General features: G+C 38.5%; 101 protein-coding genes across 101 annotated transcripts; 51 read left to right on the top strand and 50 right to left on the bottom strand.

Annotated features, from left to right (window-relative positions):
• Positions 1–6,284: 6,284 nt before the first annotated feature.
• On the top strand, positions 6,285–6,836 carry K444DRAFT_271443 (uncharacterized protein). The gene has a single exon (XM_024871475.1). It carries the CDS (start codon positions 6,387–6,389, stop codon positions 6,792–6,794), a length of 408 nt encoding a protein of 135 aa, XP_024727448.1. The 5' UTR covers positions 6,285–6,386; the 3' UTR covers positions 6,795–6,836.
• A 760-nt stretch (positions 6,837–7,596) lies between these two features.
• K444DRAFT_670239 (uncharacterized protein) lies at positions 7,597–9,655 on the top strand (the record flags this gene model as incomplete). The annotated part of the gene is made up of 2 exons (XM_024887604.1): positions 7,597–7,619; positions 7,691–9,655. 2 exons carry the CDS (start codon positions 7,597–7,599, stop codon positions 9,585–9,587), a joined length of 1,920 nt encoding a protein of 639 aa, XP_024727447.1. The 3' UTR covers positions 9,588–9,655.
• A 41,742-nt stretch (positions 9,656–51,397) lies between these two features.
• K444DRAFT_271428 (uncharacterized protein) lies at positions 51,398–52,310 on the bottom strand. Its single transcript, XM_024871474.1, has 2 exons — positions 52,267–52,310; positions 51,398–52,223 (listed from the first exon to the last, which is right to left on the bottom strand). The coding sequence occupies exon 2, from the start codon at positions 52,133–52,135 to the stop codon at positions 51,632–51,634; it is 504 nt and encodes a 167-aa protein (XP_024727446.1). The 5' UTR covers positions 52,136–52,223; positions 52,267–52,310; the 3' UTR covers positions 51,398–51,631.
• A 2,407-nt stretch (positions 52,311–54,717) lies between these two features.
• Positions 54,718–55,589, top strand: K444DRAFT_710447 (uncharacterized protein; the record flags this gene model as incomplete). Its single annotated transcript, XM_024888219.1, has 3 exons — positions 54,718–54,923; positions 54,981–55,019; positions 55,051–55,589. Exons 1-3 carry the CDS (start codon positions 54,884–54,886, stop codon positions 55,587–55,589), a joined length of 618 nt encoding a protein of 205 aa, XP_024727445.1. The 5' UTR covers positions 54,718–54,883.
• A 15,205-nt stretch (positions 55,590–70,794) lies between these two features.
• Positions 70,795–74,424, bottom strand: K444DRAFT_637898 (uncharacterized protein; the record flags this gene model as incomplete). Its single annotated transcript, XM_024884181.1, has 6 exons — positions 70,795–71,181; positions 71,242–71,316; positions 71,393–71,704; positions 71,775–73,875; positions 73,926–74,230; positions 74,287–74,424. The coding sequence occupies 6 exons, from the start codon at positions 74,422–74,424 to the stop codon at positions 70,795–70,797; spliced, it is 3,318 nt and encodes a 1,105-aa protein (XP_024727444.1).
• On the bottom strand, positions 74,357–75,707 carry K444DRAFT_271358 (uncharacterized protein). The gene is made up of 2 exons (XM_024871473.1): positions 74,578–75,707; positions 74,357–74,390 (listed from the first exon to the last, which is right to left on the bottom strand). The coding sequence occupies exon 1, from the start codon at positions 75,262–75,264 to the stop codon at positions 74,698–74,700; it is 567 nt and encodes a 188-aa protein (XP_024727443.1). The 5' UTR covers positions 75,265–75,707; the 3' UTR covers positions 74,357–74,390; positions 74,578–74,697.
• A 38,695-nt stretch (positions 75,708–114,402) lies between these two features.
• Positions 114,403–115,319, top strand: K444DRAFT_670236 (uncharacterized protein; the record flags this gene model as incomplete). Its single annotated transcript, XM_024887603.1, has 5 exons — positions 114,403–114,538; positions 114,648–114,823; positions 114,879–114,908; positions 115,085–115,109; positions 115,153–115,319. 5 exons carry the CDS (start codon positions 114,403–114,405, stop codon positions 115,317–115,319), a joined length of 534 nt encoding a protein of 177 aa, XP_024727442.1.
• A 755-nt stretch (positions 115,320–116,074) lies between these two features.
• Positions 116,075–117,490, top strand: K444DRAFT_637895 (mitogen activated protein kinase; the record flags this gene model as incomplete). Its single annotated transcript, XM_024884180.1, has 8 exons — positions 116,075–116,130; positions 116,204–116,251; positions 116,306–116,435; positions 116,485–116,528; positions 116,581–116,680; positions 116,733–117,089; positions 117,140–117,218; positions 117,267–117,490. 8 exons carry the CDS (start codon positions 116,075–116,077, stop codon positions 117,488–117,490), a joined length of 1,038 nt encoding a protein of 345 aa, XP_024727441.1.
• A 256-nt stretch (positions 117,491–117,746) lies between these two features.
• K444DRAFT_271227 (uncharacterized protein) lies at positions 117,747–118,943 on the top strand. The gene has a single exon (XM_024871472.1). It carries the CDS (start codon positions 118,138–118,140, stop codon positions 118,819–118,821), a length of 684 nt encoding a protein of 227 aa, XP_024727440.1. The 5' UTR covers positions 117,747–118,137; the 3' UTR covers positions 118,822–118,943.
• Positions 118,944–119,065: 122 nt separating this feature from the next.
• Positions 119,066–121,475, top strand: K444DRAFT_637894 (uncharacterized protein; the record flags this gene model as incomplete). The annotated part of the gene is made up of 5 exons (XM_024884179.1): positions 119,066–119,199; positions 119,244–119,363; positions 119,417–119,843; positions 119,894–120,106; positions 120,159–121,475. 5 exons carry the CDS (start codon positions 119,066–119,068, stop codon positions 121,473–121,475), a joined length of 2,211 nt encoding a protein of 736 aa, XP_024727439.1.
• Positions 121,476–123,442: 1,967 nt separating this feature from the next.
• On the bottom strand, positions 123,443–126,309 carry K444DRAFT_603871 (uncharacterized protein). The gene is made up of 5 exons (XM_024878789.1): positions 126,172–126,309; positions 125,835–126,119; positions 124,981–125,676; positions 124,516–124,930; positions 123,443–124,467 (listed from the first exon to the last, which is right to left on the bottom strand). Exons 1-5 carry the CDS (start codon positions 126,227–126,229, stop codon positions 123,738–123,740), a joined length of 2,184 nt encoding a protein of 727 aa, XP_024727438.1. The 5' UTR covers positions 126,230–126,309; the 3' UTR covers positions 123,443–123,737.
• Positions 126,310–127,615: 1,306 nt separating this feature from the next.
• On the bottom strand, positions 127,616–130,732 carry K444DRAFT_547098 (uncharacterized protein; the record flags this gene model as incomplete). Its single annotated transcript, XM_024876278.1, has 4 exons — positions 127,616–129,346; positions 129,394–129,855; positions 129,914–130,183; positions 130,235–130,732. 4 exons carry the CDS (start codon positions 130,730–130,732, stop codon positions 127,616–127,618), a joined length of 2,961 nt encoding a protein of 986 aa, XP_024727437.1.
• A 1,434-nt stretch (positions 130,733–132,166) lies between these two features.
• On the bottom strand, positions 132,167–135,242 carry K444DRAFT_621907 (uncharacterized protein). Its single transcript, XM_024882000.1, has 2 exons — positions 134,124–135,242; positions 132,167–134,036 (listed from the first exon to the last, which is right to left on the bottom strand). Exons 1-2 carry the CDS (start codon positions 135,093–135,095, stop codon positions 132,438–132,440), a joined length of 2,571 nt encoding a protein of 856 aa, XP_024727436.1. The 5' UTR covers positions 135,096–135,242; the 3' UTR covers positions 132,167–132,437.
• Positions 135,243–135,349: 107 nt separating this feature from the next.
• Positions 135,350–136,519, top strand: K444DRAFT_270954 (pyrimidine 5-nucleotidase). The gene is made up of 4 exons (XM_024871471.1): positions 135,350–135,542; positions 135,595–135,607; positions 135,658–136,119; positions 136,168–136,519. The coding sequence occupies exons 1-4, from the start codon at positions 135,498–135,500 to the stop codon at positions 136,329–136,331; spliced, it is 684 nt and encodes a 227-aa protein (XP_024727435.1). The 5' UTR covers positions 135,350–135,497; the 3' UTR covers positions 136,332–136,519.
• A 188-nt stretch (positions 136,520–136,707) lies between these two features.
• Positions 136,708–137,238, bottom strand: K444DRAFT_637889 (CSE2-domain-containing protein; the record flags this gene model as incomplete). The annotated part of the gene is made up of 3 exons (XM_024884178.1): positions 136,708–136,967; positions 137,021–137,147; positions 137,197–137,238. 3 exons carry the CDS (start codon positions 137,236–137,238, stop codon positions 136,708–136,710), a joined length of 429 nt encoding a protein of 142 aa, XP_024727434.1.
• A 462-nt stretch (positions 137,239–137,700) lies between these two features.
• K444DRAFT_547484 (uncharacterized protein) lies at positions 137,701–138,216 on the top strand (the record flags this gene model as incomplete). Its single annotated transcript, XM_024876309.1, has 1 exon — positions 137,701–138,216. The coding sequence occupies one exon, from the start codon at positions 137,701–137,703 to the stop codon at positions 138,214–138,216; it is 516 nt and encodes a 171-aa protein (XP_024727433.1).
• A 1,885-nt stretch (positions 138,217–140,101) lies between these two features.
• On the bottom strand, positions 140,102–141,016 carry K444DRAFT_270932 (uncharacterized protein). The gene has a single exon (XM_024871470.1). The coding sequence runs from the start codon at positions 140,829–140,831 to the stop codon at positions 140,217–140,219; it is 615 nt and encodes a 204-aa protein (XP_024727432.1). The 5' UTR covers positions 140,832–141,016; the 3' UTR covers positions 140,102–140,216.
• Positions 141,017–141,202: 186 nt separating this feature from the next.
• Positions 141,203–141,829, bottom strand: K444DRAFT_637887 (HIT domain-containing protein; the record flags this gene model as incomplete). The annotated part of the gene is made up of 2 exons (XM_024884177.1): positions 141,203–141,718; positions 141,773–141,829. 2 exons carry the CDS (start codon positions 141,827–141,829, stop codon positions 141,203–141,205), a joined length of 573 nt encoding a protein of 190 aa, XP_024727431.1.
• Positions 141,830–142,372: 543 nt separating this feature from the next.
• K444DRAFT_576099 (glycoside hydrolase family 131 protein) lies at positions 142,373–143,880 on the top strand. The gene is made up of 3 exons (XM_024877504.1): positions 142,373–142,619; positions 142,668–143,111; positions 143,190–143,880. Exons 1-3 carry the CDS (start codon positions 142,470–142,472, stop codon positions 143,604–143,606), a joined length of 1,011 nt encoding a protein of 336 aa, XP_024727430.1. The 5' UTR covers positions 142,373–142,469; the 3' UTR covers positions 143,607–143,880.
• Positions 143,881–144,959: 1,079 nt separating this feature from the next.
• Positions 144,960–145,408, top strand: K444DRAFT_603854 (uncharacterized protein; the record flags this gene model as incomplete). The annotated part of the gene is made up of 1 exon (XM_024878788.1): positions 144,960–145,408. Exon 1 carries the CDS (start codon positions 145,088–145,090, stop codon positions 145,406–145,408), a length of 321 nt encoding a protein of 106 aa, XP_024727429.1. The 5' UTR covers positions 144,960–145,087.
• On the bottom strand, positions 145,374–146,495 carry K444DRAFT_670227 (glutathione S-transferase). Its single transcript, XM_024887602.1, has 4 exons — positions 146,271–146,495; positions 146,149–146,223; positions 145,721–146,096; positions 145,374–145,665 (listed from the first exon to the last, which is right to left on the bottom strand). Exons 1-4 carry the CDS (start codon positions 146,302–146,304, stop codon positions 145,479–145,481), a joined length of 672 nt encoding a protein of 223 aa, XP_024727428.1. The 5' UTR covers positions 146,305–146,495; the 3' UTR covers positions 145,374–145,478.
• A 509-nt stretch (positions 146,496–147,004) lies between these two features.
• Positions 147,005–149,992, bottom strand: K444DRAFT_547403 (chromosome transmission fidelity protein-like protein 18; the record flags this gene model as incomplete). The annotated part of the gene is made up of 2 exons (XM_024876302.1): positions 147,005–147,443; positions 147,498–149,992. 2 exons carry the CDS (start codon positions 149,990–149,992, stop codon positions 147,005–147,007), a joined length of 2,934 nt encoding a protein of 977 aa, XP_024727427.1.
• On the top strand, positions 149,921–152,940 carry K444DRAFT_648398 (uncharacterized protein; the record flags this gene model as incomplete). Its single annotated transcript, XM_024885458.1, has 6 exons — positions 149,921–149,999; positions 150,651–150,826; positions 151,158–151,179; positions 151,240–151,291; positions 151,341–152,749; positions 152,810–152,940. 6 exons carry the CDS (start codon positions 149,921–149,923, stop codon positions 152,938–152,940), a joined length of 1,869 nt encoding a protein of 622 aa, XP_024727426.1.
• Positions 152,941–153,247: 307 nt separating this feature from the next.
• Positions 153,248–154,996, bottom strand: K444DRAFT_547848 (uncharacterized protein; the record flags this gene model as incomplete). The annotated part of the gene is made up of 2 exons (XM_024876335.1): positions 153,248–154,786; positions 154,841–154,996. The coding sequence occupies 2 exons, from the start codon at positions 154,994–154,996 to the stop codon at positions 153,248–153,250; spliced, it is 1,695 nt and encodes a 564-aa protein (XP_024727425.1).
• A 743-nt stretch (positions 154,997–155,739) lies between these two features.
• On the bottom strand, positions 155,740–156,685 carry K444DRAFT_621897 (mitochondrial fission 1 protein). Its single transcript, XM_024881999.1, has 4 exons — positions 156,543–156,685; positions 156,415–156,433; positions 156,233–156,326; positions 155,740–156,179 (listed from the first exon to the last, which is right to left on the bottom strand). The coding sequence occupies exons 1-4, from the start codon at positions 156,559–156,561 to the stop codon at positions 155,844–155,846; spliced, it is 468 nt and encodes a 155-aa protein (XP_024727424.1). The 5' UTR covers positions 156,562–156,685; the 3' UTR covers positions 155,740–155,843.
• Positions 156,686–156,896: 211 nt separating this feature from the next.
• K444DRAFT_648395 (Spc24-domain-containing protein) lies at positions 156,897–157,584 on the top strand (the record flags this gene model as incomplete). Its single annotated transcript, XM_024885457.1, has 3 exons — positions 156,897–156,923; positions 156,971–157,103; positions 157,151–157,584. The coding sequence occupies 3 exons, from the start codon at positions 156,897–156,899 to the stop codon at positions 157,582–157,584; spliced, it is 594 nt and encodes a 197-aa protein (XP_024727423.1).
• A 252-nt stretch (positions 157,585–157,836) lies between these two features.
• Positions 157,837–158,541, bottom strand: K444DRAFT_637879 (uncharacterized protein; the record flags this gene model as incomplete). Its single annotated transcript, XM_024884176.1, has 1 exon — positions 157,837–158,541. The coding sequence occupies one exon, from the start codon at positions 158,539–158,541 to the stop codon at positions 157,837–157,839; it is 705 nt and encodes a 234-aa protein (XP_024727422.1).
• A 242-nt stretch (positions 158,542–158,783) lies between these two features.
• Positions 158,784–160,338, top strand: K444DRAFT_621895 (Metallo-dependent hydrolase). Its single transcript, XM_024881998.1, has one exon. The coding sequence runs from the start codon at positions 158,959–158,961 to the stop codon at positions 160,030–160,032; it is 1,074 nt and encodes a 357-aa protein (XP_024727421.1). The 5' UTR covers positions 158,784–158,958; the 3' UTR covers positions 160,033–160,338.
• Positions 160,339–160,855: 517 nt separating this feature from the next.
• Positions 160,856–163,513, top strand: K444DRAFT_670220 (uncharacterized protein; the record flags this gene model as incomplete). Its single annotated transcript, XM_024887601.1, has 4 exons — positions 160,856–161,012; positions 161,100–161,429; positions 162,278–162,577; positions 162,631–163,513. The coding sequence occupies 4 exons, from the start codon at positions 160,856–160,858 to the stop codon at positions 163,353–163,355; spliced, it is 1,512 nt and encodes a 503-aa protein (XP_024727420.1). The 3' UTR covers positions 163,356–163,513.
• Positions 163,514–165,876: 2,363 nt separating this feature from the next.
• K444DRAFT_603834 (uncharacterized protein) lies at positions 165,877–169,265 on the top strand. The gene is made up of 4 exons (XM_024878787.1): positions 165,877–166,080; positions 166,158–167,174; positions 167,227–168,181; positions 168,230–169,265. The coding sequence occupies exons 2-4, from the start codon at positions 166,350–166,352 to the stop codon at positions 169,093–169,095; spliced, it is 2,646 nt and encodes an 881-aa protein (XP_024727419.1). The 5' UTR covers positions 165,877–166,080; positions 166,158–166,349; the 3' UTR covers positions 169,096–169,265.
• Positions 169,266–171,801: 2,536 nt separating this feature from the next.
• K444DRAFT_547236 (MFS general substrate transporter) lies at positions 171,802–173,570 on the bottom strand (the record flags this gene model as incomplete). Its single annotated transcript, XM_024876293.1, has 4 exons — positions 171,802–172,102; positions 172,156–172,811; positions 172,920–173,234; positions 173,292–173,570. 4 exons carry the CDS (start codon positions 173,568–173,570, stop codon positions 171,802–171,804), a joined length of 1,551 nt encoding a protein of 516 aa, XP_024727418.1.
• Positions 173,571–177,193: 3,623 nt separating this feature from the next.
• K444DRAFT_546508 (putative triosephosphate isomerase) lies at positions 177,194–180,249 on the bottom strand (the record flags this gene model as incomplete). The annotated part of the gene is made up of 6 exons (XM_024876228.1): positions 177,194–177,363; positions 177,423–177,506; positions 177,581–177,932; positions 177,983–178,050; positions 178,229–178,514; positions 179,647–180,249. 6 exons carry the CDS (start codon positions 180,247–180,249, stop codon positions 177,194–177,196), a joined length of 1,563 nt encoding a protein of 520 aa, XP_024727417.1.
• A 143-nt stretch (positions 180,250–180,392) lies between these two features.
• On the top strand, positions 180,393–181,470 carry K444DRAFT_270357 (ribose 5-phosphate isomerase B). The gene is made up of 4 exons (XM_024871469.1): positions 180,393–180,761; positions 180,811–180,885; positions 180,956–181,251; positions 181,298–181,470. The coding sequence occupies exons 1-4, from the start codon at positions 180,716–180,718 to the stop codon at positions 181,352–181,354; spliced, it is 474 nt and encodes a 157-aa protein (XP_024727416.1). The 5' UTR covers positions 180,393–180,715; the 3' UTR covers positions 181,355–181,470.
• Positions 181,471–181,669: 199 nt separating this feature from the next.
• K444DRAFT_546460 (alpha/beta-hydrolase) lies at positions 181,670–183,301 on the bottom strand (the record flags this gene model as incomplete). Its single annotated transcript, XM_024876223.1, has 2 exons — positions 181,670–182,370; positions 182,425–183,301. 2 exons carry the CDS (start codon positions 183,299–183,301, stop codon positions 181,670–181,672), a joined length of 1,578 nt encoding a protein of 525 aa, XP_024727415.1.
• Positions 183,302–183,874: 573 nt separating this feature from the next.
• On the top strand, positions 183,875–184,230 carry K444DRAFT_621887 (uncharacterized protein). Its single transcript, XM_024881997.1, has 2 exons — positions 183,875–184,139; positions 184,188–184,230. The coding sequence occupies exon 1, from the start codon at positions 183,960–183,962 to the stop codon at positions 184,128–184,130; it is 171 nt and encodes a 56-aa protein (XP_024727414.1). The 5' UTR covers positions 183,875–183,959; the 3' UTR covers positions 184,131–184,139; positions 184,188–184,230.
• K444DRAFT_621886 (Spo7-domain-containing protein) lies at positions 183,942–185,612 on the top strand. Its single transcript, XM_024881996.1, has one exon. It carries the CDS (start codon positions 184,229–184,231, stop codon positions 185,579–185,581), a length of 1,353 nt encoding a protein of 450 aa, XP_024727413.1. The 5' UTR covers positions 183,942–184,228; the 3' UTR covers positions 185,582–185,612.
• Positions 185,613–186,057: 445 nt separating this feature from the next.
• On the top strand, positions 186,058–187,027 carry K444DRAFT_547784 (phosphatases II; the record flags this gene model as incomplete). Its single annotated transcript, XM_024876327.1, has 2 exons — positions 186,058–186,114; positions 186,164–187,027. The coding sequence occupies 2 exons, from the start codon at positions 186,058–186,060 to the stop codon at positions 187,025–187,027; spliced, it is 921 nt and encodes a 306-aa protein (XP_024727412.1).
• Positions 187,028–187,224: 197 nt separating this feature from the next.
• K444DRAFT_270339 (uncharacterized protein) lies at positions 187,225–188,493 on the bottom strand. The gene is made up of 2 exons (XM_024871468.1): positions 188,373–188,493; positions 187,225–188,279 (listed from the first exon to the last, which is right to left on the bottom strand). The coding sequence occupies exon 2, from the start codon at positions 188,194–188,196 to the stop codon at positions 187,423–187,425; it is 774 nt and encodes a 257-aa protein (XP_024727411.1). The 5' UTR covers positions 188,197–188,279; positions 188,373–188,493; the 3' UTR covers positions 187,225–187,422.
• Positions 188,494–188,951: 458 nt separating this feature from the next.
• K444DRAFT_657449 (endocytosis and cytoskeletal organization protein) lies at positions 188,952–190,581 on the top strand. Its single transcript, XM_024886160.1, has 3 exons — positions 188,952–189,385; positions 189,437–189,671; positions 189,727–190,581. The coding sequence occupies exons 1-3, from the start codon at positions 189,146–189,148 to the stop codon at positions 190,464–190,466; spliced, it is 1,215 nt and encodes a 404-aa protein (XP_024727410.1). The 5' UTR covers positions 188,952–189,145; the 3' UTR covers positions 190,467–190,581.
• Positions 190,582–191,579: 998 nt separating this feature from the next.
• Positions 191,580–193,611, bottom strand: K444DRAFT_621883 (phosphatases II). Its single transcript, XM_024881995.1, has one exon. It carries the CDS (start codon positions 193,545–193,547, stop codon positions 191,955–191,957), a length of 1,593 nt encoding a protein of 530 aa, XP_024727409.1. The 5' UTR covers positions 193,548–193,611; the 3' UTR covers positions 191,580–191,954.
• Positions 193,612–195,205: 1,594 nt separating this feature from the next.
• On the bottom strand, positions 195,206–196,334 carry K444DRAFT_637865 (uncharacterized protein; the record flags this gene model as incomplete). Its single annotated transcript, XM_024884175.1, has 2 exons — positions 195,206–196,017; positions 196,085–196,334. The coding sequence occupies 2 exons, from the start codon at positions 196,332–196,334 to the stop codon at positions 195,206–195,208; spliced, it is 1,062 nt and encodes a 353-aa protein (XP_024727408.1).
• Positions 196,335–197,481: 1,147 nt separating this feature from the next.
• On the bottom strand, positions 197,482–200,521 carry K444DRAFT_621881 (FabD/lysophospholipase-like protein). Its single transcript, XM_024881994.1, has one exon. It carries the CDS (start codon positions 200,426–200,428, stop codon positions 197,891–197,893), a length of 2,538 nt encoding a protein of 845 aa, XP_024727407.1. The 5' UTR covers positions 200,429–200,521; the 3' UTR covers positions 197,482–197,890.
• A 763-nt stretch (positions 200,522–201,284) lies between these two features.
• On the top strand, positions 201,285–203,305 carry K444DRAFT_648383 (uncharacterized protein; the record flags this gene model as incomplete). Its single annotated transcript, XM_024885456.1, has 3 exons — positions 201,285–201,492; positions 201,546–201,630; positions 201,688–203,305. 3 exons carry the CDS (start codon positions 201,285–201,287, stop codon positions 203,303–203,305), a joined length of 1,911 nt encoding a protein of 636 aa, XP_024727406.1.
• A 4,024-nt stretch (positions 203,306–207,329) lies between these two features.
• On the top strand, positions 207,330–207,771 carry K444DRAFT_546614 (putative acyl-CoA-binding protein like protein; the record flags this gene model as incomplete). The annotated part of the gene is made up of 3 exons (XM_024876238.1): positions 207,330–207,411; positions 207,465–207,532; positions 207,616–207,771. The coding sequence occupies 3 exons, from the start codon at positions 207,330–207,332 to the stop codon at positions 207,769–207,771; spliced, it is 306 nt and encodes a 101-aa protein (XP_024727405.1).
• Positions 207,772–208,001: 230 nt separating this feature from the next.
• On the bottom strand, positions 208,002–209,753 carry K444DRAFT_648381 (tyrosyl-DNA phosphodiesterase; the record flags this gene model as incomplete). The annotated part of the gene is made up of 5 exons (XM_024885455.1): positions 208,002–208,423; positions 208,474–208,569; positions 208,678–209,263; positions 209,313–209,390; positions 209,514–209,753. The coding sequence occupies 5 exons, from the start codon at positions 209,751–209,753 to the stop codon at positions 208,002–208,004; spliced, it is 1,422 nt and encodes a 473-aa protein (XP_024727404.1).
• Positions 209,754–210,340: 587 nt separating this feature from the next.
• K444DRAFT_648380 (thioredoxin-domain-containing protein) lies at positions 210,341–212,640 on the top strand (the record flags this gene model as incomplete). The annotated part of the gene is made up of 3 exons (XM_024885454.1): positions 210,341–210,570; positions 210,635–212,264; positions 212,317–212,640. 3 exons carry the CDS (start codon positions 210,341–210,343, stop codon positions 212,638–212,640), a joined length of 2,184 nt encoding a protein of 727 aa, XP_024727403.1.
• A 185-nt stretch (positions 212,641–212,825) lies between these two features.
• On the bottom strand, positions 212,826–214,849 carry K444DRAFT_670204 (WD40 repeat-like protein; the record flags this gene model as incomplete). The annotated part of the gene is made up of 10 exons (XM_024887600.1): positions 212,826–213,651; positions 213,700–213,806; positions 213,854–213,913; positions 213,965–214,126; positions 214,176–214,196; positions 214,244–214,369; positions 214,421–214,492; positions 214,551–214,627; positions 214,681–214,690; positions 214,784–214,849. The coding sequence occupies 10 exons, from the start codon at positions 214,847–214,849 to the stop codon at positions 212,826–212,828; spliced, it is 1,527 nt and encodes a 508-aa protein (XP_024727402.1).
• A 3,114-nt stretch (positions 214,850–217,963) lies between these two features.
• On the top strand, positions 217,964–219,899 carry K444DRAFT_547847 (uncharacterized protein; the record flags this gene model as incomplete). Its single annotated transcript, XM_024876334.1, has 4 exons — positions 217,964–217,991; positions 218,044–218,080; positions 218,140–218,399; positions 218,449–219,899. The coding sequence occupies 4 exons, from the start codon at positions 217,964–217,966 to the stop codon at positions 219,897–219,899; spliced, it is 1,776 nt and encodes a 591-aa protein (XP_024727401.1).
• Positions 219,900–220,195: 296 nt separating this feature from the next.
• Positions 220,196–221,635, top strand: K444DRAFT_670202 (Yip1-domain-containing protein). Its single transcript, XM_024887599.1, has 3 exons — positions 220,196–220,407; positions 220,464–221,037; positions 221,089–221,635. The coding sequence occupies exons 1-3, from the start codon at positions 220,329–220,331 to the stop codon at positions 221,336–221,338; spliced, it is 903 nt and encodes a 300-aa protein (XP_024727400.1). The 5' UTR covers positions 220,196–220,328; the 3' UTR covers positions 221,339–221,635.
• Positions 221,636–222,484: 849 nt separating this feature from the next.
• Positions 222,485–224,639, top strand: K444DRAFT_621866 (uncharacterized protein). Its single transcript, XM_024881993.1, has 4 exons — positions 222,485–223,132; positions 223,190–223,796; positions 223,849–224,240; positions 224,288–224,639. The coding sequence occupies exons 1-4, from the start codon at positions 222,539–222,541 to the stop codon at positions 224,348–224,350; spliced, it is 1,656 nt and encodes a 551-aa protein (XP_024727399.1). The 5' UTR covers positions 222,485–222,538; the 3' UTR covers positions 224,351–224,639.
• A 102-nt stretch (positions 224,640–224,741) lies between these two features.
• Positions 224,742–228,575, top strand: K444DRAFT_621864 (DEAD/DEAH box helicase-like protein). The gene has a single exon (XM_024881992.1). It carries the CDS (start codon positions 224,780–224,782, stop codon positions 228,323–228,325), a length of 3,546 nt encoding a protein of 1,181 aa, XP_024727398.1. The 5' UTR covers positions 224,742–224,779; the 3' UTR covers positions 228,326–228,575.
• Positions 228,576–228,588: 13 nt separating this feature from the next.
• K444DRAFT_621863 (uncharacterized protein) lies at positions 228,589–230,691 on the top strand. Its single transcript, XM_024881991.1, has 2 exons — positions 228,589–229,227; positions 229,285–230,691. Exons 1-2 carry the CDS (start codon positions 229,023–229,025, stop codon positions 230,379–230,381), a joined length of 1,302 nt encoding a protein of 433 aa, XP_024727397.1. The 5' UTR covers positions 228,589–229,022; the 3' UTR covers positions 230,382–230,691.
• Positions 230,692–232,670: 1,979 nt separating this feature from the next.
• Positions 232,671–234,146, top strand: K444DRAFT_269587 (uncharacterized protein). Its single transcript, XM_024871465.1, has one exon. It carries the CDS (start codon positions 233,023–233,025, stop codon positions 233,914–233,916), a length of 894 nt encoding a protein of 297 aa, XP_024727396.1. The 5' UTR covers positions 232,671–233,022; the 3' UTR covers positions 233,917–234,146.
• A 900-nt stretch (positions 234,147–235,046) lies between these two features.
• K444DRAFT_269589 (uncharacterized protein) lies at positions 235,047–236,510 on the top strand. The gene has a single exon (XM_024871466.1). The coding sequence runs from the start codon at positions 235,247–235,249 to the stop codon at positions 236,384–236,386; it is 1,140 nt and encodes a 379-aa protein (XP_024727395.1). The 5' UTR covers positions 235,047–235,246; the 3' UTR covers positions 236,387–236,510.
• Positions 236,511–240,245: 3,735 nt separating this feature from the next.
• K444DRAFT_576029 (uncharacterized protein) lies at positions 240,246–242,441 on the bottom strand. Its single transcript, XM_024877503.1, has 2 exons — positions 241,337–242,441; positions 240,246–241,286 (listed from the first exon to the last, which is right to left on the bottom strand). Exons 1-2 carry the CDS (start codon positions 242,023–242,025, stop codon positions 240,569–240,571), a joined length of 1,407 nt encoding a protein of 468 aa, XP_024727394.1. The 5' UTR covers positions 242,026–242,441; the 3' UTR covers positions 240,246–240,568.
• A 369-nt stretch (positions 242,442–242,810) lies between these two features.
• On the bottom strand, positions 242,811–250,205 carry K444DRAFT_657437 (glycosyltransferase family 5 protein; the record flags this gene model as incomplete). The annotated part of the gene is made up of 12 exons (XM_024886159.1): positions 242,811–243,197; positions 243,228–243,658; positions 243,716–245,537; positions 245,601–245,782; positions 245,816–245,997; positions 246,093–246,282; positions 246,345–246,625; positions 246,675–249,238; positions 249,288–249,525; positions 249,583–249,647; positions 249,748–249,807; positions 249,897–250,205. The coding sequence occupies 12 exons, from the start codon at positions 250,203–250,205 to the stop codon at positions 242,811–242,813; spliced, it is 6,711 nt and encodes a 2,236-aa protein (XP_024727393.1).
• A 1,751-nt stretch (positions 250,206–251,956) lies between these two features.
• K444DRAFT_648373 (NAD(P)-binding protein) lies at positions 251,957–253,118 on the top strand (the record flags this gene model as incomplete). Its single annotated transcript, XM_024885453.1, has 6 exons — positions 251,957–252,058; positions 252,114–252,198; positions 252,245–252,652; positions 252,685–252,717; positions 252,782–252,878; positions 252,950–253,118. 6 exons carry the CDS (start codon positions 251,957–251,959, stop codon positions 253,116–253,118), a joined length of 894 nt encoding a protein of 297 aa, XP_024727392.1.
• A 328-nt stretch (positions 253,119–253,446) lies between these two features.
• K444DRAFT_269528 (uncharacterized protein) lies at positions 253,447–254,733 on the top strand. Its single transcript, XM_024871464.1, has 5 exons — positions 253,447–254,086; positions 254,134–254,202; positions 254,253–254,332; positions 254,393–254,460; positions 254,552–254,733. Exons 1-4 carry the CDS (start codon positions 253,676–253,678, stop codon positions 254,415–254,417), a joined length of 585 nt encoding a protein of 194 aa, XP_024727391.1. The 5' UTR covers positions 253,447–253,675; the 3' UTR covers positions 254,418–254,460; positions 254,552–254,733.
• Positions 254,501–255,604, bottom strand: K444DRAFT_670194 (kinase-like protein; the record flags this gene model as incomplete). Its single annotated transcript, XM_024887598.1, has 2 exons — positions 254,501–255,138; positions 255,190–255,604. 2 exons carry the CDS (start codon positions 255,602–255,604, stop codon positions 254,501–254,503), a joined length of 1,053 nt encoding a protein of 350 aa, XP_024727390.1.
• A 738-nt stretch (positions 255,605–256,342) lies between these two features.
• On the bottom strand, positions 256,343–257,345 carry K444DRAFT_621855 (acyl-CoA N-acyltransferase). Its single transcript, XM_024881990.1, has 3 exons — positions 256,866–257,345; positions 256,753–256,815; positions 256,343–256,705 (listed from the first exon to the last, which is right to left on the bottom strand). The coding sequence occupies exons 1-3, from the start codon at positions 257,262–257,264 to the stop codon at positions 256,622–256,624; spliced, it is 546 nt and encodes a 181-aa protein (XP_024727389.1). The 5' UTR covers positions 257,265–257,345; the 3' UTR covers positions 256,343–256,621.
• A 460-nt stretch (positions 257,346–257,805) lies between these two features.
• K444DRAFT_648371 (uncharacterized protein) lies at positions 257,806–259,830 on the bottom strand (the record flags this gene model as incomplete). Its single annotated transcript, XM_024885452.1, has 2 exons — positions 257,806–259,650; positions 259,702–259,830. The coding sequence occupies 2 exons, from the start codon at positions 259,828–259,830 to the stop codon at positions 257,806–257,808; spliced, it is 1,974 nt and encodes a 657-aa protein (XP_024727388.1).
• A 472-nt stretch (positions 259,831–260,302) lies between these two features.
• K444DRAFT_547805 (NAD(P)-binding protein) lies at positions 260,303–261,474 on the bottom strand (the record flags this gene model as incomplete). The annotated part of the gene is made up of 3 exons (XM_024876328.1): positions 260,303–261,006; positions 261,070–261,348; positions 261,399–261,474. The coding sequence occupies 3 exons, from the start codon at positions 261,472–261,474 to the stop codon at positions 260,303–260,305; spliced, it is 1,059 nt and encodes a 352-aa protein (XP_024727387.1).
• Positions 261,475–261,808: 334 nt separating this feature from the next.
• K444DRAFT_621852 (MFS general substrate transporter) lies at positions 261,809–264,381 on the bottom strand. The gene is made up of 9 exons (XM_024881989.1): positions 264,055–264,381; positions 263,579–263,994; positions 263,480–263,528; positions 263,305–263,361; positions 262,629–263,258; positions 262,476–262,583; positions 262,375–262,422; positions 262,236–262,262; positions 261,809–262,186 (listed from the first exon to the last, which is right to left on the bottom strand). The coding sequence occupies exons 1-9, from the start codon at positions 264,193–264,195 to the stop codon at positions 262,013–262,015; spliced, it is 1,650 nt and encodes a 549-aa protein (XP_024727386.1). The 5' UTR covers positions 264,196–264,381; the 3' UTR covers positions 261,809–262,012.
• A 1,811-nt stretch (positions 264,382–266,192) lies between these two features.
• K444DRAFT_670190 (uncharacterized protein) lies at positions 266,193–268,848 on the bottom strand. The gene is made up of 3 exons (XM_024887597.1): positions 268,185–268,848; positions 267,046–268,138; positions 266,193–266,987 (listed from the first exon to the last, which is right to left on the bottom strand). Exons 1-3 carry the CDS (start codon positions 268,779–268,781, stop codon positions 266,410–266,412), a joined length of 2,268 nt encoding a protein of 755 aa, XP_024727385.1. The 5' UTR covers positions 268,782–268,848; the 3' UTR covers positions 266,193–266,409.
• A 279-nt stretch (positions 268,849–269,127) lies between these two features.
• On the top strand, positions 269,128–272,121 carry K444DRAFT_621850 (uncharacterized protein). The gene is made up of 8 exons (XM_024881988.1): positions 269,128–270,384; positions 270,449–270,563; positions 270,612–270,870; positions 270,919–271,018; positions 271,069–271,211; positions 271,268–271,478; positions 271,556–271,709; positions 271,758–272,121. Exons 1-8 carry the CDS (start codon positions 269,293–269,295, stop codon positions 271,997–271,999), a joined length of 2,316 nt encoding a protein of 771 aa, XP_024727384.1. The 5' UTR covers positions 269,128–269,292; the 3' UTR covers positions 272,000–272,121.
• A 709-nt stretch (positions 272,122–272,830) lies between these two features.
• On the top strand, positions 272,831–275,615 carry K444DRAFT_547115 (DNA replication licensing factor mcm3; the record flags this gene model as incomplete). The annotated part of the gene is made up of 3 exons (XM_024876281.1): positions 272,831–272,903; positions 272,953–275,530; positions 275,582–275,615. The coding sequence occupies 3 exons, from the start codon at positions 272,831–272,833 to the stop codon at positions 275,613–275,615; spliced, it is 2,685 nt and encodes an 894-aa protein (XP_024727383.1).
• Positions 275,616–275,792: 177 nt separating this feature from the next.
• K444DRAFT_637839 (Ribokinase-like protein) lies at positions 275,793–277,457 on the bottom strand (the record flags this gene model as incomplete). Its single annotated transcript, XM_024884174.1, has 2 exons — positions 275,793–276,940; positions 277,391–277,457. 2 exons carry the CDS (start codon positions 277,455–277,457, stop codon positions 275,793–275,795), a joined length of 1,215 nt encoding a protein of 404 aa, XP_024727382.1.
• A 185-nt stretch (positions 277,458–277,642) lies between these two features.
• On the top strand, positions 277,643–279,762 carry K444DRAFT_603769 (adenylyl cyclase-associated protein-like protein; the record flags this gene model as incomplete). The annotated part of the gene is made up of 5 exons (XM_024878786.1): positions 277,643–277,914; positions 278,042–278,303; positions 278,356–278,669; positions 278,720–279,260; positions 279,307–279,762. Exons 1-5 carry the CDS (start codon positions 277,871–277,873, stop codon positions 279,760–279,762), a joined length of 1,617 nt encoding a protein of 538 aa, XP_024727381.1. The 5' UTR covers positions 277,643–277,870.
• A 378-nt stretch (positions 279,763–280,140) lies between these two features.
• K444DRAFT_648364 (ribonuclease III) lies at positions 280,141–282,010 on the top strand (the record flags this gene model as incomplete). Its single annotated transcript, XM_024885451.1, has 3 exons — positions 280,141–280,159; positions 280,238–280,436; positions 280,849–282,010. 3 exons carry the CDS (start codon positions 280,141–280,143, stop codon positions 282,008–282,010), a joined length of 1,380 nt encoding a protein of 459 aa, XP_024727380.1.
• An 804-nt stretch (positions 282,011–282,814) lies between these two features.
• K444DRAFT_269252 (uncharacterized protein) lies at positions 282,815–284,525 on the bottom strand. The gene is made up of 3 exons (XM_024871463.1): positions 284,433–284,525; positions 283,787–284,294; positions 282,815–283,730 (listed from the first exon to the last, which is right to left on the bottom strand). Exons 2-3 carry the CDS (start codon positions 284,177–284,179, stop codon positions 282,876–282,878), a joined length of 1,248 nt encoding a protein of 415 aa, XP_024727379.1. The 5' UTR covers positions 284,180–284,294; positions 284,433–284,525; the 3' UTR covers positions 282,815–282,875.
• A 166-nt stretch (positions 284,526–284,691) lies between these two features.
• Positions 284,692–286,113, top strand: K444DRAFT_603761 (alpha-L RNA-binding motif-containing protein; the record flags this gene model as incomplete). Its single annotated transcript, XM_024878785.1, has 3 exons — positions 284,692–284,727; positions 284,788–285,228; positions 285,280–286,113. The coding sequence occupies 3 exons, from the start codon at positions 284,692–284,694 to the stop codon at positions 286,111–286,113; spliced, it is 1,311 nt and encodes a 436-aa protein (XP_024727378.1).
• A 327-nt stretch (positions 286,114–286,440) lies between these two features.
• On the bottom strand, positions 286,441–288,389 carry K444DRAFT_648361 (acyltransferase ChoActase/COT/CPT; the record flags this gene model as incomplete). Its single annotated transcript, XM_024885450.1, has 3 exons — positions 286,441–286,567; positions 286,625–288,287; positions 288,347–288,389. The coding sequence occupies 3 exons, from the start codon at positions 288,387–288,389 to the stop codon at positions 286,441–286,443; spliced, it is 1,833 nt and encodes a 610-aa protein (XP_024727377.1).
• A 505-nt stretch (positions 288,390–288,894) lies between these two features.
• On the bottom strand, positions 288,895–290,129 carry K444DRAFT_621843 (CT20-domain-containing protein). The gene is made up of 2 exons (XM_024881987.1): positions 289,896–290,129; positions 288,895–289,846 (listed from the first exon to the last, which is right to left on the bottom strand). Exons 1-2 carry the CDS (start codon positions 290,092–290,094, stop codon positions 289,182–289,184), a joined length of 864 nt encoding a protein of 287 aa, XP_024727376.1. The 5' UTR covers positions 290,095–290,129; the 3' UTR covers positions 288,895–289,181.
• A 110-nt stretch (positions 290,130–290,239) lies between these two features.
• Positions 290,240–293,240, top strand: K444DRAFT_576002 (uncharacterized protein). The gene is made up of 2 exons (XM_024877502.1): positions 290,240–290,402; positions 290,454–293,240. Exons 1-2 carry the CDS (start codon positions 290,273–290,275, stop codon positions 293,201–293,203), a joined length of 2,880 nt encoding a protein of 959 aa, XP_024727375.1. The 5' UTR covers positions 290,240–290,272; the 3' UTR covers positions 293,204–293,240.
• Positions 293,241–293,507: 267 nt separating this feature from the next.
• On the top strand, positions 293,508–294,372 carry K444DRAFT_547881 (NADH-ubiquinone oxidoreductase-like protein 299 kDa subunit; the record flags this gene model as incomplete). The annotated part of the gene is made up of 3 exons (XM_024876337.1): positions 293,508–294,070; positions 294,119–294,223; positions 294,276–294,372. 3 exons carry the CDS (start codon positions 293,508–293,510, stop codon positions 294,370–294,372), a joined length of 765 nt encoding a protein of 254 aa, XP_024727374.1.
• Positions 294,373–295,313: 941 nt separating this feature from the next.
• K444DRAFT_621841 (uncharacterized protein) lies at positions 295,314–297,700 on the top strand. The gene is made up of 3 exons (XM_024881986.1): positions 295,314–297,102; positions 297,151–297,308; positions 297,360–297,700. The coding sequence occupies exons 1-3, from the start codon at positions 295,335–295,337 to the stop codon at positions 297,450–297,452; spliced, it is 2,019 nt and encodes a 672-aa protein (XP_024727373.1). The 5' UTR covers positions 295,314–295,334; the 3' UTR covers positions 297,453–297,700.
• Positions 297,701–298,639: 939 nt separating this feature from the next.
• K444DRAFT_670180 (uncharacterized protein) lies at positions 298,640–299,761 on the bottom strand. Its single transcript, XM_024887596.1, has 5 exons — positions 299,302–299,761; positions 299,209–299,250; positions 298,998–299,123; positions 298,713–298,929; positions 298,640–298,659 (listed from the first exon to the last, which is right to left on the bottom strand). Exons 1-4 carry the CDS (start codon positions 299,709–299,711, stop codon positions 298,761–298,763), a joined length of 747 nt encoding a protein of 248 aa, XP_024727372.1. The 5' UTR covers positions 299,712–299,761; the 3' UTR covers positions 298,640–298,659; positions 298,713–298,760.
• A 2,328-nt stretch (positions 299,762–302,089) lies between these two features.
• Positions 302,090–302,724, bottom strand: K444DRAFT_269017 (uncharacterized protein). The gene is made up of 2 exons (XM_024871462.1): positions 302,246–302,724; positions 302,090–302,194 (listed from the first exon to the last, which is right to left on the bottom strand). The coding sequence occupies exons 1-2, from the start codon at positions 302,601–302,603 to the stop codon at positions 302,187–302,189; spliced, it is 366 nt and encodes a 121-aa protein (XP_024727371.1). The 5' UTR covers positions 302,604–302,724; the 3' UTR covers positions 302,090–302,186.
• A 373-nt stretch (positions 302,725–303,097) lies between these two features.
• On the top strand, positions 303,098–304,632 carry K444DRAFT_657423 (putative alcohol dehydrogenase). The gene is made up of 2 exons (XM_024886158.1): positions 303,098–303,295; positions 303,444–304,632. The coding sequence occupies exons 1-2, from the start codon at positions 303,166–303,168 to the stop codon at positions 304,373–304,375; spliced, it is 1,062 nt and encodes a 353-aa protein (XP_024727370.1). The 5' UTR covers positions 303,098–303,165; the 3' UTR covers positions 304,376–304,632.
• A 1,615-nt stretch (positions 304,633–306,247) lies between these two features.
• K444DRAFT_670177 (uncharacterized protein) lies at positions 306,248–307,426 on the top strand (the record flags this gene model as incomplete). Its single annotated transcript, XM_024887595.1, has 2 exons — positions 306,248–307,002; positions 307,055–307,426. The coding sequence occupies 2 exons, from the start codon at positions 306,248–306,250 to the stop codon at positions 307,416–307,418; spliced, it is 1,119 nt and encodes a 372-aa protein (XP_024727369.1). The 3' UTR covers positions 307,419–307,426.
• A 698-nt stretch (positions 307,427–308,124) lies between these two features.
• Positions 308,125–308,880, bottom strand: K444DRAFT_621836 (uncharacterized protein). The gene is made up of 2 exons (XM_024881985.1): positions 308,646–308,880; positions 308,125–308,597 (listed from the first exon to the last, which is right to left on the bottom strand). The coding sequence occupies exons 1-2, from the start codon at positions 308,775–308,777 to the stop codon at positions 308,277–308,279; spliced, it is 453 nt and encodes a 150-aa protein (XP_024727368.1). The 5' UTR covers positions 308,778–308,880; the 3' UTR covers positions 308,125–308,276.
• Positions 308,881–309,128: 248 nt separating this feature from the next.
• On the bottom strand, positions 309,129–309,765 carry K444DRAFT_268913 (uncharacterized protein). The gene is made up of 2 exons (XM_024871461.1): positions 309,297–309,765; positions 309,129–309,224 (listed from the first exon to the last, which is right to left on the bottom strand). The coding sequence occupies exons 1-2, from the start codon at positions 309,666–309,668 to the stop codon at positions 309,198–309,200; spliced, it is 399 nt and encodes a 132-aa protein (XP_024727367.1). The 5' UTR covers positions 309,669–309,765; the 3' UTR covers positions 309,129–309,197.
• A 499-nt stretch (positions 309,766–310,264) lies between these two features.
• Positions 310,265–311,968, bottom strand: K444DRAFT_547016 (uncharacterized protein; the record flags this gene model as incomplete). The annotated part of the gene is made up of 2 exons (XM_024876272.1): positions 310,265–311,848; positions 311,909–311,968. The coding sequence occupies 2 exons, from the start codon at positions 311,966–311,968 to the stop codon at positions 310,265–310,267; spliced, it is 1,644 nt and encodes a 547-aa protein (XP_024727366.1).
• Positions 311,969–312,637: 669 nt separating this feature from the next.
• K444DRAFT_621834 (Clavaminate synthase-like protein) lies at positions 312,638–314,464 on the bottom strand. Its single transcript, XM_024881984.1, has one exon. The coding sequence runs from the start codon at positions 314,270–314,272 to the stop codon at positions 312,794–312,796; it is 1,479 nt and encodes a 492-aa protein (XP_024727365.1). The 5' UTR covers positions 314,273–314,464; the 3' UTR covers positions 312,638–312,793.
• Positions 314,465–314,843: 379 nt separating this feature from the next.
• K444DRAFT_710343 (uncharacterized protein) lies at positions 314,844–317,301 on the top strand (the record flags this gene model as incomplete). The annotated part of the gene is made up of 8 exons (XM_024888218.1): positions 314,844–315,009; positions 315,061–315,222; positions 315,275–315,376; positions 315,520–315,585; positions 315,634–315,732; positions 315,784–315,825; positions 315,878–316,039; positions 316,093–317,301. 8 exons carry the CDS (start codon positions 314,844–314,846, stop codon positions 317,292–317,294), a joined length of 2,001 nt encoding a protein of 666 aa, XP_024727364.1. The 3' UTR covers positions 317,295–317,301.
• Positions 317,302–319,684: 2,383 nt separating this feature from the next.
• K444DRAFT_637821 (uncharacterized protein) lies at positions 319,685–321,397 on the top strand (the record flags this gene model as incomplete). The annotated part of the gene is made up of 2 exons (XM_024884173.1): positions 319,685–320,896; positions 320,942–321,397. 2 exons carry the CDS (start codon positions 319,685–319,687, stop codon positions 321,395–321,397), a joined length of 1,668 nt encoding a protein of 555 aa, XP_024727363.1.
• Positions 321,398–324,292: 2,895 nt separating this feature from the next.
• K444DRAFT_603742 (FAD/NAD(P)-binding domain-containing protein) lies at positions 324,293–326,073 on the top strand (the record flags this gene model as incomplete). Its single annotated transcript, XM_024878784.1, has 5 exons — positions 324,293–324,347; positions 324,408–324,495; positions 324,544–324,702; positions 324,754–325,054; positions 325,123–326,073. 5 exons carry the CDS (start codon positions 324,293–324,295, stop codon positions 326,047–326,049), a joined length of 1,530 nt encoding a protein of 509 aa, XP_024727362.1. The 3' UTR covers positions 326,050–326,073.
• A 2,159-nt stretch (positions 326,074–328,232) lies between these two features.
• On the bottom strand, positions 328,233–330,172 carry K444DRAFT_657418 (MFS general substrate transporter; the record flags this gene model as incomplete). The annotated part of the gene is made up of 4 exons (XM_024886157.1): positions 328,233–329,148; positions 329,269–329,548; positions 329,581–330,104; positions 330,135–330,172. 4 exons carry the CDS (start codon positions 330,170–330,172, stop codon positions 328,554–328,556), a joined length of 1,437 nt encoding a protein of 478 aa, XP_024727361.1. The 3' UTR covers positions 328,233–328,553.
• Positions 330,173–331,485: 1,313 nt separating this feature from the next.
• K444DRAFT_546561 (ichthyin) lies at positions 331,486–332,687 on the bottom strand (the record flags this gene model as incomplete). Its single annotated transcript, XM_024876235.1, has 3 exons — positions 331,486–331,870; positions 331,922–332,213; positions 332,264–332,687. The coding sequence occupies 3 exons, from the start codon at positions 332,685–332,687 to the stop codon at positions 331,486–331,488; spliced, it is 1,101 nt and encodes a 366-aa protein (XP_024727360.1).
• A 1,028-nt stretch (positions 332,688–333,715) lies between these two features.
• On the bottom strand, positions 333,716–351,789 carry K444DRAFT_670168 (acetyl-CoA synthetase-like protein; the record flags this gene model as incomplete). Its single annotated transcript, XM_024887594.1, has 6 exons — positions 333,716–339,588; positions 339,696–343,479; positions 343,677–346,040; positions 346,354–346,673; positions 346,794–347,520; positions 347,602–351,789. The coding sequence occupies 6 exons, from the start codon at positions 351,787–351,789 to the stop codon at positions 333,893–333,895; spliced, it is 17,079 nt and encodes a 5,692-aa protein (XP_024727359.1). The 3' UTR covers positions 333,716–333,892.
• A 39,683-nt stretch (positions 351,790–391,472) lies between these two features.
• On the bottom strand, positions 391,473–392,596 carry K444DRAFT_670167 (alpha/beta-hydrolase; the record flags this gene model as incomplete). Its single annotated transcript, XM_024887593.1, has 3 exons — positions 391,473–391,695; positions 391,764–392,290; positions 392,338–392,596. 3 exons carry the CDS (start codon positions 392,594–392,596, stop codon positions 391,636–391,638), a joined length of 846 nt encoding a protein of 281 aa, XP_024727358.1. The 3' UTR covers positions 391,473–391,635.
• A 505-nt stretch (positions 392,597–393,101) lies between these two features.
• On the top strand, positions 393,102–394,763 carry K444DRAFT_710320 (branched-chain-amino-acid aminotransferase). Its single transcript, XM_024888217.1, has 3 exons — positions 393,102–393,396; positions 393,444–393,741; positions 393,794–394,763. The coding sequence occupies exons 1-3, from the start codon at positions 393,282–393,284 to the stop codon at positions 394,515–394,517; spliced, it is 1,137 nt and encodes a 378-aa protein (XP_024727357.1). The 5' UTR covers positions 393,102–393,281; the 3' UTR covers positions 394,518–394,763.
• On the bottom strand, positions 394,668–394,894 carry K444DRAFT_621828 (uncharacterized protein). The gene has a single exon (XM_024881983.1). It carries the CDS (start codon positions 394,888–394,890, stop codon positions 394,732–394,734), a length of 159 nt encoding a protein of 52 aa, XP_024727356.1. The 5' UTR covers positions 394,891–394,894; the 3' UTR covers positions 394,668–394,731.
• A 1,328-nt stretch (positions 394,895–396,222) lies between these two features.
• Positions 396,223–396,663, bottom strand: K444DRAFT_268784 (uncharacterized protein). The gene is made up of 2 exons (XM_024871460.1): positions 396,444–396,663; positions 396,223–396,365 (listed from the first exon to the last, which is right to left on the bottom strand). Exons 1-2 carry the CDS (start codon positions 396,628–396,630, stop codon positions 396,361–396,363), a joined length of 192 nt encoding a protein of 63 aa, XP_024727355.1. The 5' UTR covers positions 396,631–396,663; the 3' UTR covers positions 396,223–396,360.
• Positions 396,664–397,744: 1,081 nt separating this feature from the next.
• On the top strand, positions 397,745–403,539 carry K444DRAFT_657415 (MFS general substrate transporter; the record flags this gene model as incomplete). The annotated part of the gene is made up of 7 exons (XM_024886156.1): positions 397,745–397,866; positions 397,934–398,019; positions 398,070–398,270; positions 398,328–398,546; positions 402,401–403,069; positions 403,100–403,326; positions 403,478–403,539. Exons 1-7 carry the CDS (start codon positions 397,753–397,755, stop codon positions 403,537–403,539), a joined length of 1,578 nt encoding a protein of 525 aa, XP_024727354.1. The 5' UTR covers positions 397,745–397,752.
• K444DRAFT_575975 (uncharacterized protein) lies at positions 403,469–404,566 on the bottom strand. Its single transcript, XM_024877501.1, has 3 exons — positions 404,209–404,566; positions 404,115–404,156; positions 403,469–404,006 (listed from the first exon to the last, which is right to left on the bottom strand). The coding sequence occupies exons 1-3, from the start codon at positions 404,260–404,262 to the stop codon at positions 403,521–403,523; spliced, it is 582 nt and encodes a 193-aa protein (XP_024727353.1). The 5' UTR covers positions 404,263–404,566; the 3' UTR covers positions 403,469–403,520.
• Positions 404,567–407,560: 2,994 nt separating this feature from the next.
• Positions 407,561–408,185, top strand: K444DRAFT_637812 (uncharacterized protein; the record flags this gene model as incomplete). Its single annotated transcript, XM_024884172.1, has 2 exons — positions 407,561–407,791; positions 407,847–408,185. 2 exons carry the CDS (start codon positions 407,561–407,563, stop codon positions 408,183–408,185), a joined length of 570 nt encoding a protein of 189 aa, XP_024727352.1.
• Positions 408,186–408,328: 143 nt separating this feature from the next.
• Positions 408,329–409,222, top strand: K444DRAFT_547027 (uncharacterized protein; the record flags this gene model as incomplete). Its single annotated transcript, XM_024876274.1, has 1 exon — positions 408,329–409,222. The coding sequence occupies one exon, from the start codon at positions 408,329–408,331 to the stop codon at positions 409,220–409,222; it is 894 nt and encodes a 297-aa protein (XP_024727351.1).
• Positions 409,223–409,551: 329 nt separating this feature from the next.
• K444DRAFT_648343 (putative cytochrome P450) lies at positions 409,552–416,661 on the bottom strand (the record flags this gene model as incomplete). Its single annotated transcript, XM_024885449.1, has 9 exons — positions 409,552–410,022; positions 413,678–413,847; positions 413,912–414,277; positions 414,331–414,603; positions 414,652–414,711; positions 414,765–414,915; positions 415,909–415,934; positions 416,109–416,187; positions 416,647–416,661. 9 exons carry the CDS (start codon positions 416,659–416,661, stop codon positions 409,552–409,554), a joined length of 1,611 nt encoding a protein of 536 aa, XP_024727350.1.
• A 760-nt stretch (positions 416,662–417,421) lies between these two features.
• On the top strand, positions 417,422–425,350 carry K444DRAFT_657414 (polyketide synthase; the record flags this gene model as incomplete). Its single annotated transcript, XM_024886155.1, has 14 exons — positions 417,422–417,900; positions 417,949–418,462; positions 418,520–418,643; positions 418,693–418,805; positions 418,854–419,307; positions 419,358–419,807; positions 419,860–420,020; positions 420,071–421,861; positions 421,897–422,985; positions 423,040–423,324; positions 423,376–423,450; positions 423,495–423,835; positions 423,889–424,279; positions 424,316–425,350. 14 exons carry the CDS (start codon positions 417,422–417,424, stop codon positions 425,249–425,251), a joined length of 7,203 nt encoding a protein of 2,400 aa, XP_024727349.1. The 3' UTR covers positions 425,252–425,350.
• Positions 425,351–425,521: 171 nt separating this feature from the next.
• Positions 425,522–426,865, bottom strand: K444DRAFT_268721 (uncharacterized protein). Its single transcript, XM_024871459.1, has one exon. It carries the CDS (start codon positions 426,500–426,502, stop codon positions 425,792–425,794), a length of 711 nt encoding a protein of 236 aa, XP_024727348.1. The 5' UTR covers positions 426,503–426,865; the 3' UTR covers positions 425,522–425,791.
• Positions 426,866–446,878: the final 20,013 nt, after the last annotated feature.

Genomic DNA, 446,878 nt, shown 5'->3' with positions numbered 1-446,878 from the left:
GGGATACCCTAAAGTAATATTAAATTAATATTTATTTAGGCCCTCTTAATTAGATTATAGCAGATACCAGAAAGCAGTTTACTAATAAGAAGTTTATTTAACTTATAAATATTATAGAAACTAAGGTTAAAATCGTTTTTATAAAAGCTTATAATTCCGTCGGAATTATAAAATACTACTATAGTCTAATTTAATATACTTACTTTATTATTATAGCTAAAATTAATAGAATTAATAAGAATACTATATTCTAAATAGCCTTTAAAGCTATTAATAATTTCGCTAGACCTAATAGTATTATTTTAATTATTTTAATTTATAATACTTTATCTTAAATAATTAAATATAATATCTTATTACTAACTATTTTATAGTAATTAGAAGTATTTAAGAAGGCAATAGTAGAAATATAGAAGCTTTAAGCTAGATACTAAATTACAAATACCCTAAATACCCAAAATAGTTCTAGTACTACTAATATTTATAAACTTCTCTTAAATTTAAATATTTTTATATAATATAAAGAAAATACTAGTTAATCTAATAATTAAAATAAACTATATAAGCTAGTAGTTATTAATAGAGAGAACTATATATTAGCTTTATTATATAGTAATATTATCTTTTACTTAACTTCTATAAAGCTCTTTTATATAGGAGATATTAAGGTTATTACTAATAGCCCCAAACCTAAACCTATTTCCAAACTTTATAATAAGGCTAAAGATAATACAGGTATAATTCCTTCTACTACTTCTACTATTCTACTAAAATATAATAGAGAATATTCTTATAAGAACCCGGATATTATAATATTCTTATAAAATAATAACTTATATAAGAACTCCTATTAAGTTAAAGTTACTAGCCTTCTAGAAAAGAATATATTTGAGATTACTTTTAGATCTCAGATACTAAAGAAAATATATATTTTTAACTCCCGGTTTATTAATAAGATTAAGAATAAGAATATAGAGAGAAAGTTTAAGAAATCGAAACTAGTTATTTAGGCTTATAATAATAATAAGAAATATATAATATTAATATAATTATTTATTATTTAATATATTAGCTAGAGAATTATCTTTAGTATTACTATTATAATAATAAATATTATAAAGCTATATTTATATAATATCTCGCAAGCTTATATTTAATTAATAATTTTTATATTAATCTATTTTATAAACTTACTAGAGAACTAAATCTAAATAATAATTCAGTTCTAAAGATTATAAAACTATTATATAGTATACCGGAAACTAGAAACTACTAGTTTAAAACTTATTATTCCTATTATATTAATAAGCTTTTTATAGAATAATTAACTTATAACTCTTGCCTTCTCTATAATAAGTAATTCTTCGGAATTATTAGTCTTTAAACTAATAATATCCTATTTATTAGAACTAATAATTTTATAAAAGCAAAGTAATTAAAGCTTTATAAAGCTAAGTTCTTAGCTAAGAAATATAAATGCCTTATTTCTAACTATAATCTCAAGTTTAATAAAGGTATTATCTATATAAATATTACTAGAATTACTCTTATATAGAAATACTAGTATAAAAACCTCTAAACTATTTCTATAAAAAATACTACTACTATAAATAATAGAGGTACTATTTATTAAGATCTCTTTATTAAGAACTAATATATTACCTAATATATTAAAAAAGTATATATTATATTAGTCTATTAACTAGAAGCTTTATATAACTTATTAATTACTACTTAAGCTATTAAATTCTTAGAAACTAATATAAAGGCACTTAATAAATATATTTAGTAGAAAATTAAAAATATTACTAGAGAACTGAGATTTATAAAGCTAGTAAAAGAGTTTTTATATTTAATTACTTTTATAAATACTTCATTTATAAATAATAGAAATCTCTTTTCCTAAATCGGATATATTCTAGTTCTAATAAATGAAACTAGATATACTAATATTATTTACTAGTTCTCTACTAAATATAAAAGAGTTACTAGAAGTATTCTAGCTTCGGAATTCTATAATATAACTTATAGCTTTAATATAGGTATTTTAGTTAAAACTATAATTAATAGAATACTAGAAATAGAATTATTACTAATAGTTTATATGAATTCGAAGTTATTATATAAATATCTTATTAAATTAGGAATTACTCGAGAAAAGTATCTAATAATTAATATAATATATCTTTACTAAATATATAAATAACGAGAGATTATAGAAATTAAATAAATTAAGGAAGAATTAAATTCTACTAATTCTATAATAAAATTAAAACTAATAAATACTTTTAAGTATCTAATTAATATAAATACCATATAATTAGATATAGAGAAATAGATTAAATATAAATAGAATAGAAAATAAATATATAAAATAGAAGAATATTATAAGAAGAGAAGTTATATATAAAAGGCTATAGCCTTTAATATATAACTAAAATCTTAGAAGTAATATAAATATATAAAGTATTTAAGAAATCTGGTACTAGGCCAGATTAGGAAATTTATATATAATTAAAAAGAAATACTATTTTTCGCGTTTTTTTAGAGAGTTTCTAGTATTAGTATAGCTATTTCTTTAGAAGTTATATATAGTTACGAGATATAGGATATAAAATATAGGTAATAAGATATAAGATATAAAATATAATTATATAACTTCATATCTTATAAATAACTCGATTAGTAAACTAGATTTCTTTAGGCTTAGTAAATTTAGGAATTATATATTAATACTATAATATTATAATTCCTATTTCTAAATAATAACTTTACTAACTTATATAAATAGTATTTTATAACTATATAATAGTATTATATATTACTAGTAAACTAATACTAAGAATATAATTATTATATATAAATAAAATTTTTTTTTTAGTAAAGTTAAGAAAATTACTTTTAATATTAATAAAATATTTATATTTAAAACTAGTTTTCTTTTTATATAATTAATTTCTATATTTGAATTAACTAATATTTTAATTCTATATTTGCTTTTTATTATTTTAATAATAATTTCAATTATTATTCTTGTTTTAAGAACTTTATTTTTTATAATATAAATAAGTATAATTATTATAAAATATATTTATTTCCCGGTTTCTTTAGTTTTAGATACTTATATATTTTATAGCTAAACTTATTATAGTTATAATAAGTTAGTTTTTTCTGATTTAAATAAATAATAATATAGTAATTCTCTTTCTAGTAAATAAAGTAAATTATATCCGGTTTTATAAATTCTAATATAGCTATTATATTAGACTTTATTATTATATTTTTATTATTCCGGTTTTATAAATCTTATAATAGAAATGTATTTCTTTTCTATTTTCTTTTATTATTTCTTTTCTTTTTTCTTTTTTCTTTTTTATTATTTTATTACCTTATTATTATATTCTTATTAAATAAATAAATTTAAATTATTTTCGATTTTTATAATTATAGAAATAAGCTTTTTTCTTTCTTATAAAATATTTCTTTAATAATTAATCTTATTTTAAATCTTTTATTTTAAATTATTAAATAGATTATCTTGCTTTTATAATAAATTTATAAATTTTAAGTTATTTAATAAGCTATTTAAATAAAATATAAAGCTTTAAATATTCTAATTTAATTACTATTTTATATTCTTAAATTTAATAAGAATATTATTATTATAGTTTTTCGAATTTAAAATAAAATTCTTTATAAACTTAATAAAGGTTTTCTAATCTATAATATTAATACTTATTAATTATTTCCTATATTTCTAGATATTTTTAACTATATTTTTAAAATAAAAAATATAATATATAATTTTTATTATATTTATAGTTCAGATAATTTTAATAATTTTATATTATTTTGGCTTTATTTAATAAAAGAAGTTCTGGGTTTTTTTAATATTTTTCTTTTTATAAATAAATAATTTTCGGGATTTAAAAGCCCTTTAAACTAAAAATATTATTAGAAATATAATGGGCTTTATATTAGGTATTTAAATATTTTAAAATAATAGATTTAAGCTTTTAGCTTTTCTAGATTTTTTATTTATTATATTTCTGCTTTTAATTTAATAATATAATAATAAGCTGCTATTAGCTTCTTTATTATTATTATTTTACTAGCTAGTTTTAAAAGTATTTGAGTTCTATTTTCTTTTTCTAATTAGGTAATATAAAAAGTATTTAATTAGGTATTTTCTTAAATATTTAACTAGATTACCTTAATAATAATAGAAATACTTCTTCTAGTTAATATTCTAGCTATTAGTAATTTTATTTATTAATAACTTAATTATTTTATAATAAACTATTTCTCGAAAATTAGAATAATTAGAATATAAAATATATAATAATAAAGTAATATATAAGTAATTAAGGCAAATAAGCTATAAAGTAATACTTATAAATATAACTAATTTCAAGAATTAATTCTAATAAAAAACTAATTAATACTTCTTTCTAAAGCTAGAAATATTTCTTTATATATTTCCTAATATTTAGCTAAGTATATAAAGCTCTTTATTTAATTAGGAAATATAATCTTATATAATTTATATAATTCTGATTATAAGCTTTATCTAAAATAAGAAATTAGATCTATAATATTTATTATTTATTTATATATTTATTATATTTAGTTAAAATATAAAAACTATTTTAAACTAGAATAATAAAATATTTTTATTTTAAAAGTATTTAGTAAAAATAATAATAATACTTTTATATATAATTATTAAAGAAAAGTTCTATTATTATAATAAAAATATTAATATAATTATTTATTATTATTTCAAAAAAAAAGCTATTTATATAATAGATAAATTTAATACTATTAAAGGAAATTAACTTCTAGCTAATAGTTATTAAGACCGAGAAATAAGTATTAAATAATATTATATTATTAGTATTTACTAAAAAAAAAGAACTATTTTTTTATTTATTTAAGGAAATAAAACTTATTATTTAAAAAGTATATTTATAAGTTTACTAGTTCGAAAGATTTAATAAAATACTTTAAGTAAAAGTATCTGGCCTATATTAAAAAAAGAAATTAGTTTAAATATAAAGTTTATTAAATAAAGCTATAATATAAGTAATATTTCTAGAATTATATAGAAACTATTTATAAAACTATTTCTTAGTATTTTAATAATATACTAAAAATATATAATTATAAAGCTTATAAATACTCTTTTTTTTCTTTTCTTTTTTTCTTTTCTTTTTTTCTTTTCTTTTTTTCTTTTTCTCGATTATATACTATTTTTATAATATATTTCTTTAAAAAGCTTATAGTTAATTATATATTTATAGAATTATTTACTTATTTCAAGTAACTTTCTTTAGGGTAAGATTAAATTAGGCAGGGCCCTAATAGTTATATGAGAATAAAAGACTATTTTTAAGGAAAAACTAGTTTATAGATTACTAATATAGTCTTATAGACTTTCTTTTATATATAGTAAGTTTAAAGCTTATCTAGATTAATTTAAGGCTATAAAAAATACTATATACTAGTACTTTGAGTTTATATAATAGATTTATTCAAGCTATATTATTATATAGGTATAGTATAAGAAATAAATAGATTAGATTAGATTAATAGCTATTAATCTAATCTATTCATGAAATTTTCTCATTAATTATATTCTATTCACGAACTAATTAAGCTAATCATGAATATTCATAAATAACTTAATTAATATATACGTGACCGCAGCACGTAACAAGCTAGCCTAATTAGGTAAGGATCAGGCTCTAGTCCTACCTTGCTTCTAGAGAGAAAAGCTTACTAAGGCAGTACTAGAGCAAGAACCTTACTTAATTAGGCTAGACTATTACGTGCTGTAGTTACGTATATATTAATCAAGGTATTCATAAATAATTATAATTAATTATTCTAATCTAATTAAATTATATAAGTATTATATTAATCAAATTCTATTTACGCTATTCATGAATATTCATGAATTAATTAATTAATCTGATTAATTTTTTCGCATACTATATAGGCAGATTCCTGCTATAGTTCTTTATACTAACTATTTATTTATACTAACTACTTTATAGTATTAGTTCTATAATACTAATATCTTATTTGCGCCCGTAATTTTATAGTACTAATAGTCTCTTGGTACTAATTGTTTCTTTGTACTAATTACGCATTTGTGTAAGGGTCTAAGTGAAGTTATATATTGGTTCTATATATAGGACGTAATGCAAGGAAGTAAAAAGAAAAATAAACGCGAGAAGTCGTCTTGTTGACTGATTACGCGAGGTGGTCTGTGACACGTGGTCACGTGGTGCCGTGATAATTTGTACTAACCAATCCCTAGTACAAATGTTTCTGTGGTACAGTTTTTGGAAATACTATTAATGAAGCTCTAGCCTCCTAAAATGAATTTGGGGGGGAAAATGGGCCTAAATCGAATATCACTATATGTCCTCTGGATCCCCTCTTGTTCCGTTCTAATACTTTCAGAGTCTGGACGCGTTCTCGGCTCGACCAACACGTCAAGGTTGCCCCTTCCATTATCGTCCCTCTCTCGTCCACTCTGCTTCCAATTCAAATGCTGGCTGACTGGATTGCGGCTGACTTCAAGGTCTTTGCAGACGTTAAAATTGCAGTGCTCCTCAACTGATGTTCGACAGCGTCTGCTTGCTTCGGTTTTTGAAGTCGAGACATGCCAACCCTGCAAGCGCTGGACAGTCATTGTTGCTAATAATCCATTGATTGGATTCGAACGGCTAACCGAATCGAATGCCCTGCACATTCTCAGCCGTGCTCAACCTTGTAGGGCGTAGCTTGCCGCTTGCCGCTAACCAACCCCGCCAGAAATCGTATCACAGAACGACCACGTGGACGCCGGGGAACGAGAGAGTTCCATCCGGATTGGAAGCCCTACATTCATTCTCAAATAGTCGTGTGAATAGTCGTGTGTGATGCAGCACCTAAACGTGCACCATCGGGCCATTTCTTAATTTCCAATGAAGGGTCGGAGACTACATCTTACGCTAACGAAAAGCGATACCTTGCGCCACCAAATTCGCGGAAACGGCGGAGGAACGGACGGACATGCCGAAATCATCCCACCGGGCTTGGGGCTGAGATTTTCAAAAGCAAAAGTATACTCGTTTAGCATACAGTACCAACCAAAGCTGCACAGATGTGTGGTGGCGCATGCGGATAATCATTGGCTAACGGCGGTTTCGCCTCTGATTGGCAATTTTGTAGGTTGGCGTTCGCTGCCCGAGACATAAAGAACAGAAGCAGTAGTTCAAATGCATGTAGTGGTTGCTGATTCGATAGAAGTGGTGTTTTGAGTGTGGTAGTGCTCCAACACGGGTTCAAGAACCACCTGCAGGCGGAAGTTGGGCTGCAGTATCATTGACCTTGTGAGGCCGAAACCCGGCTGGTCGTTGAGTACATATGGGAGCAAAGGCTCTGAGTTCCGTTTTATAGAGGTACTGCCAGCTAAAAAGTCTCGAACGGTACATTATCTACCAAGCAACTCAACTGATCTATTTCTCCATCTTTGTAACACAGGGACTGTTACTTTAGTTCGCGGAAGAAACAAACATCCCTCTAGGATATCGTTCAGAAAACATGTCTCATGAAAAGGACGGAATGTGGGTTATGCTTCGGTCTCAAATCTAAGTTTAATATATGTACAGTACTTACGTTCGTGTTGGGGTTCTAGAGATGCACATGAAACACCTGAATCCGACTCGGTTCCATCTCAACCCAAGCTTCGTTTCTACTTCCAGCCACTCTGCGGTATTTTTATCCCACTTGCCTTTGCAGCGTATTACCTCTGGACATACTTTGTCTGGCTCCAGCCGTCAAGCAATCCTTTGGCCGACATCAATAAGCCCCCCCCCAACGGCAAGTATGTCTGGTGGTCATGGTTTATTATCGGCGCAATTGGGTTAAACATCTCGGACTATACTCTCGGAGGCGTTGAGGCTGCTATGATGACGACCGGTATATTCAAACCAACAACTGAGGAAGAGCTCAGAATGCACAGGGACCTGCGCTGGAGCAGCCTGAGAGACTGGGGAACCGTGGCCTACCGTATTGTCTTCAAGAAAGGAAACAACGTACCGCGCAACTGGCTGTGGAGAATACTATTTGGCTTGAGTGTCTTATCTTGGTCATTTGCGCTGTCTGGTTTGACCATGCAGACTCAGGATGGATACAAGGCCGGGAACGTACCAGGAACCAACGTCACGGGCGTAAATCAAGGATCCATGGGCCTTAGAGCCAGCGCTGACATTATTAATGCAGCCTCCTATCTATGGACGCTTGATTCAGCACCTCAAATTCCTTCCGGGAGCGCGCTTTACGTACCTCTAAATAGCAGCATCATGGCAAACGTGTCGAAGCCGAACACGCTCCCCTCGAATGCCATGGAGATTTTCCTAACCGCCCAAGCTCCTGTACCCATAACTGGCAGTATATGGGGAGCAGTTCTGAAGTATAACTGCTCCGAGGTTCACAGGTTGGACGAGTTTACTATCCTGAACCGGCGAATCAACTCCTCAAATCCAGCCTATGTCCAACCTGCTATATATAACGCCACTGACATCGCGTACTTCTATACTCTCGACGATGGTTCATCAATATCAGTGATGAGCCAGCTGAATGGTGGTCTCATAAACGTCGCCGCCTTCGTTGAAGTAGGCATGAGCACTGGCGTGAGCGACATATTGGACCGAACACCGTCACTGGGTTACACTAGCGCAAACTTAGGACTAGATCAGGAGGAAGTCTTGGAGCTGGCCCTCTGGCAAACTTTCTGGAATCCACCAGGCACATTTGGCAATTTCACAAATGTGCAAGACCCGATTCCGGAGCTGGAGGACGAGCACTATGAGCCACAGAATCCCTTCGGGGCCGGTTACCCGTGGAATGGAAATATGTCAGCCATTGGCATTCGGTGCACTTCCTCGTCAGTGACTGGAACAGCAACAGTGAACGGTTTAGTAGGAACTTACACCGATTTTGAGCGCGAAGATCCCAACATGGACCACTTCCTCACCCCTAGACTCAGCCTCGGCGTCCCGTTAATGTTCATCCCACTCGAACAAGCTGCTAATGACTTTGTGGACTTTGGGTATCACGGAGGATTGAAGTCTCTTGGCAACAATTCAGTCAACTACACTGTACTGAAGACTAAGTATGACTGGATCAATCCACTCTTCATGGCCGCCAACCCAGCTATCGATCTCGACGAAACATCCCCCGGTTTCGCCTACTATAGTTCCCTTATCCAGACGTCCGATCTTCGAGATGCCTTTATTACCGCTTATCAACAATATGCAATCCAGCTTATGTTCTATGGCACCAATGGCGGCGCGGCTTGGGAAAATGATAACGTCACCACTGCCGCCCCGTGGACTATTCTCCAGGCTGGCGGCGGTGTACCACCCCTCTTGGTCGTCATTACCATGCTGATCTGGGCCGTTGGTTGTGCTGGTCTGTCCCTCGCATATGGCTTTGAGAAGCGCTGGGCAGAGACATTTGATGACCACTATCTCTATTGCCTCTGCGATGAGAAGCGCCTGGATATTTCAAAAATCTTCAAGAGTGACTAATTTATATTACAGATATTATAGCCCCCAGGCTTTCCTGAGACTGGCTCAAGAAACACTGCACGTGACGGGCCCCCTGTATATATACGGACTCGTCGTCCATGCCCCTCTCTTCTTCTTCTTCTTCTTCTTCTTCTCTCCTTAGCTTTAGATTCTTCGTATACAGGCAATATCTAGGAGATCCGGACATTACGTCACATCTGACTTATCCGTACCTATATCTCTTACGTACCGTTGCACTTGTACTAGCAAGTGGTTTGTACTAGTAGTTTAATAGTACTATTAGCTTCTTGGTACTAACTATGCATTAGTACTAGTAGTCTTTTAGTACTAGTATATCAAAAAATAATCAAGGCTAATTAATTAGAATTAATTATAATTAAGTATAATTTAATTAGCTTAATTTTTATTATAATTAATTATAATTAAATATAATTGTTATATAATAATATAAAGTATACTTTTTTAGGCATTTTTAAAGATTATTAAATAACTAATAGTTATTAATAAAATATAAATAAAATCTATAAAATGTATATAAGAGTATAAAATTAGTCTAAATATAAAATAATAAACTAGTTTTTATTATATAGTACTATTATATTATAGATAGATAATAAAGGTTATATTACTATAATATAATATAAGTAATATTTTTAGTATTTTTTTTATATAGTAATTAATTATCTTTTATATTTTATTTTATTTATTCTTTTTATATAATAAGTAGTAGTAATTATTAGATTTATATATATTATAATATAACCTGGAAATCTTTTTATTTTAGTAGTATTTCCGTTTATAATTTAATAACCCTAAAAGATATAAGTTATATTTAATAACGAGTTTGACTTTTCTATAGAACTTTATTAATCTTATTTATTAATTTAATTAGTTTCGAATAACCGGCTATTAATTTATAGAAAGAATATAGATTATTAATAATATTATTAATTACCTAATTCTATAATATCTTACTATAATCTCGAATATAATATAAGATAATTACTATAGCTAATTAGTCTTAATTAATGAATTTATATTTATATAATAGCCTTTTTATCTAATTCTATTAAGTATATAGGCTATTAATAAATTCGTATTTAATATTACTATTAAGAAATTCGTTTTTTTATAAATAAATACTTCTTATTATAAAATAAAGATATAGCTAAAACCGGAAGAAGTATTAAAAATAATAATTACTATATTAAAACTAGTATAGAGCCTTAATTAAATAGCTACTAATTTTCTAAACCGAATAATAATAGAATTAAAAAGATTTCTAGAATAAATAATAATAATAGTAATATAGCTAATATAGCTCTAGTATAAAAATATTTTCTTTCTTTTAAAATAGCTATTAAAATAGCTATACTTATTATATAAATATTAGATAAATATAATAAATACTAGAGATACTAATTACTTAGTAATAATAGAGCTAGGGCAAATAATAGAAGTAATAGAAAAAGTAATAGTTTTAATAATAGAAACTAAAGCTTTAATAATAAATATAATATAGTTAATATAAATAGAGTTTCTTTAAAGTAAAATCTAGAAAATATTAGCTTTTTCGAATTCAATAATTCTATAAATATAGAAGATTACAAATATTAAGAAAAGATAATAATTTAGAGAAATATATATCTTTTTATTAATATCTTTTAATTTAATATATAAAAAGAATATAAAAGTATTATATATATAAACTTATATATTTACCTATATAAAATAGTTTAGAAATAGTATATAGAGGAAATTAAAGAAACTATAAAGCTTATATTTCGATTTATACTAAAAGAAGTTAATCTATAAGTAAAATACTTAATAGACTATTTTAAAGACTCTATATTTAAAATAATAAAGAAACTTTAAAACAAGAAATATATAATAGAAGATATAAAAAATAGATATAATATTTATAAATATATAATAATAGTTATAAGATATATAAAAGTAATAGAAATAAATAAATTATATTAATAGCTTTTTTATATATATAATAACCTTAATCCCGAGCTTTAATTTTATATTTCTATTTTAGATAAGAAAACTTTACTATTAGAATAGCTAAAAAACTTGACTAATAAATAAAAAACTTAGTAAAATATAATTATAATAAGATATTTCTATAATATTCTGGCTTAACTAGCTTTATATTTTAATACTAGAAGTACTAGCTCTAGATATTTATATAATAGTAATTATTAGAATACTATTTCCGGATTCTGCTTTTATTAATTCCAGTAATAGTAATAATTATACTAGTTTTAGTAAAGAAATAATATTAATTATAAATAAAATACAAAATTCCTTTTATTATTAAAACCCAAATATCTTTTTATAATAATATATAAAAAAGAGAAAGAGAATAAAACTCGCTTTAATAAAGAATATTTCAAATAAGAATATAATAAATAATAGTTTTACTAATATTACTAAAATAAAAGAACTAATCTAGTATTTAATTATATTAATATACTAGAGAATTATAGAAATAAATATAAAAATAAATTAGAAGATAATAAATATATTATTATAAAAGAGTTTATTTTTCTAGATTTTCTAGTAAATAATATATAATTTCTATAAAACGAATTCTATTTAGCTATTTCTAATAATATTAAATCCTGTATTTATATAAAATATAATAATATTTTCTTATTCTATTTCTAGATATTTAAATATATTTATATTAATACTTGTAATAAAATAGAAACCGGAATTATAATAATTCTTAAAGCTATAAAGCCTATTATAATAAAGGTTATTAAAGTAATTTCTTATAAAATCAAATATAAAATAAACGAGATTTCTTATATATATATAAAAATATATATATAGTTTGAATTAGAAAAACTAATGAAATTAATATATATTAATATAGGATATATATATTTTATTATAGGCCAGAATTAGCTAAATAGTTATAAAAAAGTTTTATATAATATTTTCTAATTTATATTCTTTAAAGAAATCCTAAATAAAGTTATATTTATAAAATAAGTAATCTTTTCTATATATATATATTTAATATAGTAAATAGCTAGAAATATATAGATAAGATCTTTATTATAATATAAATTATAGACTAATTGGAACCAGGCCTGCTTTTTAGTAATAAATATCTTTAATTATTAATTACTAGAACTTTATAGTTATAATAAATATTATAGTTCTTTATTATATTTTTAAAATAATATATTATATTCTTATAACTAGAAAAATTATTATTTCCCTGAAATTAAAAATAATAATTCTAGTCTAATATATACTAGTTTCTAAAAACGGAATATATTTCTTTTAAAGAAGCTATATTAATATAGAGAATATAATTCTGAATTATATTAACTTTATTAGTATTATTAATAATATAGATATTATAATAATAATCTTAATAAATATAAATCTAAACTAATTAATAAATATTAAAAACTAAGCCTTTTTTAAAATCCCGAGTAATTAAGAAGAAATAAAGCTAATAATTTTATAAGAAACTAATCCGAATTTAGAAAAGCCTTAATATAATAAATAATATAAGTTTAATATTAATAAATTATAAGATATATTAGAAATTATATATAAGAATAATATATATATATATATTTATAATAGAAATATATAAATAGTATATATTATTATAAGTATAATATTTAGGGCTTAAAAAGTAAAATAGAAAGTTTCTTATAAAGATAATTTAAAGCTAAGGAAAAGAAAACTAAAATATAGGAAGCTATAAGGAAATATATATATCTTATAGTATACTAGTCCCGAAGAGGCTTAGTTTTCTAAATATCTCTAGTATATTTCAAGTATACTTCCTTAGTAAAGCAGTTATATTATATATATCTAGGAAATATCTAATATTTAGTAAGGTATCTCAGATACTAGATATCTGGGAATTATAATATTATTACTAAATTCCGGAAATATTAGATTAATAGAAGCCTAATTAATATACTAAAAGAGAACTATATAAGAATCTCTTTTATTAAAGGCTAATAGAATAAAAAGATTATATTAAAAAAGTTCTCTTTAAGTTATAAATATAAAAAGATTATTAATAATATTTTTAATAAGTTATATTAATAAGATTAAATAAAATAGATTTATAAACTAATTCTTTTTATTTTATTAGTATTTATAGTTATAAAGAAATATTTTATTATTAATTTCTATATTATAAATAAATTAGCTATTTCGAATATATATTTACTATTATTATAATTAGATTTAATTAAAGTATTATAAGAAAAGAAGGCTATTTCTATTATTAATAGCTTTTAATTCTATTACTAATTTCTTATTATAAAAAAGTATTAAAATTACTTTATAATTATTAGCTATTATAGCCTGAAATATTTAAAGATTATATTATAGGTTTATGAAACTTTCTTTAATATATTTAATAATTTATAAATAAATAGCTATATAATTATACTAGCTTTATTAGGAATTTTATTAATAATATTATTATTTTTTCGAATATAATAAAATAGTATTTCTAATACTTTTATATTATTCTCGAGCTATTTACTAAATTATAATTATTTCTATTAATAAAAAAGTTCTTTATAAAATATTTATTTATAAAATTATTAGGCTATCTAGTAAATATATTTGAAATAGTAATAATATAGGAACGAGTTTTAATATTTAAAGAATTTATTTTTCCTATTATATTACAAGCCCTAGAATAGTATATTAAAATAATTAAATAATTATAAATATATTTTCCAAGCTATATTTATATAGTTAAACTAATATAAGAATAAAAGACTTAATTACTAGAAGCTAAATAGAAAATTAATATTATAAAAGAAAAATAAAAAGGCTATTATATTAGAATAAAATATAAGTCTATAATTTAGGAGCTTATAGTATTTAAAAAGCTATAAAACATATTTATAGTTTCTAGATTTCTGGTTTATTTTTTATTTAATAAAGTTCTTTTATTTAATTCAAATATATTATAGAAATAAGAGTTTTTTATTATAGTTTTTTATTTAATATTCGGATTAGTATTAATAGATATTATTAAGAAGCTATTAGTATTATATATTTAGCTAATTCTCTTTATAAATAAAGTATTAAATATAATAGAGAAATAATATTATATAATATAATTAGAGATTATTTATCTAATATAAACTTATTATAAGCTCTAATCTATAATTTAATCTAGTATAAATCTAATAGTTATTTTTATTAATTATAGAATTATAAGAGAAATTTATAATTAAATAAGCTTAAATATTTCCGATATAATAAAAGCTAATATAAGATTAGTTTATACTATAATATATTTTAGTTAGTTTAATTTAGATATCTATTATTATCCGGAATACTTAAATATTATACCGGATATATTCTTATATCTTAAAACTATTAAAAAAGCTAATATTTTAAATAATAATAAACTTGAGTATATTATATTTATAGCCGAAATAGTAATTAACTCGGAATTTAGGTAAAAGCTTATTAATAGCTTCTAAAAGAATTCGAAATTTATAAGAGCCTTAAAGATACTAAATATAAAAAAGAATAATATATTAGAATAATTATTAAAAGTTAATATTTCTTTTCAAATAAAAGAAGGCCTTTTTTACTATATTATTAATAACTAATTTCGATTTTATATATTTAAAGAAATAGTAAAAAAACATTTTATATTTTATTTATAATAAGTTCTATTTTAGTATAAAATAAATCTTATATAAATTAGACAAATTCTATATTTCCTAATTAATAAAATACTTTAAGAACTATATTAAATATTATTTAACTTATTTCCTTAATAGAATATTAAGAGAATATTTCTATAAAAAACTATAACTAATTTGAGTATTTCTGATTTCGTATTATATTATAGTAATAGACTTTATTCTAATACTTCTAGTTATTCTAGTTATTAGCTCTTAGAAAATTAATAATTTTAATATATTTAATTATATAATAATATAGTTATATAAAGCTAGTAAGAAAACGCTATTAATACTAGAATATAATAAATATGAAATAGAAAAATAAGCTATTATTTCTATAATAATATAATTATTTTATAATTAGGAAATTTCTAAAAAACTTAATATTAGATTATAATAGAAAGTTTATTTCTAATTTCTAGAAATAGGCTTTTATAGTATTAGATATAAATTTTTTAGATAAATAGGGCCTTAGAATAAAAGAATTAAACTATTAAAATCGGCTTTTAATATTAAATTATAATATATTCGTTTCTAGAATAATTAAGCTTTATAATTCCGTTCTAAGTTAAACTAAATAATATATATATAGTAATAATTCAGATATCTCTAAACGAGTTTATTAGAGGCTTTAAACTTATAATAAATCTAATATTACTTATAACTAAAACCTAATAGAAATTATCTAAAATTATTTATAAGCTATATTAATAAAATATAGAAGTTATTATTAACTTTATAAATAATATAGCTAAAAAGTATTATAATAGATATTAGTAATTAGATATTCTTAAGACTTTATTAAAGATATTATTTTTTTAGTAATCTAAATAGAAAACTATTAGAATAAAGAATAGAATTATTTTATATCTTTTATTAAATAAGAAAGCTTATTTATAAGTTAGAATTACTAATTAGCTAGAAGATTTATTTAATTATTTTAGTAATATATTTATAACTAGTATTAAAAAGTCCTAACTTATTTAATAAAGAACCTATTAAGGATATATAACTTATAAAAGATATTAAAGGAAATAATAAAAATTAGAGAAGCTAGAAGCTAGAATAAATAATTAATAAAAGATATATTTATTATAGTAATAAAAAATACCTGAATTAGAATAATAAATATAACTAGTAGTTTTTTATTAAGTTATTAAAAAATATAAAGAAATTAATATAAAACTATAAAAATAGACTAGTAATAAAGCCAGCCTTTTATTATTATAATTATACTAGAAAATAATAATAATAGTAAAATATATATTATTATTAGATATTCTTTTTCTTATAAATACTATATATTTTTATTATTTTTATTATAAAATAACTAGATTTAATTTAATAATCTATTATAACTTTTTATAAAAATAAAGCTATTTATATATATATAATTTTTATTATTTACTAATTTATCTTATATATTATAACTTATAAATATATTCTAATATTTTCTCTTTTTATTATTAAACTAGAATTCTATATAATTCCGAATAATAATATAATTATATTCTAATTATAAATATAAGTAATAGCCTAGCTATTATATAGAATTTATTAATTCTAGCTAAACTTTTATTATTAGTATTATACTATTATATTAATAATAAATTAAAGTCTGGTTTTATATTTAAATTAGTAAATATTAAAAAGTATTTTAGCCTTTATAATAATTCTATTAAATATATTTCTTTTAGTAAATATTATAAGCTAAATACTAATATAAAAGCCTAATTTAACTAAATTTATATACTTCTATTATAATAAATCTAGTATTAGTACTTATATATAATACTTTTATAATAAAATTAAATAAGTATAAAGAAAGTAATTATATTTCAAGAAACAGGAATCAGGCCGATTTCCAAAAGCTAAAACTAAGATTAATAATAAACTATTTTAAAAAATAAAGCAAATCGTCTAATAAATCCTAAATATAAATATATAACTTATTACTTATATAAAAAAGGCATTTCGGGTTAGCTGAAATATATTATTTATTTATAATATATTAGCTAATAATATAAATAGTTTTATTAGTATAATAGAGAATAAAAAATATAATAATAATATTAAGGAAATTATTTATAAATATAAAGTATATAATATAGCAGAGTATTATATAAATAGTTAAGATAAGGAAGTGAAATATAGAATAAAGTATAGAGTGAAGCATAGAAATATATTAATTCCAAGAACTAGTTCTTAGTAGTAAACTAATTAATATCTATTTTTTAAACTCGCATGCCTTTATATATAGAATCTAGTATTCTGCTAGATATATAGAAGTACTAGTTCTAATTTGAGAATGTAATTCATATAAGTACTAGCCTAATTAGTTTACTAAATCCAGCTAAATACTTGCTATTAATATATATATTATAATAAAATCTAAAAAACTTATTATAATACTATTAATAATAATATTATATTTCTTTTTATAAAAAGAAATAAATTCTTTTTTTATATAAATCCTTATTTATTTAGCTTAGTATTAATAATAAAACTATTATTAAAATATATAATTAGATTTTATATAAGCTTGTATTTAAATAAGATAATAAGATTTAGTAAAGTAATAAAATATAATTATAGAAAACTAATAAATTATATACTTTAATTATTAAGATATAATTAAAGTTATATTATATTATTTCCTATTAATTTCTAAAAAAAGTAATAATAATTATAATAATAATAATAATAAGAATATTCTAGCTAAGAAATAATTATCTAATTAATAAATCTAATATAGCATTATTACTAGCTCTTTTAATATAAAATTTATTAAGAATATAAAATAAAAGACTATTAAAGATATAAAATAAAAAACTATTAAAAATATAAAATAAGAAATAGTTAAGAATATAAAAGTTATTATTCTAAATTATAAATATTTTAAAGTATTACTAGAATATATTAAGATAATAAAGAGTAAATTTAAGAATAAAATTATAAAGAAAATATATAATATTTCTCTGGGCTTTATATTAATATAAAAGGATTTATTTATAGAGAATTCGAAAAAGAAGAAATAAATATATATATATTCTAATTAAGTTATTTTAAACTTCTTTTTAAGAAACTATTATAATATCTTTATATCTATATTTTTATATTTATATATATATTATATAATACTTCTTTTAGTCTTTAGTAATTAGAATATACTAGTAATTTATAATCTTATATCTCTGGTTTTTAGTAATTAGATAAATATATTTATAATATTTAATTATATCTCTAGTTTTTAGTAATTTTAGGAATATAATTATATAATACCCGTAATAGCTATGCTCTAATCTTAAATAATCGGGAGAATAATAAAACTTGTTATAATAGTTCTTTTTATTTAATTAGCTATTCTTTTTTAGTATTTGTTTTTTTTATAATAAGAATATTACTAGTATTTCCGGTAATAGTAATTAATTATCTTTTATATTTTACTTAACTTATTTCTTTTATATAATAATTTCCTTAGCCTAGTAAATAGCCTTTAGCTTAATTCAAGCTCTTTCCTACTACTATAATATTACCTTATTTTAATAGTTTTCTTTTTTAGAGATCTCTTTCTCTTTTCTCTTCTTATTTCTTCTTCCTTAATTACTATAAGAATTTATTTATAGTTCTTTTATTAGTAGTAAGGAATTACTAGAAATTAAGAAGGTTCTAGTATCTTTGGCTTTGCTTACTAATTAGTACTAGGCCTGGTTTAGTAAAGAGCGCCTTTAGTAATACCGAATACGGCTAGCCTAGCCCTTATTTTAGCCTTATCTCGGTTTCCGAAGCTCCAGAGTCATGTGCGTAGTCACGTGATAAATCTAATTAATTATCTTTGATTATCTTTAATTATAATTAAGTATGATTTGATTAGCTTGATTTTAACTTGATTTGATTTGAGTAGGGGGGTCTAATCAAATCAAACCTAATCATTTGATATACTGTTTAGTACCAACCTAACTTTTGTACCAGCCATTTCCTGGTACAAGAGTTAATATATTTATGTAATGGGCACACATAATGACGCATGAACGGGTATCAGATATCGTGGATCTAGTTTCCTATTTTGGGTAAAGCTTGCATCGGAATCGCACGGATCGCACGGGATCGCATTTCCTAATTAAGTAAAGGCTTCGCACGCTTGGCCAAGCACCGGGGAATATACAAAAGCGTGCGGCGTTGAAAACCGTCCATCTGCCAAAATGCGAGGAACACCAAAATCGCTAGGTTCAGAAAATCACACCAAATCTCAATGGAATGCCCGAAACTCTTCAAAAGTGCTTTATATAATAGAAAAGAAGCAGATCTAACTTTGGCGAAAATTTTATAATAATAGAATATAATACGGAATTATGAGAATTTTTGTAATGCGAGTATTAAAATTGCGCCCGTCCTCGCTTATCGAGTTGGACGGATTTCAATGCTGTGCGCTTTCGTATAGGGAGATGCTTCTAGCTTTGAAAAGGGGCATTAATTAGTCTTTATTAGAATCAACTCTTGGAAATCAGTTATACTTGCAAGTATTACTCTAAAGCTTACTTACCTTAACTACTTATATATTACTCTACTATTACGTGCCTTATATTCTAATTAATTCAATCTTTAGAAAGCAGTTCATTATAAAGTAATTAAGCCGTTAATAGATAAAACTACTAATGGCTAGAGTATTAACTAGAAGAAGCGCCTCTATTATTACTAGAATAACCTAATTAGGTATCCAGAAAAGCGCCTAGTTAAATACTCTTAATATTACCTAATTAGAAAAAGAAAATAAAACTCAGATATTACTAGAACTAGCTAGTAGAATAATAATAATAGAGAAGCTAGTAGTAACTTATTATTATATTACTGAGTTAGAAGTAGAAATATAATAAAGAAAAGATTTAGAGAAGCTAGAAACTTAGATTTATTATCTTAAGAATATTCCGGTATTTATTATAGAATTTATTATACTACTAGTAATATATTTGGTTTATAGGACTCTAAAAACCCGAGAATTACTAATTTATAAGGGGAAAAATATTAAAAAAGCTCGGAACTTTTATTAGGTGAAGCTAAAATAATATAAAAATAGTAGAATTATCTAGGCTATAAATATAATAAAAGTTATATATTATATTTCTTATTTTAAGAATATAGCTAGAAATATCTAGAAATATAAAAAGTAATTAATAAGTATTAATATTACGAATTAGAAATCCTTTATTAAATTTATAAAGAATTTTATTTTGAATTCAGAAAACTATAATAATAATATTTTTATTAAATTTAAGAATATAAAATAATTCCCAGATATCTAGTATCTGAGATGCCTTACTAGATACTAGATATTTCCTAGGCATATATAATATGGCCGCTTTACTAGGGAAATATACTTGGAATATACTAGAGATTTTTAGAAAGCTAAGCCCCTTTGGGACTAGTATATTATAGAATATATATATTTTCTTATAGCTTCCTATATTCTAGTTTTCCCTTTCTTAGCTTTGAATTATCTTTATAAAAGACCTTCTATCTTACTTTCCAAGCCCTAAATACTATACTCGTAATAGTATTTAAAGCTTACTTCTTTTAATCCTATAAAGGATTTCAAATAAACTAATTTAGAACTATTAGAAATATAAGTACTATTAAGATAACGGAACCTTAGAAATATAAGTAATAGATTCCAGAATAATAAAAGCAAAAAGCTTTAGAATTCTTAAAGAAATTAGGTATTTATATTTTTATAAATATATACTAGTAATATATTAGAAACCTTCCCGAAAACCCGAAAATTAAAGAACCTTAAATAAAGGCTACTTTTTAACTAAGTCCTAGAATAATAAATACCTATAAGCCAGTAATCTAACTACTACTCTCAAGCCCTATCCTATAATCTTATAGGCCCTATATATATACTAGTAACGAAACTATTAGAGAGGATATAATAAAGAAAAAGTATAATAGGTCGATTTTCTAGAATACTATATAATTAGGAATTATATTAACTTCTACTAAGGCTTTTAGTAAAACTCCTACTAGTTTAGGTTATCTTATTAGTAGCCCTTTTCGAATTAAATATCTCATTAGTATTTCTAGAGAATTTATAGACAAGTTTATAGAAATAGAACCTTCTACTTTTATTATAAAGCTTCTAGAAACCAAAGACTATATTACTACTAGAGAGTTATATAAATAGGCTAAGAAACCTAATACTTTATTCTCAGATATTAATATTATTATAAAGAGCTATTAGAAAAATATCTAAAGAACTATTTTATATAAGAATATTTATAGCTATAATAAAGCTATTTTCGAGAATACTAAGTTCTATAATACTAAACTCGTGAATAATATTAAATACTATATAGCTATAGTAAATTAGTTTATAATAGCTCTAACTACTTCTATTTCACTCGCTTTAGCTATTCCGAACCTCTTTTAAAAGAATTCCGAACTATTTCCCGCTTATTTCTATTTAGAATTCCCTATATCTTATATTTCTTTTAGAGATACTAGAGTTACTAAGTTCCTAGATCTAACTCTCTTTATAAGAGATTATATTATTTTTAATAACTAGCTAGTTTAGATTAAGAATAAGCTATAAGGAAATACTAATTTATATTTCTTAAAGAATCTCAAGATTATTTATATTTCTAGTAAACTTACTAGTAATACTCTTGCCCTAACTAATTCTTATATAAACAAAAATAGTCCGAATTAGTACTATTAGCTTTTAGAGCTCTACTCTTACCTAAAGAAGCTATACTCTAATCCTAATAAGATATAGAATACTTATTATAACTTTAGTAAGCTTTAAATATATTCTAGTTAAATATTTCAGGAATTCTATATTCTCTTCTTATAATTATCTATAGAAAGCAGTATTAGTCTTTAAGATATTAAATATAAACTAAATAAAAAGCTTCTATTAAAGCTCTAGGAATTAGTATATATATATATATATTATAATAATTCTTCTATTAATACTACTTGCTTTACTTAGTACTATACTACTAATAATTAGTAGATTAAGGCTATATATAAGAAAACTAAAAAGTATAAGAAGGCAAGAGTTATTTTACTCAAGTTTATTTCTGGTATTATATTCCCGTATATTTCTAAAGAATATACTTCTAAGAAAGAGCCCAAGAAGCCTATATTAACTACTTTTATTAAGTATATACTCCCTTATAAGTACAAGTAATATCCTATAAAAACCAAAGATCTCTCGATTATTAAGTATTATAACTATAATAAGTTTAGTTAGTTACTATATTAGATACTATCCGGTTCTATATAATAAGGAAACCAAGATAGCTCTTTCTAGAATTAAGCCAGGCTTAGTTTTTATTCTACCGGAATATATTATTCTAGTAAAATATTTAGAGAATTTAAGCTCTAATTCTAGTATAAAACCGGGAAATAAGTACTCCTAAAGAAAGTTTTTATTTTAAGGGCTTATAATATAGATTTAGTAAAGATTAACTTAACTTATCTAATAAGAGGAAATATTCTTATAATACCCTATACTATTAGTATAAATAAATTAGGAATTAAGTTTTCTTCTCTTATTAATACTAGAGCTAATAATTATACTTTTATTAATATAAAGCTTATTTAGCTTATAAAATAATTCTTAGAAATAAAACTACAATTCCTTCTCTTATTCTATATTATATATGGTTTTAATAAAAAGCTAGCTAAGTTTACTAAGAAATATATAGAAGTCTTATTTCTAATTAATAAATAAAGTATTAATATACTTATAATTATCCTGAATTTTAGAAATTATAATATTATTCTTAGTAGAAAATAAGTAATATATATTAATATTCTAGTTAATTATAAAAAATATAGGCTTATATAGCTAAAGAATAAGCCTAAATCTATATAATTCGGTTATATTATTAGTATTTTATAGTAATAGCTAGAGAAGTAACCTAATAAGAAATATTAAAAGAATACTAATTAATAAGATTCTATTATAAGCTATTTCTAAAAACCTTTTATTCTAAAGTAGTCTTTCTTTTTTTAGACTAATTAGAGGAAATTATATAAAACTATAGAAAAGAAGCTTTTATAGCCTAATTAAAATATAATATCTAAGCAAAAGCCAAAGAAATAGAAAGAGGTCCTTAATAAAGAGTAAATATTAGACCTAGTTATTCTTATTTCTATAGTATTTAATTATATAGCTAAGAGAAAAGATAATATTATTAGTTAAATCTCTATTTATAAGATTAATAAAAAGTTTAAAGCTCGGAAAAAAGAAGCTATTTCTGGTCTAGAGAATTAATAATCGAGAGAAATAGAGCTTTAGTAACTATAAAAGATATTATTCCCGGAATTTAAAAAATATACTTTTATTTTCTCTAAAAAGAAATCTAATATTCTTTCTTTTTATAGACTATATAATTATAAGATTTAGATTAAAGGCCTAAAAAGAACTAAAAGTATTAGATATTAATCTCTCTAGTAATAGTTTACTTAAGAGCTTCTAGAAATCAAGTATTTCTTAGAAAATAATTTGGCTAAAGGCTTTATTAAAGCTAGTTAGGCTTTCTTTACTTTACTAGTTCTTTTTATAAAGAAAGTAAATAGAGGTTTATATTTCTATATTAATTTCTGCTATCTAAATAATATTACCCGAAAGAATTAATATCTCTTTTTACTTATTAATAAAACTTTAAATTAATTATCTAAAATTAAGATCTATATTAAGTTAAATATTTATTAAGCTTTTTATTATATAGCTATAGACCCAGACTCTTAGGAGCTAATAATATTCTATATTTACTATAAAGTATATAAATATAATATTCTCTAGAAAGGCCTTATAAATAGCCCGGCTATATATTAATATTATATAAATAATATACTTTTCAAATATCCAAATAACTTTTATATAGTATATTTTAATAATATTCTTATTTACTTAAAGAATCTAGTAAAGTATAAATAATATATATAAAAAGTACTAGATTATTTATATCTTACTAGCCTTTAAATAAATATTAAGAAATCGGAATTTAAAGTTATATATATAAAGTATTTAGGCTTTATTATTTTTATATCTAATATTAAAATAAATTCTAATAAAGTTAAAGTAATATATAACTAGTAATTCTTAAAGATAATTAAAGATATATAGTTCTTTCCTAGCTTCTATAACTTTTATAAATACTTTATTAGAGAATATAAACGGATTACTAGATCTTTTATCTTATTTATAAAAAAGGGGATTTCTTTTAAGTAATCCGAATAATATTAAAAGGCTTTTACTTACCTAAAGAAAGCTATAATTTCTATTCTAGTTCTATAATACTATAATCTAGATCTTCTTATAATAATAGAAATAGATATATTTAAAGAAGTAATTACTGGCCTATTTTTTTAATAAGACCTAGAAATAGGTTTTTAGTATCCTATAGCTTATTTTTCTAAAACTATATTTCTAATAAAGCTTAATTATAATATATATAATAAGGAAATACTTATTATAATATAAGTATTAGAGAAATAGAGAACTAAGCTAAAAGGCTTTTAAGATATTTCCTTTAAAGTCTATTCTAATTACCGTATCTTAAAGTACTTTATAATTACTAAAAAGCTCTCTTTTTAATAAGCTAGATAAACTAAGCTCTTATTTTATTATTATTTTAAGCTTATATATTATTCTAGAAAATTAAATAAGTAAATAAATACTTTATTATAAAGATAAAATAAAATAAATACTTAGGGCCAGATTAAAAAAAAGCTATAAATCCAAATACTTTTTCCTAAAAATAAGATTAATCCGGAAATTATCTATAACTTATAGCTTATAATAATACTTTATAAAGTCGGCTTACTTAATTCGGAATTTAGCTCTAAAAACCAAGTATATACTAAAGACTTTCCGGAAAAGAATATCTTTATTAAAAGTATAATTTCCCTAGAAAAAGATATTTTCTTAGAAGTTTTACTAGTAAACTCTGCTATAATAGCCCCTATAAAAGTACTATTAGAAGCTCCTGCCGAGTATAGTAGTTTATAACTTATAAATAAGATCCTATAGAATAATTATATATTAACGGATCTAGAAAAGCTATATATAATAGCCTGAGCTAAAAGTAATATCTAGATATTATAAGATAGCCTTCTTTTATACTATAGAAAACTCTATATTATAGAGAATAAAATAACTCCCGAACTACTATTATAGACTGCCCTAATTTATAAAGTATATAATAAATTCCTTTCTAGATATTCTAAATATATAAAGCTTTATTAGTTATTAAAGAAGTAATATTACTAGCTATTTATAAGTAAGAATATTAATTAATATTATAGTAATTATTATATTTATAGGAGATTATATATATCTAGAAATAAGAAGCCTAGTTTACTTTATTTTCTTTTAGTTCCTAATTACCTCTAGTAATATATTACTATAGATTTTAAAAGCTATCTAAAAAGCAAATTAGGCTATAATATAATTACTATATTTATAAATCGCTTATCCAAATACCTAATTATAATTCTAATACAAGATATAATTATAGCCAAGTAGCTAGTACTTCTATTTTTATTCTATATAATATATTAAGTAAATATTCCAGAAATAATTATATTAGATTAGGAACCCTAATTTATATCCGATTTTTGGAGCGAATTCTATATAAGAATTAGTATAAAGCTTAAGCTCTCTATAGCTAATTACCTCTAAACGGACGAATAAATAGAGATTATTAATTAGTACTTTAATTAGAAATTATGCCTATATATTAACTATTACTAGAATAACTGGAATAAATGAGTTATTATAATTAATTATTAATAAGCCTTCCTTTAATACGAAACTATTAGCTAGTTCCTATTTATAACTAAAAAGAATTATAAGCCTCATATTTCTCTAGACTAGAACTCTTCTATTAAAGCTAACTTACCTAAGAAGAAGCTAAATAGGAATAAAGCTAAAATATTAGTAAATTAATTATATAAATTATAGTAACTTGCCTAAGGCTATATAAAACAAGTATAGGAATAATATATAGTATAAGCTAATAAGTACTACTATCTAATTAATTTCAAATTCGGGAATAAAATATAGGTTACTATAAAGTACTAGATATCTAATTATCCGAGCCAGAAGCTAGAGAACTAAATAGAGAATCTATTTGAGATTCTAGAATAATATAGCTACTTATTTCTCCTAAAACTACTAGAAACTATAAAGATATACTTAGTTTTCTATATAAAGAAGCTATAAAAAGACTCCTAGAATTCTCTGCCAGATTAAGTAAACCCGGAACCGCTCCTATTAATACTAAAGAATAGTAAATAAGAATATGGCATTAAATGGGTTATTATAGTCAAGCTAGTAAGAAATAGATTAAAGTATAGAATTTAATAGGTTAGTTAGAATAAAGATCTAGTATAGTATTTAGCTTTAGTACTAAATAATAGCTTTCTGGTTTTATAAAGTTTCTATAATAATAATATTAATATACTAGAATCTCTATAAAATCTATAATATTAGCTAGACTATATAAAAAATAATATTTGTCCAGAATTATACGGAAATAATAATAAATTCTTCTAGGTTATATAGTAAAGACACTGGCCTTTTATATATAATATCTATATCCGAGATACTAGTTTTACTTTAGGAAGAAGTATAGTATAAAATTAGATAAATTAATGGCTTTTATAAAGCTCTGGAACGAGCTTATTATAAAGAAGGAAGTAATATTATAATTCCCAGATATATAGTATCTGAGATATCTTATTAGATACCAGATATCTTCTAGATATATATAATATAGCTACCTTACTAGAGAAATATATTTGGAATATACTAGAGATATTTAGAAGACTAAGCCCTTTCGGGACTAGTATACTATAGGGTATATATACTTTCTTATAGTTTCCTGTATTCTAGTTTTTCTTTTCTTAGCTTTAAATCGTTTTTATAAAAGACCTTCTACCTTGCTTTCTAAGCCCTAAATACTATACCCGTAATAGATTAGAATATTTAAAGCTTTATATTTTACTTAAATAGCTTATTATATAATCTGAAATATATAGATTTATTATAAAAATAAAATAATTTATTTAGTAATTTAAAATAAAAGATTTGAAATAAAATTAATTATTAAAGAAATACTTTATATAAAAAGAAGAAGCTTATATTTATAGCTATAAAAGTCAAGAATAACTTAAATTTATTTATTTAATAAAAGTATAATAATAAGGTAATAAAGTAATAAAATAAAAAAATAAAAAAAATAAAAGAAATAATAAAAAATAATAAAGAAATATAAAAGAGAAATATATTTCTATTATAAGATTTATATAATTGAAAAAATAAAAAAATAATAACGAAATCTAATATAATACTTATATTAGAATTTATAAAACCAGATATAATTTGCTTTATTTATTAAAAAAAGAGTTATTATATTATTATTTATTTAAATTAAAAGAAACCAAGTTATTATAACTATAATAAGTTTAGTTATAAAATATATAAATACCTATAATTAAAGAAACCGGAAAATAAATATATTTTATAATAATTATATTTATTAATATTATAAAAAGAAATAATAATTGAAATTATTATTAATATAAGAAAAAAAGAATATTAAATTAAAGTATTAATTAATTCGAATACAAAAGCTAATTATATAAAAAGGAAACTAGTTTTAAATATAAGTATTTTATTAATATTAGAAATAACTTTTTTGATTTTATTAAAAAAAAATCTATTTATATAAAGATTATATTCTTGAAATTATTATTAAAAATATATTAGAGAATTTTAATCTGAATTATATTAATATAAAATTTGAATTTCTATAGCTTTATTAAATTAATTTTCTAATTTTCTTTAAAGAAATAATATAGAAATACTAGATTTAATTATAGGAAATTGGAATTCTAAATACTAGAAAGTTTATTAAAATAATAAAATATAAGATATATTTTTTTATTAATTATTTATCTTATAATAAATAACTAAAATTATTATTATTATTATTATTATTATTATTATTATTATTATTATTATTATTATTATTATTATTATTATTATATTTTATATTCCGAATTCTATAATTATATATATAACTTTTAAAGAAATAGTTATATTAATATTAAAATCTTTCTAAAAATACAAAAAAAAAAATTTCTTATTAATTATATATTAATTCTCTAATCCGGTCTAATACTAAATTTCTCAAATATTTTATATATTTATATTACTTTTAAAGTTTTAGTTATATATTAAAAGCTATAGCCTTTTATATATAACTCCTTCTCTTATAATATTTTCTTATTTTATATATTTATTTCTTGTTTTATTTATATTTAACTTATTTCTCTATATTTAATTATATTATATTTATATTAATTAGATATTTAAAAATATTTATTAGCTTTAATTTTATTATAGAATTAATAGAATTCGATTCTTTTTTAATTTATTTAACTTCTATAATCTTTTATTATTTATATATTTAATAGAAATATATTATATTAATTATTAGATATTTTTTTAAATAGTATTTAATTTAATAAAATATTTATATAATAATTTCAAATTTATATAAACTATTAGTAATAATTCTATTCCTAGTATTTTATTAATTATAAATTTAACTAAAATACTTATATTAAAGCTATAAGTTATATTATAGAATTCTGAAACTAGAATACTTCTAGTAACTTTCTTATATTTAATAAAGAACTAGTAAATAATATTAATATATCTAATTTTATTTATTAGAACTAAACTATATTTAATTTAGAAAAAAAGATCTTTATTATTTATAAATAAAATATCCGTAAAAATAATTAAATATAAGAACTTTTTTATTAGTTTTATAAATTTTAATTCTTTAATCGTATTTTTAATTTATTATTAAATACCTTTATTAAATACCTTTATATTAGTTTCTAAGAATTTAATAGCTTAAATAGTAATTAATAGGTTATATAAAGCTTCTAGTTAATAAACTAATATAATATATACTTTTCTAATATATTAGATAATATATTAGTTCTTAATAAAAAGATTTTAATAAATAGTATTTCTATTATTTATAGTAATAGTATTTTTTATAGAAATAGTTTAAAAGTTTTTATACTAGTATTTTTATATAAGAATAATTCTAGTAGTATTTATATAAATAGTATTTTTATTAAACTTGAGATTATAATTAAAAGTAAAATATTTATATTTTTTAGCTAAGAATTTAATTTCTTAAAACTTTAATTATTTTGCTTTTATAAAATTATTAATTCTAATAAATAAGGTATTATTAATTTAAAGGCTAATAATTTCAAAGAATTATTTATTATAGAAAAGGCAAGAATTATAAATTAACTATTTTATAAAAAGCTTATTAATAAAATAGAAATAATAAATCTTGAATTAATAATTTCTGGTTTCTAATATATTATATAATAATTTTATAACTTTTAAAATAGAATTATTTTTTAGATTTAGCTTTTTAGTAAACTTATAAAATAAATTAATATAAAAATTATAGTTAAATAAGATTATTAATTAAATATAAGCTTATAAGATATTATATAAATATAATTCTATAATATTTATTATTATAATAATAAGAAAAATAATTTTCTGGCTAATATATTAAATAATAAGTAATTATATTAATATTATATATTTCTTATTATTAGTATAGCTATAATTATTAATAGTTATATAATATAATTATATAATATAAAAGTAATTAGAAATAATAAAATATAAGTAATAATTATATAACCTTATATTATATTAGTAACTCGACTAGTAGCTAGTTCCTATTAGGCTTAATAGATTTAGGAATTATATATTAATACTATAATATTATAATTCCTATTTTTAAATAATAACTTTATTAACTTATATAAATAGTATTCTATAACTATATAATAATATTATATATTTCTAGTAAACTAATACTAATTAGTTTATATATATAAATTAGAAAGAATTAAGCTATATTTACTTAAGATTTAGTTATTTAGAAGCAAAGCTATTATTCTAGTTAAAGAAGAAATAACTATTAATTCTATTATTTGTAATTCGGTTATATAAGTAAAAAAGATATTTAATTTTACTAAGATATTTAATTTTACTAAGATACTTAATTTTACTAAGATCTAATTATACTATATTAAAGAAAGAAATATTTATTAGTTTTATTATTTATAATTCAGTTATATAAATAGAAAAAATACTTAATTTTACTAAATACTAAAACGGTTAGTTATTTAACTATTTTATTTCATTTCTATTTAACTTTTATAAAACTCTTTTAAAAACCACCTTCTTTTAAACTTCTAGGGCTCTTAAGCTTTAAAACTATTAAGTTCATCCGGAATCTCAATATTTTACTTCTTAAATTTCATTTCCTAAATTTTTTATTATAGATAAAATTTTTATCTTAAATATAATATCTTTTATAAATTATTTTTCTCTTTATAATACTTTTCTTATAAACTATTATACCTCGAACTAAATATAAGCCTATAAAATATATAATAGCAAAATATATTATAGTAAATAATTCCTTTATTAGATTTATCTAATTTAATTACTTTATAAATAATAATAATTTTAAGAAATTAATAAGAAAGTAGAAATATAGAATTAACTTAAACTTTACTAAAATAAACGAAATAATTGAATTCTTAAATACTAAGCTATTTTAATATATTTTTTATTAAATAATTAATAATAATCTCTAGAAGCTATTTAGATATAACTTTAAGAACTTTACTTATTAAAGAAACTTTAATAAGTTTAAGCTTCCGGAAATACTATACCTATATAAGATTCTTTAATATAGTAATATATTTATATAATAAAATAATAGTATTAATATTATTATAAATACTATATATATTATTATAAAAAAAGATTAATAATATATATAATTAAATAAGAATATATTAATAGCTAGATTAGATCTTATTAAGGAACTAATTCTATTAGGCTTTATTATTCTTATAAAGAATAAGTACCTGGAACTTATTATTTTCTATATTATTTCTTTTATTACTATATCTTATATTTCTATTAGATTTATATACTAGTATAAAAGCTTTAGAAATAAATAATATATTTCTATTACTATTACTATTATAACTATATCCGAATAACTCCTAATTTCCTTTAATTATAAGACTTATTAGAAAAATTACTAAGATTTATATTAAAAAGCAAAAGTATAATAGATTTAATAATAATTTTAATTATAAATTTACTATTTTCCTTAATATCTACTAATATATAAAGCTTTTATAAAAGGTACTAATGCGAGCTTTTCCTATTATACTAAAGAAACTAGCTTAAGACTACTTTTATAATAACTAGCTCTCTTAATATATATATATAAAGAGACTTATATTAATATTTATAGCTTTTTTAAAGGCCCTAAATTCAAATATCGGAATTTAGATAAGTGAAATACTATTATATTAGCTTTTATAATAGCTAAATTTCCGGAAAAGATAATATTTAAGACTATTTAATTACTAATTAATAAACTATATTAATTATAATATGGTTTTATATCTAATTTATAAAATACCGAATTCCTTTATAATAAAATTATTACTTCTTACTAAAGCTCCTAAATATATAAATATATAATCTTAGACTTTTTTATAAATCTTGGCTAGCTTATTAATAAGTTCTAGTTATCTATTATTATATATAAGAATAAATAATAAGCTAATTTCGAAATCCTTTTTACTAATTAATAATACTATTTTTAAAATTCTTTAAGCTATTATCTTTCCGGAAATTATTAATATAAACCCAATTATAACTTCGTAACTCGTAATAATTACTTTAAGTCTTGTAATTATAATAATTATATTCCGAAGCTATATTTTATATATAAGAAACTCGAATACTATTTATAGAAGTATATACTAGAGAAATAAGAAGCTAAAAAGACTTAATTTAGAAATAGAAATATCTATTAGTTTAGATCCCGAAATACCTATAACTTTAATAAATACTTTAGTAATATTTATATATAGTATATTACTAAAACTAAAAGCAAAAAGGGTAATAAGAATAATAAGAACAAACTAGTAAATAATACTTTTAAGGCTTTACTAGTAAAAATAAATAAAGAAAAGAAATACTATTCAAATTTCTATTTTATTTTAGTTAAAAGCTTTTTAGCTACTTCTATTACTTCTGTTTTACTAATAACTATAGCTAATACTTTTATAAATAACCTTATTTCTCTTTTTCTTATATATTAGATAATAAGCAAAAACTATATCTTAAAGCCTATTAAATCCTTAATAGAAAATATCTAGACTTTTATAATATTATAATTAATACTAGAGTCTCTAGATATTTAATTACTAGTTCTAACTAATTCCAAGCTCTTTAGTAAACTAATAATAGTATTAAACTTAATAAAACTACTAAAAATTAAATTAATATCTAGTTTAGTATTAAATCTATATTTTCTATTAAATCTATAATAGTAAATATACTAATTAGATAAGTATAATTCTATATTATATTTTTAAGGACTTTATTTTTACTTAGCTTAGCTAATATAAATAAGCTAGGAGTTTATTTTAATAATCTTATTAATTATTTTATTATTTTTACCGGAAAATATATACTTGTAATATAATATTTCAAATATTCTTTCCTGCTTTAAAATATTATACTATAAGGCTTTATTTCCGAATTCTTTATTTATAACTTCTATTTTCTTATAAAAGTTAAATTATAATATCTATATTATTATTTTAGTTATTTATTTATTTATTAGTAAGCTCCGAAATATACTAGAATAAATAGGCTATAATATTAATATAAAAGCCTTTAAATATCTTATAAAGTATTATAAGTAATACTAGAAATATAATTAATTACTCGAATAATTCAAGTTTAACTTAAGAAATAATATTAGCTTTAATTATTCTATTATTATTAATATTTTCTATATTTCCGGTAAACTTATATTTTATATTATTAATAAAGGTATTTAATATTAAGCCGGCTAATAGCTCTAGAATATTAGTATAATATATATCTGAAATATATTTAAGTAATACTAGATTAATAACTATTTAGGTTTTCCTAATTAGATTATAGTAAATACCAGAAAGCAGTTTACTAATAAGAAGTTTATTTAGCTTATAAATATTATAGGAACTAAAATTAAGATTATTCTTATAAAAGCTTATAACTTTATTAGAATTATAGAATATTATTATAGCTTAATCTAATATACCTATCTTATTATTATAACTAAAGTTAATAGAATTAATAAGGATATTATATTTTAAATAGCTTTTAAAACTATTAATAACTTTATAAAACTTAATAGTATTATTCTAATTCTTTTAGTTTATAGTATTTTATCTCAAATAACTAAATATAATATCTTATTACTTATTATATTATAGTAATTAGTAGTATTTAAGAAAATAATAGTAAAAATTTAGAAGCTTTAAGCTAGATATTAAATTATAAATACTTTAAATACCCGAAATAGTCTTAGTACTACTAATATCTATAAATTATTTTTAAATTCGAATATTCTTATTTAATATAAAAGAAATACTAATTAATCTAGTAATTAGAATAAACTATATAAGCTAGTAGCTATTAATAAAGAGAACTATATACTAGTTCTATTATATAGTAATACTATCTTCTATTTAATTTCTATAAAGCCCTTTTATATAAGAGATATTAAGGTTATTACTAATAGCCTCAAATCTAAACCTATTTCTAAATTTAATAATAAAACTAAAGGTAATACAGGTATAATTTCTTTTATTATTCCTGCTATTTTACTAAAGTATAATAAAGAATACTTTTATAAAATCCCGGATATTACGGTATTTCTATAGGATAATAAATTATATAAGAATTCCCGTTAAGTTAAAGTTACTAGCTTTCTAGAAAAAAGTATATTTGAGATTATTTCCAGATCTCAGATACTAAAGAAAATATATATCTTTAATTCCCGGTTTATTAATAAGATTAAGAATAAGAGTATAAAGAAAGAGCTTAAGAAATCGAGACTAGTTATTTAAGCTTCCTTTTCTATATTATCTTATATTTAAAATATTCTAAGTAGTTAGTTCTTGGGGCTTCCTGAAAAATACAGGTTATATAAGAAATACTAGAAATCTCTTTTTTTTAGGAAATCGTATATTGAAATATAATTATATTCAAATCCTTAGGGCTTAGCTTAGGATAATAAAGAGAATACTCGAGTATCTTTCTTTCTATTTTAGTAGTTCTAAAATATAAAAGGCTTTTATTATGATTTTTTAAAGCTCGGGAAAAGAGAAAGGGAATTTTTAAGGCTTTAGCTAGCTTTCGGGGCTTCCTAAAAATACAGGTCACGTGATAAATACTAAAAAAAACCTGGCTTTACTTTATTCTTCTTTTCTTCTTTTCTTCTTCTCTTTATTACTCTTTCTTTTACTTATATTATAGATTCTTTCTACTTTTATATTACTTATAAGCAAAATTAGCCTGCTTCTAACTTTATTATAGAACGGGCTAAGGTATATAAAAGCTATAATTACTATTAAGTTTGTATTTTTCCTCTTTTCTTGGCTTAACTAACTAGTTAATAGGCCCAATTAGTTATTAATTATATCTAGTAATATCCTGTTTTATAAGAACTCAATCCGAATATTCTTCCTATTTCCCAGTAATAATAATAGTTAATTACAGACGTTTTTATAGACAAGCTAGCCCTATAGTACTAGTAATAGATCTATTAATTATTTATTATAGCCCTAGTTAATATCTTAAAAGACTTTCTTATAAATTCACTTATTATATAGCCTCCTAGCTTCCTCTTATACTTCCGGCTAGCTCTTATATATATAATTAGTCTGCTTATAGGTTATTATATAGCTTATAGAATTCTCTATTTTAGTTATATAAATAATTACTTTAAGGCCTATTATAAAAAGAATAATATAATATTTCTTTTAATTTATAAGCCTCTTTTATATTTCTCTTACTTCTTTATAAATAATAATCTGCTTTATTGGGCCTTTTAAGTAAATTTCCGAATATATAATTATATTTTTGCTTTTATATTAGTTAAATATAAAAAGAATATATAAATTAACTTCTTTTATAGGATCTAGTACTTTTAGATTTATAGTAAGCTCTTCTACTTCCAAGGCCTACTATAGCCTGCTTTATATACTAAACCCTTTTTTATATAGCTCTTTTTTTATAATTTGCTTTTTATAACTAATATATAGGCTACTAACTTCTTTTACTTAAATTATATAATTCTTTTATAGCTTATAAATATACTTACGAATTATAATTTATTTATTATAGTCTATAAGATAGCCTATAAGTATCTTATAAGCTAGTAAATTCATTTCCGGATCTTACTTAACTTATAAATATACTTAATTCTCGAGTTAAATACTAATTATTATTATAAGAACCTCTTAATAAATAATAAGATTATAGCCCTTATTTCAGATAAATATATAAATATAAGCTATTATAATCTGGTATTTATAGCCTATAAGACAGGCTATAAGTATTTGCAAATATATATAATTAATATTATATATATAATATATATATTATTTTATTATATCTTGTTTTTCTTATATAATAACCCGGGCTAGTATTATAGTTTATAGTTATAAAACTATAATAGGACCTATTAGTAAATATAGCTCGAGTAATAGGTTTTTTACTAGTATTATTTCTATATTTATCTAGTTTTCTTCTTATTTTTTTATACTAGCTACCTCTTTTAATAATATATTATTAATATATATATTATTTATAAAACTATTTTACTTAACTAGCTTTACTTATTCTAGTAGAATATTTATATAGATATTTATACGGAACTTATAAATATTCTAATTTATAAGAATATTTATATAAGTAATATTAGCTATTACTTTATTTTTCTATTAAGTTTTATAAGTAATAATTACTTTATATAATAGTTTTTTCAAGATTTAATAGCTATTATATAGTACTTTAATAAGCCAAGCTTCTTTATTACCTTTATAGCTAACCCGTACTAGCCTAAGATTATAGATTACTTCTTAAATAAATAATAAGTAATTAATTATCCGAATTTCTTTTACTAGATCTTTATTCTAAAAATAAGAAAGCTTTTTATAAATCTTAACTACTTTTTTAAATAATATACGAGCTATATCTATATAATTAAATACTAGAAATATAGCCTTTTATATATATATTTACTTTTATTTTTTAGAAAAAATACTATTTTCTTAATTCCTAATTTAGTTAATAAAGTTATTTATACTAAGCTTCTAGACTTATTATAGAATCTTATAAGTAAACTTATAGCTATAATTACTAGCCAGATATCTTACGAGCTATATAGCCTTAATAATAATTCAAAAGCCCTATATATAGTCTATAAGACACTTATAGCCCTATTTATATACTAAAAAAGGTTCCCTAAAATATTTATAATTATAATAATTATTTATAAAAATAAGTATCCCGAGTATTAGTACTAAAATAATAGTTATATATTTATAATTTATAAACCAGGCTTTCTAGATTAGGAAGTCGTTTATAATAATTACTAGGTTATTTTATATAACCTATATTTCTTCTAGAAATTCTATTTATATATTAATATTAAGATTTATATAAGTAATTAAATATATTTATAAGTATATTTATAAGAAAATAAACTATATAACTATTATTATTTCAGAAACGAATAATAAGATTACCTAATATTTCTAGGCTTAATATATAGGCTCTATAAAGGCTTTTTAGTATTTATTTAAATATCTAATATACTAGAAATTCTCTCTAGTTTAATATTTTATAATTTATTTTATAACTAATCTCTTATTTAAATAAATTATAGATTAAATTATAAATACTTACTTAATCTTAATAGCCTTTTTTAAATATAATATAATATATAAGAATAGCTACTAGTACTTATATTATAAGTTCTTATAGTATTTTATATAAATTACTAAGACTCGAATATAGAAGTATTATAAGTAAGAATATAATATTAGCTATATTTATTATTATAGTCTAGTTTCGGGCAAGTAGTTCTATTTATAACTCTTACTAATAGTTATATATAATTTATAGTTCTTTAATAAACTTTACTTAGTTAAAGGTATTTATTATACTATATACTATACTATTTATATTACTTGTAATTTAGTAAAAAATAATTAGAAATAATTCTAGTATTTTAATAAAGCTATTTTATTAATAACTAGCTATAGTTTATAAATATTTTTTCTTATAGGTATTTACTAATAACTAATTATAGATATATAAGTAATCTGGAACTAGTATAAGAAGTATTTCTATAATAACTTGACTTATAAGCTAGCCTATAACCTATTAATTAACTTTCTATTATTTTTAATTAATTCTTACTATAATTATAGCCTCTTTTTATTTAATTTTGGCTTTATAAATCTTTAATAAATACTTATAGATATTACTTTACCTGAGAATACTTTTAACTAAACTATAAGCTATTATATAACTAATTTACGAGTTAATTATACTTATAAGATATTACTAGTAATTATAATATAGGCCTAGCTAAATATAAACTAGTACTTTTGCTTTTAGATAATTATAATAATTATTATAAATAATTTATAAACTATTTATTTTTATTTATAAGGCCTAGATAGAATTAGTAAGATATTCTTTTATAAAACTTTTTATTATTATTATTATAGCTAAAATAAAATAGTTCTATATATAATATTAATAGATATTATAACTTTCTTTTTCCCGAATAAATATATATCTTATTTCTAGTTCCGAATTCTATTTAAGCTTAATAAATTATTTATAAATATAATTACTAAGATAAGTTAGTTCGGGGCTCTCTTATATTCTATAAATCTAATTATCTAGAACGAGGTACTTATATAATATAAATACTACTTTAAAGTAATATATTAGCTAATAATTAATTTATAATTAGTAATAAATAATATTCTTTTTAGAGAAATACCTATAATTTTCAGAGAAAACTTTATTTAGATTTTACTAGTAGTTTTATATAATTCGTAAGCTAATATAATACGGGCCTATTTATAGTAAATATAAATCCGGTTATAGCTCTATTAGTTATTATTACGAATTAATATATGGATCTATAATAACTTATTCGAATAGAATTTTATAAACTAAATTAATAATTTTTTATATAATTTATTTTTAAATAAGTAAATTATATTTCTGTCTTTTATTTTATATATCTAGTTAGTTATAGACCTAATTAATTATATTTACTTATAAGAATAACTTTTATATACCCTATATAATTACTAGGCCTTTAGTAAATAAGTAATTCTATTAATCCTAAATAATATAGTCTATAAGCTTAATTAAATAATTCTAAATATATTTCCTAGCCAGAAATAAATATATTTTATAGTAGATTTAGCTAATATAAATAAGGCAGATCCTAAAATTATAGAATTATTTTTAGAGATCTTATAAATATCTATTTATTAGATTTATTTCTTTCTAAGCTATAACTTAAGATTAGTATACTTATAATATTTTTATGAAATCTCTATTTATAAAAAGAGCTTTATAACGAGTTATAGATATTAATTTATAGCTTTAGGAAGTTCTTAATTCGAGTATAGCTACTAAATAATAACTTTAATAGCTAATTACAAATAATTTCACGAATTAAGCTCTAGTCTATAAATTAGTAATTATCTTTTATACTTTTCTATAAATAGTTTCTATTTATTTTATTCTTTATAATAATTATTAATAAGTTATAAAATTATTTATTTAAGATAATAGGAATAAATTTATAATTACTAGTCTTTTCTTATAGCTAGTTCTATATAATAGCCTTATAGATTACCTTATAAGTAAGGCTTTATATTCTTTTACTTCCTAATATAAATTATATAAATAATATAGTATATCTAGAAATATTATAAGGTTTTATTTAGCTTTTAATTTACTTATAAGTAATTTTATATATTTACAGGCTATTTTTCTTTTTATATTATTTATAAAAAGTTTATAAAAAGTCTATATCTAATTTATATATTTAACTAAAACTCTTTACTAAATTATATAACTTTAACTAGGGCTTTTATTATATAATATACTTCTTTTAATTCTAAACTTATTCGGGACAAGTTTAGAATAAAATTATTAATTAGCTCTAAAGCTTATATAAGACCGCTAATTAATAATTTTAGTAAAGCGGCCCTAAACTTATATAATAATAATAAGAAATATATAATATTAATATAATTACCTATTATCTAATATATTAGTTAGAGAATTATTCTTAGTATTATTACTATAATAATAAATACTATAAAATTATATTTATATAATATCTTATAAGCTTATATCTAATTAATAACCTTATTTAACTATAATTTTTATATTAATTTATTTTATAAGTTTATTAGAAAACTAAATCTAAATAATAATTTAGTTCTAAAAATTATAAAACTATTATATAATATATTAGAAGCTAGGAATTACTAGTTTAAAACTTATTATTCTTATTATATTAATTAGCTTTCTATAAAATAATTAACTTATAACCCTTATTTTCTTTATAATAAGTAATTCTTCGGAATTATTAGCCTTTAAACTAATAATACTCTATTTATTAGAACTAATAATTTTATAAAAACAAAGTAACTAAAGCTTTAAGAAACTAAGTTTTTAGCTAAGAAATATAAATACCTTATTATTAATTATAATTTCAAGTTTAATAAAGATATTATTTATATAAATATTATTAAAATTACTCTTATATAGAAATACTAATATAAAAACCTCTAAACTATTTCTATAAAAAATATTATTACTATAAGTAATAGGAGTACTATTTATTAAGATCTTTTTATTAAAGACTAATATATTACCTAATATACTAGAGAAGTATATATTATATTAGTTTATTAACTAGAAGCTTTATATAATTTATTAATTATTATTTAAACTATTAAATTCTCGGAAACTAATATAAAGGTATTTAATAAGTATATTTAATAGTAAATTAAGAATATTACTAGAGAACTAAGATTTATAAAACTAGTAAAGAAGTTCCTATATTTAATTATTTTTATAAATACTTTATTTATAAATAATAAAGATTTCTTTTTCTAAATCGAATATATTTTAGTTCTAGTAAATAGAACTAGATATACTAATATTATTTACTAGTTCTTTACTAAATATAAAAGAATTACTAGAAGTATTCTAGTTTTAGAACTCTATAGTATAGTTTATAGCTTTAATATAAGCGCTTTAGTTAAATCTATAATTAATAAAATACTAGAAATATAACTATTACTAGTAATTTATATAAATTCGAAGTTATTATATAAATACTTTATTAAATTAGGAATTACTCGAGAAAAGTATCTAATAATTAATATAATATATCTTTGCTAGATATATATATAATAAGAGATTATAGAAGTTAAATAAATTAAGGAAAAATCGAATTCTACTAATTCTATAATAAAATTAAAACTAATAAATACCTTTAAGTATTTAATTAATATAAATATTATATAATTAGATATAAAGAAATAAATTAAATATAAATAAAACAGAAAATAAATATATAAAATAAAAAAATATTATAGAAAAAGAAGTTATATATAAAAGGCTATAGCCTTTAATATATAACTAAAACCTTAGAAGTAATATAAATATATAAAGTATTTAGGAAATCTAGTATTAGGCCGGATTAGAGAATTTATATATAATTAGAAAAAAATATTATTTTTCGCGTTTTTTAGAAAGTTTCTAGTATTAGTATAACTATTTCTTTAGAAGTTATATATATAATTACAGGATATAGAATACGAGATATAAGTAATAGGATATGAGATATAGAATATAGTTATATAACTTTATATTTTATAAGTAATTTAATTAATAAACTAGATTTCTTTAGGCTTAGTAAATTTAGGAATTATATATTAATATTATTACAAGTATAAGATCTAGGGCCTAGAAGGTATAGTTAGACTATCTTTATTTCAATGATTTAAAGCTAAAGAGAGAAGAGAATCTCAAAGGAGTTTCGGATCTAAATAATTGCGAGCTATATACGGGCCTATATACTAGCTTAAGTACGGGGTCACGTATAACTATTAGGTAACTATAGATACCATACTCAGATGCCAGATACCTAGCTCAGATACCAGGTGCCTAGCTAGCTCTAGTCTAATTCCTACTAGTATTATATTATAATAACTATAATATTACTCTCTCTCTCAAAGTAAGCTTATCTCCGAGCTTCAAAAGTTCCTATTAAATTCTCAAGTTATAGTTACGTACGAAAGGCCAGGGCCTTTTACACGTGACTTGCAAGGATTTCCGTCCGTATTATGTGGTTCCGGTAATCTATTATTCTTGGTATAGTCTAACTAATAGAGGAGGTTCTGGGGCGGTCCTGGCTATTTAGGGTTCTTATTATAGAAGCTTTAAAGAGCCAGAGCGCTATTACTTAATAAGGATATAGGATATTATTCCGGATCTAGATCTTATTCTTTTTACTAGACTCGGTACTTGAGCTTCCTATAAAGTAGCTTTACTACTAGTATCTCTTAAACTTTATATTCCGTTTCCCTGCCTTATAGTTCTAATAATAAAGGCTCCGGATTCGCTTATCCGGAAAAGGGATTACCTGGATTCTTATATAGCTTCTCTATATAGAATACCGAATATATTCTTATTAATTCCGGAAGTTTAAGCCTAAAGAAATATCCTATTTATTTCAGGATTTCATATAGTTCTTTTATTTAGTAGGCTAGCTTGTGGCTCGGATAGTTATTCTTTTAGTACTTAATAGTAATTCATATCTTATTTCTTATTCTAAAGTTTACTAGTTAGTAGCACTTATTAGCTTAGGTAATATAATACTCTTATACTCGTATTATATTCTCCTATATCTTTTGCTATAATTTATAAAGTTATATTACTAGGGCCTTTACTTCTTGCCTATTTAGCTCTTTTTTCGGGATATTTAATTATATTTGAGTTTCCTAATTAAATAATATTTGCGGTTTATAGCCCTTTTTTATAAAAAACGGGAATTGGCCTATAGTCTTATAAACTAGAGCTACTTACTAGTAATTAATTATTATTACCTATTTGTCTCAATTATCCTGATAATAATTTATATAGAAATATAGCTATTAGTTAAAATACTAGTTAATAATCTTTATCTAGCTATTAGTTTAGGAATAGTTAGTAATTAATAACTTTAGCTTTATACTAATATATTTATAGAACTTGTTTCAGAAATCTGATATAAACTAGAGGCTTTAATTAAATACTATAATCTCCGGAATACTAACTTAGTAAACTATATAGGTAAGAAATAGGAGTACTAACTCTTTAGCTATTACTATATTTCGGACAGGAATTATAATAAAGTACTTACTCAGGTAATTAATAAAGATTACTATTATATTATACTTATTTCTATTTTCTGGACACTTTTTAAAATTTACTAATATATACTACTAGGGGCAGTTAGGAACTAGTAATAAATACAAGAGTTCTGACTTCTTATTTCTAGGAATATAGGATTATTAGTAGGTATAATAGTTATTTCTATACTAATTAATATCTATATCTTGGTTTGGCTAGTAATAGCAGGCCTAAAAAAGCTATTAAAGCTTGGCTTATCCTAGGTATCTTATTAGGGGCTATATATATGCCTCCTAAATAAGGGTAGTATATAGGGGCATCTCGGGTATTATTATATTATTAGGTATAAATAGTTTACTATATTATAAGAGAAGGCTATTTTATAGTATCCAGGTACTTTCTTTCTTGTTTCTTGCCTTATTCTATAGCTCTTCTAGTTCTAATAACTCTCGGTTCTTACTTAATAACTTGTTTACTAGCTAGATACTATTATACTAGGTTTCTTTCTAAGCCAGGCTTACTAAGATCTTAATTAGGACTAACTAGAGATCCCGTATAATATTATTATTAATCTTTTATTATAAAAGGAAAATTTGAGTTTAGTAGGCTATTATTACCTTATTCTAGGTAATTATATCCTTGTAATTCCTATTTAGAATATCCGTTTGTTTATTTAACTTACTTGCCTAATATATAAGCTTAAAATAATAATAGGAAAGATACTTTACCTAGTAAGCTTATTTTACTAAGAGTTTCTTTATAGTTATAAAATACTCGAGAGCTTAGTAATCTGAGTAAATTATAAAGAGTGCTTCTTATAGGCCTTCTAGCTTTGCTTGCTATTTAGTTAAGAAAATAATAATAATAAGTATCTCTTTATTATAAATATTATAGTTTAGCTCTACTAATTATATAGTCTTAGAAAAGAATACTATTAGGTACTAGAGTCTTATCTAGGGGTCTTACTATAAAAGAATACTAGCTATAACTCTATTTAATATATTTGTCTTAATTATAATAGGGAAGTTTGGGTTATAGTAATATAGAATTAGTATTAAGAATATAGTTTACTTTAGTTTAGTAAAACCTTCTTAATACTAATCTATTTATTTAAACGGAACTCCCTTATATATTAGGGCTATTAGGGGCTTTACTATATGGCTATATTTCGTAATAAAATACTAATAAAAGTTATAAAAATTCAGAAAGCCTTATATTTCTTTAATTATTTTTAGTAATTACTAGTTCTTAATAACTATTATCTTATCTAGATCTATTTTAATATTTCTAGTAAAGATAATAAAGCCTAGATACTTTATATAAGTAATCTTAAACTCTAATTTCTTAATATCTACTTAAAGGCTAGTATCCCGTAATTACTAAAAAACCTTTTATATATAGTCTTTATACTTTAGGAAATTATTCGAGTAAATTAGGATATTATTTAAATAAGCTATATAGAAGATATTAAGATAATTAAAAAAGATATTATTTATATATCTCTAATATATAATAGGGCTATTAGTTAGGCCTTCCTAAAAGATTTTATATTTATAAGCCCTATATCTTATATAAAATATAGTGAGTTCTTCTAATTCTGGGTTTATTCGGATCTAATAAAATACTTATTAAATATCTAGCTTTATATAGATCTTAGCTTAAGCTAGCCATATAAGGATCTCGTAAATAAGAAAAAGAAAATAATAATTCTTCTATATTAAGTTATTTAGCTTGCGGTAATTAATATAAAATCAGAGAGCTCTATTAGCCTTTTTTATAAAAAGAATTAAGGATATAAAAAGAAACTAGCTTAGCTTAATAAAGCCTTATTAGAGATTTTCTTTAAGGAAATACTTGATTTTCTATAGCTTATAAGTTAATTATTAATAAAGCGGGAAATACTCTAGGCTCTCTAGGCCTTTGGAATTATTAATCTGAATCTTATAGTTATATAGTTAATATAAGAATAAGATATTTAATACTTTTTTTAAGAAAATATCTATAAAATTCTTAAACTTCTCTAATAAAACTCTTACTAACTATTATAGCTTCGTCTCTTCTAGCTATTACTTGCCCGAAATAAACTTATTCTCTTATTATAATTCTAGTTCTTTATTAATCTCGAAAAATATTATTATAAAGAAAAGGTTTTCCTTTTTCTATAGGTTTATCTAAAAAGTAGCTAGTAAGATACCTATAATATTAATTATAGGCCTTAATTAGCTCTTATAGCTTTTCTTTAAATAGTATGATTTTAATATTCCTATTTTTGGCTTGGGAAAAACTTCTATATTTCCTAAGGCTACCTGTATTTCTCTATAATATTAAGCTTAATTCTTTTACTATATATGGCTTTCTAAGCCCAGCTCGAGAAAAAACTAAGGGAATTTCCTTTTTATAAGCTAAGATCTCTAGGACTTATTTATAGCTATGGCTTTATTTCTTTTATTTATATCTTCTTAGTACTAGTTACTTTTTCTAGGTTTCAAGTTCTTATATATAATAATTAGAACCTTATTCTAACTCTTTTTTCTAGGCTAATTATCTAGCTAGATTAATTTTCTATTCTTATAATTAATTAGGATACTAGTACTTATAAACTATTATTATTCTAAAATTATATTATACTTATCTAGTCCTATAACTAGTATAGGTACTAGAACCTTCCGTTTATTAATTAAGAATATAAGCTTAATATAATAAGTAATAGGCGCGGTCTACTTATTATTAAATCCTTTTATATTATAGGGTAATACTAATTAAATAGGCTTAATATCTAGAAATTATTTAATTATTTTTATAAACTTGGAATAAAAGTATATTTATTTACTCTAGTATTAATAAGAGAAAAAGTCTTAATACCTAATTTATTATTACTAATTATATAAGGAATATAAATGCTTTATTTTCTAATAGCTAGCTTAAATTAACTTCTATTATATTTATATAATATGGCCCTAAAAAGGAAACTTCCTTTAGGAGTTCTTATTTCCCTGCTTTATATGCTTGGATAGCTTACTTATAATAAATACCGCTAGCTTAGCTACTAAGACTTGCTTTATATGCTTTGTCTTGGGCTCTAGATAGCTTCTAGATATATAACCAAATCTATTATAGTTATAATACTTGAGATCTAAGGATCCAGGCTTTGAGGTAATAGGCTTATCTATTACTAGGGTCTTAAGAGCGGGCTTTATACGGGGAGTATCTCCTGAGCTTAGCTTATTTATATCTTTATTAGCTTTCTTAGATACCTGGTTTTTCTTTTTATAATAAGCTCGGATTTACTAGTTATTTATAATATAGTATTATATAAACTCTATAGTATAAATAGCCGGGTTATTATAATATATAGCTATGGCCTTTTAAAGTTTCTAGATAAGCTTATTATTTAGGTTATTCTTAAGGTCCTATAGATTAATATTTCCGTTTACTATATGTTTTAGGAATAGGGTATAGAACTCCTGAAAAATCTGGCCCTTTTTTATAGATAGTTTCTTAAAGGCTTGCCAAGTATTATACTTCTTATTTAGGTTACTATATAGCTTCTTTAAGTAAGTATATAGTTCTCTAATAGTTTTATATATATATTAATTATTCTGGTTTAAATAGGGAAAGATTAGTATAAGGATATAGCTACCTATATAGCCGGAAATATAGATAATCTTAAGGTCCTCTATCTAGTAAGTATTAGAGTTACTATAGAGCTTATTCTTAATCTAAACTAACTAATTATTAAAGGTAATATTATTTTTAGTTATGCTTTCGAAAATAGAAGAGTTAAGGAATTTAACTAAATATCTACTTTCTAGAATAGGGGAACTAATTATCCCTGCAGGCTATATAACGAACTTCTTAATAATGGCTTTGTTCTTTTATAGGGCTTACTTGATTTCTTTTAGCTAATTATAATAATTCTTGTTATAGGCAAGAATATTATATATTTTCAGAATTAGCTTAATAATCTCTTTATATAGAATCTTTAGGCTTCGGAATAACTCTTGGAAATCCGCCTTTAATAAGGCAGATTTCTCTTCTTCCTTAGCTCTTTAAAAAAGAGTATCTCTTTTATTATAAATATTAACGGGATATTCGGATCTTTTAGGAAATTTAATAAGAGGCTCTGGTTTACCTTCTAGTAATATACTAGTAGTGTCTCGTACTATAGCTTCTTCTAACTTACTTAGTTATTCTGGGACTTGCTTTCTTATAGGTCTTTATTTAGTAATAAGGTTACTAGTCTATTTACTTGCCTGGCCGGTCTAGGGCTTTCTTATCTAGTTATTCTAGGGCTTTCTTTTATTCTAATATTAGTTAACTAGTACGGAAGTAGCTATAGTATATTATATTTATACTTATTAAAAACCGATCGGGTAAGTATTATTTAAATCCTCTATAGGATTAAGAAATAGGTAAGCTTTAAATTGTATTACAAGTACAAGATCTAGGGCCTAGAAGATATAATTAGACTATCTCTATTTTAATAATTTAAAGCTAAAGAAAGAAAAGGATCTTAAAAGAGCTTCAAATCTAAATAATTACAAGCTATATACGGGCCTATATACTAGCTTAAGCACGGGGTCACGTGTAATTATTAGGTGACTATAAATACTATACTTAGATACTAGGTATCTAGCTCAGATACCAGGTACCTAGCTAGTTCTAGTCTAACCCCTACTAGTACTATATTATAATAACCGTAATAAATATTATAATATTATAATTCCTATTTCTAAATAATAATAACTTTATTAATCTTATATAAATAGTATTTTATAATTATATAATAGTATTATATATTACTAGTAAACTAATAATTATAAATATAAAATCTAGAACTAGCCTAAAAAATAAAATTAAACTATTTTTATTCTAATAATTTAAAGCTAAAAAAAAAACTAGAATATAAAAAACTATAAGAAAATATATATATATATATTATAATATACTAGTTTATAAAAGACTTAGCTTTCTAAATATCTCTAGTATATTTCAAGTATATTTCTCTAATAAAGTAATTATATTATATATATTTAAAAAGTAATAAAATATAAATAATAAAATATAAATAACGGAATATAAGTAATTATTAAATAATTATATTAGCTAATAAAGTTAAAAATTAATTCATAATATAGAAAATTATTAAGAACTTAATTATTATTAAAGTATTTTTATTTTTAATAATTTTAAAAGCTTTAATATAATTAAATATTTTTATTTAATTAATAAATTAGTATTTTGAATTTATTTTTTCTTTATTTATTTATAATAGAATCAAGCTATATTTTTTTTAAATAATAGTAATTTGTATTATATTTTATTAATAAAGCCTTAAAAATCTCGTAAATAAAGCTTTATTTTTTTTTAAGTTCTAAAATAAAGTTTATAAAAATCTTAATATTAATAAATTAATAAAGCTATTATTTAATTATATAATAATATATTAGCTTATTTATCTAGTCTAGTTTCTTAATTTTATAATTTTATAAAAGTATTAAATAATAGTTTTTAATATTCCCGAATATTATAAGCTATAAAAATTCTAATTTTAATTCTTTTTAAATTATAAATCAAATATTTTTATTTTATTATTTTAATTTAATATCTAATATAATAATTCTTTATTTCTTTTAATATAAGTTTATTAATTATAAAAAAGGACCTAAAAGAAGCTATTATATTCGTTTTAATTATTTAATTATTAAATGAATTATTTTTATTTCAGATATTTTTATTATTAATTACTTTATAAAAAGTATTAAATTAGTTTATCTAGAAATTATAATTCTTTAAAATAATAGTTTTAATTTCTAATATAACTATAATTAAGCTTATAAAAATAATAAGAATTATAAAAATAGTTTTTATTAATTAATTAATAATAAAAATGCGAATTAAAATATAATTTTTAAAGAAATTAATTTAATAAACTTTTAAATACTTTTTATAATATATTAATTAGAAAGCTTATTAATATAAAACCGGGCTTATATTAAATTATAAAAGAATTAATTAAACTAGCTAAAAAAGAGCTCGAATAAAATATAAAGCTTTAAAATATAAATATATAAATTCTAACTAAGAAAAGTAATTAAATTAGTTCTAAATTAATAATTCTTATTATAATAATATTTTAAAATAGCTTTATATTATATATAAAAAAGCCTAAGCTTTTTAACTAAAATTTATTAAACTTTAATATAAATAATATATTAAAGAATTAATTATATTAATTAAATTATAATTAATATAATTTAGATTTCTTTTAATTAAATTAGATTAATTAATCTTAATTAATCTAATTAATATTTATTTAATTATATAAAAAGAAAGTTTCTTAACTTTTTTATTTTTCTTATTATTTTTACTTTTATTTATTAAATAACCTTATAGCCTATTAATAATACTATAATAAAGAAACTAAATAAAGCTAAGAATTCATTAATTACTTTTTTTTCTATAATAATAAACTAATTATTTTCTTTAAAAACTTAATTTTATTTTAATTTAATTTAATTTTTTATTTCTTTTAATTTGTTTTTAAATAAAATATCTTCTTAAAAACACTTTTATTAAGTTTATTATATAAAGAAACTTTTAATTTTAAAGAATTATTAATATTTCTTTTAATTAGAAATTATTTATTAAATCTAAAATACTTATTATTAATAATAATTAATTTTTAATTATTTTATTTATAATTAATATAATTTATAAGGAAGCGAGAAATATTAAAAAATCAAGGAGGTTCTAAATACTTTACTTAGCTTAATAGGCGGCTGCCCAAGTAGCCGTAGCTCTAACCTTAATGCGGTAAAGCGCACTCCCGATATAGCTAGACTAAACCTCATTTTGGCCTCGCCTCGGCTTCTGGCACTCCGACGTCATGTGCGCTGTCACGTGTCTAATCACGTGCTCTATTAATCTAATTAATTAATTAATAATCAATTAATCTCATTAGATTATGATTAGAATATAATTAACGACGAAATCGTTTGATTAGATTAGATTAATGCCCATTAATCTAATCTAATCTAATCATTTGACACACTGGATACGGAAGGATTTTCCGGGTTATTAGCTCAATGAAGATTAGTTCTTTTGTCCGCATATATCTTTTCACGACTTAACGAGGGCATAATCCAATGCATAGGGTGGAAAGGTACTGGGGAACACCGGATGCTACAGTGTGATACCAAGGATGCCAACAAACACGCAACTTATTATATAATACAGTAACTGTTGCCGATAAAGATGTTGGACCTCATGTCCCCCTCCGATGTCAATCTCTCCATTTTCGTTTATAGTGTTCGCCCATGCATCCGATCCCCCAATCCACCCCTTGGACGCCACTTCCCTCGACCGCTCCCGCGTCGGCACTGGTTGACAGAAGGACGATATTGGTCCCGGCAGATGCCAAGGGACAAGTAGGCACGCAGAGCTCGGGCTAATGTCCACCTGCGGGAGGAAGCCTACTCGCCTCTGGCCTGCACTATGGTATGGCGCATGCGTATTGCAGGATGAGTTCTGTCTGGGAACTGGCGGAAGATCCACTTCCAAGGTTTGCCCTCCTTCCCGTACGCCAGCAAGCGCTGCTCGTGTATAGGATCCAATGGGACATTCTTCCTTGTGCTTGATGCATTTGCGGGAAGACGGAGTCCGCTGCGGCTTTCTGCAGCTTAATGTCTAATGCGGATGATACGTGGCATGCGAATTCCTTACTATAGCACTTTGGTGTCAGTCTGCATTATGTATTTAATAATCTAGAGAAAAGGGCCTGAGTCATTATATCTCATCTGCCATAAGCTGCTAGGATGATAATAATAGGTGTAAAAACATATGGATGTGGTGATCATTCTCCACAGCAGAGTTTGATAAGACACATCGCGATTCCCATGCGGCTGTTTCGTCCGGCCTTGGAATTGGGATGATATGGGCCGACAGGGGATATCAAATAACAGGAGCACCACAGGCCAAACTATCGGTTGCCCGGGGCAGCCGCCAGTTGTTAGGCGAACCATTCTGTGCCCAATGTTTGAGTGACTTGTCTCCAAAATTTTCTCTAAAATCGACTAGTCCAAAATTAGCTAGATAATACCGCTGCCGAATCCTGGAAGATTACTTAACCTCGACAACATTACAACCTTCGACCTCGCTGAGTCTCTCAATTTACCTCGTATCAGCAATATGGCGACGCCGGATCCGTGTATTTCGGAAGCCTTATCTGGCGAAGATGCTACCGCTACCGAAGCAGAGTTGTCCGCAGCTGGCCACCGGTCGCGTTATGCGCAAACTGAGCTCCAAAACCCTTGGGTGGTTATCGAACAGACTCAACAGCGCAGGGACCGAATCATAGAGAGCTTCTTGGAGGTTTGTCATTCAACGTCGCAGCAAAGATCTCTTGTTAATTATTAAGCACACTGGAAACAAAAAACCGGTCGCAGATTTACTCCGCATACCTGTCGAACAGGTCGATAAAACGCACATAGCCAGAACGTCCATCCTACTCTGCGTGAATACTACCCAGAAACCTTTCCTTATACCACCGACTGCAGGCACACCCTTCAAAGCGTTCACTTTCATTGCACTCGGCGATTCCAGCTATGCTTCCGGATTGCCCGGCTTTGGAAATCCCCCTAAAAAATTCGAGATGAAGAGTGGACAAGCGCTCCACGCATCAATCGATGCCGTCCAGGTGTTTAAGGGCCAGGTGCCACCACAAGGAGGAAGTTTTCTTTATCTGATAATGTGGGAATAGGTGGAATAGGTGGAATATGGAGATATGGGTAGTCTACCAGTGGCACGTATGGGTTTGCTGTGTTTTCTATGCTGGGGTCCCACTGTTGCTGAGATGAATATGTACGATTATCTACCTATATCAGCTACGGATAAAGACGCGGTAACAGGTGGCACTTACTCAGTTCGAGACCAAACTCTGCTTGCTGTTGACCAGCTGCCGGTTGGTAATCCAAACCTCCTTGATGAAGTCCTTGTGGAACATCGCTCAACAGCCCCGCAGGGTAAGGCTCAGGTAACTCGAGAGAGAAATCTGATTGTGTACCCTCAGCCAAAATGTTTGGCATGCCGCTCTGGGTCACATACGGGCCTTGCGGTGCAGCTTGGTCCCAAGGAGTACCTTCAGGCTGTACCCAAGTATTGTTTGTTGACTCCACGCTTCCTGACTCCTGTTGGGAGTTGGCCAATTCGTCGCTTGATTGCGCGAATATTATTGACCCATCGTAACTGATTTGAGCAGTGTCAGTCGGCTGATCTCCCTTGTCCTGCGAAGGTTCTCCCTGTTGGCTATATTCAAGCCCCGCTTCCGTTCGATGAGAGTGACTTCCTCGGTTGGCTTGACCCGAATGTTCGTCCACGCTGATACTCATAAATGCGAACTCAGGGAACTCTTTTGCAGATGGTGGATCGGATTGAGCGAAGACTTCTAGGCCGAGTTTCTCGTATATCTCTCGGTAACTGATTTGTTAGTGGTGTCCCATTTCAAAGGGAGAGTACTGACCTGGTTTTCAGCGCCTCGCTGATGATAATGACGGGATGTAGCAAAGGACGTTTGAGTGAGCTGTCAACTCGAGTCTCTTTGCCAAGGACTTCAACAACAAGAAGCACAACACTCCGCCTTTTTTCTTCCGACCATTTTGAGCAGTTACTAATCACATAGTTCTTCTCTATAACGAGGTTAAATAAGTTTTTCCCATAAGATTACAGCATACTTACCAGCAAGAGCTTCATAAACTAAACCAGCTTTCCAGCCCCAATGCCTTGCAAGATCATTGACAATCATATTGATCATGTCGGTTGCAGACATCCATCTCCGGGTTGTCACAGTGGTTTCTGAGTCTTTCCGTCCAGTGCGAACCAGATGAAAGCAGGAGGCGAGGAATCGATATTTCCAGGCTGTCGTTTTAGCCACACCAATGGCATTGTGGGATTGTGACCATAGTTGCTTCTCAAAACAAACAGACGCATCTTCGTTGGGGGTGGGGGCAAGAGTTCTTTTGACAGTAAGAACTGATTCCGTTTTTCGTTGAGTCCTTATCCCATCACGTATCTTCTTCACAAGAATTCTTGCAGCCTTTTGCGACGGAGACTCGGCCACCTTGGCTGCATTTGCACGGGCAACATCTCCCTCCTCTGCTTCACTCCTAGCGCCGGCCTCGCCGCCGTCATTTCTACTGTCATCATCTCTACTGTCATCGTCTCTACTTTCGTCATCTCTACTGTCGCCATCTCTGCTATCGTCGTTGTCATCTCTGCTGTCGTCGTTGTCATCTTCGCTGTCGTCGTTGTTATTTCCACGGTTGATTCTATCTTGGTCAAAACTTGTTAAGGGATGATGTTTCTTGCGTTTGATTTTGCATTTATTTGAGGCACAAATCGCAGAACTATCGAATTGTTCTCGAGACCTTTTGTTGACATTGGACAGAGGTGCTTCTGCTGCAGATTCCCCTGAAAGGCATATATCGTGATCAGAGGGACTAGTCATAAACTCGATATAGTTGAGGAGCTTTGATTCTGCTCTTTTCGCACAATTCGAGACAGTTCGTTGAGCATCCGGCCCGCAGGTGTCAACGATATAGCTGAATCCATTAGTGAGGCACTTAATAGAACGCTTTCTGGCCCCTACCAGTCCTTGCTTGAACAGTCCCACCAACCGGGTGCGTAGTAGGCATCATAGATGGCTTGCACAACATCTTTGACGGGATTGCTGAGGCTTGACACATCCGTTGCTGGACAACATGAGGCATATCGGTAGCGACATTCGTAGTATGTCTGTGCTAGAATGCCTTTAACAGAAAAGGGTTTGAGCATCAGCTGCACAGCTGCCCAGTGAACCCCAATCTGTACAACAAAGTGTACATATGTTGAGCATGTTTTTGATAATGTTCGACGAGTGGGTTGCGGATGTCCTGAAGACGCTATTGCTGCTTTCTGTTCTTTTAGAGAGCAATAATGTGCGCTTAGAGTGCAATGTGCCCAGAAAAGCTTTTCGTCCATAATAGATCCTCAAGACCATTAAAATCTAGAGAACGAACTAGATGTTGAGACTTACACTTATACACCAACGTGACATTGCGCTAGTATCACTTGTTAATGTTCTGTAGTAGATCGCTTCAGCGCAATTAGTGATAAATGATCGCTAAAGGTCACTAAAATTCCAGCATATCTATAATGGTTCAAGCTCAAACTTTACCGAAAGTAGTTTAGTTTTTTCACAGTTCCCGAAATTCCCGTTCAATGGGATAAGCGAGTCTTCAAGTTCCCAACCTTGCATAGCGCTAACGTGGGCAAAATACCAACTTCCAAAGTTGGTACCCATTATTAACGCTCAAATCTTGCCATCTGTGCTCCTTTGTATTGCTTTATATTACCCTCTAGTGGCTATAGTGAGAGATCTGATAATAGTGCAGGGTCGAATTTGGAGCCTTATGACCGGTGAGGAGGGAGGAAATCTCACGATTTCTGCTTTCTGGTTGCGGGACACGGCAAGGGATAACTGCAATACAGGCACTGCTGCCAAAAATATTTATTTATTTAAAAAAGAAAAAACTGCAGCCGAGCGCTAGTAATCTGGGGCTTGCACAGCATACAGGGCTGGGGTAGCGGTGAAGAAAGTCTCTCTTAGAGCTTATGCTACTGCTTCTGCAGAAAGGCAGATCGCTACTAGGGTTCAAATTAGTCCGTTCATTCTCTCGGCAGCTATTAGAGAGTACCCAAATTCATACTCTTGCATGCATGGGTTGCAGACAGTGAGACGAAATGCATACGAGAATGGACACAGGGCGAAAATGAATAGAAGCACAAGGTGTGTCAGTAGTCATCTATAGCTTAGATGTAACGACTCGTCTTATATGTAAAGGCTTCTGAGTCTCGAGTACAGATTCAAATCATTGACCTTTCTCACAGAAGCGGTTCTCTATCTAGAACACCCCTTGTTGACGAAGGTCTGTAATTTTTATCTTTTAAGAGAATTTCGACAGCCCAGCTTCACATAAATAGACGGTCAAGACTGAGCAGTACCTTCGAAAGCGTACCCAATAAGCTAGCTCCGATCAAGTGCATCGCCTGGAGAACCTCTTTCATCGGACTCATTACTTTCGCATCTTCCTCGAGTAAGAATGGTTTCCCAAGCTGGGGCTATCAAGTCCCATCCGGTCTGTAAGTTACCCGCCTGTGAATTTTGCTAGGTAAACTTACAGATCATGTGCTTTTCAGATTTCCACATGATCAACAAGATCGCCCCAGGTGTCTTCCGTAAGTGAACTCAGATCTTTTTCACCGCCAGGTCTAATAGTTACTCTGTTAGAATCAAGACCAGACTCTGGTTCCGGTGATTCCAGTGACGACAGCGACACCTACTCGTCCAAGGCAAACGACAACACCGACACTGACTGGACATGGCCTAATAACAAAGATAACAATGCTTGGATGATTGAGAATTTCAATGAGGATACGTACAACGGATACAAACCCTTCCATCAGAGCTCCGCGGCCTTTTTTGTTCAAGATGTTGGCTGGCCAACCTACGACGCCCAGGGGAATTTTCTAGCATGGAAGCAGCTGCCAAGCCTTTCAGACATTGCCAACGCTGTTTGGAATCTTCTCGACAAAACCACTCAGCAGAACATAAAGAATTGGGTGGCAACCTGGACATCCGATTCCGGCAAGAGCATTGCAGACGCCATCTACGAGGTAGTGAAGATGGCGCTCAAGAATCTCGGAGTGCCTCCATTTGTGATAAGGGTCATCCTTGGAGTCATTGTGCCGAGACTTATTACATGGATTGCGGCAAATATCGACAGCTTGACGGTCAAAAGCAGCTAAGGTAGTTACTCTCCCTTGTAATTATAACTTTCTGTTAACATGGATAGATATTGCCGTGCTAGCAAAGAGAAGTCCGAATCTTTGATCCGAACGGCTCTGATACTTGCGGTGCTGCAGAATGGCTCAATCACTACTTAGAAGGAATCAGATGAGAGGTCATCTAAACCTCGGAAGATCAATCTAAAAGAGGAGCTGCTCAACCATGCCCTCGTATTTCGTTACCTAGGTAGCAATGCAACATTCGTTTATCTTCCCTTATCTAGAATGAGAAGCTGTGCAATATACTCGGGTTCCCGGTTAAATTCCCACATCTGTAAGCAATGACGAGGTAATAAAAACAGTTATAATTAAATAACTACTAATTATTTCTTTGTGCGAATTGAAATACAATGTACGGTGGGATGATAAATGCATTCAGGAGAGCGATAGGCCCGTCTGAGGAAGGAGGAACAGGCAATTGCATAGTCGCGGCGCTTATTTTTGTGGTTACAAGGGAATCGGGAAACTGTATGAGACAATGATCCCAAGACGCCAATGATTGCGCCTGTCTGCTTCCGATGTTAACTTCTCCACTTTCGTTTGTGGTATTTCACCCATACATCTAATCCCCCAAATTCCCTCCGCCATGAATGCCGCTTCCCTCGACCGGAGCTGCTCCCGTACCGAGATTGGCCCACTGAGGGATAAGGTGCCTTTCAAATATTCGTCCCCGGCAAAGGCCTAGGGACAAGCAGGCATACAGATCTTGAGCTGCCGCCTGTCCACCTGCGCGAGGAAGCCTATTGGTCTCTGCGCTATACCATGGTCCAGCGCGTGCGTACTGCGGCCGGCAGGCTTGGCAAAAATACCGGTATTGGTAGTGTTGATACTTGCCCCATATTTTAATTATTATTTAATTATTCTTATTTACTATTATTTTATATGACTTAAAAATTAAAAATTTGTAAGTATTGGGAATGCTAAGAATTTGGTTTAAATAAATATATAAAATAGCTAAATCTTTAATAGAAATATTAATATTTATTAAAATTGTGATTTTATGAGTTTTGCAATCCCGATAAGCTTATCGCTAAATTTTTAGCGTGCAGCCCCTAAGTTTTAGGCAGTTTATTGCTAAATTTATAGGCTAGAGGCCCCTAAATTTTCGCGAAAATTTAGCGATAAGGTATTGATACCAAAATTTCTGGTATTTTTGCCAAGCCTGGCAGCCGGAGTCTTGCCTAGGAACTTCATGAAAACCCAGTCCCAAGACTTGCCCTCTTTCTTATATACTAGCAAGCGCTGCTTGTCTGGGTCTAACTATCAGTTATACCTGCTTGTGCTCGAATAGCCGTACTTGCCCTTGCTCGAATAGCTATTATTATTGCTACTAGACTCGGAATCGCTATTACTCAAACCACTATTATTATTACTACTCGACTGCTCACTTCTTTATAATACAAGAGCCCCGGCATTAATAGCTTTGCCTTCCTTAAGCCGGATATATATAGTATTAATATAGTTATAGCTTGGCCCCGCAATAATTAATAAAGTTATATTACTAAATATAAGCTATAATAATATATACTAACTAAAGCTAGTTAAGAGAGATAATATTACTTTACTAGTTTAATAATAAAGTTAATAATCTTTCTTATATAACCAATACTTATAATAAATCAAATAACTTAATTAAATAAAACTTCTTACTTAGTATATATTATAAATATAGTATTCTAGACTTGGAAAGTAAAGTAAAAGGTCTTTTATAAAGATAATTCAAAGCTAAAGAAGAGAAAACTAGAATATAAGAGGCTATAATGAAATATATATACTTTATAATATACTAGTTTATAAGAGACTTAGTTCTCTAAATATCTCTAATATATTTCAAGTATATTTTTTTTAATAAAGTAGCTATATTATATATATTTAAGAGATAATAAGATATAAATAACGGGATATAAATAACTATATTAGATAACTATATTAGCTAATAAGATTAAAAGCTAAATTATAATATTATTTCCTTTTTCGGAATAAGCTTATTCCCGAGCTTTATAAAAGCTATTAATTTATTTAATTTTATACTATTTTTCTTTCTAAAGCAAACTAATATTTCAAATATAAATATTATATATAAAAGGCAAGAATTTTTAATATATAACTTAGAAGAATTTATTATTATTTCTATATAGTTCTAAATAAGTATTATTTTTTATATAGTCTAGCTAGTATTATAGGTTTTATAAACATTCTAATATATTAATATTATTATTATAAAAGCTTTATAAAATTAGATAGCTATTATTTAATACCGAAACTAGATATTATATTAGATTCTTATTCTAACTAATTTACTAGATTCTATATTTTAGCTTATTTATTATTAGCTTAATTATAATAATTAATTTAATACTATACTTTTATTTATTATTCTCTAGTATTAATAGAAATAGTTCCGGGTTTATTTAATTTAGTAAAAAATTCTAAGAATTCTTTTATAGCTTTTTTATATAAAAGACTAGATATATTTTTATAATTTCTAATAGCTTTAGAAAAAACAAGTAATTATACTTTTCTAAAATCTCAAATAGATTCTTTATTTAATTCTTTAGTTTCCGGCTTAGATAATTAGATTTCTAGTACTTTATAATAATTTATATTTTGTTTTTGACTTTGAAATTAATTAAATAATATTATTTATTAGCTTATATTATATATTATTTATATATTTGCTTTATATAACCTTAGGCAAGTTACTATAATTCATATAATTAATTTACTAATACTTTAACTTTATTTCTATTTAGCTTTTATTTAGGTAAGTTAGTTTTAATAAGAAAGTTCTAGTTTAGAAAAATATAAGACTTATAGTATTATGGGTATGGTATTTAGGGCTTGGAAAGCAAGATAGAAGGTCTCTTATAAAGACAATTCAAAGCTAAGGAAGAGAAAACTAGAATATAGGAGGCTGCGAGAGAGTATATATATCCCATAGTATACTAGTCCCAAAGAGGCTAGCCTTCTAAATATCTCTAGTATATTCTAAGTATATTTCCCTAGTAAGGCGGCCGCATTATATATATCTAGGAGATATCTGATATCTGGTGAGGTATCTCAGATACCGGATATCTGGAAATTATAATATTACCCCCCCCTTTATAATAAGCTCGTTTCCGAGCTTTATATAAGCTATTAATCCATTTAATTTCGTACTATACTTCTTCCCAAAGTAAAACTAATATCTCGGATATAGATATTATATATAAAAGGCCGGCGCCTTTACTATATAACCTAGGAAAGTTTATTATTATTTCTATATAATTCTAGATAAGTATTATTTTTTATATAATCTAGCTAGTATTATAGGTTTTATAGAGGTTCTAGTATATTAATATTATTATTATGGAAACTCTATAAAACCAGGAAGCTATTACTTAGTACTAAAGCTAGATATTATACTAGATCTTTATCCTAACTAACTTACTAAATTCTATACTTTAGTCTATTTCTTACTAGCTTAACTATAATAACTCATTTAATGCCATACTCTTATTTGCTATTCTCTAGTATTAATAGAGGCGGTTCCGGGTTTGCTTAACCTAGTAGAGGATTCTAGAAATCTTTTTATAGCTTCTTTATATAAAAAACTAGGTATATCTTTATAATTTCTGGTAGTTTTAGGAGAAATAAGTAGCTATACTATTCTAGAATCTCAAATAGGCCCTCTATTTAGTTCCCTAGCTTCTGGCTCGAATAATCGGATTTCTAGTATTTTATAGTAACCTATACTTTATTTCCTACTTTGAAATTAATCGGATAGTAGTATTTATTAGCTTATATTATATATTATTCCTATACTTGCTTTATATAGCCTTAGATAAGTTATTATAATTCATATAATTAATTTACTAATACTTTAGCTTTATTCTTATTTAGCTTCTTTTTAGATAAGTTAGCTTTAATAAGGGAGTTCTAGTTTAGAGAAATACGAGACTTATAGCCCTTTTTAATTATAAATAGGAACTAGCTAATAGTTTCATACTTAAAAGAGGCTTATTAATAATTAATTATAGTAACCTATTTATCCTAGTTATTCTAGTAGTAGTTAATATATAGGTATAATCTCTAATTAAAATACTAATTAATAATCTACGTTTATTTATCTATTTGGGGGTAATTCGCTATAGAGAGCTTAAGCTTTATACTAATTCTCATATAGAATTCGCTCTAAAAATCGGATATAAATTAGAGTCCCTAATCTAATATAATTATTTCTAGAATACTTACTTAGTATATTATATAAAGTAAAAATAGAAATACTAGCTATTTGGCTATAATTATATCTTATACAGGAATTATAATTAGGTACTTAAACAAGTAATTCATGAATATAGTAACTATATTATAGCCCGATTTGCTTTCTAAATAGTTCTTGAAGTCTATAGTAATATATTACTAGAAGTAATTAGAAACTAGAAGGAAATAAAGCAAACCAGGCTTCTTATTTCTAGATATATATAATCTCCTATAAGTATAATAATTACTATAGTATTAATTAATATCCTTGCCTATAAATAGCTAGTAATATTACTCTTTTAATAGCTATTAGAGCTTTATATATCTAGAATATCCAGAAAGGAATTTATTATATACTTTATAAATTAGGGCAATCCGTAAAGGTAGTCCGGGGGTTATTTTATTCTCCGTAATATAGAGTTTTCTATAGTATTAAAGGAGGCCGTCTTATAGTATTCAGATATTACTTTTAGCTTTTCTAGATCCGGTAATATATAATTATTCTATAAAATCTTATTTACAAGTTATAAACTATTATACTTGGCGGGAGCCTCTAATAGTACTTTTATAAGAGCTACTATAGCAGAGTCTACTAGTAAAGCTTCTAAGAAAATACCTTCTTCTAGGGGAATTATGCCTCTAATAGGAATATTCTTTTCCGGAAAATCTTTAGTATATGTTTGGTTTTTAGGGCCGAATTCCGGATTAAGTAAGCCAATTTCATAAAATATTACTATAAGCTATAAGTTATAAATAATCTCTGGATTAATCTTATTTTTAGGAAAAAGTACTTAAGTTTATAGCTTTTTCTTAATCTGGCCCTAAGTATCTACTTTATTTTATTTTTGTAATAAAGTATTTATTTATTTATTTAATTTTCCAGAATAATATATAAGTTTAAAGTAATAGTAAGATAAGAGCTTAGCTTATTTAGCTTATTAAAAAGAAAGCTTCTTAGTAATTATAAAGTATTCCAAGATACGGTAATTAGAATAGACCTTAAAAAAAGTATCCTAAAGGCTCTCTAGCTTAGCTTTCTATTTCTCTAGTATTTGAACTATAATAAGTATTTCCTTATTATATATATTATAATTAAGCTTTACTAGAAATATGATTTTGGAAAAATAAACTATAAGATACTAAAGGCCTATTTCTGGATCTTATTAAGAAAGTAGGCTAGTAACTACTTCTTTAGATATATTTATTTTTACTATTATAGGCAGATCTGGATTATAGTATTATAAAACTAGAATAGAAATTATAGCTTCTTTTAGGTAAATAAAAGCCTCTCGGTATTACTTAGACTATTTAAAAGAAATACTCTTTTTTATAAGTAAGATAAGAGGTCTAGTAATCCGTTTATATTCTCTAATAAAGTATTTATAGAAGTTATAAAAGCCGAGAAAGAACTATATATCCTTAACTATCTTTGGGAATTACTAGTTATATATTACTTTAACTTTATTAGGATTTATTTTAATATTAGATATAAAGATAATAAAGCCCAAGTACTTTATATATATAACTTTAAATTCTGATTTCTTAATATTTATTTAAAGGCCGGTAAGATATAAGCGGTCTAGTACTTTTTATATATACTATTTATACTTTACTAAGTTCTCTAAATAAATAAGAATATTATTAAGGTATATTATATAAAAGTTATCTAGATATTCGAAAAGTATATTATTTATATAGTATTAATATATAGCCGGGCTATTTATAAGGCTTTCCTAGAGAATATTATATTTATATACTCTATAGTAAGTACGGAATATTATTAGCTCCTAAAAGTCCGGGTCTATAGCTATATAATAGAAAGCTTAGTAAATATCTAATTTAGTATAGATCTTGGCCTTAGATAATTAATTTAAAGTCTTATTAATAAGGGAAAGGAAATATTAATAAGGGAAAAGAAATATTAATTCTTCTGGATAATATTATTTAGGTAGCAGAAATTAATATAAAAGTATAAACCTCTATTTACTTTCTTTATAAAAAGAACTAGTAAAGTAAAGAAAGCCTAACTAGCTTTAATAAAGCCCTTAGCCAGATTATTTTCTAAGAAATACTTGATTTCTAGAAGCTCTTAAATAAACTATTACTAGAGAGATTAATATCTAATACTCTCGGTTTTCTTTAGGCCTTTAATCTAAATCTTATAATTATATAATCTATAGGAAAGAAAAGTATTAGATTCTTTCTTAGAGAAAACAGAGATATATTTCTTAAATTCCGGGAATAATATCCTCTATAATTACTAAAGCTCTATTTCTCCCGGTTATTAATTCTCTGGGCCAGAAATAGCTTCTTTTTTCCGAACTTTAAGCTTTTTATTAATCTTATAAATAGAGATTTAACTAATAATATTGTCTTTTCTCTTGGCTATATAGTTAAATACTATAGAAATAAGAATAGCTAGGTCTAATATTTACTCTTTATTAAGAACCTCTTCCTGTTTCTTTAGCTTTTACTTAAATATTATATCTTAATTAGGCTATAGAAGCTTCTTTTCTATAGTCTTATATAATTTCCTCTAATTAGTCTAAAAGAAAAAAGATTATTTTAGAATAAAAGATTTCCAGAAATAGCTTATAATTAAATCTTATTAATTAGTATTCTTTTAATACTTCTTATTAGGTTACTTTTCTAGCTATTATTATAAAGTATTAATAATATAACTAAATCATATAGATTTAGGCTTGTTTTTTGGTTATATAAGCCTATATCTTCTATAATTAACTAGAATATTAATATATACTACCTATTTCCTACTAAGAATAATATTATAATTTCTAAGGTTTAGGATAATTATAGGTATATTAATACTTTATTTATTAATTAGAAATAAGACTTCTATATATTTCTTAGTAAACTTAGCTAGCTTTCTATTAAAACCATATATAATATAAAGTAAGGAAAAAAGTTATGGTTTTATTTCTAAGAATTATTCTATAAGCTAAGTAAGCTTTATATTAATAAAAGCATAACTATTAGCTCTAGTATTAATAAGGAAAAAAGACTTAATTCCTAATCTATTTATACTAATAGTATAAGGCATTATAAGAGTATTTCCTTTTATTAGACAAATTAAGTTAATTTCTACTAAATTCATATTATAAGCCCCTAAAATAGAAACTTTTTTTTAGAAATACTTATTTCCCGGTTCTATATCAGAATTAGAACTTAAATTCTCTAAATACTTTACTAGAATAATATATTCCGGTAGAATAGGAACTAAGCCCGGCTTGATTCTAGAAAGAGCTACCTTGGTTTCTTTATTATATAGAACCGGATAATATCTAATATAATAGCCGAACTTGTTATAGTTATAGTACTTAATAGTTAAGAGATCTTCGGTTTTTATAGGATATTACTTATACTTATAAGGAGGTATATACTTAATAAGAGTAATTAATATAGGCTTCTTAGGCTTTTCTTTAGGAGTATATTTCTTAGAAATATATAAGAGTATAATATTAGAAATAAACTTGGCTAGGATAGCTTCTGCTTTCTTATATTTCTTAGTTTTCTTATATATAGCCTTAATCTACTAATTATTAGTAATATAGTACTAAGTAAAGCAAGTAGTATTAATAGAAGAATTATTATAGTACGTATATACTAATTCCTAAAGCTTTAGTAAGAGCTTCTTATTTAGTTTATACTTAATATCTTAAAGACTAATACTACTTTCTGTAGATAGTTATAAGAAGAAAGTATAGAACTCCTGAAATACTTAACTAGAATATATTTAAAGCTTATTAAAGTTATAGTAAGTATTTTATATCTTATTAGGATTAGAGTATAGCTTCTTTAGGTAAAAATAGAGCTCTGAGAGCTAATAGTACTAATTCGGACTATTTTTGTTTATATAAGGGTTAGTTAGGGTAAGAGTATTACTAGTAAGTTTACTAGAAATATAGATAATCTTAAGATCCTCTAAGAAATATGAATTAGTATTTCCTTATAGCTTATTCTTAACCTGAACTAGCTAGTTATTAAAGATAATATAATCTCTAGTAAAGAGAGTTAGATCTGGGAGCTTAGTAACTCTAGTATCTTTAAAGGAAGTATAAGATATAGGGGATTCTAGACAGGAATAAGCGGGAGATAATTCGGAATTCTTTTAAGAAGGGTTTAAAATAGCCGGAGCGGGCGGAGTAAAAACAGTTAGAGCTACTATAAGCCAATTTACTATAGCTATATAGTACTTAATATTATCCTCGAGTTTAGTATTATAAAGCTTAGTATTCTCGAGAATAGCTTTATTATAGCTATAGGTATTCTTATATAAAATAGCTCTTTAGATATTCTCCCGGTAGCTCTTTATAATAATATTAATATCTAAGAGTAAGGTATTAGGTTTCTTGGCCTATTTATATAACTCTCTGGTAGTAATATAGTCTTTGGTCTCCAGAAGCTTTATAATAAAAGCAGAAGGTTCTATTTTTATAGACTTATTTATAAATTCTCCAGGAATACTAACGGGATACTTGGTTCGGGAAGAGCCGCTAATGGGATAACCTGAACTAGTAGGAGCTTTACCGGAAGCCTTGGCAGAAGTTAATATAATTCCTAGTTACGTAATATTCTAGGAAATTAACCTATTATACTTTTCCTTTATTATATTCTCCCTAGTAGTCTCTTTACTAGCATATATATGGGGCCTATAAGGTTATAGGGTAGGGCTTGAGGGTAGTAGTCAGGTTACTAGCCTATAGGTGCCTATTACTCTAGAACTTGGTTAAAGAGTAGCCTTTATTCGAGGTTCTTCGATTTTCGGGTTTTCGAGAGGGTTTCTAATATATTACTAGTATATATTTATAAAGATATAAATACCTGATTTCTCTAAGGGTTCTAAAGCTTTTTACTTTTATTATTCTAGAATCTATTACTCCTATTTCTGAGATTCCGTTATCTTGGCGGCGCCTATATTACTAATAGTTCTAAATTAGTTTATTTGAAATCCTCTATAGGATTAAAGAAAGTAAGCTTTAAATACTATTACGGGTATAGTATTTAGGGCTTGGAAAGTAAGGTAGAAGGTTCTTTATAAAGATAATTCAAAGCTAAGGAAGGGAAAACTAGAATATAGGAGGCTGCGAGGGAGTATATATACCCCATAGTACGCTAGTCCCGAAGAGGCTAGCCTTCTAAATATCTCTAGTATATTCCAAGCATATTTCCCTAGCGAGGCGGCCGCGTCACGTGCGCCTAGGAGGCATCTGGTATCTGGTAAGGCATCTCAGATACCGGGTATCTGGGAATCATAACATATAACTCTTTTTAGTTATAAATAGAAACTAGCTAATAGTTTTATAGTAAAGAAAGGCTTATTAATAATTAATTATAATAATTCATTTATTTTAATTATTTTAATAATAATTAATATATAAATATAATCTTTAATTAAAGTACTAATTAATAATCTCTATTTATTTATTTATTTAAAAATAATTAGTTATTAAAAGTTTAAGCCTAATATTAATTCTTATATAAAATTTATTCTAAAAACCAAATATAAATTAGAGTTTCTAATCTAATATAATTATTTCTGAAATATTTATTTAATATATTATATAAAATAAAAATAAAAGTACTAGCTATTTAGCTATTATAATATAATAAGCTATATTCTATTAAAATTGCTTTATTTTAATAGTTTTAAGATTTTAGTTATATAATAAAAACTAGGGCCTTTTATATATAATTTATAAAAATTATATAAAAAAACTAGTTTTTTTATAATTCTAAATAGTAATTTATTTTTTATATTTAATTAATTAAGCTTTTATATACTATATACTATTTATACTTTATTATTTTATTATTAAATCACGTTTTATACTCTAATATACTTTATATGAATTTTTATTTTATTATAGTTTGCCTTTTATATATTTTATAATAAATAATATAGAAAAGATTAAAACTTTATAATTAAGATAATATTCTTATAGATTTCAGGTATTAAAGAAAATATATATCTTTAACTCTTGGTTTATTAATAAGATTAAAAATAAGAATATAAAAAGAAAGTTTAAGAAGTCGAGATTAGTTATTTAAGCTTATAATAATAATAAGAAATATTTAATATTAATATAATTATTTACTATTTAATATATTAGCTAAAGAATTATTTTTAATATTATAGAATTATATTTATATAGTATCTTATAAGCTTATATCTAATTAATAACTTTATTTAATTATAATTTCTATATTAATTTATTTTATAAGCTTATTAGAAAGCTAAATCTAAAGAATAATTCTATTCTAAAAGTTATAAAACTATTATATAATATATTAAAAGCTAGGAACTACTAGTTTAAGACTTATTATTCCTATTATATTAATAAGCTTTTTATAAAATAATTAATTTATAATCTTTATTTTTTTTTATAATAAATAATTCTTTAAAATTATTAGTTTTTAAATTAATAATATTTTATTTATTAATATTAATAATTTTATAAAAATAAAATAACTAAAGTTCTAAAAAACTAAGTTTTTAGCTAAGAAATATAAATGCTTTAATTTTAATTATAATTTTAAGTTTAATAGAGATATTATTTATATAAATATTACCGGAATTATTTTTATATAAAAATATTAATATAAAAACCTCTAAACTATTTCTATAAAAAATACTACTATTATAAGTAATAGAAGTATTATTTATTAAAATCTCTTTATTAAGAACTAATATATTATTTAATATATTAAAGAAATATATATTATATTAGTTTATTAACTAGAAGCTTTATATAATTTATTAATTATTATTTAAGTTATTAAATTCTCGAAAACTAATATAAAAATATTTAATAAATATATTTAATAGTAAATTAAGAATATTACTAGAGAACTAAAATTTATAAAACTAATAAAGAAGTTCTTATATTTAATTATTTTTACGAATGCTTTATTTATAAATAATAAAGATTTCTTTTTCTAAATTAGATATATTCTAGTTCTAATAAATAAAACTAGATATACTAATATTATTTACTAGTTTTTTATTAAATATAAAAGAGTTATTAAAAGTATTCTAGTTTCGAAATTTTATAATATAGCTTATAGCTTTAATATAAATACTTTAATTAAATCTATAATTAATAAAGTACTAGAAATAGAACTATTACTAGTAGTTTATATAGATTTGAAGTTATTATATAAATACTTTATTAAATTAGATATTACTTAAAAGAAGTATTTAATAATTAATATAATATATCTTTATTAGATATATAAATAATAAAAGATTATAGAAGTTAAATAAATTAAAGAAGAATTAAATTCTACTAATTCTATAATAAAATTAAAGCTATTAAATACTTTTAAATATCTAATTAATATAAATATAATATAATTAGATATAGAGAAATAAATTAAATATAAATAGAATAAAAAATAAATATATAAAGTATTTAGGAAAATCTAGTACTAGGCCGGATTAGGAAATTAGTATATAATTAAAAGAAAATATTATTTTTTCGTGTTTTTTAAAAAGATTCTAATATTAGTATAGCTATAATTATTAATAATTATATAATATAGTTATATAATATAAAAATAACTAAAAATAATAAAATATAAATAATAATTATATAACTTTATATTATATAAATAATTTAATTAGTAGCTAGTTTCTATTAGGCTTAGTAGATTTAGGAATTATATATTAATACTATAATATTATAATTCTTATTTCGGAATAATAACTATTTTACTAACTTATATAAATAATATTTTATAATTATATAATAATATTATATATTTCTAATAAACTAATAATATTTTTATTTTATAAAGCCTATTTATTATTTTACTAATAAATAATAATAGTATCTGGTTTTTAATAATAATTCTATTTAAATTCTAGTAATTAATATATAAATATAAACTATTATAATAGGGATTTTATTTTAATTAGTTATATAATTCTATTATATAACCTCCGGATATTTATAGTTTATAATTTACTTATATTATTTCTTTTTCTCTTTTTAGTTCTTAGAAATTAACTAACTTTTATTCTCTAATTTCACGTCTTACTCGTATACTATAATCTTATATTATAAAAGCTTATTTTATTATTTATATTACTTTATATTTTATATTCATATTATATTATTTCTTTTCTTTAAAATAAATATAATTAGAATATTAGTTAGACTAATAAAATATTAGATCTATTTCTTTTTTAAATTAATATTAAAATATTTTTGAAAGATTTCAAGCTCTTTTTTTAATAAAATATATATAGAACTATATAATAATTAGAATTCTAATTTTAGATTTATATAATATTCTATTATATAATAATTAAATAATATATCTATAATTCTTATAAAAAATACTTAAAAAAGATTTTAATATTTTTTTTAGAAAATATAATTATTTTATTAATAATAATAGTAATAATTAATAGAAAAATATATTTTTTATATTTTATTATTTTAGTAAGTTTTTTACTATTTAGAACTTTAATCTTCTATAATTAAATCTAATATTAATATAGTTTAGATTAAAATTATATAATATAAAATATATATTAGTTTTTTTTTAGTTTTCTAATATATTTTTAATAATAATTTTAAGAATAAAAATTTTATATAAATAGATTTTTCTTTTTTCTAGTAAAATTAAGAAAGTTATTTTTAATATTAATAAAATTTCTATATTTGAAACTAGTTTTCTTTTTATATAATTAGCTTTTATATTTGAATTAATTAAAAATTAATTCTATATTTTTATTTTTATTCTAATAATAATTTTAATTATTATTCTCGTTTTAGGAACTTTGTCTTTTATAATATAAATAAATGTAATTATTATAAAATATAATTATTTTATAGCTTTTTTAGTTCTAGATATTTATATATTTTATTATTAAATTTATTATAATTATAATAAATTAGTTTTCTCTAATTTAGGCAAATAATAATATAATAATTCTTTTTCTAATAAATAAAGCAAATTATATCCGGTTTTATAAATTCTAATATAAGTATTATATTAAATTTTATTATTAAATTTTTATTATTTCGGTTTTATAAAACTTATAATAAAAATATTTTTTTTTATTTCTTTTTTTTATTTCCTTTTTTTTCTATTCTTTTCTATTTTTTTAATTATTTTATTAGCTTATTTTTATATTTTTATAAAGTAAATAAATTTAAGTTATTTTTGATTTTTATAATTATAGAAATAAGCTTTTTTCTTTTTTATAAAGTATTTCTTTAATAATTAATCTTATTTCAAATCTCTTATTTTAAATTATTAAATAAATTATTTTATTCTTATAATAAACCCGTATATTTTAAGTTATTTAATAGATTATCTAAATAAGATATAAAGCTTTAAATATTCTAATCTAGCTATTATATTATATTTTTAAATTTAGTAAAAAAATTATTATTACGATTTTTTAAATCTAAAATAAAATTCTTTATAAATTTAATAAAGGTTTTCTAATTTATAATATTAATACTTATTAATTACTTTTTATATTTTTAAATATCTCTGGCTATATTTTTAAAATAAGAAATATAATATATAATTTTTATTATATTTATAGCCTAGATAATTCTATTATTTTTATATTATTTTAATTCTATTTAATAAAAGAAGTCCTGGATTTCTTTAATACTTTTTTTTCTATAAATTAGTAGTTCTCGAGTTTTTAGAGCCTTCTAAACTAAAAGTATTATCGGAAATATAATAGATTCTATATTAGATATTTAAATATCTTTAAGATAATAGATCTAAGCTTTTAGCTTTTCTAGATTCTTTTTCTATTATATTTCTACTTCTAACTCAGTAATATAATAATAAGTTATTACTAATTTCTTTATTATTATTATTTTATTAGCTAGCTCTGGAAATATCTGAGTTCTATTTCCTTTTCCTAATTAGATAATATAAAGAATACCTAATTAGGTGCTTCTTTAAATATCTGGCTAAATTACTCTAGTAATAATAGAGGCATTTCTTCTAGTTAATACTCTAGCTATTAATAATTTTATTTATTAATGGCTTGACTATTTCGTAATAAACTACTCCCCGAAAATTGGATTAATTAGAATATAAGATATATAAGTAGTTAAGATAAATAAGTTATAGAGTAATACTTGCAAGTATAACTGATTCCAAGAACTGATTCCAATAAAAGACTAATTAATGCCCCTTTCCAAAGCTAGGAGTGTCTCCCTATATATTCCCTAGTATTTAGCCAAGCGTGCGAAGCCCTTTACTTAATTCGGAAATGCGATCCCATGCGATCCGTGCGATTCCGATCGCAAGCTTTACCCAAAATAGGAAACTAGATCCACGACATCTGATACCTGTCCATGCACTATTATGTGTGCCCATTACAATATTTGAATATTATAGTATTAATTTTGATCCAAATCAGGCGGAAATAACGTTATTAGAAAGCTTATATATTATAGAATTAATAACAAATATAATATTAATATGTATTATAAAATAGTGATTGAATTAAGTGCTTTAAGAGGTCTGTAGCGGGGTAATAATCTATAGACCGGAGACACTTCCGGGACGGATTAATATTATGCCGCGTCACGTGTAGCACTTCAAAATATATTGAATGAAGCCTGAATTGAGCTCTGATTATTTGATTCATTGAATATGAAGAGTGCTCTTGATTTTTCATATGTCACCCGTACGCACAGCCACTGGGCCCAGAACGGACGCAATGGCAAAGGTTACATGCTTCTACCAGATAGACTTTAGTTTAGAGGACATCGTGAACCCAGGAATTTAGCATCTATAGAGCTAGCTTCTCCAAAGCCTCCTCTGCGGCTCGAACCAATTAACCTAAAGCATGCCTAATTTAATCATAAATAAGTACTCGAGTAGAACTCTATACTCAAAACCCCCTGTTTAAATGACATCAATCATCCGCCCATGCTTCCCATTCTGTAACCTGCGGTCCAAGTAATGCTCTTGTTGCGTATGGTTTGAGATCGTTTCTGTCCTCACCACCCATGATTCCGTTCGGGTAAATACCCGTCCTCGACGGAAATACGCCCCGAAAGTAATTCCCCGGGAGTTCGTCGCCCTTTTCGCGCAGTTTCACCGTTGTAATCCACAAGCCAACTCTTCTAGCCAACTCCGGCCAACGGAAATGGGCGGCATGTCGAGTGACCAAGCGAATAGCATATATTGTGGCCATCAGTAAGAAAACAGTAAGCACAAAAGAGCTGGGGTTTAGATCGAATGGTATGGCCGCTTGCTGCATGCTAAAAATACCAACGCTGAGCGCAACAGGATAGAAGATCTGGAATTACGAAGATAAATAGATTAGCCATATGATAATTCAAAGCTTACGAGGACATACCGAGACTGTAAAAATGGAGGTCACTCTATCGTAGTCAGCTGCTTCTTTGCTCTCTAGGTTCAAGCGAAGTTTCAACTACGCCTCGATAGTTAGTAAAACTTGTTCCCTGGCCACAAGCCTACCGTCAGCAAGTATGAATGATTTGACTCACAGTCTCTGAAAAGTTGGAACAGCTTTCGTTCAAAACAACCATTCTCCTTTGATGATCTTGAAGTTGCCGAAAGATAGCCTGTATACTATGGAACGATCGCCGGGCCGTTGCATCAGTATCTTGAAAGTAGCCGATATCATTATCAGGAGAACAAAACGACTTCCAGGCATCAATTGTGCCTGAGAGAACCCCATCAAGCATGCGCAGGAGGCTCATCGTTTTGAGAGTCCAATCGAAAGCTTCCCTTATCTCCGAAGCACGCTCTCTTGCATTCCCAGAGCTCCGAGGTAAAGTAGACCGATGTTCCTTCATCTAATCGCGACGTTAGCAATCCGTCATTATTACAGTTATTATCGGAAGGATTTTGGGTTTGACCACGTACGCATCTGTTAATCCCAAGCCCTAGCTTGTAGACTAGGTGCTCCCACTGCCCTCTCACTTGTTCTATTCGAATTGCGAATACTTGAAGAAAGTATTCACGCGGCCTCCAGATCGGGAAATTTACGTCAAGTTCACAAGCTGCTATCCGATCGAATCTCAAATCGGTTTCGGATGAGTCACATAGGAGACCGTCAACTTCAGCATCGACGAAACCATAGGCAACCCACTGCCAGTTATCCGATCCAGTAATGACACAGGAGATATGACTTTCTTGTATGCCCCAAACTTCTTCCGGGTCCTGGCCCTCCGATATAGGCAGATCTAATTTTAGGAAAGATAAATCTGACCACGCCCTTTGTGGTTTTGTGTAAACTTTCTCCACAGATATATCGGGTGGCGTCGATATTCTCAAAATAAAAAATGGTAAATGGAGGTCCAATTGGAAAGTGAGCACTCCATCCCTAGGAATTTTGACGCCGATTGAGGTTTGAAATGTTAAATGTTTATATATAGCATTTCTTAGCACAGCGGTTTGGTACCCAGATGCCGTTGCCGCAAGGGCACGAATGCAGGCAGGATTCAGGTCGTTGATATATATTAGTCGCCTCGCCGCATCAGGTGTATTCTTGTGGTGGAATCGTGATTGCTTCAAGGCTCGGTAAAGCCCAGTGGCAGTTAATGGATTTTCGTATTGCCTTGCGTCTCCGCTCCCATTTAAGTCTGGACTACTACCTCTATCGTCGAGCCACACAGTCCTCAGACCTCCTGCGAGGCCAATACCTAACGCTATGTCTTCAAGGGTTGTACCCCGACAAAAGCCTTCAAGGATTTCGACCTCACACGAGGAAGCTGGATTTCCAAAGCCCGTACTGAGGAGTATGTTGAGGTCATCTCGATCATCACCAAGCATACTGTGGGAATCCATGGATGCCTCGTCATAATGGAGATTGCGAGGCCATGAAAAGTCCGGATACCAGCCCTTTACGAAGCACACTTCCGGATGTTCTCTCTTTTCACAAAGCATCTCTACCTTCTTCTTGACTTCGGTCAATGTACTAGCATCACTAAGTCTCCTATGTTTTGAATAGGGGTAGCAGCTGTTCTCAAAGCACACTTCTGGATGGACTCTCTCTTCAGGCAGCATCTCAAGCTTCTTCTTGATTTCGTTGAACATCTTGTTGCCCATACTCTCGACATACCTATCCGCCGCTGTGGGAGCAGATGCAGTCTGGGCTAAGAGGTTGTCTGAATAAACATATCCAATGAAGACACAAGCCGGGTCTTCAGGAATCCAGTCCCACACAACTACTGGCACTGACAGTATCATGAAAGTTGAATTGCCCTTATAGACGCCTTGAACTTTGACGTGCTTCGCTAATGCCGGGAACTGTTGGAACCAGCGTTTCCACTGCTCAAGGTCCAGAGTAGAGTCAGGCTCTTCTTCTAATGCCAACGTGATGAGGACGTGCGGCAATGCTGTGTCTCCGTTATCGAGGATGTTAGCAAGAGAATCCATATCGTAAAGCTCGCCAGTTTGATGTGTTAAGTTGGCATCTTCTGATATCAAAGCGCCAACGGGAGGCCCATTACTGTCGAGCTCAGCATCTCCCGCGCACTTGGAAACCGAAGATCCTCTGGCGCTCGGAATATTGGATGCGATAACGTCATTAGGACCATGAGATGGAATTTCTCGAGGGGAAAGCTCAATACTTCTCGCATGACGATCATTCGTGCTAAGGACGTGGATTGGAGACTTGCGATACTCAAACTTATCCGTATTCCTATACCTTTCAGGCCTTTCATGTCTTAGTCGTTGCAATATCTCGCAGTGGAGCATGGCGGCAGTGAAAGCTGTTCGCCCCTTCCAGTCCTCTAGAACTGCAATGAGTGTATTGGTGAACGAGTGTCGACCTGGACGTGGAGCCCACGTCTCAAAACCACACGCTGCAATGGTCTCTGTAACACTTGCGCTTTCACTATTGGTTGGTGCACCGCTAGCTGCCGCGCAACAGTCTAGAAGTAGAAGAACATCGCAGTCTGCCTGTTCGAAATGAGGTTGAATCGCGTGCCATGGGAGAGAGCCTTGGTTTAAGTCCGATTTGCTGTTGAATTGTGTCTTAGCAAACTATTTACCACCGATTTAGACGCTTACCAAGTCCACACGCCTTGGCGGGCATCGTTGATGAGGCCGTGTCCGCCATAGTAAACAATTAATAAGTTGTCTGGATCTCCGAAACCTTGGACGGTCTGCAAGGCCTTTGTTGTGAGAGCGAATAATGATTTAACCGTTGGTATGAGCCATGTTTCGGTCTCGAAGCCATAGGCAGATCTGAAGGTGTTTGCGAGATCATCGAGTTCGAGCACCACGCCCATTGAATCTTCTTCCCATCGCAGCAGAAGTACATGCACGTTCTTGTACCTGGAGCGCCCTTTGTTGGGAAATATGCTGGCCGCTGCCTATGAAGAGAATGTCAGTTCTTCACGTCGATGAAAAACACAGAGAGTTACCCTACATGTTCCAGCCTCGCGGCGAAGGTGCCAAGTTCGGAGATGTGGTACTTTACCCGGCTGGTGTCGTGCGTGGCAATCGATGCCGTTGGTTTCGCTTGCAATCCGCCTGCCACAAGTGTTATAAATGGTGTATCCGCCATAGCTTGCTCTTGCCATGACAGTCTGTACGCATGGAATCTTGAAGGGTTTTTTCTCAATGTCGATGGCACATGAGGAGAAGAATGAGTTTGGGACGATAAAATGTCCAGCAGACGAGGCTACAACATTGCTGCAGCCTTTCCAGAAGCACTCACCGAAAACCAAGCCACGGACACGTCACTTTCAGATATCGTATTATAACCTCCTGATGCCCAATTCCCTTGAGGCCTAATGCCTAGAACTAACTCCATTGAGATCCAATTCTCTTACTGCCATCACCCAGGCTCGATTTCAATTCGCCAAATAAGTAATTGATACCAGCGCTTTCGGTCTTGGAGAAGCTTCTTCAGTTCCGCTTCGCCAGCCTCCATTCTGCTCTTTAGGGACTCTTCGACGACGGAGGCTTGAACTCGGGGGGGGGGGACATCTGCGGGGCAGATGTCCCGGAGCAAGTCGATGACGAAGTTGGAGCACAATTTCGAGACGTCCTGCAAGTGGTCCTCTGCCAGCTCTTGCCAATTCTCGGATTGCTCCCAAAACAGCTCCACGATTAGGAGAGGATTGAAATTCCCAGGTAATTCCCTTCCTCGAGTGCAAATGAGAACTGTCTTGACCCAGCTCAAGGCTTTGGACTGGCAGAGTACTTCGGGGACAGGCAATGTCCAATCCAACTCAGGCTCAACCTCATCCTGATCACTGTTAACGCCAGAGGCCGGAGTATCAGCATCTCCATCCGACCCGTCACCTTCTAAGCTTACGAGCCCTTCAAATTTGTATTTATGTCCGATCTCACTCATCTCCTTGGTAGACCATAACCGGGCGGATTTGGATGGGGAGAGCATATTCTGCCCTGAAGAAGAAGGCCACTACCGGCCTGGCTGGACTAAAGAGCTACAACTGGAGAAAAAGGAAGGTTGGGCCAAATGCGAGGAGACACTCATGCTCCGTTAATGATTTGTATTGCAATCAGTTAACTTTATTAGTACTGGTGCGAAAAAGTCGAGTTCGCAAGCCCCTGCCACCTGCGAAAAGTAGAGTTCGCAGGTCCGTGGTGGGGCTTGATGCCATGTGATTTGCTCAGCAATCCGATACTGTACCGAGGCCGATAGCGATGCTCCTGCCAAAACCCCGAAATAACATTGCATAATGCATTTGCACACATCGCACTCGATACTAGAAAATCAAAATTTAATAATTAATGATTCTATTACTAATACGTAATATCCAAGCCTCATTAGATATATTTAAGTCATTTTGGGCTAATTAGGTAAAGCAGATAGTATTAATTCTAAGAATAATTTAAGTTAATGAATTATAAGAATATAAAGCCTATTATTTATATAACTCACCCCCCCTTTCTAATGCCTTATAGTACTAGAAACCTGACAGATTTATCTAATATTAAATTAGTAATAGAGATATATGTAATAGTAAATAATTCGTCTCATTTCTATATCTCTTTAAGCCTTAGAAATATATATATTTCTAGACTATAAATATTCGAATAAAAGTATTAGTTTATTTACTATTAATAAGTATTTATTATTAAATCTAATTAGTTAAAATATATTAAGAATAAAATACTACTAATCTAGCTTTATAATACTAATATATAATTAATATAGAAAATCAAGATAATAGTTAATTCTTTATTAGTTATTAATTTTACTATTTCTAGCTTTTCTATAGGTTTTTTATTCTTATATTAGAATATAAATAAATAAAAAGAAAGAAAGAGAAAAAAAGATATATATATATAAATTTAAGAAAATAGTTACTATATATTAGAAATATTAATTTTTAGTAATTTTCAGGCAATTTTTAAGTATTTCTTATTTTATTTTATTTTATTTTATTCTATTTTATTTTATTATACTTTATTCTATAAACTTTTTATTTATATACTAGAATATAAATAAAAAAATATATAAAAAAAAGAAAAAAAAGAAAAATTTATTTTTAGAAGAAATAATTATTATATATTATAATTACTAATTTTCAAATAATTTTCCCGTAATTTTTAATATTTCTTATTTTATTTTACTTTATTCTAATTAATATAAAAATACTACTAATTACTAAAAACTTGAAATCTTTATAGTATTTATTAACTAGCTATATAATAAGAATATTAAAGTTAATATATAATACAAATTATATATAATTTAGAAATTAAGTTTATTTATATTAATTAGTCTTATTTTTCTAATATTAAAATACTAATCTTTAATATTTTATAATAGTATAAATTTGGGAACTAAATTTTAAGATAATATTAATAGTAAAAATATATATAATAATAATAAATTATTTTATTTTTTAGCTTATTTAAATAAATATTTATATTTAAATATATAAATAAAAAAGACTATTTTATTTATTATTATATAGCCTATTATTATTATATTCGAATTTTTTTATAAAAATTAAGAATATAATACTATTAATTTCATTTAATAATATAAAAAAATATATAAAATTAATATTAAAAATAAAGGTTTTAGCTATATTTATATTAGTAAAAGTAATTAATAATAGTTTTCTTATTATAAGGCTTCTAATTTAATATTTTATATAATAAAAAAAGAAATAAAAAGAAATAAAAAAAGAAATATATTATATTATTTAATATAGCTAGCTAATATAACCATTTTTATAATTAGTTCCTACTTATAAAAGCTATTAATTAATTAACTTCTATATATATTAATGTTTTATTATAATAAATAGTAGTAATTATCTTATTATTTATTTAATAACTTGACTAGGAACCTTTAATAAACCCGAGCCCGTTTTCTGCTATCTAAACCTATTTAAAATCATTTAATTAAATTATTATTAATTATTATCCGACTAGCCTATTTATAACTAGAAGTATTTAATAATAATATAATTACTACTAGATGACTTTATTAAGCTTATATACTAGTTATATAACTTCCGAGTAATAAAGTATAAATATACTAAAAAAATAAAGATTATTAATAAACTCATTACTATATACCTTTACTTCTCGCCTATATAATATACTTTAGAGAACTATTATAGTTATTTCTTATTTATAGACTCAATTATATATATTTCTCTACTAATTAATTTATATCTATCTAATTAGGTAATTAATAAATTAAAATTAGAAAAAATAATATAAAGATTTAGTATATTCTGTAATAAATATTTATTAGACGCTTTATAAGTACTATCTAAAAACAAAAGTAGTATTTAGAGTATTTATTATAGGAGGGAAACTATAATAAGACAAAAACTCATATAAAGTATACTAGAGTATAAAACGTAACTTAATAGTAAAATAATAAATTAAAAGTATAAATAGTAAAACATAAATAGTATATAGTATATAAAAGCTTAATTAATTAAATACTTATAAAGAATTCTTCTCTAAGTCTATAGAAAAACCAGCTTTCTTATATAATTTCCGCAAGTTATATATAAAAGGCCATAGCCTTTATTATATAACCTAAATTTCAAAACCGCTAAAATAATATAATTTTCGATAAATATAGCCTGCTATATTATATCCGATCCCCTATTTATTTATATTTATTCCCTAAGTACTAAAAATAATAGAAAAATCCTATTTAGAGTCTAAAATAATAAAATATTTAGGATCCTCCTTTATTAGTTAATCTAATTTCTCTTTTATATACCTAAAATAAGACTTATTACCCTTAAATAGTCTTATTTTATATTCCCGAACTTGCTTAAAGGTAATCCGAACCTGCTTAGCCATATTCTTATACCAAATCCAATATAGTTCTTTATATTAATTAGTATCCGCCTTTAATTATTACTTAATTTCTGCCTTTACTATAGGGTATTAAGGAGGCTTATTATAGTAAATCATATTATAAATCATACTAATATATTCTAAATAAATAGCTTCTTTGAATTTCGTATTATTTATAGTATTCTTAAATTAACCTTTAATAAAAGGGGAAAGCTCTAGATAAAAGGCTTTAATAACCTTATAGGAAACTCTATTTTTATATATTCTATCCTAAATAGTAACTAGACTTATAGGAACTATAGTAAAAGGCCTATTAAGTAGTAAATTATTATTAAGCTATTCTTTAACTTATATATTATTCGAGAATTAATGCTTTCCTATAATTCCAGACTTATAGATTACCTAGCTAAAGGTATTTATTTATTTAGTTAAATAAACTATATTTGAAGTTTTTTCTTTTATTATTTTTAGTAAATACTTACCTATTTCTTTAGCTATTTCTGGCTTAAATTTATTAGAAATAAAAAAGTAATTAATATCTTTAAAGAACTTCTTATTAAAGGTAATAGCCTTCTTATAATTTATAAGAAAAATATAGCTAATATTCTAATACTTTTTACTAAGATAAAATTCGCTATTTAAAGCTTTAGTAATAGCTAGATCTTTAGTATTATCTTTATACTAATTATAATTAATGTTTCTAGAAATAAAGTATTAGGCTAGCTAAGGGTAAGTAACTAGATAAATAGGATACTTATTTAATATCTTATAAAATCCGAGCTATATTAATAAATCTGTTATTAAAAGTTAAGAGACTAAGGTAAAGTAGCTATTACTAAGATTTCTATATATTAATATATTATCTTTTTAGAAATAAAACTATAATATCTCTATCTCTTTTATTAAGAGCTTTTAAATATTAAGCTTCTTAATTTACTTTAGGTAATTCTTCTTATAAATATAACTATTAGTACCTAGATTAGTAATACTAGATTTAGGAATAGGGATTATAATATTAAATTAAAACTATAGATTAGGGCGGAATTAATTAGAAATATAGTATTTATATCTATATTTCTTAATTTCCTAGTTCTTAAAGAAGAAATCTTGTATTTCCTTATTTACCCAAGTAATAGAAATATACTTCTTGCTTTTAGTAACTTTATAGATCTTAGTAATTACCTTTAGAGTATTTTCGATCTCTTATATATTAATAGAGAGAGTATTAGTAAGTTACTAAGTATATACTATATAAGGAGCTTTAAGAAATCTATTATTAATCCTATAGTATTTTTGCTTAAAAATAGGTCCTATAATACTACTATATACTTTCTTAAAAATATACTTATCTTACTAAATAAGTATTAATTTCTATTTAGCTAATATTTTATAAATATACTAAATGCCTTTATTAAGTTCTTTGGACTTAATATTCCTGGTTTTCTGCTTCTTAGTCCTAGATATAATTAAGGAAGTCTTTTTAGATAGTATTTTTCCCTTTAGTATAAAGGGCTCTTTCTTATTATTTACTATTTTACTAATTTTATATTTAGTCTAGTATTTAGATCTCTGCTATTTATTAGGAATCTTAGGCTTAGCTTACTTTCTATTTTTACTAGGTTCTTCTTATCTAGTTATACTAGTTCTACTAGCTTTACTAATAATCTTTTTACTAGGCTCTATCGAATTAGCTCTATTTTTCTTAGCTAGATCCGGTTAAGTTAAAGCTGAAATTATAATAAGGGCCTATTTTTTAGGCTTATTTCGGAAAGCAGGAAAAGGCTTATTACTATAAACTTCCTTAATTAGAATTCCGGAAATATTAAAGATATACTATCTAGCTTTAAGGTTATTAGCTAATAGTAGCTTAAACTCTAATTCTCTATATTCCGAAATAGCTTTAGTATACTTGAGTACCTTAGTAATATCTGATTTAGTAAATATACTAGTATTCTAATACTTCTTATTCTTAATATACTTTAAAATAGCTTTATTAATTAACTAAATAGCTTTATATACTAAAGCTTTTATCTTAAAAAAAATATAACTTCTTATAGATATTCTTACTAAGATTATTATAGATATTATTAATATATTAGCTAAAAGCTTTACTATATAATATAATTCTATTCTGTCCCTTAGTATTAAAACTATTTATTATAGTCTTAATCTTATTAAGCTTCTTTTATTTATTTTTAGAAATGCCTTTAATAATATTCTCGAATTTCCTATTATTAACTTAGTAGTTCTTTAATTCTTTTTTAGTTAATTCTAGTCTAGTTCCGTTTCTAATAAAGGTTTTTTATTTTAAGAGCTTATTATATATATTATTTAGTTTATTTAGAATATTTATATTAAATTCAGTAATTATAGCTATCTTTTCTGGTATTAGTAGGCTTTCTATAACTATTTAAGCTTCTTTAATACTCTAAACTTTAATACTATTAATCTATAGGCTTTTAATAATATTGCGGCTTGCAAGAATTAGCTATTATATTTTACTAATTTAAGAAATCTATTTTTTAGCTATTTTATTATTCTTAATAGGTTATAAAGATATTATTAATATAATAGTTATAAGTTATAAAGCTAAAGGTTCTTGAGATTATAAGAATTTCTTTTAAATATATTTTAAAATAAAAAGTAAATTAGAATAATCTTAGATTATATAAATATATTATATATATTTGAGTTTTTTTTTTTCTAGTAAGAAAATAAAACTGAAATAGTAATATATATAATAGGGAAAATAGGTATAATAATTAGATATATTTGAGGTAATATAGTTACGAATTAGGAATAATTATAAAAAGTAAAATATAGAATTAGGCTTTTATTATAGAAAAGAATATAAATATATATACTTAAGGAAATATAATTAAAGAAATAATTAAGGCAGGTTAAACTAAATAGTAATAATAGAGAAATAAGAAAGTAATATAATAGAAATATAAATATAATAGTAGTATTTAAAGTATTAGAATATAAAAGAAAATAATAAAAATTTCATAATATAGGTATATTCTAATTCCCTATTTATTTAGAAATATTTCTATTAATTCAAAAAATAGTATAAAAAAAGGGAAATAATATAGGAAATATATAAAAGATAAGACATATAAGTATACTAAAAATATTAGAGAAAATATAAAATAAATATTAATAGAAAAAAAGTTAGAATAATAGGATTAAGGAATAACTTAGAATAAGGTATTATTTCTTTTAAAACTAATTTGTATCTTTTCCGAAAGCTAATTGCATTTATTTAGTATTTATTAGAGTTAATTTTAAATAGTATAAAACTATTTAGTTATTTAGGACTTTAAAGTAATATCTATATTATTAAAGGTAATACTAAAGGTATTAGAATATATAGAAAAGAGGACTATAAAATAATATAAATAGGATTTATAGTATTATTATTAAGTTTGAAATAATTAATATTAAAGTTAATATAGAATATAGAAAGATTAGGTATTCCGAATTAATATTAAGAATATAGGAATTATTTAAATAATATTTAATAGTAAGAAATAGATTAATAGTAAGAATTAGTAAATTATACTAGCTTTTTAAAGAAATAATTAGTTCCCGGTAACGAAACGGTATCTTAATTAGGGAATAGATTCTATATAGAAGAAGTTCTCTTTATATAAAAATAGGAATATATAATATATTAACTAAGTCTTAGTATAAGTTTTGAGAGTAGCTATAGTTATATTAAAGAGGAAATAGGTTTTTTAATATAAGATAGGTTTTAAATAGGCAGATCTAGTTTATCTAATATCTAATAAATTCCCAGAATTATATATTATTAAATACCTTCGGAAATAATTATTAGGTTTAATAAGGTTTTTCTTTCCTTTTATAGGGCTTCTAGTTTAGCTATTTCGTTTATATATAACTCCTAATTAGGAAGTTTATTTGAGTATTATAAGGAAACTTATAATAGTAATTCAAGTTAAAATTGAGATCTATAATTATTATAGTTAAGCTTTAGACTAGTATAAGCCGCAAGAATAGCTAGTTAAAAAGGCAAGTAAAGCCTTTAAAAGATTTCTAGTTTAGTAAGACATATATAAAAGATCTTTTTTCTTTTTTTCTTTTTTCCCTAATTCCAAATATAGTTATTATCTATTACTATAGTTCGGAATTAAAAGTTTATAAGGTAATCTCTTAATTCCTTATTTATTTTTATACTAAAAGAGATCCTTTATATTTAATTCCCAAGATCTAGTAATAGAATTTCATATATTAAGAATATTATCTAGTAATAGTAATTAGATAATAGTAAGAAATAAGTAATAATAAAGCTTATCTAATTTCCAGAATAATAGTTTAATAATAATATTCTCTAAAAGTTATAAATATTAGTTAAAAGGAAAAAACAAAAGATATATAAAGAATTAAAGGTAATAAGCTTTATTTTAGGTTAAGAAAAGCTTTTATTATTAGATACTTCTTTCTAATTTTCTATAAAAAAGACATATTTTACTTTCTCTAATTCTAGTAATTCTAGAATATATATAATAATACTAGTAGCTTTCTTAATCTCCTAAATACTATTTTGCTTATAGTACTTTATAATTATTTCTTTTTCTAGTTCTATATCTATTTTAAAATATTTATTTATAGGTATATATTTATTATTAACTTTGTTTTTAGGGAAATACTAGAATCTATTTCTTTTAATAAATTATTTAAATTAATTCCTGGTATATATTTTTTGGAATATAATACTATTAAATTCTTCTAATATATAATATTCTTTTAGTTAATCTATATATCTTATTTTATATAGGCCAAGCTAGTAATATAGTAGCTTTATATTTCTTAACTTATCTTAATTTATTAATTTAATATTATATATAAGAACTAGATTCTTTTTGGAAATAGGCTTTAAATAAATCTAGTAAGTAATATTAAATTATTTCTTTCTTTTTTAGTATTTTCTATTCTTTTTTATTCTAACTTCTTTAATATCTTTATTTCTTATTTATATTTACTTTATATATATTTCTAGAAGTATTTCTCTATTATAGACTTTGTTTTATCTAAGTATTCTTTAGGTTAGAAAGCGTATTTTTATAAGTAGTATTACTTTCCTATTATAGATTATATAAAAAAAAGTAAATCTAGTTAGTTTATATATAATAACTTAATTAGTAAATAGAATATATAATAATAAATCTATTTAAGGCTTCTTTTTACCTATTATAAGTATTATAAGTATTTAAATAATTAGTTAATATTCTTTTTTAATTATATTATTTCCTTTAGAATTATAGGCCAAAATAATAATTCTATTAATTCCTAGCTTATTAAGTTCCTAAATTACTACTTCTTTAAATTCCGATCTACTATTTATCTTAAGCTATCTAAATAAATTATATCTATAAATAATTTCTTCCTAAATAAACTTAGTAATCTTCTTACTAGTTAGGTTCTTTAAAGATCTAGCTTTAATCTATTCTAAGAAGTTATTTCTAGTAATAACTAATGAGTTATATTTTTTATAGTCTAGTAATTTAATTATATTAATCCTAAGATAATAAAAAAAAATATAGCTTTTATTAGATATAGAACTTCTTCTTATTTTCTTTTACTCTTATACTAATAAACCTTATAGGTATTAATATACTTTTATATATAATTATAGTAATTTTCCTAGTAATAGTAGCTAGCTACTAAATAAAAAGTACTTTTTCTTCTTATATATCTAATCTTATTATATAGCTCTTTAATAATAATTTCTCTTTATTCTTAATTATTAATAATAAATCGAGATAGATATGCTTTGGATATAACTCTTTATAATAATTAATCTCTTATACTATAATTTAAAGCTTTTTTACTTAACTTTTAAAACTTGGCCTTAGATATTTCTTCCGGTCTAGAGAGTATTATAAGGTATTATATAATATTCTAGTATTATTCGGAATAGCTATTATTTAAGAAATCTAATAAAATAGTTAGGTTATTAAATAAAGTATAAGAGTTAGTATTATTATTTACTATTTTACTAGAGGTTATATATAAAAGGTTATAGCCTTTACTATATAATTTCCGAATTTTGTTATTTTTTAATATTACTAATTTGCTTCTAGATATAATAAGGCTTTAATTATTAATCTCTAGTAACTAAATACTATTATCTAAATATCTAATAAAGGTTTTAGGAATCTAATTCCTTAAAATAATATTATATAACTAAATTAGAACTACTTCCTTTATCCGAATTTTCTGTCTAATAAGTATTATTCTAATAGTATTAAGCTCTATTACTAACTATTTATTAATATTCTTATTATCTTTAGTATTACTTTCTTATTATAGATATCTTAATAATTTATTAGTAATAATATACTTGGTTCTCTTAATATACTTGACTTTAAAATCAAATAACTAAATTCATACTAGCTAGTAAATAACTAGAGCTCTAGGAAGATCCGTAACTACTTTACTTAGCTATATAATAAGTATATTAGTATCTAGTTTAAGGATAAAATAAATTCCATATAGCCAGAATTATATTTTCTATAAATATTTTATTAGCCCTCTGTATTCTTTCTTAGTAATATTATATTTCTATTTAATATTATTTTAGATTTTAGACTTATATTATATAACTTTCTTTTTTCTTTTATTATTATATTAACTAAAAGTTCTGCCCTATTTATCTAAGCTAGTATTTATTACTAATATAATTATTCCCTAATTTTCTAATAAATTATAGTATAGCTTATAGAATATTAAAATAATAATAAGCTTTTCCTAAAAGATTTATATAGCTTGCTTTTATTTATTATCCTAGTTCTATATTATATCTTTCTTTATTAAGTAATAAATAGATTTAGTAATAATTATAAAGCCTTTAATTCAAATATAGTAGTAAATAATAATTCTAATAAATGCCTTGCCTTTAATTATATTATTATAATATTCTTATTTCAAGATCTTAGTAATTCCTAAACTTGAAAGGCTTTTTCTAAATATTCTATAAATAAAGCTAATAATAATTATATTATTATAATAGAACTGCGATTTTTCTTTTATACTAGCTCTAGCTTATTTAATTTTATCTAGGATTATATCTAGGTTTTAAAGGTATTTAAATATAAAATATTAAATTCCAGGTAAAATAAGCTACTTATTATACTTTATATAAGGTTTCTTAATTCTAATATTATTAATAAATAATATAGCGATTTTGGGAAATAGATTCTCTAGAATAGTTATAATAACTTATATAAACTATATAACGGAATTAGTAGTTTCCTGAGATAATATAGTTATTCTTAATAGTCCTAAAAATATTATAAATATAGTTAAATCTCTATTACGAGTATCTAGTATAAGTTAATTATATCTAGAAAAGAAATTAATTAGAGAAATATAAATATATCTAGTAAATTCTTTCGAGATCTTATTAGTAAATAGAAATAAGTTAGTATTTTATAGGATTACTAAATTCATTTTTATAATAATATTAATTAGTCTATAAGTTCTAGTAACCTTCTTTATAATTAAGAACTATAGATTTTAGTAAGATTTATTATATTTCTTAAAAACTTTATAATCTAGGTATTCTAATAGTATTTTTACTATTACTAGTACTAGAGTTTTAGGATATAGGAAATTCTTCTCTTACTAGACTTTATACTTAATAGTTTTAATTAGAATAAATAGGCTAATATTCTTATAAACTTTTCCTATTTCTTTCTAATTAAATATAATTATATTTTCTTAATTAATTATTAATTCTTAAAATATAGCTAGTTTCTTTTCCTAGAGCCAGTTACTAATATCTAATTATTTAAAATATTCCGAAGTAAGTTATAAATCTCTTAGAATAGCTAATATCCTTAGTAAAAAATAGTTCTTATATTTCCTAATATATTTCTATAGGTATTTTCTAGCTTTAGATCTCTTAAACTAGTTCGGATATTTATTAGGGCCTTCTCTAGTTCTATTATTAGTATTTACTAGTTAAATCTTCTTATTTTTTATTTTATATATTCCCGTAACTAGAAATAAACTATAGTTATTATTTTTTTCTTTAAAAGCTATAGCTATTTTCTCTAGTACTTTTTTTTATCTAATCTCTGGAATTTATAATCTTCTTATTTAGCTTCTTTCTAGTTAGGTATAAAGAGTGCCTTTTTGTCTAGTATTTTAATATATCTTTCTTAAGCTCCTATATATTCCAGAATTCTTTCTAGTCTTAAATTTAATATTTCTTAGCTTTAGAAATATATTTCTTTATTATTAGGAAATACTATTTTATTTCTTTTTTAGAAATATCTTTACTTAATATTCTTTTTATTTTTTTTTCTATTAATTCCGGAATTATTCTTAATAATACTCTAATTAGAGCCTTTTCTATTTTAGTTTCTCTAAAAATATTATTAATTTCCTAAATTCCTAAACTTAAAATAAAAGAATTTATAGGAAATTCCGGTATTTTCCTATTTCCCCTAATATTATTACTAGTTATAATATTAGGCTTTATTTTTTCTCTTTATCTTTAGTTTCCTATTCTATATTACTTAATTCCTTAATTTTAAGAGCTTAGTACTCTTAAACTATTACTTTTTTCTATTTCCTAGTATTCTTTAAAAATGAAATAATTATAATAATATAGGTATTCTAATTATTTTTAGGATTAGTAAATCTTTTATCCTATAAACTATTATTTTTATATATAATATTTATTTTTATTTTTACTAAGAATAATTAATTAAATAGGATTTTTAGAATTCCTTTAATTAGGAAAAATATATCTTTATATCCTATTCTATCTATAACCTTAACTCTAAGCTTTACTATTTCTATAAATCCAAATTCTGCCCTAGTAATAATAGATATTTAATAATCTATAGTATTATATATTACTTTACTAATATTTCTAGAGATCTTTTCGGAAAAAATATTAACTTTAGCTCTAGTATTAATTATTCCTTTATATTTAATACTTCCTTAAGGTTCTCGAAATATAAACTAGAGATATAAAGCTTATATAATATATTTATAAACTAGTAATATCCGAATATTAATACTATTATTTTTAAATTAAATAATTCTATTAGTATTAGATATCTAAACTAGTATTTCTAATTCTTTAAATATTCTATCTATTATATAAGCTATAGCTACTAGTTCCGCAGATTTCCTAGTATATCTAACTATACTTAATATAATAGTATTTCCTATTTATTAGATAGTAAGATAAGAAGTATTATTCTTAATTTATTAGTTCTAAAATATAATAGCTAAATCTGGCGTTTTTAAGATATTAATAAATATTCTTATTTCCTTTTAAGTCTTTAAAAGTAGGATAATTACTTTTTTTAGTAGTCTTATTAGAATATTATTAATTTTAGGAATTTTATACTTATTATAATTAAAAGTATATTAGGTCTCTAATTTGTCTTATTTATTTCCGGAAGTATTAATATCCATATTCTTAGCTAGGCTATTCCCTTATTTATTACTTCTTAAAATAGTATTTTTCTGGCCTCTTATATAGGATAGCTTCTTTTCTGCTCTAGCTTATCTTTAGAAAACCTCTTTAGCTATTTCTATTTCTTTTCCTTTTTTTCTTAATAAGAAACCTATTATAATATTAATAAAAATACTATTTATAACTAAATCTTAGTACTATTTATTAATTCCAGAACCTGAAATATTAGTAATTCTAATATAATTTCCTCTAAAGCATAGCGGCTATTTAGATTCCCTAGATATAATTTACTTACTTTTATATATAGATTCCAGTTAGCTAGTTTCCTTTTCTCTTTCTTGCCTAGTAAACTAGGTATCCCCTATTAATCTCTAGATATTTTTAGATCAAGTATTTAAATTATAGTTAAATTCTCTTCTTTAGACTTAAGAAATAATTTAATTAAACTACTAGTACTTATTAGTAAGGAAAAAGGAAATACTTTCTTATCTAGGCTTAAATAGCCCTTTATATTATTTTCTATTAAATTAGTAAATATATTTACGGTTTATAAGTTCTTCTATTAGTAAGTAATAAAACCAAGAAATATAAATATATTCTAGATTAATATTATTATTATTATTCCTATTATAGTACTTATAGTAAATTTATTTTTTCGGTTCTAGGTCTATACTATAGGCTATATTAACTTGAATAGTATTTTCTAATTATATTTAAGACTAACTTTCTCTAGAATATAGTTATCTAGACTCTTTACCTATTCTAGCTTAATTACTATAGCTATTATAGTATTCTCTATAATCTTTACTATAACTTTTAGTATATTTTCCCCAAAAACTTAAATTATATTTACTAGGCTATTAATACTATTATACTTACTATAGTTAGCTAGGCTATATAAATAGGCTATAAATATCCTCTTAAATTATAATAGCGGCTATATTAAGTTATTTCTATAAGTTCTCTTGAGTTACGATAATAATAAATAGTTTTTCTAGACTCTTTATTAGCTAGTTAATATTATCTCTTTTAGGTTTATTACTTTTAGTAGGTTTTATATAATTAGCTATAGGCTAGGTTCTTCTTTTATTTATACCTATAATAGCTTTAGGAAATATAATAGAAGGAACCGGTAAGAAATAATTATTTTCTGGTTTAGGAACTATATTATAGACTATTATATTTAAGTATTCTTATCTAAGTCTAGATATATCTAGGTTATTAGTAATATTAAAACGATATTTCTTCTTTTTATACTAATAAAATATTACTATCTTCTTATATATCTTACTATATTTATAAGTAAAAACGTCTATAGGCTCAAAGTTTATATCCTTAAGAATGTAATTTTTTACTAGAATAGATAATTTCCTTATAAATTCTCGGTACTAAGTAATTTTATTTATTTCTTTTCTCTTTAGTAACTTCTTTAATACTCTATTAAATATATTAATATAAGACTTAGACAAGATTTCTTTATTCTGGGCTTATATAATAATCTAATTAAGAAAGTTATAGCTAATTTTAAATATTTCCTAGTTATATTCTCGGAATTCCTTTAGTAAGGCCTCAAAGAACTTAGTTTCCTAGTAATCTCCCGGATTATTAGTATAATACTCCGGTATAGCCTTAATCTAATTCTTATAAATAAGAGAGATATAATAAATAATTCTTTTTCTTTTAGTATTATTAGAAATATAATAGTTCTTATATATATTTATATATTATTTCAAAAATATAAAAATATTACTTCCTTAAAACTATAGTATTTTAGGAGCTCCTATAAGTAATAGGTTTAAATCCGGTACTAGTATATACTTATTCTTAGCTATATTAATCTTAATAATTTCTTTTATAGTTAATTATAAAGTTTCTATATCTGGAACTTCTACTAATAAGGTTCTTAAAAAACTAACTTCTCGTTTAAGTATATCTTTTAGTTTAGGAACCAGAATTAGAAAGAAACCGGTTAATAATAATAGATATAGTTAAGATTCAAGTTTTAATATTAGTAATAATAAAATAGTAGCTTTTCTAGTCTTATTTCTATTACTTATACTTTCTTTCCTATTTCTTTAGCTTAATACCTATAGTATTTTCCCTTAATTTCGCCGAACTAAATATATTTATTAATATTATTAAAGATAATAATAAAAATAATAAATATGATTTTACTAATTTTTCTAACTTTTCTGAATTCTTTTTTCTTTCTCTACTTAATATCTATTTCTTTCTCTAGAAACTTCTCTAGTTTATTTATATAATTTCTTATTTCCGATTTCTTTTTAATTCTTATTTCCGATTCTAGTTTACTATTTTACTTAAATTTAAGAATATTCTCTCTTTTAGATATCTTTTTCGGACTTAGAAGCAAGCTTTATTACTAAAATTAAAGCTACTTTAATTCCGGCTTTTACTATAACTAAAAATAATATATAAATTAATAATATAACTTTATTTCTAAATACTAAAGTCTGATTTTAACTAAGGTCTAACTTATACTATCTTAGTATAATATTTCTTATTCTATTTCCTTTACTTCTTTTCCTTTTATAATTAGTCTCTATTTCTACTACTCCTATATACTATACTAGTAACTATATCTTGCGGCTAACCTGTATTCAAGTTACTAGATATATCGGAAATTAATATAAGATACTAAGATTAATACTTATATATCCTTAATATTTTGGCCTTAGGCTTAAGGTATTATAATAGCCCTTTTCTCTCCTAACTTACTAAGCTAATAATCCGCCTTATAAATACCCCTCAGAACTTTATAAAAGTATTACCTTAATTATAAAGTTTCTATCCTTCCTATATTACTTATTATAAAATATATAAGAGGGAAACTATAATAAGACAAAAACCCATATAAAGTATACCAGAGCACAAAACGTAACTTAATAGTAAAATAATAAATCAAAAGTGTAAATAGTAAAACATAAATAATATATAGTATATAAAAGCTTAATTAATTAAATACTTATAAAGGATTCTTCTCTAAGTTTATAGAAAAACTAGCTTTCTTATATGATTTCCGCAAGTTACATATAAAAGGCCACGGCCTTTACTATATAACCTAAACCTCAAAACTACTAAAATAATATAATTTTCGACGAGTACGGCCTGCCGTACTATATTATTCTAGTAATTAATAAGTCAAATCTATATTATTAAGTAATATTATAGAAGAAATATAATAAAGAACTAATATACTAGACGAGATATAAGCAGGAAAGGATACTAGTATCTAGTAAGACAAGTAACTCTTACTATTACCTAAAATAATATCTGAAATTATAAGCTTAATTAATATTATTCTAGATACCCGAAATAAATAGTAATAATAAAAATAAGCAAATACAGGAATTGGTTTAGGAGAAGCTAATAGCCTTAGATTAAATAAATAAAGCTCTTTTAGTTAGAATAATATTAGTTAAAATAATCTCGGTTAGAATAATTTTACTTTTGGATTTAGTAATAATTTTAGCTAAGTAAATACTAGTAGTATTTCTATATATTAGTTACTAGAAAATATCGGATTTTTTAATCCTATATTACTAGATAAGATTAATTATAAATATTAGAATAAGGCTATAATATAAAAAAACATTTTTTTTATTAACTTATTTAAGTTTAATATATAAGAAGAAAGAAATATAATTATTCGAAAAAACCTATATTTCTATCTCTAAAATATTATATAATAGTAATATATAAAAGAAATTAAAAAGACTACTTGACTTATATTTCGCTTTATACTAGAAAGTATTAAAGTTTAGGCTAAGGCCCTTATTAACTAGTTTAAGAACACTATACTAATAATAATAAAAAAACTCTTTATAAAGATTTATATATAGAATAATACTATAAAAGGCCAAGATATACTAAGATAGCAGAAATAGAAAAGCCATACTAGTAGCTATCTTATATTTATAATAATCTAAACCCCAAATTCTAATTATAAATTATAACTCTAGATAAAAAAACTATAATATTAGAATAGCTAAAGAATCTAGTAATAAAGTAGGAAATATAGTATAATATACTAGTAATAAGAATATATACCTGCTATATATAAAGGCTATTATACTTTAATTATAAAAGTACTAATTCTTAAGGAAACTAGAGATATAATAACTAATATTAAAACTCCGGCTTCTAATTCTTTATTTCCCGGCTATAGTAATAGACTTAGCTATAGTAATAGACTCGGCTATAGTAATAGACTCGGCTATAGTAATAGACTCGGCTATAGTAAATATAGAAGCCGCAAGAACTAGTATATAGTAATACTAATAATAAATAGAATAAACTACTATTACTAATCCGGTCCTATAACCTACTTATAGTATTTTATAGAAATAACTAAAGAAACCCTCGGGCTTACTTTAAAGAATTATATTTTAAGCAAGAATATATAAGATAATATTATAGATATTACTAGTATAAAGAAAGAACTAATTATAAATCGGACTATATTAATATCCCGGAGAATTATAATATAAAATATAATAGAGAATTAGAAGAAAGCGGCTATATTATAATAAAAGAGTTTATATATTTATATTTCCCTAATAATAATAGAAATAAATTATAAGATACTAGCTATTTAGCTATAACTAATATAATTAATCTATATATTTATAAAAAGTATAAAGAAATCTTTTTATTTTAAATAAAAATATTTAAATATATCTTTACTAATACTTATAATAAGTAAATAATAAAGACTTTATTAATTCTAACGGGCCTTAATATTATTGAAATAGAGCTATATAAATATAATAATAAAAATAATTATATTATATATATCTATATAAAACTACTAACCTAATTCTTATTAAATTAAATAGAAAAGTTATATTATATTAATACTAGCTATATCCGGCTAGTTATTAGAGAGAACTAGTTAAAAAACTATATAAAAGTAATATATAATAATTTATAAAAGATATTTTTTAAGAATATTATAAGTAAATCTATATTAATAAAATATATAATTTTCCTTATATATATTATAGGCGAGCTAGACGGAAAAGAATAACTTAGTAAGATCTTTATTATAGCCTGGGTAATAACTTAGCTAGAACCCGGTTTATTACTTAATATAAAGTTCCTTTGGTAAATATTATTTATTATTAATTATTGAGACTTAATATTTACTATTAGAATATATAAAGATCTCGATATAAATATTATAGTAATTAACTATTTCCCTAGAATTAACTATAATATACTAGTTCTAGTAAATAGAATATATTTCTTTAAAAGTTATTATATAGAAGTATAGGATAATATTCTTAACTATATAAACTTTATAAATATAACTAATAACTCTAATATAATAAAAATAATATTCCCGAATATAAAACTCGAAAAGTTAAGAAATATAAAGAAATAAGTATTCTATATAATAAAAGATACTTATAATAATAGATATATAGAATATTAGATAAAGAAATCTTCTAATAACCCTAGTAATAACGAGAAATTATTCTAGAGATAATAATAATATAACTTTAGTATTAATAAGCCAGAGAATATTTCTAAGATTATATATAAAAATAGTATTTATATTTATAATATTAACTCTAATATAATAATAGTATTATATAATCTCATTAGCTATTACTAGAAATATTAGTTAGATTATAGCCCTATTAATATATTATAGGAAGATTATATAAGAATATTACTTATAGAAAGCTAGTAAAATAAATGAATTATATAAAAGAAGTTTCTTATTAATATTAAATATAAAGCTATTATTAACTATATTTTTAATAATTTATAGAAAAGAAATAAAATAAAATATATTATAAAACTAATCTTCTTTATAGTACTAGTATTTATTACTATTAAGAAATACTTAGTTATTAACCTATAAGTTATAAATAAGCTTATAGTTCCGAATATTTATTATATATTCCTATAGTCTAATCTTATTAATATATTTTAAGGAAAAAAGGCTATATTTATTATAAATAGCTTATAGTTCTTTTACTAATTTCTTATTACTAAAGAATATTATAACTACTTTATAGTAATTAGTTATAGAAAGCTAGAATAGTCAAATATTATTCTAATAAATTTCCGTAATTTAGTCTAATATATATAGTACTTTATAAATAAGTAGCTATAAATATATACCTACTTTATATAAAACTTTATTAATAATAATATTATTTTCTTAGATATAATAGAATAGTATATTTATTACTTGAAAACTATTCTTTAATTATTCTCTAAGCTTTAACTTTTCTTTTTTATAAAAAAGTCATTTATTAAATATACTTTAAAATTACTTAGTTATCTTATTAATACCCTAAATATATTAATAACTAAAAATAAAGTTATAGTATTTAAGAATATTAAGTTCCTAATAACCTTAAAAGTACTAGAAATATATATTAGTATAATTATATTTACTAAGCTAATATAGTAACGAAAAATAGTATTACTCGAAATAGAAAGAGAAATAGAAGTAATAAGAAGAAAATATTATAACTATATTACTAAAACTATTTATATATCTATATTTATAGAAGAGAAGGCCTTTAAAGTTCTTTAGAAAATACTAATAAAGCCGAGATTTCTAATATATTTCTCTTTAGAAAAGATTCTATTTCTTAATCTAGATACTTTAATAAAATAAGGCTTTATAATTATAGTTTTCTATTTTATATTAAGTATTTAACTAATAAAAATAACTACTAAGCTATTAGCTAAATATATATAACTAGTAATATTTATAAATAAGCTATTAAGTACTATAGAAAAGTATTACTATATTACTAAACTAGAAGTTATAGGACTAGTATAGGCCTATTAGAAGCTTTACCTAATAATTTAATTTAGTAATTATTTCATTATTATTCTTACTAACTATATATTAATAAGAGATATATATAAATAAATGAATTTAAATACTTCTAATATTTCTAAAACAAATATAAGACTAGTATATATTTCTATTTACTTATTCTAATTTAATCTAAATATTAGATATTATTCGAATAGGCTAAATATTATTCCGGATATATTCTTATAATTAAAGGCTATAGAATAATAAAATATCTCAGTAAATAATAAACTGGAATATATTCTATTTATAATAGAAACTATTATATATCCTGACTTTAAAATAAAATAAATTAAAGAATTATAAACTAACCTAAAGTTTATATATATATTCCGATTTCTGAATATCTTAAAAAGAAATCCCTTCCCGGAATAAATAAAAAAAATATATAATATTTTATATTAAAAACGAATTCTTATATTATATTATTAATACCCGCCTCTATTTATATATTCCTAAAGTAATTACTAATAAAGTAATTAGTATAGCCCATAACTATTTCTATTTTAGTATAAAAAGAATACTTTATAAACTAGATAAATTTTATATTACTTGGCTTAAAAAATAACTCAAAGAATATATCTTTTACTATTCTATATACTTACTTAATTAAATATTTAGGAAATGTCTATATAGTAAATTATAATTAATTAAGATAATTTCAGTTCTATATTATATTATTACTATGAATTTTATAATAGTATTACTAATAATTCTAGTAATTAGCCTATAGAAAATTAATAAATATAACTTTTTTAATTATATAATAATATAATTTTATAAGACAAGCAAGAAAATATTATTTATTTCAGAATATAATATATATTTAGCTAAAAACTAGGCTATAATTTATATAATTCTTTAGCTATTATTTAATTAGGGTATTTTATAAGAAATAATTTCTAATAAAAATCGCAAATTTGTTTCTAACTTCTAAAAAAGTATATTTTATTACTTAAAAACAAAACTTCTTATATTAATAATATAATATCTATAAATAAATATTATTAAACGAGTATATTAGTAGCTTCTACTTAGCTATAAATCTATTTCTTCTAGTAAATAATACCGAAAATGAATTATCTAATATAATCCGAAAATTATAATAATATAATATATAAATTACTATAGACTTTACTAATAATATTACTAAATAATACTATAATATAAAGTATAAGCTAATTATAATAGATATTAGAAACCTTATTTACTTAAAACTATATAGGGAATATTACTTTCTAGGTTACCTGAATAGAAAACTAATAAAATAATAAACGAAATCTTTTAAAATACTTTATTAAGTTAGAAAATTAATATATAAATTAGAACTTCCTTAATAATAGAAAATATATCCTATAATCTCTATTACTTATTTAAAGCCTGCCTTAAAAGGTAAAGACTTATATAGACGAGAGTTAATTCAAGAAAAAGAACTAGTAAAGGGTATTTAGGATAATAATAAAAACTAGTAAAGTTAGGAGCTCAAATATATTATAAATAAAAGAATAATAAAGTATAATAAACGAAACTATATTAAGTATTTAGTAAAATATATAGGATAGGAAAATAAATATAATAACTAGTAACTAGTAAAAGTTCTTAATAATATATTAGAACTAGTAGCAGATTACAAAAAGTAGTTAGGAATAGTTTCTATAAAGAAATATAATTAACTAGTAAGAAATACCAAATAGTAATTATAGAATAATTATTATTATTACTAAATATATATATAAGAAATATTATTATATTTCTATAGCTATATACTAATATAAACTAGGATATTTGTTTTTCTTATAACCAAAAAAGTATTTTCTTAATACTAAATAATATAAAATATATATAACTATAATAATTATTATAATTATTATATTACTATATAGAAAAATATTATATAACTCGCTATTATTATTACTATAATATCTCTTATACTAACTAAAGGCATTCCGTTATTATAACTAGTATATTATTAAATATATAAAAAGCTAGAGAAAAATAATACCTCTATTAATAAGGATTTTAAGAACTTCTTTAATACTATTAGTAATTCCGAAAACTATTTAAGAATTCAGATATTACTAAATAAGTACCTAAAAGAATAAAATACTTTTATAATATATATTAAGAAGATATATAAATTCGTTCTTAAGGCAGCCGAGCTAGTATATAATAAAGAAGATAATAATAATAATAGTATTCTTATTCTAGTTAAATACTATTCTAGTAAATTACCTAAAAAGGTTTATAAATAAAAGCTATACTTTATTTCTCTCGAGAATTCCGAGGAAAATAAATATAAAAATATAAATAAAAATACTAATAATAAAAACCCCAGAAAAAAAATAAGATTAATACTTTTACTAATAATAACCAAGATATTTCTATAGTTATATTACTAAAAACTCTAAAGACTACTTCTAAAATAAAGAAGCTAACCCTAATAAAAATAGCTATATACTATAAAGAAATAATCCGAGCTAGTATAAATATAATTCTCCTTATAATTATATTACTTAATAATATAAAGCTATTAGTCGAGATTATTTAAGAAAAGTATAATCTAAAGAAAAATAATATTAGTAATATTACTATAAGAATTAAAAAGGCTTATTAGTCGGATATTATTAATTATATAATAAGAGTCTTTTATAGTAATAATATTAAAGTCTTTCTAATCTATAACTACTTACTACTTATCCTTAATAATACTAAAATAGAGGAAATTTAAAAGTAGTTCTTAATATAAATAAGTAAGAAATATTCCTAAACCTAGTCTAATTTAACTAGCTTTAAAGATTATATTAGCCCTTAATATATAGTATTAGAGGCCAGTAATAATATATCTATACTATTACTAAAGGCAAAGAAAACTAAGAAGAAAATATCTATAAAAAAAATTATAAAGAATAAGATTACTAAACTTGTCTAAAAATAATAATTTAAAGTCTTATCGGAATAGGCCCGCTTTAGTAACGAGAGATTTAAGAGTAAGAGTAAAGAGAAAAAGAACTAGCCCACGGACTATATTCTTAGTAATAATAGTCTATTTAAAGAGAAGTCGGCGGACGAAAAGTAGGATAATAGAAAACAAAGAAAAACGAACTTAATAATATAGTATTTTGCTTTTTATTTTTTTTTATCTTTTTTTATACCTATATATAATTATTCTTTTTATAATAAAGTATACTATAATAAGGATATTATTAATTTCTTTTTTATAACGGGTACCTGTTATATTATTTAATATAGCTAGCTAATATAACTACTTTTATAATTAGTTCCTGCTTATAAAGGCTATTAATTAATTAACTTCTATATATATTAACGTTTTATTATAATAAAATATATATATATAAATAAATAAATAATTATAATAATAGAAAAGTTATAAAAATATAAAATAAGTTATATAATATTTATTTTATATTAATTATTTCTTTATTCTAATTATTTCTTTATTCTAATTATTTCTTTATTCTAATTATTTCTTTATTCTAATTATTTCTTTATTCTAATTATTTCTAATTATTTCTTTATTCTAATTATTTCTTTATTCTAATTATTTCTTTATTCTAATTATTTCTTTATTCTAATTATTTCTTTATTCTAATTATTTCTTTATTCTAATTATTTAAAAATCTCTTTATATTACTTGATTTTTCTTTTTTATAACTATTTTTCTATTATTATATAACTTTTATATAAATTTTTAATATATTTTAAATAGAAATAATTTATTAAAAAATAATTCAGATTTAAGATTTATATTAGCTATTTTTATATTCTATTTTTTTAATATTTTAATATCCTTTTTTAATATAATTATTATAGCTATTTATATAAATTAAAATAACTTTCTAGTTAATAATAAAAATAAACTTTAATTTATTATTACTCGAATAAGCTATTTCTTTTATTAGATAATATATAAAATTAATATAATTAGCTTTAAGCTTATAGAAAAATAATAAAATAAAATAAGAATATTAGTATTAATTAAATATTTAAAAAACTTTTCAAGTTTTAAAACTATAATATAAATTATATAAATATTTTTCTAATTAGTAAAATATTATATAATTATTAAGTTTTTAAAGCTATTCTAATTTAATACTAATAAGTTATTTAGCTAGCCTAGCTATAAAACTTTTCTAAATAAATTTAATAAAGTTTTATAAATTGCTAATTTATATAAAAAATATATAAATAAATAAGAAATATAAAGAAATTACTAAAAGAAAAATATATATATATAAAAGAACTATAAAAACTAGTTAATTATAAATCGGCTAATAAAAAAAACCTAATAAATAAAGCCTAATTATATAATAAATAAAGAAATTTTATATATTTAAAAAATACCTAAAAAATATAGCTTTTATATATAAAAAAAATATATAAAATTTAATTATCTAGTTTTAATTCTATAAAATAAACTAAAATTCTAGAAATAATTAATTAAAAGCCAAATAAATAAATAAATTCTAATTAAATATAATTTGAATTTAATTATAATAAAATATTTATTATTTCTTATAATTAATAGGCTTAGTAATATATTTTATACGAGTTATATAATAGAATTATTTAGAAGAAATAAACTTAACTATTTTTAAATATTAATAAAAAGCAGGTATTTTCTAATATTTAATATTAGTAATAGAAATAGAAATAAATAATTATTAAATTCTAGAAAGAATTTAGAAAATCTGGGAAATAGCTCTTTTAATATAAATATATTAGATTCTAATAAGAATATAGAAATTAAATAATAAAATAAACTTATAATAAATTCTTTTAAGGCAAATTAATTTATAATTAGATTAGAGTTTGTTAGTAAATCGGAATTTTAAATAAATATATATTAGAAAGAAAAGAAATTATATAATTATTCTAAACTTTATTTAAGAATTAATAATAATAAAAGAACTAGAAGTTATATATTCTAGTTTATTTATTTTAAAAGTTATTTTAGGAGTTTTAGTTTTCGGAATAATTAATTATATTCTAAAATTTATAATAAAAGAATTATTAGAATTAAAAATATAACTAAATTAAATTAGTTCTTTATATTTAATATAATTAAATACTTTAAAAGTATTATAATTAAATATATTATTTAATACTTATATAATAATATTTATTTTAAGTTTTCGAATATTAGTAAATAATAGCTTAAAATTATAAATATATTTTTTAACTAATTAGATTATTAATAAAATAATATTATAAAATTTAGAGTTTTTATTATTATTAAAATAAAGCTTAAATTACTTTCTTTAAAACTAGAAAATAATATAATTATTATATTATAAATAATTATAAAACTAATATTTTTTAAATATTAACTAAATATATTCTAATATGAACTTTTTAATAAAGAAAATAATATAATTTTAAAAGTAATAAATATATATAAATATAAATATTAATAATTATATAATATAAGAAAAAAGAAAATATATATTTATTAGCTTTCTTATATTTTAATTATATTTTAATATTCTTTTAATAAATATCTAATAATATATATTCGAATTTATATATAATTTAGTATATTAGAAACTTTTTTAATATTAATTATATTTTATTTTTTTAATTTTATTTTACTAGAATTATTTATTAGTTATATTAAAATTATAAAAGTAATAAAAAATAGTTTTATAAAATTATTTATATATTAAGAAATAAGAAATTATCTAATATAAAAAAAATTATATATTATAATAATTAGATTATCTTAATATCTAGTATTTTAAATTATTTAAAATCTTATTATATTAAAAAAGCTATTATTAATAAAATTGGTTCTATTTTTAAGAATATAAAATTTAAAAAAATAAAAATAAAAAAAAATACTAGAACTTATTAAAGGCTATTTATTAAAGTAAATCTAGAAAACAATTATTAAAAGACCTAAATATTAGAAATAAGCTAGCTAAAAAAAAAAAGCTAAAATATTATTAGATATTATAAAAATCTAACTAATACTAAATTATATAAAAGTAATAAAATAAGTAATAAAAATAAAGGCTTATAAATTAGATTAATATTATTAAATTTATAAATATAATATTAATTATAGAACTTAATAATAAATTTATAGAAATGTTTTTTAGAATCTCGAATTATATTTAGACAAGTATTCTATTATAAAATTATATATTTCGAAAAATTAATTAAAATGAGTTTAAATATTATAATTGAAATTTTAAAAGAAATTAAAGAAATTAAAATATAAAATTAGTTATATAAATAACTAAAAAGTAATTTCTATAAATAAATAATAAATAAATTAAAAAGAAAATATATATTTTATATATTTAAGCTAATTAATTCTTTTTAAAACTATTTCTAATATAAAAAAGCCTTTTATAAAAATTAATAATATTATAAATTAGAAAGTTTATTTATTTTATAATATTTAAACTCGGAAATTAAAATTAAATTAGAAGATTTTATTTAGAATATTTCTTTTTATAATAGCTATTTTATATTTTTTATATAAAATAACTAATTTAATTAAAACTAGAAATATTATAATATATATATAATTATAAATTATAGCTTAAAATATATAATATATATAAATATATAAAAAGTATTATTATTTATTTTAATATCTAAAAGCTTTAAAATATTAAAATTAATATTATAAAAAAAATAAAGCCTAATAATACTAATTAAATATTATTAGTAAAAAGTATTTATTAAGATTTATAAAAATTGGTATATAAAATAAATTAAATAATTAAAAAAAGATATAAATCTTATTTTAATATTTATAATTTTTAAGAATTCTATTATAAAAATTTATATTTATAAATTAATTATACTATTTGGTTTCTTATTTTAAATATTAATAAAGAAAAAAAAAGCTTTCTCGAAACGTGATTTTTATTAAATAAATATATATATATATATAAATTAAATCTTTATTAATTTCTTATAAAATAAAAAATAAATAAAATCTATTTTATATATATATTTATATAAGCTAATTAGCTTTATATATAATTCTATTTAATACTTTTATTTAAGAATAATACTAGACGAAATTAGTATTTCTAAATAATTTTAATTATAAAATATAAATATAAAATAAATAAAAATAGTTTAAATAATATCTTTTTTTACTTTTTTAATAGCTTGCTTTATTATTTTTCTTTTTTTCTTCTCTAAATACTTCTTCTCTTATTTAGCTACTAGCTTCTAATTTCTCTCTTTTATATATTCTTTAATATTAAACTAATTTCGAGAAGTATTAGGAAAAAAGCTTTAAAAAATAATAATTAAAAGTCTAGTAATAAATAATTTAAAAGCCGGAGATATTAATATTTTAAGAATAAAAGAACTTAAAAAAACTCGATATATGAGATATGAGAGTATTAAAAACTAATTAGAGCTATAAGAAATATATTAAAATATAAAAAGAAATAAATATTAGAATTTCTAGAATAAATAATAAATTCTTAGTAAAATTAAAAATAAATAAAATAAAAACTAGAACTATTATAATTTCTTTTTTTATATTTAATTTATTAAATATAAATATAGGAAAATAATTTATAAAAAGTAGTTCAAATAGTTTTATTAAAAATATTAATAAATAATTATATTATTATTAAAAACTAGCTTATATTTTCTATTTACTATAGCTATTATAATATTTTTTATTTAATTCGAAACCGGTATTAAAATAATATTTAAATAGCTTGTTTTTTAATAAAAAAATAAAAAGAGCTAGTTTTATTAAAAAAAAATAAAAAATAAAAATAAACTTTAAATAAAAACTATAATCTAAAGTAAGTTTATTATAATATAAGAAAGAAAGAAATAAAATAAATAAAATAAAAAAGAAGTTTCTATTCTTTATTTATTATATTAATACAGGTTATTAATATTAGTATTTTCTTATTTATTAAAAGAAAATTCTACTAATTCTTATTCTATAAAGTTTTCTAAAGCTATTTAAAATATAATTTCATATATTATTCGTTCGGGTTTTTACTAGAGTTTATAATATAGAATAAATTATTATTATTTATTAATTTCTAGTATTTTTAAATCTTTTTAATAAAAATAGCTTAAATTAAAATTAGTTTACTTTTATAAATTATAATACTAAGAACTTTAGTATTATTAGAATTAAAAATAAAAACCCGAATATATTTCTTTTTCTTAGAAAGCTATATTACTTATATATAAAACAGATAGTTATTTTTATAATAAAAAGTCTAAAGTAATTAGTAGTTTTAATATTATTATATTTAAGGAAATAATTAATTTTCTAGATATATTTAATAAAGGCTAAAAAGATATTAAAGTATTATATATTATATTCTTTCTAATTAGTTCGTTTTATACTAGTTTAATAAATAAAAAATTATTTAAATAATTGAAATTTAGATATTATTTATTTAAGAAAAATACTAGATATTAAACTTTTATACTAGCTATAATAAGACTCAAATAGCCCTGGATTTTATTAAAGATTAAATTTATTTAAAGCTAGATTAGATTTATTATATTATAAATAGCCTTTTTAGTATTAATATATTTAATATTTTCGAGTAATTTCTTTAAATTATAAAATAAGCTATAAGAAATATATTTATAGAAATTAAACTTATTATAACTTCGGGATTTAATATTCTTTATAGTTTTAGAAATAAATATATTAGAATTTCTTTTTTTATTATAATTTAGTTTTAATTTTTTTTTGTATTATTAATATTCTCTTATATTTATTTTATTACTAAAAGCTTTTTATATATAATATTAATATTTATTTTAGAAAAGTAAATTACTAAAAAATAAGTTTTAAAATATTTAAGAATTAGATATTTATAAGTTATAAAATTAGAAATTTTCGAGAAGTTTTCTAATTAATTAAAGTTTTACTAAAAAAGAAAAAGAGTTTTAGAAAATAAGAAAGATTTATTTAGGCTCTTTTAATTAGATTATAGCAAATACTAAAAAGTAGTTTATTAATAAGAAGTTTACTTAGCTTATAAATATTATAAGAACTAAAGTTAAAATTATTTCTATAAAAGTTTATAATTTTATTAGAATTATAAAATACTATTATATCTAATCTAATATATTTATTTTATTATTATAACTAAAATTAACGAAATTAATAAGAATATTATATTTTAAATAACTTTTAAGATTATTAATAACTTTATAAAACCTAATAATATTATTTTAATTCTCTTAATTTATAATATTTTATCTTAAATAACCAAATATATTATTTTATTATTTATTATATTATAATAATTAGTAATATTTAAAAAAAGTAATAATAGAAATTTAAAAGCTTTAAGCTAAATATTAAATTATAAATACTTTAAATACTCGAAATAGTTCTAGTATTACTAATATTTATAAATTATTTCTAAATTCGAATATTTTTATTTAATATAAAGAAAATACTAATTAATCTAATAATTAGAATAAACTATATAAGCTAGTAGCTATTAATGAAAAGAACTATATATTAGCTTTATTATATAAGAAATATTAAAGTTATTATTAATAGCTTCAAATTTAAATCTATTTTCGAATTTTATAATAAGACTAAAAATAATATAAATATAATTTCTTTTATTATTCCTATTATTTTATTAAAATATAATAAAAGATATCTTTATAAGAACCCTAATATTATAATATTTCTATATAATAATAACCTATATAAGAATTCCTATTAAGTTAAAATTATTAGCTTTTTAAAAATAAAAAAATTTAAATTTTTTTAAATCTTAAATATTAAAGAAAATATATATTTTTAATTTCCGGTTTATTAATAAAATTAAGAATAAGAATATAAAAAGAAAATTTAAGAAATTAAAACTAGTTATTTAAGTTTATAATAATAATAAGAAATATATAATATTAATATAATTATTTAATATATTAGCTAAAGAATTATTTTTAATATTATAGAATTATATTTATATAATATTTTATAAGTTTACTAAAAAGCTAAATTTAGAAAATAATTCTATTTTAAAGATTATAAAACTATTATATAATATATTAAAGGCTAGAAATTACTAGTTTAAACCTTATTATTTCTATTATATTAATAAGCTTTTTATAAAATAATTAACTTATAACTTTTATTTTCTTTATAATAAGTAATTTTTTGAAATTATTAGTTTACTAGAAATATATCATATTATTATATAGTTATAAAATATTATTTATATAAGTTAGTAAAGTTATTATTATTTAGAAATAGAAATTATAATATTATAATATTAATATATAATTCCTAAATCTGCTAAGTCTAATAGGAATTAATTACTAGTTAAGTTACTAATATAATATAAGGTTATATAATTATTACTTATATCTCGTTACTTCTAATTATCTCTATATTATATAATTATATTATATAATTATTAATAATTATAGCTATACTAATACTAGAAACTCTTTAAAAAACGCAAAAAACAGAAAATAGTACTTTCTTTTAATTATATACAAATTCCCTAATCTGGCCTAATACTAGATTTCTTAAATACTCTATATATTTATATTACTTTTTAAGGTTTTAGTTATATACTAAAGGCTATAATTTTTTATATATAACTTTTTCTTTTATAATATTATTTTATCTCATATATTTATATTCCCTAATCCGGCCTAGTACTAGATATTCAGATACCAGATACCCAGATACTAGATACCAGATATCCAGATACTCAATTTCCTAATCTGGCCTAGTACCAGATACTTAGATACTAGATATCCAGATATTAGATACCCAGATACTAGATACTAAAGAAATCTCTATATATATCCTTCTATTTATATATCTATTTCCTGCTCTATTTATATTTAACTTATTTCTTTATATCTAATTATATAATATTTATATTAATAAAGTACTTAAGGGTATTTAATAGCTTTAATTTCGTTATAGAATTAGCAGAATTTAATTCTCTCTTAATTTACTTGACTTCTATAATCTCTTATTATTTATATATCTAATAAAGATATATTATATTAATTATTAGATATTTCTCTCGAGTAATATCTAATTTAATAAGATATTTATATACGAAGATCACGGCATAAAGTAACGGGACTACAGGGCATTTGAAGTACAAGTCTACTTTCAGGCCACTTTCTGCTGGATTCAACCACTAAAGCCCCCTATATTTCCAGGTCACTGCCCTGAACGAATGCTATAAACCGCAAGCAAGGGGTACCACATCTTTTTAAGGCATATCCCTGTACTTACAGGGGAAGGTTCGCTAAGGTACCCTATAATTACTACCCTCACAGCGTCCGAGCGCTATAGTTGCTCCGCCAGTAGTACTAGAACCCCTGAGCATCTTCCGATAGCCCTGCAAATGTCTTATACTCTACTTCAGGGCACGAGGCCTGGAGTTATAAGGCCTTATAGCGGGCTTAACCCCTCAATTTGTATGCTGTAGTCCACTGAGCGCCCCAAGCGAGTCTAAATGCACTGTAGTCCCGTTACTTTATGCCGTGATCTTCGTAATAACTTCGAATTCATATAAATAATTAGAAATAATTCTATTTCTAGTACTTTATTAATTATAGATTTAACTAAAATACCTATATTAAAACCGTAAGCTATACTATAAAGTTCTAAAGCTAGAATACTTCTAGTAACTCTCTTATATTTAATAGAAAACTAGTAAATAATATTAGTATATCTAGTTTTATTTATTAGAACTAGAATATATTTAATTTAAAAAAAGAAATCTCTATTATTTATAAATAAAGTATCTATAAAAATAATTAAATATAAGAACTCTTTTACTAGCTTTATAAATCTTAGTTCTCTAGTAGTATTCTTAATTTACTATTAAATATACTTATTAAATATCTTTATATTAGTTTTTAAGGATTTAATAGTTTAAATAGTAATTAATAAGTTATATAAAGCTTCTGGTTAATAGACTAATATAATATATACTTCTCTAATATATTAGGTAATATATTAGTTTTTAATAAAGAGATTTTAATAAATAGTACCCTTATTACTTATAGTAGTAGTATTTTTTATAGAAATAGTTTAGAGGTTTTTATACTAGTATTTTTATATAAGAGTAATTCTAGTAGTATTTATATAAATAATATCTCTATTAAATTTGAGATTATAATTAAAAGTAAGGAATTTATACTTCTTAGCTAAGAACTTAGTCTTATAAAGCTTTAGTTACTTTGCCTTTATAAAATTATTAGTTTAAAAGCTAATAATTCCGAAGAATTACTTATTATAAAAAAGGCAAGAGTTATAAGTTAATTATTTTATAGAAAGCTTATTAATATAATAGAAATAATAAGTCTTAAACTAGTAGTTTCTAGTCTCTAGTATATTATATAATAGTTTTATAATCTTTAGAATAGAATTATTCTTTAGATTTAGTTCTCTAGCAAGCTTATAAGGTAGGTTAATATAGAAATTATAATTAAGTAAAATTATTAATTAGATATAGGCTTATAAGATATTATATAAATATAATTCTATAATATTTATTATTATAATAGTAATATTAAGGATAATTCTCTAGCTAATATATTAGATAATAGATAATTATATTAATATTATATATTTCTTACTATTATTATAAGCTTAAATAACTAGTCTTAATTTCTTAAGTTTTTTTTCTATATTCTTATTTTTAATCTTATTAATAAACGGGGAATTAAAAATATATATCTTCTTTAATACCTGAAATCTGGAAATAACTTCAAATATATATATTTTTTAGGAAGCTAGTAACTTTAACTTAATAGAAATCCTTATATAGTTTATTATTCTATAAGAATACTATAATATCCGGGGTTTTATAAAGGCGTCCTCTATTATATTTTAATAAAATGGCAGGAATAATAGAAGGAATTATATTTATATTACTTTTAATTTTATTATTAGGTTTAAAAACAGGTTCAGATTCGGGGCTATTAATAATAATCTTAATATCCCCTATATAAAAGGGCTTTATAAAAGTTAAATAAAAAGTAGTATTATTATATAATAAAGCTAGTATATAGTTCTCTCTATTAATAGCTATTAGCTTATATAGTCTATTCTAATTATTAGATTAATTAGTATTTCCTTTATATTAAATAAGAATATTCAAATTTAGAAATAGTTTATAGATATTAATAATACTAGAACTATTTTAGGTATTTAAAGTATTTATAATTTAATATCTAGCTTAAAGCTTTTGAATTTCTACTATTGCCTTTTTAAGTACTATTAATTATTATAATATAATAAGTAATAAAGTATTATATTTAGTTATTTAAGGTAAAATACTATAAACTAAAAGAATTAAAATAATATTATTAGGTCCTATAAAGTTATTAATGGCCTTAAAAGCTATTTAAAATATAGTATTCTTATTAATTCTATTAATTTCGGCTATAATAATAAAATAAGTATATTAGATTAGGTTATTATAGTATTTTATAATTCTAATAAAGTTATAAGCTTTTATAGAAATAATCTTAACCTTAGTTCCTATAATATTTATAAGCTAAGTAAACTTTTTACTAGTAAACTACTTTCCGGCATTTACTATAATCTAATTAGGAGAACCTAAATAGTTATTAATCTAGTATTACTTAAATATATTTCAGATATATATTATACTAATATTCTAGAACTATTAGCCGGCTTAATATTAAGTGCCTTTATTAATAATATAAAGTATAGGCTTGTCGGAAATATAGAAAATATTAATAATAATAAAGTAATTAAAACTAATATTATTTTTTAGATTAAACTTGAATTATCTAGATAATTAGCTATATTTCTGGTATTACTTATAGTATTTTATAAAGTATTTAAGGGCTTCTATATTAATATTATAGCCTGCTTATTCTAATATATTTCGGAGCTTACTAATAAATAGATAACTAAAATAATAATATAGATATTATAATTCGACTTTTATAAGAAAGCAAGAATTATAAATAAAGAATTCGGAAATAAAGCCTTATAATATAATAAGAAAAAGTAAGAAAAAATATCTGAAATATTATATTATAAGTATATATTTTCTAGTAAAAATAATAAAATAATTAGTAAGATTATTAAAATAGATCTTTAGCTTATTTATATTAGCTAAACTAAGCAAAAATAGAATCTTTAAAAATATAATATAGAATTATACTTACCTAATTAGTATTCTTACTATTATAGATCTAATACTAAACTAGATATTAACTTAATCTTTAGTAGTTTTATTAAGTTAGATATTATTATTAGTCTATTATAAAGTTTAGAATTAGTTAGAACTAGTAATTAAAAATCTAGAAGCTCTAGTATTAATTATAACTTTATAAAAGTAATAAATATTATATCTTAATATATTATTAATTATAAATATCTAGATATCTTTCATTTATTTAATAGGCTTTAAGATATAGTTTTTGCTTATTATCTAGTATATAAGAAAAAGAGAAATAAGGTTATTTATAAGAGTATTAGTTATAGAAATAATAGAAATAGAAGTAGTAGAAATAGCTAGAAAGCTTTTAATAGAAATAAAATAGAAATCTAAATAATATTTCTTTTCTTTATTCGTTTTTACTAATAAGGCTTTAAAAGTATTATTCTCTAGTTTATCTTTATTATTTTTATTATTTTCTTTTTCTTTAATTTTAGTAATATACTATATATAGATATTACTAAAGTATTTATTAAAATTATAAGAGTTTCGAGATCTAAATTAGTAAATATTTCTATTCTTAAATCGAGCCTTCTTAGCCTCTTATTTCTCTAATATATATTTCTATAAGTAGTATTTGAGTTTCTTATATATAAAATATAACTTTAAAATATAATTATTATAATTATAAGACTTAGAATAATTATTATAGGTTTCAAAATTATAACTTAGTTTATATTAATAATTTCCGGATAAATAATAGCTTAGAGAATTTTAAAAATAATATTATTAATTAATAAAAAGAATCTCGGTATTAATTTATTATTTTTTCTTATAAGTAATAATAAATAATTGGAGCTTATTAATAAGTTAGTCGAGATTAGAAAAAGAATTCGAGATTATATATTAGTATACTAGTATATTTTAATAAGAAATAATAATCTTATTATATAGGAATTCAATATTTTATAAAGCAAGTACTAGTCTATATTATAATTTATATAGATTATTAATTAGTAATTAGATAAACTCAAATATTATTTTTTCGAGATATTAAGCTATTATAATTACTATTATAGTAGTATTTTACTTATCTAAGTTTTAATATTAGAAATTAGGGCCTTTAAAAAAACTATAAATATTTATATAGGCCTCTTTATATATATATTAAGAGAGCTAATTATTATAAAAGTAATTTTATACTAGTTTCTTTAATATAGTAAGAAAAGCTCTTACTAATACTTTTTATAGAAACTCTATATATTAGTAAATATTAAGGAAAATAGCAAGTTTTTAGTTAAAATTACTATTAGTTCTATTATATTTCTATATTTTAATATATATTTTTATTATTTCTCTAATTAGTTTATAATAAGAAAACTATTTAAAGAACTATTTAAAAATAATAAAAATAATAGAAAATTATTACTTTTGGCTTTTTATAATTTAATACTAATAGAAATAATTATAGATAATAAAGAAATAGTAAATAATAAAGAAATATAAGTAATAATTAATTTAATATATTAATTTCTTATAATATTATTATTTAGGAATATATATAATAAAATAATAGGGCTTACTTTAAAGTTTTATTTAGTAATAATAATATTATTAGTAATCTAAATATATTATTCTTTTCTTTAAATAATATTAACTAAGAACTATATAATAATAAAATAATTATAATTATATTTAATATAAATATTACTATATTATAAAATAGCTTATAATTAATATAATATATATTAATCTAGTTAATTAAATATCTCGAGATTAAAATTACTAAAATTCTTTTTAAATAATTTCTAGAGATCCTTATTAGTTAACTTCTTTATTTTATACTAAAATAATCTAGTATTAAGGTAATCTAGGATTTCCTTATAATTAAAGCTAGTTAGGTTAATACTATTTTTCTATTTCTTTATTTATTTATATTTATTCTAAAGATTTACTATCCCGAATTCTTAGAATTAAGCCTTTTCTAATATATATATATAGTTTATAATAAGAGGAATTCAAAAATAAGATAATTTATAGTAAGTTTATAGAAATAGTTTAATAATAAAGATATCTAGATATTTAGATATCTAGTTTAGATACTAGGTTTAGATACCTAATTAAGATATTAAATACCTGATTTAGATACCTAATTAAGATATTAGATACCTGGTTCAAATATCTAATTAAGATACTAGATACCTGATTTAGATATTAGATATCCCAGATATCTAAAAATATTAAGAATATTAAAGTAAATATTTTGCTCTTAAATATTTCATTTATAATAAGAAATTTAGGAAGTAAAATATTATAATTTTAGGAGAGTTCAAAACTTAAAAAACTCGATTTAATAATAAAATCGAAATAGTAATTAAAGAGCTTTAAGGATATATATAAGATATATATTCCGGAAAGAGTATTTTATAAATACGAGTATTATATAAATAGAAAAGATAGTTTCTAAGAAAGTAATCTTGGCGCTAAAAAAAGTTAGTTTTAAAAAATAATAAAAGTTAAATAAATAGATAATTAAATAGCTAATTACTTATTAATTAATAAGAACTAGAGTTTTCTTTTTTAGGCTATTAAATAATTTTTCATAAAATTAATAAGTAATTCCCTTCTTTAATATAGCTAGATTAATATTACTAAGGGCTACTAGATACCTTTTTTAGTATAACTATTCTATTTCTAATCTATAAATACTAACTAATTAGTATTAGTTTACTAGTAATATATAGTACTATTATATAATTATAAAATACTATTTATATAAGATTAATAAAGTTATTATTCGGAAATAAGAATTATAGTATTATAATACTAATATATAATCCCTAAATTTACTAAGCTTAAATAAATCTAGTTTACTAGTTAAGTTACTTATAGAACGCGAGATTATATAATTATATCCCGTATTTCATATCTCGTAACTATATATATAACTCCTAAAGAAATAGCTATATTAATACTAATTTCTTTATTATTATTATTTTATTAGCTAGTTCTAGAAATATCTAAGTTTTATTTCCTTTTTTTAATTAGGTAATATAAAAAGTATCTAATTAGGTACTTTTCTAAATATTTAATTAAATTATTCTAATAATAATAAAGATATTTTTTTAATTAATATTTCAGTTATTAATAATTTTGTTTTTTAATAGCTTATTTACCTTATAATAAACTACTTTCTAAAAATTAAATTAATTAGAATATAAGATATATAATAATAGAATAATATATAAATAATTAAGATAAATAAGCTATAAAATAATACTTATAAATATAACTAATTCCAAGAATTAATTCTAATAAAAAACTAATTAATATCTTTTTTTAAAACTAGAAATATCTTTTTATATATTTCCTAATATTTAGCTAAATATATAAAATTCTTTACTTAATTAAGAAATATAATCTTATATAATTTATATAATTCTAATTATAAGCTTTATTTAAAATAAGAAACTGGATTTATAGTATCTAATATTTATTTATATATTATTATTTATTATAATTTTATATTAAAATTATAAATTATTTTTAAATTATTTAATAAAGATAATATTATAATATTATATAAATCTTTTAAAAAAATTTATAAAAATTCAATTATAATTAAATATAAATATTAATTAATAAAAAAAACTTATAATTATAAATTTTTATATTTAAAATCTTAATTTATATATTAAATATAATATATATATATTAAATATAATATATATATATTAAATATAATATATATATATTAAATATAATATATAACTTTATATATTATTTTTATTTATTATAATTAAAAATTTATTAAAAATTTAATTTTTTTAAAAAATTTAAAATCTCAAAATTAAAATCTTTAGTTTTATAATTAATTCTTTAAAAAAACAAGTTATATAAAAATTTAATATATATTATAAATACTATAATAAAGTAATAATTTTATGATTTTTTAGCTTTATAATATTATATAATATAAAAGTTATATTAATATTAATATATTTTAATTAAAATTATTAAAAATAAAAGGATTTTATAAAGTGGTTCCTTTTTAATTAGTAAAAGTATTTTTCTTAAGCGCGTGTTTTGGTGCGGGGAATCGGTTACGGAAGCAGTGAGAGTGAGAACTTCTCACCCTTCTAACAAACTTTAATTTTATAGATCAAAATCAAATCGATCGATTAATCATACCGACTGACTATGTTTTTGGCCCGCTAACCTCCCAAAGCGAGCCCCTAAACTTCGGACCCAAAATTTTTTATTTTTTTTGGATCACCCTCGGGGGGAAAGGGGTCTTTGGTTGCACGTCTGCAAATGTATGCCGCGCTGTTGCCCATAGCTTTGCAGAGTCATTATTAGAGCTCGGTTTGTTGCACGTCTTATTTACGGCCAAGACGCCAGCAGGCCGTTTAGCTCACTGGGATGATTTGGTGTAACGATACAAGGACCTAGGGATTATTGAAGGCGGTATTTCTCCGCCGTCCGGGCAAGAAAACGTGGGTTCGTATATTGACTTTGAGATCCACTTTTGTGCCACCGGTCTCTACGCAGTAGAGTTCAAGCCCGCTCTTTCTCTCATCCATACAAGAACTCACACAAGACTCTGTTGCACGCCAGCAAAGTAACTTTTTTGCGAATACACATGGCTCTGACGAACTAAAGTATATTATTACATCATTAAATCGATTGAGTCTTGGAAACATTTCGTGAACATGCTGGGGCGAGAAGGACACACTTGCAAAGCGAGGTCCCTGGCTTCTAGAGCTGGGAGACTGGGGAGGAGGAGGTAAGGTCGAGTCTTTGTTGCACATTGCACATATCACGTCAGCCAGTTACTTGAAAAGCTGTTAGTGAGCTAGACTATTCGAGCCACGAGTACAGGCCCAAGACGGGCAGCCTCGGCGAAGAGGGTAAGCATTTTGAGTTTTGAGTTCTGTCAAGATAAGAAGAATGGACCTGCCCTCCAATCATGTTCCTGCCTGAATATTAAACTTTTCTTGGGTCCCGAAGAAGTATGATCGACGCCCCGTTTGTGTATGGCTCCCCCGTGATGGCTGAGTCAGAATCGTGTCACAATGGACAGAGTTGAGTTCACAGCGCTTTTTGTCGCTCATCGCACGATCAGGATCGCCGATTTCCGATTTCCGATCTCACGTTCCAAGATCTCTCTCCGAGACTCGATGTTTGAGACTCGGAAATCGGCAAGGAAGGTCGGGAAATGTGTGAGAATTGGGAGGTGCCTGATTTGGAAGGACCCTGATAGCGGCCGCCGGGAGCTAGCGGCATTTTCCTGCCACTCCCCATTGTCCCCGGAATGGTTTGAAGGTCTTCTTTCAATTCTGCCAAGGGAGCCAAGGGTACTCTTCTGAACGTCAGCGTCTTGGGACTCTGAGGAGACTTGGCTACAAAGCGACAGCGATTTCCCTGAAACGAACACTTGAACGGCTTGTTATTGTTCACTCTGGGGAGTGCAAATGCCCGCCGATAGATGTACTTCGGTTACAGGAAACCAAACATAACCAAATAAAAGTTCAGCTTTAGCCGAAGGGGCTTCGCACTCCATACTTGCAATGTACTCAGACGTTCTGAACCTTCAGTACTTTCAAGACCCGGGAGCTACCTGAAGACTTGATTTTGATCTTGATTTTGATTTTGAATGTGCTGAAATTTCCGGTCTTCTGGCAAAAAGAGCCTCACTCGAGGAATAATGTCGATCGTTGTCAAACGGCGATGGCTTTGGTGGGGGTTTGGCCGGGTCCGAGCCACGATGACCGGCCCACCCATGCCTATTCTGCGATGATGCGCTCATCATTGCCTACATCGAACATCGGTATTCTCGGCAGGCCAGAAGACGCCTATTTCTCAGGTGGGAAATTGCAAAAGCCATGATCACCCGGCTTCTGGCAGGATTTGCCACATTGGTCGTTTTAAAATACATATCACTCGTGTGTGTCGGCTTCTTACGCTTCCTCTAGGTTTGCAGCCCTTTGTTGCTTTGCGGAAGGTCCTCAAGAGGAAGTTTGTGAAGTCGGGGAAAGGGGAATTCCTGAAGAGGTGGCGGGCACAGGCCAGAGAAATACAGTACTCGAGTATCCTCTTCCGACGCTCGAGGCACAAGGGCAACAGGGCATCAACCGGGACCCATGACCCGGTGCATACGAAGGAGCTGTGATTTTTCTGATATGGCTATGGCTGATGTATGGCAGAATGAGGACAGACAGACAGACGACAGACAGGTAGGCAAGCAGACAGACGGAGCGCGTCGTGTGCCGGGCTGCTGTTGGCTAGCAACAACAAGAAGTGCATGAATGTCGCGATGCAGCCCGAATTTCATGATTGAGAGCCGATGACGTCGATGGACGCGGACCCCTGCACTCCCGCCGCCCTGAGGGATGTTGAAAGGTCTGGCTAGGTAGGCCAGAGCTCTGGCTTTCGAGGTACGGCCACCTGGGCTGCTGCTGCACTGCTGCAGTGCTGCAGAAGGACGAGAGGTGGGACAGGAGCTTGCCGTGGCTGCTGCTGGCCACTGGGCACTGGGCCATCGAATCAGCAGCCGTCTTTGGCCATCGAAATCTTCATCTGTACCCCTCCGAACCCCCTCCTTCCCGGAAATGCCTCCTGTGCCTCCTGTGCCATGCCTGTTGTAGCACTAGGATCCACTCTCGCCTTGTCTCCAGCTCAAAAACAGCGTCGTGATGGTAGTGACCCCTCCCCTTCTCTGCATCGACGGTCTGGATTCTTGATTGCTTGCTGCTGCTGCTGCTGCTGCTGCCCTTGTGAGGACTTATAATAATCCAAACACCCCTCGAGTAAGGATCGACATCAACATCCTAATCTTCACCGCCTGCAAACTTTTGTTTGACTTCCGCATACACTGGCAGCCTTGCTGTTGATTGTCCCACAGGCATTTGCTATCTACCACCAACATTCACTCTTGGGACCTACGGAGTCTCCTAGTTGAAGTCGAAGTTGAGCTTGTGGACGCCAGGCTCAACTGACCTTACCACTCTTTGCCCACTCGCGAATTGCCACTACCACGCACTATTGCGGCTGCCGTTGAACCCCCCAGAACAGTTGGGACTTTTGTGAGGTGAGAAAGTCCGACTTCTGCAGGCAAAATCTCTCTCCTCTCTATCCACAGCAGCAGCGCGATCCATCCGTCCACTTCTCTTCATTGATTGGGGCTGCCTGGGCCATTCATTCACATTTGCGGTCCGTTGATTATTTAACCCAGCTCCCGCTAACGCCTTGCTTTCGCGTTAGAGGCTAGCGATTCCCACCTCCTCGACAACGAACGGAGCGTCCATTCACGAGCCAAACCTCTTCCTTCCCTCCTCCTGCCCTCCATCCCTTCACCTCTGTCCAGATATTGCATCTGCAGTCAGGACAGCAATCCCTCATCATGGCGGAATTCGTACGAGCACAAATCTTCGGCACGACCTTCGAGATCACCTCAAGGTATGCGGGGCCAGGCGCGGGCGGGGTGTACGCCACACCATGTTTGCGAAAGACGAAACTGATTTTCTCGCAGGTACTCGGATCTCCAACCGGTCGGCATGGGCGCGTTTGGTCTGGTCTGGTGAGCTCAATACTTCTGCTACAATTGATGGCCCATACTGATACGATTGCGAAGCTCTGCAAAGGACAACCTGACTGGCCAAAATGTTGCGGTTAAGAAGATCATGAAGCCGTTCAGCACCCCTGTCCTATCAAAGAGAACCTACCGAGAATTGAAGCTCCTAAAGCACCTCAAGCATGAGAATGTATGGCCTTGGATCTCTGCAGATGATATCATGTGCTGACGCACTGCAGGTTATCTCCCTCAGTGATATCTTCATTTCGCCGCTCGAGGATATGTATGTCCGAGGCTTTCCGCACTTCCTGGTGGTTTACTGACAACGCCTGCAGCTATTTCGTCACCGAGCTCCTAGGAACCGATTTGCACCGACTCCTCACCTCCAGACCTCTCGAGAAGCAATTCATCCAATACTTCCTGTACCAGATCTTAGTGAGTACACCAGACAGATCCGCGAATTAGTTCGGGGCTAATCCGGGAACAGAGGGGACTCAAGTATGTCCACTCCGCAGGTGTTGTCCATCGCGATCTCAAGCCCAGCAACATCCTGGTCAACGAGAATTGCGATTTGAAGATCTGCGACTTCGGTTTGGCCCGTATCCAAGATCCCCAGATGACCGGCTATGTCTCGACGAGATACTACAGAGCCCCGGAGATCATGCTCACATGGCAAAAATACGACGTCGAGGTTGATATCTGGAGCGCCGGATGTATTTTCGCGGAGATGTTGGAGGGCAAGCCTCTTTTCCCTGGAAAGGACCACGTCAACCAGTTTTCGATCATCACCGAGCTTCTGGGAACGCCACCAGATGATGTTATCCACACAATTGCCAGTGAGAACGTAAGATTTTGCTGTGAGTGCTAATTGAGGTAAATGCTGATCAGTTATAGACCCTGAGATTCGTTCAGTCTCTTCCCAAGCGTGAGCGACAACCATTAAAGGACAAGTTCCGCAACGCGGATCCAGCTGGTACGTTTCCTCAATCAGGTGGAAGTTTTATGCTAACAACCTTGGTAGCCATTGATCTCCTCGAGGACATGCTTGTATTTGATCCCAAGAAGCGAGTAAAGGCCACCGACGCCCTGGCACACGAATATCTCTCCCCATACCACGACCCTACGGACGAGCCATCAGCAGAAGAGAAGTTCGACTGGTCTTTCAATGACGCGGACCTTCCAGTTGATACCTGGAAAATCATGATGTACGAGCAACTTTATGAATACCAAGATGAGACGTCCTAGAGGAATAGTGCGCTTTTCCATCGCACTTTCTTATTGGATCGGAGGAACAGCAAGAAGTGTGCATGACTGACTCGGTATGTTTCTGCAGGTATTCCGAGATCCTTGATTACCACAACGTCGAGACTGGCGGTGATAATCATGTGATGCAAGAGTTTACGAACGGTCAATAGTGTGTTTGCAAGCAGGTCAATGAAAGTACAAAAAATAGTCGATGTTGAGTCTCCTAGCCGCCGGTGGGAGGTCATCTGGGCTTTGCATGGTATGGATGGTCGGGAGCGGATCAGAGCTGAACTTGGTTTCTTTTCCTGTGTTTGTTGGTGGCCTCATGGGCTAGCAGCACTAGCCTGGCCTTTACATGGGAATTTCTCCTACGGCGTAATACGAATATGCATGGACTGGGTGGGCAATGGTCAATTCTTCTCTTCTTGCTTCTTCAGCGGTCCAAGAACGCAAATGCTTCTTCTCGATGTAGTAGATGACGGAATGGAAAGGGAAGTGCAGCCAAACGTCCTATGAATGAGTGCACGAGAGGCAGAGCATTATATGTGGTGGGCATCTCATGGGAATAGAACGAATGACATCAAAAAAGACATGAAAACATCCAATGCTCTCGTGTGTGTAACGGTGACTCGTATCCTCTCAGCTCGATGACTACAGTGGCGACCCGAGGCAATGTACTCTGTACCAATTACCAGCAAAGTGGCAATACCCTCGTTCCCAATCGGTGCTACTCTTCCACTCCCCTCGAAGCAGCTCCAGCAGTATTCGTCAATGCCACCCACCGCTTTTTGGCATCTAGGTCCAGGCCAAGCAAGTGGGAAGTCAGCAACAACGCTCTCTGCCACCCATTTGCCTCACAATACCCTATCAGCGCCGCACCCACAGATTACGTGCATGGCCCTCGTCTCAGCACAGCATCTGCATCTCTGGATCCAGATCTTCCAGTGGCGGTCGGGAGAAAGAAGGAGCATCACGTGAGACCGAGGATGCCTATCGCACGCCCCCTGGTCCCTTGGCAGCGGCCGTGCACCGCTGCTCATCGCCGCTCCGCAGCATTGCGCTGGCCTTGCAGCGACAGAAGCAGCGCAGATTCGTGGGCTGTCGGGGCTTGCAGCACGCAGCGTGCAGCGAACGCAGCATTTCATCGCTCTCTCTCTGCTCGTGTTTTTTCCCGTCGAGAGTATGTTTGCGCGTACGTAGCGGTCAAGAAAACTTCTTCTATTTTCCCAAGGCAAAAACAGGCATTGGGTGTGTGCAGGGTTGGTGGTCCCCCTCCCTTGGGCTATTTTTATTTGAAAGATCTCTGGTGGCCTGAGACCGACGGTTTTTGAGGGGTCGGAGTCAAAACTTTGTTTCGATATTTGGAGGAGGGAAGGTGTTGCATTCCGACCCATAGAAATCGACGACGCGCAACGACGAATCGAAAATCCCACGAGTTTTGAAGGAAGAGGTGTCATCATGCGGTGAGCGCTGGCTATTTTTTTTCGCGGGTACCTATTCGATAAGAAGAAAGATTTAAGAAGGGGATTGGGATTGGGATTTGGGGTGGTGTGGGCATCGGATAGCCATCTCAAGATGGAGAGCCCGCACAGGGAATCGGAGGTATCTGCTACTGCTCCCTCGAATGTTGAGAGTGTGCCGAGCAGTAGCAATGGCAATGGGCATGGCTTTGTACCGCTGGTGACGGTGGTGGGCTTCCATCATGCGAGGTGCGCGATCCTCGATCCCGAGAGCATGGGCAGACAGCTAATAGGTTCATGGATAGAGGACCGGAAGTCGAGAGTTGGTTTGGGGCCGAGGAGGGGACTGATCCTGCGGTTGATAATGAGTGGCCTCTTCTGCCGTTCATGGCATTGAGCGATGGCGCGCATGTGTGAGTCCTCTTTCCGGATTGCGATGGACTGAGCTGATCTGGTGGGGTTGTAGGAGCACAGAAGATTTCTCATACTTCACACTTCTCCGACCTGCGCGCGGCTCTGTCCCAGCTACCTCCCTCTTTGGCATCTCCTGTACTCGACAAATGGACGCCTCGCAACTGCTCAATCGACCGGCAGACGTTACCCGCTCCACAGTTCAGAAGGCCGTCGTTGTGATAGCGGACTCGCCGCAGTTCTTTGGCATGCTGAGAGAGAGGCTGGGGGTTGTGACCAAGGCCTGGTTCGCGCAGAGGGAGTTTTCTGATACGGAGATATTGAGGAGGTTCCAGGAGAGCTTGCAGGAGGAGAAGGAGAGGGGCGAGGGGCTGGCGGATGAGGATAGGGAGGAATATCTGGGCATGAGCTTGAGAGAGCTGGTGAGAGAATTCAAGTCGCAGACTTTGGTGCTGTTCAAGTGCTGTTTACTGCAACCAAAGGTACTCCTTTCTATCATAAGGAGAGGGAAGAGTTGTGCTGATTGAGACAGATGCTATTCTTTGGATCACGGTGTGAGAGACTTTGCATGATGCAATTCTCTCTGATCTCCCTAATACCTGGTCTCATACGGAACCTACAAGATTGTGCGGATCCGGACTTGGATCATTATGAGAAGCACCTTGTGAAGCCTGCGAGTTTGAAGTCAAGCGACAGAAATTCGCTCTTGACTTACATGGGCTTACCGCTGCAAATATTTGGCAAGGTAATGCAACTGGTACAGCAATTGGTTTGCATACTTGCTAATACATTCTTAGGGGAGCTTATTTGGACCTTATACCCCTTTACAACAACTTGATATTCTGGCAGATTACGGAACAAAATCATATATCGTCGGTTCCACGAATTCCCTACTGTTACAACAAAAAGACCGGTACAGCGACATTCTCATTAATCTAGATAATTCGACTATCAACATTACCTCCAGCTCTTTGCGAGCTGCGCTCGCCCTTTCCGTGGCGGATCGACGGTGGATAGACTTCATCACTCAGTCCGTGAACGACACTTGGGACGAGACAAACCCTGGACGGCCGAAGACAATGGGCTACGTCGGCTCAGAAGAATTTATTCGCCTTCAATTCGAAGAATACCTGCTCTCCCTCATCTCGGCAGTAAAATGCCGCAACTACATGAATCACCACGCCCACAACCCCAAAATGCTACCACAAGTCGAAGGCGACCCATCCCATGACTTCGGCGTCGATTGGATCGAAGCCTGGAGCAGGTCCGAGAACTACAGAATCTGGGATCGCTACACAGATAGCCATCTCTTCGATATCGTGGAGCCCAAGCATCCTTGCGCAGGTGGCTTGACCATCGACGATGTGCAGAAGCGGATGATGGAACAAGTCAAGGAATTCCACCTCGACGAACGCTTTGCTGTTGGCAAAGAAGTGCTAGGCAGGAATCTACAAGCAGGAAAAGAGAAAGCAGGTACAGTATTCAACAAATTGTACGCTGATATGGAGGCTTTCAGAGAGACTCAAAGGAAGAAACACGAGGAAGCGAAACGAGAGGCGGAGAAGAATGGCACTCCGGTTCCGAGTCTAGGCTTCGCAGCTCCGGATCTGAATGGAGCGCGACAGACGGTACAGAGCGTAGGCAGCAAGGCAGGAGCTTACATAGGAAGCTGGGGGACCTGGATGGGGGAGAAGCGGAAAACAGGCTGGGGAAGAAGCACATCTAGTTCAACACCAAATCCGCGAAAAGAAAAAGAGAATGTCGCATTACCGGTTAGGAATGTAAGGATCGAGAGGTCGCCCGAACCGATCCCTGAAGCTGTTAGGCCGAGGACTCAGGAAAGCTACGAGGAGAATCTTTTCGATGCCGAGGCCGGTGCTGGGCATTCGAGTTCTGGGCTCAAGAAGTTAGCGGTACATCCGCCGCCCCACCCCTCCAAATTCCACGAGTCAATCGATGAGCCGATTGCTGTTCCTGCGGCGGCTGCTGATGAGGTCGGTCAATCATCGAAGAAATGGGAGGACAGCTCGCCGAGGAAGGAAGATGCTGATAGCCGGGCAAAAGCCGTTGCCGAGGCCGTCGAGGCTGCCACGGCAGCGCCGATTTCGCCGTAGAAGTTTGTATTAGAATTGGAATTGGGCAGGATCCGATGGAGCGGATAGGGGATAGGGTATGGGTTGGAAAGGGAGGTCGGCCTGAATCACAGCATAGCCAGCAAACAAGTAAGCATTACAGCATGGGTTGCGGCGCCAGGTGTTACTTGGTGAATTTTTGAAGACGATGAATGATATGATATGATAATTTATGAATAAGAAAGACGTTAACTTTGATTTTCTGTTGATTTCGCCTGACACTAAGCTTCTGCCCTGCTTGTATCTGAATATTTGGGAGCGCTTACCCAATTGCTCCATGCACTCTCCAGGACCACTCTATTCCTCAATCAACAACCGTCTTCCGCACCTACCAAACTACGTGATTCTACATCACATAATCCTCCCTCTTAACGGCAAATTCCCACTTTTCCGTCCCGCAATCCTGCAAAAAGCGGACCCTGCGCCAACTGCCTGGGCCCCAGAGCACTTCCATTTCATCATAGAACCCTACTTTATCAATTACTTCCCTGCCACCGAAATCCCTCACTCAATCCAACTCGATTCGAATTACAATCTAAATTCCAGATTCGAAACCTAGAACGGTCGATGGGAGAGGGCAGATTTGCCATGGTGATCTCAGCATGGGAATTCAGAATACCATCGTACGATGTGCAACAAAAATAAAAATAAATTGGGGATGCAAAATGGTTTAGGTGGAAGTTGTGAGTCATTGATTGAGGGGGAGGAGATGTGTAATAAAATGGGTGTTTTGAGGAGAGTGTCCGAGGGCTACTTGGTGCCCAGGGCTCTGAGTTATGGGGGAATTCCAGTGTCTAGGAGAAAGCACAATGCTCAGTAGTATGAGTGAGGCGCAGAGATGTAATGTATGGATTTCGAGAGGAACAAAAGGCATGAGTAATTGAAGGAGGGGAGTTGGTGTGTACAAAACTCATCTCTCTTATTTAGAAGGGAGAAGGAGGACGCTTTTGACATCCCTTCGAGGCTGTGTCGTTACAACGAGCCACTTTCTCATCAGCCTCCGAATTGCTTCTTCAGAGGGAACGTGTCAGCCCTCGTGGCTGTATGTGAGATGTGCAATAAAAACAATAGCATTCCTTTGCTAGCACCTATGAATCATCATAACTAGCCTCTAGCCACAAAGCGTGTTCTGAGGAGAGTGCCGTGAGCCTTTTCAAGCTATCATTGGCTGCCTCCCAACGTTGCCATAGAAGGGCGGGATCCGGTCTCCTCCCGATCCAGACAATCGGCCTGAACCCAGATATACTGTTTTCTGGACTCTAATTGCTGTACAACGCATCGCGGCCCATAGCTATTGAAGCAGACTTCCTTCGTTCGGTACACGTGGGACCGAAACCACTCTAGACCTACCGGATCTCTGTCACTAAAAACTACCTCCACCATCAAGCCTTGATTTCCCACTCTAACAAAAATGAAGGCGGAACCCGGGTCTCGAAACACTGCGTCTTCCTTATGTTCTTCCGAAGTGTTAATTTATACGTGGCACAGAAACCCCCCCTATCTCGCTTCGCTTAACAACAAACCACAAAAGCCTCAAGAAAATAAAAGAAAAGAAAAAAAATCCCCACAGAAAAATTTGGTAGGGCTAGAATATCAAGCAAAGTGGCAAAACAGTTCGGCACACCGCCTCCTTTTGAAGGTCTTATGTTACGTGTGCTTACATCTGCCCTGTTTCCAGGAAGAGTTGATATTAACGAGCTTCTCTTAACCGCTCTAACTCACCGGAGAATCGCTAGCGTACTTGGGAAAGTGAGGTACCGTTCAGCCACGAAGTCGGTGAGTTGATGGGAAGAGTTCTTATTTTGGTATATACGATTCACAGACGGAAGTCTCGCTAGGTAAGTGCGTAATGTTATTGAAGATTGCTGGCAGCATCGTCACCGCCACCTTCGATATTAAATTTCCAACGGGAAACAGAATTGCTGTTATTTTTTTTTTTTCAAGAGGGGCAGGTGTCAAATTTCTTTTAATTCGTGCTAGTTTGAGATGGTTCTCCTTACTGAGTTTTGATTTCTCTGATATCATGTCCCTGTCGACGCTAGACGACATCAACGCCTTTCACGTTGAAGTTCTGATAGGAACATGCGAGTGCCCTCAACGTTTCAATGCGGCTCGGCATCATGCTCCCAACCACTCAGCGTCTGATCAGATTCCGAGTCCAGACTGGATACTAATCTCCTTCCAAATGTTCACTTTCGAAAAGGACATCAGAGAAGTAACAATAGATGACTCTCTATCACTTCTTCAACCGCATTTCGTAGCCGAAAAGTCCTGCAAATCCACCCACGGCCCCCTCGACCAATCCACCGTATTTAACCACTCCAAATTATCCAGTCCGTCATCAAACCCCACATCCAACATCGGATCATACGGCAAGCCATTCTCAAATCCATTCGCCTCACCGTTCGACTCCTGACTGCTCGCAGGAGGCGCAGAACTCGGCGGACTGGGGTTGAGAATCTGATCCAAGATCCTCTTGATAATCTGTCTCATTCTCCCACAGAGTTGGTAGTTACCTGCCGATGGTTTGATCCATTCCAGGAAACCGATGAGGAGGGAGAGATTTTGGACGATTTCGGAGCGCGGGATGCGGAGCATGTGTTGTGTGCCTTGAGGTTGCTTCGTTTGTTTCAATAACTCGACGCAGAGGACGCCGCTGGATGGGATGCCCCAGCACATCAGCATCCAGTCGTAATCGTGGTGATGCTCGCTGAAGCGGTCTCGCTGGACCCAGATCAAGACAGTGAGTTCTAGCATCTCCCGTGCGCAATCGACCATGGATTGTCCATCTAGGATGTCTTGCTTGAATGCTAGGCGCTCGAGGAGAAGTCGGTGTTCAAGCATCATGAGCCGGAGACAGAGACGCATCCAGACTTTCACGTCAGGAACATCCAGGTCCGAGACGTCGGCCATATTGAACTTGAGGTAGTTAGGAAAGGAGTCGTATGTTTGTTCAATTCGGTTCATCAAATCTCTGCCGTGATATTAGTATGTGTCGAAGCGCGATAACCTGAACGCTTACTTGATGATCTTGCCTGTGATATTTTGCGGGTCTCCAAGAAATAATTCGAGAGCCTCGTTCAGGATTGGTGCAAGCAGAGTGCGGGTGCGGACACTGCTGTTAATATATATTTTCTCTTCCCTGTTCCAGCCGTTGGAATCAAGTGCAGCAATAGCTCTTTGAAGCTCTTCTCCACCTTTCATGAGAACTTCGTCGCTGACATCTAGCGGAAGTTGAAGGTGGCACAAGCGGTGGCACAAAGCCGGTGGCCTGCCTGTGAGAAGGGAGTTCCCCATATTGCAGATAAATGTTGCATTAAATATACGCTTCTTCATTTCCGAGGTGAAGGTAACAGGTTGACCAGGCGTCAGGCGATGAAGTCCTAAAGCCGTCGTGGCACTGACAAGATCTCCAAGCTGTCTCCACACTACCAGACCTATCAACTGTTAGAAATGCCAATAGATGCCAGAGATATAGAATACTTACTGACATCCCCGCTTATAACGGTCTGAAGGATCAAGTTCTTCAGTAATAAAGCAACCATAGGAACATTGATAAGATCCATATAATTAGAAAGTGTGATGCAAGCTTGGACACAGTCCTTCAACTCAATCGAGAAATTCCTCCTACTCCGCCTATCGCCTCGTTGTGAAGAGAAGAAAGGGTCCCGTTCCGGCAATGAGAGCACCGCAGTGGTGAGAGCACCAAACACACCACCGAGAGCTTCCCACCTCATATTAGCACCACTGCAAGAGATAAACCACCGCTCGTAGTCCTCGAACTCTTCAAGTGCTGTCTCAGCATTCTTGCACAGGGTTGTTGACATGGCTTCGAGTTTTTCAGGGCGTCGGGGTTCTGCTAGCTGCCGTGCATATGTTGTCCAGAGAGAATTGGCCAAGTCAACATAAGCTTCTTTGGGTAATTCACACCCGTGGCACTTCTCCATGTACCAGCCGAGAAGAAACCTACAGGTTTGCTGGTCTGGGAGAGCATTGAGGATTTTGGCGCCGAGGGCTACTCTTGGAGAGCCTCTTGGCTCCTTTCCTGCTAGCATGAGGAAGGTCTGGGATTGGAGACTCTCATATGAAGCCACATATGGGTCCGAGTCGTTGGAGATTTGGATATCATCATGCCCGAAGTTTGAGCTGTTTTCTAGGAAGACGGCCGAGAAGTTTGTGGGACCTGGGCGAAGTCAGCTGGATGTCCTACCTTTGAGTAAACATTGGCAGTGTACAACAGACTTCTTAGGAAGGACAACATGGTGAACAAGGACAAAGAGCAACGCGATATGAAATCCAATAACTTCCAAAAGGGGTTCGGTATGCGTGGAGACTACTAACCAAAGAATCCTCCGGACTTTATGAAAGGGCCCGACTCAGGGTTCGGCTTAGGGCAAGTGTCTTTAAACACAATCGAAGCAACAGGAGAACCACTTGAGCCGGTAGAAGGCGTGAGAGGGGCTTTAGTGATTAGGGGTTCGGAGCGAGTTCCTGCGTCCGGGACAGGCCGTGTCATGGGGGCCGCCAAGTAGACGCATTTATTTGTGAGCTGCCTTCTTCGACATCGATCACACGTGGGGAGGGTATGGTCGCAAGAGACCTTTGCTTTCCGGCACGGTTCGCAGGCAAGGGTTCAGGTAAGTCTTCGTCCAACGAGGAAGCTTCGGTACAAGCTTACCTTGCTGTTTTCCATTCCGGCGTCTTGGGAGACCGCCTCTGGGGCCGTTCGAAGCCATCCCGCGCCACCCAAAGAGAAAAGAAATATGGGTTGGGGGAGCTGGTAACTCGGAATTGGGAGGTGAGCATTTGTCCCGGCAGGTCTCAAGCGAGAAGGTTTGGGAAGGGATGAGGTTTTGAAGCGGGATTCTCGGAGCTCGGCATCGGGGTTCACGCAGAAGCGGAGTTCAAGTCCCTGGTACACGAGAATGGGTGCAGGAGTTGACGCACGTTGTAGCCGAGAACACCAAATCTTCTCCAAAGGTCAACCATTTCAAGATTATATAGAAACACCGAACTTAATGTGAATATCTTAAAACTTACAGTATAAAGGCAACTTTACATTGCCTACTAAATATATTAGACATATAATCTCTATCGGCATTCTCTATCACTAGTGTTAAGTACACTCATTCCTCACCCAATTTTGGGTGGCTCGGTTAACTGGGACCCGTGCGAGAATTGCTGCACCTCCTTGTGGTAGCTCTGTAAGCAATGGATCAACGGCCTTGGTCCTACCAATGAAGAGCTTCAATGCGGCTAATTGACCTTCCGTAACGAGGGCCATCACAGGGGTTATTCTTGCTTCAGTGACTTCACCCATATTATTCCACGAAATGCTCAAATTTGGAAGCGGAAAGCATGTTTCTAAGACTCACTCAAACTTGAGTTTGAATCTTGACTCCCCCCCGTTTCCTTCCTACTCTTCATTTCAGTTCTAACTAGCCATCACATTGTCACCGAAGTCGAAAAGCCCTTTCTCCCAGAAACCTCCATCAAGGGAGGGCATTGATTTGGGAGCTTGTAGGCATTTTCTTCTCTAGAAATCAGATGGAGCTTTCCACCTCGGATCGCAGGACTATTTTCCACCTCCTACGAGAGAATCAAGATCACTGAGAACTCTCGACCGATTTATTCAAGGAAGCTTTTGCATTCTTAATAGCATGGGTATCATAGCACACCCCCACTAGCCACCAGTCATCCATTTCTTTCCCATTCTCCAAGGCAGATCCGCAAACCCCGTCATCAGTACCATCTTGTCATCCCGACCCCAACCCATCATCCAAACCCTGCCAGTCATAAACACGCAAAGAGTCGAGAGAAAAGAACTACGCAACCCGGTTATTCCCGCGCCCCCGACCATGAAAAGACCAAAAGCAAATTGGTATTTCCTCTTTCCTTGACACGCAAACTTCTATGTTGTATCTTTCAATGTCTGACGCCTCATACTTTTCTCTCGGGACCGACGAAACGTAAGAACTAAAACCGAAAGAAGGAAAACCAAGGCAAAAAAAAAACAAAAATGACGTTAAAATCACATGTTGGTATTTGGGTATTGCGCGCCAGGGTATATCCAGCCAGTGTTACTTCACCATGACTATAGGAAATAGGAGAGGAAAACGCATTCAAGAACGCGGTGGGCCAATAGGGCCTGGGTATCCTGAGTTGGTAGAATGAGAGGTGCTTGGGCGTCCGCTATCGCGCCCGCTGTCGATCGAAGCCCGAACTGTGTGTTTGGGGGTTGCATCGCCTGGATGTTGGAGTTGAGAGGGTTTGTGATCATTGCTGCTCCCGCTGCCATTCCCAAAGTGGCGGGTGGGCCATGGTGTGGTATCGTCGTCCGGCAAGTTGACACCACTGTCGTTCCATGGGTTGCGGTCCGCATTGAAGCTTCTTGTTGACTCGATGGAGATCAAGGAAGACTTCGACACGTTGCTGGAACCGTTCTTGAAGAAAGAACCAGCTGGTGAGTGAGAGCTGTTCTTGCGACGATCCAGGAAGGAAGATATCGAAGACATGCTACCAGGTTTGCGAAGCTTGTCGAAGATTGTGCTGCGCTCCCGAGCAACTTCCTCACCAAAGGTAGACTTAGTTGGCGAATCTGTAGATACAGGAGGAGCATGTTGAAGAAGCTTAGAGTCAAAATATTGAAGAGATTCCTCAAACGAATCTGACTTGGGTCGCGGGATGGCACCTTTGACGGTAGTAGCTTCGATACCAGCGGCTGCCAGGTTCGAGTTCAGAAAATCAATTGCATCCCTGACACCCCCGGCGTTGTTTCGAGTGAATGTCCAAAGGAGAGTCACGGTAGGCTTACCATCTTCCGTAAGTTCATTTTCATCTTCCTTAACATGTACTTCAACAACGTATTGTGCCTTCAGCTTGGGGACCAAGTCCTTCGTGAATTGCGTCGACTCAAGGAACTTGATTAATTCCGGAGTACTAGCAAGGACCAGCTCGTGATTGTCGGGGACCATGCCTAAGAATTCGTCCACACAATGAGGAACCTGCCATTCCGGGCCAGAGATTGTGACATCGTCGCTAGCGGTCTCGGTGCTGGGGAAGATAATCTTGCAGTTCCACTTCTTCTCCAATTCCTCGAGCTGACCTAGACGTGCAATGAGTTGTCGGTGATACAATCGATCGACGTTAACGGTCTGGGATGTGAATTCCGAGTCAACTCGGTCGACCATATCCAAAATCTCGGATTTGACAAGCTCCAAATTTTGAGCGTTGCGAGCAGGTGTGCGGCAGATGACATTGTCAACCTTGATATCATCGTCCTCGCGGCCCACACCGCCACGGTCCATGGCGTTGGAAAACTTGACAAAGACAGAATGCTTCTTCATGATCCGCTGGATGTGTTGTCCTCCAATCCCAATGATACGCTTATGATATTGGTCCGGAACATGGAACGAGATCGAGGCAGGCATTTCTTGCTCCACCAACATCAACCCGGACTTCATAGCCTCATAGTTTGCCCCACAAACATCGATATTGAAGTTGTACTCGTTGAATCCGTCGAAGATGATCTGGACGCTGCTTTGACCCATAATCTTGTTGATCTTGCCATTCTTCTTGCCACTGACGAATTCCTTGTGCTCATTTGCCAGCTCAATCTTAACCCTGATCTGATATTGGGATCGAGTGACGAATCTGATTTCCGAAATGACCATCAGTGCTGCTTTGACCGCATCATCGGAACCTGTAATTGTGAAGGTAAGCTTGTCAAATGCCACGTCAGCGTCAGAGTTGGCGCAGATGTCCGAGAGCATAGTTCGAATATCGTTTGGCGAGGGAAGACGTGAAGTATCGGCTTGCTGAATCCACCACGAAGCACTGTAAAATTGGCCGGTCTGCCATAGAGTTAGCACAATCCTACATTCAGTCTTGGGGTGATTACCAGAGACATGACATCCCTAACAGTGCGCTCCACGTGAAGCCCCTCAACACCTTGAATACGGATCATGCTACGTTGAGAAGCCAATGCCGGGAATTGGATGAAAGTTCCATTGGTTTCCATGATCTTGCGAACTTTATCCAGTCTGCTCAACAGGATACTATCGATCTTTGCCGCAGAGACGATTGCATCCTTCATGAAGATCCTTGTCCTAGTTACGAGTTCGTGTATCTTTTGCTTCGCTAAGGCGATGTTCTGCGGCGTATCACCAGTGATGAAAATCTCTTCTGGGTTGCGTCGTTGAGCTCCAGTAGGGCAGTATCTGTAAACTTGCGAGAATGGAGGCGGGAAATAGATGGCCGTATTGGTTGTTGACTCGATAAGCTTGATATTCTTCCGAGACCGTCCACATACAACAGTGTGAAGGGATAATTCGAGCATGGTGCCATCGACTACACGTCCGAGCTAGATTAATGTTAGCAAATAATATTCCATCCATCCATTTCTCCAGAGAAAGACATACGAGTCTATCAATGAAGATTAACACTCTTGTCTTGGCATGCTCTGCACTCTCCATGTCTCCATAAATAGCGACTCTCCATCTTTGATCACGACCGGCATCTCCATTTGCGTTTTGTCCGTCGACGAGGGAGGCAAACTTGGGACCGAGAAGAAAGACGTCCACCCCACAGAAAGCTGCAATCTGATCGAGATGTTCCACCACGTGTGACTTCAGAGCAGTTTGAGCTGTGTCGATGACCAGCTCCCCATCGACATCTACCACCGCGCATCGCTTGAAAGGTGTCAGTATCAGCATTCACATAGCAGAGACTCTTTGACTTACCAGTGCCAGCGGCGTGTCGTTGAGAATAGTCTCCCTACTCTTGTGGACGAGCTCCGGGCTTCCGGAGAGGCACACATTTGTTACCTGTCCTTTGACACGCTTGGGCTCGGATGATTTGACATAAGCTTCTATGGGTAGAGGACCGCTGGTGAGATCTTTGCAGAGCTTCCGTAGGTTCGTGACATTCTGGGCGTGGACCGGTAACTCATAGATCGGGACATCGTCTGGCGCGTCTGCGGGGTGTGTCCACCGCTCAACTGCCCCTACGGTCGCGTACAAAATATCCTCAACATTGGGGCCAGCAAGGTCCGAAGCAAAGGGTACGTTGAAGGAGTAGTGTATAGGGGTCTCTGCGGACGTTGGCGAGAGGATTGGGGAGGATCCATTGATTCCCTTGTGTTGAGGTGTGATGGCGGTCATATTCATGTTTGGCCGCGACATGCCAAATCCAGGCCCCATCCTCTCAGACCAATGCCGCATGTTCGCTAATTTGTTCATCGTGAGGCTTTCGTCGAGGTGAAGAGAGCGTGGTGGTGGGAAGAGAGTCTCGTGCCTGGGCAGGGACAGACAGACGGGAGACGAAGACGATTCGGCTGATGCTGGATCAGTAAGCTCAGCTTCGAGGGTTTTAGCGAGAACACGCTTCACTGCCACAATTCGGGTTCTTGGCCACGCAGGGGGTTCCAGGCAAGGAGATTGGTGCGCACACTTTCTCGACTGCAAGCACGAAACAGGAAAGACCAGAGAATTGCTTTGTTCTGCTGCGTGGAAGCAAGATTATTGCGAAACAAAGCACCCTCCCTCTAGGTACAGCACAATCGGCGGCGTGGATGGGCGTTGCGGCTGTGTCGCAGGTGTTTTGTTTCGAGAACTTCGAGAAATCAACTGTGGGCTGTTCTGTTGAGTGCAGATCCAGGTCCTGGTCCTGTTGGTCATCTAACAACCCGGGGACCGACCCTTCCGGGTGTTCTAGCAGACCCAGAGACTTGTGAAGCTCTTCCTGCCCAAGATGCTGTGTCGATGTGATGACGGAGCGCCTTCCCCGTATTCGTACGCTCGATTTTAGTCCTTTGTTGAAAGGGCACCAGTCAAGGCCTCCTAGGAGTGAGAGCAAATCAGAGCTATCTGAACATCATGGAAGTCAAAACCCAGATCCATTTTGCCGTGGAGCCCAGCTTGGATTGGTTGGCCCCCTCCCCGCAATCTGATCTAGAACTTCATAGCAGCATCCGTAAGGACCGTACAAGCATCATCGTTCACATAATAATTGGTTTGGAGACGTAGCTCCTTGAGGGGCAGTCAAAGTTTTACTCCGAACAGAGTTGGTTGAAGCTCCTAATGTACTAGATAATTTAGTTCATTCATATCCTCGAGGAGCGGATTTGGTTGGATGTCACGGTCTCACGAACCAGAAACATCTCGAGTGCCGGACTTGTGACAGCCCATATGGTTCGAGTACCTCGTAAAGAAGCTCGTTGTTCAGTCCTGATGTTGATCTGTGCATTTGGGTGGATCGACAGGGCTCGAACGGAAGCCATCCGCAGCCTTGGTCAGTTCTGTAACTGTTCACCCCCACGCACACGAGCCGTCCTCCATATTGAAAAATGTTGGTTCCAGCAGTAGTGTTAGAAGGGTTGGTGACTTCATGCGCCTTAGTTTCTGTAAATCAAATATTTGCATCCTCTACGCATTTTCGGAGCGGACTGCCGCCAGCACCAAATTTCCGTAGGGTAATACGATGGCGAGGAGTAGCCAATGAGACATGACTAGGAATTGTGGAAAACCATTCAAGACCCCGATTTGACTTTCAAACATATGCTACCATGTTGAGATGTTTCTATAGCTACTTGAAAGACTCTTGAAGGCGGTATTACAGATTGATGGACTCGGTTTGTGTGACGTAGAGCAACACTTTTCACTGATGAACTGGATGGCGGAATAATTTGAGGAGTACTTCTATTTTTGAAAGCAATGCAAGAGCGGGCTACTCTACAGTACGAGTTCCAATGGTGCGTTAACACCTTCATCTCATGGCAGCAGTGGCATCCGGGGAAAGCTCTTTGGTATGGAAACCAACTGAATGCCTTCACACCAGCCACACTCTATGATCATCGAAATCAACGTCAAAAATGCTCTTTCGATACTTGAACTTGTTAATCCTGACATTATCACATCCATCATGCTCCTCTTTTCCTCGTTTTCCCTACTGTCGGTACACTTCCCTCCGAACATCGTCTGCGTATACGAGCACAGATGACTCCCTAGCTCTAGGTCTCTCAATAAAAGCAATCTCAGCTGGTCTTCTACTGGGAACCTCCTCGTAATATCGATCATCTTCAACCACAGGGACTTGGCGGCGGGGAATGGCATCCATGGGTCGAACGCTGAACTCTCTTTGTGATTGAGGAATCGCTTCTCTGCGAACCTCTGGGCGGACACTTGACGCGTATTCTCTTGGAGGTGGCTCCGGGCGAACGCTTTGAAGTCTTCCCGCGTATTCCCTAGGAATCTCATATCTCACTGCTTCCGGTCTGGTGCTCGGTGCTCTCTGTACATGTTCGCGAGGTGCTTCACTCATCTGACGACGCTCCGGCGCATCTCTGACTTGCATGTACCCATCTCCAGGGGGTGCCATTGTAGGGCGGTCCGAATATTCTCTTTGGCGGTAAGAGCGGTATTCTGGCTGGGCGGGAATTGTATACTCTGGCTGTGTAACGACACGTCGAGGGACAGCAACAGGTGATGCAGGTCTTCGATAAACAACCCCGTCTTCTTCGTAAGCATCGACCGGAATACGGCTTGACACGGTTCTGACCGGTGCTCGCTCGTAGATCACCTCAGAATCGCGGTATCGGATGGGAGGGGCGACAGATTGTCTGATGATAGGTGCTGGGACAGGCTCATAGTACTTTCGGCCAAACCCGTCCATCACAATGCGTACAGTCTGTCGAGGAGGGGCCATAGCGATTGGGGAGCGTCGCTCACGCATGATCGGGGATCTAGATCGTTCACGATCTGCATCAGGACGGACGCTGGCTCGAACGGGATAGTACCTGGGTTCCTCCTGAACTCTGCGATCAACAATGGCCTGTGATGCTGCTCGAACTGTACGAATTTCACTTGCACCATAAGGAACAGAGAAACCTGGCGGGGACTGAGGTCGTCGTGCATACTGTCCAGAATCCACGCGTCGATACTCATCATCTTCTCTCTCAACGCGACGGTAGACAGGCTCTGGCCGACGCAACTCAGGCTCATATCGATCTTCGTGCCGCTCATATGTTCGGGGACCTCGTACTTCTTGAATTCGCTCGGTGATGCGCTCTTGCGGCTCTTCCTGGGGTTCTTGTCGGGGCTCGTCGTAATTGAGTTCAGCTGCAAATTGGCCGGATTGCCGTTGTCTCTTCTGAGGGCGGGGCAATGGTGCTACTCCATACGGCGAAGGGGATCGGGGCTCTGGCTTGATATATGGCGAATCAGGTGTATCAGCTTTCTCTACTGCATCTTTAGCCTTCCGCTTGTTCTTCTTTTTCTTTTCCTTCTTCTTTTCCGAGCCTTTGCCGCGATTTGGGGAGCTATCCGTGCTCGAGATTCCTGACAGGTTGTTACGAAGGGCGGTAACCTGAGCAGGTTGCGCCTCATCCATGACAACAGGTCCTCGAAGGATAGGAGGTTCTCTTGCCGTGGCCAAGGGAGAGACGCGAGCGGGCTGGGGTGCAATCGGTGATAGGTTGTGTGCTCTGACCAGGGGCGATGCTGGTAGGTTCTCGAAGGCTTGCTTGAGAAGATCATCGTTCGTTCTCTGCATCTCGTTATAATTAGCTATCTGAGAACCAGGTCGATCCAAAGAAATGCGTGGTGCTGTCAAATTGGGGCGAGGTGTGCTGACTTGTACTTGTCTTTGTGTGCTTATATTGGCTGAAGATTCTTCAGCATTCACTCCTCGGGAATCGCTTGGATCGGACTTGCCCATATCTGACTGCTGATGGTGAAAATTTGAAGCCCTGGCCATGTCGGAGGAGGATGAGTGCTGCTGCTGCGAACGACCAGGCGTTGCAATTTGGTTATCATGGGATAGTGAAATACCAGTCATGACCACGTCCTGGTCACCAACATTGATTTGAGTAGAAATTTGCCCAGTAGGACGTTCGCCAACCGATACTACATCGTGTGACTGAACCTCCACAGGTTCTTTCTGACCCGCTGATGGGCTCGAAGGCTCTGGTGTATCATACTGACTTGAATAGAAAGTATTCTCGTCAAAAGAATCACTGGCAGATGAACGAGCACCAGCAGAAAGTTCTTCTGCTGCGGTGGAAGGGTGGACGATTGCAAGTGCTTTTGACAAGACTTCAGAAATATCAAAATTGGGGAGAGACTCAGACGTTTGAAGCAATGCTTTTGCCGCAAGACGCTGTTGCTCGAACTGTTCTCTCAAAGCCCTCTCTATCCTTTGTCTTTGTAATTGGATCTCAGCTTTGATAAGATCGTCAGACTTCTCCAGCAGGATAGGATTGATTTCGGCCTTGGAAGACATCGGGATATGTGCGCCACCTGCAGAGCGTTGATTATTTGGGGACTTGTTGTATACAGAAGGTAACCCTTCGAAATGCGAGCCGTTGTTAGCTGTCGGGTGCGCAGGCAGGTCTGCGCAAGGCGTCGAGTGGTTTGGAGAGGATACGTGAGGTGGATTATTTTGCTTCGAAAACAGGTGTGGTGCAATTTTTATGCGAGGGTGAGTCCCGGCCATCACAGCATCTCGAAATTGTACAATTCTTTCGTACTCCAAAATCTCACGAAGCTCGTCTGCGGTCAATGTCCCCCCATTCGCAACCGTCGGAGCAACCGCGACTTGCGCCATCTTGTACACTGCAAATTAGTCAGGGATTAAAATATGCTGTTAACAAAAGCTCCGACGAGGGAATCCAAGAAATAGAAGCAAAGTTACGTAGAACGCAAGATGTCGATGAGTTGCTAAAACGAGCGATGATTTCGATGAATTTGAAGTGAAGGATGAAGGAGGCTTGCGACGAGACGCAGTCCAATTTCAAATGCGGCAATACCCGGCCAAGCTAGCTCTCGGCTCCGTTGCCTCTTTGAGCTCTCCGTCATTCTCTGGAATGACTCTTGTCCTCCGAGGAGCTCATGCGCCACTCATGCTACGGGTTTCCTAATTGTCAAGTTGTTTTAAAGAAATCCTCTCCCTCCACGAAGATCCCCACATTGTGTTTTCGGAAGAAATTTCGTCAACAAAGAACGAGCCATGGCAGACAATCGGCCGGTCTTCTTTTTCGATATTGACAACTGTGTAATTTTATCCCTTCCCATGTTCTGATATTAACTAACGAACTTTTGGGCAGCTTTACCCAAAGAGTTGGTATATCTTGGGTGAATAGTTCCACTACTCTTACTAACAATTGCAGGTAAAAGGGTTCATGACCACATGTCTGAGCTCATCGATCAATACTTCATCAAACATTTAGAGCTGAGCAGGGAAGATGCCTACAGGCTTCATCAGGAGTACTATAAGACGTACGGTCTAGCGATAGAGGGGTTAGTTCGTCATCACAAGATCGATCCATTAGAATACAATCGCCAAGTCGACGACGCTCTTCCTCTTGAGTCGATCATCTTCCCGGATCCAACTTTACGGAAGCTGCTTCAAGATATTGACAAGAGCAAGGTCAAGCTTTGGCTCTTTACCAACGCTTATGTCACTCATGGACAGCGGGTAGTGCGTCTGCTGAAAGTGGATGATTTGTTCGAAGGAATGACCTTTTGCGACTATGCTCAGGATACGATGATATGCAAGCCTCACCCAGAAATGTTCGCGAAGGCAATGAGGGAAGCCAACGTCAAGGAGATGAAGGACTGCTACTTTGTTGGTAAGTATAAGCTACACGCATAGCGAGATTGGAAATTAACAACTCTAGACGATTCCTTCTTAAATTGTAAGAAGGCTGAGGAGCTTGGCTGGACCACTGCTCATCTCGTAGAGGAAGGGGAGCCTGAACCAGCCGTGAAGGCTTGCAAGAATCAAATCAGGCACTTGGAGGAACTCAGAGCTCTTTTTCCACAACTTTTCAAGGCCCAATAGACACTATTTTTTGCAGAGGAGATGGGAAAGTATAACCACTTCAGCTGGATGACAAGTTAATTCAGTGACAAATGGCGTTTGTTATCTTTAGACCTAGAATAGATGAAAGATCAAGTGCCATTCCGTGGCTAAAATCCATCGACCGGGAATGTATGTACGCCGTAAAACTCCGCCCAGGGTATTTCCAAACGCCAGCTGATGCTCAGCATAGTGTCGCTAATGGGCGATATGGTGGGCTTCAATTCTCCTAGGCCCTCTCGGTCATCGAATAAAGCACGAAGGACTATGCGCTAAGTACCTTCTCTCGGGATGTACTAGCTAGGGATGTGGCCCCATGGTGAGGTCGATTTGGGCCGACGGCTCAGGATCCTCCACCTCATGGCCGCTTCACACTCCTCAAGACAGTGTCTAGCCTGGCAAGCACAGCTTCTTTCTCCTTCACTGCTTCCTTCCGCTCCTCCTCAGCAATCTTCAGCTCTTCCTCCAGTTGCTGAATCGTCTGCTCCTGATCCTTCTCATTGTTCTCCAGTCCAGGAAGTATTGAGATCAGGTATTCGATCTGCTGTTCTTTGAGAATTAAATCTTGCGCGAGTTCCTTTTGCCCGTCTTTGAAGACGTCAGCAGGGTAAGGGTCAACTGAGAACATCAGCCTCAAGTCATGCTGTGTGGTTTGTGCCCGAATCGCCTACCGTTTCGGTCTCCTGGATCTTCGCCTTCGTTTTTCTGTTGCTGCCGCACCGTATCGGTTTTGCTCAAGGTCTGGAGATCGTGATGCTTGTGGACGTAGTAAATGGATGCGACAAATTGGTTGGCAAGCTGGCAAGAACTGTTAGCAGACTCCAGATCGGTTAGATGACGCACATACTTGGTCCACCGCATCCTGAAGCTGTGTCAGTATGTCAGCCATGTTTGCAATGGGAAGTGGTTGTTGAGATGGAATTGCTTGAAAATGGACGAGGCTGACGTCGAAAACGCGCCAAGCACAGCTGCCAAGCGGCCAATCAGAAATAAACAGGCTCCATCAATTTGCCGACCTTCCTCAACCTCACTTCCAAACAAACTTCTATACAACCACGGAAAGTCGTTACCTTTAAAAAGAGCCATTGCGTTTAATTACCGGAAAGGCTTGCATTTAGTTCTTCATAATTTGAATTTCAGATAATATTCCTCCCATGAAATCACACAAACATAGTTGCCCCTTTTCCACATGTTTCGGCCATCATACCAACCACGGTTGCTCCGAACAGCAAAGCAATCACTCTGCAAATACTCAACAAACGGGGCCACGGAGGGCCTAGTCTATCCTGACTCACAAAGCCAAAGCCACCATGACCTCCCCAGCTTCCTAGAATACGCCACCCGCATAAACATGGACCCGAAGAGCACCACTTATGTCGGAACACACTATGAGTACACCGTTCAAAACGCCCTAGAACGGCTCGGAATATCTCTCAAACGGATCGGCGGGAAGTCCGACTACGGGATTGACCTTCTTGGCACGTGGTCTGTTCCGTCCGCACTCCAACCGCTCAAGGTTCTTGTTCAGTGTAAAGCTTTTGCAAGGAAGATTGAGCCGTCTCAGGCGAGGGAGCTGGAAGGTGCGTTTGTGGGTGCTCCCATTGGTTGGAGAGAAGCTGGAGTGCTTGGTCTGTTGGTCTCACAGAAATCGGCCACAAAAGGGGTAAGGGAGGCTCTGGGGAGGAGTAGATGGCCGATGGGCTATGTGCTCTGTGGAGATGATGGGAAGATTCTACAAATGTTGTGGAATAGAAAGGCGCAGCAGGAAGGTTTGGAGGGTATTGAGGTGGGGTTGAAGTATGGGGGTGGCGATCGAAATGAGAAGGAGGTCATCCTGATGTGGAAAGGGGAGCCCATCTCCGGATGATCATCCCCACTGATTGCGCTGAATGACCCTAGATCCAACACGATTGTTTGGACTGCCAGCCTCTGGGATGGCAATCAGCCTGATTCATCTCGTGGCCAGCTTGCCAGCAGGTTACAGCTTTAAAAAGAGCCGTGCTGTCCTCCTGGTGCTATCCAACAGACACACGTCACGGCCTCCTCGTATTGCCTCAAAGTTCGATTCGATCTTCCAATCATCTAGGTCGGGTCCGTGTTAGAGTACCAACCATGTGTCACCAGGTCATAAAAATATTCGAATGCGGTCATAATAAGCCGTCGAAAGCAGTGAGATGCAAAAGGCCAACAAGCAAATGCGGTGGGATCTTTCTTAGACAGGATCTTGAGAATACAAAAGGGCTTTGTGTAGTAAGTCGCTCCGTTGTAGCGAACAGCGCCTTGCTAACTGTTCAGTCTTGTCGAAGAGCGGCGACATTGAAATCAGTTCAGCAGCAACGCTCAGTGGCCGGAGCTGGTGAGGGAAAGGATGAGGGATACTGGTCGTGAAGGTCAACAGTAAAGATTCACGGTGCAAGAAGTTTGGCAGCGAATCAACTCTATGAGATGAGCACTGCAAGCAATTACGAACGATATTCTCCATTGGCTACAGAAACTGGGCCAGCCGTACAGTGTAATGTAGCTGAAGCCAAAGCCACTTCTTTTGCTTCAATGTATTCTTCTCCTCTTTTACAAATGATTTTTGGTTGCGTTTGCAAAGGTACCATTTGTGTGTGTTCTTTCCATCTTCTTCCACAATTCCATTGCTTATCTCCATCATCCCCTGACACTTCACACACTGGACACTAGCAAGAATCTACTGTTTAACAACTACCCATTGTCTCCCATGTCAACTGGTCTCTCTCCCTCCATCCCACTTCTCCCTTGGCAACTCCTTTTCACGCCTGGTAACTTCACTATTCCAAGTCAACCGCGCGGTAACACGAGGCTGCCAGTCTTCTTTTCGATACTTTGCTCAAAGCGAAGCTCCTCGGAAAACTCAGCACCCTGTGACAAAGTTGAGCGACGGATGTCCATTTCCTTCTTGTCGCAGTGGCCGCAGTGAAATTTGCCTATGTAGAGTTCTGTGCGATAGCCAGAAGAACCTAGTTGTCGGTGCCTGTAGAATAATTTTTGTTGCAATGCTTTGTCTGCTTTTTCTGCGTTCTTCTTTCCCAAACCGAAGAGGGAGAGGAAACCTTTGCGCTCTTTGGCTGACATTTTGTCGAGGTTAGGGAAGATATTTGTGGTGGGAAGCCTCGACAGATTTCAAGGGAAATCACAATGATAAGGGACACAGTGCGCCGGTATGGTTGGGTTGCTTACCTGCTGGCCTTGAGCCGTGCAACTGTACAATGTACGAGCTGAGATGTGGACTTCCTGCAGAGAAGTGGGGAGTATTGAGAATTTAGCAGCAGCCGAGGAGATGTGAAGAGAGTTTTGTGTGAAAGTGTGCTTAAGAATAGGCTAGGTCTAAATTCCCGGTACCAAAACTAGACAGACTTTTCCATCTTGGAGGCACAAAGTATGGCCGACATGGCATAGCCATCACGTATAAAGCCGAGACCAGCCAAATGTTAATTGATTATAAGATGTGAAAAATACGTTGTAGTACGGCGCCGATACTTGATATGTTAGGAAAATATCACAAGGTAAGTGATGAAATATCTGCGATCAAAAGAGGACCCATGTGATTTCAGGAGTGTTCATCGTCAAATGGATATGGAAAAGAAGTTTTCTTTCTAGCTCTAAACCTTAGGTGACCAGCAGTAGCACATTCAATAGACTTCCTTCTGGACTAGCACCAACCCCTTCTTCTCATTTAACCTTGCTTCTTCGTCAGAAGATTTCTCCCAGCCCTCCTTCGCCATCCTGAGGAACTACCGAAAATCTTTCTCTCCATTTAGCTTCACAATCCGATGATGAAGCACCAATATGCCTTTGCACTCCACACACTGCAGATTGGAAAAGCACTCCTCCTTAACAACATCATATCCCTTCCCATACATCGCGTCGGCTCCCCGCGGACGATTCACGGTGTTGCACTTCTCCGATGCAAGCTCCTCCTACAGTTTCCGAAGCATGAGTTGCCAGTCCTTCGAGATCAGGACCGGTTTCGCTATTCCCTGCTCCTCCTTCAATTGCTTGCTCAAAGCGCATCTCTTCCTGTATCCCCTCCAGCGTCTCTGGAAATGAGCAATAGGAGGTGGTGTTCGGTTGAAAGTGAGGACAGGAACATGGATTGTATTTTTCTTCAGTTCGGTATCCTGAATTGCTGAGGTCTAGCCGTTCGCCGCAATTATCGAAGGAGAATACCATTTTGTTCGGAACGACTCCACCCTTCCTTTTCAGACTGCCTTTAATCTTTTGGAAAAGAGCGGCGAGCATGTACTTAGACTTTAGGGTAACGAGCACCGGTGAACTGATGACATTGGCGAAGGGTGGACTGGCCATCTTATGTGGAAGGAAAAAGTCAGTTATTAACGAGACTGAGAGTTGGATAGATGAGTAACTATACCGTAGGCACTTAGTGTTGAAAGCGGACTGATAAAGGTCGGCAAAATGCAACCGAAAATCCTTGGCCCTGGAGGAGCACGGACACATTCCACCTTTATGTCAGGAAGACGTTATATTTTGTCTTCGAGAGTCTGACTAGGGTATCTCTAGCATAGATAGTAAGATGCTCCTCTACCAATAAACCTAAATGTTGTTAAAGATGACAGCGAGACAGCGGGAACTAATAATGACCAAGGTTTCGCTCACTTCAGCGTGTCAAGGTCCCAGAATGTTCGCCCGATGAAAACGAAGAAGAGGATAAAATTACAAGAAGATGATGCAAACAAGTGAAGAATTTACCATCGACGAGGGCTGAAATGGCGAAAACGTGAGAGTGGGTAGATCCAATAGCAGCAGGCACAAAAAAAGAGGATACAACAATGTCGAGAGCTTCAGATGAGATTCCTCCTCGGCACCACTTAGTCTACCAATTCCATTTGCTCTCGAAAGAAATTAGCCTCTTTGACCATCTCTTCCTCCGTTCTATTCTTCCTCTCTGACTCCTCAGGCTTCGCAAACTTTCCCTGATTCACGGGACGACTCCTATCCCAGAGTGCACCTCCAACATTACCCTCCTCACTCTCCATTCTGTCGTAGATCTGGTCGTTTTGAGGAGAATCTTTCGGTCTAGGGATAATGTGGACATGAACATGCGGTACGGTCTGACCCGCTGATACGCCATCCTGCATAGCGACGTTGAATGCTCCATCCTCAAGCTTACCCCCGAACCCCCCCTTCTCCGACTCCGGATCCTTAAAGTAGACCTTCGCCAACATCCTTTGCACCTTCTGGACGGTCATGTAAAGATCGGTGACTTCATTGGCATTGAGATCTGTGAACCGTGGGACAATGCGATTCGAGACGACAAGCACGTGACCTGGGAGAAGGGGCTTGATATTGACCAGGCAATAGGAGTGTAGGGTGCTGTAGAATACCTGACCCCATGTATCAGATTGGGAGATATGATGAGGGGTCTAGGGAATGCCTACCTGGCTTGTGATCTCATACGGTCCAAAATAAGTGAGCTTCCAGGAGTAGGAGCTCATTTTGCGGACCTGACGGGAGAAGAGATGGGCCCTGGGGGTGTGAAGCAACAAGATCATAACCCTCAAGATCGATGTCCTAGATGCTCTTCTAAGAGGTTAAAATTGGATGGTTGACCCGTGTCTGAATTATGAAGCACAGCGACAGGTAACGAAGTTGAAGGTGGTCCCTGCCTCGCTTCTCATTTAGAACTAGCAGGGGTCAGCAAACCACTGTTTTCGAAACAAACCAACTTCGGACGACCTCCTTCTCCACACCCCTCATCTACGAGAAACATCCCACGAGAAAGCGTCAAACTTCGCTCACAGTACATCGAATGAACACCGCTTGAACCATGTAGCCCCAAGTATTTTGTTTATCCGACACTGTGCTAGTTTTCGACTGGTGCAGCTTGGTGATTTCGGACGCTACCGAATGGATGCAAATCTTAATGACGGAGGAAGTTTCTCCGCCTCATGCTCCTTTCATTTGCAAGGCCATTGTATATATCTTGTTCTATTTTTCTCCTTCTGCGTCTCATCTGCTATCAGTCCTGATCAGTCATTCTTTTCCATATTTCTGTCTGGCCTATTAGCGCAAGCTCGCTGTCTATTCGTTTCATCAACTGCTTAGCCAGTTCACATTTCGTTCACTCTTACCACCATGTTTCAACGTCTCCTATTCTTCAGCTCCTTAAATCTCGCTTTTGGTAGCACGATACTTTGGGATGGACGGTTCAACGATATGACGTCCAGCACGGAACTCGACAGTTGGTCTTGGTCGAACCAAGTTGGCCCTTATCAGTATTACATTGTTTGTTTCCCTGCCCAAGCTTACGAACTCCTACTCAATTGTTCCTAGCATGGCTCGGAGAATGTGACGTCGTATGTTAACCTCGACTCTTCCTTCAAAAATCCCGCAGACACGAGCAGCTCTCAAGGAGTCAAAATTACTCTGGATAGCACATCCTACTGGAACGGACAAACCATGAGACGAACCGAGCTCATTCCACAGACATCAGCTGCAATCAATATGGGGACTGTCTTTTATCATTTCAGCATGCAACGCCTTGCCACCGACGCTCCGAGCGAGTTCCGGGAACATCAAATAGCTTTCTTCGAGAACCACTTCACAGAGATGAAAGCTGGATGGATCAGCGGGGAGTCCGCAACTAGTGATCCTACTCTTAGGTGGGATGTCAACTCAGCTTCCCAATGGAATACGACTTGGGAAGCAGGTGTATGGCACAATATTGCTTACGCAATTAATTTCGATGCTGGCACCGTTGCGTTCTACCATTCCACAGTATGTAGTTCTCCTGATATAATGTCCCACTTCTCTAGGAACAATTAATCGAGGAATTACTGACTCCGCGTTACCTAGGGCGCTGATGACCTCGCACTTACAGTTCCTGAAGTTAGTGTTTCTGCATCGTCAAACGGCGCGGACTGGCACCTCGGCGTTCTGGAGCTTCCACGGGATGGCTATACCGATGCGACAGAAAACTTCTTCTTCAGCGGGGTATATGTCGAGAGTGGTGACCTAACAACGATCGTCTCTGGGCCTGGTTCGAACACTACCTCAGCTGGTTCATCTGCAACCTCCTCTTCCACAACTTCATCTGCGCAATCGTCGGCCGCCAGCTCAAGCCCCCCGTCAACAACGCCTTCCGCTTTTACAACAACCTTCCCAAATACCACCCAGAGCCTACCAAGTAGTACCTTCTCAACTGTCGTTAGCTCTAGTTCTGCCATTTCTAACCCGTCTGGCGACATGGGAGATAACTACGACTGTGAGTAATCATCTGGGTGATTCGTATCCATGCAGATGAGTTCTGGGACACATGCAAGGCATGTAATGTTACTTTCGATGTACATATTTAAGTGTTCAGGGTGTTTCTGGACAACAAAAATCTAGATATTGGTTAGTTGTTCCTCTCTAGCCTGTAGGACTTGGAGTCCCCGCCAAAAATCTCCTGAAAGTTTGAATTCAGAGGCAACGACTTTGATTACTGGTACTCGTACCTCAATTCCTACCATCCAGCTGCAGGTATTCAGGGAATCCACTCCTTAAGGGGGACCGATTTAACCCAATTGGGTAGTTGCATTGTCAAATGAGGGTTTCCCAATTCCCCCAGCTGCAGCCCTGTTGCTCACATCTCGCCGATGATCTCGGCCCTTCAAACCTTTTTAATGCTTGGTGACTATATCAAGTAATTGTACCATATTGTACCGGAACATTGCTAGTGCATGGTACAGCTATTCGTCCTAAAGGCTCGTATGAACCCTGATAGCACGTGGCAGAATAGTAATCAGACACAACTAGAAGTCTAAAGTGGTGATCTGACCCATAGGACACCAATCTTCCCGAAGTACCTGTACAAAGCAATCAAGGCTCATGAAAGAGGCGAGTACCTTCTGAGTAAGGTATAAATACCTGAATCTGCAGTTGAAAAGGGACTTGTTTTCGAGTCTTAATCTCCACTCAAGTTTTCTTCCTCAGAATTATTTTACACTGATATCAAAACCCCTTCGCGCAAAGGCCATGGCCCAAGTTACCGTCCAAACCGCCAAGACTCGGGTTGTCACCACCTACCCTACGATGGAATAAATCTGGCATAACGTGTTCTTGGACCCTCCACCAGGGTACCGCTCCTCTTCTTAATGCACTTCCGAGGCATCATCGGCGACCGGGACATACGTGATATTCTCTGAGCCGAAATCTCCTCTTTCAGATGTGCGCGAGGTGTTTCTCCTCTCTAAACATGTCTTTAGAGCAAAGACCCCGTGAAACACTATTTCAACTCCCAAATCATTGCCAATCAAGCAATACTGACCCCAAGGACCCAAGATCGCCTATCCTCTTCGACAATGCCGGTGTCGGTCACAACTCTGGATACGTCGACGATAACATCACTGATATGGCAGCTTATATCATCGAGTTGCTTGATCTTCTCAAGGTCAAGGAGTTAGCATCCTAGGTTTCAGTCTCGGCGGCGAAGTTGCTCCACTCTTAGGGCTCAATGCCCACCAGGCCTTGTCCAAAAGTTGGTGCTGGATGGCACCGTAGCTATAGCTGGCCCCGGTATGGAGGCAGGAATGACCGATGAAGGTGTTCAGATACATGTGTTCGGATAGGTGCCTGTTCGTGACGATTTGTTGTACTTGTTCTTCAAACCTACCGAGTCGAACAAAGCAGCTGGACGTAGCCGGTGGGATCGAAATCACGGACGCTCCAAGGACACATCCGGAGAAGATAGAGAGGGATGTGTCTCTGAGGGCATGGCAGAAGGAGGGGCAGGAATGATGGCTTTGATTGCGGCGTTGACGAAGGCGGGGGATGTTGCCCATACTGCGGACGGGTGTTACAATCGCCTGGGAATTATCAAGATACCTGTTCTGGTTGCACAGGAGCACAGTGATGTTATGATCCCAACTGTGAACAGTTATCAGCTGTCTCAGAACTTTCCGAATGCTTGGTTGTTGATCTACCCTGATCCGGAACACGGATTTTTGTTTCAATTTCCAGAACAGTTCACCCAGCAGGTCAATGAGTTCCTGGATGGTGGTAGATATTGCTACCGTCTTTTGATATTGCTATAGCTCAACATTCAAACGAAATTCAATCTCCAATACTTCCGTTCCAATGATCTATATCTTCTCTTTCCTCAATTTATTTTCCAGACATAGCCTTTTGCTTATCCTGCCCAATCTTCTGCACAGAAGGACGCTGCATAAGTCTCTGATTCCAAGCATGATAGCTAGGATAATTCTTCTCGATCTCAAGACTTCCAGCCTCATCACCAAAGATCCAAGGAACCATCATATCCCAAGTGACAAACGACAAGTCCGCATAGGTGCTACACACATTGTTATCCCCATTCCTTTCTCCACGAAAATTCAAAGAGCGCTCACCATTTATCACCAACCAAATACTCCTTCCCAGTGCTGCTCAAATGCTTATCCAACACTTGCAGAACCCGCTTGATTTGATCCTTATACCTATCCCTCGCGCTAGCAATCTTCTCAGGATGGAACTTTTCGAACCAAGCAGCTTGCCCGAAATACGGGCCCTGGCCGCTCATCTGGAAATGCAGCCATTGCTTCACCTGATACTTCTCCGGCGACTTGGTGTAAGTCAAGGAATGCGTGGTGTCGTACGTGTCAACTAGGTATTCTATGATTGCGCCAGATTCCCCCAGAGTGATGCTTGTGTTTGGGTCCTCGATTGCGGGCACGCGGCCGTTGGGGTTGAGTTTTTCGAAAGCGGGCTTTTTGAGGTCACCCATGTCTGGAGTATTGTCAATGGATGAAAGGAGAGCGGAGGCAAGAGGGAAGTTTACCCATGTACTTTGTTTCGTAAGGAATTTTCAGCTCCTCGAGGATGATGGCAACTTTCCAGGGGTTGGGCCCGGTGGCTGAGAGACGTCAGTGACGTTGTCCTGGGTGGGAAAGGTGCAATTACCATGACCGTAAAGAGTGATAGGTTTGTTACTCATAATTCTGGTTGATCAGTGATACTTAGAAAGGAATTTGATGCCAGTTGTTCAAAGAGAAGAAGGGTTTGGGAGCTCTATATACTTCTCTTGCTTAAAGCTCCTACCAATGACTTCATGTGGGGATTCAGAGATCCCGCAACTTTGGGTTTTTACCCAATGTAGGCAAGTGCTGGCGATAGTCCCTGACGCAGGTACTTGGAGTTGTTGTGTTGTCCAATAAGAAGCTTTGTGTGGATCCGGGAAAGTCTATGACGGCGTCGAAGCCTGCTGAGGAGGCTCCACAACGCTCTCCGCTTTAGATCTGGTGATCACTAAGAAGTTATTCATGCTTTGTAACAGAGACTAACAAATTATTAATATTCTGCCAAGAGAGGGGAAGACGGTCTACGCAGGTGCAGGCCTTAATGTTTGTTACACCGCCTTGAGTTCTGCTAAGCAAAAGTCGGCTACAGCGCATTGCTACAGGGCATTTCGGCGCAACCCCCGCAAAGGCGGTGTAACAAACATTAGGACCGCACCAGCGTAGATGAGAAGATGTCAACAGATTGTTCAAGAAACTGTGGACAAACGAAGGATTCCAACACCACTTGTGCCAGCGAAGCGAACAAGAAGAAAGTTGCATAGCACAAGTAGAGAATTTATGATAGTGGTTGAAGGTCAACGAAATTTCATATGCTAATTACTCCATACATTCATCTACTCACAGTCCTCTCAATAGCTCTTCAATGGTGATCGGCTTCCTGACAGCATTCGAGAATCCTTCATGAAAACTCACCCAAACCTTATTGTCGTCCTTACTATCCTGCTTCTTGCCCAGGTTTCCCTCTGCTCGAGCATTACCATCGATCTCTCCGAGAGGCATGACTTCCTCTCTGACGACTCTTCCAAAGAAGTCTTTCTTCGCTCCTAGAACTCGCTCCTGTGCATGGTGTCCTTTATTATCTTTGTTCAATATCGAAAACTCGATGTCGTCTTCGGGATTTCCGGCCTTGTAGCGCGCCTGCCTAGCTGCATTCTCGCGAACGATGATGTTTTTCTGGTATTCTTGGTCCAGTACTTGGCGGACGGCATATCGCACTGGAGCAGGCGCCCCCTCAGAAGATAAAGCAGTCTCAAATGTGACCAGTGTATCCAGTGGTCTAAACGATGTTGATGAGTTGCATGCAGATGGACAGGGAAGGGGTGTTACTCACGGCTCCATTCGGTACACCCATTGCGTCGTTCTGCTTCCGAATTCTGCTTCGAGCTTACCACGCTCAAATATGACACCGACAGCCCCCATAACATCTACGGACCTTTTGACCATCGCCTTCTCGGCTTCTTTTCTCACACTCGCAATTCCTCTCTGATCACCACTCCCACCAACAATAATGGGTTTGATCTCAGGAGTGAGCATTCTGACTAGATACGGCAGCAAGTCTGTGGCGATATCTTCAGGGCTTCTGAAACTCCTCAGTAAGGTAGCATTCAGGCTCGCCTGCAGAGCGAGAATGGTTGCCCGTTTCGACTTTTCCGCCTCGTGGGCTTCATAATCCGCTCTGGGTCCTGTAAATGGAAGCGGATCTTCCGCTTCTTCTTCCTCTCCCCACTTCGTCTGTTCGTTTGGTCCACCAAAGTAGTGTCGAGCAGGCGATGAGAAAAGGTGGTGACATGCAAGGACGGGTTGGCTCAGGTATGGTGCTAATTCGAAATCTTGGTTTGTGAAAACTCGATGCGAGCATGTATCGTGGAAATGTAGCCATTCGTATGCTGCGTCGGGCTTTGATAATATCGAGTCATCGTTGAAGGGTTGGCTGGGATACTGGCTGAAGATCTCGGTTACAATGCGATCGATATCCCCACTCGTGTCGACCATCTCTCTCAGTCTGGACATTCCAGCCTTCTTCGCCAACTCAGCAACACCCAACTGAGTCTTCGGTTGATCATCCGTGATATCGGGGACCGGATTGACAATTCCTGTTTTCGGAAAACCAGCTCCTTCCAAGAAGACTCGATTCACGACTTCTTTGGCACCTCCCCGTCCGACCCCTCGAGCACCGCCTCCCCCATGTGAGAGATCAGCCATCATGTTTTGTTCAACCCATTTTCGCGTCAAGCGTGCAGTGCCATCTTTCGTGGAAGCCTTCAGTTTCCCTGCGGCCCACTCTCCCACCACCATGATACCCCTGAGATCGCCTTCTCCGTTCCCTTCTCTACCCTTCCGAGATTCCGAGGCATTGACTCCCCAGGTAGCTTCGCACAGCCTCCGAACAGCGTCGCTGTCGCATGAGACTCCTTCTTTCTCAAAGACAGACTTCATACGTGTGATAACTGCATCCAGAGGGGGCTTCCGAACATGGATGATTTCTGCATAGTTGGATTGACGCAGAGGTCTGAGAGATGGATGATACACATCGTTGCAGATAAGTATCAGAGGTCGCATCAGTTTGAAATCATCTCCTTTCTTCTTTTTCCGGGTTTGGGTAGGGCCAACCGTAGCAGAATTCTTCTGGTCCAGGAGGATAAGGTCAATCAGAGCTTTGATGAAACCACCTTCTCCGGAGCCACCAGAACCCCCAACCACCCCGTCTACTTCATCCACAACCACACACAAGGGATGGGCATTTTTTTTCACTTGCCCAGATTTCGTTGTTATCGTTGACCCAGTCTTGACACTCTCCGTGCCAACGCTGGTCCGTATCCGTCCTTTCACGACGTCTCGACTTCGTTCGTCACTTGCATTAATTTCCATAACTTCGTAGCCTGCTTGTCTTGCGCAGACGTGTGCCAGGGTAGTTTTGCCAAGACCAGGAGGCCCGGTCAAGAGCAATATCTTTCTATGAGGTTTCTCTTCTTCTGCTTCTGCACCAGGCCGTTTAGTGACCACAGGTTTTGTCTTGCCTGACTTCGGAAAAACAAGAGGATCCCAAGCCTTCAGCCATCGTAGAACCTGTCGGTGTGTACGATCATCCCCAACCAGCTCCATAAAGTGCCTGGCTCGGTATTTCTCCGTCCACATAAGGGTTCTTCGTGGTTTGGCAGTGTTTCCAATATTCTCCACCGACGGTATCGGCTGCTCCGCACTTTGGGCTCTCTTGGCCTTGTCTGCGGTCTCTTTATTTGCTTCGTCAATCAACGAATGGATATCGATTCCGTAGTAACTCTTCTTTGCCCTTCCAGCTTTTGTAGTTGACCTAGCTGCAGCCAGTTGCTCAAAAGGAACAGGAGCAGCTTTCTTTCGTTGCTGAATCGATGTCGTACTTCCAGAGCAGGTTACTACGTTGGCGGTTTTCATAAGGCTCTTACTAAGAAAGAAAGGCATTGCCACAGGATCGACTGCCTCACCATCATCGTGGATAGAAGCGGAGATAGAAGCGGAGATAATAGCTGGAATAGATTTGGATATGTCGTTCAGCACTTCCCCAAGGCTTTTGCTAGGCTTTGGAAGCTGCTGTTCCACATCTGCTCCGACTTTATTGCTTTCGGTTACTGGTTCTTCCGGAGATTGAGACCGGGAGCCCTCTAACATCCTCCGTTTCGGCGCAGGTTCTTCCCGTACGAAATCATCCTCATCTGAGTCCTCCTCAATCAAGAAACCACTGATGGTCTTCGGCTTTCGCACGTCTGCTGGCTTCGCATGGCGTGGGCGTTTGGCCACCGGTGGCGAGGAGCTTTGAGGATACGAGATAGGAGAAGACGCAGACGGCATCTTGAAGGTGGGTGGGGAGGATGGAAATGTCGAGTCGTTTTGTGGTCTCCTTTTTGATCTCAGAGGAGTTTCTACCATATGATTAGCAAATGACAGATAAATTTCCTTCAAATGTCAAGGCACCTTCGATATGATCCGCCTCGCTGCGAAAAGTCTCCCCAAGTTGCCAGGCTCGGTGTTGAATTACTTCTCCTGCCTTGTTCTTCCTCGCGATCGTTTCCTGCTGAACGAGATGCAGAGCTTCGAAATCGTCTGAATTTGTACTGGAAGGAAGTACAACTGGGTCGAATTCCTCCTCCCAATCATGCAGGGCCGGATCCAAAGTAAAGGGCAATAATGGCGACGAAATTGAGTCCATTGAAAACACTCATTGTACTTGCGTCCGTTTAGCCTAGACGCGTCGCGTCGATGTGAACCACTTCAACGCAAGCGAGTCGAGTTGAGTGCCAAGCGATTCCGCCCCTTGACTCCCAGCCGGAGCGGAACGGAAGCCGAGACGGCAATGATGACGAGGTCCCTCGTCCTTCCCCGCATCCAGAGCCGAACAACCTCAAATACCCAATATTCCCGCGATCACAAGTTATTCCCATCAACCGCTACTTATGCCCAGATAAACTGTGTCCCACAGCAGCAGCTGGGGGGAACAAATATGGAGCAGATTGGTCCCGGGCCCCCGGCTCTTTTCACCGCAATATCGCCAACGCGACTGAGAGCACCGGCTTCGGATCCCCGATCAAAAACGAAGACGGATCATTGCAGGTGCCGCCAACGAAGAAGCAAAAACGAAACAAACCTACTTTATCTTGCTTTGAATGTGTAGAAAGAAAGACCAAGGTTAGTGACTGACTCTTCGGTAATTCTGAAAAGTGTGCATTTGAGTTTCGCATTTACCCTATTTCCGGAGTCCCAATCAAGTACTGTAGCGTGGCAGAAGTCATTGAGAGAAACTTTAACTATTTGCTTTCCATTTCCATACTTCAGATTTTTGTAACCCTTCGCTCACGTGTTTTTCGATTCAATTTCACTTTTGAGAGAATTCAAGTGTACTTCCAGGTTCAATCTCAGAATCATGAACCCACTTTTCATCTGGGATGCCTCACCTTCTGCTCCTCCAAATATATTCCCGCAATATGAAAACACGAACCCTTGCTGACCAATGAAACAGTGCGATAGAGGCCGACCTCACTGTCTTGCTTGCGAGTATCCACAGAATAAAATTCTATGTCCTGGAGCTAACCATGGTCAAGGTATAAAACGACAAACTGAGTGTAAATATGCCACCGTTGCTAATATCCTGGAGTGAGTGCCGCCAGTTAACCCTATGCATACAGAAGACTGACCATACCAGGGAGACGAATCGCTCTGTTAGTAATGCTCGACGGATGACAAAGCCTCCAAAGAAAAAACCACCGTTATCAAATGGATTCGAAGGACCCAAGCAAGCTCCGAACCCTTTTGAGAGAAGTGCTTCAAGAGGCTCAACATCCTCATCTACTGGCTTACTCTCCAATGTTCCATATTCGCACCCCACTGCTTCAAACGTCTTCGGCATCGGCTCAGAGCATCCATTTGCAAATTATTGGACATGCCAAGGAGGCCTACCGGAGACAATCTCTGTCTTACCTGAGAAGCTGCAAGCGGACATCCTGCTGGAGCGGTATTTCGAGTGTGTTGATCCAGTCTACCCAATGATACACCGGCAAACATTTTATGCCGACTATGAGCATTTCTGGTCCCTGCCCCAAGATGAAAAGAATCGGGTTGACGGTGCACTCGTCGCCTTGACGTTTGCCATGCTAGCAATGGGAACCCAATTCGTGACGACAACCTCACCCCGAGAACGACAGCAAACGGCTGAATTCTACGTCTCCGCAGGTCATCAATCGCTACGCATGAGCTCCTACCTCAATAAGGCTTCCGTCCGCTCCATTCAAGCCATGGTCCTTATAACCTACTTCCTCATAAACGACAACCACGCCTCGGACGGCTGGGCCTTCGCTGGGATCCTAATCCGCCAAGCCTATGCCATGGGCTTACACAGAGATCCCAACATCGTCTGTCCCAACGCCAGCATCTTCGAGAAGCAAGTCCGGCGGAAACTTTGGCAGGCCGTACTCCTCCAAGACACCTTCCTAACCGTCCTCCTCTCGCTTCCTCCGTCAGCTACCCATACAGACGTCAACGTCGAAGACCTCATCGACGACTCGTCCTCCATCGCAAACACTAACCCCACAGACACAGCTTACATCCGGGGCTGCTGGACGCTCGCCAACCTCGTCCAAGAAACCATCTGCTCACCCCGCTCCCTCGACCTCCCCATCTGTGCCACTCCGCGCCAAAAATCCAAACTTCTCGCTGACTTCCGGGCCGTATACCGATCTTTCCCGGACATTTTTCGCTCCTGGGACGCAGAATCCATCGGCCAACTCTGCGCAGCAAATAAGCGTATCGTCCGTCAAACGTTATTCTTGACGAGCAACTACTTTCACAATGTGATGTTGTTGCATAGTAGTGCGAGCGCAGAGGTGCCTGTTAATGTGAGGGGAGCGCTGGAGGCAGCACATGACGCGATTCACGCATTTTTCTTACTGTATCAATTGTTCGAGAGCGAAGCGAAGGTGTGGTGGGTGTTTAATCACAGGGCATTCTTGGAGGCGATGTGCATCGGGAATATACTTCGAGAAGAAGCAAAGCTGGAAGGTGGAGAGGAATTACTACTGAAGGATCCGCTATTTCTGAGGGCTAAGGCTGATATTGGTGAGTACTACTTTGTTCCACTAAGTTGGTTTCTGGAGAGGGGTGCTAATTACGAGACAGTGAGAATGATCGAGATAATGCAACTAATGAGTGAAGGGGAACACGGTTCTGCCGTGGCGTTGACGAGGGTTTCTGTGTTAAGTACCTATCTGCCTGAAGCACAAATATCTCCGCAGATATCAACAATATAGCTCAGCGTGGCTGCATAATAACTACTGCAGCACGCTGCCACTTCAATGAAACCCAGTTTATCATCGCTTGCTTGCTTCCTTGCTTGAATCAAATCCCTCCCTATCCAGCACCATTGCTCATGAGCAATCTTTCCCCGTAACCGAAAAACGCCAGTCATGCTCAAACGCTCCGAGGGATTAAATAGACTATCTCATGAAAATCATCATCACAGACCCGAGCTTGAAGATGACTTGAGAAGCGAAGTCTAGGTCATTTCGTATAATCCACATTATGGTCCTAGCTCATAAGTGACTCGCGAAGGAAAATCTAGTCATTTCTTCTGTGCGAACTTCCGAAGTGGTCTCGAAACCAGGACACAGGGCCTCCTCCACCGCCACTACTACCTCCTCCTCCGGAATGGGAACTTCGTCGTCGTTCTCGTTCCGATTCTCGAGAACGGTCACTGCCACTTGTGTTGCCTCTCCTATGCGTCTCGCTGGCCTCCGAGGGTCGGCGGTAGGAATTCGAGAAGGAACCAGGCATGCGTGTTGCATAGTCATCACTCTCTTGGGGTTCACGGCTTGCTCCGCCTGGTTGCCATCGTCTCGTGTCTCCTGGGGTTCCATCTTCTGGTGGTGTGACTCTTCCGAGACCGCGAATAGCATCTAATCTCGCCTGATTCCTCGTTGAATCAACTGGATCGCTGCGACGAAGAGGCATTCTGGTCGAGCTCAATCGTCGAGCTCTGTACTCGTTTCGAGAAGAAGGCGTGCTCTGGCTTGATCTCCTGCTGCTTGATGGCCCAGCGTCGCCGCCGTCAATTCCTTTCCTGCAAATTGGGCAGGTATTGTGCTCGCTCAACCATGCCCCGGCGCAGGTCTCGTGAAACCAGTGGTTGCATGGTAAGAGAACCACTTCGTCACCAATGTGTACGTCGTCCATACATACACTGCACTCTCCCTTTCCTTCGGGCCCGAGTAATTTCTCATCCAACTTCTTCTTCGGGAGTGCTGCAATGGCATCTGGAGATGCTGGGCCGGGTGCGTTTGAAGTGGGGTGCTGTTCCATCAACGTGGAGATGATCTGGTCCAAAGCTTCTTGCGTATAGACAGCATCTCCAGTACGTGCATTTGCAGGGTTGAGCATTGCTGAGAAGAGCGCCTGGAAAGAGGCTGGCATCCCAGGAGGACCTTCGGCATGGTGGCCAGGTGCACCCATGGGACCAAGTATGCTTCCAATAATCCTAACAAGTTCGTCAGGAGGTGCTCTAGTGTTAATCACAAATAGGGAACGGCCATTAGGGGGATTTGGAGTGGAAGGGGGGTCGTACGTAGCTAGATCATCAACTGGTGGTCCTCCAGGTTGAGGTCCATTCGCATCTCTTGGCCGGAGGCGTCCACCAGATGTGGTAGTAAAAGTAAATCGTCCTCCGACAACTTGTGGTCCTCCATTACTACCTCCTAGTCTGAATCCAGTCCCATAAGGTCCTTGCGTGAACAATGTATCGGGACCTGATCTACCAGGCTGGCCAGGTCGAAATCCAGGTCCCATCAAGGTTCCAATCATATTCTGGAAATCTCGCATGACATTGTCGGGATCTTCTTGAGGATTAGGATCTCTCCGTCGTCGACTACCACCAAATCCACGTGGGTTAGTCGTCCTGACGGTCCGGGAAATCAGCACAGAGCCTCCTGGTCCTTGTGTAATATGTTCCTCAATGTCTGCTTCCTCGGGATCTGAGAATTCTTCCCCTCCCCACGGATTGTGGTTGCGAAGGCTATGGAGAGATCGGAAGCCAGGTGGAGTGGGAGGGTCGTCGTTGGCTGGTCCTGGTCTACCTGGTCGAGGATCACTCTCAACTGTGATCTGCGAAGCTGTTAGAATATCATCCAATCCAACATTTGTGCCAGAGTTTCTTACGATCTCAGTAATCTCGCCCTGACAATTTGGGCAGACTAAGCCGCTCTCGTCTTGATACCACTCATGGTCGCACTGATGGCAGTACACTACTTCTCGTGGGCCCGAAGCGTCCAAGTGCCTGCTCCCGCCTCCAGGTCGTGAGGGATGGTCTGCCATGGCGTCTCGAATGCCCTGATAGGCGGCGAGGGCAGTCAGACCGAGACTCAATGCCAGACCGGTATTTCGAATCGCTCGGAACGCCAGAGTGTTAGATTATGGGGGTCTTCGGGTGATAATATTCGCCTTCGTTCAAAAGATCTAGCGGGGGCCAGTGATCGGGGATGACAACCGGCTCTTCGTTGTGTGGCGCAAGCTTCCGAACTGCCTCGTGGATTGACCTTGAAAGGCGCTGACTTGATAATCAAATGAGGGGTTGTGGAAGTGTAGAGATCGATGTTTGAATGCTTGAAGAAACCGTCGAGGAATTTGTGTGCTCGTATTACGGCGACGTATCAGGAGCAATGTTCGATGCGAGCCTGGAAGGTTGAAGATCTCGTGGTCGTCAACGAGACAAGCTGACCAGAGGGTCTTGGGTCTTGGTGACGCACAAGTAATCGCTAAAAACCCCTGTCGCCGATAGAGAGTTGCCAGTAACATGCATATGAAAGGATAGGAAACGTGAAGGGGCGAATAGAGGTTGTGCAGAGGGTGTTTCAGTTTATCCTCCAGTGAGAGGTGTTTTCGTGTGCTCTGGCAAACACAGTTAACGTGTCCGAATCGTTTTCGATGGAGTTCTTTTGGATTCCTAAAAAAAAATTAAAAAAGGTTCGCCTCGTGTTTCCGAGATAGGACCGCCAGGACCAGAAATCTTGAATGTATTTTAGAACGTGAACGCGGACTTCGACAGCAGTGCTGAATGATGGGAGTTGAAAAGTGTTAATTGATACATTAAATCTCGCTGCTATTGGTATATTAGACAAGTCCATCAGTCATTCCTCCCATCCTCTATATTTCCTACCACGCATTATCTTGTCCTCCTTCCCACACCCTTGAAAATCATCCCTCCCACAACTCCAGCAGCAATAGCTACGCCACTGAGAATAGCAACACCCATCAAACCCTCTCTAGCAACCTTGTTATCGATCAACTCCCTCAGACTGCTTGCTTGCAGGTTTGCTGGTTCCTTCTCCAACAACAAGTCGTTGTATCTTCGTGCCTCGCCATAGTTCCCCAGTTTGTAGTTTCCCAGTGCCAGGTAGTACAGACATTCTCGTCTTCGTTCTGGCGAGGTGCGGAAGATATCCGACAGGAGACGGACGCCTTCTTGTTGATCTTGGCGGCCGTTCGATTTGATCAAACCCTTGGAAAGTATTAGCATTGCTACATCATATAATCTCCAGGCAGCCAACATACCCATGCAAAGTTGAACTTAGTTTGTACTCCAACATGTTCTCCTTCCTTTTCGTATTGTGATCGTAGAACCTGCAGCTCTGCTGGCTTCAGTGGGCTGATGAAATGTTAGTATTGAACTTGGGAATGAGGTGGGGTACTGGAATGGAAACGAGAGAGAAGGTATATCGGGGAACTTGACTGACCTTTCTGCATCGGCAGCATCTAAATGCACACGTTTCGTTAGCATAGCTGTTTCCAGTTGAAGAGCGTAGAGGAAGATGGCAAAACGGGTATGCAGCTTCGTATCCAAGACGTTGTCTGCCATACTTACAAGGAAGAGAGGAGCCCATGATTTCTTTTATGTTCTCAAATAAGGACATCCGAAGTTTGTGTAATGAGGAAGTTGCGATGTGGTGTGCCTTTTAGGTTGGTTGAAGGTTCATGGGTCGAGCTCTGTGTGGCGTAGGTCAGTCGGGGCTGTGGCTTGTGATCCCAGGCCGACGTCACTACGAGATACGAAGTAAGGTTTCATGGTTGCCCGGCAACGAAAACGGGAAGGAAACGCTGACACCTTGTTTTCGAAGCCGAAGACTGCAAGCGATAAAGAAAAGACGCACTTTTTAAACTCGCATTGCTTCATTGCTCCTAATACTCAAAATAATATCAGCGCACATAAATCGTAGCAATGCTTCTCGACGAAGATCCCGCGACTGTAAGTTTTCCAAAATACGGCCAGGAGCGCAATACTAACATCTCCAGCTCATCCACCACACGATTGGCAACTTCAACATTACACCCGACAAGCTCGCAGTTTCACGCATAAATGAATCGCTATCAACACTTCAACAAGCTCGCGATCTGCGAGTACGAGAAGCTGAAAGTGCACTGAAGAGTACGGTTCCCTAGAATGGGTGGTAGATCAGTGCTGACTGTAAACAGAGCTCTCCCGAAAACTCACAACACTGAATAACCACCACCTTGAGACGATTGCTTCACATTCAGTTACCGCACATGCGTCAGAGATTGCTACTCTCGATACACAAAAATTCCGAATTGCAAAGTCTGCGAATGATCTGGAGATTGAGTCAGAGCGTTTATCGTCACAACTTGCAGATCTTCAGGCACGGCTACAAGAGTTAGAGCTGCAAGGTGTAGATGGCGGCGAAAATGCGAGGAGAGGTCTGTTGTATGATGAGATCAGTCTGAAGCTTAAGGTCTACAGAAGTTTGGGTGTCGATGTGGACAGGGACGAAAAGGGCCAGTACGCGAAAGCTGTGATTCGAAATGGAAACAAGGGAGACGTTCACGTAATCAATATGGATGGGAAGTTCTCGCAGTTTTTTTATGCGAATTACTTCTGGTCGACGATGTAGAATTGAAGGGAATCGAGCGGCTGGGAAGGATATCATTGGGTATTGGCGTTGGACGGCGTGTTTTGATAGCAGGATTCACGTGCCACATACCAGAGGAAATTGGTGATTAGGCAGATTTTGTACGAGTTGAATGACTGAATGATCTGTTTTGTACAGAACCCACTTCTTAAATCCCATTCCTACGCCAGTAACCCAAAATCCGAACGCCATATCTTCATCCCATTCATTATCATGAATCATACCCAGCGGCCTCTACCTTTGCTTCATACTCAAAATAGAAGATCCCTTCGAGCTGCCAGAACTGACAGAAGATATTCTTTTCAAGGTCTTAGGACTACCCGCAGTGTGCGGGAAGTAGCCCTCGCCAAGTCCAACCATCGAACTCGGTGGCGTTCTTGCCTTCGAAGTATTCATGGTAGCCTCTGGACTGTAACTCCTGTTGGCTCTCGTATCACCAGGCATACTGCCACCCGTCAAACTCCTATGATGTCTCCTTGTATGCTCCGCCGGTAGCTCCAGCCTCGAATTAATGCCCGTCCATAAAGCATCCTCATCATCTGAACTTTTATCTAGCCGCCAACCACCAACGCCTTCGTAATCTCGTGTTGGACCAACAGATTGACTCAGCCCCATAACCGTCTCGCTCGAGACCGGAGTGAGCGAGCCTGTGGCAGACAATGAGCTGCTCGTGCTGCCTCTCCGCTTCCTCCTCGCTGGAGAAATCGTGGGCTGATTCTGGAAAGACTTGCTTCGTTTGAAGTAGGCAGATGCTGGTCTGGCGCCGAGAAGGTAGTATGGTATTACGGCGAGAGCGAGCTCGATGTAGATGAGAACTACTCGGAAGGCGAGAATTGAGAAGGCGAGAAAGGTGGTGAGAGTTGCGAGGAGGGCGATGGGCACCGTGAAGATGAAGAGGAAGGGGAGGATTAGGCTGTAGACTGGATTGAGGAGCGCCATTTCCTCGTCGATTGTGTAATTGTCATTTCTGTGGTGAGAATGCGAAACGAATGAGGGGAAGGGTCTTCTTTATGGAGGAGCGGGTTTGCTGAGCGAGAGTCTGGATGCTCCTCGCATGTGAAATCGCCCGGCAAGTGTGGGGTAGCTTGAGCCTAGGCCAGCCTGGGCAATTGTGGCGTTCAGGCTTCTGCATCGCTAAAACTTACTCGAGGAACAACTTGAAGTTTCACACCTCCAACCTCCGCGCACCAGTGACTTTTGAGGTCGAACCATGAAACCCCAGCTCCTGTATGAGAAAGTCGGTTGAAGGGTGATCGATTCTATCAACTAGGGGTTCGTATGGCTTCAGGTCCAGCTCATGATGCCTTTCCGTGGCATCTTGGTGTCTTTGATGCCCATTGCCACCCAACCGACACCATGAGTACGGCCTCATCGATCCCGAGAATGAAAGCACGTGTCTTAACAGTGATGGCCACAAGAGGTCAAGACCAAGAGCTTGTTGCTCAAGTTGCTGAGACATACGGGTTGAAATCATCCGATACGAGCAGGAGAGTGGAGAACGAATGCCTGGTTCCCTGCTTTGGATGGCATCCTTGGTTTTCTTATCAAATGTATGACGATAACGAGAAACCCGTATCAGGCTCCAGCTCGGAAGACTTCAAGATTCAGCATTATCAATCTGTCTTGACGCCAAAGCCTGAAGATTCAGCCTTTCTCTCTTCCCTTCCGGCTCCACGTTCACTGCAAGCATTCCTTGGGGAGACGAGGAGCTATCTGGAGAAATATCCTGTAGCACTTGTTGGTGAAATTGGGTTGGACAAAGGATTCCGGCTTCCGGGCATCCAATCATCCGGCTCGGAGGTATCGAGAGACCATTCTCTCACTCCTGGCGGTCGGGAAGGCAGACGCCTCACTCCATATCGAGTCAAGATGGATCACCAAAAGGCCGTTCTAAAAGCGCAACTCAGGCTTGCGGGAGAGATGAAGCGTGCTGTATCTATTCATGGAGTTCAAGTACACGGAGTCTTGTTTGATACTCTGCAGGAGACATGGAAAGGCTACGAAAAAGAGGTCCCCAGCAAGGAGAGAAAGAAGGTAGAGAAAATACCGCCACCTGAGGATGACGAGCCAGAAGAGCCTTCGAAAGAGGAGCCGCTGAAACCCTTCCCTCCTCGAATATGCCTACATTCCTATTCAGGACCACCGGAGCCTCTGAAACAATACTTGCATCCCTCAACCCCTGCCGATATCTTCTTTTCATTCTCTGCTGTCATCAACATGTCAAGCCCAACCAGTTCAAAAGCAGTCGAGGTCATCAAAGAAGTACCGGATGATCGTATCTTGGTTGAGAGCGATTTACATATTGCTGGTGATGAGATGGATAGTAAGCTGGAGGAGATGTGCCGGAAGATTTGCGAAATAAAAGAGTGGAGCCTGGAAGACGGAGTGACCAAACTCGGAGATAATTGGCATCGATTCGTTTTTGGATAGTATGAAAGAGACAGCATTGAGATCAAGTCTAGCTAACGGAAAGGAGGCTCTAGCACCAAGCTGAATATTTGGGGACACTTGGTTGAATGAGCAGGAGAGGGAAAGGGTGGTTCTCTGGGGTACCTAGTTGAATGGATGAGTGAGGGTCAACAATTGTTCAAGGGAAGTTGATCGAAGGAGTAGAAGAGGGGAAAGGTGATTTGCTCAAAACGCTCTTGGTCGAATGAGACATTTTCTTGTGAAGAGAGTGGACTTACTTTCCAACTTTTAAATTCTCCAAGACTTCTTAAATTTATGAAACTTAACTTGTGATTCTACCAGCTTCCGCGCAGACATCTAAGGAACGCCCTGCCTGCTTCAACTCGGCAAGACTTCTTCTATTGACAACAACAATATTAGCCGCAACAAACACCCCTACCTTTTCCGGAACGTTCTTCAATTCGATGATTAGTCTGGAGTCTTGGCTATTCGACCACGCAACTCCGGTCGATTGACCTCTAAGCCGCTGCGTCACCTTTAACCCTGCACCGCCTTCCCATCACAGAAGCTATTTGATCAAAGGACTTCCGTACATCGACCTCCACTGCTTTCTTCACTCTACTGTCTTTCTTCATTCGACCACACGACGCTGATCGAATGAAATCCACCAGAATTGTTGCATAGCAAGGTCATTCGACCACCTGACTTTGGTACATTGAACTCTGCCACAATTGCTTCATCACAAAATCCATTCGACGACCACACCACTCTCGTCGAATAAAATCCACTGCTAGTGCTTCATAGCCAAACCATTCGACTATACGACTTTTGTACATTGTCCAAGATGTCAGACAAGTCAAGTCCGGAACGTCCTTCTTTGTTGGACATGGAATTGTCAGATGCCGATGACACTACTGACAATATGAAGGATAACAATGAAGACGAGCTGAATGACAATAACATCGACAAGCTGCACGACCCTACAGGTCAATACGCCAGTGGTAAGCCTGGAGTTTCATTGTACCCAGTAGCACACGGATATTCTTCACATTAGCCCCTTCCAGCACCTCATGACTAATCTTTCATAGCATATGCTCGCGCCACCAAAGCCAACCAGCCTACTTCACCGGCTCCTAGCTCCTCTCCATCTCCTCAACCACCTATCCGCAAGCGTGCCCGCAGATCTCGCAGCCGAGTCCCATCTCCAGAACCAAATCGTAGCCTTCAAGCTCAGGACCCTGCCTCCCCTCCAAATCAAAATTCGTTTGCATTCTCCCACCAATACGGCCGGCGAGAGCACGACCGCCTTTATGATTCCCCTCGAGGATTTGGAGAACCCGCCAACCGACATGGCCCTGCTGTTGCCCGTGTTGTCAGCCGCCATTATATGCCTTCCCAATATAATAGCACCCGTTCCGGTATGTAGCTGTCAGCTTCTCTTCTTTGAAACTTCCAGAACCTCGGCAATGCAAAATTTCTAAGCCTGTGCTGGGGGTTTTTTTTTCTGCCCAAGCTTCGCTTGTTTGTCATATCCTCTCCTTATAATCTTCTACCGGCCGGTGTTCCTCTTCTAACACCGTCTGATAATACTTCTTTCACCGTCTGATCTCTACCTTGGGTCACTGCTCAGGCTTAATCTCCCTTCACCGTCTGATCTCGCCTTCCCACACTGTCACTTCTGCACCTTCCTTCACCGTCTGATCTCGCCTCCCCATACTGCCACTTCTGCACCTTCCTTTATCGTCTGGTCTCGCCTTCTCACACTACCACATCTGCATCTTCTTTCATTGCTTGATCTCACGTTTTCACAATACAAATCTTTACTTTCTGACACCTTCTAACCGTATCCCCTTTCGCCGTCTGATCTCACCGCCGGATATCACGTTCTCACATAACACATCTTTACTTTCTTGCAACTTCTACTTCTATCTTCTTTCACCGTCTGATCTCGCTTTCTTCCACTGTCGCATCGACACCTTCCCTTACCGTCCGTTCTCCCAGTGCCTTGTGGCTAACTTTAGAAGACAACATTGCCGAAGTTGGAGCAGTCCCTCAACCCCTTTATAAGCTGGCGTCTCGCCTCGTTCCATCATCTTCACAATACAGTCTTCACTCGAGTATGTGCTCCTCAGTTTCCATTTTTCAATGCCACTAACTCCTCTCACACTCCGATATTCTCTCCACCTTTCACATTTCCCTTTCTGACCGCTGCTTCGCTTTGCGCCTATCTCCTCACTTTATGCCGAATTATCACTGACTTTGAAAGATAATCCCACCGAGTTTGAGCTCGCTTCGGTACCCCTTTCTAAGCGAGGTTATCACCCCCTTTCATTCACTTCACAATACGACATTCCTGACTACGAGCAATCACCTCCTCCATCCGTCCGACCATCTTGCCTCCAACAACCTACTTCCATCCAATACCAGAATACCCATTACGAGGGCCAAGGCCCTTCACGAGAGCTTGTACCTTACAACGGCAACTACACAGCAGAAAGACGTGCAACCATGAATCGCCAACCAAAGAGAGGCTACGAGTCAGTCAGAGACGGCGATTCGGAGAGTGGTACGTAATAAGTAGTCTTGTTCAAATAATTTCAATTACTAAATAAGAAGTAGGTATCTTCGTCAAGGTGGATGGATATCGAGTTGAACAAGCAGGGCAGAGTGGCAAGCGCTTCTCTCAAGATAGCCTCCATTCCTATGAAAATATCCGTTCCCGACCGCAACCTGGTCAACTCCCAGGTGATGAGTACTTCAACAATCCTGGCAAGAACTTGCGCCAATCTCGCTACTCTGGAGGCCAGAACAATTGGGGAATCAATAATATACCCGTTCTGGTCCCGGAGGATGAAGTCACGGACGCCGCATTGCTCAAGCGTGGTCTTAATCGTGGAGACGGGGCAAAGGTCTGCAAGCGCGGTTATGGAGCCAACGATCCTGAGAACATTGCCATCGTCAATATGTTCGAGAAGGATCGAATGTCCTTTGAAGACATATGCAAGAAGCTCAATTCTGACCGAGTCCTGAACGGCAGAGACCCCACTCTTAGTGCAAACGGCTGCCAAAATCGTTATAATCGAAATGCTCCGATCCTCTTTAGCGCCGAGGGAAGAGAGTTTATTCCCCTTGGTTCTCGCAAGCGTGGGCAGCGAATGGACGATATTCCACCCACAAAACCAAGAGCTAAGGCAGTTTGGAATGATGAGCTTGACACTGCTCTGGTATTGGCTGTCAGAGAATGGGAGAGCAGGAAGTGGGATGATGTTGCGGTGCTCTTCAAGCGGAAGACTGGTGTTGATATGGATGCCGGAGCTTGCGCCAACCGCCACCACATCATCTAAGTGTGGGGAAAGCAAGTTGTCGAGTGAGGTGGGGTGGATTCTTGACAACAAATTACCTGGAGTTGGTATTTGATGGACATGGGTGGATACTTGACAATGGCTGTGTTCAGATGATATGGCGTTGCTTTCTACACTTCTTGCGTTGCTTTAAAAGTTCGCGTTCCTCTTCGTAAATTGCATTCTGCACTGGTTTTTAGATACCTACACTTCACTGCCAAAGCCATCGCGCTGATTTCTAGATTAGACGAAATAAACCACACATATCCAATCCTTTGTCATGAATAAATGACAATGACTGTTAAGTTCTAACTCACCGTCCGATATTCACATGCGCAAAGAATAAAGAGTATAAGATTTTTTTAATAGTCTAATTGTCACATCGGCAGAGAATAAAGAGCATAATTTTTTTTTCAATATCCTACCCACTGTCAGATGTCCATATGCGTGAAGAATAAAGAGTATAAGGTCTTACAGTCTCTAATTATTGTCCGAAGTTCACACCGGCAGAGAATAAACAGTAACATCCTGATCTTTTATACTCGTTTTCAACATCCCTGGTTAAGCTGAACATTGCAAAATACCCACTCTCTCAATGTGCGCCATCTTTATTTAAATTGAAAGTCTACTCTACTCAAGCATCTCCAGGATTCTAGATTTCGATTTCGTGCCCCAAGTTACTAGGTCGAATCAAATGTCTAACTTCCACTTAGGACATTGCAAATGAGTGCCTGTTTTCCTATTCATTATTACCAAATAATCAATATTGACATATAATATTCTCAGTTTGACAGTGACTGAGGAAGGTATTCTTGTCCGGATATTCCTCGTAGCGTAAGCTCCTTGCTCTTGCCGAGATCAGCAACACTAAAATGTCCTTGAAGCAATTACTAAATGTCCCAGCCTTATTAGAACATTGAACTTGGAAACAAATATTTGTAAGATTACCACCATGCTCTGGGACATTGAGGCAAGTGGGTCTGCTAAATGTTCAGAATTTCTGTGAACAATGCGCACTTGTTCATGGCCACTATGTCTCGAGGGTAGAAACCGAGCCTATAACAGTTTGGTCAACTTGAAACTTCAGGTTCTTCTGAGAAGGAATCAAAGAAATCTAACCATCTCGTCTCTCTCAAGTGTTTAAAGAAACCTCTCTTTGGGTACAACAAGCGCCGCACCCCAATTCACTTTCTGCTTGCACTCGTCCTTCTCCTATATCGATACACAAAATTTTCATTTTGTTTGCTGATGCAATAATCTACCACCAGTAAGTAAACTTTGCATGAAGAAACCAAATAAAGTCCCTTACCTACTCAGATCTATAGCAGCCCGTTGTCTTATTCCTCCGCTCTTGGCGCAAAAGCAACCCAGGCACAGGTGAAACGGCTTGAAATATAGATATTCCTGACATATAAAGTTGATACAATAATAAGACCTGGAGCGTGGAATCTGTTGCGTAAACATACCTGCCATACTATATTTTAGTGTTAGTTTCTATGCAAAGAAAGAAAAGGTGGACCCATGAGGAACGAACATGGAGCTGTGATTGCCGTTGAATAGCAATTATTGGTCTCGAGTTTGGCGTAGCGAAGTTGACTAACTTCGTTTCTGAATTTACTGGTAGGATTGAAGTGCTGGGTAACATGCTCCAGTCTTGTCGGGTGCGCTCCGGCGAGTACTGCGGCTGGACGGCCAGGAGCACCGCAGTAGCAGTAAGAACGAAATGCATGATGGAGTAGGTAGAAGATAGTTGAGGGATGAAAAATTGGTGCTGTCCAACTCACCAAGCTAGAACATAGAGGACGTTACTTAACCCCCTTGGCCGCACTCAAGAGAAGTTTACTTCCACACGTTTTCCTACATTCTAAGCACGAACACTATTAAAGCAGTGTGATGTGACTGAGTGAACGCAACGCCTCTGCCGCAGATGTGTCAATGAATAATACTCAGTGGATAGCTGAACGTGAGTATCGAACCCGTGGCCATTCCGCGAATGTACGTACCCGAGATAGAAACCGAAAGTAGCTATGTGTAGCAGAACTTTAACCGTGAGACATCGCAAATCAGCCGGGTTCTTAGGGAAATGCAGTAAAATGATAAACAATGAAGTTGACAAGGAACATGGAAACCAATGAACTCTTGAAAGTCCTCTATTTCATAATTACCCTATTTTCTCGATTTAAAACAGAATGTTGCTGCAAACTGGCAGTGTGATATCGGCAGCATTGAAAGGGGGTTTATATTTGAGTTTGCACTCTTTCTCGCAAGATGCACGTCAGAGAAAAATATGGGAGAGGAAAGCCACGCTCGTGATTCGTAAAATTTCCGGTGTGCACTAAAAATATGGAAAATCATACCCCAAACAATAGGACATTCAGAAAAGAATGAATTAGTTTGGAGGTCTATCGGAGTTCGCTAGAGCCCCTGACTAGCCTAACTAAGTCTAGTGCCGGCATTGCTGCCTGGTGACCTCATGACTCCCAAAGGCGCGTCGCGTCGAAATCAATTTACGCGTTCCTGACACCAAATCACCAACTCTCCTTTACATTCATGCCATTGCTTTGCTGCGCTTTGTATCTCTACTTTTGCGTCCCTAGATCGAGTCAATCGCTTTCAGGATAATTTTGTTGAATGTGAGGAGTTCAAGGACACTTGAGTTGCCACCCCAGGATCCCCGGACTCGAGGCCGAGTCTCTTCATTGGACCGAAGGAAGGGCTGTTGCTTGATGTGAGTTCTCGAATGCTGTCCCAGGTTGAAATTGATTAGCTTTCTATTTTTATACGATCGAGGACTGAAATTGATAGATCTAGGATTATTCATCGCCACCTTCCAAGAATCTCTAGTCAAGAAAGCTCTTCTGGCTCGAATCTGGAGCTGCTCATTGGGCCAAGTCAAAATTCCGGTCTGCAAAGATACTTCTCTGATTTCTCGACTGCGCTCCAACCTCTTTCTCGCCAATTGTCCCTTTCAACTCATCTAATTCTCTACTTCCTGTAATGGCGTCGTCTTCGAGCGTGGGAGATCGCTCTCCCGATCCTGAGTCCAGACTTCCCACTAGTGCACCCTCGTCACCTCCCGAGCAACCGATTGATGAGGAAATGAAATTCGCTACCACGGAGGAGAAGGCTATGTTCGAAGAAGAGAAAAGGGCTCAAGCTGAGAATGATCGAGCGGAAGAGAGACGCCGAAAACTTGCTCTGAAGAAGAGAAAGCAAATACAAGAGTCCAAAACCGAGCGCGAGGCCAAAGCAAAACAACTTGACGATCTACTTATGAACTGTGCGAAGTTTTCGGATATTTTGACAAAGAAGACTGAGGTCCTTGGGCGTGTAGGCAGTGGTTTCGATGGCAAAGCTTTGGGAGAACATGATCTGGTGATGGCAAAGCAACCAAAGTGTATGATTGGTGGTACTATGCGAGACTATCAATTGGAAGGTCTTACGTGGATGTACGAGATTTGTTCTCAAGGCATGTCTGGTATTCTGGCGGACGAGATGGGTCTCGGAAAGACGATCCAGACGATCTCGCTGATTGCCAAGTTGCGAGAGGAATTTGATTACATGGGACCTCATTTGATCGTGGCGCCTCTGAGTACGCTGTCGAACTGGATGGAGGAGTGCAACAAATGGATTCCCAGTATCCCAGTCGCATTCTACCATGGCACTCCACCTCACCGAAGGGACGTCTTTCAAAAACAGCTGATGAAGAACTTCGTCGGTGGCCGGGTGAACAAAAAGTTTCCTGTGGTATTGACGACGCCTGAAATTGTTATTAGGGATGCTAATGATTTATCGAAAATAAAATGGGAGCTCATAATCATTGTAAGTTTATTCCTCCGCATGCTTGATTTCTCTTACTGATTCCAATTTATAGGATGAAGGGCATCGTTTAAAGAACTCTGACTCGAAGCTGTTTCGCATCCTTCGAACATTCACATCAGTCACTCGTTTCCTCATTACTGGCACTCCGTTACAAAATAATTTGAAGGAGCTTTGGTCTCTCCTGAACTTCCTGCTCCCCACCATCTTCGCAAATTGGGAACAATTTGAGAGTTGGTTCGACTTCAGCGACCTTCAAGACGAAGAAGGCACAGAAGAATTTTTACAAGACCAAATTAAGCAGGATCTGGTGAAGAAGATGCACTTGATCTTGCAACCCCTGCTACTTCGACGAATCAAGGCAGATGTCGAGCATTTACTGCCAAAGAAACGAGAATACGTTCTTTATGCACCGATGACTCAGGAACAGACAGATCTTTACAATGTCATAAACAATAAGAATATTGATACACGGCAGTATCTCGAAGATAAGGTCGTCGAACGCCTGACGGGAGCAACAAACACACCAGCGATGTCTCGAAAAGCCAGCCCTACCACTGTTGCATCGCAGACAGAGAAATCGGATAGCGAGGAGGATATCCCGCTTAGGAAACTGGCCATCAAGAAACCAGGACGGGGACGGCCAAAAAAAGCCACACCAAAAGCTGCTACCCCAAAAAATGCATTCGAGCAGATGATGCAGAAGAAGACGCCTGCCACTGCCAAGGGCAAAACAGCCAATCTGAAGCGGAAATCGCAAGAAGCTCTCTCGTCGCCACTCACAAAATCATCCAAGTCAAGCAGACAATCCACCCCAGCGAGTAGCGTACGAGGCAGAAAGACCAGGAAATGGAAATCTTACACGGAGGCAGACGCCACGGACGAGGACGAGTTGAGTGATGATGAGTTTGAACAGAAGCTAGCGGAAGAAATGGCAGGTCAGGATGAGGATCAAGGCAGTGAAGGAAGCCAAGAGGAGATTGAGCGAGCCAAGACCCTGGAGCTTGCAAGTAAGTTGCATTTAACACTTCCCAGTGGCCATTTCTAACGATCCACAGGACGAGAAATCGGAACCAAGAAGCTGGGCAACCCACTCATGCAACTCCGACTAGTCTGCAACTCTCCTCATAATTTCTACAGCCCTTGGTCAGCAAACTCCGGTCTAGAAGTTGACGAAACCCTCGTTACCTCATCCGGAAAGATGCTCCTCCTCGACCGCCTGCTCCCTGCCCTCTTCGAGCGCGGCCACAAAGTCCTCATATTCTCACAATTCAAAACCCAACTTGACATCCTCGAAGACTACTCCCGGGAACTGCGAAAATGGAATGTCTGCCGAATCGATGGCTCGGTAGCACAAGACGACCGCCGTCAACAGATCAAGGAGTTCAATGAGAATCCTGCCTTCAAGCTCTTTTTGCTTTCAACGAGAGCTGGGGGTCAGGGTATCAACTTGGCAAGTGCTGATACTGTCATCTTGTTCGATAGCGACTGGAACCCGCAGCAAGATCTCCAAGCTCAAGACCGAGCGCACAGAATCGGCCAAAAGAATCCGGTCGTGATATACCGACTTGCCACGAAAGGAACAGTAGAAGAAGACCTCCTTCTCTCCGCTGATGCAAAACGTCGTCTAGAAAAGTTGGTTATCAAGAAAGGAGGCTTCAAGACTATGCACCAGAAGATGGAGAACGAAGAAGCGATGTCAAAAGAGGCGTTGAAGGCGCTACTGTTGAAGGATGGAGAAGTGTATAAGTATAAAGGCGGAGATGAGATTCTGAGTGATGCGGATATAGATGTTTTGACTGATAGGAGTGAGGAGGCTTATGTGAGGGCTGAAAAGGGACTGGGCGACGCGGAGGGTTTTAGGATTGTGGAGACGAAGGCTGCAGGGTTGATGACGGGGATGGGGGGGAAGAAGGAGAGGTGATGCTTTGAGGTGTGCTTGGTGGGAGAGTTCCTGTGTATTAGAGTCAATTTGCACGAGTATTTAATGTTTCAGTTCGTTTCAACTATTCGGAAAACGAATGCTTTATACTACACTCTTCAGCAATGAAGTGTTTAATTGCGATTGTGCCGAGTCTAATATAGAACTTCTTCTCCAACTCGGATTTTGTAGCCGTTGCCGTTGATTGAAGATTCTTGAATTCCTCGCAGGCTTTTTTGCCGAGCGGAGAAATATCTCGTCGGACTATCTCGAAACCCTCATTTGTCGTGCGGGAGAGATCGAAAGAAGTTTAAGAGTCAGAATTTCGCGCTTGCAGTTGCTGCTGTGGTTCTTCAATAGTAGGAACATGAATCGCCTAAGATATTTGCGTTTGGGGAGTCAGTAAGGATCATTTAAATCAGGTGTGGATAATCCATTCTGGAAAAGGGGCTATAGCTATGCTTACATGGGTATAAGAAGGGTTCTTGAGCTCGAGGATAGAACCTCTTCCCCACAGATATCACCCAATCTCACAGAAGCGATCAAGGTGGTCGTCATGTCGAAACCAGCTAACATCTACTCCCCTCCCCTAGTCGCTGGTTTCCCCAGGGGCATGGAAAAGCCCTAACTTTATCCACAAACCCGTTCCCACAGCTCTGTTTTCTCTCCTTCAGCCTTAATTTTCTTCTTGTCAAGCCTCATTCTGCTGTCACGAACAAGGTCTTCCGACCACGCACAAAACTTGGCTATGCTGATAGATATTGGAAGCCCTGGAGAAATTCGGCGGGGAAATAGTTGATATCTTCGAACCGTATCAGGGGGAATTGGAAACTAGAATCAGAATCACATTCGCCGTCGTGGAGATGACATCTTCCTGGATTTTGGTGTGCCAAGGATAGAGCGGGGTTCGAGAAGGGAAGATATGACGGGAAGCTTTTATATTCGATCTTCGCCCTCGCAAGTTGCTGTTGGCCGCTCCAAATTTGTGAAGAAGAGTGGGGCTATCTCACCCCTCCTTCTTCTCCATCCACAAAGCTTGGCCCATTCAAGAACAAACAGACGCTCCCCACGTCCAGTCTGACCTTTGTATCAGTGTGCCAAACGTGCGCCCTCAATTCCAAAGCGGAAGTGGAGTTACGTCAAATAATAACAAACCAGAAATTGACATCAAAGCCCAAACTTCAGCCAGCGCATTGATAAATCACTTATTCCCAACTTCTCTCCTCAATAACGACTACCTCACAAATGCCGTATCCACAAATAATTCAAGCATCTGCCATCACAGGATCCATAATCCCCGGGCATTCCCTTGTCCTTCCAGCCGGCTTGAAACCATAATTGTATGTAGGGAAGCTGTGATAATCCATTATAAAGACTGCCTTCGTCTGACCTTTATAACTCTAACGCAATTTAGACACTGCTGCGACTTCCTGTTTGCATTCCTAAAGCCCCTATTTCCCACATCCGCCAGCCATCCGTAGATTATATTCACACTATACCAATCCTTCTCCCCAAGCAAAGCACCGCCAAGATATTTCCTGTCTCTGCAGCAGTAAAGCGGCTTCCCTTCTCATAAGACTTCCAATCTTCAAAACAGTTTTTATTCGGATTCCAGCCGTCCCCAGACGATCTTCAAGCTCTGACACTCCTCCCCCTTCCAGCACAACCAAGATATTTATACCTTTGTTCCAGCAACACGTCCCCTGTCACCCATCCTCTCCCAACCTTCAGCACCGTGTGCAATTTGTGCGCTGGCAGGCCACGGACATAAAAGAACCCGTGCCGATACTCCTAGCCCCCCCTCTTTATCGAGCTTGCGTATCGGAACGGATCAACCACGACGCCTAAATTGATGCGCGCGCCCCCTTTCCAGCTCGCTAGTTCTCGATACGAGGATATACCGAGCCCCCCTTTCCTTCACCGCTTTTGGCCGTAGCCGAAGTGACGTCTGGTGGCTTAGTCTTGTAGGAACTGTATGGGTGCAGCTGGTGACTGTCTGTCTAAAGAGTGTAGACACCTTCCTGTAGGTGCGCGATCGATGTTGTATTTTCGTGGCTGTGATGTGATGTGTAATCGTATGCGCGAAGGGGGTGGGTTTGTTGTAATGGTAAATATGTTAGCGGAGGACGGGGAGGGTTGTGTGGTAGTGTTGGTGAACAAGAAGGGGGAGGGCAATGTGGTAGTGCTGATGAGCAAGGAGGAGGGTAGTAGTACGGTAGTGCTAGTGAGCAAGGCGGAGGAGGGCAGTGTAGTAGTGTTACGAACAAAAAGGACGGTAGTGTGGTCATGCTGGTGAACAAAGAAGAGGAGGAGATTTGTTACGCAGCTGTTAGGAGCGTCGACACCAAAATGCGCCTGCTGTTTGTTAGCCAGAATCGATCAGAGATAGCAGAAGGGAATGATGCCACCTCCAGCTTGTAGCTACGGGTTGCGCGGATGAAGTGGAAGGTACTGGGCAGCGTATGATTTGGAGACGACAAAGGCGATTTGGGAAGGAGAGAGGACAAACTCCCTAGACCTCGATCTCTTGCTTTGTCACTCTCACGCAAAGGGGAATTGATTGTAATTTAGATGGCCACAGAGAGCTAATTTGGTATTAATCACTGCCGATTACAGGCTTATCATTTCTCATCATTTGCTACTTCTTCGCCTTCATAACGCTTCAGTAGAACTCCACCCATTACAGCTCCTGATCGCAGCAGAAACAGATTAAGCACCACCAATAGCCTCCTTGTTGTGAAGATCAAGGATCACGTCTTCGGCAGTCTCGTCCGTACCCTGAAGATCATCTTCGAGGAGAACGGTGTCGTGGATCTTCATCAAGATGACAGGGGTGGCACAGACGAGGGCTACCATGAGTAGGACCCAGTTGGAAATGAACTCGGCCTTGAAGGTCATCTTGTGAGAGTCGCGGGACCACATGACAGCTGCGCCGGCCGACTGAATGCCCTTGTAGAAACCGACGTAGTTGGCAGAGCGGCGTCCAGAGTTGGAAAGAGCGCCCATGAACCTGTACGATGTCAGTACTTAGAAGGAGGCTATTAGGGGGGGGTCAAAACATACCAATAGACCGAAGCTTGCCAGAGAGAGTCGTAGAGGCCGTAGAAGAAGTACAGGAACATTGGTCCGACGTAGCCAGAGTCAGCCCAGTCAACTGGCTTGAGAGCGTTGGGATTGACAGGCTGATCAGTGCCCTTAATGAGAGAGTGATCAACGTCAAAGCGAGTGTAGTTTTGGTAAGCGTATCCACCTCCCCAAATGGCCATGGTGGCAACATAGAGCATGGCGAGACAAGCCTTGGCACGAACAGAGCGGCGGAACTTCTCGATGTCAAGAGCGTAGCCTAGAATCAATGCACCAATGATCTGTGCTGCGTAGTAGAGAAGGCCGTTCAAAGCTCTAGTACGAACGTCGAACCGGGCAGCGTTAACAGCGTTTTGTTGGTAGGTGTAGAACCAGTTGGAGCACCAGAACATTGGGAAGAGAAGGATGACATATGGTTCAAATTCCAAGGTTTCCCAAAGGCCCTTGAACTCGGTCTGCCAAGATGGGTTCTTCATCAACACGACCTTGGTGTTGTCTGGCCGAATAATATCCTTAGCGTTGCAAAGGAGTAGAGCAAGGACAGCGCCGAGGAACATGAGCACAATGAAGCCAATGTAGGTACCGTCGCTAACAGTGCCGGCATCAGTCTGGTGGATATTCTGAGCGAGCGGGATCTAAGAGAATTAGTCAAATTCAACGAGGAAAAGAGGCGGTCTGGTTCAAAGGCGAATTTGAGCGCGTGAAAAGAGCAGGTTTTAAGATGCGAACAAAAAGGTGCTCACCAGACTGCCAATGACAGCGCCCATGTTAAAGATTGCCCAGAACCAGGCGAAGTATCGGCCCTTAGAGATTTCATGAGGGTAGGAGATCATGATAGTGCCTTGGGCAGTCCACAACAAACCAGCACAGATACCGAGAAGAGCCCCAGCGAAGATGTTGAAGCCACCAACATAGGCATGCTCGGAGGCAAGTAAGCTGATAGTGTAAATGCAGTAGCCGACACCACCGAAGGACAGAGTAAGCTTAACACCGAGCTTGTTGACGAAGGTTCCACCGAAGAAACCGAAGACGGCGAAGGTGCTGTAAAGTGCAGTGTTCTTGTAAACAAGGCCATCAGCTTGAAATTTTGGAAAAATTAGAGATGAAGTAGTTACCATATTGTCGGCGAGTGTCGCGTCAGACTTTCCACCTCCACCCATACCACCAAGCGCGTTGAACATTCCGGGGCAAAGGAAGCAGACCAATGCAACCATGACCAATTGGAATTTTGGGGAAGCATACCAGACGTGGTGCTTCTGGTTCAGGACCTTGTACTTCCATCCGCCGGGGAGAACGAGTTCTTGGGGTCCGTCGTGAGCGGCTGGGGAGGAGTCATGGAACGGAGCAGTTGTCGCGACAGGAGCAGTGCCTGCCTCTTCAACCTTTTCCGCCATCTCGAATTAAGATTGGGACGGAAGATCTGAAGGTTGGGGGTTGCGATCTGTCAAGTCAAGTCGAGGTGGGATGTATTAAGTTGAGTTCACGATGACGAGGGTGTGCCGAAGTAGGAGGAGGCCCAGAGACCGGGATTCGGAGCTCGCTTGAGAACGGCAGAAAAAAAAAGGGACAGTAAAGGAGAAGGAGAGCTGCGTGATGTTATACAATTCACCACGCGAGCGAGCGAGCTTATTTTTTTTCGCACTGATAACGCAGCGTGAGACGAGGCCGAGAGGGGCCTTTCTCCGCACATCGCGAGTGGAGACGGGGCTTGATGAGGGAGGGGTCCTGGGCTGCTGGCGTGCCTCTGAGTGGTGAGGGAAGAAAGGGAGGAGCTGCATACCCCAGTGGCTGGATGGCTGGTTGCATGGGCTGTCAGATAGCCCGTACCGTACAGTACGGCACCAAGCACCAAGCACCAAGCACCACAGCTCACCCGCTCACCCGCTCACCAGCCCACCCATGCAGATCATTCTATGTAACGTGTGATACCTGGGCCTTGCCCAGCAGGCCTCAGGAGCCGCCACAACGGGCTCTGGAGTCTGGAGTCTGGAGTCTGGAGTCTGGAGTCTGCACTCTGCACTCTGCACGCGCTGTTTGGCAGCCGTTTATCGCAAATAGCCATGGCCCCTTATCCTCGACGCTCTCTCGTGCGGCCGGGTTCGAGGTTGCAGCTACAGTACAGTACAGCCTTCACATGCTGGCTCCCATGGCGCGGGGAACACAGGAACCTCAGTCTCAGTCTCAGTCTCCGTCCCCGTCTCCGGATCCGCAAGAATGCCCGCGCCTGTAACGCCACCACTACAGATTCGTATTTTGGTCCAACGTCAACCGCGTGCGGCCTCCACGCAGCCAGTGGGCGCGATCGCAGCGTGTGCCGGCCACGAATGGCAGTGATGATCTCTCTCCGATGACAGACAGGGCGGGCCTCACGCGCCACGGCATACGGCAGAGTCCCATGTAAATAAAGCTTGCGGCAGGGGTAGTCAAGCCGGCACCGAGAGGGCTTGCGATCCTGGTCCCGAAGGTCTCTGGACGAAGGCCGCCCCGGTTTTGATTAACTGGATCGACTGGGCCACATCCAACCATGTCGCCTATTGAAAGCCAAAAAGCCCCCCCTTAAACCTTCGAGAACGCCCCCCGACAGCGACACGTGATAGCCGGCCCGAAGCGCTGTGTCAGGCCTATGGCAGTGACAATCGATGGTTACAGCGAGTCCAGCTCGTGGCTGCTGTTGCACCCCGTGGTTACATGCTGCTGTGTCTTCTGCGTTGGGACGCTCGCCCTATACGAGGTCGAATTGCGGATGGAGGACGCTGTCGTGCCAGCATGCCGGGTCTTATCTTTGCCATGGCATTGATGATTGATGGCAAGCTCTGGCGAGTCTGGACGCTGGGTACAACAAAGGTGGAGAGCGCAGTGGCAGGTAGTAGTGTGGCTGATGGCTGATGGCTGATGGCTCTTGAGTCTTGACTCTTGAGTGTTGGTTACTTCCCTCAGTCATGCTCCTCCCTGCCTGCGGTTATCAAACAGAAAGTGCTTTCTGTTTTAGAAACAGAGCAGCTCATATTTATCTGGGACGCTCTTGATTGGGTGTGCATTTGTTCCTTCAAGTGGGATTGCACGACGTCTTCAGGTTTCTGGAGCCTCCGTGGCACTGCCTAAGTTGCATCCGCTCACCCACTGCGTCGTGAGGGTGCCCTCCCAAGTGGGGGAGCGAGTCTTAAAATGGGAAGCCCCTCTCTAGATGCATATTTGGATTTTTGTTTTTGACATCCACGCGCGACCCAATTGCTTCACGTTACACGACCCAGCCCTGGAGGAGGCTGGTCTAGTTCAGATCCTCGGGACTGAACATATTTTCTTTACACCGCCAACAGGAGACCTTTCATGTCGCTTTTGTTTTCTTTGCCCTATGTCAGAAAAGGTGCACATGCCAAATATTCCTTCGTAGCCGTGAGGAATACTTGACATGACAACCATGCTTCGGCTCGAGACGCGAGTTCCTGCAGTTTCCTTCCACAAGCCGCCTGCAAGCATCATCTTCTGAAATACCACGAGAGCTGATTGAGCCGTAGAACCATGACCCAGACGCTGTCCTGAAGTTTCCAAACCCTCCTCCTATTCTTCGGCTTCATATATGCTGATGACCACACCACAGGTCGTCAGCGTTGATACTGTTGTCAACCACCGGACTTATGAAGGTTTGAAGATGAACGGTGGTTTAGTTTACTTGAGGACCACAACTCTGGACTGGCCCGACATTGTGTGTGCAGTTGCGGTCTTCCAACCCGACTGTTTTAAGAAAGGTCAAAATCAACTTTTGCGGCCAGCTACTCACGTACAACACCAACTCGGCAGGCCTCGTCTGAGTTGCCCCTTGCATCTCCAGTCAGCTACGAAGCTTTGTATTTCAAAGGTTGGCCCGTCTCTGCCCTGTAAGGCTCACATCAGCTCCACGCACTATATTCATGCACACACGACATATTTGAGTTTTCGTGCTACCAGCATCCGGCGGAACTTCGCATCTGCTTCGAATCACATCCTACCTTATAGGCAAAACCGCATGCAGCGAAACCCCCTCCCAGACTGTCATTACCCTTTCAAGGAGGACACCAAGGCTATCATTACACCCTACCAAATCCACAATTTCCGCACTTCGTTTCAAATAGATGTTAGCACGCCTTCCACTGTTGACGAAATCAAAATCTCTGGATGTGCCAGATTCCCGATCAACAGCCACACAATGCTGTAATCCAGGGAATTCGATCTCCTCTCTTTGAACACGCGAAATCATACTGCCGCCATCCACATCCTGAAATTCAAAGTTTAGGAAACCGTCGCACAGCGTCGGCCCCTCTCGAACGGGATCCTCCCCTCTCCCTCACCGCTGAAAAGAATTCTCAATGCACTCCTGATAATCTCTTCAAGAGAAGAATTGCACGACATCTCCCCTCTTGTTTCTCATTCGACCAGCTTACTGCGTAACCACAGGCCTTCTTCCAAAAACAGACTCCCACAACATCCACATGCCCTACCGCCGGAAACTTGCAGTCTCGCCCCCCTAGCGAGTTCAGAACTGCCTCTCGGGGGTCGGGGTAACTGTCACGAGCCGTTAAGTGACAGCGGCTAGCTGCAGAGTTGGCCAAAGAGAGGGAGAAAATCAGGACAGGGGGTCCCTATTGCCACGGCAGACGCTGCGGGGCTCTCGGTTGGGTCGTGCTTCGAGGGCGAATACACAGAGGGCTGGGTTGCAGCGTGGAGCCCTCGAAGCGCATGGCCATTGTATTGAGCTGGACAACTTATCCCTCTCCTTACAGACAAAGTCAAGCTTCTATCAAACTGATCTGCAAAAATTAGAAAGGTTTTCTTAATTCGGTTTAAAATTTGTCACAAATGAATACACCATCTCCCAACTCAGCTCTATTTACAACCCCCGCTCTCAATGTAGTATCAAAACCAGGGTATATACCAGCAATCCCCACGTCCAATTCCTTCCCCTCTCCGTTCCTTTTCAATTCCATTCCAGCTACCACTTAAAAAGCAGTCCCCATAACAAGCCCGGATTGCTTCTGAACACTCAACGTCCGGCCCTCTGCACGAGTATCAGCATCCGCTCCCTCCTAACGCCGTTACCTGGCAGTGAGTGTGGAGGAGACTTACTAACGAGCCAAACGATCAAGCTAGGCAATTTCATGTTTCCGAAGCGACCTGTGCCTCTGCTGCGGCCGAGCGCGACGGCGAGCATTGCTGGGGGCGTGTGAGAATACGCTTGGAAAGGAAAGGAAAAGGGGGGAGAGGGAACGCACGGTCACCGTCTGACTTGTAGGCTACGGGCTGCTTTCCTCTGAGTACGAGATCGAGGTTCTTGGCTACGGCCGCTGCTTGTTTCTCTTTGATTTCTCGGATCAGCATCCCGCTTTACTTTTGGAGATTGGGAAGAGGAAGGAGGGCTCGAAAAACTAACCGGTGTAAACAAACTGCCCCGGTTGACAATCCACAATGTCCCCCGCAGCCCACACATCGCTCACGCTCTTGACCCTCAAGAACTGGTCGACCATCACGTCGCCCTTCTCGTTCAGTAGCTTCTTCGGCACGTATTCCGTGTTTGGGAGCAGGCCGATGGTGGGCAGGTACAGATCTACCGTCATGGTCGAGCCGTTTGAGAGCGCGAGTTCCGTTTGTCCGGTGCTGAGGGTGGAGGCGGAGGTTATCTTTGTGGAATAGAGGAGCGAGACATGCAGTTTCTTGAGCTCGGTCTCCGAGAAGGTGGCTACGTGCGGTGGCACGCCGACGAGGAGTTGGGAGCCGCCTGTTATCTGATGGAAGTTAGGAGAAGGGCTTTTGTGGGGAAGGAAGGGTGGATTACGAGGGTGATTTCCTTGTTCTTGCCGTACTCGAAACCTAGTTCTCCAGCTGCTTCGACCCCTGTTGGTCCTGGAAGAGGGTCAGCATTCTGTGTCTCCATATTTGTAGATAATCAGAGAAGCTAGGTTTAAAAGATGCAGACAGTTCCTTCAAGCGTGTATCTTGCTGAACAAGCTGACAGCCCGTCCCGCTCCTGGTTTGCCTGTCTTTCTCCCATTACCGAAGCCTGAGAAATTGGCCAACTCACCAGCACCACCAATAACAATTGACTTCGCAGCCTTTACTTGCTTCTGCACCTTATGTAGCCCATCTCTCGTTGCCTCGTAACCTGCCAAAGAGGCCTTCCACGGAACATCACCAATGGCACGTGAACCAGTAGCCAGAACCAAGATATCATATGCCTGCTCTCTTTCTCCGCTTGCCGTCGAAATCGTAACCATCTTTGAGGTGGGATCGAGGGCAGAAGCAGCGCCAAGGACGAATTCTGCCTTCTCTTTGTAGCCTGCGAGTCCATCGGGAATGCTTGCGAAAACCTAGAAAAGTCAGGATGGGTGATTTAACGTGTTTTTTGGTGGAGGAGTTTCACCTTATCATCAGGGATTTGGCCAGGTACGATGGCTATGTTTTGTCTCCAGTCAGAGAGCTCTTCAAGCTGGCTGAGGTAGCTTACCTCTCACTGCGGCGAGATTCCAGTAGTGGTGATCCGTTGGAGACACTACAATTACTTTGTACGTATCCTTCAGACCAGGGAGAGTGTGCTTGAGAAGCCTGGGCAGCTAAGTCAGTCATCTGTTCTCCAATTGGACCTGGGCGAGGTCTGTACTTGTGTGCGATTTGCAAGCCAGCAAATGAGGCACCTAGAATGAGGATTGTCTTCGACATCTTTGAAGTCAACAGCGCGTGGTAGTTCCTGCGGAAGTACAGTGTGGGTAAACAAGAGAAGAGGGTGTTCCAGCTGAAACTTCTGTCTGCGAAATACGATGCTATGATATGGGGAACAGGACAATAAAAAGAAATTTGTACGATCTGACCGAGACAATACTTCGCTGCTGCTTAGCACGCTGTACCTGATGCTCGCAAAGCGAGCTATCCAATGGCACAGCATAATGTCCGGCAGGGTGCGATTTATCAGCGCTCTGACTTGCGCATGACCGAGCTGTGGACTTCTCCACATTGGGGAAGTTGAAGGTGAAGTCTTTCCTAAACTTTGGAATTGTGATCTCTGCCGAGTATTCGTACAGGCAAGACATGATTGGATCATTTTCGATCAGTGGACAAGGATCTGCGGGACAGACGTGCAACTGCCGCGTGTTTGGGCCATCTTTGCTGCAATTCTCGGTCATCCGACGAATCAATGTCAGCACGTCCTCGGGACGGAGCTTGAGCGAGCGACCGGAGGTCCGTCTTGGCCCATGTTCAAAAAGGGGCACAACAATTATTATCAAGAAAAGGTACGAACGACTTCGAATCATGATTACGCAAGGTCTCGAAGATGCATTTGCAAATTCCAGATAATTCAGATGATTATGGAGCTCCTACTTCACGAATAACTTCGAAGAACCTTTTCGGGTCATGCGCGAAACGACCCAGAAACAAACCATCAACACCCTCTTTCATGGCCTCAAACGTCCCAGGTCCAGCGGACCCCCCGTACAGGAATCGCACAGGCCGCGTCCCGCAAAGCTTTCGAAGCTCCTTCGCAACACTGACAACATACTCGGCTGATGCAGGTTTAGGTTGTCCAATCGCCCAGACGGGCTCATATGCGAAGATGATTTCCTCGTCGGTGACTTCGAGGATTGACTCGATTTGAGGCCGGCATTCTTCCACCGCCTCTTCGATCGTGCCTTTCGTCTTCTCTCCTATACACACCAGAGGTGTCATGCCATTCCGAATAGCAGCTTTCGCTTTCTTGCCAACTTGAGCATCTGTCTCTCCGAACAGTCTCCTCCTCTCCGCATGCCCAAGCTCGACCAGCGAGCAACCGATGTGTTTCAGTACAGCAGGTGACACTTCCCCGGTATATGCGCCATTATCTTCCCAGAAACAATCCTGGGCTCCGAGTCGTATGGTAGGGGCCTCGAGACGGAGCATAGTGCTCGCAGCTGTTAGAGAAAGGAAGTCGGGGATAATGAAGATGTCGACATTGTGTGACAATGCATGGGGAGCAAGAGGAGCACAGTCTCTGATATACTGTGCGGTGGTCTCTAAGTTGAAGTACATCTTGAGAGAGACTCCCACTGTCCTCTTAGGAGCTTGGCCTGCCATGACGTCTATTGATATGAGGATACAATTTAGAAATGGGCAGCTCAGTTACTTGCCTGATTTATCCTATATCTCCACCGCCTGGACAATCACTGTTAATTAAACCTACTAACGATTGAGGATGATTGAAAGTGGGCAGCAATCCGCTAAGAAAGGCATCCTGCTAGGAGAAAAAGCCGAACAAGCATCCCCTAGCTTGAGAAAACATTGGAGCTTCCCCACCATCGGGTTACCTATTTGGGCCTTCCGGTGCAGATGCCCTTTGCCACTTGACGGGGTCTGAACAATTCATCCAGCAAAAGCACAACCACAGCGTGCGCGGCAGGAAATATGTTGAAGGGTTCTATTACCCGTCTGATTTCTCAACTTTTTCTCCCTCCTTAACAACATTCTCATCCACTCCCATAATTCTTCTCCAGCGCAGCATACTTTCAACGCTTCATCCCCAGTTACCCCGCATCCCCACATTATGACAGAAGTAAAGCCCCTGAGAATAGTAGTTGGTGGCGACGATGGTACTTACCTAGTCCCAACCGCCTTCCACTATACTGACACAATTCACAGCTGGATTTGAATACAAAGCCGCCATCACAGCAGACCTGAAAGCCAACCCTCTCGTCGCATCCGTCCACGATGTTGGTACGCATCCCAACCCTGCCCCATTCTCTCCCCCCCATTTTCACACTTGCTCACGTATACATTACAACAGGGCCACACTCAGCATCCGACAAAACCGCATACCCACACTTCGCCGTCGACGCCGCCAAGCTCATAAAGTCAGGGGAAGCCGACCGCGCACTGCTGATCTGCGGCACCGGGCTGGGCGTCGCGATTTCCGCGAACAAGGTCACTGGCATCCGAGCCGTGACGGCACATGATAGCTTCAGTGTTGAGAGGGCGGTGCTGAGCAATGATGCGCAGGTGCTGTGTTTGGGGCAGAGGGTCATTGGGTTGGAGCTTGCGAGACGGTTGGTGAAGGAGTGGTTGGGGTATCGGTTTGATCCTGTGAGTTAAGCTTCCGTGAGGAGGGGAAAGGCTAATATTTGGATAGAATTCTGCTTCGGCTGCTAAGGTGGAGGCAATCAATAAACATGACTTGGAGAACTAGAGGAGCGCACTTGGGACAAGGGTTGGAAGACCTTAAAAAGAAGGGTTGATGTGAGGGAGGGCTCAAAATCTAGAACTCTTCGATTTATCGGAGGCTTAATTTAACATCGGACAAAAACATCGATTAAATCCGAAACTGTCTATCTCTTCTGGTCTTGTGCTAGAACACCGCTCACTGTTGTTACATTACTGGTTCCATCCCTTTTCAATACGCCCAAACACCGATGCACCGGCCCCCAAGCCCGCCCCCTCGCAAAAAGGTGGAATAAACTTGCTGCTCCACCAATTACTATGCTGCATTAGCATCATCATATCATCACAGCTTCCCTTCTCTCTTCTTCGTCTGCCTAGCCGTCTCTTCCATCTCCTTTCTCATAACTTCATTAAACTCCTCCCATCCATCAAGATAAACGTGATGTCCGGCCTTCTTGATGATCAGTACTTTTGCGGAACCGTTCTCCCGCTTCTTCTCTTCCTCGGTTGCCGTCTTTAACGTTTTCTCTTTCTCTTCCTTCAATTTCTGCTCGGCAGCAAAGCCACCTGCAATATCCATCCAATCGTTTTCGCCATACATCATTACAATGGGGATACCAGTCTCCTTGACCAATGTCTGACTCGTCGATGACGAAGAAGTAGATGGCTTGGCATCTGCAATCTTCTGAGTGAGCTGTGATTGCGCCAGCGAAGGAAGAGGTTGACGTCCCACCCCCTGTATGCGTCTGATCAGCGGACTTCGAGCAAATGCTCCAGGGGCGAGAATATATGCAAGAGCATATTCTCCGCTTCCTCTTTGGCGAAATAGAGAGTATGCGTAGGTGTGAAGGACCTCGGACTCGGTTTCTGCAAGGTGTGAGAAACGACGGGATGTCCAGCCTGACACAAATCGAGGACCCAGAGGACCTGACCAGCGCACGATGCTGAATGGAGAGATATTGGCATCCCAGAGATAGCTTAGCCACTTCGGGATGGGCCTACGAGCGGGCCCATCAGGTGTCTTCTTGGATTTCCCCGATTCTGCTTTTGAGCGGGCGTTCAGGAAATTATTGTTGTCGCCGTTGGTTTTGAGGTTACCGTTTCTGTTCACAATATCATCCTCCTGGTCTTGTAAGAACTCATTGGCCATGGCTGAGTCTTCTGGTTCTGGCATGTCTGCTGCCATTGCGTAGGGATCCTCTGGAATTCCGACAGGTGACGCAAGGATGAGCTTGTTGAGGTGTCCAGGATACTTCAGCGCGTATGCTACCGCCATATAGCCTCCCAAACTATGGCCCAACAGTGTGAACTTGTCGATCTTCTTCATCACCCGCCATTCTTCCAATGCATCTATAAACCAGTTCTCCGCTTCCGTGATCTTGCCGGCCTGGTCCTTTGCGTGTATCTTGAAGTGTGGTCTGCTGCTTCGTCCCATTCCTAGCATATCTAGTGCGTATAATTTCCAGCCTTTGACTCGACTCAGGCCCTCAAAGTTCTTGTAGAAGAATCCAAGCCCAGCTCCGTATCCATGTAGCATAACTAGGTTCTCCTCGACTTCTTCTCCAACACGTTCCACGGAAAACTCATTCAGTGCTCTGTCTCTTCCACTCAATTTGACGAGGTTCGAATGCCATGACCTCGGACCATACGGATCGGTTATTGAATTGGTTCGGACCGGCGCGGAGTCTCTAGCAGGATCTATGTTGATCGAGCTAGTTGATTGGCGTGCAGAGACAGGAGCTGAGCCAGTCTGCGTGTGGGTCGGAGGCTTTTGTAGGTATGGGATAAAAGATAGGACATTGTGTTCAGCCATTGCTGGTGTAACACTCGCCCACCACTGATGGAATCCCGCTTTGTATCCCAGAGGGAAATAGCCTCCCTTAGTCTGTTCATTATTCGCTTTGGCGCGTTGGGAAGCTAGCATTGCTTGTTGACCACGGTCTGATGGCGATTCTGAGCTGGGAGAGGCAGACATCGTGGAGTAGGTGGGGCCTTCAGGTCTGGTTCTGGGAGTGGAAATGTGTCTCAGGTGAGGAATCGCAGTGTAGCCTAGGAATGAGTCTGTTGGAAGTGATCGCAACAACAGCGACGGCAGGCTCGTTGGCTGATACAACTTGAAAGAGTGTTGAAGAGAGGCAGGGGCACCTCTCAAATATCATAAATGGTTGTTTCTTTGGGGGCGGATTTAAGGAAAGCGCGCAACTCCGTGAGTCTCGATGGAGATAGTGAAGTGATGACGTGAACGTCCGATGTACTTTGAGAAATTTCTGAGGGGGCTTGAACAAGGAGAAGTCCGGGATTGAGTGGTGTATGGGTACGAGAAACAAATGGAAGGGGAGAAGGCTGTTCCTGCAGATTCGATTCGATTCATGGGCGGCTAGTTCTCGTCGGACTCGTTGAAGTCCAGCCGGAGAGTCGGCGCAATTGTTGACCGGCCTGATGGGCCTCCCCATGCCATTTTGTGACAGCCGATGACCTGGACACTGTTCAGCTGGATTCTAGTTTGTACTATTCCTTTACTAGTATCTAACTGAATTAATTAATGATGGAAATAATGAAATTTGTCTGGCATAAATTAGAAATGCACAGTAAAGATCAGCAGGTTGCTAGGCCCCCTGCGCGGTTGTAGCTTGATGACGACCCAAAGCTCAACATCTCGTGCCTCAAAGACAACCGCGGCTTACCGACAGCAACAACACTTCTCCAAAAGCATATGCCAGCTCGATGAAACCAAGTCTCAGGCTTCCAGTAGTGCAGCTATCACTTCGCTCTTTGGATTGCTTCAAGAGTTCCCTGAAAGGTAGCTCTTAAATGTACGAGCCCTCGACAGCGGTTGCGACCAAAGAGTAATCTGCCACCAGCCATGAAATCCCAATAGCACAGAGCTCGAAGCCCGATCGCGATGTCGAATCTGGATCAACTGGTGAAGGGGGCGCCTCCCCCTGGAAACCAGTATTCCATACCCTCGATCAGTCCCATCATACCCCCTGAAACCTCGAATCCGTCTTCTTTGCCAGACCCATTGGCATCTCTCCCCTCGTCGCCTCCCCAGATCTACCTCAATCTTCTGATCCTGGAGGCATCGTTACGCGCACAATGGCTCCAGCTACGAACTAGACGGCGACAGCATACGTTCTTCTTGACATTACTTGGGTTGTGGAATCTTTATTTTGGATATGCCCTGTTCCTTGCGCCAAGAGAAGACGGCAGTGGTGTCGGAGGTTCGGTATACTGGGTTGTTGAGGTCACGGAGAAGGTCTGCTTCATGGGAGGTATCGTGACGGGGATTCTGATTTGGGGGACCGGGCAATGGGAGCGAGGGATACGCTGGCCCAGACGTTGGGTATACACGACAAATAGAGGTTTAAGAGGATTCAATTGCAAGCTGGTGGTGATCAAGCAATCTTGGTGGAGGGAAATACTGTCTACCTTATCATTCCTCTTCTCGTACGGCCTATTTTCGAGCAGTATTGGAAGCTCATATCGATATGTGGATCAGTCCCTTTTGATCGAATCAGAGAAGGCTCAACAGAAAAACGGAGGGCATCATGCACTTCCCAACATACACGAAGATGGTGAGACAGCGGGTTACGAGGAGGATCTTGCACCTGGAGGAGATTATGTCAAGCTACTCTTGCTTCCCAAGCCTTTTTCTCCCAATTTTCGGGAGAACTGGGATATATACCGTACGGAGTATTGGGAGAAGGAAAACGAACGTCGGGCGCTACTACGCCAGAAGCTCAAGGAGAGAGATAGGAAGATTGCAAAGCAGCAAGGTGGGTGGCTGTGGTGGACAGGATATCGTGGTTGGAAGCGTGGTAAGGGACAAGACCTGGAGAAGACTCATCATGGGGGCCACAAGATTCATGAGAAGGACCCGAAACGTACTCGAAGCGGGAGCGTTCGTTCTGGGTCTCATTCTCGAACCTCATCTCGAAGCACCACTCCCACTCTCGAGTTGGAAGACGGCCCTGTTGGAGGACATGTGCGGCGAGGATCTAATGCTTCCGACAGGAGAAGGAAGAAGACTGCACCTGGAGCAAGAGTCCAGAAGCTCACACCTGCTGGATCAAGATCTGCAACTCCCGAGATTCCCTCTCCTTTGGTCAGAGAGAACAGCGTCTCCTCTAATGAACGGCCTCCTACTCCTGTGACGGGGGATAGAGAAAGTTCAAAGTCTTTGAGAGCTTCAGCGCAATCCAGCGGCAGCCCTGCAAGGAAGCCCAGTTCTGGCAGAGCAGCAAAGCAGACTTAGATAGTAAATAAAGTACATGCTACGAAACTCCAAAATTTTGAGAACTTTGTGCTAGCACTGATTCACTGAGAGGAAATCCGTTTCCGGCGGCTGACTAAAATACGCTATGATAGGCGAAGGCATCCAATTCTCGATGACCTTCGCCTTCGCTTGGACTCACATCTTCTTGCCCTAAATCCGATCGATAGAGATGTCCAATTCATGAACATCCGCGAACCTGTGCTGACAATTCCAGAAGACCGCCTCACCTATCTGAGCTCTCCGAAGAGGCACCGGCCGGGCGGGCGGGAAATTTTGTAGACTCGATAAGGACTTTCCCAGCCTTGTCTCCAGGACCAACTCGAGCCATTTGAAGATCGGACCTGTACTGCATGAATAGCATGGATTGGGGCATGCAAGACAATGGTATTAATTCAGGCCATCCGGGTATTGCAGTCGAACAACCATTCGCGAACAAGAGCCGACCAGAAGCCCATATGATCACTGCATCTCAATTACGGGGAGCGACTCCGGTCGGCGGATATTCTTGGCGGGTATGTCATCTTTGTCTACGGAAATGTGCATTAGCTAACTGTCTGCCAGCCGCCGTCTCCACCTCATATCCATGTGCCGCAGGCTCCAGAGGACCAGCAACTTGTCTTACCTGCATATAATGGAATGAATTATGATCTGGAGGAGAGGGAGATCCTCAAGGTGATTACGCGAAACCACAACGTTGTTGTCGGAGTCAAGGATTGGAAGTATGAAATGAGGAGAAGTGCGCAGGCCATACAACCCTTTCTATACCTCGGACCCTCTTCTGCCACTCGAGACTTGGACTTCATGCGGAGGGAAGGCGTCACTATGTTGCTGGTGATCAGAAACACAATGACTGCAGCTGCAAGCTTGTTGAGTGGGGACAAAGTTGCGAGAGAATTGGGGATCCAAGCGGCTGCTGTGGATGTAGCTGGCAACCAAGAGCTCATCGCAGCCTTTCCAAGAGCCTGCAAAATCATCAATGACCATCTTCTTTCCCAATTTCGCCAAGGCATCGCGAACGGTACAGTTCATTCCGGAGCAATAACCACACCCGGCAAGGTGTTTGTCTTCTGCGAGTCTGGCAATGAACGATCAGCAGCTGTGGTTGCAGCTTATCTCATGAATATGTTCAACCTCGATCTGATATCGGCAATACAATATGTCCAGACGCAACGCTTCTGTGTTGCTTTCGACGATGGGTTGAAGAACCTGCTGTTGAATTACGAGGAGTTACTCAACGCCCAACGATGTGTCTCTGCAGCTACGATGACAACACAAATAAGAAGTGTCCCAAGTAACGCAAGGCCAAAAAGGCGCAGAGAGGAGGATTCAGACAACGAGGTGGGGATGTCTCTTGACAATTCAGATGATGAGAGATTCGCCGGTCGTGGTGGATTTGTTCCTTTCCAAGATAACTGGGCGTCTTGATTCATTGTGAGCATTGAGAAGCGATTTGTATCCGGAGTAGATTCTTTGATTTGGGATAGCGATGGATATGGCTTTGGAGTTGGGTGATGACACTTGCATTTGCTCTCTCGTCGGGCTGGCGTTACGAAATACCCATGGGATCACGATTTTCTAGCTGGTAGGTGGGAAGCATGACGGCGGCTACATTGGCATATAGATTAGGCGTTATGAGATCTTTCACACTGTTTCCTTTCTTGCTTTTTGGTGCTGCTTTGCTTTACTTGCTCTACTATTCCCTTGCGAGTTGCTTTCTGTAATACATCCAGTGTCATATTCCCCAAAGACGCTGCGGAAGCCTCGCCGTCAATGCCACTTATCTGCGGTTTCCTCGTTGCCCATTCATCCAGTTACCACAATCAGTTATTCGCAGCGTCCTTGTCGCCATCCTCATCCTCATCGTCATCGATGGGAGGCAGAATAGCTCCAATGATTGCTCTACCATACTCTTTGCCTCGGTGGCGGTTGATACTTTCAATGATCTGCTTCCGCAGGGGTGAATCTGCAAATCGGGTCCGAACGTAATTCTCTGCCGCAGCAACGTCGTCCGGCTGAACCATGTGATCCTCAGGGGCTTTCGACGGGAGATTTCTCTTGCTTTGTTGTTCAACGAGGTCCAGCTTGCTGCGCTGCTCGGCGGTCATTTCTCCGCTGACGGATATTTTGGCGATGGCGAGAATTGTTTGTGCGATTTCATCAGCATCGGCGTCGAACTGCCCTTGACGCTCAAATTCCAAGCGAAGAAGATGGTACATGTCGACCGACGCTTGATCGCTGAAGTCAAGTTGGTAGGTCAACTCCAAGTCGCTTGCCTGCGTAGCTTCCTGGATCACGCTCCATATAACTAGCTTCATTGTGTCTGTCAGGGAGGTCCATTGTCCAAGGTCGGGCTGGGATATTGACGGGGTAGCCGCGGGAATGTCCTTGAGCAACTGGGGCACTGCCAGAACTTGGCAGCCACCTCGAGCCTTGGATTGTCCAACCAGTTCAGGAACAGTGGGTTGAGATTGTTCGGCGGTTGCTGGAACAATGGGCGGCGGTTGGGGCGTGCCAAGGATATTGCGACGTGGTCTCCCCGGGTCCACTCCTTGGGAGAGTCTGGCCGGAGTAGTGATGCGCTCGCGGAGTCTCATTTGGCTGGCGGTGGTGTAGAAGTTGTGGGAAGGTTGCTTGACGAGGGAAGAAGATCGAAAGTGCCGTTTTGTGTTCGAATTTTCTAAATTGGCGATCAGCCTTGTGTGCTTCCAAGCCCTTCAGGAGTGAACCTCTCGGCTCAACTGCTGAGCAAAGAGTGAATCTGTGAGTTTACTTTCCCCCTGAAGATATGAACCAGTCTGCACCGTCTCCGAACTTCGAGAATTGAGGAGAAGAAGTCAAAGTTGGAGGGCATTCAACCTTAAGAGGGAGATTGTCGTACTCGGCAGTGTGATGATCGCTGCACTCGAAGTATGAGGGCTATTGCATCAAAATCAAGAAGATGGTTTCAGCAAGTTGGAGACATTCAATTTGGAAGAAGAGGACCATTCCAACCGAACTCGAAGGGCATTCAGCTCAATGTAGAAGGGTTATTGCACACAAAGTCGGAGGGTCACTGTACTTGAAGTAAGAAAGATAACGTCCGAAAAAGGAGATCATTACAGCCAAAGTTGTAGGGATTTCCGCCCCAAGTAGGAGAATTGTTCTACTGAAAGCTGTAGTTTATTCAACTTCAAGTGCCAGCGCTTGGTTGCTCTAGAAGTCGTAGGACATTGGCATTGTGATATTCCACACTTGATAATAGGGATGGAACCTGCACAACCCCTTTTCATGGCCTGCGCCACATTTTTTTTTTACCTCAGGCATGTGGTAAACTCAGCCACACCCCAACGTCAACCGTCTTCGAAGCTCTCCGCACTTGAAATAGACAGGAGATAACCATCAATGAATATTGATGGCTGCTGAATCGACTACTTCGTATCGCGAATCTTTGTCCTGCGCGAACAACTAATCTCTAATATCCTTGTTCCGAACCTCCGATCTACCACGTTAGACCCAGAACACTTTACGCAAGCTTCACCGGCTGAGTTGCTGACAGCCTCCACCATGTCAAACAAGCGCATAGAACAAAGCGAGATCGAGAAGTACTGGGAGATTTTCGCATCACTGTCAAATGGTGGAACGCATCTGACGGGCGCTCAAGCTGCGCCTGTGTTAAAGAACAGCCAGCTGCGCGATGATCAGCTCGAGCGGATATGGGACCTTGCGGACGTGGATAACGACGGGAACCTGGATTTTGAGGAGTTCTGCGTCGCAATGAGGCTCATTTTTGACCTGGTCAATGGAGTATGTATTGCACACAATTCGAATCATCACCTCTGACTCGAGGCTTTGCAGGAATATGCGGATGTACCACCACAACTGCCAGACTGGCTGGTTCCAGAATCGAAAGCACATTTGGTACAGGCAAACCGGGCATTGACTGGACGACAAGTTCAGTTTGAGCGGATCGAGGACGACGATGATTCTCCAGGACTGAAGGACGGGTTCGATTGGTATATGAGCCCCTCAGACAAGTCGAAATACGAGGAAATCTACAGTGCCAATCGGGGTGCGAGAGGAGACATAACTTGTGAGATGATCATCATATAGGCGCAGTGGGTAGTAGCTGACATCACATTTTACAGTCGAATCTCTGGATTCCCTGTACTCCTCCCTCGACGTGCCAGACACCGATATCCGATCAGCATGGAATCTCATCAACCCGTCAGCTTCGCCAGCGATCTCGAAAGACGCCACTCTGGCTTTCCTACATATCCTTAATAACCGCCACGAAGGCTACCGCATTCCAAGAACTGTTCCCCCTTCTCTCCGAGCTAGCTTCGAACGCAACCAGATTGACTATCAGATCGACAATCAGCGCACATCATCACCAGCTCAGCGATGGGGCTCCACTGGTGGGGAGGAGACGAGCACTGGGCGTAAAGCAAAGTTTGGGGACACTTATCTGAGTCGAATGGGCATGGGAGGGAAGTCGAGCTACAAGCCTTCTGGGACAGACTTCTCAGCGACAAAGACAACGGAGGACTGGGAAGAGGTGCGGCTGAAAAAGCAGTTGGCCGAGCTCGAGGCTAAGGTTGAAAAGGTTGAAGCTGCGTCGGCGAGTCGGTCTGGTGGCCGTCGTGATACTAGGCCAGCACTCGTCAAGCGAGAGCTAGAGCAGCTGCTAGATTACAAACGGCGGGAGTTGAGGGATTTGGAGTCCGGCGAAGGAAAGAGCAAGGTCGGGGCCAGTTTGAAAGGTGTCTCCGACGAAATATCAACCGTTAAGGAGCAAGTGGATGGGCTTGAGGCACATTTGAGATCACGCCAACAGATTTTGGCAGAGTTGCAGCAGGAGATTGAGTTTGAGAAGTCAAGTAGATAGAATCCAGAAATGCAGATCGATCATGCAAAGGCCCAGTGGCGGTGCTCATGTTCAGGGCTGCCAACCCTCAGCAGTCCAGACCCGATGAATTAACTACAAGTGCATTTGCTACCCCAACTCGGGTTGACATAAGATAATACCGTGCTTGTTCTCTTTACGTACGTGTAGCATAGAGAATCCGGAGTCTCAATTTCAGAATGCAACTGGAGCCCTGGCGTTGAGTTGGTCACGTGGTCGGCTCAATCAATTCACCTTTATAGATTTGAATAGTGACCTTTCTCCTGTTGAATCAGATGGCTTGATAGTCATCGGTAGCGTTAGAATCGTTTACCACAATAACTTGCGTCTCTAACTCACCCTCCACGAGTGGTTAGAATGGCAGACAACCTCTCCTGTGACCTCTGGCGCGGTTTACCCACAAGTTGCTGAGAAGACACCAGGACTTAAACTTAGGTACTTCTTGGTAGGGGATGTGAGATCTAGCAAGAATTGCCCAGCTAAGTTGTAACTCATACCGCATCCTTATACAGGCTCTGGTTCGGTTAATACCTTGCGAGTATCTCCGGAGAATCCATAATCCACCCCAGCTTTCAAGAGAGCAGCTGGTCCTTAACACCACACTCTCGCCTGTGTGTTGGTTCGAATCCATCCACCTGTACGTCAGTACCAATTTTTTTTAATAAGATCATTGGTAAGCTCCCATTCTACAAATAATAAGAACAACTAACCTCTTCACATACCACTTTTTTTATTAATCTATCTACTTATATGTTGATTCAAATCCATCCATAGAAAGAATAAGCACGATTTGTAGTGTCGCTAGTATTACATTACGTCTAGTTGATATGAACATCGGCTATAAATGTGGTTTTTCTGTTTTCTGTTTTGTTTTTTTGGCTCGTGGTCCTCACTTACCAAGGAGATTTTTAATATCTCTCGATTTATTGATCTCCGCTCGCTAAGCGAGAGCGAGAAGAGGGCTGCGGCCACAGTATTAACTCAAATACTTTCGCGATCTCTTCTCTTACGAGCTTTGCTAAACTAGTAAAGCCGTCTGAGGTGGAGTTGTAACGACAAACGGGTCAATAAAAGCGAACCATAGGAAGAGAGAATTCGTCGTAGCATATTGGGAAGTTTTAATGTCTTAAATCTAGGCAAATATAATTCTAACAAGTCTTTGGTCCGAACGCCGTTGCTCTTTCATAATGCAGTGGTATCATATACTTCCGTTTTCAAGCCATTTCCCATGCAACCCTCTAATCCAAGCCATGCAGTTCATGAATATATGGTTCTTTTGGCTGATTGGAAATGCCCGATATGATGATCCTTGGCATCCTTGAGTTGATCCTCCGGCACGCCATTAGGAAGATCCGCTGTCGATACCGGTGAAGGAAAGCCTGCGGAGTTAACTGGATCCGTTTGTGACCTCGACGTTTGTCTTTCCATCCCTCAGTATTATCCCAGACAAACATGAGCCGAAGTTCGTACTCACACTTCAGACCCACGTTGTGGGGTCGTCGCAGATGCTGTATCGAGGCCTGCGTTCACTTCGGCCAGTGTTGGCTTCGAAGCATTTCCATGAGGCTGAGGAAGGGTGCTCACGTCGACATCTAGATCTTCTTCTCCGCTGGGGCCACTAGGTTTGACCCCCTCTTCGGTAGTAGCAACAGCATCATCCGCTTCGTTGCTTTTCACGCTGCTGGCTTTGCTGATATCTGCGCTCAATGGACTTTCTGTCCTTAAGCCAAGATCTTGGCCAAGGCCGGGTGATGTGTCGTTTCCTCCTTTCCAGTCTGCTGGTTGCATGTCCACAACCGGCGAATTTATTCTTGGCTCGTGGATGATGTCCTCTTTCCTTCCTTGTCCCGGTTCCGGATCACATGCTTTCCATACAACAGCCAGGCGGTCTAGAGCTCTGGTACCTTTCCTACTCGATCCTTTGATGCCGTCCATTTTGTCCCACTCGATTTCGAAGACTCCGGTATCGTCAGCCTTGCCGTTCTGCTCAGGACCATTTCCTTCGAAGTACGCATTAAACCAGACGTGAGCAACTGCAGTGACCATAGTCCAGCCTATCGAAGCCTTATTCCTCCGCTCGAAGTCAATGTTGATATCGCTTGTTGGAAGAATGACTCTTGTCGATGGCTTAAAAATGACGGCGCCACCGCCCGCCTCTGCGCCAGTATCCACACTCGCCGAGCTCGAACCCCCGGACTCTGAAGGTTGTGGCATACTGAGTTTCCCGCCATCAAGCTGATCGGAACTCTTGCTCGGGGCGATCCTCCCTTGATTTTGAAACCCCGCCATATCAGAAATCATGTCCGTGAATCCTCCACCGCCCGGTGTGTTCCCTTCAATCACAACTCTCTCTTTCTTCGTAAAGACGTGGAACAGTTTAATCTTCTTTCCTTCATCAACGTATCCCTCCACCTGCACCTTGACCCCATCCCTCAAGCCCCAGACATGAACTTCCATGATTTCGATTTGACGCTCAACGTACACCTTGCCGGCCTTGGTCCAACGATCGACATACCCCACCCAACGCAGCTGACTCGGTATTGAGACGCCCTGGCCGAATCCTGGCCGCATTCTCCGTTCCGTAAATCGTGCCAATGCTTCCTCGGGTTTCCACCCACACTCAGAGATCAAATAACTGCAAGCCATTGTACCACTGCGTCCCTTGCCCGCCTTGCAATGAACAACCACAACTCTATCCTTGCCTCCCTTCTTTTCCTCTCCCTCAAGCAACCAGTTTCTCATTCCCGCAACGATCAACCCCACAAGCCTGAACGGCGGCGGGTGATGATCCGGCCAAGGATAATGCCTGATCCTCCCATAAACCTCACTATCAGGATACCCAGTCCCCTCTGCTCGAAACTCCCATATCTTCCACTCTTCCCCGTGTTTGTAGTCTAGAAATTTGACGAGCTGATCGAGAGGGTTGCGGTATGCGCGTTGGGGGTACGTGCCACTGGGGCCAGAAGTTGCGATGATGAATGGGGTAACGTAGCAGAGGTCGAGCCCGGCTTCTGGATGGCGGGAGCGTGGCCCTGCGACGATTTGGCGAAGGAGAGACGCCATGTTGTTTGTCGTTATTCAGAGAGGAGTTTGAATGGGGGCATCTTGCTGGTCTGGTGTTGATAAGGCTTTGGTTTGGGCGTCGCGAGAGACGTCATAGCTGGCTTAGCGATCAACAGGGCCTCTGTTTACGGGATGCACAGCCACGATTTCCTTAGCGAGCCCCTGAGCGGATCTGGCGGGCTGATATGATAATGTTGTTGTTTGTTGACTTAAGGTGAGGAGTGGGTTCAGCAATTACTTTGAGATATGAGCAACATTAATCCAACGGCTACAGAAAGTTGATGGTTGGTGTCAGACCAAGTTGAAATGTGCGAAGTCCTTCAGGGCAACTAGAAGATTCCATATCAATAAATCTTGGAAGCCATTGATTGTTCCTCGCCGGTAGGGAAATGGACTGGATGGCAAGAAGAGAGTTGACATTGGTAAATAGCTTCTTCTAGGTTGTATGAAGAGCTTTTCCTAAATGCTATGTTGGCCGAGCACAACCGAACTGCAGATTGAATGGGGTTTGGTTGCACAATCGGAGACGGCTGTGCGTCAGGAACTCTTTCTCCATACCACCGATGATTCCTGGGGCTTTGGAAGCTTCTCGAGAGTGTTTGGAACTGAGGAGTATTGAGTATAAAAACCTCCAACTAGCTACCAGCCATCCAGCAACGATGTAACTTCGAGAGAAAATCACCACACTGTAAACCTCGTGATAGAGTCCGCCGCAGGGGTCTTTGTGTACGCTCGCCCCTCCAACCCCCCTTTCCCCAAAAGACCAAGGAAGGCCCTTGCACTGGCCCAGAGATACACTTGGCAATCATGTAATATTGACAGTGAACACTTAGACTCTGTCCGGACTAAATCTGTACCAGTGTGCTGTAGACCCGGATGAAATTATTTGATGCTTCGCTGTCAAGCACCTGCTTGCTATCAACCATTTAGATAGCCAAGGGACGGAATTAGAGGGAAGGATGGTGTTTTATTCAGAGAGGCGAAGCCCGGCTAAGTACACCCAGCTCAGTCATCCAAGTTGACGGATCCCAATTTTCTGATGCATTAGACTTCCGTTTCCCGCATCCCAGATCTTAGGCCCTGGCCCTTGCGCAGTGCTCTCCGTTGGGCCACTGATTGACGAATCCGTCCAGGTTTCGGACCAATGCCTCGACATCTTGGTGGAACTTGAAATTCTTCTTGTCAATCTATGAAGAATCTTCAGTTACACGGAGCAACCCAATGATGGAGTTGGTTGTACAAAGTACTTTTGAACAATCAGAAGAAGCTGTGAAAGATAGCCCCATGATTTTGAAAGTCGGTACTTTGTGATATAACATTCGTTCTGAGCTGTTCATAAGGATACGAAGTATTCTGGCATATTCGCCTTGTGAATTTTAAAATCAAGGTGTACCAATAAAATGCAGTACATCAGCAAGGATTCAGCTTGCCAGAAGCACTTACTTTTTAGACTCGAGGCACGAAATATTCAGGGATATTCGGGGATTCAAAAATGGGCTTCGTGGCTTCACGAACGAGAACGAGAGATTTAGAGTTGAGGAGAAGGAGTGTAGGTTCAAACATTATCAATTTCATTTTAACCATGGTATAGAACGCCAACGCTATGCATCAAAAGCACTCATCCACTCATCCCTTGTCATCTCTCATGATCCCCAATCTCAAAAGCCCAAACCCGTGCCCTCGATGCTGGGCTCGACATACATTGGGAATGTCTCTCTCGTAATAGCCGTCTTGTCTGGAAGCTGAAGGTATCCTTCACTTCCACTGCCACTCTGAAAAATACTTTGCGTTTCGAGAGACAAGTCTTGAGTGCCTTTGATATTTTCAACCATTGGCGTCTCAGCAGGCGTCTCTTGCTCGCAAATTCCCATAACTGCCTTGACATCACTCGTTTTCCTTTTATGTGCCAAGCTCCGAACACTTCCAAAGCAAGTAGCCGCATCCCAATCTTCATCAGCATCATAAATCTCAGGGATGTGTTGGTGACCTGCTCGCTCCATGTCTTTCAGAGCTTCCAGAATAATAGAGTGCTTCCACAGTGGTAGAAGCCTGTGACCTAGGTTCTCCAGGATACACCATTGAGTGAAGTTTATTTGCTGACAGGTCCACAATCCGTTGCCCCATTTCTCGGCATACTTTTTCGTGGTCTGCTGTGCATCGTCCGAAAACTTGACTGCCAAGATCAACGCGGAGAGAACAACGAGCTCGGGGAGGACGGAATCAATATGCTGCTCCTCAAGCCTCTCGTCAAGATTCCCAAAAGAGCAGGGCATATGTTGCGCCACAAGTGGACAGCCTTTGCGCCATTGTAGTGCGAAGCGAGAATTCAGCGAATCGAGTATACTGACAGCGAGAGCGATGGTCTCGAGGGGGAGATTTGCTCGCGTGATGATTGTATGGACGAGCGGAACAGAGGTCGTTATTAAGGAGGTGGACGACGGTATCAGGTTTGTTAGGTGAATTGCCGGGCCTAAAACGCAAGGTATGTAATCAGCCTGAATTCAGAAGCTGGGGTCAGAATCTGGGGAATCATGTACCTAGGAGCTCAGGGTCTGGAACTTCTCCTGGCGAGAAAATCGCCTCTGGAGACTGCTGGCGTGTGCTGGCGTTCGAGTGTGATGAGTGAGGTGGAGTGGGTAGGCTCGAAAGGGGGACGTAGGTTTTGGAGAAGTATGACTCGTCAAAGGAGGACGAGAGTGACGAAGATCGAGATCGGGAGGCCATTGGAGGCGTCATTGCGTTGTTCGTGATTTCCATGGTTCTTCGGAAGCTCGGTGAGGTAGTCATGTTGGTGGGGGGTAGAGGGGCCCCTTTTCTATTCAAGTATGGTTCGAGATGAAATGAGGGGTTGGCCTTGGCAAGTCAAGAGGCGTCTCGAGTATTTATCAATCTTTCTCTTGGGGTGCCATGAAACTGCAGGCTACCTTGAGCATGTAGCCGAATCGTGTAGGGTAATTCTGATTAGGGGTGTTGAATGCGAGATACGTTGGGTAATCCTGAGAAACGAATGTGAGGAACGATCGTGAATCTGCTGCTGACTCCGTTCAACGCAATAGAATGCTTTTATTGTGCCATGCCTTTCCGCCAGAGCAAAGCGCGGTGCGATGCCAGGCTATATATCAAACGAAGGTAGTCTTGCGTTGTGGGGCCAATAGTGAGGTTGGCTCGAGCCTTGGTGCGGTGAGGTGAGGAAGGGGGTGGCTCTGCATGTCTTTCCTTTAGCGATTTAGTAGCTTGGTGTCGTCTGACAGTGAGACATGAATGCGAGGACAGACACAGGGAAAGAATCGGATCATCCCGAGCAAGTAGCTGGTCGCTTCTTCTGCTTTGTTTGTGCCTGCCCCGTCATGAGACAATGCAAGCTCTCCCGAGCGGAAGAAGCAGTGACAACTCGATTTGCACGCCAAATGGATATTGCGTCTCAAGATGGCACCACTCCTCGTATTCCAGAGAGAGCAAGCACTATGTGGCCAGAGCACCAGATCTGTGCAAACCGCTCTGCCGTAATGTGCATCCTGATTCATCATTGCTGGTGAGGTGATGCATAATGCTTCTGCATTTTAATCATAATTTATTAGCCAGGAACCAAAAAAACCTACGGCGGGGAAACCCTGCCCGCACAAAAACGCACATGCATGAGCACGGCATCTTAGAGTTTATTGTCTGCAATAATTAATTGTACATGGGATGGCGAGTATATGCATGATATTACTTGCTTGTCGAGTTTTCTTATTCCTTTCGTCCAGAATGAGGTTATTTGAAGGTATTCTTACTTCGTCATCCATGAAGTGGGAAGATCCCGATCCGACGGTGCCGCCTTTTCACTAAACTCAGCACGGCCCAGCGCTAGAATCGTGTTTTTCGTGATAGCGGATCTGGTGGGGAAAATCGTCGTCACAGGAAACGGCCGAGATTCTATTTAAAGCAGAAAAGCGCCATAAGAGAACGGGCTTGAGGATTTCCTCCGTTTGAAAAGAAGATTATTTAATTTTGAAAAAGGGTCTTCGGAAACAAGGAGCGAGATCCTTCGAATATATTACTGACGAGGGAGGTGCCCAATGACAAGCATTGAGTTCGTGGAAGAAGCTGGCAAGGGATCCACCACCGCCATTTTTGATACCCGGCCAAGGACTTCGGGTACTGCCGATCAATGTGCAATGATCCCAGCATTTGAAGTTTCTTGATATGCTTCAATCCGGCAGTCTTTCGACATTCTCTGAATGTTAGTGCGGGTGCTTCCACAGGAGCATGTTGAGGAAGCGTCCAGCCGTTGAGTCTGTAACTATCTACTTCCTTGGATCTGACCTTGGACATATGGGGCCAAGGAGGATCTCATGGGACTTTCATGTGAGATGAAAGTGATCGCCCTCCCCCTTCTTACCCACAATCCCAAGCCTCACCTTCCTCCTCCACCTACTCTCCCTCTCCGCACTCTCCCTGGCCTCTCTCTTTTTCTTTTTGCGTTCATACACGGCCCGCACACATTTTCTTGTCCTCTCTCGTCCCTCGTCAAAATTTGCTCTCGCAAGCGCAACGATATTGTCAATATCTTCAGGGGTATAGACGAAGTTCCATGTACTCATGTAATCACTTGTCACCGGATCGACACCTTCGACTTTGGGATTGCTCAGGAATGGGAAATAAACAACTGCGATACCGGCGTCTGGCTCCATAAGTTCCCAATCTTCCTTGACAGCTTTGGATGGGACATCATCTGTGCTGGACGACCGTTCTTGGGTGCTCCCCACCCATACAGTGCAATATCCCAGGTCTCCAAAATCATCATCGTTCTGACTGATTGATACCTTTTTGCCATTTTCCTCGACGTCTTTCAGATGCTCAATTTGATCTGCTTTCGCGTCTTCCAGCTTGGCATCGGCTTCAGCTGCAGAGCTTGCTTGGGCTTCGTCAAGCTGACCTGTGGTCTTCTCTATACTGTCCTTTTCTTTGGGCCAACCAACTCCAACAGGCCAGCCTTTGATCCCGCGCTGTCGTGCATATCCATCTGCCACAGACAGCCAATTTTCGGTTTTGATATCTGCACTGGCGTCAAATGCTATCAGAATATCAACATCTCTACCAGGCCGGAGCAGGGGATAAATTGGAAGATTGTTCGACATTCCCGCATCCATGAGTTGCAGGTGTGTGTTCTTGTAGATGCTTTCCGGTGCCGTCTTCGGTAATTTGTCGTCCATCTTGTACGCAAAATTGGGAATAGAAGCTGGCAGTATCGGGTGCACTTTACTCAAGTCTTCATTGCGCCCCTCGATCATATCGTCAATGCCGCCGAAGCCAACAAGACCTTTGACTAAAGGCCGAACCTCTTTGTAATAGTGGGATAGGGTTGCACAGAAGGCGGATCCGAATATTCCAAGCATCAATGGTAGTCGGAGTTCCGGCACACGGAATCCGCCCTCGTCTTGCGCAAGGTCCTTTCCGTTCTCAAACTTCCTACCTATAGCCCAAGTTGGGATCCCAGCGCCAAATTCCTCGCAAAACATCTCATATGGCGAGATTTCGAACCACTGAAACCAGGCTTCCTTTTTCGCCTTTGCTTTCGTCTCCTGCGAGGGGGAGTCTGTGGCTTTCTCAAGCCCTGACGACTCTTCAATAATAGGTATTTCGTGACGTACTGCGGTGTAAATCGGCATAGGATGTTCGCCATTCTTGAGATAATCTTGTTGGTTCGATATCTTAAGATCTCTGTCGTCGACGCCAACTTCTCCTTTTGGAACAAGCAATCTTGCAGCGAGCAGCAGCCCGTAAACATCAACTAGTCCAAAATCGGCTTCTGGGTCTCCCTTCAACTTTTCAACGAAGCCACTTAAGAGGAACTTGTTCGTAGGAGCAGAGTTTAAAGCAGCAAGAGCAACGGGTGGGTAAGCAATGTGCACGCCAATTCGGGCCTTCAAATGATCAACAATTTTGTCGAGGCGTCGGCCACCGAGTGATGAGTGAAATAGTGCTTGTAACCAACAGCTCCCGGAGACACCAGCAGTGTAGGTCGCACAGTCGAACAATCCATCTTCACTTGAAGCAAGGAGGGAGCCCGTGCCTGCTACTAAAGCCCTCAAACCACCTCCAGATCCGACCATAGCAATACACGGCACATCATCTGGATGGACTTCCTCCTCCGGAAGACCAAGGTATTTTGCCAATGCTGTCGTTGTGGCCTTCTTCCGCTTCATAAGGAACTCTCTCTCCTCTTTACATAGTTCCGAAGAGACTCTAACGGAAGCCGCGTATTCGATTTCCGGGTTTGTGTATGGATCGTGTGCTTCTTGCCAAATCTCATCTGCCAATGACCCTGGAGCCATTGAGAGCTCCCTCTGCAACTTGCCGATGTAGTCTGGCAAAACTTTTGCCCAATCTGGCATCACGAAGTCCTTGATTTTACCGGCTACCGAGCCCCATTCAAGATCTGCGACGGAAGAGAACAAGGCGAATTTTGTGCTGAAGTTCCCCCAAGCTGAATCATCCGCAGGAGTTTGTAGATCCTGGTGGAATGGGAGAGCTTTCATGCGCTCTGCATTTTGGACAACAATTTCGTGCTTCCTATCTTGTATAGCTTGGTGTTTTTGTCGTTCGGCTCGTATCTCGCTGCGCAGACGGGTGGGTGGAAGAGGTTGGACATAGTCGTTTCGGTAGAGGATGTAGGTCAGAGAACCCGCGATTACCACGGAAGTGACCCCAATCAAGGTGCCACGGGAGGGCGACATCTTATACTTCTTCTTCTTCTCCTCTGATTTGGATTTGCCGAAGAGGGATCGAGATTGCTGCTGCCATGGCCGGCTCCTTCTCGTGTTATGGAGCTGTTGAATCTCGAGAGACAGCTTCGGATAGGCAGGGCGAGAAATACGTCGAAGCATTGAGGGAAGCATAGTGAATAGGGAGGGTCAAAAGCCCTTTAATAAAGTAGGTCAGCATGGATTAAAAGAGTAACATGGTGGTGGGCAAAGTAAGGGCCTCCGGAGTGGAGGAAAACAAGGCACCAGACATGGAAATGTGGAAATCGCATTGTGCTTTTTGGTGGGAAGTGTGGCGCTGTGGCTGGTGCGCCTTTCATCTGAAGATCCCCACACCCCCCAGTCAACGGCACGTGTGCATGTAAAAAGGAAGAGGGTTTACTTCAAGACATAATTTGGATTTTAATATTTCAAATTTTCAGTGTTGCTTTGCTCCACAAGTCTGGAGATATAATTGTTCAATACCGATGAGAAAATTGCAACACAAACTTCAGCGCACCAAAACCACTTGGGAACAATCCCATCTAGAGTGAGGATATTTTGCCACCCAGTCCAACTGTTGCAAGAAAGAGTGGCCAGAATTCATCAAAATAAATCTCCGACTGACGCCAAATTCTATGGCGGCCGGGGTCGATTGGTCTCTGGAAAAAGCAGGTTCTCTGGACGTTTGGCTAAACATTGAACTTTTACTGCCCGACGGCAGGAACTCTGGGTGAATCAGGCACGCAGAGAGGGTGCGCTTGAAATTTTGCACAAGTACCAGAATAAATCCACAGATCGATTCACAGCCTCCGAAATACTGTCATTTGCTCCCTCACATTTCCCCCCTTCACGGAAGCGTGAATGCCTGAACCAGTCAGTTAGTTACTTGACCGTTTTCTGCCAGCTTCTCCGCCCGTCACGAACTGTAAACGGCCTAGCGCCTGTTTTATCTAGCATCATGTTTCCGCTAGGACGCTCCGCTTGGTCTCTCAAGATCCAGGAGTCAACGATGGCCGTAGGTCTAGGCTCACGACAAGCAGCGGATGAAGAGGCACGGGCAGAGGTGGAGGTTCTGAACTCGAGACTGGAGAAAACCCGCATCTTGAATACGAAACTCGCAGCGTCGCTGTCCAGGCTCGAAGGAAGCGGGAAGAGTGTGCAGGAGGCCATTGGCCCATTGTATGGAAACACGCATAGGCTTCAGGTTCTTGGGACGAGTATGTGTTGAAAATCGAGCTCGGCTGGAGCTCTTTTAGTTGACTGTTCGCAGATATCGATGGCATCATTTCAGCAATCGAGAGGATTAGACAACCTTCCGACATCAAGAGCAATGAGGAGGATATCATCCGGAAAGGGTCAGCGTCCTCCAATATCGATTTATCGATATTTTCGAAGTACTAATGGAATTGTAGTCCCGAGAAGGCCGGACTGGCGGCCTTCCTCAGCTCCGTGAAGCGTGTGAACAAGGCCCTCTCCGAACTCAGGCAGACGAACCTCCGGTCGAACCAACAAGCTGTGGCAGATCTCACGAGGCTGCTAAAATCAGGGAATACGCAATTAGAGACCCATTTCCAGAAGATCCTGCAGGAAGACTCGCGGCCGATCGAGCCCCTCCACTTCATTACGAAAGACAAACCTTTCCCGATGCTCTCACAGGACAAGACGACCCGGCTCGGACTGATCAATTCATACATTGTCTCAGCTAACAGACAGTCTGGAGCCGCTCCCGGAGAATCGCCGATGCTGCAAGTATATGCAGGCGTTCGAGGACCATATCTTACTGCAACCCTGCAAAATCTGGCTGCTGCGTCGGTCAACACCGCAAAGAAGAAGACGCCGGATGCACTGTATCGTCAAGGGACGAACGGCATGGGCACATATGCAAAGGGCATGGAGGGGGCGTTCCTCGCCGAGTACGACAATATCTGCGCCCTGTTCTCTAGGGACGAATGGGGAAAGGTCTTCAATCTGACATGCCAAGGAGCCATTTCGGAACTGGCAAGGACTCTCCGCGAATTAAACTCACATATCAAGGCAAACCTGACCACTGACTGCTATCTTGCCTACGAGATAATCGAGATCATGTCAAGCCTCAGCTCAAGCCTGGAGGACAGGACAGGGGAGTTGAAGCCATCGTTCGCGGCAGCGCTAAAACCTGTCCGTGAGACCGGGAAGTCATCCTTGGCGGAGCTTCTCGAAGACACACGTCGTCGGGTCAGTACCCTGCCGATGATTCCTGCCGATGCTGCTGCCGTGCCGATCACCTCCGAGACAATGACCCGACTTCAGACCATGGTCGATTTCCTCCGTCCCATTTCAAGCATTATGATCTCGTTAGGAGATGGTGGTTGGAAGGCAACTGCTGCATCTAACAGCTCCTCTGACCAAATACCCAGTCTAAACTCATTCGATGTTGGTGCTGATGGAAAGCAAATATTTGCACACTACAGCATCGATACCATTGACAGCCTTCTCGCAGCACTCGAGCAAAAAGGCAAGCCACTGCTGAAAGGAAAGCAGGCTCTGGGCGTTTTTCTAGCGAACAATGCGACGATTGTCGACCGCATGATTCGGAACTCGGACTTGCAGCCTCTCCTCTCCTCGCGAATGGCTGACGTCGATAAATGGCGCAAAAACGGGGCACAGCTGTACACTGCGGCGTGGCGTGAACCCTGTGGCCATCTCTTAGATGTTCAGTACACCAATCGTGGATCCCAAAGACCGCCTTCTGGCTCAGCAGCTGCAATTGATTCAGCAGCTATTCTTAAGGGCCTTAGTAGCAAGGACAAAGATGCGATCAAGGAGAAATTCAGGCTGTTTAATACGAGTTTCGACGACCTCATCGCGAAGCATAAGAGTCTAAATATGGAAAGAGAGGTCCGGGAGATGTTGGCTCGCCAGGTGCAGCAAATGATCGAGCCATTATACTGCCGCTTCTGGGATCGATACCACGAGGTGGACAAAGGGAAGGGGAAATATGTAAAGTATGACAAGGGGAGCATCTCGGCAGTTTTTCTAAGCCTGTCATAATGGAGCGGGATTGCAGAAACTGGCTTGGGATTCAGGCATGATACCAGGAATGGCGTTCTGGTTCATTGATATTGGTACATGGTTCGTCGAGCGACACATTGCGAGTCAGATAAGAATGTAAGAATACATGATAGCACCCATATGTGCTACCCCGCTTCAGCCCATCCTGTCCGTCCCTTCCCAATAACTCCCAAAATGCCTTCCTGCAGTATCCCATGCATCCCATAACCCTACAAGTTCAAAAAAAACTCCGGTCCAACAGGAAAACCAGCCGTCAGACATGACTCGCTAGCTCGTGGGTATCGAATTGAAAGGACAGTAAATTTGAAATTGGCGGTCATCTCAGAGACACTGAAGGATTGGGGTGTTAGTATATCTTGTGGAGAAGATTTTGAGGGTGCTGCAGTTCCCAGGACATTTGGATAGGGGGGGCAATGTAGGGAGATGCATACGTCTGTGGTATCGCACCAACCGCAATTTTCATGGTTTCCATACTCTTCCGCCTTACAACAGTAGCCGCAGCAGTTATTGACGAGGGGAGTTGGATTGACATCGTCCATTTTGATTTTCTGGAGAATAAACTTGACTGATGGTGGAGAGTGATGGTCTTGGCGGCTGACGGTAGGTTGTGTAGAGTTTGAATGTCGTGCAAGCTGAAAATCGGTTGTTGGAGACTTGTTGCTGTTCAGTCGATGCGGACCTGGAAAGGGGGCAGCAACCCACTCATATATAATCAGAGCAGCCAAGAATCGGATTCTAATCAGCTGTTCAACCCCACTTTCTTATTTATTTCTAGAAACCAAAATACATCTGTCTGTCACTGTCCGGGCGTCCATAAGCCTGGTGATATGGTTATTAGACATATATGCACGGTGCACAGCCTGGACGAAGCATGCAGCAGGCGGTGTATCCTTAGACAGAGCTCGGAGAAACGAGGAAAAGTGAGGCTGTCGCCTGGCCTGATAATCGACTGATGTGATGTAAAATGATAGGCACCCCCCACGCGGTGCCTAATTCTTGCTCTAGGGAAGATTCCAAAAATTGACTTTCTGTGCTGAGCTGAGAACGGAAAATCGATACGTCAGATCTACTACGTGCAAAATGGATTGAAGCGACAGGGATGGCGGGTTCGCCAAACGGCTTCCAAGGCTGAGGGCCTGATATGATAACCTCATGCATAGTTGCTCGCAAGGCGTTCGTTTCTATTCCTTGCTGACATGCAGTTGGAGAAAATAGACGCGCGTGATTGATGCCAGCTACAGATCTGCATCCGCTTATTGGGGACCTTCCCCTCGACTTCCCCTCTCTTCGTGTCCCCTATCTATCGAACGAACATGGATAGATTGTGCGAGTTTCGGTGTTGTTTGTTCGTGGGTGCAGCAGAGATTATGTGCCAGTGCCTTGGATATCAGACCACAGGGAGGAGTGAAAGGTCGCAGGGTTGAAGCTGCACACCGGTTCATGAAGACCGGGACCCATCAGGGTTCACCAACATTCACGGGATGCCCCGGTCTCACATTGGAGGGCGTTTGCATGAGCCCTCATGGGCTTCGGTAAGCGATTCCGGAAAGGACGGGTCGACACGTCTGACAATTTGAGACAATTTTTGATGTTGACAACGTCGAAGTCACGAGGCGCGGAGCGGGTGTTTCGACCAGTCGGCACAAGCCGAGTATGTAAATCTGGTCCTGATCCAAAAAAAGCAACCTTGCGTCGGAATAACGTTCTCGTGTTGTTTCAGCAGGGAGATCGACAATGGCGGCCAGTGGCAGCCACGTGTTGGTCGTTGTGCTGGAATTGGAATGCTCCCCAACGTCCTTGATCCTGGGCTGTGAGGTTCCTTGTGGCACTCGGGGTGTCACCAGCATGGGGTGCTGCTGTTCCCTGGATCGATTGCTGTCTGGGTTGATCGCGATCCGCAAGGTCGGGTTTGCGGAGGTTTCACAAACGGTCCCTTCTTTGTGTCTGTGGTCAAGTTACCAGATATGATCCCGCATGCCTCCCAGTTCCTGCTCGTATTCGTTGGTTGGAAAGACTAGAGCATTATTAGACCCCGCTCTGAATGTCTAAGCCATGTTTTCACTGCGTGGTTGGGCAAGAAGCACTCTCCTCGCCGTCCCTTCCGAGGTAGAGTCGAGATTCGTTGGTATTTCCTCCCCATGGTCATGATGGCGGAAGCACCCCCCTGGGTCCGATGATCGGGCATCCAGAAAAGGGGACATTTTCTGGAATAAGCTGTGGTCTGGTACGACGGGAGTAGTCACCATCGAGCGTGTTCCACTCTAGTCTGGTCCAGCATTGACTGGCGACGATGTGATTGGGTAGGATTAAATAGATGTTGGGAAGCTGTTAGATAGACACAGCCAGAGTTTCGATTGGCCAAGAGACCCTTTCCGTGGCCACTGCCATATCTTGAGGATGCCGTGGGAACGAATCGTCCCTGAAGTTCCATTGCGAGACAATTTGAGAAAATTGAGTGCCAACATGGGCTGGTAAGCAGCGGGAATCCACATTGTCCCCTCTTACCTGAATCCTGACCCAACCACAGGTCCTCACCTTCTCCACTCTCATTTATTCCGGAAGGCTTGCCCCAGGTGAACATCAAATTCGAAACACCACCACTGAAGTGATGAGTGGAGAAGGCACACGTTCGGAAAGTCTTGAGGAAAGGAAAGTCTGGAGATAATTTATAGTACCGTGTGGAGATGCGGAGCCGTAACGCCACCTGAAACCGGTCCACCCGTTAGGGATATCCTTGATTCTTCGGCGGCACAGGTGCGAAGTATCTGGTAGTTGGGAACTGGAACCCGAAAGGCGGGGCAACTAATTCGAAACATAGCTCAGGCGTCCCTTCTTGACCCCACACACTGCACAGCCTCTTCCATCAAGCTTTCCATACGAGGCTGGAAGGTGATAAACAATACTACGTGTATGAAAATGCTGCTGTCTCGTCAGGCATTCCAGCGTTTAGTTAATGGACGTCCATCAATGAAACAGACAAGCCCAGCTTCGCCTTGCAGGCTGCATACTAGGCTATGGTCGTACTGAATAGGTACTGTAAAATGAATACGAGTCTGCACAAGACTTTCAATATTGAGTTAGGCTGTAAAACGCGCGGGGAGTTCAACGTTGAGTAGACTCAATTGGTTTGCAGACAGTCGGAAAAGAGTTGTGGAAAGTTCGCTCAACTTGTTTTTCCGATACCTGCTTCAATGTTCAAACTTGCTCTGATACAATGAGAATGTCAGCTCACAGATGAGAAGCCTTCCTCTCACAGTGCCTCATATCGCGACTTTGACTGCAGTAACCTCAGTATTTGGAAGAAAGGATTTTCGCAGAATAATTAGAAGTGTACACGGGAGCTTCACTCGGAACCTCGAAATATTTAGATGATACCTCCTGACATCCTTGAGTGGGGATTCGTGTCCTTCTTGGTTGGGCATCGCAGGCATCAGCCACTTATGCTGCGCAATACGATGCCGACTGCAGCTTTTGCTATGGCGCATGAAATTTTCCTTGCATTTCACCTTCCAAGCCACTGCTTACGGCCTTCCGTAAGAATCTCAATAAAAAATTGACCTCAGTAATTTACCATTAAGGGGGGGGCGTAAGCATCCGCAGCAATCGATGCTAGGCACCAGGCATGGTGCCAATTGAGGGACTTCAGACTTAGTATAAATAGAGACTCGAGCTAAACACCATCCTTCATTCTACTCTTTGAGACTTCAAAGCAAGGAGGAGATTTCTTGACATTGATTTTTAAAAGTGAACCCCCACCGCCACGATCGCTGACGTCTCTAAGCGTCGAAGCTAGCTGCCCCGCTACAACCTCCACTCCCCGCCATTCTCACTCAGGCACAAGCACAAACAAATAAAAACTTGACCACGAGCTCAACTTGCAATCTAGACCCTCCAAATTGCATTGTATGTGCGAATTCACTTCTTTACCCCCTTGCAAACCGGAGTGCTGACACTGACCGAGCCATTCCCACCTTCTCAACGAGAACCCAACAAATCCGTCATCATGTCCGCATTCGACACCGCTGTCGCAGACTCGAAGAAGCTGACTTCTAAGCCCTCAAACGATGACCTGCTGATGCTTTACGGTACGCACATCATCTGCGGATGGTAGGGGCATGTTCTGACGCGGTATATATAGGATTGTTCAAGGTTGCGACTGGCGAGGATATTACGAAGGCAGAGCAGCCCGGAACTTTCGATCTTAAGGTATGATGGCACTAGCTACCGCTCTTTGAGCTATGGGTGAATACTTGGAGAAGTATATGCACTGATGTAGATTGTGGGAATAGGGCAAGGCGAAGAAGAGAGCGTGGCAGAAGGTTGTTGACGAGGGCATTACCTCCGATGAGGCGAAGGAACGATACGTTAAGTTGGTGGAGGAGATGAAGGAGAAGTACGGATATGATGCTACTAAGGAGCCGGAGGCTGTCGGTGGGGGTTCTTAGAGGCCTGAGAAGCGGGTATTTAGACACAATGTTAGTCGAGAAGATATCTGACTTTTCATGATACTGAATGGAGGCTTTGCGCTGCTTTTTAGCATAGCTCAATGGATGCTTCGCATATGCTCTGGTATCTATTTTTGATTGGGTCATCAACAATTTCATGGGTATCTCTAGGACAATGGTAGCATAGTGAGCTCAGCCAACCAGGTAAAAGAGCACGTGCTCAACCTCAGTTACTCCAGCCTATAAGCCATACCCTTCCAGTCAAGCTCGTTGTAGGATTTCGTTGCGCACCATGGCTCGTCATCTCTTGCGTAAGGGATAAGAGGAAGATCATAAGGCATCCGCGCCCCAATCACCAACTCGCCAGGCTGCTTCCCCGTAACCGGTGGTGTGTCTGTCTTGAAAGTGGGAACCATAGTAGCGTTCTCTCCGAACAGTGCAGGCCATAAAAGGACCCCCAACTCATAACTACTCACTCGGCTCTCTCCAGCAGGGTTCCGAGCTTCACCCCATGCTTGTTTGGATAGGTTTGCCGACGTTACCAACACCCAGTCAATTGTAGAATGTGTTCTGTCCGAGAATCTGATGTAAGTTTTGATATGTGGAGCAGCCCGTTTCCTACCCGCGTCATTCGTCGTTGCAGAAGACGCTGCTGATTACTGTTAGCTTAACACATGTTGTCTGCTAAAGGAAGCATCAAACCTGAGGCATGCTGAGGCCCATCTCCTGCCCAGTGATAAAGGATTGGCTTTATGTATTGAAGTTGCTTAGCCTGTGCAGCAGTTTGGATTTTGGTGTCTGGAATTCTCGAAGTTAGCATACACACGTTTCAATATGGAGAAACATAAATCAGGATGTGCAACCGTGGTTACGATACTAGAAATAGGAAGCTCGAGAGTATCATACGAATAGCGCTACCAGATGCATAACCATTCAGACTTCTCCGAATCTCATCTGCGGTGGGAAATATAACGTGGAACTTCGGCTTTGATTTTAGGTTCTTTGAGGTTTTTAAGACTTCGAACAAAGTCTTATCCAGCCATTTGTCATTCTGACCAAGTGTTGCAATGGAAGAGATCTGAATAAAGATATCTGGCTCCGGGCCAGACACTGGAACCGACTTCAACACGTTTTTCAAGCCCGCCCAGCCCCACCAAGTTTGCGAGTCGGTATCCATATCTTGCCTTCCAGGCACGCTACCAACAAGAGCGGCTCGAATCTCCGAAAAGTCGTACTTGATGAGTTGTTCAATTAATGGTTTGCAGATTGTTCTTTTCGAATCATATGCTCGGAGGTAGTTGAGAAAGTCGGACTTGAATTTAGACCCACTACCCATTTGCCAAGATTGCGTCGAAGGGGCGCTGTTATTGCTTAGGTGCAGCAATGGGGACTTCCACACTGCCTGTGTCATATTTTCCCAGTCAAAAGGGATCATATTGGCAGTGTGGATGATGACTTGAGCCTTGGCATCATGTCGAATGAGAATCAGCATCTGGACATTTGATTAGCTGCAATTGCTCTTTGCTTGAACGAAAAGTTACCTTTGTATGGTGAGTGCCAAACATCTCGGGCAGGTATGCCGTATGAAGAGTAACATTGGGATATTTGGTAGCTTGCTCCTGCAATTCTTGTTAGGTCTCTTTGGATGTTGTTCCAACTTTATCGGCCACGTTCATGGCTTAGACCACCCGTCAGGTATTTAAAATTGACAAATGAACAGAAGAGCCGACGAGTTTATTCACCATGAGGTTTCGGCGGCCCTGATCCTCCTGCTTCCAAAATCCGTGAATCACGTGCACTTTGACAAAATCTCGAACATCTTCATCAAATGCATCCATCAGGAAGTCGAGGTCGTGGAGATAGTTAAATTCCCAGCATTCTGAGATAAGAGTGTCTCCGAGAATATCTTTCAGAGAGACTGTGTCGACGTTTGAGGATGGAGGAAGATCCGCGATCCGCGTGAGCTGAAAGGGTGATTTCATGGCTTTAGGGAGCTCCTCAAGGACTTGCGTCTTCCGACGAAGCGGAGGAGGAGAAACTGAAGAATCTGGAGAACAAAATGAGCGGCTCGAATCATTTTGAATGCCTTGAATGTTGCTGACCAAGTCTACGCTTCTTATGAGAGGGTTCGTCGGACGCGTCTGCCATCTTTCTGTGCGGTTTCAGAGCGCCGCACAAGTGTGTGGCAATCTTCTTCTCCTTTCCGTGGAACAAAACAGCTGTGTTTGGCAGAGTCACCCTTAAGATCGTGGAAATGGTTTGTTCAAGGTGCAGGTTGAAGGTCACGTGTGTTTGGATCCCCTTTTAGACTGCACGGCGCGCTAAACCCGAAGCGACCCTTCCGCCTCTGGAAAGGTGTCAGGGACGTGATAACGAAAAGGCCCGTCAACTTCCACTCGTTCAAGCAGGAGCATTGAGACGACCACGACCGCGGAATTCGACCTTTGTACAATATTGCGCTGCACTTCTCTTTCACACGCTCTGCGATTGACACTCGAATTTCCTTCAACGGCGGTCTGGCCGCTCCGCCCCCAGTCCAGCCTCAGGAGAAGGAGGCAATCTCACCAAAATGCGTCTCCTTCCGATTTCATTACTCTACGCTCTTTTAGCATCTGTAGCATTTTCAGAAAACGCCGAAAAAAGGATAGGGGACAGTGAGGTATCCATTGAAGAAGATGTCAGCGACGGGCCACAGCCAACGACTTTTAATGGGGTGAAGGTGCCTGTGTTGCCAGAACTCGACGGGGAGAAATTCAATGGCACGATCAAAGAAGGCTATTGGCTTGTGAAGCATCACTCGTGAGTTCATCCCGTGAAAAAGGTGTCCCCAGATTCAGATACTAACCTCTCCCCCCTCATGCAGACCATGGTGCGGTCATTGTATCGCCTTTGCACCAATATGGCAGACCTTATATGAATACTACTACACTTCGAAACCCGTTCCGGCCGGTTCCACGACAGACAGTGCTTCTACTTCGATGAACACCTTTACAGCGTATTACAATTTTCATTTTGGGTCCCTGGACTGCACTGCATTTGGATCAGCATGCACGGCGCACGGCGTGGGGGCCTTCCCAACTCTTATACTCTATAATGATGGCGAAGAGCTCAAGAGATTTGAGGGAAGCAAGAACATGAAGGACTTGAGTGCTTTTGTGGAGGACATGTTGGAGACAATTCGCCCCGGATCTCGGCCGATTGGAGGTCCAAATCTACCCAAGGCCAAGGACAAAACCAGCCCAGACTATCAGGGTCCTGAGCTTGCTCCCGCCGCATCGACCGGTGAGAAGGCGTCGACCATCGAGAAGCAGAAGGACAAGAAGTTGACTCCGGAAGTGAGTAAGGACGCGAAGGCACCGATCAAGACGAAATCGCCTTTAAAAGCCACTCCAGTCAAAAAGAAGAAACCAACCAAGCCCACGAAGGCGCCTTCCACTCCAAACCCCTTGGGGAAGTCGCTCTCCTTCACAGCAGAAAGCTTCCAGAACTTAGTTACAATGTCGCAAGAGCCGTGGTTCATCAAATTCTATGCACCATGGTGTGGACATTGTCAAGCCATGGCACCAAATTGGGTCCAACTTGCCAAAGAAATGAAAGGAAGGTTGAATATTGGCGAGGTCAATTGTGACGTGGAATCAAGGTTGTGCAAGGACGTCCGGCTACGAGGTTATCCTACGATTCTCTTCTTCCGAGGTGGTGAGCGTGTCGAATATGATGGTCTCCGAGGCTTGGGTGATTTTGTCACATATGCCAACAAAGCCATCGAGATTGGTGACGGGGTCAAAGACGTTGATGCTTCTGAGTTTAAGGAAATGGAGGAGAAGGAAGAAGTCATCTTCGTCTACTTCTATGACCATGCTACGACGAGCGAGGACTTTGCCGCGTTGGAAAGGATCCCTCTGAGTTTGATCGGCCATGCCAAGCTGGTAAAGACTAACAGCGCTCTCCTTGCAGAGAGATTTAAGATTACTACCTGGCCTAGACTCCTCGTCTCACGCGATGGTCGCCCGACATACTACACTGCACTGGCTCCCCAGGACATGCGAGATTTCCGAAAAGTTCTCAACTGGATGCAGTCGGTTTGGCTACCCATTGTTCCGGAGCTTACGGCTTCAAATTCGAGGGAGATCATGGATGGCAAATTGGTTGTCCTTGGTATACTCACTCGTGAGCGACCAGACGAGTTTATGATCGGGAAGAAGGAGATGAAGAGTGCGGCATTGGAATGGATGGACAAGCAAACAACTGCTTTCCAACGAGAACGCCAAGAACTGAGAGATGCGAAGCAATTGAGAATCGAAGAAGCAGAGGATCGTAATGACCAACGAGCATTGAGAGCGGCGAAGAGTATTCGAATCAACATGGACAAATCCGAACAGAAAGAAGTTGGATTTGCTTGGGTAGACGGCGTCTTTTGGGAGAGGTGGATTCGAACTACATATGGTATCGAGGTTGCCAAGGATGGCGAGAAAGTAGTCATTAATGACGAAGATGTGAGTTCTTCCATAACCCATGCTACAGGAGCAAGACTAATTATTGCCGCAGAACCGAAGGTATTGGGACAACACCGTTACTGGTAACTCAATCATGGCATCACGAACATCCATCCTTGAGACACTACCCAAGGTCGTCATCTCACCCCCAAAAATTAAGCCCAAATCCACCATTTCGAGCTTCGAGAAATTCTTCTTCGATATCAGAGGAGCAATTTCCGGCCATCCGATCCTATCAATAGGATTCATTGCCGGAATGGTAGTGAGCGGATTCATGTGGGGACGAAAACGGTTACGGAGAAGTAGAGGAGGCTACTTCAGACTCGACGAGAAGGATGGTCTGTTAGGCGGCAGCACGAACGGCAAGGTAGATTAATAAGGCTCCTGTGTACTATAAAGAAAGGGTCGGTTGGGCTTTTCCTGGGTTCTGGTGGGTGTTCATTGTACCTCCTTTGAAGCATAGTTCTGCGTTGAATGATCTCTTTGCTACTTTTGTCTATGGAAATCTAAATCATTGTCCGTAACTCCGGTTTTACTCCGCAATCATCTGTCTGAGAGAAATCAAGCAGCACCCTGCTTCGACTTCTCCTTCTCCCACCGCTGCAGAATCCCAATAACACCCGCGCTGCCAACCACAACACACCACTGCCCATCACTACTCCACGCAACCTGCCTTCCCATGAACCCCAATCCCTTTACCGTCTCCATCTGGTGCGCCTCAACCTCCATCAACGGCTCCCCCATCTCGTACTTCTTCTCCCACAGCGAGCGGCTTTTCGCCCAGTCTATCTGCCCCTTTCCCACATCGGAGTTTTTATCCGTGGCGTTATCTGACCCTGTGTGATGGCTTGACGAGGACTCTGTGGGACTTGCTTCGCGGGCAATGCGGGCTACTGCTCCGCCGCGGTTGCGGCGTTGAAAGGGTAGTAGGAAAGGATGGTTCCGTGGATTTGAGGCCGAGGGGAGACGGAGGTCGAGTGCACCTGAATCAGAAGTTCTTTCTATTCTTGGGTTGGTGGTGCCTCCTGGGAAGTAGTCAATCACGTCGAAGTATTCTTCGAAGCGTGCGAGGTCCCAGAAGAAGACTTTGGAGACGCCGTTACAGAATGCGAGGATGGGGTTACTGGTTTTGGAGCCTTCGAAGATGGAGAAGCGCATGAAGATGATTTCGCTGTCGGGGATGGAGAATTGCAGGTGCCGGGTGTAGAAGGAGGTTGAGGAGGGGGGGGAGAAGGCTGAGCGGGTGTCGCGGTTCGGGTCGTGTGTTGTGGGAGCTGAGGATGGAGATGGTGGGGGATCCGTCGGCGAGAAGCTGTTGATGGACCAGAGGACTATGCAGTGTTCCCGGGCTGCTTTCGAGAATATTAGGTCGCCATACCAGGCTACGCTAATTGGAGGTTAAGACCTGGAAATATTGGAGTGTAAGAGAACGAACCAATCGACAATATCAGCATGTATCTCGGATGTGGAGAAGTGAGGGTAGTATATTCTTGTAGGCTTGTTGGTGCCAGTGTTGATATCTGGAAACTCTGGCAAAACCCACTTGTAATTTCAGCAATAACTTCTCGTGCAACAGGACGGAGACTAACAAGATTTATCATATGATCTATTCCCCCTGACAGAAGATACCGCCCGCTGGAGTGAAATGACTTATAATTGTCAGCAAAACACTGAATCAAGCGGCCGGGAGGATCCTTTACCAGACTCAAAACCGTTTCCTTGTGCCCATCTCCTTCAAGAATTGCAGCACAGGGCCTGTCCTTGTGTGCTGGATCAAGGCTCCATATCCTCACTGTTGAATCCTCTGATGCTGAGGCCAGGATGTGGGGGTTGATCGGAGAAACTGCGAGATCATTGACTTCCTAAAGAGGTCAGCTACAGAAGGTTGTCCTTGTGGTTGGCTGACTTTACCCCCCCATGACCAGCTAACGTCTTGTTCGTATCAGCGTATATTTCTTTTCCCGGACCAAGTCTCGTACCCGAAGTAACTTGCCGTCTAAAGCATTAATAATCTTTATCTTCCCGTTACCTCCAGTGACACACAGTAGAGGAGCGCCAGTCTCAAGATCTTTGCTCCAAGCACAAGCATAGTGAACCGCATCAGCCTATCTAGCTTGTCAGCTAGTCCTTGTTGCTCACTAAGAATGACAACTCACATCTTCATCTACAATCAGCTGAATGACCTCCATTTTTGGACTTTCTTTTCCCGGAGGGCGGCACACTAGTATCTGCAGTCACGTCAGAGGTACCATCGGATGCTGTGGAGACTCGGCAGAAGGGACCTACCCGCTTTCCGCCGGCAACAGCAAAAACAGGATCGACGCCAGGCTGGGTGTATGGATAGAATTTCACGGACCAGAAATCTGAGTTGGGCGTCAGACCACCAGGCAGGTCTCAGTGTTGGGGATCCACATACCTTCAGTTCCCTACAGCACGCAAGCTCCGTTAGCACTCCATCTAGCAAACAATGAGGTGACACACGGATAACCCTCGGAAACAAGTCCTCCCATGTCACTTACCTGCATCTGATGTGCCTCCTTGAAATGGGGAAGTTCCCATTCGACCTTATCTTTCTGCAGAGACATGGTGTTTTCTTCTGCGACTTCCTTGATACGCTGGGGAAACGATTGGCTTGGGAGGGGCTGGATGAGGCTCAAGACCCGTTGGTAAGGCCGCGGCTCTCGGTCCAAGACTTGAAGATCGATGAGGAGGGAGGCGATCTTGTAGCGCTTTACTGACGAGAGACACAGCTTTGCAGCTATGCAAAGAGTGATCTGCTAGCAACAGGGCACAGATAGGCCTCTGGCTGAGGGGCTATGAGCTCAGAATTAGACTGCATTCATGTACTGAAAGATGCAAGTCAGCTGACACTATCGCAGAGGCAGAGAAAGGAGAGATGCACTATTCTGCCCACAACGGATGAACTGCATCCCTGGGCAGATCCCATTGGCGGCCGTGCGTGGACAAGGCTTCTCCGCAATCCTGCTTTGCACATCGCAAAAGAAAATAAACATGTAGCGCGCAAACAGACAGCATGCAGATGTTCGGATCATGGTGAAACATACCGCGAGACTGAGAACCCTAGATGCAGCCTGCCATCGTGCAGCGGAGTTTTGAAAGCTTCGACTTAAGGGGGGATGCCGGTTGATAGGGCGGGGTGGCGCATTGGCTCCGGTTTGAAGTCTGGTGGGTGGTGTGGGCGAGAATTGGGCGGCTTGCAAGGTGTATCTTCAATCTCGGTTGAGTCTTGAGATCTGCTGGACCTGGACCTGGACCAATGATCAATGATTGATTCCAAATTCCCAAAAGCTCTTAAGTATTGACTGAGTGGCTCAATGGCCCCTTCTTCTCCCGTAGTTGGTGGTTGTGGCTAGTGAGTGGGTGAATAATGAAGAATAAATATTGAGTGGCTTTTTTCCCGTCCATGGGTGTCAGTCCCACTCCCTCATTCCGGTCCTGCGTACAGTAGCGTCTCGGCTGATGAACCGTTTGAACGCCAATATCAGCTTCCGCATCACGTCGCCAATGCCAATGCCAGTGCCAGTGCCAGCGCCAGTACCAATGCTAATGCCAATGGCATACACAATTGTGGACCAGTTCGTCACGACTCACGCAGCTGTTGCAGCTTGCAGCTCGCAGCTCCTCCAGCAAAGAGCAGACGAGTAGATTAGCAGATGATCGATCCGATGTCTGCACCCTAGTCCTCAACTCCAACTGTGCCTCCAGATCGATCGACAGTCACCGCCGGAGCCGATGAGCACCTCCGTAATTGATAGCGACTCTGATATTGGACGGCATGTTCCAGCTGCGCGACCGACTTTCTGGGTCTAACCCGCAGGCCAGGCGCAGGCCTTGCACTCACACACGCAAAACTCACAGGCATTGCAGAGGACCGTGCGAGCAAATTCAAGCGCAAAGCGCCCCGCCAAAGAGTGCGGTGAGGAAGCCACCTCCGCGTCGGAGGCTTTTCTCTATTTTTAAAATAGCGTCAACTGCTCAAGGTCGGCGAGGTTTGCTTGGTGGGCCCCAGCCTCCCAGCCCCAGCCCCAGCCCAGCTTCCCAGCTTCCCGAGTACTGTACGGTACAGTACGTACCAGCACTCCCTTACGGAGTACAGTACCGTTCACCATCGCAGGGGTGTTAGCGTCCCGGAAATGCCAGCAGTTCTCAAACGTCTGCTGTTAACTCTCAACAATGCGCAGCGCAGCCTCCCGGACCCAGGGCCGTGTTCCAGCAGCGTTGTACAGCAGAAAACCTTGATTGTTGGATCCCAGAGATCAGAATAGAGATTGTGGGAAGCAGCAGGTTGCACGGAGATGCGCTCTGAGGTCCCAATGGCAGAGCTATTGGTTCTGCTCCGTTGGAAACTGCCCCTTGTGACCTTGTCGAGGTTGCAGTCCAGCTTTGACTTCAGACGACTCCGACACTTGCATCCCCAGGACCGGGTCGACTTCCAATCCGTGCCGCCCTCCCGCAGGGCCAAGGAGTGAAGCTTGGAAGTTGGGACTCCTCAGACGAGTGACTAGTCTGGACTTTGAAGGGACGGAAGGGAAGAGACGCTCGCGGAGATGCTGATATTGGCACTGCGCGTGCAACGTACGGTAAGGACTTCAAATTACCTACGGGTCGACAGCGACGACGTTGCAGGAGGTAGGGGCCTTGATGTGTTGCTCTTGCACGAGTGAGTGCTCAACGCAAGACACACAGAAGTGTAGAAGCTGCTTGACCTTCACATCTGATAGAAGTATTTCCGATGTCCTTCCCCCAAGTCACGGTCAACCACTCGAGCCTCGAAACCGATAACATACCGGTTTGGTGATCGCCAGGCCAGAGCGCCCTGGGTGGCGTCACTAACTTGATGGAGGCCGAAGCGGGAGCGTTGGCCGAGGGTCCCTCTCAACCTCCACTTTCCCACCTTTAGTTTTGCATCCCTTCGCTGCGCCAAAAACGCCGTGTGCAGACAGACATGTTTAGTATGTTTACATGCTTCACTTATGCGCCAATGACCGACCCCACCGCGGCCGGGGTGCTGCTGTGTATCCTTGACGCCTTTGACGCCCTCTCCCCCTCTCCCCTCCCTCCCCTCCCCACCAATTCGAGCCTGTGACAGCGGCAGACGAGAGCGACCTCCTCCTTCCCTGTCGATTCCCAGCAAGATTTGGCTCCAGTTTTCGCAAGCAATCCCTAAATCAGCCCCTGCTGCGTTTGCTCCCATCAATATCAGAACCGCCGTTTTTAATATAGGTTCCATCGACACCCCCCGCTTCACTCAATTGCAGTTATTGCACTTCGTGGAAGTGTTTGAAGATCAGAGATTATAATATCAGCTGAATTCCGGACCTGTGAATGGCGGTTCATTTCACCACCTGTTATACCACTGCTTCCTTTTGAAATCCTCAGTCTTTTAAGCAGCTCCCTTGGAACCCTATTTCCAAGCGACGATTCCCCGCTATCAACTCGAATGTACCACCAGGCCATTCTTACAACGAAAAGGACAACATTACACAAATACAACGTTCCACTCAACCCCTTCACCGCGAATCCATAATATCCTCCAATCTCTTATTGCCTTGGGGCAATTATTGAAATTCCTCGTCTGCTGCTCTTCACCCACGCGATTGGCGTATCGCGACAAACGACATCCCGTCTACCCGCAGGACTGAGCATCTTTTTAGAGATACAAACGCCAGATCCTCGAAATGGGGACGACGTTCATGACCATACATAGTCAGTACGATTTGTTATACTGAAAGGTGCTTAACTGCTAAACATCTCCTAGATCTTACCCCCGACGCCAACGTCTTGTTTGCTTCCGAGTAAGATCTACCCACCTACCTCCCAATATTTTTAACACATACTAAGGCGTCTATTCCAGGTCTATTGTGGATATCTTGGGCTATGATCCACGTCAAGTAATAGGCAGATCATGCTTCGATTACTTTCATCCTGATGAAGTACCATTTGCTCGCAATGTCCACAGCCGAGGAGTGCTACTCGACAAAGCTGCCGTTCTAAATTATGCCAGGATCCGAAACAGTGACGGGTTGTGGGTTGGCTGTGAATGTGTTTTCACAGTTGTGTATGAGGTTTTGGTTGCTTGCACGAGCATCTATAGGGGAGATGCAAAGAACGAACGTATGCTGCTAATCATCACATTTCACTGCATGCACTGACCCAGATTCAGGGCGAGCTGCGGAAGCTCCAGCTATCCGCCGTCTTTTTGCTTCGTCTCCACGAGACCCTCGATACCACATGTTGGAACATCTATCCTCAAAGTTCAGAACTCCTCCTCAAGCATCACTTCTTGAGCCTCGTGCAGCCTTGATCCTTAACCGATTCACGCGCACACTTACTGTCATGTATGCGACCAACGCTGTCTCAAGCATACTGGGAATAAAGCCAGAACAGTTCAAGGACAAGAGTTTCTACGAATGCATCCAAGAAAATTGCCTGATGGAGGCCATTCGATGCTTGGAGAGTGCCAAGGCCAACGACTCTATCGCCTATCTTCGATTTTGGTACCGCGATCCCCGCCGCCAAGAGGACTTTGATGAAGAGATGCGGGAGGCTAGTCAAAGCAGTGATTCTGAAGATGGTGGCGTGGAGCTCAATGGCCACATGGACGTTGACTCCGACCCTGTCGCTGAAGGTAGCACTTCTCACTTAGGACGTGATACTTCTGGAGACGATATGGCCATGGTGCGAAACACATCACCCAACCACTCAAGGAGAAATTCTCGCACCAACTCTGGAAAAAGCGCAGACATGGAAAGGAACTCATCCGATACCTTGTTCGACGGCTTGCGGGCTTCCTGTTCGTCAACCTCCTCGTTGGTCGGAGTCTCTCCCTCGGAGCATCGACGAAGGCGACAAGCCCAGGTTGCACCACGCGAGGTAGATCCTTACGAGATAGAAGCTGTCATTTCATGTACGTCGGATGGGTTGGTAGTAGTACTGCGCCGTGCTCGCCCAATGATTCCTTCCCTTCAGCCTCCCATACCCGTACCACACTTTCCAAACGGCCTTTTTGCAGCACCCTGGGGAGCAAATCCGATCAGGCCCCACCAGTATCAGCCAGATGCACGCAATCCTTTTTTACACGGACTTCGGGCGCCTCCAATCCCGCCAGGTGGCCCTCCGGTGGACGAATTCATGAATTCAATTCGAGAAGTTGCGGTATTTGCTTGGTCGTTGACGGGCATCAATGGAAACATTGCTTCGTACGGCCACGGTACTCCTCGGGGAGAAGCTGTCCCAGCTGCCGGGCTCCCTATTTGGGATCCCCTTGGACAGCCGAGTCCTGGTTATCTTCCACCGGTGAATCAAGCCCTCGAAAGATGGAGCCGGATTGGTCGGATGACGAAGGAACCTTATGATGGAAACAAAGTGTCTTATCAGCATGCCCATCAGGAGGCAAACATTCGGAACCAGAATGGCTTTGGCTCGGGGCCTATGGGACCTGATAACCCCCCTTCAACGGATTTCGCTCCCCACGCCAGCCAGCTCGCTCAAATTCATCAGGCTCAATTCCATAATCAGCATGAACTAGTCCAAGGACAAGGCGGGTGGTCAGCTAGGCCGCTAGCACAGGGTCCAACGGAAGGGACACGCGGGAATAGGCATCTTTGGTATTAAAAAGGGTTTCTGGCTGATGATCTGGGCCTATTCAGTGTTTGGCGCAGGCGGAGGCAATTTTGAGAAAGAACACTTTTACTCACCTGGGGATATACTTATATATGATTTAATGATATGTACAATGTACAAAAGAAGTCTCTGCTTACGCAGTATGAGTTTTTTAGAGGCTGAACCAAAAAAAGAGTGAATCTGTAAAGCACGTGACCAATACTCACGGTCTAGCCATATACAATCTAGCGTTAAAGCTTTGGCCAACACCGCGCAGCTTCATGAGGACAAGGTGGTGGAATTTGAGAGCTCAGAAGACGAAAATCTGAACATCGACGATTCTTCGATTTCGGGTCACACTGAGCAGATTTTGTCTTGAGAGTTACTCCTACAGGTCTCTGCATGGTGTGATTGCCCCTAAAACCACCCCTCGACAACACGATGGCATCGTCATCGAATCCATACGAGCACTACAACTCCCCCCAAGTCGAAGACGACGACTTCATAGATCCCGACGATGGTACACAGCTCTCAAACCCTCTCATTCAAACCACCTAAGCTAACAATCTCCCCCAGCGAACCTTGACGACCTCGACGACCCCATCCAACCCAGCTCCTCCCGTGCTCTCTTAACAGGCAACATCTCGTCCAGCTCCTCCTCCCGACCCCTCAACGAATCCTACCTCACCTCGCGCTTCCCCGGCGAAGACCGCCGCGCCCCTACAAACACAATTGATGAATCAGTATGGGAGACCCTGCGTCGAGATCTCCTCGCCGTCTGGTCCAAGATGCGCGAGGTCTTGTACCCTAAATACCTGTTCGGCGGCTCGATGCTAGAGAATACCACCAGTCTGCGCGGCGCGTATGAGAATATCAGAGGCGCAGGCATTTATGGGGCGAGGGATGAGCTGGTTGGTTTAGCTGGGAGAGCGCTGGATCCTGATGCGCTGTTGGCGCAGGGGAATATGAGCGAGGGATTGAGGGACTGGGATCTTTGGGGTCCGTTGGTGTTTTGTCTATTGTTGAGTCTGTTTTTAAGCTTTAGGGCCGATAAGGAGCAGAAGGAGTTGGTGTTTTCGGGGGTGTTTGCTATGGTTTGGATTGGGAAGGCGGTGGTTACTATGCAGATTAAGCTGTTGGGTGGGAATATGTAAGTGTTATTTGCCGAGGGGTGTGATGGGCTTGCTAATTGGGAGAGAAGTTCCTTCGCACAGAGCGTCTGTATCATCGGATACACGCTCTTCCCACTCGTCATTGCATCTCTGCTTTCAGTCTTCCATCTCCCTACCATCGCGAGGATACCCGTCTATCTTTTCCTTGTCGCTTGGTCGTTAGCGGCAGGAGTCAGTATTCTTGGTGGAAGTGGTGTGGTCAAAAACAGAGTTGGGCTTGCGGTCTACCCACTCTTCGTGTTCTATTTGGGACTGGGATGCTTATGTTTTATCAGCTAGGTTCTTATAATTGGAAAGTCAGGTTCGAGAATACAAGAGTCCAGCGAGATGGAACGCTGTTCTGATGGTGCGTAGTGTACTTTTACATCTGGCGTTCTTAACAATTAAAGATACCATTGGACCAGATCCTCGGACTTTGCTCATGATTTAGAATGTTGAGGTTTGTAGCTTTAGGAACCAAAACTCAATATACCAGTTGCAATGGAACATTTACGGAAGAATTGTTTGTCATTGTACGAGTCAATGATAGAACATTGATGATGTTCAGCTGAAAACACACTTCTCAATATATCGCAGTTTCATCCCATCTTTTCTCACTGTCAAGGACAATTTTATTGTCATTTCTACAAGGCTCCACTCTAGGAGTACAAAATGCGGTCAACTGCAAACAGTTCAAGATTTTGCAATAGACCTGCACGTCCGAACGCATTCCCCCCCCCCCCCCCCCCCCCCCCCCCCCCCCCCCCCCCCTGGTGTAAGGAAGGGTTCAAATTAAACAAAGGGGTTACGAGTCCATGTCCCCATGCGCTCACCCTGGTTCTTTGTTTGATCTTTGCCGCCGCTCTTCTAAGCGAAAGAAATATCTTTTATGGAGTGGGTATACGCTAGTTCCGTACCTTGCAAATGGGAAGCCCAGGCTGTGTGCCTGAATGTGTTTAATAATAAAAAACTAGGACATCAGCTGTGGAGGGGTGTTGAGAATTTCGACTCTACTTCTCTTTCCATGAAATAAATCAAGGTCCTGGAAAAATATTAGGCATATTGAATACAAGGAAATGATTAGAACAAGCTAATAGAATATAAAGCGGCCAATGCATGCTTCTCGAGGCGTGACCCAGTCACTTGGTACTCGATCACAAGGCTGAGATATGACGGATATCAGGCTGACAGCAGAGGTTGTCTCAAAGAAAAGTGCTGTGCAGCCGACTAAGAAATTAACAAAGAAAACCGGACAAATAATTTATTGCAAAGTTAATACTCGTGAATCTATCTTGAACAAATCACAAGTGAAGTCTAATTAATCCACTGTATAGCAAAATATTTGAAAATAAAACGACTGGCCAGCGCATCTCCAACACGCTAGCGTGACCTGCCTCGAGGCAAAACCCCGGGGGATACTCCGCCGAATCACACAGCCGCAAATTGCTTCCATCAGAGAGGCACAACGCAACTTCCAAACAAAACATTCACAACAACTTAATGGGGATCACGAGCCACATTGCTATGTCCTCGTCTGCCGCAGCAGACGCAGTTGCCCCCGAGAAAGCTGATCAGTCGCCCGTGAATCAAGATCCTGACCCAGACGTCATGGAATCCAATCACGACCTGCCAGCACGGACAATGGCCGACGCAGACAAGAAAGAGCAGACACAACTGGAGAAGGACGATCCAGCTACCACTGCTGCCAGGGAAGAACTGAAGCACACAAGCATCTCGGACAGAATTACTCCGACCAGTCGAGTCGAACCTCCTAACACTGAAGCTGAGCCCGAAGCTGAAGATAAGCCCATGGAAGAGAGAGCCAACACACCCGATGCTGAGCCCAGCGACGCACAAGATGAGGAGATGAGAGAGAGGTTATCGTCGCCGAAGAAGAAACGAGGTCGAGACCAAGATGACGATACTGGCAGAGAGTTGGACGATGGCGATGGCGACAAGCAAGGATCCGCAGCCGATGGCAGTGTCTTGAATGGTAACCGAACAATACGATCCGGGCCAGAAAAGAAGCGCCCTAGGGACACATCAGAGGACGAGGAGCTTTCAAAGAGTGCAGAGAAGGCTGCAGGGGAAAAGGTAGGATGTCTTGGCCAAACCTCTTGAGCCTCACAAGAGCTAATTGCCCCTTTACAGGCCGGCATATCTACGAGTCTGGCAGCAAAGGCAGCATCTACAGATAAGGAAGAAACCACCTCACAAAGATCCACTTCGGGCGGCAGCAAGCCACAAACATCAAAATCTGCATTTGCGAGCTCTGGCTTTGCATCTTTGGCGAACACTAGCACATCTCCGTTTGGCAGCCTTGGAGCAAGCAAGCCTAGCATATTCAGTTCGGGTGCTCAACCGGCTACATCTGGCTTTGGTGCATTAGCAGCAAAATCATCGAATACAACACCTACGACAACCAGCAGCGGATTCGGAGCTTTGGCCGGAGATAAGCCTGCCACCGGTTTTGGCTTTGGAAGCGGTACGACTTCAGGATTCGGTGGTCTCTCTGGCGGAAGTGCTTTCGGATCAAAACTTGGTAATGGCTTTGCAGGGGGGGCTGGTCCGAAATTGTCAAGTTTTGCTGCCCCCGGGAAGGATAACGAGATCATAGGGAGCAAGCCTGCCAAGGCATTCGGAGCTCCAGAGAGTGATGAGGATGAGGGAAGTGACGAAGATGACAGTGAAGGGGACGAGAATTCCGATGAGGACGAAGGTTTCGCAGAAGAGAAAAAGAAGTCCAAGCTTCACAAAAGTTTGTCTCTCTATCAAACCTACCACAAAACTTGCTGACTCTGTTGCTTTAGTCCATATTGAAGATGGAGAGGCTGGCGAAGCAACTCTCCTGCAATTGCGTGCTAAGCTATTTGCTCTTGACAAAGAAGCTGGCTGGAAGGAACGAGGAGTCGGAACACTCAAAATTAACGTCCCGAAGTCTTGCGTCAGCTATGATGAAAATGGCCAACCAATACCGGGCTCGTTCGATGCATCAGGACTCGAGGACGAAGATGCTGATCCAAATGCGCCCCAAGTCGCTCGTCTCATCATGCGCCAAGAGAACACGCATCGGGTAGTTTTGAATACCATGATCGTCCGAGCGATGGAGTTCAAGCCCAAGTCAGGTTCAAGCGCGGGTCAACTTATGTTTACGGCTTTTGAAGGCGATAAGGAACTCAAGCCCATAAACATGCTGCTCAAGGTAAGGTCCCCATGATCTCCAGGCATGTATTAGCTAACAACTGCTAGATGTCGGAACCAAATGGCAAGCTTTTCAAAGAAGAGATTGAATCCATTCAACATGAGCTTTAAACTAAGCCTTACCAGAGGACAGATAAACCACTACTTTCGACATACAACTGATATCACCGGAGTCGATTTCTTTTGTCCTAGAGATACATGAGATGTGTATGGTGGAATGGGGCTTTTTCAGTACTATTGGAGTGCTTTTGAGACAGGAGTTTTTAGGCATAAAGCATAGCGAAGGAAAACGTAAGGACGGGGACGGCATGGCTTTGACAGTGTGTATACCCATCACGCTCTCCGAATATGATACCATGCTTGGACGCAAAATACCACAGAAACAAGTAATGGACTGGTTTTCATGTCTTTTGAACCCCTTTAAGTGATGCACGTGATCGACGCGCCAAAACGCTCCACGCGAACGCGGTTTAAATGTCGTCAGGACTCGACCTTCATCAAACCGCCCTCCATGCTAACCCTTCACCCACCAAGCCTGCAATGCCAAAATTACAAGCTGCGACAGTATCCAACCAGATAGTTCGAAAACGCAAGCGAAAAGATGTTGCAGATACAGATTGCCCCTCCCCGGCAACGACCTCTGACGCTGGATCTGAGGCCTCATCTAGCATCTCCACAATCCCCACGAAAACGCAAGATGGCGGGGCAAAACCACGACGCACACCTAAACCCAAACCCAAAGCAAAGCAACCCCCTACACTCTCTCGCAATGCCTCCTCCTTCTCAACTCCCATCACAAGCGCGATCCCCTGGCCGGCATCCTTCCAAGCTCTCGAGAAGACACACCGAGCGCTCAATCTTGTCTTCACATTCTGCTCCACGCGGAAGCACTTGGCTACCACATTCAATACCATAAAGTCATCGGTGGAAGGACATATCAAGCGTGATTTGACAATTGAGGAGGTGGCTCAGATTGTAGCTCTGCGACCCGGTGGGATGAACCTTGCTTATGTAGATGAAGCCATGCTGCAAGTTGATGTCAGGGGGGCAGAAAGAGATGAGACATTTAAAGGCGGAAGAGCCAAGGATTGGCATGCTGCAGGCCCTCCTCCGGATGCCTCAGTTGGAGGCATCACGGGTGTAGAAGGACTTGGTTTCGGTGAAGGTGCAATCGAAGATGGAAAAGAGGTTCTCTTCTTCGAGTTCGTTGATGGAGACTTGAAGAGACAGGTACAGTCTAAGGCCACAGGCGAGGCAGTGAAAGCCACGAAAAAACTGAGGAATGAAGACTTGAAAATGCCGGTATTCAGTCAGAAGCAAATGATGCGTCTGATCGAGAAGCGGAATAGCAAGTTTACAAGTGCAATCAACGCTTTCTTGAATCGATGTCAGGCTGAGTACTTGGATCCGGAAGAGACGTTGAAGAAAGAGGCGGAAGCGTATATCCCGGAGCCGAGCTTCTCTCGAAGCACTACGCCCAGGCCAGATTTTAGTGTATTGCCGAAGACGATCCCAACGGAAAGAAAAGCTATTTCCGAGATTATCAAGGAGCTTAAGGATAGTGAGTGGTATACTGGGCAGATTGTTCCTGATGGTCATCGAGTATTCGATCCACAAGAAGCAATCTATGGCGACTTGAACTTCCAGCTCAGCCAAGATCTGGTCAATGCTTTGTATAACACCAAGAATATCACGCAACTGTACGCTCACCAGGCTGAAGCTATCAACAATTTGTATGATGGCCATCACGTTGTTGTAGCTACCTCGACAAGCTCGGGGAAGTCTCTCATTTACCAGATTCCTGTTCTCCATGAACTCGAAAGAGATCACAACACGAGAGCGATGTATATATTTCCCACCAAAGCTCTTGCGCAAGATCAGAGACGGAGTCTGAAGGAGATGATGAGATTCATGACCGGTCTCGAAGAAACCATTGTCGAGACTTTTGATGGAGATACTGACATGGCTGATCGGAATTTGATTCGTGAGGAAGGTCGAATCATCTTCACAAATCCAGATATGCTACACATCACAATTCTGCCACAAGAGGAGAGGTGGCGGACGTTTTTAAAGAATCTCAAATACGTGGTAGTTGATGAGATACACGTCTACAATGGGCTATTTGGTTCTCATGTAGCCCTGATCATGAGACGTCTAAGAAGGATATGTGCGGCCGTGGGAAACCGTCACATCAAATTCATCTCTTGTTCGGCGACAGTGGCGAATCCTGAGGAGCATTTCAAGACCATCTTCGGGATTGATAAAGTTCGTATGACGGACTTTGACGGCTCGCCATCTGGGAGAAAGGAGTTTCTGTGCTGGAATACACCTTTCAAAGATCCTGGAGACTCTGCTAGTGGTCGAGGAGATACAATGGCTGAGGCAGCGAGGCTGTTCTGCCAGCTGATTCTTAGAGGTGTCCGAGTTATTGCATTTTGTAGGATAAGGAAAGGCTGCGAAGCTCTCGTTGGAGCTGTGAAGTCAGAATTGACTACCTTGGAACGTCCAGAATGCATGGCTCGAGTTATGGGGTATCGAGGAGGGTACACACCTCAAGACAGACGACGTATTGAGAGCGAGATGTTCGAGGGGAAGCTCATGGGTATCATTGCCACCACTGCTCTTGAACTTGGTGTTGATATTGGCTCGTTGGATGCTGTGATCACAGTTGGCTTCCCATATTCAATCGCAAATCTGCGACAACAAAGCGGTCGAGCTGGTCGAAGAAACAAGGATTCGTTGTCTGTTCTTGTTGGGGATTGTTTCCCAACTGATCAGTTCTACATGCAGAATCCCGATGAGATCTTCACCAAGCCAAATTGCGAGCTGCAGGTCGACTTGCAGAACTTGCTCGTGCTGGAAGGCCACATCCAGTGTGCTGCGTACGAGATGCCGATCCGAGCAGACGAAGATGCTATTTATTTCGGCAAGAACCTTCGAGAAATAGCAGAAGAGAGGATGATCAAGGACGAACTTGGATTTTTTCATTGCCATGACCGCTTCCGCCCCGTTCCTTCCAAATATGTGGCGATCCGAGACACCGAGGAGGAACACTTCGCAATTGTTGATATCAGTCATGGCAAGAACATTGTCTTGGAAGAATTGGAAGCATCTCGAGCGTTCTTTACGCTGTATGATGGGGGTATTTTCCTCCACCAAGGCAATACATACTTGGTTAAAGAGTTCAACCCAGAGCGCAAGATCGCCAAGGTTGAGCTGGTCCGAGTAGATTGGACGACTTCACAGCGCGATTTCACCGATATCGATCCTATCGAGACGGAAGCCATTCGACGCATCCCCAAATCTCTCTCACGAGCTTTCTATGGAGCAATCAAGATTCAGCAAACAGTATTCGGTTTCTTCAAGGTCGACAAGAAGCGACGCATTCTAGATGCTGTACAAGTTGATAATCCTCCAATCGTCATTTTCAGCAAAGGCATGTGGCTCGATGTCCCCAAGCAAGCCCTCGATATCCTGGTTGAAAGGCGTCTTAGTGTAGCAGGTGCAATCCACGCCGCCGAACACGCGGTCCTAAGTCTCATGCCCAACTTCGTAGTCAGCATGCCAGGTGACGTCCGTACCGAATGCAAAGTCGGCCTGAAAGAATTCGCGCAGAAAGAATCTACCCGCAAACGGCCAGCTCGGCTGACATTCTACGATGCCAAAGGTGGCGCGGGAGGCTCTGGCATCAGCACCAAAGCTTTCGAGTTCATCGATTTGCTACTCAAGCAAGCAGTGCGGAGAGTGGAAGCTTGCCATTGTCATGAGGGCTGTCTGGAGTGCGTTACGAGTGAGCAGTGCAAGCATGCCAATGAGGTCATGAGTAAAGCGGGTAGCGAGGTAATTTTGAAGAGCTTGCTTAATATGGAGATTGACATCGATGCTTTGCCTATGGGGCCCGAAGAGCTGAGCCCTGCAGGAATTGAAACAGTCGTCTTGGCGCAACCGGTGTTGCCCAGGGGAAGAATGGTCGATGTCGTAGACGTCGATAGGAGCCTTGGCGGAAGGGAAGAGAGGATCGTGGGGAGGTTGGATGAAGATGGAGTTGAAACAGAGGTGGCGATTAAGCAAGAGCCAGAGGATTGAGAGCTTTGATATGATTGATGATTGATGGTAATGTTTACATATGGCGCAGCCTCGGTGTATAAGCAAGGTAGATGAGGTATAGGTCTCCTCATCGCAATCCATGGACTCTTCTCGAGGGTTGTAGGGACAGCTTTGGGCCTCGCTCGTACTATATGCAACTATTATGGATAAGACAGCAGCCAACTTCCTTCTGTAGCTCAGAGGGGTTGAAGCCACCTGACTGCGGTCCAACACCTTACTTCACAATGCCGTCTTCTTTGGAAGGTATTTCAAGAACAAGGTTGCTCGAGGAAAGTCTGTCCGAGTCTTATGTCGTTGGTTCTGCCACAAATAATTGTGTTTCAAGCACAATGAATTATTCCACCAACTATTCCAGCATTCAATGCTCCGCAGTTCTCGATTTAAGGACATTTAAAAATTTGGAGGGATATTTCGAGCAACGTCAGGCCCCCTTGAATCTAGCGAAGCTCCTCCTTTGAACCACGCAGCGCCGCATTTTTAAATCTAACCAATGACATATAGGCTGCCTAGAATAGGCGCATAAAACAGGAACCTCAAGCCTCCTAGTCCACTGTCCTCCTTCTCTTACAACATCATCGAACAGGCTTGACAGGAATACCTTTTGCCACTACAACTTCAACACCAGTTCTTTCAACTCGTCAACACCACACATCATCCCCCACATCCTATCGCAAACATGTTAGGTAGACATTCGAGAGTCTCCAAGTTAAAGGAGGATGCGTCGGAAGAGGACATCCCCGACTTCACTCGCCAAACATCCACCGCTAATTCTCGACGTCTGCTTGGTCCTACTTCTGCTCCTCGCACTGGGAACTTCCATCCTAGTAACCAGACCATCCCAGCGGAGGTCCATGGTAACGATGGAAGCGACGACGATGAAGGTTTATTTAAACCTCTGCTTTCTTATTCCTTCATCGATGGACTAACAGCTTCATCAGGTGGCGTTGCAGTGCTCTCTCATCCAATGAAGGCTTCAACAGAAGTCGTTCACGCCCCTCCTGCTCGCCGTGCTGCATCTTCGTCAAGCTCGTCTGGTCAACTTGTGCGTACTATGACCCCAAAGGAAGTCGAAGGCTGGGCGCACACTCACAACTGGGTGTTTCTGCAGTCCCTGAGCGTTTCGATGGCTGCTCACAACCTCGACGCTGATCCGCAAACTCCTGCTATCCACCATCCCATGATTGCGAGCACTCTGCGCACACCGTCTCCTAACTCTCCAATGGCTGCCTCTCCCGGCCCATCATACTTCATCTCCACGGGTCATCGCTCAACTCAAACCTCGCTCACGACGCCCGACCCCTCCCCAGCTTCAGGACAGAACCCCCAGTCCGCGCTGACCCCGACACCACACCCATTCCGACCAAACAACATGGTCTTGGAGAGAATGGGCCTCCAACTTGTTCCGCCCCCGCAGGGGCTGACTGGTAGCAATTACCTTGGTAGAAGACACACACCACTCAACGCTCGAGAAGTCGAAGGCCTTCTGGACTTCGAGAACTGCGCACTTTTCCTGACCAAGATCCCAGTTGAAGTTACTCTGCCCGAGTTATTCAGCGTTATCACTACCGGTGCAGTGTTTTGTCTTCACATCAACCCAGCTAACGGCATCCACACAACCATGGCAGCAAAGCTTGCGTTTATGGCTCCAGAAGCCGCGGCAGCGTTCCTTAGACAGATCCAAAGTCCACGAGGTGTCATTCTTCATGGACAACCCATTCAAGGCCGATATAATCGAAATGGATACGTTCGCAACGAGAACATCTGGCAGTCCCGAGTCCTCGAAATCGTTGGTCCGACTCCCATGATGACTCTGGAGTACTGGACCTCTCACTTCTCGAAGTTCTCGGAGTTTGAATTAGAGGCTTATCGATTAGCGTCCACCAATGTTGATGGTGTGAGTTTTATGCAGTTTCGGTTCGCTCGTATCGATGGTCAGGCTCAGACTTGCCTGCAGTGCATCAGAACCGATCCAAGTCTTTCTGGTGTTGTCCAAGCAAGATATGGTGTCGATCCTTGTGGTTCGACTGCTTCTTAAGCATTCGCAACATTCGGAAGGCCGAATGCGATTTCTGGAGCCGTAGGGATTGGTACTTTTGGCTTCTTACCTGATCGGTTTCTCTTTTTCTAGTATTTTTATTTGTTGACGTTTTTGAGCATATTATGGGCGAAATCAGCCTTGAATAATCACATGATACCCAGGAGCACAGGTCATTTGGATTGGATGCGCTTTGGGTCCCTTACGGATTTGAGAAGGTAGCTAGACAGAAGGACTGCAACGTCTGCAAATTCAGCAACAGTCTATTATGTCCAACGATATATGAACTACGAATACATAAAACAGTTCCCTGACGTCTTTTTTGTTCTCTAAGTTGAAATTTATCTACATAGTATACGAATTATTGAGGCGAACATCGGGGGCGGTGTCTTATTCGTTCGCTTAAATTATTACTTAGCCGAGATAAAAGGGGCTCACATCGCCTTCGACTTAATAATAGGTGTCTCTTCTGTAATGGGGTTTGCGTGTAGGGTTTCCCAAGATATCTTAGAAGTCCTAGGCAGGTATGAATTAAAAGTCTAAAGGTTTCTGCCCCTCCGGTTCAGAGCCAACGGCCAACATTCTTGTGTATCTTCCATACCGAGCCATATGACCGTTCCTTGTACGCAGTAAGAGAATCGGGGATAAATATGACTTGGGAAACATGGATTTATGTACATGTGACACTAAAACTTAGAAACTGCGACATAACAATAGAGCCCTCAACATTTCTTCATTAAAAAACTAGTAGATTGTCAAAACTCCAATTGGCATCTCATCTAGAATTGCAGCTAGTGCATGGGGGAGCTCGACAGAAAACTCCCTTTCTTTCATAGCACGACACTATTAAGTTGTGACCCTTAGATCGGGTGTCCCTTTGCCATGTCACTTAAGAGCCATTACAGTGTTTTTGAAGCAAAAGGGGAAGACAACAAGTCCAAGAGAACTTCTCCGTGAGATAAATTGCTCGTATCTTGTCTGGATCCTCCAGCATCGGCTCAATCCTGTGAGACTCTCGGTTAGATAGACACCGCAGCATTTCTCTGTGTTGATTTAAATCTACCAGACATGCGTTCGCGTCCCCGCTAGGATGCCCTTGGTTCTTGGTCGAGATTTCCTAGTATCTGACCCCGAGCTCCCGTATGCTGTAGAAGACAGACTCCCAAATAGAAATTCAGAAAATTTTCTCGCTCAAAATTGCGTCTGCAATATTGGTCAGTGCTTCACAGCACTCCACAATGAGCGGTTACCGGGTTGTGTACCTGGGGAAAAGCAATATTTCCCAACAGCTTGTGTTATTGGTGTTTCTAACAAGAACTCCGCCGGCCAGGGATTCCTCTTGCTTGTATTGATTGGCAAGAGCAAACTTACCCTCAAGCAATCCATCAATAGGAAGTAATTCACCTGCACAATACAATCCGGGAGGAGGCAATCATTTTGAAAGAGAAAATCCATTACTTAGAGGACTTCCAGTGGCAAATCAAATTGATTTCTACAGGCTTTATAACCGTCTCACCTGCCCACAATAGTGTAGAAAACTTAGACTTAAATCGATTATTTCCCAAATAGCTTGCTAGAGACTGCTGTATAAAGAATCAATAGACAATCTGATCTGGAATTTGAGAAGATCCTAGGGAGTAGCCCTCACTAGATCTTGTTGTGGAATGTTGCTGTTTCTAGTCATGTGTTCAACCCCTTTCCTGCAAGCCTCTCTTCCAAACATCTCTTCAGCAGACATATTCAAACACGTTAGAAACAAGTAAATAAGCGAATTTCTCAAAATTTTGATAATCGGTTTGAGTCGTATGTCTCGGGGCGATTTGTGGCGGTGAATGACGGCGCGAAAATTTTGATGTAAATTTGTAAATTTGTTGACAAGAGGCATCTTTCCAAGATTGGACACGTATTTGGTGGTCAAGTCCTCGTTCGGTTCCATCTTCCTACCTCAACCACCAGCCATACATCCAAGGTTAAGATCAATACCACAAAGGGACCCCCATCTGGACTCTTTTTGCAAGACTTATCTCCAGAGCTTGCTAGCTGCGCGATACCTTTCGAAGCACTCTCACACATCTTCCGTCACGCCCTCCACTTCCTTTGCAGTGCGTTCGTTGGTCTGCAAGTTCTCCATACCTGTCTTAAGTGGATTAGCACATCCAAACTTGTCTTTTGCAGTCATCCAAATTTCGCAGTCTCCCACTCAACAAACTCCCTGCAAAGCGACATTCTCCTAGATTTCAGGCATGCCTTCTCCCAACTCAAACCAGATCCCACAGCAAGGAGCTCCGAAAACACCTGTTAATTACCAAATGAGACATGGCTCTGGTAAGCTCTACTTTGTTGTCACCAACTGAGCATACTGATCAATGCATAGGTGTCCCCATCCCTCCTTATCCCCTAATTGGCGAGTCATTCGTCGAATTCGCAACCGCTCAGCAAGAAGCAGCCAGAACTCATGCCTATTTTCGTGAGCACCACGGCATGGAGGTGGACGCGTTTGGATTTGCGCAATTCCACCGACGCCCTGAACCAGCGGCAAACCAGCTCGAGGGCGCACAGGAATCCAACATTGAAACAGCGCAGGTAGAAGAACCACCTTCATCCCTTGCTCTCGAGTCCGCGCGCGTTCTGTAAGTATTGGATGAACGTTCCGAGAAGAGCTACGCTGATACTGTTTCTCAGATCCGAGGAGGAGGATGATGCCCAGTATGAGCAGATGGGAGAATCCGATCAAGCTCGTAATCCATACGAGCTGAATTCTCGGCCGATCATCTCGAGGGAAAATCCCGAGTTCAGAGAGGTAGCATTGCGCCTAGAATCCATGCAAGAATCATCTGGTCTTGCTTCTATTCAGACGCCTCCATCGGGAAGAACGTTCAGACCATCCATGATGGCCCTCGAGAAGTACGGCCTCGTTGATCGGCCAAGCCGAGACTCGAAATACCTTGGCCATAAATTCAAGGAGCACCGGCACGCTGTGCCAGACGCCTTGAATTGTGGCCTCTGGCTCTCATGCCTTGATCCCATGACCACGGTAGAAGAACTCTTTGGTGTAATTCGGACAGGTGCTGTGTACGCCTTGAATATTACGCCTCCGCAGGATGGCTATCCTACAGCAGCTGCAAGTGTCTATTTTATGGCGCACTCCGGTGCTGAGCAGTTCCTCGGGCAGGTAAATAGCCGCCAAGGTATTATCATCCGATCCTCGAGGATTAAGGCCATCTACAACAAGCATGGGCAGGAGCAGCAGTCGAATCTCGAGCGAACCCGTGTTTTGCGTATTTCGGGGCCCGCTCAAGAGATGACCCGCGACTTCTGGGAGAAGTTTTTTGAACGGCGTGTCGACTACCAACTGAGCCATATTATGCAAAGATCAAGGAATGGTGGTCGGCGGGACATGGAGTTTGGCTTTGCACGAATCGACGGTCAAGCCTGTTCCGTCAAACTCGCGATTGAGGCCGAACCGGCCTTCCGTGGAATTTTTCAAGTAGGTTACGGCAAGGATCCTTGTGACCCACATGGGAGACCACAGTAAGCGGTGTTGAGGTTGGAGCCTTGCTTGCGTGCCAGGGAAGGAATGATGATTGATGACTGGTGGACATCCAAGGAGAATATTGGGAAATGGAGTTGGATCCTCGAGAGTGAAGCAATGGATGCTTCCTTAGAATAGAACAAACAAAGGAACTTGGCCATTTGGAAAATGTTGTCCAACACTAGCCTGATAGAGTGGAAGGCTTTTGTTGTGAAGCTCATCCTCTAAGGCAGTCTAGATTCCTGTCTCGCCCGTTTAGTGACTAATAAGGAACGTGAACAAAGACCCACTGCAACTGATATGCATCTGCTAAAGTAAAGGTGAGCAAACTGGCAAGGGTGAGCCGACTGATCAAGTTGCCAATCCATGTGACTGAGGGTCCTGTCCAGTGACCCAATGGGGGTTGTATAGACATCACGTGACGTGTATCGAGCTCTTTTTCTCATCTGACATTCTTGCTTCATGCAAGGTTGTGCTAGCAGCACGCTACCCCGCACGCAAGCGGAGGCTAAGTATCTGCGTTCCGAAAAGTGGTGCGTTAGCTGCGCAGGCCACGAGGTTATAGCCCCCGAAACACTATGCTGGCAGCCATTTAGTAAACAACCACGTCGACTTTTCGTCCTTGCCGGAACAACACAAAGGCCTCAACTTCAAAGATTCGGTCTGTTGCTGTGGTATTCAAAATTTTGTTGCTGGACCAGAGAAAGGGTTTATTGTCGTACAAAAGGAGCCTCTCCGGGCTGGCTTCTCGCCAGAACCATCTCCTTTCGGACTCACCCTACAATTTCCCCGACTTCAACTTGCAATTGTTGTGTTTGTGTTCACAAAACTGTTTCTCGCGAGGCTCATCGTCATAGGAACCCAACTGTGTCGCTTTCTTCAACTCGAAGATCCAACGACGCCAAGTCTCGTCAAGACTTGAATCGAACTTGAGAAAGAGAGGACCCAAGTCAACATACGTCTAACAAGATCAGAAACCACCTCGATCTATAGGACATAAAGCTCAAGATGGCTCTCAAGGACGCGGATCTTGAGGGATGTTCTTCTCGATCTCCAAAGCAACGACAAGATTCGGGGTACGCGTCTATCGGCCCGGGTGAGGAGAGCCAACTCACCAGGAGTCTTTCCCTGGTCACGACTCGTAGCGCAACACGCGTTCCAGAACATGTCGGCTCAATCAACATACCTCAATTGCTCTCCTGGAAAGACGTTCAAACACGAGGAAAGGTTGATCTTGTATTTCATGGCGATGGTAGTTCTCAAGGCAAGACACTCGACCCCAGCCAACAAAGAAACCTTTGCTCACTGAACCGCAGATCGCGTCCTCGATGCTATGATCCCCCTAACGGCTCCAGGATCAGCGGTAGCAAAGCCATCTCGTTTCGAAGACACTTTCGATCGGATGCGGAAGATTCAACTGAAGCATAGGCCAGCACCGATCACAACCACATCCAGCGTTGGTAGTTGTGCCCAAAAGGACTCGATCAACTCTGCCAAGGAGGATATCCGCAGCGAGCCACCAAGTGCATCTTCTAACGTGACTACATGGTCGTCGCTCTTTCACAATCCTAGCTCTTCTGTAGCAATCTCGAATGCTTCACTCGAAGTCGCTGCCGATGAGGCAACCTCATACCAAGATTCAACGCGTAAGCAAGAGATCTTGCACCTGCCCACTTGGAGAAGTCCAGCCAAGGCTGCTCAAGAGAATGGCCACCGACACATCTTGACCGCCAATCGAGTCTCTTCACCCGAGCAGACAGATAATATACGCGCCGACGTGATTGCAGCCACAGTGAAGGCACGACAGGCAGTAATTGAGATGCAATTCGGTCCTGGAACACTTCAATCGTTTCATCCATCGCATAGAGCACTTCGACGACAGGGTGTTCTCCCAAATTACGATGTCAACAGTGTATCCACCTGCCCTACTCGATCGACTACCCCTCCAACATATCTGGGAGATCCATCCTGCGAACGCAACCGCAGTGCGAACATACCCGAGGAGGAGAATTGTGCTCTCTGGGTCTGTGGTCTTCCTGGACATGTAACCTATAAAGGACTCCTAGCTGCGATTCGGGGCATGGGTAAGATCTATGCATCAGTCATTAATCCGCCAACTGGAGAGATCAAGACCAGCGCTGCAAAAATCGTGTTCTTCCAGAGATTCCAGGCAGAAAAGCTGTTTGATGTTATCGAAGCCGGCCAATTCGTCGTGTTGGGGAAGGTCGTAAACAGGGTCGCATGGAACAAAATCAAGAGCAGTGCCTATCCTCACCTATGCCATAGCCGTGCGATCCGAATTACTGGTCCTCGCAATTTGATGGATTTTGATTTCTTCGAAAAGTTCTTCCTCCACAAGTTTGAATATGATCTGGACAGAAGAGGAGTGGTTTTCTGCAACCGCCCCGGTCTGGTTTCTCATGAGTGGCACTTTGGATCCCTCCGTTGCCAGGTAAGTTTATCTTCACACTAATTTGCTGTTCGATTGTGTGGGAGCTGAGAGTCAGGGAACTTGTCGGGAGCTTGTCAGGGCTTGCATGCGCATTTGTCTCGCGAGCTTGGCCCTCAACTCCGAGTTCCCTCTACGAAGTCAGCAATTATACATGCTAACTTGGTGATAAAGGCAGCTTCTGCGAAGACAGCGATCGAGCGGGAGTTTAAAGGCATATTCGAGGTGGAGTGGGCGGTTGACCCGTGCGAGTTTCTCTGAATTCGGATGCTCAAGAAGGCCTTTGTTGCTTCCCCCGCACATGGGAACCTGGAGTCATGGGCAGAGACACATTCGCGGAACGGAAATGTTGTATGATTTCATGATGGCGGAATCGGTACTCGGTGGTTAGATATTTTCCTTTTCTGGTGTGGGAGTAATCTGAGGGGCTGGTGACTAAACCCTTCTGCCGAAGGTGGTTTCTATGCATTGTAGTCAGCTTCAGGCCAGCCATTGCACGGTGGTACATAGCAAGAAAAGAAAATGAGAATTGACCTCAATCTAAAAGGAAAATCGCGATCGACCATCCTCGTGCCAGGTCATAGTCATCTTCACTCATTGTGTGATGGCTGTCCTCTCCCCATGTGCTATATTTTTGTTTCGACTGTCACTTTTAGTGGTCGTAGATACTTATTTTCTCACTTTGTCCTCGATGTGAATCTGTGTCCACTGGCTGGCGGGACAAAGCACAGTCTGTAAGGGGACTTGACAGTATGGATCAAGTTGCTATTTCGTGTTTCAGCTTCTCAGGTTTTTTTGATGCCACTTGGCTGCACTTCAGACCGACTGATCGAGATCTGCATTGTTGATTCCATGAATCTGAGAACCGGGCCCGCGTTTCGCTTTGTGACCTTGATCAGAGGTTCTGGGATAGTTGAAAGACTCAACAAACAAATTTGACATTGGACAAGGTTATTTTCAATTGAAATGGTTGTAGAGATGCAGCGTGTTCATGAAGAGTTGTTGTTGATGAAGGTTCTCGGTGAAGTGTCGTCGAAATTGACGAAAGGCTGGGGTCCGATATAGGATCTGGGTCACGTGTAGGCCACCCACAACAAAACGGCCTCATTGGCACAATTCACTTCATGTAAAGCAAATAGTCAGAGAGGACAATACCTGTCATAAAGGTGAGGAGCCTCACTATTCCAGTACGATTTAGGACTAGTTTGTTCTTAGAAAAGACAATTTTATAATGGTCAAGGCAATCAATCATGCTACATTCTTTGTCAGGTGGGACAACCCTTCTGATCTAAGAAAGTGTTTGGCAAATAACTTTTTAAGTACTGACATCTGGAAGGTGGTCTATATTGAATCTCACATATCTATTTCGGGGCATCTGATCTATTTCAAGGAGCAATTTCTGGCAGAGAAGTTAGTAGATTGACGTCAGATTATAAACAGGTCCCAATCCCTTGGACCATCTAAATATTCATGTGGAAATCATCCTAGCAAGTCTGTTCAAGGCCAAGAATACTTGAACTACTCGATACCTAGGACAGAGTAACAATAAAATCCCTTCAGCCAATTCTGTTGATGTAAACCACCTGGCAACTGGTCACTCACTAAGGTCCAGCGAAGGGCCAATGATATTTTCGAAGCAGCAGCAGGTCCACCTATCCAACGGGAATCTTTGTAATTCGTGCTAGCAATCGGTAAGCCTTGACTCAACTTTCCACCCCTCCACTTCGGCCGGCTGCATTTAAGCTCCACACTTCGAAGACTTGGCCAAATTGCTCTTGACCACACAGGAAATAGCCAAATAGCATTGGAATATATACAGACGTTAAGCAGAAATGGCCTCATTCTTTCAACCGAGTGGTCTCCTGTGTTTCCCGAGTTTCCGCCTCGCAAGGCGCCGGGCGAATCAACTCTCACGGCAGAATGAGAGGTCACAGAGATCTAAAAGTGCTGGCTCCTCCTTCCGATGCAACAAATAAGTACTCGAGTCTGATGGGATAGCGATGTGTGATGGCATAGAGAGTTAAGTGCTATGCCAAGTACGATTGTGGGGTCTCAAAAACTGCAAGTTGACCGGAATGCCCATACTTCTTTCAAGGAGCAACGTCGCCGTAGACATCTTATACTAAACAGTCTTGGTAGATTTATATATGTATAAGGCTCTCTAGGAAACTGATAGGCATGATGCTTCCTGCTGCGAAGTATCAACAAGAAAGATCAAACAAGTGTTATAATGGGCTCACAGCATTATGCATCCTGGATTGCCTTCTGAATCTTAGGGAATTTTGCACGGCTGTGGAGATTGCCCTTCTTCCCCGACTATAATTGCATTTGCTAGGTTCGTAGAAATGAGGAGTGATTTCCAGCTAAGGTGCGCTGTGAACCATGAGTTGGGGTTACTGTTGATCATATCCTTGGCTGCAGACCCCTTGATCTTAATATCTTAATTCGATCATGACCAGGAAGTGGGAAAATGGAGAGAGGTATTTTGCGGAGGATAACTTCACTTCCACAAAGTAAATTTCTTGTTGCTTGGGCAGGAGATTAATGCAGCGTTTTGGCGAAGGCTCTCTACAAACCCTAGGGCTGGATCGTTTTGATTACTGCTCTCACAAAGCTTCTGGACACATCGCAAATAATTCATGACCATCAATCAAGAGATTCTTCTCAACAGGCCTCCCAGATAATCGAATTCTCTCCCCTTATCGGGCTGGGATCCAGCATGGAGAGCGCTTGGTATAGGAGGGGCCGATTTGGACCGCAAATCCACGAAATGAATCGTAAGAAACCCTACACAGATTACAGAGGTATTAAGCTTATTGACTCTAGTTCAAGAAGTTGAAGACCATGTTAGATAGCCATTACAAAACCCGGGCGTTCTCTATCGGGCTGACCAGATTCGATTTATACAAACTTACCCATTCATGTGGAATACGAGACATTTGGCTATGAAAGAGAGAAAGTAACGTAAGCTACGGAACCTGTTATCGCGGCTCTTTAGTGTGACATTTTGATAGTTTTTGAGGAATAGGAGCTTTGGCGTTGTAGCAAAGACGAGAGGGCAAGATTGGTAGAATATGTTAGACACATGATCGAGCTTGGTCGTACGTAGCTATTAACCTCACTTGAGTGGAAGTACTGACTTAATAGTAGAATGGAATGGCTTAGTTGTACACTTCCCCAGATTACTCATCGATGAGACCTTCTTCCATGGCACATGGGCATTTAGTGAGACTCCGCTTCACTGGGCGAACGATGTCCGGACTATCTCCACTGGAGATCATCGTCCAGACTTGACGGAAACGCCATCTCAAATTGCAAATACTTCTGGCGGCAACATTGTTTAAAATTTTTTTGGCCAAACAGCGAGAGATCCGACGACTTCAGCGTGGGGCGACACAGCTGCAGCACCTGCTGTATCGGTCAATGGGGGTCGGCAAGCTGGCTCAATTCGGGGCCTTTCAGGCTGTCAGCGTGTCAACATAGGAAGAGCATGAGACACGTAGATGATGGACAAATGAATAAGATAAGCTAGGATAGGGAAATACATACAGAAAAAGATCACGAAAAGAGCTTGAAAAAGTCTATTCCTACAATTGTGGTTTGCGGGTTTGTTGCATGAATATATAATTCCTGTTTTCGAAGTGTTTTGGTTCGGATAACTCAAATTTATGGGAAATTTTAGCGTCTCTAGCGTTTCTTTTCAGTCCATGCATGTGGAACCTAGTCACGCTCTTATTTTCTTTCGCTCTCCTGTAGAGAAGACCGAAAAGATCTTGCCATCCTTGGGAAAGCCAGTGTTTCCCAAACGCTCATGAGCATAGCTATTTGTTGCAACAATCTTGAACACAGGAGAAGCAGGCACCGCACTAGCGGTGTATTGGTGGAAAGCTATTTCAATTGTTAAAGTTTCACAGGAGTTTTAAGAATACAAGCCCCGCGATTGTAGACATGCTAGTTCCACACCAAATCCTTCTTCGATGACAATGCTGATATTTAGAAGAATACTCGGGAAATACTTCTACATCGAATCCTTGCCTGGAACATTACACCAATACTGATCAATGCACTCAAACCGCGAACCAGAAGAATGCGTATTCCGATATAACTTGAAAACCTCGGCGCATCTTAATAATCAGCTGAACCCCCTCAAGTTGCTCTAGCAGAACAGGTGTCCCATTCGCACCAGAAGTGTATACCGGAAGAACATCAGTCTTGCTCGACCGGATTCGGGTAGAAATATGCCGCAACCGCAATGTTGACGTAGACGATAACGCAAAGGGAGCCCTCGAGATAGTTCGATTTCGAATCTCTCAGGAAATTACCAACGACAAGGATGCCGAGGATCAAAACGATGATGTTGAAGAGGTCGAAGTTTAAATCCATCTTTTTGTTGATTACCCAACCGACAAGCACAACAAGCGGGCCATTGAAGAGGGACGTCTGAATAGTGGCTCCTAGGACATGGGCAAGAGCCATGTTCATCTGATTGTCCCAAGCTTCATCGATGGCCCCGAGATGCTCTGCGAATTTTTCAACAACGGGGACGAGAATCAGACCAATGAAACTGTCAGAAACTCCGCGCTCTCTCACGATGAATTCAATATGCTCCACCAAGTTGATGGCAATGATTGTGACCAAAGTAATGGCAATAGACAGGGCAAGAATGCATTCGGTGAAGGTAAGTTTCTCTTTCTCTTCAAGCTCATCCTCCAGCTCCTGGTTCTCTTCCTCCTCGAAAATGGCGTCATAAATACTTTCGTGGGTTCGAATCTGGAAATAGACGTAAACGAAGTAAGAGATGATGAGGAGGCAGGATGTGATGCGTGAGACGTTAAGCACCTTTTCGCCGACGATTTCGGGGTCGGTGTTTCCAGCAGCCTTCACTGCAGTAAAGAAAGCAGCGGGAATGATTAGTCCGAAGCCACTGAAGATAGGTCAGTACAAAACCCTTCACCATAGAACGACTTAACGTACGCAGTCAACAGAAGATCACTTCCAACCTCAGCCACGACCGGAGAAAACTCGAGCTCAGTGTGTCGGATACCGCCAACGACGAAACATACGCCTAAACACAACAGCTGGGTAGCTAAGACAGATCCAAGAATTGCAGCCTGAATGACTTGAAATTGGTTGTTCTTGACCAGGACCATAAACATGACGACCTCGACAACAGAACCAAGAGTCGTCTCGACCAGAACACCAAACACCTTATGCAATTTACGAGCGAATTCTTGACCGGCAAAGCCAATTAGATTGGCACAAGGAATCATCGCAAGATAGTTGAGAACAAAGATGGCGAGATGGAGGTCGGTTCGGGAATAAGTGACGGCAATTGCTGTTGGTACGACTGGCCAGAGGATATTGCAGATTCGAGATGCTCTGCTGGTAGACAACCAGCAGATCTTGAAGAATCTTTTCAGATGTATGCCCTTCCGGCCACTTTCTCCTGCGGGCTGAATGCGTATAGTGACAGTACGTCTTTGGATCTTATCCGGAGGTAGCAGTGCGGAACGTGAACCGCTTCGTTCGCGAGAGCGGGACCTGGAGTACCGAGAGTACCTAGTTGATGACCCCGAAATCAACTTGGTGGGCGACCTGGAAGGCAATCTCGAGAAAGCGCCGTCCAGGGTTTCGGATTCTTCTTTTTTGGATTCTTGACCCATGGCTGAGACCCCACCCTCGGTTGATTGTCGGTTTAGTTTGTTGGTGGTGGAATTTCGCAGTTTGTGAGTTCAGAAAAGAGAGAAGGCTGACGTGTCGGGTCTTGCTTCCTCGTTCGCCGTTGCTCTTTTCGATTATCTCTCCAAATTTGGAAGCGACGCCTATACAATAAGACTAATCCATTCATAGCTACTGCAGCAAGCATAAATGGAAGTGATACTCTCCAGGCCTACTGCTCGTTGATGAACCAGTTTTGAGCCGGAACCGCTCCTCACGTTCATCTCGACGAAGAGCACCATGGCGCAGTTCTCGATGAGAGACACTCTCGGTTACCGAATTGGATGAGGATCATTCCACAGAAGTCTGTAATTACGCTGCTATGGTAGACATGAAGCGCTCAGGGCCTGTGTGCTCTTTTGGCCGTGGAAGGGAAAGGCGATGGTTCGGAGATGGGATGTCATCGTTGCCGTGTCGTGAATTTTTGTGGGGCGTCTCCTTTGACTCCACCAATCGCTTAGCCTGGTCTGCCCCTATTCCACCAGCAGGCTGGGAATGATGTGACAGAAGCATGGGCATCAAATTGACAAAGTTGTCAATTTTTTGAATACTATTTACAGCTTTAAAGATTAGTATTTGGCCTTCCCATCTCTAGATCCTCTACAGCCGTCAAATTAATCCAACCTCCGTCAACACCAGGAAAAGCTGTGAACATATTTCAAGGCTTACTCAATTGCCCCTTTCTGAAAACCTTAAAGAATCCAACCGGAATAATCAATTGAGCCCCCAATCAGACCCAAAACCAATAATTCCCATGCAATGATGTTCCCACTCCTGCCGAAAAGTCCGGAAACACATCGCCAGGCCCGTCCCTAGTCGGTGCTGTCGCTTTCGCCAACATCATGACCAATGTGCCTAGAATCTGGGCCATCATTATTGTCCCAGCAAAATGGGTCCTCGTTAACGTTTGCAAGAGCATCATACCGAGACCCACGCCCTGGAGTGAATCTAGGATTCCCAACCAGAGCCATACTGCTCGACCTCCCAAAGCACCTCCCACTGGCCCACCAACAAACCATGGAAGCCAGAGTCCGAATGACGATGTTCCCCAAAGCATTTGTGCCCAGCGTGGAGCACCTAGGCCTATAGCAAAGATGGGCATAATCCAGGGATGGGCCTTGCTTAGTCAGCTGAAAAAAGCCAAAACGAGCATCCACAGGATGATGAAGAACAAGACGATCAAGAGAACTATAGTCCAGGTTGGTGCGTATTTTGAACTCCACAGATAAGTCCAGTTCCTACCATAGGGCATTGAGAGAAAATAGTTTTGCATCACGACAGTGATGAAGAACCAGGCCGTAATTGGTCGACGAAGGAGGGCAGTGTAGAAAGCAGGAATTTTGCCAGGTCTTTGGCGATAGTAGGGTGGAAGAGACAAGGAGAGGGCTATCCCGACGAACCAAAGAAGTGCCGATATTGGGAGCGCGATGGCAGTCAATTTCGTTGAAGTAGCATTTGCGTTCTCCCTTATTGATGAGGACGCGGTACGGGCCCAGTAGAACAAAGCGGCCAGAAGTATTTGTTGTGTTCCTTGAATGATTGAAGCCCGATAAACCCAAGACTTGACAGTTGCCCCTCCTAGAACAGAAGTAACGAGGTAAGCATTGCTCAGCCAATCAGGGGCTAGCCACTTACCTTCGGCACCAAAATTGAGTGCGGTGAAAAGCGATCCACTCGAAGAAGCGGTCACATACACGCCGGTGGCAGCTCTCGCCATCCAGTCCCGACGAACACCACCGGGCAATGACGCCAATATGCCAATTAAAAGGAAAGATAGTCCATAGAAGAAGAATGGTAAAGAAAGTGCGAAAATCGATTTGAAAGACCGAAACATGAGCCACCACATGCAAGAGGTCGCAACATATATAGTGCCAAGAATATATAACTTTTCACTCGTTTCCTCTCCACTGTCTGCAAGACTACCCGTGAAAAGAGTGATCTGATAAGAGTTAACAGCAATGATCTGCCCAAAGACGAGAAGGAGCGAATAAATTGGCCAGCCCAGGACTTTCGTCACCATCCATCGCTTCAAGAATGATTCATGGTCGTGGTCATCGTCCAACATGAACTCATCGGTCTCGTTGACGACAGTAGAGGATTCGGAAATCTGCTCGTGCGAAGTACTGGACTCTGACTCCACTGCCGGGGTCCATCCAAACAAACTTGCGAGCGAAGATCCTCTCCGTTCAATGTATATAGAGCCGTCCGAGCTGGAAGCTTTCGAGGCACGTCCGCGATCGCGTTTGGCCTCCCGCCTCCTCTTATTCCATTCCATCTCGCTCTCAATGAGGTATTTTTCAATGCAAAGACGGCCTTCAGACGTTTTGCCATCAAGCTTGTGGAGCATGTTTTGAAAAGCACGGTAGTACTTTTCGTCGGTATCCTTGAACGTTGGGTCGGTCTTCTGAAGGTTGAAATCTTTCCTGTCTCCGACCGCTTCGTCAAAGCTGAGAATTGAAAATGTCCTAGTCCCTGGTGATTGTAAATGGCCCTCTGGGGGGAGACTCGTCGCTCCCACTCGTCTCCCCGGCCTGCCACTAATAGGAGATCCGTTTGCAGACGACTCTGCGCTATTTGACCTGCTTCTGCTTCGGGAGTTGGCTGTAAGTGAACTGGGTGATGATCGGGTACCGCTTCGGTCTCTGTGAAAGTCGACCTCAGAGAAAACAGTTGGGACGACTGGATGCGCGCAGAATCGGGAAGGTAACCGAAGTCTCAACTGTCTTTCTCCACAGCTCGTTCTCATCACGGTGCTATGAATTTGATCCAACTCTTCCGCCCATTTAGCCACCGGAAATCGTTGTATCGCTGATTGTGCTCTCATCATCGCCCTCATTTCTGTTTTCGATGCAACAGCATCTTCGATCGATTTCTTAAATTGTTGGTGAAGATGCTTGGTCGTCGTTGACTCGACCGTGTACCACCAGCCAGGCAATGATCCCAAGCCACCGACTCTTGCTCCAACACCAAGGGCACCTTTCCGACCAAATTCGACTGCCACAAGACCAAAAGGTTCGTCTCGGGATGGGATCAACGCAAACTCCGCTCCCATGAAAATGAAGGGAGGCACCGCAGTGTATTCTGGCTTTGAATATACCCGTCCTGGATATATCTTCATAATTTCGCCCAATTTTAGAGCAGCGAATTTGCCGTACAAGTCGACAGTAGGCCCGATACAGATCAATTGTGCCCTGGGGTGTCTTTCTAACACTGATGGGAAGACATCGGCGATCAAGTCAACCCCCTTTTGTTTTGACCAGCGACCAATAAATACAAACAGCTCTGCAGTGGGATCAAGATCTAGGCCCGCCCACTCCTGGGCTTTCTGCCGAAGTACTCCTCGACAGAACTCAAAAGCGGGGCCAACCTCTATAACCTGCTTCGCCTCTGTTGGATTCCACGGTTCTGTATCACTCGGGTCTGGATTTGGCAATCGGCCTATTTGCTTCAAACCCCACTTCACAACGGTCAGTTGTCAAGAATCGACAGTGGGACGGAAGGAGGAAGGAAAAGGACCTACGAAGATGGGATATCTGGTATATGACCGTTTCCCGTATTTGCTCGACACTCCGACAGCTCCCAATCCTCCCTGGTAGACCCTCAAATAACTTGAAGCAGAATGCAAGAGGTTGAAGCTCTCTCCAAACTGGATGTACTTCTGGATGACCGCCATATCCAGATTGAAAACCTTGCTGATCTCAACTGCCTCTTTTCTTGTACGCATCAGCTATACACCCTGGAAGTCTGCATTGTGAAGCGAGAGAACAACAGGAAGTTTCTGGGGGAGCAGATACAATGGGGCCGCTGCTCCATGGTAATCATTGATATGGTATAGGTCAATAGGAAACCGCTTGATGGTTTCTGCAATACAGGCATTCCAGGTGCTGTAGTAGATTGCAGAGTTCAGATCACCCGTGCTACAGTTATATTAGCACCCGAACAGTCTTGCGGCTGACCCCGAATAAAGTCATTGGAAGATATCGGGACTTGCCTTGGAGGATATGGCTTTGACTTATCCTGTTGCCTAAAGATTGGAGCGTCCAGCAGGACATAAGTAATGTTCCTCAGCTTATGATATTGGACGAAAACGGAGAAGGAATTGCTAAGAATCGTTATGTGCATAGGCTCAGCTTTCTGGTCAATCGGGTAGTCAATCCCGCCCACGCAAGGCACGACCCATATCAAGTTCTGGTCTACCAGAGCTTTCCCCATCAATCTGTATTAAGTCAGTCTTGATGTGCATGCAAGAAGATAGGATTAGTACTCTGCCATACTCCTAGACCCCCGATTTTAATTTTGATATTCCAATCTTCGATCCCGTACTCCATTGTCGCGATGAGAATCGTACGTTGCTTTCCCGCTTCTGTCATGGTGGGCACGGGAGGTCCGACAGTTGATCTTAAGTAGCTTTGGAATCTAGAAGCGGCTGACAGAACTTTATTTGGAGCTCCCAGATATTTCTGGGCCAACTTCTCGGAATCTATCCTGTGTCTGAATAGTGTGATACCTTCCTTCTGATCCACCCCGCTTTCGTTAAGTTTAACACTAAATTAAGTCAGTCAACTCCCGGAAAGGGGGAAAGGAGCGGACGTACGAGTAGAACGCACTCATATATATCCAAACGCTCACCATTCCGGTCGACACGGGGATCGTCCAAAGAAGCACGTATACAAAGATCTGTGTACGGTGGCTACCAACAGGAACTCTCCGAAAGCCAAGCGTGCCATCATTCACCTCCAACCGGAAGGCCAGATACGGTGTTGGAGGAGACGCGAAGTTGATCATGGCTTCTCCCAAGGAATCTGGCAGCATACGATCCAATACACCATCATTGTCAATATCCCCAAATACCATTGTTTGGTCAAGCTGCCCGTCGGGATTAGTTCCCCACACGTTCACTTGTAGAGTAGATGGCCATTCGGCCATCAAATAAAACTTCCAAATGCTGTCATGTGGATCGAGATAGAAATCATTCTTTAATCCTTGATCAAACCCAAACTTGTTGAATGGTCCTTCGGCAAAAAGGTGGGGATATCGTCGAGGCTGCGAATACGTCTTCTCCATGCTGCTGAGATCCGCATGCTGGACATGGTCACTGCTACCAGTGAGCCGACTCCAGTATTGCAAGGTGACATGCTCGCCATCCCAATACTGCCTTTTTGTTCCAGACCATGGTTGCGGTACTAATGTTGTATTCCCACCACCATAATCTTCCCAAGCACTCCATGAACTCGCCCAATTCAGGGAATAACGAAACTTGTCAGCACCGGCCGCTTTGTGGGACACGTAGAGATCTTCCGAACTTTGATTCCTGAATAGTATCTCCCGGCTGTAGTTCGCGAGGGGTGGGAAAACCATGGGATTGTTCTCTTGGCCGATGCGGAAGAGGAAGCGGTCTTTGGAATTAGTGAAGCTTTGGTGTCTAAGTGTGGTTGCATTCTGGACTGTAATAGATTGTATTCCATTCGAGACGTTCAGCAACGTTGCCTTCCATGCCCATGTGGAAGGAATTCCTCCGACATACAGTGGGATGTCTGGTGTTGGAAGCACTGCGCACGAAATTTTGTTTTGGTCGAGTTGAGCAGAGATGTTGTTTATTGTTGTGGAGGAAATTAATAAATTGGATGTAATGTGGTTGCAGTCCATGATTTCTGAAAAATGCAGCTCGATATCAACGGTTTCGGTTTCATTTGGCCGGACAGTTGATAGAATCCTAGTATCGTGTCCAGGTAGGAAGTTGGTAACCATTGGTAGAGGAGCTACCCAGCGGTCTTTGGGAACGTATGCCTTGAACCCATACGCATCTAGTTCTAATTCGGCTGCGCAGCCATTGAACTCTTCAGAGCCATCGATGCCAAGCTTCCTTGGCCCGGCTTCCAGTTCAAATTCGTCATGTGGTGCAAGGATATTTTTGACGACTGTTCCTTGAGGGAAGGGAGCAATGAATGCAGTTTCGTTCGAAGAACAGTTGAAAGAGTATTTGACTCTGTGGTCGTCATTCTGGTAAACTAGCCAGATCGGTTGGCTTTCACCAGATTCGTCCAATTTTTGTAAGTTTGGGTACTGGTAACGCATGACACTCCAAATGCCAATTTCTGTGGCTGCACCGCTTGATCCAGGGAGGAAGATATCCCGAGACTGATTAGAAAGAGACTGCAATAGATAGCCATCGTTGAGAACAGGATACCGGTTGCTCAGTCGAGCGTGATACATGGATTTGATGATATTCCGAATCGGATGTGCCGGGTCTCTGTGATCCAAGCTGACCGAGTCATCATGGCAGCCATGCAATGCTGAATCGACGGAGAAGTTGTAGTATTGAAATGATCCCAGCCCATAACAGCCATGAATTTGCCAGGCTGGGCTCGATGACATCGCCTGTCTGCCATATATATAGTTGTCGGCGGTACTGTCGAGGACATAGAAGGCTTGCTCCTCACCCCAGAGTAATAGAGGAATGCCTGGCATATGGAGAGTAGTGATAAACAACCCGAGAAGCATCTTTTTTGTTCCGTCCTTGATAGCTGGCCAGCGAAAGACATCCTGATTTGTAACACCATACATGTGTCTCGGATCAAACTCTCCTGTATTGGCATTTACAAGATCATTTGTTGCGAGCATTATGTTCCAGGCATCCACGAAGTTTGTCGGAACATCGTATGCAATTGTCAAATTGCCTTCCATGCCCAGGAAAATCGTAAGTGATCGGTAGATACTATAGTGAAAGGCTGCCGCATCGAAAGCATTCTTGTCCTTATTGCGAAGGAAGAAGCTGCTGTCCGAAAAGTTTGCCGCACTCACTGCTTGGCCGGGATTATCGGGAACCTGGTCAGGTTGTCTTCCGCGGCCGAGATAAACTGATCCCAAGGTATCGCCAAATGTTATCTCCCCTGAAATAAAGAAGTTTGTCTTCCCGAAACGACGGGCACACTGTCGAATGAATTCTCCGGAGTCGGCTAGGGCATCGACCGTAACTTGAGCCCCTTTGTCAATCCGGAACCCATCGATATCGAGCATGGTGATTAGAAGGCATGAAAAGTGCTCGATCTTTTGGCGAACGGACGGGACCCATTCTCTGAGGCGATCTTGAACAGAGGAGAAAGTGCAGAGCTGGCGGTGCCAGATTGGAACGGCGACAAAAGCCCCGACGTCGCCATACTATTAAACGATTAACTTTGTGATCGCGAGTTGTATCTTCATTACTCACTTGATCGAATTCGCTGTCATAACATCCCCTCAATTGAGCAACATTGGGATCAGTAGATTTTGTAACAGGAAAGCCGGACTCGTCCCAAAATCTAGGATATTGGCAGATTGCATTATACGTGTTTCCGAAGTCGAAGTCGAGGTAATGCCGATCGCTTTTCCATTCCACTTGGTATTCAGTTGGGCTAAACGGTGCTGAAGCATTCTCAAATCCTTTGAAACCTATCAGGTCGCCCATGCTGAATAGCAAATGTTAGCCCAGGCAAAGACAAGAGTCTTCGAGGAGGTTTGCTTGCGTTGACATGGTATTGTCCAGTATAACATACATTCCACGGCTGTGGATCTCTGTGACTGCAGCTCGCTATTCGAAAATTTTGCCAAAATGTCGATCCAAGAGTGTAAAATCAAGCGGCTGTCGTGTTGTCAGTATAGAACTCGTGATTTTTTGGGGAAGGTCTTACCGAATAACTGTCTGCTTTCCATGGAAGGTTCACAAACGGGGATCCCGCGATATAAATACCCTTCAAGATAGTTAGTGTCCAAACGTCTGTGAATACTCCGGACTACTGGCTTTAATCCCTATTCCTTGAATATAGTCGAGAGTATCAACCAAACCCGCTATATCTCCACCATGTCTGAACTGATTACTCATTACATCATGTTCAAATACTGTTCCATTAATATCATCGTTGCTTGGATCCCCATTCACAAAGCGGTCGAGAAAAAGAGTGTAAAATGGAAAGCGCCAATTCGAGGGTGACGGTTGGTAACTGTGATTTGGCCATTCCCCCCAATATTCGAGAGGGTTCGAAGCTGTCTTGTTCTCGTTCAAGTTGTATTCGATTTCTTGGTAATCAAACTTTAAGGAAGAAACAAAGTTGAAGGCAAACGAAATGAGAATTATAATTAACGATATCATTTTGCCATATGAAGTAGATTTGGAGTCAGGTGAGGGATATCCAGGTTTTTGAGGGAATGCAGAAGGCCTCGAATCGAGGTCATAATTTCAGTAGAACATTGATGTATCCACGTAGGACCGAGAGAAAGACTGTAGATCTGGGAGATGAATGTATTGGCTGAGAGATAGCATTGTAATCTTGTTCGCTCTTTCCGTATGAAGGAAATCGCGGATCACACTCCCGACTTCTCCTGAAGAGCAAGCCAACAGCAACGTTTAAAATACCCCTGAAATTCACGGCCGGAAGAATCTCTCTGCACGAAGTCGAGGTATTGCTTGAAAAGTTGGAGAACCAGACAATGATGAAATGGAGATCAACACCGTGAAACTGCCAAAAGGGCCACAAGCTGGCTTTTGATCTCTGAGCAGAACACTTGCCACTTATGGAAAGGCTAGTATCATGATGGCTAGCGTAGTTCATCAGGAGGCAACTCCAGACGTTCTGGCTGCGCAGTGCCATGTTCAATCTTGCTTGAGGATTGGGAGGAAAAGGAGGCAGGTAGATGGAGAGCACTGACTTCAGTGGGTCCTCACAGCTCTATCAACCGGTGTCTCGGTTATCGCCGTCTGACTCCGGACTCCTGGGGAAAAGAGGGTTGAACAATATTCGACGATCTCGGATGGTAGCGACTTGCTGCATCACACAAATCAAGCCCTCATTGCCGAGTTTCAAGCTTTGGAGCACTGCGTGACTCTAAACATGAGATCCTCGTAGCACAGGAAATATGTGCTACATATCGGACATACATCAACCATAAAACTATGCATGCTTATGGGACACAAAATTTCACCGATCGTACGAGCTCTGCCTCCCCTTCCACCAGGCTCTAGTCTCCACCACTGGCGGATCAGCAACCATCATAAAGGAGCACTTTGGAGACCTCGTGGAAGCCATACCGATGGGAAACTCGTTGCTGAGGACATGGGGTACTTGAGGGATGGATCCTGCCAGCGTATGCAGGAAGTGAGTGAATGGTGAAGAAGTCCTGTGGCGGGAGGCACGGACTTGTAAAAGCAGCGTTCCTTCGCGAAAACGCGCTCAAGAGGCCGCAACGCCTCTGAAACCTTCTCCCTGTATATATTTTGCCTCTGGAGCCCTGAGCAAGTGAGAGGCAAAGGGCACGCAGAAATCCTAGGCAGTTTGATACGAACAGATTTTTTTATGTCCCACAAGTGGGGGACAACGGTTGTGAGGTTCTGCACATGGCCTCTCTGTTCCGCTCATCCCGACAAATCGTCGTTGAATGAACACGACGAGCCAAGGGCGTTCGTGATCTCAAAGCACTCCTCCCAAACAAAGCCAATCTTCATTCGAGCGGTTGTAGCAATTGGTATAGATTGTCCCGAGAGTCTTTTCAAGACAGTGAGGATTGAATGTCGGGTAGTGGTACGAGGCAGCCGAACAGATCCGGTCCGCAGACAAATGATCATACTTCGAGCGGATTTGTTAGAGGCTTTGAAAGCATATCCCATTATTGCTGTTCAGCGACAAATGCACACATTAAAGCTAGAAGAATGGGATGCTGATCTCAAGTATCGGATAAGAGTTCACCAAGTGGATCTCTCCAAATATGTCAGGCGTGAAACAATTACCAGTTGACATCATCTCTTGAATACTATTTTCATCCCACGCCTCCCAAGATATTGAACCTTACATTCTCAGCGTTCCCAATTGCTTCAGTACACGTGCCATCTCGCAATTTCTCTAGAAGATGGCCCCCGCAATTCCAAAAGGATCCCTTGTCCTTGTCACAGGCGCCAATGGGCACATTGGCTCTCGTGTTGCAGACCAGCTCAGGGAAGCGGGCTATCATGTGCGGGGAACAGCTTGACATGTCTCCAAAGTCCAAAGTCTTAGGTGCTCTATAGGAAAAGAAATTTGGCGAAGAAACATTCGAGCTAGCAACATTGGAAGATATGGCCAAAGATGGGGCATTTGACGAAGCCATCAAAGGTAGACAACATCACGGAAGAGCAAAACATAAGCTAGTGAACTTCAGGCGTGTCCGGAGTTGTTCACGTTGCTTCCAATCTTACTCTCGATCCCGACCCAAACAAGGTTATCTCGGAAGTTCCAGCAGGTGTCAACGGAATCCTTCAATCGGCGGCAAAAGAACCCAGTGTGAAGCGGTTTGTTTTTGCCTACTTCTCCACAGCTATCGCAGCCCCGATACCTAACGAAGAACTTACAATCGACAAAAATGGATGGAACGAGGCAGATGTCAAAGCTGCATGGGCTCCTCCACCTTACGATGGTGACAGAAAATTAGCTGTACATGGATCGAGTAAGACGGAAGCAGAAAAAGTTCACTGGAAGTTTGTGAAAGAGCAGAAACCTGGCTTCAATGCCACCAGTGTTTTGCCAAACGCCAACTTCGGGAAGATTCTGGCCAAGGGTCAACTTGCCAGTACCCACGATTGGGTGACTAGTCTTTCGCAGGAAATATCGATGCCCTGAAGAATTCACCACCCCGTGAGTGTGGAAGGAACATGCAGAAAGAAGTAGCTGCTGGCGGATTTTTCAGAATAGTTTGTAGATGTCCAGGACACTGCCAGGCTACACGTTGCCGCTCTGATCAACCCGGAGGGTCAAAATGAGCGAATCCTCGCCTTTGCAGAACCGTACTATGCAAAGTAAGTGAAACTAGATTCGAGAGCCCCAAAAATTATCTAACAATGAGCAGTGATATTTTGAAAATCTCAAGGAAGCTACGACCAGATCAGAATTTCCTGGAGGACTTCGTTGATGACAACGTTCGAGATATATCGAAAGTCTCCAATGGGAGGGGAGCGGAGTTGCTAAAGAAAGACTTTGGATGGCCGGGCTGGCCCAGTTTGAGAGAGTCTCTGAGGCTCAATATTGAAGATCTGTAAGGATGTTATCATGCGTGATAGAATCGGAATTATACCAAGACCAGACGCAGCAGTCCATCCCATTTGATCACGTGAACGATATTCGCTTCGGTGGTACATTGGAAAGTTCCAACTTGAATGCAGCACACTCAAATATGTAATATTTAGTGTGAGGTTCAACGCAGTTGCCAATTATCAAGGCGCCATCAAGTTTTCCACTTCTTAGTCATATTTCTCGAGTTCCATTTGCTTCACTGTCCTCGTCCTCTCAGTGGCCTGGCAATCTTGCGTCAGACATGCAGCATGCAGCGGCACCACCCACAAATCACAGTCTTTCATCTGATCGGGCAAGGAAATTCGCACCCCACTAACCCGGCTGTTAACACTGCAACAGTGGCAACTCGGCGAGGCATGAGTAAGTCTTTACCGTCTGCGGCTCCGGGCAGAGCTGGCTAGAGAGATATGCTGGCGCTGGCCCTGCGATAAAACGTGGCGCCCCTCATGCCCTAAGTTCTTGATCATTGGATTCCCTCACATTTGTATGCCCAACCTCGACTTTCCGTTGATGTTTATTGGTGATGTGTCGGTATATCGAGACATTTCACGAGTACAGCGGCTGTCGCCTGAAGGACACCCTTCCCAACGGCCAGCCCACCCGATTCGCAGCCTTCGTCAAAGGAGTCACGAATTTCGTTTCTGGGCAAAACCATGGCGGTGATGGAGCGAACGGGGAGATTCATGGGGAAGGAGGACCGGAGCATCATCAAATCACAGAGAAGAACATTTTGCAGTGCGAAGATGCTGTGAAGGATCCGAGGCAGAAGGACAAGCCTGAAGAAGACCGCGTCTGTCCGAACCCGAAGTATTTGCGAGGTGAGGCGGCGAGGGAACAGATCGAGAGTATACAATACACCAGACAAACTGGGACTTGCCCAGTTTGTGCTGCTGTAGAGAAGGCTATCAGAGAAAAGACGAATCCGACTGTTATTGTAGGTTTTGTCCCGAAAATTTGCTAGCAAGACTGATGTTTGGATAGCGGAGGTTTGAGCGAGGCCACAAAACTTCAGCGAATGGTCAAAAGACACACGGCACTGCGGATCCAAAAGTGAGGCATTCCCCTGCGAATTGAGATGTCAACCTGCTGACCATTGGAAGGGGGCTGGGACAACGAAAAAGGAGCCAATTGTACACGGGCCCGTCATGGTTAGAAAGCCTAATAAGTCCAAGAAGAAGCAGTGAGTTTCTTGTCTTCCTGTTCGGAAATGATCTTGTCCTTGCTAATACACGATTCGCAGAGACGAAACGTGCCGTATGATGTAGATGGGGAAATAGCGAATGTTCATGGTATTGGAGTCATTTTAGAGTTGGGAACGAGAGCCTTTTTCTTGAAAACGTTTTGTTTCTTATACCCTGACATGATATGTATATGAACGCCAACTGAAAAGTTTTGGCAGGAATCCAACTCCTTTATCGTCCCTCTTCTTTTCCCTCCCACGACTACGTTTCTTATCCCATTTGTCGGGGTCGGGATCGTACTTGCGGGGCTTATGCCTGGGGGTTTTGGCATGTTCAACGTATTTATATTTCGCGGCAGCTTCTCGATCGGGCGACAATTCCTGTGGCTCGAGGTTCAGGTATTCCTGTGAATCAACGAGGGTCGAGCTCGACTCGAAGCCTTGGTAAGCGACGTCCTCCAAGTCGTCAACCAGCTCTTGAGCGCTGTTGTATCCTTGAGTCCAGCACTTTCTGATGACCCTGTCAAGTTCCGGTATTCTCTTTAGCCTAGGAAACTTGGCTCTCTTATAAAGTCCGTGGACTTCTCTCCAAGTCTTGTCGGAGTATGGAGGCTGACCAGTTGCCATCTCCCATATCCCAGACCCGAGAGCGAAGATATCGGAGAGCTGGTTGGGTGCATTGATCCCAGGGAGTTTGCTTCGAACCTCATAGTCGACTGTCGGTGGTGATCCATCGAGCGAGGAGCCTGCGAAGTCTCCCAGTTTTACGGTACCGTCGGCTGAGAGCATCATGTTGTGACAGCCAACTATTGAAATCTCAATTTAAAGAACGTCTGCAAGAAAGATCCACGTCTTACCGTCAACTTGAACGACTCCACAACGGTGGATATATGCAAGTCCTTGGGCTGCCTCGCATGCCCACTTCTTGACCATATCTTCTGGAGGCTGTGTATTTCTGTACCTCGATCGAAGACGCTTCCTTATCGTATCATCGCATCGTTCAAGGACCAGGCCGGAGGGATTGTCGACCTCATAACACCTCAAGACATGTTTGTTGTGTTGCTGGTTCAATCCTCGATATATCTCTCGTTCTGTTTCGAGATCCTCAATACTCCTTTGAGTTCCGATATCGATCTTGACCACCCTCTTTTCATCGATTGCGAGGACTAGCCCTGAGACACCATTGCCCAGGGGCTCCAGATTGTGTATGTTACCGTCCCATAGTCTGCATCTCGATTTTCGTTTTCGCCCTGGGTCAGACGACACTCCCATTTCACTCGCGCATCAGGTGGAAAATTCGGGTCTGAAGAACGATAAAAATCAGCTGAATAATTCATCACAAGAGATTCGTCGCTCATTACCTGCAAATCTTAGTGCGCTTGTGGAAATCAAATGGTTACTGAACAGTGAGGGTGAAGAGTATCATAGATGAATTGGTCACAACTGGGATCGCACGGAGCAAACGACAGAAAGTCACGACGGAGAAGAGGACATCAGCGCTGACAACCGGACACCCCACTTTGGGTGGTCTATCGGGCAGCCAGTAAGATTTGACAAGCGTGATTCCAGCGCATGGTGCCCAAGAAGTTCTCATGCATGCGATCGAAAAATATGGCGAGACTTGGGGCGGCCCGAAGGAGGGTCGTTACAGGCTCTCCGTGGCTGGGATTTTGGTGTTTGGACGGCGGCGTTTAACCAGGGTCTGCAGATGACATCCACCGCTGAGAGTCCATTTGACAGAATTCATCCACTTGCAGACGCACACATGCAGCTGAATGATCGGAGGTGAACTTTCCAGAATTGGCCAATTACCTGGATATGCGTTTAACAAAGCCTCTGGCTGAAATAGCCCGCGGGCTGAAGCACAGAGGGTGATATCACGTGTTTTGAGTCACGTGTTGTCTTACTGTATTCTTCCAAGCTATTGACTACTAAATGGCACGAGGAACCAATCTTGAGCTTATTTGCCCTCCTTCATGGGCTTTAGCCTTATGCGAGGGGCTGTGAGTGAGATAATTTCTTCCTAAACTGATTCGGCTACTTTCGAATTTCAATCTCCCCCGAACTACTGACTGAGCAACTTTTTGAAACAGAGCCTTAGAAACCATTAACTTTTGAATATGAAAGGATTGCAACGCAAATTTTTGAATTCATCCTAACGTTGCCGATTCTCAAGACCATTCTATGTGTCTACCGCAACGACTTTACTTAATTTGAAAAGCAAACTCCTTTCTTCAACACCAACCCACCTTCTCTACACTCTATTAAACAGTTCAATGCAATAAGACTTCATCTTATATCTTTATAGAACCACACCGCATCCTTCAATGATCCATCTAGAGGAGATATCATATACCTTGGCACTTCTCCAACCTGTATTTCATCAGCGTTTCCTCAACACTTCACGATAAATCACTCACCCTAATATATCCCAACCTCGGATACACCAACTCGGCCGGACTATCCTTCTCAGTATCCAGCATCTGCCTCCATTTAGCAACCTCTCTCGCCCTCATCATAATTCTCAACTCACCAACAGCGTCCTCCCCTCCACCTTTGCAACCTCCTCCAGCTTCAGCATCATCCTCTTCGTAACCCCCTTTCTCCTCCACTCAGGCAACACAAGTAATTTCTCAACCCACGCCGTGTGCGGCACCGTCTGAGTCTGCGGCTTATCCAACATCACTACCCCGGCTACTTCTTCTTTGCCAGTCGTTTGGCTGGTGACCATCTGTATGATAATGTGCCTGTTTCCACTCGCTACTTCTTTCGCGCGGTCTTCCCACCAGTTTTGCATGACAGGTTGATCCAGCGGTGGGATAAAGGTCGCAATGGTGTATGTTGGCTGCGTTATACAGGCTACATGGACGGCGACGAGGGAGGGAATGAGATGAGAGTGGACTTGGGGATCGTAAAGAATTGCTTCGTCCATCTTGGATTGGGAGTAGATTGGGATTGGGAACCGTTTGGCAGAACGACAAGTACAAAAGAAAGTTGAGAGAATGAAGTGTGAAATATACTCAAATCTTGGCTCCTTCTTAACTGAGTAACGCCCTGTTCATGACTTCTGCTTGTACCTAACTAAAATTAGGCAGAAGCCGAAAGTGGGGGTCTGTCACATGATAGATAATAAGACGCTTTCTCTGTCAGTCGAAGAGATATACAGAGGTAATTGAAGAAATAAGAATGGTCAAGAAAAGGATTGAGGCCGGGGCAGCGCAGCTCCGAGTTGTCCAATTCTAAGGGGCTAATCTCGTAACGAGATAAGCGAAACTACCCCTGAAGCTTGCCGAGCAAAGCTTCGGGGAGTCAAACGAGAACTGATCAACGGCTCTGTGACTCCGAAGGAAAAGATCTATTACTATCGAACAGACTCCAGTATACAGTAAGAAACGACCCCTTGACCCCATCATTACATCGTGAGATCTCAAATCAGTGACAGTCTGTCAACAACCTTTAATCGTGAACGACTCTCATCCAAAGATCGTCTTCCACCCCATTTCATCCATAACATCCATCCAAAACACCTCCTGACCCAGATCCGCCCTTTCCCACGTCTCCTTGACCAACATCTCCGCCTTGACAATCGGTTTCGCCGGCAAACTAAATTGGAACTCCTGCAGCCTCGTCGTCACAAACCTCCTCGCACTGGCGATATCAACTTCTCTGTTTGTTAAGCTGTTGGATATTGAGCTGGATGTCGCGGGTGTGAATTGAGATAGAGGATCGGAGATTGAGATTGGTGGAGGAGAAAAATGAAGCTCGCTAGCAGCAGCGATGAGGACAATTGGTTGGAGACAGCGGGTTCCTGAGGTGGATGGGAGCTTCTCGAGAAGAGAGATGGTGTGCATAGCAAGAGATATGAGGAAATCGGATGGTGGTTGAGTCGTCGGGATTGGGAGGAAAGGAGAGATCTGGTTGGCAGAGGAAGAGGAGGCGAAAGTGTTGTCGGTGAAGGGAACCCGTTTAAAGAGGATGGACGGAAATATGCGGTATATTTCAAGGAGGCCCGCGCAACGATAGGCTTCAGCAAGGTAGATGTATTGCTGAACTGGGGTGTTTTCGTCACCTGCATCCACTAGACTTGATACTGACGGAGTTTCGAATGAGAGAAGCTCTTCCTCCAAAGCCTGTGCTTTTGCTGTTGTTTCGATGGTTGCTATTGAATCCTGTGGGAACTCCATCTCCAATCCGAGATCCAGTGATAAGAAATCCAGCGATGATGCAGCATCTTGAGCTTTGATCTTCCGGTAGTTTCGAATAAGTCGACCCACCTGTGCGAATAATTTTTGGACTTTTGGTGCAACGCCGGTCCAAGGGTGAGGAAAGATTTGACCTCCCTCATTCCCTGATGTTGAACTATCACTTCCCGGAGTCATTGAAGTATTCAATCCCTCCATATCAAATTCCCCAAAGCCAAATTCGTCGATATCGTCCTCTACGAAACCAGCCAACATGTCCCAATAAAGGATGCACTGCTCGAAAAAGTCGTTTTGCCGCCGTGCCCTGTTATCGACAGCACCTACTTGCTGGTCAAGTCTGCGCCTATTCAATCTTTTCGCTGTCTTCAAGTGAACCAGGCCCAAATCTTTCGGGTCATGCCATGCGGTCGTTTGTCCAACCAGAAGCACTGTCAACAGAGTCTTGTCGAGATTCTCGGAAGGATCTCTGCCTCCTTGAGGAACCCGGTAAAGAGACCTGTATGTTTCCCGTTGCATCTGTATCCCGACGGGAGACATCCGTGGGAAATGGTTTGCGAGATAAGCTGCTGCCATGCTTTGTATAGCATAGTAAATAGGAGCCGACCCATCCCATAATCGCCCGACTGTCGACCGGAAAGGATTGAGTGTGCCGTCAAACGATGAGAAGATCTGACACACGTAGCTGAAGTAATACTCGACTAGCATGGTTGGTAGATGAAGTAAGAATTCAGGGACTGTGGAGCGGTGAAGTTGCTGGCGAATCGCTGTGAGACTGTCTGTATAGGTACCCGAGTCTCGTCGAGTAGCGTCCATGGGCGACTGGTGATAGTTCATGCTCAATGGGCTCTCAACACCTGGCTCTCGTTCCCCTTCGACAACAGTGTTGCTTCCGTCGGCCGGCTCTTTCCCCGAATCATTATGTTCATGCCCCGAGACAGAATTTGCTAAGTTGAGAGCCAGCGTCCTCGATTCAGGTGGAAGCGAATCATTTGAACCCTTCGATAGCAGCTTCTCATGCTTGGTTGACCATACCAATGCCTTCGGCTTGTAGCCTGGGCACTCTATGTTCTTTTTCACGCATTGGTAACAGCCCGGCTTCATTTCATCACATTTCAACTATAAGGAGTCAATCTTTGTTCCAAGACACTGGAGTCAAGGACGAAGTACTCGTTTTGTCTTGCATCGAAGACAGCCTCCTCGTGACTTCGGGGCTCTTCGTGGATTCCCAACCACATTCTGGCGAGGCCCTTGGCTCCCCTCCTTTGAGCTCGAATCGGGGGCAGGCGAACTCACCATACCGTGCCTTATCTATTCGGCCTTCGAAATCAAGAGTGGGGGGTTTCAAGACTCAGCACAATATAGCAGTCTGTATATATATAACTTGTTGCAAGAAGATACAGGGTATGCATGAAGAAAAGAAACAGCTGCTCTTCTTCAAGATCCGTAGATGCCCCAGGCTAGGGCTAAAGCGGATTTATCAATGTGTTGGTCAACTTGTGATGCCACCGCGATTGTCCCGCAAAGATATAGTGGATTGTGGCTTGGCCTAGCCACATCACGTGTAAGATCCCTGTCATTGTTGAAGAGAAACTGAAGCCCGGAGTTGTCGAGTCATGGTGGAGCATGTTTGAACGAGTCCCCATTTTCAAGCAAAGCAAGGCTACTTTCATGGTATCCAAAAATGAAAACGAGACAGAGTGAAAACGGCCGACCTTGAAACCAGTACCCCAAACTCCAAGCTGAGGGTTCCCTAAGAACCAGTAATTGTTCAAGAAGTCGCTGAATCAATTCCTCCCTGGTTAATCTTTTCCACCTGCTTGAAAATTCCCATCGTATGCTCCCAGACAGTCTTGCCAACCCCTTTCTCTCGATAATCTGACAAGATTTTCTCATTACCACTGATATCCCCATTCCAGTTCACAAGATAAGCTCCACTTCCGACTTTCCCATTCGAGCCCTTGCTAACAGAAAAGTCCTTTGGGAACGGCACTCCTGCTGCCAATGGCGCACCTTGGGCGGGCTTAGCTGGAGGATATATTCCGCTTGAAGCCAAAAACAATTGTCTTTGCCCAGTTTCATCTGCGCTAACAAAGAACAGCGAGAGTAAGGGCGTAGCAACCTTCATAAGAGCCCTCGCCCATATCGGCAACTCTCTCGTCAAGCCCGTATTAACGACACCTGGACTCGTATGTAGGAAGCTGATCCCATGCTCTCGAGCAGCGAATTCCTCAGCCATGAAATCATTCATGACTATTGTGTGAGCCGCACATCGTGCTCCCGAGAATGTAGTCTTGAGGTCGAGGTCCGTGAGATTTATGGCACCTTCGTGCCCAGCTCCTAGGACGGAGAGCGTTCGAGAGAAGTGTGGGGGTTCTGCGCTGGCGGTACGAAGCTGGGGAAGGAGATTGTAGACGAAACGCATGCGAGAGTAGTAGTTCAAAGTGAACTTGCGGTCGAGGCCTTCAGGATTTTCTGTTACGAATTTGTCAGTAATGTTTTGCGTGGAGTAATCTATTGTACGGAGTAGGAACCCACCATTTCGGCCGTTTAACGTCAAATTCCCTTGCGTCTGAAAGAGAAGATTGATCTTCTTCTCCCGCTTCTGAATCTCTTTGCAGACAAGATCAACCTCCTTGAGCTCCGTGACATCTGCCTTCAAGAACTCCACCTTCCCCTCCTTGTTCAATTCCCTGCATTCTTTTATGATTCGATCTGCGGCTGAAGCATTTCGTCCCACCAGGTAGACTCGCGGAGAAATTGTATTTTGGACGAAAGCCTTGAGGGTGAATTCTCCAATTCCACTTGTGCCACCAACTGTAATTGATTAGCATTCGTATAAAGAAGCTATGCATGTCGTAGAATACCGAACAGAGCTACAAGGTCAGGACCAAGCTCTCTCAGGCGGGCATTGGAGGCGTGGACGACATCGAGGGCTACCATCTTTGATAGATCCAGCAGCTATTGAGGTTGGTTCGTTTTGAGGCCAGAATGGTCATGGAACAGTCATTAGAAGTAGATCCATTTCAACATCCGGAGGGTGGAAGGCTCCCTTGCATAGCGCATGTTTTTGAGGAAGTGGTGCGGTCAAACTCGGCCGCTGGGAAGGCATCCACGACGCGTTCCGCAGCCGTGAAGCGGCCTCCTCCGCCGAGTTTCGGGTGTTAAGACGGACAAAAGTAAAGTCCGCAACTCCAGTCCAGGTTGAATATTTGAGCCGTACCAAGTACATCTCTACTTAATCTTTCTCATTACAACTTAAAATTATGTGCTGTGATGTTTCTTGATCGTCTTCAATTCCATTTCTTAACGTATGCAGTGAGATTAAATAGGTGAAAGTTTTCCCCCTACTCAATACTCTATTTAGTAAACTAGTGGATTTCGAAAGAATAAAAAAATTCATTCATTGAGATGCCCAACCTCCCTTCCTTTACATATTTTCCAATCTCAACTCATATCTCCAGCTGTAAACACCCAATCGTTACAAAGTGTGCAACTTCGAGTTCATCGTCGCCCTTCTGAACTTCTTTCCCCAGAACATAAAGACAACCATCCCAATAACCGTGAAGCCAACAGTGAGGGCCATCATCATCATCACGGGTGGAATAAACCCGTCTTTAACTGCCCAGTCATTGTAGTAAAAGATCATACCGAACTGTGATAAGTCAGTTCCAGGTTTTCGCATCTCTTAGAAGAGAACTTACTCCAAATGTGTTCTTGACTATTGTGGCCTTTATAACGGTGGAGTTAGCAATTATTGGATACTGAATGCTCAGGGAGGGCTAGGGCAATGTATGAGGAGAAATCATGAGACAGTCAAAAATAGGAATGGGGCTCTCCTACTGTGACCATGATCTGCCCTGGAATATGCTTATAGCAGTCAACCGCATACTGTGAGATATCAGTAAGACTGCAAAATGTTCCCAGCACTATGTGACACGTACCGCTATGAGAATTGCTGGGATGGAAACAACTTGGATACCCACGAAACCATATCCAATCACAACCACTGCTTGCCAAGGCCAATGACGCTGATAGCCAACCGCAGTGATCTTTCCGTGTTAGTGGCGATTCAAAATCGGATACTGGGGACTCACAGTCATTCCAACCAAGCAGATACACACGTAAGGCACCAAAGCGACCAACCTCATTTCGGCCTCCCTCACACCATTATTCCGAACTGTTGCCCTCATCGAAACCCAATCACTGATAGGCCCAGCAGTAAGCAACCCAATAACACCGCCAACCACAAATGCGAAGTTAACGAATCCAACCTGTGCCGGAGTGAAAAGATACGGTGGAGCGGCAAAGACTTGAGATTGCGTCAGATTCAGTGACAAGAGACAGTTTGCTGCAAAACCGAGTGAGAATGCAGCCCAGAGTATAATCGGGAAGCTAAATATTTGGATCGGAGCGAGGATATCTCGAAATATTAAATCTTTGCCTTCAAATTCGGGCTTGGGGATAAGTGAGAATTGATGTTTGCTGGGACGGCCAACTGGGCGTTCGGGCAGCGAGCGAACGTGATCGTTCGAGCCCTGTTGAGATTTAGATATTGAAGACGGGGCTTTCTCAGTGTCTGAGCTGGCTTGTGTCATATTGACCACTTCAACCTTCGATTCAAGCGGAGTTGTTTGTCCAGTGCTCGAACTTTTATCTGAGGCCGTGGAATCTGGTCTTCTATACAATGTTTCCGGGGACAGAAAGACCATCAGAATCAGGGACACCTGTGACTGTCAACAGGAGGATCCAACTTTAAGATAGGCCACGTACCCCTTGGAATATAGTGCAAACCCAGAAGAACCACCGCCAAGAAATATGAGCGGCGATCTATCCCCAAGATATCGGTGTCAGCATACTTCTTTCTAAATTTTCGGGAGTAGAGTCTTCCAGCAGCTGTTGGACGTTGCAACAAGATGAATTAATACGCCGAGAAGTTGGGACTTACGCTGCCAGAAATGATGGGGCCAATGAATGTCCCCATAAAATAGGCCCAGCTGACAAGGAGTGTTAGTCCACACTTCACATCCGTTCAGGTGTGACATACAAGTAGAGTCCCATCCATAGCCCCCGCTGGTGCATGAACATCACATCAGCGATAACCATTGGCATAATACTCTCATTAGCACCAGCCCCAAAGCCACTGATAACTCGTGCCCCGATGAAGCTCGCATAGCTCGTCGTGAGTGCTTGCCAAATATTGGCCAAAACACAGATCAATCCACAAATCAGAATTGCAGGACGCCTCCCAAAAACATTGCTGAAAGGAACAATGATGAAGTTTGTGTAGCCGAGCGAGATGGCCGCTGCTCCAAACAGATAATTGACTTGTGGAAGGGTTTTGTGAAATTCTTGCATAAAGATTGGGGTGAGGGGAGCAATTGAAAGGGGCGTGAGCACGCTGATGAAGACGAAAAATGCCTGGTTGATGATCACTGTGGACTTCCATCCCGTACTCCAATTCTGTGACACACAAATTAGTAAATCTTCTCTAGGTAACTTAGGATTTTTATTTTATTTTACCAAAGGGTCATTTGGTTGGTCGCTGGGCGTAGGAACCAACACGAGTTCTTCATTGGAGCTTGAATGCCTGCCATATCCTTGATCCGAAGCGAGAAGGATTTCCGTGCCTGGAATTAGCTCTGGCTCAATATGATCCAACATGGTGATGGTGGTGTTGATTTGAGAAGGAGAGAATTTGAGGGCAGTCAGAAGGTCTAATAATAAAGGTCAACTTCTCAAGTCCGGATGTGGATAGTTGTGAGTCTGCTGGGGAAGTCCGTCGACTTCTCAAGCCCAGATATGGATGGTTGTCAGTCGCTGGGGAAGTCCGCCGACTTTATGGATTTCTCAACTCAGCGCTTCCGAAACACAAAAACAGATTCGCCCGTTCTCAAATTAATCTACGCAGGTGCAGGCCCTAATGTCTGTCACACCACCTTGAGTTCTGCTAAGCAAAAGTCGGCTACGGCGCATTGCTACAGGGCATTTCAGCGCAACCCCTGCAAACGCGGTGTAACAAACATTAGAGCCTGCACCTGCGTAAACCGGTCATATTGCAGGCACATCAGTAGCGGAAGTGGTTCTGAAGGCTGAAGCTCTGTGCACGTCCACCCTGTGCGGTCAAAGTCGTCAAAATTGAGATTCGGGACTTGCACATCCTTCAAACTCGTATCCATTCCCGTGTCCTCGCAAAATATCAGGAGATGCAGGGGAGAAAATCTATGTTCTAGATTTATATTCACTTCAAAAAGGTGTCTTTCGTGGGGTTCTTGCGAGCGCTCGCTTCGCAACGTCAAGATTGAAACGCGGGTTGACTTCAATCATCCAAACTTCATGTTTCGATAAACGGTTGAGCGAAACATTTTGAACCGATGGTGGCCCTCGGGTGATAACCATGCCAATTCAATGCTCCTATTGAAAGCATGGTCGCTTCGTGCCCGGACCGAAGGAACCTGGACAATGTCAAGGCACCCATATCCCCCACTTGCGATGGACAAGAAGAGCGACACTGAACTTTCAATGTCCCCAATCAAGTTGGACATTTCAAATTCTTCCTCTCTCAAGACTCCCTCGCATTTTCGTCCATTCAGAGTCTTCTCTTTTCAGAGTCCACGGAGGTCCTGGGACTCCTCGTCCACGTTAGGGTAATCTCCGGTTTCGACTCGGGACATTGGGGGTGGTTGCCGCGTGTGCCTCAACCACTGGCCAACTAAGGTACGGTCCGTACTGTGGAGTGAAAAGCCAGCGTGAGACACTAATTTAGCGCCCGCACACCCTCAGCCCTACGCAGCCTCTCCAAGGTTCACTTATTTATTACCTTAATAACTTTTTAACCACTTTATGAATTAATACAAAATCTTATAGACGGTTAAAAGATATATATATAAATCTTATATATTCCTAAGTGTCTTATCTTTTAATTACGTACTTATTATTAGTAAACTAGTAAAAAGTAGGGATGTTTAAGCGTTCCTCTGGAGCAAAGGCAAACCACACCAAAAATCGTTTAAAGCGGGTTTCTAGCTTTTAATCTACTACCTCTCGATAGAAATGCCTCCGCACCTAAAAGAAGATTATTTATAAGACTTAAAAATAGCGTAATTAGAATATGCGCTTTTGCTTTTTAAAATCATACTTATATTTAAATAGGCAGTTATTTAGAAATCAAAGTAAGTAAGGTGAGTGAAGCATGCGCGGAGGCTAAATTAGCGGATTCACGCTGGGTTTCCACTTCGCACCAGACAATTTTGCCTCCCGCCTAGAACCCGAACTCAGCGAGGCCCTCAACAGGACGGCCTCGATTGTCCAGACGCCGCGGGCTGCGAGGCTGTTACTATGAGAAGAACTATTCAGCAAACCAGCTCGGCATCTGATCGTAATGAAGATGATGGAGGAGGCCTCGAGTTGACAAGAGAAATTTTTGTACATGCTGTCGTCGAATGGCTGATCACCTGACCTGCTGCACCTGCGAAGTGGGGATCAATCGGCTTCGGGAGGTAGATTATGGCGTCACGTGTCTTGAAATGTCTTCGTATTTTGACATTGAAGTCCTATCTGAGAATGAAACAAGATGCATATTCGTGCAGGAGACTCTGAGGAGGCGCCAGAAATCGAAGGGTGGGCGCGGCAGTCAACGGTCACACTCATGCTCAGGTTTACGCAGGAAGGCACCAAAGGCTGTATTTTTGAAAACATGTTTGTACAGTGTGCTTTTTTGTTCCCACTAGACATCACCTCGACTTAAAATGTATTTGATCACCCTTTACAACTGTACGTATCGCCAGCAAATGATCTCACTATCGACTGTGGACAGTGCAATACCCTCTTATTCGCGTAGTGGTGGTCTTCAGACGGCTTGGCCGCGGAGGTTCTGATTCAGTCCATGTCCGCGAGCACAACAACGGCTTTGAGGCCAGGTATTAATCCTTTCCTCTCGTTCTCATTTCTCCTCACGAAGTTCCTTGTTGAGATAATCGATTCTGACACGGAAGCGTCGTTCGAGACAGGATTTCTCGCATGTACGAAGACAGCCGCCTGAACACAAATTCGAACAACTCGGCCTTCGTGATCACCGGTATCTGTCGTGCCGTCCATCCTCTCTGCTTCCATTGTATTTGAGTCGAACTTTGTTCCAGGAGCATATAAGACCATCTCATAGTCTTCGATATTCAGGCAGGAGCTCGCTTTAGTCGTCAAAGCGTCAGTGAACAGTTTTACAAGATGTTCTTGTCTCTCTTTCCATGTTTTCATGGAGTCACCCCAAGTTGAAAAACCGTCCCAGCTCAGTTCTTGCGGATCTCGTGGGTTACGGGTAAAGAATGGGGCCAACGTCTGAGAAAGCTGTACAGCCAGTCTCTGGGCTTCCATCGGAAGAATCGAGGTCTTGAATTTTGGCTTCCCGATTTTGGCCTCGAAAGCAGCCAGATCAAGGTTTCTCAGGGCAAGTGCGCCATCTAAAGTATCGTTAGTCTTCAGTTCTCGAACTCGCATTGTACTGGCCCTCTTCGTTACCTTGACTAGCAAGAAGGTCTCGATACCCTTCAAGCGTGATTGACAAATTATCTTCAAAATTTGGAAAATCCGTTTCGAAAACCCAGTCCTGCAGCGCAGTCACCGTCAACGATCGTAACAGTGCCACAGGATCGATGCTCAATATCTCTCTATCCTTGGGTTGGGGAACAGAGTCTAGCCTCGACCCAGCTACCCTTTGAGCCAAGCCGAGAAGTCTGTCATGCATTTGCAGTTGAGGAATGAATGGAAATCCTTTGATCTCCAAATTACGAAATATCATGTGGCTATTGTGGTACGCCTCCTTCAAGGCGACCTTGATGTCTGTTGAAGTGCCCTGATGATTCGATGTTCGTGTTAACTTGGTGAAAGTTCCCAGTCTACTACGAGCTTGGAGCTCGTTGAGTAGACTGTGCACCTTCTTTTGCTGCTTGAACATTCTCTCCTCTATAGAAGGCCCGTGTTGTTCGTCCCTTTGCTTCTTTGCCATGTTCAAATAGTGAACGTCTCGATTCAGGTCCTCCACAAACTGTTGGCTTTCTTGGAGTTCCCTTTCCTTATCCATAAGATTCTCCTGCAGCTCCTGGATCTTAATTATTGCACTTTGTAGCCATGGATCAATCAACTCGTCCGTCTCGGTGCTGGAATCAATTTGTGAGGAGATAGATCGTGTAAGACGCTCTGCAAGTGTGCTTTTGGCTTCCGTGCACTCTTGGCAAAAGTATTTCACGCATCCAGCGTGCTGCGAGATCTTGCACTGGCTGCACTCAATCAGCTCATTCCCACTCCCACGTACTACCTCATTTACGCCACTTGTACAGAGTATCCTTTGCTCATCACAACCGTCGTCTTCGTTGCTGTTTGACAAGAGAGAAGTGGTAGAGTCTTCAGTTCCTAGTGGCCCGAATGGAATGGATGTCTCGCGATTGTAATTGAGACCATCTGGTTGTCCGTCCAAGGTATCAGAAACATCGTCTTCGCTGTCCTTGATAAGTGTAGTCGATCGCTTCTCTTTGTTCTGCAGGCTCGGATATCGCTCTTCAACGGCGAGGGGCGTATGAGGACTACAAACTGTAGCACGAGTACTGCGAGTTCGCTGCTGCACATTAGCACCACACAAAACGGTGGGATGAAGCTCGTACATCGCGTTTTGAATACGTCTTTGGTTTTTTCCTGCTTGGATTTGTTTTTGAAGATTCAATGTCGACCCGTTCAATTTCATGCTTCGCTTCAGGTGGTATCGAGGAGTCTGAGTCAAGCTTGCGCTTGCGTCCTTGAGTCTTCCCATTCTTCTCTACAGGAGGAGTATTCAACCAGGATCTTTGATTTGAAGAACCTGCATCCACTCTGGAACTACTTCGCAGTCGGCGGTTCGGGGTCGAGGGCTCGAGGAAGAAAACTATCTCCAGTTTCTCAACGGCAAGTGCAATCTCATTTCTCTGATTTTCGTTCAACCCGTGCTTATTATGGAGGGAGCGAGAACCACGGTTCTTTATGTCGTGCCAGTCCTTCGGCGAGTCTGGTCCATCTGGGCCACGATTGTTCCAAAGAGTCTTCAGTTGTCTTTCAATCTGTTCGTGGGTGAAAGCACCACCCAAATTGTCAACCACGCCTTCATCAAAGTCAATCTCCTTGTGCTTCAGGGAGAAATCGAGCCAGGCCAACAACGTTCGCTTTTCCTCCCACGACCATTTTCTGGGTTTGCGATCCGGTGCTTTCGCCTTTCTTTTCTTGGCCATTGTCGAGGTTGTCAACGGTTTCCTAGTACAAGCGATCTTTGAATGCAGATTGAGTCCGGAGTTTTCAGCGCAGCAGTCACTAAAGGTTGCTCAGCTCAATCCTGCGAACAGCAATCCCTGCGAGCAGGGTATTTTGCATGAACGTGACCAACATAGCCCTGGTCAATTTCATTGCTGTGACGCAGCAAGAAAGCCAGGTCGTCGCGCCGAACCGTCCCCATGGGACAGACGGGCCAATTAGGAGCCCCAGTTCGCGACAACGGCTAGCAGGCAACGGCGTGATGATGCAAACTCCATTCCCCTCATTGACTCACCGAGAGTTTCACACTTTCTCAAGCCCCAGAGTGGCTTTTTTGTTGGAGAAGCTGGTGGCGCAGTTTCGTTGGTGTGCGGGCTACCTACGTGTTGGCCGGCGTTTAAATACTGCCCTGTCCAAGAGCCTTTGTGCCTCGAGGTTTCTCCAACTTACAATTTGTTTTTGTTCACTTGGAAGACGCAGTCTTTTAACGAAATGGATTCCGAGCACCCTTATCTCGAAATTTTTCGACATGAATTGATAGATGAAGTTGAAGAGCGAAGGTTCCGTCGGCTTACAGGAGCCGAAGATCAGGAAATGCTAGACGCGATGGTACCAACTCCGTACCCGGCAACAGCGTCCCGCGAATCGACTGCCACGCTTAGAGCAATGTCTGAAGCGGATAGTGCTCATGGTTGGCACGGGTCAAATGCTGCCGGTGACGAAATGGACATAGATGGGAGAGAAGAGAGGACTCCAACTGTTGACGAGACGCTCACGCCTATTATTGTTGCAACAGACTTCGGAACTACCTTCTCTTCGGTTGCGTATGCCAGGCGCGGAGAGGGGATGCTGCCCGACGTTAAGATCATTGACAATTACCCCAACGAGCCTTCGCATTATACAAATGGCCATCTTAGTCGCCAAGTTCCAACGGAAAGTTGGTATCCTAATGAGCCGACACTTGAAGAGGGGTCTCGCAGTCCAACTCCAATACAGGACTACTTTCCTCAAGGAGTCTCGAATGGAAATATATACGACGCAGAAAGCGATGAGCAAGGGGACATCTTCGACGGGCCCGAGGATGAGGAACCGACCATACCTCAACCCTCTCCTTCGCCGAAATTGCGTTCCTTTGTCTGGGGCTACGGGATCCAGGCCGAGATAAACGAAGATATGGACCATAGCAAATTCAATCGCATCGCCCGATCAAAGTTGTGGTTAGATAAATCTGAACATACTGCCTCGGTCCGAGCTGAACTTGACCCAATTCTGAGGAGACTGAAGAGGAAGAAAGTCATCAAAGAAAACGAGGATGTCATAGCAGATTATTTGGGTCGGCTGTTCATGCATACAAAGGCACAGTTGAAGGAAGAGGGTGTCATTTCGGATGCTACCCCAATCGAGCATGTATTGACGGTTCCTGCGATCTGGACTGCAGACGCATGCCGAAAAATGCAGAGGGCTATGGCCATTGCAATCGAGCAGGCCAAGTTTGGTGCTGTCGAGAACCTCTTCTTGGTCTCGGAGCCAGAAGCAGCTGCCACCTATGTCCTGAGTCAATGCAAGAAGGGGAACGCGATCACCGTAAGTAGCTATTGGTACAATTTTTGGTTGAGTCATATTGCTGATGCATTCTTGCTCTCTGTAGCATGGAGAAGCGTTTCTGCTCCTAGACGCTGGCGGTGGTACTGTCGACGCCACGACTTATAGAGTGGATAACGAATCTCCATTGAGACTGTCAAAAGAATTAGTTCCTCCTGACGGTAAGCCTAATCATGTGGATCTCGCAAAAGCAAAATTAACAGTAGTAGGCTGCCTTAAAGGCTCAAGCTTCCTCAACGAGGCTTTCAAAAAACATCTGAGGCAGAGACTGGAGGGCGAAGAGGATGACATAGAGACCGATGGTTTCACAGTTACCGGTATCATAGAAAAGGTGGCCCTCGATTTTGAATACTCCATGAAGAGGGGAATAGATGTTACCGTGAAGGTAACACAACAGAATATCATGATCAAAGGACTTCGGGAAAATAGCCAGAAACGTTTCAAAGACAACCGTGTTTTGATGGACAGGTAAGTGTTAGAACATTGACCACTTGGCGTGCGACTAACAAGTGTGAGGTCCGACTTCGTACAGATATTTTATCCTTGCCTCCAGGAGATCAAGAGGCTTATGAGAAGTCAACTTATCAGCGCAAAGCACGCTGGTCATGATGTGAAGGTAAGTGTATCGCCACCTCAACTTCAAGTACAATGCTGACAATGGCCTAGAAAGTGGTTCTCATCGGCGGCTTCGGCACATCGAAATCCCTTCAGTCATTCCTGAGGGAGGCTCTGAGAGAAATAAGTCGTTTATTTAGATACCGGGGTGAAATACACCTGATCACGCACAAGGACCTGGAACGAACCGACCCGTGCGCCTCGTTGTCCGAATTTGAAACTCTGTTTGCAAGCTAACACATTACCGCAGGGAGGTCGCTGTTTCTTATGGAGCCGTGCTTCGCGCTTGGGACAAAGAAGACGGACCAGCTCGCATTACAAAGTCGAGCTACGGGTTCGAAATTATGGAAGAATACAATCCTACAAAACACCCAGAACACCTCGAAGCCAAGAGAAAATACACCGATAAACTCGACGGGATGGTTTATGTGCGGCGGGTGATCGAATGGCATGTGTGCAAGGTAGGATTTGAAGCGAAGCTTCCCCTGCTAAAATGCTAAGCTTGATGCCCCGAAAACTCTCGCTCACAATTCGACAGGGTCAATTTGTTCCCACACACAAGGAGTATTCATTACCTTCGGTGTACAGAATCTTCGCTGCAACAAAATTAACCTTCATTTGCGAGGAGAACTTGTGGGTTTCTGACTCAGATGTTCAGTCGCATTACCAGATAACACACAAGAAGAACAAAGGTAGGTCATTCTTCAGTTGTCACAACCAGATGTTGACTTACGGTTTAGGCGCCGAACTGGCAGGGACCATTAAAGCGGACATGACACCGCTCGTGAGATCGGGGAAGATACAGCTGACGTACCCCGAGGAAGGTTATGAGGGGGCCCCACACTACAGAATTGAGTTTGAGCTTGTCATGATTATCAATGGACGAAATTTGAGGTTTGAAGCTCGATGGCCGAGGGGTGGCGAAGTGCAGGGCAGCACACAGATTTGTATTGCAGCTGCTTTCAGGCCTGGAACAGACTGAAATCGTAGGAAGTTACTATAGAATTTTTATAGCTGCTTCGAACATCAGATTATAGCGATCCTTATAATATCCAGAATAAACTTATCAATCCGGTTTCTGGCTTCAGACCCCTTTCAATCGAGCCAAATTCATTGAATGAGTTCATCTCATACATTTGAACCCAAACCATAATCCTTGCTTAAATTGATATGCGGGTAGATTTCTACTCAGAAGATCTCGTCCATCGTCTGTGCACACCTTGCGTTCCCCGGCTTGCGGTGGACAGAACAAGCGATACCAATTCTCATTGCCCTCAGTTGAAGTTGGACGTTTATCTAAACTTCAAGAAAGATACGGCTTGAATCTTCCAGACTTTCCGAGATTTCCGAAGGGTTATTCAATATACAAGAACACGAACATCTGGATGGGAAGCAATTGAAAAGCCCCGTGAGGACGATACATTGCAAGGCCGGCCGAAGAAGGCGTACACACGGCTCCACTTGGCAAACCTGACATAATTTGAATAGGTACTGAGGCGATCAGGAACCTCCGCAATAATAGAGGCGGAAGGACGCCGCAGCTCGGCATGGCGATGGGATGGAAAGCTAAACGCGGTTTCGTTGGTGCTCAAGAATACCCACCACTAGCCAAAGGGTGTATTTTGGAGCACCGGCAAGGCTCCTTTCAGGGGCAACTCCCAAAGAAGTTTAGCCTTATGCAAGCACTCAAACGCGCTTTCTCGCGTGGACGCGTTCTCAATTTCGCGTCCTGGGAAGCCCCTTCAACTTCAACCACATTTCCTTCGCTCAGTGTTGAACATCACCACCACAATACCTGACCTTCAAACTCATCATGGACAGTCTACAACTTAGAGATGAAGCGGTGCGCGACCGTATTCGCGCGGCTCAAGAATTTCTTGATCCAAGTACGTCTCAATCATCCCAAGATTGAGGACGACCGCTAACCGCTCCAAGCTGATGCCGCGACACGAAGCTACAGATCAGATATTATACTGATGCTACAAAAGTTCCAGCGAAGGCTTGTAGTCAGCATTGATGAAGTACGAGGCCGCAATGCTGAACTCGCCGATGGCCTTCTTCAGCATCCTTTCGACTATGCTCAGGCATTCGATCGAGCCCTTCACGAAGTCATTCAGACTCTGCCGAAGACTACAGCAAAGCAGACATCGGAGGATACGATGTACTACTGTGCCTTTTCTGGTAGCTTCGGACAATTTGCGTGCAATCCGCGAACCCTCTCTTCCGCACATCTCAATCGCATGGTTTCTCTCGAAGGAATCGTTACCAGATGCTCTCTCGTCCGACCGAAAGTTGTCAAGAGCGTTCACTATAATGAAAAGAAGAAGATCTTTCAGTTCAGAGAATACAAGGACCAGACCATGTCAGCCAATGGCGCAAGCACATCGAGCGTCTACCCACAGGAAGACGACGAGGGCAATCCGCTGGTCACAGAATACGGATACTGCACATACAGAGATCACCAGACCATTTCAATCCAAGAAATGCCTGAACGTGCACCTGCTGGACAATTGCCGCGAGGAGTTGATGTAATCCTGGATGACGATCTTGTCGACAAGTGCAAGCCCGGTGATAGAGTTCAACTTGTCGGGATCTATCGATCCCTCGGAAATCGAAACGCAGGTCACAACACAGCACTTTTCAAGACTGTCATCCTTGCCAACAACGTCGTCATGCTGTCTTCAAAGTCCGGTGGCGGGATTGCTGCAGCTACGATTACCGACACGGACATTCGGAACATCAACAAGATTGCAAAAAAGAAGAACCTTTTCGACCTCCTCTCCCAATCTCTTGCACCTAGCATATACGGCCATGAACACATTAAGAAGGCAATCTTGCTCATGTTGCTCGGCGGACAAGAGAAGAACTTGGAAAATGGTACACATCTAAGAGGTGATATCAATATTCTCATGGTTGGTGATCCCTCGACTGCCAAGTCTCAACTTTTGCGCTTCGTTTTGAACACCGCGCCGCTTGCGATTGCTACCACTGGTAGAGGGTCCTCTGGCGTTGGTCTCACTGCTGCAGTCACATCTGATAAAGAGACCGGCGAACGGAGACTCGAGGCAGGTGCAATGGTTCTCGCTGATCGTGGAGTTGTCTGCATCGACGAGTTCGACAAGATGTCCGACATTGATCGAGTCGCCATCCACGAAGTTATGGAACAGCAGACAGTCACAATCGCCAAGGCTGGAATTCACACCTCGTTGAATGCTCGTTGCAGTGTCATTGCAGCAGCCAATCCCATCTTCGGGCAATATGACACACACAAAGACCCCCACAAGAATATCGCCCTTCCCGATTCCCTTCTATCCCGTTTCGATTTGCTATTCGTTGTTACAGACGACATCGATGATGCTCGAGATCGTCAAATCTCCGAGCATGTTCTTCGAATGCATAGATACCGACAACCAGGGACTGAAGAAGGAGCCCCGGTTAGAGAGCAATCTCAACAAACTCTCGGCGTGGGAGTCGATCAGGAGACTGATGCAAACCGTATCACAGACGTCTACGAGAAATATAACCAGATGTTGCATGCAGGTGTCACAGTGACTAGTGGTCGTGGATCAAACAAGAAGGTCGAAGTTTTGAGTATTCCGTTCGTCAAGAAATATATTCAATATGCCAAGTCAAGAATACGACCAGTCTTGACTCTGGAGGCTTCAGACCGCATCAGCGAGATCTATGTTGCTCTTCGAAATGACGATATGCAAGGAAACCAGAGAAAAACAAGCCCTATGACTGTTCGTACTCTCGAGACCATCATTCGTCTGGCAACAGCGCATGCCAAGTCACGCCTTTCAAATCGTGTCGAAGAGAGAGATGCTCTGGCTGCTGAGTCTATTCTTCGCTTTGCCTTGTTCAAGGAGGTCGTTGAGGATGAGAAGAAGAGCAAGCGTCGCAAGACTAGACCTCTCGAGGATATGTCAAGTGACAACGATAGCTCTGATTCTGATTCCGACTCACCCCCACCAACTACCAGAGCTGGGACATCACGCACTCGTACTCCAGGTACAACACGAACTCGTGGTGTTGCCACAACTCGAAGAGGTCTTGGTGGGTCTGGTTTACGGACAAATGGTGACCAGGGTGGGGATGTTGGCTCTGACGATGAGGAGGATCTTTACACGGCGTCTCCCCGCAATGCTCAGCGATCTCGACCTAACGGTACCGGCGGTGCTGCGCCCACACAGTCTCAAACTTCATTCGCTTCTTCTCTCCCAGCGTCCCAACTTCCTTCGCAATCACAATCTCAATCTCAAGAAGAAGACACAGAACTTGCAAGCGGCGCGGCTGCTCTCAACATTGCGGGCGTTACACCTGCCCGTCTGACACTTTTCCGAACAAGTTTGGGTCAATTGTTGAACACTCCGTTGTTTGATGATGATTCTGCGGAAGTCGATAATATCATCACGGCTGTTAATAGAAGTGTGGGAGGCTCTGGAGGTGGTGCTTTCGATAAAGCTGAAGCGGTGGCTGCGTTGAAGAAGATGGACGAGGCAAATAACATTATGTGAGTTTCCCAGAACTATAATTTGGAAAAACAGTGACTAACAATAAACAGGTACACTGATGGCGATCTTGTATACAAGATCTAGATGCGAAAATGAAGGGAGATGAGCAGAGGTTGGGTATGCAATGGCGTTCGGTTTGTGTTTGGGCCGAGAAGGGTAGCACTGTGTCTCCTTTCTTTAACGCTGTAATGATATTACGCAAATCGAATTGGTAGAACTGAATCTTATCAGTCTATAGTCGTTAAGTCGTGAAGCCCTAGTCTATCCCAAACGTTCCTTTACCTTCTTTACGTAGTCGTCTAATCTCTCCTCAACCTGAACACCATTCCATGTCTCCCTTCCCATCTCATCTTCCCCTAATCCAGGCATCCCCACCTGCTCTATGGCAAAGCTAGCCGCCACGTTTCCCCACGCCGCGGCTTCTTCTAACCCCTTCCCTCTTGCCAATGCAACAGACAACCCACCAAGAAACCCATTTCCTCCCCCTGTAGGATCGACAACCTTCTCCGCGTCTTCCTCACCAAAAACAGCAGGAAGCCACATCTCAACCCCAGGATCAATAGGTACCACCTCCCTCTCCAACTCTCCATCATCACCTAGCAACCCAGCAAACAAAGCCTCCATGTTCATATCCAGCGTCAACCCACCCCTCGGACGGTTCGCAGGCCTCTTTTTCTTAATCATCGAAGGGCGACGGGAGCGGCCTCCATTCTTGGCCAGGTAGACGCCTTTTACGCCGCACCGGACGACGAGCGCGTAGGACTGCAGGGGCATGCTGCTGAGGAGCTGCTCGCAGGCTCGCTCGACGGATTGAGTTGAGATGGAGCCGGTGAGGGGGTCGAGACTGAGATCTGGATCTCCCAAGAAGGCGGCGAGCTCGGAGTGGTTGGGGGAGCAGATGTCGACGTAAGGGAGTGCGTTGGTGCAGTTTAGGAGTTCGGAGGGGGTGCAGAGGTCGGGGACGGGCTCCCAGATGAAGAGTGGTTTGGGACATCCGGGGTTTACGATCTTGCGACGGCGGAGGATGGAGGTTACGAGGTCGATGCAGCGAGTTGGTGAGCAGTTTAGATGAAAGGATTTCGAGAATAGGAGCGAGGGGGTGAGAGCGTGTTCGTCGAGGCGGAGTTTGGGGGTTGTGTATTTGAAAGCTCGGTGTTGATTGGAATCATACCCATTCCAGCCCCGGGTCGTGAGTCGTGATGGGTCTGAACGAATCAGACACGATGTTTTCCAGGATTCTATTTGCGTGGTGATGCTTCCTGGGAAGTCCGATCCTTTGTCAACGATCCAGGAGATGGTCTGGGAGAGAGGTGGCGGTGAGAAAAGACGTGCTCCAAGTGCTGAGTAAGTACCTGATCCACCAAGGATGTCGAATACAGGTGGGTTTGGTGGAAGATAGTGGATTTCGTCTGAGTGCCGTTAGAATGAGTGAGGAAGAATGAGGCTGATATTTTCGGCAAAAGCAAAAAAGAGAGAACAATCTGACACAGTCAGAAAAGGTCGAAACTTTCAAAGAACGAGCATACGACAACAGAGCTGTAGCCTGTTCGTGCAGAACAGTAGCACCAGTCATGAGTCGAATCGATGATATGAAAAGATGAGAGGCTGCTCGGAACTCTTCTTGCAGTCATCAAAATTCCACATCCTCGATGAGTGCTGTAGATTCATGTCGAGAAAGTAGACAGGCACCGGTGAAAGATCAGATCAGGCCTTATAACAGTGAGAGCAACAAAGGACTCTAAATAGTAAAAAAAAACATCATTTGAAAGGTCATGAACAGCAGTATTCACCGCCAAATAAGCTTGACTTCAAGCTTGACTAGGGATGAAAGTCAATACATGAAAGAAAACCCCTCTTACCAATTATGAGCATCCCCAGGGTACAGAAATCGATCTCCTGCGATGGAGAGATTTCATCTTCCTCCATAATCTAATATGTTATTGTCTGCGCTCTCCCCCATTGATTTTGTGCACCAAATGTGTCTCAGCAAGAAGGCTGAAGTCCCGACTTTTAGCCTTGCCTCGTGAGGTAAGCGCAATTTCCAGCGAGGCTTGACAAGGGTAGGGATCACCCGCACGAAGGCACAGCAGTTCCAGAGCTCCTGAAGCTATCCCAAAGTATTTTGCCGTCTTGCGCAAGCCGATCAGGCAGCTTGAATTGTCCCTTTTACTTATAAGCATCGCTTCTGCAACTCATCTGGCCCGCCTTCAGCACATCCAGAATCTTGTCGCCCACGTCAGCAAGCCGCATTACCACGTTCCAGGCATCGTTGATCGTTCCCTCGATCGCTCTGTCACCTGGAACACCTCGCAGCAGGGACCCTGCATAGTAAAGGCAACATGGCGACCAACAACATGCATAACTTGACTACCCTCATCAAACGGTACTGTCATATCTTCTTTATCCTCCTCCAAAACTTTCCCTTCTAGACACAATCAGAAACCAGCAATTATGGATGACAAAGTGGTCCCGACCGTCTCTCGCTTTGAACTGACAGCTATCCTTCACAGGCTGGAAGCCGCCACCTCCAGACTGGAGGATATGGCAGCTTCTGCAATCGATTTACCCAAACTGAATGGCGCGGCTCCTACTCCGGCACCTACAGGTCCTCTGCCTGCCCCTCCAACTGCCAGTCGAGCCGCAGCAGAAATGCCAAAGCCCATCCCAGAGGCACTACCAGAGTCTGTCGAAGATTTTGATGCTTTTATATCCGGCACTGTCAAGAAGTTTGTGAATTTAAGTGATGAATTGGGAGGGCCAGTTGCAGAGCAGGTATGACGGATTGGCAGAAAAATGCCGAGCACTGGGCTAATGGAAAGTACAGGCCTCCAGTGTATACCAAGCGTTTGCTAAACAGCGGAAATTCATCCTTATTACCACAAAAGCAAAGAAGCCTGATATGAGCAGTCCGGTGTTTATGGAACTTTTGAAGCCTCTGCAAGAAATGATCACGGCCGTCAGCGATATACGAGATGCGAACCGCGGAAGTCCTCTTTTCAACCAACTATCTACGGTCTCAGAGAGCATTGGCGTACTCGCCTGGGTGACGGAGTCTCCTAAACCACACAAGCATGTTGAAGAGTCGTTGGGTTCTGCCCAATACTGGGGTAATCGAGTCCTAAAGGAGTTCAAGGAGAAGTAGGTTATACCGAGTATTGAGCCATGTCCGGAGCTGATTGGATTCATAGGGACCCGAAGCAAGTCGAATGGGTCAATGCCTATTACCAAATCTTCAAGGACCTCACAGAATATATCAAGCACGCTTTCCCTCAAGGCATTCCCTGGAACCCGAAGGGTGTCTCAGCTGAGGAAGCCATTAAGGCCGTTGACCAGAATCAACCTCTCCCTCCAGCCCCACACCCTAAAGCAGCTGGCGGGCCTCCTCCACCCCCGCCTCCACCCCCAGGACCACCGCCACCACCTATGAGATTTGACGATGCTCCTGCAGTGGCACCTGTTACTGCTGGTGGTCTCGATGCTGTTTTCAGCGAGTTGAACAAGGGAGAGGCTGTCACGAAAGGACTTCGAAAAGTCAATCCAGATCAGATGACACACAAGAACCCTTCGTTACGAGCTGGTGCAACAGTACCAACTCGGAGCGACAGCGCTTCTAGTGTCTCCTCTATATCTCGTGGAAAGAGCCCTGCCCCAGGAAAGAAGCCCAAGCCAGAGAGCATGCGGACGAAGAAACCTCCAGTAATGAAGCTGGACGGCAACAAGTGGATCATCGTAAGATTTCAAACTCTTGCTTGTTCTATCTTACTAATTGGCCTAGGAAAATTATGACAATGAGCCTAAACCCCTGACAATTGAAGCCGAAATATCACACTCCATCCTCATCAGTCGATGCAGTAAGACGACCATTATGGTCAAAGGCAAGGCAAACGCTATTTCAATCGACAACTCGCCACGACTCTCACTCATCGTGGAATCCTTGGTATCATCAGTTGATGTCATCAAGTCCACCAATTTTGCTCTTCAAGTCACAGGGGTACTTCCCACACTGCTTATGGACACGGTCGATGGGGCCCAAGTCTACCTGGGAAAAGAGAGCATGGGTACCGAAGTATTTACAAGTAAATGTACAGGGATCAACCTCAACATCATCGACGCCGCAGGGGATGGCGACGAGGAGGGTGATTACAAGGAGGTGGCGTTGCCAGAGCAGATCCGCTCCTATATTGGCAAGGATGGCAAGATTGCAAGTGAGATCGTGGAGCACGCAGGATGAACGTTGCGGGGTATTTGTAGGGCGTACGATTATTGTAGCATAGCGTTCACTTGATTCTCTGGGGTTTGGCCAGCGATCTTGATTATATATCTAGATTGCGGTCGATTCACATCATTCGAAGCAACCTTTTCAGACATACATACTGCACACATCCTGAAATTCTATGATTCTGGTCAATTCTGAAACATCCCATATCCTACCAACCCGATTTATTGGTGACACTTCATGGGTCATAGCCACTACACCGTCGGGCACATTCATGAAAGGACGAAGCCGGATCTGAAAGCATCTCGTTTTCCCATCTCGAAATGCATTCCATTTATGACACCCAAGATATGTACAAGCCCATCTCCCACAAAACCCAGCTCTACCACTTCTATGATCCACCATTCTTCTGGTTCTTCTCGTGCTCGATAATTTGCTTACTCCAACTAGCAAAATCAGCATCATATCGCAATCTCCCCCTTTTGTACAGAGACTTACTATCGACTAGGAAAGAATCTGCCTTCCTCGGGGAACTTTGTCCGCACCTCCCTCTCCGCGCTCAGTTTCCACATCATAGCCGTGAGCCCCACAATAACCATCCCAAATACCGCAGTATTCGCTTTCCAGTTCGATGGTTGCGAGTACCAGCCACCTGCTGGTGACCAGACGTGCTTGGGGTATCTAGCTTGGTCAAATTGTGTCCGGGATGTTCTTTGCATTCGTGGGCTGTTTGCTGGGGAATTGACTTACGGGATTTTGCCGCCGCCGCCCTGGGAGCTGTTAATGACTGATAATATCTATAGGGAGGGTCGTTGGGCTTACCATCTTGATCAATTGCTCGATTGCGCGGGGGTTTGTCTTGGACTGTTCAGCGGTCGTGAACTCGAGATGCGAGGTCGAAACTAGCGCGACGATCACGTGCTGGGTTCTATGATCGTGTGAGAAGCTCAAAAAATTAAATTTGGGAAGGAGTTGGGATCAGACCGAAATACACCGCCACGCCCCAGAACGCTCTCACGACTCTGTCTTTCATTAGAGGGTTGAAGAGGAGGCGTGACTTCTGGATTTGGAGATGAAGAGAATACGGCTGGAAAAATGGAGCGGCCAATTGCTGTCGCCGCGCACACGACCATGCTGTCTCTGGCAGCAGACAATACAGAGTCCGGCTGGCGGGACACAACAATCACGGTTCCAATCCTCCTCTGCGGCAATGGAAGAAAACCTTGTATTCGAAGACGACGATCCATCCGCTTCCTCTACCTCAAGACACCCTTCGAGTCCATACGCCTCACCATTAACAGAAGCTGCTCTGCACTCTGCAAAGCTAGCAGCTCTACACGCCCGTCTCGCACTCCCAAAGAAACTACCTTTACAAACGATGGCAAGGACATTAGTGGATCCATCTGCAGACCCGAATTTGCGCTTCAACAATGCTTCACTGGCGCAGTTAGGAGGATCCATTATCTCGTTCCATGTAGCAGAGTTCCTGCTCTGCAAATACCCCCGTCTCCCAATGGCTATCCTCTTTGCCGCCTCTGGCGCTTACAACGGGCCCCGAACACTCGCAATAATAGCGCAAGAATGGGGAGTTGAAACCGCTGCCTACCCCGGCTCAGAAGTCGATCCCGGCCTCTTACAATTCTCAAAATTGAAGCCAGGGACGAACTTGGGGGAGATTGGGATGGCAAGGAAAAACACAATTGATCAAGGTGTGTGGAGGAGGGGGATGAGCAGCCGGGTGGTGTTAGATGACGAATTTGGTGATATGATTCCGCAGCGTCGGGGGATAGAGGTTGATGCCAAGCCGACAGAGACGGCGTACTCGAATTTCGTGAAGGCGGTTGTGAGCAGTATTTACGTGCATGCTGGGAGAGATGCGGCGAAGAAGTTCGTGAAGGAGCATATTCTCAGTCGGCATTTGGAGATTACTCAGCTCTTTGATTTTAAAACCCCAGTGCAAGAACTGGCGGTGTTGTGTAAGAGGGAGGAGTTCGAGTATCCTGTTGCGAGGATACTGAGTGAGACAGGAAGGTTGTCGAGGTCGCCAGTGTTTGTGGTGGGGATTTACTCGGGGCATGAGAAGTTAGGGGAAGGGGCCGCTCCAAGTTTGGCGGAGGCGAGGATTCGAGCGAGTGTTGCGGCACTGAAGGCCTGGTATTTGTACAGTCCGGGCAATAATGTTAGGGTTCCGAGTGATATGGAGGGCGCGAATCCCAAGCCCTGGGAGCCGGTGCATATCGACATTGGGGAAATTATACACTAGGATGTGTATAGATGGTTGCTGTATAGCGAGCGGAAGGGAACGGCTTGTGTGACGAAAAGAAGAGATGGGTTACTGGCAGGCATACATAGTGTATTATTGAGACCTCATTTGTGCCATGCATTACAGGGCTAAGAGCGGCTCTTTGGAGTATCTGTGGGGATAGGTGTAGCATATTTGGGCTTCATGTAGATTCAATGGTACTCTCCAACTTCGAAAGGCTCAATTGTGAATCAGAAGTCACTCAGTCAAAATATTTTGTACATGATAATCAGTCGTTCTATGATTTGTGTGCATATGTACACAAGCAACCATCGTAGCCAACAGACAAGTGGTGCTTTGCTTGTCCATTCTGCATGAGCCAAGACCAAATTGCCATAATGAAAATGAGAGAAAACATTCGTGGAAACAGGCCTCCCCGTCCAAATAAACGCCTTTGATACAACCCCTGGCAAAATGCATGCACTTGAAGAGAATGGTGAATCGAGGGTTATCATGAGGCTTTAACAGCAACCTCAGACTTGGTATCAACCTTCTTTGTGGAAGGTTCAACTGCTTCATCATCCTCACGAGCACGCTTCTTCCCATTTGCTGAAGAGGCCTCAGTCTTGACTGCTGGAGCTTCATCTGACTTGCTGTCCACCTTCTTGGTTGGGGTCTGCTCTGCGTCGTCATCCTCTCGAGCACGCTTCTTGCCATTGGTTGCTGGGGATTCTTCGGTCTTCACTGCTGGTGACTCGTCGGGCTTGCCGTCAACTTTCTTCGCTGGCTTCTCATCATCGTCCTCCTCACGTACTCGCTTCTTATCATTCTTCTCATCACTGTCTTTCTATCAGTGCATATTTCGTCAGGTGGGAAGGTGTTTGACTTACCGGCCTTCGCGTTCACGATTTCTATCACGAGGACCACGATCATCACGTCCTCTCCCACGGCCACGACCTTTGCGATCTCCCTCCCGGTGGCCACGATCGTATTTGCGGTGATTGTCCTTGAAACCAGATGCTCGATCTTCCTCTCTTCGCTTCTTCCAGTCATCTGGATCACGATCGCCTCTGGAATCACCTCGTCCGCGGCCATCACGACCATCTCTGTCATTTCTGTAGTTACCACGGCCGCCACGATTGTTGTTACCTCGGTATCCTCCACCCCGGCTTCGAGGGGCCCAAGTCTCAGCAGGTTCCATTTTTCCGTCCTTGATGTCTTGAAGCTTTTCATCGGTGTAATCCTTCTTGGATTGGATTTTCAATGGGTACTTACCCTTCCACAATGGCTTTGGTTCAAGTGCGAGGAAGTTCTGGGCAGTCTCCTCATCTGCAAACTCGACGAACACAGACCCCTTGAACAATTTCTCTTGAGTGCGGCGAAGACGAACTGCGTTTGTCGGACCGTATTGGGCAAAGAAGGCCTCGATGTCAAATTGAGAGCTTGGTTCCTCATCACCGAAGCCTTTGACATAGACGGATCTGGGTTCTGACGAGGGCTTTACGGCGGTAGGGTTATAAGCTTGCTTGCGTTTGACTTGCTCATGGCCTTCTGGGCCAGTAATCTCAAGGAACTGGCTTTCTCTGAGTGCGGTGACAATGGCGGATATTGGCTTGAATCGTTTCATACGGCCAAATTTGCAAATCTCTGTAATTGAGACTGGGAGGTTCAATATGCCATCTGTTAAATTCCACAGGTGTTTGTCGGTTGGAAGGTTTGCATCGCTGAAGTAGAATTCGACCTTTGCAAAATACTGTCAGTGGCTAAAGGCAGTAGCAGAGCTACATTGTTGCATACCTGTGCGCGAATCTTGCTTGGGTCATCGGTGGTAGGCAAGACAGCCGGGTCGTATTTGGAATAATTTTTGCGGGTTTCATCAATCTGCGCAGAAGTCTTCAGAACACCATTGTCATCGAATCTTTCCTTATTCTCGCCAGAGGCGCCATTCTCTTCAGCCTTCTTGTCGCTCTTGTCTTCCTTGATGTCTGTGGCAGCTTCGCTCTTCTCAGTAGTCTGCTCCTCCTTGATTTCTGCTGCGCCATTGGCATCCTCCGACTCGACAGCTGCCATGACAGCTTCCTTGTCAGTTGGTGCAGATGGGTCACCGCCCTCCTTGATCACGGTCCCGTCGTTCGGGAGAGAGGTAGCTGCTGGATCAGGCTCCTTAGTTTCGGCCGTGAGGTTTGACATTTTGATTCGTGTGTGATTTTCGCCGAGTTCGGTTGAGCGAAAAGTATATGAGTTGGAGTTGGATGTCCAGGACGTGGATATATTTGTTTTAAGGCGCTGGTACTATTGTGTTGTGCTTCTATTGTATTCTTAGTATTGTGGGCGGTGAATTCAATGACTGCAACTGTGACTCGATAAAGATGGCGGGGTTGAACGCTGATTGAAAACTCGACTGAAAATAAGAGGCATTGTTTCTAGGACCGACAATACATACCTTCAAAGCCCGGGTTCCATCTAAGACAGCTAGAACGTAATTCCCGGAAGATTAACTTTACTTTGGGGAAGGTGTATGAAATTTTGAAGTGCATCGAGTGCGGGCTGCAGAAAATGCAGTGGGCTCTCCAGCTTTTTGCGCTAGCGGCCGGCCGAACCACCCCTGCTAGCCCGTTGAAGATGTCTTCGTCTTCGACCTTACCTTTCGTCGTGTGTTGACAAGCCACCGCCCTCAGAGCTCCCCTTTCTTCACCAGCTCAATGACGAGAAAGAGGTTTCACGGCCTCAAGCGGGTTGTATGTTTGCAATTACCACCACGACGACCTTTATCATAAGAGCTAATCTACCCCTTGCAGAAAATCCGGGCGACATGGAATAAATACAATCTCTTCAACCTCAGCCGTTTAAAGGCACCCAGGACGAATTTCATGACCTACTATCAACAAAAATGGTCTGCCAAATCTATCACTCGAGCCTATCATGGAGAACACATTCGAGAAGGTCAATGGGAACGGATGTTTACGCCTCTTCTAAACTCAGTCATACCAATGGATCATAGATACCTGGCAGAGCACGATGGTTCTGAACAGGCTGCGGGAAGAGGCTCTGGCCTTGAGAAGCCTATGGACTTGAACAAGATAGCCTTTGGAAGGAATCAAGTTCCATATATGCATATGACCTACGCACCGATTGAGAGACGACTCGACACGGCAATTTTCCGAGCATTGTTCGCTAGCAGTGTGAGGCAGGCACGGCAATTCGTCATTCACGGTCAAGTCAAAGTCAATGGGAAAAAGGTGGGCTCTCTGTTTAAGTTCATTGGATGGGCACGGTTGCTAATAAGTTAGATTCCGTACCCAGGATACCTTCTCAATCCAGGAGACATGTTCCAGGTCGAACCGGATCGTGTATTATTTGCGACAGGTGCACCGAAGATTAAAGTGAAAGCCCAAGCCGAGAAGCTTCGCTATGAGCGACGCATAAGCCGGCAGAGCAATATTACTCGCGACGCAGCACTGGCAAGGAGAGCGGAAAGACGGAGAGCAAAGGAGGCGAAGGAGTTGGCAGACGATACAATAGAGCTGGCTCCTAGACAACCGAAATCGGCGCCGATAGAACTAGGCGACCCAGAAGTGCGCAAGCTTCGACAGAAAGAGTTCCTCAAGCTCATCAGACAGATCGAGGACCGTATCGGCAACAAGAAAGTCCGAAGAACGGGGAAACGCAAGCAGGAACTGAGGGTCCTCTTGCGAAGGGCGAAGGCCAATGTAATTTTCATTGGAAGGAAGTCACTTCAAGAGCTGGACACGGAAATGAAAGAGATTACACAAGAGCTCCTCGGCATAACCGAAGAAGTAGAATCCGCAGACAAGGCGCCCGTGAAGAGGCTCAAGCCAGAGTCAGAGATGTCTGATAAACAGAAAGAAGCTCTAAAAAGGGCCATCGCTAGGATTCGAGAGAATCCAGCCGACACCACGAAACCTTATGCTACGCCTTGGCGACCGAGACCATACATGAGCGCCTTTGCGTTCATTCCGCGGTACCTGGAGGTCAACCACAACATCTGTTCAGCTGTGTATTTGAGGCACCCGGTTGCTAGGCCTGGTTTAGCGGAGGTGCCAACGCCATTCCCGGCCGAGACACAACAGTTGGCGTTCAATTGGTATCTGAGGAGGAGGTAGGGTGTAGGATATTGGTATGTTATGATGTATCATAGTAGAAGTCTCTAGATCAAATTCTTTTCCTCTGTACGTGCTTACGGCTGCAAGATTCTCAACTTCCGTTTTCATACCCAACGTGTTTCGGTTTCGAAGCAAATCCTTCCAGCACATGTGACTGCTTTTACAAACTCATTTTTGAACTGGTTTCATGCAGGATATAAAGTCCAGTCGCTCACACTAAATGAAGCCGGGAATTGAGTTGGGAAAGAAATCTAGTACTGCTATGCCATCAATATGATACACCACATCCCATCGTGAACCAGTCCCATCTAAAGCCCAGACCCGTATTTACAACTTAGCCTTTGGCGCCTCCAAAGTTGGAAGAAGGAGGTCTCTAATATCTCCCGCCGCTTCGTTCAAGTAGAAACTCATCCTCTCGCTTCCAAGACCCTTCGACACAATGTTGAATTGGATGCTGTATTCACGTTAGCTTCAAAGAGAACTGATTTGAACGAGGTTCGTTCCAGCTTACCTATTTTCATTAATCATATATGCAATTCCCCATCCGTCGTCAACCACTTGACTCCATCCGTAGCCATTGAAGTATTCGGAACTCAACTGACTGGTAGAGATGAACCATTTGCTTGAGTATGTGTAGGTTGGATCCTTGTAAATCGAAGGGACCTCATCATTCGGTCCAAGCAACTTCTTCAATCCAAAGAGATGTCGATCAACACCCTTTCCGTCTGAAGCTGCAGAGATGTATTCCACATGAGAATTTACTGCTTTTCGGAAGAGCGCCACAGTCTCCTTGGGCTCAATATGTGGATCACTTATTGCTTTGCAGAACGCAACAGAATCATCGGAGACGGAACGGCAGGTCTCGGTTCTTCCTTGTTGGAAACGTCGGGTAGCGGCTGATTCGTATGTGGGCCGATTCTTGCCATACATTTTGAAGTAGGCCAGTTGAATGATCATTTGTACGTATGCATCTGGCGAGCACTTGAACTTCTTGATTAGACCCTTGCCGTAGCCTTGGTATGCCTGAACGCGGAGCTCATGAGCGCCGATGACTTCGGTGAAGTCCTTTTCAGCGCGCTCGATCTCGGCTTGAACCTCCTTGTTGACGTGGAATTTGACAACAGTAGGCTCGGGTAGGTTGGAGCGGACTGATGGGTTGGAGAAATCGAGTTTGTTGTTGAAGATCACCTCGTTGACATAGTCATTAAGGCGATGGGTGGGTGTACCATCCATCATTGAGTGTTCGCCCATGAAGCCAGAAGTCCCATTTTCGTTGACGATGAACTGGAGAGGCTTATCGAACCAGCGATTGCAGCCATCACCATGCCAGTATTGGTGTGCACGCTCCTCGAGTGTGACAGGTGATGCATCGTCCAAGCAGACCACAAAGGAAGCAGATTCGATTGCCTTTAAGGCTGCTGCATTGGACGAGTGTGCCTTGAGCAGGACATCTCTCGCATCAGTCCAGATGTCACGATTCTCCGTAGTCAGGACGCCCACTGCTGGGGCCTTCTCTGCCTTTTGATAAATCCGCTTGAATTGTTGTTCCAGCTCAGATGTGTTCAATTGTTGCCCATCAACCTCATGCATGACCTTGAAGAATTGATTCTTGCGGATCACGAGAATTTGCTTGTTTTCTGATGCAGGGTACTTGACTGGGTGATCTGCGGGCTTTGCAGGTAGTCGACATGCATTGAACATCCATTGGTAACTCTCCATGGAAATGGGTAGCTTCTTCATGTATTCAGGTTCAAGTGTACCAGAGTCAACCTGTTTCTTGAACTCTAGAGCTGCGGTAGTGATGGCAGCAGCTCTTTTCGATGGATCCCGCCGCCGTCTGTCATCTCGGTGAGAGTAGAAGTAGCTGACATACGGGACGACTGGATCACGGTAGGACAGATATGCGGCATCATTCCACCATTCATAGATCCAGTTCTTGTGTTTAGGATCCTCTCGTCTGGCAATCAGCTTCTCCTGCAGTTTGCTCCCAATGCCTCCGGGCTTTATGAATTCTTGGACCGCTATTGTCGTCGACTCGAGCTCGGAGGTGGAGAGTAGAGGGTGGACGGATTTGAGGTATCGAACTGCTGTCTCCTCTAGAGTGGGTACTGGCAGTTTGGGTAGAGACTCTTCGAATCGTAGCATAGGACCCTTGGAAGGGTCTTCCCTATAACCTAGATGGTGGTCAGCCAAAGTCCAATGCGGGGTAAATATCAGAGGATATTTTGCGTACCTGCTGGCAAAGAGCTGCTCTTCCGCACACTTACCGGTGCCATTGCTACGGTCTGCCAATATGTGTTAGCAACAAGAGAACAGTGGCATGGGAACCTCATAGACATACTCTGGACAACTGGGTCAAAGTGTACCCGCTTCTTAGCACCCGACCCTTCGCGAGTGTCCTCAACATTCCTCACACAGCGTTATCGAGTAGGGAGAAGAAGAAGAATCTTAGATTTGGGAATATAAAGTTCGGCCTTTTCTTTCACGAGCTTCAGTGGAGCGGACGATCAACGTTATGCTCATGTGGTTGGTCGAAGGGAGATGTCGGTAGTGCTTCCCCGATGAGCCGAGGTCAATTCCTCCCGAGTGCCTTGGAGATTCGGACACCCCACAGCCCAAAAGCCCCCTCGCACCAGCCACAGGGGTCCATATTGGCCAAATGATGCACAAATTTTGCCAGTGTGCATTCTGGCTGGAGCGGACCGAGGGAGAGTAAACAGCCGGCAGGGCCAAAAGAAGGAAACCTTTGAGGGTTACTGACGTATCATCAAGACCAGAACTGCCAGCGGCAAAAGCTGTGTATTACAGTGGTATTCTCTACATCACGCATGATAAGCACGTGAAATCTCGGACATACGGCACAGAGTTTTCTTCTCCGCAATGTCATGTCCCATGATCGATTTTGATCCGCTCCTCAGACGTCTCCGTACATGCTCTGGCCACCAGGGTTCCAGGGCTATCGTATCAAACGCCTTTGGAATCTCTGTAAATGTCGATTTTAGCCCTCCCAACGCCCCCGAACATGCTACCGGTCCATAGATCATACCATTCAAGATGTCAGTCCACAATTATCTTTTCCGCTTGCTCTTCCGTGTTGCAGGGACATCCACCTTTGCTTTTGAAGCCTTCGAGGTCTTTGGAGACGGTGTCCCGTCTTCCTCCTCGGCCTCTTGCTCGTCATCCTCGCCGGCTTCTTCTGTCTCTTCCGCCCCTTCGTCCTCAGTCACTGTGGTGTCCTTACTCTGCTGCCGGGAACTTGACTCTGCCTTAACTCGTCCCATGGACCGATTCGTACCCCTTCCCCCTCGAGCCATCTTCGGAGGGGGAGAATTCGCAGGAGATGTCCTAGTCTCATCCGTATCATCAACCGTGCTAGCACGATTCTTCGTTGTGACTGTGTCCGCTCTTTTACGTTTTCGGACAGCTTGCGGTACTGGTGAGGTTGATCTGCCCAGCCTGGGAGGCGAAGAGGGTGTTTCGCTAGTAGCATCTCGTTTGCCTCTCATGAAGGTACGTTCATCATAATCCTCCTCTGGGAGTTTGAATTCGAGATATTTGCCTTGGTCTTCGTACTCGAAAGAGTTCTCCCGGTCATCGATAATAGGGAGGTTATATAATGTTCCAAGCTTCTCCCATATTCCTGGTATGCGAGTGTGTTTCTCGACGGTAGGATCGTAGCCATGATTTCGAAGGTGCTCTGACAATGCAATCATGCGGAAGTGCTTGTGCATGCCTTAAATATAGTTAGTACCGTCCATGGCAATAGCTTCCTATGAGCTCACCAGCCGGCTTCCATTTGATGATTCCTTTGAATAATGACGTTTCCTGCTCGTCCGTCCAAGGGTCCTTCAAGATGTCGTATGCTGGCTTTTGTGGTTCCTCAGCTTTCTGCGGTTGCGGGGTGTCAATCACCATAGCATCTTCATCTGCGGTTGGTGTTGAGACCGCAGCAGCTGCTTTGGCCTTCTTCTTGGGAGGCATCTTGAAATCAACTGGGTCGTGGTTGATTGAAGCTGGTCGATGTCGCAAAGAGTTCAGGTGCACTTCCCGGCGCTGGGAGCTAAAAAAGCACCCCTGTAAAGTGCTGTTGCCAAAGCCGAAGAAGACGCGTCAACCTCAACCTCGACGCGCCCAATGAACTCATCGACAAAATGCGAAAATGATGGATGGTCCCGACAGCAAAGATCCTGGAGAAGTCTTTGCGATACCAGATCTCTATGGCCCTTCGAAGTTCTTGAGCGATGCTTTGCAGAATCCCAGCTTTTTATTTTCAGAACTGAAGCTTGATGGTTTTCCAACCCTTCCTCAACGAGAAATCCCCTGAACTGACGAGATCATAGATATTGACGAAAGGCTACCGGTCGTTGTAGAACAATCGCAACCTGCAGACGTCTTCTTCAGTATACCTGAGATCTCTTTTGGACCTACCGAGAACGTATCCACCCCGAGCCAGTCAGTCGGCTCCCATCAAGATATAATCGAAGTGCAAGAGGATGCTGTAAGAGACGGCGGAGAGGTCTGGCTGCTGCCAGACGAACTTATTGTGGCGACTGCAAATTATCAAAGTTGGGACGCATTTGAGAACGAGAAATTCAAGGAATTACGTACGCCTTATATTACAGAGGCTGGTCCCACCGCCTTCGATACCGCAGTCGCCGCAAAGGAGGATTTCCTAAGGATCGGAAACACGGATCATGTTGTGGTAGAGGCCAAAATTTATACTTCTTCAGTCCTGGCTCTAGGACTAGGAAGAAGCTCGGTGTTCTTTACCTGGGATGAAGAGAAGCTATCATTTGTTCCAACCCTGCCCAAGCTCAGGATATCCGGTTATTCTGAGAAATCACTGGGTGGACTTCTCACCACCTTCTTCGACTGTGGGAATATCACAAGGAACCTTCAAGGATTCATTGAAAAGACTTATTCTAGAAGCACGTCGTCAGGGCGAATTGCATTAGCAGATGCAGTCTCTACGTTGCTAGCAACCATTCAATCACGATTGAGTATGTCTGCGTCCACGTACCAAAGTATCCTTCAACTCCAATCGTTGTTTCAACCGGCTCATTCGATACTTACCTGCTTCCAGCGGATTGTAGTAAACATCTCGGCCACGCGTAGCGATGAGTCAATGTTATCAACAATCTTCGAGGAGATCCAGCTTCTAGAGCATCGAACAGATTCGTTGAGAGAAATACTTCTTGAGATACTGTCTCGTGTCTCCCAACCATGGCTTGAGTTTACTGGCGAATGGCTAGGGCTGCAACGAGAGGCTGGCCTGCCACTTACGAAAGATGGAAAGGGAAAGAGCTTTGTGAAAGTGGAGAATAAGGAATGGATCGATGACCAGGGCCTGAAATTACAGGAACCAGATTACTTTTTGGACATCGATAGAGTCCCTGCATTCATCCAACCTGATGACGCTCGTGCAATGTTCGAGGTTGGCAGGAGTCTCCGGTTTCTGCGTACTCACCATGCGGATCATCCTTTAGCAAGGGCAGATATCGTTGCTTCTGCCAATCCCCCGTCACTGCAGTGGAATTTCTCATGGCAAGATATAATACAAGTTGAAGCGAAAGCTTTACAGTACGAGAAAGACCTCACCAACGCACTACTCCGCTTCGCGACAGGGAGTTTAGCAACTTCTCCGATAGAAAATGAGCCGGAAGGTTGCAATTTTGCGTTGGACTTCTTTGGCAAGCCACAGGAAGATATGCAAGCTCATGTTCTGGCTTCAATCAACACGTTTGATCAGCCATTGAATGAAAGAGTGTCGCCGGATCGTCTCTCTCTTGGCCTGGATTCATATCTCACCTCGAAAGATGGAGATCCAGGCGATCATGATTCGATCTTTGCTCCTCCGATTTCACTTGCGCCAATACTTTCTTTCAATCCAATCATTGAGGCTCAAGCACGTATAGTAAACGGATCTTGTATGAGAATGTTCTTTAATTCTCACAAACTGCGGGAACACCTGTCCGTGCAGCGAAGCTTCCATCTCTTGGGAAATGGGATCTTCTCCAGTAGACTTTCCCACGCCTTATTTGATCCAGAGCTTGAGAGCGCAGAACGACACAGGGGAGTTGCACGTTCTGGGGGTATCATGGGTCTTCGCCTGGGAGGTCGAGATAATTGGCCTCCTGCAAGTTCGGAGCTTCGACTTGCCCTGATGGGTGTTCTAATGGACAGTTACACATCAACGGAGCCACTCAACGAATCTCATGCCGGCACATACCTCGATAAAACTTCACTCCCTGGCGACCTTTCGTTCGCCGTTCGCGATATGTCGCAAGAAGAGATCGAGAAATGCTTAGACCCAGACTCCGTCGAGGCCCTCGACTTTCTTCGATTATCATACAAGCCCCCTCCACCGCTTGAAGCTGTTATTACCCCTATGATTCTATTCAAGTATGATCAAGTTTTCAGGCTTCTTCTTCGTATGACTCGAATGCTTTACGTCGTCTCAGCTCTTTTCCGCGATGCTACACACCGGAGCTCATTCTGGCAAGGCAATGACTTTGTATCTCAACGTTTCCGCATTGAAGCCCAACATTTTGTCTCGAGTGTTTGTGGGTATTTCTTCGATACTGGCATTGAAGCAACGTGGCGAATCTTTGAGCGGAAGTTGGACCAGATTGAAAAACGAATCGGTGTGGAGGGTGACAAAATCACTTTCGGCCAGAACGAAGGATTAGACAAGCTCCGAGATTATCATGAGCGCGTCTTGGATAGGATCATGTTTGCACTTCTCTTACGGAAACGACAACAGCCAGTCCTGAAGCTTCTCGAGGAGATCTTCGCCCTCATTCTGCAATTTTCGAAATATTCTCGGCAGAGGATGCTGAACCAGGAGAAGACAACTGAAGCGGATGATGAGCTCAGAGAGATTTATGCGAAGTTTTACAAGAAGGTTCGGGTATTCATCACTGTGTGCCGAGGATTGAGTGAAAAGAAAGGGTACGGGGATAAGAGAACTTTGGACACCAGGACGCCTGGGCAAGGTCTTTTTGACGGCGATGACCTCGCCGAAGAGAATACTATAGCACATCTTCTGCTGACGCTAGAGATGTCGAATTACTATTCGAGGGATGCGTAGGATCAAATCAAAAGCTCATTCAATAATATCATATCACGTGACCACTGACCCCCCTGATCTTATACAATACAATGGCGCACAAGAATTTCCTGAGACTTTACATCAGAATGATGTTAGATACTTGTACTATCCCTGCTCATTTATAATATACACTTCCAGTGGTTCACTGTTTAATTTTGAGATTCTCCAGGTTCAATCAAAATTTAGCGCGGCGCCAAGACTTTGAAGCTCTCTCCAGATTGTTTATGTCACAAGACTCTTTGCCTCACAACAACATCCATCTGCGCCATTGACCTCGACCGCCATGCGACGGACGTTTCGACAGCTCGCGGCCGTCAAGCCCGCCAGATATCTCGAGCCCGGGACTCCCACCGGCCTCACAGGGCTCAGCACCCACCCAGCGCCCCGCTCCACGCTCCTCTACCTCTACTCCAGCACGCTCGACAAGCTGAAAGAAATCCCCGAGTCGTCGCTATATCGCCAATCGACCGAAGCGCTGACCAAGCATCGCATGTCGATCGTCTCTGCCGTCGAACCCGACGGCTACAAGGAGTGGTCGGAGAAGGCGAAGAAGGTCATCGCGGAGCATCCTGAGGTGTTCAATACGCCTGAGGGCGGCGTGGATTATGATATGGGGAGGCACTTGAAGATTTTGAGGGATGGGAAGGTGTTTGTTAGGAGTAAGACTGATCAGGAGTTTGACGATACGACGCAGGAATGGGATGGGGAGGAAAATTTGGGACCCGAGTTGGAGGGAACAAGATCTACGGAAGACAGGAAAGGGCAGAGTGTTTTGGGTATGAAGAGGCCGGTAGAGGATACAAAGACTATTCTCTGGGAGGAGGAACCTGCATTGACTGCCGAACAGTAGGTATACGGATCTGCGGATGTGCTAATGGGGCTAACTTGGCATAGAGTCTCTGATTTGGAGACTAAGATTGGTGCTGGTCTAATTGAGGAGGTCATTCAAGTTGCTGAGGGAGAGATGAAGCTTGTAGATGTTATGGTGAAGTCAAAAGCGTATGTTTCGCTCTCTGCGTTCATCTGGGTACCTGCTAACCACGCTCCGCAGATGGGAAGATTTAGAGGAAAAGCCTGTTGAAGGACAGTGGACATATTTCATGCGAGACACCGGCACACCTGTCACACAACCTCCACCTCAAAAATAGACTCGACATCGGGACAGGGGATGTACACTATCAGAGACTTGTAAATAGATCATACAACGATGTTCCACTAGGCGAGGCTTCTGTGTCGGTGACCCCGAGGTTTGTTCTCATCCGGATCCTTACTTGTGAGTTGACAATCCAGGTATCAGGTATTTACAGAAAGGATTGTTGTTGGATGTCCGAAGGATGAAGGCCCTTCGGAGGCCGTTTCGGATTGGTAGGTAATGATTGGGCAAGAGTTTTGTGCGACCGCAGCTATCCTCTCGCCCAGTACTCACGGCAATCGAAGGCGCGCCGTTGTTGGACTGTTGGACCGTTTGACGATATGAGCTCTTGGGTCTCAAAAATCGGCGACAGCTAGACGCTCAGCTGTCCCTTGAGTCCGACAAGTTGACAGCCTTCAAGCTTCAGCGAATTTTCAAGGCCCCTTCTTCCATCACATGATACTCGACCTGCGGACTTTTGCAATTATTTTTCTAATGCGACCGCTCGGTCCGGCTTTGCGATTCGGGCGATGTTTATAATGGGGCAGAAAACGCATGAAGAGATTTGGTGCTTACGCCATGCGGGTGTATTTTTACTCTTTTGTGCAGGATTGCAAGGAACAGCCACACCCACACAGCCTGCATCGCCACGGATCTGACTTTCGCCAAGGCTGCGCAGCTCTAAAAAAATCGTATTCCTACCAACTACCAACGCACCCAACTGACCAAGCCCCGGGTTATCTCTCGAGCAAGGCGACACAGTTTGAGTAAAATATGTGTACTCTAAGCTTTCTCAATGGATAGTTGCCCTCAGAAAAGCGGGCCCGGCTTCTCCTTCGAGGCTGATCCCACAAATCCCTCTGTCCGACCAAGCCTCTATTCTAGTCTCATTGGATGCAAGTGCTCTACATAGGCTACAGTCTCCCACACCTCTCTCATCTTCAACTCTTTCGAAGCTTTGCCAGGAAATCTGCCGTCATGGGCACTTCAACTCTTTTCCAAGGAGACGAATTCAAGGGTTCCAATCTCTGCGCCGCTCTTCCAGAAGAGTCAACTCTGCAACTCGCCGCTAACAACATCTCACTGATGGATATGATATATGGGGTTCTCGGCCAAGGGGACGGTCCAACATCACCGACTTTGCCAATAACGGTAGAGCACAACTTGAGCAAAGCCAAAGTATTGCAATGGGCCAGTTCCCTTTCCGAGTATCAGTCCCCGGTCGATACGACTCCTCCGCCAATATACCCTGAATATGACCACTCTACACCCCAGAGTCCGTCTCCCATGGGATCGATGTTTTCGGATTCTTCAAGCCACAATTCGAGTTCAGGTCCTAAAACACCAACTCGTACAAATCCCGTTCCAATGATTCGGAAGAAGTTCAGCTGGGAAAAGGCAGAGAGAACTCCAAATCCAACGACGAAAAGACCATCAACAAGCCACAACCGTACGAACTCGTCCCCGTCACCCAGCCCAGTTCCAGCAATGAAAGCCACCATTACCAGTCTAGTGGATGACTTCATGCCAGGATTCGTACCAGACTTCGAGCCGGCTCCAGTCAAAACGAAGCACACAAAACCTCCCGTTCTCAGGATCTCTACTAAAGTGCCTCCGTATCCAGTCGCCCCGACTTCCAGACGCCCTGAGCTCGTCTACCCTCCTTCATTGCAGCATGGACCTCAAGTCGCTCATCTTGTATCTCCCCAATCATCAACCCACAGCTCTCCACTCAGACGCTCATCAGAGATCAGGAAGAGTCCCCTCAAACATTTGCACGGGAATTTCTCCCCTCTCAGACAATCAGTGCCTCATCCACCAGGGAGTACTCTCAGCCAAGAACGCCCTCGTCTTCAAGCTAGACATTCGATCTCATCGTCTCCTAACAGACCAGCTCACGTCGATGGCAGCCTCCGAGGTGGCCCAAGGCCGCCGGTCTTATCAGTGGTTATTGAAGAGCGCCCACAGATTCCAAGTACGAGTGCTTCAGTGTACTCATCAGCGACTCGCAAACCGTACGACAACAAAGGCCAGTACCGAAGGAAGAGTACGACCACACCCTCACCCGCAACGATGCTTTTGATGACCCCAGAATACCTTCGGAATCAAGCCAGATATTCGATGATGCCTCTTCCTTTAAGGCCTCTTCGGACGGAGCAGCGCATCCTTTCCCCAACCAGAGTTCCACCCAGTATTCCTGTCGATATCGTGCATAAAATGCCATCCCCAACCAGACCACCACCCAGTATACCTCTCGAAACCGAACAACAGGTGCCTAGTCAAATCAAACACTCATTAATGCCTCTACCCAACAAGCATTTTCTAGTGGAGCAACAGAAAGAGGCCCCGATCAGGCACTCATTACCAGCACCGGCGAGAAGAACACAGCAGGAATTAGAGGCGATCCCAGAACCGGCCTCGGCCAAACCAGGAGAGCCAACAGTCTTTGGGACAGATCTTGGCATTTGGGACACGAAAGGACTCTTTGCGGGGGAGCAGGGACTGCAGTTCATGATGTCGAGGCGAGTCGTCAACATGTCGAAAATGGAGTGGGAGATCCTGAGTCCAGGTGGATCTCGCGTCTTAAAATGCTATGAACAGACGAATACGCTGAGCAGGAGACGGGATTTCTTTGATGCGGAAGGAAATCAACTCTTTGATTTCCAGAAGAGAATTGGGAGTACGAGGACTGCTGAGTGCCCAAGGGGCTCAACTTTGTTTGTCATTAAGAATGGTTCATTGCATTGTAAGTTCCCCGATATCATGATCCATGTGCTACTACTGATTTGACTAGTGAGCCCACACTGGACCGTGAGCTTGGGGAGCACCTACGACAATGCTAGTACACAATGGGTAGCAAAGGGAGATGAATCAATGGGGAATGTTATTGTGACTTGGGGCGGATTCGAAGTTGGTCGTATATCGAGCGAATCGGGGCTCAAAATGCATATGGTTTGTCTCGCCCTCATTGCATCTCGTCAGCTCTTTGCTAATGAAGACCAGTATCATGTGAGTATTGCACCGGAAATGAACTATGCCGTTATGGCTGCTTTGACTGCAGTCTTGGATGACTTAAGAACGGATGAAGGCTGCTGAAAGGCTCAGTTCAGGATTTCTAGGAGTCGGTTTGCATGGAGTATTGGAAGGCACGTTGGAGTCAAGGTTTTGGGCGTCTTGCAACTGATACCACTTGTCGTTTAGTCAATCGTTGATTTTGTATGAACAATTCATTCTGTCAGTGCATCATTCTTGCCTTACCCACCTTCTTTGACATGAGGACTGGGTTACAGGTGAATCGTCACGTGATATTAAAAGGGGCTCCATTCGAGGAGTCAAGCTCGTCGACAAGACAAAGTATGGAATTTTCCCAAATTTCCTACTACTGGTACCAGACTGTGCCCGACTCCGGTTCTATCTGCCGTCCACAGATTAGCAACTGTCGTGTTGCGGTTGCCGCCGCCATCGTGTGATTTTGAAAACTCGCGTGTTTTTTTAAGATGCGATTTCGACGGAGCCTGCGCCTTCACCAAGAGCGTGCAATCGTAATCGCGAATTTCTCCTCCGGCGATATGAGTACTAGTATGAGGATACCTACACCTGGCGGTGGTACCTCCGGCTGAGCCTTAGCCTAGACTTGACGGTGCAATAAAATGTGACGGCATCTCACATTTTGCTGTGGAATCGTTCTTTTGAAATATTTGAAGTCCTCTAAAACCCTCAGGCTGCGCAACGTCGCAAACAGCGAGGCATCGTATGATATTCTCGCTCTCCCCGCATTTTTCCTGAACCCGGGTTTCCGGAAGGGGAGTGTTTAAGGGACTTCTGCAAAGCACAAACGAGGATCACTGGCCCCCGGCTGCCAAATATTGTTATCCTTCTGTATTCGTCTGGCTGTTTCTTCTGTGCCGGTACATCGGGGTACGTACTGGACAGTATGTAAGCACACGGGATCACAGATTCGCCACCCTACTGGATACAAGAAGGTTGCCTAGACACCCAACCCCAGGTGTGTCTCAAAATAATGTATTTTGTACTTGAAAGGAAGTTCACGGCACCCACTCGAACGAGTTTTGCGTATCCTACACCCGAAGAGGCGGCTTACTTTGCAGCAAAAAAACACGACCATCTTACGGTTGTGCGCAACATGTGAAATTTTTGAGGCACACTGCGGCAAAGAAGTCAAGGGAGAGAAAAATAAGCGATTGGAGAACGTATATGCTTTTCAAAAGGGTAGGAAATGTTCTACGTATTGGCCATACAATGGCACTTGCCAACCCGTTGCAAGAGTGGCTGGTCTCATATCCTGAATATCGTCAACTTGACCACAAAAGATGGATTTCGAGGGTCCCGACTCACGCTTGCTTCCTCAAATGATTATAATACAAAGCATCCGCACGAAAGCCGTTACTTCCTCAAAGAAGCTCCGCTCATCAACCTCAGCATCCTTTTTCTCTCCTCAACTGAGGGATTCTCATACTCCCCTTTCCTCGCCTTCTTAAACCCCCTTTTCTCCCACTCTTGAAAGTGTTCGACCTGAATCTTATGCCACGGCACATTCAGATCTTTCGACACCCTATTGAGAGTGACGGCGGAGTCAGTCATTGCTCGAACGGTGGGGAATTGATTCGTCCCACTACTTACCTATCCTTCCAGTAGTTCTTCCCATCACAATACTCAGGGCTCTCCGGCGCTTCTCCGGGCTCAAAGAATATGGCAGCCATCTTCTTCGCATCCTCTTGCGCCTTTCCAACTGCACGGTCCATACCTCTGATCATCTTGGCCTTATTGTAACGCGTCGGCTCCATCGTGTGCTACTGCGTCCCACGAGTACTCGAAGCCGGATTCATCGTACGTAGGTGAGCCTTTAGGTCCTTTGTCGAAATAGACGTAGAGCCTGGAAGACGAAGTTAGATGGGAGTATCTATTTCGTAGTTACAATACTTACCCGTGGAAAACATGATCCTCGTTCTCGCGCACGAACTGCTTATACTCTTGGTCCTTCTCCCACGCTGTCTTTCGGACTTTCTTCCCTGGCGGTCCTTTGAATGGTTTGATATCCGGTTTGACGTCGAAATTCACTGTTTTGATGGGACCTACGCGTCCTGGTGTCCTCTCATAGGAGGGCAAATGTGCCAATTCAGATTCGCCAGGTTGCGGCGACCAAACCTTCGACGCAGCAGGTGGCGTTGATGGCCGATGTAAATTCTCCTCGTTATAATCTTCTTGCGCCTCATTTTCTGCCTTTCTCTTCTTGCTGACGTTCGGTTTTTGCAGTGACTTGGATGTTTGGGATCTCTCCGCTTTTGGGTTGCTATTGCTCTCCTTAAGAGCCTGTCCACTGCGGAGAGAAACCATCTTGAGCTGGGAGACCAAGGGAAGCAATTAGAATGAAATTCAAAGTGTTGGGAGAGTTGGGAGAAGAAGGGAGAAGGGGATGTTACCTTAATCTTAAAGTTGTTTACTTATGACGTCACTGGCGCTCTTCAGATTCGGTCAAATCTTCGAGACGCGAACCGCGTCTGTGAACGCGCCACGAAAGTATCACAGTGCTTTTGAGTCTCTTAAATAAGATTATTTGTACAATTGCTGATTGAAGATCAACGGAGTATTCCATGAGCTTTCCAACGAGGAGCAGGGCGGGTGTGAATCTCAATTAAACATCACATGACTTCGCACTTGAGACCACATAATTCAAGATCCATGCACTGTGGCTTATTATTAGTCTATCGATGACCTTACCACCTCCTTTCATATTCCCAACAGTTCCTACAACAACCATCTAATCACATCGGGACAACATTACACCCATTCGGCCCCCTAGGATCCACCGTCCCATTCGGCATCATTCAAATCGCCTCCTCGATACTAATCACATATGCCTGCATCGGAAGGTACATCTCAAACAACCAAGTAGTATCCACACTATCCAAACACGCATCCTTCACGATATAAATCATATAATGGCGATCACTCAGACTCCGCATCGTGCTTAGGATGGCCCCGCTTGTCAAAATCCCACTCAGCACCACTCTCTTCACACTGTATGAATCAAGTAGTGTGAGCATATCCGAGTTATAGGAAGCGTTGAAGCGACACTTGATAAATGGAAATTTGTTGGGTTGGGGGACGAAACCGGTAAAAGCCGGAGGTGTTAGGCTGTAGGACGTTCTGCGAGGTGTACAGTTGGAAGCCTTTGTTGTAGGGTGAGAGCTCGGGGTAGCCGGGCGGGAAGGCGATGCGGCAGAAGCATGTTATGAGGAGGTAGGAGCTTGAGGCATGTTGTTTGCGGACAGTGGAGAGGAGGGTAGAGGAGGCGTTGGGAAGGAGGTTTTGTTTGGGCTATTGGAGGCTAATGCGATTACTGCATCGACGTAGCCGAGGAAGAAATATGCGGTTTGAGAGTCGAAGGGGACATTAGTGAAGTTAAAGTTTGAAGGTGTTCCGGTTGTGGTAGTAGAGCTTACAGTAATGCTGATCCAGCTGCGCCGAGGATAACGAGCGCAGCAAAATGCATGATGATATTGTACAGATCTTGAGACTGCAAAGAACTCTCTTCGTCCGACAATGCTTTGTCCTCAAACTATATGATTCGCCATCAGTGACGACCATGTAGATTGTGACGTATTCCCTTTCTTGCAAATGCAATGCAACCCACAACCTCGGCAGTTGTCAGAATTGCCGTTGTGGTGCCCGACTCGTTTTTAGCCCAGCAAATCCCAAACATGCTGCTAAAATGTAGCTATGTGTAGCTAAAAGCTCGTACAACATTGAGATAGCTCAGACATGCGATATTCAGTTATTCCTCCTCATCAAAAAGCCGTTTGAGGCCATCGTAGCGGCTGAAGACCTCGCCCTTGTCGTCGCAGACCGCTCCAGATTCCAGGAAGCCATCACATAGCAAGCCGTCTTCCCCAGGATAGCCTATCCAGTATTCATCGCCTCGTAGATGTATCGTTTCAAAGCCATTGTAGTCCTTGTTCCAATGGCTAAGCAAGCATAGTCTGGCGGTGGGATTCCACTTTTGACCAATGCCTAGACTGTATTTTCTGATGTGTTCCGGGAATACTGAATGATATTGCCGAGCGACATCTTCGAGTTGATAAAGAATCTCAAGGCCTCTGAAGGATTTTTGCTTGTGTCTCCTGCTTGGCAGTATGTCATGTCGAAAGAATTCGTAATCTGTGAGATTTGAATCCACCTCAACAAAATGCAGTTCATCGTCACCCCACAGCCTGTCCTGCTGCTGCTCCGCTACATGCATCTGCGAGTTCGGGAAGACTGTCAAAGTCCGTAATTCAGGACAAGCAGCTTGCAGAGCAATGAAGAGAGCTCCTCCATTGTCGTGCGTTACATTGAATGCCAGGGCCAAATGCTTGACTTTGCTTAGGCCAACAAAGCGCGTGTAGATTTCTGTCATGAACTCCATATCTGGCAAATCGAAAAGGGAGCGGTCAAGAATATCGGATCCTGACTCTTCTGTTTGCGGGGCAGTGATATCTATAACAACCGTGTCGATGTCCAGATTGGCATAAAGTATTCGGGCGGGATTCTCCAGCAGGTCGGGTCCATGATGGGGCCGATTGAGACGGACATAATTCAGCTGCACTACCTCTCGAGCCTCGCGGCAGACGCTCATGAGGCCCAGTTTCTGATTGTGCTTCGCACTGTGGGTCAGAATTCGAGGTCCTGGTAGAGCATGCTTCCAGATCAGTTGTCGTATCTCGGATGGGAAACGCTTGAAAAATGTAAAAGCTCCACGAAGAGGTGGTTCCAAGCCTTTGAATCTTGGAAGATTCGGATATGCGATCCCCTGGATCAGGTTGAGAGATGTTAAACGCCTGGATTCTGGACCAGTCAGCGAAGATAGACATTGATATGAGTACACTTACCAGCAACAGGGCCGTGTTCCACCGCTTCATCATGGCGACGGATGTTATCGCCCAACTCCTCAACAATTTGCTTCGCAAGAGTGATTGCTGTATTGCGTGTTTCAAGGCGATCATTCCAATGGGAAAACTCGCTCTCCATGGAATCCATGAGCTCTCCCCGCTCCGCGAGGGCATTTATGCAGAACTCTTGGGTTTTCTCATCGAGATCATCGAGAGAGAGTTGGGCAATGGCCAATCCCCTGATCCTCAGTGCCCTGTATAAGACCTGGAAAGTCGCGTCTTTATTTTCCTCAAATTGAACTTTGTGGATTTCATACTGCGATACGATATATAACCACTTTTCTCTAAGTCGCACCATTTGCTCTCTTGAGAGTGGTTCATCCACAAAAGCTGATTCACAGTTAGAGACAGAATCCAGTGTTCACGTGAGTGCCTCACTTGGAGTAATGCCAGTCAACTTTGAGCTGTGGAGATATCGCTTCACCGGCGGCTCAGAAGCCTCGTCTTCTTCGGCGCAGACTCGTTTCCTCTTTTGAGTCTTCTCCGAGATCATGGAGATGGGTCGGATGATGGGACGATTGGAGATGTCCATCTCGCGCTCTAGTCCCCTAGCCCCCTGGCGGCTACCGTGCAAGATTCCAGCCTAAATTCAATGCTTTCGCTGCTTTCGGACCTCGAAATATGCGCAGGAGTCGGATGGTTGTGGTTGGAAGGAAGGATGAAGCTCCGACGCGACGAAACGCGAACCGATGAAGTTGGAGTAGTGCAACAGCAGCTCCTCCCGGCTGCCGTGCAGGAGTAATCAAATATGATTAGCCGAGACAGGTAGTCACACCCCAGCCGCAAACTTTCTCACGACAAGTATTGCAAATTTGCAAAGATCTAGAGAAAGTCAAGTACAGTTGTCATTGTTAGCCATCATGGCCACCGTCCCCAAGAGTTACGGCAATGTTGCCGCCGTGCTTGAGCAAATCCCCGCTCGGCTTAAGATAATTGACAGGCCAATTCCCAAGCCTGGTCCCGATGAGATTGTGGTTCGTAATCATGCAAGTATGTAGTGCTTCGTGAACTTCACTTGTTCAAGCAGTCCGCTTTCCAGCACCTGCCAGAATTCTTGTATATTTCTGAGTTGGAATTGTTTACGCACGTCCAGCTCATCCCCGAAGCAAGAAAAACTTGAATACTGATCACATCGCAGTTGCAGCGAATCCAGCTGACTGGAAAATCCAAGACTATGGGTTCCCAATCACTAAGTTTCCCACAGTTCTCGGCAGCGACTCCTGCGGTGTGATCGTTGCAATCGGAGACTCAGTGACCAAGTTCAAGGTCCGTGACAGAGTCGCTGGATTTGCTGGGGTAATCTACAACCAGGACATCAATCATGGAGCTTTCCAAAGCTATACCCTTCTTCGAGACATTGCAACCACGAAAATCCCTGACAATATGAGCTTCGAGGAGGGATCAGTGTTCCCGATGGCTATGGCAACATCATTAATCGCACTCCATGTGTGTCTTGGCATCCCAAGATCTACTGGACCCATTACACCCCAGCAGTCAGGACTCCTGATCTGGGGAGCCTCGTCCTCTGTTGGCACTTCTGCTGTGCAATTGGCTAGAAATCTGAGATTCAAAGTCTTCGCAACCGCCAGCCCAGCCCATCACCAAACGCTCAAATCCCTGGGTGCATTCGAAGTCTTCGATTACCACGACTCCTCAGTGGTAGATAAAATCGTTGCAGCAGCAAAATCTGCCGGCACTCCCATCACTCTAGGATTTGATAGCGTCACCGAGGGAATATCATTCAAGCAAGCCGCTGATGTCCTGACTGCTTCCGGCGGCAAGGGAGGGAAATTGGTGTTGGCTCTGCCGCAGCCAGAGGGATACGCGCCTGAAGGCATTGAGATCTCTCAGACTATTGCGGCCAGGTCTTTTATGGACCAGGCAGAGCTAGGGAAATGGTTCTTCAATGACTATTTGCAGGATTGTTTGGCGAATGGGAGTATCGTGTCGGCTCCTCGATTTGAGGTCGTGCCTGGAGGAATCCAAGCTGCTCAGAACGCGCTCGACAAGTTGAAGGCTGGGGTCAGTGGGACGAAATTGGTTGTTACGGTAGACTGCGGTCATCATTGATTATCATGATAGTCTTCGAAAAGCGCAGAACAGAAAGATGCCCGCAAGGAGTAATGGTTCAATTGGTATGATTCCGGCCATCAAGGGCCATGTGCGTGAGCTCACGTGCCCTTCATCTCAGCATATCTTGAAATCGCATTCTATAGCGTAATTCATATCTGCGATGTTCTAATCGGGATTTGGTCTTTCTTTCCCCGCTCAGTTATCCTCGTAGCCAGGGCTTAACTCGTCTTGACTTTCTATATTCCGTAAGCCGTAAGTTATTCCGAATTTGACACACAATATACTTTACGCAGCATGTCTCCCTGCTCTGTCGGGGGTGGAGGCTCAAGTTGAGTGCGTAAACAAGTGATTCTAAATTCATTATGGCTCTTATAACCAAATTTAGCGACTTCTGGTCAATAGAGATCTCTAGTCGTAAGCATAGCGCAAGTTAAGTTTCTGGACATACATAGTATGTGCCCGGCTCTAACATCTACTGAGGTAGCGAAACTATCTACCAATGTAGTGACTTGAGTAACGGCGTGTGAAGATGATATGCTCTGCCACAAGTAAACCAGCGACAGCGAGTTTCTTGGTCCTAACGGATTTCTTTTGAATTTTTGATCCTCTCTCTGGACTTTCCTTCCGGGATTTTTGCGGGTTTGTGGGCAAATTTTTGAGATATGTTTGAGGGGCTGTCGCTTAGAGGTGGGTTGTTTACTTCCAAAGTTCGGGTAATTCAGTAGACTCTACGAAGGCTGCCTAGGAGGGTTACGGTATAGGAAGACGACTTTGAATTTGCCCTCTTTTGCTCCTTTTTCTGGTGCTTTGGGCAATCTTGGGCATGGGGACATTAGCGATTTCCAAGGAAATCTTGGCTCGCGGATTCACTTAACTTCAAATGTGACTGATAATTATCGATATTTGAAGGTGAATGTGATGAAAACCCCGCCGTGTCTGGCCTTTCGAATTTCAAATTTCGTAGGAAATATATTAAAGCGATGCTGTCCAACTAATTTCAGAATTCCCTTGCGCGGTAAACAGCTACGAAGGATCTGCCACTTCTCTCGCGGATCACGGCAACACTTCAAGAAACCTCCACAATCTCGATCCAAAATGGCCCGCTCTACCACATACAACACCACCGAGCTCACGACAACCCCCAAAATCCACCTCTAGCAGGCTCGGACATTGGGGTCTGGCTACGGCATTCAGCGTACTGAAACCGCAAATGCGGATATTTGCAGTTTGCACGGTCTCCTCGGCATCATTCTCTTTTTTTGCCTTTTTTATGCTTGTTCTACTCCCTCAAAGAAAATGGATAAGCATGATGAAATGAGAGCACATTGGGATGTTCGTGAGTGCTATCTATCTTGTTCTGCGTTGTTGCAAAACATTAATGAAACAGCTCGATGAGCTCAACTTTGTGAAACGGGTACATACTGGGCTAAGATATATACCAGCCTATTGAGAAGTGGCAATATTTGGCCGTTATGCCGAATTGAATGCAGTCCGATTTTAGCCATCATGTTTCTTAGGGCTTTCTTCGCTGCTTGGCCGGTTCGATGGGGGTTCCCTTTTGGCAAGAATTCAGCAATGAATGGGGAACCGTTCCTTTGGCCATCGAAACTTGCCGCATTTCTTTCTTTGCTAGGGTTTATATCAGCATTAGACTCGTAGCTTCCTTTATTGAAAGCAGAAAGGGTAAAGGGTAAGGGGGTAACCTAGTCATGTGTAAAAGGCCGCTAGTCCTCGACTAAGCTAAAAGTGTACCGCAGAAAATGAGAACTTGGATGAGTCAAACCCAAATATTAAAAGAAACGTTTTCTTCTCTCGTGAATCGCGTCCCAAGACACGAACAATTTCATCGACAACCATTGAGACGTCGCCATGGCCTCCTCACCTGCTTCCCGGCCCTTGGCTTGGCTTGACGGTGACCTGGCGCTGCCTCATATTCCGAAGTTCACACCCAGAAAACCCAAACGCCGCGACAAGTCCTCAAGGCAGATATCAAAGGTGCTGCACCTTGCTCGTACCCTCACGAGAAAGAAATCCCTAGCAGATAAGCCTCCCGCCGCAGTGGACCATCCAACTAAAAGCAACCATTCCCCACCTTCAGTACCCAACCTCAAAGGCACCATAAACCCCGCTTTTGTCTATAGTCTCCAAGTCTCGACCTTGATATCGCGAGACAGAGCCATGCTTCAAGGAAAATACTCGTCAACATCAGAAACAAATTCATCGGATTCTACAATTCTTCAGAGGAAAAGAGCCCTCGAGCATGCCAAGCTTGTCGCGGAGCAGATGGGTCAGAGGTCAAGCAAACGGTGTTGTGTAAAACGATCGGAAAAGACTTCAGACAAGGAGTTGGAGATATTTAGATTTACCGACCTTCCAACGGAGATACGGGATATGATTTACACGTTCTATTTCACGAACAACAGCGGAGAGAAGCCAAGCCTAATGTGGGCTTTTAAGATCGATGGGGTGAAGATCAACGGAGATTTCTACAATGCTGCGGAGAAGGTTTACTACACCATCAATAACTGGACCTTCAACATCAGAGATTGTCTCCAGAACTCGATTCTCGGGAATATGGACCAATTCCATGTGGAAATGATCAAGAAGATGAGAATTGAGATCCCGTAAGTCTTCTTCCCAAATGTTCGTTTCCAACATTTCTGACTAGAAGAATAGCAGAGATTTCCAAGATTGCACAAACCTCTTGAGTTCCCTGTCTAGAGCCCTCAATATCAGTGACTTAACACTGTACGCTCAGTCAGATACCGGCATTCGAAGAGCGCTTCACGAACTCATGCCCGGCTTCAAGCAACTTCGAAGGATCACCCTCTGTATCGACCTTCGCAGGGAGACCAATCGAGCACGGAGATCCAGACGAGCTTATGCCTGTCAAGAGGCCAGAGAGATGTTTGATAAATTGCTTGGTCAGGAGGGAAGATTTATTCAGGAAGCGCCCCGAGTGCAGGAGTGGAGGTGGGAGACGAATGACTTGAAGGTGTTCAAAATTTCCTGCCCGAAGAAGCACATCAAATTTGAATAAGATTGGCTAAACATTCCGAAACCTAGCACTGGTCGTATCCTAGGGTTTCACAATCTCTTTCTTCCTATGGTGGTATCTTTTCTTAACAGCTATTCCCTGCTCTTTACTTTCTACGATCTTCAATCCTGTTGCACTAACTTGACTTTCCCAACCGAAGGTAGTGGCTGTCACTGCAAATGGTTCCTCCTCTCGAGTACACGGTCCCAAAGGACCTCAAGTCTAATGAACTAAATTCCCATTCACGCCTGTGGTATGATGTGTGCTTAGGTATCTCAAATTCCCCCCCAACAGATTTTCTTCAAATTTCCACACAATTTTCAAGCACAATTCCATGCGGGTCAGCCCTCCTCTACTAGACTGCAATTTCCACTTGTGAACCTTTGTTTTCATCAGCGCAATCACTGCCCTGTTCATAGTTATCTATGTGCTTTACGATGTCATTTGGGGTTTCCCTAACAAAAAGAAATACGCTCGAATTATAAACATCCTCCGCAAGCTGGTGGAGAAAGGGCAAGGGGAATCCGACGACAGATGCCTCGATATGTATATTGAGGTTTGTGAAGACAATGCGGGGAAGTTCCAGCTGCAAGTCTTGGGTGGGACTGCTGAAGTTCATGAGCATTATATGAAGATGGGGGCTAGGAGGCTGTGGAAGGAGGCGAAGGAACTGGAGGACAAAGCTGAGGAGAAGACTTTGGAGGAGAAAGCGGAGAGTGTGGATAATCTTTGAATCGAGCGATATGTGAACGTAAAGAGAACGAGTATCTGGATTACCCCCAAAGTTTCAGTCATTGATTTCTCATCATTGTTCCCCGGGCCCTCCCCAAAACTCAAGTTCCCACTCCCCACGTCGCCCCTTCACTTCTCCTCTTTCCCGCGTTTTTCATACTCCTTCCAAACCCGTGTAACGCTCTCAGGAATCTCAATCAATAATTTTCCACCATCAATAATAATTTTCCTCTCCCCTTCCACCGTTCCCGGCTCAACCCTCTTAAACCACACCTCTGCATCTCGATCCAAAAACCTCTTCTCATCAACCATGACTACCTCACGATAATAATCAGTTAACCATTGCGGATCCTCAACCGAACTATCACTGGGTGGCTTTTCTGCAGCTCCGGCCCATGGACTCAGGTCTAGGGTCGAAGGGGAAGAAGTGGTGGTCAGGGGGCCGTGGACCTGTGGTGTGTGAGAAGGGAAGGGGAATGGGGTGGAGAAGGTGGCTACTTGTGCATAGTATTTCACCCCGCTGTATAAAAACATGGGGGTTACTATTGCGGCATGTGCGTACCAGAGGTCTGAGAATTGCTGCTGAGTTAGACCAGGTTTAGACTTGATGAGTGCTTGGTTGTTTGGCATGATTTAGGTTGCTTGAGAGGGCACTTGATGAATGGAGAAACCGACGGATTGGAGTTGAGAAGTGAAGGAGGAGAGAAGATATTTAAGAACTAAACGGTGTTCGTTGTATTGAGTTGAAGTTGGACTGAGGTTTCCACTTGAAGTCGGCCGCTTTGTGGATGCTTGGCATGAACACTGGCCAATCACGAATCCCAGCATTCCTAAAGGGGAAAGAGGGGTCGCCTGCCTAAACTTCTATCAAGAGAGGAACATATGGTTTTATATCTTCTCAAATCAAGCTTGAAAATCTCAGGATGAGAGTATGAGGTAATTGAAAATCTGTTCGTAAATACTTGAACTTCTTCCTCAAGTCTACACTCAAGTTAAACACTTCAATTCATCTTCTCTACCATACCTTTGAAGCACAGAGCTCTCCAGATCTCACTTTCCCCCTTCCTCCCCCCTCGCCTCATACCCCCTCCAAACCCTCCACACCTCCTCCTCAACCTCAATCCTACTCTCCTCACCCTCAATAACCACCCTCCTCTCACCCTTGACTGTCCCCTCACCCACCTGCACCAAATGCTCCGTCGCAAGACTCTCCAACAACCTCTTCTCATCCTTCAAAATCACTTCTTCGTAGTAATCTTTCTTCCACTGCGGCATAGGCGGGTCCGGAGCGAAGATCTTGAGCACGTCTTCTGAGGGAATTTCTGCGGCTCCCGAGAAGGGGCTTAGGTCGAGATCCGGGGTGGTGTTTGAGAGGGGGGCGTGTATTTGGGCGTAGTAAGTTACTCCACTGTGAAGGAAGAAAGGTACCACGAGCTGGGCGTGTCGGCCGTACCAGCTATCTGAGAATTCTTTGGGGGTGAGAGCTGGATTGCGCTTGAGGAGACCTTGGTTGATTGGCATGGTTGTTTCGAGACTTGACTTGTCACATGAACTAATAGAATATATGGAGGGAGGTTTGGATATTTGGGATAATGGGTTTGAAGAAGAAGTGGACTAATGAGACGACGAGGCTGGGAAAGAACGAGGCTTTGACTGAGACTCGGAACAGCTTAATCGGAAAAGACAGATATAGCGATTGTGGAATGCATGACCGCATTAGCGTAAAGTCCGACCTACGGACGTGGAGCATCTCATTGGTCGCAATTCCTGCAGCTCTGATTGGTTTGCCCTGACAAAGGTTGTTTCTACATCTTCAACACCGTACATCCCAAACATATCCCGGTATCGTTTGATTCGTGACACGCTCATATAAGGTTCTGATCTCCTCCTCGGCCATTTCGAAGAAAGCTTCGGCGAAGCTATACTGACCATACCCCGCAGAAATTGCTAGGTCGCCCCGACTTCTGAGTTTCGATGATGGCTGAGCAAGACAATACCTTCAACTCATCCTACCCCCTGTCGTTGACATCGTTTTGAAGTCTTCCCGAGATTCCTTCATGCCTTCCATCTCGGCTTTCGCCTCTGCTCGTCAGATCACCAGATAACTTTGTGATACTTCAATCTTCGTCATCCTCCTCATCGAACCTTCCCTCTTTACTAGAAGCAATCTCATGTGCCATGACTCCAACTCTCGGAAGCCTTGGATCTGGCTTCGTGCGCCATGTTTCGATATCCTTTCGCTGGCTTAAATGCTCAGCAACGACAAACGCCTGCCTGATGCCAACGGACTCCCCAATATCTCGTAGCCTCGAGATGACCCATTGTCTGATCGGTTCAGTCGTCACATCCATGCCTCCACAAAGATAAAGTGGCCACAAGACAAAGTATGCTCGGGAGCCTTCTAGCAACGAGACTGGCTTGGAACTGAAAGCCAGAGGAGTGTGGTGAGGAACGCTGGCTAGGATATCGGATCGCATCTGCACCATGGCCTCCAGCGAGCTGTCGTTCTGAGCCGCAATCTCGTATTCTGTGAATATTGGTGTCATCGCAGTACTTGCGGAAAGCAACTGGTCTCGAATAGTTTCGTGGAGCATGATCCGACATACTCTCATAGCGTTCCAGAAGGAGGCTATCCAGTTCTCGCTATAGACATGGTAATTTCCATTCCATATCAGTTCTGGGGTTTCGTCTGTATAGACAACTTTGTAATACCAGTCTTTTGGGAGATTTGCGGAACCTTCAAGGAAGCGGCGATCGATTTCTAATCCTGCTGAAACTACAGCTCGAGGGCCCACGATCTTAGTATCTAGGACAGCGGCACGGAAGATTGTGAAATCGATGATGATCCCCGACAGTAACCAAGACGGGTTGTCGCCTATGTACTTTTCTGCTTCTTTTCGTAGCTCGACAATGTGCTCCGGCATTGCAGTTGTCCTTTGTATGCAGCTAAGTATGAGATTTGATGTCACTTGAAGAAACATCTTCAATCCCGCTGGTGTTTTGAATTGGTCTTTCCCGCGAAGCTTTACCAACGCTGCAGATCCATTCACATGCTCGGCCCAAGCAGCCAAGGATCTCTCGCTGTTGCCGGTCACCGTTTCGAAAATGCTCAAGATCATAACGGAAAATAGTGTGCTGTCTTTCTTGGCTTCTGTGGGAGACCTGAGAGCGGCATTCGTGAGTTGTAAAGCTGAGACGTACTCCCTCCGAGCCCGAACCATGAGTTCTGGTGCGTGTACAGAATGTGAGAAGCTCGCAAGACCAACGGCACTCATACTGGCTAGCAGATGCCCATCGGCGCTGGTCTGGGTACATAATTCATCCGTCACGTCGAAGTTCCGAAACCAAGTCGCCGAGTTAGTGCCGAAGAAGTTAAGAGCCCGCTCTTCGGTGGTTGGGAACATAGAGAACTTGGGAGCTAAAGTCTCGACAAAGAAGCCTTCATCCTTCTCCTGAGTCCGGGCTAGCTCCATAAGTTCAGTGCTGGGACTAGACGGTTTGTTTTTTGATCTCGATGGTCCGGCAATAACAGGGCTTTCAGAACGTGACTTGGATTTCGCCTTGGACTTTTCCCGAGCTTTTGCTTTGTCGATTACAGCTTCGCTCTCATTTCGAAACATGAGATCAACTTCATTGCGGTACCCTGGACAATCACGGTGGGCTCTGATGCATTGGCTACATGATGGCGTAGCAAGGTCACACTGTGGAATGTCAGACTCATTTGTCATATTTTTTGGGCATCTCGAGAAATCACAACTCACTCGTGTCTTCCTGTTACGGCAGGCTTGGCAACCTTTCGATGGTTTGCCGCAATACACCATCCTGAACGGGGGAAAGGAACTTTGTTGAGCAAAGGATCTGTGGACTTTAATGACGCTTGAGTATATTCTGTGAAAAGAAAATCAAAGACTGAGCACCAGCTGTCTTTTTGTAATGTCATAATTAAGGGTCGATGTATGTGAGGCTAACGGCCGAATGCCTGGAGGGCCACGCAAGGCATGATGGAGAAGCAGGGGACTTTCAGCAACTCGGAGCCGCCGCATCAGAACCATAGGTAAGATTTGTAGGAGCCATCACTGCAGGATCTGATAAACTTTCCACAGAGGAGGGGTCGAAGTGCGATATGCTCCGTTGTGGCTGAGGGACGATACGCTAGGCTGAATGCAGCGCTCTTTGCGTAGCGTCGTCCGGTCGAACCGACCCGCTGTTGTCCAGCGTGGCCAATCAGGGGCATCAATTTTGGTGGATCTCAGCCCTGCCGCTAAATGCACGTGATATGCTCCACCTGATACGGCCGGAAATCGGTTCTCCCTTGCTCGGTATCTGGAAATTGGATCTTCCGTTGTCCACCGCCACATTAAAGTAGCCAATAGATTAACCGAGGCCTCCAGAGCACGTATTGCAACCAACCGTTCACAAGTCACTAAAACTATCGCGTATACGAAGTAACTCCCTAACTCACAGGGTTCTACCAAAACAGAGTGGCATGTGGCATGTTTCACAGCCAAACAAGTCCACAGACTTTGTGCTTCCCGTCTTCCAGATCGTTCTAAAGAGCATGGGAGCGGAAAGGGGATGAATTCCCTAGCCTCGACGTCTTCCAACGCTCTGGTGAAAAGTGGGCCAAGTGGTTGCTGATATGATTTTCAGTTAAACCAGAAGCTCACACTGAAACTAACGCTCAAGCTCCTAACATAGTGCCACCAGCCCACGGGTATGTACAGACACTCTCCTTCTTCCAGTATGCAATCCACAAACTCCGCTTCTCGAAAGAGCGGAAACCTTTCTTGTGCTTCCCTCTTCTCTTCCTCGCTGCCATCCCATCCCGCCAAAACTCCAATATCCAATGCACTCGTATTGCCCATATCCACGCCTCCATCCTCGACTCCTCTGGCGTACAGCTTCTCGCTCTCCTTGGGTGCATATAACCTGACGTACTTCCTCCCCACAACTTGAGACAGGATGTTGTGATACGGGTCCGTATGGAGCGGACTGATCGTACCCGCTGGTCCAAACCAGGCATTTAGTAATGGCTCATCGAGTTGAGCCAACCTAGAATACTTCTCGGCCAAAGGTGATGAATAGTGAGGCGGCGGGGGAGAAGTGAAACAGTAATCTGGAATCGCAATATCTTCTCGTAAAGACGGAATCTGGGCAAATAGATCATGCTGTGCAAGGTATCCCGTAGCAAGAGCTGATGATTCCGGATCCAAGATATAATGGCCCATGAACTCCTTGAAAGTGATGATCTTTTGGCCCCACCCTTCGTCTACATAGCTCCTGCCAAGTTCGATGGGGACCAATCTTCGTCCGCCGATGGTTTTCGAGAGAAGATACGATGGGCTCTTCCATGGGCGGCCGTTGCGAGCCGGCCAGTGATTTAGAGCTCCTTTGATGATGACTGGTTCTGGTCCAATATTGGTGTTATTCGGGTGCAGCATGTGCTTCTCGAAATCGCCAAATGATGGCTCATTCCACTTCGAAATTGGATTTGAGACAGGTGGTTCGAAAGCCTCGGATTTTGGGAATCCATCTTGCCATAACTTGTTCTCTTCATCAAGCTTTCGTCGTTTCCTTAGGGGGTAATCCTCTGGGGACTGAATCGACTCTATGTGAATCTCCTGCAGATGGTCAAATACTGATTTGACCTGCTCCTGGCTATCACTTGATGCTGGCGGGCCCGCCATGATGAGAGCCATATCGATGGTGTTTACCATCTCATCCATTTGTTCGCCACTCAGAGGCTGAAGATCCAAGTTGCCGTTTTGTTGCATCCAACTCTTTTTGACAGCTAGCGCCGAGAACTTCAGGAAACTGGCCTCTCGAAAGAGATCTCGCCAGCAAGGAGGAACATCTTTGAACGGGAAAGCGTAGAACTTTTCCGTCGCTAGAGCGATGAGATCATCTAGTCTTTGTATGACAAGATCAAAATCGCCCTCGCGATTCTTAATGGCGTTGCTGAGATGAAGCAAAAGTTTGATGATTGGAGAACCACAGGCACGGAGCACGGTCTTCATTTCTGACTCGTCTTGCAGTAGCCCAGCGAGCTTATCCGAATCGCAAAATGCTCGAAGGCAAGTATCGACCAGTTTTCCTTGTGGCGAAGAAGGGTTGAAGCGCTCCATCTTGAGAGCTGTGTGCGCTTTCGAGGAGGAAGATTTGACACGGCGAATTCTTATGGTTAGCTGATGGCAATTCTGCGCCTTGGAAGGTCAGGTTTAATCATCGCTCGTAGTCATCATCATGTCGCTGCATCTCCAGGTCTTTCACCTCAGTCAAATGCACCATCAGCGGTAGGCGATGTTCATAGATTGGTTGTATGAAGGTGCAGATTGTTCTCTGATGTGGACAAGGTTTCTGTTCGCGAGCAGAGCCTGAAAATTTAGCGTGCTATTAGCGATGGCGCGCAATGCATCAGCCCCTTTCTTTAGCGAGAACGTGATCCCACCCACCTCTCGTTAACCGCATATGGCGTGAATCACTTATGCACAGAAGAGAATTACAGTCTTCATAATGAAGGTATCCACTTTATTCACGGTACACGGCATGGAGTTTCATGGATCTTGATTTACAAAAAGAACCCATTTCTCTCGACAAAGGCATTCTTTCCTTCTAATTTCCGCAACTTTCATCCATCCACCTCTCCACATCCAAGTACTACAGCTCACATAACCTTAATCAAATATCTTCTTCAACATGGCAACCCCACAGAAACTCGTCGAAGGCATCAACGCTCTCGTCCTCGAGGTCGAGAAGGTTGTCGCTGCCGCAGCAACATCTTCAACTGAACAAACCCCTGCACAGGAAGCTACTGCTGCAGTGGAGTCCGAAGAGAATAAATCGTGTGTTCGAGGCAATGACGGTAAGTGCCCTTCCTCTGCGTAGCACGGAGAGAGATATTGACTACTTGCAGATGCACCCAAGGGCATACCAGCTGCGGCCGAGACAGAAGATCCAGCTGAGGGAGAAGCATCTGGCTCAGGAGCCAGCTCTTTCGTCGAAGTCGAGAATGACTCTGCACCCACAATGCCTAAAGAAATCAAGCTCGACTCACAGTATCTTGATGGCTATGTCGGTGAGTATTCTCGGATTCAAGAGCTGCTTTGGGTATGCTGACTTGCTGGCAGAGGCTCACAAAGAACAAGCTCGTACGAACGCTGTTCCGACTGCTAAATCTGCAGAGTCCGAGGAGTCCGAGAAAAACAAATCTTACGTTCGGGGTTATAATGGTAAGTGATCTTACATCTGTGTAACCTGTGCTGGAGAGGTTGACTTCAAGCAGATGCCATTAGTCATAAGCCGGAACAACGGGCAGCCTCACCAGGGAAACATACAGAAACTTCCAAATCCACCACCCCCTCACGCATTCTAGGTACTCCTGCCGAGTTGTTAAAGTTTTGGGATGAGAAAGCCAAGTGGAGTCAGCTTGGATATAATAGTGAGTGTTTACAGCACCAAACTGGTTTGGCGTGCTGACTTTTAGCAGATCAACTCAGGGGAATGCGAGGAGAAGAGTTCGAGAAGCCTGGAGCGTTCTATGAACAGGACGGACATAAGGCACAGGCATATTGTGCTGGATACAATTGTGAGTGTTGCTTCGTTCATGGATAATGTTGGAGATATTGACGTCTAGTAGCTGCCCGAGATACTGGCTACGCCTACCTTCGTGGTTATAGAGGTGCGTGTCATTACCTTAGTGGACTGTGTTGGGAGATACTGAGGTCTTTTAGATGCCCGATCTGGGAAGCCCTGGGACCTGCCTAAGTATGGACATAACCCAGCGGATGTAAAAGAGTATGGTGGCGAATGTTGCCATTGCGAAGAGGATCATATTGAGTGTGAATGCACTTGTGACCCAGAAAGCGAGGTGAGCACGGAAAACGAAGAAAGTTGTGAGTATCTCTAATAACTTTGATGAGTGGGCAGGTTTTCTGACTCCTAGTAGATGCAGACACGGAGAAAGACATCTGCTACCACTGCTCAGACGACTCTCGGCATGAGCGGTGCCCATGCACTTGTGGCACCTCAAAAGGATGCGATACGAACACCTTCCGCGGCACCTGCTACCATTGCTCCCACGCCGCAATCCATAAATTCTGCCCGTGCCTTTGCGGCAACTCGGTAACATATGGCCGAGAGGAGGAGTTCGGGATTCGGCCCCTTGTCCGCACTGATCCGTCCAGAACTGGGGGTTCCAGAACCACGACTCCTGGAACTGAGACGGCTAGATCTGAATCTCTTAGAACCGAGACACATAACTCAGAACGGGAAGCTCTAGAGGCAGGCTTGTGGAGGGAGGTTGCTCGTCAGAATGAAGAGTTCGCGCGATGGCAAGAACATCGTACTCGCGCCGCCGATACCCTCAGAGAAGTCATCGAAGCAATTAAGCGGTATCGAGAGGATCGAGAACAAGCAGTGGATAGAATTCGCCTTGAGCAAGAAACAGAGGAAGAATTTGCGCTGGCCAGAATCCGAGAAGCAGCACTCCTCGCGAGACGTGAGGTACAGCGTCTGATAGATCTCCGAGAGCGGGAATGGCAGCAAGACGACAGCTGGTTGGCTGTTGTACCGCGTCCTGCATGGCTAGCAGAGTTTTTCCGTGCTCGAGTGACCACCTTGGCCGCGGAGCTCCATGAGAACGCTGAAAGAGCTGCATCGGCCGCATTGTTAGGCACTCCAGACGTGCTTCGTCGATTGGGCATTCTAGAGCGGGACGATTGGGAGCTTGCAGTGGTAGACTACCGCGCCCGCATGAACGCTTTGCACGAAGAGTTCCGACTGACAGCGGCAGCAGCTCGACACCTCTCATGTGCTGACACCCGAACTATCGTCGAGCGGTATCTGGACAACCGATCATTGAGCTCTATTCTGCAGCCTGATCAAGAATCAGATAATGACGACTTACTGGGGGAGGACTTTGGTGCCGCGCCCCTGACTCGCATCCTATTTGGTGAGCGCCTTGGTCTTCGTCCAATATCACCTCCTCGCCCATCTAATGTTGACTCCCAGCCAATGCCCCTCCGCCTCGGAGGTCTTGGTCCGTTCCCCGACCTTCCTGAGAGAGTCGCATTCGCTCGCTTTAGAGGTCTTGGTCCCTTCTGCGACGACTCTGACGCACCTTGCCCTCATTCGTATGGACCTTATTGAACATGCTTAGGTTACTGTGACAGTCGAAACTTGGATCTTAGAGAGAGCCAAAACATACGTTGAGCTTGCATGTAGCTAGATAGTCAATAAATCGTTGTCCTCCAAACGAAAGTCTCTGATACATTCTTCTCCGTGAAGTTTGCGAATAAGATCACAATAAACACCCAGCATCAGAAATGGCACCATTCACAAACTGCTTAACATTGATGGTACATGACTAGAAGAGAAACGGCAGTTGTATGTACGAGCTCTGAACTAGGGTCTGGATCTCGTTCAGAACCAAAATTCCCAATCGCACTATCCATGTCCCGGTGCTGCGGGATTTTTTCAGTTTAAAATATTTTGCAGTTGTTCAAACAAGAGCGTGCAGGAGGAAAAGTCTTAAGTAGAAGCTCAAATAAAACAACTGGACCCAAAGGTAAAAGCAGAGCTTGTAAACCTCGATCTAACATAGCAGTTGCTGAACGACACTGCTCTGCTGCTCTACATCACCACTTTTGGGTTTCAGACTTTGGACTATCTTGTTTGCACATCTGTGCAATTCGGGGGGTTGGCTTTTCTCGACACAGTCCAAACTCTTGACTGGACTGTCATGTACATATGCGCAGGTGCAGGCCCTCATGTTTGTTACACCGCCTTTGCAGGGGTTGCGCTGAAATGCCCTGTAGCAATGCGCTGTAGCCGACTTTTGCTTAGCAGAACTCAAGGCGGTGTAACAAACATTAGGGCCTGCACCTGCGTACACTTGCTGCGAGAACAATGGGAGAATACGGTTTTTGGAGAGAGCTTCGCTTTGGTGCGACAGTGACAGTGGCTCAGGGGTGCAGCGTGGACTCGCTTCGACATGTGGCTCTTCACCCACAGACCTCGATCACCCAATAAGGACGGCAGATCTACTCCAGGGTTCGCACAATGAATGTGGAGATGCAGTTTCCGTCACAACTTTGTGCAGTGCTTCGAGCTCTGTGCGAAAGATTGAAAAGGCGCAAGAGAAGGGCAACTTTAAGGAAAGCTGGACTTTATATCCATCACGTGCTCGACACGTGCAGACTTCGTCCCGCCGCTCATCAGACGAACTCATTGCCGAGGATCCTCGTCATTCCCCGTCCATCCCCCGTCCATCCCAATTAAAGGGTGGCACTAAAAACATCATGCCTTTGAAACGTCAAATCAGCCACTCAGAGACGGGATATTCCACAGGGCTCCCCACCAAATGATTGATTGGCCCCTCCAAATTTCGCTGAGATGACGTTGCCGAGCGATCGTCCTGGTCTCTGGAGATTTTGACTGAGATGGAGCATCATGGAGGCTGTGTCAGACGGGCTGCCGAATAATTGACTGGTGCTTTCTGACAGCTTTTGGGGGGCACAGAGAGGATGCTTTGCCCTCATGGTGGTGGTGGTGGTTGCACGTGGGAAACATGGAAACATTCAGGAACTGTGGCACACTGGCACAGAGCAAGAGGAGTGTGCTCAGGGATTGGGCTGGTCGTATGGGAAAATGGGATGGACGGCAGCCAGATCGTGGGCCGCTGATACTGTCTCTGTAGAAACAGAGAGGTCTCCTTATCGCAGCCATCCCGCCCGAGGGTCCCTCGTCGGCAACATGCACGGCACGGCTAGAGGGCTTGCGAGGTTGTGGTTTTGTGAAGCTGTGTGGGATCTTTTTGCGCAAATAATCAGTGGCCTTCGTGCCCTCGAAGGCTAAAATAGGAGCTGCAGCGCGTATTTTGAGCATCTCGAGCATCTTCCCCCAGCGAACGGTTGATTTGGCGATGCGCGCGTTGAAATTGCGTTTCCCGGATCTGCAGTCGTGATTGGCCGTGGCCACCCGCCTAAAGCCCGCGCTTGCTCACTTGCGGTTTAGCGTCAGGAACCAGACGGGCTGAAATGGGGCCGCAAGGGCTGCAGGGATGTGTTCCTGCAGCGAAAACGAACAATCGGCCCAGTCCCCACTCGCCAGCCAGTCAGCCAAACGAAACGATCAGTACTGGTGACCATACTAGAGGCCCTCTTGACCTCTCCTTCGCAGCGCACCGCTCTCTCTCCTACTCTACCTCGCCGTCGCCTCCTGCCCACGGGGAGAATACCTTCATTCAATCGTTGCGGTCGTCCTTCTTTTATCGACTCCTTCGACGGTTTGCGACGGTTTGCTTCTACCCCCACTCTCACTTTCGCGATTTTCGATAGTTGTTTACGCTCCTTTCCCCCCGATACCAATACTTGACGACGCATTCCACGACCTCCTTGAATTCAGCCTGTCGATAATATCCAGATAATATCTACGGCCATCCCTCCCTTCCACGCGTTCCGCATATAACGCGCCTACTATTCACCACATAATATTCCATCCTTCACGATTTCGACGAGAGTGACGAGCTGAGGGTCAAGATGGTTCACGAGCATCTCCACCGCCGCCATGGGCGGGATGCGCAGCCTCACGACGAAAGTCCCTTCGACAAGGCCGCAAGTGCTATTGCCAATGTCTTCGGAGGAAACGACCAAGTACAACAAGCGTCGACCATCGTGTCTATTGTGTATGTCACGGCCTCGAAGACTTTTACGGGCGCTGTGGGAGGATATTCAACGTTAGGGCCTGTCGTCGCGACCACTTCGACACCATCACCTCCCGATGAGGGTGCTACAAACACAGGTCTTCTTGTTGGCAAGACTACCTCCAGCTCGAGCGGGATGCCAACAGCCATCACACCACCCAAAACGTCTGTTACACCTACCCAGTCGCTTTTGGCTGACACCAGCATCTCGTCTTCCGAGACCCCAACCAAGTCCTCAACAATATCAGCGGCCAGTGCAACGTCGAGCGCTACGACGAGTTCCAGTTCAGGGGGAATGAGCACTGCAGGGAAGGCCGGATTGGCGATCGGTATCTTGTTACTTATCGGAGCGGTTCTATCAGTTATACTATTTTGCTTCAAGAAGAGACGAGAGCGCCAGGAGAGACTGGATGATGAGAAGCATGAGTTTGGAGATATGAACCGACAAGCCAGCCAACGTACGACTGTGACGGCACCACGTCTCTCTCTCAGACCCGTCACTCAGTTCCTTCCAAACCTCGGTGAGAAGCGTCAAAGCAGGGGCAATGCTCTCAATATGGGTCGACCGATTGCCCAACAAAACGTCGACAGGCCAATGACTGCTCAGTCAAACAACCGAGAGAATCCATTTGGCAATCACGCCGAGACCATTGATGCCACCAACGCGAGAGGTCCAGAAGTTGTTCAAGGAATGGGTCCGGGAGGGGAAGTCTTGACGGGCGCCACTGCTGCAGCAGCTGTTGTCGGTCTTACTCGAGGTGCTTCTAAGCGTGGTTTTGGTCCCAGCCCAATTGATCTCACAAAGAAGGCTCCTTTTGCCGGTCCCGCCGGTCCCCCAAGCCCTGCTCCTACCGAGTTCAGCGTCTCATCGGAGTCATCTCCCACGCCAGCTCAGACCGCGTCTGGTGCTGCCATTGCTGCCGCTGGAGGACCTATCAATTCCGCTGTTCATCGTGTCCAACTTGACTTCAAGCCGTCTATGGATGATGAACTTGAGTTGCGTGCTGGTCAGCTGATCCGACTGTTGCATGAGTATGATGATGGATGGGTAAGTCGTTTGCTTCGTGTATCGAACTATATCTAACGTGTCTAGGCGCTCTGCATTCGTCTTGATCGTTCTCAGCAAGGTGTTGCCCCTCGGACATGTCTTTCAACTCGTCCTGTCAAGCCTCGCCCACAACAGAATGGTCCTCGAGGTCCCCCACCAGGCATGCGTGTTCCGCAGAAACCACGCCCAATGTCACCAGCTGGAAGACCCATGACTCCTAACGGGCAGCAACCTAGACCAATGTCCCCAAGCCAACAACGTCCGATGACGCCCAATGGCCAACATCCGCGACCAATGTCACCAAGTCAACAACGTCCCATGCAAGGTCGCCCTGCAAGCCCCTCGCAAATGCAAGGCAGACGGAACAGTCCTCCAGGCCCGAGCGCCATGAACCCTCAATACAACCCCTCTGGTTCTCCGCCTGCACCGGAATTCGCGTCTGGCTCCCCTCCCAACAACAGCCCAATCGGCCGAAAGCCAGTCCCTGGCCAAGCCATGTAAAGACATTTCGCCCTTCAGACTCGCGATAAGATTTGCTTTACTTGGTACAGACAGGGCATGGCGTAATGGGAGGTTCAGTCAACGATGCGAAACGAAACATGTACAGATCTTTCCCTTTTTATTCTCCTTTCATACCGGTATCTGGGAGGAGTGTCGAGTCGTGTAGCTATCTTCGATTCTTTGCAAACATCTGGATATATCGGATGTGCGCTTAGCTAGGCAGGGCAGGGCAGAAACACAGCGGCTGCTTCATTTCAGTAATGCAGTAATGTGTATTTTCCGCAGCACCTTGCGCTTCTTCTTTTGCCTTTTTGATACCTTTGTTGTATCTTCGTTCTGGCTGGATCTCCTGGTTGCTCTCTTTTTTCTGCTAATTGGGGAGAAGGCTGTGGTCCTTGCTTGTGGATTGAGGGGAGATTGGGAGAGAGGGGGGAAGGGGGGAGTGCGTAGCTGTGCTGTGCTTTTGTGCTGAGATGAAGGAGGGGATGGGTGCAATAAAAGTTGTGGTGAGGGAAGAGCAGAGCATGTAGATAGGCTACTGTATAGTGCGAATCAGAAGTTGAATGAAGCTGCCTGTTCCTTGTTGCACCTGTGACTTCGATGGATATCTTTTGCTCGCAAGTGCGAGGGAATATTAGGAGTGAGATCAAGACTGAATCGAGTGTACGGTACTTGGTTTAATTCTGCAAATCAAGCGGGCTCGTTAGCTGCATATAGTTGCTGCTTTTGGGGTCAGAAGCAAATACAAGTAAGCGCATTTTGCTACCCCTAGACGTCGACGGCAAAAGAAGGCATCAGGAGGGCGGCACCTACTATTCTTATACCTTACACTCCTCGCACTAGCATGGCTTTGCAAGGGCTGGGGACCGGTGCTGTGTCGTGCACATTCAAGGGGGTGTCCTGCGTCGTTTACGATGGACAAGGTCTACAATTTGTTGGTTGAGGAAGAAGAAAGCGCGGATGCTGTCTAGGGGTAGTACTCCGTCTTGCGGGTGTCGTCCCGCCAATGACAACAAGCAGCCGCGTGACAGCACATGTTAATTGATAGTGTTAGGAAGTCGACTTTATCTGTGTTTTAGAAAGGCGATGTACAGTACTATTTATGCATAGTATGAAGCACATTGTGGTATAGTTCCTTGTCCCTTAAGTTGGGGAACAACTCACACAAGGCTAGTGCTGTTATAGATATATTAGTTCACAAAGCGCGGCCTCCGCTCGGTAGTCCTCTTCAAGACGACTAGCAAGTCGAACACTAGAGCCTGATCATCCGCAGTTAAAACATTGAAAGTTTTCAAGGGCGCAAGAAATGGCGAGTGCAAAATCTGTGGACAGCGGTTGTCTGTGAGCTTGCTCTCGTCAAAGATCCCTTTATTGTCAAGGATACATTCACTGCAATTTCGTCCGCGCTTCGTCCTTTGTCTACCATTCTCTCGGTGTATAGATGATATGATATGGTGTGGTATGAACGGTCTGTCCGTCCGTCCGCCAGTCGGCCGTTCTCTTGCCAAGAGATTTGGATACAGCAGCGGGCAACAGGGGATAGGGTGTAGAGCAGACACGGCCAAGCTCACGATGTGGACGTAGCCGTACACATAGGTGCCAGTACTTATCATCTTGAATTGAGATGGGAGAGGAGTTCACATACTTGTTTCGCTTCTTGAAAACGTTCCTTCCCCGTATGTCGGAGCTCACAACTCGAGAGTGAATGTTCGAGTAATGCTGTGTGAGAAGATATTGCGCCTTACCACTTTTGGCGAATAATTTCGTCAAGACCGACCAATTCTTGCTGAGCTGTGCTTGTTCTTCGTTAGATCTCTGTTTTCGTTAAAAGGCAGGATGAGTCTATCAGCTGCGGATTGCCGTCAGATGGTAGGAGTTCAAACAATGTTGAGGTGAACGAGACTTGTTTAGATTGAGGAATGCCTGCTAAGTGGTAATTTTTCGCTATCTTCCTAAGAATACTCATGTCTCTCCATGACGACAACGGTCGATGGCGGCGGAGTTAAGGGAGTAGCGGGCAAGAATGATCTTTGTGACAACAAGGAAGTTCCTGACAGCAACCTAGTTAATGACAGTAACATTTATCCGGTCTACTAGGAACATTCTTCTAGAGTCGACTACTAGAATACAGCTCGTCATTATAGAGTTTCAATACTGAGCAAACAGTGCCATATAGTGCTAGAGCAATTGTAGCAGTTGCATGGACGATCACTACTTTATTGCGGTATCGGTTGTCGACGTTGAATGTAATGCTAACTCTAATTATAACCGGGGTTGTTCCGTTCTATGTATTTTCTGTTCTGAAATAAATCCCATGTTCTTGTTCTTCGTAACGATTCTTAAAACTATGACACAATAAAGTTTGATAGACAGCCCAAAATTTCTTTTTGGATCTTTCTACCAACTTCGTAATCCACACACTAAATCAAGAATATTTTTAGATCGGTAAAAAGAGTTCAATCTCCCTTAAAAAAAAGTCGATCAAGACAGGCTCGAGGCCTTGGAAAGGAAAAGGTGAGGATAAGCAAATCGTGGTGGCCAACGTTGACTATTGCCCACGCATGCCACTGGACGGAAAGGGGGATCACGTGTCACCCTTCTTCAACCAATCAACTCGAGCAACGTGCAGAAGAGCACAGAGACTATTATCTAAGCGGTTTCGGAGTCGAAGTGATGTTTATTCCTCCTCGCATAGTTTCCAGACACTACTGGTCCTGATCTGCGCATCTTTAAGTAGTGGGTTGGACCGTGTATTGCGGCATGGCACGGGAGAATGACGAATCCTCTGCACACTTGGATTCCCCACATGAGCATTAGAAACGCAAATCCCCATCCAAATAGTTCTTAAATTATTTCTATTACAATTCATTGCTAGACTGGGTCGAGATTTGAACGATGGCTGAAGATGGTTGTGTAAGGTCGGTGGCTATAATTGGTGCGGGAGCAGCTGGTAAGTCTCCCTTTCTTGCTCGATCAGGAGAGGTTGGTAGTGTTCATGTTTGTATCATAGGCGCCATAACTGCAGCCGCATTTGCGGCAGAGGAGTATTTTGAGAGGATACAGGTTTTTGAGAGGAGAGAGAGTGCTGGTGGGACTTGGTATTTCGAGTCTTCTTCTTTGTACGACGTCACCTGATTGATGTACAGGATATACGACTCCTCACCTCCTTCTAAGTTGCCACTCAAACCCGGAAGTTTACCACCAGAGTTGGATCCCTCGCTTCCTGTACCAAATAATCTCCCTGAGATTACGTCCCCGAACGAGCAGGAAAGGTTTACTCAAACTCCGATCTACTCTTCCCTCACGTGAGCCATTCTGTTGTCCTCCTCCCAGGATTCTCACTAAAACCAAAACAGGACAAACGTCCCAGCAATCGCAATGCCCTTCTCTGACCTCCCCTTCGCCTACGGCCCATTCGTGCCCCACCACATCCCGAAACAATACATCGAATCCTACTTCGCCTATCACAAAATAGACTCCCTCCTCAGCCTCAACACGACTATTGAAGATGTCTCTCTCATCAGTCCCCCAAACAGTGCAAAAGAAAAGTGGAAACTAACGCTAAGAAAACACGACCCGGTTCGTCAAGTAGATGTATGGTGGGAAGACGCCTTCGACGCTGTAGTGTTGGCGAATGGACATTACTCCGTTCCCTTCGTATGCCTGCCATGCCCTCCCCTCCCGTCCTCCTTTCCATCTAACCAGCCTTAACCCCCATGTGACAGATCCCCGAAGTCACCGGCCTCGCCGCCTACATGAAGCTCTTCCCGGGCAGGATCCAGCACTCCAAAACCTACCGCACGCCGCTCTTATACACAAACAAGAAAGTGCTAATAATCGGCAACTCCGCCTCAGCAAAGGACCTCTCAATGGACCTCCTCTCCACAGTCGCGCACCCGCTCTACCTCTCGCGACGCTCTGCGTCCCGCTGGGACGGGCCTTCGCCCCCTCGTGGCATAATATGGAAACCGGTAGTCAAGGAATACCGCATGGATGGACGGATTGTGTTTGATGACGAGAGTTACGTAGATGGTGTTGATACGGTGATTTATTGTACCGGCTACCTCCCCTCCTTCCCCTTCTGGGACGCAAAGAACAACGGCCGCGAGATCTGGGATTACAAGAAAAACAAGCTTGCGAAGACATACCTGCATACCTTTTTCCACGACTTCAAAACGCTGGGGATTGTAGGCATGCCGAGGGTGCTTACGTTTAGGAGTTTTGAGTACCAGGCGATTGCATTGGCTAGGTTGTGGTCAGGGAGACAAACGAAAGCTTTGCCAGGTTTGGAAGTGCAGGAGGGGTGGGAGGAAGAAAGGGAGATTTTGGGGAAGAGGCAAGGCAAGAAGTTCCATGATATTGAGTGGGGGACTGGAGAGACGTTGGGCTGGTTAGGAGAGTTGTATGAGATTGCGGGCTTGGGAAAGCTGACGGGTGAGGGGAGAACGCCGCCGGTGATAGGGGAGGAGGTTAGGTGGGCAATTGAGAATTTGCGGAAATATCCTGAGCCTGGAAAGGATAAAGATGAGAAGAGGAAAGGGAAGGTGGAGGGAGAGAGTGTCTCTAGAGAAGATAGGTTGGAAGGTGGAGATGCAGAGCAATGGGTGCTTGTCGGCAGGAGGGCAGAGAAAGACTTGCTCTCATTCATATAGGACAAACTATTATTTCACTAGGAGAGCCAGAATGAAGAGTGCTTGAGACGTATCATAGACTAATGTTCTGAATGAGGAAATAGGAGTTTGACTTACCTTCCTGGAAACAGGAGTGAGCTAGGGTGATACGGTCAAAGTACCAGGAGGCGCGGTTCTGTTGATGTTGAAGTTCGAGTCGTTGGCAGGCGGGTATCCATTCGGCGCAGATAGAGACTGTTCTTTCTGAATTTACTTGAACTTGATCAATGGAATCCGCTTCGTCAAGGCCTTGCGGATACGACATGGTGGGAGATCTTCTTTTAGAAAACAGGCAGAGGAAGGGCCGCAAAACAAAGATGATCTCTGGGATCAAGAAGACACTGAAAGGGGGCAAAGGATAATATAAATGGGAGTCCATAATCAGTGGGGGAATGCCTCAAAGTGGAATAGAGCGGGGAGGCTTTAGAAGATCAGTGCTGATTCGAATCTGTGAAGAGCCCGGTTCATGCTGGCTTATCCTGATTTGGGGATAACTGCACGTTAGAAGGAACGAGGATTTGTAAGAAGAGCAAGCTTGGGAACGGAAAGTTTGTTTTACCGCGCGATCTTTCGTCAACAAGTTCAGGAGCCACGGGTCTAGGACGAACTCTCTGTGGATCGTCAGATCTATCTCTTCGTAGTTGTTCTCCAAGGCTGATCGAAGTCTCACAGCTCAAGAGATGCCCTCGAGTCCAGAGACACAGCAGGTGCAGTCGAGGTGCAGCACCCAACGGCATGAGGTCAAAGCATTGCAATCCCAGATTCCCATGGGCCCGGGTGGTGTCCTGCAAGGACGTCAGGCTGCGAGAAACAAACTCCATTGAATTTGTGTAAACTCTCTCAGTAGAAGAATCCACTAGCCAACCGCCCATCCCAAAAATTCGATTTTTGAATTATACCTTCATTATAATTGCAAATTCTATTACGTATTAATACTTTATAGTATTTTTGATATCCTGACGGCTATATATATTTCAAACTAGTAGTACGGCTAGAATTGCTTATAAGGTAATGATTTTGTTATTTTTGCCCTGCTTTTAAATCCCCCTCCCCTCACCAGAGCCTTGCTAGAGGCAATTACGAGCCTACACCCCATAAGTCCGTGGATTACAGGCATTTAAGCGAGGCTTTCTAGGCCTCTCGAAAACAAAGTTAGTCACTTTACGTGAAATTAATTAAATAACGACACATTCCTTTTCCTTTAAACTAAATCTATTTAGTAGGAAAGAAACTAAATAATACTATTATTATTTAATTTAAATATTTATCGCATTGCGCAAAAATTTCGATTATTCCTTTAGTGGTTATTTATTAGCGAAATGCCCTATAATCCACAGACTTATGGGCTGTAGGCTCGTTACTTCTTATACTCCTATTAGAACACCAAAATTTTGTGATTTTTTTAAAGTACTAGGAAACTGCTAAAAACTTCCTGAATTACTATACCAAGGTCGTTAATCACGAATATCTACTCAAAATTTCGGTTTTATCGTTATTGTAGTGAAAAGGGGTAAGCGGTTAGGGGGTTTGGGCAGTTGGCGAGTGGATTCTTTTATCTTACAAGCAATTCTAACTGCACTATAAGGTGAAAATAAATATACTGTCATTAGGATATCGAAAATACTATAAAGGATTGATACGTAATAGGATTTGTAATGATAATGAAGGTATGATCAAAAATCGAATTTCTTGGGGTAGGCGGTTGGGGGGTATGGACGGTTGGCTAGTGAATTCTTCTAGCTCTGCATCGGCACTTCTACCACACGAGACTTTACCAACGTTGAGGTGGGCTAATTCTCCTTGGGAGAAAGGCAATTGCAGACTCTCCAGTGGAAGCATTGCTGGTCGAGAAGATTGCTGATGAAGAAGACGGCAGAGTTGTTGTCATGATGCTCCCCTGTGGCGTCGCTGAGGAACAAGGTACTGTACATTTACTTCCTGGGACTCCTGAACTATGTTCTGAAAATCGCATCGCGACTGCTGGTTCTTGTGACCTGTCATCAGGGGGATCGCGGAGGAGCGATTTCCTCCAGGCGGGACGAAAATGAAAACATGACTTCTCCTTTTCACGGAAATCTCCCAGCGGTTTCTTTTTTTCACCAGCCGTGAAGAAATCTTTCAGTCCTGGATTCTTGCATTGTGGAATCGGTCATTACTGCGTCTTTCTTCGCATTCATGCCAGCATCTGTCCCACTCTTCACCTCCTCCCAGCATCACTCTTCCCACCACGCGCGACATTGCGTCCTTCCCCAGTCCCGAGAAGCTCGCCTCAGCATTCGCTCTAAGCTACCCCCCTGAGAGCTTCCTACAGACACCCTCCCACTTTCGTTACATACACCCCTCCTACCTCTTCCTCCAAGCGTTGCTCAAAGTCTCCATGATCATCACAGGCTCACAACATTATGCTGTAAGTCTTCTCCAGAGTCTGTTGAATCTACTACTATCTACGTTCCATTTCGTACTCTTTCATACCCGACTAAACACGCCTACACCTTCTGCATATCTCCAGGCGCTTCAATGTAAACATGCTCTGCCTCCCTCGCCACCGTTTCCCTCCTCTTCCCATCCCTCTTCTCCAGAAACTGCAACAACACACTCAAAGCAATCAAAACCACACAAACCACACTCACCCATATAAACCCCGGTCTAAACCTCGGCGCTTCAGCTGTCCTCCAAACAGCATCAGAAACCCAGATCTGGTTCACATAACTTGCAATATTACTGAACGCCGTCAAGAACCCCCTCATCTCATGACCATGCGGCATCAAGTCCGGGAACCACGAGTAATAAATCCCCGGCACACCAGCGGACATGAAAGAGATGTAGTAGGCGAAGAAGAGAAGACCTTGCGGTACGCTCCAGATCGCAATGATGACTGAGCCTAAAAGTGTTCCTGCTTGCATCACTGTGATAGCTTGCCATCGTCGGCCATTGAGCAGTGGAGAGTCGGAGAGCATGCCAGCTGCGATTTGAACGATGATTCCAACTGCTGACTGACCAGTAGGCCAGACATTTATTTGATAGGCGGAATGATGTGTTGACTTAAGATAAAGAGCGAAAGCCGGCTGCGCGGATGGAAAGCTACTCTGCACGCAGAAGTATCCAAACGGCAGCAGCCAAAACTGCCACTGACGCATAATCCGGAAGATCTTCGTCTTGTCTCATGCCGATGCACCAAGGGGTTTGTAGCCGTCGCGCAACAGACGTTTCTGTGCGAGTTCGGCTTCTGCTGGGGAAAGATAGAAGGCTCGCGTGTTTTCTGGGAAGTCGGGATTGAAGAAATAGCCAATCACACCGACGGGCAGAGATATGATACCACAGATTATGTAGAGCCATTGCCAGCCTTCGCGGCCTCCAACGCTGTTGAGGTTGCGGTATGCGGCGGCTTGGAGGTAGCCGCTGAACATACCGGCCATGGTGGCGGTGGAGTAGAAGAGAGTAACTCGTTTACCCCCTCGTTTTTCGTGTCTTATGCTGTCAGCTTGTTCAATATGGGAAAATGGATAGACTTACACCAGGAACTGATCACATAGATGATGTCCGGGAAGAATGCTCCCTCGCATAGCTCGATCAGAAATCTCATAGCATAAAGCTGTGGTACAGTCTTTACTGACGCACAGCAGAATGTGAAGACCGCCCACAGAATCTCCAAGCTAGACACCAGGATACTTGGTCGGATTTTAGTGGCCAATATCACAGCTGGTAATTGTCCAACAACATAGCCCGCGGTAAACACGTTGCTCAAGTACGTCAGTTGGCTGCCCCCCATGTGTAATGCTTGTTTCATTCCGGACACATAGGCATTGTTGATATTTTGTTGATCTAGATTCTTGCAGAAGTAACCAAGGCATGTGTAGGTGAGAAGGAAGAAGTCCAATTTCAACAAGAATTTCTTTTCGATGGCCGGCTTGTCAGGATCATCCCATATGTATCTTTGAAAGGAGCGCCAAGTTCGATGGGCTTTCGCTTTGAACTCAGGTTGCTCCCATGGCTTTGGAGAATTGCTTGAATCGTCAGAACCATCTCGCACTGCTTCACTGAAAGATGGGCGCTTCTCGCCTTCACACAAGTTGGACAAGTTCCAGGAATGGGGAGTTTCTCCCATGGCTGCTTTGGCTCTTGCTGAGCTTTAGATTGTTCTGTCCGGTCGAAATGAAATGTAATTTATTGCTTCATTGAATTCCTCAGCTAGACAGACTTATATAGTGTGCTTTGTATCTGCCATACTGCGCCATCGAGGCAGCTTTGTTACCATACTCCTGCATTCAACGATTGTACCCGCAGAGATCCGCAGACATGCCGAGCAGTTTCCGGGCCGCGCCGGTGGATTGATGAAAAGCAGATGAGAAGGGCAAAGCTTAGCATCATAAGAACTACTTGGAAAGAAGAGTGGGTGGTTGATGGTACCCTCCGACCAAAGAGGTTGGGATCGCATTGGATAGTATGCACCACACCCACTGCACCCCACCTCTCTGTTCTGCCCCCTGAACTTTGATTCGCATACGAAGCACCTTGCAGGAGAAGCTTGTATCCTTTTCCAAGTGGTGGATCTCGCTACACTGTAGAAACGAAAACTTCGAAGATGGCATGATGCGGGGTCGACATGACGCGAAATATACAGAGCTACGTCTAGATAAGCAAGACCGAACTTTGAAAGAATGATTGAGAAGCTACTTTGTGACGTAAAGACAGATGAGCAATAGTCGGCGGTGGTAATAAGATGAGGGTTCTGAGAGGGAAAAGGGTCGGAAACTGCTGTGGAATTGAGGTCATAAGGGCTTTTCAAGGATGGGGCGTAAGTAGACTTTCGAACTCGAAGGCATAACTCCAGGAACTCAAGTACATACAGTTTAAACACTCGAATACATAAATCAACATAAATCTCATCTGTTATGCCCGAATGACCGACTGTGATTTTCCAGGTGCAGCTAATTCCTGCGAACGAGCTCGCTTTCAAGACGCATGCTCAGATGCTCGACCACTTCCATCCTAACGTCGAGTGCCTCGACTATTTGTGGCAGCCAAATGCCATGTCAGTTCATTTGAGGTGTGGTATTTTTGAACTGTCGTCCCCTGTGATTGATAGGAGGCGATCAAGCGGTTTCTGGCCTCGAGATGGGCTGGATCAACGCCCTTCGTGTCCAGATCTGGGAGTTTTCGATGATGGGGGTACTGGACCTCATCTAGCTGGATCCACAGAGTTCAGAGTGGGTATTTCTGCGGCCAACACAGACGATGGCTTTCACAGTTGTAACAAACCAAGAGATCTACCAGACCGGTACATTCGGCTCTGACATGATCTTTTGGTGCGCAGCGGATGTGAGATATGAGGGGCATCGCGATCTTTGGGGCTTGGGTCTCCAAACATCGTGTATATGGGTATATCTGATCTCTGGTATATCTCCTTACGATTATCCCTCACCCAATCCTCTGCAAAGGGACACCTTCTCCACTCGGCCGTGCCAAACTTCGACGAGGGTGGTCTACGTCACCCCCTTCTTCATATGAATGCATCTGTCTTGTCGAATCGCCTGAAGGTCGAAGTCCCTGCATGCTGAATCTCGTTCTCAGTATCCCCAGGCTATCTGGTGCTAAAACTGATCCGCCTGTCAGGATTTGGAACTCGTGGCTTTCCACATCTTTGCTAGGAAAGTTGAGCATATAGACGCCGAAAAATATGATCAGAAATCCGCAGAGAAGGCGACCGGTTTCTATGGGATTGGTGATATTGAATCCTTGGAATAAAACGAAGGAGGCTGTAAGGACGGCGGTGGTGAATGTAACGTAATATATCGGGCTCACACTGTATGGAGGTATTAGCTCAGATCTGCACAAGCTGGGGTCATTATCATACATCGATTGTGGGAAGGTGTTCAATGCTTTATTAAAGTAGTTCATCTGTACCACGATGCAACTAATTGCAACAACCGCAAATAGATATGTCGATGGACGGCCGAATTGATTTGCTCCAGCAAAGGTCAGCTTCAGAGCAATTCCGAAAGCTTTCAAGGCCATGACCGATACTGCTCCTGTTGCAGCACAGATTGATAGGTAGTATAGAGGATTCGTGGTGCCGTATTTGGGGGCGACGGAGTATATCATCATCACGGAGAAGACCGCTGTGATGAGGCAGAAGAGCACAAATTCTAATAACCAATCAATAACTCCCTTCTATTGTGCTCATACGTATACGCACCTGGCTGCATAGCATAATCCAGAATTTCATCCACAGTCTGAATATCCTTATCCGCCGGCGCATTGGCAACAATCAACACCGAGCCCATGATGCACAACGCACAGCCTAGCTTCCCCAGTTGTCCCAATCTCTCCTTCAGGAAGTATGCACCCAATATGGTTCCTGTCAGCACGCTCAGCGCTCCCAGAGGAGTGACCAGGACAGCTGGCGCAAAGGCATATGCTGCAAAGTTGAACATCTCTCCTGTCACCAGCATGGTCATGCCTGTCCACCATAGGGGGTTCTTCATGTATTCGTGTCCGTCCCCTTTGAAGCCATGCCGTTCGCTGGCATCTCGAAGCCCGATTTTTGTGGTCACGTAGCTGGAGCCGATGAGTCCAGAGCCAGCTATGGCGAGGAGGACACCGATATATTCATCTCGCATCGTGTAGGGTTTGGGTTGGATCGAGGGTCGTCTGGGTCTCCGTGAAATTGGTAGCGGTTTGGACGGTGTTCAGTAGGAGGTATTTTAATGGGGGTTCTCTTTCGACAATGCAAACTCGATTGACCGTCGTGTACTTCGGATGAGGACTAGTTTCGGGGATTTAATGAGCGTTCTCTAGGAGTTGTCGAGGACGGTTTGAAGAAAGCCCCTGAAACGTGGTGCTCGGTGGCACGGTGCAGATCTCGTGATGGGGTGATTACGCCTAATTTTAGCAACTTCGGGGGCGGGCCGTAGCATTACTCGTTCGGCCGGGCTCACCTGGTTCTCGCTTAGCACGCTTACCAGGTGAGGGAGGGCAATACGCAAAAACCAGCAATACGCAAATCACCGCAAAATTTTGTATGGGGAAATTTGACACCCCCCGCAACTACGGATTTTTGGCTCTAAATTTTAGAGGGGAGAAGTTTTAGTATTAAGAAACTATTTCTACTTCTTAACGAGTTATTAATTACGTGCGGTTGCTTCCAAAATCATGCGCGAATAATTGATTTTTGGTGGGGTTTTACATTTGTGTATTGCTGGTTTTTGCGTATTGCCCTCCCTCACCTGGTAAGCGTGCTAAGCGAGAACCAGGTGAGCCCGGCCGAACGAGTAGCGGGTCCAGCGAAGAGCTTGATTTCATCGGAAACGCTTTCACAAGAGGACCCTACATAAGGGCAACAAAGTCATGAGAATCAAGTGCATTTGCTGCGACTTCAAGGCCATTGTCTCAATAACACACGATCTGCCTTTACTCTGAATCTCTTTAGGCTCTCTGCTGTCAGTGACAGTGCTCGGTCGGAACACAGCGGCTAGTCGAGCTTTTTGTCCAGTGAATCGATTTTTTTGGTAAACTTGTTCGACAGCTGTCGTCCCATCAGCCCAGGCTCACTCATCTCTTTTGCTTAGCCAGAGCTATGAGCTCGATAGGTACAAGTGAATTACAATACAGAGTCTCAGGTAATACCAAGAGATGTAGAAGCTTATTTCCGAACTTGAATTTTCGACCTCGAATAGAGGTAGTGGGACTATCGAAGCACCGAGTATCGACAATTGCAGTACAAAAAAAATTCAGTACATTTACCGAACCAAACGCCCCGGAATACTCAAAACCTATACCGCAGTAATATACATCATCAACAAAAGTAGCTGAGATTTAAAAGTGCTCAGTCGTTGCTGACTCGACTACCGCGATTTTGCATGACCCATTTCTTGCGAACGAGCTCGCTCTGAAGACGCATGCTTGGATGCTCGACAATCTCCTCCATACTAATATCAACACCTATCTCTGCTCCATAGCACTCTGCAAGATATGCAGCACCAATAAGACTTCCCCAAATCTCAAAGAAAGGAGTGTCGTTCGTCGTTGATTCAGAAAGGCCAGAGCTGGGCGCCAGGACTTTGTTCCAGACCTTTCGTACGGCAGACTCAACACGTGCCCCAGAATCATCGGAAAGAGTCGTCGATGCTTCACAAAGATCATTTGGGCTTTCTAATGAGACTGTACCAGCTTCAATCTGGGGTTGTGAAAGCAATGGCAATGTGGCGCTGATGTTCTTGCGAATGTCGGTGATATACGTGACCAACCTCTCCGCTGCCTGTTCAACGATGCTGGTGGAGATCTTGTCTGTATTGAACAGGAACGAAATCGACATTTCGGTGCCATCAGATCCTGAAGGCTGTGCATCAACGATTAGATCCGCCAAGTCGGACGGTGGGTTCGTAGCCGTCAGTTCGCACTCGACCCCACCAAACGAGAAAGCGCCCGACTCCACAGCTATATGCTGGCATTGAACAATTGTACTGCATCTCGTCCATCGTGGCCATTCGGTGCAATTCCTGACGATTTTCTCCAATGAGTAGTTCTCGTAAGGCATAGCTTCAAGATTTTGGTCACGGACTTGCTCGAGCAACTCCAAAGTCGTGCTGGCTCGGTGCTGGACTCGGATGAGAGTGATATTGATACATGGGCCAACCACCGTATCTATGCTGGGCATTGGGAGGTTGCGTCCAGCAACCAGGTAGCCGAATACGACGTCCCTTGTTCCTGTCATTTCTGCCAAGACGACCGACCAAGCAGCTTTGAGGACAATAGAAAATGTAATCCCGTGCTCCGGAAAACTGGTGTGTAGAATCTGTCGCTTTATTACTTCGTTCACTGGCTGGATACGTGATGGTTTGACTTGATTTATCGCAAGTGTTGTCATCGTAGAACCTGAAAGTAGATTTCGGTAAAATTCTACCGCACCAGTGTCGTGAATTTCGCCGGCGTGGTATGTGAAGTCCGAGAATTGTGGCAGTGCAGAAGAACCCCCCATCTTTTCGTATGCAATAGCAAGATCTTCAATCGTTCGAGGAAACGACATGCCATCGAATTGAGCATGGTTGATGCGTATCGTCAGTCGGAAGCCGTACGCGCCGCCGTCGAAGATCATGAAACGCAAGAATGACCTTCCGAAATGGGCGACTTCCGTGCTGTCTGCTTTTATGATAGCGGAGATGAACTCGTCGATCTCACTCCCGCATTTGTATTGTTTGACCTGTACAGCGAGTGAACGTAGTATCACTTGCATTAGCTGTTGTTCATAGGGAATGAAGACGGTGCGCAGAATCTGATGCTGTGAAACAAGAGCTCGACACGCAGCCTCAAGTCGATTTGCATCCAAAGTTTCCCGGAACTGCAATGTGATGTAGTTTGTCTTTGAATTTTGTTCCATTAATCCAGCAGCAACAAACAAGCTTTGCATATAAGTCGCCTCCAGTATATCTTCAACCTCGGATTCATCGCCGGCGATTCTTCGTTTGATGACTTCACGAAGAAGCCCTTCTCTGGCCAAGTCCGTCAGGGATGAGAGCCGTGTATGTTCGGATGGTTGTGTCGTGGGCGAAAGCTGCAAGATTTCCGCCATCTGTGATAAAGTCGGATGCTTGAATATCTCTGCCACGGACAATATCAAGCCTTGAGACCGGCACGCTGCGACTAACTTGATCGTATTGATCGAATCTCCGCCCAATTGTAGGAATTTACTGTCAGCACTAATCTGTTCGATATCAATATCCAAGACTTCGGCCCACAGCTCCTGTAAATTCTTTTCCAGCGGTGTAGCTGGTTCACGCCGCACAATATTTGATAGACTGTAGAATGCAAGCTGTTCAACTGACAATCCAGATGCCTTTTCACGCAATCTTAGCCGATCAACCTTGCCAGATGTTGTAGACGGAACTGCACCCAGTGGCAAATACGCCGAAGGAATCATGTATGATGGTAGAACCTCGGAGAGTTGTGCCGCCAGATTTGAAAGCAGAGGTAGAAATGCCTCTGTTACCGCTTGATTGGCAGCACCGAATTCGTTATCTTGAACAATATCAGGCCCCAAGCATACAAATGCCACCAATGTTGCGTGACCTTTGCCTTTCTTCGCATGAATTTCAACAAGTTCAACCACAACTCCCTTCGCCGACGGGATAAATCGTCGAATATGATATTCAATCTCACCAAGCTCGACTCTCTGACCGCGCAATTTCACCTGAGTATCTTTCCGACCCATAAATATCAGGGTACCGTCGTCATGAAAGCGGGCAAGATCACCAGTCTTGTACATGCGCTGATCATTATCTACCTCGAACTGATGACGCCAAGCCGGAGGTTTGATGAAGGCAGCTGCTGTCTTTTCTGGGTCATTCAAATATCCACGGGCCACTATTGGCCCTTCAATTATTAACTCCCCCACAGCGCCGAGTGGTGCAAGAGTATGCTGGTTGGAGGGATCCACGATCCAGAATCTGGCTGCCAGAGCACTGCCGACATTCCTTGGGTGAATATCAGGCGTCATGGACGGAAATGTGGCGGCAATAGTCGAACATTCTGTTTGACCATATCCTTGCACAATTTGAACGTGGGGACACCATTTCTCGATGTCTGCTGTGGACATTGCCTCAGACCCGAAAACTAGAGTTTTGACTGATGGGATAGCCTGGGGAGGTATTAATCGTGCAAAGGTCGGACTCATAAACATGAAGTTGATGTTCATCTCTTTAACAACTCCTGGAAGATTTGCTCGCGCCTCATTTGGCACGATGCAAAGACAGCCACCGTGTAGGAGAGTTGAGAAGATCTCCGCAACGGCAGCGCCAAAACTATAAGAAGCTAATTGTAGATTGCGCATAGATGGGCCAAAGAAAGCCTGCTTTGCGTGATGAGGTACACTGGAGCCAAATGCCCTGTGCTCAATCACCACGCCTTTTGGAAGTCCAGTAGATCCACTCGTGAAAATGATGTAGAGAGCACTGGAAAGAGTCGTGCGTCCAGAAATTGTCTCGATTGGTTTTGGGAGCAGGTCTACGGAAGAGTCAATGACTACGACCTTGCTGTGAGACTTTGAGAGCCATTCTTTTTGGTCGGGAGAGCATAGAACCACTGTAGCATCTATCGCTCTCATTATTGATTCCAAACGGGCCCGAGGATGCATTGTCTCCAAAGGTACAATCGCCCCGCCAGCTTTTACAACAGCCAGCATAGCCACCACAGCCCACCTTGATTTCTGGAATAAAAGGGGCACTTTTGTTTCAGCCCCAACGCCGATGTTGATGAGAAGTTTGGCGAGACTGTCCACAGCATCGTTGAGCTCCTCGTAGGTAAAATTGCCATCCCAACTGTTGATTGCGCTTCTTCCAACATTCTGGTGGGCACTTATTTCGAACATCTCATCCAAGCATAATTGAGTGGAGGGAATGGGGTTTCCAAACCAACGTTCCAACTCAATCCGATCATTGGGACTGATCAAATCGAGTTCTTTCACCAGGTGTGATTTTGTGGCGTGGCATATCTGTTGTATCAGATAGTCGAGTTGATCGAGAACTCTCCGCATCTGGGTCTCACTGATCGATTTCGAATCAAAGCCAGCATGTACCTCAATTTCTCTCTTGCCGTTTGTGTCAATGAGAGTACACTGAATGGCCAGAGCATAAGAGCGAAGATTGTCGAAAAGGTCTCCAGCAGCGGTCATCTGAGCCGGGCATATAGAGTTGACATCATTGGCAGGTGGTGGCTGAACGATGAGAAGGTTTTGAAATTGACAAGCCGCGTGGGCACTCTCACTAAGATGCTGTATTTTTTGTAGACCGAGAGTCTCGAAGGGAATAATTTCCGTCGAATGGTTTTGTACCTGACGGAGAAGCTCTGTAACAGGTTTTTGGAAGTCGATGGCCAGCCTGACTGGTACGGTATTGATTGTAGGCCCAGCGATTTTCTCAATTCCAGGAATTGAAGCGGTGCGACCAGCTAGGATCGCTCCGAACACAACGTCTTGTGAGTCCGTATACTTGCTGATCAAAAGTGTCCAGGCAGCGCGAACGATAGTCGAAATGGTGAAATCAGCACTTGCATCCTGGACACTAGGTACATTGATAATGTGGTGCAAAGAAGCATCTGGCTGAGGTTCATCAGTCGTTGGTGCAGACGGTGGAAAGTCTGAAGGCACTGCGTCCTGTAGAGCTGACCGCCAATAGTCCTCGGCTGCTTGGCGAACATTGCTCTTGATGAGGTGTTTGATATATTTATCGAACCCTACAAGCTTCGTGGGCTTTTGATTGTTGTAGGCCTCGGTTAGAAACTTTGAAATAAGAGACATTGACCAAGCATCATACAAAGCATGATGTAGCGTCCAAGCAAAATAACGAGTTCCGGAAGCCGCATCTTGGATTATTGAATAGCGTGTCAATTGCGTACCAAAGCGCATGGAAGGTGCGCTGCCTCGATCGAGAAAGGCATCTAAAGAATCTTCAAAATGCCAGACAGCCGTTTCCTTGACGACCACTTGTAAAAACCCTGTCGGCGTACCGCGGGTAGTCGTTGGACCTTGGACTATCCGAGTACGAAGTATCGGGTTGGATTTGATAGTGATATCCCATGCAGCCTTGAAACGCTCAATGTCTACAGTAAGTGGCAATGGGATTACTGATTGGGCAACATAAGCGCCAGGGGTCCTGATTGACATAGCCATCAGACCTTCTTGAAGAGCCGTGCAAGGGTAAATGTCCTCCAGAGAGTCTTCCGTGATTCCACACTCAGCCGCAGCATGAAGGCGGATTTGTTGTGCTGAGCTAGGCTCTCCAATGAGAGAAAATGGTTCGATATCGTCAGATGGCCCATCGTGTGTGGTGACTGCAAACAAAGCCATGTCACATAGCTTTGGATTTTGGAAAATGTCGGCGGCAGATAATGAGATCCCTTTTGAGCGGAGAACCGCAACAAGCGATATGGCCAGAACTGAGTCCCCACCAAGCTTGAAAAAGTTATCTTTTGCGCCAATCTGTTCTATCTCAAGGCCAATAATGGAGGCCCATGTGGTTTGGAGTTCCCTTTCCATCGCTGTTGAAGGCTCGACTCTGCTCTCCTCGTTGAAAATCTTATAAGCATCTAGCTGTGCAGCAGATAGGCCAGAGACAAATCGCTTGAGTCTTCCTTGATCAGTCTTACCAGAAACTGCAGAAGGTATGCGTCGGATCGGTATGTACGCCGAAGGCATCATGTGCGCCAGCATGACCGTTGATAGACTGTCCTCGACCTCCGAGAGCATCGCAGCGAGGTTTTTTGTCAATATTCTGTCCACATCGAACAGCTCTTGGTCGGAAATATTTAGGTGGTCTGATTTATCGCCCTCAACTGGTAGGAAAGCGACAAGCAATGTTTTGCGCTCAACATGGACCAGCTCTGCGACAATCCTACCAACATCTGGAAGGGCTCGTTGAAGGTGATATTCGACTTCACCAAGCTGAATACGTAGACCGCGGAGTTTGATCTGTGTATCTTTGCGGCCAAGAAAATTGATTGTGCCGTCAGAATTGTAACGAACCAAATCACCTGTAAGTTTCGTGAGTTAGTATCATCAGTGCGGGAATGCTGGAAATCATCATCCGTGCTCTTTCAGGTTGAAAACCCCTGAATTCGAACCCAGACAAATGACTTACCAGTCTTGTACATTCGACTCGGTGATCGATGCTTTGGGAGCCAGACAGGATCAGAGATGAAAGACGTAGCAGTTTTCATTGGATCATGCAAGTACTCGCGGGCCAGTATTGCTCCGTCAATCAGCAATTCGCCAATCGCGCCGACCGGAAGAAGAATATCATGATCAGACGAATCCACAATCCAGAAGTTCGAAGCAAAAGGCAGGCCGATGTTGTTGGGATGTGTGCTCTCCGTGATTCCAGCAAAACGGCTAGCTACTACAGATGTCTCAGTCGGCCCATACATATGGAAAAGCTCTGCGTGCCCCTTCCAACGAGGAATGTCATCCCGTGACAAGGCTTCCCCACCAGTCAACAAGGTTTTGAGAGTTGGCACGCTGTTAGGTTCAATTAATCTTGCCGTTGAGGGAGTTAAAGCCGCCCAATTGATCGCCATGGCGGCTACCGTGCCTGCTATGTCATCCAATCGATTCTGTTCTGAGGGGATGCACACACAGCCTCCAGCTGAAAGAGCTGTGAAGATTTCCAATATAGAGGCGTCGAAGCTGTATGACGCGAATTGAAGTGCTCTTGTGTTTGAATCGACTAACTCCTTTGCATATGCAGTGGAGCTAGAACAGTACGCTTGGTGAGTGATTACCACCCCCTTGGGAGTTCCCGTCGTACCGGATGTGAAGATGATATACAAAGCGTCTTGTGTGCTCCTAGGATGGCGGTAAATGAGATCTGTAGGCATTGCTTGCTCGAGTAGACTGTCGTTCACCACAATGACGTTGTCAGACAGTGGCTGGAGCAGCGAGTGATACTGCTCTGAACACAGAACGGTCTTGGATTGGGTCTGGCTTAGGATGCTCTTAAGCCGATTGACTGGCTGTGACGGTTCCATAGGGACAAAAGCGCCACCAGATTTTGCGACAGCAAGCATAGTGACGACAACCCATTTTGACTTCGCGAAGCACAATGGGACAAGCACCTCAGGAGCAATACCAATATTCACGAGGAGACACGCCAGGGCTGTCGAGTGGCGGTCCAGATCAGAGTACGTGAGTTGGCCATCCCATGCATCAATAGCTGTAGCTTCAGGAAACAATAAAACAGACTCCTGAAAGATCTCATCAATGTATTTCTCGACTGGTGGGAAAGTTGGACGATTCCATTCAGCAATTTCCTGGAAATCCTCAGGACTCAGACTTGGCAGGGCTGCAAGCTTGGAGGAACCTCCTTTGCACAACTGGGTTATCGCATGTTTGAATCCTTGAATAACGCGGCGCATCTGAGGCTGATCAATGACATGGGAATCATAGGTTGCTGAAACGTTCAAATGCGTTTCCGTTAATGTGCATTCTATGGTCAAAGCGTATGATGCGAATTCGTATTCATCACCAGACGGTGCAAATTTGAAAGTCTCCTCGATGGCTTCATCAACCTTTGGTTGTACAACTAACATGCTCCGAAACTGACATGCAGCTTGGGCATCTTTGCCGAGTCGTTGTATGCGTTGCAGCCCCAATGTCTGAAATGGAATTATCGAATTAGAGTGCGCTTGAAAACCTTCCAAGTACTCATCAATGGTTTGGTTATGATGAACCTGGTGGCGAATAGGAACGGTGTTCAGAGTTGGGCCCAAGAGATCTTCAATATCTGGAACAGGTGCAAATCTTCCGGAAAGAATCGTCCCAAAGACAACATCAAGGGAACCAATGTATCGACTAATGACCAGTGACCACGCAGCCCATATGAGTGTTGAGATTGTACAGCTACTTTGACGTCTCGGCGGCAGGGGAAAGTCGTCAGCGAGATTACTATCTGGTTCCGGCTGGTAGTTCGCCGAGGGAGTCGGGGGAAAATCCAGTGGACTGGCTCCAATAAGTTGAGATTGCCAGAAATTTTGGCTCGCTTCTCCGAGATCTCGGTCTACTTCTAAGATGTGTCGAATATAGCGACTGAAGTTGGCAATGCGACATGTTGGTTTGCCGGTGTAGATGTGATTGACGTTTCGCAGGATGGACCGAATTGACCAGGCATCGTATAAAGAATGATGTAGGGTCCACACAAAATATTGCTTTCCGGAGTCAGAAATGATGGCATACCTCGCAAGTTTTCCACCCAAGGTCATAACAGTTTTGCGGTCTTGTTTGAGATATTCGTCAATGCTGTGACTAAAAGCCCAGGCAATGGGCTCTCTGAACACGACTTGCATCGGGCCTCTACCTTTGGTGGTGAATATTCTCGTTCGTAGAATGGGCGCAAGCTCAACAATCTGCTCCCACGCAGCTTGAAATTTGCCTGCATCGAATCTAACCGCTGACAATTCGATTTTGAATTGGGCTATGTATGCCCCGGGGCGTTTGATTGACAATGCAATGAGTCCCTCTTGCATAGGCGTACATGGATAAATATCTTCGATGACATCCTCGGACATATCGCATTGCGACAAAACTTCTTCACATATGGAACTTCCTGAAACTTCATGGCCCAGCAATGTGAATGGGTCTGGGTCACGAACAACTGAAACGTCTCCGCTTTCAACCATCTTGGCCATACTTTGCAAGACTGGCGCCTGGAATACGCTGCTAATCAGAAGAGAGTGGCCGTTGGTCCGCAGCTTCGTTACCAGGTCCATGGCTGCAATAGAATCCCCACCAAGTCTGAAGAAGTTGTCATCTCTTCCAATTCTGTCAACATCAATTCTCAAGGTAGCAGCCCAATGCGCTCTGAGAACAATCTCTGTTGGAGTAGAAGGCGCCACTTTCACATACGGCGATGAAGAAGCGTACGCATTGAGCTCTTCGAGCGAAAGATTGGAAGCGAGCAATGACAATTTCCGCCTGTCTGTCTTTCCGGATCGTGTAAGCGGGAAGCTTCGAAAGAGTAGAACATGAGATGGTATCATATACACTGGAAGCGAGTCGGCTAGTTTTTCGTGGAGAAGATCTAGTTCCTTGCACATCGTGACATCTATTTGGTCGCGAGCTAGAATTTCGTCATCTAAGCCGGTACTGTCACCGGACGACAAGAACGCAATCATAGCTTTTCTAGAGTCGCCGCTTTTCAGCTTAACCATCTCGACAACGACTCCCGTGATTTTGGGGAGAGAAAGTCGCAGCTGATGCTCGACCTCCGCAAGTTCAGTTCTCTGGCCACGAATCTTCACTTGGTTGTCAATCCGGCCTAGATATTTGACGCTACCATTTGAGTTGTAGCATACCAAATCGCCGGTCCGATACATTTTGGATGTGGATGAAAGAGTCCAAGATTTGGCCCAGTCAGGTCTCTCAATGAATGCGGCAGCTGTCAGGTCAGGCTGATTAAAGTAGCCGCGGCCCAAGATTGGACCGTCGATGAGAAGCTCACCAATACCTCCAATCGGACAAAGCCGATTAACATCATCTGGGAGCGTAACCCAGTAGTGAGCGTTGAAAGTTTTGCCAATATTAGAAGCTTCATCACTAGGAACAAGATCGATGTTTGCGCTTGAGAAGATGGAGCATTCTCCTGGTCCGTAGCCATTGATAAGGTGCTGCACATGGCCTGACCACTGCGTGATGTCCGACCCGGAGAGTGCCTCTCCACCGAGCACCAGTGTAACCAATTCGGGAACTTCTGCGGGGTTGATCAATCGTGCTACAGATGGGGTTAAAAAAGTCCAATTCACAGCTAGGCGTCGCATGACCTCAGCTGTCTTAGAGAGACGTTCTTCTTCATTTGGGATGCAAATACAAGCTCCAAAGATCAAAGGAACCAGCAATTCTAGGACCATAGAATCGTGTGCATGGGATCCAAACTATGCGTAGTATTGAGTCAGTATAAGTATTTGAGAGACGTTTTGACTAGGTGGAAAGGCAACGAGAGCCTCAATGCAGGATCCTCGAAGCTCGGATGTTGAGCACCCATTCAGAACAAAAAGTAACCCCCAAGACATGAAACAGGCATGGAGCTCTCAAGCAATAAAAAGCCAAAGTAATCATAGAAAGGACTGACCTGAAAGACCCGTGTCTGCGAGTTGATAAACATTCCCGTGCCAAATGCCACTGCACTAGAACATATTGCTTTGTGCTCGAGATGGTAGCCCTTTGGCATGCCAGTGGTCCCAGATGTGAAAACCACCACTGCGACATCACTAGGGGAGGAGAGGTCGCTGGGCCAGCTGAGATCGGTAGGTGTCATCTCGTCTAGAGTGGTGCTGTCAATGACAATTGTCATTGGAGCCGTGCGAAGTAGGGTTGAACATGAACGTGATGTAAGAAGAAATTTCACGTTTGTAGAAGAGAGAATATGTTCTAGGCGATTCACCGGATGTTTATGATCCAGAGCAATGAGCGTTCCACCAGCTTTGAGAGTTGCCATACTGGCGACAGTCATCCACTTCGAATGCTCGAAACATAATGCAACCGGGGAACCTCGGATCACACCACGGCTTCTCAAAATAGAACACAGTTGGTTCGCAAGTTCGTTCAGTTCTCCATATGTGAGCTGACCATCACAGGACGAAACAGCAGCAAGGTCCGGCGCAAGGACCACCTGCTTCTCGAACATCTCATACAGGCATGCGTCAACCGTATAGAGTCGCTCAGGGTTGTTCCAGATAGCAAGCTCTTTCTTATCCTCTGGGCTGATCAACTCAATAGCACCCATGACTGTTGAGCCATCAGAGGACAAAAGACCGTCGATTATGTATCCAAATTGTTGAATTATTCGTTGTATTTGTCTTGTGTCCAATATCCCAGAGTCGTAGCTGGTCTCCACCGAGATGGTGCTTTCACCGCCAACAGGCTCATGGAGGGAGCATTGGACCATTAGGGCATAAGAGTTGAATCTGTTTACGTCGTCTGCAAGAGTGGACCATGAAGAGCAAACTCCCGGCAAACTCGTTTCTGCTGGCTGAACTACAAGTAAGTTCTGAAACTTCGAGGTAATGAATGCATCCCCGCTGACGGATTGGATGTATTTCATGCCTGTGTGCTGATACGGAATCATCTCGGCCGCCCGATCCTGTATACGCTGCAGAAACGAGGAAGCTTTAGAGTCTTTGGAGTCTAAAATGACGCGAATAGGTACCGTTGCAATAGTTGGACCACTGGTGTTCTCAATGCCTTCCAGAACTGTGTCTCTTCCTGACAAGGTTGCTCCGAAAACGACGTCAGAGGAGCCCGAATATGATTGCACCAGTATAGCCCAAGCAGCTCTGATAATTGTGGATAAGGTGAATTCACTGGAGCACGATCGCTTTGTGAGATTCAACTCGGATTTAAAGATCGCGTCAGCTTTAATTGGGTGTCCTTGAGGTACGGGTGGAAATGAAGGTCGTACTGCCCCATCCAGGTATTCGCGCCAGTATTTATCCGAAGCATCTTTGTCTGAATCGATAGTATATCCAACAAATCGATTGAAAGGCACTTCGGGCAAATGTTCGTTATTGAGTGACTTGTACGCTGCGTCGATTCGCTTCCTGATCGATACCATTGACCACCCATCATACAAGGCGTGGTGGATTGTCCAAACAAAAGATCCTTTGCCAGACTGGCCGGCTTCAATGAGTCCGAATGTTGAAAGTTGTTTGTTAAGAGTCATGGATGTTCGATGATTTTCGTTGAGGGCAGTTTTGATATCGGGCTGTGTCTCCCAGTCGATGTTCTGACTGTGGAGCACTACCTGCAATAATTGTGAAGATGGGCTCTGGAATATTCTTGTGCGTAAGATCGGAGATGCATTGACCACCGCTTCCACTGCTCTTCGAAAGCGACCCAAATCAATGTCCTCCGGGAGTTCGAAAACGAATTGAGCAACATAGGAACCAGGTGTCTTGACGGATGATATAATCAAACTTTCTTGTAATGGAGTGCAAGGGTACATATCCTCAATATCCTCGATCGGAACTGCAAATTGACGCGCCGCCGATTCAAATAAGTCATCTAAGCCGCCGACGAGAAGCTGGAAAGGAGGGATGTTTACTAATGATGAGGATCTGTCATCCTTCATCGTCAGAAGTGCCATATCGGCAAGCTTCGGTGTCTGAAAGATTTGTGGCACTGAGAGCGACACCCCGTTGGCTCGACATGCTCCAACAAGATGAATGGCTAGAATACTATCACCGCCAAGGCTGAAGAAGTTGTCTTCTGCACTGATTTCATCAGCTGATGTCTTCAGCACCCCAGCCCACAAAGTTTGCAAATCCTTTTCGGCTGGGGTTGAAGGCTTGCGATCGATTGCGGCCTCGGGTTTGTAGATGCCAAGCTCTTCGGTCATAGGCTTCGAATAAGAGCATGCAGCTGCTTTCGATCGACCTTGTGAGAAACCGTCATCGGGAGCCGGAATAGCGGAAGAAATAGAGAAGGAATCATATATCTGGGTAACAAGGCCAGTAGATTGTTCTCAAGGTTTCGGATGGACGAGAGGAATGCTGCTATGGCTGGTGTTTTCGCTGCAAGCAAGTCGCGGCCATTACTCTCCGCCATGTGCAGGCACACAAAGGCCACAAGCATAGGATGACTATTCTCGTTTCCGGTGCTGACGACTTCCACAGCAACACTCTTCACTTCCGGTACAAGGCGAAGGATTTGGTACTGGATTTCGCCCAATTCAATACGTTGACCTCTCAATTTGACTTGGTGATCTTTTCTTCCGACATAGATGATATTCCAAGTATATCGTAACGAACCAGGTCTCCCGTTTTGTAGAATCTGCGGCGGATGGTAGGGTTGCCCGATTGGGTTGTCATTCGAGTCTGTAAAGTTTTTGACCACTCGGGGTCCTCAATAAATGATTGCTTCGTCTGTTCGGCATTGTTGAGATAGCCACGTGCTAAAATAGGCCCTTCGATTAAGAGCTCGCCCACGGCGCCGATCGACATCAGTCGATTGTGATTGTTGACGTCTGTAATCCAATAGTGTGCGTTGAATGTTTGGCCAATGTTCCGTGGATCCGATTTCAAGTCCAGGTCAACGAATGCACTAGAGACGACACTGCATTCTGTAGGACCTTTATTATAATCAAAGTTAGTAAGTTACTCTCGCATAATGAGCATTGAGCGAAGTTGAAAATCGAAGAACGTGGGAAAGGGATCGAAGTAAGTGTGCTCGTGTAGGGCATCTAACGTACCGTAGGCATTGATGAGGTGTTTGATGTATGGAGCCCACTGGGCAATGTCCTCCCTTTCAAGTGGCTCTCCACCAAGAAGAAGGACCTCTAAGCTTGGTACAGTCTTTGGGTCAATAGTTCGAGCAACCGTAGGCGTAAGTAGGGACCAGTTAACCTTCAACTGAGACATCGCACCACCTAGATCATCAAGACGATCCTTGTCGGAAACAATGCAAATGCAACCTCCAAATATGAGGGGAGTCAACATTTCCAAGATGCTGATGTCAAAACTGTAAGAAGAATAGAGGAGAACTCGGCTGTCTGAGGTAATAAACATTCCATTTCCGTAAGCAGTGGCGCTTGAGAGGAAAGCGCCGTGTTCAATAATGACGCCTTTAGGCAAGCCGGTACTGCCACTTGTGAAAAGTCCGTATAAAGGGGCCGTAGATGGCGTGGTTGGCAAGGCGTCATCTGAGGTGGTGGCTGGAAGAGGAAGACTCTCGAGAAAATGTCTGTCAATGACCAAAACATGGTCACACGTTGATAGGAACGAAGTTCGGTACTCTCCCGAGCAGACCATAATGTTAGCCTGCGACTCGGAAATGATTTGAAGACGGCGTGATAGAGGATGGAACGGGTCCAAAGGTACGATTGCAGCCCCGGCCTTGAATGTGGCCATTATTGCAACCATGGTCCACACAGATTTTTCGAAGCATAGAGGGACGAAAGATCCTGGCTTGACGTTCATCTGGGCCACCATATAGTGAGCCAATCGAGTGGAAAGTTCATCTAAGTCTGTGTAGGTCATTGAGCCATCCCATGAGCATACCGCCAGAGCATCCGGGCGCAGCTGCTCCTGCTCCTTGAAAATGACGTGGAACGAGGAATCAACCGGAGCTAACGGTGAAGAATTCCACTGCATGATCTCTGCCTCATCTGCTGAGCTGATTGTTTCGATGTCATTAATTGTTCTTGAGCCCTGCACAGAGCCTAGCTGGCGGACTAGATGTTCGAGGAGATTCATATAACGCTGTACCTGCGAACGATCGATGATTTTTTCGTCGTACGTAGCTCTTACTACCACATCGCTCTCTGCGAGCAAGCATTGGACGATCAGAGCATATGAGCCATAGTCTGACAATTCTCCAGCCAATAGGTTCCTAGCAGAGAAGATACCACAAGAAGTTTCAGCCGGAAGCGGTTGGATAAGCAGATGACTTTGAAATCGGCATGCAATTCGCGCCTCCTCGCTCGCACTTTGAATATTCTGTAGCCCAGAATGCTCAAACGGAATCATTGCGACCGAATGATCTTGAACATTCTGCAAGTATTCGTCTACACTCATATCGCGAGACCACCGAATGCGTACAGCTAGTGTAGCAATGGTCGGTCCGATCAACGTATCCAGGTTTGATAAGGGTGCATTTCTTCCCGCAAGTGTGACTCCAAACGAGACGTCATTTGACTCGACATAGCGGCCGATGAGAAGTGCCCAAGCTGCTCGTATAAGTGTTGGTAAAGTGAAGCTGGTATTCGCTTTTCGAGAAATGCTGAATTTGTAATCTAGGATTGACTGGGCATGTGGCTGATAGGTTGGTGGGGAGATATATGGAAAGATTGGCGATTGAGCGTCTTTGAAGTAAAGTTTCCAAAACTGCGTGGTAGATTCGGTCTTGACATTCAACACCTGTTGGACGAACTGATTGAATTTGGTGGGCTGAAGAACAGATTTACCTGCGTAGGCGCCATCAACATTGCTCTTTATCAAAGGCATGGACCACCCGTCGTAACAAGCATGGTGTATGGTCCAGACAAAATGGACTGCGCCAGTGCCCGCGTTTCGCACGATTGCATAGCGTGATAGCGGCTGGCCAAAGCCCATATTGACATTGCGGTCCTTCTCCAGATAGTCTTTTAGCGATATCTCGTTCTCAACCGAGGTCTGGATCCATGGGTCTTGAGAAGTGACCACAACTTGCACTGATCCAGCGATTGGACTCTGAATGATGCGTGTCCGTAGAATAGCACAAGCCTGAATTGTTTGTTTCCATGCATTCTGGAACCGGGAGATGTCTGTTCCCTTGGGTAATTCGGTGACATCTTGGGCAACGTAAGATCCCCTTTGCTTCAGTGACATTGCGAAAAGACCTTCTTGCTGTGGAGTACAAGGATATATGTCCTCAATCAAATCAGCATCATGTATATCGGTGCATTGTGCCAACGCTTCATCGTATAGAATGCTGATGGTCTCTCCCTCCAAAAGGGTGAATGGTACTACTTCTAATTGTGGGGAGTCACTGAAAGTCACTGTCGCAGCTAACGTTGAGAGATCTGGTGATTGAAAGACAGACGCCACGGACAATAGTATTCCATCTGCCCGACATGCTGCCACGAGTTTCATTGCGGAGAGCGAATCGCCACCCAGCTTGATGAAGTTATCATCGGCGCTGATAGTAAGAGCATCCAACTTCAGAATTTGCGCCCAATGCCTTTGCATTTGACACTCCAAATCGGTTGAGGGTCTTCTTCTGTTCGTGGTCTGACTGTGCTTTGTCTTGTTTTTGGCGAGAAAGTCTCGTGCAAGGTGACGTAGTATCTTCCTATCGAGCTTTCCAGATTGATTGAGCGGCAGCTTTTCCAGGGGAATGAAGCTTGATGGGATCATGTGAGCAGGGAGTGAATCCGAAAGCTTCGCCGCCACCCCTGCTGTAGCGGACGACAAATCATGTCTCGAGGTATCAAGCTGATGTTCAAGATCGGTATTGTCGTCCAATGGAATGCCAAAGTAGACAAAAGCAACAAGGGACGTATGGTTATTGTCAGAGACAACTTCCACAATGATATTACTGACTGTTTCTGGCAAGACAAGACGAAGATGGTGTTCAACCTCCAGCAGCTCCACACGCTGGCCCCGGATTTTGACTTGCTTATCTTTCCGCCCAACGAACGTGATTGAACCGTCAGTGTTGGAATAGCCGAGATCGCCTGACTTGTAAAGTCTTTGGGAGGCACTGCTTAGAAGAGAATTCCTTGTCCAAAGTGGATCGTGGATGAAAGACGCAACCGTCTTTTCGGGATCATTCAAGTAGCCCCTTGCCACAAGTGGGCCTTCGATCAAAATCTCGCCAATGCATCCAAGTGGGCAGAGTTTATTGTGATCCAAGGAGTCTACAATCCACGTTCGAGCTCCCATGTTCCAACCCAAATTGGAAGAGCTGGTATCTTGCCTAACCCCTGGAAAGCTTGTGCAGAGAATTGTGGTCTCCGCCGGTCCATAAGCATCAACAAGAAAGACCGAATTTGCCCATTTGTAAACAATCTCCTGAGAGATGGGCTCGCCGCAAAGAACGAGAGTCTCCAATGTAGGAACAGAAGATGGTTGAAGGAGACTTGCAACGCTGGGGGTGAGACAAGCCCAATTGACTCCCATTCTATTGATGAACCCCTCCAGATCATTGGATCTCTCATCCTCGGAAGGAACGCAAATGCAGCCGCCGCTCATGAGAGTATTCAAAACATCCCCGTTGCTGATGTCGAAGGTATAGGCTGCGAATTGAAGAACACGCGACTTTGGCCCGAGGCGCAATGCAGCTTTCTGCGAGCTGCCACTCACACAAACAGAACCGTGCTCAACGACAATGCCCTTAGGCTCGCCAGTTGTCCCGGAGGTAAAAGTAACATACGCCGGATTCTTTGAGTGAACGGTAGTGCAGGCGGGGGAATCAATGATTGGTAGGGCTTGCAAGAATGCTTCATTGATAGGGACAATGGCGATAGGCAGTCCTATAAGCAATTCGGAATGTTGCTTCGATGTGATGATGATTTCGGCTCTTGAGTCCTGGATGATCTTGTTGAGTCTCCTCATGGGGTGTTTTGGATCAAGGCCCACGCAAGCTCCGCCGGCCTTGAGAATTCCGATCATAGCTATCACCGCCCATGCTGACTTTTCGAAACAGAACGGCACAATAACTTCGGGGCCCACTCCTAAGGATTTGAGATAGCGTGCTAACCGACCTGAAAGCTCATCTAGCATGTGGTAATTGATTTGTATATCTCGTGCGGCGACTGCGATTGCTTGAGGTTGTTGCCTTGCTTGCAACTCGATCAAATGGTGGACGCATGAGTCTATGGTAGGGGTTGGAGCAGATGCCCAGAGATTCATTTCGCGGATATCGGCGTGACTGAGCAACTCAAGCTCGGAGAGCGTTTTATCGAAGCTTTCATCCAAGGACAGCTGTTCCAAGATGTGCTCGAATTGGAGCAAGATCCGTCTCACTTGCTTTGGATGAATCAAACTTTCATCGAAGTGAGCTTTGATGACAAAGTGCTCATCGTTGAGTTCGAATGCGAGGATTAAAGCGGACTGGTCTTTGCTGGACTGAGGGAGCCTGGGTTGATTAGAACGCCAGATACAAGATCCCCGAATGAAAAGTTTATTGATCGCCGCATCGGGAAGAAAGCCGGAATATTGGAGCTTGATGGCGCGAACAATGTCCAGAGTCGTAAGATTCCCATCGGTCGAAATCGCAATTGAGTGAAATTCAGTGTCGTCTTGGAATCCCACTTCGAGAGACACGCTGGGCGATGCTGTGTAGGACCCAAGAAGAACTGCCCAGGCTGCCGATATCTCAGCGATTGTGTTGATGAGATCGTTGCTGGCTGGCTTGATCACAATCACGTGCATCTGGTGGGCCAGCTGAATTTCCGGGGACGAAGAGGGCGGAGAGGAAGAAGCCAGGCCCAGCTCAGAGGACTTAAAGTCCGATATGCCAACTTCATTTGCGGCATTTGATGACGCTGGGACTGAGGAGGTTGTATTCGAAAAGATTGAATTCGATGAAGCTTCTGAAGACAGATCGTCAAGGACCTCTTCCGAGGCCCTGTGGTCCCCAAGTTGATCTGGGATCGATCCAAGTTGGCCACTGGGCATATTGGTATTGTCGCCGTCATAAACATTTCCACTATTTCGACTAACAAATGGAAGAAATTCAGATCGAGATCGAGAATCGTCTGCCATCATGCGAATATGACTTGTGAAGCGTCCTGAATGTTTGATAGTTGGAACTTGGAGAAAGTCACGTGTATTTTCACGATGTTTGGTTTGTGTGCAACAGCCAATACTGAATTACTGCTGCGTTTCTGGTACCCGCAGCAAACATCATGTTAAGGGGCCTCGTCAATGGCAACTTTCGAGTAGGCCATGGCACAAGCCAATGAGCTGAGACTCCTTCAACTCAGTGAGACGGCTGTGCGAAACGAGATTGGGGGCTGCAAAATCCTCCCCCAGCAGCCTCATTAGGCGCAGGGATGAGAGTGGCGATGAGGTGACTGGCTGTAACTCAAAGCAACCTTCAATGCAGACTGAGTAAGCCAGTCTGAGTAATATCTCAACTTTGAAAGGTACTCGAGTGGCACAGCTTGATGGCTTACGTTGTTTTCTGAGCTGGTGGTGCAGGTTCGTAAACAGTGGAGAGTGGCTTGCTTCTCAGCCAGCTGTGCCGCTTGGCATGCTGTTCTCGCGATACATGGCATCCGCAATGGTTGAATGGAGATTTGAGAAGGGAGAAGAAGCTCTCGCGAATATAGACTTTCGAAGGATGGATACATTCTATTTTGAGCAAGTCCTGGTGTTGGTGAGGTGAGGTAATGGTGTTTGGAAATCGCAATGGAAGAGGTTGGGTCTGGGGGTTAGCGTCAAACGCTTGCACGTGCCGACTCCGAGCCGAGTCTCCTGTTGAACTAGCTAAAGCTAGGGTTACGTGCTTGCAATGTAAACCAAGTAAAACGTACTGAATTGACTGCTGTTCTACAGTGGTAAGTAGCCCGTATATATAGCCCTGAACCCCCTAAGTCACATGTACTAAATCCCTATGCCAGCTGAACTGATTACAGCTATACAGGGTATTCCAGCTATACAGGGTATTCCAGCTATACAGGGTATTCCAGCCGTACAGGGTATTTCAGCCGTACAGGGTATTCCAGCCGTACAGGGTATTCCAGCTATACAGGGTATTCCAGCCGTACAGGGTATTCCAGCTATACAGGGTATTCCAGCTGGACAGGGTATTAAGCTAGTGCACAGCCCCATGGCGTTCGGTTCCAGGGCTTACTAAGCCTATTAGGGGCCTCAGGCCCCTAATTTCAACAGTCCCCTTACATACCACTGAAAACAGCCCTAAGGAAATAAATCCAAAAATCACCGCTTTACTTACTAAAGCTCCCAGAGCCTTAGTACCCAAAAATCAAAAACAGCCCAAAAAACAGCCTGTAATTCCATAATTACAGTGCAAATAGCCCCCTAATGCAGCGCCTAAGGGCCGCAAGCGATAGGGGCTTGGTAAGCATATCAGCTACCATTTCCTCAGTAGGGATATACTCAATAGTAACCTTATTAAAGGCTACTAGCTCCCTAATATAATGGTAGCGGACGTCAATATGCTTGGTTCGGCTGTAAGCTACAGGGTCCCTAGCCAGTGCTATACAACCCTAATTATCGCTAAATATAGGGGTTGAGAGGGTAGTACCCAAATATTGGGTACGTTCAAGCTCCCTGAGCAAAGCCCTGATCCACTGGCCCTGTTTACTAGCCTCTAATAGGCTAATATACTCCGATTAGGTGGTGGAAGTGGCCACACAGCGCTATTTAACAGAGGACCACGTAACAGGTCCCCTATTAAGCAGGTATAAGTGCCCTATAGTGGAGCGTCTGTCTACTATATCCCCTGCAAAATCTGCATCGTGTGGTACGGCAGGCCGTACTCGTCAAAAATCATGTTGTTTTGGCGGTTTTGAGGTTTAGGTCACATGGCAAAGGCCGCGGCCTTTTGCACGTGACTTGCGGAAATCACATAAGAAAGCTAGTTTTTCTATAGACTTAGAAAATAATCCTTTATAAGTATTTAATTAATTAAGCTTTTGCATACTATATACTATTTATGCTTTACTATTTATGCTTTTAATTTATTATTTTGCTATTAAATCACGTTTTGCGCTCTAGTATACTTTATATAGGTTTTTGTCTTATTATAGTTTCCCTCCCATATATTTTATAGTAAGTAATACAGGAAAGATAGAAACTTCATAGTTAAGGTAATACTCTTATAAAGTTCTGAGGGATATCTATAAGGCGGATTATTAGCTTAGTAAGTTAGGAGAGAAAAGGGCTATTATAATACCTTAAGCCTAAGGCTAAAATATTAAGGATATATAAGTATTAATTTCAGTATCTTACGTTAATTTCCGATATATCTAGTAACTTAGGTACGAGTTAGCTACAAGATATAGTTACTAGTATAATATATAGGAATAATAGAAATAGAGGCTAATTATAGAAGGAAAAGAAATAAAAGAAATAAAATAAGAAATATTATACTAAGATAGTATAAATTAGATCTTAGTTAGAAATAGACTTTAGTACTCGGAAATAAAATTATACTATTAATTTATATATTATTTTTAGTTATAGTAAAGACCGGAATAGAGGTAGTATTAGTTTTAATAAAAAAGCTTATTCCTAAATCCGGAAAAAATATCTAAAAGAGGAAATATCCTTAATTTTAAATAGAATAATAAATAGGAATCGGAAATAAAAATTAAAAAGAAATCAGAAATAAGAAATTATATAAATAAACTAGAGAAGCTTCTAAAAAAAGAAAAGAATACTAAATAAAGAAATAAAAGAGAATTTAGAAAAGTCAGAAAAATTAGCGAAATTATATTTATTATTTTTATTATTACTTTTAATAGTATTATTAGATATACCTAGTTTAGTAAAAATAAGAAGAAATACTATAAGTATTAAGCTAATAAAATAGGAAAGAAAATATAAGTAATAGAAATAAGACTAGAAAAGCTATTATTTTATTACTACTAATACTAAAACTCAAATCCCGACTATATCTATTATTATTAACTAATTTCTCTCTAATTCCGGTTCCTAAATTAAAAGATATACTTAAATAAGAAGTTAGCTCTTTAGAAACCTTATTAGTAGAAGTCTTAGATATAGAAACTCTATAATTAATTATAAAGAAAAATATTAAGATTAATATAGCCAAGAATAAATATATACTAGTACCGGATTTAAATCTACTACTTATAAGAGTTCCTAGAATATTATAGTTTTAGGGAAATAATATCTCTATATTCTTGGAATAATATATAAATATATATAAGAACTATTATATTTCTAATAATACTAAAAAAAAGAGAATTATTTATTATATTTCTCTTATTTATAAGAATTAGATTAAGGCTATACTAGAGTACTATATTAATAACTCAGGAAATTACTAGAAAACCAAGTTTTTTAAGGCCTTACTAAAGGAATTCCGAGAATATAACTAGAAAATACTTAAAATTAGCTATAACTTTCTTAATTAGATTATTATATAAGCCTAGAATAAAGAAATCTTATTCAAGTCTTATATTAATATATTTAATAGAATATTAAAGAAATTACTAAAGAAAAAAGAAAGAAATAAAATTACTTAGTATTAAGAATTTATAAGGGAATTATTTATTCTAGTAAGAAATTATATTTTTAAAAATATAAACTTTAAGCTTATAAATATTTCTACTTATAAATATAGTAAAATATATAAGAAAGTAGTAATATTTTATTAATATAAAGAAAAAAACATTATTTTAATATTACTAATAACTTAAATATATTTAGACTTAAATAAAAATACTTAAATATAGTAATTTATAATATAATTCCTAAGCCAAAAAATAATTATTTTTTACTAGTTCTTTCTATTATATTTCTTAAAACTACTATAAGTATAAGTAAGAAAAGAACTCAGCCTATAGCTAATTATATAAAACCTATTAAAAGTAGTAAACCCAAAAAAAAATATTAACTAGCTAGTAAGAAGCCTGGAAAAACTATCTATTATTACTATAACTCAAGAGAATTTATAGAAATAACTTAATATAGCTATTATTATAATTCGGGAGAATATTTATAGATTATTTATATAATCTAGCTAATTATAATAAATATAATAGTATTAATAGCCTAGTAAATATAATTCGGGTTTTTGGGGAAAATATACTAAAAGTTATAGTAAAGGTTATAGAGAATACTATAGTAGTTATAATAATTAAACTAGAATAAATAAAGAATCTAGATAACTATATTCTAGAGAAAGTTAGTCTCAAGTATAATTAGAGAATACTATTTAAGTTAATATAGCCTATAATATAGACCTAGAACTAAGAAAACGAATTTATTATAAGTATTATAATAAAAACAAGAATAATAATATTAATCCAGAATATATCTATATTTCTTAGTTTTATTACTTACTAATAAAAGAGCTTATAAATTATAAATATATTTACTAATTTAATAGAAAATAATATAAAGAGCTATTTAAGCCTAAATAAGAAAGTATTTCCTTTTTCCTTACTAATAAGTACTAGTAGTTTAACTAAATTATTTCTCAAATCTAAGAAAAAGAATTTAACTATAACTTAAATACTTAATCCAAAAATATCTAGAAATTAATAAAAGATATCTAGTTTACTAAGCAAGAAAGAAAAAAGAGAACTAGCTAACCGGAATCTATATATAAAAGCAAGTAAGTTATATCTAGGGAATCTAAATAGCTACTTTGCCTTAGAGAAAATTATATTAGAATTACTAATACTTCGGATTCTAAAATTAATAAATAGTACTAAAATTTAGCTATAAATAATATTTCTATTAATACTATAATAAGTTCCTTATTAAGAAAAAAGAAAAAAGAAATAGAAATAGCTAAAAAGATTTTCTAAAAACAAGCTAGAGTAAAAGAAAAGCTATCTTATATAAGAGGCCAGAAGAATACTATTTCAAGAAATAATAAATAAGGAAATAGCCTAGCTAGGAATATAAATATTAATACTTCCGGGAATAAATAGAATAAATTAGAAACCTAATATATTCTTAATTATAATAAGTATAAGATTCCTAAAATTAATAATATTTTAATAAGATTACTAAAAAAAGTAACTATTTTATTCTCAAGAACTTAGAAAGAAACGAGAATACTTATTAATATTTTAAAAATACCGGATCTAGCTATTATATTTTAGAACTAATAAATTAAAAATAATACTCTCTAGCTTACTATCTTATAAATAGGAAATACTATTATATTAAATATAATTAAATATATTAGAAAATCTATAGAACTAGTAGCTATAGCTTATATAATAAATAGAATATTTAAGGAATTAGAAAAACTAGCTTAGGTATCTAATATTAATAAAATTATTTGATTTAAAAATAATAGTATTAATATTCGAATATTACTAATTTATAAATATATTATATAATCTTTATATTTCTAATTCATATTTTAAAGACCTTAAGAGAGTATTAAATATAAAGAAATAATTAATACTAGAGCTAAAGTTAATATTCTCTTTGAAAAGATCTCTAGAAGTATTAGTAGAATAGTATATAATACTATAAATTATTAAATATTTATTATTACTAGGGCAGAATTTGGATTTATAGAAATAATAAAGCTTAGAGCTAAGATTATAAATAAAATAAAATATAAAAATATATTTTTCCTAGTTAAAGAAACTCTAAAGATCTTATTTAGTTAATTATTCTTAGTAAAAATAAAGATAAATATTATATATAAAAGTAATAGTTTATAGGATAAAAGGTTTACTAATCCTAAAAATAACTAGAATACTTATATTATTATAATTATTTTATTTTTAAAGAATACCGGGAAATAAAAAAAAGTAATAGTTCAAGAGTATTAAGCTTCTAGAATTAAGGAATTAAATAATATAAAATAGGAAACTAAAAATAAAGAAGAAAAATAAAGCCTGATATTATAACTAGTAGTAATATTAAAAGAAATAAGAAGATATTAGAATTTCTTATAGATTTTTTTATTTTGAGTTCAGAAATTTAGGAAATTAATAATATTTTTAGGAAAACTAAAGCAGAAAAGGCTCTAATTAAAGTATTATTAAGAGTAGTTCCGGATTTAATAAAAAAAGAAGCAAAAAAAGTATTAAGTAAAAATATTTCTAAAAAAAAAGTAAAATAATATCTTTTAATAATAAAGAAATATATTCCCAAAACTAAGGAATATAGAACCTAAGACTAGAAAGAATTCTGGAATATATAGGAGCTTAAGGAAAATATATTAAAATACCGAATAAAAAGGCACTTATTATATCTAACTAGAAAGAAGCTAAGTAAAAAGGTTATAAACTTCGGAGATTAGATAAAAAGAATACTAGAGAAAATAGCTATAATACTTAAAGAAAAGAATAATAACTATAGTCTATTTCTAGTTATAGGAGTATATAAAATAAAGAATAAGAAAGTTTAACTAGTAAATACTAATAATAGAACTAGAAAAGGCTCTAGTAAATATCCGGACTAGTTTAAGAGATCTAAAGCTAGAAAATACCTATAGAAGTATACTAGAAAGTATAAGAACTATCTTTTACTAAAAATATTAGTTATTTTAAGAGGTTTATGACTCACTTTAAAACGTTTTAAATAATTAGATATTAGTAACTAGCTCTAGGGAAAAAAACTAGCTATATTTCAAGAATTAATAATTAATTAAGAAAATATAATTATATTTAATTAAAAAGAAATAGGAAAAGTTTATAAGAATATTAGCTTACTTATTCTAATTAAAACTATTAAGTATAAGGCCTAGTAAGAGAAGAATTTCTTATATCCCAAAGCTCTAGTACTAGTAATAGTAAAAATACTATTAGAATATCTAGATTATAGAATTCTTAAGAAATATAATAGACCTTACTAGAATTTATAGTTCTTGGTTATAAAAAAGGTTACTAGGACTTATAAATTAATTAATACTATAATAAAGATAAATTTAGTAACCCTATAAAATACTAACTTATTTCTATTTACTAATAAGATTTCGGAGGAATTTACTAGATATATTTATATTTCTCTAATTAATTTCTTTTCCGGATATAATTAACTTATACTAGATACTTATAGTAAAGATTTAACTATATTTATAATGCCTCTAGGGCTATTAAGAATAATTATATTATCTTAGAGAGCTACTAATTCTATTACTTAGTTTATATAAGTTATTATAATTATTCTAGAAAATCTATTTCCAAAAATTACTATATTATTTATTAATAATATTAGAGTTAAAGAACTTTATATAGATTATAATAAGTAGCTTATTTTACCTGAAATTCGGTATTTTATATTTAAATACTTTTAAAACCTAAATATAATCTTAAATAAAGTTAAATAAGCCAGAGCTAGTATTAGAAAAAAATTATAGTTTTATTATAATAGTATAGTTATTATTAGCTTTATTTATAAAGTACTTAAAAGAAGCCCTTTAAGCTCAGGAATTATTAAAATATTAAGATAGAAATATTATAATAGTATAATTAAAGAGAAAGCATTTATTAGAATTATTATTTACTACTATATTTGAATTAAAGGCTTTATAATTATTACTAAACCTATTTACTATTTAATAAGGAAAGATATAATATAGAACTAGGGTAATAAATAAGTACTAGCTATATAAATCCTTTAAGAAAAGCTTATTATTACTCTAATACTTTATAAGTTATATTATAATTTATTAGAAGATTAGAAGATAATTATATTAGTAGTAAATACTAGCCTAAATAACTAGAGTAGAATACTTAGTTAATATAATAATAAAAGAAAAAAGAAAGTCATATAATATAAGTCTAGAATCTAAAATAATATTAAATAGAGATATAATATTATTAAGAGAGAATACTAAGGGCTAGTAAAATATTTATAGAAAGTATAATTCTGGCTATATAAAGTTTACTTTATTCTTAAACTAGATACTAATACGCTTATTATATAGCTAAGTAAAGCGGCTATAAATCTTCCTAGAGCTCTAGTTATTTACTAGCTAGTATGAATTCAATTATTTAACTTTAAAGTCAAGTATATTAAAGAAACTAAGTATACTACTACTAATAAATTATTAAGGCATCTATAGTAAGAAGATAATACTAAAGATAACGAGAATATTAATAAATAGTTAGTAATAAAGCTTAATATTATTAGAATAGTACCTATTAGATAGAAAGTTTAATTAAAAGAAGTAATTCCGGTTTAGTTATATAATATTATTTTAAGGAATTAGACTCTTAAGACCTTTATTAGATATTTAAATAATAGTATTTAGTTACTAGAGATTAATAATTAAAGCCTTATTATATTTAGAAGCGAATTAATAATATTAAAAAATAAGAATATTCGGAAGTTATATAGTAAAGGCCACAGCCTTTTATATATAACCTCCGGTAAAATAGTAAATAATAATACTAATTCCTATACTTTACTTAATAATCTAATATTTTTATTAGATTCTTTAGATAATAGCTATTTCGAATAATATTAGAATATTATATAATATTTTATAATACTTTCTAGATTAGAAAGAATATCTAGAGCCGAGTTTTAAAAATTAAATAGAAAAGCTTTAAATTATAATATAAGAAATTAATTACTATAGAAAGTTATATCTAAAGTATACTCGCCTTAACTTATTATTAATAATTAAAAGCAAAGGAAAATTATTATTAAAGAGCTAAATAATAATATTAGATATACTAGAAGAGAGAATACTTTTTATTTAGTAACTAGCTACTATTACTAGAAAAGTTATTATAACTATATATAAAAATATATTAATACTTATAAAGTTTATTAATATAAGAGTAAAAGAAAATAAGAAAAAGCTCTATATCTAATAAAAGTTATATCTCTTTTCTATTATCTTAGGATTAATATAATTAAATTACTAGACTATAAAGAATATAACTTACTAGTTATTACTAGAGATAACTTTTCAAGATAGGTTAAAGCTAGACCTTTAAAAAACCTAACTAGTAAGAAGAATACTAAGTTTATTTAAGAAGAAATTATTTATAAATATAGATTATTTAGGTAATTTAAAATAAATAGTAAATCGGAATTCAAAAAAATAGTAATTCAGGAACTTAATAAACTAGAAATTAATAGAATTATTATTTTAGCCTATAATTTCAAAGGAAATAATATAATTAAAAGAAGATATTAATTAATTATTTAAGTACTTATTATATTTATAATAAGTAAAAAGAAGCCTTAAATAAATTTATTATTATATATTCTATTTACTAATCGAGTTATTATATATAAACTAACTAGATTTATTTTCTTTTATATAGTTTATAATAAAGAAGCTATATTACTTATAAAAATATACTTTCTAACCTAGAAAATACTTAGATAAGAAATAAAGATATTAAAAAAGCTAGAATAAAAAAAACAAATAATATTAAGAGAAAAAAAAGTAATTTAATACTATTTACTAGATTTATTTAAAGCCTATTTCCAAAAAGAATCTAGTTTTCATATATAATATTAAATTAATAAATTAAGATAAGTTAAGAAATATAAAGCTATTATATTACTAGCTTGGCCTATATAAAGTAAGATATATAAATTAACTAAAAGAATACTATATACTAGAAGAACTTAATAATATTATACTTTAAAGAACATATACCGGGAATTAACTCAAGTAGTTTATTAAAAGAGATAAATTCTAGTATTTCCCTAAAAACGAAATTAATAATAAGTATATACTTATAAATAAATATTTTAAGACAGATATAAAACTAGAAAAGAAAATAGTTATAAAGTATTATAAGCGAAATAGTACTTAAAAGATTAAGAAAGCTACTAGTATTATTATATATATTTTAAAATTATTAGAATTAGAGAAAGTAAAGTATATTTTCTTTATAGAGAATTAGGAGAAAGTATCTAATAATAAGAGCTCTTCTTAATCTGAAATAAAGCTTATTACCTTTAATTCTTTATATATCTTTTATTTTTTCTTTCTAATTATTATTTATAATTTTTAGAAAATATTATTATTAGATTATTATTCTGGAAATCAGATAAGCTTTATTACTACTTATTTCTTATTATTATCTAATTATTATTACTAGATAATATTCTTAATATAAGATTTTATTACTAGATCTTGGGAATTAAATATAAAGTATTCTTTTTAGTATAAAAATAAATAGGGAATTAAGAAGTTATTTTACGGACTCTTAATTCCGAACTATAATAATAAATAGTAATTATATTTAGAGATAAAGAGAGAAAAGAAAAAGAAAAAGGGCCTTTTATATATATCTTACTAAAATAAAAACCTTTTAGAAGCTCTATTTGCCTTTTTAACTAGCTATTCTCACGGCTTATACTAGTCTAAAGCTTAATTATAATATCTATAGATCTTGACTTTAACTTAAACTACTATTATAAGTTTACTTATAATATCTAAATAAACTTTCTAATTAAAAGTTCTATATAAATGAAATAGCTAAACTAGAAACCCTATAAAAGAAAAGGAAACCTTATTAAACCTAATAGTTATTTCCGAAAATACTTAATAATATATAATTCTGGAAATCTCTCGAATATTAAATAAACTAGATCTGCCTATTTAAAGCCTATCTTATACTAGAAAACCTATTTTTTTTTAAATATAATTATAACTACTTTTAAAACTTATACTAAGGCTTAATTAGTATATTATATATTCCTATTTCTATATAAAAAGAACTTCTCTTATATAGAACCTATTCCCTAATTAAGATACTATTTTATTATTAGGAACTAATTACTTCTTTAAAAAGCTAGTATAATTTACTACTTATTATTATTAATCTATATTTTATTATTAAATATTATTTAAATTATTAAGAAAATATCTTTAATACTATATCTTTAATACTAATTCAGAATATCTAATCTTCTATATTCTATATTAACTTTAATATTAATTATTTCAAACTTAATAATAGTATTATAAACCTTATTTATATTATCTTATAGTCTTTCTTTTTATAATCTCTAATACCTTTAATATTACTTTTATAAATATAAATATTACTTTAAAGTCCTAACTAACTAAATAGTTTTATATTATTTAAAGTTAATTTTAATAAATACTAAATAAATATAATTAGCTTTTAGAAGAAATACGAATTAGTTTTGGAAAAAGTAATACCTTATTTTAATTTATTTCTTAATTCTATTATTCTGATTTCTTTTTTATTAATACTTACTTTATACTTTTCTAATACTTTTAATATACTTATATATCTTACCTTTTATATATTTCCTATATTATTTCTCTTTTTTATATTTTTTTTTTGAATTAATAGAAATATCTTTAAATAAATAAGAAATTAGAATATACCTATATTATAAAATTTTTATTATTTCCTTTTATATTCTAATACTTTAGATATTACTACTATATTTATATTTCTATTATATTATTTTCTTATTTCCCTATTATTACTATTTAGTTTAACCTGCCTTAATTATTTCCTTAATTATATTTCTTTAGGTATATATATTTATATTCTTTTTTATAATAAAAGCCTAATTCTATATTTTACTTTTTATAATTATTTCTAATTTATAATTATATTACTTTAAATATACCTAATTATTATATCTATTTTCCCTATTATATATATTACTATTTTAGTTTTATTTTCTTATTAGAAAGAAAGAAAAACTCGAATATATATAATATTTTTATATAATTCAAATCTATTCTAATTTACTTTTTATTTTAGAATATATTTAAAAGAAATTCTTATAATCTTAAAAACCTTTAATTTTATAACCTATAACTATTATATTAATAATATCTTTATAACTTATTAAGAATAATAAAATAGCTAAAATATAGATTCCTTAAGCTAGTAAAATATAATAGCTAGTTCTTATAAGTTATAATATTATTAAAAGCTTATAAATTAATAATATTAAAGTTTAAAGTATTAAAGAAGCTTAGGTAATTATAAAAGGCCTACTAATACTAGAAAAGATAGCTATAATTACTGAATTTAATATAAATATTCTAGATAAGCTAAGTAGTATATATAATAAACTCTTAAAATAGAAAACCTTTATTAGAGACAAAACTAGACTAGAATTAATTAAGAAAGAGCTAAAGAATTACTAAGCTAATAATAGGAAATTCGAGAATATTATTAAAAGTATTTCCAAAGATAAATAAGAAAAGCTTAATAAGATTAAAACTATAATAAACGGTCTTAATACTAAGAATTAGAATGAAATTATATTATATAATAAAGCCTTTAGCTAATATATTAATAATATCTATAATAATCTTAGTAAAAATATTTATAAGAAGTTATATTCTTTCTTTAAAATAAAAGATTTAATATATAAAGCTATTTAGTTAATTAATAAAGCTATTTTAGAATATATTAAGAATAAGAAATATTAAAATACTAATATATTTACTAAATTAGATATTACTAAAGTATTTACGTATACTAAAGCTATTTCGAAACCTAGAGAATTAGTTTTTAAGCTATTATTAGCTAATAATCTTAAAGCTAAATAGTATATTTTTAATACTTCCGGAATTCTAATTAAGAAAATTTATAATAATAAGCCTTTTCCTGCTTTCTGAAATAAGCCTAAAAAATAGGCTTTTATTATAATTTCTGCTTTGACTTAATTAGATCTAGCTAAGAAAAATAGAGCTAATTTAATAAAGCCTAATAAGAAAACTACTAATAAGGCTAGTAGAACTAGTATAACTAGATAAAAAGAACCTAATAAGAATAAAAAGTAAGCTAAGCCTAAGACTTCTAATAAATAGTAGAGATCTAAATACTAGACCAAATATAAGATTAGTAAAATAAAGAGAAATAAAAAGAAATTCTTTATTCCGGAAAAAAAGATATTATCTAGAAAGATTCCTATAATTATATTTAGAATTAAGAAGTAAAAAACCAAGAATATTAAGTCTAGAGAACTTAATAAAGGCATTTAGTATATCTATAAAATACTAGCTAAATAGAAGCTAATACTTGCTTAATAGAATAAGTATATCTTTAAGGAAATATATAATAGTATTTTGGGATCTATTTATAAATAAGAATACTATAAGATTAATAATAAATTTCTTAAAACTTCTTATATAATATATATTTAGTAGCTTACTAATACTTTCTCTATTAATATATAAGATATTAAGAATACTCTAAAACTAGTTACTAAGATCTATAAAATTACTAAAGGTAAGAAATATATTTCTATTATTTAAATAAATAAGAAAATACGGGATTTTTTTTTTAAGATCTAGGAAATTAAGAAATATAAATATAAATATTATATTTCTAATTAATTTCGCCCAAATTTATAATTCTAATTTAATATTATAATTCCTATTCCTGAGTCTAGTATTACTAATCTAAGTATAAATAACTATATTTATAAGAAGAATTACCCAAAATAAATTAAGAAGTTTAGTATTTAAAAACTCTTAATAAAAGAAATAGAAATACTATAGTTCTATTTCTAAAAAAATAATATATTAATATATAGAGATCTTAGTAATAACTACTTTATTTTAGCCTCTTAATTCTTAATAATAAATCTATTAATATAGCTCGGATTTTATAGAATATTAAATAAATATCTTATTTACCTAATTATTTATTCTTAGCTAGCCTAATACTTTATTTCTGGAAATATTAATTATAATTAGTATAAAGGCAATACTAAAAATCTGGCTATTACTAAAGCTTTAAGTAATGAATTCTATTTTAGTAAAAAGTATTAGAATATTAGCTATATTTTTCTTATAGACTATAAGAAGGCTATTATCTTTAGTAAGAAGTTTTTTAAAGATATTAATTACTTTTCTATTTCTAATAAATTTAAGCCAGAAGTAGCTAAGAAATTAGATAAGTATTTATTAAAGATAATAAGAAGAAAGACTTTAAATATAGTCTATTTAACTAAATAAATAAATACCTTTAATTAGGTAATTTATAAGTTTGGAATTATAGGAAAGTATTAATTCTTAAATAATATATAAGTTAAAGAATAGCTTAATAATAATTTACTACTTAATAGACCTTTTATTATAGTTCTAATAAATCTAGTTATTATTAAAAATAGAATATACGAGAATAGAGTCTTTTATAAAGTTATTAAAGCCTCTTATCTAGAGCTTTCTTCTCTTATTAAAGGTTAATTTAAGAATATTATAGATAATATAAAATTTAAACAAGCTATCTATTTAAAGTATATTAGTATAATTTATAATATAATTTACTATAATAAGCCTTTTTAATATCCTATAGTAAAGGCGGAAATTAAGTAATAATTAAAGGCAAATACTAATTAATATAGAGAACTATATTGGATTTAGTATAAGAATATGGCTAAGCGGATTTGGATTATCTTTAAGTAAGTTCGAAAGTATGAAATAAGACTATTTAAGAGTAATAAGTCTTATTTTAGGTATATAGAAAAGAAATTAAATTAGCTAATAAAGAAGAATCCTAATTATTTTATTATTTTAGATTCTAAGTAGGATTTTTCTATTATTTTTAGTACTTAGAGAATAAGTATAAATAAATAGGGAATTAGATATAGTATAGCAGGCTATACTTATTAAAAATCATATTATTTTAGTAATTTTAAGGTTTAGGTTATATAGTAAAGGCTATAGCCTTTTATATATAACTTATAGAAATTATATAAGAAAGCTAGTTTTTCTATAGACTTAGAGAATAATTCTTTATAAGTATTTAATTAATTAAGCTTTTATATACTATATATTATTTATACTTTACTATTTATATTTTTAATTTATTAATTTATTATTAAGTTACGTTTTATACTCTAGTATACTTTATATAGGTTTTTGTCTTATTATAGTTTCCCTTCTATAATTACTAAAGCCTTAAAGCTTAGGGCTTTTAGTATCCCTAATACTATATAAGATATTATAATTTATAATATTCTTTAGGTAATAAAATACCCTTAATATGGTATTCTAATATTATATAGTAGGTTTACTATAGTACTAGCTAAGCTATCTAATTACATAAGTAATATTAAGGCGGGAGCCCTTTAAAACCCATATAATATAGCCTATAGCCTCCTAGTACAGGCTTTAATTAGCCTGTTCCTTCTCTAATTAGCCTGTAATTAGAGTATTATAAGAGGGAAACTATAATAAAACAAAAACCTATATAAAGTATACCAGAATACAAAACGTAACTTAATAGTAAAATAATAAATTAAAAGTATAAATAGTAAAATATAAATAGTATATAGTATATAAAAGCTTAATTAATTAAATACTTATAAAGAATTATTTTCTAAGTCTATAAAAAAACCAGTTTTCTTATATGATTTCTGCAAGTTATATATAAAAGGCTATGGCTTTTACTATATAATCTAAATCTTAAAACCGCTAAAATAATATAATTTTCAACGAGTATGGCCTACTATACTATATCCGATCTCCTATTTATTTGTATTTGTCTCCTAAGTACTAAAAATAATAGAAAAATCCTATTTAGAATCCGAAATAATAAAATATTTAGGATCCTTCTCTATTAGTTAATCTAATTTCTCCTTTATATACCTAAAATAAGACTTATTACTCTTAAATAGTTTTATTTTATACTCTCGAATTTGCTTAAAGGTAATCCGAACCTACTTAGCTATATTCTTATACTAAATCCGATATAGTTCTCTATATTAATTAGTATCTACCTTTAACTATTATTTAATTTCTATCTTTACTATAGGGTATTAAGAAGGCTTATTATAGTAAATTATATTATAAATTATACTAATATACTTTAAATAAATGGCTTTTTCGAATTTTGTATTATTTATAGTATCCTTGAATCGACCTTTAATAAAAGAGGAAAGCTTTAGATAAGAGGCTTTAATAACCTTATAGGAGACTTTATTTTTATATATTCTATCCTTAATAGTAACTAGACTTATAGGAACTATAGTAAAAGGCCTATTAAGTAGTAAATTATTATTAAACTATTCTTTAACTTATATATTATTCGAGAATTAATACTTTCCTATAATTCCAGACTTATAAATTATCTAGCTAAAGGTATTTATTTATCTAGTTAAATAAACTATATTCGGAGTCTTTCCTCCTATTACCTTTAGTAAATACTCGCCTATTTCCTTAGCTACTTCTGGCTTAAATTTATTAGAAATAGAGGAGTAATTAATGTCTTTAAAGAACTTCTTATTAAAGATAGTAGCCTTTTTATAATTTATAAGGAAAATATAGCTAATATTCTAATATTCTTTATTAAGGTAGAATTTGCTATTTAAAGCTTTAGTAATAGCCAGATCTTTAGTATTGCCTTTATACTAATTATAATTAATATTTCCAGGAATAAAGTATTAGGCTAGCTAAAGGTAAATAACCAGATAAATAGAATACTTACTTAATATTTTATAAAATCCGAGCTATATTAATAGATCTGCTATTAAAAGTTAAGAGACTAAGGTAAAATAGCTATTACTAAGATCTCTATATATTAATATATTATCTTTTTGGAGATAGAACTATAATATTTCTATCTCTTCTATTAAAAGCTCTCGAATATTAAACTTCTTAATTTACTTTAGGTAATTCTTCTTATAAATATAGCTATTAGTACTTAGATTAGTAATACCAGATTTAGGAATAGAGATTATAATATTAAATTAGAGCTATAGATTAGGATAGAATTAATCGGAAATATAGTACTTATATTTATATTTCTTAATTTCCTGGTTTTTAAAGAAGAAATCTTATATCTCCTTATTTACTCAAATAATAGAAATATATTTCTTATCTTTAATAACTTTATAGATCTTAGTAATTACCTTTAGAGTATTCTCGATCTCTTATATATTAATAGAGAAAATATTAGTAAATTACTAAATATATACTATATAAGGAGCTTTAAGGAATCTATTATTAATCCTATAGTATTCTCGTTTAAAGATAAGTCCTATAATATTACTATATATTTCCTTAAAGATATACTTATTTTACTAAATAAGTATTAATTTCTATTTAGCTAATATCTTATAGATATACTAAATGCTTTTATTAAGTTCTCTGGACTTAATATTCCTGGTTTTTTGCTTCTTAGTTCTAGATATAATTAAAAGAGTCTTTTTAGATAATATTTTTCCCTTTAGAATAAAGAGTTTCTTCTTGCTTTTCTCTAATTTACTAATCTTATATTTGGTCTAGTATTTAGATCTCTATTATTTATTAGAAGCCTTAGGCTCAGCTTATTTTCTATTCTTATTAGGTTCTTCTTATCTAGTTATACTAGTTCTACTAGCTTTACTAGTAGTTTTTTTACTAGACTCTATTAAATTAGCTCTATTTTTTTTTAGCTAGATCCGGTTAAGTTAAAACTGAAATTATAATAGGAGCCTATTCTTTAGGCTTATTTTGGAAAATAGGAAAAGGCTTATTACTATAAACTTCTTTAATTAGGATTCCGGAAGTATTAAAGGTATACTATCTAGCTTTAAAGTCATTAGCTAATAGTAGCTTAAACTCTAATTCTTTATATTCCGAAATAGCTTTAGTATACTTAAATGCCTTAATAATATCTAATTTAGTAAATATACTAGTATTCTAATACTTCTTATTTTTAATATATTCTAAAGTAGCTTTATTAATTAACTAAATAGCTTTATATATTAAAGCTTTTATTTTAATAAAAAAATATAACTTCTTATAAATATTCTTACTAAAATTATTATAGATATTATTAATATATTAGCCAAAAGCTTTACTATATAATATAATTCTATTCTAACTCTTGGTATTAAGACTATTTACTATAGTTTTAATCTTATTAAGCTTTTCTTATTTGCCTTTAGAAATGCCTTTAATAATATTCTCGAATTCCCTATTATTAGCTTAGTAGTTCTTTAGCTTCTCCTTAGTTAATTCCAGTCTAGTTTCGTCTCTAATAAAGGTTTTCTATTTCAAGAACTTATTATATATATTATTTAGCTTATCTAGGATATTATATTAAATTCGGTAATTATAGTTATCTTTTCTGGTATTAATAAGCCTTTTATAATTACCCAAGCTTCTTTAATATTCTGAACTTTAATATTATTAATCTATAGGCTTTTAATAATATTATAGCTTATAAGAACTAGCTACTATATTTTACTAACTTAAGGAATCTATTCTTTAGCTATTTTATTATTCTTAATAGGTTATAAAGGTATTATTAGTATAATAGTTATAGGTTATAAAGTTAAAGGTTCTCGAGGTTATAAGAATTTCTTTTAAGTATATTTCAAAATAAAGAATAAATTAGAATAGTTTTGGATTATATAAATATATTATATATATTCGAGTTTTTCTTTTTTTCTAATAAGAAAATAAAACTAAAATAGTAATATATATAATAGGGAAAGTAAATATAATAATTAGGTATATTTAAGGTAATATAATTACGAATTAGAAATAATTATAAAAGGTAAAATATAGAATTAGGCTTTTACTATAGAAAAGAATATAAATATATATATTTAAGGAAATATAATTAAGGAAATAATTAAGGCAGGTTAAACTAAACGGTAATAATAGGGAAATAAGAAGATAATATAATAGAAATATAGATATAGTAATAGTATCTGAAATATTAGAATATAGAAAGAAATAACGAAAATTTTATAATATAGATATATCCCGATTTTTTATTTATTTAGAGATATTTTTATTAACTCAAAAAATAGTATAAAAAAAGGGAAATAATATAGGAAATATATAAAAGATAAAATATATAAATATACTAAAGATATTAGGAAAAATATAAAATAAGTATTAATAGAAAAGAAATCAGAATAATAGGATTAAGAAATAATTTAGAATAAGGTATTATTTTTTCCGAAACTAATCCGTATCTCTTTCGAAAGCTAATTATATTTATTTAGTACTTATTAGAATCGACTTTAAATAGTATAAAACTATTTAGTTATTTAGGACTTTAAAATAATATCTATATTAATAAAAGTAATACCGAAAATATCGGAATATATAGAAAAGAGAACTATAAGATAATATAAATAGGGTTTATAGTATTATTATTAAATTTGGAATAGTTAATATTAAAGTTAATATAGAATATAGAAAGATTAGGTATTCCGAATTAGTATTAAGAATATAGGAATTATTTAGATAATATTTAATAGTAAGAAATAAATTAATAGTAAGAATTAGTAAATTATACTAGTTTTTTAAAAAAGTAATTAGTTTCTAGTAACAAAACGGTATCTTAATTAGGAAACGAGTTCTATATAGAAGAAGTTCTCTTTATATAGAAATAGGAATATATAATATACTAACTAAGCTTTAGTATAAGTTTTAAAAGCAGCTATAGTTATATTAAAGAGGAAATAGGTTTTCTAATATAAGATAGGCTTTAAATAGATAAATCTAGTTTATCCGATATCTAATAGATTTCCAGAATTACATATTATTAAATACCTTCGGAAATAACTATTAGGTTTAATAAGGTTTCCCTTTTCTCTTATAGGGCTTCTAGTTTAGCTATTCCGTCTATATACGACTCCTAATTAGGAAGTTTATTTAGATATTATAAGGAAACTTGTAATAGTAGTTCAAGTTAAAATCGAGATCTATAGTTATTATAGTCGAGCTTTAAACCGGTATAAGCCATAAGAATAGCTAGTTAAAAAGGCAAATAGAGCCTTTAAAAGATTTCTAGTTTAGTAAAATATATATAATAGATCCTTTTCTTTCTTTTCTTCTTTCTCTAATTCCAAATATAGTTACTATCCATTACTATAGTTTGGAGTCTAGAGTCTATAAGGTAATCTCTTAATTCCCTATTTATTTTTATACTAAAAGGAATCCTTTATATTTAATTCCCAAGATCTAGTAATAGAATTTCATATATTAAGAATATTATCTAATAATAGTAATTAGATAATAGTAAGAAATAAATAATAATAAAGCTTATCCGATTTCTAGAATAATAGTTCAATAATAATATTAATAATACCGGTAGCTTTCTCGATTTCCTAAATACTGTTTTATTTATAGTACTTTATAACTGCTTTCTTTTCTAGTTCTATATCTGTTTTGAAATATTTATTTATAGGTATATACTTATTATTGATTTTGTTTTCAGGGAAATACCAGAATCTATTTCTTTTAATAAACTATTTGAGTTAATTCCCGGTATATATTTTTCGGAATATAGTACTATTAAGTTCTTCTAGTATATAGTATTCTTTTAGTTAATCTATATACTTTACTTTATATAGGCCAAGCTAGTAATATAGTAGCTTTATATTCCTTAACTTATCTTAATCTATTAATTTAATATTATATATAAGAACTAGATTCTTTTCGGAAATAGGCTTTAAATAAATCTAGTAAGTAGTATTAAATTACTTCTTTTTCTCTCGATATCTTCTATTCTTCTTTATTCTAGCTTCTTTAATATCTTTATCTCTTATTTATATTTACTTTATATATATTTCTAGAAGTATTTCTCTATTATAGATTTCGTTCTATTTAAATATTCTCTAGGTTAGAAAGTGTATTTTTATAGGTAGTACTATTTCCCTACTATAGATTATATAAAAGAAAATAAATCCAGTTAGTTTATATATAGTAACTCGGTTAGTAAATAGAATATATAGTAGTAAATCTACTTAAGACTTCTTTCTATCTATTATAAATACTATAAATACTTGAATAATTAGTTAATATCCTCTTTTAATTATACTATTTCCTTTAGAATTATAGGCCGAAATAATAATTCTATTAATTCCTAGCTTATTAAGTTCCTGAATTACTACTTTTTTAAATTCCGATCTGCTATTTACCTTAAGCTATCTAAATAAACTATACCTATAAATGATTTCTTTCTAAATAAACTTAGTAATCTTTTTACTAGTTAGGTTCTTTAAAGGTCTAGCTTTAACCTATCCTGAGAAGTCGTTTCTAGTAATAACTAATGAGTTATATTCTTTATAGTCTAGTAGTTTAATTATATTAATTCTAAGGTAATAAAAAAGGGATATAGCTTTTATTAGATATAGAGCTTCTTTTTATTTTCTTTTGCTTTTATACTAATAAACCTTATAGGTATTAATATACTTCTATATATAGTTATAGTAACCTTTCTAGTAATAGTAGCTAGCTACTAAGTAAAAGGTACTTTCTTTTCTGGTATATCTAATCTTATTATATAGCTCTTTAATAATAATTTCCCTTTGCTTTTAATTATTAATAATAAGTCGAAATAGGTATACTTTAGATATAACTCTTTATAGTAATTAATCTCTTATATTATAATTTAAAGCTTTCCTGCTTAACTTTCGAAACTCGGTTCTAGATATTTCTTCCGGTCTAGAAAGTATTATAAGGTATTATATATTATTCTAGTATTATTCGGAATAGCTATTATCTAAGGAATTTAGTAAAATAGTCGGGTTATTAAGTAAAGTATAGGAGTTAGTATTATTATTTATTATTTTACTAGAGATTATATATAAAAGGCTACGGCCTTTACTATATAACTTTCGGATTTTATTATTTTTTAATATTACTAATTTGCTTCCAGATATAGTAAGGCTTTAATTATTAATTTCTAATAACTGGATACTATTATTTAAATATCTAGTAAAGGTTTTAGGAATCAGATTTCTTAAAATAATATTATATAACTAAACCGGAACTGCTTCCTTTATCTGAATTTTCTGCCTAATAGGTACTATTCTAATAGTATTAAGTTCTATTACTAACTATTTATTAATGTCCTTATTATCTTCGGTATTGCCTTCTTGCTATAGATGTTTTAATAATCCGTTAGTAGTAGTATATTTAGTTCCCTTAATATACTTGATTTTAAAGTCAAATAACTGAATTCATACTAGCTAGTAAGTAACTAGAGTTCCAGGAAGATCTATAGTTACTTTGCTTAGTTATATAATAAGTATATTAGTATCTAGTTTAAAAATAAAATAAACTCCGTATAGCCAGAATTATACTTTCTATAAATACTTTACTAGCCTTTAATATTCTCTCTTAATAATATTATACCTCTATTTAGTATTATTTCAGATTCCAGATTTATATTATATAACTCTCTTTTTTCCTTTATTATTATATTAACTAAGAGTTCTGCCCTATTTATCCAGGCTAGTATTTACTACTAATATAATTATTCCCTAATCTTCTAATAGATTATAGTATAACTTATAGAATATTAGAATAATAGTAAGCTTTTCCTAAAGAATTCGTATAGCTTGCTTTTATTTATTATCCCAGTTCTATATTATATTCTTTCTTATTAAGTAATAAATAGGTTTAGTAATAATTACGAAATCTTTAATTCAAATATAGTAATAAATAATAATTCTAATAAACGCCTTATCTTTAGTTATACTATTATAATACTCTTATTTCAAGATCTTAGTAATTTCTAAACTTAAAGGGCTTCTTCTAAGTACTCTATAAATAAAGCCAATAATAATTATATTATTATAATAGAACTATAATTTTTCTCTTATACTAGCTCTGGCTCGTTTAATTCTATCTAAGGTTATATCCAGATTTTAAAGATATTCGAATATAAAATACCGAATTCCGGATAAAATAAGCTACTTATTATAGTCTATATAAGGTCTCTTAATTCCAATATTATTAATAAATAATATAGTGATTTTAGGAAACAGATCCTCTAGAATAGTTATAATAACCCGTATAAACTATATAACGGAATTAATAGCTCTCTAAAATAGTATAATTATTCTTAATAGTCCCAGAGGTATTATAAATATAGTTAAATCTCTACTACAAGTATTTAGTATAAATTAATTATATCCAGAAAAGAAATTAATTAGAGAGATATAAATATATCTAGCAAATTCCTCCGAAATCTTATTAGTAAACAGGAATAGATTAGTATCTTATAAGATTACTAAATTCATTTTTATAATAGTATTAATTAGTCTATAAGTCCCAGTAATCTTCTTTATAACCAAGAACTATAGATTTCAGTAAGGTCTATTATATTTCTTAAGAATTCTATAATCTAGGTATTCTAATAGCATTTTTACTATTATTAGTACTAGAGTTTTAGGATATGGGAAATTCTTCTCTTACCAGGCTTTATATTCAATAGTCTTAATTAGAATAAATAGACTAATATTCTTATAGACTTTTCCTATTTCTTTCTAATTAAATATAATTATATCTTCTTAATTAATTATTAATTCTTGAAATATAGCTAGTTCTTTTTCCCAGAGCCAGTTACTAATATCCAATTATTTAAGATATTTCGGAATAAGTTATAAACCTTTTAGAATAGCTAATATCCTTAGTAAAAAATAGTTCTTATATTTTCTAGTATATTCCTATAAGTATTCTCTAGCTTTAGATCTCTTAAACTAGTCCGGACATTTACTAGAGCCTTCTCTAGTTCCATTATTAGTATCTATTAGTTAAACTTTCTTATTCTTTATTTTATATACTTTTATAACTAGGAATAGACTATAATTATTATCCTTTTCTTTAAAAGCTATAGCTATTTTCTCTAGTACTTTTTTTGTCTAATCTCCGGAATTTATAACTTTCCTATTTAGCTTCTTCCTAGTTAAGTACGGAAAGTACCTTTTTGTCCGGTATTTTAATATATCTTTCTTAAGCTCTTATATATTCTAGAATTCTTTCTAGTCTTGAGTTCGATATTTCTTAGCTTCGGGAATATATTCCTTTATTATTAGGAGATATTACTCTATCTCTTTTTTAGAAATATCTTTACTTAATACCCTTTTTGCTTCTTTTTCTATTAATTCCGGAACTACTTTTAATAATACTCTAATTAGAGCCTTTTTTGCTTTAGTTTCTCTAAAAATATTATTAATTTCCTAAACTCCTAAATCCAAAATAAAAGAATCTATAGGAAATTCCGGTATTTTCCTGTTTCCTCTAATATTACTACCGGTTATAATACTAGATTCTATTTTTCCTTTTTACTTTTAGTTTCTTGCTCTATATTACTTAATTCCTTAACTCTAGGAGCTTGGTATTCTTGAATTATTACTTTCTTCTACTTTCTGGTATTCTTTAAAAATAGAATAATTATAATAGTATAAGTATTCTAATTATTTTCAGGATTAGTAAACCTTCTATCCTATAAACTATTACTTCTATATATAATATTTATCTTTATCTTTACTAAAAACGGTTAACTAAGCAGGATCTTTAGAGCCCCTTTAATTAGGAAAAATATATCTTTATATCTTATTCTATTTATAACTTTAGCTCTAAGCTTTACTATTTCTATAAATCCAAATTCTGCTCTAGTAATAATAGATATTTAATAATCTATAGTATTATATACTATTTTACTAATATTTCTAGAGATCTTTTTAAAGAAAATATTAACTTTAGTTCTAGTATTAATTATTTCTTTATATTTAATACTCTCTTAAGGTCTTTAAAGTATAAACCGGAGATATAGAGCTTATATAATATATTTATAAGCCAGTAATATCCGAATATTAATACTATTACCTTTAAATCGAATAATTCTATTAGTATTAGGTATCTGAGCTAATATTTCTAATTCCTTAAATATTCTATTTATTATATAAGCCATAGCCGTTAGTTCTATAGATCTCCTAGTATAAGGCATGTAATAGCAGGGTAATATATAAGTAGTTAAGGTAAGTAAGCTATAAAGTAATACTTATAAGTATAACTAATTCCGAGAATTAATTCTAATAAGAGACTAATTAATATCCCTTCTAAAGCTAGAAGTATCTCCCTATATATTCCCTAGTACTTAGCCAGGTATATAAAGCCCTTTACTTAATTAGGAAATCCTATATAATCCATATAATTCCGATTATAAGCTATACCCAAAATAGGAAACTAGATCTATAATATCTAATACCTATCTATATACTATTATATATATCTATTATATTAATTCCCCCTCTGGGCCCTTATCCCCAAGAGGCCTGGGAAAACTGCAAATAGCTTTATAAATATTTCCCTGAAACTTTCCTAGCTACTGGCTTTCCCTAAAGACTCCCTATAATTACCCTATTATTATACTAGATAATGGAATTAAGAATATAGTTTATCTACTCTTTCTAGCTAGTTTACAAATCGCCTCTAGTAATTCCCCTTTATAAAGGTAGTATAAATATAGTATATACTATTAGATATAAAGCTTATCCGATCTCCTAATTAGTTTATAAATTCCAACTTAGTTTCTATTTATAAATAAATTATTATTCTATAGGCCCAAGAGCTTGGAAAAGTTAATCTAATCTTCTGGTTTATTTATAAATCCCTTCTTTGGAATTTTCTGGATATTCCTAATATAAAGCCAGTTCCGAATTTATAATTACTATTCGGAGAGAGGATATTATAAAAAGGCCTCCCTTTTCCTACTAACTAATCTTTCTTTTCCTTAACTATAATATTATATCCAGCTTTTCCTTATCCCTTGCCTTCCTTTTTCAAGCCTTCTTTAAGCTTCTTTAAGCTCCTTTAAGCCTTATTTAAGCTTTATTTAAGTCCTCTTCTAATTCCTTCTTCTATTTCTTTATCTATTAAGATAAATACTCCTCTTGGTACTTATTAGTCTATTATTACCTATTTGGCTAATACTCCTATATTCTTAATTCGCCCTTACTATCTTTAATATTCCAAGAATATTACTAAGTTTCCTAACCTTATTTATATTAAGAATAATAATTACTCGATATATAATTACTACTATTCCAAGAATAAGAAGTATAATTTTGGAAGTTATAAATTCCTTCTTTTATTCCTTATTCTAATACTATCTAAGGTTCCTCAAGTATATATAGTATAATTAAACTGCCTTCTTTAAGCTATTAATATATATAAGTATCTTCTCTATTCTTTATCCGAAAAAGAGAAGGCTATTACTATCCTTCTTCTATACTAAACTATATATACTTCTTATATTAAAGCTATTATTCGAGGCTAACGGATTCTCCTAATAATCTAAGAAATAGGTTAAGTAATTCTTATTAGCTTGGTATAAGTATAAAGTATTCTTAATAATATAGTTAATATTCTTTAGTATTAAATAAGCTTACTTCTTTCTCGTTTCTTACTAATAGCTAATAGCTTTATAGGCTAATTTACTATCTATTTCTCGAGAGAATCCTAATAAGAATAATAATAAGAATAATAGAGAGTAATTATAAGAATAGGGTATTTATAAGATATAGAAATTAAAGTTTTTAATAATTTTTATATAGTTTTTCCAAGAATAAATATATGGTTTTTTAATAGTTTCCTAATAAAAGCATTTATCTTTTATATTTCTATTTGGCTAATAGTATTATAATATTACTTTTTTCCAAGTATTTTTATAATTCTTAAGCTATATTCTCTAGATTATTTAATAGTTCCTATATATTATCTACTAGTAAATAGCCCTTCTAATAAATAAGATACTCTTTTTCTTTTCTGCTCTTTCTATAGGCTATAATAAATTCTACCTTAAATTCCTTTTTGTCCTTAATCTTAACCGGCTCTGGTTCTACTATAGTACTAGCTTATAGATACTATAGTTCTAAGAGAGAAATATAGAAAATATTATAGATCTAATATAATAGTAGTAATTCTAAGTAATATATTTATCTATATATTTCTATAACTTCCAGAACTTTAAAGAAGCCGAGATATCTATTTACTAGCTTTATACTAGATTATAGCTATTAAATATTCTTTATATAAAGTATAACTTTATTATATATCTTAAACTTCTTATTAATATATTTCTTATTATAGTACTTTTTCTATATATTTACTATTTCTTACTATTATTTCTCTAGTATCTTCTATTCTACTTAAATCCTTTATACTCTTTTCTATATTACCGGTACTTCTCTTTCTAGAATATTATTCTTAATATATAGTTTAATACTAGAATAAAATCCGTATAAGATATAGAATAGAGATATTTCTATTATTAAATATATAGAGTTATTATATATGAATTCTATAAAAGTAAGCTTTACTATCCAGTTATCCTACTAGTAGCTAGTATAGTATTTTAAGTATTATTCTAGAGTTTGGTTTAGATTCTCTATTTATTTATTAGTTTATAGGTAAAATACTATATTTAGTTATTATTGAATTTTTAAATAAAAATATAGACTTGATTAGAACTTACTTATAAAGACAAATCCTCTATTAGAGGTTATATCTATAAATATACCAAAGTCTTTAATAATATGGTATATAAATAGCTCTACTAGCTCAGGAGCCGAAATCTCCTTAGTAATTAGAATATATTATATTATTTTCATATATTTATTAATAATAATAAATATAAAATCATATATTTTACTATAAAACCTAGAAGAGGGCAGTCTTATAATAAAGTCTATAGTAATTTCTTGCTATAGCTTAAAGGAAAGAGGAAATAAACTGAATATACCATATAGTAAATATCTCTTTATCTTAGTCCGTTAATATATAGAATAAGTTCTAATATAGTCTTTTATATCCTTTCTTATATTTTACTAGAAGTACTTTCTCTAGAGAATCTCTAGTATCTTACTAGTACCAAAATACCTATCTATAGGATTATTATAGTTAGCTTATAGTAATTCTTCTTTAAAAGCCGGCTTATTTGGTATATAGATAGTATTCCGATATCTTAATAACCCAGATATATCAAGTTCCCAAGTCTTAATAGCTCTAGTAGAAGTCTCCTTTAAGAACTATTTATACTACTAGTATTATACTAATAAATCGAGCCTTTAGTATTATAATAATAGTTTAAATAATATCTCTCTGCTTTCCTTATATACTATTTCGGACCCAGCTACCTATATAGCTAGAATCTATAATATATACTATTTATAACTAGCTATACTAGTAATAGGCTTAAATAGTAATATCTCTAGTACTATTCTATTACTAAAATAGACTTCCTCTTCGGAATTCCTTAGTATCTTACTAATTAAAGAATACTTATCTCCTCTCTTCTAGGCCTTATATTACGGTATTATAGAAATAATATAGTATCCTATTACTACTATTTATAGGATTCTCTATTCTATATTCTATAGCTTATTATAAAGTATAGATAGTAAAGTATCTTTATCTATATCTACTATAAAATCTGGCCTCCTTAATAGCCTATTAGCGGGATTACTATATTCTAGCTAGTATTCTAAGATAAAGTTAAAAGCAGCTAGCTTTTCTACCTATCTTATTTATTAACTATTTAGTTTTCTTTTAGTTATAAAGTATTTCAAGTTATTATAATCTATTTTAATAATAATAGTATACTAGATATATATTAGATAATACTACTAAGTATAAAATACTAGAATAATAGCTAAGAGTTTAGAATTATATATTTTATACCTGTTCTTAATTATAGTTATCTTTTTTAAATAGAAAGTAATAGAATACTATCTGGCTTTTATTCTCTTACTAAAGAGCTAGGAAATTATACCTATAACTATAAATCCTAAAGTATCCGTTTCTATATAAATCTTTAAAACTAAATCGAAATAATAAAGAATTAGTACTATTATAAATATAATTTATAGCTCCCTAAAAGCCTTATCTGCCTTATCCGTTTAGCTAAACTAATATAGTAGTTTTCTGCCAGTTTTTAGTAAATTAGTTAATTCTTTTACTATCCTGGAATATTTATAGATAAACCTCTAGTAAAAATTAGTAAAATCTAGAAATATTTAGATTTCTCGGATATTATTCTTTGGAACCGGCTATTCCCTAATAGCTATAACCCGGCTAGTTTCTATTTCTATATTATCTGGGCTAATTATAAATCCTAGGAACTCTATTTTCTCTATATTAAACTTGTATTTTACTAAGTTTATAAAGAGCTAGTATTACTATAACTACTTAAGTATATATTAGACTACTATTATATACTATTCTAGATTCTTTAAATAAATTAAAATATTATCTAGATAGACTATATAAATAATATCTATAAGGCCTACTAGTATATAATTAATATATATCTGGAATATTATTAGAGTATTAGATAATCTAAAGGATATAATATAGTATTTAAAATATCTATAGTATATTCGGAATACCGTCTTCTATTTATTACTCTCCTATATTTATAACTAATAGTAAGTATTCTTTAAGTCTAGTTTTATATATATCTTTATTCTATAAAGCCTATCTATTATCTTACTAATAAGTAATAATGGTATTTAGTTCTTAATAATAATCCTATTTAGATCCCGGTAGTTAATATATAAATATAGGCCGCCTTCTTTCTTTGGAACAAATATAATTAGGGTACTAGCTAGGCTAGTAGAATAACGGATCTATTTCTTTTCCAAGCTAATATTAAGATATTTCCGAAGAACTTTAAGCTCCCTTTCTAATAAAGTATATATAGGACTATATAGTAGTTAGAATCCTGGTTCCAGATCTATATAATATTCTATTATATAGTAGTCGGGCAGTATATCTATAGCCTCTATAAAGAATATTCGGAAAAGATCCTAATATTTCCTGGAAAGTATAGCTATCCCGTTTATAGTAATAGTAGTAACCTTTCGGCTATCTATTATAAGATAGGCAGTTAATAGAAAAACATATATCTTATATTTTACTACTTTAGTAAACTTCCTAGTATTTAGAACTTTAATCTTCTATAATTAAATCTGGTATTTCTATATTACTTCCCTAAAGGAAATCAGAGAATTAACCTAGTAAAGCTATAGGAATTTAAATATTATATTAATATAATTCAGATCGAAATTATATAATATAAAGTATATATTAGCCTTCTTTTGGTTCCCTAGTATATCCTTAGTAGTAATTCCAAGAATATAATCTCTATATAAATAAATCCTCCTTTCTTCTAGTAAGAATAAGGGAATTGCCTTTAATATTAACGGAATACCTATATCTAAGGCTAACCTTCTCTTTATATAATTAGCCTCTATATCCGAATTAACTAATATTCTAACTCTTTACCTACCTTTCCTCGTTTTAATAGTAACCTCAATTACTATTCTCGTTTTAGGAGTCTTATTCTCTATAGTATAAACGAGTATAACTACTATAGGATATACCCGTTTCCCGGCTTCTTTGGTTCTGGGTACTTATATACCTTATAGCCAGACTTATTATAGTTATAGTAAGTCGGTTTTCCCCAATTTAGGTAAGTAGTAATATAATAACTCTCCTTCTAGTAAATAAAGCAAGTTATATCCGGTTTTACAGATTCTAATACAGGTATTATATTAGATTCTATTATTATACTTTTGCTATCCCGGTTATATAAACCTTATAATAGAGATATACTTCTTTTCCGTTTCCCTTTATTATCTCCTCTTTTCTTTCTCTAATTTCCTTTCTTTTATTAATCTATTAGCTTATTATTATATTCCCGTTAAATAGACTAGTTTAAGTTATTTTTAACTCTTATAACTATAGAAATAAGCTTTTCTCTTTTTTATAAAGTATTTCCTTAGTAATTAATCTTATTCCGAATCTCTTACCTTAAGCTACTAAATAAGTTATTCCGCTCTTATAATAAATCCGTATATCCCAAGTTATTTAATAGGCTATCCAAGTAGGATATAAAGCTTTAGATACTCTAATCTGGCTATTATTTTATATTTTTAAACTTGGCAAGAGTATTATTATTATAGTTTTCCGGATCCAAAATAGAATCCTTTATAAACTTAATAAAGGTCTCCTAATCTATAGTATTAATACCTACTAATTGCTCCCTATATTTCCAGATATTCCTGGCTATATTCTTAAAGCAGGAAATATAATATATAACCTTTATTATATCTATAGCCCAGGTAATCCTGCTATCTTTATACTATTTCAGTTCTATCTAATAAAAGAAGTCCTGGGCTTCCTTAATACTCTTCTTTTTATAGATTAGTAATTCTCGGGTTTTTAGAACCCTATAAACCAAATATACTACCGGTAGTATAATAGGTTCTATAATAGGTATCCAAATATCCTTAAGATAGCAAATCTAAGCTTTTAAATCCTTCAGATCCTTTCTCTATTATATTTCTGCTTCTAACTTAGTAATATAATAATAAGCCGCCGCTAGCTTCTTTATTATTATTATCCTGCTAGCTAGTTCTAAAAGTATCTGAGTTCTACTCCCTTCTCTTAATTAGGCAGTAGCTAGAGTAGCTAACTGGGTACTTTTCTAGATATCCGACTAGATTACTCTAGTAATAATAGAGGTACTTCTTCTAGTTAATACTTCAGCTATTAGTGGTTTTGTCTATTAACGGCTTAACTACCTTATAATAAACTGCTCTCCGAAGGTTGGATTAATTAGAATATAAGGTATATAATAGTAGGATAATATATAAGTAGTTAAGGTAAGTAAGCTATAGAGTAATACTTGCAAATATAACTAATTCCAAGAATTAATTCTAATAAGAGACTAATTAATACCCCTTCTAAAGCTAGAAGTGTCTCTCTATATATTCCCTAGTACTTAGCCAGGTATATAAAGCCCTTTACTTAATTAGGAAATCCTATATAATCTATATAATTCCAATTGCAAGCTATACCTAAAATAGGAAACTAGATTTATAATATCTGATATCTGTCTATATACTATTATATATATCTATTATACCTAGTATATCTAATTATACTTAATATAATAGTATTTCCTATTTATAAAATAATAAAATAGAGAGTATTATCCTTAATCTATTAGTTCTAAAGTATAGTAGCTAGATCTGGCATTTTTAAGGTATTAATAAGCATTCTCGTTTCCTTTTAAGTCTTTGGAAATAGGATAATTACTTTCTTTAGTAATCTTATTAGAATATTATTAACTTTAGGAATTCTATATTTATTATAGTTAAGAGTATATTAGGTCTCTAATTTGTTCTATTTATTCCCGGAAGTATTAATATTTATATCCTTAGCTAGGCTATTTCCTTATTTATTACTTCTTAGAGTAATATTCTTCTAACCTCTTATATAGAATAGCTTCTCTTCTATTCTAGTTCGTTTTTGGAAAACCTCTTTAGCTATTTCTACCTCTTTTCTCTTTCTTCTTAATAAGGAACCCGTTATAGTATTAATAGAAATACTATTTATAGCCAAATCTTAGTACTATCTATTAATTCCAGAACCTAAAATATTAGTAATTCTAATATAATTTCTTCTAAAATAAAGCGGCTATTTAGATTCCCTAGATATAACTTACTTACTTCTATATATAAATCCCGGTTAGCTAGTTCCCTTTTCTCTTTCTTATCTAGTAAACTAGGTATCTCCTATTAATTTCTAGATATTTTTGGATTAAGTATTTAAGTTATAGTCGAATTCTTCTTTTTGAACTTGGGAAATAATTTAGTTAAACTACTAGTACTTACTAGTAAGGAAAAAGAGAATACTTTCTTATTTAGGCTTAAATAGTTCTTTATACTATCTTTTATTAAATTAGTAAGTATATCTATAGTTTATAAGTTCTTTTATTAGTAGGTAATAGAATTAAGAAATATAAATATATTCTAGGTTAATATTATTATTCTTATTCCTATTATAGTACCTATAGCAAATTCGTTCTCTCGGTTCTGGGTCTATACTATAGGCTATATTAACTTAAATAGTATTTTCTAACTATACTTAAGACTAACTTCCTCTAGAATATAATTATTCAGACTCTTTACCTATTCTAGCTCGATTACTATAGCCGCTATAATATTCTTTATAACCTCTACTATAATTTCTAGTATATTTTTTCCCGAAAACTCGAATTATACCTACTAGGCTATTAATACTATTATACTTACTATAGTTAGCTAGGCTATATAAGCAGGCTATGGATATTCTTCCGAATTATAATAGTAGCTATATTAAGTTATCTTTATAGGTTCTCTTAAGTTATAATAGTAATAGATAGTTTTTCCAGATTCCTTACTAGCTAGTTAATATTATCTCTTTTAGGTTTACTACTTTTAGTAGATTTCGTATAATTAGCTATAGGCTGGGTTTTCCTCTTACCTATACCTATAGTAGTTTCAAGAAATATAATAGGAGGAACCGGTAAGAAATAATTATTTTCTAGCTTAGAAACTATATTATAGACTATTATATCCAAGTATTCTTATCTAAGTCTAGATATATCTGGATTATTAGTAATATTAAAATAATATTTCTTCTCTTTATACTAATAGGATATTACTGCTTTCTTATATATCTTACTATATTTATAGATAGAAACGTCTATAGGCTCGAAGTTTATATTCTTAAGAATATAATCTCTTACTAGAATAAATAATTCCCTTATAAATTCTCGGTACTAAATAATTTCATTTATCTCTTTCTTCTTTAATAATTCCTTTAATACTCTATTAAATATATTAATATAAGACTTGGATAAGATTCCTCTATTCTGGGCTTATATAATAATCCAATTAAGAAAGTTATAGCTAATTTTAAGTATTTCCCAGTTATATTCTCGGAATTTCTTTAGTAAGGCCTTAAAGAACTTAGTCTCCTAATAATCTCCTGAATTATTAGTATAATACTCCGGTATAGCCTTAATATAATTCTTGTAAATAGAAGAGATATAACGGATAATTCTCTCTCTTTTAGTATTATTAGGAATATAATAGTTCTTATATATATTTATATACTATTTCAAGAATATAGAGATATTACTTCCCTAAAACTATAGTATTTCAAGAGCTCCTATAAGCAGCAGGTTTAAACCCGGTACTAGTATATACTTGTTCTTAGCTATATTAATCTTAATAATTTCTTTTATAGCTAATTATAGAGTTTCCGTATTTGAGACTTCTATTAATAATATTCCTAAAGGGCTAATTTCCCGTTTAAATATATCTTTTGATTTAGGAACCGGAATTAGGAAGAAACCGGTTAATAATAATAGATATAGTTAAGATTCGAGTTTTAGTATTAGTAGTAATAAAGTAATAGCTTTTCTAATCTTATTTCTATTACTTATACTTTCTTTCCTGCTCTATTAGCTCGATACCTATAGTATTTTCCCTTGATTTTACTAAACTAGGTATATCTATTAATACTATTAAAGGTAATAAAAATAATAAATACGATTTTACTAATTTTTCTGATTTTTCTGAAATTTCTTTTCTTTTTCTATTTGGTATTTATTTCTTTCTCTAGAAGCTTCTCTAGTTTATTTATATAATTTCTTATTTCCGATTTCTTTTTAATTCTTATTTCCGATTCCAGTTTACTATTTTACTTGAATTTGAGGGTATTTCCTCTTTTAGGTATCTTTTTCGGACTTAGGAGCAAGTTTTACTACTAAGATTAAAGCTATTTTAATTCCGGCTTTTACTATAACTAAAAATAATATATAAATTAATAGTATAATTTCATTTCCGAATACTAAAGTCTGGTTCTAATTAAGGTCTGACTTATACTATTTTAGTATAATATTTTTTATTTCATTTTCTCTACTTCTTTTCCTTCTATAATTAGCCTCTATTTCTACTACCCCTATATATTATACTAGTAACTATATCTTGCAGCTAATCCGTATCTAAGTTACTAGATATATTAGAAATTAATATAAGATACTAAGATTAATACTTATATATCCTTAATATTTTGGCCTTAGGCTTAAGGTATTATAATAGTCCTTTTCTCCCCTAACTTGCTAAGCTAATAATTCGCCTTATAGACATCCCTTAGAACTTTATAAAAGTATTACTTTAACTATAAAGTTTCTATCTTCCCTGTATTACTTACTATAAAATATATAAGAGGGAAACTATAATAAGACAAAAACCCATATAAAGTATACTAGAGTACAAAATATAACTTAATAGTAAAATAATAAATTAAAAGCATAAATAGTAAAGTATAAATAGTATATAGTATATAAAAGCTTAATTAATTAAATACTTATAAAGGATTATTCTTTAAGTCTATAGAAAAACCAGCTTTCTTATATGATTTCTGCAAGTTATATATAAAAGGCTATAGCCTTTACTATATAACCTAAATTTTAAAACCGCCAAAATAATACGATTTTCGACAAGTATAGCCTGTTGTACTATAGTATTCCGGTTATTTATAAGGAAGTTTATAAGCTTAGCTTTCCCTAGCCTAAACCTCTCTATAAGACCCGTAATATACTTGCTCTAATTAAGGTATAGGATGTATTTCATATAATCTCTATATATTTAAATACCCAAAATTAGGGCTATATTCCCTAAATCCTTGATTTCCTATAGGGAGGCTATTCTATTAATAATCTTCTAAATAGCCTATAGATCTCGGCCCAGAACTAGTATATTATTTATATAGAGCCCTATAATTATACTATAATCTATAGTAGTAAAAATATTCGGCTTACTAAAACAGGGGCTAAAACCAAAGGTTTTGAGCCCTATATAGGCTTTAATATATTACTTCTTCCCTAATTACTTAAGCCTATATAGGGAATTAAGCAAGAGAAGTATTAAGCCTTTAGTATACTTTAGTACTTGAGGGACCCGTATATATATCTTAGTATAGAGCTTAGAGTATAGATAGGTACTAATAACGTTAATTTAATACATTTCCAGGTCCTTATAAGCCCCTAAAGCTAGTAAAATCCTTAGGCTTTTAGCCCTAATAGTAGGGCTAAAAGTTTCTAGGAAATCGTTCCCTAGAACCTGGCTAAAGCCTTGGCCTACTAGCCGAGCTTTATACTAATTAATTAAGCCTATAGGAATATATTTAATAGTAAATACCCACTTATAGCCTATGGCTTTCTTTCCAGGGAATAATAGTACCGGTTTCCAGGTATTAAGGGCTTATAATTTAGTGAGTTCTTTACTAATCGCTTGCTTTTAATAGGCTTTATAAATAGGGTTATTTATAGCCTTAGTATAGGTTTTTGAAATTAAACGCCCTGTAATTACCGTATTTATATACGGCCCTAAAGGCCCCGTAATTAGTAGTTCTCCCTAATTATGGGAATTAGGGTTCCCTGAATTAGTATTCCCTAAATCGGAATCCAAAGCCCTTATATCTATTACTATAGTATCCCTATAGTTCCCTGGAATGCTCTACCGGAGGTCAGGTAACAGGGCAGGAGAGTTATATATACTCCCTAAATACTCTGTAATTATAGGAGCTTTAGGTACTATAGGCTATTCTATTATAGCTTCTATTAGGTTAAACGGGACTATTTCCTTCCTAATAAGCTCCTCGTTCTAGTTCCACTCTAATTACTCGTTTTTATAGAAAACAGGTACTATAAATACTATAATTTTCCCCTATTCAGGCTTATATAGCTTATATTGCCTTAATATAAGTATATAGCCTATAAGATAGGCCTTAATAACTATATTATTTATTTTCAAGCAAGTTTCTTTAGGTATATATATATATACTATATATCTATATATCCTAAGATACCTAATATTAGGGTGTTTCCTACTATAGGCCTCCTTAGGGATATTACTATTAGGGCTTATTAGTATTTAATTTCGTAAATAATAGGCTATAATTACGGCTTCTTTCTAGAACCATATAGGGAGCTTAGTATCTAATAATATAGCCCTAGTTACTAATATTAAGCTCCGGTTCAGGTATTTAGAAATCCTATTCTATTTAGGGATATAGATAGTAATATACTCAAATTATATACTATAGTCGTCTAGTAATAAAGCCCCTAAGAACTTATATTCTAAGGTATTATTATAGTATATAGCCTTGATTTTATGCCCTAATTCTAGCTCTACTAGGGCCTTAAACTATAAAAACATAGTTCTTAGCTACTTCCTAGTTTTGGTAAGATATATCCACGATTTACGAGTATAGTTATCTGTAAATATAAGTATATAGGTATTTCCTTCTAGTATAAGTATACTATAAGGGCCCCAAAAATCGCTGTAGATCCGTTCTAATAGAGCTATAGCCCTCTTAGGGGCCTTCCGGTTTACTACTCTTACTATTTTAGCCTTAATATAGGGCTTACAGGGCTTCTAAAAAGCCCTAATTAGCTCTTTAAGCCCTATAGAAATAATATATTCTAGCTTTAGGCTTATAGAGCTCAAATAGCCAAAGCGGTAATACTAGAGGCTAGCTTGGTTTTCCGGTATAGTGGTTGCTTTTAGCCTAATATTAGTGCCTTATAGGATACTATCCAGGGCATATACTCTTCCTAAGCGGCTAGTAACCCCTATTACTGCTCCCTGAAACTTAATTAAGAGCTTCTTTCTAGTAAAACTAGTAGTAGTACGTATAGTAATACCCTTATCCTAGAGCTATAGTACCGAAATTAAGCTCCTAGTAAGCTTAGGTATATAAAGCACTCTAGTAAGCTTTATAGTTCGCATAGAGGCCCCCAGGGCCACCTGTAAAAGCATAGTACCCTCTGTAATAGCCGGAATCCGGGCCCTATTTGCTATAGTTACTAGTATAGGAGTATCTAATACCCTATATTTAGTAAAAGCCTCCCGCAAATAAGTTATATAACGGGAGCTTCCAGAATCAATAACCTATAGTAAATCCTTACTATAGGTGAGCTCTGCTAGAGCTATCTAACTGGTTTTAGTACTACTAGCGTTTGCTATAGGCTTCTCAGGCCCTGGAGAGAGTCCTCTGCCTTTTCTAGGGATTACTAAGGGCCCTGTACTAGGGCTCTTTTCCTGATTTTCTTGCTTCTCTCCCTTTTTGCTCCTGTAATTAGATATTCTATGGCCTTGTTTACTATATTTGAAGCATTTTCCCTGAAATTTAGGGCTCTTTTCCCCTGTTTTAGCTAGTAAAACAGATTCCTTTAGGGCTTCTTTTGGTCCTATTCTCCGTTCGTACTTACTAAAGCGAGCTATTATTATACTATAATTAGTAGTACTCCCACTAATCTCAAGCTATAATATTAGGGGAGCAAAGCGCTTATCTAGTGCCCTAATAGCCCCAAAAAGGATCGATATTTTGAGGGCTTTAGAGGGCTTTTCCGTAGGATTAATGGTTCCGATTTCGTACTATAAAGTACTCAATTCCGTGGCTATTATAGTAATAGTGGCACCCCGTTCCGGTGGCTTATAGCTAGTAAAAGCCTGAATTTTAGTACTAAGCTACTATATGCCCAGGGGGGCATATAATGCTTTTAGTGCCTCCTATTGCTCCTTGGCCATTCCAAGGAGTAATATATGCTATAAGGCTCCCTGAGTATATAAGCTCATAATTATAGTGCTTGCCTTAGTGTCCTTTACCTCCGTATGATTACTGGAAGGCCCTGAGGCCTTAGGATCGCTCCTATCTCCAGAACCAGAACCCCCTATAGAACCCGGTTCTATAGTAGTTTCTACCCCTAGGCTAACCACGTTCCATAGGCTTTGACCAATTAAAAGCCTACGTACCTGAATGCTCCAGGGCCTATAATTAGGCCCTGTAAGCCTGGCGATCCGGGGCTTTTCCACACTAAAGTCGTCTTCCATAGTATTCTCTGAAGGATATTTCCGGTAGGTATAAGTGAGCCGATTCAGTAATTTATAGTGTGTAGAGGTAGCTTCCGGTGCTCATAACCTATTGAACTAGCTAAAGCTAGGGTTACGTGCTTGTAATGTAAACCAAGTAAAACGTACTGAATTGACTACTGTTCTATAGTAGTAAGTAGCCCGTATATATAGCCCTGAACCCCCTAAGTCACATGTACTAAATCCCTATGCTAGCTGAACCGATTACAGCTATACAGGGTATTCCAGCTATACAGGGTATTCCAGCCGTATAGGGTATTCCAGCTATATAGGGTATTCTAGCTAGACAGGGTATTAAGCTAGTGCACAGCCCCATGGCGTTCGGTTCCAGGGCTTACTAAGCCTATTAGGGGCCTCAGGCCCCTAATTTCAACATCTCCACTCCACCCCTGAACCCCTGAAAAACACTATCAAAACAACAAAGCAAATTTTCGGAAACCCCCTATTTACCTCACTCCATCTCACGTTATAGAGATTCTGGCTAACCTTACAAGGCTATAATAGAGAATTCACATCACACCATGAGTTTACGCAATCGTCAAAAGATACAAAATTCAGAGACACACACAGCGAGACGCGATTCGACCCCTTATACGAAGTCCTTGGACAAGCCTATAGCCTACCTCTTCTAAGCAAGTAAAATAGCTCGAAGAATAGTCCTAAAGAAACACCTTTATAAGTATCTTTATGAGTATCTCTATAAGCATTTGATACGTTAAGTTAACCTATAGAACCTCAGAGCGTTTATATATATATCCGGCGTATCTATGGTATCTCGAGGCAGAAGACTACGAGTAAGCCAACTATTTGCCCTTGTTGGGAGATACCATACCCCATATATATCGTTACCTAGCTATTTGTTCTTTTACGCGTTACAGGGAGGTACCAGGACGGCGAGGGATAAGGGGAGGAGAGGAAGGGAAAGAGGGAGTGAGGTGTTACGTTAGGATAGGAGAGGGCATTCTTTAGCTCGTTTTTCCCACAGGGTTTTGGAGCTGTTTACTGAAGCCCAGGGCCTCTTTTGCACGCGTCTTCTTGCTGACAAGAAGTGGATTAGTCAGCGAAAACATTACCTGAGGTTAGAATTCATGTAGTTAGTCCCTGCATAGGCCTTTTTAGGCCTAGAACGGAGTATGAATAAAACAAATAAACAAACAAACAAACCCCTCAACCCCTTTCCTCGCCAAAACTCTTGAAGTCCCCCACAAGAATACTTCACAGACTTTCGGTCTTTGTTCTATTGCACATAAATTAATTGAGATCTTCGAGGTTGTTTTCTTGTTTTTATTCTGCATCAATGTTTGATTTCACGCATCCCCTGTGTTTTTTTGTTCTAGCAGTTTCACAGCCTCGTTCAAATGACGAGGTCGAAATTTACGGATGTTTCTCAGCCCAGCCTTCATCTCCCACATGACACATCACAGTCTTTCAACAACGCGGATCAAGCATTGCGCACGCCATGTTCATCTTAGTTGTCAGCTGTTGAGCCTATTGGGCTTCGTTATTTTCCCTTGGGACTCGGAAGAGGATTCAAGAGGTAAGGTGTGGCAGCATACCTTTTCTTGTGCGAAAACACTGTAATGGTTGCCTTTGATGTCAAGAGCCACTCGAATGAAGTTGTGCTCATAGTTTTCCCATCCTAGACGTTTTTCTTTGCGGTAAACATCAATGCCATTCGTCGTCCCATCCTGATTTGGTACATATTCGGCTGCCTTGAGCAAAATTGCTGGGGGCGGGGAAGGTGGGACAGAGAGCGGCATGGCTACAAGTGAAGCATTTAGAGGGGAGATATTTTCGGACGCCTCTTTCGACTCTTGAAAGATACTGCTGCCAACATGCCAACTTGGTGGATCCCAGTCACGGATCATTTGACGCGCGGTTTGGATGCACTGCTGCAGCTTGAGCTGAAGGGCGGGGTTGCTGCCTTCAGGTGCAAAAAACTCGTCGGAGAAGTTTTCGAATTCGCTGATGCTTGATCTTGGATAAGGAGAGTCTATCATAATCAACCCGATGACAGAGACGTTCGAGTCCTCAAGCAGACAACGTGCAATCTCCAGTGATAACAGGCCCCCAAAAGACCAGCCTAGGCTCATGTCAGTTGATTTGCTCTTCAACAAGGCACGATATTACCTCCGAGTAGTATTCTTCCTTTAGGAATTACTGATTTGATCATGAGTGCGTACTCTCGCGCTATTTCGGGAACACCGTCATCCCACTTTCCGCCTCCTTCGAAACGTGGGTTAAAAATTCCAAAAACTTTCCGGCTAAGTGAGCCGAGCCAAAAGTAGCTTGATATGAGCCCACTACCATCATGAATGAGAACCAATGGGGCTCGAGATGTGGGTCCTGGTGGGCCAGGCTGAATCAATGTAGGGTTCGCCTCTAGCATAATGACTCGAAGGGAAGATAACCTCAGTTGCTGGATTGGGAACGTCTCAAGACGCACGCAGTCCTACTAAATTGTTTTCAAAAGCACTCGAATGATAGTTTCTCTAAGCGATCTCACTGCAGAACTGCCTGCCAAGGGTTTGCGCGTTTAGTAAGATTGATTCCTTACGAGCCGCGAGTGCGCATGCACTATGCAGTAAGCCGCATCCTTCGCGTTTACTAGCTGTATCTCCGAGACCCTGGGCTGAATAATAGTGAATGTAGTATTGCTGCCAAGCGCTGTATTGCTAACGTCAGCCCTGTAGCTACAAGTATTATCCCCGAATTCAAGCTTGAAGCCCAAGCATTCAAACCCAAAATCCTCTCGTATTGCGGGGGCCCTTTCTTCTGCAATTGATCTAACAATACCTGCTGAACTAAGGCATACCTTCTAAAGTCAAATTATTATTTCGTCGAGCGTTGCTAGCAAAGTCATGAATCTGCTTAGCCAGTAAAGTACAGCAGTTGACCGATACCGCTCTGCCTGCCTCCAGAAATATTAAGATAATTATCAAGAGATCTTAGAAACTCTGATTTGCTACCAAACCTTCACCAAAATCTCTCCCACTGCTTGCCACCTTCGTCTATTCCTCAACCCTAGAAGTCACAGGGTCAGCACCTTTCGATCAAACTATCTCACACTCAAAATGGGTTCTGTCAGCGCCCCACTGTCTGGTCTCGATGCTTCCTTGTTGGAAATTCTCCTTAGCCCATCACCCAAATCGCCCCAAGAAAGCGCTGCTTTCGGGAGTACTTTCACAAGTACGTCATTCAATTTATCCGTTATTCACAGAACTAACTCTCCTCAGATCACATGCTCCTTGTTGAATGGGACAGCACTGTCGGCTGGAAAGCCCCAAGAATCGTCCCTTACGGAAGTCTCGCACTCAGCCCTGCCGTAAATGTTCTTCACTATTCCAGTACATGTTTCGAAGGCATGAAAGCGTTTCGTGGTAATGACGGAAAACTTCGGCTCTTTCGACCTAGCATGAATCTAGCCCGTTTCAATCGCTCTGCTGCAAGAATCGGGTTACCTACAGTGGACGAAGATGAGTTGTTGAAGCTGATTTGGAAGTTTCTTGAGGTGGACCAGAGCTTCATTCCCAAGTGAGTTTTGATAACATATCCATCAGGCTATCCACTGACATGGTAAATAAAGTAAGCAAGGACACTCATTGTATCTTCGTCCAACGATGATCGCCACCAATCCTGATCTCGCTCTTGTTATGCCTACATCAGCTCTTTTATTCCTTATTGCCTCCCCCGTGGGTTCCTACTACAAATCTGGTTTCAAAGCCATTACCATGGAAACTGTACCCTCAGTTCGAGCATGGCCAGGAGGGGTGGGTGATTTTAAGGTTGGGCCTAATTATGGACCCAGTGTGGTACCACATCATCAAGCTCATTTGAATGGATCGAATCAAACTCTGTGGCTGATTGATGGGGATCGAATTACAGAAGCCAATGGTATGAACATCTTTGCTGTGATCAGAAGTAAAGACAGTGAGAAGCTGGAATTGGCCACGCCGCCATTGGATGGTTTAATCTTGTCAGGGGTGACGCGAGATTCAGTTCTGAAATTGGCACGAGAGAAGCTTGCTAGCTCCTCCTTCCACGTGTCGGAAAGAAAACTCACGATGATGGAGCTCCAAGAGGCGTCAAGTGAAGGGCGTCTCAGAGAACTATTTGGCACAGGTACGGCTGTTGTGATATTGCCGGTCCGTTTACTTAAGTGGAAGGAGAAGGGTGTGGCGATTTCTTGTGGGTTGAATAATGACCAAGAAGCTGGAGATGTTGCGACCGAGATGAAGAGGTGGATTGAAGACGTACAATTTGGTCAAGAGAAACATGAATGGGGGGTTTCAATGCCGCTTTCAAAATAATCATGATCCTGAGAAAGCTCAAGAGACATGGTGAAATGCAAGAGGGCCTTCGGTGATTCGTGTAAATTAACAAAGTCTTCATGACAACACTGAAAGCACTTTAGATTGTCTATGACTCTGCAAAGTCATCATATTTCAACAAAGAAAGTTCCGCGTACCCCACGTCTGTCTAACTTGAATTCTATAGCTTTGACCGCCAAGAACACCTTTTCCATTATTTTGTCCGGTGTCTATTATTCAAATAGTCACTAACCCAGGAACCGAGCTCGGACATGGATGTATGACCAGAACAGCACATTACAAGTAGCGTTGTGAACACGATATCCGCGCGATCTTTCTGGCGAACTCCGCTGTTCTCTGTAGTAAGCGCCATTACAACAGTCCAAAGATTCGGAAGCTTAGAGGAAGGAGGAAAGTGTTAGCGCCACCGGACGTTGAAATTTGGATGAATTAAGAGTGAGACTCCGACTCACCTCATTTTGCAAGATCTTTCTGATGGCTGAGTCGAGAATCGGCGTAGGACGATCAGAGTCGTGGCTTTTTTGACCAAGGAAGAGCATTTCTTTTTTCAACATGTCATTTTGGGTGAATTTAATGCATTCCTCGACAAGAATACTTTCTGCCAACTGCAAGTCTCATTCTGATAGCCTTGTCTCTCCCATTGTGGCCACCGCATAGAGTGCTCCCGAAGAGACGCAAGGACTTCTGGCAGTCGGCGCATTCGACTTACTCGCTGCTCACCAAACAGACCTGAGTCTTCAAACTGGGAAGTATAGTATGCCGAAGCAAGATCATCAAAGCTATCAAAGCCTAGATCTTTGGAACACCCCAGGATGTATCCGAAACGTTCGTCTAACGAAGAACTTTTCTTGGGTCTACTTGGGAAATCGTCAAAGCCTGAGCCCCTAACCATGTCGGCCTTGCCCGGGAGCATTTTACCATACGATGCTCTTGATCTTGTTGTATATTTGTGAGAGGTGGTCGACAGGGACTCGCAAGACGATGGCTCAACTGGCCCTGTGTGCAGCGAAAGTGGGGTGGGAGGGAAGGGAGGTTCTCTCCTCGGTACTCCCTCGTTGTCAGCGCTTCCATCGCCATACACTGTGTTTGCCGAGAAAACTTCCATGTCAGCAAAATTACTTTATTCAAAGAACAAGATACTTGCAGTATTGTACTTTCTTTGGGAAATAGCTTTGATTGGGAAACGAGGCGGGCAAGGGAAATGTTCCGACTGCGGCGCCTTGTGATTGAGAGTGTCTCCCCTCCGATATTGCTGGGGATAACATTGCGTTATAATAAGACGAGGAGTTGATTTCCTGTGGAAATTGAGAGGTACTGGGAAGCAGTGGGTTTGGTTGCCCCTGCGGCGACCACGCATGACGTGGGAGGATCGGCATTGACCAGTCCATCGACGACTGCTGATGAATAGAAGTCTCTTCTTGGTTTTGCTGTTGTTGTTGCTGATGGCCATTGAAACTTTCTGTTGCCATCTGTTGTGGAAGAGATATATCGTTGATTGCTGTAGAGGAAATTGGAATATTCAAACCTCTTGCTGATGGGGCCCGTCCACTATAATAGCCTGGATTGTGACCATCATATGTTTCCCGATATGTTTGCCGTCGAGGAACTTGGGATCGTTGTGGGTGGATAGAAGGTGACGAGTGATAACTCTTAGATAGGTTTGCAGGTGAAGGTTGACGTTCGTGGGGCGAATTGTGCGAGCCCTCTACGGATACGGCAGAAGTTGAATCCTCACTGCTACTGCAGTGGTTTTGGCTATCCAGGAGAAGTGTTTCCGTTTGGAGGCTTTCCACCTGCTTCTGCAGGGACTCAAGGCGCTGCTTCACTCTGCTACCTTCATATCATTAAAATGAGTTGAACAGCTCCCCACCCCAACGATACCGAGTAAGTGAATATCAGACTTACGGTAAGTGCGCTGTGCAACACGGTTCTGTATCTTCTTCTTCGCTCGACGATCTGTGACAGTCGTCCAGTCATCAGCATCTGGCTGAGCACGACCGGAAGCACGCTGGGACGGTCCTGCACTGGGGAAAAAATAGCATGGCTCGTTTGCAGCCCCGTGAACACTGAGTGGTGAGAAATTATGATCCATTCTCCATTCTAGGTTCAAAGAGTTCGAAAAGGCTGTTGAGACGCTGCCCAGCCGTGAAAATGAGACAGTAAGAATACTTATACATGTTGCTCTCTCCGAGAGAGTCTACAGCGCGGCTGGTTAACCCGTGTGCTCCACCAGGTGAGATGACAGGGGTTCAAAGTAACCATTTTCAAAGTAACCAGATGAGATTTTCGTCAGGCATCAACTTCCTGTCTATATAGTACAGCGAACAGGACACAGCTTTGCTGTATCCTATTCGCTATAAATTAACTATATCTTTATAGTAATTAACCCAAATACTGTTTTCTAACTGTATTAAAATCATTTCTAAAGTGTTCCCAAGCGGGGGGCTCCCACCGCCCCCCGAACCCCCGGCGAACCCTAACTAACCCGCACCCTAACCCCCTAAGTAAAGCGTTTCTAAACTGTATATAAACTATTATAAAAGCGTTATAGAACTGGTTCTATCTTAAGGTTGAAAAGTCGATTTTCTTTAAGTCAAAATTCAAGCAGAAATAACCTGGTGGGTCCTCAATAATCCTCGTCCGCACCCCTGTAACTCACCCGGTGGAGCACACAGGTTAACCCAGTGCGCTGCTTACCGGCTCTCCTTTCAATGATCGTATTAGGGAAGTTTTGCAACTCTAAATCCAACTTTTGGATAACTCCGGTATTCCTAATCAAGTAAAGCTTTGACGATTACTCAGCTAATTTGGATCCACAGTTCGGAATTTCTCGTGTCCAAAAGTTATCCCAAAAAATTCTCAGCTAGCGTTTGGCTAAAACCACCAGCGCTGACTGCACTTACTGTACTGCAATGCTAGCCGAATGTGCTCGAAGTACTGTTCTTGCGAGGACAGCTGTTTACGATGGCAGTATGGTCCCATGCTACTGGGCCATAGGGCTGCATTAGGTTCTTCGTACAAGCTCACGAATCAATCCTTTGTGAATCAAGGCGGGTATTTCACGGAAGCCTTCTCTCACAGTAGTAGGGCTTGCACCGGAGCTTCCTGCGCAGGGAAATCCCAGTGACTTCGCCACCGACCTAGTTACTTTCCCGATGCGACCATAAGACACCTTTCTCTCGAGACGTTGCTGTCCCTACTACACCGTGAAACCATGAACGAGACGACGTCAAACGAAGACAGTTCCGCCCATTTTGACCATCCCACAGGTCTTCGACTATATGTTGTGTTCCTGGCCTTGGCACTCTCCGTCCTCATTGTCGGTTTGGTAAGCGCAAAATACATCCTTTCTTTGTTCACTTGCACCACTATCATACTCATCAGCGCTATCAAAGGATGCAAGCATTATCGCAACTGCAACCCCACGTATTACAGATACTTTCAGCTCTCTCTCCGACGTGGGATGGTATGGATCTTCATAGTCAGCATGCCCTGTCTCCTTACACCAGCAATAATATTAACATGTTGTAGTCTGCTCACCGCTTGCACTTGTCAACTGGCATACGGTCGGGTCTACCAGCTATGCTCCATCAAATGGGTATTCATGAGCGCCGTCTTGATTTTTGAGGTCGGGAGTCTGATTACAGCTCTGGCGCCAACATCGAGTGCCGTAATCGTTGGTCGGGCAATATCTGGGCTTGGGTTTGCGGGAATTGGGACTGGTTCCTTGATGTTTGTTCCAACTACGTCTACTTTTCTTGAATGATTATACATACTGACTGTTCATAGTATTATTGCATATGCAGTACCCTTGCAACGACGAGCATTTTTCACCGGGATCATTGGAGCTATGGAAGGAATAGGCTTCATCGTTGGCCCTTTACTTGGTGGTGTTCTTACGACCCGCCTTTCATGGCGATGGTGTTTCTGGATAAACCTTCCTGTCGGGGCAATCACTGCGATAGTAATTGGGTTCTTCTTTCGGCCTCCTCGACAGCAGCCCACTCCGTTCAGTGTGAGCAAAAAATACTCAAGCTACTCAAGCTACTCTAGAGTAGTCTTGAGCAGAGTAGAGTAGAGTTTGAGTAGCGTAATATGGTACTTGAGTAGAGTAGAGTAGAGTACTACTCAAGAGTAACTCAAGAGTAGTCACGTGCAAGTCACGTGAATGTAGAAAATCAATGTTTATTTAATTATTAATAAATAAATAAGGTACCTATTAAGCAGTACTATATAATTTAAGCTTGAGCTTATATAAGGCTACTTAAATACTACCTTTCTTCTATAAAAAACAGATTTTCCTTCTTTTTTCCTTCTCTTTTTACTTCTTCTAATTTGTCTTTAAATAACCCCTAGCTTTTTAAGTAAGATATTATCTCAAAAGTACTTTTATTAAGTTTATTACGTAATTTAGATATAATAAGAGCACCTTGAGAAAAGAATCTCTTACTAGTAGTCGAAGAAGCGGGAATTCCTAGATATTTCCTAGTTATTAAAGCTAAAACAGGAAATCTAGTAGTATTAGACTTCTAATAATCTAAGGGCTTAGTCTATATATATATTAGTACTAATTGATAAAAAAATATTAAGAGAATATCGGATAATTATTATAATAAAATTTAAGTGAAATTTATTTACTTTCCTATTTTCTTTCTTTTCTTCTAAATAAGTTACTAATTCGTCTTTGTCTTCGTCGGAATCGGCCATATTAATATCCGAGAAATCGGATCTAGCTTGAGATAAATTATAATTATATTTATATCTAAATAAAATTAGTTATTAATTAATTTATTAAAAAGTAATTAAAGGAATTACTTATATATTATAATTAGTCTTTAATCTATTATATATATCCGAAGATATACCGCTAGATAAGCCAATACTAGTTAATTTTTCTTATTTAATTCGAGGATCAAGAATAAGGGCTAAATATAAAGCTTTATTTTTATTATCTAAAATGCCTGTTTTAGAATAATATTTTCGAAGCTTAGTTATTCCCTTATTAATTATATCTGTAAATGATTTATCCTATTAAATATTAGTATAATATTATTAATAATATAAAAAGAGTTTAAGAAAAGACTTATTTTAAATTCCTTTTTGAAATTTTCTAGTTTATTATATATTTTATATACCTCAGGTATAATATAATATATAATAGGGTAGTTTTCGGCTTGTAACTTAGTAATAGCTTTAATAAATATTGAAATTATATTTAAAATATTATTTAAATAAGTAATTTCAATATTAGTTAAAACTAGACTTTTATTTTTAAAAGCCTTTAAATTAGAGCTATTAATAACTACTTTAATAGCTTTATATATATATATAAAGTTCTTTAATATATAATAAGTCGAAAACCACTGTGTTTTTAATTTATAAATAATTAGTATTAATTAATAATTAAAAAATTAATTACTTATTAAGTTAAAGAAATCGAGTATTTTCTATATTAAAAGCTTTAATTTGAGCTTCTAATAATCGTCGGTTTTCTTGGTTATATTTAAGACCTATAATAGTCTTTTTAATCTTTCTTTAAATTAATAAATCTAAAATTTATTAATAAATCCCTTATAAATTAAATAGGAAACTTACTTATTACTTGCTCTCTTTCTTCTTCTTCTCTATCCTCAAGTTCTTCTATTTCTTACTCGTATAAATTAGTAAAATAAGAAGTATTATAATTATTCTTAATAAGAGCTTTTAAAATATTTTAAACTACTAAATTTAATATATAAGCTATATAAGAAATATCTTCTTGAAATTTAATGCCTTACTTTTTATAATACTTTATAAAAGCCTTTAATAAGGTATTATTTAAGTTAGTATTATCTCGAGTAATACTAAATAAAATATATTAGTAATTATATTATAAAAATATAATTATATTACTTATCTAGTAATATTATATTTAATATTATATTATTTTAAAGCCTCTAATAAAACAGAAAGCATATAAATACTAGAATATATATTATTTAAATCTTTTATTACTAATAAATAAGATTTTAATATAAAATTCTTATTTATAAAGTATCTAAAATAAAATTAGTATATATTTTATAAAAATTTAATAATTAATAATTAATTAACTTATATAGCAATTCCAAGAAAAGCCTTTTAATTTATACTTATTTAAGTATCTAAAGTAATAGAAAAGATTTCTTAAGAATTAATATTTTCTTGTAATTCTTTTTTAATATTTAAACTCTTTTCTATATAGCTTAAATTAAGCTCGTTCTTAAGTGTTTTCATATATAAAGGCAGTACTTGACTATAAAATATTAGCTTATATAATAATAGTAATAATAATAATAATATAAGTACTTACTAATTTAAATATTTTAAAAGTACTTTAAAGCTCGGAATAGTAACTACTCGAAAAGAGATATTATTACTAATAATAAAGCTTAATAATAATCTCTTAAAGTAATTAATAGTAAAGCTATCTTCTCTTTAGCCCGATTATCTATTAAAAAGACTATTTATAGTTAGTTAAAATATTTAAGAAAAAGAAGTTTCGCTTTTACCTAATAAATAATTAGTAAATAATTCTTTAAATAATATTAATTAACTTACTATTATTTCTACTATCGGAAAGAGTATTAAGATTAATAAATTTATATAAGTTCCGAAAGTGAGCTAAATAATTACTTGTTTAATTATGTATTTATTAATTTAGTTTTATTTTTCTAAAAAGTTAATTAATATTAAAATTATTAAAATTAAGATTATTAACTTACAAATAGCCTTATACTAAGCACCTAATAGTAAATAGGCCAGCGTCTTCCGGGTTCTCTTGAATTAGATTTAAAGTCTTTTTTAAATATCCTTTTTTAAAGAGAAGAGGTTTTTTATTAAGGGATTTTAATATAAAATCAGGGTGATTTTGGCTTATATTAAGCTTAATCGAGGATTATTGAGACATTTTCGAGTATATAAAGTATATATAAAGGTATTTGTAATATAAAGTATTATTATAAGAGTAATAGTTAAAGATATATAAGTAATTATAAAAATAAAAGAAGCGAGAACTCGAGGAAAATAACTTATTCTTATAGAAAATTCTAATATTCTAAAGGCTTCTTAATTATTCTTCTAATTAGAAAGAATTACTATATTTCGAAGGTTCCAGTTCTTTAATTTCTAATATATAGCTCTTATATTAGTAATATAATATAATATATAAGCCATAGTAGTTCTGGAGGTATTATAAAGGTTTTACCTCGCTTACCAAGCCTCGCTACTACTTGATTGGGCAGTGCAGTGGCGCTAGGCTCGGGCCACCCCGGAGCCTTATCTGTTGAAATTAGGGGCCTGAGGCCCCTAATAGGCTTAGTAAGCCCTGGAACCGAACGCCATGGGGCTGTGCACTAGCTTAATACCCTGTCCAGCTGGAATACCCTGTATAGCTGGAATACCCTGTACGGCTGGAATACCCTGTATAGCTGGAATACCATGTACGGCTGGAATACCCTGTATAGCTGTAATCGGTTCAGCTAGCATAGGGATTTAGTACATGTGACTTAGGGGGTTCAGGGCTATATATACGGGCTACTTACCACTGTAGAACAGCAGTCAATTCAGTACGTTTTACTTGGTTTACATTACAAGCACGTGACCCTAGCTATATTGCTTTAGCTAGTTCAACATTATCCAATTAGGTTAGCATGTCACGTGTAACGTCACGCACAGCATTACGTACATACTACTCAACTACTTAAGAATATTCTAGAGTAGTTGAGTAGAGTATTCAGTAGAGTATGAGTAGTGAGAAAAAAACTTGAGTAGAATATGAGTAGGGCCCACTACTCTACTCTACTCTACTCATTTCTCACACTGACTCCGTTGGCTCCCAAAAGGACATTTACGCAGGATCTTAAAGAGTTTGATTGGCTTGGAACGTTCACATGTGTTCCTTCCATTCTTTGCCTGCTCCTCGCCCTTCAGTGGGGAGGGTCGAAGTACCAGTGGCACGACTTCCGCATCATACTTCTTTTCGTTCTTTTTGGACTTCTTCTCATTGCCTTTACTGCAGTTCAGAGATTCTCGAAAGCCACAGCAACCATATCTTCCAGAATCGCCAGATCACGGAGCATTCTCTTTGGTGCATCGTTCGCCTTTTCCCTCTCTGCGGCGTTAGCAATCTTCAGTTACTATCTGCCACTGTGGTTTCAGGGCATTAAGAACGCTTCTGCTGAAGCTTCTGGTGTTATGCTCTTGCCAGTAATACTTGGTATGATTGTCGGATCCATCGTTGCCGGTAGCATCGTCACCTATATTGGGTATTATTTACCTTTCATGGTTCTCAGTGGTATTTTGACACCAATTGCGGCGGGGTTGTTCACAAGCCTGTCCGTCAACTCGCCAAAATCCGTTTGGATCGGATACTCAGCCCTTGCTGGATTCGGGGCTGGGTTGGGCTTCCAACAGCCAATCTTGGCAGCCCAAACTGTTCTTGATCAGGATGATGTTGCGATGGGTACCTCTATCATGATCTTTGCGCAGACTCTTGCCGGAGCAATTTTCGTGTCTGTGGGAAACACAATCTTTTTGAACAGTTTGATCCAAAATTTGAAGAAGGAGGTACCACAGATCAACCCAGATTTGGTCCTCGAGATCGGAGCTACGAATTTGAGAGCTGCTATCCCTGCACAATTGCTCGATGCTGTGCTGAAAGCATACAACAAAGCTATCACGCGCACTTTTTATGCAGCGGTGGCAATGTCTGCCCTGGCATTTGTTCTTTCATTCGGCATGGAGCTGAAATCAACCAAAAAGGTTGCACGTGCTAGGGAACAAAGGAATGAGAGTGTTGAGATGCCGAGACAAGCGACAGATAGAACCAATCATTCCATCCCATCACTCTCGACAGAGCCTACCAACGAACATGGGTATGAGAGTGCAATGTAGAACAAGACAGGTTTGATGCGCAATAGATGATTTTCGAAGGCAGTTCTCTCCTTGCGAAGAAGCCAGTGTCTATGCTATCCCAATGTAATCATATACAAGTCTAGCGAGTTCAACTTTCTCTCCCTTTTTGATCAACATCCGTCTTGTGTACCTCCTTTCCTGGTTGATGATTTCAAATCCCCAAATATGCTCTCCTGTCCACCGACCTTTGCTACTTTGAAGCACAATTCCAATATATTTGGCGTCCTCCCCATCAGACCAACCGAGCCCTTCGCCACCATCCTTCACCACCCTGCCTCTCAGGAAGTCATTCTCAGGGAGCTCAGCAAAACTATGCAAACCCATTTTTCCTTTGTAGTTGCCAATTATAGGATCTTTCTTCTCCCACTCGCTCCAATCGAGTTGGCACTTTTCCGTCGAACCTCCCCCAGGCATTCCAGAAACTGCAGAGGTAATCTCGATGCAGATCACACCATCATCCCAAGTCTCTGACTTTATTGATATCTTGGGCGTGGCTATTGATGCGGCTTTGCGAATTGGCCAGGAAATCCCTTGCTAGTGTTGGCGAAGATGTTAGTTTGGACTGAAAACTTCCCTATACCAGCCCCAGCTTAAACGAAAGCGTGAGGCAGGTGCATAGGAACATTAGAGTACAAGACATACAAGTGCAAGCAGTGAAACAACTGAGTCTGAGAGGGTCTTGTTCTGTGAAGCTGTGCATCAGTGGGTGGTTTACAAGGTTGACTAGGGACCATACAAGGACATATTTGCCATCAAGCCGGGAAAGGGAAACAGAGGTAGGAGCTGCCATAGTTGGGACCAGATAGGTGAGCGTTTGAGGTCAGATGATGGGTGTGCTCGAGCCTTGCAGACGGAATCCTGGCATAACTCAATATTGTTTTCATAATCGAATTTGTTGTTTTCAGCTGTCACGGATTGCCTCTGGAAGGATCCAGATAGAAAGTTTGCGCCAAGGATTGTGAGTTATTCTTGGTCAAGTTAAGCCACATTGACACATGAAAGCTGAGTAGTTCCAACGTGATTGGGAAAAAAGACTGTATGACTCTCCAAGAATTACTCAGTTGTGTAGGACGCCTGGGGGTGCCTGTCTTCCGCAGATGCAACTTAAAAGTGCATATGTACAGTCATACACATGGACAAACTATTAGCTCTGGAAGGCTGAGACAGTTTGATTTACCCTACCGAGACATGCAGGGACGAATTAGCCGTAGGCCGTTCGTAGCATTACTTGGTACATTAAGTTACGAGCTGGACGTCCTGATTAGTGAGGCCCCAGAGCAAAGCCTGCAAGGGAGTGGCACAGTGTTCGCAAGCCTTTGCGTTCCCAGTCCTAATTGAGCGTGTTTCGTCTTATGTTCCGAGCTCCATAGAGTGAGAAAGTAGCATTCCTTCTTGGTGAAATGCTTTGTTTGCGAACGTCGGAAAGATTCCCCCAAATTCCGTGGGTAGGTACCTAATAGTCGGACTTGACGTCGCGCTAAAGGGGCCCTTCCCTTTAGTCGGGGAAAGCGAGTTGTCCCGGGAAAGCGAGATGTCCCGCACCAAATAAAATCCTTAATAACTTGAAACCTTAACCTTTTTAAATAATTCTAGATAATAGAATTAAAAATACAAGCCTTATAAACTAGATATGATTCTCTAAATCTTAAACAAAGATGTGGGTAAAGAGTTATTAAGGTTTTAATAATATAATCGCGAGGAATACAAAAATCGTAAGAATTATTTGTTCGCAACCGTTTTGCGAGTATTAGACCTATGACTTTTGCTTAATTATAATTTTTTATTCTTTTACTTAAAACTTTAGCCTTTAAGTATGCGATAGGTAACTATGAGATCGCGAATAAAACGTATTAATTAGATTTTCTATTACTAGTTCCTAATATTGTTTTTTAGAAGGCAAAAATGGCCGAAACGGGACATCTCGCTTTCCCGGGACAACTCGCTTTCCCGGGACAACTCGCTTTCCCCGACTAAAGGGAAGGGCCCCTTTAGCGCGACGTCAAGTCCGACTATTACCTATAAGCGAAAAGAAGTAAGCGAAAAGAGGAAAGCGAAAAGCGGAAAGCGAAAAGCGAAAAGCGAAAAGCGAAAAGCGAAAAGCGAGCTGCGAGGTACGTGACTCGCGAGGAAAAGGAAGGCCTATGATTATAGGCTACTTGTCGCTAAATTTTAGGGCTATAATTGCTAAGTTATAGGCTATAGGTACTAAAAATTTAGCGACATAAATTTTTGGTTAAGTCCCCTCGCTTTGCCCCCCCCCCCCTTCCCCTTTCCCCCTATAAGCCCCCTCTCTTATCCATATATATATATAGAGAGAGAGTGAGAGAAGAATTAAAGAAAGTAAATATTTGAAGTAGTAATAGAGGTATAGGGAGAGGGTATAGTATGTGGGCGTAATATGTGGTATTTGCGATTTTTGGTAGGGTATTCACGTGCCACAAATCGGACATCGAAAGTCGAAAACCGGATTCGAAAATCGCTTGGTCTTCTGATCCTTATCGCTTTCCGTAGCAGTGAAGTGTGCCTGACAGCCTGAAGCGCATAGACTTATCTTAACCGGCTCGTTACCTCGCATCGCTAAGTTGGCAAGATTTCAACTGTCGCTGTGATGTGAGCGTTGGCTGTTCTGTATCTGAATCGCTCCAAGTTGGAAGCGTTTGCACTTTATATTTATTGTTCAAAATTACAACAAGGTACGAGTTCAATTGTTCAGCACTGCTTATCAATCCAGAGTCACTTTGGAAAAGGAACTTGTATCAGGCTTGGCAACGATACCAGAATTTTAGTATCGATACCTTATCGCTAAATTTTCGCGAAAATTTAGGGGCCTCTAGCCTATAAATTTAGCGATAAACTGCCTGAAATTTAGGGACTGTGCACTAAAAAATCAGCGATAAGCTTATCGGGATCGCAAAACTCATAAAATCATATTTTTATTAAAAATTTCGTTATATTACATATTTATTTAAACCAAATTATTAGCATTCTTAATGCTTACAAATTTTTATTTTTTAATTCATATAAAATAATAGCAAATAAGAATAATTAAATAATAATTAAAATATGGGGCAAGTATTAATACGTATTAATACGGTATTTTTGCCAAGCCTGACTTGTATAGTCCGAATCGCTCCCCACCCCTGGACACTGTTGGTGGAATACGGCAGATAATGTTAATAAAGCGATGTCAACTCAAAACATCCTGCAAATAATCTAATCCCTTCCAATACCCTTATTATCTTCCAAAATCTCCAGTCCAAGAGGCCAAATGTAACTCCGTTGATCATTAGTTGGCAAAGAGGATTCATTGGGTTGTGTTGACAGCGACTCCGTTGTTTTCGTTTCTTGTACCAACATGCCTGGGTAGCTACTTTGTGCCTCACCATTCCTCAGCTTACTTGAATGGACGGTCAACAAAGGAGAGATGGAAGCCGTTGACAAGTCCCAAATTCTCTTCAGCAGCTTTCAGTCAGCTTAGTCATTGACCAACTCAAAGCGCCCATACCTCTCTGCAATAAACAGACTCCTGCATCATAGTCTTTACCGCTTCTGCATCTCGAGCTTGACATGCAAAGGCGTTGCCAGTGACGACTGCGTTTGGTGAAGTTGAGCTTAAGCATTCGCCGAAGAATGAAGACAGTGGGAGCACACGATCCGGCTCTGTGATTCGAGATCGGTTTGCAGAGGAGAAGTCAAACACAGTAACAAAACTGAGAATGTTATTATTCAACTCGAAACCAAATTGGAGAGTTATACAAGGAATACATAACGTACTATTCTCTGGAACGTTTTCTAGAAACCTGTGAGACTTGACTGGCCAAGCGGGCACTCAATGAAAGGCCCGTCGTACGATAAGTGCTTGAGAGCATGGCTTTAAGACAGAATCCCCCTAAAGAACCTCAGATCCAAATACGAAGTGCAAAATTCACCACTGCTCAGTTGCCAGCTTGCGGTGGACGTTGAGTTAATCCTTGGGACAGTTGATACCCCAGAATTATCCCCCAACCTGTCCTCTCGAACTGTCATCAAACCCAGCAAGCACGAAACCAAATATAGAACTACATAATATCATTGCCAGTCAGCCAGAAATGTATTTAGACCTTGCATCATCCGTTTCAAAGGCCGCTAAACCAGTACACGGATTCTCCACCCTCGCAGTAACTTTCTTCACACTCAGCATGTATCAGATTGCCACGAAATCAGCCTTACAAAGTTCTGCTCAGAGCTCTGTAAGAGTCACGCTAATCACTCGATCTACATTGACTTCATCCCATCAGCTTGCCGAACGACTCGTCGTGCTGCCTGACAAACCGAATGTGGTGAGACTCCCAAAGCTCTAGCCATCAGTAGCCACCAAGCTTACGCTTCTCACAGTTAGCACGCCGAGTTCAAATCCGCCCCCAACACTCCCCAAACTTCGTAAAACTTCACAACGAAGGCTACGTCTCGTGGGCTGGTTCGCGAGCTCGCCAATCACATCTCTTGGCTTGGCTGACGTGGGAATTAGGACCCTTGTTCAAGGAACATGTCGATAAGCCAATTTCGGAACGCCCTTTCAAGGGATCGGCCATGGTTGTGAACGAGGAGAGTTGGAGTGGTTTCATGAAGACCATTGGAAGTGATCCTTACGTCAAGGAAGGAATTTGGGATTTGGAGAAGACGCAATTCATCCCTTTTCGCACACTCTTCCGAATTGGCAACGAGGGCAAGTGATTGGGCGCCAGATGGCAGGAGAGAATTTGAGTGGACTTTTTGCTGCTTTGCTGCTTTGCTGGAAGAAAGAAAAAACGAATTTTGTATGCTCTGAACTTGGAATCAATACATTGTACTCGTTTTTTCATATCCACTCCAGCATCATGATTGAGTCACTCTTCACTTGGCTCTCCCACTTTTTGAACTGGCGGTCCTGCCTAATCATCTTTGTCCTCATGAATCTCAAGAGTATTCCGCTATCATGGCATCTCAGAGCACTCTACCATTTTCTCCGCCATCACCCCGGCAAGCCATATTCAAATGCCTCTCCAGTCACATCCTCAGATGTAAAACCTCAGTCGACACCAGCGGCAACTAAGCTCCTCTTTGGCACTGTAACAATAACAACCCAATCCCCAATGCTCGAGGCCGATTTCAACTGGCACAAAAGCAACAGCACATACTTTAGCGATCTCGACATCTCGCGACTCGTTCTCATGACACGCGTGTATTTCGGCGGCTTCTCAGTCATCAGTCGCGAACTTGCCTCCGAAGGGCACACAGGACGGATGAGTTTCACACTTGGAAGTGTGTACTGCTCTTTTCGCCGGCCGCTGAGACCATATGATTCGTATGCAGTGAGCAGTAAGGTCTTGGCATGGGATCGAAAATGGCTGTACATTATCAGCTGGTTTGAGCGAAAGGGAAGCAGTGGGGTTATTGCGACTGCGGTAAGCAAGTATGTTTGTAAGAAGGGGAGGTTTACTGTTCCACCTGAACGGCTGTTGAGGGCTTCCGGGCTTTTGCCATCCAAGGGACATTTTGCCCGATCGGATGTCAATAAGAAGAGTGGAGAAAGAACAACGGGGGCTCGAACTACAGAAGAACCGCAATGTGAAAAGGGAGGCGAGCGAGTGGCTTCTGTGATTTCAAAGGACGAGGAACAATGGGAGAGTGAAATTGAAACTGAGCGTGTTCGTGGCCTGGAGTCTGTGAAGAGCTTTATTGATTTAGATGATATATCCTTCTCGGAGGTAGCGAAGATACTTCAGTCTTGACGGCATTTTAGAGATGAGATTGAAAGTTGCCAACAGCTGAAGACAATGTTTAAAAAAGAATTGTATGTACGAAATGAAAGTAACCTCCGTTGTGAGACTCGTTTCTCCTGCAAAGCTGCCAACTTGGCCGCACAGGAGAGTGGAGAAATACTATTCAAAATCCAAACAACAATCATTCAGATTCAGGAAGGTTCTTCTATGGTGCACAAAGGCAAATAAAGTGAGAATCAAGCAAATTCTCAGCCAGTTTTCTTGTCATTCTCTTCTATTTCATGGTTATTTGATGTATAACCATCCGACGTGCAATTCAGTTGAATTCACTATCATGTTTACTCCCAATTGCCACTCAAATCTCTCAATCGGAACTCAATCAAAGGCCCATCTTTCTGTCCAGTGACATGATCCTTCAAGTGAAACTGCTCAGCAGCCATCGTTCCATCAGCCCATGCAACCTCATCTCTGTTGCTGGCACGGAAATCGAATTGCCACAGAAATGTCGCCATTGTAAGCATGAGCTCAACGAGTGCAAGTGGCTTTCCTACACAACTTCTCGGTCCTAAGCCAAACGGCATATAAGCACTACGCATCTTTTTTAACTCTTCGGTGCCATTGATTGTCTTCAGCCATCGATCAGGATTGTATCTGTATGGCTCAGGGAAGTATTCTGGGTTGTGGTGGATGCTGTGAATTCCTACGGCGACATCAACTCCTTCTTGAATGTGCATGCCATTGATCAAAGCGCCGCCTTTATATACCTCACGCCAGAGTGGGCCACCTCCTGGGGGTGACATACGAAGAGCCTCATCAATACAAGCGCGTAGATAGGTGCAGGAACAGGCTCGGCAAAAATTCCCTAATTTCCGGTATCGATAGGAATCGATGCCAGAATCGTAAGGTATCGATACTTAGTCAGTATTTGCCCTATTTCTAAGGCCCTATATAATTATTTTGACCCCACTATCTGATTTACTAAATAATTATATAATTCACAGCTTAATATAACTAATTCTAATACCCTAGCTAATTATTTTAATTCTATTATCTGAACTATAGTAAATAACTATATGATTCACAGCTTTGTAGCCCTATTTCTAAGGCTCTAGCCAATTATTTTCCCCGCATTATCTGAACTATACCAAATAACTATATGATTCACAGCTTGATTCATAGCTTAATCGGAATTATTCAGGCTCCCATTTGAGTCATTTTTAGCCCTAGATATCTATATAATAGGCTCTTAGCTCTTAGCCCTCCCTCCAACTTCCTTATATACATATATACTCTCTCTCTCCCCTTATATACTCTATATATACACCTTATATATAATACTTTATATATACTACTTCATATATATATATATATATATATATAATAGCAGCCCAAGCTTAATAAGATCTCGTTATCTGGACTCGTATGGACCCCTCTCATAATACTGAGGCTCAGTACTTCCTTCGTATAGGAGGAAATAAGCTCTAGTCCTCAGTTATTAATGGTAGCCCTTAGCAGAAGCATACCTTTAATATTAATAATCCAGAACCCTTAGATATTGCAATTAAGGGTTCCTATACTCTTGGTACCTTTAATACCCTACTTCTCCCTGAGGTTATTAATATAATCTTAACCTAGCAAGTATAAGTTATTTTTCCTGAGTTTACATAATCTGTACTAAGTAATATAGTAGCAAAGTTAATATCCAGACTTCTTATACTACTTATAATAAGGGTTAAGGTATATTTATAGAGTATTTAAGGATTTCTAATAAAGAATAATATAGGGTATATGGTAATTATATTCGTTATAGTTATATGACCTAATATATTATACGAGATATTAATAATAATAGAGAAAAGGGAGGTTCTAGAGAAAAGCCTAAATCTCCTAAAATTATATAAAATAGACGGGTTTTAAAGCCTGGAGCTTATCCTAGCTAGCAAGTTTATAAGTTCTAGATAGGGCTACTTACTCTCTTTATATTATATAATTACCTGGCTTTTATATAATATTTAATAGACTATATTAAGCTCTTAATATATTTACCCTCTTTTAATTTTACTTATAATTGCAATTACTTTTATATAATATCTAAAAACTAAGAGAAGAAATTCTAATCTAGTCCTAAAATATTATATGAAAAGTATAGAATTTCCCTTTATTCTCAGATTCCTCTCTTAGTCTTAAGGAAAGTATTTAGAATCCTACTTCTTTTCTAGTACTTTAAGTACTCTCGTATCTCAATTATCTCTGCCTCTATTTATGCCCTATCCCAGCTTACTATATAATGTTTTCCTGAAAATACTCTCTCTGGCTCATTACTTATTAGTAAAATAAAGAGAATATTAATAGCTATAAGAGAAAGCCTTAGCTAGTATTACCTCTATATATCCTAATACTACTATATAAGGGCCCCCTATTTACTAGGATTATATAATTCTAGTAAGTTATAGTCTTTAAACTCGTCTTAACTTATAGGACGAGCTTCTATTCTAAGAGATAAGGTAATATAATTATATATATCTAGTTCTAGTATCTCGTAAGACGAGCCTTTATACCAAAAAGCTAGTAGTATAGGTATAGTAATAGGCCTTTCCTAATATTTCTCCCAGAGCTTTTTAACCTTAGCTAAGACTAGCTTTAACTATTTCTTTAGCTAGTATATCTTAATATATCTTATATAATTATGAGAATTTAAGATTAATATAGTAGTATAAACTAGAAATATATTAGTTCTTATATAATAATTATCCAGAACCTTATATATTACCTCGATTTAATAAAGGAAGTCTCTTCCCTCTAGATCCTTACTTTTCTGATATTTAGCCTATTAGAATTAGTATAGTTATATAAGATTATATAAAAGGAAAAAATAACTTATATTCTCTTATTAGAGGTATTTAATTAAGATATTTATTATAAAGAAAGTAGAATTAAGGGAAGTTGAGCCCTTAGCTACAAGAATAGCTTATATAAAGGATATAAGAAAATCCTTAATTATATAAAGCTTTTTCTAATCTTTAGAAGTTAAGATATCCTCCTTAAGCTTCTCCTTATGGTTTTAATAATACCTTTCTACTACTAGCCTTAAATCAAGTAATATATAAAGTATCTTATACTAGCTATTTTACCTCATATAATTATTTATTAGAATTAGCCTTTTCGTAAGTATATGAAACTCCTCTATTCTTCTAGCTAACCTATAAATATAAACCATAATATTATATACTTGGTCAAGGGGTTCTATTAGCCTAAACTGGGCCTTTATTACCTCTATTATATTAAAAACTCTAGTATACTACTCCTGCTTATTATATAAATCAAGATTCTCCAAGCTAACCTAATTTGTAAATAAGAAGGCTTATATAACTAGATTAATAATATGGCCCAGATAGTAAATATACTAGTAATCTGCCTCCTAGTTTAAGCTTAGCTTATTCTTTAGCTTCTTTTGAACTAATTAATAAAGGATATTATTTATTAAGGCATTATTATATATAATAGCTCTAAGCTTATAAGTAATACTATAATCTTAAAGAACTGGCTAAAGAATTAATATTTGAGCTTCTGAGCTATAGCTAAGGACCTGCTTTAAAGCGAGAAGGGCCTTTTATTACTTTCTATTATATATAGTAAAATGGCTATAGATTATAAGTAAAAGTAATTAATTTAGAGAGGTCCAGATATCTAGAGAGATATAAATAAGTGAGAATATAGCCTGGACTACTTATTATATAGTATCCTAGTACCCTTTCCAAGCGCCTTTAACGGAGCTAGTAATTCCTAAATACGAAGTTATAATCTTGCCTTTAATAGCTTGATTAAGTGCTTGGCAAAGCATATGGAACTCTGGCCATTTAATAAGAGTATAGGACAGATTCTATATAATAATGAGAGTAATTAGAGCTTTAAGAATAACCGAGATATTGAGGTGAGCTTCCAGGATCTTAGTATTAAGCTTCTCTTGCTTGCTCGTTCTAGTAGATTAGTGGTAATATTGCCTTAATTGCAAATTAACTATTATTTGGTTCTTACTAATAGCCATCTTAATAAGGATCTTGTAAAAACCTTATATATGCTTCTTTATATTCTCTGAAAGAGAAGTATGATATGGCTTTCTCGTTTCCTTATTATAATGGATATAATAGAAGTGGGCTTGGTTCTCCTTCTTAGTGGGATTACGTATATGCTTCCAGACCGGGGCCCTCAATTTTCGGCTGGAAGGGGCTTCTAGTTCTAGATCTACAAAAGCAGAAGCTAGAGAGAAAGAGTCTAGCTTATGCGAAGAAGACATTTTGAGTGTATAATCCAAATAGAATGAGAATAAAAGATGTGAGAATGGAGAGAGTGAAAAATTAGAGGGTGCGGGGTAGAAAGCGGTATAGGAATCGATAAGGAATCGATACGTATCGATACTTACTAATACCTTATTAATACCAGTAACTATCGATTCCTTATCGATACCTCAGGTATTTTTGCCGAGCCTGTGCAGGAATTGAGCAGAGGGCCCATGCGTATCTCTTCAAGATTGGTGAAGCACCTCCTGACCTCTTCTGCAGCTTTCCTGTAGGCTAGTGGAGAGAAGGAAAGATAATGAAGTGTTGCTGCCATCGAAGTTGAAGTAGTGTCGGAACCTACAGAAATGTCAGATCGGAAATCCATCGCTCAAAATCAAGAATGTCGTTTAGGAAGTTTTACCAGCTATGATCAATGTCGCAGTTTCGGTACTGAGCTCGGTGATATCCAAGCTGTTGCCAGTGTCAGGGTCCTTTGCTTGTTGCACAAAGGAGAAGACATCTTTGCGATCTTCCTTGGATGGCTTCAGTCTTTCACCCAAAACCTTTCGAATGAACATGGCGAACATGTATCGTGCCTTCAATGCCTGTGGAAAGAGAAGTGGTTGGAGTTTCCTGCGGCGAAGCTCTGGAGCTTGGACAAGAACACCGAGTCGAACGTTCGACTCTTCAATTGCTGTCATAGCATAACGGTACTTTAGGTCGCCGATTGTATTAAAGCGAGCACTGAACAGTACATCCGTCATAATATCGAAGGTAAGATGGTCAACTGTCAAGGGTCAATCGCGCAATCAGTATCGGCAGACAGAATTTATTACTCACAACAATGGCCCATGTCCTTTGAGTCACTCCATTCCCGCGAAGATTTGTCCGTCTCCTGCGGAACTTCCACCATGGTATCACTCAGCTGATGGATTTTCTCAATGACCTTTGGTTCGAATGATCGCAGTGTGTTCTCGGAAAATGCCTGGCTGATCACCCTCCTCCTCTTGCCATGGAGGGCTTTGTCCCGAAGAGTCAGGGAATTTGGAGCTTGCGCGGATAGGGCGTGATACACCTTGGACTTTAAGACATTACTGCGGTGAGAATATATATCTGCAGAGGATCAGCTGAGTTGCGGATGTGGAACGACAAGCAACATACCGGAGACACTCTCTGCAGTGTTGAAAAGAAGACGTTCGGGTGAGTATCGAATGACCTTGCCTGCGATTGACTTAGTAGAGCTTGAGTGGTTCGGATATATGTGGAAATCAGACCATATCTCTCGTGGCATTTCAAGATATCAGTATGCACATCTCCCCGCCAAGCGTGATATCCCGCGTACAGGTTGGTGACTTTAGCCAGAATGGGTCCAGGGTATTTCGACAGAGGGTGAAAGTAGATGCGATATAGGCAGATTAACGATATCTTGAATAAATGTCAGGTTTCGAACTCAAGGTTCTTCTCTGTGATGCTGTTTTCACTTACATATGCGATCGGAATCAACAGGAGCCCGGGGACGATGGTTTTGAGGAGGAACAAGCCCCAATCCCACGCATCCAGAAAGCTCAGATAGAATGTAGCAGCACCCATATTGACTGAATATTTAATTACTTGGATTGTGAAGAGAGATCCAGGAGCTGCAAGATGGAAGCAATACACATAGACGATAGAAAGCCCTCGGTTTCGAGATGGTATGAAAGCCCCAACAGGTACCTCACTTGTTTCACATTCCTGCGAAGTCTTTCAATCCCAGGCCTATTCTGAAAAAAAACCATCACTAGATCACATTGGCAAATCAGATATCCAATATTTTAGTGCCCATAGTGGCTCACTTGCCACCATGCCTGCTTCTCTTCTACGAATAAGCATTCCGGGGTTGGATGGCTGGCGGTTTGCTAGGATTCAGCTCCTTCCTAGATCTACGGATGTTAGCTTGACCTTTGAAGGATTGACGGCTTTTGGTACCTTAGTCTGCCCAAGTATTATGAGATATTCTCTGCGGTGTTCTGGATCTCGTAATACTTGCAGTGCCTTTGCCAGACAGTTGGGTACTGGACTGAGTCAGAAAGGGCTGAGGCGCAGGGGGGCCCCCAACATTGTGAGTACTTGTATTTTACGAAGTTTCTCTAGATCCAGTCAATCAGAGCCTGCGATCTGTCGTGGGAACCTAATTTCTGCTTTCAAGCTTCGAATACGAAATTTTCGTTAAACCAAACTAGACAGAGCGCTAGTTCTGGGAGTTCTAAAGCTTATTTCTCTACTAATATTAGGACCTTAATAGGCTAGGGGCACCCCGTTCGGCACCTTCGGCGCCTCACAGGAGCGTATATACACGTATACCTTAAGTGCAGGAAGCGCACGTGTATCCTTGAGGATATACTTCCTAAGCGATTACAAGTAAGGGACAGAGGGACGTACGAAGATCACGGCATAAAGTGACGGGACTACAGGGCATTTGGACCCTTGGCACCCCTCAGGACACAATTTAGTGGCTTGAGCCCGCTGTAAGGCCCTATGGCTCCAGGCCATATGCCCTAAGCAGATCTCAAGAGGCGTTGTGAGACATTCGCAAGGTATGAGATGTCCTTAGGGGTAAATAGCGCTGCTGGCAGAGCAACCATAGCACTTGGACGCTAAATAGGTAGTTACTATAGGGCTCTTTAGCGAGATGTTCCTTGTAAGTACAGGGGAGTAGCCCTAAAAAGGTAGGGTACCCCTGGCTCCCGCTTTCTAGCGTGCTTTTAGGGCATTGGCCTAGAATTATAGGGTAATTTAGTGCCCAAGTGCGCTAAAAAAAAAAGACACTGAAGTGCTGTAAAGCACAAATGCCCTGTAATCCCGTCACTTTATGCCGTGATCTTCGTACGTCTTGTCCACCTTTTGTGCATATGCTACGGGCTAAAAAATAGCCGAAAAAGAAAATCTTACTTTACGATAAAATCGTATAAATTAGCTTACTCTATACGGGGGAAGGGGGCTAGAGGGAGATCCAATTCTCAATTGCATAAGCACCCGTTCTAGGGTTTACCCAGAGAGGGTGCTTATGCATTCTAATCAGAGTTGGCCTCCTGTCATTTCCCCTTTGGGCGTACACCCATGTTTTAGGAATGCTACGCGAGCAAAACGGGGATGTTGCAGGGATTGGAAGGGGCACACTGTTTTTGTATCCATATCCGATCAAATCCCTCCAAGACAGGGGTTTTCCTGTTGCAAAGTAAGACCACCTTCCAATCGGGGCTTGCACGTAATTCCGATTACCCCACAGTAAGAAGCTTCTAAGCACCTTCTACAGTAAGCACCCAAGCGTCTAGGCACTGCGGTTTCTATCTCCACTTCCTCTCAGCTTTCATCATGAAAATGAGACCCAAGATGGGCCAACCAGGCCCACCATGCGGCGCCTGTGCCGCGAACCTTACCCGGTACAACATGATACTATTCTGGAAATTGAGCTGGGAGGCAGCAAACGCTGTATCGCGCGATGGATCACAGCTTCTGCGCCTTTCGCGAGTTCTGACATGATTCCACGGACGTTGATGGCTAATGAGCCTCAGCCCCCAGCCCAGTTTTGCCGTTTTCACTGCTGCGAGGCCATTCTAAGTGAGATATCGCTTCTCAAGATCTCAGCGTAGCCGCTGCCAATCAGTAAAATATCAGAATTCTCTTTGAAGACTGACTTTGTTCTTATCCGCTCCAATCGCTTGTACCTTTCAACCAGGCTCGATTTCCTTCCCCACGTTCTACACTCTGCCCCAGATTCTTTTGAGTAGTATACTACTCATCCTCTCATTCCGACATTTGGACTACCCCTAGTCACTTTATCTATACAATCTTCAGCATGGGTGATTTTGACCCTTCCATCTCTCCAACTATGGAGCCTTACTCATCGGAGAAGCCTGATGTCTCCACCTTCGAGCCAATTGCCATCGTGGGCATGGCAATGCGACTGCCCGGCGGGGTACGAAATAGCAAAGATTTCTGGGACATGTTGGTCAACAAAAAGAGTGGACTTTGCCCAGTTCCTGCCGACCGATACAACATTGACGGATTTTACAATGACGAGTCCGAAACTGCTACTCGTGGTACAGTTCAGCAACCATTGGGATACTTCCTTGATCATGTCCAAATCAAACAACTTGATATGTCATTCTTTTCGTTCCCCAAAAAGGAACTGGAACGGCTGGATCCACAACAGAGACAGTTGCTGGAAGTTGCGTGGGAGTGTATGGAGAATGCTGGTGCAACGAACTGGCGAGGTACTGATATTGGCTGTTTTGTTGGGGTCCTAGGCGAGGACTGGAGGGATATTAACTCAAAAGAGACTCAACACTCGGGATCCTACCGAGTCACGGGATATGAGGATGCTTTCCTTGCGAATCGTCTGTCGTTCGAATATGATCTTCATGGTCCAAGGTACTTGCACGTTTCCTGTTACAAAGCTCTTTGCTAACATGAACGCAGTTTAACCGTGAAGACTGCGTGCTCTTCGTCCCTATCAGCGCTGCACCTCGCATGCGATGCTATTCGGCTGGGCGACTGTTCTTCCGCTTTGATCGCTGGCAGTAGTCTTATCTTTTCTCCTAGTATGACACTTGCTTTCTCTGATCAAGGAATCGTTTCACCCACGGGAACTTGCAAAACATTCGACGCAGGCGCAGATGGTTATGCTCGAGGTGAAGCGATCAACATGATTTATATCAAGAAGTTGAGCGATGCCATTGCAGCAGGCGATCCAATCCGTGCTGTAATTCGTGCCACGGCGACAAACTGTGATGGAAGAACCCCAGGTGTCATGACTCCAAGTCCCAAGGCGCAGGAAGCCCTCATTCGTCGCGCATACGCCGTCGCCGGTATCTCGGACTTTTCCCAGACTGGCTTTGTGGAATGTCATGGGACAGGTACGCAAGTCGGCGATCCACTAGAGACAGCTGCTGTAGCTAGCGTTTTTGGCGAGAAAGGAGTATTAATTACATCGGTAAGCTGAGTCCTCGAAGGCTGCAAATTACCCTGTGCTCAAGCTCATTATCATCAGGTCAAGCCCAATGTCGGTCATTCCGAAGGAGCAGCTGGCATTTCTAGTGTCATTAAAGCAGTGCTGGCTTTAGAAAACCGAACGATTCCGCCAAATATCTTCTTCAACCAACCAAACCCCAAAAGTATGCCCGTCTCTCAATGTCATGCCACGATACTGACTTTTGGTAATAGTACCCTTCGAGCAAGCCAAGTTGCGAGTGCCGGTTGATGCTGAACCATGGCCCACCGATCGTGCAGCTAGAGTCAGTGTCAATTCATTTGGTATTGGTGGTGCCAACGCTCATGTAAGTCAGCCTGAGGGTTTTGCGAGCCACCTTCTCACTTACAGCCAGGTTATTATTGATGGGTGGGTGGAACATGAGCTTGACAGCGGTCATGGTAGTTTGGACGAGGAGATCACTCCTTCTAGTGATGAGCAATACCACTTGCTTTTATTTTCTGCTAAAAGCAAAGAGTCCGTCGACAGCAGCATTTCAAACCACCAACGCTACATTAACGATATTCCAGTCAGGCTGCAAGACCTGTCGCACACCTTGGCAAGCAGACGAGAGCATCTGCCATATCGAGCATTCGCGTTGACAAATAATTTATCGAATCTGGAAACAACACCTGTTGAATTGACTGGAAGTGTCCCAAAGGTTGTCTATATCTTTACAGGCCAGGGCGCTCAATGGCCACAAATGGGCAGGCGATTACTTCAGGTGAACTCAGCGTTCAGGCAAAGTATCAGGGAATTGGACGAATCTCTCAAAGGTGTTGCTCCAGAGTTGACCTGGAAAATTGAAGGTAAATGATTCTGTTGCCAGACGAGGCACCTGTGCTGATCCACGTTATAGATGAGCTATGTAAACCTGCCACCGAAAGCAAGATCCACACTGCAGAACTTTCTCAACCCATCTGCACAGCCATCCAAATTGCTTTGGTCGAGACCCTCCGTCTCTGGAAGATCGAGCCAGATGCTGTTCTTGGACACTCTTCTGGTGAGATTGCTGCTGCCTACACATGCGGTGCTATTTCCATGGCCTCTGCTCTGGCTATCGCGTGCTTCCGCGGTGCTACAGCACATGCTTCACGCCGGAAGGGCGGCATGGCTGCCATCGGACTCGGGCGTGAAGCTCTCCTCGGTTTCCTAGAGCCAGGGGTTGTCATTGCTTGTGAGAACAGTCAGAGTAGCAGTACGCTTTCTGGAGACCTGCAGCAGGTTGAAAAGGTTGTTGGCAAGATAAAGGAAGAATGTCCAGACGTCTTAGCTCGCATGTTGAAAGTTGAGAAAGCATACCATTCTCGTAAGTGACTCGTGTCTAAATCAACATTCTGTAGTGCTGACATGGGGGATAGATCATATGGAGGAAGTAGGCTCCAGTTACCAAGAACAGCTTACCGGCGTTGTCACGAGCTCGGCACCAAAGATTCCATTCTACTCGAGTGTTACGGCAAGCAGAATTGGCGATGCAAATGCTCTTGGACCTGCATACTGGCGTGCAAATCTAGAAAGCCCAGTGCTTTTCAATTCCGCACTTCGTGTTCTTCGCGCCGAGCTTCAAGGGAGAACTTCCTTCGCGAAATCGGCCCTCACCCAGCACTCAAGGGTCCTCTACAGCAGATTCTGCGTGATATCGGCCAAGCCGACGACTTCCATCTCAGTACGCTGCACCGCGGCGCTGATTGTCAGCAAAGCCTTCTGAGTTTAGCTGGGAAGTTATTCTTGAAAAACTATCCTCTTGACCTTGGAGAAATTTCACCGCCAGGGACTATCCTCACTGATTTACCCAACTATGCTTGGCTCCATGACATCAAGCACTGGGATGAATCACGCCTCACCAATGAGTGGAGATTTCGCTCTCAAACACCACATGAACTTCTTGGGACACGCATCCTCGAAGTTAGTAGCGAGCTGCACTGGAGGAACAAATTTGGCATCGATAACCTCCCATGGCTGACAGGGCATCAAGTCAGCGGGTCCATTGTCTTTCCCGCCGCTGGTTATATCACCATAGTTGGAGAGGCCCTCCGACAGCTTTCCGGGGTCAAAGACTACAGTTTGCGACATGTCAAGATCTCATCAGCACTGACACTTGAGCACAACGAAGAAGTGGAGATGGTCACGAGTTTAAATCCTCTTCTTACTGAATCTCCAGAAGATTCTCCGTGGTATACATTTCATATCAGCTCCTACAATGGAGTTGGCTGGGTGAAGCACTGCTCAGGAGAAGGTCGGGCTTCTTTCGACGAGATTTCTTACCCCCGATCAGTCGATGAAGCGCGCCCGTTGCCACGAAAAGTCTCTTCCAACTCGTGGTATGAAGCGATGAATGCAGTGGGTTTCTGCTACGATGGGCTATTCCGCGGATTGCATTCCATATCCGCGGGAACATCACACAACGAAGCTGTCGCCACAGTACCGAGTCCAACTAAGCAAGAATGTCTTCCCTACACGCTACACCCAGCTATGATCGATCAATGTTTCCAACTTCTTGCTCTTGCTTTAATCCAAGGCCAAACGAGGAAGCTAGACCGACTTTCGGTCCCTACGTTTATCGACGAAATTGTCATCCTGTCAAGCGGGGCTAATCTACAAGTCAAAGCATCTGGCTCTGTGTCCGCCAAGGGTGGCTTTACCGGCAGCTTAACTGCTCAACATAACGGAGAGGTCTCCATGTTCATGAAAGGCCTTAAATCAACACCTCTTGACACAGGAGAGCCAGTCGATCAAGGTCTTCGATTGGTTCAGCAAATTGAGTGGAAGCCGGACAGCGATTTCATGCAACTGGAGAACTGTTTTAAGCTGAAAGAAAGGGAAAAGGAAGAATTCCTCCAACTAGAATCGCTTTTTATGCTCTGTATTGTGGATCATCTGGAAAACATTACGTTAAATGATGATACGCCACCATACCTCCGGAAATACTTCGAGTGGATGCAGACGCAAGTCGCACTCGTTCAGTCGGGCGAGCGAAACCTAGTTGAAAAGGCCCAAGTCCTGTGCGAATCTTCTCAAAGACAAGAAAAAATTAAGTCCACGGCAGCTGCGATTGAAAAGACCGGAGTGGCTGATTGTGCGGTTGCCATTCTCCGACTGTTTGAAGCTGCGGGAGCCTTTGCAGCAAAGGCACAGCCTCTGGACATCCTGATGGAGGGAAACTTATTGTCTCGCCTTTACGATATCCTTGATTCTGGTGACTATGTCACAGCCATCAACGCAATTGGATACAAGAACCCCCGACTAAGTATTCTTGAAATTGGAGCGGGAACTGGTGGAACTAGTGCCCAAATTTTGGAGGCATTAAAATCACCCTTTGGCGAGCGAATGTATAGCAAGTACACCTACACAGATATCTCCCAGGTTTCATGAATGCTGCCAAAGAAAGATTTCACCAGTACGAGAATATCGAATATCGAGTTTTAGACATCAGCAAAGATCCGGCGGAGCAAGGTTTTGACTTGGGTGCCTACGACCTTATTATCGGTGCTAATGTTGTGCATGCGACACCCTCCTTGAACACTTCTCTTACGCATTTGCGAAGTTTATTGCAACCCGGCGGTCGTCTCTTCCTCCAAGAGCTGAGCCCAGAAACGAAGTGGGTCAATTACATATGGGGATACCTGTCAGGTTGGTGGCTAGGATCTGAAGATGGACGTCCGGACGAGCCATATGTCTCTCCGTCGAGATGGTCTCAAGAACTGATTTGTGCCGGCTTCGACACGCCCGATACAATTGTATATGACGGCCTTGCCCCTTGTCATTTGAATGCAAACATCATTGCATCAGCTTCTTCGGATGATGCAAAAGAAAAAAGATTGACCATTCTTTGCATGGATCTAGAGGAGCCACACGTTCGGGCTATGAAACTCCGTTTAGAGACGAAAAGCGTTGCAGTTGACATCTGCCTTCTAAATCAGACTCCCCCACCTGACCAGGACATCATTGCACTCCTCGATTTTCCAGATCCCATCTTGCACAGTATGTCTAAAGAAGTCTTCGGAACCATTTTCCGTCACGTCCTTGCGATGAAGAGTAAAATATTCTGGGTAACACAAGCTGCCCAAATTAACAGCAAGGACCCTCGCCACGCAATGATACTTGGAATCGCCCGAACAGCTCGCAATGAACAGGCTGCAAAACTCTACACGATCGAATTGGATGGCAAGACCGAGAGCACAACAGTAGCTGATAGAATTGCTGCGATAGTTTCACGAGTTAACAAAAAGTCTGCCCAAGATGATGCAGTTATTGTCGATTGGGAATATGCGATTGTCGATGGCCAGGTCAATGTTCCTCGAATGCACTGGCAAACTATGCCAGAATCAATGGCGCAGTGTGATGTTCAACCAAAAAGTACCACTCAACACCTGACTGTAGGCACCCCAGGACTACTACACACAATGCAATGGACAGAAGAGGCACTGCCTGAATTGCGAGATGATGAGGTCTGTATTCAGATCAAGTCAGTTGGGATGAATTTCAAAGTGGGTACTCCAGAGTTCAAAATTAAAAAGAGCTACAACTAACCTCAGTCAAAGGATGTTCTTATCGCAATGGCAATCTTGGACAATGATGTTGCTGAGATTGGATTGGAAGCATCTGGCATTGTTCAATCTCGAGGCTCTGCAGTCACACATTTGGAAATCGGCGATCGCGTTGCGTTCATGTGCCCTGGCAGCTTCGGAACTTGCAGAGTTCTTGCTGGCTCACTATGTGTCAAGCTTGATCCTTCAATCAATTTTGAGGAAGGCGCAACAATCCCCTGTGTTTACGTGACGGCGTTGATGGCCGTCGTTGACAAAGGAAACTTGGCTCGTGGACAGGTAAGGCAATCTGGTATGATAAAGAAATCAAGCTCCCTAATTGGAAGTTAGAGCATCCTGATTCACTCGGCGTGTGGGGGTGTTGGGTTGGCCGCAATCCAAATCGCTCAGTCGATAGGTGCTGAAGTAAGCCCATCATTGTGCTCGAGGTGGCTCCGCTAACCCTGAAGATTTTCTGCACCGTTGGCAACCCGGAGAAGATTAAATACTTACTCAAAAACTACGGCATCCCTGAATCACACATCTTCAACTCTCGCAACGACTCATTCGCTGCCGACATTATGCGAGCGACTAATGGCAGAGGCGTGGATCTTGTACTCAACAGTTTGGCCGGAGAGCTTCTTCACGCATCGTGGAAATGTGTAGCAGAGTTTGGTACGATGATTGAAATCGGTAAACGTGACTTCAGAAGACACGCTCGATTGGCTATGGATGTGTTTGAGGCAAATCGTACCTTCATCGGATTGGATTTGGGACTGGTGCATCAGCATCGTCCAGATCAAGCAGTGTCGTAAGTCGTCCCCTAAGTACTCTAGATTCTCCAGGGACTAATGAGTCAACCAGCTTGTTACAAAGATGCATGGCGTACATGGCTTCAGGCGTCACTAGACCACTCCCGCTTGCAAAGGTCTTTGAAGCCTCTGCTGTTCAGGAAGCTTTTCGATTCATGCAAGGAGGACAACATATCGGGAAGATTGTTGTAAACATGCCGAGCGATGTTCAAACTCTTGATTCGTTCAGAGCTACCTTAAAACCAAACCTGCGATCCGATCGTAGCTATTTGCTGGTTGGAGGATTGGGTGGCTTGGGAAAAGTGGTTGCATCGTGGATGGTTGAGAACGGTGCACGCCATCTCATATTCCTGTCTCGATCTGGTGATACCCACGACGAGACTAGAGATTTCCTTGAGGAGCTACGTAGCCAAGGATGTGAGCCTCAAGTGTTCACTGGAAGTGTGAGTAGCAAATCAGATGTAGAGAACGCTGTCCAGGGTGCGAGAATGCCAATCGCCGGAGTCATCAACATGTCGATGGTGTTGAAGGACGTTTCCGTCGCGGACATGAGCTTCGAAGACTGGACTACAGCCACGGAACCGAAAGTCAAAGGAACTCAAAACCTACACGATGCCATATCTTTCCCTCTCGACTTTTTCATTCTATTCGGATCCTGCAGTGGAATCGCTGGACAATGGGGCCAAGCCAACTACGGCGCAGCGAACACCTACCTCGATGCATTCGTGCAATATCGACATAGCCTTGGTCTCCCTGCATCAGTGATTGATCTCGGAGCTGTGGGTGACGCTGGTTTCGTTTCGGAGAACCGCGATGTCTTGACGTATATGCAAAATAGCAACACTTACCTCCTCCGTGAACGCGAAGTTCTCGATGCCGTCATCTTAGCTATGCATCGATCACATCCATCGAAGACTCAGACATCAACAACAGGTTTTATCGATACCAGCCAAATTGTGCTTGGTCTCATAACAACAAAACCCCTCTCTGATCCCCGAACTCGTGTGCCTTGGAAGTCAGATCCCAGGATGAGTTTCTACCATAACCTGCACAGCTCAACCGACGTCTCCACCTCCAGTTCACCAGAGCAAGGAGGGTTCAAAAGCATCCTCTCGCAGGCTTCTTCTGATCCTTCAATCCTCAAGGAAGACAGCACTCGGGAGATCTTCGCCGAAGCATTGGGTTCTGCTCTGTTCAGTTTCCTGCTTAAGAGTCCGGAGGATATGAGACTTGATCGGTCGCTTGATAGTATTGGGGTTGATTCTCTTGTTGCGATGGAGTTGAGGAATTGGATTCGACAGAAGTTTGGGACGGAAATTGGGATTTTCAATATTATTCATAGTGCTAGCTTGCTCAGTCTGGCGGACTTGATTGCTCAGGCTTTGGTGGGGAAGTTTCAGGTGGTGGAGGGGTGAGTAGATTGCCGTTATTTTTAGAATGGTGGAAAGGATCTTGTTGTACTTCTCTCACATATCAACTCTGTTGTTGTTCAAATGACTCAGGTGGTTTTCCATCCGGAGTAGACGACGACAATTTTTGATACTTATAGAAATGGGAAAGGTACACGCTGACGTTGTGAGTTCAATTGGAAGTAACGTATATTGGAAATCTCAATAGATACCGTCCCTGAAATTCCGTAGAGCAGTTTTCTTGTGATCTGTGTCCGACAAGGACTCGCCACGTTCCAAAGGGTCAACGAACTCTGGAATTCGTTTGACCTCGCGCGTATCAACATTGCTATACGGTTCAGTTCCTCTGATACAAACGTATATGTCGTCTGGTCGATCATCTCTTTCATGTGGGGTCGCCGTGAAATATCGACGATTTGAAGCTTCCCAGATGACCCAACCAGCAGGATAGCCCCCGGTCATCTCCCGCTCCCATTCCCCAACCTTGACGTGCAGGTCCTTCAGTGGTCGACTGCCAATCTTGTTCTTTTCGTGTCGTAATAAAGACTATGCGTTTTCTAACCAGCCACTGTCTTCGATAGGGTTGAAAGGCTTCATACGGTGTGCTTCGATTTCTGCTCTTGTTTCATCTTCATCGAGGAATATATGCGGTGTGCGAGATGTTTCGTCAGCAACACCGAGGGGGATGTAAAGGCGAATGGTATGGAGGAGAGGGAAGGTTGCGAGTGTAGATAGTATCTCGTTCAAACCATCCCCTGTTGATATTTTGCCGGCATCGATCGTGATATCTTCCAATTCTTCGCAGCTTTCGCTCGGCCATTTGACCTCTTCGATTGACATGGATCTTCCAACATCGGAGCTTGCACTTTCAACTTCGTGAAGAACAAGGGTGCGCAGCGTGGCCTTATGCGACAAGACGGCTGATAACGGGATATAGTTTGCTCCGTCCTTGATGGAAAGACTTTCGAGAGGCGAACATGTTTTTAAGAAGTCACTCATCAAATCGTAAACACCCACACCAGCCGAATCATTCAGGGCGAATGACAGATGTTTCAGCTCCGGCAGGTCTTCGCTCTGCCACTGAGCGAGCAAAGAGACGATATCCCTAGCCCCATCGAGATAACCGACATCAAGTGTATGCAGCTTCGTTATGTCGGTGAATTCCTTGAATGACATCATGTTGTATTTCCCACGACACCGCAGTGACCGGATCGAGTTAGGTGAGATAACGACGTTTTTCTTAAATTGTTCTCGCATTTTGGTCTCTTGTTGCTGCTCTTCCCTTGTGGTGTTCCTTGAAACAGCCCAAAGTTGGAGACTTCAAGAACTTCAAGGCCGGGCGAGAGAGCCACAATCCTTTCCAGAGCTGCTGACCGTAAGTCAATGTGTGCAGATGTGTTCAATAGCCTCGCGCGGAGCGATCTCAGGTTCCGCGATGAGGCAAGAGCAATCTCTGCAGCGTTGTTGTGGTCTTCATCGTCATCAAATCTCGCCCAATCTTCAATGTGTAAATGAGCGTGAGGGCGATGCTTCTCCAGAGCGTCAAGTAACGCAACGGATACGTGGTCCATTCCTTGCAGACTGAACGTTCTCAAATTTGGGATTTTTGAGAGCACATCCGCTATCGAAAGCCATTTCTTCCGTGATTGTCTGGGGTTGCAAGTAAATATTTGGGCCTCCGAAGGAGCACACATAAGCACCCGCTCTCCAGGACATTGGAGCATTGACATGTTCTTGCCCCTTCGCCATACTCATGACTACATCGGGCTGGGCCAGCACCGTGTACTCGAAGACTCGAAGCCCTGCTGCCGGAATTGACCGGCTCATCTTAACCAGTCCTTTGCCTCCGTCGGGAAGCTTGCTCCCAATCTGCTGTCCATCCGCCGATACAACACCGTACCGTCTTGATTCTGGGGACCAAGCAAGCCCTGTCGGAGTCTGCAGAAATCCATTCACAGTAAGTGCAACGATGAGTGAACTTTTGACCCGATGCGAGATCTCAACCCCATCTCGCCATGTGGTTGACCATATCATCTCGTGGGGGGATGAACTTGGCATTTGGATGAACTCCCCGCTAGGATGTTCTTGCTTGACGAGCTCCAGGGGAGGGGTCACTGTGTTCGCGAACGCATGAGGGGACTTGGGGGTCCAATAAGGGTGAAGAAGCGATTTGTCCGGAGTCTTGGCAGAGCCGCCGCAGACGCAAAGGCCCAGACAGGCCAATTATAGAATTGAGACAAAAGTCCGCACTTGAACCCCCACTAGATCAGCACAGCTCTTGTGAATGACTCAGGTGGCTTACTTGGTAAATGATCATCAATCTGCCGATTAAGGAAAGAAGAACCTCAAGAGCTTTTTCGTTGCAGAGCTTGGAGAAGACAAGGAGTAGCTCGCTAGGGACAAAGAGTATAGAACAAAGACCCGCCTCAAGGAGTTTCCAGATGCTGCGTTCTATGCAGAATAACCTTAAGACAGATACGCCAAGTTTGACTGTAAACGCACACGCTGTAAGGATGGGGGTTTTAGTTGAACCATAGTATTGCTTAAGTTAAACCATATTATCAAACTCTGCATATGCTCGTTTATTTAGCTGAACCATAGTATCGCTTAAGGAAGCGAGACTGCTAGCCGAGCAAATGAATAGGTTCTGTGGCAGTTATATTTTGGGTATGAGCTCTATATATGCCTGCCAGCGGCTCGGCCAATTTATAATTATTACAAGATTAAAGCATAGTTATAATATATACTTGGTACAAGTTTGCAGAACGCTATCTATATTAGTCTAAAATTATAATTATAGAAAATCTATAGAAAAGCAAACCCTATTTCTATATATACTATATATAATATTATATTATATTAAGGAAGAAAAAAACACTTCCTATATACTATTATTTTATTTAATATATAGTATATATCGAATATATATAACGGCACTAGCTGGAGTTAAAGAAGAATAGCTATTATATAACTAGTTTTATCTAGTAAGCCGGCATTTTAGTAGTTTTAGCTAGTATTTCTCTTCTTTTATTCCTTTTTCTTTTCTCTCTTTCTCTTTTTTTTTAACTAAGTATTTTTAATATATGAAATTCTTGGATCTTTAAGCCCTGGCTATTATCTTAATCTTACTATTATACTATACTAAGCTTATTTACTTAACTTATAAAATAATAGAATACTACTAGTAAAGAACCTGTATTTGTTTTTAGGAAATAAGAATAGAATTCTATTTCTAATATTCGAATTCTCTCGAACTTAAAGAAAATAAAATAATAATTAGTTCTTTACTATAAAGAGCTTATTAATATAATAAAAATAATAAGTTTTAAATTAATAATTTTATAATTTTTTAGAAATAATTTTTTAATAAATATATAAAATATATTAATATAAAAATTATAATTAATTAAAATAATTAATTAAATATAAGTTTATAAAATATTATATATTTCTTATTATTATTATAAGTTTAAATAACTAGTTTTAATTTTTTTAATTTTTCTTTTTAATATTTAATTTCTAAAAAACTAATAATTTTAATTTAATAAGAGTTTTTATATAAATTATTATCTTATAAAAATACTATAATATTCGAGTTTTTATAAAAGTATTTTTTATTATATTTTAGTAAAATAATAGAAATCATAAAAGAAATTATATTTATATTATTTTTAGTTTTATTATAAAATTCGGAAATAGATTTAAATTTAGAACTATTAGTAATAACTATTAGTATAATTATAATTATTTATAATTATATAATATATAAGTAATTAGAAATAATAAAATATAAATAACTAAATTAGTAATTAATTTCTATTAGGCTTAATAAATTTAGAAATTATATATTAATATTATAATATTATAATTCTTCTTTCTAAATAAAAACTATTTTATTAATTTTTATAAATATATAATAATATTATATATTTCTAATAAACTAATATTAATAAGTTTATATATATAAATTATATTTATTTAAGATTTAGTTTCTTAAAAATAAAGCTATTATTTTATATTAAAAAAATAACTATTAATTATTTTTATTTATAATTCGGTTCTATAAAAAGAAAAAGATATTTAATTTTATTAAAATCTAATTAAGCTATATTTAAAAAAAGAAATAATTATTATTTTTATTTAATTATTTTATAAAAAATTATTATTTTTATAATTATCTAAATACCTAAAGCTTTTAAGTTTTAGAACTATTAAATTCTTTTAAAATCTTAATATTTTATTTTAAATATAATAATTTCTATTTATTTATTTTATAAATTATTATTAATATAGCTATTTCTTTAGGAATTATATATTAATACTATAATCTATAATTTCTATTTTGAAATAATAATAATTTTACTAACCTTATATAAATAGTATTTTATATTTATATAATAATATTATATATTACTAGTAAACTAATATTAATTAGTTTATATATATAGATTAAAGAAGATTTTAAATTAGTTCTAAAAGTATTTAATAGCCTAAAATAAAGCTAGTTTATTTTATATTAAAGAAAGAAATTATTTAATAATTTATAAAGAAAATATCTAGTTTTTACTAATTAATAAATAATTAGTTATTTAATTAATTAATTATTTAACTTCTATTATTTTTTAAAACTAATTTCTTTTAGCCCTAATATTACTTTTTTAGAAACTATCTTTTTTGCTTATATAATATTTATATTTATAAGATTTTTTTTCTAAAATATATATTCTATATATATTTTTAAAGCTTTTTAACTATAATATTAATTTTACTATTAAATTAAGTTCTTTAAACTTTAGATATTCTCGAAATTATAATATTTTATTTTTTTAAATTTCTTATTATAAATAAAATATTTAAAAATAAAATATTTATTTTAATATTTTTACTAGATATCTAATATTTAAATTAAATATCTAAATATTTTTATTACTAAATTCTTTTTATAAACCTATTATAAATTATTTTATTTTTAAATTCCTTTTATTATAAATTATATATATATATTAGAAAAAACCTAAATTTAATTTAGTATAAATACTAATAAGAAAAAGGAACTAATTAAAAAATAGAAAAATAGTATTAATTTAGTAATTATAATAAAGAATAATTTTTAGAAATATCTAATTATTAAGATATATTAGTATATTTTATATAAAGAAAGTAATAATAATTTATAAAATCTATTTTAGGATAATTTCAAGAACTTTAATATTATAGTATATAGTCTAATTAATTATATATTCTTATAAAATCTTTAAATCCAATTTTAGTATAATAATATTTATATTAAATAAAATTATAAGAATCTTATTATTATATAATTCTTTATTAAGCTTAGTTAAAAAAATAAAAAAGATATAAAATAAAGCTAATATTATTAATAATAATCTAATTAGAATAGATCTTTTTTAGGAATTTATTATATTAGTTTATTTTATTTTAGATAAAACTAAATATAAAAGAACTAGATATTTTTAATTAAGAAATTAAAGCTTTTTATTATTTCTATTTTTATTACTATTAGTATTATTATTAAATTTAAATTTCTATTAATTAATACTTACTATATTATTAGAAAGCTTATTAGAAAAGTAATAAAAATATATTTCGAAATATAGAAATATAATAAAATAAATAATAGTTTTAATTATAAATTTTTTTTTCAATATTTATTAATATATAAAATTTCTAGAAAAGATACTAATAAAAGCTTTTTTTATTATATTAAAAAGACTAGTATAAAACTACTTTTATAATAACTAGCTCTTAAATTATATATATAAAGAAGCCTATATAAATATTTATAGCTTTTTTAAAAGACCCGGTCTCTATTATTAAAATTTAAATAAATAAAATATTATTATTTTAGTAATTATAATAATAAAAGATTCTAAAAAAAAAATATTTAAACTTATCTAAATACTAATTAATAATTTATATAAATTATAATATAGCTTTATTTCTATTTTATTAAATATTAAATTTCTATATAATAAAAACATTATTTTTTATTAAGGCTTATTAGTATACTAATATATAGTTTCAAATACTTTTAATAAATTTGACTAGTTTATTAATAAGCTTTAATTATTTATTACTATTTATTAATTAATATTATTATTAATATAAATCTAGTTATAACTTCGAAATCTATAATAATTATTTCAAGTTCTATAATTATAATAATTATATTCTAAAGTTATATTTTATATATAAGAGATCTAAATACTATTTATAGAAATATATATTAGAAAAATAAAAAACTAAAAAGATTTAATTTAAAAATAGAAATATTTACTAATTTAGATTTTAAAACTCTTATAATTTTAATAAATATTTTAGTAATATTTATATATAATATATTACTAAAATTAAAAGAAAAAATAAAAATAAAAATAATAAAAACGAATTAGAAAATAATACTTTTAAAGCTTTATTAATAAAAATAAATAAAGAAAAGAAATATTATTTAGATTTCTATTTTATTTCTATTAAAAGATTTTTAGCTATTTTTATTACTTTTATTTCTATTATTTCTATAACTAATATTTTTATAAATAACCTTATTTTTCTTTCTTTTATATATTAGATAATAAATAAAAACTATATTTTAGAACTTATTAAATAAATAGAAAATATCTAAATATTTATAATTAATAATATATTAAAATATAATATTTATTATTTTTATAGAATTATAATTAATACTAGAACTTTTAGATTTTTAATTACTAGTTCTAACTAATTTCAAATTTTATAATAGACTAATAATACTATTAAACTTAATAAAATTATTAAAAATTAAATTAATATTTAATTTAGTATTAAATCTATATTTTTATTATATTTATAAAAACTTTATTTCTATTTAATTTAGCTAATATAAATAAATTAGAGACTTATTTTAATAATCTTATTAATTATTTTATTATTTTTATTAGATATTTTATATCTATAATATACTATTTTAGATACTTTTTCCTGTTTTAAAATATTATATTATAAAGCTTTATTTCTGAATTTTTTATTTATAATTCTTACTTTTTTATAAGAGTTAAATTATAATATCTATATTATTATTTTAGTTATTTATTTATTAGTAAGCTTTAAAATATATTAGAATAAATAGATTATAATATTAATATAAAAGCTTTTAAATATTTTATAAAATATTATAAATAATACTAGAATAATTCAAGTTTAATTTAAGAAATAATATTAGCTTTAATTATTTTATTATTATTAATATTTTCTATATTTCCGGTAAGTTTATATTTTATATTATTAATAAAAATACTTAATATTAAACCGACTAATAGCTTTAAAATATTAGTATATTATATATTTGAAATATTCTAAAATAATATTAGATTAATACTTATTTAGACTCTTCTAATTAGATTATAATAAATTGTCGGTTTACTAGTAATATATAGTACCGTTATATAAGTCGTAGAATGCTATTTGCATATGATTAGTAAAGTTATTATTATTCAGAAGTAGGGATTATAGTATTATAGTATTAATATGTAATCCCTAAATCTGCTAAGCCTAAAGGGGTCTAGTCTACTAGTCGAGTTACTAATAGAATGCGAGATTATATAACTATATCCCGTATCTCATATCCTATTACCTATATCCTATTGCCCATATCCTGTATCCCGTATCCTATAACTATATATGTAACTCCCAAAGGAATAGCTATACTAATACTAGAAACTCACTTTCTAAAAATGCGAAAAACAGTATCTCTCTCCGATTATATACAAATTCCCTAATCCGGCCTAGTACCAGATTTCCCAAATACTCTATATATCTATATCGCTTCCGAGGTTTTGGTTATATACCAAAGGCTATAGCCTTTTATATATAACTTCCCCTCCCATAATATCCTTCTATCCCATATATCTATTTCTTGCCTTATCTATACTCGACCCATTTCTCTATATTTAATTATATAGTATTCATATTAATTAGGTACTTGAGGGCGTTTATTAGCTTTGATTTCGTTATAGAATCGGCAGGATTCGATTCTCCCTTAATCTATTTGACTTCTGTAATCTCTTATTATTCGTATACCTGGCAGAGGCATATTATATTAATTATTAGATACTTTTCTCGAGTGGTTCCCAATTTAATAAGGTATTCGTATAACGATTTCGAATCCGTATAGACTACTAGTAGTAGTTCTATTTCTAGTATTTTATTAATTATAGATTTAATTAAAGTGCCTATATTAAAGCCATAAGCTATATTATAGAGTTCCGAAGCTAGAATGCTTCTGGTAACTCTCTTATATTTGGTAGAGGACCAGTAAATAATATTAGTATATCTAGTTCCGTCTACTAGAACTAGAATATATCTAATTTGGAAGGAGAGATCTCTATTATTTGCAAATAAAGTATCTGTAAAAACAATTAAATATAAGGACTCCTTTACTAGCTTTACGAATCTCAGTCCTCTAGTAGTATTCTCAATTTGCTATTAAATATATTTATTAAGTACCTTTATATTAGTTTCCGAGGATTCAATAGCTTGAGTAGTAATTAATAAGTTATATAAAGCTTCTGGTTAATAGACTAATATAATATATACTTCTCTAGTATATTAGGCGATATATTAGTCCTTAATAGAGAGATCTTAACGAATAGTATCCCTACTACTTATAGTAGTAGTATTTCTTATAGAAATGGTTCGGAGGTTTTTATACTAGTATTCCTGTATAAGGGTAATTCCAGTAGTATCCGTATAAATAATACCTCCGTTAAACTTGAGATCGTAATTAATAGTAAGGTATTTATACTCCTTAGCCAAGAACTTAGCCTCTTGGAGTTTTAGTTACTCTGTTTTTGCAAAATCGTTAGTTCTAACAAACAGGATATTATTAGTTTAAAGGCCGACGATTCCGAAGGGTTACTTGCTATAGAAGAGGCAAGGGTTATAAGTTAACTATTTCATAGAAAGTTTATTAATATAGTAGGAATAATAAGTCTTGAACTAGTAGTTCCCAGCTTCCGGTATACTATATAGTAGTTTTATAACCTTTAGAACTGAATTATTATTCAGATTTAGCTCTCTAGTAAGCTTATAAGATAAATTAATATAAAAATTACGGTTAAGTAAGGTTATTAATTAGATATAAGCTTGTGAGATATTATATAAATATAGCTCTATAGTATCTATTATTATAGTAGTAATACTAAAGATAATTCTCTGGCTAATATATTAAATAATAGGCAATTATATTAATATTATATATTTCTTACTATTATTATAAGCCTGGACAACTAGTCTTAACTTCTTAAACTCTCTCTCTATATCCTTATTCTTAATCTTATTAACGAACCGGGAGTTAAAAATATATATCTCCTTTAGTATCTGAGATCTGGAAATAATCTTAAATATACCCTTTTCTAAAAGGCTAGTAACTTCAACTTAACAGGAGTTCTTATATAGGTTATTATCCTATAGAAATACTATAAAATCCGGATTCTTATAAGGGTATCCTTTACTATACTTTAGTAAAATAGCGGGAATAGCAGGAGGAATTATACCTGTATTACCTTTGGCCTTACTATAGAATTTGGAAACAGGTTCAGGTTCGGGGCCATTAGTAATAACCTTAATATTCCCTATATAAAAGGGCTTTACGGAAGTTAAGCGGAAGGTAGTATTACTGTATAGTAGAGCTAGTATACAGTCCTCTCCGTTAACGGCTACTAGCTTATATGGCCTATTCTAATTACTAGGTTAACCGGTATTCCCTTTATACTATATAAAAATATCTGAATTCAAGAGAAGTTTATAGATATTAGTAGTACTAGGACTATTTCGGATATTTAGGATATTTGTAATCTAATATCTAGCTCAAAGCTTCTAAATTTCTACTATTACCTTTTTGAATACTACTAATTGCTATAATATAGTTAGTAATAGAATATTATATTCGGTTATTCGGGATAAAGTACTATAAACCAAGAGAGTTAGGATAATACTATCGGGTCTAGTAGAATTATTAATAGCCTTAAAAGCTATTTAAAGTATAATATCCTTATTAATTCTATTAATTTCGGCTATAATAATAAGGTAAGTATATTAAATCGGACTATAGTAGTATTCTATAATTCCGACGGAACTATAAGCTTCTATAGAGACGATTTTAACCTTGGTTCTTATAGTATTTGCAAGCTAAGCAAACTTCTTACTAGTAAACTGCTTTCCAATATCTGCTATAATCTAATTAGAAGAGCCTAAATAGGTATTAATCTAATACTACTTTAAGGTATCCTAAGTATATAATATATTAATATTTTGAAGCTATTAGCCGGCTTAATATCTAGTACCTTTATTAATAATATAAAATATAGACTTACCGGAAATATAGAAAATATTAATAATAATAGAATAGTTAAAGCTAATATTATCTCTTAGGTTAAACTTAAATTATTTCGGTAATTATCCGAATTTCTGGTATTACTTATAGTACTTTATAAGGTATTTAAGGGCTTTTATATTAATATTATAGCCTGCTTATTCTAATATATTTTAAAGCTTACTAATAGATAAATAACTAAAACGGTAGTATAGATATTATAATTTAACCTCTATAAAAAAGCAGGGGTTATAAGTAAAGAATTCGGAAATAAAGCTTTATAGAGTAGTATTCCAAAGCAGGAAAGAGTATTCAAAACATTATACTATAGGTATAAAGCGTCTATTAGAAGTAATAAGATAATTAGTAAGATTATTAAAGTAAATTCCTAGCTTATTTATATTAGCCAAGCTAAGTAGGAATAAAGTCTTTATAGGTATAATATAGAATTATACTTGTCTAATTAGTATTCTTACTATTATAGATCTAATAGAAGATATAGATCCGATACTAAACTAGATATTAACTTAACCTTTAGTAGTTTTATTAAGTTTAATACTATTATTAGTCTATTATAAAGCTTGGAATTAGTTAGATCCAGTAATTGAGAATCTGAAGGCTCCGGTATTAATTATAATTCTATAAAAACAGTAAGTATTATATCTTAATATACTATTAACTATAAATATCTGGGTATTTTCTATCTATTTAATAGGCTCTAAGGTATAGTTTTCGCCTATTATCTGGTATATAAGAGAAAGGGAAGTGAGATTATCTATAAGGGTATTAGTTATAGAAATAGCAGGAGCAGGGGCTATAGGAGCGGCTAGAAAGCTCTTAATAGAAATAAAATAGGAATTAAAGTAATATTTCTCTCCTTTATCCGTTTCTACTAGTAAGGCTTTAAAAGCATTACTTACTAGTTTATCTTTATTACTCTCGTTATTCTTTTCTCTTTCGAATTCAGTAATATATTATATATAAGTACTACTAAAGCATTTATTAAAGTTACAGGTATTTCGGGATCTAAATTAGTAAATGTTTCTATTTTTAAATCGAGTCTTCTCGGCCTCTTATTTCTCTGATATATACTTCTATAAGTAGTATTCGGGTTTCTTATATATAAAATATAACTTTGGAATATATTTATTATAATTATAGGACTTGAAATAGTTATTATAGGTTCTAAAGTTATAGCTGTGTCTATATTAATGATTTCCGGACGAATAATAGTTTAGAGGGTTTTAAGAATAGTATTATTAATTAGTAAAATAGGTTTCGGTAGTAATTTATTACTTCTTTTTATAAATAATAATAGATAATTAGAGCTTATTAATAAGCTAGTCGAGATTATTAGGAGAGTCTGAGACTATATATTGGTATACTAGTAAGCCTTAATAAGAGGTAATAATCTTATTATATAGGAATTCGGTATTTTATAAGACAGAAATAAGGCTATACTATAATTTATATAAGTTATTAATTAGTATTTAGATAAGCTTAAATATTGTCTTTTTAGGGTCCTTTATTATTATAATTACTAAGGTAGTAGTATTCCATTTGTCTAAATTTCGATAATAGAAACCGGGGCCTTTAAAGAAGCTATAGATATTTATATAGGCCTCTTTATATATACGGTTCGAGAGCTAGTTATTATAGAAGTAGTCTTATACTAGTTCCTTTAATATAGTAGGAAAAGCTCTTACTAGTACCTTTTCTAGGAGCTCTATATATTAGTAGATATTAAGGAAGATAGTAAGTTTATAATTGAAACTACTATTAGTTTTATTATACTTCTATACTTTAGAATATATTTTTACTACTTCCCTAATAAACTTCCTAGTAGAAATAGTAGGTACTAATTAATAGTAGTTCAGATTCGGTAGTAATACTAGTAGTAGTAAAAATAGAAGTAGTAGATAGCTTTAATTTGGAAGAGGTAAATAGATAGCTTGATTTCTTAACTGAGATTATCTGGTTTCCTTATATCCAGTTCTATCTAGAATAAGATAAACCGATATAATAGGTCTCTAAAGAAGATCCGTTCTAATTAGATTATTATTAATAATATTAGCTTCGTTCTATATACTCTTTATCTCTTTTTAAGTAAGGTTAATAAAGAATTATATAATAGTAAGGTTTCTATAGTTCTATTTAATATAGATACTATTATATTAAAGTTAGGCTTAAAGATTTTATATAAGTATATAGTTAATTAGACTATATACTATAGTATTAAAGTTTTTGAAGTTATCCTGGAATAGATCCTATAGATTATTATTGCTTTTCCTATATAAGATATACTAATATATCTTAGTAGTCATATATTCCTAAAGTTTAGCCTTTATTATAATTACCAGATTAATACCGTCCTTCTATTTCTTAATTAGTTTCTTTCCCTTATTAGTATCTATACTAAACCGAGTTCAGGTTCTCCCTAATATATATATATAATTTGTAGTAGAAGAAGTTTAAAGGTAAGGTAGTTTGTAATAGGTTTATAGAAAGAGTTCGGTAGTAAAGGTATCCAGATATTTGGTTCAGATATTAGATATTCCAGATACCTAGAAATATTATAGATATTAAAGTAAATATTTCGCCCTTAAATATTTCGTCTATAATAAGAAATTTAGAAAGTAAAATATTATAATTCCGGGAGGATCTAAAGCTTAAAGGACTCGATTTAATAGTAAAATCGAAGTAGTAGTTAAATAGCTTTAAGGATATATATAGGGTATATATTCCGGAGAAAGAGTTCTATAAATATAGGTATTATATAAGTGGAAAAGATGGTTTCTAAAAAGGTAGTCTTAGGGCCAAAAGAAGTTGGTTTTAAAAGATAATAGAAATTAAATAAATAGATAGTCAAATAGCTAACTACTTATTAATTAGTAAAAGCTAGATATCTTCTCTATAGGTTATCGAATACTTTTATAAAGTTAATAAGTAGTTTCTCCCTTTAATATAGAATAGACTAGATTTGTCTTAGGCTACTAAATACTTTTAGGACTAATCTAAAATCTTCTCTAATCTATATATATAAACTAATTAGTATTGGTTTACTAGTAATATATAATACTATTATATAAGTTATAGAATACTATTTATATATAATTAGTAAAGTTATTATTATTTAGAAGTAGGAATTATAGTATTATAGTATTAATATATAATTTCTAAATCTATTAAGCCTAAAGAGATCTAGTCTACTAGTCGAGTTACTAATAAGATACGAGGTTATATAACCATATCCTGTATCCTATATCCTATTATTTATATCCTATTACCTATATCCCGTATCTCGTATCCCGTAACTATATATATGACTCTCAAAGAAACAGCTATACTAATACTAATATTAAAATAGATTTTAATAAAGTTAAAATAATATATAACTAGTAATCTTTAAAAATAATTAAGAATATATAATTCTTTCTTAGTTTCTATAACTTCTATAAATACTTTATTAGAAAGTATAAATAAATTACTAGATTTTTTATTTTATTTATAAAAAAGATTTTTTTTTTTAAATAATTTAAATAATATTAAAAGGCTTTTAGTTATTTAAAAGAAACTATAATTTCTATTCTAGTTTTATAATATTATAATTCAGATCTGCCTATAATAATAAAAATAATTATATTTAAAGAAATAATTACTAGCCTATTCTTTTAATAAAATCTAAAAATAGGCCTTTAATATTCTATAGTTTATTTTTCTAAAACTATACTTTTAGTAAAGCTTAATTATAATATATATAATAAGGAAATATTTATTATAATATAAATATTAAAAAAATAAAAAGCTAAACTAAAGAGCTTTTAGAATATTTCTTTTAAGATCTATTCTAATTATTATATCTTAAAATACTTTATAATTACTAAAAAGTTCTTTTTTTAATAAGCTAAATAAACTAAATTCTTATTTTATTATTATTTTAAACTTATATATTATTTTAGAAAATTAAATAAATATTTTATTATAAAAATAAAATAAAATAGATATTTAGAACTAGATCAAAAAAAATCTATAAATTTAAATACTTTTTCCTAAAAATAAAATTAATTTAGAGATTATTTATAACTTATAGCTTATAGTAATACTTTATAAAATTAACTTATTTAATTCGAAATTTGGCTCTAAAAACTAAATATATATTAAAGACTTTTTAAAGAAAAATACTTATATTAGAAATATAATTCTTCTAGAAAAAGATATTTTCTTAGAAGCTTTACTAGTAAACTTTACTATAATAGCTCCTATAAAAGTATTATTAGAAGCTTTTACTAAATATAGTAGTTTATAATTTATAAATAAAATCCTATAGAATAATTATATATTACTAGATCTAGAAAAGCTATATATAATAGCCTAAACTAAAAGTAGTATCTAGATATTATAAAATAGTTTTCTTTTATATTATAAAAGATTTTATATTATAAAGAATAAAATAACTTTTGAATTACTTTTATAAACTATTCTAATTTATAAAATATATAATAAACTCTTTTCTAGATATCTTAAATATATAAAGCTCTATTAGCTACTAAAGAAATAATATTACTAGCTATTTATAAATAAGGATATTAATTAATATTATAGTAATTATTATACTTATAGGAAATTATATATATCTAGAAATAAGAAGCCTAATTCGTTTTTTTATTTTTTTAGTTTCTAATTATTTCTAGTAATATATTATTATAAACTTTAAAAACTATTTAGAAAATAAATCAGGCTATAATATAATTATTATATTTATAAATTACTTATCTAAGTATCTAATTATAATTCCTATATAAGATATAATTATAGCTAAGTAATTAATATTTCTATTTTTATTTTATATAATATATTAAATAAATATTTTAGAAATAATTATATTAAATTAGAAATTTTAATTTATATTTAATTTTTAAAACGAATTCTATATAAGAATTAATATAAAGCTTAAGTTCTTAATAGCTAATTATTTCTAAATAAATAAATAAATAGAGATTATTAATTAGTATTTTAATTAGTAATTATATTTATATATTAATTATTATTAAAATAACTAAAATAAATAAATTACTATAATTAATTATTAATAAGCCTCTCTTTAGTATAAAACTATTAGCTAGTCTCTATTTATAACTAAAAAGGGCTATAAGTCTTATATTTCTCTAGATTAGAACTTTTTTATTAAAGCTAACTTATCTAAAAAGAAACTAAATAGAAATAAAGCTAAAATATTAATAAATTAATTATATAAATTATAGTAATTTACCTAAAACTATATAAAATAAATATAGAAATAATATATAATATAAGCTAGTAAATATTATTATTTAATTAATTTTAAAGTCGAAAATAAAATATAAATTACTATAAAATATTAGAAATCTAATTATTTAAACCAGAAGCTAAAAAACTAAATAAAGAACCTATTTAAAATTCTAGAATAATATAGCTATTTATTTCTTTTAAAATTACTAGAAACTATAAAGATATACTGAGTTTTCTATATAGAAAAGCTATAAAAAAACTTTTAGAATTCTTTATTAAATTAAATAAATCCGGAATTATCTTTATTAATACTAGAAAATAGTAAATAAAAATATAGTATTAAATAGATTATTATAGTTAAACTAATAAGAAATAAGCTAAAGTATAGAATTTAGTAAGTTAGATAAAATAAGAATCTAGTTTAATATTTAGCTTTAATACTAAATAATAGTTTTCTAATTCTATAAAGCTTTTATAATAATAATATTAATATACTAGAATTTTTATAAAACCTATAATATTAGCTAGATTATATAAATAATAATAATAAATCTTTCTAAGTTATATATTAAAAATACTAGTCTTTTATCTATAATATTTATATTTAAGATATTAGTTTATTTTAGAAAAGAAAATAATATAAAATTAGATAAATTAATAGCTTTTATAAAGCTCGGAAATAAGCTTATTTCGAAAAAAAAGTAATATTATAATTTTTAGATATCTAATATTTGAAATATCTAGTTAAATATTAGATATTTTCTAGATATATATAATATAGCTACTTTATTAGAGAAGTATATTTGAAATATACTAGAGATATTTAAAAGGCTAAGCTTCTTTAAAACTAGTATATTATAGAATATATATATTTTTTTATAGCCTCTTATATTCTAGTTTTTTCTTTTTTAGCTTTAAATTATTTTTATAAAAGATCTTTTATTTTACTTTCTAAATTCTAAATATTATATCTATAATAATTATTATTAATTAGTTAAATAATAATCTTATAGCTTATAGAAAAGATATTTTAGATTAGAAGCCGAATACTAATTAAGGTCTTTATTATATCTAATCTAATTAATTCTATATAAAAGCTTATTTTATTTTATTTTATTTTTAATATTAAAATATTTTATATTTTATATTTTTGGTTTATTATTACTTGAATTAGTAATAGTAATATATTTTTATAGCTAGATAATAGATTATTAATAGTTTTATATAAATAATTAAAAGAAAATATATTATAAATTTTAATACTTTTAAATAATTTAACTTTATAGAAATTATTAATTTAATATAGTATTAGATATAGCCCGGCTATTTAGTAATCTAGCTTATAACTAGAATATTATATTTTCTATTTCTTTATTAATATATATATATTTTTTTATATTTTTTCTATTCTTTTTTATAATATTTTCTATTTAGCTAATAATTTATTAAGTTTTTATTTTATTTAGTTTATTTTAAGATATAATTATTAGAATTAACTAGTTAAAAAACTTTATAAAAGCCTTTTATTAAAGAGTTTATATAGAAATATACTAATAAAACTATATAAAAAAATTAATTAAATATAATTAATTATTTTAATAATATATAATATATAATTATAATTATTAATTAATATATTGGTTTATAATTTCTATTTATTTATTAATTTATAAGTAATATATTATTAATAGCTTTAGTTTTATATTTAGAATTCTATTAAACTTTTTTTAGAATACTAATATAAATTATAAACTATAATTAGAAATAATAGAAATAAAAGAGCTATAATAATAATAAATAATTTAAAGATATATTTTTATTATATTTTTTATTATAATTATTTTATAATAAAATATAGAAATAGCTTATTTATTTAATTAATTAATTATAATATATATAGTATTATAACCGGATTTTAAGCTAGATATTAATTTAAAATTTATTATAATATATTATTATAAATAGTCTAGAACTAGTAAAGAATAAAATAAATTAGAAGTTTTATTTCTTGAGATATTTATTTATTTATATAATTAGTAATTATAAATATATTAAATAATATTATATTATATATTTCTTTAGTAATATTATAACTATAATAATTTATATATTTTATTTTTATTAAAATATATTATAGAAACTTAGTTATAAGTTTTATAAATTAAATTTATATATAACTATTTCCCTAATATTATAAATTATTTATAATATAATAATAAATTATTTTCTATAATAAAATTAGTATTATTTAATTTAATTTACTTATAGAAAACTTATAAAAATAGGGCTTTATAATTATTTTATAGAATTTATTTAACTAAATTATTTATTTTATTAAAACTATTATTATTATAGTTATTATAATATATAGTACTAGTAGAAGTTAGATTAGAACTAGTAAGATATCTAGTATCTAAATAAGATATCTGGTATTTATAATTATCTAATAGTTATATATAACTCCGAGCTTAAACTAGTATATAGGCCTATATATAGCCTGTAATTATTTAGATCCGAGGCTTCTTTAAGACTCTTTTCTCTCTTTAGCTTTAAATTATTAAAATAGAAATAGTCTAATTATATTTTCTAGACTCTAGATCTTATACTTATAATATAATTCAAAGCTTTTCTATTTTTTAATTCTATAAAGAATTTAAATAATATTTACCTAATTGGTTTTTAATAAGTATAGATATAATATACTATAGCTACTCTTATACTAGTTAACTAATACCAGAATAAAAGAAAGCCCTAAACCGGCCAGATAAGTAAATAGGCTAGTAATCTTACTATTAAAGAAAATATAAGAAAGCAAGTTCTGAAATAACTAGATAAGTTAGAAGAAGCTATAATATAAAATACTACTAGTATATTACTAGAAAGTAAACTAGAGCCTCTTATTAAGTTTTCTAAGAGGTCTGAGTATTTTATTAATACTTAAAATAAGAGAGATATTTTCTTTTAAAGAGTAGAAAAGAAAAAGAAACCCGCTTTATTAAAGACAGAGTTCCAAGAATTATTCTAGAATCCTAAAGCTTTATATAAAGAGGTTATTAAGCTAATTATAAAAACGTATAATATTCTTGCCTATAATAAGAATTATTATAATTAGCTAAGAGAAACTAAGCAAGTTCTATAAAAGAATAAAGCTATTATTAAAAAGCTTATTATATAGCTTATCGAAATAACTAATTTCTCTATTCTAGAAAATAAATATTTAGTTAAATTTCCTAACTCTTTTATCTTTAAAGATATAACTAAGAATAGTATTATCTTTAATAATTAGTTAGTTTAGATTAAGAATAAGTTCTATAATAACTCTAATATTTACTAGATAGAGAACCTTAAAATTATTTATATATCTGGCTATATAAGTAGCTATATTCTTATATTAATCTCTTTTTATTTGAATTAGAATAGTTAATATATATATAAGATTATTAGAGAACTATATATTTATCTAGAGAAGCTATATAATAACCCGAATAAGAAGTATAATACTTAGTAAATAATTAAGGAACTATTTATAAAAAAGGGCTAGATTTTCTAGAAATTCTATATTTTATTTCTAAAATATATAATAGATAAAAATATTAATCTATAAGACCTTAAAAATAATCTAAATAATAAGCTTACCTAAAAGCTTTAAGAAACTATAACTATATATTATAATAACCCTATTATCCGTATTATAGAGTTTATATAGTATTATATTATAAATAATTAGTAAATCCGAGCTTATTATAAAAAGAAAAACTAGGTATTTAAAAAAGCTAATAAAAATACAAATAAACCAAACCCCGGAAGTATCTCTTATATAAGGCCTGCTTTTAAGACTCTAATAATAAATAACCCTATTATTTTAAAGCCCGAATTTTCTAATCTTAAATACTATAATTATAACAGATTTAGTTATATATCTAGAAACTATCTAGAGCCTAAAATAAAATATATAAAATAAGTTTTAGTAGTTAAGCTAGTAGCCCTTATTATAAGTAAGCTATTTAAAAATATAAAATAGAGAAATAAAAACCCTTAAAGGAAGTTTTCTTTTTAAGGCTATATTATATAAATATAATAAAAGTTAATTTGAGCTAGCTACTAAAAGATAAAGTATTTATATTTTCTTATATAGTTAGTAATAATAAATTAGATATTAAGACTTCTTCTTTTATTAATACCGGAGTAAATAGATATACTTTTATTAATTTCAAGTTTATAAGAATAATTAAATAATTTCTAGATATTAAATTTATTTAATTAATATTATCCTATAATATAAGAGAATTTAATAATAAGCAGGCTATATTTATTATTTACCTATATTAAGCTTATACTTTTAATTAATAAATAGAAGATTCTAGTATCTATATTAGTTATAGAGCTAGGTAAATATAATATAATTTTAGAATAATAGTAGTTTATAAATACTAGTATTCTAATTAATTATAAGAATAGAAAGTTAATCTGGCTAGATAATTAGCCTAGGAAGAAGAATTAAGATAAAGTTCTAATTACTATATATAAGAACTTGAAATCCGGGAAAAGTAATTAGTACTAAGAAAATATAAATAAAAGAAATAAAGCTATAGCTATAGATAAGTTCTAGAGACCTTAGATTATAAAGAGGAAATCCTTTTATTCTTTTTCTAAACCGGGCTCCAGAAGCTATATATAGTAAAAGAATTAAGTTTAATACTATAGAGAAATACAAGTGGCTTTAAGAAATATAGAAGTTTTTCCTAAGCTAGAGATAAAAATATTAAGACTATACTATTTAAAGGAAAGCTATAAGATCTAGTTAAGGCTTATAATTAATATTATAGATATCTTACTAGCTGCTTTTTAAATAAACCTATAAAAAAAGAAGAATCTTTTTTTTATAATATTATTTTTCGAGATTAATAAAAAGCTAGAATTATAATAAAAGAATAAGTTTATTTTGGGCAAGTAATAGCCAGAAGAAATAAAGCTATAGTAACTAGTAAGAGTTTTACTAGAGAAGTTTAAGAATTTTATAAATATCTTTTTAAAAAATATATTAAATATTTTATTTCTATATTAATTATATAATTATAAGATTTAGATTAATAATCCTAAAGGCCCGGAAAGCCTAGGGTATTTCCTGCTTTATTAATAATTAATTTATAAGCTATAGGAAATCAAGTATTTCCTTAAAGAGAACCTATAATAAAGCTTTATTAAGCCAAGCTAGTTCTCTTTTATATCCCTAATTCTTTTTATAAAAAAGGCTAATAGAGCCCTTTAATTCTATATTAATTATTATAAGCTAAATAATTTAATATAAAAGAATTATTATTTTCTTTCTCTTATTTATAAAACTCTTATATAGCTAGCTTAAGCCAAGGTTTATATAAAGCTAGATATTTAATAAATATTCTATTAAATCCAAATAGATCTAGAGTTAGAAAAACTTATAATATTTCATATAAGATATAGGGCCTATAAGCATAAAGTTCTTTAGAAAGGCCTAACTAATAGCTTTATTATATATTAGAGATATATAAATAATATTTTCTTTAATTACCTTAATATCTTTTATATAGCTTATTTAAATAATATTCTAATTTACTTAAATAATTCTCTAAAATATAAAGACTATATATAAAAGGTCCTTTAATAGCTATAGAATACTAGCCTCTAAGCAAATATTAAGAAATTAGAGTTTAAGGTTACTTATATAAAGTATTTAGGCTTTATTATCTCTATTAAAGATATTAAAATAGATTCAGATAAGATAGTAGTTATTAAGAACTAGTAATTACTAATAATAATTAAAGAAATATAAGGCTTTTTAGGCTTTTATAACTTTTATTAGTATTTTATTACGGAATATAGCCGTATAATAAAGCCCCTAATAGCTCTAATATATAAGAGAATTCCGTTTAAATAGACGAATTAGTATTAAGAAAGTTTTATAAAGCTAAAGTAAGCTATATTCTCGGTACTAATTCTATATTATTATAATTCGA

Source organism: Hyaloscypha bicolor, assembly GCF_002865645.1.
Source record: "Hyaloscypha bicolor E unplaced genomic scaffold K444scaffold_183, whole genome shotgun sequence".
Taxonomy (NCBI): Eukaryota; Fungi; Ascomycota; class Leotiomycetes; order Helotiales; family Hyaloscyphaceae; genus Hyaloscypha; species Hyaloscypha bicolor.
The sequence above is the reverse complement of the archived record's forward strand: the minus strand, read 5'-3'. Positions and strand labels throughout refer to the sequence as shown.

What these genes read in the sequence shown, in the direction of transcription:
- K444DRAFT_271443 (XM_024871475.1), top strand. Translation starts at nt 6,387, where the DNA reads ATGAATTTGGGGGGGAAAATGGGCCTAAATCGAATATCACTATATGTC.
- K444DRAFT_271428 (XM_024871474.1), bottom strand. Translation starts at nt 52,135, where the DNA reads ATGAGTATCAGCGTGGACGAACATTCGGGTCAAGCCAACCGAGGAAGT.
- K444DRAFT_271358 (XM_024871473.1), bottom strand. Translation starts at nt 75,264, where the DNA reads ATGCTCTCCCCATCCAAATCCGCCCGGTTATGGTCTACCAAGGAGATG.
- K444DRAFT_271227 (XM_024871472.1), top strand. Translation starts at nt 118,138, where the DNA reads ATGACTACAGTGGCGACCCGAGGCAATGTACTCTGTACCAATTACCAG.
- K444DRAFT_603871 (XM_024878789.1), bottom strand. Translation starts at nt 126,229, where the DNA reads ATGGCTTCGAACGGCCCCAGAGGCGGTCTCCCAAGACGCCGGAATGGA. An exon ending in CCGGAATGGAAAACAGCAAG is followed by an intron (nt 126,120 to 126,171) that starts GTAAGCTTGTAC and finishes CCTGAACCCTTG; the next exon opens with CCTGCGAACCGTGCCGGAAA. An exon ending in ATCACAGGCAAGATCATCAA is followed by an intron (nt 124,468 to 124,515) that starts GTAAGCGTTCAG and finishes ATATCACGGCAG; the next exon opens with AGATTTGATGAACCGAATTG.
- K444DRAFT_621907 (XM_024882000.1), bottom strand. Translation starts at nt 135,095, where the DNA reads ATGGCGCAAGTCGCGGTTGCTCCGACGGTTGCGAATGGGGGGACATTG. An exon ending in GCACACAAAGACAAGTACAA is followed by an intron (nt 134,037 to 134,123) that starts GTCAGCACACCT and finishes AACGAGATGCAG; the next exon opens with AGAACGAACGATGATCTTCT.
- K444DRAFT_270954 (XM_024871471.1), top strand. Translation starts at nt 135,498, where the DNA reads ATGGCAGACAATCGGCCGGTCTTCTTTTTCGATATTGACAACTGT. An exon ending in GAAGGACTGCTACTTTGTTG is followed by an intron (nt 136,120 to 136,167) that starts GTAAGTATAAGC and finishes TAACAACTCTAG; the next exon opens with ACGATTCCTTCTTAAATTGT.
- K444DRAFT_270932 (XM_024871470.1), bottom strand. Translation starts at nt 140,831, where the DNA reads ATGTGTCCGTGCTCCTCCAGGGCCAAGGATTTTCGGTTGCATTTTGCC.
- K444DRAFT_576099 (XM_024877504.1), top strand. Translation starts at nt 142,470, where the DNA reads ATGTTTCAACGTCTCCTATTCTTCAGCTCCTTAAATCTCGCTTTTGGT. An exon ending in GCCCTTATCAGTATTACATT is followed by an intron (nt 142,620 to 142,667) that starts GTTTGTTTCCCT and finishes AATTGTTCCTAG; the next exon opens with CATGGCTCGGAGAATGTGAC. An exon ending in TTGCGTTCTACCATTCCACA is followed by an intron (nt 143,112 to 143,189) that starts GTATGTAGTTCT and finishes CGCGTTACCTAG; the next exon opens with GGCGCTGATGACCTCGCACT.
- K444DRAFT_670227 (XM_024887602.1), bottom strand. Translation starts at nt 146,304, where the DNA reads ATGAGTAACAAACCTATCACTCTTTACGGTCATG. An exon ending in TATCACTCTTTACGGTCATG is followed by an intron (nt 146,224 to 146,270) that starts GTAATTGCACCT and finishes GACGTCTCTCAG; the next exon opens with CCACCGGGCCCAACCCCTGG. An exon ending in TATTTGGTTGGTGATAAATG is followed by an intron (nt 145,666 to 145,720) that starts GTGAGCGCTCTT and finishes CAATGTGTGTAG; the next exon opens with CACCTATGCGGACTTGTCGT.
- K444DRAFT_621897 (XM_024881999.1), bottom strand. An exon ending in CTAAGTTCAACTTTGCATGG is followed by an intron (nt 156,180 to 156,232) that starts GTATGTTGGCTG and finishes ATACTTTCCAAG; the next exon opens with GGTTTGATCAAATCGAACGG.
- K444DRAFT_621895 (XM_024881998.1), top strand. Translation starts at nt 158,959, where the DNA reads ATGAGTACGGCCTCATCGATCCCGAGAATGAAAGCACGTGTCTTAACA.
- K444DRAFT_603834 (XM_024878787.1), top strand. Translation starts at nt 166,350, where the DNA reads ATGGCGTCGTCTTCGAGCGTGGGAGATCGCTCTCCCGATCCTGAGTCC. An exon ending in AATGGGAGCTCATAATCATT is followed by an intron (nt 167,175 to 167,226) that starts GTAAGTTTATTC and finishes TCCAATTTATAG; the next exon opens with GATGAAGGGCATCGTTTAAA. An exon ending in CAAGACCCTGGAGCTTGCAA is followed by an intron (nt 168,182 to 168,229) that starts GTAAGTTGCATT and finishes AACGATCCACAG; the next exon opens with GACGAGAAATCGGAACCAAG.
- K444DRAFT_270357 (XM_024871469.1), top strand. Translation starts at nt 180,716, where the DNA reads ATGACAGAAGTAAAGCCCCTGAGAATAGTAGTTGGTGGCGACGATG. An exon ending in AGTAGTTGGTGGCGACGATG is followed by an intron (nt 180,762 to 180,810) that starts GTACTTACCTAG and finishes CACAATTCACAG; the next exon opens with CTGGATTTGAATACAAAGCC. An exon ending in TGGGGTATCGGTTTGATCCT is followed by an intron (nt 181,252 to 181,297) that starts GTGAGTTAAGCT and finishes ATATTTGGATAG; the next exon opens with AATTCTGCTTCGGCTGCTAA.
- K444DRAFT_621887 (XM_024881997.1), top strand. Translation starts at nt 183,960, where the DNA reads ATGACGACCCAAAGCTCAACATCTCGTGCCTCAAAGACAACCGCGGCT.
- K444DRAFT_621886 (XM_024881996.1), top strand. Translation starts at nt 184,229, where the DNA reads ATGTCGAATCTGGATCAACTGGTGAAGGGGGCGCCTCCCCCTGGAAAC.
- K444DRAFT_270339 (XM_024871468.1), bottom strand. Translation starts at nt 188,196, where the DNA reads ATGAGACTCCGCGAGCGCATCACTACTCCGGCCAGACTCTCCCAAGGA.
- K444DRAFT_657449 (XM_024886160.1), top strand. Translation starts at nt 189,146, where the DNA reads ATGTCAAACAAGCGCATAGAACAAAGCGAGATCGAGAAGTACTGGGAG. An exon ending in TTTTTGACCTGGTCAATGGA is followed by an intron (nt 189,386 to 189,436) that starts GTATGTATTGCA and finishes GAGGCTTTGCAG; the next exon opens with GAATATGCGGATGTACCACC. An exon ending in TGCGAGAGGAGACATAACTT is followed by an intron (nt 189,672 to 189,726) that starts GTGAGATGATCA and finishes CACATTTTACAG; the next exon opens with TCGAATCTCTGGATTCCCTG.
- K444DRAFT_621883 (XM_024881995.1), bottom strand. Translation starts at nt 193,547, where the DNA reads ATGGCGTCTCTCCTTCGCCAAATCGTCGCAGGGCCACGCTCCCGCCAT.
- K444DRAFT_621881 (XM_024881994.1), bottom strand. Translation starts at nt 200,428, where the DNA reads ATGCTTCCCTCAATGCTTCGACGTATTTCTCGCCCTGCCTATCCGAAG.
- K444DRAFT_670202 (XM_024887599.1), top strand. Translation starts at nt 220,329, where the DNA reads ATGGCATCGTCATCGAATCCATACGAGCACTACAACTCCCCCCAAGTC. An exon ending in CTTCATAGATCCCGACGATG is followed by an intron (nt 220,408 to 220,463) that starts GTACACAGCTCT and finishes AATCTCCCCCAG; the next exon opens with CGAACCTTGACGACCTCGAC. An exon ending in AAGCTGTTGGGTGGGAATAT is followed by an intron (nt 221,038 to 221,088) that starts GTAAGTGTTATT and finishes TTGGGAGAGAAG; the next exon opens with TTCCTTCGCACAGAGCGTCT.
- K444DRAFT_621866 (XM_024881993.1), top strand. Translation starts at nt 222,539, where the DNA reads ATGGGGATCACGAGCCACATTGCTATGTCCTCGTCTGCCGCAGCAGAC. An exon ending in AGAAGGCTGCAGGGGAAAAG is followed by an intron (nt 223,133 to 223,189) that starts GTAGGATGTCTT and finishes GCCCCTTTACAG; the next exon opens with GCCGGCATATCTACGAGTCT. An exon ending in CCATAAACATGCTGCTCAAG is followed by an intron (nt 224,241 to 224,287) that starts GTAAGGTCCCCA and finishes AACAACTGCTAG; the next exon opens with ATGTCGGAACCAAATGGCAA.
- K444DRAFT_621864 (XM_024881992.1), top strand. Translation starts at nt 224,780, where the DNA reads ATGCCAAAATTACAAGCTGCGACAGTATCCAACCAGATAGTTCGAAAA.
- K444DRAFT_621863 (XM_024881991.1), top strand. Translation starts at nt 229,023, where the DNA reads ATGTTAGGTAGACATTCGAGAGTCTCCAAGTTAAAGGAGGATGCGTCG. An exon ending in TGGAAGCGACGACGATGAAG is followed by an intron (nt 229,228 to 229,284) that starts GTTTATTTAAAC and finishes CAGCTTCATCAG; the next exon opens with GTGGCGTTGCAGTGCTCTCT.
- K444DRAFT_269587 (XM_024871465.1), top strand. Translation starts at nt 233,023, where the DNA reads ATGAACGTTCCGAGAAGAGCTACGCTGATACTGTTTCTCAGATCCGAG.
- K444DRAFT_269589 (XM_024871466.1), top strand. Translation starts at nt 235,247, where the DNA reads ATGATCCCCCTAACGGCTCCAGGATCAGCGGTAGCAAAGCCATCTCGT.
- K444DRAFT_576029 (XM_024877503.1), bottom strand. Translation starts at nt 242,025, where the DNA reads ATGGGTCAAGAATCCAAAAAAGAAGAATCCGAAACCCTGGACGGCGCT. An exon ending in AGTGATCTTCTGTTGACTGC is followed by an intron (nt 241,287 to 241,336) that starts GTACGTTAAGTC and finishes ACCTATCTTCAG; the next exon opens with TGGCTTCGGACTAATCATTC.
- K444DRAFT_269528 (XM_024871464.1), top strand. Translation starts at nt 253,676, where the DNA reads ATGTGTCGGTATATCGAGACATTTCACGAGTACAGCGGCTGTCGCCTG. An exon ending in ACGGCACTGCGGATCCAAAA is followed by an intron (nt 254,203 to 254,252) that starts GTGAGGCATTCC and finishes GACCATTGGAAG; the next exon opens with GGGGCTGGGACAACGAAAAA. An exon ending in AATAAGTCCAAGAAGAAGCA is followed by an intron (nt 254,333 to 254,392) that starts GTGAGTTTCTTG and finishes CACGATTCGCAG; the next exon opens with AGACGAAACGTGCCGTATGA.
- K444DRAFT_621855 (XM_024881990.1), bottom strand. Translation starts at nt 257,264, where the DNA reads ATGGACGAAGCAATTCTTTACGATCCCCAAGTCCACTCTCATCTCATT. An exon ending in TGGAGGGGAGGACGCTGTTG is followed by an intron (nt 256,816 to 256,865) that starts GTGAGTTGAGAA and finishes AAATGGAGGCAG; the next exon opens with ATGCTGGATACTGAGAAGGA. An exon ending in CGAGGTTGGGATATATTAGG is followed by an intron (nt 256,706 to 256,752) that starts GTGAGTGATTTA and finishes GATGAAATACAG; the next exon opens with GTTGGAGAAGTGCCAAGGTA.
- K444DRAFT_621852 (XM_024881989.1), bottom strand. Translation starts at nt 264,195, where the DNA reads ATGTTGGATCATATTGAGCCAGAGCTAATTCCAGGCACGGAAATCCTT. An exon ending in TCCCAGCAATTCTCATAGCG is followed by an intron (nt 262,423 to 262,475) that starts GTACGTGTCACA and finishes GATATCTCACAG; the next exon opens with TATGCGGTTGACTGCTATAA. An exon ending in TAGTCAAGAACACATTTGGA is followed by an intron (nt 262,187 to 262,235) that starts GTAAGTTCTCTT and finishes GACTTATCACAG; the next exon opens with TTCGGTATGATCTTTTACTA.
- K444DRAFT_670190 (XM_024887597.1), bottom strand. Translation starts at nt 268,781, where the DNA reads ATGGCCAAGAAAAGAAAGGCGAAAGCACCGGATCGCAAACCCAGAAAA. An exon ending in AGACGTATTCAAAACGCGAT is followed by an intron (nt 268,139 to 268,184) that starts GTACGAGCTTCA and finishes AATGTGCAGCAG; the next exon opens with CGAACTCGCAGTACTCGTGC. An exon ending in AGACCTTCTTGCTAGTCAAG is followed by an intron (nt 266,988 to 267,045) that starts GTAACGAAGAGG and finishes ACGATACTTTAG; the next exon opens with ATGGCGCACTTGCCCTGAGA.
- K444DRAFT_621850 (XM_024881988.1), top strand. Translation starts at nt 269,293, where the DNA reads ATGGATTCCGAGCACCCTTATCTCGAAATTTTTCGACATGAATTGATA. An exon ending in AGAAGGGGAACGCGATCACC is followed by an intron (nt 270,385 to 270,448) that starts GTAAGTAGCTAT and finishes TGCTCTCTGTAG; the next exon opens with CATGGAGAAGCGTTTCTGCT. An exon ending in AACCGTGTTTTGATGGACAG is followed by an intron (nt 270,871 to 270,918) that starts GTAAGTGTTAGA and finishes AACAAGTGTGAG; the next exon opens with GTCCGACTTCGTACAGATAT.
- K444DRAFT_269252 (XM_024871463.1), bottom strand. Translation starts at nt 284,179, where the DNA reads ATGTCAAACCTCACGGCCGAAACTAAGGAGCCTGATCCAGCAGCTACC. An exon ending in CAAGCAAGATTCGCGCACAG is followed by an intron (nt 283,731 to 283,786) that starts GTATGCAACAAT and finishes TATTTTGCAAAG; the next exon opens with GTCGAATTCTACTTCAGCGA.
- K444DRAFT_621843 (XM_024881987.1), bottom strand. Translation starts at nt 290,094, where the DNA reads ATGCCTCCCAAGAAGAAGGCCAAAGCAGCTGCTGCGGTCTCAACACCA. An exon ending in CATCAAATGGAAGCCGGCTG is followed by an intron (nt 289,847 to 289,895) that starts GTGAGCTCATAG and finishes ACTATATTTAAG; the next exon opens with GCATGCACAAGCACTTCCGC.
- K444DRAFT_576002 (XM_024877502.1), top strand. Translation starts at nt 290,273, where the DNA reads ATGATGGATGGTCCCGACAGCAAAGATCCTGGAGAAGTCTTTGCGATA. An exon ending in TTCAGAACTGAAGCTTGATG is followed by an intron (nt 290,403 to 290,453) that starts GTTTTCCAACCC and finishes ACGAGATCATAG; the next exon opens with ATATTGACGAAAGGCTACCG.
- K444DRAFT_621841 (XM_024881986.1), top strand. Translation starts at nt 295,335, where the DNA reads ATGGGCACTTCAACTCTTTTCCAAGGAGACGAATTCAAGGGTTCCAAT. An exon ending in TAAGAATGGTTCATTGCATT is followed by an intron (nt 297,103 to 297,150) that starts GTAAGTTCCCCG and finishes TGATTTGACTAG; the next exon opens with TGAGCCCACACTGGACCGTG. An exon ending in CGGGGCTCAAAATGCATATG is followed by an intron (nt 297,309 to 297,359) that starts GTTTGTCTCGCC and finishes AATGAAGACCAG; the next exon opens with TATCATGTGAGTATTGCACC.
- K444DRAFT_670180 (XM_024887596.1), bottom strand. Translation starts at nt 299,711, where the DNA reads ATGGTTTCTCTCCGCAGTGGACAGGCTCTTAAGGAGAGCAATAGCAAC. An exon ending in GGACCTAAAGGCTCACCTAC is followed by an intron (nt 299,124 to 299,208) that starts GTACGATGAATC and finishes CAAGATGATCAG; the next exon opens with AGGTATGGACCGTGCAGTTG. An exon ending in AAGAACTACTGGAAGGATAG is followed by an intron (nt 298,930 to 298,997) that starts GTAAGTAGTGGG and finishes CACTCTCAATAG; the next exon opens with GGTGTCGAAAGATCTGAATG.
- K444DRAFT_269017 (XM_024871462.1), bottom strand. Translation starts at nt 302,603, where the DNA reads ATGGTGCGACTTAGAGAAAAGTGGTTATATATCGTATCGCAGTATGAA.
- K444DRAFT_657423 (XM_024886158.1), top strand. Translation starts at nt 303,166, where the DNA reads ATGGCCACCGTCCCCAAGAGTTACGGCAATGTTGCCGCCGTGCTTGAG. An exon ending in TGTGGTTCGTAATCATGCAA is followed by an intron (nt 303,296 to 303,443) that starts GTATGTAGTGCT and finishes ATCACATCGCAG; the next exon opens with TTGCAGCGAATCCAGCTGAC.
- K444DRAFT_621836 (XM_024881985.1), bottom strand. Translation starts at nt 308,777, where the DNA reads ATGCCAAACAACCAAGCACTCATCAAGTCTAAACCTGGTCTAACTCAG. An exon ending in GGGTGAAATACTATGCACAA is followed by an intron (nt 308,598 to 308,645) that starts GTAGCCACCTTC and finishes CACACACCACAG; the next exon opens with GTCCACGGCCCCCTGACCAC.
- K444DRAFT_268913 (XM_024871461.1), bottom strand. Translation starts at nt 309,668, where the DNA reads ATGCCAATCAACCAAGGTCTCCTCAAGCGCAATCCAGCTCTCACCCCC. An exon ending in CAGTCAAGGGTGAGAGGAGG is followed by an intron (nt 309,225 to 309,296) that starts GTGGTTATTGAG and finishes AGGGGGTATGAG; the next exon opens with GCGAGGGGGGAGGAAGGGGG.
- K444DRAFT_621834 (XM_024881984.1), bottom strand. Translation starts at nt 314,272, where the DNA reads ATGGAGCGCTTCAACCCTTCTTCGCCACAAGGAAAACTGGTCGATACT.
- K444DRAFT_710320 (XM_024888217.1), top strand. Translation starts at nt 393,282, where the DNA reads ATGGGTTCTGTCAGCGCCCCACTGTCTGGTCTCGATGCTTCCTTGTTG. An exon ending in TTTCGGGAGTACTTTCACAA is followed by an intron (nt 393,397 to 393,443) that starts GTACGTCATTCA and finishes AACTCTCCTCAG; the next exon opens with ATCACATGCTCCTTGTTGAA. An exon ending in GACCAGAGCTTCATTCCCAA is followed by an intron (nt 393,742 to 393,793) that starts GTGAGTTTTGAT and finishes TGGTAAATAAAG; the next exon opens with TAAGCAAGGACACTCATTGT.
- K444DRAFT_621828 (XM_024881983.1), bottom strand. Translation starts at nt 394,890, where the DNA reads ATGGCGCTTACTACAGAGAACAGCGGAGTTCGCCAGAAAGATCGCGCG.
- K444DRAFT_268784 (XM_024871460.1), bottom strand. Translation starts at nt 396,630, where the DNA reads ATGGATCATAATTTCTCACCACTCAGTGTTCACGGGGCTGCAAACGAG.
- K444DRAFT_575975 (XM_024877501.1), bottom strand. Translation starts at nt 404,262, where the DNA reads ATGGCAGCTCCTACCTCTGTTTCCCTTTCCCGGCTTGATGGCAAATAT. An exon ending in TTGATGGCAAATATGTCCTT is followed by an intron (nt 404,157 to 404,208) that starts GTATGGTCCCTA and finishes ACAGCTTCACAG; the next exon opens with AACAAGACCCTCTCAGACTC. An exon ending in TTGTTTCACTGCTTGCACTT is followed by an intron (nt 404,007 to 404,114) that starts GTATGTCTTGTA and finishes CGCCAACACTAG; the next exon opens with CAAGGGATTTCCTGGCCAAT.
- K444DRAFT_268721 (XM_024871459.1), bottom strand. Translation starts at nt 426,502, where the DNA reads ATGCGAGAACAATTTAAGAAAAACGTCGTTATCTCACCTAACTCGATC.